The sequence below is a fragment of the Micromys minutus genome, assembly GCF_963924665.1.
Source record: "Micromys minutus genome assembly, chromosome: 10".
Taxonomy (NCBI): Eukaryota; Metazoa; Chordata; class Mammalia; order Rodentia; family Muridae; genus Micromys; species Micromys minutus.
Window position 1 is genome coordinate 30,947,450 of NC_137979.1, and position 566,207 is coordinate 31,513,656.

Sequence of the window (566,207 nt, forward strand, 5' to 3'; positions counted from 1 at the left end):
GGTGACCTGTCCTAAAGATGGGTGGGTGATTATGTATGGGAAGTGCTGGGTTTAATACTTATACTTTTTTCTTAGTCATGTTTTTTGCTTGTTTTGGGGTTTTTGAGACAGGGTCTTACCTATGTGCTTTGACTGGCCTTGAACTCCCTTTGTTGACCAGGGTGGCTTCACGTTTATAGATGTACCTCTGAGTGCTAGGATTAAAGTGTAAGAGGCAGGTGGCACCATGCCTGGCTAATCTTTTTATTTTAAGTATCTTTGGTGGTTCACACAAAGTCAGAGAGGGTAGCGGCTCCATTTGTCCTTGTTGGTGTCTGACCCACATTGTGAAACCCAGATGCCGTCCTGTGTCTGTCGGCTGAGTTGTCCTGACACAGCCTTGCTCACAGTCCCTTTGTGTTACTTTAGGAACTAGTGTGGGAAAGTAAATACAGTAAGAGGCTTCTTCTGGCTTTGACAGTGTGCTCTAAAAACACAAGCTCTAAGAAACTCAGAAAAATGAGGGAGTTAATAACCGAAGGATCAAAAGAAAACCACTCACTGGATACCAATAGCATAGTCTCAAAAATGGACATTTCTGAGGCCATTCGTTACAATGTTCTAATGAATAATAAGGCATTTTTAAAAGAACTGTCACTCTGGAAGATTATTGTCCTGTGTCTTAGTCACAGAAACATCCTCTCCCTTGGTGGCTGGGGCGGGGGGGGGGGGGGGGCTTCATTTGTGCTCTTACATCATCTTACACATTTGACCAGAAGATTTCCCGTGTTGTAGGTGATAGTGAATACCAGAGTCAGAGTAGGCATTTGGGGAACACATAACCATTCTGGAGTGACTACAAGATGAAAGTAGAGAGATTGCAGGCATCGTCTTGTACACGTCACTTGATTTTCCAATCCTAAGTGGTGAGAAAAGTGCCGGTCTGCAATAATGAGCATCCTGGAAGGAACAGGTAAGTGTGTTGTCTCTATGGTAACGCATAAGACTGTTCTAAACATGCCCTTAGAATGCAAGACTCACTTTACTGCCCCACTTTGTCTGAATTGTACAAGTGTAAGTCAATATCAATATCTTTAAAATGTACAGTTGTCTGTGTCTTTAGATAGTCACCTCCAAGACCTTGCATGAATATCAAAGCTGTGTGTGTGTGTGTGTGTGTGTGTGTGTGTGTGTGTGTGTGTGTGTGTGTGTGTGTATGTGTGTGTGTAAGTCAACAGACTCTGCTGGGAGTTGGTTCTCTTTCCATCGTGTGTCCCAGAGTTTGAGTTCAGCCAACAAATGTCTTTAATTGCTGAATTATCTCACTGGCCTTCTCTCATTTTTACTTGGGTTCCAGCCTCAGTTCCCATGATTTGACTAAAATCATCAGGTTTTTGTGACAAGGTTCTTTACCCCACTGAGCCATCTTGCTGGGATTTTCTTGTGTTTTAAACTCTGTTAAAATACTCTCTGATCAAGAACAAGTGTCTGTTAATATAGTTGGCCTTCAGATACCACAGTGGTGATTGAAACAGTCTGAGATTGTTTCAGAAACCAGTGCCTTGCCCCATAACACACTCACACTCCTCAATCTGCTTATCCCCGTTTCCGGGATCATAAAATATAGCCTCCTTACTAGGTTTAGAGATTATGTCACCATTAGGACTATACTGCCTAACTTCACAGGGCAACTCTGGTTCTTAGCCATGCCTTCTAGGAGAGCATTTGCACTGTAGGTTTTTTCTTTTCTCTAGCAAACAACTGTAAATTGTCCAACTCTGAGAGTGTTCCCCCTGGGTTTGAAAGCTGAATGTCATCTGTATATACAAAAGCAGCATTTTTAGAATTATCTTTACATGTCAAAAAATTCATTTCTGCAAGAACATTTTTTCTGAACATTTTCCTATTTATAGTTTGCATTTGTGTTTTATAATCAAATAGCCCAGAGCTTATTATTAGAATGGTATAAATGTGCATGTAGTAGTTTAAAGTCATGGGTTGCAAACTCTTTCTGTAAAAAGCACAAGTATAAACACCAGGCTTGCACTACAGAAAACTATGTAGAATGAAGACCCCTGTAGACACAAGCTAAGCAACTGCGTGTAACTGTGTTTCAGTAAGATGTCGCATACACTGAATTTGGAATTCCACACAACCTTTACATGCCACAGGCTTTCTGAATTTTTCTTTGGTGATCAGTTTTTTGGTTTTCTTTCATGTGTAACCTGTATGCATATAAGTATGTTAGGATGGATGTGTGTGTCAGTGTCTGTGTGCATGTATAAAGAGGTGACATCACATATCTTTTCCTAATTGTTTTCCACTTTATTATTAAAGCAGGGTCTCCATTTTGATCCCAGACTAAGCAAATTTTGCTTATCTAGCTACCCAGCTTTCTTAGGGGACCCCACCTCTACAGTCTGAGAAATATTTTTTGTAATTTTGAATTACAGGCAGGTCTCCGTACCCACCAGAGATTTGGGGATCTGAACCATGGTCCTCAGGATTACGGGGGGGCGGGGGCATTTGAGACATTCAGCCAACTCCCAAGTCCCTTGATTATTTTTTGTTTGCTTAATTTTTTTTTCTTGAGACAATGCCTCACAATGTAACCCTGGCTAGCCTGAAACTTGCTATGTAGATCAGGTTGACCCCAAATTCACGGAGATCTACCTGCATGTGCCTCCCAAGTGCTGGGATTATAGTTAAGAGCTACCACACTTGGCTCCTTGAGTTTACTTGACCATTAAAAATCTAGTTTATTCTTAAATGTACAGAAACTGATTTAATCAAGGAACAGTTGCTAGTTATTAAATCGCCTGATTATCTTGGAATTTGGAAATGCACAGTACTGAGAAGAATGTAAAAGTGTTGTAGTCATGTTTATTAGAAACAAGGACTGGATGTGAAGGAGGTGTCTGTCACATCCACTTCCCTGGCCATATTGTTCACAACTGCGCAGTGCTCTGCTCAGAACCCTGAAGAACAGTTAGCCTCCTGTTCAGGGGCGAGCAGGCTTGGTTCCAGGTGCCCTGCCCTCTGGGCCTTTAGCCATGCTTGGTTTCAGTGGGATTGGCACATGGAGAAGGTCGAAGTATCCTAGGAAAATATTTCATTTGAATTGTAGTTGTGTGGAGAATTTACCCCTCTGGGTACATGACCATCTTACTTAGGTTTGAAAATCAAACACCAAGTACATTGATTCCCACTTCACACTTTCACAGCGTACACTGGACACAAATAGCAGAAGGCTTTCCTCCATAGGAATTAGTCTTGAGCAGCTTTGGGCTTTCTTCCTTGCCTGTAATAAAATTTCAATACGTTCATTCTTTAAAAGGGAAGAATGGAAAGGGGGGAACTTTTAAATATTTCTGCATTTTTATTAGTAAAGAGAATTAAAATTGGCAAGGCAAATTTCCCAAAGCTTTTGTGCTCCTCTAGACCTTTTGCCATCCTTTCTAGAGGTCATCACTAGGTAACTGCTAGTTACACTGTGTGTAGTTCACAGGGCCTAGCACACTTTTGATCTTAAGCAGTCTAGCTCTGACTCCTAAATTGCTGTCACCAGCGCAGCCTTGCTACTGAAGTCCACACTACTATTTCCACCCTCCTGACTGTGTCTTCTGTGGCACTGTAGTCAAGCCCTTTGAAGCCTAGCACGGGGGCCCTTCTCCCAGTCCTCTATTCTGTTGGCTGTATTGATTCAGAGCCATGTTACCTAACCTGGAGAGGCTAGCCTCATAACTGCTGCAGCTGTTTCTCCATTATATTCATTGCCTTCTAACGTGATATAAAAGTAACTTTTATTTGCCAGATGTAATTGTCACCTCCGAGTTTTACTACTTCCATCTGCTAACCTAGGCCCAGTTGTGGAAGCTTCTAGCCTCCATACACTCTTACCTAGGCCTAGAATGTTTTCAGCCTCTGAGACTTACTGCTGAATACGCTCATCCTTTCTAATTCTTTCTGAATTCTTGCTGGCTGATTCAACTCAACTGTTCTGGCTCAAACTCCTCTCTAAGCTGACTGACTCAAACTGGCTTCATTCAGCTTCTTACTGAATTGCTCTGCTTGGCCACATACTAATTTTGGCGATCTGTTCTAATCTTCTGGCTCCTCATTCTCTGGCTTGTTCTATCTTCACCTATGTCTAATTTGTTTTCCCTCTGCAACCTGTCTCTCTATAACTGTGTGGATAAAATTTCCTTCCCCTCTCTTGCACTGCATTGTCCCTTAAGTAGCGTATGCTATTCTGTCAAATCTTTCTCAGACTGACACTCAATTAGACATCACTTTGAAATGTGGCTGCTTCCTTCTACAAACTAACTTTACCTTCATTGTATGGGTTAAAGATGTGTACTAAGGGCATGTCGGTATTCTGTCCAGGGGGATTAAAGGTGTGTGCTAAAGACTGATCCATACCACAGCTAGAAACAGGTTTTTTTCAGTAATTAACATAATCTGATTCACAGTGAATTCAAATATCTTACAACACAGTAGCTCTCAACCTTCCTAGTGCTTTGACCCTTAAATACAGTTTTTCATGTTGTGGTGACCCCAACCATAAAATTATCTTCATTGCTATTTTGTAGCCATAATTTTGCTACTGTTATAAATCATAATGTCTTTGTTTTCTGATCATCTTAGGTGACCCCTGTAGAAAGGTCACAGGCGAGAGCTGCTGTTTACCTGTCTGCCTTACAGCAGCCATGTTGTTACTAGCATGCTTTCATCTTACTTGTCCTACCCGACTTCGTACAGCCTGCTCCAGTGCACTTTGCTCGCTTCTCTGCTCTTACTGTTCCTAGCCCTTGGTATACCTAGTTCAGAGCTGCTCTCTGCTTGCAGTGCTTTTCAAGAAAGCTACATTGTGCATGTCACTCATGTCTTGGTTTCTGTGTGTGGAGGCTTCCCAGGCTGTCTAAAGAAGCCACCTAGAAGTTTATCCATGAGTCTACCTACCAGCTTGCTTTCTCCCTTTAATTATTTTTTTAAGTCAGAGGTGGTAGTACATGCCTTTAATTCCAGCATTCAGGAAGCAGAGGCAGGGGGAATCTCTGAGTTTAAGGCCAGCCTGGTCTATTGAGTGAATTCCAGGACATCCAGGGCTACACAAAGAAAAAAAAAAGTTCTCTTAAGATCCCCTGGAATTGGAGTTACAGAAGGTAATGAACTGTCATGTGGATGTTGAGAATTGAGCCAGGCTCCTCTAGAAGAGCAGTCAATTTCTTAACCACTAAGCCAAGTCTCCAGCCTCCTCCCTTTTATATACACTTCTTCACTTGTTGAAGGTCACCTTCCTGCTTGGGTGTGAGCCTTGTGAGAGTAGAGCTCTGTTTGACTTAACCTCCACTTTGTATTCAGTCACAAAAACAGTAATTGCCATGCAGTACCCACTAAATTATTTTCGACCAGCAAGTGAAGAAATAAAACAACTTCAAGCTGTTTGTCCTAGAAAACTCAGGTGGTCAGTGAAGCTTATTGGACATGGAGGTGGGGGTGACTGAAGGAAAACCAAAATGTCTTCTGCAGAGACAGCACCAGTGACTAAAGTAGGGAGGGAAAAGACTGAAACAAAACCAAAGGCAGCAGGATTGGGGTTCATTTGCATAGGCCTCAGGGGTCCCTAGCATCGATAGCATTCATGTATTTTGAGCCTCATTTAGAGAAGGCCAGCTCCGACATCCACATGGTTAAACTGAGGAGGTCAGCAACTGTGGGTGGGTATCAGTGCTGATAACAACCAACACCACCATCTCTACCCTCTGAGGCAGGCGATTAAAGGGGGAGAGGCCAGTGAGGAAACTGGTGATGATATCCTGAGACTGAAGCCTCCACTGGTGTAGCAGGAGACTGAAGAAAAAAAGACCAGTGCTGGTCAAAACCAGCTTAGGCTGCCACTGATAATAGCCAGTGGAAGCTGTCACTGACTGGTAATGACCACAAATAGAGAAAAGAGAAAAGAAAAAATGCTCATGCACACATACAAGCAAGTTCCAACAAACAAGCTCCAACAATCTCACACACATACACACACACTTTTTTGTAAAAAAAAAAAAAGAATTACTATATTCAAAAGCAGATAAGTGTTACATAAAAGGGAGTGTATTAGGGTTTTACTGCTGTGAACAGATACCATGACCAAGGCAAGGCTTATAAATGACAACATTCAATTGGGGCTGGCTTACAGGTTCAAAGGTTCAGTTCATTATCATCAAGGCAGAAACATGGCAGTATCTGGGCAGGCATGGTGCAAGAGAGGCTGAGAGTTACATCTTCATCTGAAGGAAGCCAGGAACAGACTGGGCATCCTCCAGCAGCTAGGGAGGATCTCCAAGCCCACTCCCAGAGTGACACACTTCTTCTAACAAGGCCACACTTCTAATGGTGTCACTCCCTGGGACGAGCATATTCAAACCATCACAGGGAGTTACAGCAGGATTGTTGATTATGTTCAAAGCAGTAGCTATGTCTCTCTTTTATTCCATAAGTTCAAAACAACAGTTTTTTTATGTTCATGGCATTACTTATCGTGGTGCACACCTGAAGCCTCATCCCTGGACCTGACCTAGAATGAATTCTTTTCCTTAGTCATTAGTTGGTCCCAAGCCTATTTTTGTCTCTAGTGTAATGTCTGTGCCTGTGAGGTATGCAAGCTCACTGTGCTGTTTTTGGTGCACCCATTACTCTTGAACAAGGGAGAAGCACATTCTATTTCTGCCTAGAACTCTGAATCAACTGCCTTAACATTATTTGAATCAAGTCAGTAATTCTATAAAATCATCAATCCATCTAAACATTATTTTATGAAAGTTCATCTTCATGTTGATCTACAGAAAATTTCCCCAGTAGTGTGGGCTAATGCCCAGGAATCACTCATAACAGCATATAGGCAGAAAGGGTCTCTCTTTGCCCAGTCACACCATGTCAGAAAACTGAGGAATACAGCAATGACAAACCCAAGAAGACACATCAGCAGCAAGAAACAGTTCTGGGACAAAGCACCTGGGGCAGTGTCTTTCCAGCGTTCACCCATCATAGCCTTGCAAAATAGTAGGCTGTCTCCAGGAAGCTCACTTACACACTGTAGCTCTTCCTGTATGATGTCTGCTATATTATACAGGTTCTTAGCTTTATGTCGGTGGTAGGGGGTGGCATTGTTAGGGATGGTGATGCCGGGTCTTACACTCCCATGGGGAGAGGCCCTAGTAAGTAAGAATTACAGGTGGAGAAGCTATAAACGCAGTGATGGTTTTGCTCAGTCACCAGAGGTTTTTCTCCTGATGAATTCCCCAAAAGCTCTGCAGAAGGTGCTGTTCAAATTGGGCTCGAGATAGTTCACACAGAGTCATCTGTCTCGAGTTGCAAGGTTCAAGTGCCTATGTGTCTCTTGCTGGGGTTGAAGATCAGTTCCAGTCTCACTGAAAGAACTGCCCGTCCCCAGCATGGGCTTGTAAAAATCGAAAGACATACTTCCATAAATGCTGTCAAAGCTACAGCCAGATTTGGGAGATACACTGTAATGATGTGCTTGGGGCAGGACGGGTGCTCATCTCAAGCATCAGGGAGCAATGCTCAGCTATTAGCTGTAAGTGGTGGCTGGATTACACCAGAGCACAACTGTTACCAGCCAGCTGTAGACAGAACATTATCTTACATTGTCTTCAGGGTTCAACCACATTTACCATTCACAGTTTGGAAGAGGGAGTGACTGTGTCCAGGCTCAGATGAAGAAGCTCTGTTTGGCTAGCAGTCAGTGAGAAAGAATTAAGAGATGGCTGTCACTTACAAGGACAGTCTTAAAGAGCTCGACCCTTGGATGCCCCAGAATCAAGTCCACTGGAGGAAATTGACCCTCAGACCTTCTGGCTGGTTTCTCCAGGTCAATGGAACTACTCATGTTTACAAATGCCACGGTGCATTCCCTCTGCTAAGCTTTCTTCTGTGCTATATGAAACACTCAAACTGATTGTACGGATCCTAGATTTTAGCCCAGGAAGCAAGGGATTGTAAAGGATGTAAGAGACAAAATAGTCGTATTGCTTCATGTGGAGCTTGTTCAGAGAAGGAAGCTTTGGGCTATTCCTCCAGTTTAGTATAGTTTCTGGTTCTTTAAGCTGCCTTCTTAGAAACTGCTTACACACAACTTGAGGATCAGATTCCTCACATCCATGTAAAAGCATGAACGGGCACACCTGTAACAGAACACTCAGGGGTAGAAACAAGCACATACACAGAGCTCTTTAACCAGCCAACTCATCGGTATAAGTAAGCTCCAGGCTCAATGAGAGACCCTTGCTCAACAACAACAAAAAGATGGAGAGCCATTGATGAAGAGATCAGATACAGACCTCTGGCCTCCACATACACATATGCAAACACACAAACTCTGTATGCATGTGCCCATATATACAAAGTGCTGATAGACACCCAAACTCCAAATCTTGACGCACTTATCAATATTAATTCTTAAATTTCTCAGGTAGCAGATTAAATTCCCATTTGTTTTGAAGGCAGGATGGCTCTAAATATTTTCTCCCTACCCAAAAAAAAAAAAAAAAAAATCAACAAATGGGCCTGGGTGTGGTAGTGCACATTTTAATCCCAACAGAGGCATGTGGATCTCTGCGGGCTCCAGGCTAGACAGTCAGAGCTACAAAGACCTTCTTAGAGAGAAAGAGACAGAGACAGAGACACACAGAGAGAGAGAGAGACAGAGACAGAGTCAGAGAAAGAGAGGCATAGGTGACCACTATGAGTTCAAAGTCCACCTAATCTACATATTCCAGACTAAGCAGAGCTACATAATGAGACCCTGTCTCAAGAGAGAGAGAGAGAGAGAGAAACAAAAAAAGGCAACAAGTCCTTCTCAAAGAGGGTATGTGATTATGGCTGACAGGTAAAATGTCAGCTAAAGAAGATCATCACCCTTACAGATAAAGTATTTGAAGTCTTGTATCCTGGAGAAATAGGAGCCGAGCTGACATTGCCCAGGGAGGGCCTGTGCAGTGCTCCAATCCCTGGGCTAAGGGGTCAGCTTCTGGCTAAGTGCCTTTGTTAGAAGGTACAGTGCAGGACGCTCTGAATTTACAGGACAAGAATGTGTGCTAGCATGACCCGGAACAGTCTAAGGTCCTGGGCATGGGGAGACTATAAACTTGGCTCTTGCCCAACAAGATGGGAAAGTATTTAGAAGCATCTGAACTGGCAACCTTCAGTTCCCAAACTCTGCCAAGCATGGAAGGAAACCAAGTCTGCTTCCAGGTCTCCACTCACCTCTCAGGACCCAACAACTACAGCCCTGTGGACAACTTGACCTTAGGGAAAACTGTTGGCCTGTATACACCTCACATCACCTAGAATGCAGCCAGTGCAGTTTTGATTGAACTAAGAAATCCTTTTTTAGGGATTTGTTCTTCCAGCTTTCATTTTCCTTTTCTTGTTCTCCCTATTTCTAGAATTCTGAGAGCTGTACTGTTCATTGTTTCTACCCATCATTAAGAGAAAGGATATGGAAACATTCCCATGGTAACAGCTTCATCTCAAAATATCTGAATGCTCTCAGTTGCTCTCTACTCCAGGGAAAAGATGAGCTGCTCCCCCTCTCCATCCTCTCAGAGAACAGCTGACTGGTCCATCCCATACTGCAGTGAGACTGCAAACCAGGAGCAGAGAGAATCCCAGAGATCTAGTCTAGTTTCTTAGCTAGCTGAGATGCTAAGTCCATTTCAAAAATGTAGTATTACACATCTCTGACACTGAGCCCCAGAACTGCTGGTGGATATGCACAGGGAGACCCATGTACATGATCCAGGCCAGTACAGGTGCAAAAGTTCACAGGGGCCACACTGGTGAATGACAGAAACATGTCTGCAAATTTTCAGATGTGTGTGCTGACCATCATTAGAGGTGACAGGGGAAAAAGATTATGACAGCTTCATGCTTGATGTTCATGGCCAGCTTTATGGCCAGCAGAGTCCTCTGTATAAGACTGGATGATGGGTGAGACATGTCTTTCTTAGACTTGTATCAGTTACTCCATTATATGCATGCTTACCCATCACAAACTGCCCCCCAAACATAGTAGCTTAAAGAATAAACTGTTAAGCCCAACATAGTGGTGAACACTTAATCTCAGCATTCGGGAGGCATAGGTGGGTAGACTTCTGAGTTCAAGGCCAGCCTGGTCTACAGAACAAGTTCCAGAATAGCCAAAGTTCCAACTTGGGATTTTTTTTTTTAAGGATGGTTTCTGGGAGAAGTGCTGGAGATCAAACCAAGGACTTGGTGTTCGCTAAGCAAACCATTTACCATTGGGCTGGAGAGATGGCTCTTTGGCTAAGAGCACTGACTGCTCTTCCAGAGGTCTTGAGTTCAAATCCCACCAACCACATGGTGACTCACAACCATCTGGAATGAGATCTGATGCCCTCTTCTGGTGTGTCTGAAGACAGCTGCAGTGTACTCATATGTAATAAATAAATAAATCTTTGAAAAAAATTTATCAATGAGCAATACTTCTAACCCTGGCAGCAGTTTAGCTGGTGGCTCTCAGGGTCTCTGATTAGCTTGTGAACTGTTTTTCAGGTTGCAGCCATTAAAACCTCACAAAAGATCTTCCATAGTGTTCCTTCACTAGTGTCAAAGGAGCCTGTTCCAAAGAGACTTAGTCACATGGTTATTGGCAGAAGCCCCCAGATAACATGCTTTACAAATACTGTCTCCAAAGTTTTAGTTGGCTTCTCTTTCAGTGTTTTTTTTTTTTCCCCTTTACTTTTAAATTTTCATTTTATGTGTACAGATGTTTTTGCCTGTGTGTGCATTTGTGCTCCATGATGCTCGAAGAGGATGTTTGATTTCCTGGAACAAGTCACAGGTGGTTGTGAGGTCTCTCGAGGGGTGGGAACTCAACAGTAGTCAGGGTCCTCTGGGTATCTTCTTGTGTCATCCTCCTTGCAAACGGGAAGCAGGCCATCCCTTACTTGGGTCAGAAATGGAGTTTTCAGAATGGAGGTTCTTTGGGGGCTGGAGAGATGACCTGAGGTCCTGAGTTCAATTCCCAGCCACCGTGTGGTGGCTCACAACCATCTGTGATGGGATATGAAGCCCTCTTTGGGTGTATCTGAAGACAGCTACAGTGTACTCATATACATAAAATAAATAAATCTTAAAAACAAATAAACAAGGTTTCTTTGTGTAGCTCTGGATGTCCTGCAACTTGCTCTGTAGACCAGGCTGGACTCAAACTCAGGGATCCACCTGCCTCTGTCTCCTGAGTGCTGGGATTTAAGGTGTGTGTGCACCACCTCTCTCTTGCTGGTCTTGGTTTTTGTTTTGTTTTCAGGACAGGGTCTTACTCTATAGCTCTGGCTGTCCTAGAATTTAGACCTGGCTGGTCTTAACCTCACAAAGATCTACCTGCCCCCGCCTCTGGGGTTCCAGGTGGACAGCATTGCACCCAGCTTCTCAGCATCGAGCTCAGGTCATCCATCTTTAGACTGCTGGTACGCACAGTAACAGGATCGACCTACCTCACTGGCCTTCCATTTACAACATTTTTTTTTAATTTATGCTTTATTTATGTATATGAGGGTTTTGCCTCTGTGTATGTGCACCATTTGTGTGAAGTGACTACAGGGGTCAGAAGGGGGCATCAACTCCCCTTGAACTAGAGTTACTGATGGTTGTGAGTCACTGTGTGAGTATTGGGAACTAAACCAAGATCCTCTGGAAGAGTGCTCAGTGCTCTAACTGCTCAGCCATCTCTCCAGCCCCTATAATTTGTCTTTTTAAAAGTATGTGTATGTGTGTGAGTATGCACCAGGCAGAGTCCAGAAGAGGACACTGGATCCCCCGGAGTTGGAGTTACCTATTTTAGTGTCAAGAGCCAAGCTGGGATCATCTGCCAACACAGTAGGCTCTCCTTAACGCTGAGCCATCTCTCCAGCTCCCCTCCCCCAGGTCACTCACAGCCGCTTTATGTCCCCACTGCTCAGTGATACTTCTATTAGCTTTAATTCTTTTCTGGTTTGTTACTGTGTCGGTAAGCTGACTGACTGTGACTCCCCACGGTGCCTTCCTGGATCTTTCCCTTTCAGACCGTGTGTCTTGTTTGTTCAAAGATTCAGTTTGGGTTTTGTTGTTTTAATGTCTCTAAGCCTCATAATAAGGATACTCTGTTTCAAACATGTATCAAAAGAAAGATACAGCATAGGACTGATCTTTCAGTGACTCTTCTCCTTAGATTAAAAGACACTGTTTAATGGCCAATAAAGGCCTCTCAGCACAACCTTCCCTGATCATCCTGTACCTCCACCCCTCCTGCTGCTCCTGCCCTTTTATTCATAAACCATGTGAGATAAGCTTCTACCCCTGTCTTGGTGTAAAATAACAAAACTCTCTCTATAAAAACCAATGCTGTGGGCTGGAGAGATGGCTCAGTGATTAAGAGCACTGACTGCTCTTCCAGAGGTCCTGAGTTCACATCCCAGCAACCACATGGTGGCTCACAACCATCTGTAATGGGATCCCATGCCCTCTCCTGGTGTGTCTGAAGACAGCTGCAGTGTACTCACATTAAATAAATAAATCTTAATTTAAAAAATAGGAAAAAAAGTATCCAGGCATAGTGGTATGCACCCATAGTCCTGCAATCCAAACACTCACAAGCCTGGAGCAGAGAGATCACTTGGCCTACGTAGCATGCTCCAGCCCGTGGTTACTGAAGTAAACTCTGTCTTTAAAAAAGAAATTAGCACATTTTATAAAACGTGATTTCTAAAGTTCTCACATGTCATTTAATTATAGTAACCAAGCATAATGATTAATACTAACCCCGACCCCATTACAAACACGATGTTTCTGAAATGGAAGGAGCTTGATCTCCCTGCTATAGAGCCAGCCTCGCAGCATAAGTGGGTTTAGCTCCTGTCCTGTGTCTACAGATGCCACATTGGTCTTTAGAGACGGCAGAAAAGCTCGTCTAAGAGTTGGCTTCTGCTTGTGAGCCTTTCCCAAGGGAGCAAGCAGAACTTCCCCTAAGGACATGATATGATATAAGCAGTCCCACATTTCTGAGTCACTACCCTGAGAAAATCCCAGCATGGCAGAGCAAGCTCACCACCTGCAAATGCCCAGGAGAGTCCCGGGCTTATTTTTAGCCAGATAGGAAAAGTGCCGAATATCTTCCAGGAGAGCTGGCAGCTGGCAGGCTGCTGATACAGCTGTGCTTATGTAAGCCAGGGGCAGAAGGGAGGCAGAGGTTACAGAGAGGCAGGAGCTCAGTCCACCTCTACTTGCCGAGCCTCTGTCAGCCATCATTCCGTCGGGTCAGAGGTCAGGAGCTGTTGCTGGAGAGGGGGTGATTTGGAGTATGAAGAGAACCTAGGAACAGCTGGCCCCCCAGGTCTGAGGAGATGTCAAAGCTCTGTCTGCCACCGGTGTCTGCTTCTTTCCACCCTATTTTCCAGGGTAAATAAAAGAACAGGAGTGCTTTCAAATGGCACAGTTTCAAAGCAGAGCAGTTCAGCTCACTAGGACTGCACATCTCAGGTGCACTATATGAAAGTGATCTCTAACTCCCTATCCTGAAGCTGCCAAGACAAAGCACCTGCTTGGTCCTGCAGGCAGCAAGCACAGACTTTTGCAGGAGCTATCCACGTGCCTTTGGGTGGAGAGTCAAGGCAGGGTGTCTTTTAGCAGGGATTGATTTGTCTAACTCTAAACAAAGAGTAAACGGTCATTAAGCCTCCTGTGCCCATCAGCAGTCTCCAGCAATCGTCAGCATGACGGCTTAGATTCATCTGTTCTCTCCACACAGAGTTCAAACAGCACATTATTTCACCTGAAAATATTTTGTTGGGCAACCGTGAAATAGGGATTTTTTTTCTTTTTCCCCTGAGTCAGGGTCTTTCTGTGTGGCCCTAGCTGTTCTGGAACTTGCTTTGTAGACCAGATTAACGTTGAACTCAGAGACCCATCTGTCTCTGCCTCCTGAGTGCTGGAATTAAAGGTGTGTCCCACCACAGCCCCCATATCAACTGCTGGTTCTTTTTCCTTTTTAAAAGAATTATTTATCTATTTTATGTACTTGAGTACACTGTAACTGTTTCCAGACACACCAGAAAAGGGCATCGGATTCTATTACAGATGGTTGTGAGCCACCATGTGGTTGCCAGGAATTGAACTCAGGACCTCTGGAAGAGCAGTCAGTGCTCTTAACCACTGAGCCATCTCTCCAGCCCCTGTCAACTGTTTTTTAAGATCAAATATTGGTATTCATATTTTCATATTCTTTCGATTATGTAAGCAAGGTTTCTTTTTTCTTTCTTTCTTTTTTTTTTTTAACCTAGGTCTGTTTAAGCATATTTCTTTTAAAGATTTGTTTGATTTACTGCTGAAGAACCAGGTCATTTGTCCTATAGATGCCATGTTATACCCCTACGATGTCATTTATATATCTCTGTACATTGAAGTTACATATAGTTGTGGGGTATTATGTGGGTGCTGAGAACTGAACCCCGGTCCTCTGCTAGAGTAGCAGGTGCTCTTAACCAAGGAACCATTTTTCTAGCCCCTGTAAATTTAACTATTCTCATTTTAGCTCTTGTGACTTGATCATTCCTCCTGGGTTCAGTGGATTCTGTAGGAAACATTCCATAGGACGTAGGCTTCCATCTAAGGCAACACATGGCTGGTTTCTCTTTGTGCTTCTCCTAAGAGTCTGGAGTCTTCGTCTAGACCCATTATTTGACTCTGCATGACTCGTTTTTGTTTTGGAGATAGGGTTTCTGTGTGTAACCCAGGCTGTCCTGGAACTCACTCTGTAGAGCAGGCTTGGTCTCAAACTCCGAGATCTGACTGTCCCTGCCTCCCAAGTACTAGGACAAAAGGGGTGCACACCACTTCCTGGCAACTCCTAATGAATCTTAAAGAATGAATGTGACTGAAATGTCTGTCTCGGATTAATACACTCAGAGAAGCAATTCTTGGAGAGTTTGTTGATTTTTACTTTCTGAAGCCGGCCCTGGTGCCTGCACTGTGTAGCAGCTTTAAGGAATTGCACCGGCCGTTCCCTGGTAACTTGTTGGTCCTTCGGGATGCTAGGGCTGTTCTTTCCACTAGAGGGCACTGTGGCTCCAGGACTTCGTGTGGCCCCTAGCCAGCTTTGCTTCTCAGGAGGCAGTATTTGGTGCACATTCATTATTAGGCACCAACTGGGTGCTTCCTGTATCAAGGATGGAGATAGAAACATGATGTTCTGTGGCACTACATGGAGAAATGGTTTCTTCGTATTTTCCTTTTAAAACATCAGCTATGTCATCTGGTGGAAACTATTTTAGCCCTCCACAGGGTGCTGCCTCCTGCTATAAACTGCAAATTTGGTTACCTGATTAGATTTTCTAACTGCCATATATGGTCTTTTTGGAATGTGAATGTATCCAAGTAAGATGCCAATGTGCGTTCACATCTGAGAAACTTTTATTTTGACACCATGTGTTGAATGTGCTGGGGAGAAGGAGGAAGGAGTCTGATGCTTACTGAGAGCTACCTGAGCCATACAGCTTTCCCGTTTCTCCTTTTTTTTCCTTTTCGTCTTTTTGTTTTCCCAGGCAGGGTTTTTCTGTGTGTCCCTGGCTGTTCTGGAACTCCCTCTGTAGACCAGGCTGACCTTGAATTCAGAGATCTGTCTGTCTCTGCCTCCCAAGTGCTGGGATTAAAAGTGTGCACCACCACCACCAACAAACAGCTCCCTTTTCTTATTTTATTTTTTAGATTTATCTATCTATCTATCTATCTATCTATCTATTTAATGTATATGAGTACCCTGTCTCTGTCTTCAGACACACCAGAAGAGGGCATCGGATCCCATTACAGATGGTTGTGAGCCACCATGTGGGTGCTGGGATTTGAACTCAGGACCTCAGGAAGAGCAGTCAGTGCTCTTAACCTCTGAGCCATCTCTCCAGCCCTCCTTTTTCTTATTTTTATCTGCATCCCAGCAAGATGGATGATAATAACCCTATTTAAACCCCAAAGAAGAAAGCCAGGTAGTGGTGGTACGCACTTTCCATCCCAGCAGAAGCAGGCAGATCTCTGAGTTCATGGCCAGCCTGGTGTACAGAATGAGTTCCAGGACAGCCAGGGGTACACTGAGAGACCCTGCCCTGAAACAGACGAACAAACGTCCCAAAGAAACATGAGGCTGGGAAGCCGCTCAGTGGCAGAGCACCCACCGGGTCAAATGAAGTCCTGCATTTGGTCTTCAGCACCACAACATAAAACACTAAAAACCAAGAAGAAAGCGGCCTGCCAGGTACATGTGTAATCTCAGTGCTTGGAAGGCAGGGCAGGAAGATCACTGCAAGTTCAGGGCCAGCCTGTTCTAGGTAGTGAGGTGCAGGTCAGCCAGAGCCATACATAGGAAGCACCAAGCAGAATAAAGAAAAGCAAGAGACACTGAGGATAAGCTGAAGGTCACCTTATCCAACACAGGTGAACATGTAGATGACTAATTTTTCCTCACCAATTATTAATTAATTCTGTCCTGCCACACTGACTGCTTCGGTCCTAGGCTGCAGAAAACAATGGAGGTCTTTTGATAGCACTACAACACAGAAGTAAAAATAAACATATATCTGATTATAGGATCCTAAGAAGTGTTCTCATCAGGCTGGAGAGATGGCTCAGTGGTTAAGAGCACTGACTGCTCTTCCAGAGGTCCTGAGTTCAAATCCCAGCAACCACATGGTGGCTCACAACCATCTGTAATGGGATCTGATGCCCTCTTCTGGTGAGTCTGAAGACAGCTACAGTGGACTCACAGTGGACTCGTATACATAAAATAAATCTTTAAAAAAAGGTAAGTGTTCTCATTATGATATATATTGGTCTCCACAAACCCTCCCCATAGCTACAATGATGCTTCAGAGGGAAGCACCATCACTAGATGCATGACATCATCGCTTGGGCTCTGCTCATCGAGATTCCTTTGTGCTGATGGCTACTCACCTCCCCCATCTCCAGTACCTTAGGGGGTATTGACACCATGCCCCCCAATACACCGGAAGCCAAGACCCACCAAGTCTGTATTTAAATCCTGTAGTTTAGTGAGCAAAGATACCTGTGTGACTTGAGGAAAAGTGATGAACTCTTGAATGTGGTGCATTTGTGTGGTGGATACATCTGAATACCTTCCCAGCTACTTATTCTTAAGCCCACTTATGCACTCCCAGCCTCCTCCCTACCTTCTCTTGCCCCAGCATCACAACCAAACCCATCATCAGAGCTCCAGCTGTGCCAGTTCCCCTGAACCTCCTTAGTTACGTTAAGGAGAGAGTGATTCCAGGCAGTAGGGAACATGGGTTTACTGGTTCAAGTCGGGAAAAATGACACAGGTGGCAGGTGTCAAAAGCAGCAGAACCAGGAGGAGTTTGGAGAAGCCCAGTCCCGAAAAACTTCAGCTTTAGGCAGCCACAGCACTGAGGTTTTGGAAAGCAAGGACAAGCGTGGGTGTGTTCCAAGCTACCAACCTCCCGCTAACAACCCTGGGATAATGAATGAGCCTTCAGCAGACGCCTTTGCTCTCTGGTGAAAGGAGTGCCCACTGCAGACCGTCCTTCTGCAAATACCAGTGTGCATCAGGAACCATCTGGCAAACGTGCTTCTTCCTTCATTTCTCCAGTGTTCCCGGTAATTCCCTGACTTATTCCCCACCCCCTTCTTGGATATAAATTGCTGCAGCAAGCCAAGCCAATTGAATGTTTACCGGAGCTTCCCAGGCTTTCCCTAGCCTGGTTAACCCCGTAGCTCACTGCCTCTGGAGCTGCTCACAGCTAATGAGCTCTTGGAAGCAAGCTCTCCCTCCTCTACTGTTCCTGTGTGGTTTTTGGAGTGTGCAGAGCCAGGCAAGGAGATGCAGACCAGAACCACAGCAACCAGATGGAGAAGCTGGGCAAAGCGCATACATTCTCACTGTAGGACGTCCTTCATGGAAAAGGGACAGGTTAACTACAGCTCTGCAGAGGACTTGGACAGCTCCCCGAGGAGGCGCCGCCGGCTGCCACAGCTGTAGGGCTGATCACGTGCTCTATGCTCCTGCTGAACAGGGCGAATGCCTAGGAAACTGAGACTGCCCACTGCAGCCTCCGGGTCCTGTCTTACACAAAACTAGTTTCCTCTCCCGACCTAGCTTGGTGGTTTACAAAGGCTGGAAAGTCGGCGGTCATTTGGGACCATCGGAGCAAGCCTCCAGCTTCCAGCATTGTATTCAGAGGACAGAGGAAAAACTAGATCTTTTCCTTAGTCGTTGGTTGGTGGCGCCTTTCACAGACAGGATGGACACACTGAATTATCAGCCATAGCTCTTCTCATCCACACCCCCTGTGGTCACTAAAGGTGTTGAGAGATAAAATCTAGACTCCCAGAGTGTCACAACCACCCTCAGTGCAGTTGAGCAGTTCTTAGAAAGTTCTGCCTTCTGACCATAGTGCACACAGTCCCTTCTGTCTTGAACCCCTCACATCCCATCCACTTGTAGATCATTTATGATTTAGCTTTAATCACCTTCTTGGACTCCTTTGCATTTGTCTCTACTTGGTACCTTCAGCTTTTGTCAGTGTCTCTCCCACCTGACATTGATCTCACTAAGGCAGAGCCATGCCTCAATAACCTCTATGTCTGAATAGAGCGCCAGGAAAAACGATGTTTGTCAGTAGTGCTTTGGAAGGAAAGCCAGAGATGGGGATGCCTATCTAAAACGCACAAGGCACAGAATTCCAGACCAGGACCACGTAAACCACACGTGTGACTCAAGTTAGCAATCCTAGGAGGGTCAGAAGGTCCAAGGTCATTCTCAACTACATAGTGAGCCTAGAGCTGAGGTGGGGTGGAGAAAAGGCAGACACATGCAGGTAACAGGATTTAGAGATACAGCCCCCAGGAGCTGCAGAGATGTGGTTAAGAGCCGTTGCTGCTTTTTCCAGAGACCTGAAACTGTTTCCTAGTGCTTGTGTTGGACAGCTCCCACCCACCTGTAACAACAGCACCATGCAATTCAGTGCCCTCTTCTGGCTTCTGTGGTACCAACACACATCTGGCATATACTCATACAGGCACATTCACATAAATAAAAATACAAATTTATAAACATTTTAGTACTAGGCAAGGTGATGCATACTTTTAATAGTGGTACCTTGGAAAGCGGAAACAGCCTGTGAGTTCAAGGCCAGCCTGGTCTACAGCTTTAGGCAGTTCCAGGCTGGTCAGACTTACATGGTGAGACCATGTCTCAAAAAATAAAATAAGGGGGCTGGAGCGATGGTTCAGTGGTTAAGAACTTTGACTGTTCTTTCAGAGGTCCTGAGTTTAACTCCCAGCAACCACATGGTGCCTAGCAACCATCTGTGACTCTGGTTCCAGGGGATCCAGTGCCCTCTTTTGATCTCTAAAGCCACTGTATGCATATACAGAGATCCAGGCAAAACACCCCATATGCATGATATAATTAGATTTAAATTACAAATATGTACACAAAGGTCTGGTTCCCAAGTGCTAGGGCTAACATGGATGTGTGTTTGAGCTTGGCTTTATAGGTACGGCCTTTTGCAAACTCTTCCAGGTCTTTTCTCTTGTTCCACAAAAGATGAGCTAAGGAACCTTCCCAGGAGTCTTAGGGCTAAATGACAATGCTTGAACAGGAACCCAGCTCTACTGACCTGCTTTCCTGCCGTCAGACACTAAGGAATTATATGCTTAACTGCAGCTTCTCTGTCTTGTCTCAGAAAGAAGGCTGATGGGTAATGATTAGGCTTCTGGGCCAGCACAAGATAGGGGAGGGTTAGAGAGCCAACAAGAGCTAGGAGGCAAGTCATAGCTCCTCTAGTCCAGTCTCTGCCTTTGCAGATGAGAAAATGGGGGCTGGTGGGAATGAGGAAATCGCCCAAGGTCACATGACAGGCTAAGATGAAAATGCATGCTTCATGGTGCCTGGGGCCCAGCTCTGGCCCAACTGCTATACTCTGGGGCATTAAGAGTTAACAACCCATCCCAGAGAGGTGGGTAACCCAACCACCTGCTCCCCAAGGGGCAGGTCCCTGGAGTCCCCAGCTCTTCTAGGCTTTTACTTTCCCTCTCTTGGTGGCACCAAGTAGGGTGCGTTCTGCATAAATACTAATGAACACTCTCCTTCAGGGAGGACGGCCACGTCCGGACAGGCAATGTGACAGATGGTATTTACAATAGGCACTGAGGAGTTCCCCCAGAGCCTCACTTGGGTTCTGTGCATGAGACACAGAGGAAGCAGAGCTAATGCCCACTGCCTCTGCCTACTCTCAGGCAGCTGCTGCTGCACTGCTGTCTGCAGAACCTCCTGGAGGCTAGCTGGCTCCTATGTGACTGAACATGAAAGTTCAGGGTGTTTTTCCTCAGCTGCCACTGCTGCCTTCTTGTCCTAAAGCCTGCCTTGTGCACCCTGAGACACTCTTCGCAGAAACCTGGACTGGCACTCTCCCTAAAAGGAGGCAGGTGAAGTCCTGTTAGGCCATCCATACTGACTCTGAGAGGCTGTCCTAAGGCCTGATGAAGTGGGAGAAGCTGGTCTTATTCACTGAGCACATACAGTACAGAGGGGTGTGTGTGTGTTGATGTTATTGTTGGCAATTGAACTCAAGACTTTGTGCAAGTACCCTACCACTGAGCTACCTCACTAGCCCAAAATATCACTATAACTTAGACTGCCTTTGAACTCACGCTGTAGCCCTGGCTAACACTGAAGTTGGGAATCATTCTGCCTCCAGACAGTTGGGGTTACAAGTATGGGCCACCACTCCAGCCTTTTTGTGAACTTTCTATGTGCCAGGAACCAATTAAGACACTATAAACAGTTCCACATCCTTGCCCTTAGGAACAATACTTTCTCATGTAAAGATTGCCCACAGACCTTGTAGCGAACTGTCCTTGGCCCTCTAAAGTTTCGTCAGTTCTTTCCCTCTGGACTCCAGAGTCTAGAATCTATTGGGCTCAATCAAGGCAAACCTCCCTGTCATTCAGCACATGGCATCTAAGAGAAACAAACCTGAGGCTAGAAGACCATGAGATCAAGGCTAGCCTAGGGCTACACAAGGAGTTGTTTTAAGAGATGGTGACGAAGTACAATCCAGGCTACAGTGGCATGCACAGATAGCCCCAACCACTAGGGAAGCTGAGGCAGAAGGGTGTGGAGTTTGAGGCCAGTCTGTACCACGTAGTGAGATGCCATAGCCTTTTTTTTTCTTTCTTCCTTTCTCCTCTTTCAAGATGCAGACAAGTAGATTGATGTTTGCTACCCAGACTGAGGCAGCTCCCTGAGTGTCTGACTTCTGTAAGCCTGCACCTGGACTATCCGTTGCTATCTGGTTACTCTGGGCCTCGCTGGGTTGCTCTGGAAGAGCCCTGTAGCTGGTTAAGGCCAAGGGCATTTATACCACCGTGACCGGAGGTTGTGCGCTGTCTGTTTATTGATTAAGTCATTTGCTTATTTTGTTGCAGTGTTCGGGACTGAGCCTCATGTGTGACGTCAGAGCTCTGCCACCGAGCCCCATAAAGCTCTTACAGTGAACAATTTGATGTGCGGAATGGGTATTCAAACCCCCTCCAGGCCCAGGGATCTTAATGTGCCCTTTTGTAAAGTGGAGCCTTTCTGAGGAGGACTTGAGATGACAAATGAGGAAATGCGTTGAAATAAAGGTGCAGGCATGAGAGTTATGCATAATCATCCTTTCTCCATAACATAAAACTTGTCTTTTGCTGAAGGCTGAAAGTAATAACTATGTAATTAGACTTTGTGTCATATCAAGCTAGGCATGCTCTGTTTTTCATTAAACAGACATTTGTTTGGCTTCTACAGTGTGTAGCCTTGTGTATTGTGATGGATGTGAAAATTGAGTAAGCCGTTATTTTCTTCAAAGAATGCACATGCTGATATCATGAAGTTAAAACTTAGATTAACAAAATGCAAGGTCAAAAAAGGAAGAGCTTCAGAGGGGGAAGAAAGGGCCTGCCCTGCCTTGGTGGGACTATTGAGGAACAGGGTTTTTCACCAGAGAGACAGGCAACATGGCAGGACCTTCGTCCAACAGTCAAGACCTAACCACTGTGTAACCAGAAGTCCAAGCCCAGAAATGGAACCCTGGAGACCAGCCAAGTCCCAAGGGGATGGCAGGGAAGGGAGGTGAGGTGAGGCAAATCAGCTGGCAAAGGATCTGAATGCTTCATTAGATTCATCTTGGGACTGGCAGCTTCCTCTGGGCCTTTTTGAGCTCAACCACTGGGTGCCCAAACCTCTCTTTGAAAGGCTTTGGTGTCTGTGAACCTAGACATCTTTCAATAATGATTTAAGTTGCTCAAAAAAGTGAGGGCCCCGGGGTGAAGAGACGAAAGGAAAGGAAAAAAACTCCGCTTGGCTGCCCTGTTCTGCTTGATCTCACAGACAGCGGGCAACGCTAGAGAATGCAGGAGTTGGGGATGGAGGTGGTTGGATTCCAAGTGGCCGCCTCCTCCTGGAGCTAGGTCTGCTGTTTGGACTTGTAGACTTCAAACATGACTTGGGGATTCCTGGAAGACAAAAGAATTCAGGGCCGAGCCTTGGATCTCAGTCAAAAATAACTCATGTTTTCATTTCAGGCAAAGGAGGCAGTCCAGGGCTGCTTTGCTGACTTCTCAGAAGCCTGTAGCTACAGGTGCGCTGAGAGGGTCAGCTTGGGTTTGCTGAGGAAGGGGCTCTGGGTGCAGAAGACGGGAAAACCCACCTGTAAGAGGTTCTGATAAGGAAAAGTTGCCCATTTTCTCCTGCTTCTGGGGACTGCCTGCCATTCGCTTTGAGTGTTAATTATAGCCCTTAATGTTCTTTCCCTGGCTTCTCATTAGCTTTAGGTATCCACAAACAAACAGTTTGCTTCCCTGCCTCTTCCTGCCCCCCCTTCCCTACGGGGAAGGGAGGTCCCTCCTGGCTCCCTCCTTTGGTTTGGGGGTTGGAGACCAGAATCTTATGCATGCTAGGCCTGTACACAGCAGATGAGCCCCCCTCTGAGCCTCTCCTTTTTTTTTTTTTTCTTCAATGTTCTAGTTATGATGCCTTTCATCACATGGAGGGTATGTTTAGGAGACAGCCCACTGACATTGTCCTGGCCATATCATGCCACCGGGCTGTCATTAGAGGCTTATCTAATATTCTTCCAGGAGGCCAGGCTTGGCTCTTTTCTAACAGTTTGTAATCTCAGCACCTTGGCCAGGGTCTGGCAACCAAGGGACTCTCAACAACATGTTAGTTGAAAGGTGCTGTTGAGCAGCTGCCAGCTTAATCCTCCTAAAATGCTGTTCGGGTTAGAAGCTGACTGCGTCTCCATCCATGGCTGGGCAAGGGCCAGCCAGCCTCCTCAGACCTCATTCAAGGACTTTCTCAATGTGGTCCTCACTGCACTGTGACCATCCACTAAACTGTTTCCTGTCAAGGTCTGCCCCTTCCTTCACCACAGCTGTTCCCTCCATGAAGAAACCCTTCTACACTCGATACCAAAGCGACCCTATTCTCAGGTTCATCTCAGCAGTGCTCTCCCCAAGTTCGAGCCCTTCTCCCTGGGTGTGTGATTGGGATAATTAAGTTCCCCAAAGGGCCATGGATTAAAGACTGGTTCCAGTTTGGAGCTCCTGGGAACTTTAGGCAGGTCAGTCTGTCCTTGGGGCTTGGTCTGTGATTGCAGGAGCCCATTCTTCCTTTCTTGTCCTTCCCAGGCATTAGGAATACAGTTTTCTACCACAAACCCTGCAACATAGCCCCAAAGCAACCGGCCCAATCAATCAAGGACCTCCACAAGTGTGAGCCACAGCAAACCTTCTCCCACCTGTCTGGTTTTGGAGACAGAGCCTCACTGTGTCACCATGTCTCAATAAGCCTTGGCTTGCCTGGAATCTATGACATAGACCAGGCTGGCCTTAAACTCACAGAGATCTGCCGGCCTCTGACTCCCACGTACTTGGGATTAGAAGCGCACGCACCAGCACACCAGCTGAACCTTTGTTCTCTTTAAGGTGTTTGTGTCAGATATTTTGTTACACTGGTAGAAAGTGGTTAACATACCCATGACTTTCTCTTGTTCTCTGTTATGTTACTAAGCTGTTGGAATACTTTAAAAGAAGCCATGGAGCTATGGGTACAGGTTAGTCGTTGAGGACTTGCCTAACATACATAAAATCCAGGGTTTGGCCTCAGTAACATACAGATACACACCACACCACACATAAACATACATACACAATTTACATGTACATACCATACATAGACACACACCACACACATACATATATATACATACCACACACATATCTACACATACATATATATACACACATACACATGCACACAGACACACACATATATATACACATACATACACCATACATATGCGCACTCATGCACACACACACACACAAAGATATAAAGGTCAACCAGACTAGGCTCATTCATGGTCTCAAGACTCATGTGCAGTATGCCCCCAGGACCTCTGGCATGAATGAAAGTGGCCATTTTTTTCTCTGTCTTTATCAGAATGTTCCAGTGCTCTGGTTGCCTAATGTTGGAATAGGACTAAAGCTACTAAAGCTACCAAATTGTCAGATCTCTTTTGTTTTGTTTTTGTTTTTGTTTTTTTTTTTTTTTTTTTTTTGAGAGAATTTCTTTGTGTAGCCCTGGCTGACCTAGACCTCACTCTGTAGACCAGGCTGGCCTTGAACTCACAGAGATCTGCCTGCCTCTGTCTCCAGAGGACTGAGATTAAAGGCTTGGGCCCCCACCACCAGGCCAGATCATGATCTGTTGAAGGTTTCTAGAGGCTACAGGTCCCAAGTGCTGGGGGCACATTGTATGTAGCAGCAGATTCCCCGGGGTAAAGAGATGGATCAGGCTGTGTGGTGAGGCTGGGCATTCCTGAGGGTAAGGGACAAGAGGGTAGACTCCAGAATGAGAGACTGGGTGTTACAGATGGTCTTGATGTTCACCAAGTCTAAATGGTCATTTTCCTTCCAGCACAGGACACCTGAAGGGCTGATTCCTAGGGAGAGCTCAGGGTTCTTTCCTAGGAGGTTTGGGGGACACGACAAAGTAGAGCACCTGTTGCTAGGGCAGATGATGGTATTCTGAGGTCCTTCCCCCCTTTGTTCTAACTGCTGATGTTCACACCACCTCTGAACCTCTTAAGGTTTTATGTATTCAGTTGATGTATATGAGTACACTGTAGCTGTCTTCAGACACACCAGAAAAGGGCATCAGATCCCATTACAGATGGTTGTCACCACCATGTGGTTGCTGGGGATTGAACTCAGGACCTCTGGAAGAGCAAGATTTATTTATTTATTATCGTATGTGTGTGGATGTTTTACCCGAATATTTGTCTGTATATCATGTGTGGGCAGAGCCCATGGAGGACAGAAGAGGGTGTGAAATCATCTAAGACTGGAGCTACAGTTTTTGAGCCACTGTGTACGTACTAGGGCTCAAAACTTAGTCATTTGGAAGAGCAGCCAGCGCTGCTGAGCCATCTCTCTCCAGTCCCTTTTTATTTATATATGAATGAGATGAAGTCTTACACCCAGGCTCTGTATGTAAATCTATAATCCAGCTCCTTCAGTGATAGGAAGAGTCACAAGTTCAAGGTCAACTTTAGCCACTTAATGCGACTTAGTCTCAAAATAAAAGTGAAAAGAGAAAGGGAAGAAGGAAGAGAGAAACTATTGGGGTTGTATTGCCCTGGTCTCTAATACACAACATCATAAGGGCACAAATAACCCTGTCTCAGCCTGGAAAGTAGCTAGATCTAAAGGCTCCTGCCACTGCATCAGACTAGGAGGAGTCAAGTGTTAGCCCCATCACTGTTCTTCCATGTCTCCCATGTCCTTAGGATGGAATCCAAACTCCATTCTCCAGAAACTCATTCTCCCCCATCCTGGACTCTACTGATTTCCAACCATGCCAAATGCCTTGCAGTTCCCTTCCATTCTGTATGCTGTCCCCTCTGCCCGGATTGCTGTGTCGCCCCTCCCTTCTTCCTTTCAGCCTGTATGACCCCTGAGCTTCTGCAACCCAAGACTACTTGTTGAATGTGGCAGTATGCCCCACCCCACCCCGCCTGCACATACACACCAAGTTAAACCACTTGTGGAGGACAGGATTTATCTCTTACTCAGAGGTCTCCCCTAGTGCTTAATAAGAGCTCAATACATGTTCAGCAATCCTGCCGAGCCTGCAAAGACACATTCCTTATGAGGGGGTGACTGAGTTGGATCTGTTGCTAAGAGCTGTCCCTGAGCTGGAGATGAGAAAGCATGTGAGGAATAGCTGGGGGTTGGGGGGAAGGGGTCAGCGGGGACATCTCTGCAGAGTGGCCTTCTCTTCCATGCACTTGTCTCTTTCCAGCCCCCTCCCCGCCCCCGCAACCAGGCTTTTGGAGCCACCTCTGCTGCAAGGGTCTGAGTGTAACAGCCAGCACAGCTCATGTTAAGTCAACAGTAGCAAGAGTTGTAGAAGCAGGGACCCTGGCCCTCAGGGCCCCCAGCAGCTGCTTCTCCTTGTAGGCTTCTGTTCAGAAAGAATTCAGCCTCTCTTCTGTCCCCTGAAGGCAGTTTTCAAAAATCACACCCCCATGCAGACAGTTTTATTTACAAGGAAATCTTGGCAGGATCTTGACTTGTTAGTAGAGTAGAGATGGGGGAGGGGTGGCCAGAAACAAAAATAGTTGAAATGATCACACTTTCTGAAACCGAGACGAAAATTGGTGTCTGTTGCAAACTCACCTAATTAGGATGGAACTGATTTCTTTCTGTGTTTAAGGAGAGTAGTCAGTGCTGGGCGAGATGGTCACAGGTCGGATCCTGGGGTTGCAGTTACGTTTGCCTTATGAAAATGAAGGCGTTAATTGCAACTTCTGATAATAAAAAACGGTCCTTCTGACAGGACGTCAAGAGGGGTAACTGTGATGCGAAAAGGCTAAAGAGCTTTGGTTCTGTATGTAGGCTGCGCGCGGGGGGGGGGGGGGGGGGCCTGAACCACGAATGAGCCCCTGAGCCTCCCCTTGGAGAGCATCTACCCCAGCCCCGGCCCTGGCACCAATTAGTTATGTGGCAGGATCGCTTTTCGCACAGGTAAACTGCCCTCCACTTTTCTCCTGTAAAGACCCTTTATTGCTTTGCTAACTTCATTCCTGCTTTTTAGTTTTAGTTTTTTGTTTTTGTCCCCCGCCCCCCGGCCCGCCCCCGCCCCCTGTCTAGCAGGGCACTTTCCTGAACATAATCCAGAAACCTGAGCAGGGCATACAGCTCTAGATAGAGAGGTAGGGCAAAGGTTAGGATTTGGGGTCCCAGACCACCTGACTTTTCTCTCATCTCTAGGCTTTCCCAGACTTCCCAGAATCCAAGACCACAGCGAATAGACATTTAAGGGTGGCTGGTGGAATCCAGTTTTCACATCTCACTCTCAATTCAGTTCTGGTTAACCCTTCATGAGAACCTCGCTTCTGCTTCCGTCACACAATCTGCCGCCTCCAAGTGAGGGTTACCCGGTGCCGAGTTGAGCAAGCTGAGGGCAACGCAGTTCCCATCCCCGGCCGGAGCAGCAGCAGTAGCAGCCTGCCTCGCCGCAGCCAACTCTCCCTCCTTCCCTCCCTCCCTCCCTCCCTTCCTCCCTCCCCGCGGGCGGCTTGGGGGCGGGGCCCCCACGAGCAGCCCCGCCCCCGCCGCGCGCCACCCCGGAGGAGTCCGTGGGAAGGAGGAGGCTCGCGCGCAGAGCGGGGGCTGCGCGGAGAGGGATAGGAGTGCGGGGAGCGGTAGGGCCCGGCTGGCCCAAGGGCGCCCTCGCCTCGGGCCCGCGACAGAGGCCAAGAAGTTTGGCGGCTAGGGGCCCAGCGCCCCGGGGTCGCGGGGGCCGCAGTGAGGGCGGCTGGGAGAGCAGAGCCATGGGGGTGAGCACGGAGGCGACGAGGCGCGCAGCTAGCTCCTGGAGCGGCACGGTCGCGGCGGCGCAAAGTTAGCCGGGCGCCCCGGGACGAGCGCCGTAGCCTGGGCCATGGGCGAGCACCCCAGCCCCGGCCCCGCAGTGGCCGCCTGCGCCGAGGCGGAGCGCATCGAGGAGCTGGAGCCCGAGGCCGAAGAGCGACTGCCCGCTGCGCCAGAAGACGTGAGTGCCCCCTCCTGTGCCCCTCAAACTTTCTGGGGGGCGCCACGCGGGGAGACGCCACAGCCTCAGCTCCCTACCCCGGAGACAACTTGGATGTTTCAAGGTTATGTCACCGGAGCGTCCTGGATGAGTCGGGGCCCCCCCAAGCGTAGGAGAGATGGGTTTCCCCCAAATGCAAGCGCGCGCACCCCACCCCGCTCGGGTTCCCGCGGCTTCACTGCTGGACACAGCCCCCGGCCACTGCGCCGGGGACCTGTCGGCTGCCGAGCCCTCTCCCCGCAGCTGGTGCAGTGCCCGGGACACGGCGTTTTCCTGCAGAGGCGGCCGCGTCACTGTAGTGACTCCCCCTCCCCTCCCCTCAGCGACCTGCGGACTCTGCAAGCCCGGGGAAGGAACCGGCGCCGCAGATCCCGAGTCTCTGAACAGCGCAGACCGCAGACCGGTCTGGAGACCCCTTCTGGGCCGCCAGCTTAGCTCCCGCCCGGCGTCAGCCTTGTCGCGACACTGATTGAAATTCAAACTGATCTCAGACCCTGAACCCAGCCTGAGCTAGAGCTAGCTGGGACGAAATGCTCCCAGCAGGGGGCTCAGGAGTCCCTGACCACGTCGGTGCCAGGAACTGTCCCCCTGGGGCAGGCTAGGGAGGAGCTAACTCCAGAGGGCTTTCCTGACATCTGCCGCTTAGATCTCTTGTCCGCTGTCCTGGGAGGCGAGGTAGGATCTGGGAAGCCCCTGGCCCTTGAGTTAATAAGACTACTCCCTCCCTGCATCCTACCTCGGACCTACCCCTCCTTCAGGGTGAAATTAAGTCAGAAACCCCAACTTACGAAACCATCTCTCGGGTTTGCGTGACTTTCCCCTGGACCTAACTCCTGAGAGAGTCTATGTATTCAGTACTTACACTCAGTCTTGAAAGCATATTGGGGAACACACACACACACACACACACAATCAAGCAGGCAAAATTAGTGCTCAAGCAGAGGTAAATCTGAGTAGAGCCCTCCAGCAGACAGGGTCTGAAGGCACAGCACGTGTACTCCGAGAGAAAATATGGACGTGACCTTTTGGTAGCAGAAGTTATCAGAAACCGGGAGACACGGTTGGTAATCGGCCTTGTTCTCATTCCTGCATCTGACTGTCCCACCCCCCAAAGCACCCCCATTTCCACTCCGTACTGTGCGTTTTCTGCCTTTGTTCACACCGGGAATTTTCAGGTTTCTTCTGATGGACCCCTGAGCCTGGTTCTGACTGTTGAGCAACAGCTGGTAGGTGATGTCAGAAACCTCAGGGGTCTGCAGAAACCTTGGTGCTAAGTGTCTTTCTTTCTCTTCTTCCTCTCCCGCATGGCCTCCCTCTCTACCAGCACTGGAAAGTCCTGTTTGAGAAGGTATGTGAGCAGTTAAATACCTTTCTTCCTCCCAGCCCTGCCTGAAACCGGTCTCAGTCTCCCTGCCTGACTGCGTGGGCTTCCCTAGCTCGGTGCTCCGGAGATGGTGACGCTGTGGAGGCGTGGCTTAATACATCTAGGGCGGAGCCACACTGTGCTCTGGGTAATCGGAGACACCAAGTAGGCTCCCTAGAGGGAAATCTTCCCTCCCTCCAAATTCTCCTTGCACCATGGCTGGCTTACACCACCCAGAGATTGGACAACTTATATTAAAGTTTTCGATATGCAAGCGGATATCAGTAAGAGGCTGGGGAGGTGGGGGAAGGGGAATAAAAGAACCATTCAGCTCATTTTTATAAAAACCGCTGTGCCCCAGTAACATAAAATCTTTGTCATCCTTGGGGAGGAGGATCTACTCACAAAATGGGCTCTTTCGAAGGCTGATCTTGTGTCTCATTCTGCAGTGGGGATGGGCCAGTGCTGGGCAGTAAGGTGTGGTTATGTGCCTGGAGTAAAGGGGTGAGGAGTGAAGTTAGAAATGCTAAGGGTTGGGTTTGAATCTGGAGGTGCGTGTTTGACCTTCAGCAGGGAATAGTTCTTTTCTGCTCGGTCCTTGGGTTCTGTTGGACTTCCTCTCCGTGCCTGTGCATAGTACAGGAGGAGAGATGGGAAGGTATTCCAGTGTTGGTGGGTTCCGAACACTTCAGTCACAAGCAAGAGTAGCTGTGCTCTGACGTTGTGCAACTTTTTTTTAAGACAGGCATGCTGTCACACACCTGTGATGCCTGAATTTTGGGACAGCCAGAGGAGCTCAAGGCCATCCTTGGCTTATCCTAGCCTTTGAGGCTAGCCTGGGATAGTGGCAGGGAGGGTGAAAAGGCATCTTGATCAAGACCTTTGTTTTAGGTGGGAACGTTTTCAAAAGCCTTTACTTGTTTTTTAATGGGTATGGGTCTTTTGATTGTCTGTGCACCATGTTGGTGCAGTGCCTGCAGGGCCAGAAAAAGCATCAGATCCCCTGGTGGAGTTACTGATGGTTGTGAGCTGCCACAGGGATGCTGGATCCTCTAGAAGAGCAGCCTTTTTTTTAATCAGTAAACCATCTCTTCAGCCCCTTCCCATTCTTTAAAGCAAGGACCCAGGTGATGCTTAGCTATCGCAATGGTGGGAGAGGTGATGTGGCATAAAGGGAACAACTCAGGACTTGCTGAGACGAATACAGACAAGCAGCTCCTGTTGTCCAATTGTACACTGTCAGTATATAGAGAGAAGAGATTTATTTTGGCTTGTGGTTTTGGATATTCTTTTGAGGGGTCCTGGAACTTGCTTTATAGACCAGACTGGCCTCAAACTCAGATCCACCTACCTCTGCTTCCTGAATGCTGTGATTCAAGACACTCACCACTGCCCAGATGTTTTTAGATATTCTAACCTATAATAGGTTGTCCCTCCCCTCCAGCAAGGAAGCGAACCAAAGCAGAAGTATGATGTAGCTAGCAGGGTGAAAGCCACTAGCCTCATGACCATGGGGTAAAAAGAGGGAAGAGACTGAAACCCCATGGACCCCTTCCAGACATCTACAGTCACCTAAAGGCTTATTAGACCCCAAACTCACAGTTCTCCCACTTCCCAGCAGCTCCAAGCTAGGGATCAAACCTTTAACACATGTCACTTTGAAGGAGATAATGAGGTTGGAAAGGAGATGTGGTTATAGGAAAATAGAAAGATATTAATAGACCCAAGTTGCTGAGGGGAACCACATCCCCAAATGAGATTCTAAACTTGAGGGGAGAGGAAAAGGTGGAATTGGGGGTTGGCAAAACACACACACACACACACACACACACACACACACACACACAAAACAGCTTTAGTTATACACAAGTTTAATGTGGGAACCCAGCCAAATGCAATTGTCCCATAGGACTAAACATGTGGGCTTATGGGGAAAAGAGCCTGGGTGAAGATCTTAGGGAATGTCATCCTTGAAGCCTGGCTCCCATCCTGAGGGCCACCTACTCTCCCTCTGGTGCCTAGGAATATCCCAGCTGCTGGGCTGACAGCCCGAGGCAGGAGGGACCCATGGTCTGTTACTCCCGGCACCAGGCTTCCAGCCCTTCGCACCTCCTGCCAGATTTAGAAAAAGAACCTAGAACAGTGTGTGCCATGCTTTCCTTCCTCTGTGTCTTTCACATTTGACTAATTTCCTTTGCCAGTTTCTATGTGTGTGATTACATCTTTAAAAACAAACCATTTGGGTGAGTGGAAGAGAACTTCCAGTGGGAAGCACATAGAGCTGGGGAGCAGCTCCAGGCAGAGGGTGCGAGGCACACGGTGTCGCCACCAGCCCGGAAAATCCAACTGGAGGCAAGTCCAGGGCATCCTGTAAAGCGCCCCCTGCTTCTGGAGAGGCCCACACGGAGATCATCCCAGGCTGGGAATGTAGCTCAGTGGGAGAGCGCTTGCCTGGCGTGTGCACAAGGCCCTAGACTAAAATCTCAGCATTGAAGAAATAAAAATAAATAAATAAAAGGGCAGCCCATCAATCATTCTGACAGACAAAATGAGTTCTAGGAAAGCAGCCATTAGGTCTTACTCTGGGCCATTTTTCTCATACAGTAAGCTCAGTCTGATTGGTTTCTTTACTTCTTAAGGTTTATTTTATTTTGTTGTGCCTGCATGTCTGTGCACCACATGTGTGCAGTGTCTGAAGACTCCAGATAAGGGCACTGGATCCCCTGGAACTGGGATTATATACAATTGTGAGTTGCCATGTAGGTGCTGGGAATTGGACCCAGGTCTATAAGAGCAGCCAGTGTGAGCTTGGTGACCATGGCAAAGAAAGACGGCAGATAAGTTTGCCAGGAAGACAGCCCTGTTAGGCTAAACTAGGTCTTGAGTTAGTGAGGCATGACACCTGTCACAGCCCATGTGACCCATGAATTCATCTTCCAGAGGTTGTTGGTGGAAATGCTAGGCTCAGAGCCTGGACAGTGGCAACCCTAACTAGCTAGACTTGATCATCCTCTTTAGGTCAATTAAACAGACACACTAACAATAAAAAAAAGGGCATTTATTCAATGTGGCCACTGTGAGAAGACAATGAGAAGATCTAGTAACCCTCAAGGGTCCATCTTCAGTGCAGACATGACATTTGGGTTTCAGAATTAATAGCAGCAGGAACTACACACAGCTAAGCCATCATGGTTGAGATGTGGCCCACCTTCTGCACCATCTCACCGTAGTCTGGCTGTCCTGTTGCCATGAAGAGACAACAGGGCCACAGCAACTCTTATGAAGGAAAGCACTTGACTGGGGCGGGCTTACAGTTTCAGCGGGTCTGCCCCATGAGTTGTCATGGGCAGTACGCAGGCAGGTATGTAGCTGGGAGTTCTAGGTGCGGACTCACAGGCAGGAGGAAGGGAGACACGTGGCCTGGCTTGAGCATTTGAAACCCCAAAGCCCATCCCCAGTTACACACTTCCTCCAGCAAGGCCACATCTCCCAATAGTGACACTTTCTGGTGACCAAGCATTCAAATCTACGAGCCTATGGGACCATTTTCATTCAAACCATATGTTCCTTATCTCGCTGATAACCAGACTGCAGCCTTTAACTTCTCTCAGTGAGACTCCTGAGGGAAATTCCGACTTATTGGGAACTGACCTAGTTAGAGTTACTACTGCTGAAACACCATGACCCAACATAACTTGGGGAAGAAAGAGTTTATTTGGCTTCTGCTTTCATATCACTGTTTATCATTGTAGGAAGTCATGATATGACTCAAGCAGGGCAGGAACCTGGAGGCAGGAGCTGATGCAGAGGCCATGGAGGGGTACAGGCTTGCTCTCTCTGGCTTACTCAGCCTGCTTTCTTCTAGAACCCAGGACCACATGCCCATAGGTGGCTCCACCCGAAACGGGCTTGGCCCTTCCCCATCAATCATGAATTAAGAAAGTTACCCATATGCTTGCCCACAGCCCAGTCTCATGGTGGCGTTTTCTCAGTTGAGGCTCCCTCCTAGCCAGCACAGGACCATTGTTTCAGTACATATCCAAAGGGGGGGAGGGGTAGAGTTCTTTTTAGAATAACTTCATACCTGCTAGGATAGTTAAGAGGCACTGGAGCCACTGGAGCCACTGTGGCAGGACATGCATTCTTTTCCCTTCCTGGGTTTGGGGGACACCAGTGGTCCTCTGTCTCCAGGGAGTTGCAGGTAGAGTTGGCCCAGTTCTTCGTGCCCTGTGGTTCGTTAATATGTAGGGAAGCCTTGCCCAGGATAAAGCCAACTGGCCTCCAAGGGTGGGAAGTCACCATGTTAACCTTGGTGGTGGTTGGTGGCTACCCTTCAAGTAAATGGCCAAGGTGCCCTCTGGGATTGGTGGTGAGATCAGGTGACCCTGGTCTTTTGGAAGCTTCTCTGTCCCCACTGTTCTGCCTTTGGTGTATTAACAGTGAATCAACAGGACTAGTTTTTCCACTCTTCCCTCACACAGAAATCACCACATGGAGGAAACTGGCAGTTAGCATGTGTTTCACATGTTCCACATGTGTTCCATGTGTCCTGTGTGTTCATTTCCTACTTGGACCTCCCTATTGGGAATTGTCTTTCTATTTTAGGGGCAGATCTTCATGGGTTTTCTAAGTTATTGGGCCAATGAGTTGGCTCAGCCGGCAAAGGCACTTGTGCTCAAGACTAAGATGTAATGTAGTTAGCCTGGACCTAGGGGTATGGCTCAGAGGCCAAGTGGGACATAGTCTGTGTAAAGCCTTGGGGTCAATCCCTACTGTTGCAAACAAACAGTATAGCAGTAATAGTAATAACTATAATAACTAGTTGTTATGATGCAAATTTGTGGCAAAAATCTGGTTTATTGCCAAATCTTTTGATCATTTTCTTCATGACTCCTTCTGTAGTTCTGATGTGAGGCCGTTTCTACCTCTCTCCGGCATCTTAATCCACTCTTCCATTTTCTACTGGAGCTACAGACAGATACTTATAAGACGCCGTGTGGGTGCTGAGATTTGAACTTGGGCCCTCTAGAAGAGAAGGGAGCACTTTCAACTGTTGAGTCATCTCTCCAGCCCCCAAAGTCACCTTATTTTTAAAAGCTGAATTTAAAACTTTGGATTTATATATTTATTTATCTGTGGGTTGGACGCACATACCAAGCTATACTTGTAGAGGTCAGAAGACATCTTGTAGGGATTGCTTTTCAATTCTGTGGGTCCTACAGATTGAACTTGGTTGTCAGGCGTGGCAGCAAGTACCTCTACCAACTGAATGAACTACTTCCTAGGTCCCCCAGAACTACTCTGAGCCCAAAGGAAATTTCTGCTTTCTCCTCTGGGTGTCTTGTGAACCTGTGGGGTCTTCTCTTGCCCTGATACAAACCCTGATCTCTTTGTAGTTCCCCTGCAAGCTGGCTGGCAGTGTGGGGGTGGTCATGGTGTATCATGAAAGGAAGCTCTAAAGAGATGGAACTGCTGAGTGGATTATGGGTGAGCACAGAGAAAAATGACTTCCCGGGAGACAGCCACATTGGCCATGGCCCCGGAACACATGATTAACCAACAGAGCAGGGCTCCCAGAGAACAACAAAGCCATGGTTTAACTGGAGCCCATCCCTGGGCTCTGCGTCTCAGCCTCTTCTCAAGTCTCAGGACCACATGCCTACCCTGCTCCTACTCCAGTGACCTGGTAGATCAGGAGTCTGTTAACTCTTTGATCCCTGGCTGTTCATAAAATGCACTCTGATAGAAGTTGAGCAATCGGACCAAGAGCACATAGCTCATGTGACTGACATTTTAATAGACCCTTAGAAGTTTGAATGAATAACAGCTCATACTAGAGCTCTGGGGGCTAGGAAGATGGCTCAGTTGTTATAAATAGCCCTGTGTGCATTATCAGGGGTTAAGGTATCCCCTGACTGTGGGGCTCCATGACCATGGCCCACTCTCATCCCCACCATTGTGCCCCATCAGTAACCTCCCCAAGCCACAGAGTCTCCATGGAAGCCATAGCTGACCCAGCATAGTTGGGAGGATGGGTGGAGTGTGTGTAGCTCTTGGCATAGATGGTGGGAAGCCCCAGGTAAATACTGTATGTTGTTGGCATGTAAAGAACTGAGTCCTGCTTCCCAGATGAACATATAATGGATCCAGGATTTGAATCCACCTGTCCAAGGTCCTAGTCCAGCGAGGCTACCTTCTTAGGGTGGAAGCTAAAAGCCACACTCCCTGCTGAACTCTCCAGAGAGTCTTTGGACAAGGCCGTCTGGTTCATGCCCAAGCACTATCTGCTTACCTGGCTTGTCTGCGCAGGCTGAAGAATAGACTCAGGACAAGATTCCCAGCCACCAGTGAAGTGAGTCTCTACATGCCTCATCCACAGCCCCTTTGGGGTATCGCCCCTACTAGGTCTCAGACTTAATCCTGCTTCCACCTCCCGACTGCCCAGATGATAGGAATGTGCCGGGCCCCTCTCCATCTCCAGACTTCTCTGAAGCAAGCTTAGGTCTATGTTGGTGAAATTCCTTTGATGGAGCACACACAGTGTCTAGAGTTTGTGTGCCTGTCATTGCTCAGCTCCTCGGCAACTGACAGGGAGACTGTTGGTTTTTTTGTTGGTGGTGGTTTTTGTTTTGTTTTTGTTTTTTTGTTTTTTTTCCCCCAGCTTTTTGGTTTTTGTTTTTGTTTTCTGAGACAAAGTTTCTCTACGTAGCCCTGGCTGTCCTGGACTCACTCTGTAGACCAGGCTGGCCTCAAACTCACAGATCTACCTGCCTCTACCTCCCAAATGCTGGGACTAAAGGTTTGTGTTACCATACCTGGCTCCATGCCTTCTTTATGAGGCGGAAACTAAGAACGGAAGGGTCAGGCTTCCCCAGAGATATGGGACAAATTGGGAGATTTGGAGCAAGTCTGCTTGTCTACAGGGCCCCGGCTGATTTCTGCGGTAGAACACTCCTATAAAGTGACTGTTGAAGACTTCATTCCTTCTGCCTGCTCCTGCCCTGCCTCCCTCCTCTCAGACTGCTCAGCTCTCTCTGTTCTGGGGACTACATGGATTTGGGGGTTTGTAGGGAAGGTAGCAGGGAGCAAAGATTTCAGTTAAAGAGCAGAGACAGGCAGATTCAGACCCATTCCTGAACTCACCTCCTCCCGAACCCTGCCTGCTGCTCCCTGGAGGATTCTGGGTTTGTGGCTATGACTCGGGCTTTGGCTCCTGGGCCGTCCTCATAAGCTGGGCCAGGAGAGTCGGTCCAGGTACTACATCTATTCCTGATTCCCAGGGCATAGTTGCCTTGTGCTCCCTCAGAGCCTGGGATATGGCGAAGCAAGAGGAGGGAGGGCTGTCCATGGGGCTCTCTGGAAGCTGTGGGGTAGTCCTAAAGAAGTGGGGTCTTCTAGGGCAGGCGCTCAAGTGGAGAGGGCCAACGTCTGGTAGAAGGAGACTTGTCACCCATCAGTACTCACTAGGCACAGTTTCCCACATTCTGGGACAGGCTGGTCCTTTCCCTTTTCCAGCTGCTGCTGGCAGAGCAGATGGTTCTCTGGAGATGCGGTTTGTCCAGCCATTCAGCCAGCCTGGATTCGGGCCAGGGGGCCTGTGCTTCCCCGACCAGCTAGCCTTAGCCATTGAGATTTAGCTCTGAGAGCCCATGAAGTGAGAGGAAGAGTGTTCAGGAGCCTGGCATCGGGACTGGTGACTGGTGAGGCCTGAGCTGCCTCCCCCTAGTTACCTGCAGTGGCAACAGAAAGAGGGGAGCACCCTGGGACCCCTCGTGGCTCCAGATGCAGAGGCTGGAGGGCAAGGAGGGGTCAGAACCTGGTCTTAGGACCAGTTCCCTTTCTCTCTGACTGAAGCTTGAGGTCTGGAGAAACCTACTCCTTGCTCACCATAGAGCAGGTCTGAAGATACCTGTACCATGTGGAGAGCCTCGGTCAAGTGGGACATATCTGAGGACTTGCTTCAGTTTCTCTACCTGTTAAATAGGACTGACTAGCCACACTTAATTGTGTTCTGAAAGTTGGTGTAATTGGGGGTAAGGGGTCATGGAAAGGACAGGGGGTGTCCCCCCCTTCTCTGGCTGGATTAGCATCCTCATTTGCAAGGAAAAAGTGGAAAAGAAAGCCCTACTCTCCCATCACAGGCCTCCTGACCTCACCAGCTGCAGCCTGGACTTCTTAATTTATGGGGCTGTAAATACCCATGAATGGGCCAGCGTTCCCTGGTGGGCTGTGGCCTGCTGGGTAGAGGACAGCGAGACTGAGCCAGAAGCTCCCGAACCGTCTCATTAATTTGCTCTGTTTAGAGGCTTGGGAATGAAATAAGGAGCTGACAGATGGGGGATACCCCACCCATAGGAGGGCAGCTGCCGGCACCTTACCCCGTCCCAGCACACATGCCCCATGGTCATTTCCTTTTGGACAGATGGGAGACAAGTGCAGATAAAGATGATAAAGATCCCAGGTCCCCATGTTCTGGGCCTGAAAGGTCTTTATAGGATGGCAGCTAGCGTGTCAGCTCCAGATGCTGCCTTTGGGATCATTTCGTGTACTTGAAGCTTTTGTTCGTGAGCTTCTATAGATGTAAGAGGAAAGGTTTTCCCAGCAGTGAGCATTCCAGGCCTGGGAGCAGAAACTGGACTGGAGGTTGCCTGGAAATGCAGCCCATTCAGGTCACAAATGCATAGTAGATAGAAACTAGATGTGTTCCCACCTTCTCTCATGCTTTGAGACTGCTGAGGACATTCTGAAGCCTGGGGCAGTTTTCCGGCCCACAGGGAGAGCTAGGCTGCTGTCCTGGGTGCTGAGCAGGCAAACCCCTTGCTCTGGTGTGGTTTGTTCCCTGAGAGCTCAGCTCTGTGGCCCCATTAGGCCAATCACTGATTTTCTCAGCCTCTCTTGGGACCTGGCATCCCCGGTCAACCCTCTGGCTGGGACTGGATTCCACAAAATTCTAGTTTTGCTGCTTCTGGTATTAGCTGCTTGTTGGGAGGCAGAGGGCTGGGTGTCCAACCCTGAGATAGGGGCCTGGGTTTCATGAAGGGGCCACAACTGTACTGTGGAGTTGATTGTTCCTAAAGTTCCCACACAGTGTTATGATCATTAAAAAAACGCTATAGTCAAATAAGGCCAAGGTAGGCAAATATGGAGCTGAACCAAATCGGATTTCTCCATTGCCAGGCCGGAAGAGCCCTTTCTGTGGGTATTCACTTAGTGCATTCCATGAAAGCTTGCTAATTAGGTGAAAAAGAGGTTTTTTTTTTTTTTTTTTTTATGCCAGATTTCCACATGCACCTCCATTTACCCCCATGTCCTAGTCAGAATTTCTATTCCTGCACAAACCTCATGACCAAGAAGCAAGTTGGGGAGCAAAGGGTTTATTCAGCTTACACTTCCATATCGCTGTTCATCACCAGAGGAAGTCAGGACTGGAACCCAAGCAGGTCAGGAAGCAGGAGCTGATGCAGAGGCCATGGAGGGATGTCACTTACTGGCTTGCTTCCCAGGCTTGCTCAGCCTGCTTTCTTATAGAACCCAGGTCTACCAGCCCAGGGATGGCACCACCCACAATGGGCTGAGCCTCCCCTCTTGATCACTAGTTGAGAAAATGCCTTACAGCTGGATCTCATGGAGGCCTTTCCTCAACTGAGGCTCATTTCTCTGTGATAACACAAAGCCAGCCAGTACACCTCCGATCATCACCTACAGCCTTTCAGGAAGTCCCACTAATCTCTCATGGACCATCTTAGGTCCAGAGTTTCATGAAACGCACATTGGGAAGATCCAATGTTATAAGTTACATTTCGTACAACCAAAGAAAACAAGAGAAGGCAGGGCTGGGGCCAGCGAGCCCCATGGAGGAACCTCCAATTATTTCTGTCCAGACCATTTGCTCACTCTTTAACTGTGAGATAGTCTCTCTTAGTACTTCTAGTCTCTGCTTGTTTTTCCAAACACATAATGAGGGTGATGCCTCAGGCACAGTAGATCCTTAGCAAGCATGTGAGAAGGATGAACTCTTTAACCACCGTATCCCAGGGATTGGAGGGAGCCCAGGCTCTCTGTTCTGCCTGGGTACAACTATATCTAAACAAATTACCATCTGTTCAAACTCGAGCTCCTGGCGCCCTGGCTTTCCCACCTCACCCCAGCCCTGAGAAAGGGGCTTTTCTAACAGTAAAAGGTTCTTGTGAGGTCTAAACAGAAGCAGGGAGACCATGTAATTTTTCAGCTAAGTGGGGACACTTTAGAGCAAAGGAGGAGGAGTGAGGAATGTCTTGGGGAATAGGCGAGAAGCCATGTGGCTAATTGGGACAGTAACTCGAGGGTTCTGTGAAGTTCGTACCTGGTACATAGCAAAAGCTTCACACACATCAGCCCCATGGACTGTGTTGTTCACCTGAGGAGACAGGAGGTGAGCACATAGGCAGGTTCAGAGTGGAACTTCATGGCCCAAGGAAGGGGCCTCCGGAGTCACAGGCCTCAAAGCCTGAAAGCATTCTGCAGTGCCTTTGCACTTGGCCAGCCACTGAGTGTGTGTGTGTGAGTGTGTGTGTGTGTGTGTTTTGTTTGTTCTGAGTTCCACTACTACAGGCCCTCGCTGGCTCCCCGTCCAGCTATTTGCACCCAGATTTATGTGTTGCTCACCTTCTAACTTGCTAAATGACACCGGTACTATCTCACTTCCCATTTACAAGGTTCAGTGACTCGGATCAGCTGTCCCCAAAGGCTTTCTCTACCCTATTCTTGCAACACACACACACACACACACACACACACACACACACACACACACATACACACACACATATGGCCCCATCTATCCCCACAAAAAAGCCAGAGCTCCTTCTACCAATTCTTTGATGGGGAAACTGAGGCACTGTAGTTCATGAGTTACACCCAGCACAGCAGCTGGGGGTGGACTCCTACCTAAGTACATGGAAGATTTAGCGACTCATTTTCCTAGACCAAGTGTCCCAGGAATCAGCACAGGGTAGGAGATGGTGTGTGTGTGTGGCCACCTAGGGGATTAGCAGCCTGTGAGCAGGTCACTGGTAGGATTACAAATCCCTTTGGAGTCTCTTGAAGCTCTTTTCCAGACTGGGTTGTGGGTGGGCTCTGTGGCTTCCTCTGTGCTCCGTCTCCCATGCTTAGGCTGAATGTGAGTTTCTCCCCCAACAGTGTACCCTTGCCCAGCCCTGCTTCCTCCTGCAGCTCAGGACCCACTTTGGCTCCTGCCCCCACTCACTGATGGAATCACTCCTCCTGCAGTACTGACAGTCCACTCTAGACTAGCCCTGTCAGGCTGCCTCCAACCCATGTCACCCCCAGTTCATCCTGCTGCCCCGGAGTGACTCCAGGGCAGGGACCTTGGAGTGCAGTTTCAGAGGTTCTAGCACGGTTCTTAACAAGGAAGTTGCATTTACAGGATGTGCTCTGCCCCTCTCCTCCTAAGTAGCACCACACTATAGTGTGATCTCACTTCCTATAGGCCTGAGAATGTCTAGCAGGTAGACAGACCAAGGACACAGAGCCCATTTGAATAAAGTGATGTTAATGGCTAGTTGCTGCTCTAGTTTGGCATCAACCCACTCAACAGATGGGCCAGTTGAGGCTGAGCTTTACAAAGACAGGAGTGTGATTTTTACCTTGCTCCCTGCCATCTTGCTTGAGAGACACACTTAGAAGTCCTCAGCTTCCTTCTGACTGAAGGGATCTTCTTCTGATTTCTGAGCATGTTAACTCTTGTTCCCTCCCACCCACCCCCAGCCTCATAACTCCCCTCTCCCCAGCTCCTTTTGTCCCCTCCTGTCTCCTCTAACCAACACTCTACTGGGCACCCCATACCCAGTGCCAGCTCTACCCTTGTCCTCATTGTCTGAGGTATTAGAACCCCAGCAGCCAGCCTGGCCCTGTCTCTCCCCCACCTCCAGTCATTCTCTAGTCCCTGAGGCCTCATTATTAGGGTAGTGGTGACCCCCCCATTGTCTGGCCTGTCTGGTCCTGGCATGAAAGGTAGAGTTTTGGCAGAGAATAGAGACTTGGCCCCGTTCCAGCGAGTTTTCTGCAGTGTAGACAGATCCTGTAATGTGCTTGGGCCAGGGGCCTGGGGGAGCCACAGGGCAACCCTTGTCACTAGGACAGCAGCAGGGAGTCCTGGAGGGGGAGGGGAGAAGGAGAGCAGGTGGCTCTTTGTCTGGTGCCTGGTCCCAGCCCCCTACTTCATCTTCCTCTGCATGCAGCCCTGAGAAGGCCCCTGGGAAGGGACTGTAGGCTGTGCTCCCAGCACATGCCAAACCACTGTGCTTCTTCCTCTAGAGAGGCAGAGGAGGTTCCCTGATGTGAAGGGGACGTTTGACCCCTGCAGGACCCAACAGACATCTTCTCAGGACCTATAACACAGTCCTGAGGTAACATGGGCCAGTCAGTGCTAGGTTACAGGGTCCCCATGGTAGAGTCAGGGTTGCTCCATGTGGCTTAGGATAGAAGTCTCCTGTACCAGAACCCTGCCAGCGGCTGGCATTTTTTAACCATCACCCATCCCTCTATTCCCCTCCCCTACTCCGCCTTCTCTCTGCTTCGTTTCCACATCTGAGCTTCGAGGAGGCCAGACTAGCTTTGTTTGGGCCTCTGTCCTACTGCAGAAATCCTGTTTAGAGGAACAGTGGTTCCTGGAGCCCTACCCCTCCTGAGCCGGGCGCTGGGCGCAGCTCCTGTTTTAATGCTGGGCTGCAGTGTCCAGTGCTGAACGGAGCTGCTTGGCTGTGGACTCTGTCTGCTTAGTCTTTGCTAGTGTTTTCTCACCTCTGTGCCCTTCTGTGCTATGGGGGTCATAACATAGTCTCTTGCATCTATTGTAAGAGGAATCAAATAAATTTTATATAAAAGGGGCTGAAGAGATGGCTCAGTGGTAAAGAGCACGTGTTGCTCTTCCAAGGGACCTGGGTTCAATTCCCAGCACCCGTGCGGCAGTTCACAATCATCTGTAACTCAAGTCTCAGAGGATCCAAGCCCCTCTTCTGGCCTCCCTAGACAGCAGGCACACATGTAGTACACAGATGAACACGCAGGCAGAAACCCATCTATATAGAATAAAAAATAAATCTTTAAAAAAAATTGTCCATCAAGTACACAAAAACAATGTTTGGCTCCATAAAAAAAAAAGGCAAACATTAGGTGCTATTACTCTTTTTTTTTCATAATTACATTTAGAGTGCGAGTCTGATGTCTGTCTGTCTGTCTGTCAGCCTGCCTGCCTGCCTGGGTGTCACAGTCCAGGTGTTGTGAAGGTTGAGGATAACTTGTGGGAGTCAGTCCTTGCCTTCCACTATATTGGTGTTGGGATCGAACTCAGGTTGTCAGGCTTGGCTGCAGGTGGTGCCTCTTTTCTTTTTTAACCTGTTATTAGCCAGGGGTGTCACACTCATTTAATCCCAGTACTAGGAAGGTGGAGACAGATCTCTGTGAGCTTCAAGGCCAACCCGCTCTACACAGTGAGTTCCAGGGCAGCCAGGGCTATAAAGAGCTTGTCTCAAAGACCCAAACAAACGAAAATCTTTTATTGTTGTTGTTGGTAGTGGTGGTGGTGCTGTCAGAGGGTGGCTTTGGGGGTCAGTTCATTCCTTCTTCCCAGGGATGGAACTCCAGTTGTCAGGCTTGCTTAGCAAAGGCCTTTTGTGTACCGAGCCACTTCATCCCCCCTGATACTTGTAGTCTTGAAGATCCTCTTGAGTTTCCTGAAATGGTAATCAGCAAATGTATGCCACGCCTGCTACCTGGTGCTGGGGTGGAGGGTGTGGTCTGAATGTGGTCTCCTTGCGGTTATCTCCTCCAAAAGAGTTCTGTGGACAGCTGAAGGTCCCCTGACCGTGACTTCTGGCTGTCAGGCTTAGACTGTCTAGACACATTGTACACAGAACCCACTTTCCCAAAACAGCCTCTGGTAACCTTAAAAGAGCAGCATGGGTTGACTTCCAGCGTCATCGCCTGCACTATCCAAGGTCCACGGCGACTCAGGGCCTCCCATTCCTGGTGTCAGACCCAGGGATGCTGTGCTAGCAAGCGCTCTCCTGCTGAGCTGCATCCTTGCCTTCCATTGCCTTTAAAACCCCGAGCAACCCACTGCAGCTTTTCCAGGTACACACTGGAGTACCACGTGAGATGGGGTGTCGTTTACTGTTGGGGTATATGGGGCAGGCTCTGTGAACTCTGGGGAAGGAACAAAAAGGGATGAAGTCTTTTTCTAACTGAACCTAAGAGGCTTCTCATGGAAAATTAGTACCTGTCTGTTCACTGAACATCCCATTTGTCCATCAACCAAAACTTGAGGCAGATGCAATGGCAGGAAGCTCTGGCCTTGGAGGAACTGCAGCCCAGTGATGAGGCAGAAGTAGTTATGGGTGGACTGGGAAGCCTGGCCTCTGTCTAGGGTGCAGGGGAGTTCCAGGAAGTTAAAGAAAATGGTGTAAAACACACAAGAGCAGGAGGTGCAGGCGGTGGTGGCGCACATCTTTAATCCCAGCACTAAGGGGACAAAGGCAGGCGGATCTCTGTGAGTTCAAGGTCAGCCTGGTCTATAGAGCAAGTTCCAAGACAGCCAGGGCTACAGAGAGACCCTGTCCCGAAAAACAAAAAGCACATGTGCTCATGGGAATGCAGAGGCATACTCAGCCCCAAAACAGGACAACAGAGAGCTTGTCTTTGGTGAGTCTGCCAGCAGCTGTGTGTGGGTGGGTGAGAAGAACTCTGGGAATGACCACGGGGAAGCTGGTATACCTTCTGCACAGAGGAGGCTCAGTTCCTTTTTTCCCTGTCCAGTCTTTTGTCTCCTCCACTTACTGAACTCCATCCCTGCTTTCCTTCCCATAGTTAGAGTAAGTGGGTGGCTCTGGGGAGAGATGTAGCTAGACAGTAGAGGCTGGTACCATTGAAGAGAAAATCAACCTGGCACTCGGCAGGCAGACAAGCGGGTCTCCATGAGTTCGAGGCCAGCCTGGTCTAAAGAGTGAGCTCCAGGACAACTAGGGCTGCACAAAGAAAGAGAAAGGAAACTAGATGGAAAAGAAAGAAAAGGAAAAGGAAAACCAACTTTTGAGTGAGGGAAGTCTGGGTCCTCCCCAGGAGCACTGGGAGGGGTGGTGCTCCACTGACTCTGCTCTCTGTGCTTCACCCTCAGTTTGACCCTGGGAGCACCGGCTACATCAGCACAGGAAAATTCCGGAGCCTCCTGGAGAGCCACAGCTCTAAGCTGGACCCACACAAAAAGGAGGTGCTCCTGGCTCTTGCAGACAGCCACGCAGATGGGCAGATCTGCTACCAGGACTTTGTCAACCTGGTGAGCATTCCGGAAAGGGGATGGGCTTAGAGACGCAGGAAGTAGTTTTAGGCAAGGGTTGTTTGTTTGTTTGTTTTTTGACTGACTGCGTTTGAACGGCCTCAGCTTCAGCAGGTGAGGGGATAGCACGGTCGCTGAAAGAAACAGCTCCCAACTAAACAGAGTAAGACACGGTTGGCCTGGGAACATATACTAGGTCTTCCCAAGTGTGTTTCAGCAAGGACACAGTTTCACGAAGTTTTTAATAGTAATAGAACAAAGACAGTTATAAATCAAAGAATTTTAGAAACACATCGGTGAAAACATCAGAGAGAAGCGTTTAGCAAGATGGCTGTCTTAGTTAACAAGGGTTTATTGCTGTGAAGGGATACCATGACCAAGGCCACACATAAAGGAAAACATATCACTGGGGCTGGTATATAGGTTCATGGTGGGAAGCATTGTAGAGTCTGGCAGGCACGGTGCTGGAGGAGCTGAGAGTTCTACGTGACCTGAAGGAGACTAAGACACACTGGCCAGACTTGAGCTTCTTAGACCTCAAAACCTACCTCCACAGTGACACACTTCCTCCAGCCAGTCCCACCTACTCCAACCAAGGTACACCTCCTAATAGTGTCATTCCCTACAGCCAAGTCTGTGGAGGCCATTTCCATTCAAACAACCACACAGGGGAGTCTTTTCTCTAGGCTTCAGATACTGACTGACAAACAAGCAAAAAAAAAAAAAAACAACAAACCACTCAGGTGTTGTCTGATGACATTCTTAGCCTTTGGATTGATGGAATCTAGTGGTCTGTTAAGTTAATAGATTCCAAAAGGGTTGGGTGCTGTGGTGCAAGACAGAGATAGGCAGACAGATCTCTGTGAGTTCAAGGCTGGCCCGGCCTGCCTATCGAGTTCCAGGTCAGCTACAGATTCATGGCGAGATCCAGTCTCAAAACAAAAACAGAACCAAACAAAGTAAAATAAAATTCCAGAAAGGTTTTTACTTGTTAGTCATAGGATGTTGGGTCTGGTACAGAGGTGGGCAGGGAGTGGTTATTGAAGAGGCTGAAGACATCCCAGGGTAATTAGGCTCTGGTCCTCCAACACCACTTTCCATATTGCTGCTGTTCAAATGAGTCGGTCTGTCTTTGCAGACACGGCAAAGTTTCCTGGAATTTCCGTTTGTACTACTAAGGTCTCCATTTCCTTTAAATCGCCTGGCAGTTTATCTGAGTCCTTTCCATTGTGATAACAAGGTGGCTGCACTGTACCAGCCCTTTCATCCTTGGATCCCAACATTTTTATACAGAGTCTCTTTTTGTGTCAAGTCCTAGCTAAAGCCTAAGATTTCTTTCTGTGCACTGACTTGGACTGGGTTGGTGGGGTGTGTTAGTGAACTCAATTAGTGCTCTTCCCGGGAGCTGTGAGTGGGGAAGTCCTGGCAGGGGAAAAGGCAGATCAAACCAGACTTCCTAGGAATGTAGCAGAGCTAGAAGCCAGGGCTGAGACCTGCTGGCGACTTCTCCAGAGGAGCCGTGATTCGTAAGTCCTGCCTATTGTCTGTTATCTTTGGTGGAGACATGTTCTTTCAGAGGCTTCTGTAGCAGGGTTCCAAAGGGCTTCAGGTATCTTAGGCCAACGGCATCCCCACCTCTGATGGCTGAGGCAGCTCCATGAACTAGCAAGGTGAATTCAGGGCTGAATTCTTGTTTTCCCACCGATGAAATGGTCCACTCTCTTCATGCTGCTCACAGAGGAGAAAGCTCTGTGAAGTTCCCTGTGTTCCTAGACATCAGAGGCCACGGTCAGGGACGCCTGCTGTCACTGCCCCATCTTAGCTCTCTATGACGTGGCTGCCCAGACAGTGGCAGCTTCAGTGGCCTTTCAGCTGCAGGTTACAACAGTCTGTGGATGTTAGGGTCTGGAGTGAACTGCTGTAGACATTTGGGGGCCAAAGAGAACCCACTATTCTGAGTAGACTCGGCCCAAGCTGAGCTCTGTCAAAGGCTCTCGGACTGGACCACAGGAGTGTCACCAATATCACCAAGAAGCAGACTACAAGCCTGACTGTGTCTGTCAATGTTCTTCTGCCAGGAAACCTCCCTGCATGGTTCCTGTGGCCCTTCGTGCACCGACTCAGGCAAAACAAATCACCCTTATCCAGGGGGTGGGGATGGCTAGAAGGGCTTCACTGAGGGCAGCTGAGGGCAGCTGGCCAGAGGAGGCCGACCGGTGAGAAGCAGTACTCAGGGGTCAAGAGAAGACTCAGCAAGGGAGGTACCTACACATGGCCCCGTCTGAGCCCGGATCCCTTCAGGTGTCCCCCAGAAAGAGCTGTGGGCTCCTGTTCCCTGCTGGTCCCATCCATTTTGCTAGCCTTGCCCTGATTTTACCTTCAGGTCTGGCTGGATTATCTCTTGCTGGGCCCATAGTCCAAAAAGTACATTAGTAACTTTATGCCAGTAGCCATGAAGCAGCTGGGCCTTTGGGCCAGCAGATCTGAGTCCTTTGGGTTTCTCCCCCTGGGAAGAGTTTACAGTATGATCCTAGAGAGAAAGTCGAGGATAGTATAAGTTTCTAGAAGCTGTAAGTTAGGCTAACCGCTGGGTGAAGCAAATGGAGTTCTACGGGGGCCAGGCCAGGGCTGCTGAGGCCAGGACCTGGTCTTGGTGAGGCCGGAGGCTTGTCCTGTGTCCTAGGAGACACTAAGATGTCACGAGATGGCAGAGCACTGAGTTCTGATTCTGGCAGATCCTAATAGCTGGCTGGCCAAGACCTATTTGTACCTTCCCAAGCTGGTATATGTGAGGATGCTTACTCTTCCTCACCCCTGGCCCTCACCTGAGCATCACCTCCTCAGGAAAGCCCTTGCTGACCACCTTGACACACACTGGCCTGGACCCTGTGTATTCTCACAGCGACTGTCACTCTGAACTGTGACTGCTGGCTACTTTGTTTGAGCTCCACCGACTCCTCTGTGACTGGTGATGGCTCTAACACTTAGGATGGGGCGATGAGGGATGAATGGGTGGGAGGAATGTATAATTATGGGCCTGAGTTTGAACCTGTGCCATCTTAGGACCCTCGACCTCAGTTTCTTATTAGACAGAAGGGATATTCGGAGTCCTTATCTAATGGAGATGATCTGCGATCACCAGAGATCAACACTGTGGTACTGGGGATGCTGCTTAGAGCTCAGAGAACAGAAATTTGACTTGCTCTGCAGAATGTGCAGGCTGAGGTGTGGGTGCGGGGGTTTCCCTGAGGCCCTCGGCTCTGACCCTCTACCCACTCCATTTCCTGTGCAGATGAGCAACAAACGTTCCAACAGCTTCCGCCAGGCCATCCTTCAGGGAAACCGCAGGCTGAGCAGCAAGGCTCTGCTGGAGGAGAAGGGGCTGAGCCTCTCACAGAGGCTCATCCGCCACGTGGCCTACGAGACTCTGCCCCGGGAGATTGACCGCAAGTGGTACTATGACAGTTACACCGGCTGCCCCCCACCCTGGTTCATGATTACAGTCACGCTGCTGGAGGCAAGGACCAGGGGGGAAGGCAGGGGCTTTCTAGACCTGGGCTTGTGTGGGAAGAGGAGTTTCTGAGAGGAGGGGAAGGCTGCAGATCTAACAGCACTTGACCTGTTGGAGCATTGCTAGGGAACCCTGGGCTGCAAAGAGAGTCCAAAGTTTTGAGGGGCTGTTTTGCTTTTATTATTATTGTCGTTGTTGTCAGTGTGTCTGTGTGTATACAAATAGATGTAGGAGCGTCTATGGAGGGCAGAAAGAATGTCAGGTTCCCTTGGATGTGTAACTAAAGAGTATTACCCTATATGAATACTAGCAACCCAACTCCTGTTCTCTGGAAGAGCAGCAGCCTTAACCGATGAGCTATCTCCAGCCTCTTCCTTTGCTCTCTTGTTTTTGAGACGTGGTCTCACTATTCCCAAGCTGGCTGGGCCTCACTATGGAACCCAGGCAGGCCTCCAGCTCTTGGTCTCCTAGCCTTGGCCTTCGCTCCCGAGCAGGGCTATGCCCGTGTCTAGGTTAGATGCTCTCACTGAGCATTTCTGGGAAAGGTATTTGAGCCCCCCCCTTTTTTTTTCTGCAGCAAAGTCCCCATATTTCTACACTTTTCTACACAGCAAAACAATGTGACAAACTCACAGATTTGGGGATTTAGCCAGACAAACTCAATAAAGTCAATTTATGTAATTCCTCCCCTGGAGAACCTGAACAGCAACTGTTGGCGCCTTGGGACTCTTCGTTTCCAAACTGTAATGGAGGAGTCAAAAGAGCTTCCCTATGCTGGTTCTGGAAGGACAGATACCTCCATAGCTCGAGTGAATGGACAGGTGCTTCCTGGACACAAAAGGACACACGCTGACCTCTGGGAGGGAGTGCTTGTGAACAAGGAAACGAAGTTTTTTAAGAACATTCTCTCTTTAGAGAACCTGCCATACTTCTCAAAAAACAATCATTTCAACCAAAACCCATTTCTTCTTTTTTTAAAAAAATTATTTATGTGTGTGCATGCATGTGTACATACGCTTTTCAGTGGAGAGAAAGTCTCAGATCTCCAGGAGCTAGGGATTGAACTGGGGTCCTCTGAAAGACCAGCCTCCAAGCCACACTTAACTATCCTGCACAGACAAGGAACTCCCCGGGTACTCTTGTCTGAGACTTGTTCCTGTGTGATGGAACTTAGTCCTCAGTTCAGCTTAGGGACTCCAATAGCCCAGTACACTCTGGCTCCTGCAATGATGCCTGGCTTCCCCCTTTGCCATTTTCACATCTCTGGCTGTTTCTTTTCCAAAGCCATGTACGTAATTGCCACCACCGCGAGAGGTCTCATGGTGCTCCTGCTTCCTCTGTTGGGCTGGTCACTCGGTTTCATGACAACCTTCTGATTTAATCTCACTGGGTTTAGAGACTCATATTTGTAATCCCATGAAGGGTCCCCAGGAGTTCAAGGACAGGTTGGGCTAATGAGATCTGCTCTCAAAAACACAAACCAGGAATGGGCAGGAGAGATGGCTCAGTAGTTAAGAGTATTGGCTGCTTCTTCAGAGACCTGAGTTTTATTTTCAGAAAGCACATCAAAGCTCACAACCATCCATAGCTCCAGTTCCAAGGGATCCAACACCCTCTTCAGGCTTCTAATGGCACCAGGTATGAGTGTGGTGCATTGATATGTATGCAGGCTTAATCAGGGTTTCTATTCCTGCACAAACATCATGACCAAGAAGCAAGTTGGGGAGCAAAGGGTTTATTCAGCTTATACTTCCACATTGCTGTTCATCACCAAAGGAAATCAGGACTGGAACCCAAGCAGGTCAGGAAGCAGGAGCTGATGCAGAGGCCATGGAGGGATGTCACTTACTGGCTTGCTCCCCTGACTTGCTCAGCTTGCTTTCTTATAGAACCCAGGTCTACCAGCCCAGGGATGGCACCACCCACAATGGGCTGGGCCCTCCCACCCTTGATCACTAATTGAGAAAATGCCTTACAGCTGGATCTCATGGAGGCATTTCCTCAACTGAGGCTCCTTTCTCTGTGATAACTCCAGTTTGTGTCAAGTTGACACAAAACCAGCCAGTACACAGACAAAACATCTACAGAAATAAAATAATAAAGAAAAATATTTTGAAGAAACACTAAGGCAAAGGCAGGTGGATCTCTGAGTTTGAGGCCAGCCTGGTCTACAAATGGAGTTCCAGGACAGCTAAGACTGCACACCACACAGAGAAATCCTGGCTTGAAATGAAAAAAAGATCTAAAACAACAAAACCAAACTAACAAACAAGCTCTCCCTCTGTTCTGCAGGAAGGGCTCTTCTATGTTGTTATGGTTTCATCGAAGCAAATGTTGCAGTGGTGTTTTTCTGAGATTTTCTTAGCTGTGTTCTTCCAACGCTTACTGTGTGGGGCTGTTTATTAACTTCTATTTGAGGACCAACAATAAAGAGATACCTTGAAAGCTCTGCTTGTTGCCAGGACACCTGAATGGCATTAGGTGGAAAGAACAGCTCTCTCTCTCTCTCTCTCTCTCTCTCTCTCTCTCTCTCTGTGTGTGTGTGTGTGTGTATACACACATCAGACTTAGGCTTCATACGTTTTAGACAAGCACATTACCACTGGCCTCTATTCCCAGCTCCCTGAGCCACATCTTGGAGAACAGGGCATATAGTCTTCTGTGGTCTAAGCTATGTCCAGGCTTAGTCCAGAAACCCTGGTCTGACCTTAATGATAGCTTCCTTCCTTAAGTGTGTGCTGGGCCTTGAGCTGCCTTTCTGTGTTAAACCTGATGTTTGCTATTGTTATTTTGTCAATTTAAAATTTAAGTGACATTTTTTTATTCATGTACTTGCTTTGTGTGTGGGGAGAGTGTGTGCATGCCCCTCCGCTGTCTAGGTGAGAGGATGACTTGTGGGCATCTGCTCTCTCCTCTCAGATTCCAGTACTGAGCTTAGGTCACCAGGCTCCGTGGCAAGTGCCTTTACCCACTGAAACATCTGGTACCCCCACCCCCATTTTTTTTAAAGTTTTATTTATTTATTTATTTTATGTATGCGAGTACACTGTGGCTGTCTTCAGACACACCAGAAGAGGGCATCAGATCCCATTACAGATGGCTGTAAGCCACCATGTGGTTGCTGGGATTTGAACTCAGGACCTCTGGAAGAGCAGTCGGTGCTCTTAACCGCTGAGCCATCACTCCAGCCCCGCCCACCCCCATTTTTAAAACATCATTTTGAATTGGATCCCCTGGAACTTTAGCTGCTGATAGTTGTGAGCTGCCATATTGGTGTTAGGGACCAAACCCAAGTTCCTTACAAGAACAACAAATGCTCTCAGCTGTTTGCTCGGCTCTCCAGACTCCTGTTTTGCTTAACTTACTTATCTTATTTTTTGTAAATGTGTATGTCTGAGAGTATATATGTGCTTTCATTTGGTTGTACTTTTAAGAAAATGGCTCTTTCTTACAGGGGATAGGAGTACATTTTTAATCCTAGCACTGAGGAGGCAGAGGCAGGGGGCTCTCTGGGAGTTAGAGGCCAGCTTTGTCTACAAAGTGGGTTCTAGGACAGCCAGGGATACATAGAGAAACCCTGTCTTGGGGGAAAAAAAAAAAAAAGAAACCAACCTATAGGAAATGTGAGTGAGGGGCCGGAGAGATGGCTCAATGGTTAAGAGCACTGACAGCTCTTCCAGAGGTCCTGAGTTCAAATCCCAGCAACCACATGGTGGCTTATAGGCATCTGTAATGAGATTCAATGCCCTCTTCTGATGTGTTTGAAGACAGCTACTATGTACTTATATATAATTAGTAAATAAAGAAAATACTTTAAAAAAAAAAGGAAATGTGAGTGAGCTTTTACTAGAGTGAAGATTTAAATCCTCCCACCAAAAATTCATACTCACCAAGGAAGCATAGACAGAGCAACCCAGTTACCCCCTTACACAGTGCAGACAGTGAGAGATGCTCTCTGATGTTCTCTGATGAGTGGGTGCTGGCTGTGGGCTCCTTTCATTCTCGGGGGGTGTGCTAGCCCCCTAATACAACCTCAGTGTGTCTGCCCGAGGGCCGTTTTGGGCAATCGTGTGTCTGACCACTGCCCCCCCACTCTGTGCTTCTCTCAGGTTGCCCTTTTCTTGTACAATGGGGTTCTCCTGGATCAGTTTGTGCTGCAGGTGACACATCCTCGGTACCTGAAGAACTCCCTGGTTTACCACCCGAGGCTCCGTGCGCAGGCTTGGCGCTATGTAACATACATCTTCATGCATGCAGGGTGAGTATCTCTCCGTAGTTCTTGAAGCCCGTGAATGGGGCTGAAATATATCTGAACTATTACATACCTGTTTATATATGAGTGCCTTAAAATTAGTTTTTTTTGCAGTGTTGAGGATTGGAACTTGGGTCTCTGCGGTGCTAGGCAAGTACCCGCTTACTCTGGAATTAGGTTATCAGTTTATTTCAGTGACTTGGATGCAGATCTGGGATAGCTTCTTGAAATGCCTCCATACCAAACGCACCAATCTGTTCAGTGTGTGTGGAAAAGGAGGAGAGGGCAGAATGCTGAAAGCCCGCAGTGGGATCGGCACACATGTGATGATACGGCTCTATGTACTTTGCAGAGATAGGCTGAAATGTTCTATGCCTTCCTAGTGGCCACAGCAAAAAGGGTCATGTGACCAACCACCAGAATTGCTCATCATCTGTGCGTGAGTGCTCCCATGAGTAAAGGAAAGGACTAATGTATTTCAACAACTGATTTCCCATCATAGTCCAAGGGAAGAAAGTCGGGGGCCCCTCTCCCAACCCTGAGAAGTTTGGAGCCGGTGAAGCAGGCCCCTTCTCATGCTAGGAAGGAGAATCTTCCTCTGTCAGACTTTAAGAGAAGATGATGCATTGCTAAGTTCCAAGAGGTCTGTTATGCATCGAGATGTTTTGAAACCATCTTTGTTCACACGCTCAGTAGGGCTAGTAGAGCTAGTAGATGTGGTTTGAGTCTGAGTGAGCCTAGAGCTGGAGAACGGGGCACCAGGCACCTGGGCTGTGACTAAGCCACTCACTGCCTTGGCTTCTTGCAAGTTAGCCCCTGGAGCTCCTAGGTCCTAGACATGGCTAGTCCCTGTTACAGCTGCAGATACAGCTACCTGCCTGTCACCACCAGGTCCTTTGTGTGTATTCTGTCCCAGCAGGAGAGAATTTTGTTACATGACAGTTAAGTCTCCTCCAGAGCCCATGAGCTGGTCAAAGGCAAAGAATGGGACCTCACATCAAACTCCTGGCTCCCAATATCTCTCAGCACACAGCAATTTTCAGGTGAATTAATGACCATGGTCTGTCACAGGGTGGAACAGCTGGGACTCAATGTGGCACTGCAACTGCTGGTTGGGGTACCCCTGGAGATGGTGCATGGAGCCACCCGAATTGGGCTTGTCTACGTGGCTGGTGTTGTGGCAGGTAGGCAGGTGGGCCCTGTCATGGTCAGAGATCCCATGGGGGATATAAACCTAGGCTTCCTGGGCACACAAAGATCCTCATCTCTGGGGTCCCCGGCTCAGAGTTGTTCACTAGGCATATTTCCCACAGCTATCTAGAACATACCCAGGGAGGTATGTTCTGGATAGGGGGCAGAGCATGTGGTTGGAGCAGGCCTATGACAGAGTTCCTGTCACTAAACTACCATGTTCCAGTTGTGTAAGCCTGGGGAAATAAATGCCTTGGTCCCTTTTAGTCCCATCAGGCTTTAGACAGAGCTAATGAGCTGCCTGCTGTTGGTGGGGTAAGAGTACCTTCCACTGTACAATTGAAGAACACCCCGGTCGTTAGGGGCATGGATGAAGCCAGACAGCTTTCTGGCCAAGGCACATCTGAACCCAGAGGAAGCTTTTGCTTCTACCCAGACCAGCCATGGATCCCTCTATTGACCCTCTGAGGATAGGACAGTCTGGCCTAGGAGGGAATGGCTGCCCCTGTCAGAAGAAGTCTGTGTGTCCGACCGAGGGATGGGATGTGAGTGAATTCCAGGGAGCACTTCGGAGCACTGCATCTCCTCTGTGATACCTCCACCTGCAGAGGTAAAGCCTCCTCAGCTCTTCAGCTTGACAGCTGGGCCCAAGGGAGGTAGGTGTGTGTGGAGGGGTATGTGTGTGTGGGGGGGTGTGTGTGGGTGTGTGTTTAAGATCTTAATCCTATTTGAGTGGCATTAATGTTGTCCTCAAGAGAGCTGGGCACAGCCTTGGCCTTGTAAATAAAAAGCAGTCAGTGATGAGAGCAACTTGAGAGCAGGAAGGCTCTCCCACTCCATGTCCAACTCTGTAGACCCTGTGTGAGGCGTGGGCGTGGGGCAGGACAGGACCCAACACCCTCCCAGGACTGTCCCTGGCTTCTGTGCCCAGCTCCTTGCACCTTGGACAGCACCCTCAAAGCCTTTCCCTGAATCCAGCACCTTCTATGTCCTTAACAGAGGTCGAGTGAGCACCTCCAGGTTCCAGACTTCTCTCTCAGCCACCCACACACCTTTCAGTCATGCCACCTGGGGGTTTATGGCTGCTTCATGTTCCCTGCCTAATGTCTCAGAGTCCCAGATGTTAAATGGCAAGGCATGGGGAAGGCACCCGTAACACTTGCAGTTAGAAGTGAGATTCGAAATGACTCAGCCAACACCCAGAACAGATGACACAGTGGGGAGACAGCACAGACATCTCTCCACAGTGACGTCAGTGCAGAGCGGAAAGGTGCAGACAGAAGCAAGACGCGTCACCAAGATATGAGGCCGTGAGGTTACAGCACAGAGCCAGGGGCACAGAGTGCTCTGCCTGAGCCATTGATTCAGGCCAGCGGCCATTCGGTCACTACAAATCATGTTATTGACCCCCCCCATGAGGCTGTGGATTGATCTCCCTACACTGCTCCCCATCTGTACCCCCAGAGGGAATCCCTAAAGAGTTAATTCTTGAATCCTCATTACCACCCCGTGTGGCCACTTCTTTCTACCCGATTTGGGTACAGAGCCACAGAGCCGAAGGCTGAGGTTAGGTGCAGCACCTTCTTGTAATACCAGTGCTTCGGAAGATCAGAAGTTCAAGGCCAGCTTGGGCTACACAGTGGGAGAGAAACAAAAACAAGAGCAAACAGACTCCAGGGTTTAGAGGAACAAGCGACTTGCCCATGAAGACCACAGCTTCTGTGTAAGTGGTAAAGCTGGTCTCCCGCACAGGCCCTGTGACCCCAACGGTTGCTCTGTAGATACAACCTCAGTATGATGAGGCCAGAAGGCAGGCCTTTGCTTTTGTGCAGATAATCAGAAACCAAGGGAGGGCCTTGATCAGTATCTGACCCCTCTCTAATCCCCACCCAGTGAGGCTATTTCAGACCCAAGGCTGTCCTATTTTATCAAGTGGTGGCTGACTCATAGCACATCTCCAGGACTCAGGTTTGTGACACAGGTCTTGTGTGTCATCACCAGTATACGTCACAATGTTGTAAGATTCATACGGTGTATTCAGGTTATTCAGAAAGGTGAGAGAAAGTCTTCTCAGTAATCAAATTAGGGTAGAGCCCTGTGCACGGTATCTTCTCCTGTGAGGACACTAAAGATGAGCATCACTAACAATCTTTTAAAGCAGGGATCTTAGCAGAGCATGCGGGAGCCCTGCTAAGATACACCTTAGCATACACCTGCAATCCCAACACGTGGGAGGTAGAGGTAGGAGGGCCAGGAACTCAAGGTCATCCTTGGCTACATAATGACTTTGAGACCAGCTTGAGGTATGTGAGTTATGGTGTCAAATACAAACAAACAGGGCACCTAAGTGTATCAGCAACATTTTATTGGATAGTTTGTAGAAGCCAATATGCATCCCCAGAGCTCAGCACCTGTTAGGTAATAAATATTTGGAGAGTAGATGAAAGAATACATGAATAAATACAGTAACATTGCTTAGAGGTAAATGTTCTGCCAGTGTTAATTTGAGTTTTTCCTAATGGCCAAGGGAGCTGTCGGAGAACACCTGCCTTCAAACTTTTCAGGGTAAAACCACCGCAGCTGTGCCTTAGTAGCAAGGCCACCACTTCATGGTGGTGTGGACCCGGAATATGTTTTGGAGACCCAGCCCCTTAGTCTGTGCTGTGCAGAGGTGAGGTGTGGCACTCCATCTTGCCATTGTCTCCCTGGCTTCTGACCCTACTACAACCTCCATGGGATTTGTCCTGACCTTAAGGACCTGTTAGCCATGAGTTTCCTAACAAGTTAGGAAGGGGTCCTGCCTGGTCCACGATCTTCCTTAGTATCTTTTACTACTCTGTGCGAGTAGATTCTGTATTGTCTGGTTCTGGCCAGTCTGTCCAGGCTCCAACCTTAGAAAAGTCTCGGAGGGTAATAAAGATTATAAAATCTCTATATTACAGTTGTACATGTTTGTTATCCCAGCACTCAGGAGGCAAAGCAGGAGGGTCTCAGCAAGTTCAAGGCCAGCATGGTCTACATAAAACCTTTAGATATGTCTTTACAAGATACATGTATTTCAGTTCAAAATTAAAGCCCAAAGTCCCTGGATCTTCAGCCAAGTTCAGTGATGTGAGGCCATCAAATTCCTGATCTGGGAAGAACTGTGGAGCACTCTCCCCTTGTGTGGACAGACAGCTTTGCTCCCAAGGCCCAGTCCACGTAGCCAGAGGGCTTTCTGCTCTGCCCAGTGATTTAGGGGGCCCAGGAAAGGTTTGCTTTGAAAGCTAGGTTTCACTGTTCGGAATGTAAATAGCTTTATACCTTCACATTTCATACATGTGAATACTAAAGTCCAAAGAATTTAGAAGCAATGCCTAAGGTCACACAACTGGTCAGTCTCATCCCCATTCCACACCCCTGCCAGGATTCCTAGCTGGCCCCTGGCCCAAGGGTCAAGACTCTAAACACAGGGAGGGTGAGGGAAAGGTCAGTGTTGTGTAGGCTTGACCCTGGTAGGGCCCTTCCGTCCCTGGAGGCTGCCTTGATGCATCTGTGATCCGATGGACTGCTCTGGGCACAGAGGAGATGATTTGCATGGGTCCCTCGAAGGAAAGCTACCAACTGGGTGAAGCCTCGGTGCTTGCTGCAAACAGTAATTAATGCGGAGCAGTGTTGGGCAGCTGGCCCTGTGCTGTCAGCAATGCAGCCCTCACACAGTAGCCAGGAGAGTGTGGGAACCTTTTGTCATGCACATCAGGCTGCCTGTTTGTTTGCTACCCTGGGATTCCCCTACCCAGCGCCCACCCCCACTCCCCCCCCCACCCCCCCCCCACCCCCGCTTTGGGATATTTATGACTGAACCCTGTGGATACGCCTATAAAAGAGAAAAGTTTTCTAACAATAGTTAGATACCAAATTAAAGCCCAAGGAAAGATACGGCAAAAGTAAAGTAAGATATCTAGCTGCCATGGGCGGGGAGAAGGACTTAGCTTGGGGTTTGTCTGTTTAATTTTTCTGGAGAAATGACGTCTTCCTTGATAACAAGAATCGGTCATGTCACAGACTTGGGAAGGGGATGTCAAGAGGCAGGTGGTCAGGGTGCTCCCATGAGGATCTCTCTCCATGTCTCCATCCAGATGGTCTTCGGGCCTGGTTCAGGAACCCCCTCCTAAGGTGTGGGCTCCCACATTTGTGAAACTTGCAGATTTGGGCTCTCAGCCTGTTCCTCCTCTCTGGTGGCTGATTGACTCCTGAGCCTGCAGGCATTTTCCAACCGTGGTTTCTGCTTGCTCACCCAGGCCAGCCACGCTCACCCTCTGTGCCCGGGGCTCTGCCTCCTAGTTATTTTTAGTCTCCTGTGTCCTTCCCTGGAAGCCAAGGCATTGATCACACTTAAATGCGACCAGAACAATAAATTTCCCATCTTCTCTCTGCCCAGCTTCCCTCCAAAGAACAAAGTTTGTCATCCCGCACACCAACAGCCACAGAACTGAGCCTCTCCCCCAGGGTGTGATGTCATCACTTTCCCCAGAGTGTGATGTCACCCTTCTCTGGACTTTCAAGGACATTCTTCCTACAGAGAAGCCCCACTTAGGAGATCCTCCAGTGCTTTAGTTTGGCTGGCAGGAAGTCGGAGGTGGTGCTAAGGAAGTTTCTAGATTCAGCTGAGCAAAGAACCAAGTAGAAGGAGCAGAGGCCACCTCTGAATTAATGTGATGTGGCTACCATTCTGGTCAGTGTGGCTTTCAGGATGGGGAACTGCACAGTGGCTGAGGACTTGCGCAGCCTTTTGTAAGGCCCTAAGTTCAGTTCCTGGTCGTGGGAGGAAGGAGAAGGATTTCTGTGTCAGACAGAACAGGATTCAAATCCTGGTTCCAGCACTTCCTACTAGAAAACTGAGATGAGGCCCTTCTTAGCACCAGCCTCGAAGACCTTCAGGGTGGAAATGAGCCTTGTGGGTAGGAGGGAGATGTAGACGTACCCTGTCTGCCATTGTGGAACACTTTCTGCTCCCTGGGGAAGCTTTGTGTCACCACCAGATGTTGCCTAAGTAGTTGACTTGGTTTGGGATCAGTCCCAGTTGGAAGCCAGTCAGACTTGTCCTTGGAATCTTGGTTTCTCATCCGTAAAATGAGAAAGCTGAGCCACGGGGTTTATCCCACCACACCTGGATCTTCTGAACAGTCCAGAGGCAGCATGACATGGAAAGGGGAGGAGATGGACCCTGTTGCTGCAGAGCTGCTCCGTTCCCCGGGCGGAATGCAAGGGCCAGGGTTGGGCTACACAGTGAGTCCAGCACCCTGATGGTTTTCACTCTCTCTGTGCCAGGCTCCTTGGCGGTGTCTGTGGCCGACATGACTGCACCTGTTGTGGGCTCTTCCGGAGGGGTGTATGCGCTCGTCTCTGCCCACCTAGCCAACATTGTCATGGTGAGCAACCCCTGTTCCCTATGGGTCTTCCTATCTCTCCTCTGCCATTACTGGGCTTGGCCATCCATCCTCTGCAGTTCTCTCAGCGCAGGCCTGCTGAGTGCCAGGCTAGCCGGCTGGTAGCATGGTTCATACCTGCATCTCCCTTTGCACACCCATTTTGCCTGGGTCCTTCCCAGACGAGGTCTTATTTTCTGAGGCCAGGCTTGACCTACAAGTGTGCCTGTCTTTCTATTCCTCCCGTTTCCTCAAAAAAAAAAAAAAAAAAAAAGTTTAAAATCTGGCTACTAGTGTCTTAGTTAGGGTTGCCATTGCTGTGATGAAACCCCACGACCAAAGCAAGTTGGAGAAGAGTTTGTTTGACTTACACTTCCATATCACTGTTCATCGCTGAAGGACATCAGGACAGGAACTCAAACCAGACAGGAGCCTAGAGGCAGGAGCTGATGCACAGGCCATGGAGAGGTGCAGCCTACTGTCTTGCCTACCCTGTTTTCTTAGAACCCAGGACCTCTAGCCCAGGGGTGGCACCATCCACAGAGTGCTGGGCCCTTCTCCCCTGTCAATCACTAATTAAGAAAATGTCCTCACAGGCTTGCCTACCCCTGATCTTCTGGAGGCATTTCTTAATTGAGGTTTCCTCCTCTCAGGTGATGTTAGCTTGTGTGAAGTTGATATAAAACTATTAGCATAATTGGTATGCAGGGCCATACAAAGACTTCTTTCTTTGTCAGAGATTATGCAAAATAGGAGGACTTTGGGGCTGAGGACCTGAACTAGTCCATAAAGTACTTTTCATTCAGGCATGAGGACTTGAGTTTGGATCCCTAACACCCACATAAACAGTGGGGCACAGTGATGTATACCTGTAAACCCAGCTCTGGAGAGACAGAGAGGCAGAGCCATTCTAGCCAAATCAGAATCAGCGAGCAGAAAAACAGACATTGTACGATCAAGTAACCTGCCCAAGGTCACGCCCCTACTCCACACCTCCCGACAGCCATCTGGGTGTTGTTCCCATCTCCTGGCAGACATCTGGGTGCTGTCCCCTGCTCCAGCCCTTCACAGTCAGGGTCCCATTCTCTTTCCCTCCCCTCCATCTTATTTGCTATACAATTATAAAGATATGAACGTGGGCTAAGGAGACAGGCAACCTAGGCTGGAATTTCTGCTGCCCATTCCTAAAAGGTGACCCAGGTCAGGTCACTTACTGTTTTGTACCTTGTGGTCTACACCTCGGAAGTGAGGTGATGTGTAATGATTGAGAAAAAAATCCTAGCATTGTTTGCTGTCAAGGCATTTGTGATTGTTAGATGTCAGGTATTTTTGGAGTCTCTACATTCTCCAATGGTTTCATCTGTTTTTTTTTGGGGGGGGGGCTGGGGCGTGGCTGAGCAAGCCATTGCCATATTGTCTAGGATATCCTGGAACTCATCCTTCCAAGTTCGAAGTCTGACTTCTCTGACTTCTCTTCCTCCCTCCCTCCATCTTTCCTTTCCTTCTCTCTTTCTCTCTTCCTCCTCTTCTTTTCTTTTGGGTGGTGATGGAATATTCCAAGCTGCTGGCCTGGAATTCACTGTGTAGTCCAGGCTGACCTCAAACTTGAGGCAATTCTCCTGCTTCAGCCTCAAGTGCTGGCAGCCCAGCACAGCCTACTGAAACCCCTGCTTTCTAGATCAGGGCTCACCACTGCTGCCTCACTCTGAGCGCGACCATCTCCTCGCCTCTGCCTCCTTTATGAATTGAGCAAGAGAGGGAGAGAGATGCTGAGTGACTGCATTTGCTACAGGGCTAAATTCTGGCAACTTCCAGTTTGTGCTCGTGAAGAGACTGCAGGTGGGTGTGAGACTGTGGGTGAGCATGCCTGAGTGTGAGACTAGGGTGGTTGTAGGTGAGCATGTCTGAGTGTGAGGGTTCGGGTATGGTCCCCTTTACACACACAGCTCAGTCTCCCAGGGGCCCGAGTGCTTGGGGCTGCCTCACATGCCCTTCTAAATGGGTCATCCTCTATCAATTCTTTCCTCAGACACAGCTATTCCTATGAAATCTGCCTCCTCCCTCTCCTCCCCCTCCTCCCCCTGCCCCAATTCCTCTCAGCTGGAGAAGGAAATACTGACCTTCTCCCTCTTCCTGCAAGATAGGGATGGGGACAGGGATGGTGGGGGGATGAGCGGGCACTATAAAAAGAAGAAAAAGGCAGGAGTTAATGACAGTCTGCCACTCCCTGCCTCATGGGAAGCAGCTGTGGTACCCCAGAAGTCCTGGTGACAGTCCACTCAGCACCGAAGGGTAGACCACGGGCATCCAGGGACCTGGGAAACAGCTCTGTTCAGTTTACACTTCTGTCTGGAGAGCAGCCTATGGCCATGGAAACGAGCATTTCCATTGGAGACTTCATGCCTTTCCAGAAGAAAGCATCTCCCCGCTGGCCTCCTGGGAGCTGATGTAATATACTTCCGAATCCCCCAACAAGTAAGGGACTGCTTTTGCCTTTATCGAGATGTTGGGAAATGACACACACCTTTAATCCCGGCATTTGGGAAGCAGAGGCAGAGGCAGTTGGATATCTGTGAGTTCAAGGCCAGACTGCTCTACATATTGAGTTCCAGGACAGCCAGGGCTACATAGAGAGACCCTGTTTTTTTTTAAAGTACCATTCTGGGCTGGAGAGATGGCTCAGCAATTAAGAGCACTGGCTGCTCTTCCAGAGGTCCTGAGTTCAAATCCCAGCAACCACATGGTGGCTCACAACCATCTGTATTGTGATCTGATGCCCTCTTCTGGGGTGTCTGAAGACAGCTACAGTGTACTCATATACATTAAATAAATTAATAATAATAATGTGAACAAACAAACCAGAACATACTTTCCACATGGCAAACACACTACTCCACAGTGAGAACCTGTGTGTACATATGCATGCATATTTGTACATGTAACTTATTATGTTTTCTTTCGTGGGGGGAGACAGAGGGGGGCTTCGTGTGTGCCATGGTGCAAGTATGGGTATCAAAGCACAGCTTTTGAGAGTCAGTTCCTTCTACCTTGTGGTTCCCCAGGATTGAACTCAGGCTTGAAGGCAGATACTACTGAGTCATCCTGCCAGCTTTCTATATGTTTGTTTAATATATGAATTATATCTCATATCTATAGAGAGAAATCAGAAAATGAGAAAGTGTTATTAAAGCTTCTGCTATATCTCAGAAAAATGTGCAGCACTTCTGTTCTTAGGACTAGCTGTTAAATTTGAGATTATGCCCTATATAAAAGTATGTCTCGTGGTTGTGGTAGTACACACCCGTAGTCCCAGCTTTTGGAAGGCTGAGGCAGGATGATCAAGAGTTCAAAGCCAACCTGGGCTACACAGAAAGACCATGTCTCAAAAGCAAAGCAAGGATCTGGGAAGGTGGCTCGGTAGGTTAAGATTTGGCTACAACAGCCTAAGAATCTGAGTCCAGACACTAGAGTCATGTAGGATGGTAGCACGTCTGTGACTCCGTTACTCCTCCAAGAAGATGGGAGATGAGACAAGACAATCCCCAGATGCTCATGGACCAGCTAGTCTGGAAAATGCAGTAGCGATCCATAAAGACACTGCCTAAACAATGTGGGAGGAAGAGGTCGTCCTTGACCTTCACGTCTGTACCGTGGCACACATGTGCCTTCACTCACAGATGCACATATTACATACACACATCATACACATGGACACACACACACACAAATAGTTTGATAAACCCTGAAAACATGCCTATTGTGTGTGTGTGTGTGTGCGCGCGCGCGCATGTGTGTGGTTTCTAAAAAAAACTTCCAGTTTACACCAAAGAACTAAAGTGGCTCACAAAAAGGCTTTCAATCAAGACTCATTTAAACACTGGAAATAGAAAGATCCACCTGATGGAATAATTTATTAATTGCCTGATGCTGGGTCCATAAGCCACAGTTCCATTTCTAAATATGCACACTGTTTACTTACACTCTGCTGTGTGTTCGATGTTTTCCTAAAATATTTGACAAGCAAATCTTTGCAAATTGAATTTCATCGTCAAAGCTCAAGAAAGATAGCTGCTAAAAACAAAGAAAAAAACCTCTGCCGTAAGGTTTATGTAATTAAAGGAATAGCCTCTTGTAGGAGATAAACCACTTCTGATTTATATGCCATGCTTTCATGTTGTGTGCGATGGTGTGTGTGTGTATATGTGTGTGTGATTGTGTGTATGTGTGTGTATGTGTGATTGTGTGTGTATATATGTGTGTATGCTTGTGTGTCTGTGCATGTGTGTGTGTTGTACTAAGCATTGAACCCAGGGCCTCTCACATGCTAGGCAAGTGCTCTTATTGGTTTCGTGAACATGATGTGAAGGAGACTGGTTCCCTACTTGTTCTCAGTGGCTGAGTCACTGTGTTACCCTATGGGCTGTGGGAGAGAATGAAATTAAAGGGACTGCAAAAGGTCTGGTTCCTCAGGGCACACTTAGAGCAGAGGCAGCGCCTGCTGTGTGATACTCTTCTCTCCTGGTGTTCCATGACTCTTATTTCATCGGAGGGAATAATGGGTCTGTAAAAATAAGCCACTGAAGGGCAGGAAAGACTTTGTAATTTAACCCCTTCACTGCTGGGAGATTGGAATTCCCTCAGCTCCCTGAGCAGTTGGCCAGCCTGGGATACCTGGACCCTGTGTCAAAAAGGGGAGGGGTCCATAAACCCAGCCTTAGTAGTGCTAAAATCCCTCTACCCCCCACCCAAAGCCAGCCTTAGTGGTATTATGGTTATTCGGAGTTCAACCTTGCCTAGGGTCATGTGGACTCCTGATGTTTAAAAATACTCTACAGGGTAAACTCATCATGTTTTTCCAGGGTCTGGATTAGACTGAGATTTTATATTATACTAAGTAAGATTAGACTTTGATAGGATGCCCATATCATATAAGTAGTGTTTTATGCTTGTGAATTCGTATCATTCTTTACAATCACCTGATAAAGTTGGTAATTGACAGAGGGACTCTGTGTCAAATGCACTAACAAGGGCACTGGAAAAAAGGTAGTTAAAGCTTCCCTAGTGATGGCTGTGTCAGATCAAGAATAGGCACTATGGTGTGTTCATTTATTTATTCCCCCGCATGGTACCACCTCTGCTCTATATAGTGCCGGGCACCACTAGTTGAGAAAATGCCTTACAGCTGGGGCTCATGGAGGCATTTCCTCAACTGAGGCTCCTTTCTCTTTGATAACTCCAGCTGTGTCAAATTGACACAAAACCAGCCAGTACATATTATTCCACCTCCTTTCCTACCCCACATCCCCATTACACGTGCAGCCCAGGACATCACATGCAGTCACACTCCTGGGCAGCAAACAGCACTACACTATCTACAAAACTTTTTTTTTTTCTTCTGAAACTGAAGCCCGTTGCCTGTGATCCTAGCATTTGAAGCCCACGTGGTCTCCCACCTCCCAGTCGCAGGAGGCATGAGGTTCACTTCGGGGATTGTGGGTCCCTAGCTCCATGAGAAGCACTGAACCCTGCTTGTTCCCTGTCTTGTAGTAAGGTGCCTTGATAGACACTAGCAGTCCCAGTGTGACCTGCCATCTGCTTCTAAAGAGAATCACTAGTGAGCAGATGTTAGACTTTGTAGTTTAAGAGGGCTGTGTGCTGTCCACCTCACTATTGAAGAGGGCTTGTCCTGGACAAGGTCTCAGCATGCTTCTGGTTGCTGGCCTGGGACTTTCAAGCTGATCCTCCTCCTCCTTCTCCACCTACTAGTCTTCTTTAACTCTGAAAGAATTTAAGTTTATTGAATGTAAAACATTTGTTACTTATACAAAGCAAAAATACTTTTTAGATGCTTTCTCTTATTCACTTACGAGTATGGTGCTGGGCAGTATGTGTGCCCGTGCTGCATGTGTAGAAGTTAAAGGACAACTTGCAAGGATCAGGTCTCTTTCCTCTGCAAGTCCTGGGGATCAAGTTTAGCTTATATTTGACAGCAAGCCATCTAGCCAGCCAATGAATGTTTAAAAAACAAAACTATAATTGTGCATTTGATTTTTTGTTTTGTTCTGTTTTTCAAGACAGGACTTCTCTATGTATCCCTGTCCTGTCCTGGAACTCACTCTGTAGACCAGGGTAACCTCGAACTCAGAGATCCATCTGCCTCTGCCTCCTGAGTGCTGAGATTAAAGATGTGCGCCGAAACTGCTGCTTTTCTGTCTTCCTTCCTTCCTTCCTTCCTTCCTTCCTTCCTTCCTTCCTTCCTTCCTTTCCTCCTCCTTTTGGTTAGGAACCCTTTTCTTTATTTTAAGAAAATAAAACTAGAAGTTACAGCTTGTTCACGAAGTTAAGACATTAGAATACTTTAAGCAAGTCCTGATTGAGAAAAATGGAACCAGAGAGATGGCTCAGATTTTAAGAGCACTGACCTCTTTTCCAGAGACATTGAGTTCAATTCCCAGCAATCACTTGGTGAATCCCTTTGGGGGCTGGAGAGGTGGCTCAGTGGTTAAGTGCACTGACTGCTCTTCCAGAGGTCCTGGGTTCAATTCCCAGCACCCACATGGTGGCTCGCAACCATCTGTAATGGGGTCCAATGCCCTCCTCTGGTGCGTCTGAAGAGAGCAACAGTGTACTCACATAAATAAATCTAAAGGGGGGAGTTCTCTGCAGTTTTTTTCCAAGGCTCTGTCCACTGTCCCCCACTATTTGGGGCCCCTGTGAAGTTTACAACCTCAAAGGAACATGAGCCATGCCCTGGAGCAGGGCCTGGGACAGCCAATGATGAGAGGAACCAGAGTCCCTGGCTGTGCCTGGTTTGCTCTTTAGCCAGGCCAGTGTGCTCCAGGACGAGGCCAGGCTCCTCTCTGTGGTGTGCATGCATCTCACAGTTGTGCTTCGAGTGCTCTGCAGAGGAGCCAGGCAAAGGAACCCCACGGAGGAGTCTTTTGTAAAATGAACAAAATCCTTTTGTAAGGCGAACCATTGTGTTCTGTTTATTTGCTCTGGAGGCTTAGAGGTTTTTTTTTTTTTTTTTTTTTTTTTTTGAGATTTTCTGAGGAGAGGGAGAGACTTGTTTGAAGGCCATCTGGCCTACCCTTCTCCTCACGCTCACTCCTCTGGTGCTGAAGCTGCATTTGGTACCTCAGTGACAAAGAGACTCAGGATCCACACAGCAGGCCCTTGGGGTTTGTGCAGATTAGAGATGGACGCTGGTCTGGAACAATTGTGGTGATTGCACGCTGGTGTGGCTCAGCTCGGTACTGGACCACAGTGACCCCTGAGTGGGAGGGTTGAAGGGTCCTGTGGTCCTCATTCATTCTTCACAGGCGTGGCTCCTACCCTGATGGTTCCAGATTGACTCTGCTGTGTGTCCTGTCCCACATTTCTTGTCACGCATGGGCCACAGCGAAGGATCCAGGTCTCAAAGTGCTCACTGTCTGATGTGGATCTACATGTTGTGTTGTGTGTTCGTGGCTCAAGAGCTTTTCTGACAGGAATAAACTTACCATTGTCAAAAATCTTAAAGCCCTGTTGGAATGTTCTATTGCTAAGCCCTAGCCTTCACTCAGCTCTACATGGAACGGCTTCCCCTGAAGGGGGGGTGGAGGGGTCTGATCCCAAACTGACAGAACTCTCTCCCTTTCCTCTAGAACTGGTCCGGCATGAAGTGCCAGTTCAAGCTGCTGCGGATGGCTGTGGCCTTGATTTGTAGTGAGTATGACTGGGCATTCAGGGAGGGGGTGGGGATACTCTGTCCTTACCCTTCAGGAGCTTGTAGGAAAGGGAGGCTTATCAGGAATGTGCCCACGACAGCGACAACGGAGGAAAACTTTCTCTTTATCTCCCATGATCCTTCTTAATCTTTTTTTGTTTTGTTGTTTTGAGACGGGATCTTATGTAGTCTGTGTTGGCCTTGAACGCACTAAAGAGCCAAGGATGGCCTTGAACTTTCGATCTGTCTTTCTTCACTTCTCAAATGCTGGTGTTAAGGCTTTTGTCACCACTGGTTTTTATATGGAGTTGGGCAAACAGTCTACCAACTGAACCGCATCACCCAGACCCTTCCTAAATTTTAAGAAACGGTTTTTATTTCATGTATATGTATGTTTTATCTGTCTATACATCTGTGAATGACATGTAAGTCTCATGCCTAAGGAGGTCAGAAGAGGGTATCAGATCCCCTAGAACTTGAGTAATACAGTTAGGAGCCACCATGTGGGTGCTGGGAATTGAACCTAGGTCCTCTGCAATAACAACAAGAGCTCTAACCACTGTGCCATCTCTCACAGCCTCACTTCTTAAACTTTCTATAGACATAAAGTATGCAAATGGAAAAGTACCCAGTGACCAGTGTGGTCAAGAAAAATAGCTGAATGTCCCTTTGGGGTTATGAATGTGCCTTTTTAAAATATGTGTGTATTGTACATGTACTTCTGTGTGCAAATACATTTAAACTTACTGGTTTTTCAGGCTGTCAACATGGCTCAGAGGTTAAGAGCACTATTGCAGAGTGCCTGGGTTTGGTTCCTAGCATCCACATGACAGTTCACATCTGTCTGTAACTCTAAGTCCGGGAAATCCAAAGCCTTCATTTGGTCCCGGTGGGCATTGCACATGCCGGATACACTTACATGCATGCAAGCAAAATGCTCATACGCATAAAAATAAAGAAATTTCTTTTTAAAAAAACTTGCAGTCTTGCCTGACACTCTGATGCATGTCTGTGATCCCTTTGGGAAGCTGGGGTTGAAATTGTGGAAAAAAAATGTATTTATTCACTTTTATGGGCATGGGCGTTTTGCTTGCCTGTATGTTTGTGTACCGTATGCACACAGTGCCAAGGCAGACCAGAAGGGGCATCAGGTTCCCCTGGAATAAATTCCAGACAGTTGTGAGCCACCACGTGGGTGCTGGGAACCTGAAGGGCAGCCATAGCAGCCCGTGTTGATGGCACACACCTTTAGCCACAGTACTTGGGAGGCAGAGGCAGACAGATCTACAGAGCTAGTTCCAGAACAGCTAGGGCTACAGAGAGAGACCTTATCTCCAAAGCCAAACCAAAGCAAAAACCAAACAGCAGCAGCAGCAACAAAAAGACCAGCGTTACTCTTAACCGCTAAACTATCTCTCCAGTCCCAAGAGGATTGAATTTCGAGGCCAACCTGGACTACATAGTAAAACATCATCTCAGGGTGCTCCCCAGACCCTACCACTTCCACCAAAAACAAAACGAAAGGAAAGCCTTCCTGTTTTAGTAGAGGCACAGACTGTAGTGACTCCTATGTCCAGCTTGTGCTGGAACCTCAGAACACGTCAGTTCTGCTGACTGATGCCTAGACATATAGACAAGCAGTACTCAGCAACTGACCCAATATAAGAGGACATGTCTTGATAGGCGAAGGCAAGTGGAACGCCATGATTACAAGGCCAGCGTGGTCTACACAGCCAATCCCAGGCCAGCCATATATAGTGAGACTCTATAGCAGGTCTTGGCTATTCTGGGTTCTTTTCCCACCCTTTATGCCTCCTCCCCGGTTTCACCCCCTATTGTTGCAGGATATTTCGTTACACTGTGAACCCAGAGATTGTGTCATTTACTGGAAAACTGTTTCTAGTTGTGGTGTGGCTCAGCCTTTAGCACACTCCTTTAATCCCAAACAATGAAGGTAAAGTTAGTTTGTAGAAGGAAGCGGCCATGTTTGAAAGTGATGTCTAACTGAGTGTCAGACAAAAGTGATGAACCAGAGAAAGATTTGACAGAAGAGGATATGTCAATTCTCATGAGATGAGAGGAAAGAGAGGCTACTTAAGGGAGAGCATCACCTTAAGTAGAAAGTGAGAAAAAAGAGAGAGGAGGCAGTTTTACCAGGGACTGTTGTACAGAGACAGGTTGCAGAAAAACAAGCTAGACACAGGTGAAGACAGAAAGAGCCAGAGAATGAGAAGGAGCCAGAAGAGTAGAACAGAAGATTGCCAGAGTTAATTTGAGGCCATGCAGAGGGGAGGGGGGAAGGAGACAGAGAGAGAGGAGAGAGAGAGAGAGAGATGTGCGCGCGTGCGCGCGCGCGCGCACACACACACACACACACACACACACACACAGAGATTGGGGGGGAGATTAATCAGCTTGGAGAGGAGTTTGAGCCAGGACAGCTGAGGTAAACCAGCCAGCTAGAGTTCAGAATGAGGTAGAAAGGGCGAGCGTATTCATCAGCAAGTCTCAGAGGCTGAAACATTCTAGGCCTAAGTTAACAAATGGAGGTAGCCTTGGAGATGACAATCACATCATGTGAATGAAAGACACTTTTGCATCCTATCACTAGATAAGAGAGAAAGATGGATAGAGGGGGGAAGGAAGAGAGAGAGAGAGATCCCTGAATCTAATTTTTTTTTGTTTCTTTGAGCATGACTACAACAAACACAACCAACCCCCTATTGGGACTGTATCAGGAGTATATCATTTATATACTCTCTGAAATGCTCCCAAAATACCAAATGCCATACAACCACAGAAACTATCTGCAGCTGTCAAAACCACATCTCTGCTAGAGCACGAGGCAAATTATGGTCAGCTGCTATGAACAGTCCAGAGCAACCCACACTCTGGCACCTGAGGATAAAGCAGAAACACTTTCTAATAATACGTCTGTGTTTTTGTATATAGTTTATTTTTATTTTAGGTACATTGGTGTTCTGCCTGCATGTATGTCTGTATGAGGTATTAGATCCCTGGAATGAAGGAGCTGAGCTGTCATGTGGGTGCTGGGAATTAAACTCGGTTCCTCTGGAAGAGCCAGCCAGTGCTTTTAACCACTGAGCCATCTCTCGGTAGTTAAAAGTTCTTCTGTGTTTTGTTTTGTGTTAAGAAACCAAAATTTCAGAATTCTTACTACAACTCTGTAAAGGAGGGGGAGGGGACAGTATGCCTGGCGGAGGTACCATAGGAATAGGACTTGGTAGGCAAAAGATCATGGCAGGAAAAACTGGGGCTTGGGACTGTGTGTAGTTGTGACAAGCAATAAAGGCAATGAGATCATAGGAGTTAGAGGATGGTGGCTTCTTCATGCACACACTGGGAGCCACCGAAGGCTTACAGTGAGAGAGAGACTGAAAGATCTGACATACAGAAACGAAGCTGTATTATGATGTCAAAAAATGGACTGAGGGGTTGGAGAGATGGCATGGTACTTAAGAGGACTTGCTTTGAAAGTAGGTGGATCTCAGTTCAACACCTACCACGCCTTTCTCCTCCTCCCCCAAGCATGATACACATGCCTGTAATGCTAGAATGGGGGCTGGATAGGGGAAGATTCTAGGAGCTTGCTGGCCAGCCAGCTTATTCTAAACAGTGAGCTGCGAGATTCAAGTTCAATTAGAGACCCCGTCTTTAAAAACAAAAAATAGGGTAGAGGGGCTAGAGAAATGACTCAAAGGTTAAGAGCACTTGCTAGTCTTACAGAGGCCCTGGGTTCAGTTCCAAGCACCCACACAGCAGCTCAGAACTATCTGTCACTCCATTTCTAGGGATATGACTCTCTTTTCTGGCTTCCACAGGTACCAAGCATACACACTGTCTTAGGGTTTTATTGCTGTGAAGAGGCACCATGACCAGGGCAACTCTTATAAAGAACAACATTTCATTGGGACTGGCTTACAGGTTCAGAGGTTCAGTCCATTATCATTATGGCAGGAGGCACAGCAGCATCCAGGCAGACATGGTGTTTGTTGGAGGAGATGGGAGTTCTACATCTTGATCTTTAGGCAGCCAGAAGGAAGCTATCTTCTTCTTTTAAAAAAGATTTATTTCACATAAGTAAGTAAACTGTCTCTATCTTTTGACACACCAGAAGAGGGCGTCAGATTCCATTTTAGATGGTTGTGAGCCACCATGTGCTTGCTGGGAATCGAACCCAGGACCTCTGGAAGAGCGGTCAGGAAACTATTTTAAGGCAGGCAGAAGGAGAGTCTCTTCTTCATTGGGTGGAGCTTGAGCACTAGGTGCCCTCAAAGCCTACACAGTAACACACTTCCTCCAACAAGGCCACACCTCCTAATAATGCCACTTCCCATGAGCCAATGCGTATTCAAACCACCATATATAGTACATACACACACACACACACACACACACACACAGAGAGAGAGAGAGAGAGAGAGAGAGAGAGAGAGAGAGAGAGAGAGTGAAAGGGGAATGAGCCTAAAGCCTCAGGGTTGGTCCTAAAATGTAAGAGGTGAATTTAAAAGGAAGCGTGGAGTTAGTAATAGAGAGCAGAGACATATTCTTTAGTTTCTAAAACATGTGTATGAGAGCATTTAACTAGGTTTGATTTATAAGTATAAGTGAGATTCAGATAGTTCCAAGATCACTAAGTTCAAAGGCGTCACACCCAGGCTGTTGAGACCTGTCATTGCTCGCTCACCTTGTCACTTTTACTTTAGGCCTTTGGAAAGTCAAGTCTGCCCCTGACCCCACAAGAATCTTCTAGGTCTTTCCCCTTCCTCTTCTCCTCTTCCTTTTTCCTCCTCCTCTCTCTCCCCCTCCTCCTTCTTCCATAAAAACCACTGTAAACATCATAAATCTGGGGGTAGAGAGATATCTCAGTGGTTAAGAGCACTCACTGCTCTTCCAAAATGTCCTGAGTTCAATTCCCAGCACCCACGAGGCAGCCCACACCTGTCTGATGTTGTCCTCTGCTGTGCAGATGTATATATATATATATATATATATATATATATATATATATATATATACTAAGTAAACAAACCTTTTTTAGAAAAAAATCATAAAAGCGCAAACAGTGATGGAGAGGTAGGCTCCATTGTCTTTCACACTCTTAATTGCCTTCAGGAAATAAGCTCAGCAAGGTTGGCCCTGGTGCTCCTTTTCTACCCTCTGCTGGCTGTCTTTGGAATTGCAGCTTTTTCTGAAGACCTCTAAGGGAAGGTTTCTCTGAAAGAGCAGTCAGTGCTCATAATCTCCAGCTCTGGGCCTTGGTTTCCTGGTCTGAAAAATAAGGCAAGGAATACCTTCTCTCTGGGACTGAAATGATGGCTCAGTGGTTAGGAGTGCTGTCTGTTCCCAGAGCAAGCAAGTTCAGGCCTCAGAACTCACATTGGTGAGCTCACAATGACCTGTAACTCCAGCTCTAAATCCAAGAGATCTGATTGATCTTCTGACCTTGGTAACATGCACACATGCATCACACACACACACACACACACACACACACACACACACGATAAAAAATTAAAAGAAAAACCCATGTTCTCTTAGCCAGGCTTCTCTGTGGTGCACATCTTTAATCCCAGCACCCAGGAGATTTTTGTGAGTTCAAGGACAGCCTTGACTACACTGAGTTTTGGGATATCTGGGAGTACATAGTAGAGGGAGGAAGGGAGGGAGGGAGGGGAAGGAAGGAAGGAAGGAAGGACACCTTTTACTATGCATTGAATATGGGGATGTAGATGGCACCATTGCCCAGTCCTTTTCCGTTCAGGAGGCAGCATCCCTATTTGATTGGCTGACTTAGAAAGTTCACAGAGGGAAGGACTGGACCATAGTGAAAATGGACTTTTAGTTCAGTTTTCCTTTAGCTCATCCCCTCTTTATCCCTTTCTCCTGAGCACAAAGGCACTGGCTCTCAGGGTTTTCTAAATAACACGTGGAAACACTCTATGGAATGCAGTTGTTCAGTGCACACAGAAGTTGTTGGCTGTGTGTGATTTGTGCAGCCAGGCACACTGATGCTGAGTCTTTATAGTGGGCAGAGGAAGAAATGCCCCCGCGGTGTATCATAGCCACAGAGATGCCAGGGCCTTTGGACAGAGCTGTGCCTTTCTTAGGGTCTTCTAGCAGGGCCCCTCTGAACATTCAGATGACAGTCCAAACATCTCCTCTTGAGAGGCCCTGTCTGACATTTCCTCAAGAGGCCCTCTTGAGAATGCCCTGCCTTGCACCCAGCTTGGATTTTCTATTGTTTCTTTTTGCCTCATGCCTGAATCTCTTAATGAAATGGCCTTGTGAATGTAATTGATTGATGATCTATCGCCAGGCCCCGTAGACTCTTGGGATAGTTTTGTCTCCTTGACTACAGCATTTGGCCTCATGACAGTGAATGAGTTCATGGATAGTGGGTGGCCGGTGTGCCCGATTCTCTCCCCAGCCCCTGCCTGGGACCATGCTATGATATCTCTCTGTCTCCTCTCTTTGCAGTGAGTATGGAGTTCGGGAGGGCTGTGTGGCTCCGTTTCCACCCGTCAGCGTATCCCCCGTGCCCCCACCCAAGTTTTGTGGCACACTTGGGTGGTGTGGCTGTGGGCATCACCCTAGGAGTGGTGGTTCTCAGAAACTATGAGCAGAGGCTGCAGGACCAGTCGCTGTGGTGGATCTTTGTGACCATGTACACCATCTTCGTGCTCTTTGCAGTCTTCTGGAACATCTTTGCCTACACACTGCTGGACTTGAAGCTGCCACCACCCCCCTAAGGGACCAGAGGACCAAGGCAGGGAGGGGAAGCAGGGGCATCCAGAGGAAGTACCTGCATCTGCCTCTCATCTCCAGTTCCGTGAGAGCAGGGAGAACCGCAGACTCTTGGGGAGTGTGTGTTGATTTGGATGGATGTTGGGCAGATGGAGGCAGCCGCTGTCTTTTTCCTAGGCTGGTCCAATGATGTAGGATCAGAGGTAAGGTCTGAGGCAGGGTGATGGTGGCTGTCCCTGTGGTTCGGGCCTGTTCCATGTGCTCACCTCTCAAGGCCAGAGTGAGCAAATAGCCCTCTTCCCTAGTCTCCACCTGGAGAGAAACTGAGACACAGAGAAGTTTTGAGCGTAGCCACAGACAGGCTTTCCCCAGCCCAGGGGTGACTGTAGACTAGGCCGTGTTCTCTCTGTAGCTCAAGGGCTGGTGCTCTGGCAATGGATATGATGGCTTGGTCTGGGGGAGCCCAGAGCGCCCCAGGCTCGGGTCCTGTCAATGGGTGCTATGGCATTGCCCCTAGGGTAGGCAGGAAGACTCTACAATCTCCAGGTCTTCTTCTTGCCCTAGGGGAGGACCCTGTGCCTGCGGCAATGAACTTCATCCCAGGTTCCCCCATCCCCGAAAGTCCAAGGACCAGTTTTCCTCTTCCTGCCTGTAGTCATGAGTCAGCATCTCACACTGGTACTCTGTATCCATGCCCTATCTGGACTGTGGGGTCTTCTCTTTCCTTTCTACTGCCCTGACCCTACTTTGTGCCTCTCTCTTCGGGTGTGAAGACAAGGTTTTGTGGTGTGTGTGTGTGCGTGTGTGTGTGTGTGTGTGTGTGTGTGTGTGCGTGTGTGTGCAATGTCAGGCAAGTCAGAAGCTGCAGAGGGAGGAAGTGGGAGATCTATAAGGGATTTCTGGGATGGGTAGCAGCAGACTGCTCTCAAGTGCTCACTCAGTGGCCTTGCTTTTAGCATCCTGCACCCCCCTTTCCCATCTGGCCCTCCAAAACCCCTGCTGAGCACCACTGACCAGCGGAAAAATTGTCCGAGCTAGAGGGAAGACCCAAGACCCTACCAGGACCTTTGGGAGGAAACTCTCGGCTGTGTTTTTCTGGTTCCCTTGGGGTAGCTTTCCTGTCTGTACTGCCTCCTGTAGAAGAAAGTCTTTGGGATGAGAGCCCAGGACAATGAAACTGTGGCCATCTGTCCATGTGAGTTGGGAAGACAAGGAAGCTGGAGTATATTTTGGTGACACTTAGCCTCAGAGAAGAGCTGGGGGAGCTTGGCTGAGGGAGAATCCCGAGTGAGAGCAGCTTTAGGCTCAGATGGTTTCATCTAGAGGGGACATGGAAGTCACCGAGGTTTGGGAAGTGACCCTGCGCTGCCTCCATATCCCAGCAGCCTGTGGTGCCAGGTCTGCTGTTTGTCAAGGTACCTGTAGGCCTTGAGCCCAGTGCCTCTGCTCCTAATACTCTTGCTGGCACTAGGACCGTCTGGGAAACCCAAGGTGGAGGCTGTGAGGCAGATGACCTTTATATTGCCCTTGGGACTCTCGGCCCCTGTGAGCCCAGGATGAGAGCCGCAGGTCTGAGGAGCAGAGCACGCAGGAGCAGGGCAGGACTGCTCCTGGTCCTCTCCATCCCAGCAATGCTTCCCAGCTGGTCTCCATTCTCCTGAGCCCCTCAGCCCTTCCTTTCCAATGTGGCCACCGATCAGGTCTGGGATTCACTCTTCATGCTGGTTGGCCTCAAAGACTGGGGAATCCCCCAAACAGCAGCTGTGTACACTAGATTGCTCTTAAAGGGGAGAGGAATCATGGAAACCAGAGAAGGGAAAAACAGGCCTTCAAAAAAAGAGAAATTTCCCTTTAATAACCCCATTCATCACTTGATTTTTTTTTTTTTTTAATTAGGAGATGCTCGCTCCCTAATGGGGCTCCATTTCTATTCGAACCATTCTTGCCTCGAGCATTAGTAGAGGCATCACTCACCGAACCCAGATCTTCCTCTAGTGTCCAATTCAGTTTGCAGATAATGAGGATTACCCAGTGCTGTGTGCTTCCCAGGGCCAGCTGTAGATCGTTGGCTCTCCTCTGCCTTAAAAACTGCCCGTCAGTGAGCTGCCCCTCCCAGGACTGAGTGAAAAACAAAACACTAGCCGCAACGTTGGTTTCTAAATATTTTTGTATTGTGTACATTCTGTATATTTTTGTTGTAACATATTATTTGAGCACAGATTCCATTAAAGATTTTTTTTAAGCTACTGGTTATTCAGGATGTGACCTCAAAGGCTGCCATGCTACCTGCTTTGTCTGTGTCTGGTTCATGGTGGGCGGGGAGGGTGAAAATGGGCTGTGGTGGGTTAATGGGTTTGGGCACTGGTGATTGCACTGTCATCCTTAACCTTCTTGGAGTAGTTGGTGAAAACTGATGGTTCTTCCTATAAAAACACAACCACTGTCCTAGTTAGGGTTTTACTGCTGTGAACAGAAGCCATGACCAAGGCAACTCTTACAAAGGACCACATTTAATCGGGGCTGGCTTACGGGTTCAGAGGTTCTGTTCATTATCATCAAGGCAGAAACATGACAGCGTCCAGACAGGCATGGTACAGGAGGAGCTGAGAGTTCTACATCTTCATCTGAAGGCTGCTAGCAGAAAACTGGCTTCCAGGCAGCTAGGAAGTGGGTCTTAAAGCCCATGCCCAACTTAAAATCACCTTAAAGTTGACACACCTACTCCAACAAGGTCACACCTCCAAATTGTGCTACTCCTGGGCTAAGTGTAAACAAAACACACCCACACAAGGCACTTCCTGGACAGTTTTAAAGGTGGGTGCCAGCAGATAAAGGAACTCTGCCCCTGTCCCCTTAGACCTATTTTCCCTTCCTTTCATGCAGCTCTGAGTACTTTCCTCTGAGCTGTTCTAGGGGTTGACAGTTGGCCAGAGAATGAAGAAATGATAAATACATTGACTCAAGGACAGAAAAGCTGGGGTTGGATGGCTGTGAATGGAGAAGCCACACACACCCTCCTACCCCTGAGCTCATACTGTTGAATATGGAAGTCAGGTTATGCCATCTAGCTGAACAAGGAGGCAAGAGGAGCTAACCTTTGGTAGGCACAGTCTCTGTAAGGACACGGTGTTCATGTGTGGAGGGGGGAAAATTATGGTAGACATTTTCTGCATACACTATCTATAGTCACACACAGACCAGAGGAAACCTTTCCCATCCCCCTGAGTCTCACCCAGGGAAAGTGTTGCACTCCTATGAGGTTGACACATTGGGGTCTTTGTCCTGCCCTTGCCTGTTGCAACAACACATCCATCCAGGACCTTATGTGTGTGTTATATTTAATATATTATACATAATATAATTTATGTTATGTATTATATATATCTTTATACCCGACTAATATATGTATATATACACATATATTAATCATACATAAGTAATTAATATGATCGTTATTATTAGAGAAATCTTTGAGATGCCCTAGGGACCTTTTTCTCTCCCTCAAAAAGCCTGGTGCTTCCAGGTTCCACCAACACCTTAATTTGAACAGTGCTTAGTCACGTTCGCATCCGAAGGGGGAATGAAAGCAGCGCATGCTCAAGGCGCAGACTGGGACTCTGGAAGTTTGGCAGCTGAGTTGGCTTTGCATGGATGAGGCTTAGAGAAGCCAACTGGGTGCCTGCCTTTTCCAGGGCAGCAGCAGCCTATGTAGCTTTCCAGCTAACAACTATTGAATGCTGGGGGATTAAATTGCCCTGTTAAGTGCAGAGTGAGGGTTATTTCCCTTCACATCAATTTCCTGTGTATTATTGGAAAATGTTTCCAAGCACTGCAGGAGGCATCCCGGAACTAAGATCAAGAGTACAGTTGGGCCAGGCAGACTGAACACCCACTTCTACTTGCTGAGTCCTCTGCGGAGGCTTTCCACGTGGTCTCCCAGGCTCCATGCACCTGAGGCATCAAGGCAGCTCCTTGGAGAACCAAAAGCTGCTTCATTACATTTGCCTGTGGCCTCCTCCCATTTTCTTTTACTTTTCTTTCTTCCCTCCTGTTGGACTCTCGTTCATCAAATAACTTGTTAAGATGTTTACCAATGATAATTTAAGAAATGAAAATGAACCTGGTGTGGTAGCACACACCTTCATTCCTAGCATCCCTGAGTCTGAGGACAGCCAGGCTAGTCAGAGAAATCTGGCCTTGAGGGGAAAAAGCGCAATCTACTAAATTTCTACTTAAGCTAGATGTAAATGCTTAGCCCGGAAAGTGGCACTATTAGGAGGTGTGGTCTTGTTGAAATAGGTATGTCACTGTGGTTGTGGGCTCTAAGACACTCATCTAGCTGCCTGGAAGCCAGTCTTCTGTTAGCAGCCTTCAGATAACGAGATGTAGCACTCTCAGTTCTGCCTGCACCATACTTGCCTGGATGCTGCCGTGATCCTACCTTGATGATAACGGACAGAGCCTCTGAACCTGTCAGCCAGCCCCAATTAAATGTTGTCCTTATAAGAGTTGCTTTGGGGCTCAGTGGTTAAGAGCACTGACTGCTCTTCTAAAGGTCCAATTCCCAGCAACCACATGGTGGCTCACAACCATCTGTAATGGAATCCGACGTCCTCTTCTGGTGTGTCTGAAGACAGCATACAGTGTACTCACATAAAACAAATCTTAAAAAAAGCTGCCTTGATCGTGGTGTCTGTTCACAGCAGTAAAATCCTAAGACAATGAGGTTAGGTATTTTTCTAGCTAATGTTTTGTTTTTTGAGATAGGGTCTCACTATGTAACCCTGGCTTGCTTGGCTGATTTCTGACATGCACCTGCCTCTGACTCCTGAGTGTTTGGACTAAAGGAGTATGTCACCACGCTCAGCCATTCTCATATCTGTTTTATGTAAAACGCTTATGAACAATCTCATACTTGTACGACAGAGGGAGACTCAGAGTTTAGTCACATGCTGATGGTAACTAATATGCTGGATCCATACCTAGGCCATCTGGTCCCAGTGTTTATATTCCTGGCCCCTCCCTGCGTATTGGGACTTCAAGGGCATTAAACCATACAATGATAGGGTGTTAGAAGAAACCATTCCCAGCTGGCCGTGGTGGTGCATGATTTTAATCTTAACACTTGGGAAGCAGAGGCAGGCAGATCTCTGAGTTCAAGGCCAGCCTGGCCTACAGATGAAGTTCTGGGGCTTCCAGAGCAACATAATAGAAAGACCCTGTCAACAAAGCCAATTTCTGGTTAGGGAGAGAGCTCAATAAAGTGAGTGTGCAGCCATGGAGCCTTGAGTTAAGTCCCTCATACCCTGGTGTGGTGCACACTTGCCATCTCAGCACAGGAGAGGCAAATCCCTGGGACTCACTGGCTGTCCAGCCTAGTCTACTTGGCAAGCTCAGGGCCACATATACAAGGTCCTCTGGTCTCCACATACATGAAAACACACGCAAACATGCACAATAAAGAGCCTACCTCATTGTATCAGCCCAAGGCCATGCAGGAACAGTTGGTAACTTTGAAATGTTTGCCCAGACTTTTGTCAGCCTGTCGGTCACTACCCCTGTCACCCCAAATTCCAGATCTAGTCCTGTCTCTCACTTTTTTTTAATATTTATTTTTATTTTGTTTACAATGTTCTACTTGCATATATGCCTGCATGCCAGAAGATGGTACCAGATCTCATTACAGATGGTTGTGAGCCACCATGTGGTTGCTGGGAATTGAACGCAGGACCTCTGGAAGAGCAGGCAGTGCTCTTAACCACTGAGCCACCTCTCCAGCCCTTATTTGTTTGAGACAGGGTGTCTCTGTTTAACTCTTGCTGTGCTGGAACTTGCTCTGTAGAACAGGCTGGTCTCTAACTCAGAGATCCTCCTGCCTCCGTTTAAAGGCCTGCACTACCACCTGGTGTCCCATCACTCTGGACACTGAGGGAAAGGACCTGAGCTACTGTATCCTGCAGGTGAAACTGTTTCTAGACAGCAAATGAACCATTGTAAGAAAACTTGTTTACTTCTTCCCTGTGCATTTTAACAGGTAATTTGAGTTTTTTCACACATTTTAGTACAGGGGTGTGTATGTGGTATGTGTAAAGTGTAATTTCCACGTATATAAAGTATAATTACTAGAAATAATTAAAGATAAGAATTAAGGTCAATTAGGCAAAAATATCTGCCTTGACTAGAAGCTTTGTTTTATTATTGTTACAGATAGACATTTTGATACAAGACAAACATATTTGCTGTGTACTGCACACAAGCACAAGTTTATTTCACACACTTTTTAAGTCCTTAATTTTTTAAAATTATTTATTTACATTCCAAACGTTGCCCCTTCCCAGTACCCCCTCCTATAATTCTTCACCCCATCCCCCTTCCTCTTTGCCTCTGAAGTGTTCCCCCACCCCGGCCCTTTAAAATTTATTACACTTATTAAAATTTGAATATGGCATAAGTTTATGGTTGAAAGACCCCCGGAGGGTATCTTCCGTCTGAAGAGACCCCTCCCAAGGAGCAGCGAGACCACTCACTTCGGATGCAAGTAGCAAGAGGTTTATTTACACAGGTACCTGTGGGCACACAGTCTCTCGGAGGACTTGTGCGCCGGACAAAGGGGCAGTCCCCTTTTTATAGGGCTTGGGGGCAGAAGCAAGGTACAGAAGCAGAAGCATAGCAACAGGGTTTTAATTGGTTAGTTTAAATGAAACCAGGGTGAACTGGGGACAAGCCCCAAGTTTTTGGAAAGGGCGGCCTTGGCCCCTCCTCTGGGACAGGGTGTTGTTTTTCGTCCTTGTCTCAGTATGTATGGCAAAATATTGTGTCTTTACCCCAGTCCAGGTGGTCAACTACAGATATCTTGTTTGGCAAGGACTGTGCTATTTCTTGGCTGACTCTCAGTTTAGTATTTTTCTATCTCTGTCTAATTTAAGCCTTGCACAAAATGGCGTTACTGCAGCTAAGGCGGACGAGGGGTCTTTCATGGTTATGAGCTGTTTTCTCATATCAACAAGATAATCAATTCCATGACATCTTTTTTCTTGTCTTTAATAGTGGTACAGAATTTGCCACTTTTAAGCATAAGACGGCTATATACAATTGTGTAATGTAGTGGGCCTACATTACAAAGAAGTACCTACAAATAAGCAAAGAATATAGTTATGTTTTTTTTCTATATCCACAAGTGATTTAATGTATCTCCTTTATTGTTTTTTTGTTTTTGTTTTTTTAAGATTTATTTTATGTTTTGTTTTTTAAGACAGGGTTTCTCTATGTAACCCTTGCTGATCTGTAACTTACTCTGTACCTGTCCACAAACTCAGAGGTCCATCCCTCTGCCTCCTGAGTGTTGGAATTAAAGGTGTGCACCACGACTACCTGGCTGCATTTGCTTTCATTTTTATTATTATTGGTAAAAACAAAACAAGCCCTTTGCTTATTTATTTTTACCATGCACACGAACATTATTATTTGTGTGTAGACATTTGGAGGTCAGAGGTCAATCAGGAGCCATCTACCTTCTGTCTTCCTGTTGGTTAACAGTCAGCTTTGAGAGACACATATACAGAGAGAGAAAAGCGTGCAGGAGTGGGCTCTCCTCCACCTTCACAGGGGCTCTGGAGACAGAACTCAGGCGGCAGACACACGGCCAGGGCCTTCATCAATTGAGCTACCCCTCTGGCCTCTTCTTTTCTTTTTCCCATTTGTTTTCAGGTAAGGTTTCTGGGGCCTGAAACGTACCAAGTCAGCTAGGCTGGGCCGTAAGAACTGCCTTCTTCCCAGTGCTGGAATTACAAACACAAGCTAGCACACCTGACTCTTGTAAGTAGGTTCTGAGAATCCACCTGAGTCCTTTACACTGCGCTCTTCTCTAACCCCTACACCTATTTTTTTGAATTCCATTTGCCACTCTCCTGATTGTGAATTTGGAAATAAAGATTATTTTATGAACTCAAAATCTTAATGTCCTAATGTTGCTCATTTTTAATGATTTCCAAGTGGGCACCAAGTGCATTAGGAAAAGATTCAAGATAAGTACCATGGAGCTGCTGACTATCCAGCCATCGGATAGCTATAAAAATGCTACTTGCATTCTTTTCTATACTGCCTATAATCCAAGTTATTAAACTTTAAAGCCATATGAAAGCATTTATGAAGATCCTGAATTGTATTTCTCATTAAAGAAAAAGAAAGGGCGTAGTGAGTCATGTCCCTAGACTGACTTATGGAGAAGTAAAGGCAGAAAGCCCCCATCAGTCACTTTGAAGGTTAGAACTCAGCTCTTAGCAGGGTTTACAAGCAGTTAAGAGTGCCTCTGCTTACAGTCACGCTCCTCTGAGCATCCCGAAGGCAGTGAGAACATGAGACGTCAGATCTTCTAAACCAAAATCATTATCAAGTGGGTTTATTAAAGCCTATGCAGAACAGTGGTGAGGGGCTGCAGCTGGCACCATGGGAATTAAAGTGACTACTCAAGGGCACTTGCAATTGATCTGAGGCTTGTGACAGACACAATCTAACATCAATGAGCAATTGTGATGGGAAGAATTGGTTTACAATTTTTAAATTGTAAAAAACTGTTTATTTTCTTATTTATTGAGACAGTCTCACTATGTAGCTCTGGCTGGCCTGAAGCTTGCTAATGTAATTCAGTAAATCAGACTGACCCTGAATTCAGAGTTCCAACTGCCTATGTCTTGTGGAAGGTTACATTCAAAGACACGACTCTCCACATTTGACTTCAAGTGTATTCTTATATTTGCTTGTAAAGGATATTTCCTATATTTACTGTTTTTTTTTTTTTCCTTTTTCTTAATACTGTTTAAGAACTCCAGCATTTTCATCTAAAAAAATATGGAAGAAAATAAAGGCAAATAAATACCTGTAAATAATGTGGTCATTTCCACAAGAGCTTTTAAATCAGAGAATGTTTCATTTTGAAGCTAGTATATCCCTTTCTTCTCTTTCTTCCTTTTCTTTTTTTTTTTTTAATATTTATTTATTTATTATATATAAGTACACTGTAGATGTCTTCAGACAAACCAGAAGAGGGCATAGATCTTATTATGATGGTTGTGAACCATCATGTGGTTGCTGGGAATTGAACTCAGAACCTCTGGAAGAGAAAGAAGTCAGTGAGCCATCTCTCCAGTGCCTTTCTTTTCTTTCTTATTGGTAGGTGCCAGCTCCTCTCTAAGAGCAACAATGCTGTAACTGCTGAGCTGCTTCTCCAGCCCACCATTTCCTAACATATTTATTTATTGTGTATGCAGTGTGTATGGGTCACAGGGAATTTGTGGAGTTGGTTCTCTCCTACCATGGGAGTCCTGGGGATTGAACACAGGTTGTCAGATTTGGTGGCAGGTTTCTTTACCTTCTGAGCCATCTTGCCAGTCCATAAGCTTCTATATATAAAGCTCATTTTTAAATTCTTATAAACTCTTATATTTAAATTCTTATAAAATTTATTTGTATATTCGTTAAAAAGGTGGCTTCGTCATCCATGCAACCACTGATATGTATCCGGCACTCAGAACGAACAGGCTGTCTCTGAAGCTATATGGTGGTGCTGTAAGACCAGGGTGACGATGATTACCATGTGGTCCCAGCTGGACATAGACTTACTTTGTAGCTCAGGCTGGCTGGAACCTCAGAACCTCCTGAGTAGCTGGGATTATAGGCATGTATCATCACATCTTGCTAGGATCATGTACTTCAAAAACTTCTACAATGTACTGAGAAAGATTATGTTTCTTTTGGAGAAGCAAATCCTGGTAAACACTACAGGAAATTCCCAAGAAGCCAAAAATCATCTCCAGAGTTTTTTAGGCAACACATGTTTGGTGCTTAGGATTTATGAGACTAATATGGCAGCAAAATTCCACAGTTCTAACACACAGTCTCTACCTAGGACTTGGTGAAGACATTCCTCTGATTGTTGAGTTTAATTAAGTTAAACAAAAAGCACAGAAGGAAGAAGCTGGGGGTGTTTCCAGTCACCTTAGGAGCAGTGCAATCCTATAAACAATAGTAACTACAGCCTCTCACAGGCAGCCTCAACTCACTCCAAGAAACACATCCTCAGCATGGGATGGAACTTCAGACAAGCGCTTCTCTCATGAATTCTTCAAGGACAGCCACAACACTTTTGGCCTCAGGCATTTCTTCATGTTCCACTTTAACAATCTTCAAAAGGATATCTCCACTGCCACAGTTCTTAAGGAACATGTAACATTTAAACAAAGCGTAATGATTCATTTCCGCCTGTCGGATAAATCTCTTCAAATTGTTTGTGTCTTGTATAGCCTAGAAAAAGATTACTCTGTTAAATAGTTCAGTGAGATGATGACCATGCTTGAAAAATACCCCCTCTCTAGCTGAGCACTCATAATGTCCGTTTTTGTTTCTTGACACTGGGCCTCACTAGGTAGCTCTAGCTGGCCTGTGTTCTGAGCTTTGAGGATGCCCCATTTAATGAACATTGTAACTGTAAAAGCCAATCACTGATGCTACCACCTGCAGTAATTAGATACAGAACAAAAACACCATAGCTGACCAATTCATTACCTTTAGTTTAAAGTTTTCCAGGACTTGTCTGAAGAGAAAAGGGTTACCCCCTTCAGCACCATGTAAGAAAGCTTGCATCCAGTCCTCACAAAAACGGTTGCTTCCTAAACAACAGTAAATACACAAAATTAAGTACCACAGAGCACATACATGCATGTCAAGTTTTAAAGATTTTGCTTTTGTTATATTTTCTTACGTTCGTATGTGTGTATGTGTGCATGAGTGCAGGTGCCGAGGGAGAGCAGATGTGTGCTGGATATGTTCGAACACAACTCTGGTTTTCTGAAAGAGCAACACATGCTACGAATCATCTGTCCAGGCCTAGCACATGAATTTCTTTTCTTTTCTTTTCTTTTTTTTTTTTTAAGGCTTGCTACAAGAAAATTTATTTATACTCATACATATTAGGCCATATTTCAAAATGATATATACTGTTTTAGACCATTAAGAAGGCATGGTTTTAATTATTATTTTAAATAGCAATACCAGATATTTATTAGGGACAGGAGTTTAGATACATTAATTATTATTTATTTCTAAAGTTTTATGAAAAAACTGAAGGATTGAACATTTGAGTCAAGTTAGAGATGAGAAAATTGATATTCCTACAGGTAAAATCATGGGCACAGAGAAGGGTTTTAAACCCGTGTCTTCGGTAGTCTATGATAGTGCTATAACCAAATGTAATTTCAAAAGATCTGAGTTAGTGAGGTTCCTGTGGTTCACACTCTGATCTCTAGAAGATCTGAGTCACTATGAGGTCATGCCTACAATTTTTAAAAAGAGATATGTGGACACTTCAAAGTTGTTTGCTTTTTCATCTTTTGATTTTGTTCTAATAAAAGAACCTAAATAACACCCCGCCACATTTAATCTTTCATTAAAAAGGCACTACAGGGGTTAGTAGCAGGGCTCTCTGACTAAAGTGCTTTCCATGCAAGTGAATCTGGGTTTAGATCTCTAGCACTTACTTAGACAAGGAATTTCTTTATAAAAACATTTATAAATAATTATTTAAAACTCCCAGCACTCAGGAGACAGCAGCCAAGTGGATCTTTGTGAGTTCAAGGACAGCCTGGTCTACAAAGCAAGTCCAAAACAGCCAGGACTACACAGAGAAATCCTGTCTGGAGAAATCAACCAACCAACCAATCAACCAACCAACCAAAAACACCAAACCAAACCAAGACCCACTTCTGTTGTGGCGTCAAAATAGTTAAGTTTGCCACATAGCTCAGACAAGCACCATAATCAAATGCCCCTCTGTCCCCATCAGGACTGTCATTTCTATACATATGTCAAGCGTTGGCTAACTTATGTTTCAGAGCCATACTAATATGTATATCTAGTTCAATTTTAGCTGCTCTACATTCCATTGTGTAAATTAGCAGTTTATTATTGATTTCCCATTGGTAAACATTTAGGTTTCTTCCAATATTATACCAAAAAATGCTTTAGAAGCTGGGTATGTTGGTGTATGCCTTTCAATCCAGCACTGGGGAAATAGAGGCAGAGGTAGAGGATCACTGAGTTCCAGAACAGCCAGGATTATGTAAAAAGTACCTTTAGAGCTGTTTGTTTACATCCTCCTGTTCTCCCAAATTTGTGAGGTAGCCTGGTTTACTAGGAAGTTCCAAGTTTTTGAAACATTGTCTCAAAAAAAAAAAAAAAAAAAAAAAAAAGGTTGCCATGTGTGGCTGAACACCTTTAACCCCAGCAGTCAGAGGTAGGCAAGAGTTTGAGGACAGCCTGGGCTACATAGTGAGAACCTGTCCCAAAGAGGTCTTGGGCAGGTGAGAGAGATGACTAGGAAGGAAAAAGCACTTGCCACACAGCATGAGGACATGGACCCTGTAAAGACTGATACACACAGTGCAAGCATCTGTAATCACAGCATTATACAGGATGATGGGAGGAAGGATGGGAGAGACCTCAGAAGCTCATGGGCAAGCCAGACCCAAAAACACTGCAGGAAACAACAAAACGGAGAACCTGCCTCAAACATGGTAGAAGGTGATCCTAATCCTATGCGAACTAAATAATTAAGAAATGTTTAAAACGACTTGAGGATTGGGGAGGCGGCTCACTGTATAAGGCTCTTTGTTATGCAAGCATTAGATCCTGATATCAGACCTCCAGCACCCACATAAAGCCAGATGCAGAAGTGCACATCCTACCCTTCCTATACTTAGATGGAAGGTGTAGACAGTGAAATCCCTAAAACCTTGAGGCCCACCTAGATTGACATATATAGTAGCCAAGGAAAATTTGTCTCAAACAAGGTAGAAATGAGGACTGACACTAATGTTATTTTCTGACCCCCACATGTATGCTAGGATACATATACATGGACCTGCACTCACTCACACAGACACACACTCTCAAAAAATTTTCCTAAAAAATACCTTTATTGCCAGGTGGTGGTTGAAGTATGTATCTTTAATCCCAGCACTCAGGATTCGGAGGCAGGTAAATAACTAAGTTTGAGGTCAGCCTAGCCTACATAATAAGTCCCAGAACAGCCAGAAATACACATAGAGAAATTCTGTCTTGAAATACAATGACAAACAAACCAAACCAAAACAAACCCCAAAAACCAAAAACAAGGAAATGCCTTTAAGCCAGACATGAAGATGGTTGTCTCTATCTCAGCACTTAGAAAGTAGAGGCAATGGGAGGGGGTAAAGGGATGGGATGGGGGAAAGGGGATAACATCTGAAATGTAAATACAGAGAGTATCCAATAAAGAAATAAAAATAATAATTAAAAAAAAAGAAAGTAGAGGCAAGAGAGTTAGAAGTTCAAGGCCAGTATAGCCTATATAAGATGGTTTCTCAAAAGCAATCAACCAACCAACCAATCAAAAATAAGTCTTTACAGAACTTATGAAGCTCAAAGAGAAGAAAAGTCAGAAGGTGGATGCCTCAGTCCTTCTTAGAAGGGAGAGCACTCATGGGAGGAAATAAAGAAACGAATAGAGGAGCAGGGATTGGAGAAAAGATCATCCAGAGACTGCCTCATCTGAGGATCCACCCCACATGCAGCCACTAAACCCAAGCACTATTGCTGATGCCAAGTAGTGCTTACTGGCAGGAATCTGATATGGATGCTTCCTCAGAGGCTCTTCCAGAGCCATACTGATACAGAGGAGGATGTTTGCAGCTAACCATCAAATTGAACACGAGAACCCCAATGAAGAAGCTAGGGAAAGGACTGAAGGAGCTGAAAGGGTCTGCAACCCCATGGGAAGAACAAAATTATCAACTATCCAAACCCACCACAGCTCCCAGAGACTAAAACACCAACCAATGAGCACACATGGAGAGACCCATGGCTCCAGGTGCATATGCAGCAGAGGACAGCATTGTCTGGTATCAATGGGAGGAGAGGCCTTTGGTCCATCGAAGGCTCGTTTTCCCAGTGTAGGGGAAAGCCAAGGCGTTGAGGGGGGAGAAGGTGGTTGGGAGAGTGAGCATCTTCATGGAGGTAATGGTGTGGGGGATGGGATGGGGGAAAGAAGATAACATCTGAAATGAAAATACAGAGAATATCCCAAAAAAAAAAGCTGCTGAAAAAAAAAGTTTTTTATATGATACATACTTGTAATCCTAGGAGGGCTAAGGCAGGGAGATTTTAAGCTCAAAGCCAACCTATTCAGTGAGAACCTGTCTCAAAATATTAAAATTTAAAACTGTCTTTGAGTGATTTTTGTATTTGTTCTTATACATACATGTGAGTTTTCTTATATACCAAGCATGACTTGAACCCGTTTCTAGGATTAAGGTCTTAGCAGACTTAGTACTGTACAATCTCGTGCTTTCAGTGTAAGAAGTCCACAAGCACTGCCTCTTAGTTTCTGACTCACCTGCGTTGTGGAACTGAGGCTGGGGGCCGCTACAGTCGATGATCACAGACTTATGCTGTTCCTCTGTCATGGCCATGCACAAAGAGGTCATGGTGCCTTCATGAATAAGTCCTTGGAGACTGGCCACACTCAGAAACCTGTCACATATACAAGTCCTTTCCACAACCAGCATTGCAGAACAGGAGAAAACAAATGCATTCTGTACTAGGAGGGGAGGTTAAAATGTAGCTGTTGAACTTGCCCAGAGACAGGGGAGGCTTTCTTCAGAAATTATGTTCTTTACCTGTTAATGTCTCTCTTTGTTTTTTCATCTGATTCTTTAAATTCAATAGGAGTGTAACTGAGAGCCTATGAGAGAAAGGGAGAAGAACAGTTTAACACTTGCCTCCTCTGTTCCTCACTGGCCCAGCGCTCCCATCCAAATGCACCGTTCCCCAGGCACTCACTACCCACTGTACCTTCTGCAAGTGCTCTGGGCTAAAGCACTGCTCAGTGACAGTTTTTCATTAATTTATTAAAATATGGTTTATTTTCAGTCTTGCTATGCAGCATAGGCTAGCCTGGAACTTCTGATTCACCAGCCTCAGTTTCCCTAATGCTATGATTATAAGCATGTGTTTTAACATTTTTCAGCATTTCTTTACTTTACTTATTTATTTTAATGGGGGCTGCATGCACTCTTGTGGAGGTCAGGGGTCAACTGGCAGGAACCAATGCTCTACTTACAGCCTGAGGGTTCCAGGGTTTGAACTCAGGTTGTCAAATTTGGCAGCAAGTACACTGGTTCCCAAATCTATCTATTAATTTAGTGGGTGTGTGGACACATGTATATACATGTGTGTATGTGTGTGGAAACATCTCAAAGAGTATGTGGATGGACATCAGGACAATTTTGGGATTTGGTTCTCTCCTGCCACCTTGTGGAATCTGGGGTTTGAACTAAGGTCATCAGGCTTGTGTGGTGTCTAAACATTTCCATATAGTTAAAATTGTTTTTTTTTTTTTTTTTTTTCAAATATTCTGGAAATTGCTCCTGTTTCCCTTTATTTCAGATGGTAATTATTTCAGGCAGATGTGATTGGGCAGTGCTTGGCAATGAAGCAGGTAGGACTGAAAGTTTGGGATCAAGGCCAGGAAAAAGACTCAGTGAGTGCAAAAGTGCTTGTTGTTCAAGCCAGACAGCCTGAGTGGAATTCCCCGGAACCCTTGTAAGAAGTCAGATTTGGGGGCATGCATTGCCCTGGCACTCCTATGGTGACATGGGAAGCAGAGATGACACAATCAACAAAAAGCTCAAGGGCCGGCCAGCCTGCAGTACAACACACAGAACAAGGTGGAAGGTAAGAACTGCCTCAGAAAAGCTGTATACATGCCCGCGCGCACACACACAAATGAGTAATTTAAGCCTTTTCTTTAAAAAGTTAAGCAATCATAGATTACATAATGAGGTCCTTCCCCCCCTTTCACTTGCTTTTTGAGACAGGGTTTCTCTGTGTAGGTGTGGTCTCCTGAACCTCACTCTGTAGAGCAGGCTGCCCTCAAACTCAGAGATCCCCTGCCTCTGCCTCCCAAGTGCTAGATTAAAGGTGTATACCACCAATGCCTGGTGAAAACCTGTCTTTAAAAGTGGCTAAAAAGAAAAGATTATTATTTTTTAATGTGACCCAGCTGACATGTAATGGGACAGGTTCTTACATAAATTAGGCAAGTTGTCAAATACTCTGTGAGCTCAGACTGGCCTTAATTCTGGTCCTGACTCTGCTTCTATCTCTCCAGTGCTTGGGAACGCAGACATGCATGAGCACGTGTGTTAATGGAAAGACCCTGCTGAGATTTACAATTCAACCCTACCTTAGTAATAACACTTTCTAGATGAGAGTCAATAAGATGTGATCTAAACAGCAATCATAGTCTGAAGAAACATACAGGAAGGGAAAAGTAATGTTTAGAGAAAATGAGTATGTTTCTAAATGACTGAGGTCTGTTGAGGAGATTCTAACTGGGAATGTTCTTCATGAGCAATACTTACAGCATGTAGCAGAAAGGTCAGTTTCTCCTGAAAGAGAAGAACCACCCTTTGGATTGGACACACCACATCCTCATACCAGCTATTCAGATAGGACTTTAGATCATTCCCCAGGCTCCTTTCCTACATCAAGAGAGAATATCATTTGTTTTAGTATCATAAAAGCCTTAGACTTTTTCTTTTAGTACTTTTGCTCTGTGTGTATATGTATTCTGTGTGTGTGTGAGCTAATGGTTGACATGAGGTATCTTCCTCAATTGCTTTCTACCTTGTTTTTAAATTACATTTTTGGAGTGGTGATGTCAGGTACCATCTTTCCAACTTTTCAATCTTATTTATTGTCTCACTGAACCTGGAGCTCACTGATTGGGCTCGGCTGGCTGGCCAACAAGGTACTGAGCTCTCCCTGTCTCCACCACTTCAACACTGATATATCGGGTGCTTGTCACCACGTTTATAATGGATAATGAGGGTCCAAACTCACACAGGTCCTCAGGCTTGCACTGTGAGTCCTTTACATACTGAGCCTCCTTCTTAGCACCCTCTTCAAAACAATTTAAAAGTTTTTATTTGTATGTACATAATTGTGTTCCTGTGGATGCCTCCTGGCGTCCAGAAGGGTGTGTTGAATTCTCTGCAACTGGAGTTATTGGTGATTGTGAGCCACCAGATTTGGGTGCTGAGAACTGAACTCTGGCCTTCTGGAAAAGCAGTAAGTATTCTTAACTGATGAGCCATCTCTGCATCCGTTTCAATATACTCCTGATAGTTAGAAAACAAAAACTAGGTCTGGTATCTTTAATGTTTGTTCTTAAGACAAGGTTTAGCCATGTAATATAGACCAGCCTTGATCTTGAAATCCTAAACCTCCCAGATACTGAGATTATAGGTATTGCCAATGTACCTGGCCATACTTCTTTTTCTTTTTCTTTCTTTTTTTTTTTTTTTTTAGAGGGAGGGAGGGGAGCTGGTTTTGTTTTGTCTTTTTAAATACATATTTATGCTCTTTCCGCCACCTTGGCGCCTGTGGAGGCCTGCTGGGAACCGGACTTCCAAAGATCGCAAGTATGTCCGGAAGGCTGTGGTGCAAGGCCACTTTAGCTGGCTACAAGCGAGGTCTCCGGAACCAAAGAGAGCACACGGCTCTTCTTAAAACTGAAGGCGTTTATGCCCGAGATGAAACCGAGTTCTACTTAGGCAAGAGATGTGCTTATGTGTACAAAGCAAAAAACAATACAGTGACTCCTGGAGGCAAACCAAACAAAACCAGAGTGATCTGGGGAAAAGTAACTCAGGCCCATGGAAACAGTGGTATGGTTCGTGCCAAATTCCGAAGCAACCTTTCTGCAAAGGCCATTGGACACAGAATCCGTGTGATGCTGTACCCATCCCGGAATTAAACTAATGGAGAGTAAATAAATAAAAGTAGATTTAAAAAAAATAAATAAATACAAGTACATTGTATCTGTCTTCAGATATACCAGAAAAGGACATCAGATGTCATTACAGATGGTTGTGAGCCACCATGTGGTTGCTGGGATTTGAACTCAGGACCTCTGGAAGAGCAGTCAGTGCTCCTAACCACTGAGCCATCTCTCCAGCCCTAAAAACTTGGTATCTATAGACTATGGCATAGAATACCGCTAATGGACCACTGGTGCTAACCAAAATATGAATCCTATGTGCCTAGAAATCAGATAAAAGGTATCTTCTTCCTCATCAGGTAAGTTATTAACTGCCACTGAATTTTACATAGATTTGTCTTTCTTTTTCATGTGTGTACATGCATGTGCCCTGCATACATGGAGGTCAGAGAACAACCCATGCAAGTCAGTTCTCTGTTTCCACAATGTCAGTCTGGGTAATGAACTCAAGTCAATCAGACTTGCTGGCAGGCACATTTACCTTTGAGCCATCTCACCAACTGTCTTTTTTTTTTTTTTTTTGCCTCTATGTCTTCCTATCACTTACATACCTGGTGCTCAAAGATGTCAGATTCCCTAGAACTGTTGTTATATCAATGGTTGTGAGCTGCCATGTGAGTGCTGGGAATTGAACCGGAGTCCTCTGGAAGAACAACCAGTGCTCTAACCACTGAACCATCTCTCTAGCTTCTTGTTTTGCTTTTGAGATCAGGTCCACTATGTATCTCTGGCAGACTTAGAACTAACTATGTAAATTAGGCTACCCTCAAACTGCCTCCCAAGCACCAGGACGTCAGGTGTGGGTTTCCACAATTGGACCTAGAAAGTTTTCACTGGTGTAACACACCAAAAGTAGAATATGAAACCCTCAGTGCCTATAACACAGCTGTATTCCCTGCCCGTGTCACACAGCACTGATCCACTGCCCAGAAGATGAGGAAATTAGAAGTCAAGTGTCGGTGGCTACCAAGTGACCAGACGAGTAGTCATGCATGTTCACACTCATCGCTCCAGTCTTACATAGCTCAAGTCAGACACCTTACCTCGAGACTCATGTTATTCTTCAGCCCTTGAATATACTTGTCCAACTCAAGCCTGAAAGTATGTTCTTAAGGAAGAGACACAGAATGATCCATCAATATTTTACCTCCCAGCTAGAAATATAGTCTCAGCTGAGTATAGTGGTATGTGCCCTTAATTCCAGCACTGTGTCAGAGGTGGTGGATCACTGTAAGTTCAAGACCAGCCTGGCCTACATAATGAGTTCCATTCCAGGACTACAAAGTAAGACCCTGTCTGCTGTCTGTCTGTCTCTCCCTCTCTACACACACATATATATATACACACACACACAAAGACACACAGCCTAGACAAATGGTCACGAATGACATTCCGACACGCCCTTAAGGGTAAAGGCCACTTACTACTTGCCCTGATGCTCTCCCTCCTGATACCCTTGAACACCAAAGAAAGGATATAGCTCTAGTCCTTTCTCAGAGCCTCCTAAGAAGCAGACCACATATTCAGAAGGGTTATGTTCAGAATCCATTGCTGCTATTTCAAGAAGCAGTTTTTCCTGTTGGAAAAGGCAGTAATAACAACCAACTCGGTAACCGGGAATTCTAGAAAAGAAAGAAAAAAGTAAAGTGGAGTACCTAGGTACTCACGCTCCTCACTTTGTAGATGGCTCTGAACCTAGTCTTGGTCTGGTAACACTTTCAGAGTGCCCCTCATGCAGAGCTCCCCAACCTTCTCATCTTACTCATCTCAGCAGAAGGAACACCACCCAGGTGAGGTTTAATTAAGCAGCCTACAGATCAGACGTGGTGATGGACACCAATCCCAGCCCTACGAGGCAGACATAGGTAGATCTCTATGAGTTCAAGAACAACCTGGTCTACATGGTGAGGTACAGACCACTCAGGGTTACATGATGAAACTTTGCCTCATAAAAACAAACCAACCAGCCTCTAATAAAGGTTCATTTCACTCCACTGTTTTATGTGAAAAATCCAGGGGCTGGGGAGATGGTTTGTCAGTTGTAAAAGAGCGCTGGCTACTCTTCTAAAAGACCCAAGTTTGGGTCCCAGCACATGGGCTCATAACCATCTGTATCTCCAGTTCCTGGGGATCCCGCACCCACTTCTGGACTCTGCAGGCAATAGGCACACATCTTGTGCATAAACATTCATGAAGGCCTAATATCCAAACACATACATAACATATTTTTAACTGTTTAAAGAAAAATCTACACAAATTTTAACTATGTTCACGGAATGTCTATGTTTACATAAAAATAATCATGTTTCCCCTCTTTTAAACTTTCACATGTCATGGATGTTTGATGCTGATGTGCCAGGCTTATCCAGTAACTGTATCCTGGGCTAGAGGATATACTCCTAAGGGAACCTATATTTAAACAAATGCCTTGTCTGAAGGAGTATAATGGCAAGACTGCTGGGATCAGGCTGAGGGGGCTTGTGTGAGCCTGACCTCCCTGTGACCTTCTGTGTTTAATTCTGCACTGGACAGTAAGATAACTGCCCATCTCCCTTTGTAAGAAGAACTACATCAGCATTTGTGAAAGCCCGTTATGAACCGTGGGCATATGATTTCCACTTTGGTAATTAGAAAAGAACCATGGGCTTTGCACACACCAGGAGAGTGCTCTCCATCAAGGTTACCTCTCCAGCTCCAGATCCTTCTGTCTAAGTATAAAGCACACTAAAGTACACTCAGGTGCTAGAATCTCACTCAGTCTAATTTCATAACATTTATATGTGAGATTCAGTGCTCTGGTTGGGAGTGGAAGGCAAGAGGTGCCAGAGAATGGAAAATAAAGATGTTTTCTGCAGGCCTAGATCTCTTCGAGTTTCTCCACACTTCTCATGTTTAGCTTAGAAATAAAAACACAGGAGACAGCATATTTTATACTTACCTCAGCTCTACAGATGCAACATTACCCAGCCCTTCAAAGAATGCTCCCTTGGAAAGGCGCTTAGCAATGAAACTGCGCAGCTCTGGCTCCACTTCAGATGGTAGATTAGTATCCACCAACGAGAGGCTTGACAAATGAAAGAAACATGGTCCTTACCAGTAGTACATTCAAACCCATAAGTCAGATATAATGAACCAAAGCCAGGGCCCCAACATAGCCCAGACTGGTCTTGAACTAGTTACATAGCCTAGGTTAAACTCAAACTTGCCTGAGGCTGTGCACTGCCATACCAATTTCAGGGTCACTCTTAAGAATGCTATCAACTTAAAAAAAGAAAAAAGAAAAGAAAGCTATCAGTTAGTGATGATGCTCCTTTAATCTCACACTTGAGGCATGCTTATCTCTGTGAATTCCAGGCCAGCCTGGTCTACAAAGCAAGTTCTAGAACAGCCAGACTTACACAGGGAAACCCTGGCTCAAAACAAAAACAAAACAAGAAAACAAACAGAAAGAAAGAAAGAAAAAAGAAAAAGAGAACTGTCTACTTGATGCCCCTGTTATTGGGTTGATTATTGTTTAGAGTTGGAATATCTCCATGGTTTGGCTCCCAGACCACTGAGCTATTGGAAGTAATAGAACCTGTAGAAGGTGAATAGAAGCTAAGTCACTGGAAATATGATCCCAATAACATGTCAGAACCTTGACTGGTTGGGCAGCTGGCTGGGAGCTGCCTGCCTCTCTCCTTTGCATCTCTCCCAAGCTGCCATGAAGTGAACAGGCCCTTCTTCAGTTTGTTTCTGCTGTTGCCTCAGGCTCACATGCAACAGGGTTAAGAAACCACATGGACTAAGTCGTCTGAAACTGAGCCAAATTAACCTTTCCTCCTTAAAGATCATTATCTTGCCATGGGTCGTAGCACACACTTTTAGACTCAGCAATTGGGAGGCAGATGCAGGCAGATCCCTGAGTTCAAGACCTGGTCTTCTTAGTGAGTTCCAGGACAGCTAGAGCTATATAGTGAGAAACCTTATCTCAAAAACAGCAACTACAAAAAGATGATTATCTCAGTCAGGTTTAGGTAAAACTTAGTGACCAGGCTTGGCTAGGGTTTATTACTTGGCTAGGGGCATGGCTCTGGGTTCAGTCACAGATGCATTATCAGTATTGGCATCTGCTCTTGCCATGAATAAAAGAGCCAAGGAAGAGGAGATCAGGAGAGGTTCCTAGATGATAGGAGGGGCTGAAGGTCTGATTCAGAGAAGGCAGTGACAAGACACCCCAGGGACATCCATAGATAGACACAGACCAGGAAAGCAGTGATAACAGTTATGCCGGTTTTTACCTGAAATCATCACCAGAGGGAGTTTCTGCATTTGTGCCACATGACCGTCCATCATCATTATCCCCTCGATTCTGTGTCAATCTGCAAGATGAAATATAACAGTGCTATCAGTTAGAAGCTGTCAATCAAGCCTTTGCAAGCTGGGTAAAAGCAAGGACTCAGCTAAAATGCTGCAAGGCCACACTGCATGGTCCTCCATTGCCTAGTCTCATGACAGAAACTCCATGTAAGAGAGCTGACAAAAGTCTCCCTTCTCTTCAGAGCATTTAATAAATAGAGAAAAGACCTAATATCCCAAAAGTTTGAAGAAATTCCTCTTCAAAAATGAGTTAAGGGGGGGGGGGGCTGAAAAGACGGCTCAGTGATTAAGAGCACTGACTGCTCTTCCAGAGGTCCTGAGTTCAAGTCCCAGCAACAACATGGTGGCTCACAACCATCTGTAGATGGAATCCTATGCCCTCTTCTGGTATGTCTTAAGACAAAGACCATGTACTGACATAAAACAAATAAATCTTTTAAAAAATGAATTTAAAAAAATAAGTTAAGGGATGGGAAGATGGCTCAATAGTTAAGAGCATCCCTGCTCTTTCAGAGGACTGGAGTTTAATTCCCAGCACTCACATGACAGCTCACAACTGTATCTTCTGTTCCAGGTTCTCACAGAGACATGCATGCAGGCAAAATACCAATGCAAATATTTTTTATTCAGAAAATATATATTAAGATAAAAAAATAAACAGGACCTGGAGAAATATTTCAGAAGTTAACAGCGCTTACTGTTCTTGCAGAATGATCCTAATTAGTTCCGAGAACCCACTTAGGACACCTTACAACTACCTGTAACTCAAGTTCCAGATATATCTGACACCTCTGGCCTCAGTGGGCATCTGTATGCATGTGCAAATACCCACACACAAACACATAATTAAAATTTAAGAATACATCTTAAAGACTAAATTTCAGGGCCAGAAGGGCTTCTGGAAAGTCAGCCGGGTACGCAGGGGGTTACTGAGAGGAGAGGCTGCAGAAACAGAGCAAACTAGAGGGCGGGGTTAAAATGTGTGATAGAAATGAAGTCAATTGGGGACAGGAGCAGAGAACTGGGGAAAGACTGAAGGAACGCGGCTTTTAAGAAATCCGATGAACAGACGTCAGGGGTTGCAATGACAGGGGCTGAAAGGGGGCAGACGCTTGGGAGTGCCCGGCATAAAAACTCGTAAGAGCCGGGAAGAACCGACTGAGGCCAGGATGGCCCTTCGGGCCAGAGACCTTGGCTGGGAGAGGAGATGGCGAGTGGGGGCCGCGGGGTGCAAGGCCGGGCGGCGGGGCCGCGGGCAGGGCGCGGGCACCTGCTTCCGCGGAAGCTGTACAGGCAGTAGTGGCTGCTGGGCGGCGGCTCGAGTCTCCGCTCCTCCGCGGAGCCACCCTCCTCGCTGCTCTCCAGCTCCTTTTCATCCCCATCCAGTGATTCCTGCAAAGACGGGAGCATCGCGGCAGCCTCCTCACGGCCCTGTGTCCCCGTCAAACCATTCCCCCGCGGCTGGGCGGTCCTTTGTGCGCCGGCTCGACCTCCTACCCGCCCTCGCACATCTGAGTTCCGCAATTTCCTTAGTCCTGGATTTAGAAACTGAGTTGGAGAAATTGGTTCTTCTCAGGGAGACTCTGAGAACCCCTTATTATTTCTTTTTAACTGACTTTTTCTCCAACAGTTGACGTATCAAGGAGGTAGTATGTGCTAAAGATGGTGCGCTCCTGCCTTCTTTCCGTGTGACATGCATGTAACAGTTTGCTCAAAGACACGAATTTAGCCCGCTCTAATGGAGTGCTCCTTTAATCTAGCACTTTGGAGGCAGAGGCTGGAGGATTTCAGTGAACTCCAAATCTCCCTAGTTTACATACCTACAGTGTACTCACATACATAAAATAATGTCTTTAAAAAAAAAAAAAAAAGAAACCATACATAGAAACATTATTTAGCTGATTACATAAAAACTGTGTGGCTTGAAAGAAAAAGAATGGAAATTTTTTATGCTGATACTGTTTAGTTTCAGGCCTTCGACAAGGGACTGAGATGTATATTTTATATATCAAAACAAACATGGTTTCCTGGCTCTTCCAGCATCCCTCAGTCCATACCTGGCATACCCTGTTCCCAACCCCTGCTTGCTTGCTTGCTTTCCTTCTTTCTCTTCCCCCTCTCCTCTCTCTTTCACCACTAATTTCAGGTGTTCCTCTTGAGCTGTACACCTTGTTTTGTTTTTTTTTTAAAGACTTATTTATTTAATGTATATGAATACACTGTAGCTATCTTCAGACACACCAGAAGAGGGCATTGGGTACCATTACAGATGGTTATTAGCCACCATGTACTTGCTGGGAATTGAACTCAGAACCTCTGGAAGAACCAGCCAGTGCTCTTAACTGCTAAGCCATCTCTCTAGCCCCAAAATGTAATTTTTGATTGATATTATTAGACATTAAATTCTAGGTTAGAGAAAGCTCCCCCTAGACTTTGAAGGCTTTTTCTTGGGTAGAATAATCTCTTTTTAAAGCTGTATTTTTGTTTATTTATGCGTATATGTGTATGTTTGCTAATCTTAGTTGTCAGCTCGACTATGTACTCAACTAAAGCCTAAACTGCAGGATACTCCTGGGAGGGTTTTTTTTTTTTCATCAGATTACTTGAAGCAGGAAGAGCCATCCTTAATCTGGGCCAAGTTATCTAGTGGCAGCTCAGATAGAAAGACTTGAGAGACGGAAGCTTTGCTTTTTGCCTGCTTGCCTCATCTTGCTAGCAAGTTTATTGTTACTTCAAACGTTATTAAACCCAGCTTTTTCAGGATTCCAAGATAGACTGACGATAACAACGTTCCCCAGGAATCCTCCAGGACTCTAGACTCAGACTAGGAAGGCTGAGTTCACATTCAGCCTAGTGGACTGAACAACTACTGGGCTCTCATGAGATACCCACTGTTGAACTGCCCAGACCATGACCTGTTAGCCAGCCAACACGTCTCCTTTTAATATAGTCAGAGAGTCCTGACTAATACAGTGTGTGTCTCCGTGTGAGGGCCTTCTTCCCTGAAATGGAGTTCTGGGAGGTTGAGAAGCACCTGATGTAGGTGCTGGAAACTAAATTCTGGAAGAACAAGTACTCTGGTAGAGCAGCTAGTGCTCTTAACCACTGACCATTATCTCTTTTGCCCCCAATTCCAATAATATTATTTTTTTTAAAAAAAGGATAGACATGCTAGTTGGGTGTAGTGGCACTCCTTTGATTCCAGCACTTGGAAGGCAGAAGCAGGCAGATCTCTAAGTCTGTGGCCAGCCTGGTCTACATAGTGAGTTCCAGGACAGTTGGGGCTACGTAGTAAGATCCTGACTCAAAAAACAAACAAATAAAAAATTAATAGACATGCCAACTGTGGGAGGGCATGCCTTTAATAAGCATAAGCATACAGATTACGATAGCCACCCAGGTCTGACATAGTGAGGCCTTTCCATTGTGAGGTGTTCCACACAGTGAGTGATTAGTATTGCAAATCTGTGTGCTCTCTGCTATCTGAACCACAGATATTATTTATTATTTGAAAGAGAAAAATGAATGGCTTTAGCATTCAAGGCAGGACTGCAAAGTGTGACCTCCCTGAGACAGTTCACTAGATGGATTTTAATATAAGTAACTTGTAACAAATCTGTTAGGACTGAAGAAAATCAACAGGAGAGACTAGCAACTTCAGGGAGCTGCTCTTACTGAGTGAGACAGGCATCTGAGTGACAAGAGCCCAGGATCTAGAAGACGCATAAAGAGTCAGAAACACAGTAGATGGTATTCAGTCCAAAGACGTCCATAGTGGAAACAGTCACAGCTCGATACATTTCTGTTTTAGTCTGTTAGGCTTTTTATGAGAAAATACTATAAACTGGGTCATTTATAAAAACAGAAATGGTGGTGCATACCTTTAGTCCTAGCACTCAAAGGCAGATCTGTGAGTCCAAGGCCAACCTGGTACATAAGTGAATTTCAGGCTGGTCAGGGCTACACAAGTGAGCCCTTGTCTCAACAAACAAGCAAATCCAAGAACAAATAAAAATTGAAATGTATTTCTCACAGTCTGAAAGATGAGAAGTTGCAGATGGAGGCCCTGGCAGGTGAGGTGTTAGGACTTTCTCTCTTGTTCTTGGAATGATAACCTCTTGCTCTAGCCTCACAGACTGGGAGGGTTGGCTCATGTTTTTATCACTGAGTTGCTGTTATGTGCATGTTCTAGACCTAAGCCCCTTCTCAGATACATAGTTTACCATATTCCCACCCATCCTGTGGGGATAGTCTTTTGTTCTTCAAAGGATACTTCTAAAAAACTTTTTTTTTGTGAGCTAGACAAGGATGGTGGCCCACACCTTTAATCTCAGAGGCAGAAGGATCTATGAGTTTGAGGCTACCCTGGTCTACAGAGAAAGTTCTAGAACACCCAACTAGGAGTACAAAGAGAAACCCTGTCTCAAAAAACAAATTTCTTTTTTTGAAATTTTAAGGATGGAAGGCTCAGTCATTAGAAGCATGTACTATTCTTGCCAAAGACCTGAGTTTAGTTCCCAAAATCCAGGACATGACATTTACAATTACCTGTTAACTCCACTTTTAGAAAGATCAGATGCTTGTGGCCTACTTGGGCATCTACACTTGTTGTGGGGTATCCACCAGAAAAGACTGCTGGGACATGGGTTTAAGCCAATAGAAAGTCTTTTTTTCACTAGTCAGCAACTACCCTGCATGTTCAGGATCCTAGTGTAGTTCTGAGCCTTTCCCAAGGTGAGCTTTTAAACCCAAAACCCATGTCTTGGGTTGACACACTTTAGTTAGCAAGAACAGTTAACCAGAAACAGAAGTATAGGAGAAAAAAAGCAAGATTAGTACATTTAGAGAATTTCCCACTTCTGTGGGCTTTGATGAATTAGGCCATTTTGGCAGTGCTAAGAGCTGAGTTTTACATCCTAAGTGGTAGCTCCATCATGGAGTCAGTGTGTTAAGGTCTGGGGTCCTGTTATACACACCCAACACACAGATATACACACATACACCTATAACTAATAATAATAAATCTTTAAATTTAACATTATTGTATATGATGTAAGTATGGGATGTACACACTAAATTACACAGAGGTCAGACATCAATTTTGTGGAGTTTACCTTCCTGAGTGCTGGGATTATAGGCATGTGCCTCCATGTAGTGCTTGGGTTTGAACCAAAGTTTTGTGCATGCTGGGCAAGCATTCTGTCTACTAAGCTACAGACCCAGCCCCTTAAGCCTCTCCTATCTGATCTATAGTAACAGGTTAATAATGACCCCCACATCCTGGGTTTGTTGAGATAAAGCCACAATTCACACACACACACACACACACACACACACACACATACACACACACAATGTATATTTAAAGTTTCATGAATATATTCCATGACTTTACGTTTTTTTCCTTTCTTTCTCTTTTTTTATTTGTTTGTTGTTTGCTTGTTTTATAAGACAGGGCTTCTCTGTGTAGCTCTGGGTATCCTGGAACCCTTTGTAAGCCAGGCTGGAGATCTGCCAGTCTCTGCCCCCCAGTGCTGGGATTAAAGGCATGGCTGTGACTTTTTTTTTTTTTTTTTTTTTTTCTTTTTTTGTAGAAGCACAAGCTAGGATATTGAAGAGGCCTAGTGATTCCACTTATGGGGTTCATCTCTTGAAAACATGGTGGTGTCCTAGCAACAGGCTAAACTGAGAAACATCAGATTCTCTTAGACCTGTGGGAATGCAGTATGGGTTGTCCTGAAGACAGAATTCAGACAGAATTGAAAGCCAATCCAAGACTTTGCAGAGCAGCATTAGAAAATGGTTAAAAAAAAGGGGGGGGGAGAAAAAAAGGAATAATTAACCCTGACTGAAGTTTCAAGTGCTTCGTTTTCAAGGCAGAGACAGGCACACACATTTAGACAGATTGCAATTGCCCTCATGGGGGGTGGGAAGTGGGGGTTAGGTGGATGAATGACAAAATCAAGTCTTGTTCTTAAACTGATGATCCAATAAACTGATATACGCCCCCCCCAACCCTCAACAGTACAGGAGTTGGGATAGAACATACAAGTAATCCCACAATGTCTCAAAAGGTGGAGGTAAAAGGATTAGGAATTAAGGTCATCTTCTGCATAATGCACTTGAGGCTAGCCTTGGCCACCTGGGATCTTGTTTCAAAAAACCAAACCAAAACAGGAAACTAATACATATGTCACGATACTAGTAATTAATGTGTGTCAAACTTTTAAGGGCAGTCCGACTACATTTTGTGGTTTGTATAATTATGTAAAATTAGGGAAATGCACTGTTAGTATATAAACACAAAAGCCTGATGGAGTTTTTACTTTCAGTGCTTGGAAGACAGAGGTAGGTGGATCTCTGAGTTCAAGGCTAACCTGATCTAGAGTGAACCTCAGGAAAGCCTGGGCTACACAGTGCAACTCTGTCTTGAAAAGCAAAAGAAAAGATAAAAAAAAAAAAAAAGAGCATAAACAGAAGTGCTGGACTATAATTCACTTTTTTTTTTTTTTTTTTTTTGCTTGTAATAGGATTTTATTATCACATCCATAGCCCAAAGTTGCTTGGAATTTACATTTGAATCTCAGGCCAGTCCAGGGCAACTTTCCAGCCCGGTGAAAACCTTCCAGCCCCTGGTAACATTCCAGCCCCAGGGCAACATTTCCGCCTTAACCTACCAAGTTTTGGGATTACAGGTGTGAGCCACCAAGCCAAATTCAAATCTTTCTTTTTTAAGGAACAATTTCAGGCATCCCAGGCAGGTCTCTCTTCCACTATGTAACTCAGGCTAGACCTTAACTCTTAGCCTGAGCCTCTTGGAATTCCGGGATTGCCAGGACTACACCATCCGAATTTTTTGTTTTAGAACTTTTCTGTGGTTTCAAGAGACTCCAGCATACACAACATTCAATTCTTTTACACTCTTCCTAGCTATCTGCACTGCTCACTTTTGCCTTATTTTCCAGAATTATCTTTTGCCACCAATACTTTTCCATCTTGTTACTTTCAGGTTCAAAGCCTCAAACACTGCATCTTACTAGTAATTAATTAAAACTTCGACACAAGGTTTCTATACATAACCCTGAACGTACTGAAACTAGATCTCTATGTAGACCAAGAACTGGCTATGAACTCAGATCTGCCTTCCTAAGCCTTGTGAGTGCTGGGATTTAAGGCATGTACCATACTTTGGTTTATTGCATTTTTTTTAAGGCAAGGTCAGGCTTTGTTTTCCAGGGTAGCTTCCAAGTCTTGGACTCATAGAATTTTTTGTCTTTGCCTTCTGAGTGCTGGAACAACAGACACAAAGCCCAAAGCCCCTTTAGGATTGCCAAGCACTCCCCATTTCCCTTATCACTATTTCTGAACTGCCCCCTACTGCTTCCTTGACTGTCACTAAAATGACTCTTCCTGAACCATATACGCCCCACTATCGAAAAGCAACTGAAACAAGATATAAAAATTGGCCAGGTTACAATCCGGGAGTGTGCCTTTAATCCCAACACTCGCTGGGGTTTGGGGCCAGCATGGTCTGCAGCAGGGCTAAGTAGAGACCCTATCTCAAAAACAAAAGCAAAACAAACAGCAAGAAAACAAAAAAACAAACAAACCTCAATTTGACCTTGTCCCAGTTACTTTTATTTATTTGCAAGCTATCCTCGTAATCTTTTCCTCCCTTTAATTTGTGTACGAAAGAGCCGACCTATTATCCGACCCAAGCTCTAAAGAATCAGGCTATTCAGCCCGAGAGCTCCACTACCATTTAACCCCATAAGATGGCGGCAGCGCCTGTTCACCCACTCAGGGCTGAAGTCCGCGTCACGTGACGCGCTCTAGCTCTCGCCGCGGTGGCTGATGGGAGGTGGAGATAGAACGAGGGTGTCGGCCATTTTGTGTCTGTTTCCTGCGGGACGCGGTGGTGGCGGTTGGTTCCGAGAACTGTGAGATTCTTTTCTGTTTTTTTTTTTTTTTTTTTTCTCCCCCAGCTTTTTTTCGTCTCCATTCTGCCTGGCCTGTAGGTCGCAGTTATGGGTCGCAAGAAGAAGAAGCAGCTGAAGCCGTGGTGCTGGTATCCTTTGTGGGTTTGACGTGGAGGCCGAGCGTGGGTGTCGCTTCTTGAGAACACTAGTCTGATAGGTTTGGGTTAGGCCTGTTTGCAGAGCACGGCCGGACCCCGCGTGCTGTGGTGGCTGGGTTAGGATTTGGGATGGTAAAATCGGGTTCTTAGTGCGGTAGGGCTCTGGGGTTTGGTGACGCTGGACTCGGTGACTCAGGACCTTGTTTAGTGCAAGCGTTGGGCCTGGAGCCCTCCCCCAAGTGCAGCCGCCCCTAAGCACTCTTGTCTCCGTTGTTTCGCTGAAGATTCCACAAAGGGACTTGAGTTTGGGGTAAATGTCTAATTGACTTCTTGGATAATTGAACTGTAATTATCCCTGTCCCCTCCCCCAAGGAGGAGGATTGGCTTCCGTGTCTCTTTCTGGCGCCTTAATCTTGGGGAAGCGTTTGCTTAACTGGGTGGAGTTACTATTATCTGTTACCCAATTTTGTAGGACGGGATAACTGTTGGGAAGGAAAGCAATTTTCTCGTGTTTTCTTGGATAACGTATTTTATGATAAATTTTGATTTTTATCTTATTACATGAAAACGATTTGTCTCAAAGATTTGTTATTAAAATAGTCAAATAGCTAAAAATCCATTAAGAATTATTTGATTCGCTCATAGAAAAAAAATCTTGTGAGGTCAGAACTAGTATTGTGGATTAAACATGCGAATTTAATTTCCCGAATGTATAGGTTAATATGAAACTGGAAGGAATTTTACGGATTGTTAGTTGAATGTGCCCTTGTCGTGAGTTGGATAATAGACTATGGATTCCCAGTTTCAACTCTATTGTATATTTCATGAATTGTAGTGAAATTGGTTTTTTAAATTTTTTAATCTTTTTATTTGGGGTTGGGGTTCTAGTTGCCTGGAACTCTGTTCACCAGGCTGGCCTCCAACTTAGAGATGGGGATTGAAGGCGTGGGTCATTACAGCCCAATTTGAAGTTGCTTTTTCTTTTGAAAAGAAAAATTTCGAGTTAGTGTCACTGTCTGATCTGGCACTCACAGAATAAATATCTACCTGCTTTTGCATTTAAAATCAAAGACATGGGGTATGCCAGGCTAAAAGATTTTTATTTGAGATTAAGATCTCAGTCTGCATACCAGGTTTGTCTAGTTAAAATATATCCATTCCTGCCACAGATTCCCTGCAGTGTGCCACTGGTCCTGGCTTGTTCAGTTTTGGTTAACCTTTTCTCGGTAACGGACCTCCTTTGTTTTTGTTTTTCAAGACAGTTTTTTTCTTTGTGGTTCAGGCTCTCCTGGAACTTGCTCTGTAGATGCCTGGTCTGAATTTGAGTTCTGCATATATTTGGCCCCCAGATGCTGGGTTTAAAGGCACCACCACCTTCCAGCTAATATTGTACATTTGTAAATGCTGAAAGAATGATTTAAAGGTCATGTGTCTGTTCTTGGTGGCAGGCTTTCATGTTATGCTGGATCACAAAACTTAAACTCTTGGTTTTTCCAAGACAAGATTCATCCATGTAGCCTGGCTACCCTGGAACTTACTCTGTAGATCAAGCTGGCCTCAAATTCATAGAAATCTGCCTGTCTTTGCCTGCTGAGTGCTGGGATTAAAGGCATTAACCACCATAGTACTGAAAAACACTTTGTTTCTCCTGCCTCCAGTTGTGCTGGGGGCTATATAGTTGTGCCCTACAACCAGCATCCAAAGTGCTGGGGCTTGACCAGGCCCCTTGCCTACTAGACAAGTACCTTAATGGAGCTATGTTCTCAGACCTGGAGGTATATGATTTATGTAATTTCCAAACATAAACACTAAACTGAATTATATACAACTTAATATATAAGTTCCCTTGTTTTTTATTAAAATTGTGTGGCGTGTTTTGGCTATACATGTATTTCTGTACACCTAGTGCTTTTGGAGGACAGAAGAACATTAGACTTCCTGGAACTGTCATTCCAGTTGTAAACTGCCTTGTAACTGCTGGGAGTAGAATCTGGGTAGTCTGAAAGAGCAGCAAATGCTCTTAACCTCGAAGTCATTTTAAAGTTGCCCCTGTTCTCCTGTTACATGAAAGGCATTTGTTGTATTTATATTGATGCAGAATCTCACTATGTAGCTCTTCGCTAGTCTGGAGACTCAAAATTGGGGCCCTGGCTGGCCTCAAACTCAGAGGGGTTTGTTTGTCTACCTCTGTCTATTAAGTGGTGATTTTAAAGGCCTTGAGATGGAATATCCTTAGGTTGCTCTACTTTCCTGGGCTCAAGCATCCACTTGCATTAGTTTCTTTCTTATTAGGTAGTATCTGCCCAACTTTTTGTTTGCTTTTGTTGGCAGTGGGGTTATTTATTTTTTTCAGTTTTTTAACCTTAATGTTGATAAGGTATTGTAACAGAGATTTTGATGATGAGAAGATCCTTATACAGCACCAAAAAGCAAAGCATTTTAAATGCCATATATGTCATAAGAAATTGTACACAGGACCTGGCTTAGCTATTCATTGCATGCAGGTAAGAATTTCTCCTCTGTTGTTAACATGTACCATTGTGATTTGTAATCATATGAAGAATATTGAATTTGTCTTTGGAATTTATGTTTGTAATTTATATATTAGGTAAATAGCCAAATCTACTTAAAAACTCAGGTGTTGTGTGTTCTGTCTTTTGGGGGTGGGGTAAGGAGTGGTAGGGATAGAACCCACTTGCTAAGCACAAGCTCTGTCACAGGTGTACCTACCTAGAATCCATGTTTGTTATGTGGCCTGTTAGAAGATAAATGGACTTGACGTAATTTCTTTGATACAGGGTCTTAGTATTTATCCTTAGATGACTGGCCTAGAACTTATGTAGATCTGGCTACCCTCAAATTCACAAAGACACTCTTTCTTCTGCCTCATAAATTTATTCAGTTTTTTGTGTCATGAGTATACTAGAACACACCCTACTTAAGCATTATTCTGTTGTTTGATGTTCAAATTGCTTGTTTTCCCTCCACCCCCCTTTTGTGGATTTGTACACATAGTGTGGGAGAGGCTGGGAAGTGTTCTGTGGAGCTGGATTTTCAGGCAGCTGTGAGCTCTTATTTGGGTGGCAGGAATTGAACTTGAGTCATCTGGAAGATCAGGAGTGCTGCTAATTTCTGAGTTCTCCAGCTTCTCTCAAGTTTTTTATAATAAAATAATGAAAACTTAAGCATTTGTATTTCTGCATCCTGGTGTCATAGTTTACATAAAGGGTGGAGTTACAGTTTAATGGTAGGTCTTTTGCCTGCCATCTTTGAGGCCCTGGATTTGATCTTTATTACTACCCTTTTCTCCTTTGCATTATTGTAGTAACCATTTAGATGCATCATTATATGTTAACTTAATTGTATGGCTGTTATGTGGTCATCAGTACACAGTTGGCCTTAGAGGCCAAAGGGGGTGTCATCCCCTAGACCCCGAGTTACAGATAGTAGTGAGCTATCAGATGTGGGTGCTGCAAGCCAAAGCCCATTCCTCTAAAAGAGCAGTAGTATATGTTCTTAACCTGAACCATCCATCTCCAGACTCATTAATTTATTGTCAATTGTGTGTGCATGTTCACTTGGGGTTTCTGGAAGGACTAGGAGTTTGGATTTTGTCTTTGTTTAACAAAGTGGTCTGTCTTATCATAAGTGATAGAGAAAATGAAAACAAGACAACTTAGTAAGACTAAAGCTGTCAGATGAGATCTGAAAAGTGAACAATTTTCAAGGAATAGCAAAATAAAAGACCTTTGTAGGATTTTCCTATATTGAATTAAAGAAATGGCAGTAATAAGTATGTTATTCTAAATGAAAGGAATTTAAAGGGTAAATATAGTACACTTTGTATGTACCTGTAGCACTCTGCTGACAGTCTGACCCTGGGCCTTCATAATTCTTGGTTTCTTTTCACTTGTTCTGCCACTACTAAGTAACAGCTTTGGCCTAGTTTCCACTCTTTTGAGACAGGATTTCTCTGTAGCCCTCACTATCCTGGAATTTACTCTTCAGACCGGGCTGGCCTCAGACTCAGATTTACCTGCTTCTGCCTCATAAGTAGTCTGCTGAGTAATTTCTAGTTTAAACCCCCCCTTCCCCCCATTTTTTTTTTTAAGGTGCATAAAGAAACCATAGATGCAGTACCAAACGCAATACCTGGGAGAACAGACATAGAGTTGGAAATATATGGCATGGAAGGTATTCCAGAAAAAGACATGGATGAAAGACGGCGACTTCTTGAACAGAAAACACAAGGTAAGAACATGAAAAATACATGTTCACTTTGAGAGTATTGCTATTTTGAGGCTTGAATAAACATGGGTTGCTGGCTTGCACGTTTATACCTGCTGAGTGAGCCAGCCCTCTTATTGGTTTGACTGGATGTGATAAAAGCTGTGTATCACTGCACTCCGCTCCCAATTTTTAATATTTCTAAAGTTTTACTTAATCTTTTTGGGTGCTTTGTCTTGCACCTATGTCTGGGTTTTACAAAGGCCAAAAGATGGTGTCTGATTCCCAGAAACTGGGATTACATCTGGCTGTGAGCTACTTTGTGTGTTCTGGGAATTGAAACTAAATCATCAATCTCTTCAGCCCTGCCAATTCTAATCGCTGAGTTCTGTCTTCCTTCATGTTCAGTGCTTATTAATTAGTGTCATTTGTTTTGGGATATCAAGCTATGTACTGTGCAGATAGCAGAAAGTGTAACCTAATCTCTTGCACATTTTTTAAAGAATTATGTATTTTATGTATGAGTACACTGTAGCTGTCTTCAGACACACCAGAGGAGGGCATCAGACCCCATTACAGATGGTTGCGAGCCACCATGTGGATGCTGAGAATTGAACTCAGGACCTCTGGAAGAGCAGTCAGTGCTTTTAACTACTGAGCCATCTCTCCAGCCCCTCTTACACATTTTTATTTTGACTTTTAAAAGTTACTTTATGTGGGAACCAGTGCCTAAGAGAGTCAGAAGAGGTTGTTGGAGTAATTCACAGAGATCCACCTGCCTCTGTCTCCAGCATGCTGGGATTATAGTCCTAGGCAAAATTACTTAGGTTATTTTCCTCTTTGATGGGTGAAAATGAATTAAAACCTTTTCTTGACAGAGAGTCAAAAAAAGAAACAACAAGATGATTCTGATGAATATGATGACGATGAATCTGCAGCCTCAACTTCCTTTCAGCCACAGCCTGTTCAGCCTCAGCAAGGTTATATCCCACCAATGGCTCAGCCAGGACTGCCTCCAGTTCCAGGGGCACCAGGAATGCCTCCAGGTAGCATGAGATTTGTTAAAAACATATCCCGAGGATTTCATTGATATGATGCAAGTGTTACTTCCTCTTGTTTAATTTCCAGTGCTAACCTTGTTGCTGAAACAATTTGTAGGCATACCTCCATTGATGCCGGGTGTTCCTCCACTGATGCCAGGCATGCCTCCAGTTATGCCAGGAATGCCACCTGGGTAAGCAAACTTTCAGTTGGGTTGTGGGCTTGGGCCTTTTTAACTTGGTTAAAATGATTTAATGATTTAAATACTTAATTTTTTGCTTCTCAAAGATATGGGCTCTATAAATCTTAAACTTTTATTTCTAATAAGGGGTCAGTAAGTATGAGACATTTTCCTTTAAGGAAAATAGATTTTTGGGTAGTAGGATGACTGTAGGAAACCATTTGTTTCAGTTGCATTTGCTGTAATTAAAGTATTGACTATAGATTTGAGTGTCTTAGTTACGGAAAGGAAATTGTAAATGATTTACCAAAGCATCAGAAACTAAAATGAAGTTGAGGTGCGTGTTGCCCATCACTTTTACTTAGTTGGATATGAAAGGTGTACAGTACACTTTCCCGCTGTATTCTGAAAATCACAGTTAGATTTTGATTTTGTCATACATTTTCACAGATTGCATCATCAGAGAAAATACACCCAGTCATTTTGCGGTGAAAACATGTAAGCATCTCATTCATAATGTAATTCAGGAGGTATAATAATAATCATAATGTCATTTGTGTGTGTGTTTAATGATATTTATTCAGTTGACTTTAAAAATTTTCTAATTTTCCCCATGAAAACTTTAGATGTTGTTAGCTCATTGACACATCTTTTTATAAAGTAGAAAATTAAAACAGTTTTGAGCAAATAGACACATTAAAATTATTTTCCTCCCAGGCATGGTAGCCCTGATTTTAATCTCAGAACTTGGGAGGCAGAGGCAGACTAATTTACATACAGTTCTAGGCCAGCCTGGGCTACATATAGTCCATCACAAATGGGAAAATTTTTTTCTAGGTGGGCAAATACTTTCTTGAGCTGTCATTAGGTAGTAAAGCCCAATAATGAGAGGTAACACCTACAATCTATTTTTAATATCTATAGATTAGAAATAAATATCTCTTCTATATAGATTTATAGAATATCTATACTCTGCCATTATGCTTTATTATAGAAGGTAATTTTTTTTATCTAATTAGGATTTATATATAGTAGCTAACTTTTGATAAATATACCTCAGTGGTAGAATGCATGTATAACATGCATCAGGCACTGTTATATTCCCAACACCAAAAAAAAAAAAAACCATCAAAGCACAAATTAAGTTCATATACTTGTAATCTAACGTATTGAAGTAAATTGGACACTGACTGGTCTTTGAAGGTGAGCCTTTTTTTTTTTTTTTTTTTTTTTAAAGGGGAAACTAAATATGGGTTATGTTTTTTAGTCATGGTTTGTTGTTAGGAAATAAAATTGCAATCTGAGCTTATATTTACTAATATTGGTGATGGTTTTTCCTTGTTCCTCCCAGACTGAAATTTTTATTCCACAATGGACAACTCAAATAGAAATGTTTCTAGTTATGTTCGATGTACACATTTTTCAAGTGAAACAAAAACTTTCCAGTTAACACATTAATTAGATGGGGCCTCCTGTGTGTATTTTCAAGAATAGAATACTGTTGGATCTTAGTGATCTTGTTGTGCCACTTGGTTTCCCTCCAGGGTGCATCCCCAACCCCAGTCTCTTTTAATGGTAAACAGAAGTTTGTAGGATGCTTGTTATGGTAGAATTACTACAGTATATGTTACATTCTTGTGGCTTGGTTGATTTGATTTTAGTACTTGAGATATTCAAGTTTTTTATTTAGTGTTTTTGGCAATTTGTAATTGCCAAAAGTATTTTCTTGTGGTTTATACTGCTAGTTAATATATTTTTGTTTTATTTTATTTTTTTCCTTAAAATGCTTTGAATAGAATGATGCCAATGGGTGGAATGATGCCACCTGGACCTGGAATACCACCTCTGATGCCGGGTATGCCACCAGGTATGAAGTGTAAACAGTTGTTTTTGTACTGATAGCATTTTATTCCTAAGTTTCTAATTCTCTTACATTGTGAAAGAAGTTTGGTGAATGGGCTTGGTGTGATGTCATACAGTCTCAATACCTCACTTTAATTTTAGCAGAGATAGGCTGGTATCTAGAGCTGCAGACTAGCCTGTACATAGTTGCTTTAGGCCAGCCAGGGCTATGTGGTGAGATCCTGCCTCAAAATAAAAAGTTAGACAAAACAATGATCACCAGTAAGTTTATAGGTGGCATCTAGTGATACTGGTTTACACCTAAGATTTTAAAATGAAGTGACAGTTTGAACTACTGTGAGGAACAAATGTAATTATACGGAATTATTTTTGTTTGAATTAAATGTTTTTTTAAATTCTTCTGAATCATTTTGCTGCAGGTATGCCCCCACCTGTTCCACGTCCTGGAATTCCTCCAATGACTCAAGCACAGGCTGTTTCAGCACCAGGTATTCTTAATAGACCACCTGCACCAACAGCAGCAGTACCTGCTCCACAGCCTCCAGTTACTAAGCCTCTTTTCCCTAGTGCTGGACAGGTAAGGTGAAATTCTTGAAAAGGAGTGCATTGTATGTTTAAGGTAAAAACTTGTTCACAAATATCTTTGAAATTGTTTCAAATTGGTTTCTTAAATCAAACAACTTAATATGTGATACATTAAAATGTAGCTTATCATTTGTTAGACCTTGATATCCTCTGTTCACAGCAGGTAGAAAAGAATCATTATTTTTCCAAAGATGTGCATTCTTTATTCTTACTGTAGGTAGATGTGAAAGTTGAATTTCTGAGTACATATGTAAATGATGTTTCAAGGTCCTCTGAGTTGTTGAAAGCAGTAGAACTAGGTTGGGGCCAATGAGACCTTAGCAGGCTGGGTGATAGTGACACATGCCTTTGAACACAGCTCTCAAGAGCAGACAGAGTCAGGTGGATCTCTTGAATTAAAGGCCAGTGAGTTCTGGGAAGTCGGGCTATATAGAAACCCTGTAAAAACCAAAGACTACAGCAAGACATTTGAAAGGTGTTTGTTCTCACTTACAATTGCAGTAAATTGCAGTGCAGCACTTGAGTTGGAAGAGCATTAATTAATGACTGTTAATATAACTATTTGCTTCCATCAATTTCTAGTAGATAGGTGGGCTAGATACATGATAGCCAAAATGTTTGCACATTTTTTTTTTTAGTACTAAGTAGATGTATTTAAAAGGATCGAGATTTTTTTTTAAAAAGTGTAACCCTTAGATTTTTCTCTTTCCCACTGTTTCTGGGGGCAAAATTTTAGCTGCCTAAATTTACATTCTGTGGTAATGGAGATTTTATTTATGGATGTGTTAAACTTTTATCAGAATCTGTAGGCTCATGTAGAGCATCTGCATAGAGAACTGTCATTTTCAATCTTATGTTAAGATTTCTGAACTACTGCAATATCAAACATTAAGTTTAGAAAAGAAACTTATGTCTAACTGTATTGGTGTAGAGATACTTTTTTGAGGCATGTACTTTTTTCTGTTTAATGAAAAATGTATTAACTCTGCCTCGTTAAATGACATCTGATTGCATTACGATCTCCATTTATTAAAAAATGCAATCTATACTAAAAAGTGCCACATGGCATGTTTCACCCACTTGTTCGGAGACGGTTCATTGTTTCCTTTCTTTTATGCTACAGATGGGGACACCTGTAACAAGCTCAAGTACAGCTTCATCCAATTCAGAAAGTCTGTCTGCATCTTCTAAAGCTCTGTTTCCTAGCACAGCACAAGTACGCAGGAAGTTGCAGTTTAAAATTGTTAAAATGGCTTTACAACTTAACCCTTTGGACCCCTTATGAAAGCTAAACCTTACCGATATATTTAGTTTTTTTTAGAAGTAAAAGAAATACTAAAACTCAAATGGCATTTGCAAATTTGAATTCATATTAATGACTCCAACAAAGTACTCTATAAATTTCTGTGGCTCTAAAGGGTTAAAGAAAGCATGTGAGCAGTAATGAACTATAATGGCCAATGGTTAGCCTGATGCATGGTTAAGCTACTTTTGATTCGTGCTGTTAATGTGTCACATCTTTATGTGAAAAATTTAGCACTCTGCATTTGTTTCTAAAGTTGATGTAGTTAAGAAACACTTATATTACGAAAGTAATGTGTGTTACTGTTACCTCTATTTAGAGCCTGCATCATTAACCCTCCTGTCTATACTGTGTTCTAGGCATTACTAATCGGAGCGTAGTGTGCTGCTCTCTGTAGAACACCTGCATAGTTGGTGACACTGACAAGTCACTCTTACTGTAGAGTTTCAATGCTTACTAAGGGGTTTATTATGCCAGCCTGTAGTTTCAATTTTTTGAGCTGCTTAAAAGATGAATTACTTGAAAATGAAGAATTTAGGAGAATAAAAGCAGTTGCATTAAATACTATTTCATGATTCTATAGCAAATGAAAAGGGAATACGAAGCATTGTAATTGTTTTTTTGGAGAGTAGGTATAAGCCATCTGAGTATAGTAATTTCAGCACAGTATTTTTTGATATTCTTACGGATTGAATGTAAACCATATATAAATGGTTTTCTGTTATTTTCAACTTTGGGTATTGACTTTATTAATAAAGGCTTGTTACTTTACAGGCTCAGGCAGCTGTCCAAGGACCTGTTGGGACAGATTTTAAACCCTTAAATAGTACTCCTGCAGCAACAACTACAGAACCCCCTAAGCCTACATTCCCTGCTTATACACAGTCTACAGCTTCAACCACTAGTACAACAAACAGTACTGCAGCAAAACCAGCAGCTTCAATAACAAGTAAGCCTGCTACACTTACAACCACCAGTGCAACCAGTAAGTTGATCCATCCAGATGAGGATATATCACTGGTAAGTTGTTGATAGAGTTTTATTAGTATTGATCATTGCTAGAATTATTTGATCAAAAATCATAGCAACCTGCCCATTGGAGAGGTTTTTATTTATAGTTAAATGATCTTCACTGATTTTTAAATCTTCCCAAATGGTTTTCATTCATTTTTTTAAGAAGCCATAAATACTATGCAAAGAAAGGACTATTATTAGTTTGGCCTCATCCCTAACCTATTATTTCAAAAAGAAAAGACAGTAAGTTTGGTTCTTATTCCTTTTATTTATTTTTATTTATTTTAAGATTTATTTATTATGTATAAGTACCCTGTAGCTGTCTTCAGACACACCAGAAGAATGTGAGGATATCAGATCACATTACAGATGGCTATGAGCAACCATGTGGTTGCTGAGATTTGAACTCAGGACCTCTGGAAGAACAGTAATTGCTCTTAACCACTGAGCCATCTCTCCAGCTCAGGTTTTTAGTCATTTAGAAACAATGTGTAGACATAAATTTGCTTGGATTGACAAAACAGTTGAGTGTTAAAGTCTACAAACTCTTTTAAGCCTCTACAGATGAATTTCATTTGGTAGAAAGTTAATACTTAATTTATAAATTTTGTGATTTCAGCTAGCTGTGTTCTAATGTAAAAATAGTTAAGGTCATAAGGCATGAAGATTTTTAAGTAGTGGAATGGGCTTGTGTGAACAAAAGTAATTATTGAGTAATTATGTACTTAAAGTTACTAGGATTGTCAGTATTTGTCTTCCTTCAACCTTGTATTAGACATTGTACATCATTTCTATTCTCAGGAAGAAAGAAGGGCACAGTTACCTAAATATCAGCGAAATCTTCCTCGACCAGGACAAACTCCAATTGGTAACCCACCAGTTGGACCAATTGGGGGTATGATGCCACCACAGCCAGGCATACCACAGCAGCAAGGAATGAGACCTCCAATGCCACCTCATGGTACTTTTGTTTTCCTTCCTTGCTTTTTTTGGTTACGTGAGAGAGAGAGAGAGAGAGAGAGTGTGTGTGTGTGTGTGTGTGTGTGTGTGGTGTTTGAAAACAATACAAAAACTAACTTTATATACATTGTGTGGTGTTTTTTAGGTCAGTATGGTGGTCACCATCAAGGCATGCCTGGTTATCTTCCTGGAGCTATGCCTCCGTATGGACAGGGACCACCAATGGTGCCCCCTTACCAAGGTGGGCCTCCTCGACCTCCAATGGGAATGAGACCTCCTGTAATGTCGCAAGGTGGCCGTTACTGATCTTACTTCGTCAAGTCTAATAGGTTTGGAGATTAAACCTTTTCTCAACTTGTGCTGTTTATATAGACAAGCTTCCGTCTATAAGCCTTCATTGTGACTTTAACAAACATAATCTTCCCACATACCAGGAACTATTGGACATTTATTTGACATGGGAGAAATTATTTGGAATAATAAAACAGGAACTTTTCCTGAAGTTGCAATTTATACTGTATGGCTTCTTTTTCATGTTTCATCTAGGTTTTTAGAAGTGAAGTATAGTAAATTTGGTTCGTTAAATTGTGAAGGCGCTGGAATTACATGAACATACCACCTTAAATAAAGGCAAGTTCTGTAAGATTACATTGCTATTTGTAAAGTTATGCCTTCGCAGCATTTCCAATGCTGTTGGACTTCATGTCCCCAACCTAGCTTGGTGAGGGTTGTAACTGTTTCCAAGTACTTGTACATTGGGAGTTTGAATGTGTAACAATATTTAATGTAATTAGAGAGTTCTCCTGTTGCAGGGTTTAAGAAAACTGGCCCATTATTATGGTCATGTGACTTTTCTGTATTGTTAAACTTCATTGTAATAAAATGAGACAAAAATTTATGCCTTTTTATTCATAACCCAGCTGTGGACCACTGCCTGAAAGGTTTGTACAGATGCATGCCACAGTAGATATCCACATAATAAAACTCAGATACCAATACAGTTTTGATACATGATTGAATTCTTTAAGCTATAGATTTCTTTAGCTGCATGTCTTAATATATATAACTATATATATAAAGTTCCTGTTAATGTGTCTGTTGACAGAAACTCTAATAGACACATGAATCATTACATAAAGGATATGAAGACTTTCCATGTCACTGTTGTACATCTTTCTGTTTTCATGTTACAGAAGTTGACAATGTAAACTTGACATTTTCTTGCTAAGATTGTTTAGACCCTAGTGCCAGACCCCACTCATTTTCTTTTGATTAATTTTAAGACTCCAGGTGCCAGTTGAATAGTTTATGAACCTTGGAAGCTATCCGGGTGCAAGCTTCTAGAAGCTTAGATGCATGTTCTTATGTTAATGGTTTGATATAAGTTAACTTCTTTTATGTTTCTAGTACAGTGTCTGGAGTTTTTATTATACTCCTTGAAGATTATGTTACTTGATACTAGATAGGTAACCTCTGTTGCCTATCTAAAGCCAGATGGTTTGACTGGTAATTATGATCCTTGCAAATTTTGGATGTTGCTGTGTTCCTAAGTAGCTGTCTTCAGACACATTAGAAAAGGGAAAGGGATCCCGTTCATAACAGATGGTTGTGAGCCACCATGTATTTGCTGGGAATTGAACTCAGGACCTCTGGAAGAACAGTCAGTGCTCTTAACCTACTGAGCCATCTCTCCAGCCCTACTGTTGGGGATTTTGTGTTGTGTCTCATAGTAGCTCTTACAGCTATTGTTGACATCTTATTTTTTGGGGATATGGGGCTTGGGTAGGGTTATGATTAGTTACTTTAAGTATCAGGTGATCTGTACAAAGTAATTGCTCTAATATAGGTTGCTTTGATTTAAAAATTCTGAGGAAATGCTAACGGTCTTTAATGATTTCTGTGAAGGTGTGACAACAAAAGTTATTCTAATTTTGTAAGAATTTATATTGAAGATATTTGGCTTGTTACAGAGGAAAGTGAACAAGTAAAATTTATTCTGAGATATGACATTCTAAAGCAGAATGCCATTTTTAGTCTGGTATTTGCTGCACTAATTCTGTGCCTCCTCTTGCGAGGTACAGAAAGTTCCATCCAGTTTGTAATGAAAAACATTCATATATACCAAAAATGAGTTTCTGCTGGCAGCTAAATTACATGTCACTTCTTCACCTGAATACCTGTTGAGTTAACTAAAATTTTTAAAACTTTGTATATTAGATTGGCAGCACCTATTTCATACTGCCAAAGAAAACTCTGTATTGAAAGTAGTAAGGTTTAGTTTGGTGTGTGGTGCATACAGAGGCAAATGCAACTCTTGAGATGTAGGCCATCCATGGCAGTGTTATACAAAGAGATTCTGTCTCAAAAGAAAAAAAAGAAACAAAATACTGTCTTTTTAAAAGGTGGCAAGATTAAGTTTAGAATGGTTTAGAAATGCTTTCTTCTAGAACAAGACAGTTCAGAAATTCATGAATTTGATTATCAGAAAGCTGAAGAATTGGTAGAACTTTAACAATTATACAAAGATTAACATTTGTATTTTCAAAGAACAAGATAGCAGGACTTATTCTCTGAGGTCTACAACTTATAAGTAGAAGAATCCTAATAAGAATTTCAAATTACATCAAATATTATGCATGTAGCTGCATAACTCAGGAGTGGTATCCATTTAGTATGTTAAAAGTATAGTTTTTGCATGCATCAAGAAGTAAGCTTAAAAGGGATTAAGCTCCTAGAAGTACTGCTCACCTAATTGCTTCTGGGGTCCATAGTGTGGTTTACACTTAATTTCAGATGGCCTCACAAAAAGGCTACTTTCAGTTATTTGCTGTGTTCCTGTACAACATTTCATGAAGCTGTAAAATAAAGAAGCCTGTCAGCTTCCATCCACAGTGGGTCAGTTTAAATTTAAAAAAAAAAAAAAAAAAAAAAAGTCTGGCACTAGTTTCTACTCAATTTTGCTCTTGATAGAAAAAACCCTAGCAGATGAGGATCCACTTGAGTGACTTCTGAAGTTAACACTGGATTTGACTCCTTGCTATTATAATAATCTCATGCTACTTGTTAGGGGAGAGCACCTATTTGACTGTTCAGATTACCCATTGAACTTCAGCTGAGTTTAATGAACTTATGGAAATCTCCAAGAAATAAGTTTGGGCTTACAATGCATTATAGACAAAAAGACCTGCTCTTTTTTCTGTTGCTTGCTTGATCATTGGGACTTTTAAAAAAAATGATGCATGTTTTTTTAATTAATTGGGTGATGTTTTTCTAAAATTAAAATTTTCTTCTTCCTATAGCCCTGCCATAGGACAGGCTGAGGCTGAGTCTCAGTGTTGCCCTGTTCAGTCTGAGGCAAGTGGGATTTATTTTATTACTTATAGGGGCTTTCACAGCTTTATGGCTGTTGGATATTTATGTCCCCAAACTTGCAGCAAGTTTGGTGAAGGCCCCTAAATTTAATTAAACTTAGGATTTTTATATTCCTTTGGCAGAGAAGGCTCTATATTAATATTCACGTTTGACTGTGGTGGTAATAAGTATTGTTTTATTACATAATACTTAAAGCTTTATGAACCTTAGTAAGTTCATTTTACATTCTTGATTTGGAGTCCTGATACGTTTCATTCAAATTTTACTTTGACCTCTAGGAAAATCATTGGTTGTTTTTTTTGCTCAAACTTAAATTTAACCTCAAGGATAAGTTTAATTATTTCAATTGCCACAGGATACTGAAGTTTGTTCTAAATCCCAAGCTTATATTGAACATCAAGGTGGTAAGGTCATCTGGAAATGCTTATGTTCTTTAATGTTCTCAAATCTCACCACACTAGAGCAAATGTTAATGTAGAGCCCTGTACTGAGTGGGAAGATGATTTTGTCTGTGCTTGTGTGGTTTGTATGGGTGTAGACTACAGGTGTGGTATTTAAAAAGGGGTTGGGTATTACATGTCTCAGTGAAAAGATAACATAATTTTCAGGTAGCCAAACTGAAATTGGGTCATGTGATAATTATGAAACTAGTTAGAATTTTCAGGTTTTACTGAGCAGTGCTTTATATAATGCACACACCAGTAGTATATCCACATTTGTTTTCAAGTAGAATTTGCATTGATTGTGATGTTTAGGACTACTATGTTGGGAAATGTAGTGGTGGGAGAAAGTAACCTATAACTTGTTTATTCCTTACATCAAACTGGAAACAAATTTTAATCTTTTTTGTTGTTGTTGTTGTTTTGTGGTTATTTTGATTTTAAATTTTTGAGGTGGGTTTTCTCTGTGTAGCCCTGCCTGTTGGTCTGAGAACTCTTGTTTACAAGGCTGGCCTCGAACTCAGGGATCTGCCTGCCTCTCTGCCTCCCCAGTATTGTGATTAAAGAACTACTGTTTCTATAAAAGTTTTCCACTGGATTGTTTATAACTTAGTAAATTATGAATTTTTTTTTAGACTTGTTAAATGGACTTCACTATACTTCAATTTTATAGGGTGCTTATCTAATATGCTATGTACAAGACCTTGGATTTCATTCCTACCACCATTTAACAGCTGTGACTGGAGGTATTTTTTTTGTCTTGTATCCACCATGCTCTAGTTCATTTAAATCCCTTGAAGGTGCCTTATTTTCTTGAATATGGGGGTGGGGAAGCAATTTACTAATGATGATACATTTGCTTAATAATGAATACCAAATCATTCTTTGCACTTGGCTGTATTTCTAAGGATTGGGAATTTGAGGTAGTAGGAAGATTGCTGCAAGCTTGAGGTCAGCCTGGGTGCAGAGTGTAAGACCCTGTCAGGGTGGAGATGGGGTTGTTGATAATACATCCTTTGACCCAGAGAACCAATTGAGAAGTGATTAGTTTTCAGGTCTCTCTGTAAAGTACACTGGTAAAACTTGACAAGTAATGTTGACTTCACTTTGTTGAGATAGTTTGAGTAAGCGAATGCATGTGGGATTTGTATACATTTGTGTTGGTTAGAATTTACTAAGTATGTAACCTAAATTTTTAATAAACCCAATACATATTTTTAAAGGTAATTTTTACCTACATAATAGTAGTGGTGTCTTCTTCAAGAGAAACTAATTTTTTTTGTAGCTTGTGGAAAATTTACTCCAAAAGGATATTCAGTGAAGTGACTGGAAAATGTTCACTGATCTCTCTCCTGGCTTCCTCATGAATGAAACTGAGGCTTTCTCCTTTCTGTCTTTAACCTTTGTCAATTTTTTTTTTTTGTCATTCAGGCAATTTTAATAATGTTTAGTTACCTAACTTTCTTTTTGATAGGTCTTTGTAAAATAAGCATTTTAACAATATAGTATAGAGTCACGTGTAATCTCAATTTTCATAATACTGTATTTTCAAAACCAATACCATAAATGCTTAAACATGCTCAATAGAACAATGTTAAATTATTCAGATAAATTCCTAGCAGTAAGTGAAAGATGGGGTTTAGTTTAAACTGCCAGGATGTGAAGTCGAGCCATTATTCCAAGTGATTTCTTGGCAGTTTATTACAAAAAATAAGGGACTCATTTATTTTAAGGCCAAGTGTGGAGGCATATAGCATGATTCCAGCTCTGGAGGATGAGATGAAACCAGAGGTATTCTGAAAGCTGCAGGCTAACCAGAACTTTTTCCTCTGGCTATGGTTAGTGTTGCACACCTTAATTCTAATATTCAGGGTTGAGGTTGGAGCTCTTTAAGTTTGGTATCAGTTTGGTCTGAATATATGAGTTCACATCATCCAGTTCTATATGAGACTATATACTTAAAAAGTTTTCTTAATTCAATAAAACTTAAATTGTTTTTAATCACTATTTTTACTCCTAAGTGCTGTGCATGCTTTAATATTTTGTTCTTCCAAAGGAGCTATTCACCTCCAACTTTGGATGACAATTTAAAATTCAGTTAGTTTGAAAAGAATTTTTTTTTTTTTTTTGTTGCTTTTTGTTTTTTTTGGGGGGGGTGGATATGGTTTAGTACGAAAAATGTAGGTTCCCGGAGTAATGCTATACAACCTAGAATAGAATGTCCATTAAACCGAATTTCAGTTTTTGTTTAAATAAGTTAAATATATTGAATACTGTGTAACTAAAACTGTAACAGCAAGTGTTACGATGTTTGGATTAGGTTCTTAAGGGTGAATGTGTGTATTATCATTTTTGAGAAAATTACATTGCGGAGGGTATAAATGTGTGTACATTGTTTTAAAGGATTACTTGGACTCCAGCCATTACTTTAAACATTGGTGTGATTACAGGGCAGTTTGAATAACTGAATGTGTGGCATTTCCTAAGCCCTCTGACATTGTTGCAGTATCTGGGAACTTTGTGTGTGTTTCTATTGGGCTTTTATCATGGTTAAAGAATCTGTTTTTACCTTTAAAATTGATTGCCCTACTTGAAATGAAGAATGAAGCTGGCTGGAGTTAGCCCAGTGACACAGTGCATGTTAAGCATGCATCAACCCCCCTGGATTCAATCCCCAGCACCAAAAACAGAAAGGAAAAAGAAGAATGAAGACTTTCATTTCCCCAAATACATTGTACCTTAACTGACACTGGTGAACTGGGAAAGAAGCTATTGTATAGTAGATTTAGAGTTAAGAGCCTTAAATGTTGTGAAAATAAGAATATTTCTTTGAGGCTTTACCCTTTTTAAGGGTGGTTTATTTGCCCAACTTGACCAAGAAAAGAATATTATAGTTTATACAGTTTGAATCAGAAACGGGGCATCTATTTAGAGTTGATTTCCCCTTTAACAGCTAACTGGTTAATATACTTGGAGAAGTGACAATTTAAAGTTAAAATTTGACTATAAGGTTTGTCTAATTGAAGTTAGAAGGTGATTGCATTTCAGTACATATTCTTTTTGCCCTTTTCTGCTACCAACATTTTCAGGACACTTCTACATTGAATACATTATTGATAAAAATTAAAGCATGTCCAAGAGATAATTCAGTGTTGATAGCTCATTTTCAAGATCACTCAATTTCAGTAGCCAATGTAAAGGAATCTTTATTAAGCTTAGGCAACCTTTTAAAATGTACTGCTATCAGGCTCTGAGGAAATTAAATGCACATTGACTTTTTAAAGTATGGGTTGAACTCCTCAGTTTAATACAATTTGTGTTTTTGTTAACTAGCAGCAGAATTTCAGCATTTGCTACTTACTGGTAGAGAAGAAAAACCCCACAGCCCTGCCAGTACAGGTTAGTTTAATCTGTAAGTACCTGATGTTCCTTTTTTTTCCCCCACCCCACAAACATAACATTTAAGGCACATAAGGAAGGAAGCTGCTGTACAGTTACTTAAATGTGAGTATAAATAATAGGTTCATTGGATATTCTCAAACACCCAGTTCTTGGGCCAAATGTAGTTCTAGGTTTGGTGACTTTAGTTGTAATAAAGGTATAATGCTGCTCCTTTATTATTTGGTTGTTCTTGGCCTATGTAGATAACTTATAAAAAGAGAGGGGAGGTAGTTTCATTAGTTCATGGAGGTATTGAAAGGCTTCAGATCCACTGCTTTAATTACTCCATGGTGGCTTTTAGTTACTCTTTACTTTCTACAGTATGAATCAACCTGTAATGCTTTAAATATTGTAGTAATACTTGGAAATAATTTGTATGTCTCTGTAAGCTATAAGTTACAATGGTATGCCACTTCACTGGCATGGAAGCGTACTGCACATTCATAACCAGAACTCTGCAGGCAGAGGTAGAAATAATATAAATTAAAGGCCAGGTTGTGTAATGCTTCCCTGGTTTTTGGTTTTTTTGTTTTTTTAAAGTAATTCTTGGAAAACAAAGTCACTTCTCGATTGAGATTTATTTTAGTCAGTAGAAATAAGTCAGATGGTGATTAGCCTGCCTTCGATTGGATCATTATTAATTTATTTGGGAATCATAAGATTTGTTTAAATTTTTAGTGATCTACGCTTAGCACCCAGTAGTAAAAATGTATTCTGTGAGGTTTACCCCACTTTGGTTTTTTTATTGTAAAATTGCCTGAGGGCTTAAGTTTTATTGCCTTTCACAGTTTATAAGAATGGCGTAGATACAGTGGAAATGGTTTTCTTAAAACCATCTCTTTAAGAGCTGCCTTTCTGGTGAGTACTGCTTTACAATTTTTGTGTTACAGTTTTGGTTTGTTTTTTTTTTTTTTTTTTTTTTTTTTTTTAAGCTAGCTGGACGAGCAGTCAGAATATTCAAAGCTTGAATCAGAAACTTAAGCTGACGGTTACTGCGTGATAGTTCCCTGTGTTCCCTATTTATTCTTTTTTTTTCCTCATTTAAAACATTGGATACAGATTTTTTCCTTTGGTGAGGGAGAATAATTGTTTTCCTTAAAATTAATGCTTAAGAAAATGTAGGGACAAGAGAGATGGCTCAATAGTTAAGATCTTGTCAACCTCCAGGTGTGATGGCACACACGGTCTGGAGGCAGAGGCAAGTGGATCTGAGTTCTAGGACAACCATGGTTGTGTAGAGTAGTCTCTTTGCCTCCTCCCCTCTACCCCCAAGAAAACCGAGAAAGAAATGTGTCATACACATCTGAATTTAGGTTCCCAATATCCATGACATGTGGCTCACAACCACCTAACTCCTTCAGGATCTGACCCCTTGGGCTTTTGTGCTCATATACTTAAAACAGATGTGCATAATTAAGAAATACATACGTTTTTAAAACCTTCTTCCCCCTAGTGCTCATTTCTCAGTGCATAGGGTAACAAAAACAATAGATTAGTATTCTCTTCTTGAATATTTGAGCTGTATGATCATTCCAACCCTGCATGGAAAACTTGCATTACAAATACAGATTTCTAGCATTTGTTTACCTGTTAAAATTAGCTTACAAATATATTATTGTCTTATTTAATGATTAGCCTGTAACAAAGGGATTTTTTTTCCTGTAGTTTTTAGATAGATTTTAAGTAATGCAGATATATTTGTATATACATTGTATTTCTGCTATGACCTTTGTGAATAAATCTACCTTTTCCCACCTTAGTATAGACTGTTTTCTAAAATCTGAAATGTATAATCTGAGTGTTTATGGTAATGTATTCTAGATGAGCTTTCAACAAATTTTGAGTCTAAATTTGTGTCTTTAGATTTAAAGTGAAATAAATTTCTAGGAACTCTGTCCTTTCCTAGCATGGATAAGCAGACAGTGACAGTTGGTAAGTATGTAACCTCAAATGCATGTAGTAGTGGTAAAGGTGAGCTCCCAAACTGTATTCCAAGAACTTTATATGTACATCTAACATTTCCTCCAAGTCTATGTACACAAGTGATTAAACTGAAATGCACCTTACTCGTCCGATTTGGTTTTTGTTGACCATTTTGTTTTTAGGAGATTTTTGTATGGTAGTTTAAATTTAATTTTATATTTAAAACTTTCCTTGGTGTATCAATCAGTGGCTCATCTTCTGACAACCCAATATTGATCCGGAGTTTACTTAACACTTCTGTTTTTCATTTCCATTTATAACTGAGCAAGGGCAGAGAACCACTCTTCATTTCTGTAATAGGAAATCAGTGCATAATTAAGGTTTATTTTTATTTATGTGTCTGGTGCACCCACATGCAGTTTTCTCTTGAGGCCAGAAGAAGATTGGTTCTTAGCTTGGAGTGGAGCTTCAGACACTTGTAATCCATAACTGAGCAGCGTTCATCTCTGAGCCAGTGTGCTGGGCAGTGTTGGAATTTGGTGGTAGGAAGAGGTTTTTGTTTTTTGTTTTTGTTTTTGTTTTTGTTTTTGTTTTAAATGATTGCAGCCCCCCATTCTGAGAATTATCTCAGGGCATATAGGTATATCAGAGGACTGCTTCTTTATAGTTTGTGCTTATATATGGTTTCTAGGGAGCCATCTTAGCCATCCTCTTGGGACAGGTAAAATGAAAAGCATTTCAATTTTATTCCTGAGACAGAAGTCTTTTTTTTTTTTTACAGCATTGTTTTTTGAAAAGTTAAAAGAAGTGGGTATGTATGTCTTTAATTTAGTCTCCAGGTTTACTCCTGACAAATGTCAGTTGGATTTGGAGAAAATGAAGAGCCAAATCATGAGGGGGTATGATTGTATAGAGGATCTAAGCATAGCACCAACAGAAATTTGCTAGCCTATGTGTGTATGACTAAATGGTACATGAGCAGAAATTGACAAATGTCATTTTTTACATAACTAAGTCTGCTAAAGGTAATTTTATGCTAGCCTTTAATTCATTAACGTTGGAACCTTGTGATACATGAATTTGGTCGAGTTTATTTTAAAATAAAAATTTCCTACACAAACAATAGTGTATATGATACTTTGTGTCTCTCCTGGCTCAGGAACAGTAAAGTGTGATCTTTCCCAGCCTAAATACACATATACACAGGCACACACGACTTAGCCTGTGCTGAACAAGATCTTTCTATCCCTGGAATTTGATATGTATCCTGCTGGCCTGGAACTCCCAGAAATCCTGCCTTTGTCTCTGCAGTGGTGGGATTAAAGGTGTGTACCACTAAGCTGAGCATAAATTTGATTCTTTTCATGCTCTCTACTTTCTGCTTTTATATGCCCTTGCTTGCCACTTTTTAGATAACTGGATAGATCCTTAGCAGTAATCTAAGAAATTTAATTGTAGTGTTTACTTGCTGTTTTTTGTTTCTCCATAACCTTCACATGGTGTGCCATCCTGTTTCTATGTCACTGTGCTAGCTAGCACCTCTAGCTCTCTGTACTTCGGTATAGCCTTGACTGTCCTAGAAAGCTCTGTAGAATAGCTTTTCCATGAGCCCTTCTTTTTTTTTTTGCCCCCTGAGTGTGCCACCATGTACACATATAAATTATGTCCACGAAAGTGCAGTTGTCTGCAGAGGCCGAAAGAGGTGGTTGAATCCCCTGGAGCTGGAGTTACAGATGGTTGTCTGCCACCTGATACTGATGCAGGAACCAGAATCAATTTCATTGTAAGAGCATCTAGTTACCTTAACCACACTTGACCATCTTTCCACCTTTTTAAAGAGAGAGAAAGCTTTTGTCCAGAGGTGGTACACATAATCCTAAAATCCTAAGTAAGTGAGTTTAATACTCTTGTATGTGAGTGGGTATTTTGTATGTATGTACTATAGGCATGTTTGGCTTTCACAGAGTTTAAATCATTTTTATTGGATATTTTATGTATTTACATTTCAGATGTTATCCCCCCCATTCCCCCTGCAAGCAGAAAGCAGTATTCTTAACTGTTCCTTTTTTTTTTTTTCTTTTTTTTTTTTTGAAAGGTCAAATTTTTATTGTCTTTATAACAAAATCAGAACTGGGTCACTTGGCCCTTTCTCTTGTTCACCTCCCATTTCAAAATGCTTGCATCTCTTAACAGCTAGCATCCTCTTAGATCTGCAGTTGGGCTCAGTGTACTCCAATTAGCACAATCTTTGTAGTTTTAGCCTTTTTGTGAAAAATTGGCTTAGTCTGCCCACCACAGCCACTCTTGTTTCCTATTACAACTTTCCCTGGGCATACAAAGAATCCTTGTCCTTCTTGTACTGTAGTACCTTGTGGGGTTGGTAGATCCCACATTTCTTGCAGAATGTCCAGTTTTAGGAATGTTCACCATGTTTGCAGGGGTGCTATCAGCTCAGAAAGCTGTACTGTTCCTTTTATATAAATATTTTTTGTGGTGATGGCAATTAAGATGCTTTATTTAAATATGTCACTTTGGAATGTTTTTGGTTTTTGAGTTTCTCTTTGATCCTGGCTGTCTGGAACCTGCCTCTGCTTCCCTGAGTCCTGCTGGGATTAAAGGGCGTACCACCACCTCCTGAGCCACTTTGGAATCTTACTGAGGTTAAAAGAGGAAACATTCCCTGCCCAGCCACAGATCCCCAAGAACAGCTTTCAACTGTTTAGGTTTCTTATACTTATGTAGTGGTACATTATTATAAATATTAACTATTGATCTCTACCTTGGGTAAGGATTCAGCTCACTCCATCTTCACCATACTTTACCACTGATTATAGTATGTTCTTTCATTGTTGCTTTTGTAAATTGTTTAATAAAAGATGTCTCAACTGATGCATTAGGGCTGGAGTGTTCATTGGACAGTAAGTATTCTTACCTTTTACTTCTACGGTATAATATATTTTATGTCAACTTGATTATGTTTATACAGTGAAATTTTTTATTTGGAGTCCAGGCTGGCCTGAAAGTCATTATGTAGCTTACTCTTTGTAGATTGTTCTTTTAAGGGAAAAATGTGTATATGACCCATAAACTAGGTTGGCCTTGAGGTATTTGTCATTCTGCCTCTGCCAACAGCTAGGATTACGGGTTTGTGCCATCTCAACTAATAGGTTCTGTTACTTAGCAATTCATTTTGTTTTCTTTTTAAAAATTATTTTATGTATATAAATACAATGCAGCTGTCCTCAGACATACCAGAAAAGAGCATTAGATCTTATTACAGATGGTTGTGAGCCATCATGTGGTTGCTGGGAATTGAACTTCAGGCCATCTCTCCAGCCCTAATTTTGTTTTCTAAAATATCTCTTAAAGATATGGTCTGTTATACTGGTTCTTGATCTAACCCTCTCTAGTCAAGTGTCATCTGAAACTCTTAAAAATTTTTTGTGTATGAGTGTGTGTTATTTAACTGATGGGTTATAAGAGCTCAGAGAACCAAATCTAAATCCATTGCAAGCGAGCAAGTACTTTAGACCACTGTATGAAGTTCTTTATCCTTGGTGTGTTTACATTCTGGGTACCAGGATTACAGGTGGGTACCTCTATACTTGCTTCATGACTTCATGTAAAAGTTTCTACTCTCTGCCTTAACCATTATGAGCTGAGTTCTATCAACTTCAAATTCTGTCAATTCATGTGCCTATCAAGCCTTGATGCCTAGAGTTTGAGCCTTGTGATTCACGTTGCTCCCATGGTAGAGAAAGACTTTCCCAAACTGTCCCATGACCTTCATACCTGTGCTGTGTCACATGACACACAAACAGATATTAAGACCTTTCAATTTTAAAAGGTAAACTGGGCATTGTGTACATAGAGCTTTTAATCCCATCACTGCAGAGGCAGGCAGAAATCAGAATTAGATTGGCTTACATAGTTACATAGTTGCATAGTTACAAACTAGCCTGAGCTAGATCATGAGATCCTGTGGCATTTGGGGAGAAGTGGAGTGGTGGTGATAACCTTTAATCCTAGCACTACGAAGGTAGAAGGGATCCCTTGAGTTTAAGGCTAGCATGATCTACAGAAGGAGTTCCAGGACAGCCAGGGCTACAACAGAAATGTCTCAAAAAGAACTGGAGAGATTGCTCAGAGGATTGGATTACTTGTTCCTCGAGAGGACAGAAACTTTGTTCTACAACCACTTTAGGCAGCTTACAAATGCCTGTGATTTAAGCTCCAGGTAACTGACATTCATGTGTAGATGTACATGAATAAAGATTTTAGAATGTGAGCAGTGGGAAAAAAGTAGCCTAAATTGATGTCTGCTCTCCATTTGAACACAAAAACAAGTATAGATACAGTCTTTAATGTGATTCAGGATTTTGTGTATCAATGTAGCCCTGGTCATCCTGAAAGGGACTCTGTAAACTGTGCTAAGCTTGAACTCAGAGGTCTGCCTACAGAGTACGGCTGTTAGAGGTACACACCTCCACTGCCTAGCTAAAGTTTTTTTTTTTTTTTTTTTTTTTTTTTAAGATTTATTTATTTGTTTTATGTTTGTGAGCACACTTCTTCAGACACACCAGAAGAAGGCATCAGATCTCATTACAGATGGCTGTGAGCCAACATGTGGTTGCTAGGATTTGAACTCAGGACCTCTGGTAGAGCAGTCAGTGCTCTTAACCCCTGAGCCATCTCTCCAGCCCCCAGCTAAAGTTTTAAGTAGGTATTGCATAGCTAAATATAGACGCAAATGGTAAATGTACAAAGTACAAACTTATTGTTGGGTCAGACATGATAGCATTAAAGACAAAGTGGGAGGATCCACAGTTCAAGGCAAGGCCAGCTTCATGGCAAATACAAGAATAATCTCAGTCCAACACACCCTTTCCTAAGAAAAAGTTATAATGCTGAGAAATATGAAATAATACACGAATATAGATATAGAAAGTAAAGTTTTTTTGTTGAGCTATAAACATGCTGGTGATTGTTGTCTGCCTTTAACCCCAGCACTCAAAGGGCAGAGACAGCATGGTCTACATAGAGGCCAGTCAGGGATATATGATGAGACCTTTTGTCAAATGGCAAATAAGACAAAAAGTCAAGCAATTGGGGAAGACATGTCAATCAACCTTTGGCTTCCAGGGATGTGCAAACAGCCAAGTTTATGTAGGCCCAATGATGGATAAAGGAAGCAAAAATTTAGAAATGGTAAAGTGTCTTGGTAAAATTTAGAATGAAGGTAATTTGCTTACAAGTTAGTGATGTGCTAAAGTAAAATTATAAGGATTCTGGGAACATTTTCCTAAGGATTGTCAGTAACATACAAAGCCCTTAGTTTGTGGTTTGCAATTATAATCTATAAACACACAAGAGGCTGAGCCCTAAGGATTGATATGCGCTTTAGACCAGACAGGAAGAAACTGCCTCAAAACAAAATACAGCGACAACAACAGCAAAGTAGCAAAAGGTTTGTTCTATGGGCCCCTGTACCTACACGTTCTTCAATTTAGCCCTGCCTTTCTTAGGTCTGGAATGTCACTTCAATAAGACATGTGTCTTCCCCTCCTCCCCCAAGACCGGGTCTCTGTATGTAGCTCTGGATTGGTCTGGAACTCAATATGTAGGCCAAGTTGGCCTCCAGTTCACAGAGAACTGCCTGTCTTTACCTCCGGAGTTTTGGGGAAATGGCAGGAGCCCTCACAACCAGCTTTCCCACCTTCCCAATACCCATATCTTGCTTTCCTTCCAAAGTTTTACTGTGTGTGTGTATATTTATGTATGTATATATGTTCATGTGTTTGTGCTTGGTGCCAATGGAGGTCAGAAAGTGATGGTGTTAGATCCCCTGAAAATAGAGTTATGTTTTCAAGCTGTCATGTGGGTGATTAAATCTAGGTCCCTTGGAAGAATATCCAGTGCTCTTACCCATGGAGCAATCTTTCCACCCTACCTCATCACTGGCTAGAATTTAAGTTTCAGGAAGGTGGGAGATTTTATTTTCACAGTCTATGTGGCAGTGCCTAGCACATCCACAAGCACTCAGTCAATACAGAACTTAGTAAATGAATGATTTGCTTCACATTAAAAAAGTACCTCAGCAAGTGTGACTCTTAATCCCAGCATTTTGAGAAACTGCAGGAGGGTCCTGATCTCAGTCCATACCAAATAATGGTGGTAGTGGTGGGGATACCAAGTGCAGGGAAAACATGACAATTTGACTTGCTGGGGCTGCAGACTGGGCTCAACACTTAAGAGCAATGGTTTGATTCCCAGCACCTACATGGCAGCTCACAACTATCTTAACTCCAGTTCCAGAGAATCAAGGTATCTTCTGGCTTTGACAGGCACCAGGCCCACAAGTGGAGCATAGACATACATGTAGGCAAAATGCCAAGCACATAAAAATAAGAACCATTGAAGAACCATATTTGTAGGCCAGTAAGGTAGCCGGTAAAAGCTGTTTCCATCATCCTTGAAAATCTGATTTTGATACCCAGGTTCCCCATGGGGGAAGGAGAAAACCAATTCCTAAATGTTGTCCTATGGCCTCCATGTGCCCCATGGCACATGAAGGCACACATGCAGTAGGTGTGTGTATGTAAAATTGAGGAAATGACTGAGTTGATAGTGGTTAAGAGTATTTGCTGCTCTTGCAGAGGAACTGGGTTCAGTTCCCAGGATCCAAGTGGTGCACACAAACATCTGCAACCCCGTTTTAGGAGATCTGCCTCCATGAACACCAGGCATACACATGGTTTACAGAGGTATGTGAAGGCCAACTCTAAAAGAGTAGCCAGGGCTAGAGAGATGGCTCAGTTGTTAAGAGAACCAACTCCAAAGTTCTGAGTTCAATTCCCAGTAATAACATGGTGGCTCACAACCATCTGTAATGCCCTGTTCTGTTGTGTCTGAAGACAGTGTGTCAGTATTTTTTAAAAAGAACCTCTAGGGGATTGGAGAGATGACTCAGCAGTTAAGAGCACTAACTGTGCTTCCAAGGGTCCTGAGTTCAAATCCCAGCAACCACATAGTGGCTCACAGCCATCTGCAATGGGACCTGATTCCCTGTTCTGGGTGTGTGTGAAGGCAGATGACTCATACATATTAAATATATATTTTTTAAAAGTGAAACCAGGCATGGTGGTTCATGCCTTTAATCCAAGTACTTTTGAGTATTAGGCTAGCTTCATTTACATAGTTTCAGTCCAGCCATGGCTACACAGTAAGAACCTGTCTCAAAAAGGAAAAAAAAAAAGAGAAAAAAATAGTGGAAAACACTCAGTATCAATCTCCAGACTCGATACATAAAATAAACATATACCCATGAATCCTATATTCATCATACATGAATAGTATTTAGCCATATGTTCCATATGTGATGGGTACCTTAATGATACTTCAGTTTGCAGATGCCTATAACAAAGGAGTCAGGAAATAAGGTGCTTTGTTCTGTTCTCATTCTCATAATACATTCTTGTCTGGTATGTTAGGGATCCCAAATAGAATCTGAATCATCTTCAGGTTATGAAAAATGAGGGTTTTTTTTTTTTTTTTTTATGCCTCCTGAGTGCTGGGATCATAGTCATGTGCCAGCCACCACTCGTGCCAGTGAACATTTGCAGCTCAGATTTTGTACTAGGTTTGGGAAACAAAAGGTAAGGAAAGGTTCTTGGCATAGGCAGTGTTGGAATGTGCAGCCAGGAGTGTGAGCATGAAAAGAGTGCTTTCAAGGAAGACACAGGGCTGGGATGTACACTGATGGGTGGTGTTCATCGGTTTCATCCTGAGGAGTGAAGAGCTGTTGGTTGGTTCTTTCCATTTTGGGATTACATTTCACAATTTATGTAGATGTGATATACTTTGAGAATCATGTCACATGTACAGTTAGAACTTCCTGTTACAAGTCTCAGTCATGTATTAACACCTAGCTTCAACCCCTGACACTGTTTTGGGGAGGAATGTTTGCTTTATATGCATGATTTGGATTTGGCCCTTCACATTCAAAATGCCGTTCTTTATTAGAAGTATCTTTTAGTTTGTGTGTGTGTCTGTGTGTCTGTGTGTGTTTGCTTGCTCTATCCATCCATCCAGGGTCTCACTATGTACTCCTAACATTTTTGGAATGCTGTGTATACCAGGCTGGCCTGGAACTCACAGAAATCCACCTGCCTCTGCCTTTTTAGTGCTGGGATTAAAGGCATGCTCCAACATGCTTGGCTGGGTTTGTAGGGCTTTTTGGTTTCTTAGATCTGAAAAGATGAAGAATGTGAAGTGTAGAGGGGGACACTGTTGGAAATATGTGGGGAAAAAAAAAAAAACCTCAAGGAGAAAATAGAAGTCCTTGAAATAAAGGACAGAAAATACACATTTATTGTTCTACTTGGGCATTGGGGCAATTTGGGTATCACTACATGGCTCTGGCGCTCCTAGAACTCACTAGGTAGATCTGGCTGGCCATAACTCAGAAGTCTGCCTATCTCTGTCTCCCAAGAGCTGGGATTTAAGGTGTGCACCATCATGTGCCTCTTAACCTCTGAGCTATCTGTCCGTCTGCTTTATGTGAGAATTCTTAACAAAAAGATATTTTATTGATGGTGAAATAAGCACATCCTAAAGTTTCTCTCCTTTACCCAAGTTCTAGAAATGTCAGGAAAGTTTTTTGTTCAGTGTACTAGGTTTTTTTAAAAAAACAAAACAAGAACATGAAGCAAAACAGAAACAAGTAATCCCTGGAGACCATAATAAAGTCCTGACATAAATATCAGCTGAGTTTAGTTGGTCAGTGGTGGCACACACTTATTTTTTTTTATATGTGAGTACACTGTAGTTGTCTTCAGATACACCAGAAGTGGACATCAGATCCCATTATAGACAGTTGTGAGCCACCATGTGGTTGCTGGGAATTGAACTCAGGACCTCTAGAAGAGCAACCAGTGCTCTTAACCACTGAGCCACCTCTCCAGCCCCAGCACATACCTTTAATCCCAACACTCAGGAGGCAGTTGGATCTCTGTGAGTTTGAAGCCAGCCTGGCCAACAGAGTTGAGTTTCAGGACAGCCAGGGCTACACAGAAAAACACTGTCTTGATAACAGCAACAACATATCAACCCTGATGTTATTGAGAAGGGTAATGGAAGCCTAATGTGCAGGTGGGAATCCAGTGTGTACTCTGCCCCAAGGAGGATGAGCTCTGTTTTTAGATTCCAGGTGGTAGAAGCACAAAGATCTAATGATGGAAGAGATGTAAGTAGAAATCGCCTCCCCATTCGGTTCATGTATTTGCAGGTACTGCCTCTATGAAGGAGAGGTTAGGTGTCGTCTTCTACTGGCTTGCTATTTCAGAGGAAAGAAGGGCACAGAGTCCTGGGACATTTCCCAACATCATTGGCTTAAGGGGAGCATATATGCCAGCTAACTTCCCAAGTCAGGGAACCTTCAATCTAATCGGAATATGGTTATGGATAAGACTCTCAGTTATTTGAGTATCTTCTGAAGGATTAAAAATAATAATAGCTGGTCATTGTACTGCATACTTGTAATCCTTGTATTTGGAAGCTAGAGGCAGCAAGCTCAGGAGTTCAGAGATCAAGGCCAGCCTGGATTGAAAGAACAACAACAGCAAGCCAGATTTGAAGACAGTGAATAGAATCAGGATAATCCTCTAGAATAGCCATAGTTAATATTGTTCAAGTATTGTTCAAAAGACATAGAATGTTGTACACAGGAAGCCAGAAGAGGCACAAAGAGGAACCAAGAGAATGGAAACTTGGGTAGCCACTATAAAAAAAAAAAAAAAACAAAAAACTGGAAGTTTACCCCAAAACAAATGACAAACAAAATAATGAAAGTACTGCATCATATGATCTAGCATATAGCAAAAGGAAATGAAGTTGCATAGAGAAGATGTTGCTGAGGCTGGGATGTGTGGCTCAATTGGTAGAATTCTTAATATTTTGCCTAAGATTTTGGTTTGATCTTCAACAGTGCATAAACCATGCATGGAAGCACATATCTTCAGTCCCAGCACTTGAAATATGGAAACAAGAAAATAAGAATTTCAAGTTCCGGTGTGGGGAGATGGGTCAGTTGGTAAAGCACTTGTTTCACATTCAAGAGAACCTAAGTTTGGGACCCTAGAACCAGCCTAAAAAGCTGGGCATGCTGGCTTTTTTTTTTTTTTTTTTAAATTGTATTTATGTGTATGGGTGTTTTGCCTGAATGTGTATCTGTGGACCATGTATGTACATGTGTCCTCATAAAGTCAGAGAACAGTGTCAGATTCTCAGGAACTGGAGTTACAGATGGTTATGAGTTACCGTATAGGTTCTGGGAATCGAAATTGGGTTCTCTTGAGAAACGGCTAATGCTCATAACCACTCAGCCACTTCTTCACCCCATAGCCTTTTTTTCTAACACCAGCAATATTGTGTAGGTGCCAGAATTAGGCAAAGCCCTGCAAACTAGTTGGCCAGTTCCTGACGAAATTCCAAGTCGATGAGAGACCCTGTCTCAAAAACTGGACAGCAGCAAGACACTTGTGGTTATCTTCTGACCTCCACACACACACATATGCACACTCTCACATATACATGTGCATCCATATGAATGCACACAACCATACATAAAAGCACATACAAACAAAGCTCAACAAGGACATCCTTGGCTATATATGGGATGCAAAGCCAACCTGAGGTACATCACCAGGTGATCCTGTCTTAAAAAAAAAAACAAGCAACAGAACAAAACAACTTGAAAGATGGAGGACTCAGAACTGTTAGGGACTAGGGAAATAGGGTAAAAAGGTGAGAGAACAGAGAAATGTATAGGCATAATCAATGCATGATGTACACATAGAAATATAGCAGTTGATTGTACAACGAATATTTGTTGATATAGTAAAAAGACTTTTATCTTGAAAATATGAAAAATTAAAAAAAATCAACACTATAAGAATTTTAATCCTGCAACATGACTGCTTCGGCCAGGGATCACATCCAAAGAGCTTCTAGGTCTGTGTGATCCAGCTGAAATACAGATACAACCATACAACACACCTTTAATCCCCAACAACGAAGGGAAGCTTTGTAGAAGAAAGTAGCCATGTTTGAAAGTTAATCTAATTGAGTGGCAGACAAAGTGATGAGTCACAGAAAGATCTGACAGAATGAGTCAGATAGAAAGCACCCAACTCTCACAAGAACAGCACAGGAAAGAGTAGCTATTTAAGAGCAGAAGTCAATGTTATATAAGTGCAGTACACTGGAGGTGAGTTCATGATTACATGTAGTTCAGTGTGGGTCACCAGAGGCAGTTGAAGCCAGAGACTAAGAAGGAGCCAAAAGATTAGAGCAAGTTGTCAGCATTAGTTTGAGGCCAAGCAGAGAAATTCAGTGAGAACCTGAGAGAAGTCAGATTGAGTCTTGGAGAGCTTGAGCCAGAACAGCTGAGTTGGACGAGCCAGGCAGTGTTCAGAAAGAACAGAAAAGGGTGAGCCTATTCAACAATAAGCCCCTGAGATGACAATTACATCAGGTGAATAAAAGTGCACAGGCTGAATGTCAGAGTAGATGTACCAAAGAATAAGTTAGTGAGAGAAGTCCCCCAAATCCTTCCAGAATGCACTAAGAAATGAACACTGATGGTAGTACAGGTGAGGATTTGGGCAACATTAAGGTTGAATTCAGAGTGCTAGTATTAGGAGGAAATGGCAAAGCTGATGTGGGAAGGTAACTACAGGTGCTGTTCTCTAGCCCCACCTTCCTGCTGGACCCCCTCTTCACCGAAGAGGCTGGAACTATCCACAGAATGCTTTTCCAGTCAGCCCAACAGCTAGCTCATGAGTGAGTGGCATCCTTATTGGTGACACCTGACATGAGTTCTACTGTGACCAACTACATTGTCCAGTGTTTGAATGGTATGTTGTGACAATAAACTATCCTAACTAATCAACTGAGTTTTCACTCAGTCAAGAGCCATGCTGAAAATGACACATCAGATGGCCCTTCAATCCATCTTTGCATACTTTGGAAGATATTAATTCCCTTGATGTTTAAGACATTGAGAATACCTTTTTAAAAAAATATTTTATGTATATGAATACACTGTTGCTGTCTTCAGACACATCTAAAGAGAGCATCAGATCTCATTACAGATGGTTGTGAGCCACCATGTAGTTGCTGGGATTTGAACTCAAGACCTCTAGAAGAGTAGCCAGTGCTCTCTTATTTCTTTTTAATATTTATTTTATATGAGTACATTGTAGCTGTTTTCAGACCAGAAAAGGGCATCTGATCCCATTACAGATGGTTGTGATCCACCCTGTGGTTGTTGAGAATTGAACTCAGACCTTAGGATGAACAGTCAGTGCTCTTAACCACTTAGCCATCTCTCCAGCCCATTTTTTAAAAAAAGGTTTATTTTATGTATATGAGAACATTGTTGCTGTCTTCAGACCACCAGAAGAGAGCAACGGATCTCATTACAGATGGTTGTGAGCCACCATGTGGTTGCTGGGAATTGAACTCAGGACCTCTGGAAAAGCAGTCCTTGCTCTTAACTGCTGAGCCATCTCTCTCTCTCTCTCTCTCTCTCTCTCTTCCTCCCTCCCTCCCTCCCTCCCTCTCTCTCTCTCTCTCTCTCTCTCCCCCTTCCTTTTTGCTTTCTTTTCTCCTTTTCCTTCTCCTCCTCCTTTATGTTCAAGATTTATTTTATGTACTTTGGTGTTTTGCCTGCATATATGTCTGTGAGTGTGTTGTACCTCCTGGAACTGGAATTATAGATAGTTATGAGCTACATTGTGTTGGGGATTGAACCTAGGTCCTTTGGAAAAGCAGCCAATGCTCTTAACTGCTCATCTATCTCTCCAGCCCCAGAACTTTAGCATGACTTTCAGAGGGATCAGACTACATTTGAACCACAGACAGCTCTTCCTTTGTATCAAGGCATGAATGGGCCCTTCTCAGTGTTATCTGCCTTTATTTCACTAGGCAAGGGCTTCATCATGTAGCACTCCTACTCAGAATATGTTTGCAAGTTTCCTACATTTTTAATATAGTTTAATCATTTTACCTTGTACCTTCTCATCTCTCACTCCCACTGAACCCCCTCTTTTAACTCCCATTCAAGAGCAGATTTAGAGCCCCAAGGCCAAACACTAAGCAGAGCCAAGTGAACCCTGCAGGAGTGGGGCTGGAAGGATTGCAGGAGCTGGAAGGGTAGAGGTTGCAAGGAGAACATGGCCCACAGGGTGACTAAGCAAGGCTCATAGGGGATCACAGAAGTTGTAGCAACAACCATGAGCCCTGTATGGGTCTGACTCAGGTCCACTGCATATACATTATGGCTGTGTAGCTTGTTTTTGTGACACTCTTAAGAGTTGTGGGAGGATCTGACTCTTTTGCCTGTTCTTAGGACCCCTTTCCTCCTACTTGGTTGCCTAGTCTAGTCTTCAGATGAGGGTTAGTGCCTAGTTTCATTGTAACTTGTCATGCCATGTTTGGTTGATATCCTTTTTTTTTTTTTTTTTTAAGGGAATGGGAAGAGGAGGAATGGATCTGTAGGAGAGGAGTGCAGGAGGAAGACTGGGAAGAATGGAGAAGGGGAAACTGGTCAGAATGGAATGGATGGGAAATAAAAGAAATCCTATCCCTGTTTAAAAATTATTTATGTGGCGATGGTGGCACAACACCTTTAATCCCAGCACTTGGGAAGCAAAGGCAGGCAGATGTATGTGAGTTTGAGGCCAGCCTGGCCTACAGAGACAGCCGGAGTTCCAGAGAACCCCGTTTAAAAAAAAAAAAAAAAGAAATTACTGGACTGGAGAGACGGCTCAGTGATTAAGAGCACTGTCTGTTCTTCCAGAGGTCCTAAGTTCAATTCTCAGCAACCACATGGTGGCTCACAACCATCTATAATGAGATCTGGTGCCTCCTTCTGGCTTTCAGGCATACATGCAGACAGAATGCTGTATACATAATAAATCTTATATAAATAAATAAAATGAAAATTACTTATGTTAGGGGAAGGATGAAGAGAGTGGGGGGCATATGGCCCATGGAGGTGCGGCGAGGCCTGGGGGCAAGGGAGATGCCTCTGGGGGGTCCATGTTGGGAATTCCTTCCCCCCTGAGGAACCAGCCACACAACGGTATAGTACAGAATAGTTTATTCAGGTCATGGGAGAGTTAAGAGGGTGGTAGAGGCAGAGAGAGAGAGAGAGAGAGAGAGAGAGAGAGAGAGAGAGAGAGAGAGAGAGAGAGAGAGAGAGAGAGAGGGAAGTAGAGTAGAGGCCGGCCATGAGCACGTGGGAGAGAGGGGGGAAGGGAAGGGGAAGAGGAGGTGTAGGGGTGGGAGAGCAAGGCTGCAAGAGCACAAGAGCAAGAGAGAGAGGAGGGGTCAAGCAGCTCCTTTTATAGTGTCAAGTCAATGGGGCGGAGCATACTTGGCCACTGCTGGGTAATTGAGGGGTGGGGTATACCTGGCTGTTGCTAGGTAATTGAGGGGTGGGGTTTACAGAATCCCAACAACTTATCCATTCATTCGTTTGTTTGTTGGGTATGGGTTCATGTGCCACGGTGTGGATCTGTGGATGTGGAGGCTGGAGGAAGACTTGCAGGTTTCAGGACTTGCTTTTCTCCTTCCACCACTTAGTTCTTGGGCATTGCATTCAGATCGTCAAGCTTGGTGACAAGTGCCTTTCCTACTGAGCCACCTTGCGCCAGCCTAATTTTATGCAGTTCCTTTTGTCACTGTTGTTCTGAGACTGGGTCTCACTCTGAAGCCCCCTAGCTGGCCTGGAAGTCATAGAGATCTGTTTGCCTCTGCCTGAGTGTCCAACTGCAGTTCTTGGAGACACATTTGTGCCAGACCTGGTGGTGTAGGCCTGTAATTCCAACCACTTGGCAGGCTATGACAGGAGGATTAAAAAAGGTTAGTGCCTGCCTGGGCTGAACAGTGAGTTCAAGCCTCGAGAGGGAGACTTAATAAGAGGTGGTAAGCATCTGACTCAGTTTCCAGTGCCATGAGCAAGGCGAGCTCAGAGACAGAGCTGAGTAACCCCCAGGCTCTGCTCGGCTTAGGCTGTACACAGACCTTCTCAAGCAATACACCTAGCAACTTCCAATCCTCACCTGTATCAGGCACTATGCACACACCCCTCTTAGAGCAGTGTTCCCAGCAACCCAGGACATTGAATGCAGTTACACTTACACCCTCCAAACAACGGAGGGCTTGCAACGTGGCCAGTGGGTAAACACACTTGTGGCACAAACCTGATGATGATTGCTCAAATCCACAGTGCAAGGAGAGAACAAATTTCCCAAATTTATTTTTCTGACCAGCAGAGGCTGTGGCACATAGGCTTCTTCACGTGCACACGTGTACAGGCATCCAAACTCACACTATTAACAGTGGAATAAATTTATTCTTCTTCAGCAACCCTCAGTTAACTTTAACCCTTAGCTAAAGTTAAATAACTTTAGTAATTTTTTAAAAGACAGTGTTTCTCTGTTTAGCCCCAGCTATCCTGGTCCTGGAAATTGTTATATTGACCTGGTTGGTCTTGAAATCACAGGGATCTACTTATGTCTGCTGGGATTAAAGGAGTGGCCCCCCCCAGCCCAACCCATTGACTCACCTTTTTGGGTTAGTTTCCACTGAAACATCTAGAATGTATTTGAATGAGGGAGATGGGACCAATACAGCCAGAACTAGTTTTGAATACATACTTGGTTAGCAAACTGTATTCTCAGATTGAACATTTAGGGAAATCCCTTAATTGCCATTTTATTCATATGCATAATTGGGTTTGATTAAAACCAGATGCATCTGGGAAAAGACACGCCAGAGCAAAGGCTTTACATAATCTTAACCTATCAACCTAAATAGAAAACCACTCACTCTATACTCCCTTAGCTACCATTTCCTCTTCCTTCTCCTTGACCTCAGAAAACAAGAACCCAAACAATGAACCACCCCCCTGGGTATTCTGACTCAGTTGGGCACCCATTGGCTTGCAGCTTATCGGATCTGGACTATCACTTGGCTTCTGAATAAAGTTTACTTTCCACTTCTCTGTGTGCAGTTTGTCTTTCCATGGGATGTCAGGAACCTGGAAGCACCATGTCCAGATGGTAGCCCATGGTAAGGAAGCATACATATCTTTTATTCTAAATTCATTTTATTTATATGAGACAACTGTAGTGTAGTTGTCTTCTGACACACCAGAAGATGACATCAGATCCCATTACAGATGGTTGTGAGCCACCATATGGTTGCTGGGATTTGAACTCAGGACCTCTAGAAGAGCAGTCGGTGCTCTTAATCACTGAGCCATCTTTTCAGCCCCTTATGTTTCTATCTTTAAAGACACAATTACCAAGCGCAATGTTTCCAGTGTGCTGAAAGGACAGATTGGTCGTAAGAAGATTCTTTTCTGGCCACACCTCAGGTCAAATTTGAAGACAAAGTATTATTAATAACTAGAGGCAGCCAACAAGTTTTAGAAAATCTGTGATTCACAGACTCATTTTTAACTAGTTTGGTTAGAATATCTGAAGATGGGGGCTGGAGAGATGGCTCAGCAATAAGTAGCACCGACTGCTCTTCCAGAGGTCCTGAGTTCAATTCTCAGCAACCACATGGTGGCTCACAACCATCTGTAATGGGATCTGATGCCCACTTCTTGTGTGTCTGAAGGAAGACAGCTACAGTGTGCTCATATCCATAAAGTGAATCTTTAAAAAAAAGATCTGAGGATGGGCTCAATGGTTAGGCGTACCGGATGTTCCTATAGAGGATTCAGGTAAAATCCCCAGCACCGATATGAAGATTTACAATTGTTATAACTCCAGTCCCAGGGGATTTGTGGCAGCAAGCATATATATGGTGTACATGTATATGCATGCAGGCAAAATACACCAGTGGAATCAATAAATCTTAAAAAATAGTGTAAAGACTGGGGTTGGTTCAGTTTTATCTAGAAATGAAAACTCTTTTTTACCCTATCTTTTTACCCTATTCACAAAAAGATGCACTATTTGTGAATTTGATTTTGCTTTTTAGAAAACAAGCTCTGTAATAAAAAGGACAATTGGAAATCATGAGGCATTAAAAAACAGTAGCTTTGGGTAGTGGAGGTGCATGTCTTTAATCCATGATCTGGAGGCAGAGGCAGATGGATCTTTGAGTTCAAGATCAACCTGTTCTCCAAAGTGAGTTCCAGGACTGCCAAGGACTCACAGAAAAACCCTGTCTTGAAAAACAAAACGAACCAAAAAACCAAGCAACCAACAGAAGCTTAAGAGAGGGTTTCATGCTACGTGGGTTTTATAATGAAATTGGAATTAAAACATGCACACATGACAAAAAAGTCACCATCTTAATTTTTTCAAAGGAGTTTGGAGGAGACATGTTACATGACAGAAACATGCGTGGGATGAGTGTGGGCTTCTCAGACAACACTGACTGCTGGGGCTGTAGGTCTGATAGCAGAACCCTTCGAGCCCTGTGATGGGGGTTTAAGCCAATAGAAAGTTTTTATTAGCCTGCCAGCAACTACACTGGGCATTTGGGATCCCAGTGTAATCCTGATTCTTCTTCAGGATGAGCTTTTAAGGGCACATACACATTGTGTACACACACACACACACACACACACACACACACACACACACACCAAAACCAAAACAACCCCTGCAAAAAATGTCTTAAGTTGACACACTTCAGTTAATAAGAATAGTTAGCCAGAAGCAGAACTACAGATGCCAAAAAAAAAAAAAAAAAAAAAAAAAAAAAAAAAAAAAAACACTCACAAAAAATAGTACATTTATAGATTTCCCTAGAATTATAGACTTTGATGGGTTAGGGCCATTTTTGTAGGTGGTGCTGTTTATGAGCTGAGTTTTACAGTCTGAATGGTACTGCCACCATGGAGTCAGTTTTGTTAAGGTCTCTTATAGTGATAATTAAATGAAGTAGGTTTTGGTTACTGTTGTTTTGCTGTTTTGGGGGTACTAGGTTTGACCCCAGAGCCTTCCAGATGTTAAACATGTTATACTACTGAGGTGTAGCTGCAGTTCTATATTTTTTAAAAGATTTATTTATTTATTATATGTAAGTACACAGTAGATGTTTTTAGACATACCAGAAGAGGGCATCAGATCCCATTACAGATGGTTGTGAGCCACCGTGTGGTTGCTGGAATTTGAACTCAGGACCTCTGGAAGAACAGTCAGTGCTCTTAACCACTGAGCCATTTCACTAGTCCGCAGCTCCATATTTATGAAAACAATTTTACCTTCATTTCATGATTATAGGCAGCTACACTACTGGTTGGTCTCAAAGTGAAACATTGAACTCCATATTTATTTAAGTTTAAATTACATTCCTACTTTTCCTCAGCCAGAAAACCATCTTTTGTGTGATGTGTCTGGACAGGATGCAAAAGACTTGCTTATCTTTTGATAAGAGATATTATTTGGGGATTAAAAAAAGACAAGGGGAGACAGAAGGTTGTTACCATGGTGATGCTGAGGTTGGGGTTTTTCTGAGGCAATCATTTGCTTATTTTATATCATTGTGGTTGTATCTAGTCTATGCACCATGTGCTTTGCTATTCAAGTAAAGTCAGGCTGGTTTGTGATGTAATTTTATACCTTACTATACCTTACATAATACCTTCAATGGAGAACCAGTCACACATAGTACAACCAGCTGTAGGACTGACCCAATAATAAAAAAAAGTATAAGGAATCTAAAACCTGCTTATGTACAGCTGCACCATTTCTTAAAGAAAGATTACAGAGAAGGTTGTGGTGAGGAAGTCGCTGTAGGCAGGATCACACTACAGGGGACCTCTCATGGTTAAGAATGTGAACTGCTTTTTTGGAGGACCTGAATTTGGTTCTAGCTCCCATGTCTGTGGTTCATGACCACCTGTAATCCTACTCCAGAGATCTAAGCTCCTTTTCCTGACCTCTACAAGTACTTGCACTCATGAGCACATCCCATAAAAACACAGGCCACACACACAAACACACACACACACACACACACACACACACAGAGAGAGAGAGAGAGACAGACAGACAGACAGACAGACAGACAGACAGACAGACACACATCTACACAAGACATAAAAACATCTTTTAGAAAAAGGTATTTGGAAGGAAAACATGGTCCAAGCCTGTGGGATGGGTGAGCCACACGTAAGTGAAACTGGGAAGCTATCAGGAGCTAAGGCATCCTCTTTTGGAGGCATTTATTCAGCCTCACGAAGTGTTCTTCCTTCCCGTTGCCAACTGAGGTTTTTATCAGCTTGGCTGTGGCTGCTTCGAGTGCCAGATTTTGATTTCAATTCTTTTGTCCAATTGACTCAGACCCTCAGTCCCAGAACTGGAAAACCTACCTAATCTTTCTGCCTGCCTGTCCTTCTTTGTTTATGTTTGTTTCTTTATTTCTTTTTTCTTCTTTCTTTTTAAGCAGAATCTCACAATGTAGCTCTGGTTGGCCTGAAACACTCTATATAGACAAGGAGGCTGGCCTTAAACTCACAAAGATCTGCCTGTCTCTGCCTCCTGAGTGCTGGGACCAAAGGCATGCAATACCATACACAGCACCCTGCCTAATCTCTTTAAACGTTTGGGTTAGTGTCTATTCTGTCATAGCTCCCATCCTACCCCAATCCACTCAGCAGTGGTTAAGGTAAGCAGACCATTCAGGGCAGCAGAGGCTGTGGTAGAAGAGAGACACTGGCACTAATCTATATTATATATATATATTAGTTATTATTAATTATTATATATATTATATATATAGTAGGAATGCAAACTGTCAGCCAGGAAAGGTGCCTTCAGGGGGAGAAAGTAAGGGGAATGATGGGGTGCTTGCTCAACTGCAGGAATGATTCAGAAAGCATCTCTGTGGGGTGTTCTTGGAGCTGAAACCTAAGGGAAAAGGCGAGAGTGATGGAATGGGAAAAAGGAGAAAAGAAAAGACTAAAAAAAAGAGAGAACTGAGCAGAGGGAGAAGCGGGATGCTCGGAACACAGTAGGATGTGCAGGAACACAGTGTGACATGCCTACGGAGCACACACTCGCGCACTCGGAGATCCGCTCTGAAGACTAGACACACAGAGGGTGCGAAGCGTCTCAAAGTAGAATGAGCCAAGGACAACTGTAAGAAGGTGGGTATGAGCTTTTTTGACATCTTGACAACCCCTGAAAATTACTATTTTTATAGTCTACTTCACATTAGAGATATGGCTCTCAGTGTAGCCAACAAAGGATGACCACCAGCTAGCACTGGGTAATTCTTACGATCTACATTACTCCTTGGTATTATGTAGAAAGAAAACATTAGCCATTGTATCCTAGGTTATCTCATATTCTTACAGCAACCTTGTGAGCTGGGTTTTCTTACCTGTTTTCCAGATAGAAATGCTAAAGAATAAAGTCAGCAAGAACCCACAGAAGTCACCATCTGCTAGTAGCCAACCTAGAGTTTAGAGCAAATAGATAATTTCCAAAGCCTATTGTTCTTAAATTGTATTTTCAGGATGGTGATTCAATTGAATTGGTTAAGAAAGGATACAGAAGCTGGAAGTGGTGGCGCATACCTTTAATTCCAGCACTGTGGACAGGAGACAGGAAGGGACAGCAGATCTTTGATGTCAAGGCCAGCCTGGTCTATACATCTAAGTTTAGGACAGCCGGGGCTGCACAGAGGAACCTTGTCTTGAAAAACCAATTAAAGAATAAAAGATACAGGGTGGCAATATGACTCATCAGGTAACAATGCTTGCTGTTAAACATGAGTATCTGAGTTGCAGCCTTGGGCTGCCCATGACAGAGAGTGCTGCCTTCTGCAAGGGTCCCCTACTCCATGTGCATGACATGTCATGTGACTTCCCACAGAGAGACAGACAGAAATCAAAAGTAATAGCTTAAAAACTGCAACAGCAAATGAATTCAGTATAGTATAATTATCTCCCCATCAGATTGAGAAAGGAGGAATGACTTCTTCGAGGGAAAAAAAAATCACATTATTACACTGACATTCATGGAATTTCAGAGCCGGGAGAATTTAGAAGCCAGTTCACATGACACAACAAAGTCAGGATTCCTATTACCAGCTTGGTGGGATGTTACTCAGATTTCATTAGAAAAAGCAAAGGGTTGGGCATATCTTCCCTGACAGGTCTCAGCTCTGTCAGTCACCATCGGTGCACTGATAAATCATTTTATTCCCTTCAGTCCTTAGCTTTAATAAATATTTTTCACAGACTATTGTTGGACAGATGAAAGGAGACAGGTATATAGAATGATTGATCCAGTCATAGAGGAGTATCATGTTGGTTCTACCTTGTTTCTTTTATAGCACAGCTATTTAGTTTCCGGATTGTCATCACTAGAAGATCTTTCTCTCTCTGTATAGGTTTTAGCAACATCTTTAGATTAGACCTTAGTGCTCAAATGAAATGTGCTTCCCCTCCACCCCCTTTCCTTTGATATCTTCACAGTTATCCGATTACAGTTGAAGGAATTGGAGATACCAGAGGAAATTTTTGCTTTATTGTTGAGCTGGAAAACTGGTATGAATCAACTGTGTGAATCTCAAACACTATTTAGATTGAATGAGCGGGTCAAAGATGACTTTCAATTCATAATGTGAAGCTCTGTTCGGTGACGGAATGGTCATTTGTTTTCTTTCTCACTGGTGATTTCATTTGGGCCGGAAGGGAGTCTGTGCATGTGTCCTTCCCGCAAAACATGTGAATGAATCTGAACCGTGGTATTTCTGCCATACAATAGGCAATTTGGAAGGTCATCTATCGCTATTACTTTTTATAGTAACAGCCAAACAGCTTTCCTTGAGCACTCAAGCTTCTTTTAGGGTGTTGGGGACTAACTTCGGTTTGTCTCTTCAGATGGCCGCCGCGAGATGGCGATGGGGAGCTCGTATGCCGCTTGCAGGACGCTCCTGGTCCTCCCGCTCGGCCGAGAGACTACAACTCCCGGAGTGCTCTAAGAAGGCAGGCGGGGTCTTCGGGTAGGAACGCGAGGGCGGGTCTTCCGGGTGTGTGTTTCCGGCGTCGGCGGCCGCGGCCGGGGACGGTGTGAGAGCGGTAAGATGGCGGCCGCAGCGGTGGTGGAGTTCCAGAGAGCCCAGTCTCTACTGAGCACCGACCGGGAGGCCTCCATCGACATCCTCCACTCCATCGGTAAAGGTCCTGACGCTGTCCCCGCTGCTCCGCCGTCCCGGCGCGGCCGTTGTCGGTCGGAGGCGGCGGAGAGGGGCCGGGCTAGCCGGCTATGGTGCTGCTGACTCACTGTGTGTGAGGGGGGCCGGGCTGGGGGCGCAGGCCGCTCGGGGCCCCCGGGAGCCCTATGGCTTCCAATCGGGCGGGAAGCCCCGAGGCAGCCCGCGCGTCCACCTGCTGGCTGCTGACTCACGGTGGGCGCAGCGCTACGTGGAGAGAGGGCCGGGCCATGTTCGCTACCCCTAAGGGTCCCCGGTTGTGGCCCGCGCGAGCTGGCCCGGGGCTGAGAGTGGCTGCTGGTTACAAACTGGTCGTAGAGTGTGTTCTTGAAAGATCTGGGCGACTGCCGCTCGGGACTGACATTTCCCGCCGTTGTTATCAGCACAGGTTGCTCCGGGTGGGAGCGCGAGCGCTTCTCTTGGAGTTTTCTTCCGGGACGCTGTGAGCTGCTGCTTACTCCCAGCCCTCAGCAGCAGGCTCCAGCAAAACAGGACCACTTTTTGGGTGTGGGAAGTTGAGGGGTGCCAACACACTTCATATTGGTGTTCGGTAGAGGTGGCCGAGACGGTCCTCCGTCCGGTGTAGACTGTGAGGCGAAGTGTCGAGTGGGAACACTGGGACAGAGGAGGTGACTAATTTTTCCCAGTAGGGGTTGAAGTTCTGAGAGTTCTGAGAGTCTGTTGTTTAGGGAACTTTTTGGAACCGGCGGGCCGCACATTGCTGGAGAAAAAGAAAAATTTAACAAAAAGAAAAATTAAAATAGTGTGATTGTCTTAAACCTGAGGGCAACAGGAAAGTTGAAATAGGTTCTCAGCCGGTCGCTTTCTACTGGGATTCGGGTATGGACAGAAATAAATGGATGATGGCAGAGAAGACCTTTTCTGAATAGTCCTTAAGGGTTCAGTTAGGGAATGAGCTTCCTCTTGTGGTAATGTGATCTTTTAAATGTAGCCTGGGAAGATTCGGATTGGATCAACAAGTAGTTCGTGAGTGCAGGTGTATAAGGGACTTCCAGGATGTCGGTGCTTATGTTAACTTACTGAGTATGATGAATTTCAGCTCAAGACTTGTACCAAGAAAGGACAGTATCAACAGTATGATGTCCTTATCTTTAGGGATACTAGAAAGAGAGGAGATGGAGACCAGCGCAGTTTGAAGGAGTTATGTTGATACAGTGTTTTATTTCAAAGTTCTGATCTTGTCAGTTTTAGAACAGAGTACCTGAGTCATCTGGTTGTTTTTACAAACATATTTTCTGTGAACACGCGTTAATATTTAGAGCTAATCTGAGGAGTATGGGGTGTTTTGTGTGTGTGTTTAGTCTAATTCGTTTGCCTTTCAGAAAGTAGAAATTATGATAAAAATTGCCATTAGAGGATTTCACTTTTATAAGACCCATTATGAACTTTAGTCTATTTTCCTAATGAAACTATCAAATAAATAAGGGGAAAAAAACGACGACAACAAAAAACCTTCTAAAGAAAAGTAAAATACAAATACTATAAAAAGAAAAGAAAGTAGTGGTTGCTCACTATTCTAAGAGTCCCCTGCAAGCTTCCCTTGTAGAGTAAGCTTGAGTCACAGCAGTACTTTTTCCAGACTCCATCATGAGGTATCAAAATCTTGGGTTTTGTCAAGTCATGATGCTTTTTTAGAGCATTGGTAACTAGTCATGGTCACCAAAATAAACACAGCAAACTTTGGAGAGGCTATTTGAGGTTCAAGTATTTGAATAATTATTAACAGTTGAAAGTGGGACAGGTAAAAAGTTATTTTAACAGGACCTGAATCCATCATGAGGCAGCAGTCTCTCCTAAGTGTAACTGTTCCGTATCACACTGAAGCTTTGATAGGAGTTTCTCTAGGATGGATTTGTAGAATTGTTTATTCTTTTTTTTAAAAGATTTATTTATTATATATAAGTACACTGTAGCTGTCTTCAGATACTCCAGAAGAGGGCATCAGATGCATTACAGATGGTTGTGAGTCACCGTGTGGTTGCTGGGATTTGAACTCAGGACCTCTGAAAGAGCAGTCAGTGCTCTTAATCGCTGAGCCGTCTCTCCAGCCCAGAATTGTTTATTCTTGATATGTCCTTCAGCTAAAGCATTCTATAGACTTAGTTTGTTGAAAGACTTGCTTTATAGTCATCAGTAACTTTATAATTTGATTTTAGTTTGTAAACGCACAGGCATGTTTAAAAAAGTATGTTAATACAACATGCTAATACAAAAGTGATTAGCATGGGGCTTATTACCATAACTGGGAAATCTTTAATTTTACTCTTAGCAAGCACAGCAGAAATTTCAAGTGTCTGTGGGTTAGGTGAATCTAAGGGATTGATTAAAAAAAGCCTAATTAAAGTGAAGAATTTTTTTTTACTATTAATATGAGGCATAGCCTATTTTACTTTTTTTTTTTTTTTAAAGCCCTTATTTGCTAGTTTCATTTGAAAAATAGGCTAGAGTTCATAATGGTCTTATAAAGTTGAATTTTCCCTTGCTAAGTTTTTTTTTTAATCATAATTTTAAGAGTTCATTTTCTTTTCTTAGTGAAGCGTGACATTCAAGAAAATGATGAGGAGGCAGTCCAGGTTAAAGAGCAGAGTATCCTTGAACTGGGGTCTCTCCTGGCGAAGACTGGACAAGCTGCTGGTAAGTCTTATAGATGGATTGTACCTATAATGCTGTTGTCTGATATGCCAGATGGAGTGTCTGTCTCGGAACATGAGACTATACCTAACACCCAGTTCATTTGTGGTATTCAGTTTTACTTTCCTGACAACTTGTTGATCTTGAATTTTGAAGCAGAAAAGTATAGAATTTTATTCTACAGGTGAAGGAAAGTCCTGTTTTTGTTGGAATATGGTGATCTGTGATTTGTTCCTTGTTTTTGAGTTCTCACTGTATTTCCTTACATGTCGGCAGAAGCAGTCTTCAGCGACTTCATTGAGCTTTGGTGTATTTAAAGAGAGTGACTTTAGGTCTTTCACTTGAAAAGTGGCTGCAGATTTTGTATCCAAGTGACTCACTTTTTCTTATGTAGAATGAGTAAGATATTTAAATAAATAACGGTTTCCTAAAGACAACGTTGGTACCTGGGACTTTGCATATTGCTTGTTGTCCAGTCAGCCAAGGGGTGATTGAGCCATTGGATGGTTGGGTTTAAGACATCAGATGGATGATCACCAATAAACTAATAATATCATAAGTTTGTTTAAACTTAAAATGGGTAGTTTGTGTCCCTTTAAAGTAAACTTAGAGGGGCTGAATAAATAAATGGCTCAAGGGTTATGAGCACTTGCTGCTCTTGTAGAGGATCCAGAATTTGATTCCCAGCACCCATGTGGTGGCTCACAAGTGTCTGTAACTTCCGTCTCGGGATCTGATGCCTTTTTCTGAACTCTAGAGCACCAGGCATGCACATGGCGTGCAGATGGACATTCATGCACATAGCATAAATAAATATTAAAGGAAGTTAAAGTGAAGTTAGAATTTATTTGATTAAAGTGCGTTCTGGTAAGTCACCTCATGAGTCTCTTTTAGTTTATGTAGTAAGGCAAGAGAATGGTGGAGATGCTATTTAAAAAAGTTTCTAATCTTGGCTGGAGAGATGGCTCAGCGGTTAAGAGCACTGACTGCTCTTCCAGAGGTCCTGAGTTCACATCCCAGCAACCACATGGTGGCTCACAACCATCTGTAATGGGATCCGATGCCCTCTTCTGGTGTGTCTGAAGACAGTGCCAGTGTACTCACATACATAAAATAAATCTGTCTTTAAAAAAAGACTTGGACTTGTAAACTAAGATCTTTTGCAACTAATGATTTATCTTTTTAATTGCTGTCTCAATCAGTAGAAAGTTAAGTAAAGATGTGGATGGCACATGCCTGTTATTCAGCACTTGGGAGGCAGGCTGATCTTTGTAAGTTTGAGATCAGACTGGTCTATGTAGTGATTTCTAGGATAGTGGATAGTCAAGGTTATATAGTAAGAATCTGTCTCAAGAAAACAACAAAACAACCTTGTGTCTAATATGTGCAGTGAGCATTTAAGCAATTCTCTAGTGAGGCCCTGAAATCGCATTTTATGCCTTTCTCCTTTATTCTTGCCTCTCTAATATGTGATTAGTTAGGGAGTATACTGCTCTCCTTGGATATTTTTTCCCCTTTCAGATAGTATCTCTGTGTGGCTCTTGATGTCCTGAAACTTACTATGTGGAACAGGCTGGTCTGAAACCCGCAGAGATCCACCTATCTTTGCCTCCTATAAAGGTGTGTGGTACCACACCTGGCCACTTGCTGGAATTTAGTAGGTGAAATATCTAGTGGTTTCCAAAAACTCTTCTAGCCTACTTTTCTAAGACAGTGTGATTCTTACAGGTTGGTATTCACAGAATAGAAATTCTTAGAAGGACATAGAGCCTGTTGTATTTACCTATAATTATTTGATAGATTTGTTGACTTTTAGCATGAAAACATGTCTATTTCCTTTTTTTAAAATAAAAAATTATTTTTTATTAGATATTCTCTGTATTTACATTTGAAATGTTATCCCCTTTTCCCACCCCATGTCTGTTTCCTTAATCTTCAATTTTGTGTTATTGTGCATTTTATAGTTATCTAGCACTGTGCTAAGTACCCTGCCTACAAAGTTTACTATAGGATTCCTGGTGGAAATATTACTTGGAGGTTAATAAGATAAAGTATGGTGTATAGTAATGATTAAAGTAGTTTTGAGCATAGCAAACAAGATGCCTAAGCTCAGGATCTATAGAAATTTTCTCCCAAGACTTAACAAAAGAATCTGCTGAGTTTGTTAGATTCTAAGGTTCTGATCATTAATTGCAGATAATTCCAATGAAATTAGGAATATTATTTTCAGAAATTAAAATAAAAAATACAAATATGGGAAGAAACTGAACACTCAATATTAAGACTAAATAGGGAAGGAGATTTTAAATAAGATCAGATCATTTGTTCCTCTGTTAAAGTGAGAATAATAGTACTTAGAAAATAATACTAGCAGATGCTAGAGACAAAGGCAGACAACTTAGTTCATGTTTCACTTCTGCCTTTTCTAGGAAGGAAAAGGATTTTCAAACAGAAAAGATAGAAATAACATGAGAAAGAGAGTTAAAGACAAGGTAGGTGAGAGAAGAGATAACATAGTTCTTATAAGTTCTCTTGGTTCTGACAGTTTTGTAGGTTGGCATGGAAGGAGTGCTAGCAGACAAGAGTGCAACACCACTCAGTCAGGGAACTCACGGAGGGCAAAGTATGTGAACACTGAGCTAGCAGATGTCACCACCTACGACATCCTCTATAGAGAGTTCCAGTGCAGTCAGGGCTACATAGAGAAACCCTGTCCCCCCAAAACAAAACAAAATAAAAGAAATAAAAATTTACTACAAAGTGAAATCATTAATGACTTGGGATAGGTCATTAATAAGATTTTAATTAAAACTGGGTTATTGTGAACAGAGTATTCCAATTTCACCTTCAAAACTAGTAAATTTGCGGGGGGACATGCCATCTGCCTTTGCAAACAAAGTTTAATTGAACATGGTCAAATCCATTTCTGTGTTAATGACTGTTTTTGTATTGCAGTGGGATCATTTATAAGCTGCTACCATCTAAGACCATATAACCTTTCAAAGCCAAAAATATTTACCATCTGGCTTTTCATAAAGGTTTGCCATCTGTAGAGTAGAAGAATGAGGTAGAATATATATTTGATGTGAGTAGGCTATTTTATCATTTGCTAGAGTATTAAATAATAGGTATAAGTTATAAATTTACAGTAGACTGAATAGTGTGTGTGTGTGTGTATGTATATATATATATATATATATATAAACAATTGTTTTCAAAATTGAGAAATCATATTGATTTACCTTTGATTTTTTTTTTTTTTTTAACTCAATATCTGGTCCCTGTGGTTAAAGTCATAGCAGAAGGCATGTTACTTTTATAGTTGGTTAATCCAGAGTAGATTTTAAGAGTCACAGTTACTGCCAAAGTTAGGAAGATTAGTTCGTTTATGAATACATGTATATGATATGTTTACTGAAAGAGAAAGATGTAGAATTATGTACCTTTATAATATTTTATGCAAAAAATACCTTAATGGACTCAGTCTGAACCAATAATGCCATCTTGCTGCTGGGCTACAGAGATGGACTCTTATAACCCCAGCAGATAAGAGTTGGAGGTAGGAGTTTTTTGAGTTTGATACTGTACTGCACAGTGAGATCTTTTCCGAAGAACGAACGAACAAAGAAACAAAAAACCAAAAGAACACGTCCCCTCACTTTTTAAAAGAACTGTTTTGTAGTAATTGTGTGGTAGCCAACTCTGCCCTACTCTGAGAGCCCTCTTTGAGCATTTTCTTTGGTTCTAGTTGTCACAAGCAAACCAGAAGTTCTTTTACCTACATAACTTACTCTGGAGAACCACTGAGGGAATAAGTCATTGGAGATGGGCAGTGGAGGAACATTTGAAACAGTAAGATCTTTAGCTTTGAGAACAGGAAGGTTGAGGGAATGTGAATGATGGTTACCTTAAAATAGTTAAAGACAGTGGAAGGAGATACAGATGGGCTAAAAAGAGATACAGATTTGCTTCAAAAAATTCTTTGGGCTGGAGAGATGACTCAGTGGTTAAGAGCACTGACTGCTTTTCCAAAGGTCCTGAGTTTAATTCCCAGCAACCACATGGTGACTCACAACCATCTGTAATGGGATCTGATGCCCTCTTCTGGTGTGTCTGAAGACAGCTACAGTGCATTTATAATAAATAAGTAAACAAGTAAATGAATAAATCTTTAAAAAATTTTGATCAAGATTGGAATAGGCTGCTTTTTTGAACATATTAGTCACTAAAATCACAGTTTTTCAAACATAATAGAAAAATATGGAAGAACGATTATTGTGTCAGACTAGTTCTGTAAATATTATGAACTAGTGGTGTATATCTCAGCAGGGGAGTGCATGCCAGCTAGGTTCTCCTCCAGCTTCTACATGCACAATTAATACTTGTATAGAATAATTTAAATTTGTATAAATGTTTTGTGTGTGTGTGTGTGTGTGTGTGTGTGTGTGTGTAGACAGAATCTCACTTTTGTTCTTTTGAGACAGGATCTCTCTATAGTTCAGGCTATGCCAAACTCACTATATAGTTCTTGAACTCACTCATTGTGATCCTACTGCCAGAGCTTCCTGAGAGTGAGAGCTGGGGCACTCTGTATGGGGCTTTTTTTTTTTTTCTTTTTTTTTTTTTTGCTTAGGGCAAGAGGGATTTTTGCCAATTGTTGCAGAGCTTTCACTTCATATAGCAGGGAGAGCACAAGTGGAACAGAACTGTTCAACTCCTGTTAGAAAGGAAGTACAGAGAAGAACATAAGAAGGAATTTGATGAGAGAAAAAATATTCACTGTTGACTGTTGTTTGTATGGAAGACTCAATAGTTAGCTAAGCCTCTAAAGGCTATATAAAATTTATGGAAGTTAGGAAGATACCTCAGGTGGGCTTCTGGCATGAAGGCACCTTGATAGTGACTATATGAGCATAAATGAAAATGCAAAATGGGAAGAAGTCTTAGACATTGGGAATCATGTCAGTCCTGGGGAGTGAATGGATGGAAGTTTCCATTTTGTATAGCCCTCCTTTAGCACCTCACATAGTTTGTGCATCCTCTGACTTCAGCAGATGAGGATTTCAAGGACGCTGCTGAATTTCTGTTTTAGGAGGGCAAAGTTTGCTTGCCCTGAATTAGAGTTCTCAGGAGGATGAGTCTACAATTAGAGAATATTAAAGAGACATTGACTCTAAGATTGCTTCAACCTACATTCCCAAAATACTTCTTGTTTGGTTAAAACATTGTCTAGGGGTTGGAGAGATGGCTCAGTAAAGAACACTTGTTATTGTCTGAGAAGACTCAGGCTTGATTTCTAGTACTCATAATTGTGTTGTTTACAACCACTTGTAACTCTAGCTCTAAGGGAATCTTGAGTTCTTTGATCTTTGACTTATAAGGACATTTGCTCTTATTTGCAGGTGCACACATATAATTAAAAACAATAAAAATAAATTGTAAAAAGATTGTCACTGGATGGTGGTGGCACATGTTTAATCCCAGTATTTGGGAAGCAGGCAGGTGGAGTTTGAAGCCAGCCTGGTCTACAGAGTGAATTCCAGGGCAGCCAGAGCTACATAGTGAAACCCTGTCTCACAAACAAAATAAAACAAAGCGTTGTCTAATTTTTCTTGTTTAACGTGCACCTCTCTGTTGCTACTAAAGTTACTCCCTTAGATTTCCTGAACTGCCCTCTTCTAAAAGGGAGATGAAAGCTTTATGATGGATAACTTTTCTTTCTTTCTTCTTTTCTTTTTTTTCCTTTTTCTTTGTGTGTGTGTTTTTTTTTTTTTGATGGACAGCTTTTTAAGTCATTACTTCAGACTTAGGTTTTGGAAAGTAATGAGGAATTTTTGAAGTGTATAATGAAACACTTATTAAGGACAAGTCGAGCTGGAGAGATGGCTCAGTGGTTAAGAGCACTGACTGATCTTCCAGTGGTCCTGAGTTGAATTCCCAGCAACTACATGTTGCCTCACAACCATCTGTAATGAGATCTGATGACCTGGTGTGTCTGAAGACAAAGACAGTGAACTCATATACATTAAAAAAAAGTAAATTTATAAAATGAAAAGGCTAACTCATCCTGATCTCACTGAGTGAAAGAAGTGTTACTGCTGGGAGGCTGCACAGGGACACTAGAGGCCTGGAGTTGGAAACCTCTGTCTGAGGGAAACTGCTAAGGCATAGAGTTGAAGGGTAATGTGACTTGATATTTGCTGGTTGTGATTTTGTCAGTGGTGGGCAGGTGCACAGCATAGTTCATGTTTGATAAAACTGATCCTGATAGTAGAAGTACTTTGTAGTGTTCCTTTCATTAAAATGGATAAAAAAATGCATAGGTGGGCATTTCCCAGGTTTTCATAGTGATCCAGTTAATAAGCAGGAGTGAAGTATAACCTTGGTAGGTGATAATGTAGTTGGTGTTCTATTACCTGCTGTGAGTTAAAAATAATTAAGACAGTATCTCATACTGTAGACTTAGAACTTACATGGCCAGCCTCAGAATCACAGTAGTTCTTTTGCTTCCTGCTTAAGTGCTAGGATTATAGGTGTGACCTGCCATACTTGGCTTTGCTGGGAATTGTGAAAACTTGTGTTTGTTCCATTAGACTGAAATCAGGTATGATTTTGATTATAGTGGCTAGAGTTTAATGGAATTTTAAAAAACATTTATTAGTGTATTTGGGATATAAATGCATGCCATGTGCTTGTGTGGAGCTTAAAACACAGTTGTCAGGAATTGGGTCCAGGAGTCTAAGGTAGGCCATCAGATTTAGCAGCAAGCACCTTTGCCCCATGATGCTCAGCCTTTTAAATGAAGATTCTGTTTCTAATATTAAATTTTACATTTTATTTTCTGAATTGCCATCCACACAGAGCTTGGAGGACTCCTGAAGTATGTACGACCTTTCTTGAATTCCATCAGTAAAGCTAAAGCAGCTCGTCTGGTCCGGTCTCTTCTTGATCTGTTTCTAGATATGGAAGCAGCTACAGGGCAGGAGGTAAGTTTATTAGTGACAGGAAGCAGATAGTACGGAAAGAAGTGTGTTTCAGTGGAAGATGCCTACTTACTTCACTGTGGTACTGTGTGGAAGGGACAGCTGGGAGGATGCTTAGGACTTATCATGTCAGTTTCTCTTTGTTACAGGGCATTTGATACTTTGAGTCTGTTCCATGCTTTGCTTTGTAAGTGGAGATTGTCAGTGGTCCCTGGAATCCTCATTACATCAGGGTCACAAACTGATTCTTGTCTTTGAGGTATTGTATTGCCACACCTTTGTAATGTTTTCTGTGTCTGTGGTACCTTTCATCTTGTGTCACAGTTTCTTATGAGCACCAGTTAAGCCTTGTGGCATCCTTTCTTGTCATGTTTTGTATGGCTTACATGCCTTTATTAAGGGGTGAGCATCCATCTGTTGTGTTTCATGTGTTGGGAAGTGACTGATATTTTTATGCGTGTAACTTACAAGTTTAAACTAGACTTTGAGCTGTTTGAAAGAGGGCCTCTCTGGAACCAGTATTTACTGAGGGCCTATAGTAGTGCTATAACCAGTAGGGATATAGTAAAAAACCACAGTAACACTCTCATGAGGGTTAAATTTTACCAGGGAAGGCAGATAATATATAAGATGTATGATAATACATAAAGCCAGGGGCTGGGATTGCCAGTTGTTTCTATGTCTGATTATCTTAGGTGAACTTGTAGGTAAAAATAAAATTCTGCAGTAGTATATTGGACTGAGTGAGGGATTTCAGAAATTCAAGAAACATGGATCCTACTTTGGAATTATGTTTTGCTAAGTCTGTTTTCTTGATTTGATGCTTTTTTATTTCTAAGATTTATTAGTATATTGGTGTTTTGCCTGCACTACATATGTGTCTGGTGCCCTTTGAGGCCAGGAATAGGCATTAAATGCCCTGGAACTAGTGTTATTGATGGTAGTAAACCATTTTGTGGGTGCTGGGAACTGAACTCAGGTCCTCTGCAAGAACAGTATGTGGTCATAACTGCCGAGCTGACTCTAGCTCCACTCTGATGATTTTTTGAAGCCAAGCTTTCAGCTTTTTTTGCACTCTTCATTTTCTTCATTTCTGGCTTATGATAGTAGATCAAAAACAGATAATATTTAGATAAATGCTTTTGAATCAAAATATTATAGTTGATGAATTAAAGAAAATATACTTTTTAGAAATGTTGATTTTTATCAAGTCCTAACTGGTTTAATAAATTGCACTTTGTATTCATGGGTTCATCTTTGGTCTGAAGTAGAATTCCTTAAGACAGCCTGACCAATGAATGTTAGTTTCTGAATAATATATGCTACTGTGAACTTTTTAGGTTAAAAGTAATTTTTTGTTCAGGTTTTTTTGTTTGCTTGTTTGTTTTGATTTGTCTTTGTTTTGTCTTTTGAGAAAGTTTCACTATGTTTCCTTGGCTAACCTGGAACTCACTATGCTGACCTCTTGATTGGCCTGGGATTCAGAGAGATCCACCTGCCTCTGATTCTGGAGTGCTAGGATTAAAAGCATAGGCTACCAAGTCCTTAATCCTTGGTCCTTTGTGGAATTATTCTCAGCTCCTAACTTGGTGCTCTTCTTTAATTGATCTGTGGTACTTACTGGCCTTTTCTATATGGTTCCATGTCTGGGCGCTCTCCTGTTTCTGTACATTGCAGTTGTTCATTTTCTCCAATTAACTACCTTCCTTTCTTTTCCTAGAGTAAAAGGAAGTGCTCAGGCATGTTGTAAAAAAAATAAATAGTTAATTTGTCCTTTCTTAGCAATGTCTCACTTCTTAGCGTAGTCTTGACTGGTCTAGAACTTGTTAGGTATACCAGCTTCGCCTCAAACCAATAGAGACCCTCCTGCCTCTGCTTTTAAGTGCTAGGGTTTCAAGCGTACCCATGCTGGACTTATTGTCCTTATGAGTCAGATGCTCAGACTCAGGCCTGTGTGGAACTTGAAATCCTCTTGTATCCTCTAGGTATTGCTATTACGGGCGTGCACTACCATACTTGCTGCATTTTGTCATGTTCATGTGTGTGTCTTCGGTGTTTCCTGTCTATTCAATTGATTGGATTTTTAAAATAGTTTTTGTGGCTACAGGTTATTTGCTACGAAACATATTCCACTTTGTGTGTATACCCATGTTCTGTGATGCATGTGTAGGGATCAGAGGACAGCTTTCTGGATTATAGGCATAAGCTACCACACCTGACTTCTATACTTCCCACTCCCCACCTCTTTCTTTTCTTTTTTTTTTTTTTTCCCCTAGACAGGGTTTCTGTGTGTAGCCCTGGCTGTCCTGGACCTGAGAAGACCTGCCTGCCTCTGCCTTCTGAGTGCTGTGATTAAAGACGTGACCACTACCGCCTGGCTTTATATTAGTTTTCTTTTTAGCAGTTCTGTTTTTTCTCTTTAATTTATTTTGTGTTTTGGATGTTCTTGTTTTCTTTTGAGACCATCTTACTATATAGCCTTGAACTCATAGAGATCTGTGTGCCTTTGCTTCCCAAGTGCTGGGATTAAAGGTTTGCAGCAACACTGCTGGCCGTATTTTCAAAGATGTTTTACTAGATAGCATTCTAAAAATTTCATATTTCTTCTGTTCTTGCTTGAGCCTTCAGTGGTTCTTCACTGTCAGCTGTAGGCAATCCATGGCGTTCTGGAATACAACATACTCCAGCACCTCCATCTCCCTCTTCTCATCTCCCGTTTCATGCTTGGTTTGCTAAGAACCCATCTGCTTCTCGGGTGTGCATTTTTCCTTCTGTAATCCTGTCTCAGGTTTACTTTCTTGGACATTTTTTCTTGCTAATGTAATGTGATCTTAACTTCTTCGGTGACCCACACTGTATTTTATACATGTTATATTTCTGATTTTTTTTTTTTTTACCTTATACTACAATTATGCATTTGCCTTGTCATCTTTAACATAGTTTCACTCGGGAATTACTCTGTACCTTGAGGTAACTCAAGTCTTTCTCATTCCCAGTACACGTCACATTCTCAGGCTATTAAAATTTTTTTTAGATTTATGTGCATAAGTGTTTTGCCAGCATGTATATATGTGTATCATGTGTGTCCAGTACCTGAAGAGGTCAGATGAGAATGTTGGATCCCTAAAACTGGAATTACAGATCATTATGAGCTGCTAAGTGGGTGCTGGGAACCAAACCCAGGTCTCCTGCGAGAGCTGCCAATTATCTTTAACAGCAGAGCTGTCTTTCTGGCCCCTAGAATAGTTTGTCTTAAAGGAATTACGTAATTAGTACTTGAAGGAGAAGGAATATATCAGGCTTTGGGTGTTCAGAAAACATTTTCTTGAATTGAGATCTGGGGCCTTTTTTTTTTTTTAACTTAATGATTTTATACTTATAGTTGTTTCGTGTACATGTGTGTCTGTGCACAGGTAGTGTCCTCAGAGGCCAGAAGAGGTTGTTAAACCTTTGGGGACTGGAGTTAGACAGTTGTGAGCCCCTATGAAGGTGCTGAATATTGAACCCGGGCCCTTTAGATGAGCAGCCAGTGCTCCTAACCGATTACCATCATCTCACCAGTCCTGGATAGGATGGGTTATGAGCAGATCTCACTTTTCCTTGTCTACCTGACTCAAAAGTTTTTGTTGTGGTGAAACTGATACAGTGTTTAATCTTGGTTCTTTAAAATTCTCTTGTAATGTGAAAACAGAGAAAGAAGGCACAGATAGCTCTCTGTTTTAGTACTATTGAGGCCTGAGGAAGTCTGAGAATATTGTTAAGAGAGCTAGACTTATATTAAAGAGCTTTTTATCAATAATATGAGAGGAAGGGGTTGAAGAAATGGCTTGTCTGGTAAAGATGCCTGCTGCCAAATCCATCCTTGGTATCCACATGATGGAAGGAAACACTAAGTTACTCAGACAAAATAACTATGTTGAAAGCTCCATGACCTTTAAATGTTGTCTCTGGGACTGGCACTGGTTTCATAATTATCATCATAGATAAAGCAAACCATATAGTTAGGAACTGAAAATAGATTTCCAATCCATTTGTAAGGCACAGAAACTTTCTTGTTCTAGGAGTGTCTGTAGTGACCTTAACTGAAGTCTTGGTTAAGGCAGAAAGAACTCCGGGGGTAGGGAAAGCTGATGCATGAACTTGTGAAAATTACTTAACATCTGGATTATCAGGGAAATGAAGGTAGGTAAGATGCTAGAGTAGACTCATCTACCTCTTGCTTAGGACTGTTTTGGAGGTTTTTAAAAAATCTTATGTGCATTGATGTTTTGCCTGCATGTATGTTTGTCTGTGTGAGGGTATTAGATCCCCTGGAACTGGAGTCACATGTAGGTCCTGAGAATTGAATTTGGGTCCTCTGAAGAGCATCCAGTGCTCTTAACTGCTGAGCCATTTCTTCAACCCCTTGGAGTATTTATTGAAGTACTACATAGTATAGAGGAATCTACCAATTTCTCAGCATTTTGTTATTTGGGAAAGAAAGTACTCCAGGTAAAACTGATGGACATTTTCTTAGCCTCACAAGTCATATATGACTTAAGACTATTGTATTTTCCTTGCTAAAAGTATTCAAAACAGCCAGGTGGAGGTGGCACACACTTTTAATTCCAGTACTCAGGAACAGAGGCAGGTGGCTTTCTGTGAATTGGAGAACAGCCCAGTCTACAGAGCTAGTGAAAGAACAGTCAAGGCTACACAAAGAAACCCTGTCTGGAAAACACAGAAAAAACAAAATTCAGAATATGTTTAGTTCATTCATATCATGAACATATCTTGAATTTGGCTTTTAATAACATACTGCAAAATTCTTAAGGTTGTGATTGGCTTGCTTTTAGTTTAGTTTTTGTTCTGTGGAGGTCTTTTGTGTTTAGCATTGGAGATTAGTTAGCCACCAGGGGGCTTCAGTGAGGCATTAGTTATAATTCATTAGTGAATTTTCTCAGTGTTGTTTTGTTTTCTTCATGAGCTTGTCAGTCTCAACATTAGATTATTCTCAGTTTTCCTCTCTTACAGCGTCTCAGAAGAACTTTGAATTTACATAAGAACCCATTGCACTAGCAGTTCTCCAGAAAGTTGTCTCTCCTTTCATCGCCTTTCCTTTTAAAGATTTATTTATTTATTATATATAAGTTAAGTACACTGTAGCTGTCTCCAGTCATGCCAGAAGAGGGCATCAGATCTCATTACAGATGTTGTGAGCCACCGTGTAGTTGCTGGGATTTAAACTCAGGACCTCTGGAAGAGAAGCCAGTGAGTGCTCTTAACCACTGAGCCACCTCTCCAGCCCCATTGCCTTATATTCTTATTAGCAACCTTTTAAGAAAAGATTTATTTATTTTATTTATATGAGTACACTGTCACTGTCTTCAGACACATCAGAAGGTGGTATTAGATGGTTGTGGTTGCTGGGAATTGAACTCTGGAAGAGCAGTCAATGCCCTTAACTGCTGAGCCATCTCTCTAGCTCCTATCTTCCCCTTTAACATAAACTAAGTTTACTGTGTTCATTTTTCTGTGTGAATGATAGTGTTTAGGAGAAAGATTGAGCTAGATGTTTTGAACCTTCCAGCTGTTAGGAATGAGGCTTTTTGTGTATGTGGAGTCTCACCTCTTTTTTTACTAGCGTAGTCACAGTGTTTACCATTACTATTTGAACTCTTCAAGGAGAAAGCTGTGCGTTGAAGATATCTACGATGTCCTACAAATAGACATTCCAGTACTATGTGTTGAGAAATTCTGAATATCCAGGCTTTTTCCAAAGAGCACTTTTTTTTCTTTTGAGACAGTGTCTCTATATATCCCTGGTTGTCATGGAACTCACTGTGTAGACCAGGCTCGATGGCTTGGAGCTCATAGGGATTTGCCTGCTACTTTCTTCCAAATGCTGGAACTAAAGGTGTGCATCACCATGCTGAGGCAAAGAATATACTTTTTAAAAGCCAAGTTGCTTCTTGATTACAATGTACGCATTACATGTTGAGATCTTGTGGGCAAGCATCCTGTGGAATGTGTGAACAACATGGGGGCTCTGAAAGAAGGGAGTTTTTCTGCTTCTAATTGTGCTTAGTTGGAAGAAGGTAAGGGCATCGTGTAACATGTATGTCTCTCTTGCAGGTCGAGCTATGTTTAGAGTGCATCGAATGGGCCAAATCAGAGAAAAGAACTTTCTTACGCCAAGCATTGGAGGTGGGTGTCTGCTGTACCATTAGATAAGATGGAGGTGTGAATAGTGCCACAGTCACTGAGGGACACTGACCTATAGGAATGTCACCGTTAGAGGAGCATTTCTTTTTCTTTTTTTTAAAAGCGACAGTGTCTTATTCTACAGCTCAGGATGGCTTCAAACTTCTGGCCAACTTTTTTTTTGTCTCATTCTTCTGGATTCTGAGTTTATAGATGTGAGCTACTGTACTTAGTGTCTTTCTTTTCAATTGTTTTGATTTGTTCTCGAAGTTTTGAGGTACTTTTGCTGTTTTAATACAGAGAATAACAGCAGTTGGTACAGTTAACAGTCCTTTGGCCATAGTAAATAGTACTGGGGCCAAGTTCAGTTGCTGTGTTGAACTTGATGCTATCATCAGATCTTGTATAGAACAGTAAGTGTTTTGTGACTGTCAACCTTTGATTTCTTTCAGTGGCCTTTCCCCTTGTTCCCTGTAATCAATGCCTTTTCTCTTTCCTAGGCAAGGCTGGTGTCTTTGTATTTTGATACCAAGAGGTACCAGGAAGCATTGCATTTGGGTAAGTAAACTGTTAGAAATCAAAATAAGATCTCTAAGCTAGCTAAATGAGTAGATTCCAAACTTGGTTATTCTTACTGATTGTTAATAATCATATTTTACTTGTGTCTAAAAAGTATTTCAGGTAGTTTACAATTTATAAATTAACAAATTTATAAAATGAATCACAGTAAAGTCTTGCTTTAAATTTCTGAAATACTGGGTAGAAGTGCAGCTCTAACTTAATCTAATTTTATAGAGCAGACATCAGTTTTAAGCTTTAAATTTAAAACAGTAAAAGTAATTTCATTGAAAGAGTAGCTGAAGTTTTTTTTAAGTTTTATTTTATACATAATATCTTGATAAATTTTAGATTTAAGTTTTTAAATTATGAATGTTTTATAGGCTACTATAAAGCTACTATATTTTTTTTGTAATTTTAAAATTTTACTTTATGTGCATTTTTGTTTTGACTGCATGTATGTATGTGTGAGAGTGTTGGATCCCCTGGAACATGAGTTATAGACAGTTGTGAGCTGCCATGTGGATGCTGGGATTTGAACCTGGGTCCTCTGGAAGAGCAGCTGGCACTCTTGACTGCTGAGCCATCTCTCCAGCCCCCTGTATTTTATTTTTTTTTAGTATTTATTTTTATGTGTTTATGTCTATGTGAACACTTTCCTATCTGTGTACACCCATGGAAATCAGAAATGTTGTATGCTCTGATGTAGGTACTAGGATCTGGACTCACAGGTCTTCATAATCTCAACTGCTGAGCCAGCTCTTCATTACCTCATTGGCATTGGGTATCTTCCTTGATTGCTTTGCACCTTTTGTTTTTTTAAAAGATTTATTTATATGAGTACACCATTGCTGTCCTCAGACATACCCGGAGAGGACATCAGATCCCATTAGAGATGGTTGTGAGCCACCATGTGGTTGCTGGAAATTGAACTCAGGACCTTTGGAAGAGTCAGTGCTCTTAACTTCTGCCGCCATCTCTCCAGCCTGATTGCTTTGCACCTTATACTTCGAGTTAGGGTTAGGGTCTTTCCCCTGAACTTTTGGATTCAGCTAGTCTAGCTACATAATTTTCTTTGGCAATTTCTGGTTTCTACCTACCAAATCCAGGGATTGATTATAGGTGGAGCTGATGCGCCCGTTAAAGTAAGTTTTGTGACAGCAGATGGCTCAGCAGGTAGATGTGCTTGACCTGAGTTTAATTCCTGGATCCCATGAGGTAACAGGTGAGATTGACTTTCAGGAATTGTCCTCTAAGACCTGTTAGTACATGCCTTTAATCCCAGCACCTAGGAGGCAGAAGGCAGATCTCTCAGGCTAACCTGCTCTATAGAGCTAGTTCAAGGACAGTTAGGGCCACAAAAAAACCCTGTCTCAAAAAATAAACAAAACCCAAAAAAGTTGACTTTTAACTTCTACCTGTTTGCTGAGGCACTACTGGGCTTGACACATTGAATAAAGTACATTTAAATTATAATGACATGGTATTTATTCTTTTTCTTTTCTTTTGTTTATTCTATCAGTATAAAATTAATAGAAAATCTTTAGGTTTTTTTTTTTCTTTTTCTTTTTTTTTTCTTTTGAGACAAGTTTATACTATGTAGCCTTGGATGGCTAGAAACTTAAAGATCAGTCTGTTTCTGCTTTCCAAGTGTTGGGTTTAAAGGTGTACACCACCACACCTGGCTCTTTGTTTTGTTGAGTTTTAAAGAGGTTTTTATAGTTGCTCGTTTTTTCCTCCTTCTATAGCTAGAGGGGCCTCATGCTCATGCTCCTCCAGTTTCAGCCTCCTAAGAGTTACAGTTATAGATGTGCACCGTAGTTTTACCTCTTATATTTAGGCCTTTTATCCATATAAAGTTATTTTTGTACATGGTATAAATAATAGTCTTCTCTGAGTTGGAGAAATAAGGTCTATGTGCAGACTATTGGCGTATCTATAACTCCTTCCTTGCCCGTGAGCCCTTGTATTCCATTTTCTTTGAGTCTGGTTTGTTGAAGCAGTTTCTTACCATGTAGCTCAGTCAACCTACATCATTCTGCTATGCTCTCTAAGAGTAGTAATGGTAATTACAGTCACGCCTTCACTATGTCTGCTTCCAGGGTCTTTTACATACATAGCTCTTTGATTGTTGGATGGGAGAGATTCTCACTGTAAACTTAGGTGTGAGTGCCTAGGACTCTTAGCTCCAGTGTTGTATTTAGAATGAAAGCTTTATAGATACGTAGTTTTCTTTTGAAAGCACATTAGAGGGCAATTTAGCTCTTGCATGGGCTGTAATAGTGACCTGTATGACTTTTAGAAGGCTTCTCCTCATTGCCATGAGTGGAGACTGAGATTTTATGGTATTATAATACTAAAATTAAAGCCAACAAGAAAATGTAGAAAAATTGCCAGCTTCAAGACATGTGGTTACAGGAGAGTCACTGGGGCTTGCTAGCTTCCAGCTTAGGTGAGAAAGCAGGAGCCCTAGTTAGGAAGAGATTGTATCAAAGAAATAGGTAGAAAGTGAAAGGGGAGAGTGCCTGATGTTCTTTTGGTCTCTTGAGCATAAAGGCAATGTACCTGTACATATGTGTGCATATATATCACAAAGTCACGCGGTCACAAAATTAAAACCTTTCTTTTTAAAAATATAATGTGTTTATGAGTGTTTGCATGTATGTATATGTACCACATATATGCCTGGTGCAGAAGAGGGCATTGGATTCCCTGGAACTGGAACTACAGATGGTTGTGAGCCAACATGTGGGTCTTAGGAATTGAACCAGGTGGTCTGCCAGACCTTTGAACTCTCTAGCCCTAATCAGACCTTTCTTTGGAGGTGGGGAGGGGAGGCTGGGTATGGCAGTTCACTTTAGGTCAGCTTGGTCTTTATAGTACATTCCAGGCCATCTAGAGCTACATAGTAAGTTCCTATCTTAAAAAGGGGTTGGGTGGGGTGGGGTAGAGGCTAACAAACACACATATGTGTATTTTTCTTTTCTAGGTTCTCAGCTGCTTCGAGAATTGAAAAAGATGGATGATAAAGCCCTTTTGGTGGAAGTACAGCTTTTAGAAAGCAAGACTTACCATGCTTTGAGCAATCTGCCGAAAGCCCGAGCTGCCTTAACCTCTGCTCGAACCACAGCAAATGCCATCTACTGCCCCCCTAAATTGCAGGCTACCCTGGACATGCAGTCAGGTAACAGGCCCAGCAGTACATAAGATGCACTTTCTTACTGCTCATCTTAAGGGTAAAAGGAATGGGGATTGGGGAGTAGAGGGTGTGGTAAGGTTAGAGCTGAAACTGGAAAACAATTGGCTGATTTGGCTCAGTATTCCTCAAAGATATCAATTACAAATCTGCCTTTCTAATCAGCTTTTTTCCTAATAACTGTCTAAAATAATTAAGAACATAGTTATTAGTACCTGGCTTGAAACCTGACTGTCAGAACTATTACCTTAGGGGTTTCACTTAATTTACCTCTTAGTTACTTACTAAGAATGGTAGTGTTTCTCTTCCAGACTGGTTTAACATGTGTGTGAACCAAATCTATTAGTCTTTTAGAGACTTTTGGAAGCTTGTAGGATTAATTTGAAAGGGCAACATATCAGGGCTATTAGAAGATAGTCTTAATTTCAGATGTTCTGTCTTTTCATAACTGTATACAGATTTCTATATATATTTATTTTTTAAGATTTATTTTTCTTTTATGTATATGAATACACACACCAGAAGACAGTGTTGGATTTTATTACAGATGGTTGTGAGCCACCATGTGGTTGCTGGGAATTGAACTCCTATCCTCTGGAAGAACAGTCAGTGCTCTTAGCCACAGAGCCATCTCTCTAGTCTTCTATATATCTTTCTGGACCCAATTCAGATGCCTCTTCTGCATATGTCCTTGTTCATTCTTTTTTTTAAGATTTATTTTTATTTTATGTGTATGAGTACACGCTTGCTGTCTTCAGACACACAAAAGAGGGCATCAGATCTCATTACAGATGGTGTGGGCCACCATGTGGTTGCTGGGAATTGAACTCAGAAGCTCTGGAAGAACAGTCTGTGTTCTTAACCACTGAGTCATCTCTCCAACCCTCCTTGTTTTGATACATGCTCTCATTTAGCTCTAAACCAGTCTGGCTTCTAACACCCAGATTCAGATTCACCTCTGCTGGCTCTCTAGTTTTGCTTTTGAACTAACTTTGTGTGTGTGTGTGTGTGTGTGTGTGTGTGTGTGTGTTTTATTTATTTTTATGTGAATGGGTGTTTTGCCTACATGTGTGTAAGTGCTACTTATGTGCCTGGTACCCACAGAAGCCAGAAAAAGCATTGATCCCCTGGAACTGGAGTTACATATAGTTGTCAGCCACTATGTGGGTGCTGGAAACTGAACCTAGGCCCTCTGCAAGGACAGGTACTCTCTCAAGTCCCCAAAAATCTATTCTTCTGTATATACTATCATAATAAGCTCCTTAGGCGTTTTCTCTGTATAGTTTCTGCCTGGCATAGGTTGAAGAAATGGCTAAGCAGTTTGGAGTGCATTGGGAATCTTACAGTTTGTCTGTAACTCCAGCTCTAGGGGATTTGATGCCCTCTTCTGGCCTTTCTGGGCATGTATACAAAAATACTCAGATACATGAATAAGTGAAAAAAATCTTTAACAAAAAAGGAAGCAGTCTGTGGAACCCATTCTCTTAGCTGGGCTGCCTTGTCTGACCTAAGTGGGAGAGGATGTCCAGTCCTGCAGAGCCTTGATGTGCCACGGTGTGTGGGGGTGGGGTGGGGGGGGATATCTAGAGGGGCTCTGCCTGCTCAGAGAAGAAGGGGAGGGGAGGTTGGGGAGGGGGCAGCAATCAGGATGTAAAGTGAATAAATAATTAATTAATGGAAAACTACAAAGTAAAGTATTGCAACAGCAATTCAGCTAGTCTTGATAATAGCTTTTTTGCTAATGTTTTCATGAAAACAGCATATTTGTTTTTAAGGCCTATTCCCAACCCCATTTTTGGAGGTGGGCATGGCTTCCAGACAGGGTTTCTCTCTCCTGGACTCGTTTTGTAGATCCGTCTGGTCTTGAACTTGCAGAGATCCACTTGCCTCTGCCTTCCTAGTGCTGGAATTAAAGGTGTGTGCCATCATACACCCCCCACCCAAAAAAAAGAGATAATGTTTTATATAATAATCTGTGCTGGCTTTGGACTTGGATTCTTCTTTCTTGGCTTCCTGAGTGCTGGGCTTATAAACTCCCCCTTTTCCCCCAGACTTATTTCAGTGTTTTATTCTGCCCTATTGATATGCTGGGAGATATGGGAAAATTCTGATATTCACTAAGCTTCACAGCTTTAGAGTTTGTTGTTCCTTTCTTCCTCTTTTAGATTTATTTAGTTCTATTTAATATATGTGTCTGTTTTGCTTGCATGTATACACTATGTACCACTTGTATGTCTGGTGCCCACAGAGGCTAGAAGGTGTTAGATTCTCTGAAACTGGAGTTACAGATGGTTGTTAGCTACCATGTGTTCAGGGAAGAGCAGTCAGTGCTTTTAACCACTAAAATCAGCCCTAGTTTGTTATATCTTGAGGGACTTTTCCTTGGCTATAAAGAAGCACATATTTTCCTATAGGCCTCTTTAGTTAAGAACTATTAATAAAAGGATCTGACTCTTCCCTCAAGGTGGGAGAAATTAGGTTATAGGTAAAGGTGCTAAGCTGGGAGCTTACCACCTCTGCGTTGTGTCCCCATTGCTACAGTGAGTTATGGGCATGCTGCTAAAACGCTGGTTTTTCTGGGATCAATTTTAACAGCTTTATCCTTTTACTTTTATCTGTTAAATATTTTATATAAAGACTGTAGGGAAGCACTCTGGTAAAGAGATGGGTGGGGTTGAGATCTTTAATGTCATAAAGGGACACAGTTATGCTAAAGTATATAGAGGTACTTGTCAGCCTCTTAGCTACAGACTTCCATATCATCTCAGGTGAGAACACACGGTGCATGTAGTCAGTTCAACTAGTTAAGCTCACCTGGAGCAACCAAATTGGGATTATCGAGATAAGCTTTGGAATTAACTTAAAGAAATACTGGCTAGTTGTGTGTAGCTGTTTATGAAATTGAATTATATGAGATTTATTATACACTTGCATATAATCAAAAGCACATCTACAAATAAGGTATATTTGAAATGAAAGAAATAACATGTTGGAGAATGTTACCAATCAAGAAAACTGCTTCAGTGTGGAAATCCTAAATTTAGCCAGTTGTGGTAGCACACAGTTTACTCCCAGCATTTGTAGGCAGAGGTGGATCTCCGAGAGTTGGAGGCCAGCCTGGTTTACATAGTGAGCTCCAGCATGGCTCAAGTTACCTAGTGAGTCCCTGTCTTGAAAAAGTAAACAAAGAGAAAAATAAAAACAAAGCTTAGGAAAAGCTGCATTACTAATTAAAAAAAATTTTTTTTTTCTAAAGATTTATTTATTGTATGTGAGTGCACTGTAGCTGTCTTCAGACACACCAGAAGAGGGCATCAGATCCCATTATAGATGGTTGTGAGCCACCATGTGATTGCTGGGATTTGAACTCTGGACCTCTAGAAGAGCAACCAGTGCTCTTAGCCACTGAGCCATCTCTTCAGTCCTACTAATTTTTTTTAAAGATTTATTTATTTTATGTATACGAGTACACTGTAGATGTCTTCAGACAATCTAGGAGAGGGCATTGAATCCCATTACAAATGGTTGTGAGCCACCATGTTATTGCTAGCAGTCAGCCCTCTTAACTCTTGAGATAGCTCTCCAGCCTACATTACTAATTCTTATTTTTTATTTTAATTTTGTTGTTTTGCTTTTGAGATACAGACTCATGAAACCCAGGATAGCCTTAACATTGATTTGTAGTTGAGAATGAACTTATGCTTGTGATCTTCCTGTTTCTGCCTCCAAGTGCTAGAAGTACAGATGTTTGATACCATGTTTAGTTCATTTGGTTCTGGGTTTAAGTGCAGGACTTGTATGTGTTAGTCGAGCACTTTATCCCAGCCCAGAGCTGAGTTCAGTCATGTGGTCTGGGCGTGTGTGGGTCAGCCCACTGGTCTGTCCAGGTAATGTCCAGGGTGTTAAACATTTGTTCCAGTGGTGGTAGGACTAGGTGGTAAGAAGCAGGGGACCACACTGTACAGGCTTGGGGTTGCTTTTGAATTGGGTCTCTAAGTTCTTTGAGAATTTAAAAAGGTAGGCTGATCAGAGAGGCTAGAGACCTGGGGTTCTAATGTCAGCTCCTAGGAGCTGGCTGTGACTTGTGGCAGTTTCTTTGTTTACACTTGAGCTCATTAGTAACTTGATGCTATTGGGGTCAATTTCTGAGGCTTTTTATAGCTCTCTTATGGTTCTGTTATTTTATATGGTTCTTTGTTGTCTTTTCACTGACCAGGTATTATTCATGCAGCAGAGGAGAAGGACTGGAAAACTGCATACTCATACTTCTATGAGGCATTTGAAGGCTATGACTCCATTGATAGCCCCAAGGCCATCACATCTCTGAAGTACATGTTGCTGTGTAAAATCATGCTCAACACGTAAGTGACCATTAACTGGAGGATGTAAGAACTCTAATACTTTAACCAAGTGTGCACTGTAGCAGAGATGGCTTAGGCAGAGTTTGGTTACTAATAGATGCAACACTAGCTGCAGGCGATGGGCTGGCTGATACAGAGTGGGGTATTCAGAGGCGTTCCGACACTTGTGCTTGCTGCTCTTTTACACTTTGGGAGATGATTTTAGGAATTACATAGAGATTTCTCACTCACCAAATATTCTGTCCTCACAGGTTTTTATTTTATGTATATGAGCACACTGTAGTTATCTTCAGACATACCAGAAGAGGGCATTGGAACCCATTACAGATGATTCTGAGCCACTGTGTAGTTGCTGGGAATTGAACTCAGGACCTCTGGAAGAGGAATCAGTGCTCTTAATGCTGAGCCATCTCTACAGCCAGGGTCATAATTTTTAAATTTTCTAAATTTTTTGATTTTATTTATTATTCCCCCCCCCCCCTTTCTCTCTTTAAAGAGGGATGTGCCAGGGGGACAAAGAATTTCATGTTACCAAAGCTGGACTTAACTTGATTTTTTTCTTGTTTTTGAGATGGTTTCTCTATATAGCCTTGGCTGTCCTGGAACTTACTCCGTAGACCAACTCACAGAGTAGAGTGCCTGCTTTCTGTCTCCCAAGTGCTGGGATTAAAGACATTAGACACCACTGCCCTGCTTGCCTTTTCTTTTTTTTGGAATTTATTTTTATATGTATACGTATGATTCTCCTGAATGTATGTATGCCTGTGCATCACTTGCATGCCTGGTGCCCACAAGGCATCAGACCCCCCTGGAGCTGGAGTTACAGATGTCTGTGAGCATCCATGTGGGTGCTGGGAATTTCTCTTAACCACTGAACCATCTTTCCAGGTCTGGTCTCAACTTTTCACGTAGACAAGGATGATGTTGAAGGCACATTTCTGCTGTCCAAATGTTACGATTACAAACTGGAGTTACTTAGTGATGGGAAACAACCCGAGGACTCCATGTGTGTTAGGCAGATACTCATTTAACGGAGCTACATCCCTATGATTGTGTTTGAACAAGACCTGCTATGCTGACATTTCACTTAAACTTATTTTTTGGGGAGGTGGGGCACATTCAGTTGGGCTTTTTCTTCCTCCCTCCTCCTCCTCCTCCCTTCTGTTTCTTCTCTTTCTCTTTCCTCCTCCTCCTCCTCCTCCTCCTCCTCCTCCTCCTCCTCCTCCTCCTCCTCCTCCTCCTCCTCTCTCTCTCTCTCTCTCTCTCTCTCTCTCTCTCTCTCTCTCTCTCTCCCCTCCCCTCCCCTCTTCCTCTCTCTCCCTGGTGCCCCTTCTCCCTTTCTTTCCCCCTCCCCTTCTCCTCTTACCCCCCATAGAGATAGGATCTTACTATGTAAACCAGGCTGGCCATGAACTCGAAAAGATCCAACTGCCTCTGCCTCCCTAAAGTTATGTACTACCATGCCTAGCTTGCTTTCTTTAATTTTGTGTTGTTTTTACTTTTCACTGCTAGCCTTGACCACGAGTGAAAAAAAACACTAACTTCTGTAGTGTTGGGACATAAGGGTTTGATTGATTTTCCTCTCAGTTGAGCCGTCACAATGGGATTCTGGTTAGTAGTTAACCTAAACCTATGTTTTGGAACAGTTGACCAAGTTATTGTTTTTTTGTTTTTGTTTTTGTAGCCCAGAAGATGTCCAGGCTTTGGTGAGCGGAAAGCTTGCACTTCGGTATGCAGGGAGGCAGGTAGGGAATATTGCCACTGCACTTGTATTCTGAGGCCAGCTTATTGCCAAGTTCATGGTATTTGAATGGGTCAGTGTTTCTTAGGTCTACATTCTTCCTTCCCCACTCCCTTAAATTCTTGGCCTAGAAAGTCAGTGTTGGGCACTGTTTCAGACAGGTAACTTGAGGGAATTACAGAAATGTATTGTAGCATTTGCTGTTAGGTTCCAGTTTTTCTTTGGCCAGATCTTTCTGTTGTGAGCCTGACTTGCAAATAGAACCTATGCAGAATCTGACATCCTGATTCTCTGGGTCAGAAGCCTGCTTAGATCTGGTACAAAATGCTTGTGGGGAGGTCAGATTACTTGGTGTAAGAACTATCTTTTGAGACCTGTTGTAGTGTTTCTCAACTTATCGTCCCGTTCATACTATGAATCTGGGTATACTTTAAAAAGAGGCCTTCGATAGCTGTTCACCCTGTTTGTATTTGGGTAAATGTGGATGACCACACACTTGTAGGGATGACGTCTCAGGTGTGGTCTATCCCTCTTTGCTCTTTGACTGTCATAATGAAATCAAAGCCATCATTTTGAATTTCAAATATGGTTATTTTTAAACAATAAACAGATTAGCTGTCTTGCCAAATCTCTGGAATACTATCAGCAAAAACTAATTTCTCTATAAGTGGTCCTAATTTGTTTGTTCTTCAGTAAAAGTTTCAAGTCAGATTATAGTTCTGGCTTTTACTGTAGAGACTTTGCTCATAATTGAAGTTGAAGTGTTAAGGAGGCAGAGGCAGGCAGATCTCTTGTTAGTTCGAGGACAGCCAGGGCTACATAGTAAGACCTTGTCTCCAAACAAAGTAAAGCAAAACAAAACAAAAAACCCAAAAAACAAACTAGAGTTGAGATGGGATCTGCAGGTGTTCAGGAAGAGGACAGGTAGCTGAGGGTGGTGGACATAGACTTTGAACATTTATGTGCGTGCTCTGTGTTCCAGAGTGTACGTATGACGTTTACTATATGTAGGGCAGATGCTGGAGACAGACTGTGCTCCTGACAGCCTTGTGTCAGTCGGCTACATAGACTTACCTTCCTTATTTGTGAGGCTGGCACTGAGGAGCTAGCTCCCTGTTACTTTGTGCCTCAGTGACATCTTTCAGAAGAAGTCAGGCTGATCTGGAAAGATGGGTGTTGAGTGTAGACTTGATTGTTTGGCAGATACCTTAAGTTTCTTGGGCACTGTATATTCAGTTTTGGCACACTGTAGAATTTTAATATTCAAGTGTAATATTCGAGCTACTGCAAACCTCAGTCAATCAGTGTCAAAGCTAGTAGAGTGAACCTTGATAAAACTCAGGGATTATCAGGTTTGAGGGCAGAAATAATTAGGTGCATGTAGAGATTAAAAAAAAAATATTGGAATAAGGAGAAAGAAACCACAAGTTCTTGTTGTTTTTTCTAGAGAATTTTTATCTGGATCTATCTTTCTGGGAAACTTCCATTTAAGTCACTACACATTTCAAAGGGAAACTGGTTGGCCTACAGTCATATTCAGTATTGCTGGCTTTTCTACCCCGGCCTCTTAAGAAACGTGATGGTGGGACAGGTTGCTGTGTCTAACAGAAGGTGTTTATGAGACCTTGGGTACGTGTGCATATGTAGATCAGATCATGTTCATGACATTTATTTGTTTGTTTGTTTTTAATTCTCAGACAGAAGCTTTAAAATGTGTGGCTCAAGCTAGCAAGAACAGATCACTGGCAGATTTCGAAAAGGTGAGCATGGTGTTGAATTGATGGGGAACGAGTGGAGAAGAGGGCCATTGGAGGACTTTAAAGAACAGTTTCAACAGTGGTGTCATTTCAGCACTTGGGAGGCAAAGACAGGTAGATCCCTGAGTTTTAGGCCAGCATTTAGGTCTACAGAGGATAGCCAGGGATATACAGAGAAAACTCTGTCTCAAAAAACAAAACTATTTCAAAGTTAGAGATATTACATGTTGATCCCATAGGCTCTTCACCCAGAACCCTATCAAGTCCGGGAAGTAGTTCTGTCCAGTGAGTAGAGTGGGAGGGATGCTGAGCTGGATTTAATTTATTTGTGTGTGCTTTTTATGTCAAGTTGTCATTTGGAACTGGAGAAATGGTTCACAGTCTAAGAGAATGAACTGCTCTTCCGGAGGACCTGAGCTCCATTCCCAGCACTCATATCCGGCAGCTCATAGCCCCCTGTCACCCCGGCCCAGGGAGATGCTAACCTCACATGCGCACGCAAGCACACATGTACATATGCACGAGCGATCGTGTTAAACAAAAGTTAGTCATATGTACAATAAAGTTATTTACCTTTACTTTGTGGTAAAGTGATAATTGGGATCGCCAAACCATCCAGCTGTTCTATCTCATGGTTTAACTCGAGGTCTACTTCTTCTATACAGAACAGCTTTAGGTATCCCAGGCTCGATTTACTCTGTGAACAATTCATTTTTTCTTGTTTATGTGCCATCTGTTCATCCATCTATCCACCCATCTAACTTGTTTTTCAAGACAGGGTTTCTCTGTATAGCTCTGGCTATCCTGGAACTCTGTAGACAAAGCTATCCTCAAACTTACAGAGATCCACCCGCTTCTGTCTCCTGAGTGCTGAGACTAAAGGTGTGCTCCACCACTCCCTGGCAGTTTTATTTTTTGAGACGGGGTCTTCCTATGTATGTGACACTGACCTGGAACTCAGAGCAGTTCTGCCTCATTTTCCCAAGTGTTGCAAGGGGTGAGCAACTTTACCTAGCTCTAAGAGAGAAATGTCCTCAGGATTATGCTGTAGGCTAAATTAGAAGAAACACTTCTTTAAGCTTTAGGATGGGATTTTTATATTTTTTTTTTCTGAACTGGTGTTCTCTTTGTCTAAGTTTAGTAATCAACTTAAAAACCAGACAAAGAGTCATAGAAAGCTTCTGTGACACCCGTTCCCCTCCCCCAACAAAATAAAAAACAGCCTAGATAGGAAGCCATCAAAGAGAACTCTTAAAAATTGTGATAAGGATGCTGAAGTGTAGTCTCTACAGTTGATGACTTCTGGTAGGGGTTTGGGTTGGGGAAGACTCAGTTTTCTTTAAGGAGTTGGTCACTGGGAGTTTGGCCATGCTATAGAGGCACCACAAATGGACTTGTGCTTTGGTTTTTATTTGTCTGCTTTCCTTTTTTTTTTTTTTTAAGATTTGTTTATTATATATGAGTACACTTCAGACACACCAGCAGAGAGCATCAGATCTCATTACAGATGATTGTGAGCCACCATGTGGATGCTGGGATTAGATTTGAACTCAGGGCCTCTGGAAGAGCAGTTGGTGCTCCTAACCATCTCTCCAGCCCTGCTTTCCTTTTTTCTTTTTTTTTTTTTTTTTTTTTTTGTAGCTGGCATTTGCTACTTTGTGAGTTCTTTCTTTCACCCCTCCCCCCCCATACCTTTCAACTTCCTAACACTAGATAAGAGAGGGGGGATAAAAGGATAGAAAGGAAAGGGGATGGTGTTATTGTTAACTACTTTCTGATAATTAGGGCTGTAGAGTTCCCTGGGGCAAGTTTGAACTTCACTGTCAGAATATCTATATAATTTTTATGTCTTCTATGCTCACTAATACCCAACTGCAACCAACCAACAACTCACCAATAACCCACCAACAACTCACCCTGCCTCTTGGGGCCCTAGCATTTATAAACCCCCAGAAAAGTCTCGTGAGTTTAATCAGGGTGTATTATGTGAAACTCCCAAATAGTCAATAAAAATATTAATGTTGGGGGGAAAGAAACCCAAAAATCAGACCTAACCAGAGATGGAGGTATACACCTTTAAGCTCAGCAGAGGCAGGCAGATCTCTTGTGTTTGAGGCTTGTCTGGGCCACAGTGATTTTCAGGACATCCAAGGATATGCAGAGAAATTCTGTCTTGAAAAACAAACAAGGGAAAAAAACAGCATTACTTCAAAAAACAAACAACAAAAACTCAAAAACAAACAAAAAAGGCATTTTGCTTTCTTTACCTGCAGAGCCATATTGTACTATCCCCACAAAGCTCTTAGGAACTGCTTGTGTAATTCAGCATTTTTCATTTTTTAATCTCAGAGCTCTTTGAAATATATGCAGAAAACATGTGCAGTTCATTTGGTTTTGTAAGTAGTGTCTCTTGGCTTACAGGATTGAATGTCAGGACAGAAAGGTGCTCCACACTTTTGTTCTTCATACTTTTTGCTCTCTTTCTTTCAGCTTTCCAGACTTCTCATATATATCGATGATATGGTTACCAGGGCCAGCAGAATTCTCAGGAGGCAAGGATTAGAGACTAATTTAAAGTGCTATTCCAGTCTCTGTTACTGTGGTGGTTTAGGGATCATCTCACAAGTCACACAAATACTGATCTCAGTCAGACAGGGATAGTTTATTGAGTATACATCCCAAAATTGATTGATCAGGGTCACAATTCAGACTTGGGAGCTGAACCTTGACATTAAGATTCTACAGGGTTTTTAAGCCTAATCTCTACAAATACCTGTGTCAGATTATTTCACCAAACAGGATTTAGGGGTAGAGGGTTTCCTTAGGAACATGTCCTCGTTGTACATGTTGTATCCAGCTTTCACTGGTTGGAATATTCAACTGTAGCAGGGGATTTGCCTTATCTAATATTCATGCCTTAACTTACCATCCTAGATGTCTGTTACCTGCTCAGGAGGATGTCAGTTCCCAGGTCTTGGGAAATTAAACTTTACTCAACCCTTGCTCAAAATGGAAGTCTTATTCCAAATAATTTTTTATATAGTTGCAGGTGTCTTTCTTATCTTGGGGTCCATTCCCAGGGCAGCTTATACAAGCAAATAAAGTTTATACCCAGGTGTAGGAAGTGCTGCTTAGTGGTTAGTTTGGGTCCAAGCTTATTGTGGGTGTGGCTCTGCATTTCCACCTCACTGCTGGTGCATGAGAACAGCTAATACACCTCTCTTGGAGGCAAAACACAGTCTAAGATATGGGTCCTAGCCCATGTTTTTCAGGTAAGAAACAGAAACTGTGATTCTCAAACTCCTGTGTACCCAGAAAATGAATTTTGGAAGGAGTTGATAGTGGGAGCCCAGGGTTGGGGTAGATCTGGCTTAGCTCTGAGTGAGTGTCAAGAATATGGAGGGCTTTTATAGGAGACTTGGGTGTGGCTCTGTATGACGAAGGAGACATCCTTGCTTGTCCAAACTGCTTTTATTCATGGCCGATGAAGATGCATAGGTCTAACTCAGGGTGAACCAGAGATTTAATACCTTTTTCAAGAAAGGGTACCCCAGGAAGGTAAGCTCATTGGCTAAACACTCGGGGTCTACCTAGACACCGTATTAGCATGGAGAGCTCTGGGCTCTCTGTTACTTGACTGGTTGTTATTGCTCCCTTAGTGGGGTGTTGTGGTCATGTGCTCCAGGACAGGAACCTCGTTGGGAGCTAGTTTGAATTCTTGCCGTTCTCAATTATGAGATTTATCAGGGTTCTGAACTTTCTACTGCCTTACCAGTTCTTCTGTCTGGGGGCGTTGTCCACTGTCCCACATGTGGATAACTATACAAAGCAGTTCTGCTGACTTTATATTGTGATTGGATTGGTTTACAAGGGCACAGAACATAATATGTTATCAACTTAGGCATGAGAGAGTTTTACTAGTAACAGCAGAAACAACATATGAGAAACTTTCTTTATAGTATTAGTAACAACACAAAATGGCAGGCAGATAACAGTTACCTAGGCCTTAATATTTTACCCAGACCTTAACAATTGTGAGGTTTGTTTTGCAGGCCCTGACAGACTACAGGGCAGAGCTCCGGGACGACCCAATCATCAGCACACATTTGGCCAAGTTGTACGATAACTTACTGGAACAGAATCTGATCCGGGTCATTGAGCCTTTTTCCCGAGTACAGGTAAGAACCTTTCTGGGAGCTTTGTCAACAGTTTTGGGCTAGACGTTGTACTATTGTCCAAAATGAGGTAGAAGGCTGTAAGCTGGCCCCTCATTCTGAGTTGTCACTGTACATGTAGTAAATATTTTATGTATTTGGTGCATAAGATGAGAGGATATTCTGTATAGTGAAGGGCAGGGAAGGGGACAGAGCAGGAGAACATTACGAATGGCCACGGAGCATCTGGCCCTCTAGATTGAGCAGGTTTGAAAGTCAGCAGTTCTCTGTCCTTTTTTATTGGCAGTGAATTCAAATGCTCAGTGTTGCTGTCTGCTTTTCCTTTTAGATTGAACACATATCTAGCCTCATCAAACTCTCCAAGGTAAGTTCTCAGGCCTGTTAGGGGTGGGAATAGGGAAAGGTGCAGAGGGGCTGGGCTCTTGTGGGAACAGAACTTGGGCTCATAGCTACAGTTGTGTTGTTGGTATTTTGCTTCAATCCATTTCTTGTAAGAGTCTTAACTTTCATGTCATGCTGATCTCTGACCAATGAATATTGGTGTCTTTAATTATGTACTTTGATTTTAGGCCGACGTGGAAAGAAAATTATCACAGATGATTCTTGACAAGAAATTTCATGGTGAGTAAAAGTCACATAGGCCAGGAGCTGATTAGAATTTGAAGGGTGTGTATCTTTAAAACAGGAGCAGAGTTTCTCTCCTAATGGTTCCTTGTAACCCTCTCCTTGAAGAATGTGTAAGGGGCTGGAGAGATAGCTCAGCAGTTATGACATATAACTGCTCTTACAGAGGACCCAGGTTCAGTTTCCAACATCTATATAGCAACTCACAACTACCTGTAACTCTAGTTTAAGAGGATTTGACACCTCTTCTGGCATCCAGGGTTTCTTGCATACACATGTGCTATGTATCCTCAAACTGTTTCATACATATACATAGAAATTAAAATAATAAAGGACATTTAAAAAAAGGAGAGAGAGTATATAGCAAAGGTGTGCTGTAAAAAGTTGGGAGAGAATGAGACTAGAGAGTGGGGTCCTTATTTTTCATCTAATATCTCCTTTTACCTGGTTTGTTGCTGTGTCTTACAGGGATTTTGGACCAGGGGGAGGGTGTCCTGATCATTTTCGATGAACCCCCAGTAGATAAAACTTACGAAGCTGCTCTGGAAACAATTCAGAACATGAGTAAAGTAGTGGACTCCCTCTACAACAAGGCCAAGAAGCTGACATAGGTGAGTGCTGGCCCGCAACACAGGGCCGGGCAGCGCTGGCTTCTGCCTGTCGACACTGGACATCGTCTGGTCCTCACGGCTTCCCCGATTGAATTGACACTGCTCTGTCTTCTCTTGCAGAGTTGGATCTGTAGCGGTCCTTTGGAGAGTGTGTGTGGCGGGAGAGTGAACCCTTGGGGAAATGCTAGGAGATTCTTTTCTTTCTGTTCTACTTTTCGCTCGGAAAGTTTTTAACCCTCATTGGTGCATCTGTATCCAGCGATAGGCGGCCGGTTCTCATGTAATCAGCACTGGCCAACACGGGAGTGGGGAGTGGGGAAATTGCTTAAAAAAAAAGAAAAAGAAAAAAAAAGATTCTAAATAAAAGGAAAAAGGCTTACACTACCTAAAGCTGTGCTCTCTGCCTCCTGGGAGAGGGCCGCAAAGCCAGGCACCCCGCCAACCACTGGGGATCCTCATCCACCTGCTGGGCGCCACCTCTCCTCCTCTTCAGAATTGGGTGTTTGCTGACCATCAAAAGCAACGACTTTTTATTCTGTTTGTACTGAACCAAAACAAACAACTATGTATAGACTGCTGTTTTCTTTTTCATTTGAAATGAGGCGTTTGGTGTTTTCCCGCCATCTGGCCTGTTCACCCTTCCCTCTCTGACATTGGCTCTAGCAAACTTTGCAGAAGGGCCTGCTATGCTGCTGCCACCGCTGCGGTGCGTGCTCGGCTCTGACCTGTGGAAAAATGGGAAGAAGTCCAGGAGCTAGTGTCCACTACGGCCACACGGGGAGCAGGGGCCTGCTGTGCATGTGGCTTTTTTAACACTGTAACTAGATTAGACGTCAGTGTTTTAAGTATCCCTCTCCGCCCTCTTTGCTTTCCTCTCCTTCCTCTCGGCCATGTCCTTTCCCTCTCCCGCTAGAGGAGTTGGGCTGTCTAACTCCATCTGCTGCTTCCTTCCCACTCTTCCTGTTGTCAGATGGATTGGTTTTTTTTTTTTTTTTTTTTTTTTTTTTTTTTTTTTTTAAATAGTGAACATTGGGAATGAGACTGGGGTGTTTTTTTTTTTTTTTTAATTAAAAAGTATTAATTTTCCTTGTTGCATTTGAAGCACCCTTTTGTCCTCCTCCCAGTGTCTTTCTCTGCCTCTTAAGAGGGTGACAGGACAGGGTGGCGCTGTTTTAGCATGCTGTTTTCGATGCAGTTCCCTGGCAGGCTTTGATGCCTTGTGGGCAGGTAAGCGCCTGCACCTTAGCTGTGCCCACTGTGCTTCCTCCTCCCATCTACTACTGTCTTCTCTCCCTCCTCCCACCTCCTTCCTGCTGGCCTCTTTCTCTTTCTTTAGAACCGTTCTCAGATTATCTACCCTCCCAGGTTTTGGTAATACATTTCTATTTTGTAAAGGGTTTTCTTGTACCAGGTTTTGCATCTTCACTGAATCTGACTGGCTTCTACTTTCCTTTCCAAAATCAGGTTTTTGTTCTCGGCCCTCTCTCTCCCCGTCATGTCCAGTCACTGTTTTGGTTTTGGCACCATCAATATCAAATGTACAAACGGTTCTTGCTGACCAACACCAGGTATATCTGATGTTCAGATGAGTTCCAATAAAATAATTTTTTTTCCAAAAGGTGTCTTTTCTTGAGTGCTGGAGGGTTTCCAAACAAGTTCAGGCGCTCCATAAAGCCTCTTCTGGCTTAGCCACAGCTGTCTTACCTTACTGCTTAATGGGAGTCCTTGTAACCATGCTGGGAGTCCATATTTGAAGGTCTTTGGCAGGAAAGTTGCGCTGTGAGGCGTGGAGTCAGAAACGGAGTTGAGTTGTCTTTTGGGGCAGGAGGGCTGCGAGGAGGACCTGTGGGATGGGCGGCAGTCTGCGGGTTGTGGGGGGGGGGGGTCTGGGGAAGTGTAGGTGCCTGAGTCCTGGTGGCCAGCTGTGCTTTTGCAGTCTTCAGTTGTGGCCATCCCACACTGCCCTCGGACCCCCAGGCCTGGTCTCCTGGGGGTCCTGCCTTTGAGTCTGCCAGATTCTCGTTGGAAAAGGTTTGCTAGTGTTCTGTGTAATTTTACTTACAGAACTTTGTTTCTGTAAGGTACTTGATAAGCTCCATAGTGATGCAGAGCTGGAGCAGAATGGGAAGGGTTCCCCAGACCTAGGGAACCCCAGGAGCCCAGGATAGCAGCCTCTGGTGTGATGACTTCAGACCTGTATTGTCTGGCAGAACTGCTGTGTGTGGCTGTCAGGCCCCTGATGTTGAGGCTAGTTCAGATTTATAACCACAAACTATTAAAGGCTTAGAATGAACAAAGTGTAAAGCATTCCACTAATTTTTATACATGCATTGGGATATTTGGAGCCAATATAAAATTCACTTGTTCTGGGGGCTGGAAAGATGGCTCACTGGTTAAGAGCACTGACTTCTCTTCCAGAGGTTCTGAGTTCAATTCCCAGCAACCACATGGTGGCTCACAACCATCTGTAATGAGATCTGATGCCCTCTTCTGGTGTGTCTGAAGACAGCTACAGTGCACTCATATACATTAAATAAATAAATATTGAAAAAAATTCACTTATTTTTTTACAATGTAATTACTAGAAAGTAGCACATTATTCATGGCTGGTCTGTATGGCTCTCAGCTACCTCTGGACCTAACTGCACTAAACCATCATGGGTTGTGCCAGTTTCCCCTCCAAGTTCTCACACAGCCAGCCTAGCTCTCTCCCCACACCTTACACAACCCCCAAGGTCTGGCTATGGGCTGGCCTAGTTCTGGCTGTCTAGCTGAGAGCCTCTTTTAGGCACTAGCCTTCTAGGTTCTGGGGCTTTCTTGGGTATTAGCAAGACTGGTGTTGGGAACAGCAGTCCAGAGGGCTGCTCTGGTGCCCTGCTGTGTGCTAGTTATGTAATCTGTGTTGCTCAAAAGAGCCACTAGATGCTGCTCTATGCCCTCAAAGGAAGATGTACTTCCTCAAGAAACAGTTCTGTAGCTCTTGGTTGAACCCTTTGTGCATCATGTAGCTGTTCCCTTTGGCCATCTGTCCTTGGGCCAGTGTGGGAAATGATATGTGTGGAGCAGACGTCTACTGGGGTATAGCATGGGCATGCCTCTCTGCAAGGCAGCCAGAGATGGGGCTGTGGGGAAGTAGGCAGGCTGATAGTGAAAACTAGACATCTTCCCGGATCTTTGTAAGTGCTGGGAAGAAAACATTCCTGCAACACTCACTGGCTCTGCCTTCTGGGCTCTTGATTCTGCCATGTTGAACAGATTGTTGCCCTTGCTTCTCAGAACAGTGAGGGGAGCTGGGTGTGGGGAGGCAGAGTTGGGTTTGAGTGGGCAGGGAGCTGTGTGGTGCCTTGTGCGATGGTTATTCTTGGTTGTTGACTACCTCTGGAATTAACTGAAAATCAAAAATGGAGAGCACGCACACCAGGGAGGGATTGTTTTTGTCAGTACATAATCTGAAGTAAGGAGATCCATTTTTAATCCGCGTCTTGAGGTGAAAAGACACACGCCTTTAACTCAGGTCTTGAGGTGTGCCTTTAATCTGTGTTCTTGAGGCAGAAAGGCCTTTAACCCGGGCTGCACCATCTGTTGAAGCCTATATAAGCACATGGAAGAAGATGCTTTTTTGCTCTTTCCTGCTTGCTCTCACCTTGCTAGCAAGTCCTTTTCTTCACTGGCATTAGAGCCTGTTTCTTTGGCATTCCAGTATCTACAGAAGATGGGCTGAGACATCCAGCCACACGGACTGAACAACCTTTAGATTCTTAAGCTTTCTGCCCAATAACTAGCCACTGTTGGGAGTCCTGTTACTTTTGAGAACCTTGACTGATAAGCCGTGAAGCAAGCTTACCAGGAGTGACCCAGGTGAGTGGGGTTCCTGACAATCTCTTCCCTCGGTGTGTAGTATGGTAGTACCATCTTATTTCTTTTCTGCAAACATGACTTTGCCCCTGGCAACATGAGACTGGAATGGTTCATAGAGATTCTTGAAGGTAATGGGATAGGGTTGGCCAGACAGAAGACAAGAGAGAACATGTATGCAGCCATGCTGGAAAAGGCCCATGAACTCTAGGATGCACTGTAAAAGCTGGAATTCAGTTGCAGGCAACAGCAGGCCCAGGTTTTTCTAATGGGTGGATTGCAACCTTCAGAGGTTTGTGTATAATTAGGGAAGTAGAACACATTTAACTTTTGCTTAATCCTAGCATTCAGAGGGGGGACCATAAACACGAAGTTAGCTCAGAGGCTAGTTTTTAGCGGTTGCCTTTCCAGGAAGCATTGGGCCAGCAGGTCTGAAAGCCCCTAGGAAGACGACTTACAGCTTACTGTGATGAGAAGGAAGAGACCCAGGACAGCTGTTTGAAGAGCAGCTAGGGATGTTGAGTCTGACCCATGAGGCTTGGTCTCAATGACAGTGTTAAGGTTTTTCCTTGGAAGCTGGTGTGGGTGGCTCATGCCTGAATCCCAACAGTGAACACTGAGGCAGGAAAATAGCAAGTTGCTGGCGGCCTGTGTCTCAAGGAAAGGTTCTAAGTCACGGACTAATTTCGAGTAGGAAGGGGTTAATGAAGTTCCTGCTAGCATGAGTTGTGTGGCACCTGCCCTCATTCCCCCAAGTAATTACTCTTCCCCTTCCTGGTGAGAGTTGAAGCCCGGATCTCACCTTTTCGTTCTACTACTGGATCTGGACCATACTCCAGAACTGTGAGCTAACACTATATTATTTTATTCATAGATTATCCAGTGTCAGGTGCTATGTTCTAGTAATAGCCACAACCACTGTTCTATGAGAATCATTGTGAGGAAGGGGCTGCAGCAAAGCTAGCCTTCCATGTGCTTGGCGAGGTCCTGGAAAAACTTTGGTGGTTTTTTGTTTTTGTTTTTTGTTTTGGTAGAGCGCTGGGCATTTTCCATTCTGGTCACCCGGTCCCTAAATCTTTCTCCTTGTGTTGGCAGAGGAATCTTTGGATACAAAAAGAACTGGCGCTTTCTAACCTGGAAGTACTTCGCCTTATGACCTCAGTCTCAACAAGATTCTTGTTTTGGGTAGTTGGTTCAACTGTTGCAGGTGTTGTCAGGAATTCTCTTAGGTTCAGAGTTGGGAGTCTGAGTTAAGATGCAGGTTGGCCTGTTTGACAGTTTGGGTCTTCAGAACCAGTTCAAAATGAGTGACTTGTAAATCAGCAGTGGCCTTTGTGAAGGATATGGAGGCTGCTTGTGAACTATGCATCGGTAGTCAGAACCAGATTTTTTTTTCCAATTTTATTGCCATTAAGTTTTAAAATGGGCAAAGTGACGGGCCTGAAGGCACTGCAGCTTCGATTTTGACAGCCTCCGTGATAGGATCTCTAGGCCGTCCTCTCCCTTCTGGTGTTCTAGAGTTTAATGAATGCCGGGCTTTTACGCCGATGCGAGACACGGCTTTCCCTAGCCGGGCGCCCGGGCCAGCGCTCCACAACGTCCGCAGCCTCTGCAGAGGGGGCCGCGGCGGGAACAAAGGCAGCACGTGTCTGGGCGGGGCCCGCCCTCCGCCCCGCCCGCTGGGCGAGCTCCGCTGCGCGGCGCCGGGGCTCAAGAGGCCGGGCTGTGCTGTGCAGCGCGGGCGGCTTCCAGGTGGAGACCCGGCTTCGCGCGTTCCCGCCGCCCGCGCCGCCATCCGTACGGGGCGCGCCCACTAGAGGCGCCGCCGTGCGCCGCTCGCGCTGAGGACGCGACCTGGCGGCGATACCGAGCCGGCGTGTGGGCCGCGCGCGCGATCCCGAGAGGCGGCTTGCGGGGCGCGCGCCGGGGTGGGGCGGGGCCGGCGGGTGCGCGGCGGGGACGCAGGCGGGGGCCGGGCGGGGGCGGGGCCGCGGCGCCTGCAGAACCTTGGACAGAAGCTGCGAGCCGCCGCCGCGCCGAGCCGCGCCGAGCCTCGGGGCCGCGGCGCGCATTGCGGAGGGCCTGGGACGCAGCGGCTGCGCCTGCCGCGGGAGCCTGCTTGCGGGTAAGCCAGCGCGGGCCGGGGCCCTGTGCGCGGCCTGGTTGGACTCCTGCTGCGGGGGCTGCTGCGGCGCTTGGTTGGTGCCGCAGTGGAAGCACAGGCTGGGGTTCGTCGGGGCCGCAGCCCGGGGGTTCGGGCCTCGGAAGTGCGTGAGGAGGGGTGCGGCGCGGAGCCCCGCCCGGGGCTGAGAACCATCTTGTTTTCCACGCAGATCCGCAGGGCTACACGCGTCGTGTCCCGGGAGCGCCTCCTTTCTCTCTGCGGCCGCTACAGGCTCCGTAAGCCTTTTAACCCCTCCGGCCGGCAGGCTGGGCGCGCAGGGGTGCTGGCCCCTGCCGGGCGAGCAGTGGCACCATGGGCACGGTGCTGTCCCTGTCCCCCAGCTATCGGAAGGCCACACTGTTTGAGGATGGCGCGGCCACCGTGGGCCACTACACGGCCGTGCAGAACAGCAAGAACGCCAAGGACAAGAACCTGAAGCGGCACTCCATCATCTCGGTGCTGCCTTGGAAGAGGATCGTGGCGGTGTCAGCGAAGAAGAAGAACTCCAAGAAGGCACAGCCCAACAGCAGCTACCAGAGCAACATCGCGCACCTCAACAATGAGAACCTGAAGAAGTCGCTGTCGTGTGCCAACCTGTCCACATTCGCCCAGCCCCCGCCGGCCCAGCCGCCTGCACCCCCAGCCAGCCAGCTTTCTGGCTCCCAGACTGGGGTCTCCTCTTCTGTCAAAAAGGCCCCGCACCCTGCCATCACCTCTGCAGGGACACCCAAACGGGTCATCGTCCAGGCGTCCACTAGTGAGTTGCTGCGCTGCCTGGGTGAGTTTCTCTGCCGCCGGTGCTACCGCCTGAAGCACTTGTCCCCGACGGACCCCGTGCTCTGGCTGCGCAGCGTGGACCGCTCCCTGCTTCTGCAGGGCTGGCAGGACCAGGGTTTCATCACACCGGCCAATGTGGTCTTCCTCTACATGCTCTGCAGGGATGTCATCTCCTCTGAGGTGGGCTCGGACCACGAGCTCCAGGCTGTCCTGCTGACCTGTCTGTACCTCTCCTATTCCTACATGGGCAATGAAATCTCCTACCCGCTCAAGCCCTTCCTGGTGGAGAGCTGCAAGGAAGCCTTTTGGGACCGTTGCCTCTCAGTCATCAACCTCATGAGCTCCAAGATGCTGCAGATCAATGCAGACCCACACTATTTCACACAAGTGTTCTCTGACTTGAAGAATGAGAGTGGTCAGGAGGACAAAAAGCGTCTCCTCCTGGGGCTCGATCGGTGAGCCCCTGTAGCTGGTATCCTGGCTCAAGGATTCCATTTGTTTTTAAAATTTATTACTAAAAGAATCAAGTTTTGTGTACAGTTATGTGTCTAGCAAAGCCACCAAGGGCCTCTTCCCATGTTCTTTCCTTGGGGTTTTTTTTAGCCCTTTCAAGAACTCTGGGGACTTTCGAACTGATGAACCTTGTGCGAACCCAGAAGATGCATTCAGAGCCACTTCGGCTGCTGACCACCCACCTTCCGGGAATCAAAGGACTGACTTGCCCATGTCACCCGTACCCAGGATGGATCCAGGGTAGATGAGCCATGATTGGAGTGGGGCCCATGGCTGGTGGCCCAGGAAGAATCAGCCCTTCACTGGGTATTGTTTCATTCTCCCAGGCTCCTGGAGCCAGCTGTTCTGACTCAGGATCCAGGAGGTTGTAAGGCAAGATCTCTGCTGCCCTGGGGCATTGTGCAGGAGGCTGGGAGCGGGTCTGGTGCAGAGATTGTTGATGACTGTTGATCATGCAGGGCTTGCCCCGTTTGCTGCTTGCTTTTTAGGGAGAAGGGCTTTCCTTTACTGGCAGGATGGAGTGCCCTCTCCATTCTTTTGTCTATGTTCCCACGTTAGTGTTGGTTAATAAGGTGGTTTGCTCATCAGATTTCTCTCCCATTTTGGGTCCCAGCTAAGGGATGAGGTGAGGCTAGGGGCAGCTCCTTTCCTCAGTGAGCTTTTCATTTGAACAACACACTTCAGCTACCCTGTGTAAAAAGCCAAGACAGCGCCAGGGACTCACTAACAGCACTGCCTTCTGGGCAGGTGGGTGTTTATGCCTGAGATCAAGTTGGTGCCTACTTACATGCTAAGGCCTCTTGCTGGTGCACATGATATTTGTCCTACATTGCTGGGAGAAGGTGAGACCAGTCAGCGGGGGTGATGCGGTGTTGCTGTCTCCCACCCCTGCCCCTTGTTTATTTTTAAGCTGTTTCCAGGTAGTTCAGTTTCTCCTGGAGAGGAGGCTTTGCTCTGAGCAACCTACCAAGACATTTGGAGACAATTACAAGATTTGAGTGTGACTCCTGATCAATTTGGAAGCCCAGTGACTGTCCAGCTGAACACTTCCAGCTGCTGGGTGTGGTACCCACCTATCCCTGTCGGCTACATCACACACTCTGGACTTTAATGGTTTTTTTCTTTCTAATTTTCCCAGACTGGTGGCTTGGGGTTTGGAAGCGGTCCAAGAGAAGGGAGCGAGTCTTCCTGCATGGCCCTCACTCCAGCTTTGGGGAACAAAGAGCAATGTGAAGATACTACCGAGGATCTCCATTTCCTTTCCTGCTCCCCCAGGGGGTGCTGGCACTGGGGGCTACAGTGGGGAAGGCAGAGGTTATCTTGCATAGGATTAGGTTCTAGGTGGCTGCCAACTTCTTACACAAGCACTACTGAAAAATCCTATATAAAGAGAAAGCTGTGAAATTGAGGTCTCAGTGGGGGAGGCCCGGAGCAGAGCCTTTCAGCCGACGACGACGTAGTCGCAGAGGTGGGGAAGAGGACCCGACTGCACTAGAGAGTCTTTCCCCGGTCCGTCATCCGGGTTCCTCGAGAGCAGATCCTGGACCCTCAGATGGTCTGACACGGAGCTGGAAAACCCTTCAGTGGCTTGCTGAGTGCAGGCCTTGCTGCAGCCTCTTTGGGCTGGCTTCATGCAGCCCATCCTCAGATCCTGCTGCCACGGCGACCGTGCCTGGAGCCTCATGGGGCAGTTGGAAGAAGAGCTTCGGTGTCCAGTCCGAGGAGGGGAGGCACACGTCTGTACCTGCCAGCCGCCGAGTGTGGCCTGGAGCTGCTCCACGGAGCCGCAGTAACAGGACTCCAGCTTTGCTGTTTCCTTCTCTTTGTACTTAAATTCTTTTTTAAATTGTTTTTTGAGAAGGTGCATATTCCAGGAGCGGTCGGTGACTGAGGAAGGAGCTCCGTCGTTCCATTGTGAAGCCTGTGTCCTCTCCCTTTGCACTGGTCTCCAGTACTGTGTAAAGGAACTGCTAGATGTAAGTGTTCGAGCAAAGAGCCCGTCTGACATGCTGCTATGAAGACACTTTTAGAACAAACACAAAATAGAAAAGAAAAAAAAAAAGAAAAATGTGAAAAAAAAATCCACAAAAACCCCCTTTTATTCTTGTTGCTTTTACAGTGGTACTGTGCATGCGAACCAGGAGCATTTTGTGTCTTAAGAAAAATAACCTTAGAGCAGACGGCCTGAGTCACACGTGCTGAGAACGAGCCACAGGAGTGTAGTTCTGGACTGGACTTTCCTCTTTTCCTTACAGCCATGGAAGGTGGATACATTCTTTCCATGCGGTTATTAGAATTTAGTTCTGTTCCAGCAGTGTTAAACTCAGAAGAAAATGTGCCATCCCCTGCCCAGAACTATCCATAGCTGTCCACTCAATACTGCTAATTACACACCTGTGATGTTTTTGGTTTTTTTGTTTGTTTGTTTTTTTTTAAAGTGAAATTTCTTTTGTAGCTATTATTTGACCAAACTGTGGATACTGTTAATATTAATTTATATTGGTCTCATTTTGTATGTATGTATGGCGTGTTTGTGAGGATGTATGGTTTATAATCTGACAATAGTCATGAAGCTCAGTTTGGCTGTAATTTAATTCCCCTTCCCTTATTTTTATTTATTTTTGTACTGTGCTGATTCAATAAAACGCACTGACCATCCAGCATGTCCTCTTTGTGGTCCTGCCATTTGGGAACACTGTGGGGGCACCTTTAGTGCATGTTGTATGTGGAGAATGGGGTTGCAGGTAGAAGGGGACAGAGTCAGGGGATGAACGGGAACAGACTTAGGTGATTAAGCATCACAGGGGAAGTCAGCTTTGGCTTAGTGGCTAGGCAGCCTGGTCAGTGTTGGCCACATAAGTCCTTCTTGAGCATTGGGCCTTGAACTCTGTTGTCTTGGCACCATAGCTGCTGTTCCCACTTTCCCGTGCCTGCCTTACTCAGTGTCTGTGGCCCCGAGGCCAGCAGGGATGGACAAGTTTTCTGGTGCTCCAACAGTTTAGCTTTAGAGGAATCTAGCTCCAGGTCTCCTGATTGCATTGCTACCTCAGCTTCTGTGTCTGGTTTGCCTGCCAACCCAGGAGAGGGCAGCGGGTATCTGTTCTCGGCCTGGCTCTGTACCCAGTATGGGGAACCCTGTGATCAGGGCTCCTCACCTTGTCCAGAGTTCCATGGTCTGCCAGTGACGTCAAGACCCTTCAGTGCTGAGCCCCTGGGTGCTAGGGTGCTCCGGCCTCCACCTTATCCTGCTCCTGGAAGAGCTGGCAGACAGCTTCCACGGGATCTGTGCTGTCCTTTGTGTGTTTATTTCTGAAACACGGTCCCTTAGGACTCGAGAATGCGGGCTTGAGAGTAGCAGAGAGTTCCTACACTGAATTCCGAGGCTGCCTCTGGTAGCTTGCTTCTTGCTCCCTAATTTTTCTGCTCAAAAGCTTTGGGCAAATCATTCCCTGTTTTACATAATTTGTGTTTAACTCTCCTCCCTTCTGGGATGGTAGTTGACTAAAATTTCACTTTTTCAATGATAAACAGGACGCCTTTAAGATTTAATGCTTTATTGCTCTTGATGGTAAATCAAAATATGCTTTAGAAATAAAGTTAATTTAATGGAAAATAGGAATATATGCACCAAACCATAAACAGCATTTCATTAACTCAAGAGACCCTACTCCATGCATACAATCACTGTGTCCTCTCCCGTGCTCTGACTGCAATCATTCACACCCTTCATTCTAGGTCCTTCACTGGCCACACTGACTTTTAGGTCATATCAAAGTGCTTGTGGGCAGGGCAGTCCTCAGTGGGAGTTTCTGGCCTGGGCCAGGGGTCCCAGACTACATCAGAGGGAGGGAGGAAAGCCCCGCTCCTTCTGACCTGCAACTCTTTTGGCATGACCTGCTTTGGTGTGCATGGACACACTTGAGCATGTCTAGTATAAGCAACACGCTGGGGCATGGGGAGGGTGTGAATTTCCAGTCACGTGGTTCCGTCAGACCCACCAGCAATCCATCGGCATGACCTGGCCGGCGGTACCTCTGCGCTGCACAGGCGCTGCACCGGCGCTGCACAGGCGCTGCACAGGCGCTGCCCAGGCTTGGGGGATGAGAACGGTTCCTGAGGGCAGAATGTCAATGTTTGTTGCAAACTGCCTGCAGTGTAAACGTCCCTGTCCGCACAGCTCTGCAAAAGGTGTAGGAGACCGGGTGCTGGAACCACCATGGCCAGCCAGGTGACTCCCTCAGGCCCTGGGCAAGGCACAGGAGGTAGTGCACAGGCACTTGGGTTAGGGTGGCAGGGTGAGAACTAGGGAGCAGAGCCTGGCTCTGAAAGTCCTGCAGCTCACCCTTGCCGCTTGCCTTTCACAAGCTTTCCACGCTAGGCTTCCCCACAGCAGCCCGTGCCGCCAACAGGCTTCCCTATCCTCAAGAGCTGAGCTGGGAGCGGGGCTCTCAGAAAGACCGCTGAGGCAGGCATGCTCCCAGCTGAGCAGACACTGGCAAATGGGGTTCAGGGGCCAGGCTCCAGCAGGCACGTACGTGGCGTAGGTGGGGACCCTGGCCTGGCCTGCAGTGCCAGGACTCCACACTCTTTGCTGCAGCTTTGCTCCACCTCCCACTGCTGGGTCCTGTGTGCTTTGGCTCTCTCAGAGTTCCAGGTCTCCAGTGAGGAGGAGGTACAGCTAGAGGGTTAGGGGGAACAGGCATGCCAACCATGGCCTCCTCTTTGTATCTCCTCACTAGGTCCTGACACTGCTTACAGCAGGGGGACATCAGATTAGCAACCTGGCAACCTGCAAGAAAGAAGGTTAAGACCATGGGCATGGGCTGTGGGTTAGGCAAACTGGTCCTTGGAGTAGCAGCAGGTGTCTCTATGAGAGAAATGGTTAGAAAGTCCAGGGCTAGAACATTGGTGGCAACAGATCTCCCAGGGACAGGCTCTGGGAAGGAGGGATATCCTGGCTGAGCATGGCTGGGGGATGGGCTCCACTGATAATGCTCACCTGGTGGATTTGGCTGACTGCTGGGGATAGGGCTTGTGCTGAGGGGCTCTGAGCTAGGTCCCAAGGGTTTCAATCCTGTCGGGGGAAGGAGGCTCGGGTAGGGGTCACAGAGCAGGACTAAGGCCTCTGCCCATGGATGAGCAAACCTCTAGGAGAATGTGGCTTTGGTTCCAGGAACTGTGTCCTGGTCTTCGTGCCTCTTATCCCTTTGCTGGGGTCAGACAGTGGCCACTGGCCTTTTGCCAACTATGGGTACCGTCCAGTTGCTTGTGAGGTGGGAAGTGGTCTAGCTGTCAGCCCAGGAGGCTGAAGAGGGTCTTTGGTTTTCTGAGCAGGGAGTATGGAAAGTTGAAAGGGCAGAGGCAGAAAGCCAGGTAGGACAGCTCATGGGCGGGGCCTCAGAGAAGGCAGAGTAACCCTGCCCAGTGGAGGGAAGCCCTTGTAAGCTGATTTCTAGTGGCATTAGAAAGCAAACAGCGATTAGCCGAGCTCCCGGGATCTGAGCGAGGTGGAACGCCATGTCGGGATGGAGAAGCTGAAGGTCTGGCCTGCCTTGTGCAGCAGTCAGTTCCCGGGCACACTGAGGATGAAGCCCGAGCGGTTCTTGGTGAAGTCAGGCTGCGGCTGGTTAAGCCGGGTCTCCACAGATACGGTGCATTTCTTCCCATGCAGGCTGCACTGCACCGGGTTGGTTACGTTCACTTGAAGGTGGCGCTTCTCACTGCAAGAGAGGGAAAGACAGGCCAGGCAGCCAGTGAGTGGGCAGACACAGTGCTGTGGTTTCCTTGGCAACCCTCAGGGCCCTGCCATTTGCCAGGCTCCTGTAGGACGGCAGTTTCAGGATTCAACCTGCTTTCTTCCCAGGTGAACAGAGGTTGGAGGGGCAGGGTATGTGCTGTGGTCAGCAGGTGCTGTCAAGGCAGAAGGACTGTTCATTCCAGGGAACCCTGTGTGCCCATGGACCAGGGAGGAGAATGTGGTTGAGCCATTTGCTACCAGGGCTGGATGGACTGAGTCATCTGGGCTTTAGATGTTCCAGAAGAAAGAGTGTCAGGGCTCTGAATCATGACCATTATCTCTGATTGCCAACAGGGATACTAGGATTCCCGCAACCCTCAAGGAAATGTCCACCTTGAATCCACCTAGTGATGGAACCTGGCTGTCAAAAGTGGGTCTGAGATGGAAAGTGAATAAATAAATTCATGGAAAAAATGGGTCCGAGGCTGAATCCTGGGGTACAGTAGGCCTGTGATCCCCGTTACTTAGGTAGTTGAGTTAGGAGGATAGTAAGTTCAAGGCTTACTGGGCTACAGAGTGAGTTTCCAGCTAGCCTAAGCTACTTACTGACACCTTGTCTCAAGCTAAGAACTGGAAAAGTACTGGAGATAAGGTAGCTCAGTGGTAGAGCTCTTGCCTTGTGTGTGTGTGTGTGTGTGTGTGTGTGTGTGTGTGTGTGTGTACACACCAGGGTTCAATCTCTAGAGCCACCCAATCAAAGCAGGTCTGAGTTGACCCCTACCCTGTGAAGGCTGTTCTCACAGTGTGCAGATGGCCCCCAATAGGAATAGGCGGGTGAATGGTATCTGACTTTGTACCCACCAGGATAGCCATAGGAATGGGCCCGAGGAAGCCCACTCAGGGATGGTATCTGTGCTCTCCCTGCTGTGGGAATGGGAGTCTTTCCCTCCAGCAACACACACTGTGCTCAATGTACTGGAGCTGCTGCTGATTTAAAAACCGAGAAACCTGTAAGTCGGCCTAGTGAGTGCACACAGCCCCTCGCTTGTGCTGTATCAGTTGGGAGGAGAGAGAAAGGCTTTCTGTTTTAGGAGCTTCCAGTTATGATGGAAGCTGTTGCTGCTAGGGCTTCGTGTCAGGGTCTCAACCCTGCTGATCTCCCAGCTAAGGGAGCTCCCCGCTGGCTGATGGGGAGAGGGCTCTGTAGGAGGCCGGGGTTGAGGCCAGCTCTCACCAAGCCCCGCCCAGCCTAAGCGAGTTCCCTATACTTGCCAGAGCACTGGCTGGCCCAGAAGACCCAGTTGCTGAGGCAAATGATCAGGCTACAGGACATGCTGCTCCCAGGGACCAACGTGCTGGGCACAGGTGCCTCCTGCAGCACCGGCCCCCAGGCACGGTGTCCAGGACACTTGGTAGCTCGGCCCACAGAGAGCCCCAGAGTTGGAGAAGCTGAGATGCTGATTCCTACCTGTCTCAATGGCCATGATCGGAGGCAGCGCTGGAAGAGGAGAGACGTGTGGGCATTACGTACCAAACACCTAACGTCCTGTCACTGCAGCCTGAACCTGGGCTCAGTTATTTTTAACTAGAGTTGGACAAAAATAGCAGGGCCCATCAGAGGCAGTGACTCAGGCTCTTTCCCGTCCTCTCGGGAGTCAAGGGGCTCTGCAGGTTAGATATGTGGCCCTCGGCTTATGTGTGGCTTCACACTGGCCCAAGGTAGGCACAGCGCCAGCTCTAGGGATGCCTCTGAACAAGATGGTTCCCAAGCTTGGTCAGCCTCCCTGCCTCTCCTGTGTCATCACTGGACTTTTATGTTCTGCTCTATCTAAGTCCTTTGAGGGCCTCTTGGTGGGGCAGGATGCACACTGGGTTCTCTCAGACTCTCTGGGAATGGCCCCTAGAGGGGCTCGTTTTAGTGTCATTTGAGAAACTACTGCGCTGCCGTGTCCCATGCTGCCGTGTCCCATGCTGCTGCGGACCCTGCTGAGAGAAGCCTTCCCAGCCAAGTCCTGGCCAGAGTGTCATCAGCCACAGCCTTCCTTTTCTTTCGGGTGTTTGAGGAACTGCTCTAGTTTTGGAGTGGGCCTGAGAGGCAGGAAGAGCATCCCAGGAGCTGTAGGATTTATCTGGAAAGCGGAGCTTTGGTGTCACAGAGTTAAGAGGGCACAGACCTGCTGCTCTCCTTCCTTTTCCCTTTGTTGTCCCAGTCAGTCTAAGCGCAGTGCCGTAGATGTCACCTGACAGGAAGCAGAGAGGAGGGAGGAGGAAGACAGGCCTGCTTCTCAGGAACCTTCCATACCCTGGGAGGCCCACAGTTAGGGCACTGAGGTTGGCCTCCCTCCCGTGCAGAGGAAGCTGCTGCTGGAGAAGTGCCTGTGTTAGGAGGGAGGCAGGGGACCCAGGGGACTGGGTTGCTTTGCACTGTGATGCAGACAGCTCTGGTCCCCCTTTCTCTGGCCTGAGCTGGCTTTTCACCTCCCAAGGAGGAGCTCACTCTCTGACCCAGGAAAGTTCTGGGCCTCTTCTCCCTCTCATGGGCAGGGCTTGGAGTGACTGTCCTGGTCCTCTGGTGACATGGGAGGCAGTCACAGAAAGGCAAAGTGCAAACATAAGGAGATGCTTCTCACTGCCACACCCAGCCATGTTTCTGGAGCTGCCACCCTTACCCACAGCTGCAGACTCTGTGTCAAACACTCAGCTCCCAAGTCCTAGCATTGCTCTTGATGGGGTAAGAAGCAATTAGGACATATCAGGAAAGAAAGGATGCCATGCCTCCACATCCCTCCCTTTTCTTTCTTCTGAGATGAGATCTCAGTATATATATATAAAGTACACGTGAGAATCTACTCTTCACTAACTCTGTGGTGAGGACAGGTGGAGAGTTACTTCACCACTACCACCACCATCACAACCACCACCATCACAACCACCACCACCACCATCACCACCATCACAACCATCACCATCACAATCACCACCATCACAACCACCACCATGACAATCACCACCATCACAACCACCACCATCACAATCACCACTATCACAACCACCACCATCACAATCACCACCATCACAACCACCACCATCTCAATCATCATTATCACAATCACCATCATCACAATCACCACCACCATCACCATCACAATCACCACCATCACAATCACCATCACCATTACCACCACCACAAAATCATCCTGCCATCTGCATCCAGCTTTCACCCTGCATCTACATGGATGCACTGTGCATCAGAAATACAAAAAGTAAGTGGATGGTCGGAGACAGGGTCTTTTCCATTTTCTTGGATCTGCAGTCTGGAGACCAGTACGCAGAGGCTATTTAGGAAGATGTGAGCTGTCTGTGGGAAGTGGACACTCTCCACAGGGTGTCACGTCTTTAATCAAGTGCTAAGACCCTGCACGTGAAGTGGTGCAGGAGAGCCGCTTTACACACACGCCTCGTGCTCTCTGCACAAGCTCACAAGGCCTATAAACCACTGAACAGCTCCTGCTTGACGGTGTGTACCCCAGGCATTCTCAGCTTGTTTCTTATGCCATAGGCATGATATGCTTTCTGTGTTTGGCCTATAGGTTGCTGGAAAATGAGGGGTCTTAGAGGGCCTGAACACTGTGCCTGAACACTGTGCCTGGAGGTCTGGGGGTGGGGCTCCCAGTACAAATGGGCAATTCTAGCCAGGGTCAGCACGCCAGCACCGGCTTCAGTCTCTTACACTTCAGACAGCCCCTGCACTTTATCCGTAGTCACTCATAATGAGGGGGACGCTGTACTCAACTGGATGTGGTCCTCCTAGGCCCGAAACACCCACTCAAGAAACTCATTCTAGAGGCAAAGTAGCCAGATGGCTTGTGGAATGGGAGAGTCCCAGGAGGCAGGCAGCTCCTCAGAAACAAAAGTACTTAGTGTTGTCACTGTGAGAAATGGCATGTCTGTCCCCAGGCTCCTGGTGATTTTTTTCCCTTGGCACAGCCCTGAATGACCCAGTGCCTAGCCATCTTTGGGAGGCCGCTGTAGGATTTAGGAAGAAGCGGGGATTGACAGAGAAGCGGCTGTGGAAGTCACCGCAGCCACACTCTGCACAAAGGGAGAAAGCATGACTCTAGCGTCACAGTTCCTTAGCATACTAAACAATCACGACATGGCTGGCCCAGCAACTCCTTCCCCAGGTGTTGATACAGGACTTGCTTTCACAGCAGAGGTATTTCTCCTTGTCCATCAGTGGTTAAATGGACCAACAAAGTGTGTTGTATCTATTCACTGGGAAATTACTGTCCAGTGGGCTCATTGGTAAAAGCAGTAAAGTATCCATACAGGGTAATAAACTTTGAAAGAAGCCAGCTACAACAGGCCACATACTGTAAGACCCCAACAGCAACAGAGTAGCTATTGCAAGTGGCGTCAGGGAGGGGTGGGGGAGGTGGGGCTGCTCAGGTTTCCGTGTGGAGTGGTGGACGTGTTCTAGAAGCAGAGGCTCTACAACACTGCCCACGGCAGGCGTGGTGTTCAGTGTGGACGTTTTCTACAGTAGGGTGTAGAGGACAAAAAGGAGAAAATAGGCAAGTACTTTATTTTGAGACAGGGTTCCTCTGTATCCCTGGCTGTGTGCTGTCACTCACTGCCCAGCCTTAGGGGACCCAGCTTTAGGGGACACTCTTATTTTAAGCTCAGCCCATATGACTGACATGCAGAAGACTGACCGTGTTGGCTCACAGAGTGAGACTTTGTCCCAAAACAGCCACCAAACCAGCAACAGGCTTTATGGGGCCTGGGACTGGGGCAGTCCTATCAGGCATAGGAGACTGGGTGTCGTGGGACAGAGAGCAGGGACCAGACTATCCTGAGCCCCAGCCCACACTGGGGTCTTTATAGAGTCAGAGTTCTTCCCTCGTTTTAACAGAGAACAGAGATGGAGACAGGGTGTCTCCCTCTGATGGTGTGCCAAGCCAAGTGACAGCTGCTGAGGGAGGCTGGCTGTGGGGGGAGGGCCTTTACTCCCCAGATTCTGTTACGGATTTAGTGGCTCAGCAAATTGTGGTATTTGGGGACTTTCATCTCCTGTCATCTGTTCCCAGCCATCATTGCAGGCAAATGGCTCTTACCCTCCCTTTCTCACTTAGACTCCTCTCTTCTGCTCATTAGAGGCTGCCGTGGTGTGAGATGACATGGTCCCAGTGCTAGCTGGGCACCCACAGGCACTCACTGCACACAAGGGGACAATCACATATGTCCAGGAGCTGAATCAGCCTGAAAGAATGTCCCTCCTTAGTCAGGCCCCTGGTCATCTGGGAAATGCAGTCTCTAGAGTGAGGCCAACCCAAGAAAGTGACCCAGGAGGTTGCAGGCAGCCTGGCCTGGCCAGTGTGGAAGGGAGGTACACTCCTAGGACTTTGGGAGGGACAGAAGTGCCCCTGTGAAGCTAGTAAGGACTGACTCTCTGCTGTCTGGCCACAGGATATGGGCCGGAGAGAGATTCTCACAAAGAGATGGAAGGTATCTCCCATGCTACGCAGCGACCCCAGAGCCACACCCCACTGGATGTCACTCTCTGTAGCTCTCCCTGAGGGCTGCACATCTGTAGCTCTTTCCTGTGTGTGCTCTGTTTCAGGAAGCAGCTTGCCCTGCTGATGCTGGGCCTCAGAGCAGAGCTCTTTCAAAATCCCGCTGGGGAAGCGCTGCTTCTGTTTTGGTCAGGGTTACACCATAGCTGCTTCCAGAGTCAGCAGAGGAGTCTGGCTCCTCTGTAGGTTGGAGACAGAGGTGCTGCACTTCCTGTCTGTGTAGCTGGTAAGGGATGAGGCAAAACCATACACAAGTCATAAAACAGTGGGAACCCCAGGGCCTCGGTCATGGGCTGCTTTGGTGCACAGACCCAGGCAGGGAGGCTTCACTCCACCCTCTCTGTGCCCTTCTTTCTCCTTCAGTGCTTCCAAGTCCCGTCTTTTCCCTGCCGAATTGACTGTCCACACTGACATCCTGCCCAGGGCAGCTGCTCTCAACCTTCCTGATGCTTCCACCCTTTAGCACAGTTCCTCACTCTGGTGACCTCTATCCATAAAATTATTTTCATCGCTACTCCATTAATTGTAATTTTGCTACTGTTATGAGCTGCAGTGTAAATATTTTTGGAGATGAGAGATTTGCCAAGGTGGTCTTGACCTACAGGTTGAGAACCTCTAGAGAGTGTACGCCAGAGAACCAGCCCTTACATCCTATGCTGGGCATGGACCACACAGAAGAGGCCTGGTCATGGTGGCTGAGTCAGTGTCCCCAGGGAGGTGGCATCTGTGCTGAGTCTCAAGGATGAACAGGGCTCTTGCAAGAGCCTTCCTGGCTTAATTTTCTCATTCTTAATTATTGTTACATATTCATTAGATTCTGTATTTACCATAGAGTGGTAATACCCGCACATGTGGTTTTAATGACAGATAATAATGTAATCATTGTCCCCATTCAAGTATGAGGTTCTAGCACATTCTTAGCCACTTCTGAGAAATCCAATACTCCACAGGCAACCCAGTCTTCACATGAGGAATGGGAGCACACACTCTTGGCCTCAACCCTGTCAAACCTGTCAAGAGTCCAGTCTAGACGCTCCTCACACAGGCCCACAGGGGGAGTCAGCTCGGCTCCTCCTCCACTGCCTACGCAGACCACAGCCAGTTCTCCAGACTGCTGTCTCAACCTCTCCTAGTGACCACTGTGGCCCGACTGGTTTCTGTCTTCTCTGCCCCACACCCTGCTTGCTTCACACACATTCCGCACGTGCACATCCTCTGTGCTGTGAGCAGAGTCTGGAACAGGCACCCAGGGGCCTGCCTTTCCCTGATGTCATCCACTCTCCCTTCCCCTCATTCCTCCCAGCTCTTAGGCCAGGTCACAGGCCCTGGGCATCCACCCATCCTGAGTACCTGACAGGCCTAGCAAGCCTGCCTCCTGCATGTGCTCAGAGAGCACGGAGACTTCAGTGGGATGTGGAGGGAACAAAGAGACAGCCTCTGGGCGGCAGGGCTAAGGGAGGGGTCCTCAGCAAGACTGGAAGGCCAGGCTGGGGCCACCAAGTGCAGGCATCTGGGTCTAGAGGGCTGGGGCAGCAGAGCAAGCGAACAGGAAAACTCGGACCGTGCACAGGTATTCTCAGCCACAGTGAACGCACCAACTGGTGGCTCAAGGCAGTGCTGAAAGACTGGGAAGCAGCCCCCATGAGGGTTTGACCTCCAACACTGAAACAAGACAACCAACTCTGAGCTGAACTCCTGGATGCCAACAACATGGAAGGCAGCGAGGTATCCCAGAGAATGTTTGGGAAGATGGGAAGAAGGTAGACTTCTGACCTCTTTTACAGGGGCGCAGGGGAGAAGAAGACTGAAGGAAGCAAGAGGTTATGTTTGAAGGAATGTGGGAGAAGTACATGGACTAAAAGTGCAGGGAGTAAAGGGAAGGAAGAGATGTAGTGATAACCTCAAAATAAAACACACACACACTCACACACACATTCACACATGCACACACACACACATGTACACTCACACACACACACACACACTTACACATGCACACACACACTCACACACGCGAGCACACACACACACACACACACACACACACACATACTCATGCACACATACACACCACTCACATTAGTTTAAACCTGGGCCAATGAAGTGGTTTAGTAGGTAAAGGTACTTGCTGCCAAGCCTGAACAACTTGAGTTCAGTTCTCAGAATACACATGGTGGAAGGAGAGAACTGACTTCTTTAACCTGCACATATGTGTGAAAACATACAAATAAATTCACTTTAAAAAATATGCAACCACATTTGTATATTCATAGGTAATCTTGAATATACAAATTTGATAAACTATACAAATGAATATATTATTCTAGTAGACAAACAGTTTAAAGAGGTCTCTCAGATGGACCTAAAAAATGCAACCAATAACTCCTTAAAGAGACACATAAATCACAATTGTTGGGGTTGGAGGGAAAGCTCAGTAGTTAGAGCCCTGGCTGGTCTTTCTCCAAGAAGACCTACATGGCAGCCCACAACTCTCTGTAGCACCAGCTCCAGAGGATCCAGTGGTTTCTCCTGATCTCTGTAGGCACCAGAAACAAGTGATGCATGTGCATATAATATTGATAAAAAGAAATCTATAATTTGAAAATGTAATCAAATCAAACAATGATGCTAGGGGTTGTGCTAAAATAACATGAAGTCTTGACCCTAAACCCATGTTTAGAGATAAGCACTCTAGCAGTAGGCTGTACCCCAACCCAAAAGTGGCACCTCAGCTAGAGAGACATACAGCTTACTCTCTGTCTCCATCATGTAGGAGATGGTGAGGCCACCCTCACGGTGCCCCAACCGTGCTGACTCTGGGCTGGACATAGTCGTTCCTCACTCAGCCCGTCACACCGAGAGCAGCAGGGCATACTAGAGTAATGTAAGCGTTGGTGCTTGTTAGCCTCATGACAGATGGCATGGTCCACTTCAGAAACAAGGCCTGGAGTCACCTAGTGGCCCAGGCTGGAGTCTTAACCTCTGAACATGAGGTCACTATCATCCGTGCCCCTGAGCAGTGGGCACTGAGTACTGTTCATGCCTTATGAAAAGTGCCCACTACAGTGTCTGATACACAAGTGCCTGTGGAATATATTTTTTAAATGACATGCTTAAGCGAGCAGCTACAGCTGACCGAACTATGGGACAGTAACCAGAAGATGAGGCCAGCACCTATGCAACTTTCAAGTGGGGTTATCGGTCAGGAGGATGGCGGAGGGACAGACATCAGGTCCAGGGGTGGGTATGTGTGCACTTCTGGCACTGTGCTCTGTACAAGGGGGTGTTTATATGTAGTGTGATTAAGAGGCACAAGGAACACTCACTATTCAAGGGGTGCCTTTTGAGCTTTGGAGGGCCTGTCTGTAAAGTATGTCTACTTGGCATTAAACTTTAATGCCAAGAAATGCCTTGTTTAAAGGAGATTCCGGGGGAGATAAAACTCTGGGAGGATGGAGAGCGCATGAGTGGCTGGGTTTCCCCCAGCAGCAGAGGCTGGGCAAGCCCCCACCAATGATCATTTTACACAGCAGGGCTGACAGGGTCTGGAACGTGACATCGGTGTGTCCTTCTTATGTCCTTACTTGATGGAGATGAGTGGTCCCTGGTTCTAATTTCTCAGTGTATGCTACAAAGTGTCTGTCATAAATATTTCCAGTGGTCACTAGGCTTGGCAGCATGTTAGAGGTCTTGGGCCAGGGACTGGAAATCATCCATTTATTAAGGGCTCATCCTGTAGTAGGCACTGCATTAAGCGCTGTACATGCGTCATCTCATTTAATCCCTCCCGAAGCCGTCATGGGGGCCGGCCATCACCTCCCCTGTAGAGGAGGAAGCTGCAGGAGCTCGTGTCAAGTGCGCTCTCAGAGCTGGGAAGTGGGGTGCCTGAGTGCCTGCTCTCCAGAGACACTTCCAGTTACCCTTCAGTTCCTCTGCACTTAAGCACCGTCTTAGCCTTGTACAGAGCATGGCCCAGGCCCTGGTGTGTCACAGGGAAAAGCACTTGTATCTGTGGCTGGGCTGGACACTGACCTGCAGCCATAACCCTGCAGTGGCCTGCTTACCTTCTTCCTTTCTCTGCTGGGTGTTGTTCCTTCCAAACCTCAGCTTCCACCCAGCCAGAAGACAATGCTTCCAGGCTGGTGCCAGGCTGTCAGAGCGGTCCTCTCCTGGTGTGTGGAGAGCTTGTGTGCAGTTTCTGTTTTCCTAAGGTACCTTCCCCCTCTTTCAGTGCTGGGATTAAACCCAGGCTCTGCATGCCAGGCAAGCCCTCTCCACTGGGCTCCACATCCAGCCCCTCGGGTCACATTTGGTCTTCCCAGGTGGAGTGCCTGGGAAGACCACTGCTCCGTAGATATTCTTGGGGGCTCTCTGTCAACTAAAAGGTAAAGGTTCCTGCTCTTTGTGTACCCCAGCAGCCCTGCTTCTCCCCAGCAAGGTGGATGAAGATGTGCGTTAGAGGTTGCATTCACCCTGGGGTGGCAGGTGGGGGGAGTTGCTCTCACTTCTCCCTGTCCCAATCGGACATACAGCTGTGGGATGTCCCATTTTACTTTATAGTATATTACTCTCACAAGGCTCATTGACATCTCTCCCAAAATGGCCAAATTAATGCAGTGTATTAGGGATAATGCAACCTTTCAAAGCCAAACTACCAAGAGGCAACTGCAGCCACAGTTCTCGCTCATATTCAAGTAAGGCCACCATCCAGAAGCAACAAACCAACAAACCAAACCTTTGCTACAAGGAAAAGAAACAACAGCCTAGTGGCCACAGCTCAGCGCACAGGTCTGCGTGGCCTCTCGGCAGCTCATTCTTAAGGAACCTGGTCCACCAGCAGCAGCTTCTCCTTTCTTAACTTTACATCTTTTTATGCTTTTGTTGGAATGTCCTAAGGGATTTATTTTGAATCTGTTTGAGAGATTTTTTTTTTTTATCTTTGCTGTACTGAGGGTTCTTTTTTTTTTTTTTTTTGCCGTTTCCTGCTTACGTTTCTATTTCTCCTTTCCCGACACTTCGGCTCACAGCACCTCCACAGTTAGCACCATCTGTGCACAGTGGTGTCTGTTTTCTGTTCACATCCTTAATGGAGGTGCTAAGTAAGACTGGATGGAACCTGAGCAGCACCCATGATCTCTTCTGGACTGACATCTCAGTGGCCTGTCAAGTGCAAGCTGCTCAAAACCATGCGTTATGTTCTCCACTGGTCAGAGTCTAAGACTTCACAGTCAGCCTGTTGAGTCCCAGTCCCTGCTACCTGAGAACATTTAAAACGGTCCAAATACAAACACACCAGGGACAGAGATACTTAAAAAGATAGGACTTTTATTGGGCCCAGGTTAAAGGGTGGCACTTTTGAACACCGTTGGGAAATAAGAACAAAGTAAGTCTGCTAGGCTCTCGCTTCCTGACAGGCTCCTTTAGTCTCTCCTTTTGAGATAGAGTCTCACTATGCAGCCCAGGCTGACTTCAACCCCGTGTCCCCTGGATTCAGACTCCCAGGCACTATGGTCTTGCCAACCTGCTCTGTAGTGAGCTGAGAGCTTTCTTCTTCGGAAGCTCACAATCTGGGGAGGGAGGCAGATAGGCAACAGATAATTCTCATGGAGTCCCACCACAGCCATGGGAGGTCTAGGAAATGTGCTAAGGACCCTGTGGCTTTATAGGCAGATGCATCTTTCCAGTGACTTAGGCTCTGGTGAGGGGGAGAAATCAGGGCCTGTTCTGTACCAGACTCCCTATGGGCACGGATCAAGATGCAGCTAGGAAGTGGGTGTCACACACACTGAGCCTGATGTGCCAGGGCTGATGGTGACTCACCCACTAGTCACTAATAACATCCCTCAAGTTCCAACTCCCTCTTCTCCCCTGGAGCTTAGCTGGACCTCCCCTGCCCTCAGGACGGGGATGAGGATTTAGATGTGAGTCCAGGCTCATGTCTGTTTGGGAGGTTGTGGTAGAGACGCATCCAGCCAGGTTGGCAGGCAGCCGAGAGGTGAGACCCCAGGCGGAATCTGTGGGCAGTGAGAATCCTCCAGCGAGCGAGGATTTTGAGTAGAGAAGGCAGGGAATGCTTAATCCTTTTGGGTGCTCACCACTGTCTGAGTTGTTGGCTGTCTTATGTCCTTCCCTGGCTCCCATCCCTTTCAAAGAAAGCTCCATGGAAGAAGAGGACCTTGTTCCAAAGGGTGCCTGGCAGACAGTTCTCAACAGAATCACCAATCCAAGGGATTGACAGAGACAAGACAACGTGAAAATAGGTAAATGAGGCACTTGGAGGGAGACAGACAAGTTAGGAAACAAGTTGGGAGAGAGGGTCACTGGAAGGGCAAGACATCAACAGAGAGATGCCCAGAAGGGAGGGTGTGGCAGCTGATGAGTTCTAAAGTTGGTCATGGCTCCAGATCTTCTGTTCAGGTGGTGGTGAGGGAGCTATTGAGAAAGAAGATGGCCTTGGCTGGGAGAATGCTGAGGACAGCTCTGGAAAATCCACAGGGTTTCACTATGCATCATGCAGACCCAGGCACACACAAAACCCACACCTTCCTCCCTCACAGGAAGAGGTGTGACTCACGGAAGGATGCCTCCCCGTGTTTTAAGCAATTCCTTAGAAAGACAGTGTAAGATATCACCGGGACCTGTGCTGCGTAGGAAAGGTAGGGCAGGGCGTGGTGTTGGCACACCTGTAACCCTACCTAGCGCTCAGGATGTGGACACAGGAGGATCAGGACTTTAAAGTCACCCTTAGATACACAGTAAGTTCAAAGCCAGCCAAGGCTACATGAGCCCATGTCTCAAGAAAACAGCCTGGTCTACAGTGTGGGTTCCAGGACAGCCAGGGCTACACAGACACCCTGTCCCCCCCCCCCCAAAAAAAAAAAAAAAAAAAAAAAAAAGTAAGAAAGGAACCTCAGGCAGGACAAAAAAGGAAGAAAGGAACCTCAGGCAGGTCCTGTGCCCCCAGTCAGTCCCCTGCTGATGGTCACTCTTGTCTGTTTTAAACTCTTACAAATTACAAACTTAGTTTTAGATGTATGTGTACACTCTTACATGCACGTATATGCATGTGCACGCACACAAGTGCAGGAGGCTGTGGAGGCCAAAGGCTGGTGTTGTGTTAGCGATTGTTGGGCCCCTGATGAGAGTGCTGGGAATTGAACTCAGGTCCTCGGCAAGGTTATGCTCTTAGTCTCCGAGCTTTTTCTCCAGCCTGTGGTGATTTTCAGTATTTTTCATTTGCAAGTTTTTGTTGTTACTGTTGTTGCTGAGACAGGGTCTCACTGTGTAGCACTGGCTGGAACTTGTTACGTAGGTCAGGCCGTCCTAGGCGCTCAGAGACCCGCCCGCCTTATCTCCTGAGTGCTGGGACTAGGGATGTGTACCACCGCTGTGCACTACACATGTGTCTGAAGTGTCTGGGCTGCTTCTAGAATGGAGAGTAGTTAGGAAGGAGGAGGAACAAGGGAAGGTACTATAATGCCCGCTTTGCAACTTATCCACAACTGTGCTGGATCTGGAAGAATTTGGAGGCTGTCCAGTCACAATCAGCTAGTTAGGACTTATTGATAGATAGTTTGAGTTGCTATTTAAGGGCTACCAGTGTGCCTGTTTACAACCTGGGAAAAGTCTGCATGGTACTTTAGGAGGGATGCAGTCAGGGATAGAGAGGTGGCCAAACATTCCCAGGCTGGAGTGCCTGCTGAGCATGCGCCGTGGTGCGGTCCTACCTCCGGCCTCTTCCTGACCACCTTTGGCCTGAGAAACAGCTGTCATTGTGCTGCTGCTCTGGTAGGAAAGTTTGTGAGCTCCAGAAAGTTTGTGGGTTCCAGAAGATGCTTTTAACTTGTTCTTGGGTATTTGAAATCCCGTATAAGCTGACAAAGAATGGTACTTTCTTTTCAGCATTGGTAATCTGGTACTTTTTATAAACTTTCCACTTCATTGTCACTACACTTTGATGCCTACCTAGGCGAGTGTAACCCGTGGGTAATCTCATTAGAGAGAAAGTGACTGGGGATTTTTGTACTAAGGGGGAGTTCAAGGAGGTTGAAACAGAACAACTCATAAAGCAACCCCAGGGCACCGAGAAGAAAAGGAACAACTGCCCACTCTCTACCACACGCTTGAGAACGGAGGAAGACTTGCACTCAGTCATGGCAGCTAAACGTGTACCTGGCCTTACTGTGGTCAGGGAGCGCTATTCATGGAACATACCCCTCCTCCAACACACACTCTCATGCTGCTCTGAACGGGCTAGGCAGGCCTCCTCTCAGTGTCTGCATGCTGCTTAGCAGCTCGGCCCTTTCTAGTCTGCATTTGCTATTTTAAGCAAGTGCATAATGCATCAATCTTCAGCTTCTGACTTAATGCCTCTGCCATAGAATGAGGACACGGTGATCACGTCAGGCAGAGACGAGCAGTATTCCAGCGGAGGACACATTCCATGCAGCCTCACTTCCTTTTCCCTGGGATGAGGCATCTATTTCTGGCACAGTAATGGGGGGTGGGCAGTGGCTGAGGTCCAGTCCTCCTTACCAGGAATCCCACATCACAGAAGCCACTGGCCACGCTGCTGAGGCTGAGGGTGGACACATCACAGGCCTCCAGGGCTCAAGTCCATCTGACTACTCTCTCTTGTGTGTGGGTGTTTTCTTTTTCTTTTTTTAAGTTCCCAGAAATGGCTGTTTAGATATGGGCTGCAGCTTGCTGGCTGGAATATGGGTTTCCTCAAGCCACATGTGTGCTTTTCCTGTGGGCCAGGAAGAATTCTCATTTTTTCAATGATCACTAACTTGATTTGAGGACCCAAGAGAAGTTTAGCTTTCATTTGCCCTGCCTTCTCCCTCCAAGAGATTTTAATGTGGCGTGTCCTCATGTGGCTGCAGATACACTTCTAGTGGAAGGCCATTGCGGCTACCACCTGGGTGGGCAGTTCCCTGCTGCGTGTGGCTTTAGTCTAAGGCGGGTCTTGTTTACTACCTGCAGGGTCCTTGGAAGAGAGGGCACAACAGTATGCCACTGACTTTGTGACATCTCTTGGCTTGGAAGTGGGTTAGCCACAATTCTCAAAGATGGGCTGTCTAGGCTGGCTGTCATGCGTGGTTGGGGCCATTCTCACTGACGCCCGCATCCCCACTCATTTATCTCATATCTCAACTAAAAATACAACCAATGAGAGTGTGGGCAAGCAGGTGACCAGGTGATTCTCCTGGAAGTGAATAACTTAGCAACGACCCTGCACCAGTGCTTTCCAGAGAGCGAGCGCATAGCCTCAGGTGACTCAGCCATCCTTAAGGGGACTTGGAAATACTGGCCCAACTTCATTAGCATGAAAACAATCAAACCAAAGACACTCTTCCTCTGGGGCTAGATGTTAGACACCCCGAGTAATATTTAGGTCACTGCTGCCCAGGCAAGTCTGGAAAATGGTGCGTGTCCTGATTAAACAGTTCCATGTCTGTGCTAAATGGCTGTCACAGGAGGAGACCAAGAGGCTTTGAAGGGAAAGAGGCTCTGGGAACAGTCCTGGGATGGTATGAAGTGCCCCAGATTATCTTTGCTCACTTTAGTCTCAACTCTACAACTGAAAGCAAGGCTCTGTCTGCTACTGCACTCCCATTTCTGGGAGAGACCGCAGGGCACCCAACCTTAACTACACTTGGCTACACCTTAGATGCTGAAAAGCAGCTGAGAAACAGTGGCCCTGAAAGTGCTTGGGCCCTTCCCCCAAAGTCCGCTGGTGAGTGGAACTGGCAGGGTTCCCCATGTGATCACTACCCTGGGAATGATGGGAGACGAGATAGTCAGGCTTTGCCTCTGATAAATGCCCTAGTTACCACCTGAGCAGCAGCTTAGCAAATGACAAGGCACCTGTGCCCATCTCCTCGTCTCTTGGGGACACAGTCCAAGATGCTCAGAGATTGTCTGAAATCACAGAGAGGCTTTCCTACATATATATACTTATAACCAAATTTGATTTATAAATTTGTCACAGTAAGAGATTAACAGCAAGAGCTGGAGAGATGACTCGGTGGTTTAAGAGCACTGACTGTACTTCTAGAGGTCCCAAGTTCAAATCCCAGCCACCATATAGTAGCTCATAAGCAGGCAAAACACCAAAGCACATTAAATAAAAACAAATCATTAAAAAGAGATTAACAGTACTTACCAACAGAATATCGCAATAATAATTGTTTAGAACTTATAGAAGGGAGGGGGAATGGCTCAGAACATAAGAGTCTTGCTGCACAACATGAGGTCTGAGGTTCAAATCTCCAGATCCCACATAAAAATCTGTGCAGTCATATGTGTCTGTCACCTCAGTGCTGAGGTGGGGGGTAGGATCAATGGATTTGTTGCCAGCGTAGACTAGCTCCAGGTTCAGTAAGAGACTGTATGGAATACGCCAGACGGTGATAGAGCCGACATCCCACGTCCCATACCGTCCTCTGCACCCTCACGTGTATCCATGTACACATGTGTGTACACACACCCTGCCTCCCATACTCACAAAGAAAAAGGAAAGCATTCCTGGAGAACCTTTAAAGGTCAAAAACAAAGGTCTGGGCTGGAAGGATGGCTTAGGGGTGGGATGCTGCTGAGGGGAAGATCTGAGTGTGGTCCTGGGGCACAGGGTGGAAGAAGAACCGACTCTCACAGCTGTCCTTAGTTCCTTATGTGTACGCTGTGGATCATACTCCCCCATCTAACACATGCATACATGTAATTTTAAAAATGTAAAACAACAACGATATACACTGCTTATTTCTGGACCTTTTTATTCAGTTAGAAAATTCTTTTTTGAGGTTGGTCTCATACAGTCTAGGCCTCTGATGTCAACTGTCCCTACTCTGTCTCAAGGGATGTGATGGGAGCTTGGAATGAGGGGCCTAGTCTAGTCTGTACACTCTTCCTTGAAGAAATGATATTAAACATGTTTTAGTGCAGAAGGATCTCTGAGTTCAAGTCCAACACGGTCTACAGAGCAAGTTCCAAGACAGCCAAAGAAACCCTGCCTTTAACAAACAAACAAGCAAACTGAAAAATAACCTCCCCCAAATACCCAAAATCCAAACCAACCAAACAACCAGCCAAACAAAACAACCCCCCCTCATTTTTGAGAAGAAGAAGAAGATATCCCCCTCCCCAGGAACATATTTAGATAGATGAAGGTTAAGGAGATGGGGCTACATGGGAGAGGAAGCCGCCTGGATGTGCACATCCACACAGGATGTCCTGAGTGCTCCTCCCCACACACGCCACAGCCTGCAGAGCTCGTCACATGATCTCAATGAATAGCCTGCTTTGTGCGCTGCTTAAAAATCACGTTTATCTAAATAACGTGGAATATGTGAGTCCTTAGGGGATAATAAATAAAATTATGCTAAAAAACAATGAAGAGGATGAGGAAGAGGATGGGAAGATGATGAGGAAGAGAAAGAGGAGAGGGAAGAGAAAGAGGAGGAGGAAGAGAAAGAGGAGGAGGAAGTAGAGGAGGATGAGGAAAAGGAAGAAGAGGATGAGGAAGAGAAGGAGGAAGAAAAGGAGGAAGAGAAGGAGCAGGAAGCAACTAAGTGTGGTAACACAGCTGTAATCCCAGCATTTGGGAGGCAGGGACAAAAGGATCAGAAGTTCCAGTCTATCATTCTTGCAGAGCTAGTTCTAGGCCAGCCTAGAATGAAGTGGACTCTCACCCCATCCCCCACCCCACAAAAGCAAAACAAAGCAAAAAAAAAAAAAAAAAAAGCAAGAATATTACACATACAAGTACAATGCTCACAAGCACCAGTGTGTGTGTGTGTGTGTGTGTGTGTGTGTGTGTGTGATATGACTGTGAAGCTAGAACCCCCATCTTCAGCCTTTATGTTATTTCTGATGCAGAAATGGTGGAAGGAGATTGTGGGCTGTTACAAAGGATACTAGACATTGGTTCAGGGCCATGGCAGGAACAGCTTAGGGGTTCTGGCTGCTAGTCAGCTTCATCTTGAGCAATCAGGTATAACTTCCCAAGCATGCAAGAGGTCCTTCCAGAATACAGTATTGAAACAAATGTATTGGTCTGGATGTGGTGTCCTGTGCCTTTAATCCCAGCACTGGGAGGCAGAGGTAGGGAGCTCTCTGAGTTTGAGGCTACACCAGTCTATAAGGGTTCCAGGCCAGCCAGGACTATACAGGGAAACCCTGTCTTAAAAAGTCAAAACCAAACCAAACCTAAAAATCACAAAACAAAAACCTAGGGCCAGTGAGGCAGTTCATGTGGCAGAGGTCTTGCCACCACAAAGACTTGAATTCCATCCCTAGACCCCAAATACTGGGAGGACAGAACTGACCCCACAGATAGTCTCTGACTTCTATGCCCACATGTGTAATGTATACATGTACATTCATGACCACACACATAAACAAACACATGTAATAATAAAGAATAACTAGAATAATGTGTAAGGGAAATATCAAAAGCAACATTTCCCAAATGCCTATCTCGGGGAATGTGGGTCAGTTGATAGACAGGTTGCCTACACATAGGAACCCTAGTTCTGATCCCCAGACCTACGTCAACCAGGCCTGGGAGGCACAGCTGTAACCCCAGCATTTAGGAGGTTCAGGCAGGAAGATCAGGAGTTCCAGGTCAGCTTTAGCTTCATAGTGAACTGGAGGCCAGGCTGAGTGAGACTCTATCACAGAACAAAACAATGACCAGACAACAAAACAAATGCCTAGTTGTGTGTTGGATAACTCTAATTAGGTCATGGTGTGTTTGTGGAGATACAAACCCTCTTTTTTTTAAGATGTTGCTGGCCTGGAATTCCCATGCTCAGGAGACTCTCCTGCCTCAGCCTCCTGGGTAGATCAGAATAGTGAATAAAAGTAACATTATTACAACGCAGTGTTGCCCAGGCCAAAGTGAAGAAGAGTTGGAGGCTGCGCCGTTTCTGTGTTCCACCTTCTAAGATGATGGTGAAGTTAGCACACTTTCTTGAAACAATTGCAGAGGCCCTGGGTCTGAGCTGGGTCGCAGTTCCACTTTATAGATTCCTTAGAGACCAGACAAGTGACTCTGCATCTGTAAGCCGGGGTAGGACGGGGTTGCTGCCAGGGTTCCCAGGCTGCAAAAGCCCACCTATCCGCAGACATCACCTCTCTGAGTGACCTCTCGTTAAGTACAAGGGTGATGGAGATCCGAAGGCAATCTCTCTGGATCTTTTATAGGCCGTTGTGACCACTTTTAGCTCCACTTCCCACTGCTTGAGCATTGGAGCAGCCCAGGCAGGGGACAAACAGGCACCTGGTCCATCCCTTCAGGCCAGTGGAGCCATGGCCAATGAACCAGACATAGCCCAGAGATGAATGATTGGTGAGGGGCGAGTATTCCTGCTGAGCTCTAACCCTTACTTCTCTAAAGGCTGGTCTCAAGTGAAACACTCGGTCCTCGAGCCTGGACTGGCAGTGGGCCTTTCGCCCTCCCTTGCTCACAAGCTTTGCGGTTGGCCCCGGTCTGGATGCTGCAGGTGCAGAGCTTAGTAATGTGGAGGCCACAGGGAAGGGGGCAGGGAAAGGATGGCAAAGGGAGCCTGATAGAGACAAAGGGAATCTGCGCCTGCCTCAGAGGAGGGTGGGCTGCAGGGAGGTGCAGGGCTGCTGCTTTTAGCTCTGCCACTCTGTGGTTGCCATGGAAACACAGGCCGGGTGCTTCCATCTGACATTAAAATGCTGCTGTCGGCCAAGAGAGCGGGTGCTGTAGCTGTGGGTGGGAATGTGCTCAAATACACACACACACACACACACACACACACACACACACACACCCCAATGGACAGGGTGGCTTACTTTAGACTCTATGCATCATTTATAGTGTTCTTCCTAGCCTGCCCTCTTTCCCGATGGTTGCTTTGTTTGTCTTTCTTGAGGTGATGATTTGGGGTGTGGATCATCTGCTCGCATACTAATGAGCTCACTGGGTACCCAAAGGGAAGGGGCTTATGGCTCTGGGTAAGATAAGGGCACATGATTAGTGTAAGAGAGAAGCATTAAGCAACAGGAAAATGAGCTTTAGTGTTGGAGACAAAGAAAGAAAGAAACAAACGAGACAACTGTCGGGCAGAAAGAGTTAAAGGGCAAGCAGTTCCTCAGGACAGAGGCCATGAGGAAACCCTGAAGGCTGGAGGCCCTGGGGGACTGTCCCACTGCAGGGACTTCACATGACAGTCTGTTCACATTCCTTCTCCAGAAAAAGAAAATCAATGTGTATCCTTTTTTTGTCTTCCTTCCAGACCTCGTGGTGTTATCTCTCTAACTGTTCCAGCACCAACAGGAAAGGCTTGTCAATCTGTTTCGCCTGCACAGCGGGAGCTTACTCACTTCTGGAACTGCTCAGCCGTGGGACTTGCCTCACACCTATGAGGGTGACCAGTCCTGCAACTCACAGGTAGAGGCCAGAGAAGACTGCGGTTCCCAAGGTTCCCAGTGCAGTGAGACACCCTGGTGGTACAAGTGCCTTGCTAGTAAGTCGAGTGTTAGGGGATATGGCTGCGGAGTGGTTTTGAAACCTCAGCACTGGGGAAACCGGGGAAAGGGGTAACATTTGAAGTGTAAATAAAATATATCCAATAATAATAAAAAAAAGAAACCTCAGCACTGTGGGGCAACGCTTCGACCTTTCCACACAGGCACTCTCCCCTTATGACACACCTCTTTAGGGTCTGCAGCATCATGCTTTGTTGATGACAAAGGTGCTCTGATGAGTAGCAGGTGAGTAAGACATTGCTGTGGGCTGCTGGGAGCTGACTCTTAACTTTCAAGTGCTGTGGGATTCCCAGCAGTCAGAGGGCAGGGTCTGACTGGAGTACTACTTTGCAAACCACACTAGTGATCTAGTTGATCTAGTTAATGACAGAAGCTATGTCCATTTCAACAGCCCTGTGTATTTTATGGCCGCCCAGGGTTGCACATCCCTCTCACCCAAGCCTTCACTCAGCAGTGGAGAACTACAAATGACACGTTAACCTCTGTCTGTCCTGTACTCCACAGCTCAGTCTTCCCATCCTCACAGGAGAGACAGAGCTCCTCTTCCTGACTCTGTCCTGGGGACTGGGGATGTGAGAATGGCTTGGAGTGACAGCAGGCAGAGAGTGAAAGTGATCTGGAAGGACTGACTGACAACTACCACAGCTACTCTCAACCACCACAGCTACTCTCAACCACCACAGCTACTCTCAACCACCACAGCTACTCTCAACCACCACAGCCACTCTCAACCACCACAGCCACTCTCAACCACCACAGCCACTCTCAACCATCACAGCTACTCTCAACCACCACAGCTACTCTCAACCACCACAGCCACTCTCAACCATCACAGCTACTCTCAACCACCACAGCTACTCTCAACCACCACAGCCACTCTCAGTGGGCTTCCTCAGTGACCGAACGTCAGTTTGGAAGCTTAGGATCCTAGAACAGAACCTTGAGTTCAGCTTTGGGCAGGGACACATGCAAAGCATCGTGGCTAGAAGGCTATTTATTTCCTCTAGACACGTCCGTCCCTTGGGGACAGATGGCCTGTGCCTCCCTTGCTGCCTACTGCAATATTCTTGCATCCTGACAGTGAAGAAGGCCTTTGCAAACCATGACAACCAGCCTACTCCTTAGAAACACACCTAAAATAGGGATGAGGCCCAGCAATGACATTGATCCTGTAGCTAAACCGCATGCTGGGAAAGTGGAGTGCTATTCTTTCAGAGGTGACCTGTGTGGGACAAAGGCCCACAAAGCCCCACATGATTGTGGAAAACTGAAGAGAAGAGTGCTTTGAGCCAGGTGTGATAGCACACATCTGTAATTCCACTCGAGGCTGAAAACTTCAAGGCCAGCTTGTGCTACACTGAGAGAGCCTATCTCTAAGAGGATTGCAATTTCTCATACACCCCCCTACCCCTGCCATCATTGGACAAGGAAACAGTTCAATACAAATATCAGGGAAGTTCATAACCTTACCATGGCATGACTTCTGGGTCTATACACTCTTTCCTAGTGAGCTTAGGTTAGATACATCTCAGCTCCTCTCACATGCTTAAAATATCCTGGTATAGTAAAATGAATTCACCTGAGGATCCAAATACTTTTATGTTCTGTGATTAAATAATAGTTCACTAAGAACAATAAAGCTACAAACTGCATGGATTACCACCCCATCCACTGTCCCTATCCCTGTCTTACTGTTCTAATCTTATACTGGCTCCTAATGTTGAGCAGGAACCACCATGCTTGAGTTAGAGATTTTTGACCCAAACAGGGCCTTCTGCAGCGGCTGGAATGAATGAATTTTGCTCTAAATGACTGCAGTGTCTTGAAGGCCTTCTTCTCCACTTCTTCCCAGATAAAACTAAATGAACACAACTTCAACAATGAATCAATATGACATATTGTTTAACAACTACTTATACAACAATTTGATATTGATGACTTTTTGGAAATGAGTAACAAAAAAACCCTCCCTAGTACAGAGATGCAGAGCAATGAATTATTAAGAAAAAGAATCGGTTTGTACCTTTTACTTTATTTTTATTATTTTTTATTTTGTGTGTATGAGTGTTTGTCTGCATGTAGGTATGCATGCCACATCCATACCTGGTACCTTGAGGCCAGAAGAGGGCATCAGATACCTTGGAACTGAAGTTACAGATGCTCATGAGCCACCACGTGGGTTTTGGATGAGCCAGACCTTCTTAAAAGTTGGATGTGGACTTAAATGAGCATTACAGTGCACCTGGTCAACACATTTGCCAGATCAGATCTACTGCCTCCTAAACAGACAGGGATACAGGACAGCGATGGTGGGAGGAGTAGGAGGATGTCAGCATGGCTCAGTGGGAGCGGAGTCTGTGACGTTTGGAAGCAGTGTGAGGACGTAAGGAGGAGAAGGCAGATGAGAACAGGGCTAGGGAGGTGCCAGAGCCAAGATGTATTTCTGGTCTCCTTGTGGGAGAGCCAGATTGCTGTGTGTTCCATGCCCACGTCCCACTGGTTGTTGGTGTCCTTACTGTTCGAGATGTGCCCTCAGCCACTCAGCCGCACTGCTTTGTGTGCCCACTGTACACGGTGAAAGACCAGGAAGCATGGGGGAGGAAGGAACGGGAAAACAGGCACTTAGCACAGGAGGGGCCTTGGTTATAATCCAAAAGCTTTATTTCACAGGTAACTATGTCCTGAGCTGGATGTAGTGGCGCATGCCAGTGGTCCCAGGACTAGGGAAGCTGATGCAGGTAGGATACAGAGTTCAAGGTTAGCCTAGGTAGGTTATAGAGCAAAATCCTGCCAAAATAAACCAGGAGAGGGGGGAAACCCAACCAACCAACCAAGCTGACAAAATGCCCTCAAACCACATAGGTGGTTAGTGGCAGAATAACACCTTGTACCGCACACCCAAGATTCCCACCCACTCACTCACCCCCAATCTCCCACTCACCCAACTCACCTACCCACCCTCACCCACTTACCAACCCACTCAGTTCACTCAGAGGAGAAAGGAAGGAGCACAGACCAGCACCTGTAATGGGAGCACACAGCGAGATCCACAAGAGTCCACAGGAAACCCACAGGGCTGGAAGGAGTCACTCCTGTCACTCTCATGAACAACTACACCTCCAGGGCCATCCTGTCGGAGGGAAATGGCTGGGGGACAGTCTGGACTGGCCCTCGATCAGCAGGGCACATTTCCCAACCTCTGCTTGCCTCAGTGTCCTGGGCCAGGGCAGAGACAGAGCTCAGCACCTGGCTGGAGAGCCACAAGAACCTCACAAAGAACACGCACTGTGATCGCTATGATGGCCACCGAGCTGTGACAAGTGGGGGTCAGCTCATTTTTCTTACAACAAGAAAGCGTCGATGGCTTTACATACTTGGGAAAGCACGCCTGTTCTCTCTGGTGCTAAATGGGCATATTTATCTATGCAGTTTCCCACACTGTAACAACCCCTCTTTTTTGTTTTTGATGGACCGTGTTTCCTTTTGATGTCACCTCAGTTTTTTTTTTTTTTGTTTCGCTGGTGAGAAAGTCCCTGTTTAGTTTTGTTATTAAAAAGAGACACACGTCCAGACCCTCCGCATTTGCTGCTCAGGTTACTGGTTCAGGTTTAGAGTGCAAACAGGAAGCAGGTCCTACTTCCTTTTGTTTCCCCCCAGGCATTAACTCAACTTGGATTACAGCTGAGATTAGAAACTGGAAGAAGTCAGTAGGCAACAGCCTTGGCCCACCAGTTGTGAAATGGCAGCAGGAGGTTTGATCTACCCCGACACATGGGGCACTGAAGGCCTTTGATGCGTTGGTATTCCTCTGACATGCACTCAGAGGCCCCAGACAGCAATCTCCTTCCCCACACTCCTTTCTAAGGCTCGGTAGCTTGCTGAGTGTTAGTTCCTGGTTATTTTTAAACCCACTAACTGCTTAGAGAGGCAGCTGCATGGCGTGCAGCTGTGGGAAGCAGCTGCCGAGGCTTGAGTTCTAGCTGGTATTATCTGACCCTTCTCGACATGTGAGTTCTAAGATCCCCATTTCTTTAGGTGAACTCACAACCTTTGCTCAATGACATCAGATCTGTGCGTCCGATCACCTGTTCTGGTGGGGGACATGTGCGGAATTCCACTGGAAAGGAAGATTCCAAATGTTTCTGACCCATAAACACCAGGTGTGAGGCACAGGCCCTCTCTCTGGTTTCCTAAGATTAGTGAGCGCCACAGAGCTTCTGTCCTGCAAGCTGTGATGCCACAAAGGAAGGCAGAGAGAAAGAGGCAGCTTACTAGCTTGCCTGGAGCCCCCTTCAGCCAGCATCAGATGAGACCAGGCTGAAGTACTCTATCCAGGAGGACTGGGCCAGGTCTTCCCCTCTTCTCTCTTGCATGTCTTTACTTCTTGGCATGCACACACACACCTGCCTTCCTTTCTCAGGAGGATGTTCAGCTACAGCATACAGCTGTTTGCTTTTTGCCTTTAGGCTTCTGCATAGACTCTTTCCAATCTGCTGTATAGAACTTTACTTTTAGGCATCTCTTTTCCTTATAAATCTAAACCCTTTTAGCCTAGCACATAGTAAGGCTCAGCAGATAACTGATTGATGATGTCCTCCCTCCTCCATCTATACAGTTTTTTTTTCTCCTTAAGATATCAAATGTTCCTCACCCCAGTGCTGGGGATGGAAATCACAGCCTTGTGCACACTAGGCTAATGCTCAGCTACTGAGCTACACTTTCAGTCCCCAATTCTCTGTTCTTCAAATTGCCTCTCTAAGCTTCTTTTTCAGTTGATCTCAATATTTATTCAAACCTAGTCCTTTGTCAATTCCCAGTCAGAAAAAGGGGTTTCAAAGAAGAGATGTATGAAAATACAGCACTCCCAGACTCCGTGAGCTAAAGATACACACAGGGCTAAACAGAGAGGAGAGGGGCTGGCTAGCTGGGCCCCTAGAGCTTTCTTTCCTGTGGGTTGAGAAGCCTGAACCCCTGTTCCCAAGGCCTTCTTGACATAGTTTGTCCAACAAGAGCACCTTCCCATTAGCCTTCTGACACTGTTCTCAGCTGCCTATCACAGAACCCCTCTTAGGGCAGTGAGGAAGTTCATACCTTTGTGATTCTCTCCTCCTCTACCCAGCCTCCACCATGGAAACACTGGCCTCACATACAGAGGCCATGCTGAGGTCCTTTTCCAGCCCCCACCATTACTGAAAGTGCAAGTCTCTGCTTTAAGAGTGGGCACGGGAATCCAGTCTCCATCCAAACAAGGGCTGCAGAAGAACCCTCAGGTGCTCGAGACTGTCCACCCTGGGCTCACTGGCTCTTCCCTGTACTTTTCTAGCTTCACTCACTCTCTAAGGGAAGCTGGTCCTCCCCTTCTAGTCCTGGGGAAGCTTCCTATTTTAGGACTATGCTCCTCAGCTTCAAGGAGGACCTGATCTGGCCTGCACTATCACATATATAGGCTTGGTGGAAGGCATTTAGTTCATCTACCCTCGGCCAGAGGCTTTGCTCAGGGTTCATATATTTTGAAGTAGAAAATTCTCCCCTTTGTTTATTTGCTTTTTTTTTGGTCTGTTAATCTGGCTGCAAGTGTGCCTAGGTATTCCTTATGCAAAAGCACAAAATACACAGAGAAGGGAAGTGGAGAAGGAGAGCCAGGCAGGAGGGAGGAGGCAAAGGTCTTGATGGTCCCCAATTCCTGTTTTAGGGCTTCACAGTATACAAGTTGTCAGCTCCTTCCAGGCCATTCCGGTATGAGTTTGTGTGTGTGTGTGTGTGTGTGTGTGTGTGTTTGAGATAGGGTCTCAAGTAGTCCAGGCTGATCTAAAAATTACTATATATCTCACAACAGATGACCTTGTTAGATCCCTAACACTCGTGTCTTCACCTCCAAAGTGCTGGGGTCCCCAGGCTGCACCCCAGCTTCATCTTGAATTTAAGCTGGCCACCTCATCTGAATGATCTGAGTTACACACTGAGCTTGCTCTGCAGCCCCGATACAACTTGATGGAGGGGAAGTAAGAATGTTGTTGAGAAATGATTTTCTAAAAGTGGCTTTGTTTATTTGTTTTTTTAAACATAAATGGCATCAATCCAGCATTTAAAGATGTCACTTCCTTCTCTATCCTGGATCAAGGCCTCCTCAGTCTCATTTGTAAAGTACACAAATCACCATGTGCACATATGCTGATAAGTGTCGAAAAAGCATTTCATGAATGTGGGACACCTGAAGAGCATCAGCAAGGACAAGCAGAGCTCACCAGACAGGGATGCTGACATGGGGAAAGGCACCTGAGATAGATGTGTCTAGAGCATTGTACTGCTTGCCTGCTGAACAGGAACACCTCATGCATCAGTATTCCTACCAGAACCACAGAATCAGTCTTCTGTTATTTATGCACTTATCTTCTTGTGTGTGCATGTGTGCATGGGGGTGAGTTTAAGTGTGTGAGTCAGAGGTCAACCTTGAATGTCATTCCTCCAGAGCCTTCCACTGTGCTTTTTAAAAATGTGGTCTCTTCCTGGCTTGCAGCTTGCAACTGCACCATCTCCCCAGTCACATTTATGTTCATTTTTCATGTCTATGGTATCATCTACTGCAAAGCCCCATTAGTATCCATTGTGCAGACAGAGTAGCGTATTCTCAAGGACAGCCCTGTCCCATTCCTCAAGGTGGGAAGCTTGAGGGTTACATTCCCAATGGGCAGGAAATCCAGAAGCTTGGCTATGAGGAGTGTAATCACCTGTGACAAAGGGTGGACATCAGAAGCAGCTGAGGAGGGTGGGGACAGTTCTGCTCATGCTCTGGACACATGCTGGAGCTAATATTAATGCCTCATTTTGGGAATGGGTTTTCCTTCCTGAATTACTGACCCCCCCACACCCTCCCCACTCCTGCTGAGATGGGCTTCTGCTTTGGTGTCAGCTGGAAAGCCACAAGCAATGGAAAGAGAGAACAAAAAAGGGTTCGCTCTCAAGACCTTACAGCTGCTGTGCTTTAGTCAGTGGGGAGCAACAGGTGTGGCCTCGGCCAGCGCGCCCAAGTACCAGCAGAAGGGGAAGAGAACACACACAAGTTTTGTTCTCTAGAAAAATTAAAATCATTCGGCTAAGTCCGTACAGCTGCACCCGGGTGGCCTTTGCAGAGTAACACAAGACACTTGGCGAGCCCTGAGAAGGTTGTACACAAAGGGAGTTTCTCAGGGAATTAGGCCCTGTGCTATTTCCACCAGAGGCTGTTCTTTCTGGTGTTAATTGCATCAGAGTTTTAAATCCACCTGAATTTCCAAGTGAGTCATGTACTTTGGGAAAACGAGACTCCTTTCTGGTCTATGTAAAAGTGTTGTTAAAGCAGACAGGTGACCGTGCAGTGCCTCTTACTCAGTGAAGCGCGGGCCCTAAGCGTTATGACCTCGTACACAGTACCTGTTGCAAAGCATGCCAACTAACTTTTAAATACACTCTTTGAGGAAATACTCTTTGAAACAAAGACTTCAACCTCACGGACAAGGAAAAGAAACCCAGTTAATTGCATTTGTTTAATATTTATATAAAACTCAATGACATCTGCATAGTATATACTTTAATTATGTGTGTGTATAGGTGCTCTTGGATTCTAGAAGTGGATGCTGGATCCTCTTGAGTTGGAGTCACAGGTAGCTGTGTGTTGTCTATTGGTACTGGGAACCCAAACCCAGGTCTTATACAAGAGCAGCACGCTCTCCTAACCACCGGGCCATTTCTCTAGCCTCTGACATGTAAATAACATTTAAAACTCTCAGCGTTTTCCTTGCAGAAGGACTGTGAAACCTGAGGGACAAGGGCCAGCTTCTTTTTCCCTCTGGACTCTATTCCTGACAGCATAGCTGGGCACTGGGGCTGGTGTGGAAGCTAGAGCTAGGGGTTTCCTTTGCTATAGACTCTGGTCCTCTTATTCTGCAGGTCTGGAAAGAAGGAAACCAATGGGAATTCCAAGTCAAAAAAGGAGACCCTACCAAGTCAGGCTATTTTGTCTTTGTGGTTTTGAGCCTCAGCCTTTAATGGCTGAACAATCTCTCTAACCCTGAGTTGGGCCTTTTAGAATTCCAAACGGATTTTTAAAACTGTGATCAATTAATAAAAACTACTGTTGCTTGTGTTACAGGAATGATGGGTCTCAGGGACTGCTTTTATTTCCCAGACTTCCCAGCAGACAATTGTACGTGGCTAGTTTCTTTCTTTCCTTTTTAATTTATTTTATTTATATGGGTACACTGTAGCTGTCTTCAGACACACCAGAAGAAGGCATCAGATCCCATTACAGATGGTTGTGAGCCACCACGTGGTTTCTGGGATTTGAACTCAGGACCTCTGGAAGAACAGTAAGTGCTCTTAAACGCTGAGCCATCTCTCCAGCCCTGTGGTTAGTTTCTTGAAGTGAGACTGGAGTGGAGGAAATTACTATGAATGCAGAGATGTTATATAGTGTGGATTTCGATTTAGTTTATCTTATCTCTAGGGAATCTGAGTGGGTAGTGAGCTGTACTTTTTGTTTGATGCCCCCGGGCACTGGCTGGGCTCCAGGAATTGTTATTGACTGTCTTTTAAGAGTAGACTGCTAGGATTTCATTCTAATGATTGGGAAAAGGTCCCATGAACTGCGTCCTTTTACAGTCACAGACCAACGGTTCACACTTCTTGTCAGCAGGAAGTAGATTTGGGGTAGAAATTCTATTTTTGGAGTTGAAAGGCCACCTTTGACCCAGAAATGTGTGGCTGGATAAAAGCCATTTCTTCAGCTCTGTCTTACTTGATTTGTTCAAGGAGCAGAGATGTGCGGGGGCACAGCCTTGGCAGGCATGATTCCTCCAAGGCTCCTGGGTGACCCATATTAATAATGTCTTTACATCTTTACATATCCAGCTATTTATTTTGGTCTTGTATGACCCAGGTCACAGTCAGTTAATTAATAATCAATTCAGAATAGCCTTCCTTTTAGAAATTTTACAGTATTCACAGGAATGAATGACATTTATTCTTTGGTTGAGGGGTTGACAATTCTAGTCACAGCAGCCTCCTCTACTTGACTGCCTGCTTTGTAAATAAGACTTGTGGGAACATGGTCACGTCTGGATGTTGACATATTGTCTGTAGCTACTTTTGTGTTACAATGGACAAACTGAATACTATGCCAAAGCGAACATGATTTGAAAAACATAAATCACTCATTACCTGATACTTTACAGGAAAAATTGTTGATCTCAGGTCTAAAAGATAAATTGAGGGATTAAATAAATGGTCTATAAAAACAGGAATATTAATCTGGGCATGGTGACTCAGATGCCTCAGCAGGAGTTTCAGGCCGAGAAGGGCTATAGAAAGATGCAGTCTCAAACACTAACCAAGCAAAGAAACAAACAGAAGGTGCAGCTATGAAATGACTGGTTTGGACTCATGGCTGGGCATATCAAAAATCACCAAGTTCTGAGATACGCTGTTTGTATAACATGGATAAATTTTGAGAGCATTGCACCAAGTGAAAGAAAGAAGCCAACAACAAGGGATAATATATTGTATGGTTCTATTTATATGAATAGGCAAATCTATAGGGAAAGAAAAGAAATGGTTCTTTGAGAACCATAGAGTTTAGAAGGGGTAAGGTTTCATTAGAGGTGATGAAAAAATTCTGAGTTGTTCCTGGTGACACATGTGAAGCTCTTGTTTAGTCCCTGCAGAGTAGACTTGGGACATGCACATATGCACACTCACCAAACAGTGGGGGTATCTCATTCTCCAGGCAGGCTAACTCACTCAGCATTCCTGTGCTTAATGGAATAACCCCACTTGCTAACTCCTTTACTGAAGGCTGTCCTCTCCTAGAAGGTCAGCTCCAGGATCCCACTGTAGCACCTGTCACCTCTGGTGGCGCTGCTCTGTCCTCCTCTGCCTTACTCTTTCATCTGCTCAATGTCTTAGAGAGGGAAAAGAAGAAAGAGGCCTTCAGAGACCCACTGAAGCACCAGCCATATTGGAAAGCCTCTTATAGGGAACAGGAGTCCCATTTCCTCTCACTCCTAGACTAAGGACCTGCCTGCTCTGCTGCTCTGGACAGCTGGGCTGTATCTGGTCTTAGACACACACGTGTGCAGACCTGCCCACTGTCTGCTTCCCACAGTGTGACAGGGAGGTGAGACACACTGCCTGTCTTGTGACACCAGGCAAGCCCTATTTCAGCTGTGGGCTTGTCAGTTATTAACACTCTATTGATGTGCATGTCCAGACCTGTAGACCTAATGGGAAGGCCCATCTAATGAGCAAAAACTGTGATGTTTACAACTTGCCGCTTATGAAAAAATGCCTTTGCAAACTCAGTGGGAGGCAGTGCTCAAAGGAAGCCAGCAACTGGGGACCAAAAGCAGTGACTACTTTATACAGACAGCCTCACATATGCTCCCAGTTTAGTGGTAAATCCAAGGGGGCTTGTGTGAACTGCCTTCTCTTACACCTGGGAGGCAAGGGCAGGACTAGCTGGTGGGCGCAGCAAAGGAAGAAACAGCCTGTGATCTTGAGTTCCGATTTGATCTGGGATGTGTGATTATAAACAGTTTCATTGATCACTTGGTAAGAATTATCTTAAAAAGGGCTGCGAGGCTATTCAAGCCCAGAGCTGGAGAAGAGGCAATGTAGGCGCTGCAGCAGACTGTGTGGGCAGGAGGGCAGCTTGCTGAAGTTTCGGTAGATAATCCATCTGTATTAACACACACAGGGCTCACTTTTTTCACATTTCACGCTGGCATTATCTAATAAAGAACAATGCTGCCATAACTGGACAAAGTGCAGATATGTTTTAAATGACTCTATACATGAGGAAGATAGGGCTGGAATGGTTTCTGAAGTTCTGGCATCAGCACTGGCCGTGTCCTGAGCAAAAGGCTTATAAAACAGCCTTCTCTGCTGCATTTGGTTGGTTAGGGATGGAAAAGTAAGACTAAGCCAGTAACTTCAAGAATTCCAGGAAAATATGTCAGACATTATTTTTGAAGGTCAGTAATTTGCACATAGACCAATGAGACCTAACTCTCTTTTTCTTTGCCAGAGACTTATTGTCCGGTGATCATTCCCCTTTCTACTTATAGATACAGAAGAGGACCAGCCTTACCTAGCGAGTCACATGTTATGCACATATGCACACTTCCAACTTTCTTTGTATGCTGCTTAAGCATGAAAAGCATATGTGTAAGACCACATAAGGCTGCCCACCTTGTTGGTTAATCTGGTATATTTGATGGGAGAGAGAACAGATGTTTTTGGTGCTCTGCAATTCAAATGCTTCTCTGTGCTTTTAACTGAGCACAGACCTGCCTTGTAACTCTGGTCTGCAGTTCTTCCTTGCCCACTGTAGGCAGAAGGAAGGTGGCAAGGGAGAACCCTTCCCAGCTAGAGTGCTGTCCCAAACAGCATGTCTTCTCACTCTCTGCATGCTCACAGCCCACCCCAGGCTGCAGCTGCCTGGAGACTGCATGGATAAAGACACCAACTAAGGAGATGGGGAAGAACATGATAGAAATCTTGATTCTGCTATCTACTACCTCATGACGTCTCTAACCACTGACACTTTCTCCACAGCTGAGTTTTCTATAAAAAGAAAAGAAATAGCCAGATGTAGTGGCTCAGGCCTTTACTTTCAGTACTGTGTGAGACAAAGACAGGTGGATCTCTGTGAGTTCAAGGCCAGCTTGGTCTACATTGTGACTTCAAAGACAACCTGAGTTACATAGTAAGTTTGAGGCCAACCTGATCTACATAGTGAGTTCAAGGACAGCCATCGTGAGACCCTGTCTTGAAAAAAAAAGGGGGGGAGGCAATATTCAAAATAGGGTAATACCAGGTTACATGAGAAAGACACATGTAAAGCCCCTGTCTCTGAGGTAGTCCCAGAAAGGTTGAACTTCTTTAAACTGTTGTAAACAGTTTAAAAAGTTGAAGATCCCACAGAGAAAGGTACACAGAGGCATGGCATGCTGTCCCACCCCTACTAATAGGACTCCTGATTAGGCACTACCACCTTCTGCTTTAATCTAACCCAAGGTAACTGACATTATTATACCAGCCCAACTATCATTACCAAGGATGCTGAAGGACAGACAGTACATCATGCATTCATACCTTTTAGCTCAAACCTGTGTATGTATGCATATATGTAGGACTGTGCAGAAGCCAGATATCAACCCTGGGTGTCATTCCATAACGGTTTTTTGAGATAGGGTCTCTCACTGGGACCTGGGACTCACCACAGGCTGGGCTAAGTGGTTGTCCAGTGCAAGCCTCAAGATCTAGCTATTTCTACCTTCCAGTGCTAGGAACACAACTGTGTGCCACCACACCTGGCTTCTTTTACAAGTTCTGGGGATGGAATTTAGGGCTTCATGTTTGCATAAGAAATATGTTCCTAGTCCCCCAGTTCACATTTTATATGCCATTGGTCACAGATGAGACTTCGGTTCTGGAAGGAATCTCAGTGGATAATTTCTGCTCCATATTAAGCACTTCTCCTGGCACTGTAATGGAATGTGACTAGGTACCCCAATTTTCCCCTTTCCTTTTGCTCACACACTACTAGAATTCTAGAATTTGAGGTCTTTCTCTTATGCCTTTACTAAAGGACCTGTGTTAGAAGCTCTGAACTGAACTCCTGTGACCCATTCCTTTCCTCAGGTTTGAGCCAGGGTGAGCTTTGCATAAAAACTGTAATTCTTTCAACTCAGAGAACAGCAAGGCAGCCCCTCCTAGAACAGCTTCTGTCTAGACTCCCTCTTCTTGGTATACTGCCACAGGGCTCCTAATCCCACACAGAGCACCTGGTCCTTTCCCATGCTGTATTAGATGGAAGGCTCCCCTCCCCCTACACACACACACACACACACACACACACACACACACACACACACACACACACAGGGATGAGCCACTCCAAGGTTTCAACAGTAGCTCATCCACTCTCTGGCTTTCCTTTGGAATTCGGTGATGAACTCATTAAATCACCAACTTGTTGTGACAGGAAGTCATTCAGATGCTGATGCCATTGCCATGGAAACCATCCCTCTGCTCCAAGCTCTGTCTGCCTCTGCCAAGGAGCACTCCAGCTCCATAATTACTGTCACCCCCGAATAGCACAGAGCCATCAAGGAGTGAGCAGGTCCAGAAGCAGGGGCACATGCAGTCTATTCTGCTTTCAGATGAATCCTTGTTGGTTTTAGTATTTTTAGCACATAGTTTTGTTCTGTAGCAGTTGTCTGTTAAATTCTTGCATGCTGGCTCCTTCCCAGAACCTTTCCTAGAGAAAGCAGACAAAGGAGCTTTGGGTGGGGGTGAGGGGGAGGTGCACACAGCTTCCAGGGATAATCGGTTAAAGAGTACCCACTGCTTCCCTAAATCTTTATGCTCCTAAATATGGAAAATGAGTTCACATGCCCATAGGAGAGGCCCCATGAAGGCACTTCAACTCTGCAATACAGACAAGGGTCAAAGGCTCATTTAGACGTGTGACCAGAAAGCTGAGGGCAGCTGGCTATGTGTCTGTGTAGGTTTGCTGGGGGTTTTCTGATCTGCTCCATTGCTGAAGACTGACCACTGTGGAAAAGGAGCATTTGTCTTGCTCCCTTGTGTATTTACAGCACACTCTATACAGTGGAGCATCAAACATATCAGTCACCAAGTACCTGACAGAGATGGCACCAGGCAGTTTGCATTGTTTCCCCATTTAGATTCATCTCTGTGAAAACCCCAGGAGGCGGGCATTTTTATCCCAATTTTCCAGATAAGGAATGTGACATTCAGAGTGATCAGGGGAACAGAATAAACGCCAAGTTCTCCCATCCTGCCTCGCTGTTAACATATCATGTGGGCTGTGTCCTCATGCTTAAAGGTGACTTCTGTGAAGTCAGGAGCCTGTGGGTCTTAGAAACAGAGATAAGCAGATTGGGAAGGTCCTTCGTCATTATCTTGGCCCACCAACTACCACCTTTCACACACCCCAAGAGACTACCAGGTTTACTTTTTACATTTTTTTACATTTACTCTGCAGAGCATTCTGGGTTTGGACAGGCTAGTTTACTACTCTGTGGGTTTCTCCTACTATGGACAGAGTTTCTACAAAGCCCCCAATCTGCCTTTCTGGGCTTTATGGTCCATAAAACTCTATGGCTGTTGAAAGTTTATGCTAAGAAGAAGTGGCCAACCAAGTACATGCCTGCAAACCTGGCACTAGGGAGGTGGAGGATAAGGCGTTCAAAGCTAGCCTGTGCTACATGAGGGCCTGCCTCACACAAAACAAAAGGACAGGATGTGTGTGTGTGTGTGTCTGTGTGCATGGGTGTAGATGTATATAATGCTAATTGCATGACTAAAAATAAACCAATTATACTTAAACTTTAAACTTTAGCCTTTAAAGGGAGGCAGTGATCTTGGAGCCACAATAAGTCAGCTTATCCTTTGTCAGTCAATGACCTGTATGCATGCTACATCTTTAATCCAGGCACCCTTTCCTTTGGGCCACTTTAGCTGACTTCGCATGCTAGCTGCATGCAGGACTGTGGAGAGGGACAAAAACACCACATGAGAGAGAGAGAGTGCCTTGAAAGGAGCTCTACTCTACTCTGGAAATGCGTCCAACTATGGGCTAAGAACTCTTTAGTACAGATGGTGCTACAAAGTATGTTAGGGCCAATCTATTTTATGATGAATATTATCATGAATAAATGATTTTTTAAATCTTAAGCATGATTCTTTTCTTAAGCAATGTGCTATATTAATATTTTAACACTACAGTGTTCTAGTTTTGTTGTTGTATTTACTGACTCAGAAAGATTAAAACAGAATTTCCATAGTGAATCATGAAGGATTAGGAAGGCCTCTAGTAGCCAACACCCAATGTTCATATCCTGTAATTTGTTTTTTAGGTATTAAAATGTTTTTATACCCTTCTTATTTACAAAAGTTTAGGAAATTGCCTGTTATTTGAGGAATAGAGATAAGTGAAGAAATTCAAAAGCAATTTTTTTTTTTTTTTTTTTGAGATAGGGTTTCCCTGTGTAGGGAACTGTCCTGGAACTTGCTCCGTAGACCAGGTTGATCTCAAACTAGGAAATCTGCCTGCCTCTGCCTCCTGAGAACTGGGACCAAAGGCATGTGCCACCACAGCCCGGCTAAAAATAATCTCTTTATTCAATCTGCTGCCATTTTTTAATATTATCCATAGAACGGAATGCCTCTACAATTACAAGCTATCTCTGTTGTCACAGTGAGAACACTCTTTGCCACCATGAAGCATAGAGCTACGGTATAATGATCAGAAGTGAATTAAGTCAACTTTGCAGGTCACACTCAGACACACATTTTATTTCTTTTTGGATGTAAGTCTTATGCAGCGTTTGCTAGGAAAACCAACCCAAAGGGAAGTGAGTCACTTAGGAAGACCAGAGCTGGCTAGACGGAGACTCAGCCTCGCCTTTCTGCCTGTCTCACCTGTGGCAGCTGACAGCAGAGAACTCATCAGCCCACCCCTCTTCGCTCCTGACCACTGTCTACGTCCTTCACATGCAGACAACTCTAGACAGGCTGCTTCATGCCTTGGGAAGAGAGTGACTTTTCTTCAGTCACGTGCAGGCCATACATTGGGCCTGGTCTCACGTAACCATGTTTTGCTCTTTCTGAAATGGCACCAGTTTAGATGACAGCTCAATGCCCAGTCACACTCCATCATTTTCCACTGGAATGGATGCTCCATGGCATGAGCTTAGTCCATCTTGCTCAGCCCACGTGGTACAGTGGTTGATACATTACTGGTACTCAATAAATACTTATTAAGTAATTCAAGAAACATTTGTTAGTTTCTTTCCTGCCTTTTCCTTAGCTTGTAAACATGCTCAAATCTCTTCCATTAAATAAACCAAGCAGTCTGCACATACTCCGGAACTTATACCACCAAATGCCCTCAAACCAAGATACTCATGGCTACTGCCTTGCCTCTCTTGTGCTTTACAATCAACTTCCTTAAGAGCAATTCATGTAAATACCCTGTTCTTCTGTCCTGCCTATTGCTTAGCATTGTAATTGTTCCCTTCCCTCCCATCTCTCCATGCCTCTGTTTGCTTGCCTTTCCTCTTTTTCTTATGTCTGTCTATTCATCCATTCTTCTCCTCCCCCCTCCCTCCTGCATGCCCTCTCTCCCTCCCATCCTCCATCACAAGAACGCCTACTGTGCCCTAGGCAGTATGCTGGAACAAGATGGTTTTAAAGATACAGTCTCTACTATGGAACTGCTCTTTATTTAATGGACGATACATATAGGTAAACTTAAGCTTCCGGGGCTCAAGTTCGATTTGATGCTAAGCAATGCACTAAAGTAAGAAAAGCCATGGAATAAAGAGACTTTTGCTACAGAATCTGCTTTATACCAAAGGATAAATAAAAATCATCTCATAATCAAACATTTGACTTGGAACATTATCATTACACAATGGCAGCACAGGACTTTAAAATGAACCATGCTGGGCTGGAGAGATGGCTCAGCAGTTAAGAGCACTGACTACTCTTCCAGAGGACCCAGGTTTTAGTTCTAGCATCCACACAGAGGCTCATAACCATCTGTAACTCCAGTCCCAGGGGGATCTGACAACCTCTTCTGGCTTCTGTGGGTACCAGGCACACATGAAGTACACAGGCACACATGAAGGAAAAATAACTATATATATAAGTAAACAAATGGTTGGAGGGATGGCTCAGTGGTTATGAGCACTGACTGATCTTCCAGAGGTCCTGAGTTCAATTCCCAGCAACCACATGGTGGCTCACAGCCATCTATAATGGGATCTGATGTCCTATTCTGGTGTGTCTGAAGAGAGCAACAGTGTACTCATATACATAAAATAAAAAAATATTAAAAAGATAAATACCCCTCCCCCAAAACCAAGTATGCTATAGGCTGGTTTTTGGATAAGGCTCCAGGAAATGTTAAGCCATTGTCATTGGGGGAACTTTTCTTAGAGGTCTTAAAAGCATCGGTATCTATATGACTAATCAACACAGGAGATGGCATATTTGAGTGGAGGTAGGAATGTCAGGGGTGCCATCTCTGAGAACCAATTGGCCAATTCTAGGCAGTAATGACAGGAGTGCTTTTTGATAGGGGATACATTTGAGGTAGCTGACAGACAAGTGGCTCATCAGGGTGGAGGGACATTTGGCAAAAGTACAGGAAGTGGAATGTTTAACTAAAGAGCTGAGTGTGGACCTGATATGCAAGAGCAGCCAGTTGTAGCTGAGACAGGAAGATGTGGGTGCTACAATGTTTTAGTGACCAGAGCATGCTGGCCTTGACACTTGTTCCTTTGGGTTCACGGTCATTCTGAGTTCTGACACACTTGATAAGCTTTGCTTGCTTATTGGCCTCTCCGTTTCCAGGTCTCCTCCTTCCTGAGCAGCCTTGTGGCTGTTTAGTTTTCATTTTCATCAGTGTTCTGTATCAGTCACTCTCACTACTTCCAACTCCTTTTCAGTGTTGGCTTCTGCTCTATTACCCTTTCTGTTCCACGTAGTTCCTAAGGTCTGGGATTCCTGCAGCTCATTGCTTAGATTCTCAATGCAAACGGACTTACACCCTTGCTGAATCCTTAGCTTCCATGCTTCTCTCCTGCCCATCTCCTCCATCTCCCCCATCTTTACAGTCTCGGTCATCTGCTCAGGAACTTGAATTTGCTCATCACCGGCAGTCACTCACTCACCAGCCCTAGAGTAAACCTCCCAATTCTGTTATGCTCCTTCCTGAAAGTTCTCCTTGGGGCTCTCAACTAACAGGGAGTTCCTTTCCTTGCCCCTCCCTGGGCTGAGAATCACTGCTACCAGCAGAGGAATTACTCCTGGGTGACCGCTTTATAATAAGCTGTCAGACACCAGAAAGCAGGTCAGGATCACAGGCATGGCTAGGGCCTTCTCGTCCGACTGAATACTCAGTTAACTGGCTTCACGCTTGCCAGTTCCTTCTCCTCAAAGTGTCTTCCACAGTCTATAACTGTCTATTAGGTGGGAAGTCTGACTAAAGTCAACATATCATTAAAACTTACAATAAAAAAGAAGTCAATGTCACTTAGAGGAAGTGTCAGTGACTGCCTAGAATTTGCAAAGCACTGGGTTCAAGTCACCATACAAAAACAGAGACGAAAATGAGATCCATAGAAGTATGAAAGGGAAAGAAGGAGATGTAAGTGGATATTTGTCATATTTGGGTGGGGAAGATATTTCTCTCTCTCTTAGTTTTAAGACAGGAGTTCTCAGTGTAGTCATGGCTGTCGTGGAATTCACGCTGTAGACCAGGCTGGCCTCAAACTCAGAGACCTCCTGCCTCAGCTTTCTAAGTGCTGGGATTTAAGGTGTGCGCCACCATTCCTGGACTTTAAAAAAAAAAAAAAGGTTTCCATGCAAACACTAAAGAAAATGAAAGTTCTGACCATATAAAATACAAAACTGTCACAGAAAAGATAATGCAATTTGAAAAGACAAAGAGAATGTCTCCAACATGCATGACAGCTCCTTGAAGCAGTCTTAAGTTTGTACCAAGGGCTGGAGAGGTGGCTCAGCGGTTAAGAGCAGTGACTGCTCTTCTAGAGGTCCTGGGTTCAATTCCCAGCACCCACATGGGGACTCACAACCATCTGTAACTGTAGTTCCATGAGATCCAATGACCTTCTCTCTGGTGTGCCGATGTACACTCAGAAAACACCCATATACATATAGTACAGAAGTTGTATTTAAAATCCTTGTTTTTAAAAAAGAAAATATATATTTTTACCAACATAAAAAGAAATTAGCATCAAATAATGACATGCTAATAAGAGACAAAGCATATGAATAATTCATAAAACACAAGGAACTATTAGATCCATATGAACGTTGGCTAAACAATGGGGAAAACTGTTTCTTCCCTCTCAGAGTGCTGGGTGGGGCCTGCTCCTAGCTGGTAGAAGCACAGTACATGTAGCTTCATGGGGCAGATCTAGAATGTGGATCAAAAAATGCCTTAAGAAACATATACCTTTAATCTCACACTTCTGTTTCTAGGATTTTTTTTTTAGTAAACAATTACAATAGGAATAAACATATCTGAGACCAACAAGGCACTGCCAGGATGCTGAAACCCGAGAGTATTCTGGATGCTCAAAGACAGAGGCTGGGTAAATAATACATTTTAAACATCTGTAGGAAGAGGCCACTTAATGACACAGGAAAACAAAGGAAGCTGTCTTTGTATTGCTAGGTGAAATAGCCATTACCACGTTCGGGGTCCAGGCATTTGCTATGGTCACCGAGACGATGAAAACCTATCATAGATCATCTTCAGCCAAGTAAGTCTGTCACAGACTATGCAGATACAGGGCAGGTGGCTATGTCACTTTGAAATCAGCTTTGGGGGGGGGGCTGTAGAAATGGCTCAGAGGTTTAGAGTACAGAAGAACATGGGGTGCTCTTCTAAACCATCTGTAACTCCAATTTCAAGGGACCCAATGCTCTTTTCTGGCCTGTGCAGGCAACAGGCACACACATCTGTCATAGAACCCAAGTTCAATTCCCAGCACTCATGTTGGGCAGCTTTCAACTGCCTGCAGTTCCAGAGGATATGACGCCCTCTTCTGGACTCTGGGGGTACCTGCACTCACATGCACATATCTACCATGTCCACACACAGATACACATACATTAAAAAGTGAGTCTTATGTTACGGCTTTATAGGTTCCTTGTGGAGCCGGTGTCTTTTCCAATGTGGCCTGGTGCTCCTAGAGACTTCAAATAGTTTACAGAGAAATGATGCAGGAGGTCAATCCAACTGAGGCCATTAAAGACTTAATTTGTAGGACTGATAAATGACCTACAGAACAGTATGTCAAGCCTGGGGTTTCAGCACTGCAGTTACTGCTTAGTAAAATAAGGTGAGCTTTTCATGCGCCATTCTGGTGAAGGTGGCTTGCCTGCGTATGGCTTGAGAGGCTCTGGTGAGGTCTAGTTCTGGGTTAGTCATTCACCCTAGCTCAGACTCTTGGGCCATATAAAAGGGGGTCCTACTACCTCCCATAACATTTTACCTATGGGCACTGGACTTGAATGCTATGCAATTTTTAGGTATCTAAAACATTATTTTGATATTTTTATCTCAACAAATTAAAAAACTTGTTTTCAATGCTTATTTATTTTAATTTTATGTGCATTGGTGTTTTGCCTGCATATATGTCTGTATAAGAGTGTTGGGTTCCCTGAAGCTGGAGTTGCAGGCAGTTGTGAGCTGCCATGTGGTTGCTGAGAATTGAACCCAGGTCCTTTGGAAGAGCAGCCAATGCTCTTAACTGCTGACCCATCTCTTTGGCTTTTCTCAACACATTTTTTTTTTTAGAATGGAAAACTATCCTCATTGGGAGTTAGAGCCTGCGGCTAAGTGTGACTTAGCACAGCTTATCTGGGTGGGACAGTCTTGGAGGCAAAGCTTTTCCTGACCCCAAGAGAAAATTCCAGCCCCAAGTGCCTCAACCCCTGGAAATGACCAGACTGGAGAGAACTTCAGGCACTGGGTAGTCAGCATCAATGGGAGCAAAGAGGGTCCTTTCAAGAGCTTCTCAGAAGCACATCGGATTAGTGCTTTTTCAAAGAGGATAAAGAAGAGAACAAGGAAGGTGTGGCTGTCACCACAGGGCCATACCCGTGGTTTGAAAACAGCAAACAGACTGCTCTCCACCTGAGGACTCACTCATGCCCCGACTGTCTACAGCAAGGAGTCCAACGCCTCTTCCCTTTACAGAGGAAAAGCTCCAGGACTCGTTCTTGCTTTGCTACAGAGTGATTTCCCAAGGAAACCAAAGGAAACAGGGATTCCAAGCCTGGCACTCCTGCCTTTTGCATTTTCTATTTAAAATGCACTTCTGTTCCACACGTTTTACTCGGCTTTGTGTACCAGTCCATATCCTGGAGACTGTGTGTGCAGTCTTTCATAGAATGCCAGGTTAAGGAGGCTGCGGCCAGACCCACTGAGTTCTGGTCTCTTCTGACTAGCTACGACCTGAACAAGTGACGTCACTTCTCTATACCTCAGTTTCTTCAGCCATGAATGAGGATAAGATTCACCTCCTAGGCCTGTGAAGTTTATATGCACTAATACAGGTACTGTGTGATTAGATCCTGGCAGGGACCTTGTGTGGGTTCATATTCTGTTTGCACCAGTTTGGGCCATGCATGACTGAAGCAAACACAATACTAGCTACTACCAACTATCCATACATGTTCTCCAAGTGCTTCAGAATGTTTCTCTGTGTGACTGAGTGTGCACTTCAATTTGACCTTCAGGCGGGTCAGGTATTCACTTCTTACTGCATTCACACGAATAGACTGTAATTAACAACATCAGCCTTGGAGCTGGAGAGATGGCTCGGTGGTTAAGAGTGTGTATCGATCTAGCAGAAGACCCAAGTTTGATTTCTAGCACCCACACAGGGCAACTGACAACCAACTGTATGAAACTCTAGCTTCAGGGGGTCCGCCAGCTGCTGCCTTCTTCTGGTCTCCACAGGTATGCACTTATACACAGAGGCCATTTGCAAGTCTGGCCCCCACAGAACTTGTACTTACAGACATCTATCCACACACAGATATATATTCTCTACATTTTAATTAAGCATTTGTCTGTATATGGGGCTGTGAACATGAATGCGGCACCTAGGAAGCCAGAAGAGGGCGTGGGATTCCCTGGAACTAGAGTTACAGGCGCTTGTGATATTTGTGCTGGGAACAGAAGTCATGCTGTCTGCATGAGCAATAGATAGATACTCTAGACTGCTGAGTCATCTCTCTCTCCAGCCCCTCAAGCCATCAACTTAAATACCAATTTAACAAAAGTCAAACATTTTAATGTAATAGAATCAAAAGACATATTAATTTGATACTCGCATGCTGATAAATAATGTTAGGAAAATAAAAGTCTCTGTTTTGTAGAAGTAAGCTATTACGTTTTTCTCTCTCTCTTGTTTTATTTTGAGACAGAGTTTCTCTGTGTAGCTCTGGCTGTCCTTCCTGGAACTTACTCTGTAGACCAGGCTGGCCTAGAACTCAGAGATCCACCTGGCTCTGCCTTCCAAGTGCAGGGATTAGAGTTTGTCACCACCACCTGGTTCTACTATGGTTCTTAAATGGCAGAAAATTTGTATATATAGTAGAAACACTGCAATTCATTACATCTAAGCCTTGTGTCTAGGCAGAGTTTCAGACAGCATCCACTGGCACTGTATGCTGTGATAACACATGTTCTGCAGAGTGTTCACATTGTACACAGCACAGGACCTACAGGGAATTGAACCTGGTTCCTCTGCCAGAGCAGCAGGTACTCTTACCCTCAGAACCATTCTCCATCCTCTGCTGCTAAGGTTTCTGACTGAGACCCTACTGTTTAAGAAGCTGGTCAGTCAAGGATGGTGGTACATGTCTACAGAATCAGGGAGTAGAGGCAGGAGGATCACAAGTTAGTTGTCCTTGGCAACATAGAAAGCTCAAGGCCAGCATGGGCTACATGAGCTCCTAGTTTTGTATCCCCACTCAGCATGTGCACCTGATCAGCAGCCAGGACCACTTCAAACTGTCATACTTCATAGATTAAAGGTTTGTTTCCGGCTGGAGAGATGGCTCAGCGGTTAAGAGCACCGACTGCTCTTCCAGGGGTCCTGAGTTCAAATCCTAGTAACCACATGGTGGCTCACAACCATCTGTAATGGGATTCGATGTCTTCTTCTGGTGTGTCTGAAGTCAGCTACCGTGTACTCATATACATAAAATAAACAAATCTTAAAAAAAAAAAAAAAAGGTTTGTTTCCCTCAGGAGGAGCTGCAAGGCATAGAACATTTGGGAGCTCCTTGCCTGTCCCTTCACTGCACATGAGACCTTCAATCACACCTCCAATCACTACCTTTCAGTTTAATGTCAATTTTGTGTGCTTCATTTTTTTAGTTCTCTTCCAGTTAAGTATGTTCAAGTTATCTACAATTCTTGCTGGCTAAAGAATCCATGGGGACATAAAATTAGTGAGGGACCAGGGTACGGCAGCAATTGACTGAACTCTGCTTTAACTGTTCTTTGCAGGTGCACTGCCTCCTACCTGTCCACTGGCCATCTGGAGATGACATGGAGGACTTCCCACGATGAGCACTGCCACCCGCCCTGGGGCTCAGGTGAGGCTGTGAGCCGAGCTGGGTGACACACACTGTGGTTCTTCTCACCTCTCACCTTTTCCCTTTGCTAGTCACTCAAACTAGGTTGAGCAGGGGCTGCCAGCCAGAAGTTTCTTGTTACTCATGGCATTTTGAAGACAGGACTATATCAGCTTCCTGCCCAGTATCACCCTGGGAAATATGAGTCAGAGCCCCGTCTTGTTCTTTCCTCTCTAAGCCGACACCCCTGAACTTGGTCAGGTAAATCCCGAGTCCTTTCAGCTTAGGTGAGAGGCTGCTGCCCTATGCCAGGTTCCATGGATGAGTCAAATGAAAGTGACACACTCCACGTTTTCCATGGACTTGTGGTTCACTTACGGGACAATGACAAGCTAAAGATGACTATAAACCAGAGGAAACCCAACAGTGAGCACAAGCTGTAATGAAGAACTATGGAGACCCGGGGTCTGTGGTGTAGTTCTGTTGTTAGCCCTTACCCCGAGGAAGGAAATGATGGAGGAATAGGGGAGGCTCCACAGACTGAGGAGACCAGGCTGGCGCACACTGGGGAGCTTTTGGAATGACTTCAGATCATACCTTAAGAGTCCCTGAAGCGGGGGGTGGCACATGCACACACAAATAAACAAATAAGAGTAACAAAAACAATTTTTCTTTCAAAAAAGATCCTGACATGGACAAGTGAGCAACTTGCAAATTTAACTGAGTCCAAATTTATTTGGAAAAATACTTTTTAACCCATTTATTTGGAAACAAAATTAAGTTACCTCAAAATAATAACAAAGCAGTAGCTGCAGTTGTTACTTAATGGTGAACAGCATTTCTAATAAATGCACTACTCATTTGGAATCTCAGATATAAATGTCTAAAAAGGAACTTAAAGGCAGTCTGTGGGTCAGGCATGGCGGCACATGCCTATAACCTCAGGATTTGGGAGGTGGAGGCAGGAGAATCACGGGCTAGCCTCAAGAAGAAAAAGAAAAGCAATCTTACTCTTTTGGATTTTTCTCCTTTAAAACCTTTTAGCCAGCACAGATATGTGCTATGACAGGCCCCTAAGACATGTCTGATATTTCCAGAACTCCAGAGCATGTGATTCTGAGTCTGAGGTGCTGAGCATCAGGGCTGTGGATTGGATTCCCAATCCTGTGCTTCGTCCCCTTCCCAGCCTGGGGTAGATGTAAGAGCGGCTCAAGATTGGGCTACTGGCTTCCGGGTGTCTTAGGTACAACTGTAGCTTCTGGCTACAGTTAGGGGTAAGGTAAGGGGCTGCTGGGGAGGGCCACAAGGTGGAGGGAGACAGAAATTAACATGAGAAGAAAATAAGGAAAATGAAGCTGAGTTGGACTCTTATGTTCTGGCACTCTGAGATGTCAATCTTGTTATTCTGTTCGGGACTGTCACCTCAGAGCACAGAGCACTGTTCAGCAAAAGACTCTGCTTAAGAGAACATGCTGAGTGAGTGCAGGCACCTGGACAGGGCATGTTCCGTGTAACCATGACAAAACTTGCCAGCATCCGCCAAACACCTATGGTGTACTACCCTGGTGCATAGCAACTGTTAGCATCAGTTTATTACAAGGAAACAGAACACAAAGGGCTCTTGTCCAGTAAGTACAGGAGCAGACAGATGCAGGCCACCCCAGCCTCTGTCATGTCACACTGCCTTTTGAGCATGACCATGCCACTAGCTTGGCTTCAGCTAGAGCTAGCCCCTTCAAGATGCCTTGGCCATTGTGGGATCTGTTCTCTGTCTTTGCTCTCAGTTATAAAGTACATACAGCCCTGTAAAAAGGCATGTGCACCAGGAGTCGGAGATCACAGGACACCTAGGTGTGTTCTACTGAATGCACCTTGTGTAACGAAGGCCATGGCTGATTCCATTGCTATGCTTGAGGACTTCAGCTCTGGGTTTCAGAGACTACACCCCTATCCAAGTCGTTCATCTCAGAGATGCATTCAGTAGTTTCATAGAGTCCAATGAGAAGTGTGGGTGGCTTGGTAAAACCTGTCTGAAGAGCTAACAAAACAATTCAAAAGGCATGTCCCAGTGATGGGTGTGTCCCAGTGATGGCCAGGAGCAGCTTCCTAGATAATGATCATGCAAATTCCAACCTAAATCTGGGTGATCAGAGATGGTTGGCATTGTTACCCTGTCTCAAGAAAAATTTGAGGTTCCCCTCACCCTTAGTACTTCTTAGAGTTCTTTGTGGTATCAAACAGCTACACAGTCTCTGCCACTCCAAAGTCAGGTTGATAAGCAAGTAGGCAGCCAGTGGTTTTGAAAACTACTCAGAACTTAAAAGGCCTAAGATACAGGCCATGGTTGAGAAGTTGTAGACACTTGTGAACAAGCCTGAATTCAATCCCCAGATCAGACAAGAGGGTAGGAGAGCAGGAGAAAACCAGCTCCTCAGAGTTGTCCTGACTTCCATGGGCTCACTATGTGGGGAATGAGTATACATGTATACACACACACACACACACACACACACACACACACACACACACAGTCAATAAAAGGGGCTAGGTTACATTCAGAAACCTATGCAACTTGATGCAGTTCAAAACACTACTAATTGGAAGCAGACATTCTTCTAACCGACGCTTGGGTAAGTTTGAGCTGAGATACTTAGTTTTTAAAACAAGCAATGTTTAACTCTACACGCTCTGTGGAGAGATCCTGTCTCTAGCTTCATCCCTCTGCAAACTGTCTTCTTCATGGCTGAGAGAGTTCTCTTTCTAGAACACAAATTGGATTAGTCCATTCACCTTACATAACCTACCAGCTCCCTCAGTGTGGTGTGCAAGTCGGTTTGCCGTGGCATTTGTCATGTCTGGGACACTGTCACTAAAGGAGATAGTTCTGTTAATTGTGCTGGGTTGTTCCTGGCAGCCATTTACACAGAAGCTGCCTGATAATTGCACAGAGCTTCCGTGCTTTGATTCTTGCCAACCAGATGAGTGTGGGCCAGGCCTCACCTTTCCCGAGTTCCCTGCCGGAAGTGGATGACTTATACCTGTCTTTCAGGCAGCCTCAAGGCACGGCTGAGGGCCTGGTTCTCTACTCCTGTGTACTAGGTGCTTTTATGCAGGGTGCCCTTTCTACATGTGAGCACTTAAGGTTGGGGCCTTTAAGTCACCCTTGACTTTCCCCTATTTGTAGAAGAGTATTTTCTGTTCTATGTGCTTGGCAAATGTTAGTGGACAATAAACAATTATGGCTAGATGACCTAAAAAAACAAAGCCAGGTCTATGCTGTAAGTAAGCATTTATGACAGAGCCTCTCACAGTCTTGGTATCACAGAAACTTCTATTCATTTCCACACGTGTATGCGCGGAGACACAACATTCTGTGAGCAATCTGTTCTCTCAGGAGTGAAGACATTGGGCAGGCAAGTATAATTCACTTCCATTGTTTACTAGGGGCTGTGTTGCTTTAGGCCAAAACCTGCTAAGCAGTGACTAATCACTGAAGTGTTCTGAACTGTACTGGGCCATAGGCTCCCATATTTAACTCCAATGTGGTGTTCTCAGGCCAGCACTAGTACCAGACACAAAAGACACACATGTGATTTTCCTGGGCAGCCCTTCCCTATCTAACCTATTTCCTAAGGTAGTGACCTCCCCAGGGAGTGAAAGGCCACTCCCAGACTCCTGCCTGAGAATGTCACCTCCCACTGGCAAAGCTGTCTTCCCAGAAGAGAGTTTCCACATTGTGAGCAATGCCCTCTCAGGAATCAGAGCTCCCACAGTGTGAGCAATGTCCAGGAAGCTGAGTTCCCTTTCTCAGTGTTTTCCTTCCCCAGAATTAATTCTGCAGAGATGAATTGAGTCTGGGAAACTCTTCTATCTAGCTAAATCTGCATTTCCAGGTCCTTACAGAGCCAGGAAGGAAGTACAGTTCTGTGGTCACCCTCTCATAGCCTCTCAACTGCTGTGCATCTGTAGTATGCATAATTCAAATCTTGTAGGGAACCAGAAAACAATGTCTGAGAATAAAGGAGAAAATAAAAGTACAGATCAGGTAAGTCACAAGATTGGATAGCTCTCGAGAACCAGAACAAAGCAGAGTAGGGGGATCTGGGTTGAAACGGGACCAAAGTTCCCCAGCTCCCTGGACCACTTGAAGTCCTTAAACGGATCCCTGAGGGACTTTGGACTGTTCCTCTGGAGGTCTTACAGCTGTAATTAAGCAGTCAGAGATGAGTTCACTTACATCTGACCAGTGCTGAACAAGCCAGAATCCCTTACCCCACGATGCTGCAGTTACCAGGGCATAGAACTCGGCAATCTGCCAGGAGTTATCCGTCCTCTTCCTTTAAACCATTTTTCCATTTTTATGGTATTGCTAAGGATGAACAACAGATCTGAAGTCCTCCATCCTTTAATCAGTCCTTGATAGTGTAATCAAATTTCCTTGGTTATAAAATCTGTTTCCAGGGCTAAGCACTAGGCCGACAACCTCTTCCACTACCAGCTTTCCTCAGGTGTCTGTGAGCATTTGTGTATGGTTCAGGCTTCATGGATTTTCCCTGTCTGGTTCAGCATAGCCATCGGTGCTGTCCTTGTGCGACTGAGGTGTAGGTGATCATGTCGGTGAGACTTTATGGTGAGACCTGCCACTGTTAGTACACACCATCTTTCAGTAAACCCATACCATCTTGCATTGGCTTATGCACTTCAAACCCACAAGGTTGCAATTAAGATGAAATTCATCAACAAAATGTTTAATTACATTTTGATTAATATAATGGGAAGTGATTTTGATTTTTAGTGCAAATATAATATGAAAGTTAAAAAAATGAAATAAAATGTGGAGCAAGGTCATTTCCTCCTACTGATTCTGGTAACACCACAAGGTGGTACACCACACATTCTCAGCTCAGGAAATATGAGGAGGGGGACAAGAAAAAGCCTTAGCAATAGAAGAAGCAGAGATCACAGCACAGGCAGGAGGCTGAGAGGGCAGAGGGAAAGGAAAAGTACCCCCTGTTGAGAATGGCTCTTGATGAAGTATGACTTGAAACAGTGCTCAGAAAAGACCTTAGAGGGGTCTGTGAAGGCCTAGACTAGCTCCCCTGCCTCAGTTCCTCAGTGTGGGATCACATGAGTGGCCCACTATGCTTGCAAAGGTACACCAGAGAGTTCAAGGGCTGGTTGGGATGGAGAGCAGGTACAAGAAGGGATGGAGAAGTGTGGAGCCCAGGTGGGATAGGAAACAGCAGTTAAGAAACATCCCAGGGTTCTAGCTAAAATCAGTACCTGAAGTCTGCCCTACAGTCTAGCCCTCAGCTAGGACTCTCATGTCCTGCTGGACTATCCCTGTGCCAAGTATTCCGCCTTCCCCGTGACTCTTGACTCCATTAAGCTGGCTGGAAGACTGTGAACTCTGGGAATCTGGGATGGGTAATTCCCTCTTCTCTACAAGTTGGCAGGAGAAGGAACAGGGTTTGAATTAGAAATACCGGAATGTCTTTAAGTCGAGAAAGGACTGACCTTTTCTTCTGACTCTGGCAGCATAACCGCTAGCCTTCTCAGATGTTTCCAATGAAGTTTCTTTATAACCTTGTGAAGAAGTAAGGCTTTCTTTAAGATTTATTTATTTATGTATGTGAGTGCACTGTCGCTGTCTTCAGACACACCAGAAGAGGGCACTGGATTCCATTACAGATGGTTGTGAGCCACTATGTAGTTGCTGGGAATTGAACTCAGGATCTCTGGAAGAATAGTCAGTTCCCTTAACCGCTGAGCCATTTCTCCAGCCCCACTCCCCATTTTCTCAACTGGGGATTATTTAAAAGCATTCCTACTTTGCCCCCAAACTTTGTTTTTGTCTTTGTGGTAGTGTTGGGAATAGTTCTAGGCAAGTGACCTTATACATGCTATCACTAACCCGTGTCTTCGGCCCACTTCCAGCATTTCCATCCCTGCCCACAATGCTCACCTTCTATCACACGACCTCAGCATGAACCTAAATCTGACGCTCCTTTTGGTCTGGGGCAAATATCCTTCCTTTTGCTCCATTTCCATTACTCTAAATGGACATTGTTCACGTAGCTCAATTTTTTAAAGTTAAAGAATCATGAGGCAGGCATCTAGAGCTGCAAATTGCTACATTTTACTTATCTTACCCTACCATATGTATGTGTATGTAGTACACACATGAGCGCGTGTATGTGTATGGGTGGAGGTAAGTGCCTCAGACTGACACGAGACATGTTCAGATCTGCAGGTGTGGTGGCAAGCACAGCAAGCACCTGCTAAACCATCCGGCTGTCTTCTACCCCTCTGTTTGATACGTACATCCCAGCTGGCCTCAAATTCACTATGTAGCTGAGGTGGACCTTGAATTTCTGATCATCCTGTCCCTATCTCCTGAACTATGGGATCACAGGCATGCTTCACCATACCAGGTTTGTGTAGTACTAGGGGTCAAACCTAGGGCTTTAAGTATGTTAGACTGTCATCCTACTGCCTGAGGTGTATCTCCAGACCTACTTGTACCATTTCACTTTACTGGTGAAAGCTATAAATGAGTCCTATAGAAATTAAGAGTGTTTTGTTGTAAGTACATTCATTTACAGTAGATTGTGTTCAAGTAAGTTAGCCACAAAGTGTATATGTAGAATATCGCATACAAGGAAAGGAATACTCCAGGGACGACCTAGTGAGAACTAGCCTTGCTGTTATAATCAGTGGCTTGGGGAGCCTGTCTGATAATTGAGCTCTCTCTTTCCGCTCTACTGTGTAAATCCCAAGGTCTTTGCCAATCAGTTCTGGTGGGGTCAGCTTCTCCTGATGGTTTTCCTTACGATTCCTGTTTCTTCTTTGGAGTTTGCCTGGATCTTAGCCTTCAGAGAAATGACTGCTAGGTTGAGGGGATTAGGAATAAATTCATCATGCAGTCTCTAGAATTCCCAAGGTCTGTCCATGGTGCCAGCATCCACACAGTAATGGGGAAGAAAACAAGATCCGGCAAGGCTAGTCCCTACTCTGGGTATTGCTAGCAGTACCTTTTTATCTTGGTTTGCAGTGAGTCAGTGCTCCCGTGTGAGAGAATGTGAAGACAGTGAATGTGCAAAGACAGGGTGGTCAGAAACTTAGCCACTGCAGCCTTCACGTGCTGCCTTCTTAGTGCCCACTTTAGAGAGTCCACCAATAGAACCCGAGAGTAAAATGTAATGGGATGAGCTCTTCTTTGGGTAGATTAGGGTGAAGGTGGGAGAAGGAAAGGGAAGCTTGTTAAAGTATCTGTGTAGCAGAACTCTGTAGCACTTGCCAGCAGCAATCCTGGCCTGTTTGCTACCTAGGTACCAAGCAGGTGTTTAAATCAATCACATGGCTACTTGTTGAAGGGCACCTGGGTCTCCTGACTTTGTTCCTCTATGCAGAGGAGGTGCAACAAAAGATGTCACAGTTAAGAACACTGACGACACCTGCCAGGGCTGTCTGAGAACATCTGTGACTTTCTGACTCTATAAGGACAATTCTCTAATACATGTCAAAAACTGCATAGATATGGCGATACTTCCTGGGCTTAAACAGGCTGCTGAGGTCGCCCTGGATTTTCTTCTTTGAGATTTGAGTTTTTTGGCTCAGGCTGGCTTCTAATCTGTGGTCTTTCTGTCATAGCTTCCTGATTACCAGGATTATAGGTATAAGTCACCATGTCCAACACTAGTTACTTAACTTAGTATCAGCTTTGAGTTCCTATTACCTCTCTTTCAGAATGGCTATGTGACTTACAGTGAGACAACAGGTTGTTATTATCTAGTAAGACATCCAGATTTGTCAGAGCCCAGACACTGATGTTCATCCCTTTCCTTTTGCTGAAGTTGTACTTTTGGTTTGGGTCCCCTTTTCTCTCCCTCCCTTCTCCCACCTCTCCCTCTTTTGGTTTTTTTTTGAGATAGGGTTTCTCTGTGTAGCCCTGGCTATCTTGGAACTCACTTTGTAGACCAGGCTGGCCTTGAACTCACAGAGATCTGCCTGCCACTGTCTCCCAAGTAATGGGATTAAAGGTGTGCACCTAGCTGTTCAGAATTTCTCTCTTTAGAATACATGGCTATTGTTTAACAATAATGTATCTACTTATCAAGGACTCCAGTGACAGTCACATACAATGTTGCCTGGAGTTTACCTTCTACTAGTGAGAGTTGTAAAGTATGGTGTAAGAAAGAATCAAATATATGGAACTTCCAAATTTCAGAAACAGGCTTCGAAGAGACCCTAGAGGTAGCCATTAGAGAGCCTGGCCTTATAAAAGACAAGTCACGGTTGGCAGGAACTTGTATACAAGATGAAAGATAGCAGGATATGGCTTTGGAAACTCATAAAGTAAGGTATTTGGTGATTTTCCTTTTTTCTTTTTAAAAATCTGTAAGAGCTCCATTAAGTTGCAACCAAATCAGGGTGACAGAGAAAGCATCTGTCAAGCATCCCCACATGTATAATAAGGTTTGAAAATGGCACTGCCTCCTCTCAGGATTCTCTACCACTCAGCTACAGATGACTGTCTCCAGCTAACATGGCACGGGACCGTTCTTATCTGGGACTTAGCATCAGCTGGCCACATTTAGAACACTTCTCCCACCTCATTTGCAGCTTCTCGCTTAGAGATCTCACACCTAGATTGATTTTCTTGAATTTGCACAATATAAAAATTACACTTGTGAGTGAATTTGCATCACAGAACTCAGAAAGAGGCTGATACTTGTTCTCCCTGCCTTTTCTCCTTCTTCCTTTCTTTTACTATTTAATCATTAAAGTACATTTAATTAATCTAGTAAGTAGCACAGACCACATTTCTGTAGGGTAGCATCTCTCTCTCTCTCTCTTTGTGTGTGTGCTGGATATATATTACTCTTCTTCTGAGATGTTCCTTCCCTTTCTGATCATCTCTAAGTGTTGACCACACTCTATCTTGGTTTCTCCTTTTACCAGGCTGTTTCAGTCAGGGTTTCTATACCTGCACAAACACCTTGACCAAGAAGCAAGTTGAGGAGGAAAGGGTTTATTCAGCTTACACTTCCATATTACCAAAGGAAGTGAGGACTGAAACTCAAGCAGGTCAGGAAGCAGGAGCTGATGCAGAGGCCATGGAGGGATGTCACTTACTGGCTTGCTTCCCTGGCTTGCTCAGCCTGCTTTCTTATAGAACCCAGGTCTACCAGCCCAGGGATGGCACCACCCACAATGGGCTGGGCCCTCACCTCTTGATCACTAGTTGAGAAAATGCCTTAAAGTTGGATCTCATGGAGGCATTTCCTCAAAGGAGGCTCCATTCTGTGATAACTCCAGCTTATGTCAAGTTGACACAAAACAAGCCTATTCTCTCTTTTGTGACTTCCATTCTGGCATGAACTCAAGTTCATAATGTACCTCGAAGCTCCTTGACTGTGTGGTTAAGCCTAGGCATCTCTCTAGTGTTTTTGGCCAAATTCCTTCCTGTAACCTCCAATCTTGTCCCCAAGGATGACTCACTGCTTTCAGAACACAGCCAGACGATTCCCAAATACCCTCTCTGTTTTTGTCATGCCGTTTTCTTTCTTTCTTTTTTTTTTAAGATTTATTTATTTATTATATATAAGTATACTGTAGCTGTCTTCAGACACACCAGAAGAGGGTATCAGATCTCATTACAGATGGTTGTGAGCCACCATGTGGTTGCTGGGATTTGAACTTAGGACCACTGGAAGAGCAGTCAGTGCCCTTAACCACTGAGCCATTTCTCCAGCCCTGTCATGCTGTTTTCTTTTACCACAGTGCACTACCCTGTCTCACCGGGACATTCCTCCCTGCACCTCAGATCCCAGAAGCTTTTATTTATGGCTTTATTGAAGTACTTGTGCCATATAATAAATTCCAAAGCTCTAAACTATACAACTTTATAAGGTTGAGGTGTATAGATACTCTTAAGACTGTCATCTCGAGATACTTTCCTTGCCCAACACGCCCTGTCTCATCACAGAGTGAGGTAGGAATAGGAGGTTTGGATATGCTGTGATACGCTAGGATGGATGCAGACTATGCTAATATACCACACGTTTTAGAGAGGTAGGAATTTGAGTGTTTTAACGGTAAATGATGGATGAATGGACAGATGTATTATACAATATACGTATGTTGGGTTTTTTAGTTGTTTATTTTTGTTTTTAAAGACAGAGTTTCTCTGTGTAGCCCTGGCTGTCCTGGAATTCACTCTGTAGACTAGGCTGGCCTCAAACTCAGAGATCCCCCTGCCTCTGCCTCTCATCTGCTGACAATATGTAGCATTTATTTCAGTTACTGGGATATCAGACATTGGGAGTTTGCTTTCTTTTTTCTTTCTTCCCCCCTCCCTCTTTTTTTTTTTTTTTTTTTGAGACAGAGTTTCTCTGTGTAGTTCTGGATGTCCTTCCTGGAACTTATTCTGTAGACCAGGTTGGCCTGCAACTCACAAAAACCCTCTTGCCTCTGCCTCTTCAATGTTAGGATTAAAGGTCTGCGCCACCACACCCAGTGAGAATTTGCTTTCTGATTCCCCTCTTCAGTCTGATCGCACTGTTCTACTTTTTGCTGTTTTTCTGATTTCTATTTTCTGATTTTTGCTCTGTTTTTTGTTTCTTTTCTTTCACTTTTTTTGGTTTAATTTACTTGGGTTTTTAAATTTTTCAAGGGGAAGTTGAAAACATTGATATATCTTTTTTTTTCTAATCTAGGCATTTAATGATATATATTTCCACCTAAATATTGCTTTAGCAGCATTGTGTGAAACTGAAATGTTTTCACTTTCATTTACTTTAAAATATTAATTTTAATTTCCTCCTTGATCCATGAATTAATTTGGAGTATGTATTAGAAAAGTTCCAGAAGGCCTTAGTTTCTTTCTTTCTTTTCTCTGAGACCTTTTCTCTCTTTCTCCTTTTTAGAGGAGCATCCACCTCATTCTTCTTTTGTTTCTATCTCTAAGCTATTTAAATTGGCTTTACAGAGTCCAAACACTCTGTCACTCTGCCTTTCACCTTTATAAGCCTCATTTCTTTAAAGTTATCAACTTTAATTATTTACATCTGTTAAAGAAATTTATATTCTATTTCTCTCTTTAACATTAAAGCATAACTTTAAACATCTTCAACTGACCCAAACTTCAGTTGTGCTCTGATTTTTTTTTTCTTCTCAATCTGTGTTTGGCTTTTCTTCCTGTTCTGTGACAAGCCCTACCCTTGCCAAGTGTAATTGGGAGCTGTGCCTCCCTAGATCCCGACCCCTCCCTTCTCAGCAGTAGACATCACCTGTGCTTTAGAGAACCTGAGGGAAACTGCTGAGCAGCTCTGAACAGGCCAGTTGCCTTAGCTCAAGGCTAATCTCAAAGTAGTGAGAGGAGAGGGAGAACGAGAAGAAGAGAAGGAAGAGAGAGAGAGAGCAGGTCTCCACTAAATAGAATGGATCAGGAGCTAAATGGAATGAACCAGGAGCACACATGACCCGTGAGGACAGACTGATGAAGCGAGGCAGCCCAGTTGAGACTCAAACAGCAAGTAACTAGGAGAGCACCTGAGAAATAGCCAGTCTAGTGTGGAAAAACACATTAGGGTAATAACTCAGGAATTGTGCTAAAACTGGTTAAATAAACTAATAGGACTCAGTGTTGATTATTGTGGGGTTGGCCAGATCATATTAAGAACAGAGTAATTAATAGCATAATAGATAAATAAATATATCATTTGTTTTTTGTTTAAAAATGTTTTTTAGTCTTTTATGATTTACTTTATTTTTAATTATGTGTCTATATGTGGGTATGTGCACATGTGTGTAGGTGTTTGATCCACTAAAGTTGGGGTTAGAGGCAGTTGTGAACTGTCCAATATGGGTGCTGGGAACTGAGCTCTGGTCTTCTTTAAGAGTGGTAAGTGCTCTTAACCATTTCTCTAGCTCAGCAGTTCTCAACCTGTGCATCTCAACTTCTTTTAGGGTTGCATCGAACAACCTTTTCACAGGGGTTGCCTAAGACCATCAGAAAACACAGATATTCATATTACGATTCACAACAATAGCAAAATTACAGTTATGATGGAACAATAAAAATACCTTTACAGTTGGGGTCACCACAACATGAGGAACTGCATTAAAGGGTTGCGGTGCTGGGAAGGTTGAAGACCACTGCTCTGGCTCCTAATGTTTTTTCTAATGCATGGGAATGATGTGTATTCAGGGTGTGTGTGTGTGTGTGTGTGCATATTCATGTGTATGTTGGTGTAGGCAACCTCAGCACAGGTCCTTTGTCCTCTACTTTTAGACAAAGTCTCTTATTTACTATTGCACACATCAGGTTCACTAGCTTCCAAGTTTTCTCCTGTCTCTGCCTCGCAACTGGCTGTAGGTAAACTGGGACTAGAGATTAGCACTACTGTATCCATCTTAAATTTTTTTTTTGATATTCACATATTTGTGGATAACTTGCAGAAGTCTATTCCATCATGTGGCTTCTAGAGATTGAATGCAGACTTGGTTGGGAATGCCTTTACCAGCTGCATCTTCTGATACTTCTACCTCTTTCACCGAGGGATCTGGGTATTTGAGCTCTGGTCCTCATGGTTGCACAGATTTTTCCATGGAGCCATCTGCAGCTTAACTTCCTTGTTTTTGTTTGTTTTTTATTTTGTTTTTTGAGACAGGGTCTGCCACTGTCTGGGCACTGGCACCTCTCACTTTTTGGACTGTCTTTATAGTTGGGTACTTTTAAGTCCAATTATTCTGTCTTACCATGAATCAAGCTGACTTTTTTTTTTCACACTAAGAAAACTTTGTGAATTTCCTGATTAATTAGTTGCTTCGTTTTTGGAAGAAGTGATTAGATCTAAAATAATCTCATAACATTTGAATAATTTTTCTATGATTACAAAATGCATGACAATTATAGAAAAATTGATATTGCTTTTTTTTTTGGACCTAAGTTTATAAGAAGACTCAAAATAAGGACTATTAAATGTAGGGCTGGAGAGATGGCTTAGTTGTCAGGAGGACTGGCTACTGTTCAAGCTGACCTATGTGTGATTTCCAGCACCCACATGGATGATAACAACTGTCTATAATGCAAATTCCAGGGCATATGATGTTCTTTTCTAACCTCTGAGGGTACCAGGCATATATATGGCACATGGGAATACATGCAAGCAAGCAAGGCACCCATACACATGAAATACATAAATTTAAAATAATCAAATGCAAAAAAAATAATTTTTCTTGTCAATTCTTTTGGTTCAGAACCGTACAAAGGCAGCTTGGAATGATAACTCATCCGAGAGAAACCAAAGCAAAGAACTGTAGTCACCTTTCACAGAAAAGCCTGGGACCTGCAGAGGATGAGGCCAAGAGTACAAGGCACACGGGGACAGCTGAGCCTGTACCACTGTTCTAACTACGTCTGTACCATAATCCTGTGAGAATTCAGCGAGGAAAGTTCATCTCAAGGAACCATCTTATGCTCTTGTATCTAGTGGTTTTCTATCTGTATCCAAAGCCCTGTGTGACTTAGAATCACAGGCATTGGAGTCTTGGGGACACACATGGCCCAGGGGCTCTCCTATTCTACACGTGCACATGACATGTTGTTGTGCCTAAAGGCAGAACTTCACATTTATCTTGCAGTGGGTTTTTTTCCCCCATATGATTCTAGCCTGACAAGATGTTCTGTATCCTGATTCTGTCATCCACAATGGAAGCCATTCTTCTGGGGTTGTGTCCTTGGCAAACTCAGTAAGTAGGACTTTATCCATGTTTCTGAAGACTGACTTTTATAGCTTTTCTCCCTCTATAACTTCTTATGACTATTTTTGAAATCTGTGGAAAATTTATATTAGGTTCAACAATGTAATTTTAAAAGGTGGTACTTGGAGTGGAGACACAGGGCTTTGGCATGCCAGGCAAGTGTTCTGTCACTAACGTGCATGCCCCACTCTCGAGACAGGGTCTTGCTGTATAGTTCATGATGGCCTGGACCTTGTTATGTAATACAGCCTGACTCCCTGTTCATGATCCCCCTGCCTCAGCCTTCTAAGTGTCAGGATCACAAGTACGTGCTACCATATCCAGGTGATCTACTTGCCATTTTTGGATCTTTGTTCATACTAGCAAAACAGGGACATCTTCAGCTGCCATTATCTGGGCCTGTTCCATTCATACTGCTGGTCAGTTTGGAAGGTGGAAGGTCCAGTTGGACATGCCTCCCTGCATTCTGGATGTGAGTCATCTATCTTTGATGTCTGAACTAATAAAGCACCGGCTGCCCTTGTTTTTCCAGGCAGGCTTTACATCCCTCTTAGTGCTTATGTTTGGCTCTGACCATCTTAGAGGGGAAGATGATACTTTATGTGACACCTCTGGTCCTGAGGTGCCGACGTCTTCTTACGCTTGTCCTACAAGCAAGTAACACTGCTTCTTCACTTTCCTTATTATTTTCCCAAGACTCCATTATCTTAGGATTTTCTTGGATCTAGATGACAGAAACCTATTCATAAATAAAAAGAAGTTTGCCAAATGGCAAATTCATCAAAGTTTCAATCTGTTGAATGATGACTTTGCCAAATTTACCAAATTTGCATACTTATCCAAGTGGTTTCTGATGTGTGCACTGTCAGAGCTGTGCTTTGAATGCTGTGCTTTGGGGCCTTCAGAATCTTGTCATTTAACTCTTCCTGCTCTCTTGCTCCTGCTGTCCCTCAGCCCTTAACCCCACCCCCACCCCCTGCCGTGTATTTAGCAGCTAGCATGGGATTCTTCTTTCTCTCCTTGTCTCCTAGTTCTGGCTACTCCCAGCTGGAGCATCATAGCCTGGAACAGGCTGTTTTAAATGATTATTAAGAGAATAAATGAAAATTGGTCACTCAGAACTCTGTAGAATCTTTCAGCTAGCAAGTTCTAAGACATTAAGAAGAAAACCTATCTAGAAAATTAAATAGTTGCAAACCTGTCAAAGAGGTTTTCTTTTCGTAAATCCATACATTTGGTAAGTTAGATGAAGTACTTGCGAGGCAAATTTGATAAATACCAAATATTAAATAAGCAAAGACTAAGAGATCTTAAAATTCAGCTTGACTAAAATTTCCATAGTGAATGTGAAAACCTATGGACTTCCCAGCTGTTTGCTAGTCCCAAATCTTGTTGGGAAAGCATATAAGTGCCAGTCACTAGGCTGGGGATCTGCATGAGCTAGAGTTAGGTCAATGCCATTGGAAACCACACCCTAGTGCTCACCACTGCTCTTTGGTACAGCTATGTGGACTTCTGTGCTTTGAGAGCATGACACCTCTCAAGGTGTTGTCTCACAGAAGGACCCACAGGTCCACCCTCACAGAAGGATGCCTTTCCCTGACACTCTAAATAAACCAGACACAAGTCTGAACATAATATACCTTTCTGCTGTAATTCCTTAGAATAAATTAACTAAAAAGCCTTAGTTTTTTTTCCAACTTGAACATTCCTTAAATGTTAAGGGAAAATATGTATGATTTTAAGCTAAGTCAATTTTCAAGTATAAAGTACATTGTCGACCACAGGCAACACAATTGGTGAACTGAGTTTTGACAACAGCCCCACTTCTGACTGTACAGCTCTTACATCAGCACAGCATCTACTCTGAGACTGCAACGCGGCTTCCTATCCTCCATCCATTCTGCCATGTGTGCTGACCCCGGCTCAGGGACTCAGGTCCTGCTCCACTTCTGGTTTCTGCCTGTGTGGTCTCCTATGCTGGGTGTTGCTGCCTCTCATTGAGAGCAGTTCTGCACCTTTGGAAGTACATTCAGCCATAGCTCTAGTTCTGCCAGTATAGGCACAGGAGCCATAGATTCATGTGATTCAATGCTTGGCCATAGGGAGTGGCACTATTAGGAGGTGTGGCCTTGTTGGAGTAGGTATGGTCTTGCTGGAGGAAGTCTGTTGGCAGGCTTTGAGGTCTCCTATGCTCAAGCTCCACCAGCGTAGAAACAGTCTCCGTCTGGCTGCCTTTGAATCAAGATATAGAACTTTCAGCTACTTCTCCAGCACCAAGTCTGGGTGCATAATGCCATGCTTCCTATCCTGGTGATAATGGATTAAATCTCTGAACCTGTAAGCCAGCCCCAATTAAATGTTATCCTTTATAAGAGCTGCCATGGTCTTGGTGTCTTTTCATGGCATTAAAATCCTAACTAAGACAAGGTAGAAAGGAAAAATTATTTTATCCCACTATTATCACTGTGTGAATTTCTGGTTGTAATACTGAGAGTTCATCTGTTTTGTCTGCATGTGTGCCTGTGCACCACACTGCAGTGACTGCAGAGGCTTGGGAAAGTGTGAACCCCTGAAACTAGAGCTACAGATGGTTGCTAGCCACTTTGTGGGTGCTGTGAGTTAAACCAAGACCTTTGGACAAGCAGCACATGCTCTTAACTGCGGGTTCATCTCTCCAGCCTCCAGTTTTCTGTTGTTATGGATACTGTCTCCGCAGTATCTGTCTGACAAAGTTCAGGATTTCATAGGCTGTGGCTCATTTCTTCCAGTCTTACTTTGACTCCTTGGAATCCCCGGTTCCCAAATGGACATTGTCTTCCATCAAGGGTTTTCATTCTGCTCCACCCTGCAGCTGGCCACTTCCCCTAAGTCTTTTGACTTGAGTAGTCCATCTTCATGGCCCCTCCACACACAGCCCAGTGTCTAGTGTGTGTTGTGTGAATGCCTGCTGAGTGATGGCATGAAACAGAACAGTGTTTGCTGCAGATAAACCACCAGGCTAAGTGTGTTATAGTTATATAAGATCCTGAATCCAACATAGCTCATAATGTGAAATAAACACATTAAGTAAAGCTTTTAAAAATCCTATTAGAGTTATACTGACATTCATGTTAGAAAAAACCCAAACAGCACAAACCAGGGTGTTATCCACTAATTATGAGGTGAATTTGGGAATATCTTAGTAGCTCCATTTCGACCTACATTGAAAAAGTTCAGTGCTATGGCTTTCCAAAAACTAATATGACTATTCTAAATGTACGTTATCTACCTGTGGAGAGGCTGAAAAGATGCATGTTGGGATTTATTCTTTCTACATGAAAGGGAATGATGGACACGTCACAAAGCAAATACATAGCTTTGATCTGCACAAAAGTGCCCTTAGAAAGCTCCATTCTAAAGGTGGGTACAAAGGAGGAAGCCTGTGTCCCCTGCACCCTAGAGGGAGCTCTATTTTCGAAGCGGAGGCTCAGGGTCCACAGGCACAGTGCAGAGAGAAGTCAGTGCAGTGTCCACAGGAGACAGCACTCTCTGCTGTTTGATTTGGGCCCTGGCTTAGTCACACAGAAAACCTTTAAAATTTCTCTCTGTGCTTCTGCTCCCACAGATGGCTCGGAGCATATGTATAAATAGCTTGGGTTTATTATGCGGAAGCCTGCTATTCGTACATGGGGTTTCCTATCTGGGAAGGGGCAGGTGGGGCACCACTGCAAACTTCTCAGAGTAACTAAAAACCATTGCTTATGAGGACTGACACCTCCTTCTGGGGGTGTTAGGCAGCCTTGGGTGGGCCCTGTGGCTTTGTTACAGACAGGGCGAGGCTGGAGTGATTCCCTTGCCTGGTGGCATTTCTAATCCCCATTCTCTCTACCCGCTTCCTTCCAGGCCTCCGCTTATCCTGGCCTTTCTTTAGGGTCGATCAGGGATATTTACTTTGCATTTTACTTGAAAATAACTTTCAAGATCTGAGGATTAAGTAGTTTTATTTTTAAAAATCTATTTGGCTGTGTATGGTGGCACACACCTTTAGCCTCAGCTTTCTGGAGACAGAGGCAGGAAGATCTCTGTGAGTTTGAGGCCAGCCTGGTCTATATACCAAGTTCTAGCATAGCCAGGACTACACAGAAAGATCCTGTCTGAAAATCAGACTAGACCAGACCAGACCAGACCAAACAAAACCAATCCAACCCAACCCAACAAAATAAGACAACAGAAACAGAACCCCAAACAATCACTTGTATTGTCTCAGTGGCTTTAGCAAATAGGCCACATTAAAATCTGATGTGCTCAGCCTGATATCTTCCTATCCACTATAAAGCCAGTACCTCATAAACTCTGTGTGTGTAGAGATTTGGATTCCTGTGCTGTGTTAACAGCCTTGGATGGGCCCTGCACCTTGCCTGTTGAGCAAATACTTTCAACCATGTCAATGCAGAGGACTCTAGGGAGCCCCTGACACAAAGAGGAAGCTCGGCACTGTTTTCTCATAATGGATGCATGCTGTTTAACAGCGCGGAAAGACCATAGTCTACTTAACCATGTAAAAGTCTTTCATACAGCTTTAATGTATTCACAATTAAAAAAAAGGTTTGATTTATTTATTATACAGTATTCTGCCTGCATGTATACCTATAGACAAAAAGAGGGCACCAGATCTCATTATAGATGGTTATAAGCCATCATGTGGTTGCTGGGAATTGAACTTGGGTCCTCTGGAAGAGAAGCCAGTACTCTTAACCTCTGAGCCATCTCTCTAGCCCCATATTCACAATTTTAAAAAGTGCTGTACCATTTTATCTTTCCTGACTAGGATAACTTTTCCTTTGTGTATCTGTGTGGACTATGTGCATGTTTGCGTGTGTGTGTGTGTGTGTGTGTGTGTGTGTGGAGTATGTGCATGTTTGTGTGTGTGTGTGTGGAGTATGTGCATGTTTGTGTGTGTCTGTGTGGAGTATGTGCATGTTTGCGTGTGTCTGTGTGGACTATGTGCATGTTTGCGTGTGTCTGTGTGGAGTATGTGCATGTTTGTGTGTGTCTGTGGAGTATGTGCATGTTTGTGTGTGTCTGTGTGGAGTATGTGCATGTTTGCGTGTGTCTGTGTGGACTATGTGCATGTTTGCGTGTGTCTGTGTGGAGTATGTGCATGTTTGTGTGTGTCTGTGGAGTATGTGCATGTTTGTGTGTGTCTGTGTGGAGTATGTGCATGTTTGCGTGTGTCTGTGTGGAGTATGTGCATGTTTGTGTGTATCTGTGTGGAGTATGTGCATGTTTGCGTGTGTGTCTGTGGAGTATGTGCATGTTTGTGTGTGTGTGTGTGGAGTATGTGCATGTTTGCGTGTGTCTGTGTGGAGTATGTGCATGTTTGCGTGTGTCTGTGTGGAGTATGTGCATGTTTGTGTGTGTCTGTGGAGTATGTGCATGTTTGTGTGTGTCTGTGTGGAGTATGTGCATGTTTGCGTGTGTCTGTGTGGAGTATGTGCATGTTTGTGTGTATCTGTGTGGAGTATGTGCATGTTTGCGTGTGTGTCTGTGGAGTATGTGCATGTTTGTGTGTGTGTGTGTGGAGTATGTGCATGTTTGCGTGTGTCTGTGTGGAGTATGTGCATGTTTGCGTGTGTGTGTGTGTGTGTGTGGAGTATGTGCATGTTTGTGTGTATCTGTGTGGAGTATGTGCATGTTTGCGTGTGTGTCTGTGGAGTATGTGCATGTTTGTGTGTGTGTGTGTGTGGAGTATGTGCATGTTTGCGTGTGTGTGTGTGGAGTATGTGCATGTTTGCGTGTGTCTGTGTGGAGTATGTGCATGTTTGCATGAATGTGTAGGTATGCTTGTCTGCATGTGCACATTTTGGAGGACCATGTGCATATTAGAGGTTGATGTCAGATTTTTCTTCTGCCATCTCTCTCCTACCTCATTTTCTGAGACAGGACCTTTCATCGAATCTGGAGTTTCTACTGGCTAGCAAGACACGGGGAGCTGCCCATCTCTATCCCCAGCACATGCCTCAGGAGCCGGCTCGGAGAGGGATCAGAAGTCAGGTTAAGTTTCATAGCAGACTTTATCTAGTAAGCCACCAGTCCAGTCCACTTCTGTTCTTTATAGAAAGGACCAGCTTCACATACTTCACCTCTGAACACTCCTACCTGGATATACCGCATCCTCTTTCAAAACTGGTCCTCTCTATATGGAAGCCATGACAGTCTAAAAGCCACCCATTTCTCTGGTCAAAGTGACTGCCATTGGATAGCCACACTATGACAACTCATTGCTCTGGCTACTGGGAACTGGGGTTCTTGGATAGCAGACCCTAGATTATGCCTTACTTTCCCTGAGAATTATTTGCAGACATTTCCAGTCATACGGAAGGAGCCACTTGGGGACAGTGAAGATGATAAACAGAAGATGAAAGATGGAGGTTGTGACAGGCGTTGAATTTCTAATCATAGTTGTCCCTCTGTCAACAAATATACACTTCCTGAGGTGTTTGACTACTAAACACAAATGACAGCTTGGTTGGGCATATAAATTTTGAGCTCTAACTTTTCCCTCTCAAGACTGGAGATGTTGCTCCAGGGTATTGAGATATTTACTGCTGTGGGAAAGCAAGCCTAGTTTTTGTCCTTTGTAAGGAAAGCACTCCACATTTCTAGTTGAGTACACAGACACAGACACACACACACACATACACAGACACGGGGCAGGGGGATGTGATCCTTAAATTCAAAACACCAAATGGTAACACACAGCCATTCACTAGCTCTCCACATAAAATACTTGGAGTATAGAACATTTTTCTTTCTTAATGTTTTAAATGAACATGTTTTACAGATTATAAGGTACCTTCCTGTAAGATGCATCTTCTTGCCTGGTATAGCTATGGCAACCTGTCCATTATAAGTTAAATCTACACTTCAGAGATGTTAAAATTAAGCACTTACAGGTAGATCTGTGGGATCCAGTCACTTGCTCCAGAGTCCCTTTCAAGCACAGTGCCATCTGAATGTAAGCTTTTGTTCTCAGCCTTCTGTTGTTTTCAATCATTGCTCTTGGTACTCAAGATGGCTTAGAGGGTAAAAGCACTTGCTACTTTTGTGGGGATTCTAGGTCCTTCCTAACGCTCACGTCAGGTGGTTCAGATCAACTATGACTCCGTCTCCAGCTCCAGGGGCATCTGGCCTCCTCTGGCACTTGCAACACATGAGTAAATGGCCCCTCTCACCCTACATACCACATAATTTTAAAAAGCATAAATCATCGTTCTCCTCTATATACAGCCTTATCATTATTTTTCAAATCTATTTCTGTGACATCAACTGCTGTTTTCACTCTTTACCACTGACTTAACGTCTTTTAAGTCTCTGGCTTGACTTGACGACCTGGACATTTTTAGCTGTTTCTCAGCCGGTGCTTTCATTCATCTCTGTATGTCTTATACTTCTTGAAGCAGATAGTGTCTATAATATGAATTTCCTGTTATAATTCTTTTCAGAATTAGGCTTTTCTTTTAGCTCTTATGTATATCTCTCCTGCTGCTAGTATTTGTCTTTATAGGCTCCAGAGCAAAGACCACGCCTTTCAGCTTTGGGGTCCTCACATGAAAGGGGGCACGTGGAGCCTTCTGGGCTCTTCTTCCAGTCCACCTGTTTGTAGTTAGAATCCTCAGCTCAGCTTTTAAGCTGGGAGCTGGCTCATGTGACAGCCGGCACCGTGGTTTCAAAGTCTTTTACTTATTAAGAAACTGCTGATGTGAGCAGGAATCTCCTACATCTTGCCTCCTCGTCAGCTCACTGACAAGGAGAGGCTGGAATTATGTCTAGTTGTTTAGTTGTTAGAGCAGAGTGAAGGAGAAGCTGCAGTTCTCAGCACATCACATACCCGTGGCTCTTCCAGCACATACACTTTTTAGTTGCTGACTTTATATCTTCAAATGCTTAATCACTTGGTCTCTGAATGCATTGCATTACTTAGAGATATACTACGAACAGTACAGGGAAGGAGGTGCTCACAAAGGGAAGGGCGCTCTAAGGGATTCTTCCTGTCTGTCACAGTATCTGTGAGGAAGGGAGGACCAGCTGGCCCTCATTCATGGCAGTTAACTACTAGACAGCTTTCAGCTAGTATTTACAGAGACCCTTCCATGTGACAGGCTCTGCTTACAACATGAGGACTGCTGTGAAGAGCATAAACAAAGCCCCTGCTCCACAGACTCGTGTGTCAGCCAGAGCACGTATGATGAGCACACGCAGGAAAGGCATGTTGAATCAGGTACAGCTGAAAGTCTGTGTATGAGGGGACTCGAGCAAGACGGGAGTGCAGGGAGGGCTGCTCCCTGTAGGGCAGCCAGGGAAGGCCTACAGGGTGACAGGACCACAAGGGAAGGCCACCTCTGCCACTGGGTGAGTGAGTAGAATTTCAATTTATACGCCGAGGAAAGCGGGCCTCCTTCCCAGTTTCCACATGCATCTCTACTGGCAGCAAAGAGATGGGACCCATGACCACTCACTTTTTAAACCGTCATTACTTCAATAATTATAATTCTAAACAGCCCAAGATGACCATGGTGACATGTTCCTGTCGTCCTGACACGCGAGAGGGTGACACAGAATGAAGACAGTGAATTGGACACCAACTTGGGCAACATGAAAAGACCCTGGGGGTGGGAGAAGGTACTTATATACTTCACTGAGACAGGTCAAAATTAATGACTAAAAAGCTAGGCATAGTGCGCATGCCTTGAATCCCAGCACTTGGGAGGCAGGTGGATCTCTGAGTGTTTGAGGCTAGCCCGGTTTACATAACGAGTTCAGTAACAGAGCTATATCGTGAGATCCAGTCTTGAAAAAAAACAAAGCACAAATCCTCTATGGTGGCAATCTGGTTATTCTTCACTGTGATAATTTTGCTTGTAGATTTTTAGTTGGAATATAAATTACATTGCTGAGTATCCAGGTATTTGGGGGAAGCCGTCTAGAAATGCCTACCAAGGATCATAAAAATGTTTCCCAAGGAGTGGGGAGGTACAGAGGATATTTGGAAGGGGCTGGGCAGAGATGAGGTGGAGGAGAGAGTGAGGGTCAGGAGCTGAGGCCCCTGGGATGTGACATTCTTCTGATTCCTCCAACATGGTCAGAAGGTACTTCTCTCCTGGCCACTCACCTGTCCTACCTGGGAAGTGACAGTCTACTTACAGCTTTGATGGAGAGTTAAAGGACCAGCAGACAGAGGGAGGGGGAGGGAGGGAGAGCGCTCCATCTGACAAGCAGTGTCCCTTTATCATCACTAAGCAGATGTTATAGATGCAGCTTGTGATAAGCCAGGCAGCAGAGGCGCTAACTTCTGCTTCCACCGTGGACACACAACAGGAAGAAGCAAATTTCCATGCCTGAGACTGGGGCTACACTGATGTGTCCAGACAGGCAAATGCCTGGACAGCTGCTTAGGGCAGATGGGTCCTTTGACAGCTTAATATTGCAGTTTTTGGTGACTTCTTCATTAGGAAGGGCCAACACGACACCATCTGTTTACTGACGAGCAGGTAGTCACTGCTGAGTGAAATGCACACTAACAGACAGGTTCACTGCATCTAATGCCTGTGAGCAGACTGTTGTGGCTCACCTTGCCTACACAGCCTCAAAAAGCCAAGCTTCCCTGTGTCTTGGTTACGTGGGAGATTGGGAACAGCAGTAACACCAGGAGGATCAAGATATAGAAATGTCATAAACACACTGTTTGCTTAGAGAGCTTTTTTGTTCTACTTTTCTAATCAGGAAAAGGAACCTATGAAGGAATTAAGAGCCATCTATGAAATACTAAAAACAGGCTGCCACCTATTAACTGAAAAAGCATGATAGCATATTCACTGCCAAAGGGTGGCAGTCACCAAGCAGCCTCAGTGTCATCTTTCTCCCAGGGTCCGGTGGTCCTTCAGGAAGCAGTTGCCTATTTCCTGCATAGCTTTGGGGACAGTTACATGCATATATATCTACCTATACCTGAGGCTGTAGGTGTTGGCTTAGTAGGAAAAAAAGGCAAGGTGCATCAAGATACGTGGAGCCTATCACCCCAGTAAAGATGCTGCCACAAAGGTATCTATACTATAATACATATGCTTAGGAGGAGGGGTGCCCCACATGCTGGGATAACAGACATGAGATGCCATGTCCAGCTTCCAGTGTGGATTATAACAGACCCACGTTTGTCTCTACAAGGAGATATCTGTGTCTACGCACATGGTCTACACCAATGTCTACACCATTCCAACCATGCCTTCCCCTCCTACTTTAGAAATGGCTTTGTGCCAATAGGGTGCTCTTGACCTACTGGTTTTTAATGTGAAAATAAAGGCACTGAGAAGTCCTGCAGGAGACAAACCTGCTGGTTTCACAGACATATCCCCAACACATCTGATTTAGAGATTTCTCATCTGTGGACTCTAGCTGGGACTAGCTGGCATGGTTTTCTGACATGTTTCTGGGTGGCATCTGTTAGGTTTATCCCTGAGCTGTACTGCCTGTCTATTAAATAATCTCCTTTTTGTGCATGTGCTACACTGGGAACTGAGTCTGGGGTCCTGTGCTTGCTGGGCATTTGCCTCACCACTGAGTTCCACCTTTTGGAAACCACTTTATTAAAGACAATCTTCTGGGCAAGGGAAAGCAAGTGCTTAACCCATGTAAGCCCACTGACCGCACAGGTTCACTCACTCACTGCCTTCAGATGCTCGGGGGAGGGAGCAGGAACAACAGATGCAGGGTGAGCGAGTGCTGCAGGAGGTGAAAGTTCATCCCCTGAGCTGTGGTTAGTGTAGGACCCCCATGGAAGGAAGTGCCAGGAACTGCATGGATTAAGCTCCCCCAAGAAAACGATGATGAAGATCAAGTTACTGAACTGATTTGGCCCTTGTTCTTATGCCCTCTGTCTCAAGGTAACTCATAAGTGTCTGAGATAATGGGTTATGTGTTCTGGCCATTTGAGTGCCTGGTAATCTTGGGAATGTCAGTTGTGAATTCTCTCTTACTGGCTGTGAAAAATCTGTGTTCTTATAAATAATAATGAGATCTGTCCCAGGATGTTAGCTTTGAATATTTACTGGACAGTATCTGCTACAGAAGCACTGTTTCTAGGGTCAATTATTACTCCTCTTCCTGAGATAAAATCTCCCCGAGTTCTGACACAAATGCCTGTGACTGTGGGGGTGTCCAGTCTGCCTTGATAGGACCTTGTTTTCCCTGTCACTGTCCTGGGTGCCATTCCCTAGCTGTGAGATTTCCCTCAGCATATACTTATTAGCTCTTTGGGAGTGCTTAAGGCGTCTGATGGGATCTCTGGGGGGTCTCCGTATGCATCTTCTCTTTGGCACTTTCACCTTCAGACTTGCTGGCCTAGTCTCCTCAGGCTACCTAGAGCGTCAGGGAGATCATTGTGTTCTACCTTGGTCCTCTGTGTCACCATGGCCTGCATGGTGGCTCTGCCTACTTATCGCATTTACATTGCCTCATATAAAACATTTTTTCATGTATTGTTCATTTTTGTTGTTGTTTAAGCGAGGGGGTATAGAGGTCTAGTTCATGTCACCCCACCTTGGTGTGTTCTCTGTTTTCTCTCTCTCTCTCTCACCCTCCTTCCCTCCCTCTCTCTTGTTTCTTCCTTTTTTCCCCTCTTGAGACAGGTGTAGCTCTGGCTGGTCAGGAACTCACCATATTCAGTAGGCTGGCCTTGAATCACAGAAGTCTGCCTGCCTCTGCCTCCTGGGTGCTGGGATTAAAGGTGTGACACTACGCCTGCTCTCTCAAATCTGCTGTTGTGAGTACTAAGATGACAGAAATGTGCCACCATGCCCAGCCTTTCCTGCTTCTTATATACATATAAAGCTTATTCCTGTGTTTCCCCTTTCTCTCTCTGCCTTTGCTAATTTTCTCTTGCTGTTTCCTAGCTATTGCCGAAGAGTTGCCCTTAGGGAAAGGGGTTACCCGGCTAAATTGGGGTCAGTATGACTTGTAGGCCACAGGCTTGCTGGGTGGTGGCCCTGTGACCAGTTTTGTCCAGCTCTGACCTTTAGCTATTAATCTGTTCTGTCTCTTCCCCTTTGCCCACTCCCCCGATTACTCATAGCCTCACCGGTCTATGGGCTGGGGTATTGTGCAGTTCTGAACCGTGTTTCTTTCAACTTCTGACTTTAAAGCTTCTCAGAATGTACTTAGGGAAAATCTAAAAAATAAAGAGTTGTAAAGAACCCAATCCCTCTCCTCTCTGGATTCTTTTCTTTTCTTTTTCTTTTCTTCCTTTCTTTCTTCCTTTCTTTCTAGATTTATTTATTTAATGTATGAGTACACTGTTGCTGTCTTCAGACACATCAGAAGAGGGCATCAGATCCTATTATAGATGGTTGTGAGCCACCATGTGGTTGCTGGGAATTGAATTCAGGACCTCTGAAAGTCCAGCCCCCTGGATTTTCATCATTAACTCAGGGATAAATAAGATTACATGCAACATCACTATGCTTGGAAAGCACACTGTGAATTGTGATGATCTCACCAATGATAAGAGACCAGACAATAAAGGACAATGGCCCGAAAAAGAAAATAAAATTAATTTTTCCTTATCAAATAAGTAGCAGGTTGAGGATTGTAAGTCTCAGCTGAAATTTTAAGACCGACTCCCCTGGTTTTAGGAAAGAGAGATTAATACTGTATTACTAATTAGTCCCCAAATTCATATGACAGAGACACAGTGAATAAGCTGAAAAAGAGCTTTATCATCTTGTTAACTTTTCTTACATGTTAAAGTTCTGAAGAAATGACAAATTCTTTCTTACATTGGAAGAAGGAGGGCCATATCTAGGAACAATCTGCACACTACAAGAGAGCCACAGCTGGATTCCAGTTCCATCATGGGGTGAAGTCCTTTGATGCCAGCTGGAAATTACTAAACAAGAACTGGGACAGGAACACATCACCTCCTCAGGCAAGACAGCTGTATTCATTAGCACACGTCTTCAAGTCAGACAACAAGTTCATTCTATTGTCCATACTTTGCCACGGCTAAATATTTACAGGAAGACGTGCTTGCTCATGTGAGTGAGAGACATTTCCTGCAGATGCCTCCTTCACAGCCTTTCATTCTGAGTCCTTTGTATGCTTAGCTTTACAGTTGCTGGGCAGATGCAGGGAATTCAGCTGGGCCCCCAGCCTCCTGGATGGTGCCACCCACAAAAGGGGCCAGGCCTTCCTTCTCAGCTCCTGCCACAGACACACACAGACACACACAGAGACATACAGACACACACACACACACAACTGTCTCTGGGAGCGCTCTCACAGACACACACAGACACACACACACAGATACACACACACACACACACACACACACACAACTGTCTCTGGGAGTGCTCTCACAGACACCCAACAGTGGGCTTTACTGAAGTTTGGGCATCCCGCAGTTCAGTCAAGCAGACAATATGGATGAACCATCCATAAAGCATAATTTATAAGATATATAAATATATAAAGGTCCATTTTGATTTAGAATAGAAAACAAACCAAGACCGTTTACATGGCAATGTATGCATTTACTAGCAAAAATAAAGAAAGACAGTAGAATGTGTGGACACGGGTATAACAGGGAGCTCTGAACATATCTAAGAGCGTGGAAATGTCTTTCAGAAAGCAAAGGAACTGCCACCTGTACCGTTGCCAACACTGACTTTGTACCATGACCTTGTTCATTCTCACATCAAGATGGGGTGGGGAAAAGAAAGCATACCATGACAAGAGGGTGCTGTCCCAATATCCCATGACCACTTATAGCAGAGATAACTTCATCGCCAACATTTCAACAAATAACCTGATAAACTAATTCCCTGTTAAAAAGTATTACTGACTATTTTCTACCATGAGGGGGGAGGAGGTGTCCTGTGGTCCATACATATATATTTTATTTTATTATTTTTATGTGCATGTAATGGGTGTTTTGTCTGTATGTATGTCTATGTACCATATAAGTTTTTAGTACCCACAGAGGCCAGAAGAAGGTGTCGGATCTCCTGGAACTGGAGTTACAAATGGTTGTAAGCCTCTGGGGGCTGAGAATCGAACCTGGGTCCTCTGGAAGAGCATCCAGTGCACTTAACTGAAGAGCCATCTCTCCAGCCTATATCATTGTTCCAACTCCCTGTGTCCCTTTCCCTAGACACCATCCTGCTTTATAATGATTTTCTCAGACTATGCTGTTTTCTGTCATGACTATTTCTATAACAATTTCTTCCTGTCCTGGGAATTTCCTCAACCTTTATGAACCTACAAGCTATCTTAAATCTGCCTTCTAATTTGTTTATAGCCACTGCAGACACACTAATTGATAATGTTTGGGATAAATTTGAAACAGTGGCCATAAGAATATAAAGTAATTTCTTCCATTGTTTGGATTGAATTGCATTACATTTGGATTGGCAGCAATGAAATAACCACAAAGGAATTTGTCATTGTTGACAAAGCTAGATACTGGAAAAGTAGAGGATCATTCCTAGCCTTGAAATAAGTCTGGATGCTAATTTTACCTTCTATAAAAAAGATGCTTTAATTTGTCTTTGTGAAGGAAAACAATGATATAGTCACATCGGCATGAACCAAGTTCAGTGATAGGTATGATTAAACACTTTGTGTATTTAAAACTCATCTTTTAGCTACAAAAATAAAATTTTACCTCTTGAAGTGATTCACCAGGACTCCAACAAGTTCTCCAATACGACTCTCGTGGGTTGGCTGTTTGCTGAAGAGGCAGACAATGAGGTCTTTATTGTCTTTTGTATGGAACACTACAAGCTGGTCCTTCCCATTGGAGACACTCAGACCAGTCAACTGCAAGGAGGGAACACAGAGAGCCGTTAGGATAGCTCCTGGAAGAATACAAAAGAAAACAATATAACTAAGAAATGAATGTGATTGGATATCACCGTAACAGTATAAGATTCCTTCAGAAAATAAGTGAAACTGACAAACTTCTAGCTTAACAGTAAAAAATGGAGATACATTATCACCAGGACTAGGAACGCAAGGGGAGCTATCAGCACAGACCACAATGATGTCAAGTATAAGAAGGAATTATTTGAACAACTCTAGGTACAACAGAGTATTCAACAACTTAAACCAAACAATTCCTTGAAAGCACACACTACTAAGCTCCTCTCTCCTCCAAATAGCCTGACTGATCTGTATCTATTGAAAAAATTAAATCTCCTAAATATTTCAAGAGAAATTCCAGGCCCAGATGATTTCTTTTGTGAATTGTACCACACATCTAAAGAAATACCACCAATTTTCCATATCTCTTCTAGAAAGTAGAAGGGAACACATTAACTCACTTTAAGAATCATCGTTCTGACACCAAAAATAGAAAGCTATATATAATAATAAACTGCTATCTTCTATGAACTTGGATATAAAACCATTAGCAAAACTGAATCCAATAACATATTTGAAAAATACACAATTAAGCAATAATAAAACAAAACAAAACAAAACAAATAAAATACCTGCCCTTACAATGACCTTTTAAAAGCTAAAATATGGGCGGGGCAATGGGATAACATCTCATGTGTAAATACAGAGTGTCTAATAAAAAAAAAGAAAAAAGCTAAACTATTTAGAAATCTAACAAAGTGTGTGTGTAGGACCTATATTATTAAAAACTGTTAAATATCGATAAAGTCAAATTACAGTTCAGATAAAGAAAAAGATCCTACAAAATGAAGAGAAAATACGTTTAGAGACTGGAAAACTCAGTTCTATTTAGATCCCCATTTTCTCTAAACTGATTTACAGACATAATAAATCTTAGACAAAATGTTTGGTTAAATTTTGAAAAGCCGATTCTGCAGTGTGCATGGAAAAGGAAGGGAGCTAGAACAGTCACAGCAGTTTGGAAAAGAAAAGCAAGGTTGCAAGACTTTGCGTTGCTGACGTTAATGACAGCTACAAGGCTGAAGTCACCGTGACAACATAATTTGTGAAGAAACGCAAACTAAGGTCAGAAATACAGCCACACAACTATGACCAGTGCCTTGCCCACAAAGGTGTAAAGGTGACTCAGCAGAGAAGGACAATCTAGACCACCTGGGATATCTGGGCATCTATATTTCAACAGAAACAAGTGTTTATTCAAGTCTCAGCCCTCACAACTCAATTCAAAATGGGCTAGATGTCTAAACATAAAATGTTAATTATAAGATTTCTAGAAGAAAACTGATCAGAAATTACTGCACCAAAGTAAGCATATGAAGTCAAGTAAACAAGAAAAGATATTTAACATTCTTAGCAATTTAGAAGATACAAATAAAAATCATAATGAGGTGTAGACCACAAACCTGCCTGAAAAAAACCCAGAGCACAGACACGAACCCACACCCCCACAAAATAAACCTTTGTTAATACAAAAATTATATACAAAATTTCTTGTAGAAGCCCTATAATGACTCTAAATGAATGTAATCAAATGCCTTCAACAGGTGAATGAATAAACAAAGAAGCATCTTTGAGCAATGCTCAGTAATGAGAAAGAACAGACTGATGGTGTAGATCATTCTATCACAAGCGTCAAAGGCGTTATGTCGCGTGCAAGCAGTTAGTCTCCAATGGTCACACACATGATTTCAACCGTGAGTGTTCTAGTATGATGGAACCACTCTGTGCCCCAGCCACTGCAGTGTTTGCTACAATGTCTTAAGACTCACAGACCTGGATACCAGCGTTACACATGAAAGCCGATTTTATTACACTCAAACCAAAAATTACAGTTCTCTGGCCATTTGGATCCCAAGGCATCCTACTTTGGGCCATAGAGAAGACATTAGCGTGATCTATCATCTTAGGCATCTCCCACTGCAGGCAATACTGATGTGCCACCTCCTCGTTGCCACTGGTGCCATCAGTGAGCAGGTGGCCAGCAGGGACCAGGCAGCTGCAGGACAGTGCATGTGCTGGCACCAGGACTGGCTCTAGCAAAGATGGGAACCTCACTCTCAAGGGGGTCAGTACAGTCAGACTCTGTATCCAAGCACAGGAGAAGACTCCTCAGTTGTAGACCTGGAAGGCTAAGGGAGAGTCCTCCATTTTACAGAGGAGGAAAGCAGGGCTCAAGGAGCTCAGGTGATATGTTGACCCAGAGACCAGAAATCAGGCTATGAACTGACTCACACTTGCAGGTTTTTTCTATCATAACTAGTTTAAATTATCTTTTCTTTTCTTTTCCCCTTCCTTCCTTCCTTCCTTCCTTCCTTCCTTCCTTCCTTCCTTCCTTCCTTCCTTCCTTCCTTCCACCCTCCCTCCCTCCCTTCTTTCCTTCCTTCTTCCAGTGCTGGGGCTCCAACTCAGAGCCTTCAGCATGCTAGCAAGTAAGTACTCTACCATGGAGCTACACCCCCAGCCATATCACAAGAAGCTTTTCCAAATACCGCACATAACTGAATGTAAGATTCACAAAGTGTACTCCTATGAAAATGTCTTCATATGAGGTGAGTTCTCACGTAGATTTTATTTGCTTATTTATTGTGTGTGTGGGCACCCACAGGCCGCACAGTTTATGTGAGGAGCTCAGAAGTCAGTGGGTGGGAGCCGGATCTCTTCTTCCACTGTGTGCATCTCAGGGATAGAGCTCAGGCCGTGGGCGTGGTAAGCAGGGCCTTAACCCACAGAGCCATTCCGCCATGCCCTGGCTGTGGTGCATTTTAACAAATGTCAGGTCAGTGTTTAATGGAGAGCAGGGAAAACAGTTAAGTAATTGGAAATCATTTACTGACTTCTGTACAAATGGCCGAGGCTAGGGGTAAGGCAATTTCTCTGTCACTTAGATGTACTGCATCCAGATGATTTTTGTATGATTAAATTAAAAATATCATTTTCACTTGAAAAATATTTTATGCCTATGATGCCTCACTCTCCTTTGATTACTTTATTTGTGAAATCCAAAATTGAATTTATGCAGCACTTCACAGGGAAGCTTGATTAAAACCTAATAAAATGAGAATGGGAGCAGCAGCAACACCAGCACTTTCCGGGGGGCCTAAGGGGGGAGGCAGCATGCTCACACATGGGACCACTTCCAAGAATGCCCTTCCTTCCTTATCAGAGATCCCCAGCTCCCTCCCGTCTTTCTCTGAGAGGGGGAGCTACACTTGCTGCAAGTGGAATTAGTTCTTTCTGTGTGTATTTAGGTATTACTGTGTGTCAAGTCCTGGTTCTTAAGAGCCAGACAGAGCACTGAGCTTGCTCCACTGCACAAGATGAGGTCCCCCTGTCTGGAGGCAGACAAACAACAGGAGAGCAAGTGTGGAGGAGGCTGCATGGTGAGGAGGTGGGCTGTGGGCTGAGAGGGATCTGTCTGTGAAACCCACTTCAGCCTTGAGACCTCAGATGTCCATTCTGTTTCCTGGGCTCAGCCTCCTCTGCCACCAGCTCTCTGGCCAGTGGCATGGTCGTTTCTTCATTCTTCTGCCTCAGAGCCTTCCAAACGCTGGGATTACAGGTGCTATCAGGATTAGATGAAAATTCTTATATGACTTAGGATGCTCTGTTACACAGAAAAATGTGGAAGCCATCCTGATTACTTCATTTAATTCTGATAGCAAGATTTGATGTTTCATGTTCTCTTTCTCTTATGGTCTTATATGAGTGTCCCCTCCCCGACAATCCAACATGAATATCATGAGAACAATGGAGAGATCCAAAATATTCAACAATTTAAATCCACAAGTGAAAAGACGGCTTGCATTAGGAAGGTATTAGTAAGGCGTAGTTGATTAGGAGGCCACATCTTCCTGCTATCTGCATGATCTACGCTTTTCGAACTAAGGTTCATTCCTTGAGATCTGCCTCGATGGCTTTCAATTCTCTAAGACAAGCATACGATTCTGGATATGCATTCGTTTTATTTTATGACACCACATGTGTACAAATGACACCCCTCTCTACAGCAGGACTCACTTGTGTTTATTACTGAGCTCTCCACTCTTATGGGTACAGCTCTTCCTAACTATTGGTGATCTTTGGTAATGAAGTGCTGTAGACAGAGGAGAAAACACTTTTATTTTCCTTACAACTTTATTTAAAGAAGAGAGAGATACATGTACAGGTTTTAAAAAGCATTTTGGCATAAAACTATATGAACATATTTTTGTCAGTACTTGATTTTTTTTTAAAGGTTTGATAGTGTGCATTGAAATCTTACTAGTTATCATAAGCATAAAGTGCATGCAAAACAAAATGTAACATGGAAATAGTCAAAGTTTTCATGGTGTGTATAGATTAGACATAATGATTTTTAATTCCAAAAATTGCTATCTTCTTAGCTCTTGAGTTATTAATAACTTAAGGTCTAGGTGTACCCCACTCTAAGTGGGTGGAGAAAACACTTTTTTATCCCTTGGCATTAAAGCGTGAAAGGCCTCAGATCTGGCTGACTGTGAAGAACTCTACCTGAATATTTTAATATAACTAAACTAAAAAGATTTTATATGTGTGTGTATGTCTATGGCACATACACATAGGTGCCTTTGGAGGTCAGAAGAGAATCTCTTGGAGCTGGAGTTACAGGTAGGTGTGAAATACATCATGGGGGTGATGAGAACAGAAATTGGGTCCTCTGGAAGAGCAGTATGCATTTAAAAATTATTTATTTATTATACATAAGTACACAGTAGCTGTCTTCAGACACACCAGAAGAGAGCATCAGATCTCATTACTGATGGTTGTGAGCCACCATGTGGTTGCTGGGATTTGAACTCAGGACCTCTGGAAGAGCAGTCAGTGCTCTTACCCACTGAGCCATCTCTCCAGCCCCCAGCAGTATGCATTCTTAATCTTTGAGCCTTCCCTCTAGTCTGCACTATGATTTTTAATAAACATTATAAACATGATTAATAAACATATGCCTCCTACTGTTTTTATAAATAGCAGGTAAAAGAAATGATGAACTGCAAATTAGAAATATAACCTCGTACCTATACAACTTGAATTAGTAGTTCAGCAAGATTTTTAAATTGTGAGGTATAGGGGCTGAAGAGGTGGCTCATCAGGCGAGAGCACTGCCTGCTCTTCTAGAGGACCATGATGGCTCAGACCTCTCTGCAACTCCCATAGGACCCAGTGCTTTCTTCTGGCCTCCGAGGGTACTGCATGCATGTGGTACATAGACTTCCATGCAGGCAAAACACCCATACTCATTAAAATAAGATTAGGCATTTAACTGCTGGTAGGAATACAAATGTATGGCTATTATAGAAATCAGTACAAAGATTCCCCCCCAAAACAAAAGAGAGCTACTAAATAATTCAGCAACGGCACTTCAGGCATATACCTTTAGGAAAGAAACATAACAGATACTGCACACTCACGTCCACAGCAGCCGAGCTCTGGAACCAGCCTAGCTTCCCATCAACAGACATATGGGTTAAAAGGTGGCATATATACTCCATGGAATTTTGCTTAGCAGAAAGAAAAAGGATGTTATGTCTCTTTCAGAGAAGTGATCAGGCATGGAGATGATTATGTTAAGCAAGGCAGACTAAAAAAGGCGAAGGTTGCATGTTTTTTCCTGTATAGGACTGTAGATTTTTCCCATATGTGGAATCTAGATGTGTATGACATGAAAATTGCAGGGGGACGAGTCAGGGAACAAAGGGCAGTAGTGGGAGGGAGGGGGAAGAGGAGATGAGAGAGGTGAGTGAATATCGTCAAAGCATACGACACACACGTATGAAAACGCCAGAATGAAACGTATTTGTACATTTGGTGTATTCTAAAACTGAAGTACGACTTACAGCATAATTTGCATGTTGTATGTAACATTTAGTGGCATGCATAGCTCTTCGAGCACACAGATGGGTGATTCTGACACCAGCTTTAAGATAGGAAATACAGCTGCGCACCAGTGTGCTCTCCTGGCTGTTCTTTTTCATTTTCCAGTCTCAGCTTTGGATCTGCATAAAACTTTATTTTTGGGGATTTGGGGGATTTCAGGATTTTGAAGATGGGTGGGTGGGTGTGAAATAATCTCACTCTGTAGTGTACCAAGCTCAAACCTGCAGCAGCCCCCTCCTCAGTGCACGGAGCAGCAGATTACAGATGTTCTAGCTGCTGTGTCCAGCTCTAAAAACTCATATATATGAACTACAAAGATGATTACTGAGACTGTTAAATTCAGGGGTTCATTGTTCAACTATTGCCCTATCCTTTATTTACATGGGTATGTACTACCTGAGAAATTTAAAAAGTTGTTTATCTTCAGAAGGGCCTGGTAGACCCTGTTTCAAAATAAAACCACACACACACAAACAAACGCAAGCCTGGGAATGTGGTTTGGTGGGTGAATGCTTGCTTAGCATATGTAAGGCCATATGTCCAATCCTCAGTACAGAAAAATAAGCACATACATGGGAAAGCTAATTTAGAATATTTGTATTATTTCTTTGAGAATTTTATAAAACATATTATAACCATCTTTACCCTCACTCCTTCTCTGACCTCTCTACCCTTCTCTGCTTCAGGTTCTCTCTTTTTTATAAAAATCATCCACTGAGTCCAATTTGTTCCAACCATATACTCATAGGTGTAGGGCCATCCACTGGATGGGGTCAACTACCAGACAACACACCCTTAAAAGACTGTCTCTCCTGCCCCTAGAAGCTGTTGGAATCTGTAAATCACTCCAGTTAGAGTGGGGGTTCGCAGTCCTCCTCCCTCTGACTTAGAATGCTGACACAGCTGTATATGTTCACAAGCACAGCTGATCTCTCTGTTTCGCTCTGATCCTCCCTTACCTCTGGTTCTTACAATATTTCTGCTTCCCCTTCTATAGTGGTCTGAGCCTTGGCAGGGAGTGATGTCCCATCTGTGGCTGAGCACTCCACTAATCCACACTCTTTGTATTTTGACTGGTTCTAAGTTTCTTGTTAACTACTGCACAAGGAAACTTACCAGATGAGTTCTGAGAGCTACATTAATCTATGACAAATTCTAATTTCTAGAGGTGATTATGCTGGTGGTCTTAAAGAGGCTATTTAAGTTTTAACAGCAGGGCTGGAGAGATGGCTCAGTGGTTAAGAGCACTAACTGCTCTTCCAAAGGTCCTGAGTTCAATTCCTAGCAACCACATGGTGGCTCACAACCATCTATAATGGGATCAGATGCCGTCTTCTGGTCTGTCTGAGAACAGCTACAGTGTACTCACATAAAAAAATTCTAACAAGAGAATGTAGCTTCCTTTTCCCCACAATTACCTTTGGCCTTAGTGTGCCACGTAGTGAATGGACACTTGCCTTGCACGCTTGAGGCCCTGGGTATTTACTCACAACCACTAGAAGTGCTTGAAAGGTAGTTTGAAATTTAAGCTTGTTAGTTGCTGTAGCAAGTGGGGGTCATAGTCTGCTGAAGGTGACTCTGTCACTTTGTCTGTTTCCTTCACATTCCCCTTTCTTTACACCTCAGCCTGATTGTACCCCTATGCGCATGTCAGACAAAACCGTGGGTCTTAGAAATAGCAGCTGTAAAATGCAGAATTTTAAAAATGAGCTCTAAGAAACGTAATTTCTGAAGTATGTGGCTCACTGGTAAAGGCTCAGGTGCTTTATGACAAAAGACTAAATTTAAACATGGCCGGCTGGGTCACATTAACAAATTCTCTCTTCAGGGACCACGGAGAACTTCCTGGGAGGAGACCGCTGTGTCTTGATTCTCTTTGTGGGGGTTAGAGAAGTGATTGCTCCAGATTTGCTCTGTGGTCTTCTCAGCAGGAGGACATCTTCACTCAGCCGGCTACAGCCCTCTCAGCACACGTCCCAGAGGACCACAGTAACGGGCACTTCTGCCCTCCAGAGAGACGTAGGTGTTGATGAAATTGAAGTGGCCATGGAATTTCTTCAGGTCCTGCTTATATTCTGAAGTATACAGCATCTTGAATTTCCTATTCTTGCCTTCATTTCTTCAGTTTGACTGCAGGGCTATAACAATTATGGTCTTTTGATCTCAGCAAATTGATTTGGCTACTTCTCAACGGAGAACGCTCTGTTCATTCTGTCTTCCCACCCGACACTTGGAAGCCAGTTGGGCTGGCTCTTCACAGGATTCCGTGTAATCTCCCTCTCTCCCTGCTTTTCCTCCTTCTCTCCCCTCTCACTCCTCTTGTTCCTGCCTTCCTGTCCCAGTAAGATTTAAATCCCAAATCTTACTGGCACTGTTTCATCATGAACACATCACACTATTCAGGATAACTGAGAGTTTATCTTCTTATAAACAACTAAATACTTGTGCCCCAAGCCACTATATAAGCTGATTGTCCCCTAGGTTACCATGCTGAGAGGAAGCCCAGTCTTACAGATCACATACGTTCTGGGTCAGACAAACATGAGGGCTTCAGTTTTCACATCCATGTTTCTCTTAATCTCCTTTCTACTGTAATAGCACGGTATCACAGTATCACAGGCAAGGCAAATGATGATGGAACAAGGCTTACTGTGGCACACAACTCTGGTATATTGTTGAAGGGACATATGTAGAAACATCTTCTTGCTAACAGAATCCAAACGTGGGGCAGGTTATCTTGTAGTGTATGTGTGAGTTCTTTGGCCTCTCTCTTTTGCAATATAGCCCCCAGTCTTCAACAAGGGCTCTACTCTGAAAACCTTATCCAATCACAATCATCTCCCAAAGGCTCCTCACCCAGCAACATTCTTTGTGGATAGTCATAACAGGGATCCATTTCCCATGTGGGTCTCACAGGAGGCAAACGGGTCTCAGTGCACAGAAGTTGCTAAGAAGCAGCCTTAGCATTCTCCAGCTGAAGCTCAGGGCACCATGTAGCAGAGGTGAGCTGGCTCCACAGACCCTTCGAAACTCAGCTCACAGAATCTGTGAGCAAGATAAGATGGTGATTTAATAATTTATTTCTCACGGGTCTGGGTTGCTTTGTTACCTAGCAACAGTCACTGGAATAAAAATATGGAAAGAGGAGATGCCGCTGTAACAGCCCTAACACAGTTGGCATAGGCTTTGGGAAGTGAGTAGGAGGTGGAAGAGAAGCCTCCTGGGGGACTCTGATGAGTTTCTAGGTGTGAAAGATGGCTGCAAGAAAGGGAAGGAAAACAAGTCCTCAGACCAGAATAAAAGGCACTGTGGCTACGAAGGGGCAGCAATGTGACAACACTGGTCTCAGTGAGTGCACCTAGCACATGTGATGATCCAGATAAGGAGGGTTTAGACAGAGCAAAGGAATGCTGGCTGCTTCCTGCTATGAAAGAAGGTAAGAGCAAAGAGGAGATCTAGTAAAGAACTGTTCATCTTTCATGTAGTATTTAGAGGAAATATAAAGAAGCCTGCGACTGCTGGGCTTCAAAATACAACTGTTCCTTATTCTCAGCTTCTCCAGATGGCAAATGATTCTTCAATTAAGAAATGGTTTCAGGGCAATGGATCAAATCCAGAGGAGGATTGTAAGATCCATTGTCGCAACCTCAGAAACATCTAAAGCATTGCTTCAAAGAGTCTTCCAGACATGAAAGAGGCCATAAAGATCTTCAGGGCATGTCTTGTGAATTCTCTCTATTGACACCAGGGTTCCAAGAGTCTCAAGGACCTTGCTCACAGCAGCACAAGGAGTTCAAACATGGAGCAGCTAGTTTAGCAGATTCCTGGCTGCGTTCCTTTCCCTCTAACAGAGTAGACCATACACAGCGGCTCCATCATGATTCACGGGAGTGGACTTAGGTTTCAGATGGCACTAAAGGGACAGAAATCACACAACATGCAGACACTTCTGAACTCCTTGTTTCTGTGGGAAGTAGTTACCAACCTTATGTTTTTAAAAAATTGAGTGCTAGGCATTCAACTAGAGAAAGGCATGCTGTTTTTTGAGACAGGGTTTTGCTGTGTAGCCCTGGCTGTACAGGAACTCACTCTGTAGACTAGGCTAGCCTCAAACTCAGAGATCCACCTGCCTCTGCCTCTTGAGTGCTGAGATTAAAGGCATGCACTACCACTGCCTGGCAACATTTTAAACAGAGAAATTTTAGTTTTTTTTTTTTTTTTTTAAAGCAGAGGGTAGCTTCTGGAGGATTTCAAACATGATCCTAAATTCTTTACCACTTTTCCCATTGAATTGCTCTTCCTTTTGTATGAGGGCTATGGTATGAAGTGCCTTTACCTAATAAAATGCATCAACATGAGGCTGAGTGCCTTTTAATAGTTTGTAGACAGTTCCCCGAGTGCCCCATATGAAACACACTGTCAGGAATGGTAGCACCAGTCTGTACTCCAAGAAGTCAGGAGGCTAAGGCAGGAGGATAAGTTAAAAAGAAGAAGGAGAAGAGAAGGAAAAGGAGGAGGAGGGGGAGGAAGAAGAGGAAGAGAAAGAAGAGGAGGAGAAGGAGGAGGAAGAAAAGGAAGAAGAGGAGGAGGAAAAGGAGGAAGAAGAGGAGGAAGAGGAGGAGGAAGAGGAGAAAGAGGAAGAGGAGGGGAAGGAAGAAGGGGAGGAGGAAGAGAAAGAAGAGGAGGAGGAGGAGGAGGAGGAAGAGGAGAAACAACCCTTTGAATCTCCATGCTTAGAGAAGCAAAGTATCTTGAGGCTTTGGAGATGTTCCAGTTGCCATCTTCACACTTCCAACCAGAGCTAACCACTGGAATAAGTGAATGTCCCAGTAACTTGATTCCTAGCCTCTGAGATACGAGGGGCCCTGGACCCTGAGGAACACCATCTGCTTTGCCTGTTAGATTCCTGACTCAAGAAATGAGAACCATAAAATGTCTTCTTGCTTCTACGTTTAAGATAGTTAAAACATTTTAAAAGACTGTTTCATTATGCAGCCTCCGTTGATCTGGAACTCACTATGTAAATCAGGCAGGCCTTAGACTCAAAAGAGATAAAGTTGCCTCTGCCTCCTGAGTGCTGTACTGCATTTCAATTAACCTACTGTGTGTTTGTGTGTTTATGTGGAGGTCAGAGGAAAACTTATGGCCCTGTGGGTTTTAAAGATTGAACTCAGGCTGTCAGTCTTGGCAACTGGGACTTTTACTGCTGAGCCAGCCTGGGATAGTTTATTATTCATCAGTTGTAACCAAAACGTACGTGGTGGTCTGAGTAGAAACGGTCCCCATAGATTGATGTGTTTGAATGCTTGGCCATAGGAAGTGGCACTATTAGAAGGTGTTGGCCTTGTTGGAGGAAGTGTGTTACTGTGAGGGTGGGCTTTGAGGTCTCCTATGCTGAAGCTGAACTGAGTGTGGCACACAATGCCTTTCATTGTCTGTAGGTCAAGATGTGGAACTCTTAGTTCCTTCTCCATGTCTGCCTGGAGGCTACTCTGCTTCCCACCATAATAATGGACTAAACCTCTGAAACTGTAATGTTTTTCTTTATAAGAATTAAATGTTTTTCTTTATTAAGACTTGCCATGATCATAGTGTCTCTTCACAGCAATAAAACCCTAAGACAAATGGACCCTTTTTGAGTAGGGTGTGTATGTTTAGAATTGAACCCAGAATTTTGTCATGTTAAGTACATGTTCTGTCTTTGAGAGCTACACTTCAGCCCCAATAGAGACAATAAATATATTGTGGAAAGAATGTTTAGTTATACTTAAGACTCAATTCCCCAATAAACAAACAAACAAAAAAATCCTCTTGATGAATTGTTTTTTAAATGTGATTGGGGAAAAAAGGCCTCTATTTTGGAAATGTTTTCTACCTAAATAAAATAGACCCAAGTAATTATTTTACTATCTTAGGAATTAAGCATTATAGTGGTGAAAATTAATTACTGTGTTTTAAAACATATGCATCTTCAGGGATGCTGAAGTTTCCAGGACCACACACTCCTGGCTAATGTTCTTCAAATATCATATATATATATATATATATATATATATATATATATATATATATATATATACATACATATATATGAACTACCTGGCATTTTAATGGTGAAACAAAACCTATTATACAAAATATGGGCCTTGGGCAATTAAAATATAGTCTTAAAACCAATATAATTGATTTTATACACAAGTGCTTGCTAAGAATCTAGTAGTTCTGATCAATATTATTCAAGTCAACCAAACTAATTATAATCAGCTGATTAAAGGGTTAAGTTGACATCATTGTCTAACAAGGACTTTCTACCTTTGATTAGTAATACCTTGATGTAAGCCCTCCAAAAAACTGTTCTGTAAGTCTCCAACCCTAATCCATCTCACTACACTGAATAAATAACAACTTTGATTTTTCTAAATATTTCACACATCCTGACAGAGATCAAGAAGAAGGTTTAGAGCCTTTACGTCATTGTTGTTGCAAATGAACTGCATCTTTTAGAAATGAAATATATATTCATCCAGAGACTAGCATAGTGTGTGAGCTGGCCTGCCACTGCCTCTTCTATTAGTCCTTGGGTCCCTTTTCCTCATGTGGGAAGGAACCACACTGGGCTCTTTCCATGTTTGGCATGAATGCAGTTAGAATGTAGTGGCTCTAGTCTTCCAGATCCCATGTTTTCTTCTTGATGAAGTCCTCACACAGGACATTGGAGGTCTCTGCTCTAGAACACCTGGCACTCTGAGGACTGGAGCTATCTCCTCGGAACTTAGCAAAACAGTTCCATGGAAAACTGAAATTCTAATTTCAACAAGGCTGCTCTGGGGAAGTAGCTCTAGAAGCACTTCAATGAGATTTTAAAGCCCAAGCCATCTAGTGGGAGTCGGCTGTATCTCCGGAGTGTCCCTGCACTTTCGGCTTTCATAGCTTGCAGCCATCAACATGCCTGCCTATGGCAGATGGGCTCTCTTTTAATTACTGCCTCAGATTTATTGTTGTGGGTTTGGGAATCATATAATCAAATTCTCCACAAAGGTACATGAAGCAAGACAAATTGCCCAAGAGGGCACTTCTTTGCATGCAAAGCCAAATGCTATTCAAACTTATATTCTGACTGTGGTTCATTTGGGCCAGTGGTTCCCATATGTGGCTGCACATTAGGAGCATTGGGGATAGTATGATTTATTTCATCTGGGAAGCTTCCCAGGTGATTCTAATTGTATAAAACCATTGATTTAGGTGAATCTACTAAATAATTGGGTCTTAGATAGTCAAATTATTATTTTTACAAAGATAATTGTTTTGCTAATTGAATCTAGTTTAAAAAATCTATTTTAAATGTGTTTTTTTCTCTCTTAAAATCTCAACCTAATTAAGTTGCTTTCTATATTGGTCTTTGAATTGAAATTCTTTATCTTACCAATAATGACCTTCCTGATGCAAAAAAAGATTATGCACTCATTATTTTGGGTACACTATTCTTCTACCATTGCCCACAATTGAAACTATGCACATTGGCTTCTATTTCAGGTAAGATGAGTAATTTCAATTATATTCTGATAATTTTGGCCATTGTGCTGTAAGATGGAATTGTACTTGTTCTCCATCAGCCACACATTGGTGGAGATTCTGAAAAGTGTAGGAGAGGAATGGGATCTAATTCAGGACATACAGGAGACTACAAACAACACATGGACACATATACATGCATGCAGGCACGCAATATGAACATGCAACATGCACACATGTGCACATACACACATACATGCACCTGCTAGGAAGCTCCAGCAATGCTCTCTGCCTCGTCACCTGAAAGTGGGGGTTTAATACTGCCTCACAGGAAAGATAACAAAATTATTTAAATGACTACATGAAGAACATTAATTAGTGCACAAAGAAGATGATTTTTAAGGTGATAATTTTAATGAAGAATGGCTCAGGAATTTCTTGTATCTTATTTCTTCTCTCTGCTGTTGGTGTCAGAACATATGAAAAGACATTCTAAGAGTCCCCGAAATGGCTTTCCAGTTCTTCCCATTTCAGTCCAGAACATGCCACTTAAAATCTGTTACTCTTTATCACCCAAAGCAGTAGTTCATGTAACACTTTAGGACAGTGGTTCTCAACTTAGGGATCCTGTGTATCAGATATTTATAACTCATAACAAAGCAAAATTACAATTATGAAGTAGCAACAAAATAACTCTCTGGTTGGGGGTTACAACATGAACGGTATTAAAGGGTCACAGCATTAGGAAGGTTGAGAAGCACTTATTTAAGAACTTGGAAAAGGGTGGGGTGGTGGTGCACACCTTTAATTCCAGCGATCTTTTGAGTTCCAGGCCAGCTACAGAGGGAGTTTCAAGACAGCCAGGATTACAGAGAAAAACTGTCTCAAGAAAAGCAAACAATCAAACTTGGAAAAGAGTGTTGGAGAGGTGGCTAGGCTTCTCTGAGCACTGGTTGCTTTTCCAGGTGACCGACGTTTGATTCCCAGCACCTACATGGTGGCTGGCAACTCTAACTCTAATTCCAGGGTGTTGTTTTCTGGCCTCAATGGTCATGAGGCAAACACATGGTGCAGACACACACACACACACACACATACAGGCAAAACACCCATAAATACAAAGATAAAAGAAATCTTTAAAGAAAAGAATGTGAAAACAGAGCTGTAGATATGACTCAGTGATTAAGAGCACTGGCTGTTCTTCCAGAGGATACAGGCTCAAGTCCCAGCACACACATTGGGGCTCACAACTCTAACTGTAGTTCCAGGGGATCCTATATTCAATTCTGGCCTCCTCATACATCAGACATGCGTGTGGTGTAGAGACATATGTGCAGACATAACATTCATGCACACAGTGAATAAAATATAAAAAGGAGAAAAAATGGAAATAAATCCCTCTTTCCATCACAGGAAACACACACTGCTGGCATATACCTGTGGACCTCTGAAACCTTCCTCACCCCAAAGCCACTTTTATCTCTTCCCTGAGTCCTTGGACAGTCAGTCTCCCTAAGCATCTCAGTTTCAGCATCTAATGTTGTAGTGTAGTGATGGGTCTTCCTAGTCTATAGGGCTGCAAGAAATACCTTCCTGCGGCTTAGCCACTCAGCTGTGTAGTCTTGTTATAGCAACAGAGCTCACTAAGACAGACTCCACCCTGGAAGGCTCTCCAGACAGATGACTGCCTACTGGGCTTCTCATTGCACAATCTCCAGACACCACAAACACAGCCTGCTTAAGATGTATTCTTTCTTGCACCTTTGCTTTTCCCCCACACTTCCCATCTTGGTGAGGAACCAGGACTGCCATCTACCCAGGCATTCCAAAAGAAACTTCTGCCTTGTGACTCTTGTCTCAATGCTCGCTGCCTGTCTTTTCTGCACTTGAGTATCTTTTCTTTTTTAGAAATTTATTTTCCTTCCTCTCCTTCTCCCCCCCCCCCCACCCTCGTATGCCACGAAGGCCAGAAAAGAACATACAATCTCCTGGAGTTGGAGCCACCATATATGTGTGCTGGGAACCAAACTCAGGTTCTCTGGAAGAGTAGCTAGTTCTTTCAAGTACTGAGCCATTTTGATAGCTCCCCAAGCAGCTCTTGAACCCCCACCCATTTCCCTTTCCTGTCCTTGTGTGAGTTCAGGCTCTTGTGATTTCTCAAGGTGTCACAGCTTCTTAACTGCTTTCCAGTCTCCAGTCTTGACCTGTCCAGTTCAACAGCACCCATCTATTGAACACTTACTGTATGGAAGCACAGGTTCCAGGAAGAAAGATTTTAGACAACCATGTAACATGTCTGTCAGGTGGTATGAGGAACACAGCCCTAGGAAAGGCACAGGTGTAGAGCACAGAGGTAAAAGCATCATTTGGAGTATGCATTGAGGGAATCCATGAGGAGCCCACATGGTTGTCTAAGAGGACACTCAGTGAGGACAGACAGGAAGAGCAGAGAGAAGCCAGTGGGGCCCTGAAAGCTGGCTTCCTCCTGTTGCTCTGACTTTCCAGGATTGTCAGTTTATGAGGGCTTGAGAAGTTTATGATTGCTGAGCACTTTAGCCACATGGTGGGAACTACGCTATGGACCTCACAGTGCTATTTCAGATGAATTTACGTGGACCTACTAAGAGTGTTGTTGTTTTTTTAACCACGACCTGCACACTCCCATATACTCGAATAGCTGTGTTCTCAGACCACACTGGATAAGATTTCATTTACCTCATGCACTGAACTGGTCTTCAAATGCAAATAAGGCCTTTTCATAACTCCTTGGGCTTTGTGAAAAGCCAGGATCTGAAATGTCAGGGACACTGGAGAGCAGAGGCAGAAAGGCTGGAGGTGGCTTCTGAAGCAGGGAAATGGCTGCTATCTCCGCCAGAGTCCGATGAGGAAGCTAGCAAAGTGGGGGAAGATACTGAACTGCTCAGCTGTGCTGCCCTGCTGGGCATCCCCTCATCCACGGCACACAGGAAAGATGTCACTGGGGAGGTACAGTTCTAATAAAACCAAATCAAATCCCTTTAATGTCTGTCATTTAGAAAATGATGCTCTTTTTGTAGTGCACTTAAACTTAATTGTAAAAGTTCTGTGCAAACAAAGTTTTTTCTAGATCCAACCAATAACAGGAAAACTCATTTACCAAATGCCTATCTAGGGCCAGCATAGGCAACTCCCCAAGACTAGGGTGGGGTGGCGTGGGAGCCGAGTGTGATGACGTAGGCATTGTTATCGTAAAGGATGGGGCTATTTATTTACTGAGAGGGTGTTTGGACCAGGCTGGTTTTCTTTCTTTTTTCTTTTTTTTCAAAATAATGAATCTTTATTGGCCTCCGCTACTTGAGGGGGATGAATCGGGAGGAGTGGGTGGCACCAATACTGGGCCGGCCGTGCTTCACGGGCTTGTAGGTGATGGAGAACTCGCCCAGGTAGTGACCGATCATCTCTGGTTTGATCTCCACCTGGTTGAAGGTCTTGCCGTTGTACACACCCACCATGCTGCCGACCATCTCAGGCAGAATGATCATGTCCCTCAGGTGGGTCTTCACCACCTCGGGCTTCTCCATGGGTGGCGCCTCCTTCTTGGCCTTTCTCAAGCGCTTGAGCAGTGAGTGCTGTTTCCACCTCAGGCCACGGTTCAGGCGCCGCCTCTGGCGGGCGCTATACAGCTGCATCAGCTGCTCATAGGACATGTCCAGCAGTTGGTCGAGGTCCACGCCACGGTAGGTGAACTTGCGGAAGGTCCGCTTCTTCTTCTGCTCCACTTCAGCCATCTTGGCGGCGGCTCGGAAAAGGCCAGGCTGGTTTTCAATTCTAGATATTCTTGCTGGAGCTTCCAGAGTGCTGGACTTACAGGTGTGTACCGCAATGCCTGACTTATATTACTTTTACTTAAGGAAAATCTTTTCACAAGACTAACCTTGAACTTCAAAGAGATCATATGGTGTTGCATGCCAGTAATCCCAGTACATGGGAAGCTGAGTTAGGGAGGATTCCAAGTTCGAAGGCAGCTTAGGGTACACAGTGATTTCAAGGAGAGACTGATCTAGAAAGCAAATTCCTGTTCCAACCATAACCATGGCCAGCCCTCTTCTTTCTTAATCTGTTTGGGCTGCTATGAAAAAAATTCCCAAATTGGGTATTTTATAAACAAGAGGACGATGAAAAACTATCTCATAGTTCTGGGTGTTAGGCATCCAAGATGAGAGGATAGTGGATGTCCAGACTGAGTCTTTGGGCAGCAGACTGATGACTTCATGGTGTCCTCATGTGGCAGGAAGTGTGAGGGTCATTCTAGCTCTGCTGTAAGGGCATTGGTACTGCAAGGGTAGAGCCCTCAAGGCTCCATCACCTAATTTATCATCTTGGAACTTGGGATGTGAACACAGCAAGTTCAGAGAAACATATTTAGACCACTGTACCCTTCTGTGTCTTTTTACACACACACACACACACACACACACACACACACACACACACACACACACACTCACAATCAGTTTGGAGATAAATCCAAACAAACAAGTGTTTCCTTAAGAACTGTAACAACAAACACCCCTCCCACACACACCAAACTAACACCCCCAAAACAAAAGGGGCACATGTCTTTAATCCTAGCACTCCAAAGTCTGAGAAGCAGATGGACCTCTGAGAGCTTGCAAATAGCCAGGCTACAAAGACACCATCCCAAGAGGCAAAACCAAGACAAATCAACAAAGACTTTTTTCATTAAAAAATGAAAAGAGCTATACAGCAACAGTACAGAACCATGGGGAGTGAACAGGTTGCAGCAGGCCACGGAAGTGCTTTCTCCTTTTGTGTATATGTGGGTGCCCAATGGAAGCCTCCTTGATTACCATGACTGGCACTGGAGATTGGAATGAACATGCAGAGATGAACTTTTTGGAGCAATCTTTACTCTTACTAGCTCCTGACCTCTCCTTTATTTCTTAGTACCATCTCTGTGAGTGGCTAGAAGGTCTTTCTGCCCATCATTCCTTCAGTTTTTTGTTTTTTGTCTAAGAAGCCTAAAAAGCACCATGTTTTGGTCATTTCTTTACTCTTTTAAAATAATTAATTAATTAAATTTATTTTATATATGTGAGTACACTGTCACTGTCTTCAGACACACCAGAAGAGGGCATCAGATCTCATTACAGATAAGGTTGTGAGCCACCATGTGGATGCTGGAAATTGAACTCAGGACCTCTGGAAGAACAGTCAGTGCTCTTAACCACTGATCCATCTCTCCAGCCCCATTTCTTCACTCTTGACTCTTGTGTAGATTCCTAAGTACATGAAAACATAGTAAAATTTATATGCACTTCCCTTGTTAAACAGCATTTGTATTACTTGGGTCCCTATATCCATTCAAAGAGCCCACATATGAACAAAGCAAGGCACAGAGAGTCTCTCTCCCCTATGCCTACTGAAAGATCTGACTTCACCAGCATCCAGTACAGCCTGGGTATCAGAATTTTTAATCCCCCACCCCCATGAGAAGCTTGGGATACAGCCCATGATAGAGATCTCAGCACGCCAGGGGCTCAAGATTCAATCTCCAACAAAAAAACAAAAGTCCCAGCACAAAACCTCCTAACTCCACAGACTATTCTAGTGTATAGTTAAGGTCCTAAGAACCCCAAGTTAGAACTGAAATATCCGAATTAAAATCTCTAAGCAACAGGCTAACTTTGAAAGGGCTATCTTCCTGTGTAGCATCCTTTCTTGCAGAGTTTGTCTGTGGAAAGATAGGTCTGTGAGAACTCAAGAATGATGTGCAGGTCTCTTCAAAGGTGCTGTTATTTTTCCTCTCAATATAAATGGAACAACTGTTTTATAATTCTCATTAATACTAATGGACCATCCTTCCACCCACTCACTGATAGGCAGAACAGGGCTGATGTAAAAGTTAGGTCTTGATGCTCCAGTTTTCAGAGGTCTCATCAGTAACTTGTACTCTACAGGTTAAGATGAAATGTTTTGGAAAGAAACCATTAATAATGTAAGGAAGGTTTATGTAAGTAAACAAAGACAATGCAAGGAGATACACCCCTGCACAGGGTACATCAAGAAGCCTAATTTTGTAGTTAACTTGGGGATTGAGGTCAGAAACACAGTACTGAAACCTCATATCAATGACCACTTCCTTTTTGAACTGGTCTCTTCACTTATGAAAGGTGCTTCCTGTCCAGGCTTTTAAAGCTGGAGATATAGCACAATTATGCCACTAAACACATTATTAGCTTTGTGACAGATACTAGCTGTTTTATTATTGTTATTTATTTGCTTTTGAAAATAAAATATTAGGGCTAAGTCTATAGCTTAGTTATGTGCAATACCCTGGCTCTGATTCCCAGTATCCTTCCAAAGAGATTTTAGTTTTGTGTGTTTTTGTAAATGGGAGGCAGTGGGTAGCAGAGGTTGGGTGCTAGGCTGTGCAGATGTGGGCATGAAGCCCAGTTCCTTTGTTTGGAACTTTGGAGGTCTTGGCAGGGATGCTTCACCTTTATGAATACAACTTTCTTTTTGAGAATAAGACATTACAGTGACTGTACCTAAGGGCCGCTGGGCATATACCCCCAGGCATTGTGCTGAATGCATCTGTTTCTCTCATGGAGCAGGAGCTGTCATAGGCAAACTGTATGGAGTCCTCTTGCACGGTCAGTGTTGTCAAATGCATGCCACAGAGATGCTGCTCAAAAATGCTTAGTGCACATAAGAAATCTGACAGGACAGTTACTTATTTCTTTTTATGGAACTGGAGATGGAACCCAGGGTTCACACAATGCCAGGCAAGTGCTTTACCACAGAGCAACATTCCCAGTGCCTGATAAGACAGCTGTATAAAGGAAGCCTATAATTCCATCGGCATGGTGGAAATGCAGACATCTATTTTGCAAATGCAGAAATTGCTTGTATATACTTCTCTAGGGTTTTGTTTTGAAAGGATCTGGATTCCAGCGATCTGATCTCTGGAAAAGTAAGTGGTAGTATGCTTACTTTCTTATACTTAATAGTTCTTCATCTATCTGTCTGTCTATGTCTGTGTGTCTATTAAGACAGGGTTTCTCTGCGTAGACCTGGCTGTCCTGGAACTCACTTTGTAGACCAGGTTGGCTTCCAACTCAGAGATCTGCCTCCACCTCCCAGGCAATGGGATGAAAGGCATGCACCACCATTCCTGGGGCTACTTTAGCTCTTAAAAGGTGTTGCATTTCTTTAACAAGATGGCTTTTAACGAGATGCCTGGATAATTTCTCCTTTCAGATACTGTGTTGAGACATCTTTGAAATCGACTTTCTGGGTGTAGTATTGATGAAGACGGACTCTCCCTGGTGTCTGAAAGAGACTATTCCTCGATTTGCTTAGTACTGTTTGCATAAGTCAAGGTGTCTGACCAATGTAACAAAGGCACTTACTTCTGCACACATGCCAGGAAAACAGTCAGTAGAAAGCTCTTCATGTGCCCCGCCCCACCGCTCTGATTAATAAAAGTTAGGAGAGTATATGTCTCTGATACCACATTTCGAAGATTTTAATATATCTATGTTCACTGAATTTATCAATAGAATCATGGGGTGCTGAAACATACAATAGGAGAAAGACTGCTTTGCTACTACTGTCACAGTGAGAAAAAAATAACCTTAAAATTCATCTGGAACCTTAGCACTGCGTTTTTCCAAATTTATTTCCAGTATAGATAGAGGTTTCTGAATATCTCATTTTGCTAAGGAGCTTCTTTGTTACAACAGGCAGAAATATAAACATTTGTGCAAGATGTTCAAAATAATAGAGCTCCCAGGACTGCTGAGAATTAATTAGGAAGGTAGATTTATTACCTAAATAAATAAATAAACCAGAGTGCTACTCAGAGTGTGACATTAAGGGATTATAAACTTCCATTAAAGAGGACTAATAAATACAGTGTTTTAAAGGCTTGAGGGAGGCTCAAGAAGGGAGAAGGCTAGCACACACCATTTCAGGCAGTGCCAGACAACAGCTGATTGCCTCTGTTGAGGTTACTATGGAAACGCCTTCCCTTGGGACATTGCCAGGAGGAGAGGGTGCTTTAGAAATGGTGGTTGGGAGAAGAGCAGGCTGCCGGATGGATTTCAACAGGACTCACCCCCTGTATACATTAAAAGGACAATCCATCTTCTAAACAGAATGACATCTCTCTAGCAAGCCACGTCAAACAGAGTAATAAAGCACGGAGCGTGACATAATTACAGGCCATTGAGCTTCACGGAACCTGCACATCAGTTCAGATAATTGTCTCTTTCCTCTTCCCTGTTTGTTTTGTATTTCACAGAACTAAAGGAAGGATGAGAGTAATTAATTGGCTATGTCCTTAGCCCTCAAGCCCATACTGATAAAAGGGTCTATATCAAAACAACATTAATGGGCAGATTCAAGCCATTTTTCCAGACTAATTCATCAGCAAAACTAACACCAACAAAAGGAGGGCAGAAGAATTGCGGTGGTACTCAGGCTAAGCGATTCAGCTTACATGGTCTCCCTCGAAAGCTACAAGCAGATTTAATTCCACCTAATCTAGGCAGCCTCTTTCCTGAGCACTGGGGTCTGGGTGCAAATGCATCTACATGAAACTGAATGCAAACATACATTTATTTAAGCAGCATGCCCCAACCACAGGGAGCCATCTTTTTTATCAACTTAACTGTGTTTTCTCAGGATAATTCAGTCAAAGACATGGTGTTCAAAGCATTAGACCCAGTACTGTTAATTATGCAGGTAACGTAGTATCTTTCCTTTGTTCTCCTATTAAGTCGCTGCAAGCACAGATCTCTCCTATTCATAAAATACTCAAATCCTGACCATACTGTCTCTTGCAAAAATTTGAACCTTTCTTGACAAATGTATTGGAACTAATGCTTTAATTTAAAAGCACAATGTAAAAATTTAGTACAGAAAGTGACTATGAGAGAACACACTGATTTGATAGCAACACAGATTGCAGCTGGCCGAAAGCCTAACCCAACCCTGCAGTGCTTGTGCAGACAGCCACTTACTTAGCTGCTAGAGGGGTTACCTGTAACTTGAATGTTTCTCAGATCATTTTTATTATTATGTGATATGTCTTTTGTGAGGAAAGTATTTGCTGAAAATATTCTCAAGGATCTGCTATGATGTCCCATTTTTATCTTTCCTGAGAAGACTGACTAGAACCACTCTGAAAAGACAAATGATTGTAAAACACTTGCTAGTCATAGGGGAGAAAGGTGCCAATTGTATCTTTAAACAAATTAGCTTAGGTTTATTTTAAAAAATTAGTCTTTATCATCTTAATATAAACTAAGAGAGAATAGGGAAATGGTTTTTATGGTTAAAAATGAAGACTTAGTGGATACTGAGTTACATATTTTAGGGTTTTATAAATATATATGTATATATATATACATATATATATACACACACATATAGCTAGCTATACACATTTTGGAATGGGTGAAATACAAACAATTGGACAATATCAAAGTGAGAATGTGAAGAACTAGGCACCCTAATTCTGCTTAGAATACAAAATGGTACAGCCACATTGGAAGAAAACTGGCAGTTCTTACAGAGCTAAGCTGAGTATAACCTGTATTTATTCAACTGTTCCAAGAATTCGTGTCCATATAAGAAACCTGCACGCAAGTATTTTTAGTAACTTTATTTACTGCTTCAAACTAGAAGCAACCAAAGTGTCCTCCAATAGTGAATGGATAAACACACTGTGGTACCTCCAAATAACAGAATATTATTCACTGATTGAAAAAGAAAATTAAAAGCCCCACCAGGCCATAGAAAGACACAGGTAGCCTTAAATGCTTGTTGCTAGGTGAAAGAAGCCAATCTGAAAAGTCTACATATTATATGATGCTGACATATGACATTCTAGAGAAGGTACAACCAGAGCTCTAGTCAGGAAAATGGCCAGTGGTTCCCAGGGGTTAGGGAAAATGAATAGCTATGTATAAGATTTTGGGTAGGCGTCTACATCTCTCCCGACAGGCTTACCTTTGTCACCATCTGCAACATTCTTGTGGTGTAGTGAATGAGTGTTAGTCTGGAATGGGGCAAATTTCATTTGCTTTGCTTGGTTGTGTTGGGGATCAATCTAGTCTTCTCACACGTAAGTCAAACACGCTACTATTGTGACTCAGCCCCATATAGATGAGATGAATTGAAAAGAAGGGGTCTGGGAAATTACTGTCATGTTCGAATTCATAAAACTGTAGTAGAAATTATAATTGGTACAAGGATAACCAGTAGACTGACAAGACTATGGTATGGAAACAAGAAGAGGACATGTGAGTTCTTAATTTATGGTAAGTGTGGCAGTGATGAGCAATGGGGAAATAAAGTCTCTTTCTATGTGTATGAGCATACACACTCAAGCATCATAATGAAATAACAATATCATTTATGAAATAACATTACTAAACTGCTCTTGGCTTGGGCTGGAGAGACGACTCAGCGGTTAAGAGCACTGACTACTCTTCCAGAGGTCCTGAGTTCAAATCCCAGCAACCACATGGTGGCTCACAACCATCTGTAACAGGATCTGATGCCCTCTTCTGGTGTGTCTGAAGACAGCTACAGTGTACTCATATAAATAAAATATATCCTAAAAAAAAAAAAAAGACCTCACAATAAAAATGAAAACAAGCCCAGTATCACATAAAAAAATAAAATTCAACTCAAACCAGTCTTAAATATAAACATATAAAGTCTCAAATGCATTTAAAATATTTTAAAACTGAAGCAGTTAAAAGCACCCATCTAAGAGAGCTAGAACATGATAACCGAAGAACAGAAAAGTCCAGGCACTGTAAGATTCTCCTGTCATCACAGCACTTGGGGGCTGAGGCAGGAAGACCTCAAGTTGGAGGCCAGGCTGGGTTATGTGGTAAGACCTTCTCTTAACAACTAAGTGAACAAAAAGTGAAAGGGAACTAGAATGAAGAGAGTAGCTACCATTCAATCAGGAACACAGAGCAGGATCCAACTGTAGGTATTGTTAGTTCCGTGTGCAGACCCTTAGATTCTCCTCATCAAAGGCCCACCCTGATGCAGTCAATGGCTGCCTTTCCCCTGAGGAACAGTCAGGCTGTGGAATATTACCGAAGCTTTTCCCACTGTGAAGGACATGGCTTCACACAGCACTCTCTGTGGATGCTGCTCTCTTCCCCAGGCTATTGATCATTTTTCTTCTTTGCTCCTTTCCCCCTCTTTGATGACATCTCTCCTCCCTCTTTATCCGGAGCATCCTTTCTCTCTCTCCCTTTTTATTTCTATGCATGACAAGCATGTAGTAGGGTTTACACATTTCAGATAGGCCCTGATGGATGTCCGCACCTGGGCAGCCACCGCCAAACCAAGACCCTGAACATTTCCTACAGAGGACTCCTTACTCTGCTTGTGTATGCGCGCGCGCACACACACACACACACACACACACACACACACACACACACACACACACACACACGTATATTTGTTTTCCTCCAGTGAGAAGGAATAAAGGCAGAGTCTGTGACTTTGAATTTCTATGACCCCAACACCTATGTGGCATCTACATAATAAACAGTAATTTGAATTGAATAGCTTGTTATTGAGGGTCTAAACTGACAATGGTATTCAGGTGCTAAAATCCTGACAAATTCTCCAGTAGCTGTGTCTTCAAACCCATTCCCTCACTTTACTTGAGGTCCCTTGAACCTGATTATTACACTTCAAGATACAGCAAAAGCAAGGAGCACAGTGGAGCTGTTTAAGACCCCTAGAGGGGCCAGTGGCCACAGGCTGAAGGGACGTGGTTAAAGTGGACATACACACATATAACACACACACTCATACACATTTACACACAGACACAGACACACACACAATTTAAATATCTATTTTGAAGACAAGGTCTCACTATAGTGTTCAGGTTGACTTTAATTTACTACGTAGTTCAGAACGGTTGTGAGCACCTAATTCTCCTGCTTTAGCCTCCTAAGGCAGTTCAGGATTCACAAAAGTGCCCCGCCATGACTGATGTAGAAAGTTTTGCCCTTTAGCTCCTCCCAGTTTCTAGCATCAGCATATGCGTCATTGCCTTTACCTTTGGTTTTACTTTCAAACTGTTTTAATAATAAAATATTTGGGCATAATATTTACTTCAATATTAAAAAACCTCTTCAGAGCTCCCCCTTTGTATCCAGCTTGCCTCCTTGGAGGAGGCAGCCATTCCATTGTTCTGAAGTTAGTTCTTCCCAGAAACAGAGGCAAGGCAAGGGCTGATCAGAGTGCAAGGTTGATCTGGGAGGATAAGGAGAGGGACCTGGGTCAGGAGAAGAAAGGCAGCTACCCCTGTGGGCACTGCAGCTTGCTCTGAGGGGAAGCTCTAAAAACAATTTTGGTGATGAAGAACAGACTTGGGCTATGACAGCCCATGCCCACTGCTCACTGTGCCCCATCTACCTGAGAGGGCAGGAGCTCCGGATGAGGGCAGCTTCTTGACAAAGATGCTGGATGCTGGAAGTGAGGATGGTGTGCACAGAAATGGCATGGGATACAAAGCGACATGGGTGGAACCCTCAGAACATCTACAACAGTGGCGGTCCATCCCTCAGGTGTCCACTTTCCTAGAGCAGTTAAATATCATCGTTCTTTATGATAACTGTCAATGCCACTAGCAATAATTATGGGGAAGTGACTATAAATATAAATGGGTTTTAAAATTTTTACTTACAGTCAGTGCAGAAAGGGAAGATGGGGTGGGAGACAGGGCTCAGTCATTAAGAGCATGTTCCACGCTAGCAGATCTGGGCTCAGTTCTCAGCACCACACTGGGTGGCACACAACAGCTGTTACCCTAGCTTCAGGGATCCAACTTCTCTCTGGACTCTGGGCACCAGGCATGCATATGCACATATTTACACCAAGATACACACATACACATAATCAAACAAACCCCCCCAAAAAAATCTTTCAAAAACTTTAAAAGGAAGATACTCAGTTTAGAGAGTTGTTTAACTATTTGCTGAACTTATATTATCAACTTGATAGGTTCCCCTTAATAAAAATAAAGGCAAAGAAACAAATCACATGCTATAATTATTTCTGCTTGCATTCATACCTCCTTAGACTTTGACAAAATATGATTTTCTCCCTCGTCTACTCTCCTTTCTCTCCTGCTCCAAGACTGCAGGCTGTTAGGCTTAAATTGTGGCTGATAGATTTCAGGTCTTGGCTAAGAAGGTTATATACCATCGGAAGTCTTTTCTTAGCTGCAATTCATTGACCTTTGTGCTGAAATGAGGTGTGTGTGTGTGTGTGTGTGTGTGTGTGTGTGTGTGTGTGTGGTAGGGTGGGGTGAGATGGAGGGGTACCACTGCTATGCACAAGTCACTTAGCAAAGCCAGGAATACTTTTGTTGTTGTCCCCACTGCCAAAGGACCTCAGAAGAAACCAAATGAAGCCACAAAACAATATGCTTCCTATTTCTTTTTGCAGGGACCAAAGGGATTTAAAATAATCTTTAAGTAATACTTTTCACAGACCCCAGCACTGGGTAAACAAACTTCCCTATTTAAGAACCACAGGCAGAAAAGTTGCCCAGCAGATTAAAAGACCCAGTAGTCAGTAGACGCTTCTAAAGGATCCGAACAGTCACTTGTGTAAAACTAACACTGCTGGACGGGAAAACGTGAACCAGCTGTGATGGTGCACACTTGTAGTCTGGCTGCTCTACATCACCTCGGCTTGTGAGTCTGAGACCAGCTAGGCTCTGTCTCAAAAACAACAAAAGTGAAATTTCATACTGAGATTCAGGAAGATAGCCAGCAAATGTCGTGTTTCAGAAGTGATTGTAGAATTTGAAAGCCTAGGTATAATAGTGAACTACAGCATGGATTTAGATCAGAATCATTTAACTAGCAAATGAATGTTGTAAAATGTATTGGTAAAGACCAACTTCTGGGAGCGACATAAACTCACATTTAAAATAGTAGCAGTGGGAGCTAGGGAGCTGGCTCAGTGGTTAAGGTGCTTACTGTGCAAGTGTGTATACTGAAGTTTGAATCCTCATGTGAATGTCCAGGGGCATGGCAGCCCTCCAATAATTTGAGCTTTTGAAGGCAGAGACAGAATTCTCAGAGAAAAATTAGCCATATCAGTGAGCTCTGGATTTGAAGGAGAGACTCTACTTCAAAGAATAAGGTGAAAAAGGCAACTGAGGATGATTCCTAACACCAACCTTAGGCTTCCACATGTGCAAAACACACAAACACATACATAGATACATGCGTACACACACACATATGGAAAAAAGTAAGTGAAAGCAATAATGTTTTTACAAAGTAATTTTCCACTTGGTTCCATTTTCGTAGGAAATTTATAAAAGTAGAGCTGGGAGATAACTCAGTGCTTACCACACAAGCATAAAGACATGAACCCAAGCTTAAGAACACACATGAAGAAGCTGGGCACAGAGCTGTATGCTCAGAACCCCAGCACTGGGCAAGTGAAGGAAGACAGGAGGGTCCCTGGAGCTCATTGGTCACCCAGCCTAGCCTACTTGGTAAGTTCCAGGTGAGTTAGAGCCTGTCTCCAAGACCAAGGATGGCTCCTGTGGAACAGCCCCTGGGTTGTCCTCTGACCTCCACATGCACCTGTGCAGACATGTGTGCCCACATGGACACATGACATTTATAAAAGTATGAAAACATACTATGTACAAGCAGTCTATACTATGTGTAAACATACAACCACTGTTTTAGTTATTCTATAAGAAACTTTGAATCCTCTTTTAGAAAACTGCTTTGGTACAACAGGAAGTTAGTGTAAAATACCAGGAAGACATGGGATCCCCAGAGCCAGAGGCTGCATGTTTATCCATTGGCCTCTGTGCAGGAATTAGGAGTCTTTTATTTGATGCATACTTACATTGTACAGTGGGATAGTCTTCATCACCTTGTACTGCTTAGTGGGGTCCATTTTATACAGGTGACGGTCAGTGACAAAAATCGCTCGGTCTTCTACCTTACTAAATCGATTCACCTGTAAAAAACCAAACCGATGAGCCACAGTATCTCATGAAGAAGGAACCAAATTGTGTTTGGAAGTACCCAGGTTCAGAGGTGCTGACTATGGAGATGAAGTCTTAGTAGATGGAGACCACAGATGGCACATTATGATGTTAAAGAAATGGTGGTTTCTAGATACGTAGAGTTTGCCACTAAAATTTTTTATAGCTTGTCAGGGAATACACAGCAAATGTAGAACTTGGTGACTAGGAATATAAAATCTTGACCCATAGGGGAGTGAATAGAACACCCATAAATAGGGAGCAGAGGTTCTATGACTCACATGTCTGATAGGAACATATATCTAAAATATACTAAGAATTAATTTAACTCAGCAATTGACAGGTAACCCAATTGATAGCATTTATGCCAGAAGCTCCGGGCTATCTTAAGAAGCTGAGATTAGCATTTGGAAATGAGAGCAATAAGCAAGACTGAAATAATATCACAAAAAATATGGAAAAAACAAAAGTGACATTATTTAAAGGTATACAAGTTTCTGTAGAATATATTAGACAGAGGGTCAAATACCCAACGTTACAGGTACTTTTTCCCCTAAGAGATTAAAATTAACCATGGCACATTGTACAAACTATGGCTACTTATTTGTTAGGATATTTCAGGTAATATTTTAATCAGTGTACCTGGATTAACATTTAAAAACATGTTTATTTATTTTTCAGTCATTTCTTTAATGTGTATGTGTGTGCCGTGTGTGTTTATTTATGTGCACCATATGTGTGCAGGTGCCCTCGAAGGCCAGAGTGTGTGGATCCCCTGGAACTGGAGTTACAGGCACTTGTGGGTATTAGGAACTGAACCTGGATCCTCTAAGATCAGCATGTGCTCATAACCTCCAGTCCCAACGTTATTCTCAACTCGAATTGTCAAGCTTCCCATGCACTGAGAAAGGCAAGCAGACAATCAAACACAAGAAGCTCCTCCCCCAACAAAAGGCATCCTGAGATGTGCCATATGTCATACATGTTCTCTCTACATTCTTTACCCCCCCCCCCAATTCTTATTTCCAATATACCAACAAAAAAGTTAGAGGTTAATCTGAACACACTGTGCTTTGGTAGGATGTGCAGATAACTGCTTCCAGTCAGGCAGGGCTACAGACAGAATGTGGTAAACTAAAATTCAAACTTGATACGGAAATTTACCTTCTCTTTTTGCCTTGGTTTTAGCCATCAGTCCATTTCCTAAACATTTATTCTACAATAAAAGCTTATTTTTCAGTCAACATAGGCAAGTGTGCCTATGATTAAAAGAGTGTACATGTTAGAGTTTGTATGCTTGGGGATAACTTTGCATAGCCTCTGTGTTTGCCATAACAGACAACTGGTACTTCCCAGAAGATCTGAGCACGGAGTGTGAAGATCCTCTTGGCTGTTGTGCACAGCTTTCTGCAGAGCTTTGGAAGAAAGAGCCACAGTCTGGATGGATGGATTAACACTGCAAACCACAGCTCTCACTATGATGTCTACAGCCCAGAAAGGTACCAAAGGTCCCAAGAATTCTGCACTGAAGCAGTATGTTTAACCCAGCTTTCCCACAGTACATAATCCTTTTTGAACAAATACCTATTGATATTTAACAAAATGCTGGTGCTGTGAACGTCTTTTTGGAGGACATTCATCATCATCTTCATCAACCTTACACTATGTAGAACAGAGAACATCTAGCAGAGAAACTGAAAAATACGTGGAAATAATTTCCTTCATCTTTTATGGAATCATATGGAGAAAAAAAAACCCAAAAAAACAAATGAGGTGCAAGAGACTATAATTTCAAAATCCTGTTATATAATCTCACAAAATCATTTGAGCTGAGAAAAAAAGAGCACAGGTCCTTTTTATAATATATAATGAGTTAATCTAAAAACAAGGAAAAAAACCTTAAAGCAGACAGAAGCTGTTCAGAAATATTCATACGAACAAATATTTACCTTCTATCTCAGCAACTCAAATCTTAAAACAAGAATCAGGTAAGTGTGAAAATCATCAAGTCTAACAGCATAAAAGCTGTAGATTGCTTAACTTGGCTCTACGACACAGAAATGAAAAATTCAACACACACGGGGGAATCCCTGCTTAACACTGTTATGGGATGGGAAACACTGCTTTTATTTCCTATTTATTTTTGCGAAGTGATAGCAAAGCTGAACCACAGACTCCGATTAGATAAGACTTCGCCTTGTTTCTTGTACTCAAAGTTAAAATCCTCACCCCGGGGTGTGTGTGGAGGGGGTGGTGGTGGGGTTCCTAGCTTCCTGCTTTCTCTAGCCACTTCGAGGCTGCTGTTTGTAGGTTCGGGTATTTACTTCCACAGGGGGTCAGAGAGAAAGCTGCTGCAGAGTCAGAACAGAACAGCATAGTGGTGACAGCAGCTATGTGCAGTGGCCTCTCTCTCACCTTAACGGACACTTTATAACAACCGCTATTTAGGGAAAGCAGCTGCTTCAGAAGAACCAGCGCTCCAGGATACCATATCAAATATGCCTGGTGTACCTTTGAGATTAAAAGGTTCTACAGAGGACATAGTCTAAGCAAGCAGGAAAGGGTGTTTGAACTAGACTTAGAAATACACGGCCATCAGCAAGAATTCTTCAGCCTTTGCTCACCACAACCCAGGATGAAACTGTCAGGCATTAAACTGCCTTCCTTGGAATGAGAGGGATTGCAGCAGGCTTTTCTACAGATGGCCGGATGCTCAGAACCACTGACTCTCTTCGACTGTTCTGATTACCAGATAGCATGATACCAGAAACAAGAGTGGGCATAACCTCCCTCCCTAGGTAGTGGGTACAAGTGCACTCCTGTGTTGTGGTTACAAATAGGACGTATGGCTGAAACTTTTTGTGTGGCTGTGTACATCTGGATAACAAAAGCTTCCTTTTGACTGTGTGATTAACTCTAGGTTTAGTCAATAAAATGGAGTTCCTGGGTTTCAGAGTTCAGACCTCACATCTGGAATGCGGAGACCAGCTGATGATGCAAACTCTCTCCAAAGACATTTGTTTCAGTCTAAGCCGTTGTCCTGTTCATATCACTTGGACTTGAACTCTTCTTTAGAATGTTCAAACTGCATGTGTGAGATCTGAAACACTTCCAATGTCATGCCAGCACTCAAGATGATCAGGTTTCACAACGTTTCAGATTCTGAATGTTCAACCTGTCCTATTGCTCCTGGCTCCCAAAACCCTTGTAAAGGAGTCATGGAGGCTGGTTGCTAAGACCAAGGCATGATTAGAAGGCTGAACTCTCATTCAGGCTCTCCCCAGCAACCACCCTCAGAGGGAGAAGAAAGGCTAAGGCTAGGGGCTAAGCTAATTACCACTCAACAGTGACTTAAACAGTCCTGCCTATGGAATGAAACCTCCAGGAACTCTGGAGGTTTGGAGAGCTTCCCAGATGGTAAAAGCTTCCAGAGCCAGGAGGGCACAACCTTTCCCTTTAATTGGGGTGACTGGACCATTGGCATTTAATATGATGGTCAGTAAGGTTAGGTTTAAATTTATCATCTTTCAATTTACTTTTGTTCTATTTATTCTTTGTTCCACATTTGTCGCACATTTTTGAATTTGTCTTCATTGAGTTTTTTATTTATATCTTTTTCCTTGACAAATTCTGGAGAATAAAATTCAGGTCCTTAACATGTTAGGCAAGTGCTCTTCCTCTTCTCCCTTTCTTTTGATTTCTTTTAAGATTTATTTTATACAGTCTACTTATGCAGATAAGATTTATTTTATGTCAGTTTATTTTTATTCTGCACAAATGTGCCAAAGGTGCACATGTGCCAAAGGTGCACATGTGGAGGTTGGAGGACATCTTTGAGGCCCCATTTGTCTCCTTTTACCTTTACTTGGGTTTGAGGAATGAACCTCACAAAACACCAGAACTGGGCAGCAAACACCTTTCCCATCTGAGCCATTTCAGTCAAATCCACTCGTCTTTCCTCTACAAAGTCTAAGTTACTATTAATCTCATTGACTGCATTTTCTCTCATGTTTTTCATGTTATAAGTTCAACTGTAAGTCAAGTAAGAGTCTTCTATGTATTTATCAAACATGTCCAATCTTTCCTGAAGCTTTTTGAATATATAAAATAGAATGCCAATGATTGCCTCAGTAATCTTGTCTGAGTCTTCTTGGATGCCTGAGTTTTGATTTCTTTATGAATTCAATGTGTTGTTTGTGAGGCTTGTTGACTGGATGGCCTGCATTCTGACTTTTACCTCTGAGTGCTGGATATTCTAGAAACCTTTCTGAGCTTTCTCTTATGTGCTATTAGGCCACTTAGAGGCTTTGGTCCTTTCCAGAAGTGCTTTTAAGGTTTGTTCTGGAGAACAAAAGGGGTTAATTATTTCCTATACTGCTGCAGATCCTTGACAGTGCCCTGCCTCATGCTCCCCAGGTCTCCTAACTGAGCACCAGCATGCGACCCCTCTCCTTTGGGGATGGTGGTCCTCATGCAGTCTAGAGTGGTCTCCTGTACGTGTCTGAGAGTATGTACTGGATGTTTCAACTCCTGACCCTCGGAAGGTCTTAGGGTTCTTTCCACACAGCCTTCTCTCTTCTGCTTGTGTACTTGTCTCTACTTCTCTGGAGGGCTCTCAGCTGAGTTTAAGTGAGAAAATTCACTGGGCCGTGTCACGGCTCCTCTGAGACAATGGCTGTCTAATGGGGCGGTCACCCTCTTTCCTTTCCCCTTCCTTCGGTGCTATGAGGAGGGAATGAAGCCTTGCACACACTGGCTAGTCTTCTGCCATCGCTGCAACTGGCACACTGCACCTTTGCTTGTATTTCAGGGGTTTACTCACTATCATTGATTCTTATCTCTTCCCTTCCCATTTGTATTCTTTCTCTATTCATTAAAAACAGCTAGACTGCAGTCTTAATGCACACATTTACAATTTACTAAACAAACTTTTATTAGGTACCACTACAATCTTACATGTACATCTGCACATGTAAGGAAATCGGAGTTGTAGAGTATTGGGGTAAGTAATATAGATATTTAAAATCTTGGTAAATCTTCCAAATTGCCCACTCAGAACTCTTAAATCCAGGTAGCAGTGTTCCCCTAAATCCTTGGAAACATTCCTTACTATTATTTTAAGAGTCTGCCAGATTTATAGCTGGAGAACCACATTTCATTACTCTGATCTGAATCATATACTGGAATTAAATATTTTTCTTAAGACTGAAACAAAATGCTTTTTCTGAGGTCTTTGCTAACTTTTTGAATTTTCTCTTTTTATGGTGCTATATTGACAATAGTATCTTTTGTTAAGCCAATGCATGGTTTTATTAATATTTGGATTTGTTTTGGGATTACTTTATAAGCTTATTCTTTATAGTTTCTCTTATTTCTTCTGTCTGTATTTTAATATATTTATTTTTAAATTATGCGTATGCATGTGTGTCCGTGAGCACAGTGCCCATGGAACCCAGAGGCATTAAATGCCCGTGGAGCTGGAGTTACAGATGGGGTGCTGCCTGGCACAGGTGCTAAGAGCCAAGCCCAGATTCTCTGGAAGAGCAGCAGGTTCTTCAACAGCTGACCCACCTCTTCAGCTCCTACAAATCTAGTTTTTTAAAGCAGCAATGACACCTGTATAAAGGCAGTAACTAACCACTCAGTAAAGAGCCGACCTATAGTTGCTGTGAAGGACAAACATGTAGTAAAATACAAATCCTTGACCTGAAGGAAGCACCAAAGCTGTTTACAAAAGGAACGCAGATCAAGCTGGGCAAGGTGGCCCACATCTGAGAACAGCTCGGGAGAGGCAGAGGCAGGGAGACTGGGAAGGGGCTCAAGCTCCTTAGCTACACAGTGATTCTGAAGCCAGCCTTGACTTTATAAAACCTGGTCTCAAAAACATAAATGAAAACAACAACAACAACAACAACAACAACAAACAGTTATCCAAGACTACCCACTTCCCTCAGGGAGGCTTTATTATCGTAACTCTAAATTGTCAAGTCAGGCTTCTCAACATGTCTGTAGCACAGATGGGCTGCTCACTGGGCTGCCCCCAGCTGCCTGGCACTGCTTGCTCTCACTGAGGCCCACATGTATATTTCCTCTCAGTCTTCTCCCTCCAGGATGGTCTGGTTCAAGAGCTACTTACCTTTCGGACATGACAGGAGAAGAGAATGTTCATATATTTGTCCTTGCGTTTCAGTTCATTAGCAACTGGGACGAAAGTGCCTGAGGTCTGAGGTGTATCTGGCTTCTGAAGGAACAAGGGAACAGCAAGAGGAGAACTCTTAGACTGTAGGTTCTAAGACAACTGCTCAGTCTACTTCGTTATAACTATACCTATGGTTTCACATGCATTCTTTTATTTTCCCGCCAAGATGTTAGACTAGCAAAGGGTAGTATAAATTATAGGTCCTATAAAAATGTTAAATTAAGCAGCAAGAGAGAAGAGAAAATGGAGCTTTGAGAATAATATACAGTTTATAATTAAAAATGGCTGTTGAAGCTGGGTGTTGTGGTGCACACCTTTGATTTTAGTATTCAGGAGGCAGAGGTAGGTAGAGCTCCATGAGTTCGAGAATAGTTTGGTTTACACAGGGCAGCCAGAGCTATGTAGAGAGGCTGCTGAATAGAGGGTGAAGAGATCAAAGGCCAAGTTACAGAGTATGCTGATGCATGTGCCATAACCCCTTTCAAAGTAGATGATGCATCAAGCAACAGATCTTTTAATTCAGCACCTCAGAGAAATTACCTAGGTTTTCTTTAAGGAATTAATTTTGCTTTACAGTGCTGATGCTGGAACCCAGGCCTTAAAATTCTTAAATTCTTAGGGAAACATTCTTTCTTTGAGGAGATGCATGAATTCAGACTATTCTTCTGGACTTACCGAAGCAAGATAATTGCCTTCCCAGGCCCTCTGGAGCCCAAGGTCTGCCCTTTGACCTTTCAGCATTTCCATGGCTGCAACCTTTGCCCGGACTTGGGGAAGGTCTGATGCAGGAATGGTCTTGATGAGTTGGGATGCTCTCCATCTACACACAAATAAATACAATGTATAGGCTTTAGACATTCATTCACTCCCCCAAAGTGTTTCGAGCTATCATTAAAAAGCATGAAGTAACTGTATATTGTGCCAGAAAGGTGAAAATGATTACAAAACCTATATAGAAGTTGCTAAAATATAGCTTCCTGAATACAAAAATTTTGTGACAACTTCTTTGTGTGCTCTGAACTGACTAGAACTCCATGGCTTTCAGCTTTTACAACACAAAACAACCTGATGTCCTAAGAGCCCTGAAGCCCAAACCCTCCTGAGTACAGCACAACCAGCAAGATCTGTGTAAATATTCCAAGGTCTGAACAGTTTGGTCCCAAGTATCTTCAATCAAACAGGGACACTCAACCTGTGTTTATTGTTACATCACAAAACAAAGATTCATCATTTTTCCAACCATGTCCTAGGCACTGTGGAAGTCCAGGTCCTTTTCTACACAGGGGAAACAGTGCTATAAGCAAAACAGCCCAAGGAATCTTCTTCCAGGTGCATTTAAGAGTAACAGACAAAAGCTCTGCAGGTGTGTGATGGGGATGAATAGCAACTGTGTAAGGAAACAAGGAAGGAGGGCAGAGAGCCTTGGAAGGAAGAGGTAGGCGTGACGGTGCTTACATGGGGGTTAGAGAGGGTCCTCTGGTAAGGTTAAATGAGTAAAGCCATACAGGAGGAAGCCAGGCATATGGACTGCTGAGCAGGAGCATACTCAGAAGGGGCCACAGTAAGGCAAGGGTTCTGAGACAGGGACTGATCAGTGAGTTATGAGGGAAATCTGGGATTCTGAGAAGCTGAAGTAGTATGGGGTAGGGAAAGGAAGAGAAGAGGTCAGAGGGAGAGCTAGGGCTAAATGAATCCACAGAGCCATGAGGGCATTATTGGTTGGGACTCTGGTCTCTACTCTGCATAAGGTGAGACAGCTCTGGAGGGTTCTGCATAGAGACTAGATGACCTAGGACCACTGTCATTGCTGAAGGCTAGGATAAGGAAGGAATGTGAATCAGGCCAGGGAGGGAGTGATGGAAGCAGGGATCAGTGTTAGTCTAGAATCATTCTGGTGAAAGGGCCAATGGTATTTACAGATGGATTTGATGGAAAGAGGAAGTTTAAGGATGACTCCAAGGGTTTTTATTGGTTTTTGGCATTAGCATCTATAAATGCAAAGCAAGAATATTCTTGGTTGAGAAGAACAGAAGGAATTTTATGCTTTTAGCAGCAACTTTGTCTTCCATGGCACTCTGTTCTCTTGTTATGGTAGGTAGTGCCAATCCAAGAGGCTAAGAGCAATGAACTGTTTTCACTGAATGAATGGTCAGGGTCAATAATTCCTAAACTATGTTCCCATGGAACACTAGAGTAAGTTTCACCGAAAATAAAAACTTTCACTGAAATAACCAACTAATCAAAGAATAAGAGAAAACCTAGACACTAGGGGGACAGGAGATGGATGTCAATATATGGCCTGTGAGGACTTTCTGGTAGACATGAGCAGGTGCTAACGAGAGGCAGTTCATTGCGGACCAGTGTGCTCCTTCGAGGAGATGAACTCTTAGGAACAGGTTTTATGGCAAGACCTAGAAGACCTTGAGACCTGAGTGGCAAGGGATGGGACCAAGGGCAGGAGGTGCTAACTGTAATGAGTCATGTCTGGTAAGGTCAGCCAAAGCAGATCATAAAACACTAAAGAAATCAGAAAGGCCCAGCACTACAGTGTGAGCCCCCTCTGATTTTTGATGGCGTATCAGCACTCATATGACACAGACTGCTCTGCAGAATTTTTTAAAGAGGATAGAAGAGCTACAGTGGTCAAAGTTAGGGACAGTGGTGACATCCAAGCTCCACAGCACTAAGTGGCTTGCTCAACAATTGCCCAGTGGGCCCTGGAGCTTCAAATTACACTGCTGGTGGGAGAGATTTTCCTTACTGTGCTCTTTCCTGCTCGTGCACCTGGCCGCCCTGTCTCTGCTTTATTCCCCCGTGGCCCAAGACAAGGTTCACACCTGACTATGCCAGCCCTCAGCACAGAAGCACACTTGGGCTTGAGGCATGTGGCTTGTTCAGCCATGGTGAGAGGGCCACATGACTTCTTATTCTGGACATACAAGCTACAATATGTAAGTTTGGCTAGGCAAAAACAGCTGCAGTCTTAAAGACAAGCTACCTCAATGACAGGAAAGGGACAAAAGTGGGAACAAAAAAGTCACAGCCACAAAATTAGGAAGAGCCGGGCTTGATAACACATGGCCACAGTTCAGCACTTGGGAGGCAGAGGCAGGAGGATCAAGTGATCAGGGTCATTATTGGTTACATAATAGAGTTTGAGTTTAGGTTATGTGAGACCCAGTCTCAAAATAAAGAAACAACAACAAAAAGCAAGCAGAGAAAACAAAATAACACAATCAACACACATGGAGATTACCGAAAGACAAAACCAAGCCCCACAGTAACACTGGAATTCTTGAACACACACCTCACAGAATCCCACAGAGCAGAACATTCAAGACCAGGCGTCCATAAACTACAGCTTGTTTCAAGTCTGGCTCAAGGTCTGTTTTTATACTGCTTGTGAGCTAGGAAGGATCTTTTACATTTTTACATGTTTAACAAAACAAAGAATATGTGAGAGACCATATGTAGCCTGCACAGCCTAAAATACTGTAGGCCCTTTACAGAAAAAGTGCCTTGACTAGATGAATATAAATGGCAAGATTCATTCAGAGAGAGAGAGAGAGTGAGAGAGAGAAAGAGAGAGAGAGAGAGAGAGAGAGAGGGAGGGAGGGAGGGAGAGAGAGAAAACAAACAGTATTTTCATGTATTCATCAACCATGACCCTTGTGAGGTAGACTGTAGTTCCTATTCAGTCCAATCTCCTCTGTATCCCTGGAAGCCTGGCTGTACCCACACAACACCTGGTATTCAGTAAATATTTGTTGGATGAGTAAATTTAATTTTATACAAATTAATCAGTTCTAGACTTAATAGAACTACCACATGCACATGCTGGACACTCCCGGGCATATACCCGAAGGATCCCACTTCTGACTGTGCAGATACTGGCATGTCCAGGTTCAGTGCTGCTCTGAACAGCAGCTAGGAAATGGAATCCATGTAGATGCCCGACAATGCATGGATAATGAAGATGTGTGTCCACACACATATACACACGTAAATTTTACTCAAGTATAAAGAAAAATGAAAATTTGAAATCTGTAGCAAAGTGGATGGAACTGGAAAATATCACATGGAGAGAACCTGGACTCAGAAAGCACTTCAGAGGAAAGAGTAGGAAGAATGTAGGAGCTGAAGATGAAGAGGAGTGTTGTGAGATGCTGTCTTCTGGACATGACAGGGCCACTGCATTCATGAACGCTGATCTGCGCAAGATCAAGCCAGTCAGAATTTCACCGTGGATGAAGAGGGTCTCATGAGGTCCTACTCTAGCTGAGGAGCTTGCTATGGGCTTGCACTATCAGGCCTGCATCTTCTAGTTTTATAAAGCACAAATGAGATACATATTCATGACTCTTCTGTCATGTGATTTGTCTATCTTTCATCCAGTCTATCACCGTAGAGACTAAAGAAGACCAAAGTCCAATTCAGCAACAATTTGAAGTAGTTCTATATTCGGAATGTCAAGTAGTGGTTTTAAAAGAAAGTTACATTAAATGACTACATTAGGGAGCTGCCAGTTTGGTTAATGTCATTAGATGATTGAGCCAAGACAGAACTAGACTTCATCAGCACTTCCTACCTACTGGGTCTGCATCCTTGGGTCCAACTGGCCTCAGATGGCTAGTTTAGTTAGGACAACAATAGCTGTATCTTTGTTGAACACATGATTATTCCCAAGCAATATGGCAATAATAACAACTATATACAAAATATATATGTTGTACTATATATTAGAAATAAACCACAGATGGTTTAGAGGATACAGGTTCTACTAATAAGTACCACAAAATGGCTAGGCATGGTGGAGCATGCCTTTAATCCCAGCACTTGGGAGGCAGAAGCAGGTTGATCTTTATGAATTCAAGGCCAGCCTTGTCTACAGAGAAAGTTCCAAGACAGCCAGAGTTATGTAATAGAAAGATCTTGTCTCAAAACAAAAACAAAACAAATTAAAAAAAAACCCAGAAAGTAAGCAAGCAAACACTCTGTGTCAGGGGCTTGAGAATCTTGGGATTCTAGTGTCTCCTGGGAGTCTGGAGCCAATTCTCTCAAGACATCGCATGACCACTGTCTCTGCCATGGACATGCTATCAACAAATAAGCTAAAAATAAGGAGGAAGGACTTAGGCAAAGACAATCTCAGATTTAGGGCAGGTCATAAAAAAAATCAGTTGGGAAGATCCAAATTTTTCCATGGGTATTTATTAAAAAAAAAAAAAAAATCGCGGCCTAAAATAGTTGTTTTCTCCCTTGGCTATACTTTAAAGCCACCTGGGAACCGTCCAACAGATTCTCTGATGGGACCAGGGCATCAGGATTGCAGGAACTCTTCTGAGTCTCAGGCACAGCTGGTCTGAGAGCTGCTACCCTAACAGGATCAGTGTGACTTGCTAGTCTGAAGCATGTGTGTTGATTTTAGGCAAGTTATTTATGTTTTTTGCTAATGACGGGAAGTGGGGACAGCATGCTGGTAGTTTATCTTAAACGTGGCTTAGACCAGGCATTTGGATGTTGTGGCATGATGCTGTCAAGTGCTACAGGAAAAATACGCTGACAATTCCATTACTCTGAGAGATGAGTAAGCAGATGTCCTTTGGACTGAGGGAGAGGTAGGCGTCCTAACAAAAGAGAGCTGAACCACTACCACGGCCTAGGACTTGGGAGTGTACCACTGGACAGGAAATGTGGCACTTGTCAACATGTTCTTACCTATTAAAAATCGACTGCAGTGCCTCCTCGAAACGCCGCAGGACTTTTGGTGGGGTTGGCCACTTCACATGCTTCCCGTAGTCTCTCATGTTCTTGACCCCGTGGAATCGTCTGGCTACCTCGTAGATGTACGACTTCACTTTATAGCGCCGGTAGTACCTGATGATTGTCAGAGCTGCCTTGGTCCTCTTGTACCGCATGCGGGCCAGGGTGCCACGCCACACCTTCGTGACAGAGAAAAGAAACTGAAAACACTGCTGGCTGAAGAAGTAGCAGGCGATTTCGGCATTACAGATGGTTCTTCTGTTTAACCAGCTCAGCTGGCAACCTGATTGGAGTAAAGATCAAAGACAATGCAGGGACGGGGCGGGGGAGGGGGGGAGTGTGTGGCGTGTGCCAGAGGCAAGTTTATCTCTGAGTTCAAGGCCAGTCTAGTTTAAAAAGTGAGTTCGAGGACAGCCAGAACTACACAGAGAAACCACGTCTCAAACAAACACCAAACCCATCACTGGAAACAAAGCCTGTCCGTTCCATCTGTTGCCAATAGATGGCGCAAGGAATCACGGTAGTCCCTCCCCCTCTAACCCCCAGCCAATCATAATTTTACAGCGAAGTGTGTGTGGTATTTAAAGCAGTTTTGTTTTAACTTTATCATCACAGAATGAAGAAAACCAAATGCAAGTTTCTGTAGATGGATAAATATTTTAGGAAAGCTGAAGTCAAGTAAGATGAGTCAGAGCCAAATGCCATAAGCATCCTCAGAGCTTCAGAAATGTGGGTTCACACAGATAACACACCGGTGCTAAGCGGAATGCCACTTTGGGTTTGCAACCGGATTTACACAAAGCCTATGTTCCGGCTTTTCCTAGGCACAAGATACAGTCCTGAGAATTTAGTATATTCCTGGGGGAAAGGACCAAAGAGATTATCGATATTATATTAACTTTTCCTGAGTATTCAGAAATTGATCAAACAATATATAAACACCACATTTGTCCAAACATCACATCAGAGATCTTTACATTTATTCTCAAGCTCCTGTGTCCTGGTACTCCTATTTTGGACTTTTTTGAGGAAAGCTGAATTTAATGTAATCTTTGACTGATCTAGGGCCCTTCTCTGACCCGTTCTCTCAATCACTGAGTTTGCTTTCTTCCCTACTGTTTCCAGTCAGTGCCCTTTTCTGTTCTTTTCTGCTACAGAGTCTTTGCGACCTCAAATCACTAACCACTCTCTTTGCTGAATGCTACCCCCAGATCCCTCGCTATTCACTGCTGTGCCTTAATTACCCAGTCCTGTCCTTAGGTTGCTTGTATTGTTTTTCTCTGGTTGCAACTGTGAATTCAAAAACCCACAGCACGGGTTCTCCAGCCTCCCTCAGGTTTCCTGTAATTCCTCTTGAATCCCCATCTGTGCTCCCTAAGACATGTCTTGCCTTAAGACATATTTGCACTAGCTCCTCCATTTAGTTGTTTTGAGGCTGTCCTCCTGCAGGCTGAATGCTCACTGTGAGCTGGTAGTGCTCCGCAGCCTGCAGCACCGCACGCTCGCTCGCTCGAGCAAGCGCACAGATTTGTTTGCAGACCACATGGGAGGAGGTTATCAAGAGAGCCGGATGGGTCAAGAAAACCCACGATACGTAAGGGAAACATGGTGTGTGAGCTACGTGTGTGATGGGAATCTAGAGTTTCCGTATCGCCAGTGCTGGAAGACAATGAGGCAATGAAAACCATCTCGAGCTCTCACGTGGCTCTGGAACAGAACCCTTTTTAGTCTCAGCAGCTCCTTCCTGTAGCCGAATGTGCTGTACAGATGGCTGTGCTACGCCCCCACCCGAGTGCTAAAATAAAGGCCCCTTCTTTGGTATCTTGAGAAACCAAAGGGAACACAATTAGAGGGTGGAAGTGTGTGATTCAATTTCTTAGACAAAACACACTTCAAGTTTCCTACTCTTTGTGGCTTTGCTTTTCAGAGGGGAGAAAATTGAGATTTCTCTGCTGTCCACTCTATATATGAAGTCAATCTTTTAATTTCCAAGAAGAAGTATTTTGTAAAGCTTTTTATTAAAACAGTTTTGGTTGGATTCTTTAAAAGCATCCCGGAAGTGCTTTTTAAGGACAGGCTTCATTTGTTCAGTTTGTGTAGTTGGCTTATCTAGGTTTTATGTTGTTGAAAAAATAGGATAAAAAACGCTTAGCCTAAAAGACCCCTTTCCTGGCCCCTGAGCTTACTCCCATCCTGCATGCTCAGTCTTCACAAACTACGTTAGCTGTTTCTTCTACAGCCTGCTGTCATAACTGCAGATAAGATGCACATTTGGTTCTGTTCAAATTGCAAAACCTGGGCATTCACTCACCTGTGTCACCAATGCTCACCTGTGTCACCAATGCTCACCTGTGTCACCATTCACTCACCTGTGTCACCAATGCTCACCTGTGTCACCATTCACTCACCTGTGTCACCAATGCTCACCTGTGTCACCATTCACTCACCTGTGTCACCAATGCTCACCTGTGTCACCATTCACTCACCTGTGTCACCAATGCTCACCTGTGTCACCATTCACTCACCTGTGTCACCAATGCTCACCTGTGTCTCCATTCACTCACCTGTGTCACCATTCACTCACCTGTGTCACCAATGCTCACCTGTGTCACCATTCACTCACCTGTGCCACCAATGCTCACCTGTGTCACCATTCACTCACCTGTGTCACCAACAGTCACACTGCAGTCATTTCAATAGCTTCAGGATATTTTTCAGTGTTCATTGTGTAAACCACATTCTGAACAATCCACACATGTGTTGCATTATATTCTGTATAGCATACGAAATGACTCTGCTGGGGACTAGCCATTTGTCAGGGACTCTGGAATGTAAATATGTCAGAATGCTTTCTCTTTGCTACTAGGTTTCTCGGATCTCTGAGAAAGGGAGAGGTGTGCACGGTGTGTGCCTTACTCTTTAGCATCTGCTCTTTCATGTAACATCCTTGGATTCGGTACTGTGCCTGACCTGCTCTCTGAGTCCCCAAGCCCAGGACTTGACTGAGGGAGTCACCAGCTTCTTGGTGTCTGAAAAGAGCCATGGCCATCCTCTTCTCTTTTTTTTTTTTAAAGTTAATTTATTTAATTTTTAGTTAATTTATATGAGTACACTGTAGCTGTCTTCAGACACACCAGAAGAGGCCATCAGATCCCATTACAGCTGGCTGTAAACCAACATGTGGTTGCTGGGATTTGAACTCAGGACCTCTGGAAGAGCAGTCAGTGCTCTTAACCTCTGAGCCATCTCTGCAGCCCTGTCCTCTCCTCTTTATGCAGCTCTTACTAGTCTTTCCTCAGCTGTCTCGCTTCTCTATGGACAAGGCACCTGGCCCTTTCCATGGCTCTGGGAGATGAACGGGTGGCTTCTGCTGTTTGCAGACACTCGATTTTCTCCACCTGCTTTGGAAAATTACCACTTGTCCCCTTCCAAAGGTCTCCTGTCTGCTGTCATGGGCACTAAGGCTCTTCTTGCCCTAGTGGCTTTGTCTAAGGTTTAGAAATACCTGCTGCTTGGGGACCAGAGGTAGAGAGGGGAGATATAAACACAATCTCTACACTTAAGCAGAGGTTTTCCAGCATCATTTGGATGCTGCATCTTTCCTTTGGTTCATGCTTCCTCCACGGTCAGGTGTTTCAGAATAACATGTAGTGCTTATTACAGGCTAATGGTAAGCCTTTGCTTTAGTATCAGAAGAGGCCAGCTTTCCTTTCTCCATCCCAGATCTCCACGTTTTATTTTTTATTTTTTTATTTTTATTCTGGTGATGGGCACTGGGTTTTTCTGTCTTATGGTTGGTACAAACCACTATCTCATACCTTCCTAGTACTCTCTTAAGTGGGCATTCTCTTCGTTTCTACAAGAATTTTTCAAAATGTAGCTTCCTAGGCCTCTATACTTAGGTTTTTTGTTTGTTTCTGTTTTTCAAGACAGGGCTTCTCTATGTAGCTTTGGCTGTCCTGGAACTCATTCTGCAGACCAGGCTGGCCTTGAACTCAGAGATCCACTTGCCTCTGCCTCCTAAGTTCTGGGGTTAAAGGTGTATATTACCACCGTCTGGCCTAGAGATGGTTTTTAGAGAGTCTTTCTCCATTTCTACATTCTAATAGCCCATCTTAGTTACCTCGACAGGGTCTACCTGTTAAAGAATGGCAGTGGATAAGAGAGAACATTTAAGTACCAAGTGGACTTTGAGCAAACCATAAAACACATAGAATGTGTTTATCACAGATACTCACACACTCAATCCAGTTTAGAATGTAACCATCCAATTGAGAGGCTCCCTTGGTTAGCACACAAGGCAGTTGGTTTCACTGTGGCACTCTCATACCCAGAGAGCAATGCACTTCGTTCCTGCCCATCCTCCACTGTGTTCCCCACCTCCTTCCCCGATTCCTTCTTCCCCCTAAGTAGTCCCTCTTATTTCATGTCACATATGTCCCATTGTTCTCTAGAAGTTATTTTAAAGCAAGGCTCAAAGACAGAAAAATATTCCTCTTCTCCGAAAATATCTGTTTGAGGAACAAAATTAATAAAGGCCTAGTATGCTATTTTAAAACATTTTTATCAGAATGGCAGGTTAATATGTATCAAGAAGGCAAAATCTAATGGATATAATTTATGTTTTTAGTATAATTCCTAAAACACAGCCCCCCAGTACTACATATAAACTAATAATATTTCACAATGACCTATGGGAAATCTAAGACGCAATGAGGTAACTAAATCTTCAGCGGTATTAAAGAAGGAGACTCAGAGAAGTACATGTGAATGGTTATCATCATATGATGAGCCAAACTATTGTCACACAGTGGGGTGGGGGTCTGCCTGGTAGAACTTAATTTAGACATGATCACTGAGGGCTGGAGAGAGGGCTCAGTCGGCAAAGAGCTTGATGTTCAAGCATGAACCAAGTTTGAACCCCACAAACCACATAAAGGCAAATACAGAAGCACAGACATCTGCTACATAGAGCTCCTACAGAGAGATGGAAGGCAGATACAGGAGAATCCTGGGCACTTGCAGGCCAGCGAGCCTGATACACACAGCAGAAAAACAAAACAAAACAAGAGGCCCTGTTTCAAACAAGGTGAAAGGCAAAGATTAACAGTAAAGATCAACACCTGAGGTTATTTCATGATTTCTACACATGTAGTAGGATGTGTGCACCAACACACACACACATACACACACACACACACACACACTCACACACCCATCCTTGAGCTGTGGTAACTGAGTCTGGAGCACTAAGCAGCCAGATGTCTGAGACTTGCATGACTCACATGCAGCCTTGTTCAGACCCTTAGCTGTCACCAGGGTGCAGACCACAGCTGCTCACAGAGACCCCAGTGATGGGATCTGACAATTTCCTTGCAAGTCCAACTTCAGGAAGCAGCCCTCCTTTTGGTCAGTTACTAAAACAGTTAGGGGAACATCTCAACATTAACCCCATCCAAAACCTAAATTACAGTTATTTTTCAGACATAAGAAAACAAAATACTTCACTTTATAGGCCTAGTAATTCTGAGGGATTGATATCAGGACTCCATCTTGTTCAAAAGTAAACACTCTGTGGAGTTGCACTGAAGTGACTGCTTGATTTTGTTTGGCTTTAGTTTTTGAGAGCCAAGTTATAAAATTGATAATTCACCTTTACAATCTTTCAGGTCAAGGCTATCTCTAAACTGCTTTTTGATAGAGAATTATAGCATTTCTGTCAAGCCTTATGAGCTTGAAATGATCCAAAGTGGTGTCTTGGGATGTTTCAACTTTGCCTCCTTAAAGAAAAAAAAGATTACCTACATCTTTGTGTCAGATGCTTGTAAAAGATCTCAGTTTTGAATGGTTCCCTAGATACTCAAAAACTCCTTCCTTCCTTCCTTCCTTCCTTCCTTCCTTCCTTCCTTCCTTCCTTCCTTTCTTCCTTCCTTCCTTCCTCCCTCCCTCCTTCCCTCCCTCCCTCCCTCTCTCTCTCTCTCTCTCTCTCTCTCTCTCCCTCCCTCCCTCCCTCTCTCCCTTCCTTCTTTCCTTTCTTTCAAGATTTATTACATATAAGTACACTGTAGCTGTCTTTAGACACACCAGAAGAGGGCATCAGATCTCATTACAGATGGTTGTGAGCCCCCACGTGGTTGATGGGATTTGAACTCAGGACTCTGGAAGAGCAGTCAGTGCTCTTAATCCCTGAGCCACCTCTCCAGCCCAAGATAAATCTTTCTTTTGCAGACTTCCCATAGTGAATTCTGAAATAGGCTTTTTGCAATGTTCCTTTAAAAAGGGGTTGACTATTCATAAAGCTTGGAAAAGCCATATACTGAAACTCCTGTTTTGGAAATTTATAACTCATATTAGCATATTAGATACCCTGACATTCTGGATATATATGCCGATCATATACATTGTATAATATTTATATTTTAATACATACTTGACAACTGACATTTCTGTATGTAGACACCTCATTTTGAACACAATCAGAATGCACCACTCTAAAACATGGTACTTTGGCACAGGGAAAGAGACTACGAAAAACAAATGTGGGAAGGCTCTCTGCCCTTTGTGGCCAAGCTTACTGTAAGCAAGATATATGGGAGTCTATGGAGATGACCCTATCTGTGAACCCTACCAGTGGGGGATATAGAGAACGAAGTGGCCGCCTCCTATAGCCAGGCAGGACATTTAGAGGAGGAAGGGGGACATCAAGCCACCACAAAACCTTCAACCCAAAATTTGTCTTGCCTACAAGATGTGCAGGGATAAAGATGGAGCTGAGATTGAGGAAACGCCCAGCCAATGACTGCCCCAGTGAGACCCATCCAATGGGAGAGAGACAACCCCCGACAACCACAATAAAGCTCTACTATGCTTGCAGACTGTCTCCTGAGAGGCTTCATCCAGCACTGGATGCAGTCAGATGCAGAGTCCCATAACCAAACATCAGGCAGAGCCTGGAGAGTCTGGTGAAGAGTGGGATAGAAGTGAGCAAAGACACTACGAGCAGATCCAGAGTCAACTAACCTGGGACCATGGGTTTCACAGAGCCTGGGCCACCAACCAGGGAGCATCCCGGAGCTGGACCTAGACCCCTACACATTTGTAGCAAATGTATAGCTTGGACTTCGTGTGGGTCCCCAACCAGTGGCGGGGGGGAGGGGCTGTCTCGGTCTCTGTCCCTGACATTTGACTCTCCTTTCCCCTACCTGGACTACCTGGTTGGGCCTCAGTGGGAGAGGATTTTCCCAGTTTGCTGGAACTAGATGCTCCAGGATGGGGTGGTATCCAAGGGGGGCTCACCTTCTCCTCAGAGAAGAGGAGGGGTAATGGGGGGAAGGGGTTTGTAAGGGTGGAACTGGGAAGAGAGCTGTGATGGGGATATAAAGTGAATAAAAACCAAAACAAACAAAACCCCCCACATTTTCTTCAACTGAGTAAACCCCTTAGAAAACTACAACATTTTCTAATTTCATAGCAGTTTTATACTTATGGCAGAGAATGTTCTCATTTTTAGGAAACATACAATGAAGTACTATGAAAAGATACAGTATCTGATTCCCTTTAAATAGCCAAGTGCATATATACATACAAACAAAAATCTGATACAGCTGTGTCTCTGTGCATGCTTACATAGATATATACCCAAGAACAAACATGACAAAGCAAATATAGGAAAAACATTTAACACTTGGGGCAGCATGGACATTTTTTTAATACTAACCTTATAAGTCTTCAATAAATCTATAATTATCTCAAAATTATACAAAATTATTTTTACATGATAGAAAAGAACAAATTAAAGGATTTATTTATAATAAATTTTCCATAAGTGAAACGATCTTTATGTATGTGTATGTACACACAGGTGCATACAGGTACACACACACATACACACACACACACACACACACACACACACATACACACACACACACAAAGTTGAAGTCAATGAGGCTCAGCAGATAAAAGTGCCTACTGCCAAATTTAATGATTTGATTTTGCTCTCTGGAACACATATAGTGGGAGGAGAAAATAGACTCCCCAGAATTGTTTTGTTTTCCACACATGTACAGTGGCACACATGTATCCAGAGACACAAACACACAAAAAATAGATGCACAAAACAAAGTTGGAATAGTGAGATCTAAGCATCATCGATGCTTTCTGAACACAGGCGTTCAGTTGCTGAACACACAAACTGAAAATGATTTGAGTGTCTGAGAATGTAAATGAGCCCAGGCTCATTCAACAGACTGGAAATTAAGAACGATACGCTAATTCTTATTTACTCTCTTCTGGAGTTACATATAGAGTACTACACAGAGCTAACTTATACTGAGCCACATGAGAATCTGAGAAGGAAGGGGAAAATTAGGAATACAGATCTTGCTTTTATTTAAAATCCCAACCTTTTGTTTATACCCTACCTTTTTTAAGGGCTTTAAACATACTGTGAAGAAAGTAATCTTCCTTGATAAGTTTTGTGAGTGGCAAGGCTTACCCATCTAACCCTGGTCCTTTACATAGGAACTTTCTGGGTTTATCAGCCGGCAGACTGAGGGAAGGAGAGTGCCAGGTACGTGCTGGACTCTATATAAGGTGCTTTACACATGGCATCGAATTCATTCTTTTAGTGATCTACACAGGCAGGCATTTTGTACTCCGCAGCTTACAGTACATAATGAAACTGTATCTGAGGCTGCTCTAACTACAGTGTCTCCTGAACGTACACAGGGCAGTGCCCTTCATTTGATCTTCTTTCTGACAGTCAACAGGAGTGCTGGTTTCAAATACAGCCTAGTTTACATTCTTCATGTGAAGGCAGGCAATTCCCAAATCACCAAGTCTCTCTTTCTACAGCACAAACACAATTTTTTTGTGTTGCTTTAAGGGAAGAGGTTCACAGTGTTATGGTAAGATAGAGGCAGACATGAAGAGGGACTATGCTATGATGACACTTATCAAAAAGGCACTTCATGGTTTGTTGACAAACCATAGACCTTGGCTTAACTTATAAAGGGAAACGTGTTTTGTTTATTTTATTTCTTAGGGCTGTCTTCATTATGTGCCAATGGATTGCTGTAAAGAATTACACACCAGAAGCACAGTTTTCATAAGAGAGTAAAACTTCACTTTGGCAAATAACTTTGATAAATAAAAACATATGACTTAAAATTTGGCAATATAAAAAAGTACACTAAATAATGGTTGAGCAATTTCTACTTAGCATTCTTAAAAACGTTAACTAAGAATGAACTATGAACACCATTTTGGAACAATATGATATTTAAAATTGGTAATTATTTTACTTCTTAGCATACAAGCCCAATGAGATACTATGTATTCACCAACAATAATTTGTTTAATTTAATAGGTAAAAGAACAAGCAACATTTACTATATACCTAAAGGTATCAGAGTTAGACTCTAACAATAATACTAATTATCTTTCTGGCAACTTAAGTTTCCACATCTAAATATCAGTTATATTTCTATTACTCTATTATCTGGAAAATACTTTGTATCTTTACAAAACACTGGAATTTAGATTACTTTCTCTTTCAGTCTTTTCTGACTTATAAAGTGTTCCTAGAAGCTGTGGAGGTTTTATTTCATTTGATAAGCCTGTGATACATGTGGCTTCTGGAGGGAGCCCAAAGCAAAGATGAGACACCTGTGTTACCTTAAGAAGGACACAGTATTCCTGAGGTAACTGGAAACAACTAACTTCTTAAAAAAAACTAACTTCTAAGTTAGCAGGCTACAGTGATGCCTGTTTCTGTTCACTGAGGCATTATCCTCAGTAGTAGAGACACAAAATCAACCTAGTGTTCACGTCTACAGAACATGGTGTAGACACACAATGGAATTTTATCCCATCATGAAGAATGAGATGATCTTATTGGCAGGAAAATGGATGGAACTGGAGATCACACACTAAGTGAAATAAGCCAGAATCACAAAAACAAATAAAACCCCCTAACTCCTCCCAAATCCAATGTGGATACCACATTAAACACACAAACACACACACACACACACACACACACACACACACACACACACACACACACAGACACACACAGACACACACCATGAATGTAGAAAGTACCTATTTGGGATGAGAAGGTAAACTAGTAGGGAGAAGAACAAAAGGGGGAAATAGTGAATGTGGTCAAAATACATGATGTATTTGATTGAAACTGTCATGAAACCCACTTCCTGACTCTAGCTCTTTTCAACATGGAGTCTCACTATGTAGCTTAGACTGCTTTAGAACTTACAGAGATCCACTTGCCTCTGTCTCCTGAGTGTTGGAATTAAGGCCACCATGTCTTTTAGTACTACTGCTTTTTACTAAAAAACAAAAACAAACAAACAAACAAACAAACAAAAAAAACCCTTTAAAAGGCTCTAACTGTATAAAGTGTCCAGTACTGCAGAGCAAGGTTGCCACTAGGAAATCCAGCACTGCCCAGGTGGACAGCTCCCTGACAGACTGCATGGCTACCAAGAGTCCTGCTCTGCAGGGAGAGGCTTCAGGTTCTTCCCTGGTAAGCTGACCACCTTAAACTGATGGTTAACTAAGGAAGCTACCACTGTCCACAACAGCTCCTGATAATGCACATGTGTCATCTCAAAGGTGTCTTTTGCCATGGCCTAAGAGGTGATGGGAAAATCGTGCACTGGTACACATTTTGTGCGAGGCATCTGACATCATTTAAGGACAGGCATTTTAAGAGGACTCGGTCTTGACTTGATTGTAAATGTGCTGTTTTGTTTCTTGTATTAATAAATTATCATAAAAAGTAGGAAATAAACATGGGACAAGTCTAGACATACATGAATACACTTCCATTCTTAAATGTTTGGGTTGGAAAGGCTATTTCAGCCCTATGAGCCTTCTGCAGAGAAGTTCAAACAATATTTAAAGTTCTTGCTATCAGCTTGGCTCTGGAGTAGGCAATGGAGAATTGTGCCAGAAAGGTTTTGTTGAGACACCAGTGTTCTTGAACATAGTTTGGCATCCCAGCATAGTACCACTAACCATTGCAGCATCGAAGATGGAACAATACACTTCTTGAGAGAGGACTTCAGATCCTGAGGAAAGTGAATAATTTGGAAAAGCCTTCTTATTTACTGAAGCTGGATGCTAAAAGGCTTTACCTTTATTACTATCTCTCTTAGATGGTAACTGTGCTCAGGGGGAAAGGCAGGTGAAGGAACTTGTTATGAACAGGGACCTTTGACAGTGCAAGTTCATACAAACGAGTTGAACATGAAAAGGTCAAACAGGAGGACGGGTCCCAGTCACCACTAGGTTATAACAACAACACTATGCTCAGAGATCAAGCTTGCTTGTCTGGGCTTGTGGTTTATCACACAGTGAATGGCATAATCAGTGTGTCAAGTACTTCTTCCTAGACCACTGTGTTGATGCAAAGAAATGCCACCATTTTAAAAAAATATACTTAAAGGGAAATACTGAACTTTCTCAGTGATACTCAAGTTTTATATCTGCACATGGATGTTAACTATGTTTGTTAGTGAAAATCCTGGCAGAAAATCTCAGTTGGCAGAGTGCCCATCTAGCATGTACAAGCCTCCTGGGCTTGATCCTCAGTACTGCATAAACTATGCATGGTGGTGCTCAGAAGTTCATGGTCATCATTTTTACACTGTGAGTTGGAGGCCAGCCAGGGCTATGTTATACTCTGTCTCAAAGCAAACGAACAAACCCACAAAGCAAATCAAACAAAGTAAAGCCAATTATACTAGAAATACAACCTTATAATTGAAATTAAAATACCATTATTTATTTCTTCCTAAAGAAGTGTCTTACAGTGTATTCTTGAAAATTGGGATTTCTTATTTATTTTACCAAGAACATAAAACAATGCTTAATGGGAAAGAGTGACTTTTGAAATAACTTCTGTCATTGCTGCAACACTTTACAAATAAGCTCGTTTTATCAGTTGTTTGGAATCTGAACATTTCTTTTACCTGTTTCTTTAGCTTTCAATTTCCTCTTGACCTATGTGGGGTCTTTACAAGTGAAGACCATCCTGTCATTCGTGGTTTACTTTTCCAGTAAGTATGTTGATCTGTTCTGCTGCCTTACCAAAGTCATTACATTTTTAGGAAATGACATAGAGTGTACTCATTTTTAGGTCTGTATACATTTCCATACAAAAACTGAGGTCATACAATAATCGCCAAATGCTCTGGAATGTTTTTTGCTTTTCCATGTGATGCTGTGGTTCTGGATGGCCCCAGAATACGCAGTCCTATGGAGTACGTAACCAATACTCTGCTGTAGGCTATTACTAGTGTTTTCTTTCTTTGCACAACAGCATTATCATCACATATAAGTTCATGTACACAAATGTTTCATAATAAGGTTTCTATAACTAGAATTGTGTCTTCAGAAATACTTCCAAAATTAAAATGCAGGAAATATATCTGGAGCATATTTAAGTCATACATCAATTTTTTATTCATAAATGCTTCGTTTGAGCAACAGTATTCTATTAATAAACAGTTATAGATAATTAGCTGAGCTGATATCATAATGATTAAACTATTTTACTATAGTGTTACTCAGTTAAAAAGTTCACCATTTGAAAAATATTTTTCTTGTCATTGTTAGATGTGTGTATATGCATGCCTGCATGTGTGAGCACATGTGTGAGCACATGTACACAAGGATGTCCATGTGTGCAGATGCCCAGTTCATGCAGAGAAACATCCTTACTCTTATTTCATTCACTGGAGCAAGGTCCCTCAATCAAACTCAGAGCTTACTGATTTGGCTAGTTTCCCTATTGAGCTTGCTCTGGTGATCTCTTATCTTTGCCTTCAGAAGCTGGAATTACAGGTAGGCTACCACAATGTCCTAGCATTTTACATGGGTCCTAGAGATCCAAACTCAGATCCTCACAAACCACCAAAAAATTTCCCCTGAATCCTCCCACCCAAATGTTTTCAGACAGGGTCTCCCTGTGTCGTCCAGACTGGCTTTAAGCTCAGTATCTTCTTGCCTCTGTTTCTGGAGTGCTGGGATTACAGGCTTGCAGCACCATGCCTGGCTTAAAATTTTTCTTTTGAAAACTATTTCTTTATTCTTTTTTTTAAAAAAGCCATCCTGTACTTAGAATTTTACATAGTAACTGCAAAACTTTTTTGTATATAAAATAAGCTAGCCTTTTATATTTACTAAGACTACACTTTGTCCTTTACTGCAACTTTGATATAGTTATTAGTTCTTCATCATAAAACATGATAAGAATTTTACTCAGTGTTCCAGGGGGAAATCAAGACAAAAACAAAACAAAACACCACTCCTGTGTCTTCTGAAACTGTCCAAGGATTTAGCAGTGCCTCTTCCCTGGAACAGTAAACCAGGTTGCTGAAGTTGCTAGTCACAATCTTGCATCCACAAGAGGGCGCCAGATGGAGCAAGAAGGTAGTATTCTCTATGCCAGTATGAACTGCATTTTCTGTTTCTGTGTGATGATATACTTTGAGAATTAAGAGTAATAAGTGTATGGGCAGGAACAGCTATCAATATCTGCCTTTCTCAATTCTTTTGTAGCTGCTATATTTAGAAATGCCATTTCTGGTCTAAAATCAAGTATATGTCCATAAAATAATTTTCTGGTTTTCTTAAGATGTAAGCTACAAGGGGATGAGCTGTACCACAACTAGAGCTTTTATCTCACACTCATCCAGGAACAGCAGTCAGAAGGGTGCATTCTACAGATCATCTATAATTTAAAAGTGTGGAATGCCCATAAGGAATGCCCTCTCTGGAATGCAAGTTAGTTGTCAGGTAGAGCAGATGGCGATGATAAAAGTGGACACGCTGCTAGGTCAGTGGGCAAGATGCTAATCTGCTTCCTTCTGGTCAGGCACTAAGAAGAGTTAATATCAAATCACCAAGAGAAATCTTTGTGGAAAAGGTGCAAAAAGCCACTGAGGAAAAGGAAGCAAGTCACTGGGTGTAAGATGATGTCTTTATGCAGAAAGGCAGGTTCAAGATAAAACAAGGTCTGTCACTGGACAAGAAGGAAGGGTGGGCTGGAACAAAGTTTTAGAAAGAGAGAAGGAGCCAGAGTGAGGAGAAAGGGCTGGGAACAACATGGCGTCAGATGTAAAGATTCTTCTCAGCGCATAGATACAGGCTGTTATGACTATTTTTAAGGGATGGGTGTGTACAGGATTTTGTCTAGATGGGAAAATTATATCAATTGGATCAGAGGTTATTGTTTGGTGTGTTCTTTCATGTGGTGACTTAACTGAGTTCAAGGGAAGGTGCAGTGGCAGGATGCACTAAGCCCACCACGGAAGTGGCATGAGTGAGCCTGGCATGGTAACAACCTGCCAAGGAAACTGTGAGTGAAAGCAGTGTGGCAGGTGCCACCACCCTGGGGATCAGCGTGGAGCCACTGAGATAAACTAGTACAAGTTCCATATGACATACAGTACCAGAACTAGTGTGGGAGCGACCACCTGGGTCACAGAGAGCCGGGGTCAGCATGGAGTGGTACATGTGGGAACTGATAGCGCCAATTTTTAATATTTACAGCAACAACTGGGAAGTAGGCAGGGAGATGAGCTGATATGAACAGATACACAGATGTGTGTACCCACAGAATACAGTTATTTGACTACAGGAGACTTAAGCTGTAGTCAGAAGTTTCATGCAAAGTCAGGAACACCTACCTCCAATTCAGACAGCCTTTCCAATTAAAAACCAGCACTAAACTGCCTAAAGTCATTTCTGTGGGTGATCCTAAGAAGTACATTAGGATCATCAAAATCTACCTCTCTTTTTGGTTTTTCTCACCCCCTCTTTACTGCTTGTGATGAATATTTCATGGAACTCCCTCATAGCCGCCCTCAGGTGTCCTTACAGAAAATTAAATCCAAACCCAAGCTCCAGCTGACACTTTGTGCAGAGATAAACCCTGCTGCACTAAGCCTTGAAGAAACAGACAGGAGCAAGGTAGTGGATGTGCAGACACAGCCAGTGTGCTGCAAGAAAGGCCTTTAAATGCTCTCTCTCTTTGTAGGCTTTCTGCTTCTCTGTTTCTCTGGTTTAGTCCCCTTTTCTTTTATCTAATCCTAGGGTCTGTTCTCACTATTCTTTAAGCCTCTTTAGAGAGGTCTTTGTACAGCATCCAGGCTCAATGTATCCTGGTCCTGAGGGACCTTACTCCATCCACAGTATTACATAATCAGTATTACATCGTTTCACTCCTTGAGTAGAAGGTATTCTCCACAAAGATAAGATCTATTTCTGCTTCATTCAGGACTGTATTCCCAAAGAGCATCTGATGGTGAATTAATCATTACTAGCCTGAATAAAACAAATGTATTTATTATACATGAGTGTTGCTTGTCTGAGAAAAGGTCATGTGGGAGTCTGACCTGCAGAGGGTTCAGTAATTGTGGGGTTGTCAGAACTTGGAAGGAAGAATTTACGCTGTTACATAGCCATGAGGAGGAGCCAAGCTACTCAGAAACGTTCAGGACAGCAGAGACGTGGCAGCAGTCACGTTCTTCAGTAGTGCAGAACTTCAAGAACAATGCTGATGGCTGTGGTTCTATAGCAGTCTAACAGTATGTTCTAGAGGAGTCTAATGGTATGTTCTAGAGCAGTCTAATGGCATGTTCTAGAGGAGTCTAGCATAGACCAACATCAGCTTGAAAGACAACTGGCCACTCGGATAGCTGACAAATGGAAAAGTCTGAGTTTCATTGAGTATTGCTTTCACAGCAAAAGGATTTTGTTAAAAACACAAAGTCTTCATCTTAAGTTGGTTCTGTATTAGAACACAGATATTCTAAATTAAGTGCCTGCTTACCTGTTCATTTCAGTTTTAGGATTTTAATAAATAATTCTCTTTTGGGGTGGAGGCAAAATTCAATGCCCAAGTGTCATTCATCAAGTGACTAAGGAGAATGCACACTTCTATTCTCTCTTTTGTAGTGAAACGACTGAGTAGAAGACCAGGAACTCTGCTGTGTGACTGTTCCTGCTTTCATGAGGCTCATGAGAAAAACAATTTCTTTTAACACTTGAATGAAGAGGAGAGGAGTGTGGGGACGACTAGAAATTCTATAAGACTAAATAAACAAAAATAATTTACTAGTTCTGTATTGGTTTTGAAATTAACAAAAGCCTATAAACAATAACACCACATCATATACCAAAGTTACTGACTAGACCTAAAGTTTATATGACTCAATGAACTTTTATTTCATAATAAAAACTTTTATTATTTTTAGGATTGTATATTTTTTAAATGTTATGTTTTTTTCATATATAGGATTGTATGATTTTTATTTCCAAGTCTTTAAAAATAGTTTATAAAATTAAAAATATATTAAACTTATTTTAAAAATTTGATTTAAAAAAAGAAGCCATTTTTGGGTTAGACTGGATTAGCTAGCTCTCCAATGCTTTCAGCAGAGGCTACAGGAGAAGACACGGCCACGAACAAAGCCCTGGCTTTATTAGAGCTGCTGTGAGAATTTCCAAGTCATTCCCCTCTGGAGAGGTGACTGACCCAGCAGGTCTCTGTCCTTCTAAAGGAACAGGAAGTCCTTCCTATTTTAGGGACCATGGACTCTTGAGAATCATGGCATTGCATTTGTGTGCTGCTGATTTAGACTTAATTCACTGTTAGCTTCATCCTGTGATGGACTATGCTACATATGGTGCAGCAAGCACTGGCTTCTTCCTTCCTGTCCTCCTTGAATGACTCTGCTGATGTGACCTGCTTTTGGCCAATGGGATGTACAGGGACATCACCCAGAGAGCTTAAAATATGCGTATGTTAGCCTTGTCTGCTCAGGCTTCTCTATGAAAAGAACACGGTCCTAAAATTCACACATGGCGGTGGGAGAACTGAAGATGAAAGAGTAGACAGCACTGTTCCCAGGAGGGCAGACAGCAGTGCTGATGTACCCACAAGGCACACACTGGTGGGAGCTGTCAAAAGCTGGAAGAAGTAGGAAACTGATTTCCTTCACCACCTTTGGAGAGAACACTGTCTTGCTAACAGCATGTTTCTGCTCAATAAACTGAAGTAAAACTTTCCATTAGAACAATGAAAGAATACATTTCTATTGTTTTAAGCCGCCACATTTGTAACGTTAATTCCCAGTCGGCACTGATTCACATGGTTATATTGCATAGCTGTGGCAATAGCTTGTCTCAGATCCAAATCAGCAATATTATTATTAACAACGATAGAAAGTAAATATTTAACTTACCTAATACTTGTAACAATAACCCCCCACACACAGTTTCATTTCCCTTTTACACACGAAGAAACTGAGCCACATGTGATTTAAGCATGTTGTCCTATGGAGCAGACACTGGAACTCAGTGTCTTATGGTAGATTAAAGTGAGAACTCTCTGTCCTAGGATGAACCACAGTGGAGGTTAGAAATCAGCAAGAAGTTTAGAATTCTTCAGCTCAGGAAGAATAAAGACTTTTAAGACATTTTTTTTCTCAGTCAAGAATAATTCTAGCACATACCAATTCCTTCATTTGCTTGGTATTGTTGAATGTACACAAATAGCTCTGGAGAACTCACTAGTATTTGTGCTTTCATATGTAACAAGGCTAGCTAATAACATACATCATAACAGGCACTGTGTCACATAGTAAGAAACACTGTAACAGGCAGTGTCATAGTAAGAAACACTGTAACAGGAACTGTCATAGTAAGAAACATTGTAACAGGCACTGTGTCCTGGCCTCCTGTGGAACTCAATCACACTTGTAGATACCATTCCTCCTGAACCACTGCTAACCTAGTTGAAGATGTATGTAAAAAGGAATAAATAAATGGCTTAAGACTTAAACACTGGGAGAAAAGTTTAGGCATTATAAAGATAGCAAACATTTTATTTTTGAGCAAAATTCTTATAAATCACATAGCTGAGTAAGAGATTTTCTGCCCTGAGTATTCACAGCATACTTTAGGACGTTCATACCTGCAGCACACCCCAGGGGTCATACAATCCCTAAGATACATACTTTTTGCTCATTCAAGAAAGCAAGTATCAGCTTTAAAAAATGACCTTGAATCAGTCTTACTTATAACTCATAATGTAGCAGATCCCCATGTCCTACTCACACCTGACATAGACATTGTTAGAATTATTGTCTAAAATCCACCCCACAGTTATCTGACAACAGCCAGGTATGCTCTGCCCCACAGTTACCTGGCACTGTAAGGGGCTGCTTGCTGTCCTCACACTCTTGCCTCTCTTGTTTCTCTTGCTCTTACTCCTTTGTTCCTCCTTTACCCATTGCCTTCCCCCTCACTCTCCATGTGCTCATGACTGGCCTCTTTTCTTCTCCTCTATTCCTTTTCTCCTCTTTTCTCCCCCCCCGCCTCTACTATCCTCTTAACTCCCCACTCCATGCCCTGAATAAACTCTATTCTATACTATACCATTGGTCCCTCAGGGGGAAGGGATGCCCAACATGGGCCCACCAGAGGCATTCCCTTCACCCAACACCTTTACACACCTCCATAGAACATATCCCTCCCCACTCTCTTTATCTTTTTTATAACATTGGTGCTGAAACCTGGGACATATCTTTCTTTCTTTATAAACACATCAGACATGCTTTATCTAACTTTATAATTTAGAGATAAGATCGAGGATGACATAAAGCCTAAATCTTGTAATCAACATCAGGCTCAAAGGCCTTCCCTCCCACTGAATTCACTATCTTACCCCACAAATGACAGCCAGTGGAGAGAAGTAAAGATGGCTGTTTAGATGGTCTCACTGGGAGACTCTGGTGGAGGGCAGCATCATTTGAAGAACACTGAAAACAAGGTAGCATGTGTAAAAACATCACCATTACAGGTTATGTCTGATATTCGGTAACGTGAAACAGTCAGCCCATGGCACGAGAGCCATGGCATGGTTAAATGAGATGCTGGAAGAGTCTGCTTTTAACTTTTAGAAGATGGAAGGGTTTATCAATAGACGAACATCATCACTGAAACTCAGACTACAATGTTGTACTTGTAAGAGTCAAGGAAGGAAACCTGGAAGGTCACTCAGAGTGGGCTGGGGCATCTTCATGCTGTTGCTGGTTTTTATATGAGAATACCTATGCACAGGGAACAAAACATGGCTGAGTTTTAAAACTGTGCATAAGAGAGAGCTGGACAGTGACTGGGTTGATGTCATCTCTACTTAAATATTTAATGTGTTAATTGTAATAAAATTTAACTAAGAATTTAGGCCAAAATAATAAGATTAGAGCTATATGTTGTTTCTATTTATAATCTATTCATTTAAAGCTCAATAAACTCACAAATTAGTCTGTAAAAGTGAATTTAAATGATAAATACTTGATTATATCTTAGTTTTCTAAGAATATTCCTTATCAACTAATTTTCTATAAATGCTTCATTTCCTAGCCATACAAATACAAAATAAAACCATTTAGGATATATGACTATCCTGAGTTAATATTCTATAACTCTATATTCAATATCCTAATTTAAATGAAATATTCTAATAAACATCCTATTTTACAATTAGATCCTCCTTTTTGAGACAAGGTCTCCAGGAATCCCTGGCTGTCCTGAAATTTACTATGTAGACCAGATTGGCCTGAAACTTACAGAAATCTACCTACTCTGCTTCCTAAGTGCTAGGATTAAAATCACAGGAGAAAAAGTATATCACAATACTTGACATAATTAGATTTAAAAATGTACAGGCCCTCATCGCTCTACTAAATTTGGATAGACTATGATGTTTGGCAACATTAAGACATTCCAATAAAATTATTGATAAATTTTCTTTATGTAAGGTTACAGCCTTGCCCCCAATGAGTTCTCAGTCACTTAACTATGATGAGGATGTAAGCAGATAGATTCAGAATGAACAACACAACCAAGAGGAAATAGCAATACTTAATATCCTGCTATATAGTGGTGATTTTTATCACAAACATTTTGATTTTTTTAAAATTTTTTACATGGCCACTGTTAATAGTTGTACGATTTTTTTGCACACAGATGTATAATAGATACAGCTACTGTCTAGACATTAACATTTTTCCACTGCTTTCTACTTTCATTAGAAATGTTACAAGAAAAATGTTTACAAATAAAATTTACATACACTTTAAAGAATTTCCTTAATACTAATTACTAGAAGTACAGTAGCTAGAACAGAGGCAAAAACATTTTTAGATTTAAAAAAAATATACACTGCTAAATTATTCCTTGGGAAGTTCTCATGACTTGATATGTGTATGACTGCCCAGGTATACATGTCTGCATACTAGCATGTGAATGGGCAAGCATGGGGTGCTCATGCATGTGAAGGCTGTGGTCGAAACAGAGTGTTTACTGCTTTCTGCTGTAGATTTTGAGAGTCTAGATGAACCTGGAGCTCACCAATTCAGCTACACTAGAAATTTCAGACTCACATATAGTATATCACTTTGTAGTAGTTTCATACATTTGCTGAGCAAGAGGATAGAAAGAAAAGTACCTCAACAAGTGGTGCTCATATTTAAACCACACATACCTTACTATACAGTCACCTTGTTGACCAGTTACACTATCTTAGGTTAATAAAATATGAGAAAAATTTAAATATGCTAGGGAGTATTTTTTTTTTAAATCTTGCACTAGGGATAAGATGTTCAATGATAAGACAAGTTTGCCTCCTCGCAAATGTTGAGGCCACAGGTTCCATCCCCAGTAAACCACAAACAGAACCCCTCCCCCCCATTCAAAATAACCAACCAACCATACAAACAAACCCTAAAAAATTTAGAAGTGGCAGTTATTTTTCACTAAGTGATGAACAGGCATCACAATAAAATACTCTTATCTTCATAAAAATCAGAGAAGGCCAGCCAAGCAGTGGGCGAGGTGAAGGCAGGAGAGGAGAGAAGTTAGAAAGCCCAAAATGAAGATGGATTCGGCAGCTGTGTTCCCGGCGACAGCTTCAATAAGGGAGAAACTTAATGAGCTGCAAGGCTTACATGATCTAGTAGGCATATTTAATGAGGCAGATAACTAAAATAAATACTCCTTGCACCCAAATATGCCCTTTGTATCTTTAGAACAATTATTTTTGTTGGAGAAGGAGCAAAATTGAACTGCTCAGTAGCAATTCGATGGCTTTTGTTTCCCGTGTCTGAACACATTTCCAGCTACACTTGCGACTGTATGCTTCTTACTCATGAGCTGGCTCCTCTTGAGTATGGGGTAGCCTGAATATTGTGATTTAGTGTAAACATCTATTCACTAAATCCCTGTCCTTTTACTAATGAATGCTTTACAAAGAGTCAATCTCTCCAGCTTGCAGCAATTAAAAAAGAAAAGAGCAATGAAAATGTAGCATGTTTCCATCCCTTCCCCCTTTTTTCTGATACCACCTATAGGGGCCAGACGAGGTTGCCATGGAGACAACAGCTGTTGGGGTGTGAGTGACAGGTCTCAAGAGAGAAATGTCTGAGGAAGGGAACATTTCAAGTTAAAACAAAAGTGGTGAGGGAAAAACAAAGCAAGCTGTTTCCCTGACACAGGGAGACTCAATTGAAAGGTGTATTCAGCCTGAGAGAAGAAAATAAAGGTTTCCCCTTCTTTCATCTAACACAGGAAATGCTTTCCTTCCAGTAGGGAACAGACTTCTTTTAGGTAAATCTGAAGCATATGTACACATCTTGGCATAATTACATTTTAAAATTGGGATTCATACTGATGCACCAAATTGGTTGCCGTAGTAATGAGCTATCACCCAGGCAACGGGTTTGCTGCTCTTTCTGGAAAGCAAATCATCAGAGTCCAATGTGGGGGAATGGGTTGGGGAAGGGAGGCAGAAGACACTTATGACAGTGGGGGAAGTGGGCTGTGGAAGGGCGACAGATGACACTGGCCATTTCTAGGAGGAGATAAGGATGAGACAAATTGGTTTTGACAAGTCATCATTATTTTCCAAATATGCTTTTTATCATTTTATTCACCCGTTGGGTGGGAGAAGGAGGAGGGTGCTGAGGGTGGGAAGGAAAGAATGCTTTGTGGTTTCAATGATAATTTCTGCTGAAGCCTTTTTATTTTTCTAAAAGGCTGTCATTTGTCAAGGTGCAGACGTGGACGTATATTTAAATGGATCCATTGTTGGCTTATATCATAAATCTCAGAGATTTTCTTCAGGGTTTTAAGATCAATGACTCGTACATAGCAATATTATACTAATAGAACAGTTTAGTAATATATGCAGGATAAGGTTTCAAATTCAGTAGCTGAACTCTCCTAGACGTTTCAGAAGACAAACCTGCCTTGGTTTCTTCTTTAAGAACATACACACTTTTTTCACACTGTTTTTGCTTCCAAGACTTATTAGTAAATGCCCAACATACTGTCTTGCTGGAGGACTCTGTTCCTTGGATTTTGTCCCCTGTACCTTGTGCTTCTCACAGTCTACTTTAACATACTGGTGCCTGTGTATTTGGAAACGGCTGTCTGGGCGGTGGTGGTGTACACCTTCAATCCCAGCACTCGGGGCAGAGGCAGGCAGATCTCTGAAGTTGGAGGCCAGTCTATAGAGTGAGTTCCAGGCCAGGGTAAGAAACTCAACAACAAAAACAACAACAACAACAAAAAAGAAAATTGCTACTTCCTTTCTTCCTTCCTTTCTACCAACTGCTTGCCAGTCATTTCTACTTGGATGTCTCATTCAGACGTGAAAAACATCACGCCTACACTACTAACATCCTGGAAATATATGCCAGTGACTGTTCCTTCTGTCTCAGTCATCTGAGACATTAGCTATCTATGACCTCAACTTGGAAGAACAGGAACCCCTCATTTCTTCCTCCTATCAACTTCCCACCCAAACAACTCTCATGGTCTGATAATTTCCTCTCACCTCAGCTGTGGGACTGAGGCCATCATTAGTTTTCTCCAAAGGACAGCATCAGGTTCTTAATTGGCTACTCTGTTTCCCTTTTGATAAACATTTAAAATTCCAAAACTGGTCACACCCATTTTTCTCTTAGTATTTCTGTGGAATATGGCAAGAAAGTAGCTGATAGCTCTACGGATGTATAAACAAGTGATAGCTACAGCTGAACTTGCAAGGAAGCAAAGGTCAACTCTCCTGAAGATGGGAGGTGAAGACAGAAGCATCCCCAGAGGCTCATGGGACCCTAGCCTGAGTGTGCAGCAGAAAACAACAAACAGACAACAAAGAAAAAAAATTGGTGATCTTAAACATACCTACAAATACTCAAATGCTCGAACCTTACAATCTAGTGTTTCTAGTCTGTGTTTATGCTTTGAAGCTGCAGCCTCCTGTCTCTGCCTCCTGAGTACTTCGAATTAAAGGCCTGCAACCTCAATTCCCAGTTATATGGAAAGTTTTAAATAATAAAATAACATAAAGAAGTACTAAGTTTAAATAAATGATCACTGTACTACTCTAAAGAAAATCTTCAGGCTGGAGAGATGGCTCAGCAGTTAAGAGCACTGACTGCTCTTCCAAGGTCCTGAGTTCAATTCCCAGCAACCACATGGTGGCTCTGTAATGAGGACTGATGCCCTCTTCTGGTGTGTCTGAAGACAGCTACAGTGTACTCATACATTAAATAAATCTTTTTTTTTTTAAAAGAAAATCCTGAGATGATACGTTCAGGCAGCATGGTGACGCAGTGTCTGTAATCCCAGCACTGGGGCAGCTAATGCAGGAGGAGGAGGAGTGCAGGCAGGCCTGGGCTACACAGTACAACTGTCTCAAAAAAAAAAAAAAAACAAAAAAAAAAACAAGAAAAACAGAAACCTATAAAACAAAACACTGCTATGCTGGATGGAAAACAAAAGCTACCAAAACAAACCAAAAGTCAAACAAAACACCAAACACCAAATCAAACTGCTGAAAGCGATGCAGAGGGCAATGTAAGAAACAAATGTTTTAGCCATGGTGGAAACAGAACAAAAACGGATCCCCTCCCCCAGTCCCCAGATGTATAACTACAACAGGAAGCTGCAGCCTAACCAGCAGTTATTGTTGAGCACTCTTGGCTCTTCACGCCCTGTTAGGGAGCACTCGCGTAGGCTGGAGGACTGAGACCTGGGCAGAGTGAACGGTCCTCCTTGCTGCAGTGCTAGTCACCTGTCTGGGAATGTGGATGAGGGGTAAGAGCTCTCTTGCAACACGGGAAGGACAGTTTAGTCATTCCAAGGAATAGTCTGAGTTTGTTATAGGAAAAAAGTTTGAATCTTTTTGTACAAGACTTTGTACTTATATTTATCACAGGTTTATTTTACCCATGAACCTTAGCATCAATTGATTTATTTTAGCATCAGTGATCTAGCTCTATCTAGATCTATCGCCACCTGTATAAACTGTTAGTACACTACTGATTAAGATCTTACTTTACTATTATGTATCTTTTCTTTTTTTTAAAAAAGATTGTTATGTTTTAAAAAGATTCCTGTGGTGATTTGAATGAGCACGGCTTCTATGGGCTCGTATATTTGAATCCTTTGTCCTCAAAGGAACTGTTTGGGAAGAGCTGTGGCCTTGCTGGAGGAAGTGCGTCATGGGGTGGGCTTTACGGTTTCGGTTTCGTAAGCTTACACCAGACTCAGATACTCCCTTCCCCATCTCTGCCTCAAGCCTGTGGCTCAGAATATAAACTCTTAGGCGCTGCTTGAGCGCTATGCCTGCCTGCCTGCTCTGTGTCCCCTGCTCTAGGACTCCTCTGGAGTCACAGGCCCCTAAAGTAAACACTTTCTTTTATAAGTTGCCTTGGTCATGGTGTCTCTTCACAGCAATAGGAAAGTAACTGAGACAGGAGACAAAATAATGGATTTTCTCAGATGTTATAATACAAGCTCGCAACGCCAGCATTGTGGAAATACAGAAGAAAAGATCATTAGTTCAGAATAAACCTAATGAGTTTGACGTCAGTCTTGGCTATACAAGATCCCCGTCTTAAACAAATGAACAATGCCCCCCAAATAAAGAAATGATAGGCTTTATATCACAGCACATACTTTATTCTCATTTGTTCGTATTCACCCCTGCCCACCTCTCCTTTCTGGTTTTCTGAGACAGGGTTTCTCAGTGCAGCCCTGACTGTCCTGGAACACACTGCAGACCAGGCTGGCCACAAACTCAGAGATCCACCTGCCTCTGCCTCCTGAGTGCTGGGAATAAAGTCAGGGGCCACCAACTGCCCAGCTCCCACTGTCCTTTCTTAATCACCCCTGTCCCTCCTTGCTGGTCCCTTCCTCTGCTTTCATGTCACATGCATCCTTTGTCTTCCTTAAGATTCATCTCTCTCTTCCCATATACCTTTTACTACATCAGTAGAAACACATTCTCAAGTAAAAAATAGTTAAGATTTTTGGTAACTTTCCTAACTCTTCCCCATCAAAGCCTTTTTTCCTCAGCTTAGTTTACTACCTGCCCCAGGGCATCATGGTTTTTCTTCACCTTACTGGTCTGAGTGTTAACACTTTGTGTATGTGTGTGTGTGTGTGTGTGTTGAGCCTCATTTTCACACCTCCACTCCCATTGAAAACACTACAAAGATAGTCAGAAGTTACTCTCTGATCAAAGATCACTGTACTTCTTTTTTTTTTTTTTAAGATTTATTTTATCTATATGAATACACTGTAGCTGTCTTCAGACACAACAGAAGAGGGCATCAGATCTCATCACAGATGGTTGTGAGCTAGCATGTAGTTGCTGGGAATTGAACTCAGGACCTCTGGAAGAGCAGCTAGTGCTCTTAACCACTGAGCCATCTCTCCAGCCCCCACTGTACTTCTTTCAACACTCAGGCAAGGCCAAGCAGTGGATTTGTGAGTCTGTACTTTTCCTGTGAACACTGCAGATAGACAGGCAACAGGGCCGCACAGTAATGCACTCCCTGCCTGTTGTTAGGGGACAGTTGCCTGTGACCCTGCTGGCAGGGTCATAACTGAGTTCATGTTCCCAGGTCCTGAAACCAACTCCTACCTCATTGTTCAGGTGTTTCATGTTTGTCTGTTAATCAATAAAGAATGTAAAGAAGTTGCAGATTATCTGAACTAAGGTGCACACATCATAAATGTATTGCCTATCATGACTTAAATTGACTATTTGCAGCCTTGTCCACTCCTCTGTTTCCTCATCGTCCTGAATTTCTGGCCAGAAGTCCAAGAGTGAACTTGGCAAAAGCTGAGCTGAGGGTCCTGAAACCTGGATAAGGCCCGTCTCCAGCATTTACTTTCTTGTTCAACCCCTGCATTAAAATACTGGAAAATGCTACAGCCTGCCCTGCTTTCCCCTGCTTTGGGGTTCCATCCTTTACAAATGTACAATTTCTCCTCAGGGTCATACAGTTCAGCTCCCTAGTTTGCCCTTATTGATCAGTAGTGGCTTCAGTGCAGTAAAATTTTGGCATCTGCTTTAATACTAAGATGAACGTTCAAAGGCACAATAAATTCCAAGTCTGTGCTGTTGGCCCTGACTGACAGCTTTTGCTGCCCAATTCAAATAAAGATCTTGCTTTGCTGGACTCGTGACTGATTGGGTTATTTTAGTTTTTCAGATCCCAGTATTTGGTGCATTGGCCCAGAACTAAACACCTACCCGTTTGAGCCCCAAAGACAAACTGGCAGCAACTGGGTCTGTTTTTCAGTCATCTGGACCTCCAGAGGTAAGCCTGTAGTTTGGTTTCTGGTTGGTGTGCCTATCTGGGGACCCAAGAAAGGAGAAACTGGAGACAGTATTGCTTATAGGGTCAGACATCCCAGCTCTCACTGGTTTCCATTGGGTGAACATCTGGTTCTGGTTCTAAACATGCTGTCTATTCATGCCTGTCAGTTTGTGACTATAGTTTTGTTTAGCTTGATTGCTCTGTGTTTCATATTCGGAAAGTGAGCCAAACAATCTGCTGGCCATTCACTCCTTAATTTAGTCTTAACCCATCACACGGATTTTCAGAAAACAAAACAAAACAAAACAACCCCCACCCCCCCAGCTGAATTAAACAAGAAAATCTGATAAACTGGCGCTGCTCTTAGGGTCCTGTATCAAGCCTGGCAAGTTGGGAGCTGAACACTGCTGGAGAAGTCCTCCTCCTGCCTGGATCAAGTTGACAGAAAGTGGGAGTTGGGAGGGGGGCCTTCCTGATCTGTACAAGTTGTTCTTATTGTAACTGCTTGGGTTGTGATGGTTTCTCATCCTAACACCGTAATTCAGCCCATACTCTGACAGCTGGCATCCACATCCTTTCCTATCTCAACGGTGGCTCACAGGACAGTTTAATGAGCACAGATCTCTTCTCTCAGAGAACACCTCAGAATACAGCACTCACTGACCATGACATATTACTCTTCATGTCAAGAGCTGATTCATGCTCCCAACACCAACTTTTTCCTCCACTTGTATTAGGAACATACCTCAGTACACATGGTTTACAGTGAGTGATTCAGACACTGCTGGATGTCTAAGGTGATTTGACAAAGGAACTGTGCCAACTCCATAGGCCTCCTCCTCCTCACCTTTGTGGCTGGTTTTACAAACTTTCCTTCAAGTGTGTGAGTCACAGCTGATTTTCCTCACAACAGGGCACCCTGAATGATACCACTGTTGAGCAAGTGCATTGTGTGTGTGGGAGGCAGGTTACTGGGTTCAAATTCCAGTGTCAGCATTCATCATCTGTGTGCCCTCCGCCCATGTACTTAACTAGAACTTTAGTTCCCTTAGTTACCAAATGGACTTGTTTACGAAGTCCTTAAGAGATGTAGGCAGCATATAAAGTAACCGGAAGGGCACCTATCAGCCAGATACCATTTTAAGAAGCTTTTTGGTTTGTTTCTTTAAGGGAAAAGTAATTTTTTTTTGAGACATGATTATTTTGCTTTTAGCCTGAGAAATAACAGAGCATGTGGTTCATTTCACACAGAAGGAAGAGGGCTTGGTCTAGAAGTGCCTTAAAGATGGCTTGGCTTCCTACCTCACTTGACAAAGCTTCACAGTAAACAGCTCCTGAGGAGGGGCAAACAGGCTGCAGAAGTACCAGCATCCCGGTTGGAGAATTATGTTCAGTCTGTCTTGTGGTTAGTTTTACTCAGTTCTTTACACAAACCCCAGAGGTCTCTTACAATTAACAGCTGTATTATTCCCAAGTTTCAGGATTCACAGCCTACACTATGAGCTTATTGTTAACGAGCCACCTTTAAATTCTTCACAAGATCATCCTTGTGATGGGGGCTTCATTATAACACCCTCAAACACATGGAAATATGCAAGACACAAAGTTGACACATAAATTCGAGAACATACAGATAAAGTTAAACTGTTAACCAAGACAGACCAGCAAGGGCAGCCCTTGTGATACACCGGCTACCTGGCCACCTTTCAAGTGGTGTTTTAAAAAACAAAAAGCTATTTTATAAAAACACGTATAATTAATACATTATAGTAAGTTTAAAAATGATACCTAAGCAACATTCTAAACTGAGAGAAGAGTTCACGACAGGCCGTAAGGAACCATGGCCAACGGTACGTGGACTGTGCTTTGACGTACAGTACTGTGCTCCCTGCTCAGCAAGCCCAGGCTGCCCCTAATCACCTATAAAGACACGGGCGCCAGTCAGCTGGAGATAGTGAAAGTCCAAGTATCAGAGGATGACGACAATTACTAATTCATAGCATGGGGCTGGAGAGATGGCTTAGCAGTTAAGAGCACTAGCTGCTCTTCCAAAGGACCCAGTTTCAATTCCCAGCACCTACATAGGAGCTCACAACTGCCTGTAACTCCAGTTCCAGGGGAATCTAACACTCTTACACAGATGTACAAATAGCAACACACCACTACACATAAAAGTAAATAAATCTTAACATAAATTTATGGTATAGTAAATGCCACCAGGTCCCTAATGTGAGCTTGAACAATAACATTAGTAAAAAGCGCACAAAACCAGAAAGTGAAATAACATACACATAAAGCATGTATTTATTGCCTGGGAAAGATTTTAACAACAGAAAATGACTACATTTTATTTACTTATTTTGCTGTGTTTGTATGCATATGTGTATAGATGCACATACTGTGGCAGGTGAGTGTAGGTCAGAGGACAACTCATGGGAGTTCTCTTCTTCCATCCCCTGGTTGACTCAGGTGGTCAAACTCATCATCAACCATCTCACTGGCCCCAGTTTTTGTGTGTGTACACTGCAGGTTGAAACTAGGACCTTGTACAGATTAGGTCAGCACTGAGCTACAACCCCAGCTCTTAATTTTTTTGATGAACTGTCTTCCTATATAGCTCATGTTTGCCTGAAACTCATTATGTAGCCCAGGCTTGCCTCAAACTTGTGATCCTCCTGCCTCTGTCTTCCAAGTGCTAAGATTACAGGTATGTGCTTCTATGCTGAAATGATTATCTTAAAAACAAACACACAAAAAACCCCCAAACAAAACAATCAAAACAAAAAACCCCAAAAAAACAAAAAAACAAAACCCAAAAAATTCACTATTAGGAATAAAAGGAATCCAAAACACACACATAGACACACACACACACACACACACACACACACACACACACACACACAAAGCTAGTCTTGTATACAGGAAAAGCAAGTCCCAGAACAACTTCCATCGTTTATCATTAACACATGTGAAAGAAACTGGAGTAAGATACTCTTCTGTTCTCTATGTTAAAAAAGACTTGATAAGATAAAACATACAATTAGTAAACTAAAATTAAGAAAATCAAAGAATAAGATTGGAAACACGGTCCTTGGGGACCAACAATCAAATGTGTCACTAAACCTAACAAGAAATCCAAGTGAGCATGAGAAGGAGTGACTGCAGACAGAGAGCTCAGAGAATCTGAAGAAAAATGGGTTCAAGTCCTCTCAGTTAAATTTAAGAACCTGGATGATTTGCTAGGGGAAAAAAAATCAAAACTGAGTCTACAGCAGATAATATAAAACTTCACAGGTTATCATAGAGAACAAGAGAAAGCTAACTGCCAAGGTGGCACATATCTATAATCCCAATATTCTTCGAAACTGAGTATCAAGTTAGCTTGACCTATGTACTAAACCCCTTTCTCAAGTAAAGGCAAACATAACAACAAACAAAAGGAAACACAAAGCTTCAGCAAAATTGTTGAGTTATGCTCACACAAATGTCCGGTCCAGATGTTTTCCTAAGGAAGTGAACCTGAACAGACTAACTTCAAAAAGACAGCAAATACAGTATCAGATCTAAAAGAAACAACAGAAATCAACAACAAAACCACAACAGACAACTGCGCATGGGTACATACTTTCCCCAGAACTAGGAAGGCTCAAGCAGGATGACCATGATGAATTTAAGCCTGAGCGACATAGCCAGACCCTGCTTCAAAGATGCTAACCAAGAAAACCAGCCAACCAGGCAGTGCACCACCAGCTCTGCAAAGATGAACGAGGAGGATCAAGGGAGAGGACTTGAAGATCTGTGACAGGTGCATGAACATAGGTCAGTGTTTAGAAAATAAAGACCCAAAGTCATAGTCATTCAATAAGAAGGAAAACAGAAGTGGACAAAGGCAATTAGTACAAAGAAACTGTCCAAACAAAATGAATGGAGACCAAGACTGAGAAACACTGTGGAAACATAAGGGAAGGGATAATTTTATGTCTGCATAGCCGGGAAAACAAATATGAATTAAGAATGTTTCATTCTTGATGCAGAAAACCCAACATAAGTCAATATTATTCTCTGCACCAACATTAATATGTAGAAAATATAATAAATTCACTAGCATAAAAATAGTAAAGTATCTATGAATTAATCATGAATCCTAAGTCCTTTTTTGGTCTAAAAGCCAATGAAGATGATTTAATTAATAAACCTATTTTGTACTCATAATAGATCACTTAATACTGCACAACTGTTAATCCTTTTAAGAGATTCTATAAATTCAATGCAATCCTAATAAAAATTACTGTTGTGTTTAATGAACCTATTACACACATTAAAATTTTTATTTCAGGATAAAGGTCTATATGTGGTCTCATCTATCTCAGTAAAGAAAAGCACAGAAGGTGGGTTTATCCTATAGTACATCCACACAGGGTTCCTTCAATGTGAACCCTATTCATCTGAGAAAGTTTTAGGTAACTCATATATATGCATAAGTTAACCAGCTATATGTACATATATATGTACAAAATATATATGCAAATCAAATATTTAATGATAATAAAAGGAAATTTATTTTAAAACAACCCTTAGGAATACACATATTTTATCATTTATTAAAGGTGAAAGAAAATAAGCATACTAATGAAATACACGTAGGGGCCAAAGTTCATTTATCATTTTTTGTTGTTTTTGTTTTCAACACACGGTCTCTGTGCAGCCCTGGCTGTCCTGGAACTCACTCTGTGGACCAGGCTGGTCTCAAACTCAGTGTGGTGCCATCATACCCAGTATTAACAACATTTAAAAAGAAAAAGCAGCCATTCAAACAGCAATTTTCAAGACCAAACATCCTAACAATACAATCTAAGAATACACCAATTTGATACATACTGAAGAGTGACACTGAAAATTTTGTTTTGTTTTCTGTAATTCAACTGTGTTTCTGTAAGAGCAGCAAACTTGTGTGCGCTGTAACCCTGACTACAGTTCATAGCACACGGGGATTTCAAACCTGATCTAAAGTGTTGCAGCAGGTTGGTTGGTACTGTACAGCTTGTACACTGCAAACTGGGCATGTTAGGTGTTCTGAGTCAAAGCTGCAGTAAAGTTCACAATACAACATGGGTGAGCCTTGCCTCAAACACCTCAGATGCATTATGTTCTTGATTCTGAAATAATTTTTGGTTACTGAATGTTCAGAAACCTTTTACTGTTACCAAAGGTTTTGCACTCTCCTCACTCAGTTACTTAGTCACACGTGGGTTATAACTCACAACGTAAGAAGCTTAAACATACTGTGGTAAAAGCTGAGCGGCATTAATATGAATAAAGACAAATAGAAAAACTGGAATAGAACCGAGCGCCAGTATATTCAACACGAATTATAAGTAGCTCCAAAAATCAAAGGAAAAGGAATAGATTATGCAGGAGTTAGTGTGAGAACGTAACAGGTCAAGACCTTAGCATAACAGATGTCAGAGGAGCCATCCTGACCTTGAAACCCATCATGTAGGTCCTAATACCTGCCAAACTAGGATCAGTGACTTAGTCCATCAAAGACCTGGTCCATCGTTCCAAGAAAGACTCTAAATGTATTAGAGTATTAGCCTTGCCTTTTAGCTTCTGTTGTTCTGCTTCTTACTAATGGAAGTATGACAACCAGGACGCTGTCATAGTACACAAAAGACAGAAGGCTGTAAGACTCGGGGTACCATGATTTGGGCAAGTTCTCCATGCAGTTACCACCAGTAATAAAGACTTTCTTTTTAGATTTAAGAGTGTTTGTGTGGTGGTCTCTGATGGGCTTACCTCACAAGAAGAAGACTGGCCAACCATATGAAGGAAAAACAAATCGGATTCCTATGTGAAACCATTTAATAGATGTATTACAAAAGAATCAAAGACCTAAATGTAACAGAAAAATTCATCTAATTCTTGAGAGAAAATATAATATATTTTGTGACCTAGAATCAAGGGAATTCTTAAATAAAATTCAAAAGCCCAAAGTATAAAGCACAATGTATACAGAGTATAAAGAATCTGTGTTCAACAAAGCACATTATAGATACATTTCATTTTAATGTCTATAAAATAAAATAGCAGAATATATTTATAATGTTAAAAGTGGATATAAGGCAATGTTAAGAACTGGATTCAAGAATTTATTATCAAGAAGATACCAGCTTGGAGAAAAATGAACAAAAGACCTAAAACAATAGAAGCTTCATAAAATGTATAATTATACATATATGTAGTTTATTGGAATTACCTCCACAATAGAGAGATTATGCCCCAAATATACACTTTGTGCTAGCAAATAAAAACCTCAGGATCAGGAATAGGTTAACTCTTTTAGAGTTGGTTGTTGGGGGGTCACATAGACTCCAAGCATTAAAAACTATTGCCAGCACTCCTGGCTATCCCCCAGAACTTAACAGTACGACCCTATTGCTGATGACACTGCATTCTTGAGTCATGGAACATGGGAACATCGAGCTGGTACTAACTTGGAAGCTTAATTTCTACAGGCTGGTGTCATGGTGTGGAAAGCGCCATGCATGATGTCAGAGGAGAAGAGCAAGCATTAGTCTCAGCAAGCTGTGAACCCTGTGAGCCTGGCCTGACAAGACAGACCCACTGGTATAATAGTCATGAATGTTAGGAGAGTCATCAACAACTTTCTGATTGGATCAAAGGCCTGCTCTATGAGATGGAACTCATATCTGGCACTACTAAAGGGACCAACCACCTGTGGATAGATAGGTCATAGTCAGTAGGGGAAACCCAATACTATTATTCTGCTAAATAGACCAGTATTAAATTAATTCCTAATGGCTTATTGCTATACTTTTAGAGTATCTCTCAATTCTCACCAGACAAACTCCTGTGATAGATGAAAACTAGTGCCGAGGCCCTAACTGGTTAACATATGAAAATAAAGTTTGAAGAATACTTATCTCTAAGTCAGACATTTCGATCACCTCCCCCCAACTCAGGAATCTTTGTAGAAGAGGTGGCCAAAAGATTGTGAGAACTGGAGGTTGTTGATGATATCAAAGAAACGATGTTTTCCAGATCCAACAGGATATATGTACACATGAACTTAACATATGTGACAGCATGTGGAAGACCTTTGCAGGCTATACATAATCTCAGCACTGAGGAAAGAAGATAGATGTGAAATTCCACCACTGGCTGAGGAGCTATTGGCCTTTGACAGCTACTGAGAGGAGAGTCAGTTTCCTTCAGTGATGTGGCCTGACAGACAGACTGACGACATATCAGTGTAGGTTAAGACACTCAAGGCCACACAAACGGCTTGATAGGTAAGAAAAAGGGGAAAAAAGTAATCTCAAAGTTCAAAGGCAAGCTTGTGGGGGTAGGAAGGGTGGTAAGGAGAGAAGCTGATGATGATGGATAGTGTGTGTACGTCCAAGTGTGTGCATGTGTGCATCAGTGTGTGCATTCAGGTGTGCTGGAAACACAATGTATGAAATTTTCAAAAAATAAAAATATTACAAAAAAGATAAATAGGCAATTTGCAATAATTCCCCTCCCCAAATAATTATTGAAATGCTCAAGTTCAATGGTAATCAGGTAAATAGAACCTAAAACACTCTGAAATATTTATCATTTACTGAGTAGTCTGATAAGGTGTAGGGAGCAATACCATGCTGGTGGGAATATGGGTAACACAGTCACCCTCATTTAGATAACCAGCAGGTTGTGGTTGTACAATTTCTGAATAGGAACCTGGCCATACTTATTTATTTTTGAGACAAGGACATTTTCTGTGGCTCAGGCTAATCATGAAGTCTAGGCTGGTTTCAAACTTGTGATCCTCTTGCCTGGGTTTCCTGAGTGCTAGGATTCCAAGCGTGAGCCACTGTGCCTTGTTCACATATATAACCTTTTTGAATGTGGAAGTTATGATGAAAAGGCATGGGGATAAGACTAACAAACACATGCAATGAGAAGGCCTTGAACAGATCAATGGTGAGAGGTGCAAGTCCACGAGGTGTGGACTCGGTATCCACCTGAGGTAGTGGTGAGGTAAGGGTTACTTATGGGATGGTCACAAACATTCTGGTACAACGTTTGAAATATATAATTATCATGTGCCCTATGCATGAGACAGCTTTGGCCTCTAAGCCAGGCATCATGCTAGGATGAACACAGGGCTGCCATCCGCTCTGCCCTTCAACCACCAACAAGGTGTCTCTTTGTCCACTGCCAGGGGGTGAAATACAAGATTTTTTAAAAGTCCTTTAAGCATTTAAACTGAGGAAAAAATGTTGGGCTGCAAAAGTAGGCCAACAGGATACCTAACTTTAAACATCAGAGGATGAAATATCTTTCAAGTTTTGGAGTGGCACAGCCAAATAAGTTTTGCATGTGTGAAGGTAGAAAAGGTGAAGTGCTCAAAGACCCCCACACAGTACCATCTGCACATAGTTCTTGAATTAAGAAAAAAACATTTAGCAAAGTTTTTTAGTGTACAGAGAGACCTTCTTGCTTATAAAACACGAAGCTACCTTTTGTAGGAAGAGGACAACCCTGACGAGCATCTGGGCGCGGAGCTCTTCCAAGGTGAACAGCGTCCGAGGCGTTCGGATGAAAATTTTGGTCTTCCCATAAGCTACGTCATCCTGAAAGCCACATCGCTCTATGAGTTTCTTGACAGCCTCTTTGTCTGAAGGAAGGTCGTGATTAGGCCAGGTGAACTCAGAGATCATCTTGTACCTGGGTGAAGAAAGAAGATGGCACAAACCAAAGGAAATTGTATCGTCGTTTAAAACCTTAGCCAACTGTTAAGAGATGAGAATTTCATCAGCCTGATGAGATAAAAATCTCTTCACTAAAACACTCCTTCATAATAATTCTTACTAAACAAAGGCTAAAAACGACTTCCATAATCTTTGGAAGGCCACTCACCAAAAATGTAGAGCAAATGCCATCGGTAAGCAGGTGACCTAGGAAGCATTCTCTTTACAGACACAAAGCAAGGATGCTGTCATCATGGCTTCTCAACGCTGCTCTGGGGGTCTAATTAGCGCACTGAGGAAGCCCAGAACTGATAATGCACATGAATAATAGGAATCAAAGGAATCTTTGGATAAACTCTTAAAACTAGGAGAAAATTAAGCCGTGTTAGGTCAGCCCAGGAGAATGAATCGCATTTTTACAGCTAAACAGCACCTTGCCTTTTGAGTCTGTCACAAAGACACTCCTTAAGCCACAGCTTTTTCACAAGTGAAAGACAGAAGTCACACATCACAACCTCCAAGTGACATTCCACCACTTTTATCATAGTCTGCTTTGTTGAAAGCAGTCATGAGCTTCTGCAGACATTTTAGGGAGTCACACACGGCATGAGCACATGGGGGGGGGGAGCATCTCAAAACCCTGCCTGCACTAACGTGTAGCTAAATTAAGTCATTTTATCTGATACTGAATCTGAATTTTACAGAGATTTTCTTCATACTCATTCAGGTCATAGAGTATTTTGCTGATGCTTCCTCCTGGTACTCATATGTTTTCCTTCTTTTAATACAATTTAAAGAGTACATATTAGTTGTACAAAATAATGGGTTTCACTGAGACTCTTTCATTTTGAATACAGTAGACTCTTCAACCCTACTGCCTTCCTAAGCTTTCTCCCTCATCTCCTCTTTCTAGTTTTCTTTCCATCTTCTCTCACTCCAAGATTCTACAGAGGAGAGGAAACAGAAACATTTCTCTTTCTGAGTCTGGGTTACTTCACTCAAAATGCACAATCACATCCAACTTCCTGAAAATGAATTGTATCCACCTTTGGTGGGTTCCTAAGGCTGATTTCATGCTTCCTAGGAATATTTCTAATTCTCAGAGTATACACACAGGGACTATGGAGCTGGACCATGTTCTGTGAGAACACTCCCTGCAGACTCCCCTGATGCTGGTTTCAATTCATACACCCACTACAGTGCGCGCTTTTCCTTCTCCTCCTGCAGCCCCACTATTTGTACCTGGTTTCCTTGAAGAGAGCTATCATGCTGGGGTGGGATTTAAGTGATTTTATTTTGCAATTTTTGATGGCTTTGTTTTAAAATATGTTCTAGATATCAATCTGTCTGATAATAATTAGTAGACATTCTTTCATAAGTTTTTTAATTTGATACCTTACCACTGTCAAGTTTTGCTCTATTTCCTAAGGCTTGTTTAGATTCTGTTTATAAATTCATGGCCTGTGTTTGCCTTTCTGCTATGTGCACATCAATACATATATGTATAGAAACCAGAGCTTGAAGTCAGGGTTCTTCCTCTGTTGCTTTCTCTGATATTATTTTTAAAATCAAGGTCTCTTGAAGACTAGAGAGATGGCTTATTGTTTAAGAGCACTGACTGCTCTTTTACAGGGTCTAGATTCAATTCCCAGTACCCACGTGGTTGCTCACAACTGTTTCTAACTCCAGTTCTAAGGGATCTGATGTCTCTGGCCTTCTTAAGCACTTTCACTTAGGTGCACAGACTCATACGCAGAAACACACACACACACATGCATGCATGCATACATTCGTGCATACAATTAAGAATAATAAACATAAATCAAAATTCCTTTTAAATTATTAAATGAAGTTTGTAAACCTGGAGCTTGCTGTTTTATCCAGAACGGCTCTCCAGCAAACTCCTAGGACCCTTCCTGTCTAATCCACTAACTGGCTACATTGGGATTACAGATGTACACCGCCACACTCAGTTTCGTGTTGGTGCTGGGGATCAAATTCGGTTTTCACTTCGTCAATGAGCCGTCTCCCTAGCCTTAGATCTTGTAGTATTTTGCCTAATTTGAAAGATTTGGCTCTTATATGAAGGCTTTTGATCCACTTTGAATTGACTTGGTACAGGATGGGCGACAGTCTCTTATAAGTGGATATCCATTTTCCCCAGCACAATTTGTTAGAGTCAATGATTGTAGCACCTTTGTCTCCTCATCCACACAGAATGAGGTAAGATACGGTTTCTCATGGTTTCTAGTTTCAGTAACTTAAAACAAATATATAAAATGTTTTAGAAATGTGCCTAGTACACAGAACAGCCATTAAAAAAGCCATTGACTACTGTTATAATTTTCTTGAAACAGTTAAATATACTAAAATCTCTTCAGTAGTTGGGCATTTATTGAGTTTGTTTGAACAGTGCTTCTTCCCTGCTCTGTCTTTACTTCTTGCATCCACTTTAGATGGGCCTTGCGTCCCTCACAGCAGCTGAGGATGTGGCTGCTTGTATTTGCCAATTTCCTAGCCATGTGGCTACACTGGACCCGTTCTTCATCCATTCGTTCATTCTTGTTCCCTCTCCCTAGGCCTTCCCGTGTAGCTCAGGCTTGTCTCTATTCACTACGTAGGCCAGGTCTGAACAATCCTGATGCCTCAGCTTCCCAGTGCTGGGATAACAACTATACATTTCCATGCCTGGCCTGGGATGGCTTTTTAAAGGCAGATCAATCTTTTCTAGATTGTCCTTGCTTATCACTGAGACAACGGGCTGCTTCTGCACCTCCATTTAATACTTAGGAATAAGACACATGTTTAAGGTCCACTGAGAATCCCTCTCTTTGACTCCTCATCTTGGCTGTGCGTTTGCTATTTTAAGATTATCCAGTTTATTTTATTGTTTTCACTGTGATAAACACCACGGACAAAAGCAATTTAGGAAAGAAAAGGGTTTCTGTCAGTTTACACTTCCATATCACACTCCATCACTGAGGGAAGTTAGAGCAAAGACGCAGGGCAGGAACCAGGAACAAGAACCATGAAGGAATAGACACAGCAACAGGCCAATCTGATCTGATAATTCCTCTGCTGAACTTCTTTCTTACCAGCTAACTCTAGATTATATCACATTAACAATAAAAGTCAACCAGCACATACATATATATGTTTTCCACTATTTAAGGATGTTTGGGGTAGAAATGAAGCTTACTGAAAATGTATAGGTTTGTGGGAATGGGACATGGTGTTTGTGCACATGCATGTGTGTGTGTGTGTGTGTGTGTGTGTGTGTGCATGTGCATGTATGTCAAAGATCAACACTAAGTGTCATCCTCTATCCCTCTCTAATTTTTTGAGGCAGGATCTCTCTCTCTGAACCTGAGGCTTGCCATTTTTTATTGAGACTATCTGGACATTGAGGTGTGGGTAATCTTCCTTTCTTTGACCCCTTCTCAGCACTGAGGTGTAAGATGTGTGCACTGTACCCACCTTTACATGTGTGCAAGGGATCTGAACTCAGGGCCTCACATTTGCAAGGCAAATACTTTGCCCCTTGCATGTTCTTTTTAATCTTTCTGTTTTTATATGAGTATTACAAGATGTATTCTAGAGACTACTATTTTTTTCATGCCTCAAATGAACATGCTACCACCTCTGAGTTGAAAGTTACAAGGTCCAAAAGAAAACGAAGAGTAGGTAAAGGTCCGCTTACTCACAGAGTACCTTTTCCTTTCAAGCCATGTTTACTTACTGTTTGTTACCTCAACCACTCTCACAGCTTCCCTTGTATCATAGGACAATACATTCCCAGCCCAACCCCTCTGATGGCTACCATTGTAGGATACTTCCATGATGCTCAGGATTTAACTGACTTTCTGTACATGTCAACACTGTAACTGATAAATTGTTCAAGTTTTCTGTGTAATAAAGATGGACCATGACACTTTCTAATGAAAGATACCAGATACCATTTGAAATTAAGACTCACATGGAACACATCTCCACTCATGAAAACACTCCTTCCATATAGCCTATAGATTGATGTGATCTCAACAAGAACAATAGATCAGGTTTAAGCATAACTTTGATTACTATTAAATTGAACTCCAGCTTTCCAGGCTATTATTCTATAAAGTTTTATTCATTCTAGCCAAGGACATCTCTTTGGTGTGCTCTCCCATGTACACATGTGGCTGAATTCTAAATGCTGTAGAGAAAATTTGTCGAGACTAGGTAGTTTCTCATGTTTCTAACCTCATATCTCCAACAGGACCTCTTTTCTCTCTGACGGGAAGCCTATGGCACAAACCCACTTACTTTCGCTCTCTAGAACAGTAGTTTTCAATCTGTGGGTTGAGACCCCTGGGGATATTGAATGACCCTTTCACAGGGGTCACATATCAGATATCCTGCATACCAGATATTCACATTATCAACTGTGCCAAAATTACAGTTATCAAGTGGTATCAAATATAACAATGGTCGATGGCCACCACAACCTGAGGAATTGTATTACATGGTCGCAGCATTAAGAAGGTTGGGACCCACTGCTCTAAAGAAGTGCTCTTTCTCACTTCCCCTCTGCTTGCCTCCCGATGCTCACCCTTATGCAGGATCCGGTCTCACATGTCACCGAGAAAGCAGAAACAGGCAGAAACAACTGCATCTTACTACCAGTGAAGCTTCAAGACTCCCTGCATCTGACATGCCATATCTTCTGACTGCACCCACTGTCACAGGCAAAATGCCTCTGCTCCCATTCCAGGCTGACATACTCGAGTTTGGGATTCTATCCTGTCTTACCCCCCTCAAGGATGCTTTTACTAGTTTAGACCTCCTCGGATGTGCCATGGGATTTCCCCGGTTCTTAATTATCCCTGTCCTTTTGCAGCTGCTGCTGTGGTCTTTTTTTTTTTTTTTTTTTTTTTTTTTTTTTATGTTCCCAATGTACAGCAAACTCTCCTGAACTGTTACTGTTACAGACTCCACTTTCTATCCTGCTCAAACCAGGCTCTGCCCTCTTCTTCTTTGACTCTTGTGTTGATAAATCTTGTTGCAGAGCTTTGACTTCTGAGTGGTTGTGTAACAACATTTTATATGATGGCACAGGTTTCTGTCTGAAATGCCATCACCTATGGGGTTCTGTGACACATACCCTCTAGTTTTCCTTTTGTCTCAGGAGTTACTCTTTTTCTTCTCTTGTTGGTTCCTTATTGTTAGACCACAAATCTAAATACCACTCCAGATCTCCTCCTCTTCTCTACCCGCTCTTGGGCTCATATCTGTATCCTAAAGACTCTAATCTCTCTTATCTGCAGCCCAGCTACCTCCCAGAACTCCAAGTACCCAAAGTTTCCACTTAGATGTTTAGAAGGCATTTAAAGTAACAGAGCAAGAAAATAATGTGTGTGTTCATGTGTGCAGACACATGTGTATGAAGGTGTGAGTGCACATATGTGTGTAGAAGCCACAGGGTAATCTTGGGTATGATCTCTCTGCAATAGTGTGTACACAGTTTCTTTCTTGTTTGGAACTTGCCACACAGGCTAGGCCGATAGCAGGCCAGTGGGCCCCAGGACTCTTCTTGTCTGTGTCTGTCCAGCACTGGCATTACAGGTGTGCTCTACCACACATGGCTTTTTGAAGTGCTGCTGGAGAACAAACTCAGGCCCTCCTTCCAAACACAACTTTTTGCCCCAGCCCAAGCAAATAATCTTTATTTCTATCATTGTCTTGTTCTGTGCTTTCTTCTTGAAACTTGTTTCCTTGTATTTATGTGGGTGTACATGTTCATATACGTGTGTGTACAGGTGCACATGTATGTGCTGTGGAGGTATGTGTGGGAACTGGGCATTGAGTATCTTCTGCAATCACTCTATTTTTTTTTCCTTTTTGTTTCTTCTTCCCACCTTAGATTTTGGAGAAACAGTCTCTCACTGACTTGGAGAGACTGGCTGGTCAGCAAACCCATTGTGTGTTCCTATTTTCATCCAACACTAGGATTATAGGCATGTGCCTGGCTTTTTATGTGGGTGCTAGGAATCTGCTCTCAGTTCTTCAAGCTTCAGTGGGAAGCACTTCACTAACTGAGCCATCTCTCTGGCCACTTCAAACTTTTATTCAGGATAGTGTTTACCCGGATGCTCAAACCAAAAATCTACTTGTCATTTTTCCATTCTGTTCTATTCCTGACTCATCACAGGCCATTTGTGTACACCAGCCTTGTCACCTAGCTCCAAATGCATCCTGAGTGTGTTCACTACCCATATGTCACAGTAGCACACTGCTGAAGACACTATTTGCAAGCTATCTTTTCTAGATTCCCGCAGTAGCAGAATCTCTAAACATCTCCTTTTCTTTTCTTTCCTGGCATGTGGTCACCATGGTGACTTAAACATATATATAGAATTATTACTCAATGCTTAAAACTCACTAACTTCAACATTTCAATGCTTTAGTCTAATTACAAAGTTCAACACAAGCCAGGCTCTGCCTATTTCTCTGCTACTGCACTTCATGCCAGAAAATTAGCATCTTTAAACTATACCGTTCATGTGACTCTTAAAGCGTTGCACTCTTTCTGCTGGCTGTTCCCTCTGTCTGGCCTTCCCTCTTCTAACTTTTGTATACTTCCGTTCTCTCTGGAAGTGTTATACCTTTAGAGGCTCCTCTGACCTCACACATTAAAATTTTCTTAAGTTTTTAATTTTATTTTTTATTTACGTTTATATGTGCTTGTGTGTGCTTGGCTGCCCAAGGAGGCTGAAAGAGGGTGTTGGATCTGTGGGACTGAAATTACAGAAGGTTGTGTGCTATCCCTTTGCCATACTCAGTGTTCTACTGCTGTGAACAGACACCATGACCACAGCAACTCTTGGGGCTTTTACACAAGCAAACATGGTTCTGGAGAAATAGCTGTGAGTTCTTTATCTGGATCCACAGGAAGCAGGAAGAGAGAAAGACCCTGGACCTGGCATGGGCTTTTGAAACCACAACAACCACTATTATCCCCAGTGACAGACTTCTTCCAACAAGGACACACCTACCCCTATAAGGCTACACCTATCCCAGCAAGGCTACACCTCCTCCTCCTAATTCCTTCAAGGAGTACCACTCCCTAAACATGCAGATATACAAGCCTATGGAGGCTGTTCTTATTCAAACCATCACACCCAGGTACGTGCTAGGAAGAAAACTCAGGCTTTCTAGATCAGCAAGTGCTCTTAAACACTGAGCCACCTTTCCAGCCCCTGATTTAAGTCTTATGTATTTATATACCCACTGTGTGTGTGTGTGTGATCTATAGTCCAGAATGTTGGAAATGGTTACATATTTAAAATGATTCAACTGATGAAAAAGAAAACATTTCCCAAGCTCCCAGTTGCCAAGAGTCACTGTCGTTACCATCCTTAAATCAACAGCAGCACCATTTCCCACTCAGTGACTCCTAGGTAGGTGCTGTTTGTTCTAAGTGCCTTATGTCCTTCATCCCAGTTATCTACCGTCCTTCAAGACAGTTACTACTTCATCCTCATTTCACATACAAGGAAGCTGAGTTATGAAAAAGAGTCACATGACTAGAAAGTGATAAGCCCAAGAGTCAGACCGGTCAGTCTAATAGCAGAACCTCGGTACCTAACTTAGAATCATGAGAGCCCTGTACCAGCAGCGGTAGTAACAGTGAGTATTTACTGTGTGCCAGGGACTCGGACTTTTTCCTAATTCTTTCTATAACCACTCAATGAAATTTTAATATTAATCTTATAGATGCAGAAATAAGGTCTAAGAAGTGAAGCATCTGGCATAGGAACAAATGGGAAGGAAGTATTACAGTAGAGTCCTGGATAAGACTCCAGATCCATGCTCCTCACATTTCCATCAAAATAACTGCACTTTCTTTCATGGTTTATAAGCAACAAACTCGGGGACGATGTGGATTCTGGAGAATAATTTCTCACATGTGCAATCTCCTTGACGTTTCTGCTCACTTGATAGATGCTTGCAGATGGCCTACTGTGGTCTGCTGTGTCATGATAATTCTGAGTGCTGTTGGGTTCTGCTGTGTTCTCTCCCCTTACCTGTGAAGGAACTTCTCATAGGTCTGGCGGAAGGCAAACCCTGCCCGGCGCACTCTCACGTTCTCCAGGAGTCCCAGGTATTCGACCTGATGGCGGCAGCGTTCATCATCAAATATCTGCGGGGACTTCTTGTCATTGGGTTTGATGCAACGTACATAGTATGGCTCCTAAAGAAAGAAAGAAATAAGCTGTGACAGAACTCAGGACCAGACAAGGGAGCCAGCGTGTCATTAGTGTCAGCTGTGTTGAGCGACACTCAGTGCCTCTGACCCCTTGGGCATATTCCTGTAAATTCTTCCTTTCTGCTTCAATTTGAAGCAGCTCTCATGTAACCAGCGGTTTATATTTTACTGCTCAAGACTCATTAGAAACAGAAGAAAGTGGTTAAAGCTAATGAGCAAGGAGTTAGGACGTGTAAACAGTTTTGTATATTTACAAATAACTGAAAGAATAACTTAAAAGACAAGAACCCAGCAGCTGTGTGAAGAACAACTGTGACGGAGATGGCATGCTGGGGGAGGTCAGGTATTGCTAGACCTTTGCAGCAGTTTGTGCTTCTGAAAGGCAGGACACTTATGGGTTCCAGAAACATTATAAAACCATAAAGAGGCATTAGAGATTCTATGAAAAAGCTCCACTAAAAATTCTCCCCTTTATGTCAATTACATTTTGTTCTAGGCATTAGACCTCAACTCCTGTTAAACATAAAGCCATGTTTGGCATAGATCCTGGTGCAATGAGAATAATGAATAAATTATCACTGGATGAATCAAGGAGGTCAAATATATCCTATTTGTAAGAATAGGGACTGTCTTTCTCTTCCCTGAATCCATTATCCATCAGACACACAGATGCACCCCAATCAAGACAGAGTTCTGAGTAGCTATGTTAGGTCATTTTGAGCAGCATGGAGGGCAGAGTAGCAAATGACTTAAGAAGTAGGGGAGTTTTGAAGAATGTCAACTGATTTACACTTGAAAATAAGTTTTCAGTACCTAAAAAGGAAGCTATAATCATAGATTATTATGGTCCTACACCATCAAAATAAAAGTTTTTTTCTTCCTTTTTTTTTTTTTTTTTTTTTTTTTGCAAATCCTGCTATATTAGTTTCCTATTGTTGGCACAGCAGATTATGACAAATTTAGTGGCTTAACATATTATTTTATTATCTCACAGCTGTGGAGGTTAGAAGTCTATGGTGGGTTTTAACAGCTAAAGTCACGGTGGTATAGTTATTACTTTCAGAAGGACCTTGGAGATAGCTTGATTATCTTTTCTGGAGTGATGGTAAATTGTGACTGTTAACTTGACTGGACTGAGCTGCATCTAGGAGATTATTAAGGGCACTTCTTCACTCTCTCTGAGCGTGCTCAGAGCAGATTAACAAAGGGAAATGTGAGGCTTGACTGGCATGAAGGGAAAGGGAGCTACCCGGAGCATGCCACACCCTGGCTGCCACATCAGCTGCTCTGCTCCACTGTGCTCTTCTCGTTATAATGGAGGGACAACAAAGAGTCAAAATACATTTTGCCTCCATTCAAGATGTCATGTCAATCATTCTGCCATGGTGATGAGACACACACAGCACTGGCTGAGTCTTCTCATGTCAGCTCTCTGCCTCCGACTCTTCTGCCTCCCTCCCCTACCAAAGGCCTACGTGATCATCTACCGAACCCACCAGGTGTCCTGGGTAATCATTAACTTTAAGGACTGCTAACTCCACCTTTTCTGTGTAGCATGGTTACATGGGTTCCTAAGTGAGGAATCTATGAAATATCAACATGTAAAGCAAATATGGCATAATAAAAGGCATGGAGAGTAAATTATATGGTTAATGGTTTAATCGGTCATGCCTATACAATAAAACCCTCCTTAACAACTCACAACACTTGGGCTTGGAGGATGTATTGATGTATTGGGTGAATGGTATAGCCTTACTCCTTGGGGACAGATAGCCATTGTACTTGGCCCCTACTTCAGCCTTTGTTAGCCTATTTATCTTTTCACCTGGCTGTCGGTATCCTTCATAATAAAACACTGTTGCTACAGGGATAGAATTTATACAGTTCTGTGAATCAGTCTAACAAATTATTAAATGTAAAGAACCACCAAGAAAACTTCAAAAATTGTATCCAAGTCATACAGAAGTGGGCTCCAGAAACCTCACTTGAAGATGGCATTTAAAATCAACATCAATGTTATTAGCAACTTTGCCCTTTAACTTGATGGACCAGATGACAATTTGGTGAGTTGTGTCAGGGGGAAATGAATTAGAGGACTCGTCTCTAGCATACCTGTCTTTATATTTTGACCTTGTCATCTATGGAAGAGTGACATTACCATGATATTTGTAGCATAAACCATTAAGAGGTAGGAGTCTGGGCTGGTTTTGTGACTTTCGTTACTAATACTAAGGAACATCTGGAGTGGCATCCATGATACTCTGTCTTTATATTGTCTCTCTAGCATGTAAAGAAGCCAAACCCTACATCAATAAGATACCCGATCATGACTAGACAGTCAGGCCATAGTCATTCACTCATTAGACTGCCCATCCCTGACATCCTGCCCTCTGCTTGTTGAGCCAGCAGAATTACCCAGTCAACTCACTGAATCATGAGGAATAATGAGACGTGGGTCTATAAGCACTATGTTTAAGAGTAATTTGTTATGCATCAAGACATATGCATCAAGAGATAACTGATGATAGGCTTTGTGGCCCATGCCTTTCATCCCAGCACTCAGGAAGCAGAGGCTGGTAGATCTTTTTGAGTTTGAAGACAGCTTGGTATATATAATAAGTTCCAGGCCAGCCAAAACTAGATATTAAGTGCCAGTCTCAAAAACAAACAAAGAAACACACTGGTATGCTATCTGGTCCTGAAATATCAATACTTGTATTTAAAATATTTTTGTATACTTAAGCAGAGGATCAATATTACTATAATGTTTATGCAGAATCCTACTTTTAAAAGTTGCTGTAGTTGGTAAAATTTGTAATAGTTTTGACATGGAGTACTGATTAACTTTGAACAGACTTAATGCCATGGGGAAGAAGAAGAGGTCACTATTAAGTGAAGGTCTTTGGTCAGCCTTTTGACATAGAAGATCTCACTGCTTGGGGAATAAACCTAGATAAACAGCACCAAGCACAATAAATATCAAAGTGCTTTAGATCTATCAGCATGTTCTGGTGCTCACGAAACACTACATAGAATCGGCATATCTGCATCCTAGTTATCTCAGTGTAATTGGGGCTGGAGAGATGGCTCAGCGGTTAAGAGCACTGACTGTTCTTCCAGAGGTTCTGAGTTCAACTCCCAGCAACCACATGGTGGCTCACAACCATTTGTAATGGGATCGGTGCTCTCTTCTGGTGTTTTTGAAACAGCTACAGTGTATGTATGAGTATTAGCATCCATCTTCCCTCCATGCCTCTGCTTCTCCATGATGTGAACTTTTCTGTAGCACCAAGCCTTTCCTACTAAGATGGACTAAATCTTCAAAAATAATAAGCCCAAATAAATTTTTATTCATTACAATGCTTCAGATGGGCATTCTGCAAGCATGTGCTACACACACACACACACACACACACACACACGTACAGAGTCAATAAAGAAACATATCTCAAAGAGCTAAAAGAAACTGTACAAACACTAGTCAAAACAGACGTTTGTGTACTTGTAATATTTACACAAAGTAGGCTTAAAGATAAAAGTGAGGAGGAAAGGAAGGGATGTTTCAAACAGAAGAGTGGATCAACCACCAGAGAGATGTGATAGTTCTAACTTGGAGAAATACAACGTATTTAAAGCAAAGACTGACAGTGCACAAGGTAGATGAAGAGAGGCACATAAAGTTAGAGTCCATAACTCAGCTTTCAACCCAAAGAAGAAATTAGTAGGAATACTGTACAGTCTGACAGTCGGAGAGCCAAACTTGACCTACTGGGACTACATAGAATACTGAATAAAAGCTATCTTTAAATACAAGCAAAATATACATGAAGGTGAATTTAATAAATTTCAAGGGATAAGAACCACACTGAGAATATCCTCTGGTAAAATGTTAAAGTCAGACATCAAGAGAAGAGAGATAATTAGGAAACCTTCATGCTTGAGAATTAAGAAATATACTTCTGAATGACTCAGAGGTAAGGATTCTGAGGTGAATTAGAAAATACTTTGAACTGAGTATATATACAGTGACACTGAACACTGAGTATATACATGCAGTGACACTGAACACTGAGAATATACATGCAGTGACACTGAACTGAGTGTACATGCAGTGACACTGAACACTGAGTATATGCATGCAGTGACACTGAACACTGAGTATATACATGCAGTGACACTGAACTAAGAATACATGCAGTGACATTGAACTGAGTGTACACGCAGTGACATGGAGACAGCCGTCAGTACAAGGAATCATCTGAGCCCGTACCCGAGGCTTTATTGAACAGGTAAGTGGAATCACACCAGCACTGAGCAATTGAATACAGGAAGCAGAAATACCACGAGACACTAACAACCAACCAACAAGTGGGGAAGTCCTTTCAGCCTGCAGAGTGATGTAAGTCACTGGATAAAGAACCTAGTGGGAATACTTTCTCTATATTTAATCAGCATTCTGTTTCAGCTTATAAATGCCACCCCCTCTCTCACTTATAAATAACAAGACTGACTCAGCCTAAGCAATCCTAAATTTGACAGTCTCAGTGTTGTAGAAAGGCTAAACTGCTTGAGTTCATAGTGATCTCACTCTCTTAACCTGTATCCCTAGGTTTTATGTGAAAAATATAACTTGTAAAAGTACGTGAAATGGTGCATGCATTCGTTATAAGTTAGTGCATTTAAGTTTACATCTATTTGATCTGTTTGTTTTTTTTTCACACTGTCAAACAGTCAAGGCAAATTCAAATTCATTTAATAACTTACTGATCATCTGCTGGTAGCATTTTACAGAGCCATCAAGATGTATATAAAGTAGGACCTATTCTCTGTATTTAAAAGAACCTGAATTCTAGGTGGAGAAAGATAGTACACTTGAAACACTGTGGAGAAGCGTCCCAAGGAGTTCCACTTCTGGGAAATTGACTAGGCAGTACTCATCAGCTTGCCAATAAAATCCTGAAAGGAAGGGGAGAAAAGATGGGACAGGCCTCTTCCACACAGGACTTACTGTAAGGTAGTAAGGAAAGCTCTGGGCCAGACATGAAGCCAACAAGCCAGAGAGTGCAGCTGCCAGGCTGCTTCTGGATCCTGATGCAAATCTTTACTGCTGTTAGTCAGCTTCTAATGTTGGTAAACACTCAGTTTCTCTTTTCTCAGAGTCTTTCTTCTGTTTTTGTTTGTGGAAAGAGCATTCTCGAGGCATGGAATTCTAGTTAGGTCACTTTCACTCTGCCTGATGATCATTCTTTTGAAGCTAACCTATCTTTTCTCTGGCTGCTTCTAAGAGACTTGTCTCTGAAGCAGGTGTGACAGTGCTCACATGTAATCCCTGCACTTGGGAGCTGGAGACAGGAAGATTAGGAGTTTCTGTTTATTTTCAGCAGCAGAAAGTTCCAGGACAGCCCAAGATGCATAGTGAGAACCTGTTATCCACACAACCAAAGCAAGCCAGATGAGTGTCTTTGAGGCTCTGCACTTCATTAGGCGTCACATCAGATTTCCCTTAACTTTTCCAGCTTGGGGTCTGCCTGGCTTCCTGGCTGGCTCAGAGTTGGCGTCTTATAATATTCTTAGAATTCCCAGTGTTGCTCTGTGTTCCTCCCTTCTGTGCACCTGAGTACGTGCACGCTACATGTGTCCATTATTATTTTATGGCTCTATGTGTAATTCTAGATAATTTTAAACTTTTTAATTTTCATTTTATTTTGTTCAGCTCTATTTCTGTAACTTGTCCAGTTACTTGTTCTTTCTCTTATTTCCAGGCTAATTTGTTGTGTGTGTGGTGGTGTTGGGTGGTGTGCACATGCATATGTGGTATGCATGCATACATGCAAGTAGGCAAAGGGCAGAGGTTGATGTAGGGTGTTATCCCTACATGTCTTCATGTTATTTTGTGAGACAGTCTTTCACAGAACCTGGAATTTCAGTGAGAATGTCTGCCTGCGAGCCCCTAGCACTGGGATTATGAAGATGCACTACCATGCTCAGCTTTGACATTGGTGCTGGGTTCGGAACTAAGATCCTCAGGCTGGAGCCCAGTGAGCCATCTCCCTGGCTGTGGATTCCATTTGTGATTGTTCTAGGAGCAGGAGTTTTCACCCGAACCTGCTGCTTAATCCCACTCTAGCATATGACAACTCCAAGTCACTTAATTTTGTAATTTTTAAGATTTATTTTATGTATTATGTATTTTGTTTGAATGTACAGATGTGCACCACATGTGCACTTGGTACCCACAGGAGCCAGAAGAGAGAATCAGTTTCTGTGGAACTGGAAAATCCCATGGCTGTGAGCCACCAAGTGGGTACTGGGAATTGAACCTGGGTCCTCTGGAAGAGCAACAAATGCTCCAGAGGACACCACCACCACTCTTCCCAGTGTGTCCTGTAGTCTTTAAGGTCTGTTGTGAAGGTGATATCCTCAAGAAAACAATAGTGTTGTCTTCTTTGAGAAGCTTGGGGCAATACAAGACCTGAACTCCCTTAAACTAAACTGCTGGGTTAAAGCCTTTTAAGCCCCCTCAATGTGAATGTGGGCTGCGAATCTCATTATTTAGATTAGGCTTATAATTATATCTTCTCAAGAAAGACTCACTGCCTCCCCAAACCTGACGCCATTTGGCTAAGTGTCAAAGAGACCAAGACAGGCAGTTTCCTCACTGACAATGGAGGATTATTTCTAGTTCATTCTAGGTGCATTCTTTGGGGGATATAAGTTTTGTAGGTGTAGGTATAGGTGTGTAGGGGTGTGTGTGTGTGTGTGTGTGTGTGTGTGTGTGTGTGTGTGTGTAGATTATCTCAGTCTAATATGGATAGCCCCTGGTTTACTATTAAGTTTACTAGTTCCTGGTTACAATCATAAAGTTGATTTTTAAAAAAGAATTTATTTAACACTTGTGTTGTTTCAGGTCTTTAGCAGGCACTGTATTTATTATGCTACCAGAAAAGGTAACGTGCACACATACTTTCAGGATCTTTTGCCTGTGTTCTTACATTCAACCAACCTCTTATTTTCTCATATTAACCTTGTTTTGTTGTAATAAAACTCCCGTAAAATGAGTGGCCTCTCTTCACACCTGCCAGACCATTGTCAGGTGCTGTGCATTTAAGTTTATAAACTGGATCAGTGAAATCATCAGGTCTGATGCTCTTGGTGAAGTTGGAGGGCAGTAGACTTCTGATTAGTGATTCAGAATTCTTAAGGTTACTGTTTTAGTCTGACTTTCTATTTCATCTTGAATCAATTTTAACGTGTTTCTAGCAAACTAAATTTTAAAATGTGTTAGCAGCCAGTTATTAAAATATACTGACCTGTAGTATCAGAGGTTATAAAGGCTACTCAGTCAACCTGGTAGGTTTTTAAAAGTCAGTTTTATTAGAGGTTTTGTCTATTTAGTAGTTTTTTGGTTTCTCCATTGTGGTTAATTTCTGCCATTAAAATTATTTTCTTCTCTTTTGAGTTTCTCTTCTGGGTCTTTGAGTTGAACCTACCTACTTTTAGCCATCTTTGTTGCTTTCTAAAGGTGTGCCACATGTTAACATCTATAAATGTTGTCAATTCTTTGTCGAGCAGTCCCAGATACTTTATAACTTTGTTATGATTATCCTCTTAAATCTGTGATTTACTTAGGAAAGCATTTTAGTTTCAGAGATTTCAAGCACATTTAAGTAACCTGCTTTGAGGATGGAGAATGGAACTGTCTATACAGTCTTTCAAAATGGTTGCGTCATTGTGGCCCAGCATGTGGTTCCATTTATACTTGAAAGGAATACATATTTCCTATTCCCTGGGTACAAGGTTGTTTTGATGTATTAGAAAAGGTTGGAATTAGGTTTTCATAGTTTCCTGTGTTTGAGACAGTCTCCCTATGTAGCTGAGTCTGACCTGGAACTTGCTGTGCAGCCTAAGCAGGCTATACGTGTCAGTCTTCCTGAGATGACAGATATATATTTATCCGTTTTTTGAGAACAGTGGTTCTTTCAGGTTAAACGAGTGAACGTTCCCCCCCCCCCCCCCCCCGGTGCAGTAGAAGGCAGGCTCAGAGATGACACAGAGACATGGAGAAGGCAGGCTCAGGGTGTGGATGGCATTCTGGCCTCTATGTCTTCTGTCCTTCTGGAAACTTAATTATACAAGAGGAGGGACTGAAATTATTTGCTATTGAGGCCAAGGAATGTCGGTAGGAAAGCACAGAAAGCTACTGAATAGATGTGCGCTTTCCGTATCTGCTACTGTAGCCATGGTGAAGCATAGATGCAAATTAATTCTTTTACAAGGAAAATAGATTTAAAAAGATAACAATGAAGAAAAAAAACATACAATAAAATTACCAGAAGAGAAAGCTATAAAGGAGCTAAAAATAACAAGTCCAAGAATACTGCTAATTTATCAAACCTGTCAAGAGCAGCAGTTAGGAACAGAAATCTGTTCTTTAAGGGAGAGGAAAATAAAACCTGTACTTAAAAGTAAAATGAAAAAATAACCAGACTCAACTTATCGGACAACATTACAATCAAAGCAACAGCAAAAATTAGAAATACTTGTCATTAATCATTGGTACAGCTCAACCATTTAAAGCAATGTGAGGATGATACTTGTTTAAGCTCCTCTGGCCACTTGCTGTTCGCACACCACATGGACGGATGGTGCAGGACTACAGCCATATTTAACTGCTTCCACCCCTAGCTGATCCCTCTCTGGCCACGCCCTACTTTCCAGCACAGACTTGGTCATCTTTCCAGGCATGGTATGTCATACATCTAGCTGATACCACAATGACAGTTTCCCCTTGACCTTAATGATAGAATAAAATGTTTGAATTAAAAAAAAATCATCTGGGATACAATTATTTTAGTCAAGTTTTTTTTAAAAGCAGAAATAGAAATTTTATTGTTCACTTTGAATATATACTGTTCAACTTAATTAAGGATAATGACCTAAAAAGTAAACCACACATGTGTTCTCCAATGTATGTTAATATGTGTTAAAGGGAATCTATGGGTTATAAAGGATATTTAGAAAGGAGAACAATTACCTTTGAAGCGAGGTTGTCTACTAATGCAATCATGGAATTCTTAAACAGGGTGGCTGCAGTCAGAGGCCTCTTGGTCACTTCTGTAATGCTCAGTTTGCCTTCGGGCCACATGTTCTTCAGCACAGGATTTGAGCTGAGAAGCAGAGAAAGAATGAGTCAAAGCTGAATTTAAATAAGGGGGATAAAAAGGCAATCTGTGCTGTCAAGTGTGTCCTAGGATCACGGTGCACTGCACATGGGATTCTCAAAGCCCAACTGGGAAAACTGTTGCACTAGAAAACTATGGTTTTATTATGACAAATATTGCACAGCAGACAATTTTCAAACTGTAGCACTTAAAAAAATTCTCTAAACTTCTTTAAAGTGACATCCACTAAATTACTATGTAGATCTCTTGCATAGATAATGTGGCTCTTAGAATATACACATACACATGTATCTTATTGTCTTAGTCAGGGTTTCTATTCCTGCACAAACATCATGACCAAGAAGCAAGTTGGGGAGGAAAGGGTTTACTCAGCTTATACTTCCACATTGCTGTTCATCACCAAAGGAAGTCAGGACTGGAACTCATGCAGGTCAGGAAGCAGGAGCTGATGCAGAGGCCATGGAAGGATGTTACTTACTGGCTTACTCCTCATGGCTTGCTCAGCCTGCTTTCTTATAGAACCCAGGTCTACCAGCCCAGGGATGGCAACACCCACAATGGGCTGAGCCCTCCCTTCTTGATCACTAGTTGAGAAAATGCCTTACAGCTGGATCACATGGAGGCATTTTCTCAAGGGAAGCTCCTTTCCCTGTGATAACTCCAGCTTGTGTCCAAGTTGACACATGAAACCAGCCAATACACTTACACACACATATTTGTGAAATTTTTAAAAAAAAATAATAGCCAAAAAAAAAAAAAAAAAAAAAAAAAAAAAAGGAGACAAGTCTGTAGCAGGAAAACGGTCTTCACAACATGGTAGACAACAGGGAAGGGAAAACATTTTCTACAGGTAATTAATACACAACTAGGGATATGGACATAACTGTTCTGATAGTCTCCTAGCAAAGCCATTCACTAGAGCTGGATTTATTAACACATTCACAAGTACTGCTAGTGGTTCTAGCACAACTTTGATATCATATCAGGGCTACTATGACCCAAATCTAAAAATGCAATCCAAGTCAATTCCAACCAGAAACTTGTTACTTGAGTTTGTGGAGATTTTTTTTCTCATAAAATGTGTGTAGTGCCTCAGCTGTGATTTTCTTCCATCTCCCTTTGGCTGTGACTGGAAATTTTGCTTCACTGGGGGACCTTTTTTCTTGTCAGGTTGTTTTTCTGACAAATTTGGGGTTAGGAAAGACAATAATTAACAGGCATTCACTGCTAATTGTACTTATTCCTCTACCACCGTGTCCATTTTTCTTTCCCTTGTGGAAAACTGAGTCGGTTCTCCAAAGCACGCTGTAAATGTGTTTCACACCCGCCCAAAACGACCACCTAAGATGGAGGAATGGATGATGCTGGAGGGTAGAAGGGGGACGTGAGGTTGGCTGTGTGCCCAGAGAAGGCAGCATTTCTAACTCCATCACTGTGGAGGACCAGCTACCATCAACAGAGCCAGGAAATGGATCAGGATAGTTTGATCACTGTATGGTGCTAGCCTGTCATTTCCAGTCATACCCTTATAAAAATGAACACATAAAAGCATACTGTTTTCCCCTTATTCCCCTCAGCAGAGAAGTCATTCAAATGATGGCCCTTCAGTCATGGTATACAGGCTTCCCACAGTGCCTTTCAAACACTGACCAAACAGGCTTTCCAGATGGTAGAAAACTTCTGTGTGTACTTCAAGAATTCTTACATGTGCCAGTAAAGTATGGAGCACTGTTACGTGGACCTAGGCAGCTTCTAACCTAAATTCTTCCTCTACCTTATTTACTGCTGGCTGTAACTGGAGACTATTACAACTCATATAATGCTATAAGTGGAAGGGGGAATGAAAATATGATTATATATCACACTTGAATTGATATAAAAATTCAAACAGACCTGGTCATTTTAAGAGATTTTTAAGGCCAGAAAGTCATGGATATAATATTATCAAAGTTTAAAAAAAGATTTATTTATTTATATTTTATGTATGTGAGTACACTGTAGCTGTATCAGACACACCAGAAGAGGGCATCGGATCCCATTACGATGGTTGTGAGCTACTATGTGGTTGTTGGGAATTGAACTCAGGAATCCTGGAAGAACAGTCAGTGCTCATAACCTCTAAGCCATCTCTCCAACCCCAAACAATTGTTTTGTTTGTTTGTTTTTTTTTAAAGATATCTTAAATACTTGGATAAATGCTTGTGTGCTAACTCATATTGGGTACTGGGACTGAATTCCAGTCCTCTGGAAGAGCAGCAAGCTTTCCAACACCTAGAAGTTTTTTTCTTTAAAGCCAGAAACCTAGCATGTATAAAAAGTAAGGCAGATGTGAGCAACAAGAGAACAAGTAAAAATTCATGCACTTGGCAGACCATCTTCCTGCCCCATTCTTCTGTTTATAGACACGTGTGTACAAAAGTGAACATACACATCATTCCTGTGTGCATGTGCAATTGTTGGGTTCGAAAGAACCAGAGAGCCAAGGGCCACATTAATATGTACAAAGAATGGATGCACTCAGATTTGGGAGGTTGGTCAGCCACAGAAACATCAAAAAGTGTTTGTGGGTACACATGTCTTATCTAAAGGACACCTCGCTGCGAGGTCTTTCCTTTACATACACATGAAGTAAGCAGCAGTGAGCAGACATTTAATCTGATGAAATGGATTCCTCTGTCCCCGTCTAAGTTCCTTGTTCTAACTCTGTGCTTACCAAGCACACCAGCAGACTAGCTTCTGTGGGTGATATTTTTCATTGTCAATTAGGAAGCAAGTTCCCACTGCGGTGTGGCTTCCCAAGCAGGTTTTTTCAATAGAAAACACCCTGTCAGACCAATATAAGTAGTGCGCCTTGTGTGACTGCTCAATATTTCAGGAAATATATTTGTGTGTTACGTCATTTCTACCCTGGGGCTGTGACCCTGGGCTACATTAGTCTATACTGAGGGGTGCTGCTCTGTCAGCTGATTTTCTAGGCCATGATAAATGTGCAAACACAACAAATACCATTTTGTGTTCCTTTTTGGGCACAAGCTTGACAGCACACTGTGACATTATCACCGGTCAAACGTGGCTATATTTCCAGTTTAACACTTTCTGCATAGAGAAATGCTAGACTCTGCCAGTCGCTCCCCAAGCGTGTGCATACCACCCGCAAACCGGACACTGGCTTTCTTCTCTGAATGCCCAGCTCTTACATGGCCTTGCTTTCCTCTTTCGATGTGCTTGCAACTTTCTACTGCTGACAGCTCTGTCCCCACTCCTCATGGCTTCAGAATCTCTTGAGAGAATTATTTAAACCCCTTGTGCCCATCTTTTCATTTTCTATTATCTCTCAAGTCCATGTCAGTCAAACATTTGTCTTGACTGCTACCCAGAAATCAGTATTTTCAAGAATCCAGTGAGTTATTCCATGAGCAAACACAGTTGGTTAATCCAGGAATCATTTCTGTTTTTTATTTGATATTGTTTATTACTGTTTTCTCCTGTTTTAAAAGATGTATTTATTTCATGTATATGTGTCTGAATGTATGCACATTGAATGTATGTAGTGCTTATGTAAATCCAGAGAGGGTATCAGATCCTTTGGAATTGGAGTTTTTAGGTGGTTGCGAGCTGTCTCACATGGGATCTTCTGACAGAACAGCAAGTGCTCTTAAATACTGAGTGCCACTGTGTTATTTATTTATTTATTTTCTTAAAGCACCCCTGCTGGGCCTCTGTGACACTGGATGCAATTTTTCCTTCTATCTTGTTGAACGCCCTCAGTTTTCTTTGACTAAATGTTGGACCATTAGGGATCAATTATTTTTACCCTATTCTTTCTTTATTGTTATATTTAAATCTATTTGTTCTTTGGGTAAGTCTTCCAGTGTCACAGTCTTAAATATGACCAGTATACCAGTACGGAGAGATGCCTCCAGCCCCAGCTCTCTGGAGATGCAGATGTGATTCTGCAGTCGTCTTCTGCGCATTTTCAGTTAGGTGGAGTATGAACTTCCACATTCAATACGTTGTCTTGCTGCATAGGCTCCGGCATCATTACTGGGTTCTGGCTGCTCATCAGTTCACAGCTCCACTCTCCTTTCTCAATGTCACCTGTCTAACTCTTCCTCACCTTGTTACTGCTGCGCCAGCTTCAGTTGGTCTCACTAGCTGTATTTTCACACACTGGCACCTAGTTCAAATCACAGCAGGCCATGCTTTGCAATGGCTTCTGTTCTCTACCCTTTGTCATTACATTGGCTCACAGGCCAATTCTGGTCCTGTCCGCCTCTTTAAATCCACTCTTACCACTCTGCCCATCTCCCACTGTTTTTAGCACACAGCCTTCTTGCTGTCCTTGCTGTCAAACTCAGTGGATTCCTTCCTTGGGGCCTTGGACCAGCTGTTCTCCCTGTCTAAAATACTCTTCCTCCAGGTAGCGTAGCAGTAGTGTGGTTCCCTCCCTCCCTTCATACTGGTGTCTGCTTGATGCTGCCTCTAGTAAGGGTTTTAATGCCTATTTTTAATGCTTCCTCTGAATTTCTTAATCTTTCACCTACTTTTTCTGAAAGTTATTTACTTATTATTAGAAAAAGAGTGGTTTCTAAACTGTTTCCCCAGCTGTATCTCATAGCCCAGAAAGATGTGTGGCTCATAGGTATATAATATAATTTTGTAATCAACTGAAGAATTACTTAGACTTAAATGAGTGAGCAGAAGTCTCTCTAATCTACAATAACAGTCAAGACGCCTTTTCTGTCTTCCAGAACCTTCTATCCATACTAGGTTTAAAATTCCATCCATTGTCTGTTTTTGTTTGGCATAGCTTTTTGTCTTTAGGTGGTTTGTGAGGAAATTCTCCTGCTCTCTGAGGCCAGGTGGCAGCCTGAGAGCATAGTAGCTCATATCTGGGTGCTGAGATCCTGCAGTGGGAATCTGAGGAATGAACAGTTTCAGGTGAACCTAAGACTTGACACCACTTGACTCTAGTGACCTCTGGGCTGGCTTAGGAACTAGTGAAGACATTGGTATAGGGTGCCAGAAGGCTGGTGGCAATGGACAGAGAAAGGAGAGACAACCTACCAAGGAAAATCAAGGCAAATCTTACTGGTATTAGCAGCCCCTGCTCCAAGTCTACAGATTTTATAATCTTGAGGTCATATACAATTTTCATACATTAAGCATAACAATGCATAAAAGTCTGCTAAAAACTCTTAGAGTTGTCACATAAAGGAATCATGTGCATACACATATACTCTGCAGTATACGTCAAAGAACTTAAAGGAAGGATAACAAACATACCTGTTATACATGAGGCGCTTGAAATCTTGAAATAAAGTATCTTTATTTTTGTCAATAAAGCCGATGGCAGAATAGCTGAGGAGAGAACAGAGCGTGAGCACCATCGCCACGTAAGGGCCACTCCCCGCGTGCACTGGTCTCCTGCTATTCGCCCTGCAATCAGATTGCTGCACAGCCAGTTCACTTAGCTCTGAGGTGAAGGCCAGACCTTCACACTAAATAAAAATGACTCCGCTTCTCTCCTTCAGAAGGAAAGTGACCACCAGTCCCATCGTTCTAAGAATATCATTTTCTACTGGCTAGCTTACCTCAAGAAGATGACTTCAAAATAGAGAGATGTGTTTATCATCCAGCACGCCTAAGATAAAAGCCCAACAGCTGCACACAGGAACTACCTGTCCCATCCGGGGGGGAGGTCAAGTGACCCGCCTAAGTACCACTCAGTGTGCAGGGTATGAGAGAGTCCAAGGAGAACTGCAAAGGATGGGAAGAACTGGGTAAGCAGAGAGAAAGAGGACCGGCAGATAATGAGAGCCAACAGGCAGGGTAAAGGGCTGGAAGCAGGCACATGCAGGAGCATAAGGAGAGACGAGCCCGCTATTCACCGCCAGGAGGAAGGCAAAGAGGAAGATTTTGAAAGTCCAGCTAAGAAGGCAGTTGGTTAGAACAGCCCAGGCAGGGAAACTATACTGCTGCAGTGACCAGAAAGGCCTCTACAGGGAGCCGCTCTGTGCTGGGGTAGAAGAGTAACCAGGGTTCTGGGAGAGTAGGTAGGGCTGGGTGACTGCACACACTAACTCTGACACCACCTTAGTAGTTCTGCTTTCTTGCCTGGGTCCGTGTTTTTACTTGACAATACCAGCAATGCTTCTTAGGCCCCTAACCCTGACCTTTAACCTTACATATTTAATTCTGCAAAACAAACAAAAAATTATCCCAGGTGCGCTATCACAAGGATTTAAGGCCACCACATCCAAAATGATTTTGTTGCCTGTCTAACCTAGATTTTCCTTTCTGTCATTCCTAAACGAACATGTGAACTTCCCTAATCTATTGTTAAACCCAGAACATAGTATAGTGTTCAAGTCTCGCTGTGATTTGATCTTCGACTTTTCTAGTCATTTCCAATCTGTACTATAGCAAGAATGGATACACCCCTGCTACTTCCTGAATATTTTTCACCACCCTTCCCACTTTGTTCTATAAAAATAATTCCTAGCACCCAGAGCCCAGCAGCACCAGCCTCCCCAGGCGTACCACAACGCCTAAAAATATTACAGTGTTTTCTTACTCAGAGTTTGTCACAACACTTGCTATGACTCATATGGAAATTATGATACCCTATCTTTTCTTATGCACTCAGATGTATGTGTACACGTGTGTGTTTTACTTAAATATACATTTCATCACATGCATATGTGTACATCTTATATGAAAAGCAAGTACCTTGTATTCAGATACCATACCCTATAAAGTATTGGGAACTGAGAAGATAATCCATCAAAACCCAGCAGAGGACCGAGAGGCAGTGAATGCCAGTGGAAGTCTGGACCAGGGGCCTGGAAACATAGTGACTGCCTCAGTTCTCCCATGAATGTGGCATGAGACTTTGCCTCAGATGTTGCTTGTTCTGTAGAAGTTGACTTCTCTAGGAAAAGGGAGGACGTGGAGGTGGAGGCCTCTGTCTAGCTGCCCTTACACCACCCTGATCATCAAACAGCAGCCTGGCATGAGGCTTGGGCTTATCCTAGTGGGAGGCGGTGGTGGACCTGGACTTTCCCACTCAGCACTCCAGAACCTGGGCACAGGCTAGGAATGTGGGATGGTGACATCTTGCCATGATGGCTAGTTTGACAGACGGTGGTAATTTAGAGTCATAGTTTTATGATTCTGGAGTTTTAATTGGTCAGAAATAGCTATTAAAATTTCCTCAAATGTCTTTCCAGCATTTATAAAGATAATCATTTGCTTTTGTCTTGATTAATCTCTTCTTGTAATGGGTTACGTGAGAAGCATTCCTAACATAATAAATGAGGAAAGGGTATTGCTTTAAACGACAAGGAACAATGAGGACTAGGTTTTAATGAAGAGTGAACAACAAATATAGACTGAACAATGACCCTGTACCAAGTGACAGCCACACCAAAGTCCCTGGGAAAAGAACTCCCACAGGGAACTTGGGAATGCTGTCTTCTATGGCAAAAAGATGTGATTCTGTTAAGGATCTTGAAAGAAGGAAATAATCCAATAGGCAACTGGGTGCCATAAATACCACCAAATCTTTTTAGCATGGAGGGGAGAGTTAACACTCAGGAGAAAGCAATGGATGAAGGAGGCAGCCATAGGAGGTAAAGCCACAAGCCAAAGAACATCCATAGCATCAAAAGGTGGAAAGAGGGCAGATTCTCCCTGAGAGAAGCTTCAGGAAAGGGGTAGCCTGCTGCCGCCTGAGTTTGGTCTTCTTGCCTGCTGAACTAAGCTCACAAGTGTGTTTCTGTGTTTGTTTTGTGGTGCTAGGAGCCTCACCTATGCCAGGCAAGCATTTCAGCACTAAGTCACATCCCTAGCTTAGGTGGCTGCTGTTTTAAGTATGCTATAGGAGCACCGGGACCCTATCATACTAAGGTAATTTTCACACCATGTGGTATTTGTCAATTGCTATTTTTATTATAAGGCAATAAAAATTAAAAAATTAGAATTCTATTTTCAAACATTACCTGACAATAACAGAGTAAAACTGCCTTTGATTGCACAGCTGCTTGTAGCCCTGCAGACACTGGGTGCTCTGTGGTTCTTTGCCCCTTACTCTCATCTCCAGGCTTTCACCTAACGCTGCTGGACTTGTACACTGCTTCCTCCAGCAAGACGTCTCCAGACTCCTCACTGCTCCCAGAATGCCAAGTGCCAGCTTAGAGCTTTCCTCCCTTCTGGTGACTTGGATGTCTTTACGTGTGCTCAGTAACCTGCTGGCTTCTTAAGGGCAGAACCCATCTTATCCATGTGTCTACCACAGACCCTAACCAATAAACTCCTGTTTCCAAGGTTTATTGACACACTATTTCATTTTTATTGAGTTCCAACCACACCGGAAAGTACACATAGTCACACAGCATATGCTCAAACCAAATGTGTGAGAAGCAAGGAAGAAATGAAGTTATACCACTTTCTTCAAATCAAGAGACTAAAATACGCTGATCTACCAAATGACCCCATACAAACTCATGAAAAGAAATGACTGATAGTTTCCTAGTCTTATTTTCTGAAGAGAGGCTGCATGCAAATCATCATGCTAGGCACCAGAGTAAGATACTCACACCACGTCACCTGCATAATGCCGGATTCGAAAGTCCCGATCAAACTCCAGGGTTTTGTCTGAGGCACAGGTCTAAGAGATAAAAGATGTAAATTTGAAAAAAAGAGATATTTTTAACTTCTAAAAGTACATTCCAAATAAAATCCCATTCTGTGGGATTTGTTTAAGTCCATGGCTAACAAGGTAAAGGCTTTTGGCAGAGAGTCGTGCAGCACACAGCTAGCCTCTATTTGCTGGCTGCTCTAATAATTAAGATGGACAGTGCATATGAACTGTGGCTATTCCATCCAAACCCAGATTTAGTTGGATGTAAAGGATGGTCCCCAGTGGGGGAGTGGGGGGGGGCAGCCAAACAATGGAAGAAGTATGGCTTTCTGAGAAGCAGATATATACTGTGCTATCTTCTGATGCTTGAATCTTTCTCTTCCATGGTCCACCTGAGAAGATCATACTGGAGGCTTACTATCTGTGAGGCACACACAGATCACAGTCCTTAATAATCTACTCTAAGAGTATAACAATGTCTCTCTCACATACATAGGTGAGGCTCAGTAAGGTAGACAGATAATACTATATCAAATTGCTAGCAAGTGGTAACCCTGGAAAGGCTCCAGGAAACAGAAAGGAACATGTCTTCATGCATACTGGGTCTTGGCTCATCAGCCTGGGAGCTGGACTCCAGCTTAGGTGTTCTTTACAAAAAAACCAATGTTGTATTCCTCTTTATTGTTGAAGGAGGTACTTCACGAAACACCAGGCTTTCTATGTCCCGGGATTTGCTCATGACTCTCTCCAACTTTCTTTCCTACAGTAGAGCCCAGACAGGCAGACAAGTAAAAATCTACACAGTCCCTCTTGGTACTGTAATACTAGCACCACTTAGATGACAGTGTCATATAGCATATAATCCTATCCAGGGCGGCAGGCTTTAGATGCTAAAGGAATGGTGTCTAAGTGTGGGGCAGGTGGGTGGTGAAGATACCCTGAAATGTAAAGTGAGATGGTAGGAAGCTTCCTAGTTCCCCCCCAAAAAAACAAAAACAAAACAAAAAAAAAAACAAAACAACAATAAAAAAAAACCCAACAGGCCTCTTCATGCAACCCACACCATAGCCCCCTGTAAAGTGGCATTGGTCACACCCCAAGTCCCTCCTCCAAAGGTAAGACATGATCACAGGTCACATAAGCTCCAGGAAGAAGCAGGATCACTCCCAAATATGTAGACAAGGTCTTTCCAAGTCCTCAAAACAAGCCAATAGTAAGTATCGGTTGTCAGACTCTGAACCATTTCAAAAACTGTATACATATGGGGGGAGTTGCTCAAGAGTAAAGGTGTGCAAGAATCATTCCAACGTCTGAGAGCTTTTAAGAGCTGTTGACACTGCCATTTGAGAAGAGATTTCCTTTCCCAAAGCTTCTTGCACCCTGCATCGGAGCCTCTCGCTGGCTCTGTTCAGCCTGGCCCAGCGGAAATGGGGGGTGGGGTGTGAGTCAAGCCAGACCTAGCAGCAAAGGTGGCAGAAGTCACTCCCATCACTGACCCAGAGATCTGGCCCAAAGTCCCACATCTAAGAGTTTCACAAATGAAGAATTACAGGAAGTCAGAGGTTTGCTCTGTCTCTCTTTCAATAATTACTTATTGAGAAAGTGGAGAGTTAAATAAACAGAGACCAAAGCATCTAGTATAAAGATATCTCCGAAATATATCTCTCAAAGCTCCACTTTTAATTTTTAGTGGTGTGTATGAGGGTTTGTGCATTTTGAGTGTGGGTTCCTTCAGAGGCCAGACGGGGGTTTTGGTGTCCTGGATCTGGAGTTGAGGCAGTTGTGAGCTGCCTGACATGGGTGCTGGGAACTGAGTTCTGGTTCTCTGCAAGGCCAGTATGCACTCTTAACTGTTGAGCACTCTCTCTAGCCTGTCTGCCTCTTCTGACCTCTGTCCTTTTGAAATATCCTTTAATTTGTAAAATTTATGAAGGAACAATATTCAAATTATGAGCCACTCTTATATTTGGATAAAATGCAAAGCACACACATACATAAATCCATTAAGTTTTTTTGTACTGTTATATACTTATTATTTAGCTTTTTATTTTAAAATGTTTTATAGTTGTTTAGATCATGTGACTGCCTCTCCATGGTACCTTTAATGCAAAAATAAGATTTTTTAGCCCCAAATAAAAGCCACCAATCTTTTATGTAATAAGCCAATAAGTCTGTCTGATGAGTTAGCAATAGCAAATGATACCTGGCTTAACATACAAACCAATGGAATTATTCTGACAACTTGGCTATTTCATTTCTATCTTTTATTAGGTAAAATTCCCCAGGAGTTGAGGCTGCGGGATGGCTCGGTTGGTGAAGTGTTTACAGCAGTACATGAGGACTTGATGTGCATGCTGAGCAATGATATAAAAGTTGGGTACAGTGATGTCTGTAATCCGACTGCCAGTAGGGCAGAGACGGGAGGATACCTGAAGCTTGCTGGTCAGTCAAGAGAGCTCAATCAGGGAGATCCAGGCTCAGGGAGAGAACTTGTCTCAAAGAATACACTAGGAGGCCAGTGGGATGGCTCAACGGGCAAAGGTGCTTGTCACCAAGCCTGAGTCACATGTAGAGTACAAACTCCTGCAAGTTATCCTCTGATTTCCACATGTGTGCCAATGCATACATATGCATGAACACACCTGAATACACAAATAAATATAAATTATTTTTAACAAGTTGGACAGATCTAGGACATTGATCTCTGACCTCCATATATGCTTGCACACAGACATACATACACATACCACATAAAAATAAAGTTATAGTCCATCTCAAAAAGAAGAAAATAAGATTATGTTTCAAAACTGCTTAAAGGGCCAGACAGATGGTTCAGTGGTGAAGAGCACTGGCTACCCTTTCAGAGGAACTGGGTTTGAGTCCTACTTCCCACAACTCCAGCCTGAGAGTATCTGATGCTGTCTTCTGGCCATTTAGGACACTGTATGCACATGGTGCACATACATGCAGGCAAAATGCTCATACACATAAAATAAAATGAAATAATGTTTTTTTGCCTAACCAATTTAATTAATTCAGCTATATAAAACGGCCACGGTAAAAGATAGAATAATAATTTGGGATGCCATTTTTGAGACTTATAAAATATCTATTTAAATATAAACAATTTTAAAAAGTTATCTGGTATGATAAACTGATACAGTTTCACTAACACTGACTTTCTAGTATCCAGAGGGTATATTAGTAGATGAATTTCCACAACCTGTGATGACATCTTTAGACTCCCAGTCAGCAATGTGCCTAAAGATGCCCTCTAAATGTCTCACTGTGATTAAGGTTACTTTCCACTTTGTGCAGTTTTGTGCTCAGCACTGGGGACTAGACCTGCTTAAACAAGAGATACTTAATTAAACCTTTGCAGTATAAGTGGGAACTGGCTGAAGGAACCTAGGTTCTTAATGTCAAAGATCAGTCTGCATTAGCTCAAGACCAGCTTGTAGCTACAAATAAGTGCCCTGAGATAAGCATCAGTTAATAACCAATTTACAGATGATTCACACCTTCTCTGTAGTTAATGGTGGAACTTCTCCATTAAGATTACATAATTCTAAAGGGGACAGAGCTAGGAAGCAGATTTATTCATGCAGCAGTGGCAATTTGCTGCAAAGTTCCAGAGAGACAGAACTGCTTCCTGTTTCTTTCTGGATGGGAAGGGACAAGGCGTTTGTATTTGTGGGGAAGCCTGGGGTGATGATGAGGTGTCCCTCCCCAAAACAGACTCCTAACCAAACACTAGTCGTGCAAGAGTCTGAGAACCACACTCCTACCGATTATTATGCAAATGCGGTTTATTTGTGGCATTTTTAGATTGTAAAAAGAAATGGAGACTTGGAAGTTTACTCAATACACTGAAAGAATGCATTTCTCCATAACAACTGCAGCTAAAATTCCTCATTTTTGAGCAGGTCGCAGGGTCTGAAGAATGCAGTCAGAACACACTCCATATTTTGTCAGTGACAATTGTGGTGGAAAGTCAAGGACAAAAGCAATTTCTTATGCAGAGTTATCAGATGCAGGGCATAAAATTCTAGCACATGGATGAGGACTCAGCACCTATTGGCTACAAATGACATCATGCTTTTAAAGAATCCTGTTCATTTTTCCTGCATCTAGCAAATTCCTTAGTCTGTAGCTCCCTCTCCTGGATACTACGATTCTGTCAACCTCATCATTGTATCAGAGAAGCAGGACTCACAGAGATACATCATTTACCAGAGGATCAGGCCTCTCCCCTTTATTTAGCTGTACATTCTTTTAACCTATTATAAAGCAGTGTTGCTGTACCAAACAATAAGCAAAAGTCTTATAGCTCAGGGTAAGAGGAAGGTCTTATTACCTTTCTGCTGGAAAAATGACCATGTTTGCCCAATTTACTGTTAAGGGCCTCAAGGAACATTCCATCAGTGACTTTGCCGACGTTCATACAAGCGTCATCCAGAATTGCAATGATGCCTTTGTGCTGCTGCTCCACAAGGTCCACAATGATCTGGTTGTTGAAGTAGTCAATCTGCAGAACAAACAGGAAAGCAATGCCCAGCAGAACGGAAACCCCAACAGGCAAGACACAGAGATGTCCCCTTTCATTTCATAAGCTTACAAAACACCTCGGGGTCAACTGGACAGGCAGCAGTGAGGTCAAGCACTATAGTGGGCACACATGAACAGGTTTCCAACCTAATGTTTTCATTCTTGTGCCATGGAGGGAACACCAGTGATGACTGGACTAAGGCAAAAGTGGTTAATTCTTGTCTTAGTCTTCCTGCCTCCCATCCTACACCCAATCCCACTCTTTCATGAGTGGGATTCTCGATTGAGATTAATTTTGTCTTGGGGGGCATGTGACATAATGTCAGCAGACAGTTTTGATTATTGTGGTAAGGGGAATGCTATGGGTGCTGAGTAGGTGAAGGTCGGGATTCTGTTAAACTGTCCAATGCACAGGACAGCCCTACTGTAAGGATTCCCATGTTTTCATGTTTATATGTTCATTACTATATTTTCAGCTATGAAGAAAATGTTCTAAAATACAAAAAAAAATGAAGGAAACCCATTACCAGCTAACATTTCAAATATTAGAACTATGAAAGCAAAGTCTTCTGTCCTGGGTATTACCTTAAAATTCCTAGAAGCCACTGATGTCTCCTGAAGATACTAGCAACTCTTGGTTTGAAGTTTAATGGTGCATGCTTTTAAAAATTAGGTTCTTCTGGTGACCTGAATGCCCACCATATGGGAGAAATATGCAGGATGGCTTATCGGAGGTCCTCTGTCATACCCTCCCTCACTCCAAATACAAACACTTTCAGTAGCAACATTCTTTCTATGACTGTGGAATCTGAATAACAAACTTTATAATTAAAATCTAAAATCCAGCTGTGTCTATATAAAACATACCATGTATACAATACACTCTTAGAAGGCTTCAGGCAAACAACTGAAGTGAAAGTTAAAATGTAACTTTATGGGAGTTCACTAGAGTATGAAGTTGAAATGACTTATAGGGGCTCCAGAGATGGATCCCTGCTTAAGAGCACTTACTGCTCTCGAGGAGATACCTGATTCAGTCCTAGCACAGCTCCAGGGTTCCCAATGCCCTCTTCTGGCCTCCATAGAACCTGTAATCATGTGGTGCACATACAGACCAGCATGCATGCACACATAAGTAAAGATAGAAATTTAAAAAACAAAAAACATTTGCTTTTAGAAGCAAATGAATCAGAGGGATAATCCGATTTTTATGAGCTCCAGTTAGGCATTCACACACAGGTCATAAAATATGCTGTGAAGAAAAATTAATCCTGAACCCAGTCAAGACACTAGATCCCATCACTAATACACAGAACACGCAGGTACACAGAAATGTGTTAATGACACTTCAGGAACTGGATTAGAGAAATCTGGGCTGGGAAACCTTACAGAAAAAAATTCTCATTACAGAAAAGGTGCTCACACTTTTCAACAAGGATTACAAAGAAAAAAAGAAAAAGAAAGGGGACATGAAGAGAAGGAGTGAGGGAAGAAGGGAGCACATGAAGTTGACCTATCAGTCAACCAACCAACCAACCAACCAACCAACCAACCATAAAGCAAAGTCCTTATTTGGATCTAATCAAGCAAACTTTCACCATCAACAATCAAACAACTTAAGAAGTAGGAAACAATACTAAAGGAATTGTTATTCACTTTTGGGATGGGACCATAGAGCTGTGGTTACAATTTCTGTAGGATTATTTGTCTCTTAGATGTGGACAGTCACAGATGAAGGAATGTAATGGTGGAGTCATTCTAGGCCATGGACATGTGAGGAAGGCTCTGTGGCATGAGGACAGCAATGGTGCACAGAGCCCACGTTTCCTTCTCACTCTGAGAACTCTTGGAATATTCTACAATGATGAAAGGAAGCACAGTGCTTAGAAGTTTGGGGTTCCAAGGCAAACAGAAGCCATGATGCTGGGGCACAATGACATGCTGTTTCTGCTCCCCTAGTGGTCTGTTCCAGTTATGACTCCCTCATCTTCGGAGTTACTGAGCTTTTCTGTGGTGTCTGCATTAGTCACTCCTGCCCTGCTAAGCCTCCCACTGCGAGCTAAGCCCATGGAACTTGGTATTCTGACTGATGGAGGAGTTCTTGACTATATTTATGAGTACTCTGTCGCCAGAAGAGGGCATCGGATCTCATTACAGATGCTTGTGAGCCACCATGTGGTTGCTGGGATTTGAACTCAGGACCAGGACCTATGGAGGAACAGTCAGTGCTCTTAACTGCTGAGCCATCTCTCCAGACCCAACTTTTTTTTTTTTTTTTTTTTAAAGATAGGGTTTTATTTGTGTTGCCTTGGCTGGCCTCAAACTTGTGATTCTCCTGCCTTAGCCTCTGGAGTGCTGAGATTACATATATATACCCCAACCAGCTTCAAGGGAATATTTTGGATCAGTTACCTCCAAATTACACCTGAATAAAGGGTTTTATGATAAGATTCAATCTTTAAAAAAAGGCCTCAACTCAGCAAGGGCTGGTCTGTACACTGACTTGAGACCATTTTAATAAAAGTGCACATCTTACAAAAAGGAAAGCCTCAACTTCAGTTATATTGTATATTAAACAGAAGATTTATTCTTAGGAAACTTCATATAAACTTAATTGAATTGTGTTTTAAATAGTTATGGGAGGTAACTGCTTAAATCAAACAATAGGTAGCTCTTTTATAATAAAACTGACAACTCTGGTTTATTTTAAATATGTAAGATATATGCTCATATGCTTCAATGACATTTTAAGGCATTCTAATATTTAACACTTGATGGAAGGCAAAGGTGCAATTTTAGGCAGAAGTGCTATTTATTATACCACTCTCTTTTTAAAATAAATAAATAGAATAGAAAACAAGAAGGTATGAATATAAAAATAATTTAAATTGACATTTAATATGACATTTCAAATAGCTTTTCAATTGAAATGTCAATACTGTGTTTGATATAAAAAAAACACTGGTTTGGTTTTTATTGTGTGGTGAGGGTAAAGTTTTATAAACTCAGCAACCAGGCATGGCAGTAAGAGCCTATAATCCCAGCACTTGGAAGGTGGGGGTGGAATGAGGAACGTAGATCATCCTTGGTTTCATAGTAAGATTCAAAGCCAGCCTGGGAAAATGTCAGACCATCTAAGAAACAAAGGAACCCAACAAAATCTCACAAAACAGGAACAAACAAGTGTAAGAAGACACCAGAGAGTTTAAAAGTCTACTGCCAAAACTGTTTTAAAATACAAATGTGTAAGAACAAAGACACACACTCAGGAGCAGGAGGGGACAAGGAAGCCTGGAGAGCCAGCCTCTCAGCTGTGAACCTCTGACCAGGGTCACTTCCTGTCTACATTTCATTGGCAGAGTTTGCCTCTGACAATTGCAAACATTCACAAATGGGAGAGAGGTGGCAGCAAAACAGAGAGTGTGGAACTGGACAGGAATACAGTGTCCCCGTGTTCCAACCACAGGCTTCAGAGAATGGGATAGGCAGTAGCCGAGGGAGGCTCGCTGCCAATTAGATCACAGAGGAGAGAGGATGGAGGAACGGGGACAACCGGGTCTGGAAATAAATCCACCTGACGGAAGTCAAGAGAGTGAGCTTCCAGTGATGCTACACTCTGATAGACAAACAACAACCAGGAATCCACAAAGGCCAGAACTGCTAAGGTGGGCGGCACTCACGTGTTTCCAAGGGATGCCTTCCCGCTGGTACTCCTCTTGCTCCTGCTTCAGCACCAGCTGAATGAAGAGCTGCTGCAGTTTCTCATTGCAGTAGTTAATGCAGAACTGCTCAAAGCTACAGGAGATAGAAAATGTTAGGATGAAATAAAGGAAAGCAAGCAGGATTTTCAGTATCATACCCAGTTTACCTGTTGTTGTCAAAGATTTCAAAGCCGTAGATATCCAAGACACCGATAACTGTGTTTTTCCCATGTATTGTGGTGTCGTAGTTCTTGACCTCGATGATGTCATTGATGCGAGTAACAATCCAACAAAAGAGGCGCTCATATATTGCCTGTGAGAGAAAGAATGTCATAAATCCTTGTCTGTTTGGGAATGAGTCTCTGTGTTTGGGATGTCTTCAATCCCGTCGACCTTCTCCTGACTGCTTAGCACATGTGTTACTGCCTAAGTAGAATGATTAGCATGTACATCACCGATTACCAGACAGCTACATGATGTATGCCAAACTGAAGGAAGCAATCTGGATTATTAAATAGGGTTATTGGCTACTACTGACTATTCTCTAAGCATATGCCCAATGCCTTACTTCATCAGTGACACATCTGTACTTCTCACCTCTGAAACGGTTCCTACTTTAAGCTGTGAGTAAATGGACTTGGAGACTTAGGAAGTTATTCATTCATTCACTAAACATTTGCTGGACACTCAGACATAGAGTTTGCTGGAAATACAGCACTAAGTGCACAGAAACTCATAGACTCCAAGAAGTGTTGGGAATAGGGTGAAGGAACACACACACACACTGTCTGAGGTGACTTTAAAAATTATTATGTGTGCCTGCATGTCGGTGAATATAGGTGCCCTTAGGGGTGTTGGTTTTCCTGGTATTGGAATTATAGGTAGTTGAATCTGCCCAAATGGGTAGTAAGAAATTAACTTTGGTCCTGTGCATGAACAGTAAGCATGTTTAACAGTGAGTGTGAGCCATCTCCCCAGCCCCTCCTGAAGAGACTCTAATTTATGTTGTGTTCAGGCAATGCTGGGAAGGCTTTCCTGAAGCTGAGTCAGCGGCATGACTGAACAGGGCACTATAGGAGAGGAACAACCCAAGCAGAGACATGGCACGCACAGAGAGGTCCTGTGGCTGGAAGCAGACAGGAGAACTTGTGAGGCTACGTTGGAAGATGGCAGAGAACGAGGCAGGGATAGTACTAGTGCCATACTCTGCTGAGGTAGTAGTGTCAACTCCCTTATTTCCACAGTTGGTCTAGTTTGCTTTTCTAGCAGTGATAAACCAGGAGCTTCACTGAGTCAGTGATGGCCAGAAAGTCTCATGGCTTCTAAAAGCTCACTGTCAGGGATGTCTGAAGACATCCTTAGAGAACGTCACTCATGCTGTTACTCACGGTTCAGGGCTAGTCTCACCTTGGCAAAGGCATCTCTGCCGTAGCTTGCCTCCTGCTCCGTGTGCTGTTTGTCAATGATGTCTCGGCCTGTGGCCACCGTCCGGTAAAGCAAGGCCTTCTCCACCATGTCTGCCTTAGTAGAGAGCAGTTCTGCGATGACAGACACAACCTTGCCATTCTCAATAAGCGGCGTGTCACCATCTACTATAAATTTTAAATTTCCCTATATCAAAAATGAAAACAAAAGACAGCACTTCCAATGAGCTTCTGACACATGAGTTCAGGTGAACTCGTCTGCATCTACCTTCCTAAATGCACACATGTGAAAGCCTTGCCTTGCGCTTCCCTCTTCTCTACCCGTCTACCCTTTCGTCTTAGCAGACAGTTCGACAGAGGGTCTATATTGTTCTAGAGTCAAGTCCATGACTATCTGTGCCACCTGGCCTATGGTGCTGGCCTTGGAAGCCGCTAGGAATCATTTGTTTCAAATGCTGCCACTGTGCTGAGTTCAAGGTCTAAGGAAATCACAACACAGTGGTTTGGAAAACCTATCATAATATAGGATAACAAAAATAATCAGAATACCGTTTTTGAAACCACAAGCAAAATTTTCACAAAGCAATTTACTTTCAAGAGGGACGAAATTTGTAAGAGTGCCCTGTGTCTATGGGGAGACCATAGGTGTTGAGAGTCCCGACTCACCAAGTGAAGAATGGCAGCCAGAATCTTATACACTGTTTGAATCTCCTCAGGTTTGAATCCAATTACTTTCATGGCATCAGCTACGACTTTGAACTCTGCAGCATCATTGATGGAAGACTAGACATGAACAGAAAACCGTAAGTCACAAACCTGAGCATTAACTAAAAACTGAAGTGTTTAGCTAGAGGCCTCTGTAGTAAATCATTTTAAGGGAGACAAATATTTTGTGTTGGAAATGTTGTTCAGATATACGAGGGCTATTTGTGTGTGAGATTTGTGTCACTTAGAATAGGCACCAGGCACTTTTCTGAATGCTTCTGTCCTGAGTTGAACCACTGAAGATCACAGCTCCATGCTCCATGGAGGCAATGGCATGGGGATGGGATGTCACACATGAAAGCGTTGAATGTGAGAACTCTGTGGTCCATGACTGGCTACTGCATCGGCAGCCTCTCCCCTAGGTCCTCTGTGCAGTCTGGCAGCAGCTCTCACACTGTATAGCCAGGCTTAGTTCCCAGTGAGGAAAAGTAGCACCCAGAGCAAAGCCACCGGCCACTGTCACTTAGGAAGCTGTTGAATAGTCCAGGACTATATGCCATTATTTCTCTCATGTGATAAGTGAAAAGAAGTCATAGCTTCTAACTGGAGCACAGTAGCTCAGTGATGAATCTACAGCCCTAGGAGACATGGACATTGGGTTGGATGTACCAGTGTGCCATCAGATTTTAGAGTAAAAAATGGCAACTGTTTATACTACAGTTTCCCGGAAGGAGTCTGGACTAAGCCTTTTCTCAACAAGTTGCTCGTTTTGCCTGGATGGGGCCCTGGCCTGATGCTCACTTACTGAGGAAGGATATACAAAACAAACCTCTTCTGCTTGAAGAGCACATGTTCCTCTGTGTTATAGGCACGACCAGGCAAGCTTCTACACCTGTCAATGTTTTCTCACTATGGGATGGATGCCTAACATTATTGAGTCTTAATTTCCTCATGCATTACAGGGAAAGAGTAAAGCATTTCCTACAGGTTGTTGTCTGGTCCTTAGCACACCAAAAAAAAAAAAAAAAAAAAAAAAGCAATCAAACATCAGGTATTACTCTCATAACTACATGTTGAGATTGTAGTTCTGTCCCATACAAGGAAATTTCTGGCCGTTTCCCTAATAGTCATCCGTCTCTTATTTCATTGCTGCTAATAGAATGAGATTTGTTTAGTCCTCTTCAAGCTCATCTCTGGCTTGCTCCTAGTTTCAGGAGGCCTCCTGGTTCTAAAGTGATCATGGTCATTATCCTGACTAGTTAGTAGTATATGGTCAACTTGACAAAGCTAGCGTTAGCTCAGAAAAGGGAACCACAATTGAGAAAATGTTCCAGAACAACAGCCTGCAGGTAAGCTTATGGGGCAAGTTCTCAATCAGTGACTGATTTGTGGAGGTATCATCCTTGTGGGTGGTGCTACCTCTGGACAGGTGACCCTGAGGTGTATAAGAAAGCAGGCTGAGCAAGCCATGGAGAACAAGTCTGCAAGCAGCACCCCTCCTGGGCCGTGTATACTGCCTTGACCTCCTCTGACTCCCCGGATGATGGACTACAAGCTGGAAGATGAAATGAATCACTTCTGTCCTTTAGTTCCTTTTGGTCATGGGGTTCATCACAGCAGCAGCAACCCTAAGACACCCATTTCTTCCCCTTGCCAAGTGAGTGCTCAGCCACAGGCCTGTGATGCCAACGTGATCCAGAAGGCATGAGAAAAAGCGTATGATAGGCAGTGGAAGGCAAGGGTCTCTAGGGAGGCATGTGTGTATAAGGTGGCATTTCCTCTGCCAGTTTACTGAGGGTAGCAGAGCTGTAAGTTACAAAACTGCAAACCCCACCTATGTTGCTGAGGTGCTGGATCTGACCACCCCAATACCTGCTGTCACACAGGGTCAAGTGAATTCATCACTGTTTTGGGAAAGTTTACCTAGATTTTCTCTTACCTGTGACCCAAACTATCTTAATTTCATATGAGTCTTACATCCTAAGATTCACTAAAATCCATGCAATACTCTATGGATATTAAAATCATTTATGTTTGTATGAGAGAAATGATTATATTGTAATATAATACATGTAGTTGTTTAAGCAGGGTCTGTTGTATGATTTTTATGAATGAATGAATATACATACAAATCATTACTAATTATCATCTGCATAACAGGGCGTAAGCATATATCTTAGGCTGTTTCTTCTTTCTTTTTAAAAATTAAGTGTATGGGCATTTTTGCCTGTGTTATATGTTGGTGTACCACACATGTGCCTAATACCCTGGAGACCAGAAGGGAACATCAGATCCTCTGGTGCTGAAGTTAGAGATGGCTGTGGGCCTCCATGTGGGTGCTGGGAACTAAATGAAGGTCCTTGGCAAGAGCAGCCAGTGCTCTTTACTGCCGAGCCATCTCTCCAGCCCTAGCTTAGATGTTAGTTGAGCACATATTCTCTGTTTTTGTCAGAAAGGAAGGGAAAAAATCCAAATATGAAACCAATAAAAAACAGTACAAAAGATGAATTTTACTTATAAAGAAGTTCAAATATTAATTTAATACTTAGTATTAGGCTACATGACCAGGCACAAAGTAATTTTGGTAATAGATGGTCTTATTGCAAAGGAGTAGTCCCGTCACCAGCTCTAAGTGTTGATTTCAGGGTCCTCTATCCATATTTAAGCATTTCTGGCAAGGCAGAGAAAGTTGGACCATTGCCTTCTTCTGCTTAATTTTCAATTCATTTTCAGCCAAACATTTCTGCTCTTAGAAAAGCGTAAAAGGGCGGCAAATCTAGATGCCGAAGAATAGGAAATTAACGGCTTCTATGAACAGCAATGAAAACATTGCTAAGCCAGCAACCCAGGCACAAGTAGCATAAGTGAGACAGTAATTTAAATAAAAACACGCCTCACACCCTTTCCTTGCAGAGAGCTTTTTATTCTTCTCCCAGCTAAAATTGCCAGTGCTTTCTCCTGTTTGAGCCGGTCTGGCTGTGACGTCATTGTTCTGTCATGCCCTCTGCAGTACTGAGGTCACGTGCATGTGCTACCCTGTTGGCAGTGCACTTCTTATAGAAAAGTTAGAAATACGGAAATGCAGGGCCCACATACGCATACTCTTACCCTTCTGGAGGTAACCGTGACCCAAGCCTCCCTTAGCGCTCTCTGTGTTTCCCCTCCAGCGAACCACTCCAACACATTTACTTCTTTACACACTCTCCTCTACCAACACATTGTTAAAACTGACTATGAGACAAACAGAGGAAAACGAATTCAAATAAGGAGCAAACTGGGCCTGCAGATGTGTATGCAAGTGATCGCATGCAAGGGAAGGGAAAACGGGAGTCCTTTTGAAAGGCCGACAAAGAAACAACCTAAGGGCCACAAAACTATTCTAGGATAAAACAATGGTGGCTGGGCAGTGGTAGCACACGCCTTTAATCCCACACTTGGGGAGTCAGAGGCAGGTGGATCTCTGAGTTCAAGGCCAGCCTGGTCTATAGCATGAGCTCTAAGACAGCCAGGGTTACCTGTCTCAAAAGACATTAAAAAAAAAAAAAAAGGAGAAAATCAAAGTGCTTTTAAATTTTATTTTGTCATAACAGCACGTCTTTGGCTAAATCACACGAACTCTTATGAGGAAGGCTTGCTAGTGCTCAGTGATTTTTTTTATGGTTTCAGATAAATGGAGTCAGATCAAATACTGAGAGATGTTAAGAGAAAATCCTGAACACAGAGAGAGGAACTTCTGTTAGATGAGGACAGTGCAGCCATGCGAGGCTGGTCAGCCAGGTTTTCAGTCCAGGGATGGAATCCATTTTGGACTGAGATTTTAAAAGCAGAATGGAGGAAACATTCATCTTCACGAGGGCAGCGGAGGGCCTGGCTGGGCAGCCTGTGCTCCTGCCTCCTCCTGGTTCTCAGAGAAGAAACTCACCTTCAGTTGTGCCCCCACACGGATGTAGTTGTAGGAAGACAGTGATTTCTGCAGGTGTAGAGAGTGCAGCATCTGCTCAGAACCTCCCTGGAGTAGCTGAAAAATATTTAATTTAAATTAAATTACTGTGATGGATAATCTTGGTTGTCAGCTTGACTGCATTTGGAATTGACTAACAGCTGCTGGGTATTCCTGTGAGAGATTCTCTTGGGCAGGCTTTCTGAACTGAGACGACCCTCCCCCAAATTTGGCAGGACCTTAGAGTGGCAGCCTAGATAAAAGGGGGTCTAGGGGAAGCCTTGCTTTTTGTGTTTGTATCTGTCAGTCAGCCCATCTACTCTGTTGCTGCTGGAGCTCCAGCCATGATTACTACATTCTTCTGCTAACAGAAGAACTCCGTTTCTTCAAGGTTCCAAGGAAGATCAGTAGCTCAGGTATATCCATGCCTCCAAGTACCAGACCGGAACCGCTGAGGCCTGCTGCATGGGCTGAGCTGCAGTCCTGAACTGCTGAGGCCTGCTGCATGGGCTGAGCTGCAGACCTGAACTGCTGAGGCCTGCTGCATGGGCTGAGCTGCAGACCTGAAGTCCTGAGGCCTGCTGCATGGACTGAGCTGCAGTCCTGAACTGCTGAGGCCTGCTACATGGACTGAGCTGCAGTCCTGAACTGCTGAGGCCTGCTGCATGGGCTGAGCTGCAGTCCTGAACTGCTGAGGCCTGCTGCATGGGCTGAACTGCAGGCCTGAAGTCCTGAGGCCTGCTGCATGGGCTGAGCAGTTATTGGGTTTTCAGCCTGTTCAGAATGAAGTCAGATAGTAATGGGTAAGTTAATCTAATAAATACTGTTTTAGTAAATATTCACTCATCTGTTTCTGCCCGTCTAGGGTTCTGACTGATTCCCCACATGTCACATGGTCTGATGTAGAAGTGATGTAGTTCTTTACCCATTTTCTAGACTTCACACAGTTAGGTCCTCCTGTTCATGGTTTGAGGAAAGTTTTGGATTTTATTTTGTCTTGTTGTTCTTACTTACAGGGAAATAGTTTCTCTCTAGTAAGACAGGCAGAACGTTATACAGCCGTGAGGAATAGCACTTAAAATTCACATTCACAACCAGATGGGTCTAAAAGGTTCTTGCCGGCAATGTCATCACCTGACAGACTGGCTCCCTGCCCTGAGGTGCTTGCAGCTTAGCAGCGCCACCGCCATCCTGCTGAAAAGTCAGCATTGTGGGGAAGAGGATCAGCTGACAGTCCCATGGAGTCCCATGTGCTCAACAGCTTTTCCTCAACTGTCACAGGCAGAAAGGAGTGTGACTGCCAGCCATGACTCCCAGATTGGAGGTCTGTCTTAGTAACTTTATCCAACTGGGAAAAATACGTGCAGAAAGCTGTCATTTCTTGAAATACACAATTCTTATATTTTATAGATTAATAGTTTATCTAAAATCTGACAAATTGTTAACAGAAACACAAATACAAAGTTGTTCTACCACCCCTTTTTTAAAATAAAGCATGCCTTCAAGAGGCCTGCACTCTTGAAGTAAAGGTTCTGCACTCAACAGTAAGCTCTGGTTTATTTCCAATGTACAGTTAAAGGACCTTAAAATGATTTTTAACCAAACATAGTGGAACTTGAGAGGCATTAACTAAGCAATTACTGAGTCAGACATGTTATATTCAATTGTCCCCTTTACTCACCGTCAAAGACAGTTATGCAGAGATCAATCTTTTCAATTCGAAGTTTTAAATGTGTGTCTGCATGTGTGTTCCTGTGGGTGTGTGCATGAGGCCAGCTGTTGGGTCGTGTCATTCTTGGTTCCAGTCACTTTGTTTGGAGCCAGTGATCCCCGGGACTGTCCCTGACCATCCAGCACTGGGACTGTACATGGACAGCCCAAACCTATGCTGTAATTCCTTAAATCCCCAAGTGTTACTTAATTAGGTCAGCAGCTTTTTAAAGGATTTTGGTTTATATCACTTTGAGATTCGAAAATCATATTAATAGCACACTTGTTCTATGAGAACAGATGTGCCAAAGGAGGGTTATTTAAGAGTTTGTTTCAAACTCTAATAATATTCCCTAAAGACCTATTTATTTTTTTCTGAGTGTTGACAGCATAGAGGATAATTCTTCCTCAGATTTATAAATCCTTGTTTTGTTTTTAAAGTAATCATATTGCTCTACACCTATAGAGAACAATTCGAACCAAATTTACATTTCCATCTCTGGAACTCTCAAGCACAAGAGTAGCAATGCAATTCAAAAGATAATGAAAGCAGCATTTCTAGGTGGTGTCAATAGCTTTCAGTCTTCCACTGTTACCGCCACTCTGAGGGGATGCAGGTGCTGTTTAGCCTTGGGAGCTTTTGTGAGCTGGTCACCTCCCACAGTGCCTACACTCAGTCTCTTAGGTGGGATAGGATGTGACGCCTGTACCTACATGTAACTAGTTCTGGAGACAAGGAAGGATAGATGAAAGGACACTAGAAATATTTCTCTGCATTGACTAGGCAAACGATTCTCTGCCTAAGGAAGTGGTTACTAACCTGATAGAAAGAATGGAAGCTTCGTTCTCCGGGCTGTTGCACAATTACACGAGACTGAGAAAAAAATAGTTTTAAAAAAATGGTTAATCTGGAATTATAGGTATAAATGAAACAGAAGCAACTTTCTTAGAGACTCTTGCATTCACGGTGCATTTAAAAAATTCTGTGGCTAGTGGTTGGGGTTTAGCTCAGTGGTAGAGTCCTTCCCTAGGAAGCACAAGACCCTGGGTTTGGTCCTTATCTCAGGGGTAAGGGCGGGGGTAAAAAAAAGAAACAAAACAACCTGTGGACAAAGCTTATCAGAGATGAGTGTTCTCTGCAGTTTCCCTGGCAATATTTTGACAATTTTTTTATATTGTTTAAAATGGTACCTTAATATTCATGACATTTTGTTGTTGTTGTTGTTGTTTCTCAAACTGCAGTCTAAAGCAGTGTGTGCAAGTGGTAGGGATCTGGGTGGAGAGAATGGGGAGGAATGCTGGGGAGGAACATTCTCAACATTCCCTTGTCTGCTGGCATTTCAAAAAGCAATGCCTCGTATCTGGTAAGAAAATCAGTCAACATGACCGGGCCCTAGGACTCTGCTTAGACATTCCAAAAAGACTACTCAGCATGCATGCTCTTTCAGAGTATTCTTTTTGACTGAATATGTATACACAGTGGAATCATGAAATATTGTGGGAGAGAGATGGGTAATATTTAGTGCTTCCTGCTTCTTTCCAGCTGACTCCAAAAAAGCATTTATTTCCCTGGTAGTCTAGCCTTGATATTAGAGATAAAGATAGAAATGGCCGGGCTGTAAGATGTTATGGGATGGGATCTGAATTGAAGCACAATTCAAGGTAGAGGTGGCTGTACGGTACGGCTTAACTGGACTGGGAGAGAGAGCAAATGTGTGTCCTGCTGCAGACAGTAAGCAAACAGAGACTAGAAGGAAAATTTCAATTCAGTAAAAGTAAACTGGATGGAGGATGACAACATAAAGAGAGCCTGGGTCTGAAAGCTGGGCATCATGGTACCCCTGTAACCTCAGCTCTTAGAAGCTGAGGTAAGAGGATGGTGAGTTAGTTATAGGCCAGCCTTGGCTACACAGGGAGGGAGGGAGAGGAGATTTGACTGATCTTACTCAGAAGTTGTCACACATTCTTCAGTCCCATGCACACCAAGTCTGCCTGACAAAGCCTAAGTGCTCGTGTGAGGACACAGAAGAAGGGCATCTCACCATGGAAGGCAGACTTGAGGACAGGCAATAGCTTAAACAGTACTTGTTCTCACAAGCATCACCCTAGAAATCTAGCACATATACCTTTTCTAGCAAGTAGTTATTAATATGTCCCCCAATGGGGTCTCCCTTGAAGTCAAAGTTGATATCCATGTATTTCCCAAATCTGCTGGAATTGTCATTACGATTTGTTTTGGCATTTCCAAAAGCTTCCAAAACACAGTTTGACTTCAGCAACATATTCTTCACCCTTTAATGAAAATACATCAAAGTTATTATAAAAAAAATCCAGAGATGAAGACACGTAGAAAGCTGGATAATCTTACCATCATTCTAGCCCTTACGTCTTTGTTTCTGTCTTACTGACAAGATTGCTCTCATACAGTCACGCCTGGAGAAACAACCTGGCCTCCAACACAGCCTAACCCTACAGCAGACCCTTCGGACTTCTGCCCGTAAATAACGGTATGCTCTACGAAGGCATTGTGCAGAAACTGCTTGCTTACAAAGGTCCCCGTAAGACCATGGAGCCCAATATGCTGGAGAATGACAGTAAATTTACATAAGCCTTATCCGCTATATAAAAATCAAAGTAATTTAGTTCTCAGCTAGCTACTCTCCTGAGATTCAAAAGAAATTACAACAATTTGATCAAATGTTCAAAAACCAGAAGTGGGAATTCTGTCACTTTTTTTTATTAGGCCTCTTTTGAACTGGGTAATCCAGTTATGATGAAAATGCAAAATCTACACAAGTCTCACCAAATCAATATTCTTTTCCACCCTGGATTCTGCCTGTCGAGCTGCCTGTGACGGGGAGATGAGTCGCGACTCCTCGGTAAATTGATGTCCATCATCCTTCTCCCTCTCAGAAAAGGCTGCACCGCCAGCATCAGTGGGGTACAGTTGTGACACTGATGGGAAGCCATGGGTGCATCTTCCCAGGCCCATTCCTCTCAGAGCATAATTTTTTAAAAACACAGAACAAGAACCCACAGAGACTTGAACAATAAAGCCAAGCTATGCAAATTCCAAGAGCTCTGCTGAGGTTGGAAACTAGCTAGAAGAAGGACACTTTCAACTATTTCATAGTAGTTTCAATTAAAAAAAAAAAACTTGATCAAAGTGGAAACTGATGCAGTAATGGAAGTAAAAGCTGAGATACATTATGCAATATGAGAACCAAAGCAATTTACATATAAAAATGCTTGATGCCGCTCAGTTGAGGCCTGGCTCAGCGTGTATACAAGGTGAGGCCATGCCCAGCCAACCCATGTCCCTGAGGTGTCCTTACCTTTCTATCTCTGCTCTCTGGCTGGGGTTGGTGATGGCGGCGATATACTGCATGATGTACTTGCTGGCCTCTGTTTTACCAGCTCCACTTTCCCCTAGAGGGAAGAATTGGGCAGGGGTGGGCTCATTGTCAACAGAGTAACTTAAACCTTGGTGGTCATGCATTTAAAACTGTTACTTTATCTTCCACCCTCCCCCTTTCTTATAAGTTATTTCGTCCTGAGCTACTTATTTAAAATTTACTTGGAATAAAGCAATTAGTTATAAAAATTAGAGTCAGGTGCTCGCAGGCCCAGCAACTCGGAAAGCTGAGGAAATGAGCATGACCATGAGGAATTCAAAAACCAGTTAGATCCAGCCTCCTAGTCCAAAAAAAAAAAAAAAAAAAGGGAAAAAGAAAGAAAGAAAGAAAAGGAAAGAAAGGAAAAAAAACCCCAAAAAACAAACAAACAAACAAACAAACAAAAAAAAAACAAAAACAAAAACAAAAAAAAACCCAAAAACCAAGAACCTTAAACCAAATTACAGTAATTTTGGTGAGAAAAGAAAGCACAGCCTGAGACACAGGCATCACAGGAAAGTGTAATAGTGGCACTACTGCACCACAATTCAGAAGTTCCATCTATGCGTTTAAACGCCCAAACTTCACACTCGGGCCTTTCTCCCAAGAGAATATTTTTAAAAGTAGTTTAACCAAACAGTATAAATCTCCCAAGGCCTTAAAACTATTTTTAATAAATTATATTATGGCTAAAATTGAGCGAACATAATAAAGAACTAGATAAAAATAATTACACAGCGGATTTGCTAAAGAGAATGTGCTAGTCTATGGAAACCTTAATGAAAAACACATCCACTCTGCATTGCTGAATGGAAAAGCTTTGTAATGGCAGATATATGCTTATAATCATGTATTTCTGTTTATGCATGTGTTACACACAGAGCAAAAATATACAAAAGGGCACACACTAACAATCTGCTACTTCTGGAATGTTGGGAGACATGACCCCCACCCATTTCAGATGGTGCCAGGGATCTTCCCCTATAAAAACCACAGCTCTTGCCATTGCTCATGGTTGGTCACCATGACTTGATACTAAGACTCCGTTACTGAAGACACTATAAACTTTGTACAATAGACCTGGACGCTTTCTGCTTGCTTGCTTTCAGTGTACCCTGAAGGTGCTGTGTAGGCTGCTGATATCTAGTGTTCATCAACAATTTTACTGGGTTATGAACTCTGTGAGCTATAATAATGGCATGAAGGTTAGGGAGGTCACCAGTTACTATCTGATTGCATTCAAGGCCCACTCCATGGGTGGAAACTTATGCCTGGTACTGTAAACTCAATCGAGAATCTGTGGCTGGGAAGGTCATGGTCCTAGGGGAAAATCGACTATTAATACTTTTATAAATGGACTAAATTTCTAAATACTCATCTTTATAACCACAGGCCAATGCATCTCTCAGTTCCCATCAGAGAAGCTTCTTTTTGCAGTGACGGTGACTAATACAGAGACTTACAACTGCTCTAAGTACACAGAATAAGGGTCTGTCCAGGCACACACACACACACACACACACACACACACACACTCGAGGCATCTGTATCACAAAGCTCAAGGGGATTATGGAAGAAGGGGTGGAAAGATTTTAAGAGCCAGAAGTTGCAGAGGACTGCTGTAAAACTGGGTGTTCAAATCGTGGCAGGGCCTTTGCACTCACAGCTCAACACTTGTTGCTATGGTTGCCTCCACAAGAGCCTACATGAGAGTCAGGAGAGTCCACATTATAGCATGGATGGGAAAGAGGCTCACAAGGCCCATCCCTGGCTGAGGAGCTATTGACAGTTGGTGGCTACCTGGGGGAAAGAGCATCAGTTCTTTTCAGGGGTGTGGATCCTGGTAGGTTGACAACTTCCAGTGAATAACCCTACACCCATGAGTATAAAGTCAGCAACGATTAGATCCAGGTGCATTGTAAACAAAAGAGAAAACATGAAGTTGGAATGGCAATGGTAGGAAGAGTTGGTAGGGAGGGAATTGGGGGTGATAAATGATAAAATACATTGATAAATAATGATTAAAAAGTACATCATCTACACAAAATTCTCAAAAACTATATGTAAATAAAGAACTTTTGTTTTTGTCCATAACTTTGTGTAACTGGGAAACTTTTAAAATGTTTTCAGCTGTTCTATTTAAAAAACAAAACAAAATAAACCCCAGTATATTCCTAGGCTATAATTCTCTAATTCCAACACTAAACTATTTAATCTTCTGACCCTTAACATTCTTATCTGTAAAGTAGAAAAATCAGTATGATAATGATACATACCACTTAAAGTTGTTTTGATAACCAAAATAAAACAATGATCACACAAATATTTTGAAAAGCACAAAGCCACTAAAGTAAATGGGAGGTATTATTAGCATCAACAGAGATTCCCACAGTTTGAGAGGCCATTCTGGGCCAGGGAAAAGATATTTTCCTTGTCCTAATTTTTCTAGACCAGATGCTGAAAAGCTAAGCACCCTACGAGGGGCTAGGCTTCCATTCTGTGCATGTGGGCTGCTCATCCTCTCCTCCCTGAGTTTCAGGAAGCCAATTTCCACCGAGTCGGCACCACCAATCTCCAATTCTGTTAACATTTGAACTATTTTTATGTTTTATTTGACACTTTCTTTTTGGTGCTTCAGATAGGAGGAATCATATTCCATGCTGGCCCAGTTCACATATTTGCAAATATGTGAACTCTTGGTTTGATGAGGCCTTATTATGTTGCTTGGGCTGGTCTTGAACTCCTGAGAGCAATCCTCCTGCCTCCGCCTCCAAAATAAAGACCAGAGGATGATTGAACATGGTAGAAATAATTTGGTATTTATATCATTCATTACTTTTCTAGGCCCTATAAAATTTCTTAGGTTTTTAAGTTAAAAAACAAAACAAAACAAGAATCTTATTGATTGTGTGAATTCTTGAGTACAAAAAAATTAAATACTTTTCAACTTTGGAACCAGGTCCCCCCTCCAAATACCTGATATCATAATGCAGGTGTCTTTCGATCGTCTCTTCATAGCCTTGTAAGCAGCATCAGCAATAGCAAAGAGATGAGGAGGTCTCTCATATAGTTCACGACCTTTATACTGCTCGATTGTGTCTCTCCCATAGATGTTCAGCACCTTGTATGGGTTCACAGAAACGACCACTTCTCCAATGAATGTGTAGATGCGTCCTTTCTCAAATCTGCACCGGAGCAAGAACAAAAGGTAGCTATGGTTACACAGATGTGTGGATTCTTTCCTCTAGCTTATTAGCAAATATGCCCAAACGTTCCAGGAACTGCTTCTGAACTGACAATTTACGTTTAAAGACCTTACACATTACAGTGTAGGGTGGTGGCTTGGGTCGATAATCCCATCTCTTAAGAGGCTGAGACGGGAGTACTGCTGTGAGTTCAAAGCCTATGAGTTCCAGGCCAGCTTGAACTAGAGAGACTGTTTTAAACACAAACAGAAACAAAAACACAGACTATGTTTGGATCAGTCATAGTAGGTTACACTTATATCCAGTTCTTGTAAGGCTGAGGCAGAAGGATTACTGTGAGTTGGAGGCCAGCCTGGGGTACACAATGAAGCTCATAAAAAAACAACTAACAGCAGAGACCTTATCTGATGTGGTGCCCTTCAGCTGCCACTAGTGAAAAACATCAGTAAAAAGGGCTTACAAGCCAGGTGAGAAGAAGTTAACACTTTGAAGGCTGTGGGTTTCCCCTTCCCAAATACAGAAGGTCAATCAAGAGAGAAATGCTCACAGCTATAGTAGGAAAAGAAATGGAAGTTAAATCAGGTCTTGAAATTTACTTCGCTGGATTTTCAATTTCAAAAAGGTCTGTTCACATTATTTCTTCTCCCTCTAGAAGCCTCACTAAATTGTCAGTAAGGAAATAAACACTAAACTTCACAACATAAAATGATACAGGAGACACTTCTGATATAAATCACACTGGTTTTTGTAGTGACTGCCCAGAATCCTATGATGTAGGTACAGCATGATTTAGTCAGTGATCTTCCCCCCCCCCCGGGGGGGGGGCGATGAACAACACTGCAGAAAACACCCTGGACACACAGCTTACAAACCAGTGGGAAGGACTCTCAGGAATGGACAACTGACTCAAAGTGTCTATGTTTCTAAGTTATATGACACGATCCTGTTTTCGTGTGGGATCATATTTACATGTGTGTCTATCTCTATATACATTTGACAAATGAGTGTATGCGTGGCAAGGTTTTATAGAAAACATGGCGTATCTATCCTTGTTCAGTGGAGTAGTGTGGATGGGGGGATGAGGAGGCTGGTCAGAAGATGTCATAGGAACAAAGTAAAAACAGCAAAAACCCCAAGACTGAGATGATAAATAGGGATGATAAATCTGTACAAAAATTGAACATAAAAGCAAAAAGAAAAAAAAACCTTATGTAAGATGTCCTAGATTTGTGTGAGCCTTTGTACACACTCTCCATATTTTAAATAATCTGTAGGCTATAACAATTCTCCATGTAATTTATGTGCTATCTAAATAGCTGTTACATTTTTAATCTGCAGTTCTCTGATGTGAAGATACATCTGTGGAAATGGAGGGAAGACTGTATGTATCTCACTTCCAAGGGCTGCATAAGAGCGCTCACACAGGCAAAATGCTGTCCATGGGTGGTTTGTCTATTTATAACCAATGGACAAGGAGAAGCAATTAAGCATTTGGGACTGATAGGCAACATCTTAAACTTCCTGTAAGATGGAAAGCTGTCTGCTATAATTACGACTGGAAACAAATACAAATGTGGTGAACAATAAATTAGAACCAAGATTTTTGTCAAGAAGTTGGCATATAATTTAAATAAGAGTTATCAACCAGTGAAGTTTTCCATCCATGTTTTTATTGTGGTTTTCCCACCGACAGTCAAAACATTAACTTTGGGGTCCTTCTCATCTGGGCCTGAGAGCTCACATTACTACCAGCAGTGAGACCTTGTAAAGGCGATTTAACCCCCTTGTGTTTCAGCCTCTCCAGCTGTACAACAGTAACAGCTACACCCCTCTACCCCTCTATCCCTCTATCCTCCTGGCACCGAAGAAGTACTTTTCTCTTATACATAAAAGCGATAGTTATTTGCTTGTTTTGAGACAGGGTTTCTGGCAGCCCAGGCTGGCCTTGCAGTATGTCGCCAAGGTTGGTCTGCAATCCCTGATATTCCTGCCTCTATCTAAAGAGTGCTGGGACTGCAGGGTGGATGTAGATTCTTTGCCTGATGTTTTTATTCCTGTTAACACTGTCCCTACTCAATAGCTCTGATAGCCACAAGAATGGACTAAATGATCAGTATGTCATTCCTTGTCACAGCTATCAATCAACCACAAGCCACCAACAAGATATCTATCTATACAGCTTACATTTAAGGACCCAGAAATGTGAAGCTCGAGAGATGGATTGTTTGGTTCCCAGCACCCATACCAAGTGACACAACTGACTATAATTCTCAGTCCATGGGCTCCAATACCCTCCCCTTTGGTCCTCCAAAAGCAACTGCGCAAACACTCCCCTCAAGATTATACATATAAAAAATCCACAGAGATAAGAAGATTCACTACTCAAGTCTCTGGATCTGCAAACATGCAGCACAGGCTCAGCAGGCATCAAGAAGGAACAGAGGACAAGTTTTCAAAACACCCCAAAAAGGAAAAAAATAAAAACAAAAAATGAGCAACAGGGTTTTAGGGGGAAAAGTTACCTCATAAGCTCAATATGCATAACGCACTTTCTTGCTGGATAGTTCTTACAGGCACAATGGTTATTAGTTATTCTGGTTATTAGTTCAGGTAAATATTTTGTTTAACTACATCTCTAAGCATCATTTTCCCCCAAAATATTAAAATACATGCACAGTAACAGGGTGAGCAGGGTGTGGTGGCTTATGCCAACAATCTTCGCTCCTGGGAGGCAGAGGCAGGAGATCAAGGGCAGCCTCAACTACATGATGAGACCGTGTTGCAAGACCCTTGTTTACAAATCATGTTATTTATGAATCATAATAGTGGTGCTATCTGTTGACCTGAAGGACATTTCAGAGGCTCAACAAAATATGACATTAAATAAATTCTTTAGCAATTTGCAAAACTGGTACAAAGTTATTTTGAAATTCTAAACTGGTTATCAAGTGACTTTGAATTTGGTTAAGACTCAAAACTACCACTAGACGGTGCCACTATACACTGTAATAGCATGTGAATTTCAGAAGGCTTTGATGCTTGAGGAGGAGGAGAACAGAAAAGTAATACAGTCGATCCTTTCAGGGCTTCCTTTGCAGAGGATCTGCAGTAATTACACTAGCAAGAGACCCCGTTCCAAAGAACCAACGAAAGCATGTCCATGATCTTCGTGTGCAAACCTGTTACGATGAACTGGCTACTTTTAAATTGAGTATAAGACAAAAATGGAGTTATTTTTGACCAGATCCTTTCTAACTCTCTTGCTTCTTTCTTGACTTTTCACAGACTTGCTTTACAGCTCAAGCTAGCCTAGAACTGTAACCCAGGGAGCAATCTCCTGCCATAGTTTCCTGAATGCTGGCTTTACAAAGTGAGCCACCACAACTGGCTTCAGATTGTATTTCACATGTACTCTTGAGGCTTCTAAGTCAGATTCACTCACTAACACGTCCCTGGTGCTCTTGCTTGGCTTCATCAAGTCCGTGAAATCATTTATAATCAGAAGGAAAATTCTCTGTGAGTGTATATTTAATAAAAATCTTTATTCACGGGCAGTGTTAATTTATTTTATGGGGAATATACACTTTCCAAAATAATGGTGCTTAATCATAATTGACTTGGCCTGTCTTCTTCCCTTTCCAGTGCAAATGAAGCCTTCTGTGGCTGTAACACCTTATTTCTCAGGAGACCATGCCATCCATCTATGGTGAGGCATACCTTTTCTGTCTATTCCTCTCCCCCTTACCAGCTCCACTCTGGGTACCACTGCAGTATTTCAGTGCACTGTCCAACTTCCTGCAGTGAACCCATGAACCCTAACACACTGTTAGAGCTCACAGTTTCTCAGCAGCGTCTCACACAGAGTCCTACTGCCTTGACACCATCTTCTCTTGGCTTCTGTGAGCCCACATTTGCTGGATTTTCTTCCTATTTCTCTGTTTTGTTTTGTTTTTTTTTTTTTTTCCAGGTTCCTTTGCTGCCTTTTTTTTTTTTTTTTTTTTTTTTTTCCCTATTTATCTTTAAACATTCAAGTTCTCTGGGATTGAGTTTAGGACCAACCTCAAACACTAACCAAGGAACTCCTATCTGAGGAGGGCAATATAAGACCCTGGCTCTGTGAAATCATCAATAACAAGATAAAATCACAAGAGAAAAATTATCTATTATGAAATAAAGTTACAACTCTGAGCCACTATATAGAAAGGTTGTGGGTGTCGGAAATAGTGACATAGACCTGTGACCCCAGTACTTGGGGAACCAAGGCAGAATGATTGTCCATCTTATCTACATAATGAGTTTCAGACCAGCCAGGGCTAGACAGCGAGACTGTGTTCCCTTCCAAAAAAAAAAAAAGACTAGCTAATAGAGACTGATGCCTTCCTCTGTTGTCTCAGCACCAGAGAACATGCTTCAAAAGTAGGCAAGAGTTCCTAAATAGCTAGACAAAAAATCTCTTGCTAAGAATGGCAGGGTCACAGTATGTAGATGGCTTCAGAACAAAATTAGTCATTAATTACATACTTCTGAGCCACTGAGAGGAGGGAATCAATGAAAATAATAATGATAAATGTTTTTACTTGAATGATATTAAAAAGAAGAATAAAATGGGCAATAATTTTGTGCCGATATTTTTCTATAGAAATAAAATAGATATGTAGCTTTTTTAAAAGACAAAGGGAATGAGAACAGGTAATGAGAGATGAAATGGCTGTATGTGTATAAGTTCATTGGATATATACATATATGAAATTACCAAATCATATATAAAGATTTTATTACCAAATCATATATTTATAAAGAAAAAAATCTTTATAAAAATAAATACAAGGGAGAATGAACACCAGGCTAACAGACAAGGATAGGAGAAAAGGGGTTTTAGGTAAAGTGAGATGGAAAGATGAAACTAAAGTGTGATAAAGAACACAGAGAACTAGGATAATAACCAACGGTCACTTGTTGTGTCCCAGCAGCTTAAGCACCTGGTAACTGTAACATTTGAAAACAGTAAATGTGCAACAGCAAACCAGTAACCGCAGATGCTGGTGTCTAATGCATACAAAGCACATGAAATGATGACCTCTAGCCACAAGGGAGACTTCCCGTGACCACATCTCCCAAGATGCCTCGGGCTGGCTTTGGCTCTGGAGACTGCTGAGTGTCCAGCACCCTGGATGAGCTGGCTAAGCACAACTGAGGTGTGGCTGGTTACCCTCTGTCCATTTCCAGGCTTCTGCTGCAGGTCTGACACCCACTTGCTGTCCTTCCTCCCGTGGATGTGGTGGCTTGCAACCTCTCCCCACTATCCACGAGTGAACCCGCCTCTGGATATTGGTGGCATCACCTAGAGCTGGGCTGTTCAGTTATTAGATTCATTTTTCAGTGAGTTGTCTCCTCCCCTTTCATATGTGAACAATAAACTGTGCATTTGAAAATGAAAAAAAAAAAAAAAAAAAACAATACCTGGTAGAAAAATGGATAGAAGCTTGGGAAAACCAAAAAGCACAAGGCATTAGTGTGGGAAATTAAACTGCATTCCCCGAACAGCGTATTAGGAAGTCCTAGACACCTTGTGATACAACCTTATTTGGAAACAGGGCTTCTGCAGATGTGATCAAAATGAGCTCATTAGGATGCACTCTAACACAAAAGAAGGGGAAATGTCCCATGTGGACACCTACAGACATATGAGGTGCACAGGTCAAGGAAACAAATATTATCTGCCCCCTCCAGAAGCTAGAAGAGCCCACAAGACTGTCAGACAGAGTGTGGTTCTGCTCAAACCTTGATTTTTGGACTTCTTGTCTTGGAACCATGGACAATAAATTCCATAGTAACCCTAGAAATACAGAATAGTTTTTATCAAATTATCAGAATAAGTTCCATGAAAATGTATCTTTAAGCTTTCTTAGAAAAAAAAAATTCAATCAAGTCAGTAAAATATACTTTCTCTCCTATCATCAAGTGACTTGGCAGTGAATGGTGTTACAAGATCTTAAAGTCCTGGGAGTGGCAGATCCCTGACACAGGCACTGTTGTGACTACTCTCACTCCTTCTGATCTCCCCACATTCTAACAAGTGTGTCCTGAAAATATACAGTGACTAGAAACACCTGGTCTTCAATCCTTTCAGTGAGAAGCCACACCCACTGAATGTGACACCCAGAGAGTGGTGGTCCGGGTCACACGAGTATGACCCTGTCACCGTATGGTCTGGTCTGGAACACATATTCTTTGCCATCTCATAGCTCACACCTATTTTTCTCCCACTCACAGTCGTTGTGACAATAATTTTCAGGAGACAGAGATCATATCCATCCTATTTACTATTTTACCTTCAGCACATAAGACAGTCTGTATTAGCAAGGAGAGCTCAGATACTCAACGAATAAAAGCAATGATGAATGGGTGAGTCTCTTTAGCCTATTTCTCTCTCAGAATTTGTTTTGTACCTTGCTTATAGACAAAATTCAGGTTATCAGGTATGATATGAAAAGCCTTACATCATGTAACATTATTTTTTTCCTATTTACATGCAGTTATTCCTAGTTTTTGTTTTGTTTTGTTTTTGTAGCTACTAGCTACTAGCTTATGGCGTTCAAAAGTGATGGGGAAGGATAAGCTTCAACAAAATGCCATCTAATTTTTTAAAAAATGGGCCATAATATCCATGCCCCCACAGAAAATAACCAGTTTCTCTCTATATGTGAACAACTTCATAGGCAGAAAAAATACAAAAGGTACCTACTCCAACTCAAATCTGATACACCAATTTCACTGCGGGAGAACAGGGCTGCAAACACGTGGAGCTGGGCAGCCAATGGGGGGGGGGCACACCCTGATTGAAACTACCTCTCCCTCTCTCAGCTGGTCATTAACTGCCCAGAGCTCTTTGTCAGGGGTAGAATTAGGTAAATCTCCGGGGCCAGCTCCCCCATTAGTCTATTGACACTGTCTTTGTTTAGGTCTTATTCAGGCATACATTTCTAGTCTCACAGCAGACTTCCTGGTTCTCTGGCCCTTAAAATCTTTACACAGATTATGATGCTTGCAGCTAACCATTGGACTGAGCACAAGGACCCCAATGGAGGAGTCAGAGAAAGGACTGAAGGAGATGAAGGGGTTTGCAGCCCATAGGAAGAACAACAATATCAACCAACCAGACCCCCAGAGCTCTCGGGGACTAAACCACCAACCAAAGAGTACACGTTGAGGGTGGGGATGGGGGGGAGAACCCATGGTTCCAGCCACATATGTAGCAGAGGATGGCATTGGCTGGCATCAAAAGGGGGAGAAGCCCTTGGTCCTGTGAAGGCTCGGTTTCCTAGAGTAGGGGATTGCCAGGGTGTTAAGGTGGGAATTGGTGGTTGGGAGGGGGAACATCCTCATAGATGCAGGGGGATGGGGAATGAGATAGTGGGGAACCAGGAAAGGGATAACATTTGGAATTTAAATACATAAACTATCCAATAAAAAAAAATTCCATCCTCTCCTTTGGAATGTTCCATGAGCCTTAGGTGCAGGAGTTGCCATGAAATGATAGACACACAAAAAACAAAAATAGACTCAGCAGATTGTTATCTATGTGTACATCCATCTATTTATCTACTGATCTATCTATCATCTATCCAATCTATCTTTTATTATCTATCTATTACCTAGCTATCTATTACAATAATGAAAAGGGCTATTAATTTAAGAGGGAGATGGAGTAAGGGGGGAACTGCAGGAAGAGACATGGGAGGTGTTTGAGGGAGAAAGGGGATATAATTACATTTTAATAAAAATCTATTAAGAAAGAAAAGCAAAAATAAAATAACACAAATCACAGTTAACATGCCTCTTGGGTGTAAACAGTATAAGGCTGGGGCAGGATTCTCCAGAAGACCATATATGCTTTAAATCGGGGTCCAGGGTTCACAGACTCAAACCACTCACTATCACCCCAGTGACTCATTAGAGATGCTTTTTGCTGTCTGTTTCTGCAACCGTATTTGGTTCTGCAGTCCTAGCAGTCTTGGTTGTAGTGGGAAGAATGCCCCTGTCAGGAGGCACAATAAGCTCGCCACTGAACTGGAAGTCAGGATTTCTCCTGACATCCTGGGCTCCTAATGGCTGAAGTCAACTAAGGAAGGATTACAGTGACAGGTGGAGGTGTGGCTGATGCAGACTAACAAAGAGAAACTGGACCATCTGAAATGCAGATTTTTTAGTACATCGGCAAGTGTTACCGGTACCAGTGACTAAAGTCAGTAAGAAACTATAACCCAATCCATGCAGGGTAATAAAGAACCCAGCCCCTTCAAGAATGAAAGTAAAGGTCACTCCTTTAGATAAAGAATCAAGAACTTTGGCATGCTTGACGAGAGTAGAGGAGACGCAGAATGGACAGCAGAGGAAAGTAGTTATAAATGCCAACTTATGACCATGTGATCAGTAACAGAATATGGGTTATAATAGACATAAACACTTTTGTCCTATTTGTTAACAATATTCTTGTCCACACAGCAAATAGAAATTTATAGCCTTTTTATTTTTCACTGTAAATAGAGAGATCATATTAGAGGTTAAGCATTGGTAAGCCTATATCATTTATATTTAAGCTAAGAGACATTAAAAGATTAAACATACCTAAAAAGACTTTACTGCCAAAGCTCTTAGTCAGAAGAATGCAGTTCAAGCTCTGGCCAATGGAGCTGCAAGACTGGGTGTTATCCCTGCTGGGTTTGATTTTGCTTTGGTGTGACTGCTCATTGCTATGGCCTTGTCTTTTCTCTTTTGGAATAAAAATTTCTACTTGGTACCATAATAGTTGAATAGATATTTATATTAGCTTACTATTAAGAGACTTGTGACTTTTATAGAAACTCCCAGGAATCTATGAGGGTGAGATTAGCTTAGAATGGGGGATAGATTCGAAGCCTAAACTGGTCATCTGCAATCAGGCAAGACTTCCAGTAGAGGGTTTGGGACACCAACCCATCCACAAAACCTTTGATCTACAATTTGTCCTGCCTACAAGACATACTGGGGTAAATAAAGGTAGTAAAGAGATTGTGGGTGTGACTACCAATGACTGGTACATCTTGAGACACGTGCCACTAGAGGGAGCTCACCCCTGACACTTGTCTGGAGGGCCAGAACCCAGAGGCTGGATTCCCAGAGACCTAGGATAAGAAATGATTCCTAATGGTATTCTGATCTACTCAGAGGTTGGTGCCTAGCTCAGTTGTCATCAGAGAGGCTTCACCTAGCAACTGATAGAAACAGATGCAGAAACTCATAGCCAAACATTAAGTGGAGCTCAGGGAATCCTAAAGACGAGGAAGGACTGTAGGAGTCAGAGGGTCAAGGACATCACAAGAAAACCCACAGAATGAACCAACCTGGGCTCACAGGTGCTCACAGAGACTGAACTAACAACCAGAGAGCCTTAATGGGGCTGACCCAGGCCCTCTGCCTATAAGTTACAGTTGTGTAGCTTTGTCTTCTGTGGGACTCCTAACAGTGGGGGTAGGACCTATCTCTGACTGTTTGGCCTGCTTTAGGAACCCTTTCCTCCTACTGGGTTGCCTTGTCCAGCCTCAATATGGTGGGAGGTGTCTAACCTTACTACAACTTGATGTGCCATGGCTGGTTTATTTCCACTGGAGACCTGCCCTTTTCTGAAGAGAAATTGAGGAGTAGATGGGGGTAGGGCATGAGAAGAGAAGGGGGGGGGGGGACTGCAGAAGAAGAAAAAAGAAAAAAAAAAAGAAATAATTGTATTTATATTTTAAAAAGACCTGTAACTTTTAAAGCACTGGGATTTTTAAAGATTTGGGAGATTTTTAAAAGTGAATTATATTTGAATTATGAAATAAACATGAGACACGGAGAAAACCAAGCAGGTTTGAACTGAAATTGGAGGAACCATTCACTATGGAGTAAAGAGAGGAGGGAGAGGAAGAAACGGTATCATGTCCACTTTCTAACTGTCCACTCGGGATAACGAAGGAATAACACCCAGATAGAGGCATGCAAATATTATCCTTACCTCTGAAGATCCAAGGCCCCATGGAAATGAGCTGAAGTCTTCATAGACTAAAAGAAGCACAAGATGAAACCAGAGCATCTAGTAGAGCCAAGGAGAGAAGTGCTCAGAGAATGACAGCTTTACAGACCCTCCCTGGGGCCACCGGAGAACTGCCATTAAAGAAATGATGCCAGGGGCAGAGTTTAACTCACCGGAGCACAGCAAGCACCAGACTGACAACAAATGACAGGAAAAAGACAGGAAGTGCTGCTTTCAGGACAAAGCAAGGAATACACATAGAAGATACAATGTTACATCAGTGTATGCTGAAACCAGCAGTTATAACATGACAAGGGACAGGGTACCTACAGAGCCTCAGAGTACTTGCCCTCAAATCAATTCTTAATTACAAAGGGAAAGATAATAACTTTACAGCAGAGGAAGTTTATGAACATTTAAAACAAGTCATTAAAAATTAGAATCACGGATACTAGAAAACTGGTATGTACTTGTGATGGTTAATTTCATTATCAGCTTGAACTGGGCTACAGGATGCCCAAAGGCTTAACTAAAATGGCATTTTGGGTATGTGTGTATGAGCATTTCCAGATGAAATTAACCTTCTAATAAGTGGTTTGCTTAAAGCATTTTCCATCTCTAGCCTGCTGAAGATCTGAAGAGAATAAGACACTACTCAAAACAATAAAACCATTTATTCCCTCTTGTCCATCTCTGAGCTTGGACACCAGATTTCTGCCTTTGGGTCTAGACAGGACCTGATACCATCAGCTCTATTGGTTCTCTGGCCTTCAGAGTCAGGTTGAAAACTGTGCTTCTGTCTTTCCTAGGTCTCCTGTTGCTCGCTGCAGACCACAGACTTCCCAGCCTCTGTAACCTTGGATATCTCTCTCAATCTCAATTTCTCTCGCATATATTTTCATGTCTGATTGGTTTTCTCTCACCAGAGAACCTAGGCTAATTCATATTTGGGAAACAACAATTCTGGAGGAATTTTTTTTTTTTTAATGTTAGAGTTTTCTGAGCTGCTGGGGTTTCTAGAACAGGTCCTCTGATTTCATTGAAGGCTCTGCTACAGATGGTAAGGATAGAGTTTCTAGATTACAGGGATGAGCAGATTCATAAAGCAAGGCCATTGCATACTCTGTCAGCCATTTATAAGACACAAGCAGTTGGGCGTGTATGTGTATGTGCATAGCATTCTTGAACATTTTTAGAGATCTAGAAAATGTGCCATACGTTGCTGGGGAAGGTGATGAGAGAAAAGTGTGAGCTCGGGAATCCCAGTTGGACTGAAGAGCTGTGCACGTGGCCTAAAGGAGACTGCTGAGCAGCCCCGAGGCTAAGGGAAGAAAGCACAGTAGTGAGTGCAGGAGCCACAGCTCAGAACCTGACAGTAGAAGCTCAGTGGCGGCTGACAGTAGAAGACATCCACTGCAGGGCATTAAGGAGATGTGGTAAGTCAACGCACAGCACACTCCCACACTCCCAGTTTGAATCAGAGTAAGGGGAAAATTGCTTTTACTGGAACGATAAAATATGAACATCAGCTAAGAGTCAGACACTGATTTGTGACAAAATTACATTTCCTGATTTCCATCACTGTACTGTGGTAAAGAGAACATTCTTTTTTTTTTTTTTTTTTTAACTTTTATTGGATATATCTTATTTACATTTCAAATGTTATCCCCTTTCTCGGTTTTCCCTCCATAAATCCCAGTTTCCCCTCCATAAACCCCTTATCCCTTCCCCCTCCATAAACCCCTTATTCTTTCCCCCTCCCCCTTCTTCTATGAGGGTGCCCCCCCATTCTTCCACCCCCTCCTACCTCCCTACCCTGACATTCCCCTACACTGGGGCATCAAGCTTTTTCTCTTCCCATTGATGCCCAACAAGGCCATCCTCTGCTACATAAGCAGCTGGAGCCATGGGTCCGTCCATTTCTACTCTTTGGATAGTGGTTTAATCCCTGGGAACTCTGGGTTGGTTGGTATTGTGTTCTTATGGGGTTGCAAACCCCTTTAGCTCCTTCTATCCTTTAACTCCTCCATTGGGGACCCCATTCAAAGAGAGCATTCTTGTTTTTAGAAAACATGCCTCAAAGTATTCAGTAGATCATGATCTCTCTAATATACTCTTCAATAATAAAAAAATAACTATATGCATACATAAAAATATAAAAAGAGAAGCTTAGAAAGTGAGGGGAAAAACTGGTGAGGGACTTTTTTTTTGTATCTGTTTTTTAAACTATGCTTTCCATAAATCTAAAATTAAAGGATGAAAATTTAAAATCTAAATTCTAAGCCTCTTTATATTGCAGATTGCAATCTCAATGCTGTGACAAGGTTAGGGTTAGGGTTAGCAAAAGGCTGAAGGGCAGGAGAGACAGAGGAAGGGTTTCTCTCACGTCTTCCTACAGCCTCCCTTGTTAGAGGCACTGGTACTGCAATGCTCCTGTGAACTCTGCAGTAGTTTATGCGCACACAGCTTTACATAGGCCTTAAAAGATTATCAGTTAGCGTGGAAATGTATCCTGTGCATGTGGGCGAACGCATGCCACAGCAACACGTCACCAGTTCTTTCCTGCTACGTTTACATAGGTCCTGGGGATTAACCTCAGGTGTCAAGCTCGAACTGCGGGCTCCAAATGCTTTTTCTGTCCAGCTAGATCACCACCCGGTAATGCTTTGTTTGGTCGTTTTGGTTTTTTTTTAAACATAAATACTTTTTTTCTAATTAAAACATTTATCTTGGCAAAAATCTCATATAAGCAGATAGATAAAAGTCTCATTTTTAAAGGACTGACGAGTATTGAGTTCATCTCTTGGACATTCACATTGTTAATCAACACTTGTTATTGTGGACAAAGCAAATATAAACGTGTGGTGTTTATTTTCCTGTGGGCATTTTTGCTTGTGTGCCTATAGGACACACTTCTGTAGTGAAAAGTCTAGTTTAAATACTGCTTGCAGGAGTTGGAAGGATGGCTTGCTGTTCTTGCAAAGGACATGGGTTTAACTCACAGCACCAACATGTGGTTCAAAACTGTTTGTATCTCCAGTTCCAGATGATCTGAAGCCTTCTGACCTCATGGTACATATATATACACACATGCAGGCAAACATTCATTATATATATATATATATATATATATATATATATATATATATATATATATAACAAAATAAATGTGTTTTAAAATTTTTTTAAACTTACAAGCAATTTAAATTTCTAAATTATTGTCAAATTCTTCTCCAGTGAGATAATCTAGTTTTTAATTATATTTATAATGTTTGAGTTTCTGGTTCTGGGTGTTGGCTTTTTAACCATTGACCCTGGACTATTTTGAAAGAAGAGCCTATACTACACAGTTCTGTTTTCAAAGTACCAAAAACTTTGACCCCTTTGCTTGCTTGCTTATGCAGAGTTTATTGTGGTGACTGGCAACTTCAGTGAGGCTCAGTCCACTTTCCCAATCTTGAATGAGTACTTCTCCCAAAGCCAAAAGCATCTTTTTTTCCCCTTCTATTTCCTCTGTTAAAGTCATCCACTTTTTAGGACTATGGGTAAGGACTATGTGCTGGAAAGAGAAGGGTATTCAAGTCACAGCCCTGGAGCCTGGAGCCTGGCCTTGAATCCCAGTCACTGACTGTGCACTCCTATATACCTGCATAGTTGGTGAGTGCTCAGGAGCCTGGCACTCGAGGCAGAGCTTGAGTTCGAAGAAACTAAAACTACACTGTTCCACACTTTATGTAAACCGACAATTCCATATAGTAAGCACAACAGTTGGCTTTAAAACTTAGCTACTTTAGAAACTATTCTTTTGCCACCACTCTCCCTTCCACATGCCTCAATCACATGGTTTTAGATAAAAATAAACCATCCAGGTCAAAGTGATTTCAATTATCTTCTATTGACACAGAAGCCTGCAACTGGCATGCATGAGAACCCTTGCTAGGCGTATCATACCTGTGTAGCACATGAATGACATAGAAAAGCAGCACTGACAAAGTCCCCTCTGCAGTGTGGCTTTGGGTTAGCACTAACTAGCCCAGTGCCAAGGCCCCTCTGCTCCTCGTCAGGTCATGTGAACTACAGGACAACAATCGTGCTGTCGCTACCAGGTCTACAAAGGCTGCAATGCAGTGATGACTCATCAATAAAGGAAAAGGTTGCCTTGGCTTTAAACTTTCAGCCTGTGGCTGGGTTGCCCTTATTGCTCCGGGCCCTTGGTAAGCAGCACAGAAGTGTGACAGTGTGCAGCATAGCAACACCTCTCATTTCAAGGGCCAGGGAGCCAAAGATGGTCAGAATAGACCGGGGGAGGGGGTCCATAATCTCAAGGCCATACCTCAATAACCTAAAGATCACTTGTTACATTCCAGCTCTTAAAGCTTCTACCTCCTTCCAGTAAGGGAGGGACCCTAATTTTACAAGGGTCTTTGGTAGACATTTTACAACTATGTATTGTATGGCATGACCGAATATTACCTGTAATCCCAGCACACGGGAGGCTGAAACAGAAGGATCTAGAGTTTGAGATCAGTCTGGGTTACATATAGCAAGTACAAGTCCTGCTGGCTACAGAGACCCCTGTCTAAAAAAAAAAAAAAGAATCAATAACAAAACACCATCCAAACTATAGCATATAATCACCTCACAAGATCCTTACAATAAGTGAGATGTTCCACATGATATCCTCAGCACACTATTAGTGCAAACTAAGAGCAGAATTATGCTAATTACTGTTTTTACCAGCAGAGTTCCTGTAAGTCTTTGAAATGTTCTTATTGGTGTTTTTGCTTTCGTTTGTACTCATGTTTGCTCATCTAATTACTCTTGGTCAGCACTCATGCTCCAAGCTTTCTGGGCCATGAGTAATAAAGAACTGACCCATTTTTGTCTTACTGCAAGTAAGACGGAGAACAGACACCAAACAGGGCTCCAGAAGAGGCAACTGAATGTGCACTGTCCCCATGGAGGGAGGGGACAAGTTTCTGAGGAATCCAGAGAGGACAGGTGATGAACATGTCCCTGAAGAGAAAATAGGGCAGCATGCTGAGAAAGGAGGGGCTGGGCAGGAAGAGGATGCTGGGAAAGGAGGGACTGACATATATGAGGCCTTACAGTCATCTGAGGGTCCTAGGAATGGGTCTGAGGCTGGAGAGATGGCTCAGTGGTTAAGAACACTGACTGCTCTTCCAGAGGACCTGAGTTCAAATTCCAGCAACTACATGGTGGCTCACAACCATCTGTAATGGGATTTGATGCCATCTGGTGTGTCTGAAGACAGCTACAGTGTACTTACATATAATAAATAAATAAATAAATAAATAAATAAATAAATCTTTAAAAAGAAACACTTACTTAAAAAAAAAAAAAAAAAAAAAGAGGACTGCGTCTGAGGCAGAAGTCTGTGATGGATCGTGTCGGGTTTGGTATAAGGGACTGTCTGCCTGTAATCCCAGAACTTGGGGCAGAGGTTTCACTGGCCAGCTAGCCAGCTTGCCTGGCCAATCAGTGAGAACTGTCTTTAAAACAAACTAAAAAAAAAAAAAAAAACCAAAGTGAAACTGGTTAAAGTTCACAGAACAAGCAACTGTGGAATGCTCCACCTTAAATAGGATATCTACATTACCCACCACCCAAGCTTAGCGAGCACTGCGGAAAAGAGGAAGAATGTGAAGCAGTGTCTCTGGGTACAGTGTCTCTATGACACAGCTGATGCACTCTGCAGCTGCATCATTTACCTCAGAGCTACACTGACGCAGTCCTCAACGGATGGAAGACCTCTAAGGGACTATTGACAGTTAATGGTGGCTGGAGAATGGGTATCACTTTTGTGGTAGGGTCATTGATAAGCTGACCAAGTTCCAGTGAAGAACTCTCGCTCCTGCAGGCAGCCCTAACTAAACTCAGTGGGTCACATGCATAGAAGACACGAAAGTAGGAGGGGCCTTGCTGGGAAGAAAGGCTCCAGCAGGGAGAGTGAGACAGGGTGATGGGTTGAAAGAGACTAAAATTCATCATATGTATGTATGCAAAGATTTAAAAAAACAACAACAATAACAGAGTTCAAGGTCATCCTCAGTGCTGGCTGGCTGTCACTGAGGATATTTTCTTTTGGGCTATAGATGTAGCTTCAGTTGAAGGAGGAAGGTCAGGCTGAAGCACACACACTGTTTCCATGCTGGGCGTGTCCATGGGATACATGGAACCTCACAGTGTTCACTGTATGCCAATGCAATATGCCAAAGGCCTTTGATGCCAGCAGCCCTTGGGAAATCAGAATGTCAGGTTATACCCCCAGGTGAAATATTAATAGCTGTTCCTTGGGGCCTCTGCATAATGGCTGGGCATTTGGGAACAAAGTTTTGTAGGTAAAGAGAAGGGAGCTAAATTTACAGAGGATTAAAGAATATGTAAGATAAAAGACATTACTATCACTACTGTGCAAAGAGTTTCCATCTTCAAATGATATTTGAGATAGATTATACAGCTCTGCTCCTCTGTCAGAACTAAGTTTCCTTAGAGCTGGGGAGAGCCAGATGGGTTGTTGTTCTTACTTTTCCTAGTGCCACTGCACTGGGAGCCAAGGGACCCACAGAGCAGAGACCTAAAGCCATGATTACCTTCTCCACACAGTAAATAGGCCTGAATTCAAACTACTGAAATAAACACAAACATGACTTGCACCATCTAGTCCTCTGCTTTACCAGCTGGCCCATCTCTACTTCTGAAAACAACCAGGAGTTTTCTGTACTCAGGAAGAGCAGACATCAGGAAGCAAACTAAGAGAGTAAGAATGTGGTGGCAAAGAAAAGAGTCAAACTAAAAACAGATCAAATAGACCAGGAGATGGAAAAAACAAATAATTTCTCCCAGTTTTTTTCTTAGCTCTTCTAGAAGAAATCAAATCTTTTTTATTGTTAGATCAAATTGAGAAAGGAATTTCTGTAGGTGGATTAGCTGCCAGCTGAAGACAAATACTATCTAACATTTGCTTTTTGTTGAAGTGCCATTGTACAGGAGCTCTGAGGGTTGAGGGGCAAGCTCAACCTCGCTCATCAAAGCCATGGCCAGTTTCTTTAATGCCTATTAATGTAATATTACACAAAGGAAAAGTCAGGACTACATACAAATAGCATTAGTTTCAAATCTTTAAACAAGTCCTATCAGCCTCTGAATAATAATTAAACTAGACAATGACTGAATGACTAAAAGTTTTAGCATCCTTCCTTTTAAAGCTCAGGAAATAGTCTGTCTTAAATTTTTGCTTATATAATTCCTCTAAGTTTAAAAAGTCAAGGGTTTGGCCAGTGTATCTGGCAGAGCCAGGCTGAGAATTCGGTTGGCTCACTGCATATGTGGTGGGGCCAGAGTAAGGATTCCATCACTGCCCTGGGGTGTCCGGCAGGGCCAGGGTCTAGGCTGTGGTCTGTATGCATGCTGGAGAAATTAGTTACATAAAGGAAGACTGAGTAAAGAATATGTTGAGGATAATGGAAGCCAGGCTTTGTCTCTCCATAATGTACAAGAAAATAACAGATATGGGAGAGTAAAGAATTCATATGATACTGAAATGAAATGTGAGAGGCTAATAGATGTTTAATGTACACAAATATCTCATGGTATTCAGAGGACCCCCGAAGACACTGTGGATATCCAAATCTAAAAATTTATACAAAGTGGTGTATGTAATACATAACCAATGCATATTTTCTATATACCTTAAGTCATCTTTATATTACTTATAATAACTAATATAATGCCAACCTACCACTTCATTTGCATAGGTTCAGTATGATACATCATAAATTCAAGTTTTGTTTTTTGGAGCCTTCTAAACTATCTTATTTTTTCAAATATTTTCCATTTGCAGTTGGCTGAATCTACCACAGACAAAGAGCTGACCATGCATGAATCCACCCTGCCCATTCTCCATCTCTGTTTGCCGAGGAGCCTGAGGGTAATAATATGCCAAGAACAATCACCTACCACTCAGATCCTTATTTCCACTGAGCTACACCCATCCATAGCTCCATTGAATTTTGCTCTTAGTCTTCGGCGTGTGGTTTGTAGTTTTTATCCTGACTAACCTTCAAGGACAGACATAAAATTGATTACAGGAAGACAGACTAAACAGCAGTGAACAGACAACACTTATCATCATATGTGAAGAAACAGCGTATGTCCTGTGGCCAGTCTGGTCGCTTTTTGAAATATCTAGTGTGTGGGTACTTTTGCATAGGTCCCATACAGATTCCACTAAGATCCTTTCTCGGTTGTGTACTTCCAGGGCCTTACTAGAACAGTGTACTAATAACTGGAGGCAGATAAAACTGGTTTCAGTTGTTAGTACAGAGAAAAGATCTTTTTTAATTTTTAAACTGAGCAATGCAAATTTATTCTTAAAGTGCTGGGGGGTCAAAAGTCAAAACCAAGTGTTAGCAGTGCCTGCATTGCTTATCAAGGCTTCAGAAGAACATCCATCCTGCCTTTCCTAAGTCTTAGCGGCTGCCTGCATCGTAGCCTTCTATCCTCTTCTCTGTCCGCTGGTTTTCCTGACTATTCCTAAATTTTATTCTTAGTATATGGTATTGGAAAATATTTTTTCCTGGGGAAGAAAACATGGTAATCAAGTAGTCTGGTATTAAGATTTTCCTTTCCTCAAATTCTGTTTAAAATATAAAAAGATAACTTAGAGAAAAAAATATTTCTCACTGTTGACAATCTGTGTTGGGAGTTAGCTTTGAGTTAAAAAAACATACAACTTGCTCATTAATAAAATCTCAAACTTAAAACTTCTAAGAAAAGCTTTAAAAAATAAACTCCCAAGTATTCTTCACTCAGATGATCCTGCCCGTTGTGTTTTCATAAACACTGTTCTCACATATTTGTGCTCACACCATCTAAGTGTGCATAAGCACATGTAAAATCACTATAATATTTTGCTAAAATAGACCGACTGACTTCAACCACAGTTTACATATCATGCTATTCTTCAAATGATGCACAGTTCTAGTTACAAAAGATAACAGATATTGCAAACCCCAATGTGTTGTTTTTGTTGGTTTTCCATTGTTGGGCGCATCACATTATTATGTGTTTATCTATTTATCAAGCAGAGATAGCAAGAAGAGTCAGAGAGCTGAGGAGGAAACCTGGGAGGCAGACAGGTAAGTGAGAGACAGGAAGTGTGTCATATGGGGAATGGCGGAGACTTGCACCAGCGTGTGCCCTGCACCTGCCTGTGCCCTGCAGGAAGGAAGCAGCAAAGGCTTACTGGCAGATGGCTCTTACTCTAAAAACATCTGAGGTGTGCCAGAACTTCTGATTTTTTAAGAGAAGCTGCAAACATGTTTTTTTTTTTTTTTTCCTAAAAGAGGGATATTATTCTGTCTGAAACTGAAACTAAAGTTTAAACAATATAAAACGGGCTTAAGGGGGGAAAAAGGGTAGCTTGCATATAGCCCACCACACAACCGGCTGTGTGACAAGTGTAATAACAATCCCCATTTAATTTGTGGCTGTGACTCATCGAAGTTCTACACGTAAATAGGTGATGCGGTGTGCGAGACAATGAGAAAATGACCCTGCCCGGGGATCCTGGAGTCAATTCCCCTGCAAAGGAAATGATGCAACAGCAACTACGCTCTGCCGCTGCCGCTGACCCGGTGCACACTGCAAAACAACATCTGCAGAACAGAGCTCTTTAAGGAACCTTCTGGACCGTCCCATTATAAAGAATCTGCTTCAAGACAATCACTAAGAAGTTAGTAATGATTTAAAAGAACAGAGACGTTTGGGTCTGATTTTTTTTTTTTTTTTTTTTTTTTTTTTTTTTTTTTTAAGATAAGAAAACTAATAAGGCACTGAAGACATGGCTCAGCAGTCAAGAGCAGTTTGTGCTTCTGAAGAGGACCTGAGTTCAGTTCCCAGCACTTACGCTGGGTCTCACAACCTCCTAGAGATCCAGTTCCAGGGCATCTGGTACTGTCTTCTGGACTCTGAAAGGAACCTGCACTCTCATGTGCACCCACCCACCCACCCCAACCCAGCATAGACACACAATTAAGATGACAATAAATCTTAAAAATGAAGACAAGGCTTGTCTTCCAAGGCTGACTATAAGATTTATGTAGTAATACCTGCATTTATATACTGCATACTAACTACTATGACTATTGCTTAGCTTATTAAAAAATAGTTACTAATACAATTGATCCAACTTATATTTTAAAACATTTTGTACTGTAACACTTTAAAGTATTTTCCATAAGGGTTTTCTTGGTTCTGCTGGCCTGAAGTCACTTCCCCCCTCCCACTGGCCTTTCAGGACAATTACTACCTCTGACTTATCTGCCAGTTAATTTTTGTCTCTTGGAGTTCTATTGTTTACAGAATGTTCTACATTCATTATTAAGACTGCATTACTTCAGGTGCTTTGTCTGACTCTGTTGCTTGGTCTGGGCTGTGAGAGGAGGACAATGTTTACAGAATTTTACATAATTTAACATTACAATGGTAGCCAAGAGTCAGATTTAGTGGACTTACATTGTTCAACCAAGTATAGATCTGTTTGGATTCTCCCAAACACGTTCTGAGGCTGCATGAGGAGGTGGCGTGGACCTAGTAATTGGCCATATAGAGTAGCACCAGGTTACAAAGAATATTTAAGGGCACTATGGCAACTCTGACTCAGAAACATACATATCAGACAAAACATAAGCATTTTATTAGCAATGTACTGTTTGTCATGTTTACAGTCACTGTTAATCAAGCTGTTCCTGCAGATTAGTGTGTTATTAGCTAAGTTAGATGCCTGTGCTGAATGTATACCCCTGACTTCACACAGGAAAACACAATCTGCAGTGCAAAGACATTTCACCTTGGAAAGTGAGCAGGTGATGATTGCTCGCCCTGGGAATGGGAAAAGAGCCCTGAGCACGTGAGACCCACGTGAGGATACAGCAAGAGCTCAGTTTCTTCGAGGGGCAGGTCTTAAAGAGATACTGAACTTATGAGGTCTTGATCCTAGACTTTCTAACTTCCAGAGTCCAGCAGGGTAAATTTTAGTCGTCAAAGATCCAATTTAGGGCATTATGTTGTAGTGTGTGTGTGCGTGCATGTATGTGCACAGACATGTATGTACCACAGTGTGCATGAGGTGGATATCAGAGGAACTTCCCGAGCTGGATCTTGCCTTCCATGTGGTTGAGATGAGATCTCTCTTGTTCCTGTTTCTATGGTGCATCCTCCCTAGAATTCTGGGCAATTCTCCTGTCTCCATCTTTTACCACCCTGCAGTTGTGCAGGGAGTAGAGGTGCATGCCACTGTGTTCCACTTTGTACGTGGGTTCTGAGAATCCAACCACGTTGTCAGGCTTGCGGAGCTCGTGCCTTTACCCACTAAGCCATTTCCCCAGCTCCCCCACCTTGTTTTTGTGGCTGGTATTCCCTGTTTTAGCTAGCCTGGCTAGCCAGTAAGCTTCTGGGACCTGCTGGTCTCTGTCCACTCCACCAAATGTTATCACACCTAGCTTTTACATAGGTGCTGGGGTCTGAACTCAGGTTCTTATGTTTGTATAGCAAGCATTTTACCTCCTAGCCATTACTCCAGCCCTAAAAGATTAATATATTTTAAAAATATTTTTTTGGTAGGTAAGATTACATCATCTGTTACTTTATGTTCATAGTGCCAAGGGTGTTTGGCTTTCCAAGGCAACACTAGTCAGCTCCTTACCTGAGCACTATGAATGGATTACTTATTTCTTTGCCTGCCCTCTAGTCTCAATGTATTCAGGAAAGGAGTGGTCGAGAGTAAATGGTGACTGCCATTTCCTATTTTGCAAAACTGGCAACCTGCAGGCATTAGATAACATGAGGAGGATACATATATGTGGATTTATAATACTCCCTGCTCTGTATGTTACATGTATACTTATATAGCAAAATTATAGATTAATTTCAATCGAGGACAATTAATAGTCATAAAACTTAAATTTATCAAAGTTTAAGTTTTGATTTTGAATTTCTTTCATAGAAGTTTTTTTTTTTTTTTTTTTTTTTGGTTGTTGTTTTGTTTTTTTTCAAGACAGGATTCTTCTATGTACCTCTGTCCTGGAACTTGCTCTGTAGACCAGGCTGGCCTTGAACTCATGAAGACTCTCCTGCCTCTGCCTCCCAAATGCTGTGATTAAAGGCAAGAGACACTACCACCTGGCTTTCGTGGAAGATTTTAGTCAGTTTACATCAGATGGGAGAAAGCTCCATAAAATTAAATAATTCTACTATTAGAATTAATATTATTCAAAGTGCTTAGTTAAATATTAATAAGAATACTACTATTTAAATTAATTGGTTAACAAAGCCTCATCTATCATTTCAGAAATGTCATATGCCTATACCTTATATAATTAATTTTAAAAGATACATTATATAATACATATCATATAACATGTTTTATTATATAAATAGAAATACAAGATATATATCATATAATTGCATCTCTATGCTGTTCTTTTCAATTACTATCACTTAAACACCATGGCAAAGATGACTGTATTCTTCCTCTTGCAGATAAGTTAGGCAGGGTCATGCATCGTTTCTGGCTAGTAGACCACTGTGGAACACAGAGCCCTGGGCCAAGGCACAGAGAAGCTGGTGTGCACATGCTTCGGTGATTAAGAAGGCTGTGTTTGAGATGCAGAGTCAGCCACAAGACTGAGCTGCAATGTGCATGCTTGGTCACAGCTTGGGAGGCTCCCAGATCCATAGGAGACCACGGGTGAGTGAGAAATTGCCTTTGTTATAAAAAGATCTATACCCTTAGTCGTACATTGCTAGCTACAATAGGGAGCAGGGCAGAAGACTCTCCACATCTTACTCTACAACTTCTAGTATTTACAGTTCCCCAAAACTATAACCACAAAACAATCAAGAATATTAATTTTTATTCAGTTTAAACTTTACATCTAGGAGAAACTGGCTGGTGTATCTTGATGTGAGCCCCCAACATCTACACCCTCCTCAGTCTGACTTCAGGCTCTCTCTTAGAACTGTGCTTGGCCTTCTCTTTCTCCTGCCAACTGCTTCCCACCCTTCCTTCCTCCCTTAATGTTTTGTCTGTCTGGGCACTCTTCTCCATAGCTGCATCCACAACCCATTGTCACAGGGTCCTGGGTTAGGTCACTCCTCACCCTTCCACACTTCTCAGAGCTAAATGCACCTTCCAGCTGTGTGACTCCGCCAGCTGCTTCCTGCCGACGGCTCCTGTGCCCTCCTGAATTTCTAGCTTTGCACTGCTGTTCACTCTCCGGCTCATGGAGCCTATTCCTATACCTTTAGGTAAAGATGGCTATAAGAGAGATCTGTGACATTCAGTATGTTTTTAAAAAATGCGTCTACTTACCACTGTTCCTTGGGCTTTCTGGTGAAACTACTTTGGTTTAGGAGGTGTTTTTATAACTCAGTGATTTATAGGCTTTTTACAACTTAAATCAACTAGTTAACATGTTTTCAATGCTGGCTTTCACCAAAGGGAAGTGCACTCCTTGAGTAGAGAAGGGAGAGACTACAGCAATGAAAAACAGTGAAGAAATAGGAAGGTAACTAGAGAAGCATCAGGAACTGTGTGAAAGGGCAGTGCCTCTAAAATCAGAGAAACAGAATTCTGAAACTGACACTTCCGAGGTGTGTGGAACACTCCCACTAGGACGCCTCGAGACGCCTCACATACCAGGGATTAAACAACTAACTGCAGACTAAAATGACTCATTCACCCAGTGTCCACTCCTCTTCGTGTCTATGACGGTCCACTTGGGCACACAGGAGTAGGAAGCCAAAGGAGGCTCTTCCTTCCTATCTCTGCCGTACCCCCAGATAGCAGCTGGGCCTCTCATTCCTTCCCCTCTGCTCCCACTCACACTCAGTCTGACTTGACTTCTGACAATAGCATTAGCTCCTTGACTCTATTTTACTTCATTCCTAGATCTGTTTTCCTCCAGTTAGGAAAATTTTTGAACAATGCTGTCAACACTATATGCTCTCTACCCACATTCGCATTAACTTCCTCCTTTGCCCAGAACTTTGACTCTGTTCATCTGTCCCACACTGCCCAGCTCTAGAAGACTGTCTTCAACTGTGGAAGCACAGACCTTCTCTGAGGGAGCTACAAGTTGGAATTCCAGTGCTCTTGCTAGTGATTCTATTGAGAAAAGACAAGGGGAATTTCTTTTTCGATGTTCTCAAAGGTACATGTGAACTATTAAAAAGAATTAATATTTATCAAGTACCTACGAAATGTCAAATACCAGGCTGGGTAGATGCTTCCTGTGTATTGTGTTATCAGATCTTCATGGTAAGAAGTCTTAGCCATAATTGCCACATTCTTTCTTCATGAACAGTGTCATTTAGCAAATGGAACAAATGTGAAGTCACTCAAACCCACCATCTATTCCTGCAGCACATCCTTATTAGTTCAACTTTCAAAACACATTCAACAGCTTCTCCTGTACACAGTCATTAGCACTGGGGATTTCCCAATACTTGGAAAGATATTCAGGCACTGGCTCTCCTTCAGTGTATCTTCCAGTATCACCCTGTAGACAAGTCTGCACAGGCCTGGGTTCTCACAGACCCTATTACTCATTTGTGTAATAAATATTTATAGTGTTAGGCCATGTGCCAAATGTTAGATGCAACAGTGATCAATACAATCATGGCTGTCACCATCCAGACAGCTTAGGAGAGGAAATAAACTAGCAAAAGAAAAACAAAGAGGAAGAAGTGTGGTGATAGAGGAAACACAAGTTGATATCAGGCCACAAAGGAATGGTATTGTATCTAGACATCAAGGCTCTGAAAAGGCAATTCCAGAAATAACATCTAAACCGAGAAGAAAGGATGGATGGGAATTAGCAAAGGGGTGGGGTAGGAGTGGTGGGAGGAACACAGCTCAACACAGATTACAGCAGAGCAGAGGCAGGAGGATTTGAGAAGGATGAACAGACAGAAGTCCAGGCTGGACTGGTATGAAGAAAACACAGCGGAGGAAGGGAAGGTAGTGAGAGACAAGGTAGGAAATCCAATGGGTGATGACACCGGTCTTCTGAGTTCCATTTGAAAGCATATGTCTAGAGTTCAGTGGACTGATGTACAAAAAATCCCAGCACTCGTGAGGTAGAGAGAGGAGGATCAGGAGTTCAAGGTCATCCTCAGTTATACAGTAGGTTTGAGTTTAGCTAGTGAGGTGCAGGGTGGGACTTGGGGGTAATCACAGCTTTGGGATGAGCTTAGCTCAAAGGTTGCCTAGCATATGCAAGGCCATGGTATAGTGAGAATCTAAAACTTTGGTTTCTTTAGAAAACAGAAATACTATAAGAAAATGTTTTTGTTTGGGTATGGGGGTGCTTCACAGCAACTGACTATGATTTGTCTCATGCTCAGCAGAGGCACGGTTTTGCCAGCTACAGATAATTATTGCGACTGTGTGACGTTTGGAATTCTGGGAACTTTTCAGAGGGTATATAATGTTAGGGCCCTGAGAAGTGAGGCTGGTGGCTGGCGGTTGATCAGGGTGGTTGGCTGCAGTTTGTTAGTGCTCATATTCAAAGAAGAAAGAAAGAAACGAAGAAGGGAAGAAATTAAATTCAAGGATCTCTATCTCTCTCTTGTCCATCCTAATGTCCCCTATCTAGTGAATAGGGGATGAAACCAGGGGTGGAGGAGGAAGAGTGAAAAAAAGAAGAACCCACAAAGTAGCAAAGACCCAGCTACACCCTAGAATTAATCCCTGCACTGCTAAATAAGTAAGTTTTATTCCAAGAGCAAGGTGCAGACATGGAAGGATTTGGGTTCAGTGCTTGGAAAGCTAATTCTAGCTTCAGCATGAAAGCATTAAGTGTGCAGCCAGTGAGACTTGTTAGAGATGGTTGCCCCCACGGGACTTCACTAAGACTAAAACTGTAGCCCCATGTGATCAGAACTATGTGAGTTTAGGCTGAGATGTGTTCACCTGTGACTGAGTCAAGATGCTGCAGAGAGATACGCAAAGAATGATTGCATTTCTGACATGGATTAGGTATGTTGGTAAATTTCTTGAAACAGCAACACCTTTTAGAAAGTGCTTGTCACAATCCAGGGCAGCTGTATAAACAATACTCTGGGGCTGACATTTTAAATTACTTCTCCTTTATTTCTTCTGCATTTGTAAATAACAGCAAATATTCTCTGGATTTGTAAATACTGAAATATGTCCTTATAAACTAATGTGGGAGGAAGGAGGGTAAACACACGACCCACTTAATCAGAGTAACTATTAGTTGGCTGTTAAAAGAGCCAAGTAATTTGGAATAATGAAAGCAAGACTAAGAATTAACAGGCTAGTTTAAATGAAGCCATTCTTCTTTCAAGTGGGATGCATTACAAATTAAGACATAATGAATCACTCTTAAAAATTAAATACTTTGGGATTGCTGTATTACCTAATAAAAGTTGCCTTGGTGTAACCCTAATTATAATAACAAATAAACCGTAAGCTTTACACTGGCTTAACATAAGAAATTTATTCACAACCCCAAAGTATTCCAGTATAAATGCTTCTGGGATGAAAGACTGGGTCTTTGCGTCACGCAACCAGTTAGTGATCTACCAGACAAAAACTCTGCCACATCCAACACATGCCTTCAGGCTCTTCTAGGGTATCAGTGTCCAGTCAGCAGAAGGGGCTAGGGAATGGGGAAATCAGACATAAACTGTCAGTCTCATGATACATGCAGCTGCAAGGACGTACGTCCAGTAAGGACACAAAACATGCTTCAGTAATCTAGTTAGCAGCCTCTTTGTACAAACAGGTAAAACTCAGGGCAAGATATATCACAGAACAGACTGCTAACAGTTTTAAACACAACCCCTAAACAGTATAGGAAATGTTTAACAAACATAGAAGCAGAGCCCAGAAAGACAAGGTAGAATTAGACAGAGAAGAAGGAAGCTAAGGATGTTCCTGACCAAGGGATGATACAGGCTTCAATGGTAAGAATGAAAACTTCAGTATTAGCAATTATTCTTGCCCTTCAACCTTGAAATCATTTAAGTAATTCTTTTGGCTTCTTCTGATTGCTATAGGGCAATTAAAAGGAAATTTAAACAAACTGCAACAGACTACAATTCTTACTCATTACCTTTGAATACTGTGATAGGTCCGCCCTAAAACCCATGCTGGTATTTAACCTCCATTGTGAGGCACTAAGAGGATAGAAACTTAGTCTGGGTATAGTATTTAAGGCTATTAATTAAGTCATCAAGGTAGATACCTGTGATTGAAGCCTGGTGGTTTTATAGGAGGGACAGGGCCAGTGACTCAGGAAATAAAGTCCTCAATGTGCAAGTATGAAGACCTGATTTTGGGTCCCCAGAACCCACATGTTCTGTAATCCAGACATGTCTGTAATCCCAACACTCCTACAATGAGATGGAGGGTAGAGACAGAAGAATCCTTCAAGCTCACCAGCCAGTTAGCTTGCTGCATACGGAGATGAACAAGAGACCCTGTCTCAGACAAGATGGAAGCTTCAGAAAGACACCTGAGGTTGGCTTCTGACTTCCACTCATGTGCCATGGCATACACATAAACAAGAACACACATGCATACACATGTATTTTTTAATTATTCAAGGGTTCCTGGCATGCTCAAAAAAACCTGGGTTCAATACAGTACTAAAAAAGCAAGCAAACAAGCAAAACACCAGAGGTCAGGGGCCTGTATACAGCACAGCCTCTGAGCCACTTCAGGGCTCTGTCATCAAGAAAGGCATCCTTAACCTTGAACTAAAACTGTGAGCAGAAATAAATCCCTTTTCTTTATAACCCAGCCAAGCTATGGCACTGCATTTTTAAATAGAAAACATTTTTAAAATGCTACTTTGTGTAAAAAATACCAATAAAAATTTTCTTTCAAAATACTAAACTATGCATTTGCAATTAGTGAACAATGAATTACATAGTATTTATATTGAAGCAGTCAGAATCCAGCAATGAATGCTCTCACGGCAGACCTCACAGGTGATTCCTGGATATAATACCAGGAGGTTAAAATTCAAAGTCCTAATTCATTTTCATCACAAAAATACTATTTTTGGGTTTTTTCCCTTCAAGTATAACACAATTCTTTTAAAGATTTTTTTTTCAAATAACTCAGAATTTGTATTTCTAACTAAAGAGAAGGACAACTAAAAAAAGAACAGACATACATATCATAAAGCTTTTTGTTAGGTAAAATTGTGACAATTCATCTGTATACCATAAGCAAGCAACTATGACAGTTTTCTACTTAATGTGGTACTGAGGTATACTCTAGTCAGCAAAACTAGTACTTCATCAGCTAGCTACTTTACAGTAAAAGATTACATTTTTAAAAATCTGTAATTGTTTAATGCTAAAGGATCTGGGGACTAATACTCTGCAGTTCTGCTGGGACACAGGTAAGCAATGGCCACTTCATTTAATGGCTCAACAGAGGGCAATCTAGGGGTCTCTGCACTACCTTCAAAAGATGCACCTCCATTTTATGCATTGAAACTACTATTTTACATTGAGAAAATGACTCAAGTTTAAGAACTGGTTTTGTCAGCTAAACAGAACAGCTCACATTTCCAAGGAAAATAATCTCAGCTACAAGAAGCTGGCAAATCGCAACTTACTTTCAATTTGAAAACTTGTAAAAAAAATTGAACTAAAATGAAGGAATTTTAATGGGGGTGTTGTCACTCCTTGTAGCTTTTCTTCTAAGCTGTGCTCACTATCCTAGCAGCCAGCACTTCTGCAGCATTACCATGTCAGGTAATGCCTCTTTAAGGAAGGAGGGTTGACTATAAAGTAACCACCAGCTACATCAGCTTAGTAGGAAGACATCTCAGTTGAAATTACGTTGCCATGGAGAAGGACAAGCAAAACCTCATCCAGTTCAAAGATCAAAATATAAGATTTGAGTTTCTAACCTTTTTAAAACAGGTGCTAAAAGAAAGATGAAGAAGGTAAAATAGAGTCAGAGTCCAAAGAAGCTTTTTAACCTGGGATAGCTGCTCATGGGTAACACATTAACTGGGAGTGAGGGTAGCCGACACAGAAGCTTCCTGTGATCACTCAGTAAGAGTGGGCAATACCGTCCTGGGGTGCAGCTCCCTATGCTGAAACTAGTGCACTAGAAAAACTTTCCATCTAAAATCTTAGGAGGTTCTGTCTCATTTTCAGATCCAAACCTTTTAAAAGTAACCCAAACAAAATTCTACCAGAGAAGCTGATGTCACCTCTTCCTAGCTTTTTCCTTAAACTGGACTGTTTTGTTTTGTTTTAAAGGACATGCCTGGAGACTAACCGACCTATATAAAAAGAAAGTCAGCAGGAGCTGAACAGGAACAGCAGCTGGTTATTCACTTCATTCTGAAAAGGTTTGCTGCAGGTTGGATGAAAGCGATTTGACGTGACACAGCAAGGATTCCCCACCACGCAGATGTCAGTTCCATCTTCTTTTTTCCAGGCTAGTTTGCACACAGAACAGGAACTTAGACCATTTGCTGGGATGCCAGAGAGAAACTGCCAGCCTTAAAGGTGACAGGTAATGCCATGTTTCTTTCAATTTCTATTTTCTAATTCTTTTAATCCCTTATAAAAAGTTCCTCTGCTTTGATGGCGATTTCTGACGTGCCTTTCTAAACAAAGCACAATCAACCTTGACTGCATATGTATTTGTGTGAACTTCCTGGCTTTTCTGAAGAGAATGGCCATGCTCTCTTTAGATTTGTCAAGAATCCAATGACCCCAAAGGGATTATTGTTATTTATTTTAAATTCATTTATATTGTTATTTATTTATTTGGAATCCTGAAGCATATACTGGATCATATGGCCTAGACATGTAAGCTAAAGAAATTTATGAAGTCAGTATTTTAAATGTTTTATATTACCTCTTAATATTTGAGAAAAAGGGGGAAAAAGAATATTTTCTTAAAAACAGTAACAAAAATCTTTCCCCACAAAACTACCTTTGAACTTTCTCAGAAGCCACTTGCCTGTGTGCTGCCACGTGCAGACTCACTGTTCCAACTTCTGTTAACTCTGACTAGCAATTCTTGCAGTTGTCCAGTTTCTAAGAACAGATTTCTAGCAGAAAAACAATAACGCATTAATGGAGCTTTGGCTATGAGTCAAACACTGTTCTGAGGACTTGATACAGATTAACTGTACTACTTTTATTTTTTTTAAATATTTTATTTACTTATTTTATGTATATAAGTACACCGTAGCTGTCTTCAGACACACCAGAAGAGGGCATCAGATCCCATTACAGGTGGTTGTGAGCCACCATGTGGTTGCTGGGATTTGAACTCAGGACCTTCAGAAGAGAAGTCGGTGCTCTTAACCACTGAGCCATCTCTCCAGCCCCACTACTTTTATTTTTAAAAGAACATTATATAGACTCTAATAATTTACAGAGAAAGAAACTGAGGTACAGTGGCTTCTGAGTAATCTGCTCATAATGAAAAACTAAGTGGCTGAAGCTAGACACACCTTAGTGCTTCAAAGGACCATGCTGAACTTCTGCATCAAACCTGGCAGCTGCTGTGCCCATAGGCTCTATCCCAGAACCATGTCCCCTCCCAGCCAGGGCTAGGGAGGCTGGAAGATCAGGGAAGCAGGTGAATCAAACTGTACCCACTGCTGAGCAGGATAATAAAGTAGTCTGTCTCTCTTTAAACAAAAGTATAGAGAAGAGGGAGCCCTTGCAAATACTGTAAACTGGTATGGTCCTTATGGAAAACAGTCTGGAATTTCCTTAAGATACTAAAAATTGTTCTATTGTATTATCTGGCAGCCCAACTTCTGGGTATATCGCTTAAGGAAATTAAATCACTACTCAGAAGAAAACATCAGCACTCCCACGTTCACTATGTCAATAACCAATGGTGAAAACAATCCAGGTGTCTGTGTGGATGGAAAATGACCCCCCCATCTCTCTCTCTCTCTCTCTCTCTCTCTCTCTCTCTCTCTCTCTCTCTCTCTCTCTCTCTCTCTCTCACACACACACATACACACACACACACACACAGAGAGAGAGAGAGAGAGAGAGAGAGAGAGAGAGAGAGAGAGAGAGAGAGAGAGAGAATACTCTCTGTTACAACCATGTGGTTGAATTTGGAGGACAAATCAAATTCTGGATGTTCTCACAAACTTACAAAGTGGAGTCTTTAAATCACAGACATAGGAGGATGGCGGCCATGAGGGCTCTAGGATGGGGGAAGGAAAGGCTCTGATTAAGGGTACTGACTTTTAGCTCTAGATGAAGTTTTGGAGACCTAATGTATGACATGGTTGTAACGTTTAATAATAATGCATTATATATTTGAAATCTGCTAAGAGTAAATCTTAAGAATTCTCACCATACATGGTGGTTAGTGAATTGATGAATATGCTAATTAGTTTGACAATGGTAGTCACTTCACAAATATGAATATTAAAGCATAACATGTATTTCTATCAATTACATGTCTCATTATAACTGGAAGGAAATGCTATAGCCATTGGGTAAGAACAATCGCAGTCTAGTACAGCCAGAGCTTCCAGTGTGTGGGTTCTAGAGCTATTCTAATAGGAGCAACTTGACTTCATAAATGTACATTCACACATAAAATAAAACTTGTCTTTTAAAAAAATACATAAAAACAGTTTGGAGAATTACAAGAGAAACAGGTGGTAAAGAAACAAGATGGTAGAGAAATGTAGAGAAACATATTTGAAATATATTTTCACAAGGAACCACAAAAGTGCCACTTTCGTCTGAAGAGGAGCAAGTCACTCCCATCCTTCCACATGCATGCACATGCACAGACACATGTGTACAGACTTCTGCCTGGGCGGGCTTCCAGTGGCTCCCAGAAGATTTAGCTTTGACCCAGAACTAAATCATCACAGGCAGATCTAATTGCAAGCACTAGCTGGGGGCCTTGTTTCTCCAATCCAAAACCCACAATATTAGCCCATTAGGAAAATCTCCTTTTTTTTGAGAGAATAGGAATTTTGTTTAAAAATAAAGGAAAGAGGGAAGGGCAAGGAGATAAGGGGAAAACGAGAGGAGAAAGAAAGAGAAAAGAGAAGGGAGGGGAGTTAGTGGGAATAAAGGAAGATGAACACATCAAAAATGCACAGTCCATAGTAAGTAAGGTAGGAGGAAGTCATGCCCTAACCACTAAGGCAAATACTGTCTGTGGCAGTTCTGCTCAGTGATCCACGAATTGGGGTTTCTAAAAAAGTTTGCTTCTCTGATAAAGGTACTTGTTTTCCTTTTCCTCTTTTCCCCTTCCTGTCTAGAACGCAGATGAGCAGTTGGGTATGAGGCAACCACCCCCATGATCATGAGGTAAGTAGGAACACAAAAGTCACAAACCAAGAATAGCTTATGAGAGGGTACCTTAAGACAAGGACACTAATGACACTGTGTCGCTAGAGAACCAGCCCAACTGTTGAGCTCTGTTCTGATCATTTTATGGGAAGAACAAGCCTCCATTTGGTTAAGCCACTGAGGCTATTTCTATTCCACAAATACCTAACACAATATTACTGAAATATATCTAGGAAGACTAGTAATAGTAACCTAGTTACCAAAGCCTGGGTAAGAAAGGAAGAAAAGGGACATAAAGCTCTAACTATAAAGGCAGTTTACTAGAGGGAAGCATTTCAAACTAATTGCACATCTTCAAATGATAAGAAAAGCACAAAACAAAGAACAAATTAAACAAATGTAAAATGACTTCAGAGGCAACAAGGTGAAAAAGTCACATAAACTAAGACAGAACTAAAAGCAAATGTATCTGTCAAGTCAATAAACTATCATATAAAGCTATTAAAAGCACATCCACCTTTTAGCAGAGTAAAAATTATTCACTGGGTATGAGAGATCAATTTAGACAGAGCAAATCTGCAGGTTGACATCAATTTCCTCAAAAGTAGACTTAGAAATTTAAAGCCATTGTACTCAAAATACTAAAAAACTTTCATTTCTGAGCTTTAAAAACAGTTAAAAAAATAAAAAAACAGTTGTGTTTAAAGTTCAATTATTGAAGACAAAAATAGATTTGGGTGGGGACTTTTCTGGAAAGTGTGGCATTGTGGGTCAACACATACAGTTACTTAATGTAATGCCAACAGGTAACTGCAGGTGTTCCCTAGTACTCTGGACATGCACACTGCTCCATTTGATTCTCAGCCCTGAGAAGTAGTGCATCTGCTCCTTCCTACACATGAGAACTGGAACTCAAAACTACATCACTGCCTGAAGCCACACGTCCGGCAAGAGATGGTTCAGGTTGGACCCAGGACCTCTTTTCAGAGCCAGCACCCTGGTCTAACTCAACACACCAATGTGCTTCTTTCCATACAAGACAGAAGCAAATCCAGAGACTCACACGGGAAGCAGGGAATGATGATCACACTTGCAAACAATGCCTAAAGTGTGGCTTGTTTTACTAAAATTAAATATTTATCATCACGGGCTGCACAAAAACAAATCCCAAATGCATTATCAATTTAAACTGACAAACAAGCCTATGGAAATAATAGAAGAAAAATGTTTTAGGGTAAATATTTCATAACCTTGAATATAGAAAGATCCTTTATAATTATGATACCAAACCAAAAACCCATAAAGAGGGAATTGACAGACTTGCCTATTTAAAAACTTTAAATTCATATCTGGCAAAAATCATTGCATATAAAATTGGAAGAGAAAAAATTTTTTAATCCTACTTATACGGTAGGGATTGCTTATTAGGTCACTAGAAATAAAAAAGAGCATAACAAGTCCTCTAATAAAATGGTTAAGAAAAGGAAATTCTGAGACTATAAATAGCTAATGCATGTTGGAAAAGGGGAACAATCCAGGGATGTATAATAAAATAATGATTTTAGATTATGTGCCTACTAGATTATAATAATGCTTACAAATAATGCCTGCTCTAGGCTTGAGAGGAGAAGGGTAAGTGACTGAGGTGGTAAGGCTATGATTCTAAATAGTGATTAAGAGAGACTATCCAGTACAAGCCCCTCAGAGAGCAATTTGGTACTCAGTGTCAAAGACCCATGATATGACAAGAGTCCCCTATCACAGTGCAGGCAGCCAACCTACAGGAGTAATGACCACATACACAAAGGCACACATGAAAGGCCAATGTATCATATGGTAACATATGGTATCACAGACATTAACGATATTAGTGAATAGGAGAACAATTACATACAAACTGAAAAACACAGAGCCACTGGGAAGATGAGGCAGAACTGGGTATGCAGACATGGAAAAACTACACTGTATTAAATGGAAAAAGAAACCACGCTACAGAACATTATTTGGCATGATTGTTCTCTCCTCTACCTTTAGCTCTTACCCTTACACCTTCTTTTCCTTCCTACACATACACGTGAACACTTGGTAGACCATATGGCTGCATGCTCTGGGAAGACAGACACCAAATTTTCAGTGCTTATTCCAGGGGAGGAAAGGGAGGGGACATAGTTCATCTTTTATTTATTTTTATTTGATGTGGGCATGCTTTTCTTTATAATTATAAAAAAAAATAAAGGTAAGAAAGTACATCAAAATTAAAGGTAAAGGAAAACGTTTTATCTAAAGAACAGCAACTGGTGCACACCTTTAAAAGATTTTATATATATATACACACACACACACACATTATCACTGTCTTCAGACACACCAGAAGAGGACATCAGATTCCATTACATATGGTTGTGAGCTACCATGTGGTTGCTGGGAATTGAACTCATGACCTCTGGAAGAGCAGTCAGTGCTCTTAACTGCTGAGCCATCTTTAATCCCACACCTTTAATTCCAGCATTTGGGAGGCAGATATCTAAATTCCAGGCCAGGCCTGGTCTAAAGAGTGAGTTCCAGGACAGCCAGGGCTAAATATGCAAGTTATGGGGCTGAAGAGATAGTTCAGTTCAGAGCTCTTGCTGCTCTCCCAGAGGACCTGATTTTGGTTCCAATCAACCACATCAGGTGACTCACAATCACTTGTAACTCCAGCCCCAAGAAATCTGACTTCCTCTTCTGGCCTCTGTAGGCACCTGTACTCACATACACAAACCACATCCAGTCATTCAGTCTATCTGTCTGTCTGTCTCTCTCTCTCAGAAAGAAAGAAAGAAAGAAAGAAAGAAAGAAAGAAAGAAAGAAAGAAAGAAAGAAAGAAAGAAAGAAAGAAAGAAAGAAAGAAACTGTGGTATTAAAAACAAGTATTGAACTTGTACACTTTTATACAGAAAATTTTCAGACCCAAATTAACTACTGTTCAAGAAAAAAAAAGTCCCCTAATATATTAATTACTCTCAGTATTTCTTTACAGTTTTTAAACCACTGGTGCTTTAATTGCTTAGGCATGATGAAAGGTAATTGCTGCTTCCTTAATACAGCACTCATTCACCAATGAGATGGTGTTCAAGAGCTATGGGTGTGCCTGCCATTATTTTCCTCCTGGAGCTGGTTTCTTAGGGAGAAGTCTGAGGAACTTTAGATCCTTTCTAGTGTTTCTTTCTTCCTTAGATGCACTTTCTTTTCAACAAAGCTGGATAGCTTGCCCCCTCCCATCTACTCCAAGGTCTCTGCCCTTAGCTAACTTATGGGACTTGCCTGTCTCGCTTTCTGCAGTCAACACCCCCATCTCTATCCACACAGAGCCAGGGCAGGAAGCCAACAGACATTGTTGACACAAATGAAAAATGCTTTTAAGACATGGCAAAATGTAGAGAAATACATGACTTATAGCAGCAGCCGGCTTCTACCTTAGGAAGAGCAGGAGCCTGAAGGCTGAGTCTCAATTCAGCATCTCTTAGCTTGGTAAATTCTGTTGTTAAAAATGTGCATCTTCTCAGTAGTTCGTTATTTAGTAAAACTCAACACCAAGTAAATTACCCAGCATATACTAAATTGTCCACATTTTCAAGACAATATAATTACTTTTTCTGGGGGGGGGGGGGGGGGACAGGGTCTCACTGTATAACCTTGGTTGGCCTTGAATTAGTAACTCCCCTGCCTCAGGTGCTGAGGTTACAGAAGACTTCTAGCCTGACAAGTACCAAGCTATCTTGGGACATCGTAGAAAAGCACAGTGTTTCCTTGTGTTTCCTCATGATGCTTCATTTTTCTTTCTGAATTCTGATGTAACCGTATTTGAACAAGTACATATATTTTAACCCTTTCCCCTGCAAATTTCATAGGAACCTTGGGAGTATAAGATAGCATGGCCTGCTGTGGAAGACAGTACTATGGCAGGGCCTAAAAATTATAAATTATAAAATTAGCATGAGCTAACATGAGTAGGTGTGATTGTAGCTACATTCCAAGAATAACTGAAGGGAGGGATGTGGACAGATATCTGCCCATCAATATCCTCAGCAGCATTCAATATCCAAAGATGGGGACAACTCACACAGTCAGTGAGAGATGAGCGGAGAAACTATGATACACACATAAAATGGTATATCATCATGTCACCATCATGAACATAATCCTGAAACAGGCTATACCATGAATGAACGCTGAAAACATTATGCTAAGTGAAACAAGCCAGGCCCAAAAGCACATAAGCCGTATTATCCCATTTATATGAAGTGCCTAGAATGGTCAAATTCATAGGGACAGAAAGAAGGGTTTCGGGGCTGGAGGAAAGCAGGGAGGGCGTGGGGGGTTGCAGACAGCAATGCAATTTGTGCTGATAAGCTTGGGGGATGGATAGTGGTTATATGTCTGCACAAAAGTGGGGAGCACCCTAAGTACTAAGCTGGGCTATACTCACGCCACATTTGTTATGTATAATTTACAACAGCAGAAAAGTTTGTAGGGAGCATTTCGTCTTTTAAAAAGACGCAGCAGGCTGGTATTTATATACATAAATAAGTACATATTTATGTTTTATATAAGTATGTAACAATGACAACTAAAGGAAAGGTGGCCAGGAGTTTGAAAGGGAGCTGGGGGCATGAGAGGAGTTGAAGGGAGTAAAGGGAAATTATGTAATTATATTTTAATTTTTAAAATATTCCCCCAAGAGCCAAAGTTTTTTTTTCTCTTAAAAGGGATTCATTTAATTAAAAAACAAACAAAAAAACAAAAGAACCCAACTATATCTTGACACTTTCAGCATAGGAAAGAAAGGGGAGGGTAGAGATGTGGCTCAGTGTCTGCCTGGTACACATGAAGTCCTGATTCTTAGCACCACATAATCTCAATATGATGATGGTGTGTATGTGTATGTGTGTGTGTGTGTGTGTGTGTGTGTGTGTGTGTAACACTGGCATTCAGGATGTGGAGACAGGAGAATCAGAAATTCAACGTCATTCTTTTGTACATAAATACATTTCAGGCTAGCCTGGGCAACATGAGACCATGCAGGAAGAAAGAGAAACTTACTAAATTTAAAGACAAAGTTGAATTTTCAATTCTTAAGGTAGATCATCTGTGACTTTGTAAAGAAGAAATAATCTTTTATGCCCAATTGATACAGAAAGGGAGCTTAAGAAAACTACTTTTGGGGCTAGAGAGCAGCCCACAACTGTCTGTAACTCCAGTCTAAGGGGATCCAATAGTCTATAGACCTTGTACATACATGGTACACATACATGGTGCACATACATTCAGGGAAGCATTCATACATATAAAATAAAATCTCAAGATAGATATTTAAAAGGAAAAAGAACCCTTTCTTCTAAGACAAATCATTTTGGAAAACTGACTTACACGTAAACTGTCTGTCCTTATATCAACTGTATTTTGACTAGCGGTGAAAGGATAACACTGTGATGCATCCAACTTTCAAACAAGCAGCTCCAGGTCAGACAGTAGAGCCCAGAACCATGCTGCGTGGAGACAGCTGAGTCCAGGGCCCTTGGTTGGCAGCATCAACAGTGACTGGGCCAAGACTGCTTTTCTTCGAGGTTGTGGCCAGTCTGATATCAGGGTGCAGAGATGCTGTGTCTGGTGTCTGTCTGGGTTTTGTTGCTCCCCAGTTCTACCTGCATGGCAGTACTTCCTGTGTTCTCATTTTTCCTTAACAGGGCTGGGCAGTACTAACAGCATTGTGGTCTTTGTCTCTAATTTCTATGTGAAATAAAAATTAACAATAGCTGACCAAAGAAAAGTAAATTTTTACTGAGTTGGAGCCATAGTGTTTGCAAAAGTCACAAAGCACTGACTATGGGGCAAAGAACAAGCCACTGCATTTGGAGTGGCTCTAAGCAAGATGAAAACCACTTGATGTCTGAGTCAGTGTCAGCATGGAATCAGCAAACTACAGTAGGCAACATTTTCCAAACAGCTACTGAGTAAGACGTAGTTGTCTTGAGTATGTTTATTAGCTTCTCCTGTTCCTCTGGCATTACAGGTAGGACATACCAAGCAGTGAATGAGGGGCACTTGGCAGTGCTGAGGCCTGTTTCATCTCTTTAATTGTATATTCACATGAAGGATGGGGAAGATGATTTGTGAGAGAGAAACAGGAACAGCAGTTACAAATCAACTTTACTTACTTGGAGGAGTCCTAAGGAGTGGAAAAGCTAAGCTGCTCTGAGTCTGGCTTTGTGCTGGGAGGCAAGATGACAATGTGCATTTTCCCATTTACTCTGCATTCTAGGTGAGTGAAGAAACGAAGAGGAGGACGTGGCTACTCCTAAAGCATGGAGGTTTTTATTGTGGATAAAAGGGTGAATTAACCCTGCCCGAGAAAGCAGGCTGAGGAAAGAGTCTAGGCTGAACATGGCTGGCAGACTAAACTGACCATGAGAGGAGATGGGGGTTATGGGGAGAGAGCAAGAAAGCAACTGCCAACTAAGACGTGGCCTTGGCCAAGAGGCCAAGAGATCAGCATAGTTGAAATGGCTGAGTTATATAGGGATCAGGCTGGGAAGGGAAGCAGAAGGCGAGCCCCGGGAGGGAGAGGTTTAGGGAAGACGGAGGGTGAGAAGTGTTAGGAGGAGCCACAGGTACTGTGATTCTGGGAGAGCTGGCCTGTGTGAACTGAGATAATATGTTAACAGGCACCTCAGTTAGCCACTGGCCCTGGTCTCTGAGCCCTAATATGTTTGCTGGTTCGGTATTATTGCATTCCTATTTTTGCTGCTATGGAAACTGAGGCACACACAAGTTGGGTAAGTTTTCCTAAAGCCACACCATTAGTAAATGATAGTCTGGAGGCAAAACTTGGGTCTGATTCCAATGCTGAAGACTTAGTCACTGGGCTGCATCACCGCAAAAGCACATGCACAGGAGAAAATAAGTTGGGAACAAAAATGGAAATGACAGAAAGAAAATATGCTATGCAGTGTGCCAAAATAAACTACAAAACATTTACTTTTTTGATGAGATCTTGAAATAGTAGCAAAAAACAGTAGCTAACAGGGAGGGGTGGGCAGGCATGGAACAGGGAACTAGATTGCAAAAGGCCATTATTGTCCAAGTCTGCTGCTTTCATAATTCCTCCCCTCACCCTCTTTTTGATAGATTTAGAACAACAGATACTTCATTGACAAATGGAAGCAAAAAACTGTGGGTTTAACTCAAAAGCCATTTCTTCCACATTGAGCTATGTTCACAGGTTTGAGACTCCTAGACATGGGCGGTCACAAGGCTATGCCTGGGTGCTGCTGCCATCTAGGACAATGGGATCAGAGTCTCCTGCTCTCTCAACACAGAAGTTAACAAATAATCTCAAAAGTGAAAGAAGAAAGTAGGTTCAATGTTTGTTTTAATTAGTATATCACCAAAATAAGTTAGGAAACTTAAAGGTCCAAGGCAGTCTCCCATGAATAAAGAAAACTATTAGTATCTACTTTAGTCTTCCTGAAACAAATTTCACTTTATTTAACACAACTGTGCTCTGAATAATGGAGGTAGTGGAGAGAGTAGTGAAGTTAAACTAAGTTATTCATCATCCAGTGAGAATATGCAGGATGCAGGAACTAACTTTAATCAAACCGTGATTGAGGTACAAGAAAACACTTAAACTGTATGTGCATATGGTGCACCAGCTGCAGACACTGTCTCAGAGACACAGCAGAGCATGATGCTGACAAAAACGATGCTGAGGCACAAGAAAGGTGTTAGAGACACAGTAAGAGTGGGGCCCAGTAGCCCAGCTCTGCAGGCCCAGCTACTGTGGCAACCAAGGCAGGAAGATGAAAAAACTCAGAGCCTCTCTGGCCTCAGAGCAAGTCTGAGGTCAGCTGGGACCCTTACTGAGGCTGTCTTAAAATCAAAAGTAAGAAGGCAAGGGATACAGTGATGATATAGCACTTGCCTAGTATGACATGTGAGGCCTGGGTTCAAATTCCAGCACCACAAAAAGGGAAAATGTATTTTTAAAAAAGACACAGGTGTATCTATTTCAGATGTGAACTATTTTTTAAGCATATGGGAATTTAACCAACCTAAACATTTCTAGATTCCAGGTTTTAAAAAGGTCAGTTGGTCAGTCCTCTTGTCTGTCTGCCCACCTATCTGTCCATCTATCACATCATCTGTTATCACTAAATAGAATACTTTTTCTTTCCTTTCTCCTCCTTTCCTTCCTCTTCCTCCTCCTCCTCTGTTCTTCCTTCTTCCTCTCCCTCTTGGCTCCTCCTCCTTCTTCTCTTCTTCTCTGGATACTAATTTTCTCGTTTTCCCAGCAAGTTTTAAAAGATAGCCATAAGATGTGGGTTGGGGAAAGTAATGGTTGATTTTAACTACTCTTCCTCCTCTACTTTCTCTTTCTCCTCCTCTTTTTTTTTTTTTTTTTTTTTTTTGGTTATTTTTCTAGCAGTCTTGACTGGGATTTAATAGGATGTAGAGTCATGGTGGAGATGATTTCTGGGCTATCTCTGAGGGATTATCTAGGTTAGGTTAACGGAGGTGAGAAGATCCATCCTAAGTACAGCTGTATTTCACAGGGTCTGGGACTGAATGAAAGAAAAAAAGAAGAGCAGAGCCTTTGATTTCTGGCTTTAACATCAGTGTGCATGCATGCACATTTGAACATGCTTTCTCTCTCACACACACACAAATAAAACAGAAATGAAAAATCAAGGAGAGAGGAAACTGAGCACAAGGCATTCATCACTCCTGGCTTTTTAAAAAATGCTTTCATTATTTTATGTGTATTATTTTGCCTGCATGGATGCTTGTGTACCACATGTATACCTGGTGCCTGCAGAAGCCAGAAGAGGTTGTCAGATCTCTAGAGCTGGGGTGACAGTTATGAGCTGCTACATGGGTGCTGGGAGTTGAACATGAGTCTTCTAGAAGAGCAGCCAGTGCTTAAACCCCAGAGTCATCTCTCTAGCCCACAATCTCTGTTTCTTAACTGTAGAAGCAACGTGACCAGCCGCCTCAAGTTCCAGCTCCTGTGGTGCCCATCAGGATGAACTGCATCTTGAACTGAGAGAAGAAATAAACCTTCCCCCTGTGCTGCTTTTGTCGGCTATTCTGTTATGACGACGAGACAACTCACACATTAAGGAAATGGGACGTTTTTTATAAGTAGATCATTAGCTTGTGGTCAGTTAATATATGAAAATGTACCAAAAATTAAAAAGAAAATAGAACTCAGCACATTAGTAAGCAACAATTTGCTGAGCATACTAGTCAGAAAATACTTTTTAAATTCTGCTGAGGAAAAGAATAATATTTTTCTTATTATAATAATAATTATGTTTTCTATAGGCCTCAACCTAATTTACGTGGTTGATTTGTACCTCTGCTTACGTATTAATCTTGACAAATATTTACAGTTCGCCAGTGACCTGCTGTCTTCTCTTCCTGGACTGTGAACCAGGATGCTGCCCTTCCTGCATGTAGGTGCCTTTCACCATGCAGGACAGACGATGTGAGGCGCCGCAGGGGAATTACACAGGCGTGGCCCTCACCTAGCCCAGCCATGACTAGCTCCATTTCCACAATCCTCTCAGTACAGTGTTGTACATGAGGGCGTCTGAGCAGTGAAAAGATTCTTGGAAGGAGCACAGATGGTCATTCAGCTCAGCCTGGCAGAAAGTGTTTCTGCCAATTCAACAAATACCTCAATGGTGCAGCATTGGTCAAATGTACTTCACAATACACACTTAATAAATGGTAATAAAACATGTATGTGAGGCTAAATATTAAAAGAAAGACAAAAGACTTAGTAACTAGTAAACAAATCCTCACTGTTTATCACTATAATGTAGATGGGTGTTTTACTGTACTTTTTAAATTTTTTATTTTTTTTTTTACCAAAATCAATAATATTCAGAGTTGGGTCTGAAGACATGGCTCAGTGGTTAAGAGCACTGATCTCCTAAAGGACCCAGGTTCAATTCCCAGCACACACAAGACAGCTCACAAATGTCTGAAACTCCAGTTCCGGGGGACCTGATACCCTCACACCAATGAACATAAAATAAAATTATTTTAAAGAGTAGCCAAAGAAACTGGGTGATAGGCTGACTGCTGTGAAAGCACAAGATGCTATGTCTTTAAAAAAATACTCCATCTTCAAAAAATGGTCTATTAATCAGAAGAACATCAGAAGCTGTGCTTTGAAGTGTTTAGCAATAGAAAGCAGTCAGATGACTTTTGATTCCCAGTATTCCTATAATTAAGTGGGAACTGCCTGGCTTATTTTGCATTACTTGTTAACTGTATGGTTTGTATTTGTCAAAGCTCAGGTCTGTACTGTTTAATCATGATTGCCACTTTATTGAACTGAGAGGTACTTAAAAGCATAGTCTGGGTGTGTCTCTAAGAGCATTTCTAGAGATGGATAGGCACTGGAACCCAATTTAGTTGAAAAGATCTGGGTTAAGTGTGTCTGGGCTGGAGAGATGGCTCAGTGGTTAAGAGCACTGACTGCTCTTCCAGAGGTCCTGAGTTCAATTCCCAGCAACCACAGGGTGGTGACAACCATCTGTAATGGGATCTGATGCACTCTTCTGGTGAGTCTGAAAACAGGTGAAGTGTACTCACATAAAATAAATAAGTCTTTTTTTTTTTTTTTTTAAGTATGTCTGGCACTATCCAGCATCAGTAGAACAAAGGCAGGAGAACACCCCAGTGCTGTGGACTCCTTACCCCTCCTCTCTTCTTCCTGAACAACTGTCCTCAGCCACAGCCCACAGGCAAGCTCACAGAGCACTGAAACCCCTGAAGCTGCGAACCAAAGGCACCTCTCCCTCTTATAGTATTTGCCATAGTGTCTAAAACCCCAACCTACAGTCTGATTGCACTGTAATGTGAGAGAAAACAAGCCAAGCAAAGAACAAATGGTAAGGTAAGCTACATTAAAAATGAAATTCATCATTCTTACAGAAGTGAGAAAGAAGCATGCTTTCTTCTTAAACTAAAAGTGTAACTCCCATGAAAAGAACTTATGCTGTGCACAATTTAGGAATCCTTTAAAATGCATGTAACTCTTGCTTTCATGTTAGCAGCTTAATTTATATAACCTATAAAGCGTTTCCATGCCTACAAAACACAATCTACAATTTCCCCCATGGGATCGCTACTTGAGTGTAAAGTGGTGTATTTTATGAGAGTCCTCCGAGTCTTGGGTGTCTAAGTCACAAACCATATAAAAATAGTGTGCTCACTCAAAATTAAGTTTGTACTTCCAGCATAGACTTTTATCTTGAACCTCACAGTCATAAATCCAACTACTTCCTTAGTATTCAAACTGAGTTCCCAATCTTGCCCCAAAAGTATTCACTGGGTTTCTCTGTGTAGCTGACTGTCCTGGCACTTGCTCTGTAGACCAGGGTGTAGAGAACTGTGTGCTTCTGCCTCCAGAGCGCTGAGACTGAAGGCCTGTGCCACCACCACTGGCTTAACTATTTCCGACCTCTACTCTCCAGCTCTGATTTTGCCAGGATGACTATCTTCAAAATTTCTCCAGAAGCAGATTTCTCACCACCTCTTCCACCATCACCTCATTTGGATTAAGTACATGTGCACATGTGCAATATGCATGCATGTGGGTACATGTACCTAAGTGTGTAAGTATGTATGGAGGTCAGGTGTTGCTGCTAGGTGTCCTTTCTCAATCATCAATCCACTACATGTTTTAAGACAGTTTCTGACTAACCTGGACTCAGTGACTAACTAGGCTTGACAGCCATTAGCACCAGGATCTTGTGGTCTCTTTCTCCCCAGTGCTAGGATTAGAGGACTAAGCTTTTTCTTACATGGACACTTGGATATGAATCAAACTTTCATGACAAGCACTTTAAAGAGCCGTCTCCCAGTACTTCACTTTGACGATGTTAGCCTCCTACAGTTTCCTCACCCTCCCTTGAGTTTATTGTCAAACAGCAGCCAGAGGGATTCCAGTCACACATAAGCCACATCATGTTACTCCCATGTTCAAAACCCCAGCATGGACATCATTAAACCTTCCTTTCAGCTCCCCTGATGCCACTGTGTCCCTTTCCTCAGTCCCAATACTCCAGCCTGGCACAGGGGTGAAACCTGATAAATGTTTGCTGAATAAACACATGCATGAATTTCTCAAAATGTAACAATATTTGATATTATGCTGATTTTGATCAATAGTAATCACAATTGACAGAAGTCCAAAAATTGCTATCACATTAAGAGGGCACTTGAGGAGAGGTGGCAGACGGTCCAGTCACATATTATTCCTGTCACTAGGAAGATAGTTCTGGGCAGGTAGACGCAGTACCCATCAAGTGAGGTGTCCTACTTCCTGCCCTCATGCCCCACCAAGATCACACGGTGGCCATAGGTTAAGGACAAGATCAGGAGATGCTGTTCTTCAAGGCAGCATCCTGTGAATTATTACCAATTATTTTTCCTCAACCAAGCAATGGATTTGACAGCTTCTTGAGTCCTTAGAAACTTTTACTGGAGTACTATGGTAGATTCATATCTAAGTTTTCTTCATTCAAATTAGTAATCGGTGGTGGTAATAATACTTATTGAATACATATTCCTTTCTGCTTGAGGTCTATGATGCATATTATATCATTTATTCAGCTTTCACAATTACTTTGGGACTACCTTTTTAGTTTCTGAATGCCTATTTTTACATCATCATCTTAATGCTTTTTATATCACCATTGTTGCCTTTACTTTATTTGATGAGTATTTGTTAAGCAGCTGCATCTTGTTGGCTCCGAGAGATAACTGGTAAAGAGGCATTCCTGCTTCTGTTCTTATGGTGATGACAGACTAGTGGTCAAAGTGTGGAGACAAGCAACCAGGTTGAAACACCACAGTATGACAGGCCTGTGGGAGCCGAAGGCAGTGCACCAAGGAACACCCTAATGGACTTGGTGACGAGGGGAAAGTTTTCTAGGGATGGGATGCCTGTCCTACCAGAAGAAATGGCAGGTTGAGAGACATACAACTAATAATGCCGGTTCAACTGGCAGTCAGCATGCAGAAGAATGCAAATCAATCCATTCTCTTCTCATCTCCTTGTACAAAGCTTAAGTCCAAGTGGATCAAAGACCACCACATAAAACCAGGTGCACTGAAACTAACAGAGGAGAAAGTGGGAAAGAGCTTAGAACACATAGGCACAGGGGAAATTTTCCTCAACAGAACACCAATGGCTTATGCTCTAAGATCTAGAATCAACAAATGGTACCTCATGAAATTGCAAAGTTTCTGTAAGGCTAAGGAGGACAAAACAGCAACCAACAGATTTGGAAAAGATCTTTACCAGTCCTACATCTGATAGAGAGCTAATATCCAACATATACAAAGAACTCAAGAAGTTAGACTCCAGAGAATCAAATAATCATAGTAAGAAATGGAGTACAGAGCTAAACAAATAATTCTCAACTGAGGAATATAACAAATGGCTGAGAAACACTTAAAGAAATGGTCAACATCCCTAGTCATCAGGGAAATGCAAATCAATACAACCCTGAGATTCCACCTCATACCAGTCAGAATGGTTAAGATCAAAAACCCAGGTGACAGCAGATGCTGGCGAAGATGTGAAGAAAGAGGAACACTCCTCCACTGTTGGTGAGATTACAAGCTGGTACAACCACTCCGGGAAATCAGTTCCTCAGAAAATTGGACATAGTATTACCTGAGAATCCAACAATACCACTCCTAGGCATATACCCAAAAGACACTCCAACATATAACAAAGACACATATCCTATCATGCTTGTAGCAGCCTTATTTATAATAGCCAGAAGCTGAAAAGAACCCAGATGTCCAAACCCAAGCACTATTGCTGATGACAAGAAATGCTTACTGGCGGGAGTCAGATATGGATGCTTCCTCGGAGGTGTTGCCAGGGTCATACAGATACAGTTGAGGATGCTTGCAGCTAACCATTGGACTGAACACGGGGTCCCCAATAAAGGAGCTAGAGAAAGGACTGAAGGAGCTGAAAGGGTCTACAACCCCATTGGGAGAACAACAATATCAACAAACCAAACCCTCCAGAACTCCCAGGAACTAAAACACCAACCAACGAGTACACATGGAGAGAGAGACCCATGGCTCCAGTTACAGAGGATAGCACTGTCTGGCATCAATGGGAGAAAAGGTCTTTGGTCCAGTGAAGGCACGTTTTCCCAGTGTAGGGGAATGCCAAGGCGCTGAGGTGGAGAGGGTGGTTGGGAGAGGGAGCACCTTCAAGAAAGCAAGTGGAGGGGGAGGGGGCATGGGAATAGGGGGAAAGGGGATAACATTTGAAATGTAAAAACAGAGAATATCCAATAAAAACAAAAAAAGGAAAAAATAAATCTTGTGATGTTGCTGGCTTTGATTCAGAAGAATAAAGATTTAAAAACCTTAGGAAGGAAGGAAGGAAGAAAGAAAGAAAGAAGGGCAAGTGAAAGAGAAAAGGAACCAGGAGAGTCTGAGACCTGGTATCTCGGCTGCAGCAGGAGAAATGTGTGGCAGAGTGTGGCAAGGGCTCTGGCAGGGAAGGGTGGGGCTGGGTAGATTGTGGGGACTTAAAAATGACTCTGTACTTTATCCTGAGGACAGGGCAAGCCAGAACACCCTGTAATCAGAGAGCAGAGTGTTCAGATATGCATTTTAGAAGGACCATAAGATGAAGAATGATTTACTAAAGGAAGTCAAGTATAGCCAAGGAGCCTGTCCAAAGGCATGTGAAGAAGAGTAAGGCCTGATTCTCTTCTGCATTTTCCTAGGAAGTTACTATAGCTATCACCACTTGCTTTTACAAATTAACTCTGGTACTAGACAAGTTCCCTCCTGCATACCTAATTTCACGCCAGTCTAACTTATTTGAATAACATTAAATATTTAACCTATAAACAATGATTTTTGAAGACTTAGCGCTAAGCTATTTCTAAAGAAAGGACACATCTTACATGTATGTTTTTATAAAGATGATATACAGTTACTAGTGGCACAACAACAACAAAACCAGAAGCAGGAGAAGAAGGATAGGGGAATTTTGGTAGCCAGACTAACAATCTAGGAAATGTCAGTAAGTAAGGAAGACAAAAGCAAAAAAGAATAAATATTAGCTAAGAAAGTAGGCTGAGCCCTGCAGAGAGCCACCAGCAACATTCCAAACTAATATTAAAAGGAAGGGCTGGGCATGGCAGAACATGCCTTTAATTCCAGTACTCCAGAGGCAGAGACAGGCAGCTCTCCATGAGTTTGAGCCCAGCCTGGTCTACAGATCAAATTCCAGGACAGCCAGGCACAGAGAACCCTTGTTTCAAAAAACAAAACACACACACACACACACACACACACACACACAAAACCCAAAAACCAAAACTAAAAACAAGCAAACAGACAAACAAACAAAACAGTCTACCTGGGTTCCAACAAAGAAAACCTTACATTATATAAAAAATCTGAGAAATTAATTTAAGAAGCAAAACCAAACCACTTCAAGGAGAATTCCAAAAGGCACCAGTGTTAGATGACAAGTACTTAAGACTGGGCCAGAGGAGTGGGGCAGCTTTGTGGCCTCACTGAGTGATGGCTTAAGCTTCTGTAGCAGGGAGGTTAGGCTCTGCAGCAGGAAAGCTGTAACATAGAGCAGAAGACCTCTAAAAGGAAGGGACTGTTCTACACTGTTAGAACAATACTGATCCTCGGGAATTTTAATGCATTTGTTCCCATAGGAAATTTGCTACTCTGAAAATGAGTTGAGTCTTATCTTCTAACAGGAGTACTGAGCCATTTCCTTCAAGTCTGGAAGGCTTGATGGTCTGACAACATCACGAGGTAGATGATGCCAAAAACACAGTGCTGCACTTTCTTATCCAGGGCTCCTTTTCAAAGCTGTCTTCTTTAGAAAGAACACGCACACAAGATCTTGTTTCATTTACAGTTTTCTTGTTACTCTTTTTATGTGGGCAGAGAGCATAATTCCTCTTTCAGAAGATGTTTATCCCACTGGAGGCACTGGAGCTACAAAGATGAAAAGACAGATGTACTTTCTATCCTCCTGAGGCTCTCGGGAGCACCAGAGTGCACAGGCAGATAATTAGATAATTGCAGGATGGGGGCTGGATATTAGTGGCGCACACAGGAGCAGCAGCTGGGGAGTTCAGGGAAACAGCTGGAGGAATTGACATCTGTAGTGAAGTTATGATGGACATCTCATGGGACCCACGACCAGGTGAAAAACTGCAGCCAGGCATGCATTACAAATGTGTTCTCCCAGAGCACACCTGTGCTCAGGTTACAGGTACATCAGATCATAGCTTCACTCTTTTCCCTCAGGGGAAAAATTTAAACCATGTATGGGTCATGACTTGAAAGAGTGAAATCATTACTTGCCATGAAGTTAAGAAACATTACAGTGACCTTTCAGAATAAGTCATTTCCATTTCTCTCTTTCCCCTCTTTTCTTTCCCTGATTACTTCCCCCCTCTAAATTAATTCTTATATAGAACCTGATTCCCAGCAATTACTAAATATATGTATTCTGAATTTTTTCCAATAAGAAAGATGATTTCACTTAGATATCAAATTCTGATGAAGAACTTTGAGTAGTCTAGCTTGGGTTGCCTACCTCTTGACCAACCAAGGCCAAAAGGTAAGGTTATGTTGCATTTTAAATCGTGTGCCCTGTTATAGAAAGGGGGGAAAAAGAGCTGGTAAAGATATGGTCCAAACAAAACCCAGAGGACAGACCAGACCAGGGAGACCTACAAGGACTACCTGGCAATTTTAGTTCTGACTAAGGTTAGTATTGAGAGTAGAATCATTTACTGGAAGATCAAATACTGGAATCCTGCAGCCTGACAGTCCCGGGGCCGGAAGTTGGCCAGTAAGACAAGCCCCTTTGAAGAACCCTGGGGCAGTTCAGTGTAAGGATGAGAAAGGACACTATGAGAATGGGTGACAGTCAGGTCAGAAGGACAACACTGGAAGCAGTATGGGAACAGGATAGCTGGTGTCTGAAAGGAAATGTGAGGAGTGGGAAGTTCAGGGGAACAGCTGCAAGGTTTGAGATAGCCAATCCCAGCAATGGCCCAATGGGCAAGGGTTCTCTTAGGATATAACTACACACTAGATTAATGGGGTTTCTGCTATTTTTCTTAATGAGAACATTCTGTTACTCTTCACAGTCTTAAAGTGTGTGTGTGTGTGTGTGTGTGTGTGTGTGTGTGTGTGTGTGTACTTTCAGTGGCCTCCCAATCCCCTCCCCTTTCTTCCTCCTTCAGGAACTACCTCCCAGGTGACATAACCCCACCACACAAAGCTGCATGCCATTTCTGAGATATAGCTGACCCCAACTCCCACCCCTAGTGACTTATACCCCTCCTCCCCACGTTTACTTCTAATGATCTTGCCTCTTCTATGTACTCAGACTTCAGAAGCTCAGTTCAAAATTATAGTTAGAATATTGAAATCACCATTTTTAAAAGCTATATAGATGTGCTGATGAGTTTTTATCAACTTGACACAAACCTAGATCTATCTGGGAAAAAGGTAATCTCAACTGAGGAGCTACCTCTACCAGCCTGGCCTGTGGCCAAGTCTTCGAGTCAGTTCCTTAAATGAGAATTGATTTAGGAGAACACAACTATGGGTGGAGTTATCCATAGGCAGGTATGTCTGAGCTGTGTAAGAAAGGTAGCTGAGACAGCCAGAAGAAGCAAGCTAATAGGCATGTTCCTCCATAGCTTCTGGTTCCGTTTCCATCTTGGCTTCCCTCAATGATGTACTGGAACCTTTAAGAGGAAATAAACCATTTCATCTCCAAGTTGGTTCTGGTCAGTGTTTTATTAAAGCAACAAAGATCAAACTTCAACAGTGGGTTTTTAATCCCATGTCACTAAACTGTCAAGGATTTCATTTCTGTTTTCTTTCAAGTTCTGTGGGATGGCTCACACCTACATCCTCAGCACTTGGGTGGCAGAGACATAAAGACTGCTCCAGGTTCTAGGCCAGCTAGGCTCTAAAGCAAGATCCTTAAAAGTAGCTTTTCAGTAAAAGTGTGTGTGTGTGTGTGTGTGTGTGTGTGTGTGTGTGTGTGTGTTAGAAATACTCTTGACAAATAGCCAATCAAAGGGCTAACCATCTTAACACTAAAATTCATAGGGCATACTTCATGTCAACATAGAAGTTAACCCTGTAGCTAATGAGCAAATGGAGAATCTATCTGAACAGAATCAATCTAAAAGCTATAAAGTAACACACGCCATTAGTAACAGAATGCTGAATGCATCAAATTGAATGGTTAAGAACAATGTCTGCTCTTCTAGAGGTCCTACCTTCAATTCCCAGCAACCATATGGTGGCTCACAACCATCTGTAATGGGATCTGATGGCTTCTTCTATCTGATGCTGTCTTCTGTCATGTAGGCATACGTGTACATAGCATGCCTATTTATATAAATAAATCCTCTTAAAAGGAATACTTATTAGTTTATATGTATGGATATGCCTGAATACCACATGTGTGCATGAGCCTGTAGAGGTCAGAAGAGGATATTGGGTTCCCTACTGGAATTATATATGGTTTGTGAGCCACCATGAATAAATGGGAAATGATCTCCAGTATTCTCCAAAACCAGTAAATGTTCCTTTAACCACTGAGATACCTCTTTAGCCCCAACAGTACGCAATCTTGACTGCTGAGTCATTTCTTCAGCCCCTCAAAATAATTCTATTAGTAAGATAACTATAATTAGCTCATTATTCAATTGACTAAATATTCTAGCATAAAGAATATAATAAACAATATGTGAGACAGATGTGTAAGATAAAAACATGTCAAGTGAAAAATGCAAATTTAGAAATAGTATTTACAATGTGATTTAGCTTGAATAAAAATAAGCTTTAAATTACATATATATTATTTTATATTATGTTGTATTGGTGTGCTGGTTAGTTTTATGTCAGCTTGACACAATCAAAAGTCATGTAGGAAGACAAGCTGTGTCCACCAGATGGCCTGTTGGCAGGTCTGGGGTGTATTTTGCCATTAATGACTGAGCTGAGAGGACTTAGCCCTCTGGGGTTATGCCAACCTGTGCAGGTGGTCTTGAGGTGTATATAAAAGCAAACTGGTTGTGCCATAAGAAGCAAGCCAGTCAACACTGTTCCTCCATGGTTTCTGCTTCGGTTCCTGCTTCCAGGTTCCTGCCTTCAGGTCCAACCCTGGCTTCCTTCGATGAGGGACTACAAACTGTCAATGCAATTAAAATTTTAATCATATAAGCAAAAGCTGTGTATTTTTATATGTTATTTGTATGTATGTGAGACTGCTTCAGACAGAAGTCTTGTTACAAACGCAAGCTGGCCTCAGCCTCTCAATCCTCCTTCCTCTGCACTTGGATTACAGGTGGGTGTTACCATACCTGGCCTAAATTTATACACAAACCAAAGTGAAAAACAAAAAACCAAAGCAAAACAAACCCCTGAAAGGCTACACCAAAGCCCTGATGGCAACCACTCTGGGTAGGAAGATTTGGAGTATTCCTTGCCGCTTTCTGCCTTTCTCCATTTTTTAAATGTTTCTTTCTTGGTGGGGTCACTGAGATATGGTGTCATAATATAACTGAAGCTGGCCTCTTGGCTCAGCCACCTTGGTGGTGATATTAACACTTATTCGACCACTCCCATTTTGACAGCATTTCTCCAAACCCACAAAATCCACCTATTATTTCATTAGGTTTTTATTTTAAAACTCCATTTCAACTTCTGTATAGAAACTTTTTACAGAACATTATAGGACTGAACAATATCTCCATAATAATGATCAAGTGTGCTTCCTTTATCTGCTCAAAAGACTCTGGGTTTACATCTGCTTTAAAAAACACTCAGCATTTGAATAAGAAACATACCAGAGCTGACACCATCAGCAAAATGTGTTTCCAGTTTTGTTATGATAAAGCACAAGGGTGTCATAATTTTGATGATGTCATTTTATATTTCAACTTATGGTTTTAAGAAAGATTTTGCATGAACAACCAACTTTGGCTCTGAACCCTATGAAAGTGAGGAGTACATGTGATCCTCACTTTAAAGAGATGTTGTTTGAATTAAAAGAGGGGGAAGGCAGGCCTAGGGTCTCACATTGTGACCCTGCACAGTCCAATGTGGCAGCCACTAGCCACATGGAACTATTCAAATTTAAATTACTAAATTCAGTTGTGCTCTGTAATTGTACCAGTCCCATTTCAAGGGCTCAGTAACCACATGTGGCCACCAGTGAACATGTTGGGTAGTCCAGACAAGGAAAGTTTCCATCATAACAGAAGCAGTGTGATTCCCAGTCCACTAGCATTTTCCGCTCATGTGGTGGCATTCCACATCCTTGCTTCGCCTTCCTCAAAGCAAGGAAAATATTGTATGGTCAATACATTCCACATAACATGACTTCTGAAATACTCCAGGGAAACTCAAGGTGCTAGAGTGGAAAACACTGAGCAATGGGTGAGGGGCACATGAAGATCCTGGAGTAGGGACAGTGTGCTCTGTAGGTGGCCTGCCTAGAATCTGTTTACCCTCTTCTTCCATCTAAACGAACAAGGACTTTTTTTTCCCTCATAGCTCAGAAAGGCCTACTCTGCAGTCTGGGCTTGATAAACAAGATGGAAAGTTAGCTTCTGTATACTCAGTTGTGTGGCTTTGGCCTTGGCCTCTGAAAGGACAGGTTGAAGACAACAGCACCTACATGAGCACCGTCCTGAATGCCAAAAGGTGAGGGCACATCATGAACTCATGAAATCTATCAGCCATATAGAGATGCTTCACCGGCCCAACAGCAGACAGCATCAACAGAGCTCATCGTGATATCTGCAGATAGAGCACCCACACCAGAGCACCCCATGATATCTGCAGATAGAGCACCCACCCCTGAGCACCCCATGATATCTGCAGATAGAGTACCCACACCAGAGCACCCAATGATATCTGCAGATAGAGTATCCACACCAGAGCACCCCATGATATCTGCAGATAGAGTATCCACACCAGAGCACCCCATGATATCTGCAGATAGAGTACCCACACCAGAGCACCCAATGATATCTGCAGATAGAGTATCCACCCCTGAGCACCCCATGATATCTGCAGATAGAGTACCCACCCCTGAGCACCCCATGATATCTGCAGATAGAGTATCCACACCAGAGCACCCCATGATATCTGCAGATAGAGTACCCACACCAGAGCACCCCATGATATCTGCAGATAGAGCACCCACCCCTGAGCACCCCATGATATCTGCAGATAGAGTACCCACACCAGAGCACCCCATGATATCTGCAGATAGAGTATCCACACCAGAGCACCCCATGATATCTGCAGATAGAGTATCCACACCAGAGCACCCCATGATATCTGCAGATAGAGCACCCACCCCTGAGCACCCCATGATATCTGCAGATAGAGCACCCACCCCTGAGCACCCCATGATATCTGCAGATAGAGTAGCCACACCAGAGCACCCAATGATATCTGCAGATAGAGTACCCACCCCTGAGCACCCCATGATATCTGCAGATAGAGTACCCACCCCTGAGCACCCCATGATATCTGCAGATAGAGTACCCACCCCTGAGCACCCCATGATATCTGCAGATAGAGCACCCACCCCTGAGCACCCCATGATATCTGCAGATAGAGTATCCACACCAGAGCACCCCATGATATCTGCAGATAGAGTATCCACACCAGAGCACCCAATGATATCTGCAGATAGAGTATCCACACCAGAGCACCCCATGTCTCCTGGGAGAAAAACAAACTTTGTGCTTTGGGAGTTAAAATTCAACCATGTGAAGCAGAAGATAGTCTTTCAACCATACATAGTATTAGGAAAAAAATATTTTATGTGTTATGTCTGTCACAAACTTTCAAGTAATTAAACAAATATCGAGGAGGCACACTGACAATGTAAATGTTAAGGAGCACCGTAGCTAGTTACACTTTCAATTAAGCGTTCAAGAAAACCATAAATAATTTGGACAGAATAGAGAGAAGGGAGATTAAGGAGAGTATAATTCTCATTTCTGTAGAATCTGTAGTCTTGTGACATTGAACAATATAGCCCCTTAACAACTGTACTGAGTTCAGTTATTTGATGCCACTTAGACCTCAAGCTTTTAGAGTCAAGTCCTTGTTTATTATCTCTGTGTGACTTGGGGATGGTTCAGAAGTGTAATAGCAACTCTGCTAGACTGCTAGAAACATACACCAGTACCAAGGTCTGCTGGTGATTTTTCACCAAAACAAACACAGTGAAAGTTACTAGAGACGCTCTCACAAGTGTTCCTTGCTCTATTGGCATACACCTGGGAGAGCAACTACAGCCAGTAAAAGGAGATTGTCATGCTAACTTTCAGCAGAAAGATGGTGGCCACTTGTTTCTGGTGTTTGTTTTGTTTTTTAGTTAAAGTCATGCTGCAGGACATGTTTTGAAACTTTGGAACTGTTTCATCAAAAACTTAGAAGAACATCCAAATGGAATGAAAATGTAGCTATTATATATCCAAAATCTGGCTTACTACTGTGGTCATCACAAAACAATAAGGCTTAGTAAGAACTAATAGTTGCTTGAACAGAAAGTAATTGATCAGCAACACTGTCCTAACTGATGGGTCAGAGCACAAGCATTTCTTATAAGATACCTCCTACAGAAAAATCTCTGTCCATGATGTTTCAGAGACGATGATACCGTGGCTACATGTGCAATGCAATCATGAACTGTCTGCTCTGAAAACTAGGCCCTCTCCATTCACTTAAGATTTAATGCATTTAAGATTAAAACATAAGAGGTGGCAAATGATGCTTGGAACAGAAAAGTGTACTCTTCAAGCTAACATTATCAGGGGCAGTTGGGGAAACCTTGATAGAAACAGTGATATGATGCTATCACACAGTGCAGTATAGAATGGTCTGCCCTAACCAGCTGAACTGTGGGCACATTCAGATGATGTTTGCTCTCAGGAAACACCCTTTGAAGTATGAGGACTGTGGAGGTATAATGTCTGTGACTTTCCCTTAAAAACTGGGTGGGGATGACAAGGCAAATGTCACACAAAGTGGTGTAGCTGAATGAAAATATAAGGGAATCTTGCAACTTCCATGAGATATTCCCCTACATGAAAACAGTCACTCCAAAAGCTAAGTTCTGTGCTTACCTGAGAATGGTCTAGAGAACACTGTTTGCATGTTACTGAGCAAGCACAGTATTGTCATTAGCTCTCCAGTGCTACCCTAGCTCCAGAGCTGACCCACCCACTCCTCACAGTAGCACACACAAGGGATCAGCTGGTGACTTCAGCTGGAACCACTGACTGTCACCATCTCACCACAGTCTGCTGTGTCGTGTCCTCATTGTCATGACAAGGAGCTGGTTCATTCCACACAGCAGTCCTATGCCTCATATTTGTTATTGAAAGTATATGCTTTATGAGAACAGACCCCACAATAAAGAGGCTCCTGGATGACCATGCCAACCCCCCTTAACAACCTTATATACCAAGTAAAGTCACATAAACATACACTGTAAGAGAACACAAACTGTCAGAAATCAACATGTAATAAGGAATGTAAAACTTGAAACCGAAGTCCCTTAAAAATTAAACACACTCATCTGACAACTGCGAAAACATATCTGAATCCTGGATTGTAGAATTTCATGTGCTCCTTCCATTTAAAACAAAACGCAGAAGGAGACACACTTTGTGTCATGAGTTATCATCCACAAATTATATGTCTAACCCTGGAGCTTATTTTAGAAACACTCCTCACTAATTTGCCTGTGTTTTTGAATAGCAAGTAATATGTTTTCAATCATAAAAGGTTACAAGGAAATTTTTGTGGCTTAAAAACTGGCCCTTCGCTGGCGTAAAAAGCATCAGTCTTTGAGCAGTCCTCTGGGAAATAACTCCTTTTTTTCATCACTGTTAAGAGGACTTCAGATCAACCTTATAGTTACTGTTCTTGGGCATGTTGTTTATGTACACGGGAAAACTGACGTCACTTACAGCCCTGTAAGAAACAAAACGAGAGGAAGCCTGATAAAGTCTGACTTCTTTACAACACAGTAAGAGAACCAAACCATGTGAACTTTTCTCTTAAAAAGAATCCACTGATAAAAGTTACGCCAACTTCCTCCAGCCAACCAAGCCTATATCACTGCAGAGCTTTTCCCAGTTACACATAAAAAACGGGGACATTTTACTTTGATACAAAATTGTATTTTGCAATGCACTGAGGAGACAGAGGCAGGCAGATCTCTGTGAGTTTGAGACTCAAAAAAAAAAAAAGAAAGAAAGAAATTTTTTTCATATAATTTCTCTCAAGTACTGTTTACATAAAACTGAGATGACTTTCTGAGTGTACCATTTGCCACCTCCTCCACAGGTTCTCCACCACTTCCACTGACCAAACATTTATGCTTCTCACAACACATAGTCACTTTATAAAGAAATAACTAGGAAATTGCTAAGGTTTGGTCTTTTGTTATTTATTGTAGTGCTAAATACTGCCCCCCCCCATGTCTGGTTGCTCCCAAGGATAAGAGAATCAGGAATGTAGACCCAGAAATGAGAACCAGCATGTTGACCCAAGTGACCTATATAACCTTGCCCCCCCCAGCCCAAGTTGTCCCTGATTCGTGAAAAAAGATGCCCATAGCTGGGCAAAACTGAGATAGGCAGGGTTTGGGTTCCCAGGCTTAGGGTAGGAGGAGGACCATGAGGAGGGAGAGAGAGGGTAAGTGAATCATGAAAACATGGTCATGATGGCCGGCCAACCGGAGTTAAGAGCGGCCCAGATGGAACACAGAAAGTTATAACTTGGGGTTATTGATGGGGAAGTGGGTTTTAATAGCTTAGAGTGTAGATATCTGCCCAGCTCTGGTGCTAATTATGGATTATTATAATAATAAAAGTGCCTTTTATCTGGGAACTGAATGATCAAAAGTGGGTCAGCAACCTCCAATTGAGATGAAATGTTTTCTACAACAAATATGCTGCTTTTATTCCTCCCTATTCAACATATCCTAGATTGTCTTTGTTAGGTTAAGCTCTGTGTAACAATACATAACTGTTTCTAAAACTTAACTACAGTATAGTGAATTTGAGGGGAGGAGTCCTTGCAAGCCTTGATTAGAGCTTGGTAAGCAGCTTGCCCTGAGTGCTGCTTAAACTGCAGTCAATCTGACTGAATTTGGGATGGCCTAGAAAATGACCTCAGGAGTTTCTAGAGAGGTAAGGCCCATCCTGAATATAGGCAGCAGCCTCCCTGGGCTGGGGTCCCAGACGGAATCAAAAAGGTAATGGGGGAAAGCCGGCTGAGCACTAGCAATCAGCTTGCTTGCTGAGTGTGGACAGTGTGACACTGCCTCTTTCTTCCCTCCGCCCACCATGAACTCTTCCCTCCAACGGAAAGGCAAAAGGCTGCTTTTGTCAGGGATGAGAAAAGCAACTGTATATCATGTGACTCAATCTTCTTGTCGAATTTACTAGACCATCCAATCTCCCTTAACTCACTTTATGGTTGGATAAATCCATGTGTAAAAACAACCAAGCAAACAAGATGCACACTGGTTGGTTACTTTGCTTTTCTCCTGCACTTAGACTGCTAAGTCCTGGGGCGAGGTGTGGGGAGCATGCCCTGGATTAACATGGTGGAAGCTCTACAATCCAGTTTTGGTTTTCAGGAAGGCCTTCGATGAAGCTTGGTGAAGCATGTACTTGAATCTACCCACATCAGAAGATAAACCCATTTGCTCTTACTTCAAAAGTGGATGTTTCTACCCCTCCTCACAGGGAACCTCTTGTCTTTCATCACAGAACAAAATGAGATCTGTTAGAAACACCTCCATCCACATGCACATTAACTGACCTTTGCCCTACCTAGGGGGAAAAAAATAGACTCAGAGCTCCAGGCCCTGCATCTCCTGTCTTGTTCTGCTCTCAACTCATTCTCACAACAGTGCTTAGAATTCACACTAAAACAACCACTGCAATACCTTCCATCAAGTCTGGGGTCTTCCCACCTATCAACTGTTTTCCCCTACACATCTGGAATGAGATAGCCATGTCAAGTCCTCCTCGGCTCCCTGCAATGATAAAGTGAGCTCCTCACCATTGTACTGACACCTCCATCACCAAACCCAATGAGCTCATCCACTTTTTCTTTACCGTGACCTCTCTTCAGCATCTGCTGCTCCACGTGCTTTATTCCGGAAACCCTCACAGACCTGATGCTTTCTTTTTGTATCATTATTTTATGGTTCAACTATTTCTTAGATGGACTTTTCCTTCCAGAAAACCATGGAACATTAGGGCTATCTATCACTGGTGGTCCATACTGATACAAATGATTGGATGTATTTCCCAATGACTCACACCTTTAACCAAATTATGTTACTTTTAGAACATAAGACTGTTGGGGCTGGAGAGATGGCTCAGTGGCAAAGAGCATCAGCTGTTCTTCCAGAGGATCCAGGTTCAATTCCCAGCACCTACGTGGCAGCTCACAACAATCTGTAACTCCAGTTTCGGAAGATCTGACACCCTCACAAAGACATACATGCAGGCAAAACAGCAATGTGCATGAAATGAAAATAAAAATTTTTAAAAATGAGATTGCTGTCCTGTATAGCTTTGTCAACTTGACACACAAGGTACAGTCATCAGAGAAGCCTCAACTGAGAAAATGCCTCCTCAAGCAAGCCCGTGAGGTTTTGTTTTGTTTTGAGACAAGGATTTTCATGTAGCCCTAGCTGTCCTGGAACTCATTCTGTAGACCAAGCCGGCCTCAAATTCAGAGGTCCGCTTGCTTCTGCCTCCTAAGTGCTGGGATTGAAGGTGTGCACCCCCACTGCCGGGCCAGAGTCATTTTCTTAGTTAGTGAGTGATGTGGGTGGGCTCGGGCTCACTACGGGTGGAGCCACCCTTGGGCGGGTAGTCCTGGGGTCTATATGAAGGCAGGCTCAGCGAAGCGTGAGAAGCTTTACGGGTGGGGTCACCGCAGCATGAGGACTGGATCACAGGACTGCAGCATTAGGATGGAGAGAACCGCTGTGCTAATGCTATGCAAGTGCAAGTTTTTACCTTACTTTCCGAAAACAGTCCCACAGCGTTCTGTTCCTTCTTCTAAAGCAAAAGCCTGAAAGCCACCTTTCATAGCTACTGGTCTCAAAAATAGGCAAAAATTAGCTTAGTTCTCTAAAAACAGAAAAATAACAACTATTCTCTTGACTGGCAAGTCCACAACTTCACCATACTGGCATTAGCACAAGGCAAAGAAAAATAAAATCTTTCATCTCAGGTAAAGTTACTTTTAATTTCAAATATGTGCTTTTAAATCCTTATTAATTTATTAATCAAAATCACCAGGGAATTCTAAGTTGCAAGAGGTTTATAAAGAAATAAAATGCATCCTGGCAAAGTAGTGAGGAGTTACAAGTTATAAAACGCTAAAAAACAGCTCTCTTCCTTACTTATGCAGTCAAAATTCCCCACAAGTGAGTCACCTCCAGCCAAGGAAAGCTAAGCCCCACTTGAAATAAATAAACCTGGATCTGAAGTCTGTACATCTATGGAAATCAGCCACAGTATCTGCTGGGTAAAAAGAGGAATCACCAATTAAGCCAGTAGCACATAATCCAAAATGGTTCTTGCTTCACCATGAGGCACACTGTGCATTTTATTCAGGAGGCAGCTGACACCTGAGCTTTCAAACTATCAGTGTCAGACATTCTACTTCCTGTCTTCAGACCAATTGAGTTCAACACAGCCCATGTTGAAAGGTACCCAATTCAAAATGAAACTAGAAAGAAACCCGAGAAGAAATAAAAACAGGCTAAAGCTAAAAAGGTTGTACCTAAGGCAATAGAACACACGTCAGCTGGAGGTTAAAGCTGAGACACTCCCTGGGATGAGTGCACTACCTGAATCCACACTCTAATCCAGAGGTGTTATTCCGGTCAATGCAAATCCACTAAAGCCGTGATGTAACCTCCAACTAACAACAGAGTATAGGCTAATTCTCATTGGCTGGAGGGCAACTTGTATGAGGTGACAGATCTCCTACCCATTTTCAATCACTTCTTGAATTTTATAGTTTCCTCACTATTCCTGGAAGGCTCCTAGTTGTTTTTCCTCTTTTAAAGCATATTTGAATGTATGATGTAACACGCAAGGGCACAGATCCCAAGTGCACGACTTGGTGAGCACACTCCGCCTGCGTGAAGAACAGTGATTTGCAGCACCTGGAAGCCTCCCCTTGGCTTCTGCCATTATTGCTTTCTCTCCCCTCTCAAAAAGAGCTGTAACCATGACTCCAACACTGGAGCAAGTGCTGCTTGTTTCTGAACTTGACAATGCAGGTGCAGAGTAGGTACTGCTTGGTGCTCAGCTTCCTTTGTTCAATGTAATGAATCACTCCTGCTGCTGTGTGTAGCTAAGTCTGTTCACTGTTGCTACTATGTAGCATTATTTATTCATCAACACTAAACTCACATTCCCATCCCACGCTGATGGACACGTGTTCTTCCCAGGTTTTGACTTACTCTCTACCGCACTTTGACACTAGACTTCCATTTCCCCACTACATCACAGTGTTTTGGCACACCTCTAAAGATTTGCCAACTGTACCGATTAAAACAGTTCTTCAAAATCAAGCTTGATGGCAGGAAGAACAGTCACACCAGAGTAAACAGTGCATGTTGCAAAACATCTTCGGCCCTAAAAAGCCTGGCATAGGGTTCTTTATGAACTGGTCTGCTGCACTTTCTTTGGTCTGCAGGGCGAGCTTCTAAGGGCCATCTGTGTTCATCCTCAATCCTTTGTCCCCATCCTTGTACGGGGGACATTTTTCGTGAGATTACACCAGGAAGAGAGTTCCGAACTGAGCAACTTTAAAGAGAATATATAGTAACTGCTACCATTCAGAATACACACAGAGAGACATGCCTTGGCTTTCTAATTTGGGAATGGTCTTGTTGAACACATAGAGCATCTAGACTATGGTCAGTGAGCACCTGGGCTCACACAGAATGCTTTCTGCTGTATGGTGGGAAAAAATGGACAATTTAGGCAGAAAGCACAAGATCCTTCATTTAAACCCATCTTGCACACAACCCTCTTCTCTTTTAATCTCAGTCTCTCAATTTCTCTCTTCCCCCCTCCCTCTTTGTTATACTATTATCTACTCATGCTCAATTCTCCAGGCTTAAAATATAACAAAACCAAAACCAAAGTCCCATCTTCAACCTCTTGTGGCAATGCCCTGCTCTTCCCACACGGGGATCTAGAAGGACTTAACACCAATCAATGTTCAACCACTACAGACTACTTTCTACCTCACCCTCCACTGAAACCAATCACTGGTTTCCAATGCTTTCCTTGTGGCTGTATCTAATGAGTAGTAATTATGTATCTATCCCTAGACATTTCTGGGGTGTCCACCTTTGCCGACCACTGTGTTCTCTTGACTCCTATACCACCACACTTGCTAGCTTTCTTCCAACCTCCCAGGGCACTCCCCTTGGCTCCTAAGGTCATTAGTATTGGACAGCCCTGTATAGGATATTTGTTTCTTGAACCAAGGCACAGAAAAGCACTAGTTGCCCAGGCCTGATGACTTGAGTCCAATCCAAAGTATTAAGGAACTTTAAAGAGAATATATCTTAGCTACCATCATTCAGAATATGCATTTAGACATATGTCTTGGCAGAATCCACACAAGCAAATAAATACATGTTCACCCACTGGCCATTTGCTCACACTTCACTGCTCCTTTCTGATGGTCTTTGTCTCATAGCTGAGTCCCATGATCACCTCCATATCAACTTTAGTACTCAGAAACACTTCTTCAGTACCTTACAGACATTATCAGCCCTCTGCAGCCCTTATATGTTAGGAAGTTGTTAGGTCATGGGCTTTGAACTCAAGCCAGCTTGGTTTCAAATTCCAACTGCCTCTTAATTCACCATGGGTTTCACATCTATATAAAGGCTATTGTGCAGAGCAGAACAGGTTAGTAGAGATAAGGAATGAAAAACCTTTAAATATAGTTCCATATACATAGTAATTGTCCCAATAAATAATTATTCCTACTTTCCCTTTCATAGAAGCCGGTTGTTTCCCTAACCTTCCTCCTTATCTGCTGCTTCCTTTCCTGTAGCTGCAGTTACCAGTGGTCAGTTTATAATCCAAAACTATTAAATGGAAAATTCCAGAAATAAACAATGTATAAATCTTAACTTACACATCATTCTGAGGACACTGAGGAGATGGCTGCTGTCCCCCAGAGTTTGTCTGACAGGAACACTCTTCTCCATACCACATCCTCAGCCAGGGACCCCTTCGGTTCAGCTTGGGTTCCAAACCCTTAGCTAGGCCCCTATGGCTCCCCTACCCCTGACACAGACATTTACCTTGCTTTGCCCTGACCTAATGGCTTAAGGGTGACACTCTTCGAGAAGGGAAGTCCTTTTACTCACTGATACAGATTCTGTCTTCTGGAATCTCCCAAAACAGGACAACCAGTTCCTACTCAAATATTGTAGGTTTGGTTTTTGTGTGTTTTGGTTATGATCTATATCTTATTTTCTCCAGCCACCCTTTTAAGTGATTTAACTTCAAGTAGCTCTTCATAGGAAACATTTTCTTTTTCTGAATGAACTCTATTCTATCCACATAGCTTAAGAAAGTATACCAAGGAGACATTTTTGGTCACCTCCCAACATTCTATTCCAGCCATATGTTTCTTTCCTTTCTAAAAGAACTTGGCTGTTCAGATACACACTCCCGTCTATGTGGCCAGGTGTGGCAGAAGTAAACTTTATTCTCAGTTCCCAGTGATTCTCACCACTGACGGGTTTTATAATGGACATGCAACAAAATACTGACAAGTTACAAAAGAGGGAGCACACAAGACAGCAGGTAGTCCCTCTCCTCCCTTTGTGACTGTGTCCAGGTAGGATGCACAGAATCACTGCAGTGATCTGTACCGGGATGAGAATGGAAGCAGCACAAGAAGGAGAAGCCAAAGGAGTCAGGGGCTGGGCGCTCCAGGCACAGCCAGAGCCCGCCTCCAGACTGCTTGGTTTGGTTATTGTATTTCCTTCTGATTTAGGCTACTGTGGCCAGTGCTTCTTTTCTGAGGCAGCCAACAGCATTAAGACTGACACACAAAAAGAGTGGGAACTACTCATCCCTCCCGGAGAGGTGGGAGGGGATAAAGTGGCACTTACAAGCCATGCGTAAAGCTGGGAATGATGTTACATTGTATAGATTATACATTGTATAGATGATACATTGTATAGATTACGTAGCCCCTGGTCTTGTCAACTCTGCAAGTTACTTTATGTTTTGTTAAGTTATAAGTCACTAAAGAACTAGTGGTTACTTTTCACTCACATTGTTTCCTTTGTACTGTTCCAAGTTCTCAGATCTTTAAAAGGAACATTTCTTTTAAATAGTAATAAAGGAAGTTGAAGAGTTACTACTTAATTACAAACTGAGATAGGAAAAGAAAGCAGAAAAAATGAATACAGAACTGTCACAGTTCTTGTGAGCCATGTCACCTTTGTACAGGAATGGTGAACTGGGGCCAAATTTTGGCTCAGAGTCTTTTCAGAATTCATGGCTCAAAAGTCCTCTTGAATTTTTCTTGAAGAAGAAAAATGTTTCCCAAGTCAGTTTCTATAGCCTACTATGTATTATCAAGATTTACCGGGAGTCAACAAGCAGCTTTGTTGCCCTACAGAGCACACATTAGGCATGCTTTCGTATTTACTATTACACTAAAGGAAACATGGAGAAAGCAACTGCCAACTCTGTGTTCAATTCATGAACTTGACAAAAACCAAACATTTGGAACAACTACCAGGTCTTGGGGGTGAGGGGTCGTCAATAAAGATGCATCTCATTCTGCAATTGCTCCACTGTACTTAAAATCCGAGCCACCATTTCCCAAGGCCTTCACCAAGTGTGCTTTCTGACTCAGTGCACCACTGTCACCTGTCCCCACTTTGCTTGCCTCATTCCACCCAGATTCCAGTTTCACTGGACACGTCAATTTTGAAACATACAGAGTCTACTTGTCTAAAGAGATTTTTTTTTTTTTTTTTTTTGCTATGCACATATGATTAAGTCTGTCTGGCCTGGACCCTTCCCCATCTAGTTCTTTGCCCCCTCCTACCCTACACACACAGACTCTTCAACCCTTTGAGCTCATTTAAAGTCAGCTTCCCCCAAAACTGCCTTTCCTGTGGTACACTCCTATACCTGCATATATGTTACATCTCCCCAATGAGGCAGCCCTGCATTTTCCCTTTGACCCTTCTCACTGTTCACCAATTTATCATGTTCCCCTGATGGTTGATCAGTGTCATAAGAGCAGGTGCCATAGTTGCTCAGGTCACACTTACAAAGAATGAAGAAGATATGGTGGCCATCATTCTTTCAAAGGCCACTTGATGCCACAGAAAAGCATATATGGGATTATGCTGCATAAGAAAGCAGTTTACAAAACTATACATTAAGTAGAAAGAGTCCAAATTTTAAATATTGTTATTAATTCTTTGAGAATTTCATACATATATACAATGTATTTTCATTTTATTCACTCCCTACTTCTTCCCTAAATCCTCCTAGATAAACCCCATCCCTTCCCAGCTATATATCTTCCCTCTTTAAAAAAAACATGCACCCACTAAGTGCAATTTGTACTGCTAATACACTTGTGGGTAGGCCATCCACTAGAGCATGCTTGACCTGCCAGGGGCCATACTCTTACAAAGATTCCAAATTCTGAGGCAAATACACTTACAAATGTATAAAAAAATTACAAAGAAAATGTATCGAAGCATTAACAAGAATGATACATATAGACACACACACACATACACACACATACACACACACACATGTATGTATGTACATACAGCATGTGTGCTCATGCATGTGGAAACCAGATGTCTTCCTTCACAACATTCTATTTAATTTTTTTCGGTAGTCTCAATGAATCCAAGCTCACCCAGTGGACTAGACTACGCTAGCCAGTGAGTTCCAGGGGTCTGTCTGTCTCTGCATTCTTCTTTCCCCCATCCCTCCAGTGTTAGGTTTACAAACACACATCACTGGGGATCCACTCAGCTCTTTCCATTGTGATGCAGGCATTTTACCCTCTTCTGAAATGTGTGTTTGTTTGTGTGTGTGTGTGTGTGTGTGTGTGATGTAATTTTTTAAATAAAAAATCTGGATGTGGATGCAGACTGGGTGTGGTAGTACATGCCCTGAATCCAGCACTCCAAAGGGAGAGATAGGAATCTGAGGCCATCCTGGTCTACACAGTGAGTCCCAGGACAGCCAGGACTAAGAACCTGGACACAGAAAGTAAAATAACATACGGCATGGCAAAAGTGATGGGGCAGGCCTACTCTTAGGATGAAAGAATGGAAAACACAGTGAAAGCTTGAAGAGTAGCACATGATTATTAGACAACTGAAATACAACCAAACAGCAGACACTGATCATTCGGCAGACCAGTGTCTGTTTGTAAGTGTTAATACTTCAGTCACCTCACATTACAGCCATGTCCCATTCTGCTTCGTTAAAGTACAACCCTGGGATTGGAGCACACTTGCTTGGATAGTGGTTACTGACCTGACTGTACACAAGTGTCACCTGGGCATTGTGAGACTTGGAAATCATCTCTAGGAAATGGAGCTCAGAAGTCTCTCTGAAGCTAGGCCCTTGTGATACAATCCAGGCTCTGAGCAGCACCTGTCTAGGACAAACTGAGACAATGTTGAAGAAGTTCCTGTTCATCTAGGATTTCAGATAAAATAGGAGCTGGAGAGGTAGGAGATGCAAAAGGAAGCACGACGGCTGCTTGCCAAAAGTCAGCAAGCAATCAAAATACTCATAGCATGGAAAATTCCACTCATGAGTTTGGTTTGTTCAGCCACACACATAATCCAAATGCCAAGGGCAGTAATAAGTTTCAAGTGGCACCGCACCTACCTAGAACTGAACCAGCATACCTAGGACATAAAAAGGGGCTCTCAGAAAAGACAAGACACAGGCTTCTTAGAACTCATGTCCCACAACTGACACATGAGGTCTATCTCATCAGAACATATTCTTCTTTTTCTACTCCCTTCTAGTGTAACCTGTCTGACTGTCCAGGGGTAGATCAGATTTGTACATTAAGAAGGGAGAGAAGATTCACAGGGGGACAGAATGAAATAAATCATGTAGATCTAAACATATACATCAATAGGGGGAATTACATAAAACAATGGCTTAAAAACAACTGCTCAAAATTATGGCCAGGATGATGGTTTCACTAGGGAAAAAGTAAACGCATATCTTCTTATTGTGTTCAAGGAAGCAAAACTGAGAGAGCACTCACACCTCGACACCTGAAATGTGTCACAAATGAACAATTTAGTTGGGCATGGTGGTGCACACCTTTAATCTCAGCACACAGAAGGCAGAGGCAAGTGGCTCTATCTAGAAGTTTCAGGACATTAGGGCTACATAGAGAGACTCCACATCTCACTTGGAAATAGCCTTGTACTATAAGGATCATTCACAGTTAAAGGCTAGGCCATTCAAACAAGCACTGAGTGGTTCAGCCTTGTTAACCACGGAGCTCTCTTGTCTCCTTGGTTTGCTGTTTTATAAACACTACTGCATCTTTTTTTTTTTTTTTTTTTTTTTTTTTTGAGTATCTCTAATTTCTGGGTACATATATTAATAAGGCTAAAGCTCAAATCTGTTGCAGTAATTTATAAGCTGGTTCATTTGTTTATATGTTTTAAAGGTTCTCTTACTAATCATGAGAATTGATAGAAGGAGAACCAAACTAGCTAACTCAACCTATAATAAACTCAAAATAGCCCAGATGTCTGTGTACATCAGAACTGAAACAAGACCAATGGTACGGTCAATCAAAACAAGTCAAAGTGTTTTTAATGGTGTTTGACCCTTTTTTAAATTGGCTTTGGCATTTCTTTCTGACTTGAAACTGCAGACAAAGCAGGGGTCTGAGATAAGCCAGCAGCCTCAGACAGCTCCAGATGATCCTCTATTGTCTAAGTCCTCAAAGCTAACTTTGTGGTCACAGAAAGAAAAATTGTTTCTCTTGGTGTTTGCTTCATTGTTTTAGGTAAAACCATTTTTTTAACCAATTCAATCGCTTCTGTTGCTTATGTGAACCTTCTATGTAAATGGTAAATTGGTTTTCTTTTTTAACTCAAGTAATATAATCATGGGAGAAATAAAAAAAAAAAAGAAATTAAAAGAAATCTATATTTGTTCCTCCATATGCCTTTACATCCATTCCAGAAGGACATATTATAACATATTATAACTTTGTACCAGCCTGTGGATCCTCTAGGAAAAATTTTGTTCAGCAGTAAGCAGTCTTTTTAGTAAAGCAAAATAACCATGGTAGAGTTAATGTTTGAATCCCAGTAAAGTAAGATTGCTATGTTGTGAGTCAAGTAGACTGCATGGGAGATGAAAGGACTTCTAGTCAGAGTGACAGCATCAGTGAAGCAGCTATGTGGGGACTGTAAGGTGGGTACCTTCACAGGAAGAGCTAGGACATGGAGAAGGGGGTGAAGTCGGGACAAGGAACCAGCTGATGGCCTTGGCATACTATTCCAACTACCCAAGCCCCTTACTGGAGCTCTTTACCTTAACATGCCCTGTTTCATTAGAAAATGTTGGAAGCCATGATCTAACTAACAGGCTGTCTCACAAACATCTCTTGCTCACAGTGTTATGATCACAGTACACAGCTGTCTGGGTGCTGAGTTTCAGAAGTTCAGTAATTGAATATAAGATAAAGGGAGATTTCCTGTTCCCTGTCCTAGACTCAAAGATGAGCAGAAATCCTATTTGTGCAAAGTTTTCCTTGGCCACTCTCCCTTGTCACAAGAGCTTGGCTCCCCAATAAGCTGAACTACAATACCACGCATACTCCTTCACAATGACATTTAGCAATTAATCTCAGATCTGCTTCATCAACGCTACAAAGCAAACTCACTTCCCAGGAACAGAAACTCCAGTCCCTCAGTCCAGTGAGGGCCACGGGGAGGCATGAAATAGAGAGTAACCAGACTAGGCCAATGTACATTAATGTGCCTGGGGTGCCTCAGAAATATGTGATTCCAGAAGACAGGAGGAGGGAGGAGGTCCACAACTACATGGCCCAGAGTTGCATTTAACTCAGGGTCACTGTTCTGCCTCAGGTTCCCAAGGGCTGGGATTGCAAGTGCAAGTTACTGTGCCTGGCAGAATGTGACTTTTAAGAGAATTTTTATCAACCCAGTTTAACCTCTAATTGGAAGAAGCATAAGGAAAGGGTAAAAAGGTATAGACGTTATGAAGGAAAGTACTTTATTTAATGGAAGCTGGCTAGCATCATGGCCAACCTATCCACACTGAGAGTAGGTAGACACAGGGCCTCCCACCTGGGAGGTTCAAGCTAAAGGGCAGCAGGGAAAAACAGTTTTCAAATGTGAGACAGCTTTTTTCCATTGAGGGTCTGCTTAGGTTGTGCCTCATCAGGAGAATATGCCCAAGCCATTTCTAATCTCAATTCTCAATCCTCTCTGACCTGTAATCTATACATACACACAGCTCTTACGTTGTCATCCGTTCTTCTTAAAAATATGGTGTCGAGATCTCTGTCTTGGGAGCACTTAAAATGATAAATTATCTGCATTGTTTACTTGGGCTCCATATTTCATTTCTCATTGATTCATTTATTAATGCATCCTTGACCCAATAGGCTACCTCTCGAAAAGTGACTTCGAAAAGAAAGCCCCAGTAAAATACTCCGAGCAGTGCTCAGCAAGAGTCCAGTCGTTCCCAGTGAAAGCTGGAGTACATGAAAACCGTATAGAATGCACAGATATAGAAACTGGTTTCAGAGTTCTTTTATTTTTAAAGACTCTCAACGATTTATCCCATGGCTATCAGTGCCTAGATTTGAGGGTCAGTGTTACCAATTCGTATGAGAGCAGAGAGCATGGCGCGCAGAATAAAACGCAGCAGAAGTTCCTGCTGTGAAGAGTTTAGTCTGGTTTTCGGGAAGTGGGCAGTAGTACTCCCGTAGAAGCTGTTACGCCTCAGGTAACACGATGAACTGAGCATGGCCAGGAAATGCTCAGTACAAGAGGCGGGACCAGGGGGTTAAGCATTCACCTAAGACCTGCTATATTCTGGCCCCTATTAGGAGGTTTTCAGATGCTATTATTTAATTTCACAATAGCCCATTACTCCCACCATGGAGGTTCAGGGCAGCCAGGTAGAACATGGGAAACACCTTGCTTTCCACAAAGTAACCAGAATTCCTTCCGGGACCTTTTTATCCTTGCCTCCCAGATAAAACCAAAACAAATGACTCCTCTATTTTACTGGGAGAGGAAGAACACCGTTACCCCAGCTCTCACAGGGGCAGGCAGGGCCGGAGGGAAGGCAACATGGAAAGGAGCAGGGAAGAGTCAACAGGAATTAAGTAGGTAAACTGAGCCCTGACCAAACACTGATAATATTATCCCAGGAACCCTAGAAGGTGATCACTGTCCATATACATACACGGAGGCCTAGGGAACCTAAGTCATAATGCTAGGGGGAAGCAAGGGGAAGTTGAGATTGAGAGTTGGATCGGGCAGGCCTCAAAGCCCATGTGTTCTCTCTTTCTCTCCCTGTGGCAAGCACAATTTCCCTTCTCCTCTTTCCACACAAATGCCCCTAAACTAAAGTAAGGAAAACAGGTCTCTTCAAGAGCTTTAACCAATAATTACAGAGCCATTAGATGAAAGAAGCTTGTTTCCCCCAGGAAATAAAACTGTCAAATCAATCAAGGTATTTAAAAGACAATTAGAATGAGGCTTACCCTTTCATCCCAACCTATGACCAGAGTTGACATTTTGAGTGATGTCAGTGGGTTGCATGAATGGGAGAAGCTACTATAGGGGCCGAAGTCACCAAGGACCTCAGGAATTTCTCTCTCAATGAACTCAGCAGCGGCTGGGCAACAACACAATGGCCCAAGCCTGTCTTTAGGGGATTATCAGAAAATGGGGGTTAGTCTTTGAGTAGGGTTCTATTTGCTGGGCTGGCTCAGACATCAGTGAAAACTTCAGTGAACAGCTAGCTCTCCACATAAGGCTAGCTCAGTACAGACATGGACGTAGATCATTAAGTAAATGTGTCCATCTATACCAAATGCATGAGTCCTGTTCAAAGTCAAGCAAACCTAAGAGTCAATCCCTTCAAAAGCCTGTAATGAAAGTAACCAGTAGTGACTTCTGAGTGCTTGATCCCATCCACATCTGGCTCTATTTGGGAGCTAAACTCAGCAGAAGTCTACAGGGTCAAGAAATGACCCTGAATAAAAATAGCCTTGGAAGTCTGTCACAGAGGAGAGGAAACAAGGCGGTGGGGTGATTCACTCCAAATGGCAGCTCCAAAACCCAAAGTCCCATTTTTGTTCCAATCCAAAGCCAATGTGCAAAACAGGCACAGAGCAACTGTCCGTTTCCAAAAGCATTTGCCAAAGAATTTTATATGAAAGCCAAAGGGATTTAGTGTGCCATTCACCTCTCCTCTAAGTCTAAGAAGGAAGGGCTTGAACCGAAGCACTGAACCTTTGGTGGGTTCCCAGCGCTTGAAGACCACCCAGGGTATGGTAAGGAAGGAGAACTGCTGAGTGTGGGTACAGGAGTTCTGTGGGAACGTGCGAGTCCCTGGCTGCTCTGTCTGCCTGTTTGTTCTCTAACTTTTCCCTTCCCCAACACATAATTAAGGATGACACTAAAAAGGGCACATGGCTTTTTAGTTGTTGGGTTTTTTGTTTTGTTTTGCTTTATTTTTTGCAGGTGAGGGTGGTACTAGAAATTGAGTCTGGAGCCTCTGCCTGCTAGGCTTTTGGGGAGTAGAAAGGGAGGGAGGGAGGGAGGGAGGGAGGGAGGGAGGGAGAGAGAGAGAGAGAGAGAGAGAGAGAGAGAGAGAGAGAGAGAGAGAGAGAGAGCCAGTCCCATGCTGGCCAGTATGGCATCAAACTCACTAGCCAACACTGACTCTGAGCTCCTGATCCTCCTGCCTCCACATACCAAATTCTGGGATGACAGGCATATGATACTATACCCAACCACAGCCCCACCCCTTTTCTTTGCAATTGAGACACAGTCTTCATAAATCTCAAGTCTGTCCTTGATCTCACTCTGTAGCTCATGTAGACCCTGTTTACAATCACCCTGCTTCAGTCTCCAAGTAACTGGGATTACAGGCCTGCAACACCAAGCTCTGACACACTGGGAATCAAGAATTCTCCTGGATAAAGACCGATGATTGATGACCTAAACTGTGCTGAGCACACCAAGTCCATGGCATATCAGGAAACAAAAGGCCTGTTTCTCAGTCACTTACACCTTCTCCCCAAAGCCCTCTACCCAATCCTACATCTGTAATTTGTATTCCTTTTCTTACAAATGGCGGTTCTCCAAACAGCACTGGGTTTCAATGTACCAGAGAACCTGGGTTTGCCTTTAGAAATGCTGTCTTTGACTATCTGTGCCACAGGTTTGCAAGGAGAGAGAGACAGAGAAAGAGAGAAAGAGAGAAAGAGAGAGAGAGAGAGAGAGAGAGAGAGAGAGAGAGAGAGAGAGAGAGAGAGAGAACAAACATGGCAAAGGCTTTTAACTGTTATGAATAAGTGTGTCTGTAACCTAGGAGCACAGAGTATAATTAACCCTGTCTTGTAGGACTGGGAAAGACTTCTCAGACTGGTCTCAAGATGAGTAAGAAAGAGTGTGACAAGCAGGGAGGGAATGAGGGCAGCAATGAGGGAGGAACATTCCAGAGAGTGAGAACAGCCTTGGCCAGAGGTTCCCTACTGAAAGCAATTTCACCCAGATAGAATTCTTTTATCTAGTAGGTAGAAGTTGCTAAATAACTGCCACCCACCCCCAACCCCTGGGAATAAAAGAGCCTTCACAACAAAGCCTTATCCACCCAAAATGTCAAGAGTCTCTGAAAAGCTGGCTCTAAGCAGAGGTTAAAGGGAAGAGGAACTGGGGTGTAGCTCAGAGGTAAAGCACTTGCCCGGTATGCATGAAACTGTAGCTTCAATGCCCTGTACTGCAAAACAACTGAAGCTGAGCAGATGCTTTATCCTCAATATAGGAGCAGCAGATGAGGGTGGGAAGCCTAGCACACCACACTGTACTATCAGCTGAGAAACACATCTCAGGGACAGTGTCCTCAGCTCAAGTCCACTCCTGAACAGCACCCTACATCTTGCATTTCAGCAGATGTTATGTGAAAGGTGACAGGAAGAGTGAGGACCAGCTGGGTGTTCCCAGCCAGCTGTTCACCTGCAGGACTCACATTCATAAAGAATTTGAAGCTGGTGAAGATGCTGGAAAGACTCAGGATCAGGAAAAAGTCAGGGTGGAGAAGGAGGAGGAGGAAGAGGAAGCAGCAGCAGCAGCAGCAGCAAGGGCTCCTGGCCCCAAACAAGTGGCTGTAAGAGAAGGAGAATACAGTCTGAGTGCCGGGGTCTGGAGTGGGCACTGAAGATGTAGGAAGGAATTGTGTCTGACCATAGAACAAAGAAGCACTCGAACAGGACTCTCACTCCTGGGCATGGATCATTTAGAAACAGAGTAAGGACTTAGCCATTACCACCTCCACTGAAAAATTAAAGAGAAATAATAGAACAAGCCTCCTCCTCTCACAGGAGACTTCGGGGAGGAAGAGAAGAGAGCCTCAAGACACTGGTAGATTTTGTTACAAGAGCAGGAAATACAAACTGGATCTTCTTGGATATGCTTCCTCACACTAAACTGCACCATCTCTTTAACATTACCTGTCCAGATACGCACACTCACCTACACTCGTTTTCAGAGGTGGGGCTGAAGAGATAACTCAGTCAATAAGTGTTTGCCTTACAGTTATGAAGTTATAAGTTGGACCCTGAACACAAGTAAAAAATCCCAGGTGTGGTGGTGCTTGTAACCCCAGGTCTGAAAAGGCAATCATAGAAGATCCCTGGGGTTCATTAGGTAGCCACCCTAGCCTATTGAGAGAGCTCAGGCCATTGAAAACCCCAGACCTGAAGCTGCCTACTCACAACACACACTCGCACAGGAATGCATACACGCTCGCACGGGAATGCACACACAGAGGAGTTTGAGTAGAGCAAAATTACACTGATTGAAGTAAATGTTCATAATCACGCTCTGGTCCCAACGGGGGAAAAGTAGAAAACCATAATGCAATTCTTCTGTTGTTGTCTTAGATAATGCCTGGGATTAAACCCAGGTCAGGGCTTTTCGCATGCTAGGTGGTACATCCTCTGAATTACACCACAGACCTACAACACTAGCTCTGAAAAGGCAATTCCAAACCTAAAATGATGTAAATTTTTAAGTTATTCATTTATTGAATTGATACCTTATTGTAGTCCAGCCTTACACCCACAATCCTCCTGACGTGGCCTCAGAGGTGCTGGGATTGACAAGTGTGCACCGCCACACCCTATGCCATAAAAGTTTTATTAAAAATCCCTTTCTTCTCTACCTATAATGCAGAAACTGTTGCCACAGTGGACTATATTGTGTGCCCAGCACAGTGGCAGAAATTCTCCACTGTTGAGAAAAATTAGAGCAAGTCTTGATGGCACAGAGCCCTGAGGTAACTGCAGTCGTGGGTTCTTCACTGTTGGTTACAGATCTTAAAGGAAGGAAGTAACCCGTGCAGAAATCAGAAGACCAGACATTCCAGAATAAGGAGTACAAACTGGAGCCAGCATGGGGAGGGGCGGGAATAACAGGAACCCCTTTGGGAGTTTTGTTTTGTATACCTGCTTCCATCCCTCAACCAGACACCTCCTATTCCACATTCAAACTGCCAAAGTATATGCCTGGTGCAGCCCCAGCCACCTGTGTAAAGGTCTCATCTTAGCACACGGTCTGCAACGGTGACTGCAGACCGTGTGCTAAGATGAGACATTGGCTGTAAATAAAGCCAAAGGACACAGCGGCAGGTGTCCAGAAACTCACAGCTAAATATGGTCAGGAACAAGGGGATTGTTGAGGGGACAGGAAGCTTACACTCCCAGAGAGGGCTGTTTTAAATCTGGGTTGAGATTTACAGCTAGAAAGGTGTGGTGCCATGATCCAGGGAATTAACAACCGAGCAACTGATGAGCTGTGTGATGAGTCCACAGCCAACTCTTAGAGTTACACAAATGCTGGCTGTGGTGCCACACACCTGTGATCCCAGCACATGGAAGCAGAGGCAGGAGGATTGTGAGCTTGAACTCAGCCTTGGCTATGTAGTGAGATGACCCTCCCCTCCCCACCAAAAGTGACAACATCAGCAAACACATACAAGTATCGGACAATTCGGGATTCTAACTGGCAGGGAAAACAGGCTGCAAGTCTGAGCATTAGCCAGGAATCCTAAGGAGAGCTCATGACTCCTCCCACAGATCCCCAACAGGAACTCCTCTGCAGACCACACAGCTCACTGACTATCTCCCAAACACAGTCAGCTTTCACGACCTCCTTCCCTACTGGCCACTGTATCTACCTGGAATGTTCCCTACCCACAGGCCCACCTAGACAAGCACTGCCGATCCTCTGGAACTGAGCTCAACTTCTCTTCAGGGTGTTTCTGACTCAATCCGTGGCATTTCCCCTCTCTGTGAACTTCAAGAACAATTACGTTTGTAGATTTACTTGGCAAATGGCCATCTTAGCTCAATAAAGCTTATCTAGTTTTCTATTTTCTAAATGACTGCCACCTTTCTCCCTGTGTTCACAGACATGCCACCTCCCTGAGATAAGGAACAGGGCTTACTCCGGTCCCTTTGCATCCACCCATCTCATCCTGTAGAGTACCTTAAACAAAGTTCAATTACACAGGAGCACACAAGAGCACACAGGAGGGAGGTTCTCCCTAAAGATCTTTCAACCAATGACTATAAAATCCTTTTAAAAAATAATTCTACCTGTTGTCCTTCAATTTACTTAAAAAGAAAAAAGCCACAGGGCAAATTCAGTGGTAGAGCACTTTCCACTGGCTATAACAATGACACTATCAATTTTTAAAAGTCACAACCGTTTAATTCTATTACAGAGGGATGGGGGCAGTGTGGCTCTTTGCTTTACCCTTTCTTTTCTGTTGGGGTTAGGGGTGGGTTTGTAAGGCAGTATCTTACTACGCCAGAATCGAATTTGCAAGCTTCTAGAGTACTGGCATTACAGGAGTAAACTACCATATCTGGCAAAAAGAAAGTTTTAAAAAGTGATTTAACTCTGACTCTAAGCTTTCACAGTGCACTGTTATAATAGTTCTGTTTTATATCAGTCATTCTTCATTTCTTACTGTGTTAAATTTATTGTTTATCACAGGTATGTAGCTATAGGGAAAACATAGCATATACAGTTTATCCACTAGGGGGTTTCTTGGAATCCATGCCCCACATATACAAAGGGGTTATTACTCTGCTATGTCAGTTTATACAACTCAGGAATCCTCTCATTGTAATTTTTTAAAAGAGAGCCTTGAAAAACTGTCCAGACTGGCCTCAAACTCATTTTCTGGTGTCACCCCCTGAAGTAGGTGGCATTATAGGTCAGCATCCTCAGATTCTAGAATCCACAGGGGCTCTTGGAATGGACTTTCTGGGGGGACACTGAAGGACTACGTATTACTCTGCAACACTCTATTCAGGAATGTACTGTGTATCTTTGAGTCTACTACCCCAGGGAACCCAGGGAGTCCTAGACTATGAGCACTGAAAACTCCAGGAAACAGAGGCCCACAGACATGGCCAGTTGATGGCAGGCAGGCCAGTGCTCCTGCTCCACATGCTTGCTCCAGACACAAGGAAGCCTGATGCAGAACAGACAAGGGCTGATGCTGCCGCCCAGTTTGTTAGTTGAGCGTGTGATTGCCTAATGCATCAAGCCCGGGTTTGATGACTAGCACTGAAGAAATCAAGTGTGGCAGTTCGGACCTGTACTCCCAGCATACAGAAAGTAGGGGCAGGAGGATCAAAAGTTCAAGGTCACCCTCACCTCAAGAAACTATTATGGAATTACAGTTGACAATAAAAAGTGAAGTAAGCATCCAAACCTAATTATGACTTTCAGGTTTAAGTTTAAAAAGTGATATTTGGCTATAAAGTTTACAAGTAATAGGGCAAAGCTTCTGGGGAAAGAGAAACAAAGACACACACTTCAAGCTGAAAGTCGGTTTCAGTTTGTTTGTTTGTTTTTAAAGTCAAACTACTTTAATACTCGGATTACATATTACTGTTTGAAAATTAAACAATCACATATAGAAGACTTTCTAAAATAAGTTCTTCTTGGAAGCCCATTTTGGGGCATTGAGTTGTAACTAAATTCTCAAGGATGTCAGTAACACAAGGGCTCCATCCATAACTCCTTGAAAAAAACTGAAACCTTGTCAAATTCAGACAGTTTATCTTGGCACTGGCAAGTACAGCAGTCTCTTCGATGTCTGGAAACGTGTCTAATTACGTCGAATGAGTAACTAAAAAATAGCCCGTGTCCCGGAACAGACAGCTTAGGGTTCACTCCAAAGCATCTTGAATGGTAGGATGGAACCACGCCAGAAAGAAAAAAGAAGAGGAAGAAAAGAAAAAAGAGATTCAAGCGTGAAAGCAGGAGATGCCAGCCTCTTTTAAAACAAACTTCCAGTTTTCCTGGGGCTGCCAGGGCCATCACGCCGCTCCTAAGTTTTTCTTTTCCCTTACTTTTGTTCCATTAAGTCACCCGGTCCCGCCCACATCACTAACCTGGCGCAGGGCGGGCTGGTGAACCCCCAAGCGATCTCAAGTTCAGCAATTCCCTATCGCCCCGAATCCGGACAAGCACACAGGGACGACCCCAGACTCCTAAAAGTGCAGTCCTGGACCTCATCACACCCTGGAGTCCCAAGGCCGCACCGAGGAAGAGTCCTCTCTCTTGGAGGCGTGACCACCCAGTGTCGCAGACCCCCTGTCACCCCGTCACACTCGCAGGAGCTGCTCGCCCCAGTCACCCCGAACCCTCAGCAGCGCCCTCTCTCGGGAAACCCCGGCATGGCTACCGAGGCGCGCTCACCTGAGCCTAAGGTTGGCCATAAACTCGGGCATGGAGACGGTGTCCATCAGCACGAAGTCCGCCTTGCCGAACTCAAGGCTCTCCTGCTCCGCCATGGCGCCGGCTCAGGTGGGCGCTCGGGCTGGGGCAGGGGTGCTCGGCACCTTCGGGCTGGGTTGGGCCGGAGAGAGACGGCCGCCACTCCTCAGAGCTCCGGCCGCGGCGCGGCTCTGGACGGGCGAGGCCGGCGGCTTCCGCTCCTCCCGCGGTGGCTGCGGGGTGTGTGGGGGCCGTGGTGGCGAGACGGAGACGGCGGCGGCTGGTCCCGCCTCTAGCCTGAGTCCCGCCGGGCCCCGCCCCGCCCTGGCCGCTCGGGCTCCGCCCCGCCGAGGAGCCCGCCCAGCCCCGGCCCGGCCGCCTCCTCACCTGGGCGGCGCGCACGCGCGGGGCGGGGGCGCGCGCCGGGCCAGCCGCGGTGGCTGAGCGGCAGCGCCCCCTAGAGACAGGCACGGGCATCTAGCGTGCCGGCGTGCCGTGCGATCCTGACTTTGAGTGGAATAGGCCTTGTTGCCTAGTAGATGCCAACAAACTTACAGACATAACTTGAGCAGCCTTGGCGCGAATTATCCATTATGATTCTGCCACATTCTCCTGTGCTCGTGTGCTACCCGTCCTCGAAGTGGTGGCTGAATAGAGATGGCAATGGTAGCGAACACTCCCAGGTCACCAAAATGTTCAGAGCTGTTCTAAGTGCTTTAGCAAACTTTAGTAACTTGTCACACTGCGAGGAAGTGGAGAACTTGTGACGTCGTGGAGGTCATTTGATTTATGATCCCCGGCATTCAGCCACATGGCTTACTCTACATTTCCAGTGGTCCATTTTTTCCCATTCATGTGACCGTGCCATTAGACATTACCTTGTATTAGCAATTTTTAAATTGAACTTAAAAATCATCTTCCTAGAATGTTTGAAGTCTTCTAGCATAGAGGACCATGTCCTAAACTTTTTCATATCCCCACCCCCCACTCTCCACACATTCTAAGAAGCTATTGTACTGGATTGTATTGCAAATAAGAAATTCTTGAGATTAGTTCTATAGATTGTAATGAGCTGTTATCTCCAACTTAAAGACACACTGGGTGCTCTTAAAATGATTTCTGTTGGGGGAAGGGGTATTGCTGGAGAGATGGAACTGTTCTTACAGAGGAATGGAGTTCAGTTCCCAGCAACCACAATGATAGCTTTGCCTGCAACTCCAATTCAAGGAGATGAGATGCCCTCTTCATACCTCTGAGGGCACCAGGCAGGAACATGATAGTTACAGATAGATAGATGGATAGATAGATAGATAGTGATATCTATATCTATATCTTTATATAATATATGCAAACACACATTCACATAAATAAAGCTGAAAATATTAAAAATAATTTCAAACATAGACTATATTTTCCTGATGAACATGCATTGTAAGGGACACTGTCTAGTACCTGCGCCTCTTCGGTCCTGTGTCTCTGTTAGGACCATCTTTTGTGCAGAATCTATTGAGAAATCTAGAGGCATCCAAGCCCTGGCTGGGCTTCAACTCTGTGGCTGAATTTGAGATGAGTAAACTAGGCTGAAGGACCTTGGCATGTTTCAGCTGCCAACAACCCACACTTGCCAAGAGAGGGGACAGCCGGCGCCTTGGTCGTTTTCATGGAACACCTCTGCCGTCAGAAAGCCACCCTGATCCCTGGCACAATACAGCTAGCTGGGCTGCAGTTTGGCTCCTGTGTGCAGCTTTCTTTCTGTGGAAGATTCTTGGATTTCATTGTGCTTGTTTGTAGAGGAAGGACTGACTCTAGGGTAGATACTTCCAAGGAAAGATGCTTGCATCATTTGTGAGAGCAGACCGGTGGCTAAAAAGACACTTATAGAGAGAGTGATTCTGCATTCCTACACTGTTTAGATTAGTGTAATACAGTGAAGGCACAGCTGAGTTTGTAAAGGAAAAGTAGTAGGTCTCAAAGTCTGTGCCCTAGGAAGCAGACCCCAAGTTCTATCGGTAAGAGGATATGAGGTATGCCCAGTACTTGAGTGTGTGCTTCCTGAATCTCAGGGCTATTGAATATCAGGGCAAAACTCTAGGCACTAAGAAAAGTGACGTGAAAACCTACAGAGCCCGAGAACATCAGGGAATAGGAGGCACAGCAGGGTGATATGTGGTTTCGAAATGGCTAAATTTGGAGAACTTTACTGTAGTCATTGTTGCGTAGAGAAGCCTCAAGTCTAGAATGCATGTACAATCTGTGCAAAGATATCCTGTAAATTCTTGTATATATCCAGGTTGGGATAAAGTCAGGCACTGAGACCAATGAGTTTCTTTTGATGAACTCGGAACTTTCCAGCAAGGTCCACTGTTAATCTAAGTCAGCTGTGAGTTTCTGATGTAATCTTTTGTGTCACTGGCTTGGACAACATAAAGAGAATGCTGGCTCTGGCTCATGTCTTCAGAGAAAATGTGTTACATGTACAGTTTTATATCCAGCCCTGTAGTGCCCAGCCGCAACCTTATTAATCAGGGTTCACCCAAAGCCCAGATATTTGCAGAGACGGCATGGACCAGTAAGTGTTAAGGACTGTCTTCATGCAGGCTAAACTACAAAAGCTTAGCTCTCAGTGAATCTCTTTCATGACAAAATGAGAATAGAAACACATTTGGCTATGCGTGTTTCATCACGGTTTAAGATGTACCAACAAATAAAACAAGAGTTTACATCACCAGCAGTGAGATGTGCTGACATTATGAATTTTCTGATTTGATTGCCTGAAAAAAGACACAATACCGCTTACTTATCTGCTAAGAACTAAGCTGCATGCTTTTGTGAGGAAACACAGAGCAGACCCGGAACAAGGAGTAGCCTGCAAAAGAATTGATCACCCATGAAAAATACCAATGGGATGAAACGAAAAGATGCCAAGACGCTGGTGCCAGATTACAGCTGACCAAAGAGATACACAGCTGAAAGGATGCCATCGGCAAACAGATTCGAAAGACTATATATTACACAGTAGTGTAGAGTGTCAGTGTCACTATTCCTAAATTCAGTCATTGCAGTGAAGCATACATTAAAGTCCTTAGTAACAAAAACATGGTATTTCAAACTGCTTGATAAAAAAAAACAAAACAGTTTGAGGACTTCAGCTCTTGGTCCCTGTAAACACACAGTGTGTAGCAGGCCTGGTCGGACTTTCTGTAATGACTAGCCACAACACAGGGGCTGCTGGGGTTATCAGTGAAAATCAACTCTGGGTGATCTGCTTCGAATGTTTGCTTGCTTTCAGTTCCTCTGGCATGTTTCTAGTTCGTTCCGCCCTCCTTTTATCTCCCTTTACCAGGGGTTTTGCATCCCAGCAAAACTGGTTTTTTCCCCAGCATGAATCTAACAAGACAGAAACAGGAAAGGGGAGGGAAAAAAAGAGAGAGACAGCTGTGAAGGATATTTAAAAGACATTTTATAGTTATTTCATGAGCTTGACTTATTATAGAGCCGAAACAGTAAGGAACAGCAAGGCAAATTTACATTGCAAAGTAATTTCATGATATATTTGTCGACATCCAGAAACCGTTTGGGTTCTGTCACAGAAAGCATTTCAAACTTACTGTCTTCCTTTTAATGGGTAAGCCTCAATTTGAATTAAAATGATTTGTCAAAAGTAGCAAGAGTGCTCTAGGTAGCTATTCTTGGTTTGGTTGGCTTTTTGTTTGTTTGTTTTGAACAGAGTCTCACTGTGTAGCTTAGGCTAACCCTGCATTAAAATCTCGTGGCAATTCTCCCAAGTGCTGGGATTACAGGACTATGCTATTGTACTGATCAGGTTTTTGCCAACATGACACAAAGTAGGGTCATCTGGGTAAAGAAACCTCAGTTGAAAAAAAAAATGCCTCGTCAGACTGGCCTGTGGCAAACCTGTGGGCATTTTCTTGACTAATGATTAATGTGGGTGGTGCCACTCCTGGGCAGGTAGTCCTGGGCTGGATAAGAAAGCAAGCTGAGCAGGTCACTGGGAAAAAGCCATAAATGGCACTCCCCCATGGTTCCTGCTTCCACATTTCTTCCTTGAATTTCTGTCCTGCCTTATCTTTAGGGTGAAATGTAAATTGTAAGGTAAACTAAACCCTTTTCTCCCCAGTTGCTTTATGATCGCGGTATTTTATCAGAGCAATAGAAAGCAAACTAAGACAGCCATCACACCCAACTTTATCTCTGGTTTCTGAAGCCTACATTTTTAAAGGAAAACACACCCTGTACTGGCTAGCTTTAGGTCAACTTGACACAAGCTAGAGTTAACGGAAAGGAGGGAATCTCAACTGAGAAAAAAATGCCTCTATAAAATCTAGCTGTAAGATATTTTCTTAATTAGTGACCAATTGGGGGTAGGGGCAGCCCATTGTGGGTAGTACCATCACCAGGCTGGTGGTTCTGGATTCTATAAAGAAGCAGGCTGAGCAAGCCATGATGAGCAAGTCAGTAAACAGCACCCCTCCATGGCCTCTACACCAGCTCCTGCCTCTAGGTTCCTGCCCTGCTTGAGTTCCTGCCCTCACTACTTTTGATGATGAAATGTTATATGGAACTGTAAGTGAGATAAAGCCTTTCCTCCTAAGTTGCTTTTGATCATGGTGTTTCATTACAGCAATAGTAAGCTTAATTAAGATACACCTTCTCTAATGCCATTGATGACTTTTGTCTACCCCTAGATCCTTTCTCCCCCCTGCAATCCCACATCCTGATTCTCTCTATGGGAGCAAAGAAAAATGAATAGTGTGTATGTGGGGGGGGGGGGAATCACTGCTGTAAGTCCCCTTCTCCCCCTCCCCCCACAAAGAAAAGGACTTTAAAATGCAGCTGAGCATAGTGGTACATACCTGTATGTGTGGTGGTTTGAATGAAAATCGCCTCCATAGGCCCACAGGGAGTGGTACTATTAAGAAATGTGGCCTTTTGGGTAAAAATGTGGCCTTGTTGGAGAAAGTGTGTCCCTAGAGGACTCTGAGGTTTCAGAAGCTCAAGCTCAGTATTGCTCTCTCTTCTGGCTCTCTGCTGATGCTGATGTAGAACTCTTGGCTACCTCTTCAGCACCATGTCTACCTGCTTGCCTCCATGTTTCCCACCATGATGATAATGGAATACAACTCTAAACTGCAATCCAGCCCCAATTAAATGATTTCCTCTATAGGAGTTGCTGTGGTCATGGTGTCTCTTCATGGCAATAGAGACCCTAAGACATCGTACTTTACTAAAAACGTGTGGACTTTTGTCTCCTGAGGTGTATTATTAGACTCATACACAGAGGTTTTTTGCATAGGCTGCCTCCTCTCTTCTGCCTCTAGAGGTGATCTCTTTGTGAACTCTGAATTAGGAAGCCTTGAGCTAAGCAAAAGCTCACTCAACAAGTTTTTATCACTGGAGAAGGAAGACGAATGTATCAAAATTATCTCCAGGATCCTATGAGTCACCAAGTGGGACCGTCCCAACAACTTACCCACAGAAGAACCACAGATATTAGGCCCCAGGCAAGACAGAATCACGTAGAGGATGTAGACATAACCTAGAATCATTTCTGCTTGTGATACTTCTGAAGGCAAACATCCGGATTCCAGAGGAACATATTCTCCTCCACCCTGACCTGTACCCCACCATAGCAGGGTCTCTGGCCTTGCACAAGCTAGGAGAGTACTGTACCACTGAGCCACATTCTCCAGCCCCACCTTTGTTAGCTGCCAAGGCCTTTATCACACTGCATTGGAATAGACTATCTAAGCATGTCCCCTGAGCTCCTTAGGAAGGGGAACATGTTCCTCAAACCTCATCTGGTGCTCAGTAGGTCCATTAATGATCAAGTTAATTAATTGGCAAATAGACTTGTGTGCATGTATTCTGTCATAAAGGCTTTTCTCTAAGCCTCCAGCCAGGCAATCACTAAGCTCTTCTGGCCTTTGGAACTATTCCGAGAACCAGTAAATTTGACAGTATAGGAGGAAAAGGAATTTTACAGTCCATTCAAGAGTTGACAGTGTCTTTCGGTAAGAGGTCTCCGGCTTTAAAGCATGTAAGAGTTATCTTGGGACCTGGCCAAAATGCATACTGTGATTGGGAAATCTTGCACCAATGAATTTCTTTCATATTTTCTTTCTTGGTTTCAATCAGGCGGTCACTTCCTACCCTGGTTGGCTCCCATGGGACACATGGTAATCAGTTTGCCTCCACCTCCTGAGTACTGGAATTCCACGTATGAACTGCACGGGTAGTTTCTTCTACAGACCCAACATAAACATCCCATGAAGAGGTTGTTGTCAATGAGGAGAAAAAGGGGGGGGGGAGAGAGGCAAAGGCCTTCAAGGACAAGCAGCATGTTGGGGCTTCTCTCTGTGACTCCTGTTCCTGCCCCATTCTGAAATCATTGCCTTCTTTTTCTCCCTTTCTCAGAGTGTAGGTTAGAGGGGAGGGGCTTGTTGTTGTTTTGTTTGGTTGGGCTTTGTTTTGTTGTTTGTTTGTTTGTTTGTTTGAAGGAAGAAAACCATTCCAATTCCTTTCCCCCCTTTTGCACCTTTTGACAAAATGGCAAGTGGTTATTATTTGGTCACATGTACATTTTGGGATGTCCATTTCCTGACTCCTAACTCCCTCCTCAAGGTGTAGAAAATAGAATTCTTTTCCTGAGGTGAATCAGAGAACCTCTTATCTTCCACTTGTCTGTGTTGGAGCAAAGAATAGCTTTTATGACTTGCTGATGGTCTACTCTTGGGTATGAACCCCCTTAGAAGGGTGCTACCATGAAGGGTGGTACATGGAAAGGCCAAGAAGAGTGTGGACACTCAGGCCCTGTGGGGCTTCTCTTTCTATCTCTTAGCAATAGGTCATGTCTCTTCTGTCCAGCCATATTTCTCCAAGATTCACCATGCTTCAATCATTTCTGTGCGACTAACTCTCTATGAAAACCCAAGTAGGCTTCAGGGGTCACATGGTAGGTACTAGCGGGTGGTACACAAAGGGCTCTCTGTTCTCTCAGTGTGTGTGTGTGTGTGTGTGTGTGTGTGTGTGTGTGTGTGTGTGTGTGTATGTGTGTGTGTGTGTGTGATTTATATATCTGGCAAATGTGCTTTTATAAGTTCTGTAAGATAATCTAGCAAATTAAACCCAGGAAAGGCATTAAGGTGACCCTGGTTGATAGCATTCATTTGGAAGCACAGTAACAAAGCTTGGGGTTTCTGATTGGCATCTCAGTGGAGGCAATCATGTGGGTAAGTCTATCTTATCTACTGACAAGTAGATAAATGTTAGAATTGGACTAGGGAAATACCCATTGGGTGCCCATTGCTGCAGAGTTGCCCGTGGTGGTCGGGAGGCACCATCTGTCATCAGAAGTAGTCTGTGACGTGAATGTAAAATAAGAGAAACTGAATCTGGATTCTTTTATCATCATCAGAAGAGCTTCAAAACTGACATTTCGGGAAGACTGGGACATCTAGTCTCTCCCAGATTCTGGATGATTTTCATCTAGAATCCCTGTTTGTTTGTTTGTTTGTTTTTTTTTTGTTTTGTTTTGTTTTCAACTAAGGAGCTGAAGTGGTATCTAGAGTTAAGATCATGAAATGAGGCTGGGTAAATGATTAATTTGATAAAGTGCTTGCACTCAAGCAAGAGTTCAGTCCCCTCCATCCATGTAAGAAGTCAGTGGAGTAGTGCATGCCTGCAACCCCTGCTCAGGGGATGTGTAAACAGGAGGATCTCTAGGCTTGTTGGCCATTTTAGCTGAGCCCTGGATTCAGTGAGAGATTCTTGCTCAAAAAAAAAAAAAAAAAAAAAAAAAAAAAAAAAAAACTAGGCAGAGTGATTGAGGAAGATCCCTGACATCAACACCTATCCTTTACACACACATGCACACAGGTGTATGTGCACCTGCACAAACACATACAACTTCATGAATAACAGAGCTTACCAAAGGAGATGAGATCCCATGAAGTGTGGCTCTGGCATTCTCCAGTTCTATTATTCACGCTATCTGGAGGTAGAAACAATACAAACCATAGTTGTAGTCAAATTCTGACAACAAAACCCTCAAGAAACGAGACAAGGGAAAGTTTCAATTATTTAAAAGCTGGATCAGCAAAACCCAGGGAACCTCACGGGTCATGTAACCCAATATCCCCTCCAGGACCTGAATCCCTTATATAATCCACTATTCTGTCTAGACCTACCCGTGTCATTAAGGCTTCTTCTGCACCCAGCGGGTGTCTGCACATGACAATGCTCTATTAGTACCGCTACTCCATATGCTCCTGCCCCCATGCCAACCAGCCCTCAAGTGTCTAATCTTCTGATCCTCTTACTCACTGATCTATGTTTATGAGCTTGGCTTGTTCTTAGGGTCTGATATGTCATCAAGATAGAACCAGGTGGCATTGAGGAATAATCAAGTGGAGGAGTCAAGGTCAGAGCCAGAAGAACCGGCTTCTCTCAAGTAGACATACCTCTTGGCGCTTCTATCCAAAGAACTCTGGTTCCGTCTTCACTGATTTTCCCCTTTTGTCCATTTGTTCTTTGAAATGGGGTCTAAAGTAGCCCAGACTGGCCTCCACCTTGCTCTATGGCTGACTGTGACTGAATTCTTGCTCTTCCTGCGTCCACTTTCCCAGGTCCAGGTTTACAGGTTGTCATCTCTTTCTTTTCCCTAAGCCACGTTTTCAATGTTTCTGTCTGATCTTGCTTGTCTCACTAATGTCACAGACATTGTCTCCCAGTTTCCATCCTTTCTAACCCTTTAAGATTGAGTATTTCTAGTATATCTAGGATTCCTAATGCTCTGTATTGATCAGAATTTGACCCAGGGTAGCACTTTCATCATTCTTATGAAGGTGGTACTCAAGCATTAGGCACCTGTACCAGAGGTTTAGGATGAGACTTAAAGTTTTGAACTTTAATAGCAGCATCCCAGAGATTCCACTGTAAGTGACCAGAGACACACCATAAAGAAACGTTCATTTGGGGCTTCAAGTTCGAGCTTTGCCACCTACTACTTACATGGCCCTGGGCTTATTAGCTCATTTCTATAATCCCTAATGCTTTCATTTTGAATAATCAGATGGTAAAATCTGTATCAGTGTGTGAGAACCACAAAACAAAGTGCCATCTATAAGATGCTTCATATAATTCCAGGGAAGTTGCAAAACCTAGTTAAACACAAATAACGTTGCTATTGGTGTACTTTTCCCTTTCTCTTCAGAACAGGGACATTCTTAGATGACAATAATTTATTGCACGTCCTTTCACACCAAAAAAGAAATCTTTATATATATATATGAGTGTTTTTCTACACGTATGTATGTGTGAGTGCCTGGTGCCTATGGGGGCGGAATAGGACACTGGGGGTTTAGCTAGTGCTCTTAGCTGCTACACCATCTTCTCCGGCCCCTGCATGTCCTTTTGAGCAGACTGAACTCTCTGCTGCCTGGGAGTCTTCTTATCATCCAGCAATTTTTTTCTGGGTGTGACTCTTGATTCCTAGAGGTAGTTAATTATCATTCCCCTGCAAAGCCATGGACTTTGAAATTAGTAGGCAATAAAAAAAAATCTACTAAATATTTTTATGACTTCAGACCATCTGGCTGGGATCTCTATGTCACCCACCTCACATTCCTGAAACACCAAATCTGCCTCTCTTCCTTCCCACATGCTCTTTGGGACCCTCTGACATGGAGTAGTTCTCACTCAGTTCCCTACACACCAACTCTTCCCATTTTCCAGTTTGGTGTGAAGACAGCCATCCCACAGAGTCTTTCAGCCTCAGATTCAGCTCAGCGTGGAACACATGTTTCATGGGCTGGGGAGACAGCCCTTCTGGTAAAGTGGTTATCATTTCCATGCAAACTAAGGCGCTTTGTATACAAGCAGGAGGACCTGAATACGGGGGCCCCAGCGTCCATGTAAAAACCAGCACAATCTGTGGTAACAGAGACTAGCAGATGCTAGAGGCTTGCTGGCCCACCTTCAGCTGAAACTGGGTTTAGTGAGACGCTGTCTTTAAAAACAGGGTGAGAAGCCATAGAGGAAAATGCCTAACATCAACCTTTGGCCTCCACGTACACCTGCATGCAAACACATACTCAGGGCACTCACAAACACATGCTTTATCCTATTTTAAAAGAGCAGATGAGAAATGAGGCTGGTGACACCGAGATGGGGGGAAGGTGGAAGCCATGGCTTTGTCAAGCAGGCAACAGCCATTTGCATAAAAATGCTGAGTTTTTGTTGTTGTTGTTAATGTAGGTGTTCTTCGGATTTTTATTTATTTTAATTCGGGACTCGTCAAAGAATGTCAAAGCAACAATTCAGAAAAACTGAACCTATTCTGTGGACAAGTTACATTTACCACTCATCAGTGAATACTCTCTCTCTCTCTCTCTCTCTCTCTCTGTTTTGTTTTCATGTGTAGCCCCAGCTGCTCTGGAACTCACTCTGTAGATCAAACTGTCCCCGAACTCAAAGATCTGCCTGCCTCTGCATCTGGAGTGCTGGGACTAAAGACTCGCACCATCACTACCCTGCTGTCTCTCTCTTAAGAAAGGACCTCAGGTGTCTCAAGTTGGCCTTGGACTTTCTAGGCAGCTGAGGAACTTTCTGATTATTGAGATTACAGCACTGTGCTGGGAATCTGTATCCTCGAGCTCTGTATATGCTAAGCAAGCTCATAGCAACTGCTATATCCTCAGCCCTACAGCTGTCTCTTGGCATCTGTGTATGGGGGATTTAGTATAGATAATAACTCTACAGACACTTCAATCCCTTGTTAACTTGGTTTTCTGCTTGCATATAATCTAACACATCTTCCTGCCTGCTTTAACATTTTAAAAAAGTTTTTATTTAATTTTAAGTGTATATGTATGGGTTTGAGTATATAAATGTGCATGACATGTATGCAAGAGTCCAAGGAGGTTAAAAAAAAAAGACATTGGATCCTCTGGGATTGGAGTTACGGATACTGTTGAGCCTCTATGTGGATGCTGAGAACTGAACCCAGGTCCTTTGAAAGATTGGTCAGCCCCCAAATGCTGAGCCATCCCTTTAGCTCCTCATTTGTGCTTTAAAATACCTCCAGGTTATTTCTAGTACCTGACACAGTATAAATGGCATAGAAGTAGTTGCTCTACTGTGCTACCTAGGGATGAGTAACAGGAAGCCCGTGCTTTCAGCATGGACACAGTCCTTTCCCAATGTGTGATTAGCTAAACCCACGGAGACTGAGGATTTATTTACCAGGGGTGTGGGCTGTGGCATTCAGAGTTTAAAAGCAGTAGAGCTAGAAGCAGACACTCAAGACCTCTGGGCTGCTGCCTCTGTCACTTATGTGCTCTATGTGACCTTGGGAAAAATCACTTCAGCTGTGCCTCATTTCCTCCTCTGTGAAGAAGAGAATACTGCTGATTCCTCACTTCCAATGGTTGCTATGATAAAGAAACCAGGTAAAGTATATTAAGCACTTGGCACGTAACCTAGGACACGGTTAGGGTTTATAAACCCCAAGCATAGTGCTGTCTGTCCTATAATTATCTGTAAGCCTCCATTGTGGCTTTGACAGGGAGCAGTGGCAGAGAAATGAACATTCTAGTCTTGTTTATCTTTTCTTTTGACACCTCCTCTCTTTAATATTCTCTTACTTTGTTGGTATGTGTTACACCAGTCACTTCCTTGTAGGGGGGTGGGGTGGGGTGGGGTAGGGGGTGTTATACTAATTGCAGGGAATGCCTCTCTATCTACAGTTTCTCAATGTCTCAGTCTTAAAGGCACAGTGACTTCCTGCTTTCCTAGTAGAGCTCTGTCACCTGAGATGCTAATGCTATTGCATAACCAGGCACTCTTGCCGCTCGTGAGATACATTTTTCTCCCAGGCAAATGTGAACACCCAGGATATGTGTGCAGCACCTGGGAATGCCTGCCCTTCCCACACCATCCTTGGATTTATAAAGCTGTTCTAGATAGTTTTCACAGGCGAGTGGATTCCAAATGTGGCTGGTCATTAGATTCACTTTATCGAATTACAGCTTCCAACACTTTTGAATTGAGATCTTGGTGGTTAAGAACCACTAGAATAAAAGCATATGGAGCTAGGGACACGAAAAGAACAACTTTTGGATGAGCTTTGCCTTATGAATTGATGGTCATTGTACTAAGTAGCTTGGTTGGAACAGCAATGTGTGTTAGCATAAAGCCTGGGTTCAGTCCCCAGCACCATAGCTCAGGATATGGCCGTGAACACCAATAATCCCATCACTTGGGAGGTACAGACAGTGGAATCAGAAATTCCAGGTCATTCTTGGCTACACAGTGAGTTTAAGGCCAGCCTGGGATAAAGGAAATGAGAGAGCAGGAGGGAGAGGGGAGGAGGGAGAGAAAGGAGTTTGTATCCCAGTCTGAAGAGTAGGGAGTGAGTGGGCTCCCTCAACCACTGGGAAAAAGAGAAAACAAGAGGAGGAAGAGTGTTCTAGTTAGTTTAAGAATTCCCATAATCTGTGAGCGGACCTCTCTGTGGAAGCTTAGAATGGCCAAGAGAGGTATCATGTGTGAGGCCCTGAAGTGTTGACTTTGACTCACTGTGATATGGGAGTTCTTCTTCACACGTTGTACTCCTCAGAAGTGGTTAGCAGACAGTTGTGAACTGGATCCACTGAGGCTGCTATCTTCCCCCACTTGGCTGGCTTTCTGTTGGCAGCAGCCGCAAACACCTGAGTCCCAAGCATCTCTCTCTTCCATCCACCAATAGGCAACCTGTAAGCTGATTCTTAAATGCCATCTCCTTTTCCTGCAGCCCAGTGTGGACTGAAACTTTGAAGAGACCAGACCTTCATCTAACGATGCTGTCTATTTAGAATGTTCCTTAGTTGAGTAGATGTGTCTATTTCTCCTTCCCTCCCACCCAACCCCACCCCAGGGCATACCCATCCTGAAAAACAAAATAGGGAAGGCCTGGTAACAGTAGTTCACAGCTGGGGGGCAATTTTGTCTTCCAAGAGCTACTTAGCTATGCCTGGGGACACTTTTGGTTGTCATTCTGGGAAGGATGTTACCCAACATCCTATGATGCTCCAAATAATCTTCCACAGCAAAGAGTAACCTTGGCCATTTCTTCCCCTTCAAGCAATGGAGAATTTCCAAAGAAAGGTTCTATGAGTGATGGGACAAAGTTTGATTTTTGAAGTTTACTTCTTCATGGCCAGTAAAGTTGGATATGTACTAGTGTCATTGTATCATGGTCCTGTATTAAAGGGTTAGAAATGTAGCTCAGAAGTATATACAGTACTTGCCTATACTTTCTCAGCACATTCGTACACCACGCACACACACACACACACACACACACACACTCACACCACATACACACATCTAAATATCTTGCCTAACAAACAGTCCAGTAATGTCATTTGAAGTATGTTGCTTGTCCTAGAAAAAAGAGAATAAAATGGAGGTTAGCAGGAGAAAAGTCATATGATGTACAGAGGTAGTACTGTGGACATGTGGGGACAAGGAAGCTTTTTGTTGTGTGGGATGGTTTTGTGCATTGTAGGATATTAGCTGCATCTGTACCCTCTACCCACTAGTTGCCAGAAGTATCTTCTATACCAGAATAACAGCCAAAAGTGTCCCCAGAGATTGGCAACTGTCTCTCAGAGGGCAAAATGCCCCCCCAGCCCAGTGTGAATCACTGCTTGCAGGCTGAAGAGGCTGTTTGGGTGAGGAATCAAATTAAGAGTCTCCTGGGTATTTCTATCACTTTCCCATATGATAAGGAGTCTTGTTCTGGTTGCTGTGAGGGCCTGGCACACCTTGTATCTCTGCAGACTTGGGTCTGAGCCTGGGCTCGTCTCTTGAGGTAGCATGAGGATTAAAAAAAGATAATGTATGGGTCAGTGTGAACTCAGATGCAAACTATATTAGGAGGGCAGATTTTGGTCACAGTTTGAGGGTATAGGCCATCACATCTAGGAAGGGCATAGTGATAATGGGGTGGCTCTAACGCTGGTGGCTGGAGCCTAAGGCAGCTGACCACATTGAGGCCAGAGTCAGAAACTAGTAAAAGATGCTTCTGCCTGGCTCTTCTCCTTTTCATTCAGGGCAGAGCTCATGAAGAGTCAGGGCTGGCCTTCCCTCAGCTAAGTATTTCTAGAAACACCTTTCTAGATCCACTTGGAGGTATGTTTCCATGGTGACTCGAAATGCATTCAGCCAAGTTAAAAATGAAAAACTGGGCTGGTAAAATGGCTCAGTGAGTCAAGGTGCTTCCTGCCAAGACATGACCAGAGTTCAAATCCTAAGACCCATGTGATAGGAGAGAACTGAGAGCTAAAGGCTGTCCTTTGATCCCCTACAAATAAATAAATGGCTGTAATGTTTAAAACGTTTTTAAGGGATCGGAGACATGGCTCAGAGGAGCACTTACAGCTCATGCAGAAGACCTAAGTTCAGGTCCCAACACTTACATGGTGGCTTATTAGCACCTGAAATGACAGTTCTTGGGATCTGATGACCTCTTCTGATCCCTGAATGCACATGATACATATAAAAATCATAAAGGCACACACCACACACACACACACACACACACACACACACACACACGTATACACACATGCATACACACTCCATAAATCTTTGTAAATTTTTTTTTAAATTAAGATTAAAAAATCTGTACAATTAAAAAGATGAAAACAAAAAGCCATGAGGTCTCTTGTATATGGGGCTGGATCTGTTAGTGTGAAGAAAGGTTGAGAAATATTTTAAAATTATTAGTATGAGGTGATACTCTGAATCCTACCTCCAGCTTTTGTTTTTACAGAAAGAAAGAACGGAAGGAAGGAAGGAAGAGAGGGAGGGAGGAAGGAAGAGAAGGGGGGGAGGAAGGAAGGGAGGAAGGAAGGAAGAAAAAAAGGAAGGAAGGGGGGGGAGAGGAAGGAAGAGAGGGAGGGAGGAAGGAAGGGAGGGAGGAAAGGAGGGAGGGAGGAAGGAAGGGAAGGGGGGGAGGAAGGAAGGGAGGAAGGAAGGAAGAAAAAAAGGAAGGAAGAGGGGGAGAGAGGAAGGAAGAGGGGGGGAGGAAGGAAGGGAGGGAGGAAAGGAGGGAGGGAGGAAGGAAGGAAGGATGGAAGGAAAAGGAAAGCCAAGAGTAAGAAACTGTAAGTCATATTTACAATGCAAGTCACACAGGCTCCAGGAACAGAGTGCCGTGGCCCTCAGTGGACGTAGGGACACCGTAAGGCTGAGTGGGACACAAATAATTGAGAGGTGGCACTTGAGGGGAAAGCACTAAAGCACAGGCAGGACTGAAAAGTGGAGTGGGGTTACTGGTGAGGGAGGGAGAGAGGGAAGCGCAGGGACCCACTTGGCTGCAGACCAAGGCTGTGAGACTTACAAGGAAGTATCGGAAGGAAAGTTGGCTGGTAATCGAGAAACGTTAAAGTAGAATATCCACAACGTGAAATATTAAGTGCAAAGTGCTTTCTAAACAAAAATAGTAGTCTCCCTCTCCGGGGGCATCAGGTGCTTAGCTCTGCTTCTCTTTGGAAAAACTCAGGTATGAAAGCTGACAGGACCTGAGTTGTGTCTGTGTCTTCTGAACAAGGGTGGGGTTATCTTTCTCCCCGTGGCACACTCTTTCTCTCCCCACCTCTTCCATTTCCTGGGAGGCTGATAAGGGCAACTGTCTAGTTTCTTTATCATGTCCTTTTGGGTGGTTTGAGTTCTGTGTTTGCTGGAACCCACAGTAGCCGTGAGTGCTGGGTGTTGAGCCACACCCTAAGTTGCTCGGTGTGGAAAAGTCTGTGTCTCATCCCTGTACCATTTCTTTCCCAAAGCCACCCAGCTTCAGTGGGCGCTCCTGGATCTTGGATGTACCGGGCCGCCTGGATGATTGGACCTGAGCTGGAGGAGCCTGAAAGTGTTTAGAGCATCTTTGTACAACTTCAGAAGAGCTGTCATCCACAGAGATGTCCTTGCAGCAACCAGTTGGAGCCTCTCAGCAAAGCTTTTGAGTAAATGGGGTTGCCCTGAAAGGCCCTGTAGTTGAAGTGACCACAGTTGTCAAAAACAAAACAACAACAAAAAACCTTGGCTATGTTAGAGGGCTGGGCTGGAGGATAAGTATCTGAAAAAACACCTGTAGTATTGGGAAATTATATGCTGCTGACTTGTCCTCAGGTGCCTGTGCCCAGCCTTTAACGCCTGTTGTAAAATCATTTAAACACACCCATGCGTAGTGGCTCATCTGTGGCCTTTTAATTTCCTTGTTCCTCCCCTGCTTTGAGGTAGCTTACTCTCTCTTTCTCTCTCTCTCTCTCTCTCTCTCTCTCTCTCTCTCTCTCTCTCTCTCTCTCTCTCCTCTTTTAATTTTGATTTAAATTTTTATTTTTTGAGTTTACAGTTCAGTGGAAAATATGGAGTCCCACTACCTTGCTCTAGACTTGGGCATGGGAACCAATGCCCTGGGCCAGCGGCAATCGCTGCTGGGGTGTGGGGAGAAGAGCTTTACTGGGTTGAATCCAGGGATCAGGATCACTAGACTGGATCTCCCTGGAGCTTGCAGTGTGGAGTAAGGAAGACTGCTGCAGTGGCCTAGTGTCCCAGAGCCCCTCCCCCAATCTGTGTTTTTGGCCATAATCTTCCCTTTTACAACACTTCAGGAGATACACTGCTAGAGCTCTCAGGGCTGTCTAAAGAGACACCATTTAGACTCCAAGGGGAGATGAAGAATGGGTATTTAAGTATCTCTACCATGATATATAAGAATTTAGAAAGGACAGGGTGTTTTGCTCATAGACTCGGGGCCTTGGTTGTCTAGGAGACATATACATATATATATATGTGTGTATTATATATAAAATATATATTATATAAATATACATTATATAAATATATTATATATGAGCAATGTATACAAGAGCTGATCCCATTTGTGGAGAAATCAGAACAATTATAATAGTATGCTAATGTATACACAAAAGATAAATGGGGTCACATGAGATGCTAGGTGAGAGGAAGGAGAAGGTGCTAAGACAGGAAAGGATGAAGGAACCCTCCTGAGCAAAGGCTCCCAGGCAGGGAGGCAGGATGGTTTATGGCCTTTAAGTAACCAAGAAAAGCCAGAGCAGCTGCTCTATGGAGTAAAGAGGAAGTGTGGTGGTAGGCAGGCTGGAGGAAAGGCCAGGGCAGAGCCTCCAGGGTGTGCTTTTTCCTCGAAATACAGAGAGGAGATGCTGAAGAATTTTACCCAGGGAACTGACATCTTTGGCTTTCTGGTTAGGCATTGTATTTTAGTCAAATCACAACCCCGGGTAAAGTGTATAACTGTCTAGCTCTCCTCAGAGTTTTGTGCATGCAAACTCAGTCTAACAGACAGAATGTGCTCACCACAGACTTAGTTTCTCACAGACCCTTGTGGCTGGAGTGTTGAGGCGAAGTGTGCGAGGGAACAGGACGATGAGTTTGAACTGTTTGCCATTTCTTTGGTCCAGCAGTGGTGCTAGCTGGAACCTGTGTGGGATTGCACTGGGGTCAGAGGTCAGGGAGGGAAGGGAAATGGATGCTGGAGATCAAAACAAGTAGACTTGCTCTCAGTGTGCATGGGGGCAGTGAAGGATGAGGTACTGCTTTCTGTGTGGAGTGTGAGCGGTGTGGCTGACCGTGATCCCCTCTAGAGAGATAGAGCAGCCTACATGAAGAATAGGCTTTCCAGGAGAGTGAGGAATGGAACATTCCATTCTGGACATATTAATGTTTAAATACCTGTGAAAGATACAGGTGGAGATGTTGAATAGCTAGGAGTGAGCCAAGGATACACAGCTGAGAAGCAGCTGCTTGAACATTGGGTTCAGTGGTGTGGATGGAGTTGTTCAGGAAAATGGGTTAATGCAGAAATGGAGAAACAAGCCAGGATAGGAACAAAAAGCTACAAAAATTTAGAATCAGAGTGGAGGAGCCAACAAAAGGAATCTTAATATTGTTGTGACCAAAATACCTGTCAGAAATAAAAGAGGAGGGCTGGAGAGATGGCTCTGTGGTTAGGAGCGCTGACTGCTCTTCCAGAGGTCCTGAGTTCAGATCCCAGCAACCACATGGTGGCTCACGACCATCTATAATGAGATCTGATGCCCTCTTCTGGTGTGTCTGAAGACACCTACAGTGTATTAATGTAAATAAAATAAATAAATCTTCCCAAAAAAAAAAAAAAAAAGAAAGAAAGAAAGAAAAGAGGAATGGCTTATTGGGTCACAGTTCATCAGTGGTGGAGTTTGAACCTGTGGGAGGCAGAGAGTAGAAAGCATGCTCTGACCTGGGGACCAGATAGTTCCCGCCCTTATGAATCTATTTCTGCCAGCTGGACTCCAACTTTCTGTAGCTTCTCCAAACACCACGACCAGCTGGAGAACAAACATTTAAACCATGAACCAGTGGGGAACACTTTCAAACATAACCAAGGTAGGGAAAAAAAGAATTCCCGTCTGCTGTGCACCAAGAATAGGAAGGCATAAAAGAAGAACGTGTTCCCGGCCGCTATGTGCAATCAAGGTGTGTGTGTGGAGAAGGTTGAAAGAAGATAGTTGGATCTGTTGCATTCAGTAATGCAAAGGTCACCGTGACTTTAAAAAGTCACCTCAGTGGGGCTGGGTAAGTATGGTTAGTGCCAACCAGATGATCAAGTTAAAGAGAATAGGTGCTGGTTAGCAGAGACATGAGCTTTGACTGTGTTGAGATAAAAGGAGAGGTCAGTGAGATGGCTCAGTGGGTAAAGAAGCCTTCTACCCATCCTGCTGATGTGACCTCTGTCTCTGGAACCCACAGAGTGGAAGGAGAGAACTGAGTCCCCCCAAGGGGTCCTCTTATCCTCACAGATCCTATCTTGTCATACACATGCCACTGGTGTGTGTGTGTGTAATCACGCACAGAGATATACACACTCACACAATAAATAAGTATATGTTAAAAATATTTTAAGGTGAAAGGAAGATAGTCACTCAGTACTAAAAGGGACCAAAGACACAGGCTGGTAACTGGAAAGGCACTTAGCATAAGAAGAAGAAAAAACAAAACAGTAGTTTAAGGGGATTTCAAGTACCCCAGGCTGACCTCAGACTTACTAGGTAGCAAAGGATGACCTTGAATTCCTGGTCTTCCTCCCCTTACCTCCCAAGTACTGGAGTACAGGTGGGTGCTACAAAACACGGCTTGGATTTTTTAAAAGAGGAATATTGGAGTTTGTCTGTGGCTGGTGATTCTCAAGGATGGAAGAGACTCTGAGGTTAGAAGAAAGTCATAGAAGCCTGAAGATCCAGGACTAGCAAAGAAGAGGATGAATCCAGCATGGGAGTGTAGGAGGAAGAAAAGATAGGTAGATAGCTAGACAGACAGACAGGACAAGATAGACAGACAGACATGCTAGTAGGAGAAAGTTTTGTGGTGAAAAGATGAGGAAGCTATACGTAAGATTGTTTTGTTTTGTTTCTGCTTTTGTTTTTAAGACAAGGTCTTATATAACCCAGGCCGGCCTCATACTTACTGTGTATCCCAGATATTCTTTAAACTTTGGATCCTCCAGTCTCTGCCTCCTGAATGCTGGAACAACAGATATCGTTTGGTTTATTCAGTACTGGGTATTAAGCCCAGGGCCCCAAGCATGGATGTTAGGTAAATAGTCTACCAACCGAGCTACATCCTTATCCCACCCGTCCCCTTTTCTCTCCACTGAAACCAGTGAAGCTGGCAAAGCAGCTAAAGATTGGATGTGACATTTGTTTAGAGAAGTTAGAGAGTAAGGGATGGTAAGGCGGCCCACTGGGCAGAAGTCCTTGCCATGAAGACCTGACAGTCTGAGTTCAAGCTCCAGAACCACAAAATGCTGGCCATGTGGCTCTCCTCTACAATCCCAGGTCTCCAATGGTGACTTGGGGGCAGAGATGGGGGATCACCTGGAGGCTTAAGGACATCTAACCTGTAGAACTCAGGAAGCAGAAGATGGAAGAGGAGAACCAGTTCCTTTAAGTTGTCCTTTGACCACCATACACATGCTGAGATACCCCTGTCCATCACTGTTGGTATCACCACCACCACCATCACCACCACCACCATCACCACCACCACCATCACCACCACCACCATCACCACCACTACCACCATCACCACCATCATTCAGTTAAACTGAAATGTTAGACAGTGATACCTGAAAATCCATGGACAGATGGCCAGTCAGTAATGGGTACCTGGCTCATATTTGTGATCATAGATAGACATTGAAGTGCATATTGCGGTGCCAATTGGAAGAGACAGACTTGAGGCTCTGCCAAGTAAGAGCAGAGGAGCAACTCTCTGTTGGACCATCTGACCCAGGCCTTCTAGAAGACCCAGGGTGTGAGGACAGTAGGAATGCCACAGAGCTCATGGGAGGCAGGGGAGCCAACAAGCCTTTCACCTGGGTCTCCATGGAGAACTTGGCAACATGCTTTGGCATTAGCTAACAGCCTAGGCAGAGCACACACCTGAGAAGCAGTGCTGACACCCAGTGACCACTCCTCGAAGTGCACCTTGTTGGATGTGGGCTGGGAATAGATGTCCAGGAGGCCTTTCTCTTAAAGGCCCAGAGCTCTCCCAGGTGTCTCTTACAGGATTCTGTGCCTATGTCCTAGCATTCTCTGGGATGGTGAGGCTGCCGTGTGGTTAGACAGCCTGGAGTGGAGTACAAAGACATTCAAGGTAATTCAGGGCCATTAGCACCAAAGCCCTGACCTTTACTTTTCTGCTGGGTCCCTTCTGGCCTGGGAGAGTCTTGCTTCCTGGATGCTGTGGCATTTGAAAGCCTGGTCCAGGTTCATACAAATGCCAATCAGTGACATAATACACTCTTCTACTTCACAGCAGTGCTGGGGAAACTTCCCTCTTGGCTGGATCTAGAGCTGAGGAAGGAATGTCCCCTTGTCTATTACCTCCTAAGAGTGGTCTCTCCCCTGGGTTGGTTTTGTCTAGAGATTCACAGGTTCCCATACAAGTCTCTTGCCCATCTGTTACCTGTCACAAGCCCTGGGCTGGACTTACAGGCAAAGGAGGTGGATATCCCTTAGTTAGAAGTTATTCTTGAGAAGAAGAAGAAGAAGAAGAAGAAGAAGAAGAAGAAAAAGAAGAAGAAGAAGAAGAAGAAGAAGAAGAAGAAGAAGAAGAAGAAGAAGAAGAAGAAGAAGAAGAAGAAGAAGAAGATGATGATGATGATGAAAGGAAGAAAGGTAGGTAGGTGGATGGATGGATGGATGGATGATGGATGGATGAATGGATGATGGATGGATGGATGGATGGATAGGTGTGTGGATAGATGGATGGATGGATAGATGGATGGTAGATAGATTTAGGAGAGATGGCACAGAAGTTAAAAACACTTGTTGCTCATACAGAGGTTCTAGGTTAAGTTCCCAGCACACACATGATGGCTTACAACTGTCTGTAATGGTTCAGGGGAGAACAGATACACTCTTCTGACCTCTGTGGGCACCAGGCAGGAATGTGGTACACTTATTACATACATGGCAGGCAAAACACATGAAATAAAAAGCAACTTTTAGAAACAATTATTTACTGTTTTTAATTAAGTGTATGTGTGTATTCGTGTGTGCTTGAGCACAAGTGCTTGGCATTGGAACTGGCAGGCAGCTGCCTCATGTGGGCACAGGGAGCTGAACTGTGGGAGCTGAACTGGGTCCTATGCAAGAGCAGGTCAAGCTCTTATTTTATTTTATTCTGCTTAAGTTCATTTATCTTATTTCATGTGCATGAGTATTTTTCTGGCCTATATGTCTATGTATCATGTGCATCGTGAGACTAAAGTTATGGGTGGTTGTGAACTGCTATTTGGGTGCTGGGATTTAAACCCAGGTCTATCTGCAAGAACAAATGCTCTTAGCCACTGAGCTCTCTCTCTGGCCCCTATTTGAACCCCTTCTACCCATGGAAAAAATACAGAGGATCAACATAGGAGAGCGCTGCTCTTTGCGATATCTTTTTGGTGCCACACTTACTGCCGTTCTGACTTAAGGCTTCTTTATCAAGTATTTACACCACACATGAGATGGAAGGAGAAAGAGAAAACTCCATTGCAGTGTGATTATAGAGGTAAGGTGATTGTAGGATCTGGTGTTTTTCTGACACTTTGAGAGCACAGAGAAATGAATGTAGAAACACACACACACACACACACACACACACACACAGCATGCTTGAAGAGGACTGAATTGGCTTTACACCATCCCAGTCCCTCCAGTTACTAGCTGTGGGTCCTCCAGCAAGCCTTTGGCCCCCACAGACACTTAGAGTCTCCAGGGGATTAACCCTTCCCTCCCAGAACTATTTGAGGTTCCATGCAAGAAGCACCTGGAACAGAATAGGCACTCAGTAAATGCTACCCTGAAAGTTCAGATTTGAGTCATGCAAAATGATGCATTAGGGAGATTTCTTAGGGGCCAGGCAGGCACTGTGATAGGGACTTAGTAGAAACTGCATGATCGTTATAATTACCCTTCAGATAGACCATTAGTCTCCCTGGCTTGACGTAGGAAACTAGGACTTGATGAAGATATTTTACAGCTAGTAAATGCTTACCCCAGGATTTGAACTATGACATTATTTAGTGCTTAGCTTGGAATGTATAAATACAGCCCCAGGGCTGGTTCAGTCAGTAGTTTTTCTTCACCTATGTGGAGCCCTGCCTTTGGTCCCCAGCACTGTTTTAAGAGGGTGTGATGACTCCGGCCTGTAATCTCAGTAGCTGGTGGATAGAGATGGAAGGGTCGGAAATTGGAGGTCGTCTTTGGATATATAGGGAGTTTAAGCCCAGGCTAAAGTAGAGACTCCGAACACATACAAAGCTACAAAACACCTAAAAATAAAATAAAACAGCAGCAGTTACTATTAGTGTGCCATAGGTGGTTCAAAAAAAAAAAAAAAAAAAAAAAAAAAAAAAAAAAAAAAAAAAAACCAGAGCTGAAAATGACTTAATTAGAGCATTCGGTTCATCTTTAACCAAACTTCATGTGCATTAAATAAAATATGGGCTGTTATTTCCCTTTATATACATCTAGCTGCCACTCCTTAAATATTTAAAGCAAGAGAAGCTTCCATTGCTCTAGTGGATGTGGCACACAGCTAGGCGGAGAGAGGAAGGCTGGGCAGTCTGCCTGTAAAGCACTGTCTGTAGTCCAACAGTCATTTCAAAAGTTTTAAGAATCTCTGCCCAGAGGTTATCTCCGCACTCTCCCAGTTGTGGCACGAATGACCTAGTGACTCCAGGGAAACCCCCAAAGAGCGTCTCTCTGCCCTTTACTTCAGCTAAGTGAACTGAGAGGAAATGCAAACTTGACCGGTAGCCCAACATGGACCCTGGCTAGCCTGCCCTGCTGGCTCTTAGCCTTCCTACCGACTTTCCCTGTCTCCGCAGCTTCCTGGTCCTGGCTGCTGTGCTCTGGCCAGCTCTGGTAGTTGTTTGCTTCAGAGGTCATGCTTGCTGGCTTTGCTCCTGCAAGGGCTCAGAGAAGACCTGATCTGTGTGTGTGCACAAGCCCCTCCCCGACTGGTGTGGCTCTCCTTGGAGAGCCATTTGCACGTCCATAAAAGGGCCCAGACACTGAAAACACAGACTCAGAGTCCAACCTGGGATTTTAAATTGTGCCCCTTTAATTGTGGCCAGCCTTCCTGCTCTGCCCAGTGCTGGTGCCTCAGTGTGTCCAAGAGTTTTCTGGGTGCTTATCTCTCCTATCCCCTCACCTCCATGGGTGAACTTTTCATCAATTTTTGCACAAGGGCTTATTCTGCACCAAGTGCCAGGCTCTATTGCAGATGCCAGGGGTCAGCAGAGAAGACAGTAAAGTTCCAGCCCTCGCAGACATTACACTCTGAAACTGGGAACCACAGAACCAGTGATACGATGCACTGAAAACACATATTAAGGCCGAGGAAACAGGAGTGATGGGAGGTGCCCCAGGGGGGATTTTTCAGTGGAGGCATGTGCGGGTACCTAAGCCGAGGGAGGGAGGAAGCCACTGGGATAATAGAGTGTTCTAGACAGGGAGTACCAGCACCTGACACGGATAAACAATATGTTTGACCCATTTTTCTGTTCTATCCTCTGATGAGCACTTACTTAATTTTGAAAAAGTGTACAAAAGTTTACCACTTAGACTATTTTAAATATACAGCTCACAGGCCTTAGGGCGCTTGCATTTTGTACAGACACCACCATGACCCATCCCCAACACCCCTACTCCCCCATCTTCTTCAACCAGACATCTGGGCCCATCAACAATAAGGCTTCCTAAGGCAACATAGGAAGACAGGGAAAATGATGAGACATGGCAGGGAAAAGAACCCCTCCAGAGTTTGGCTGAAGCCTCTAGCCAGCTAAAAATAGAGAATTCTAACATAATTAACATTTGCTTAAGACCCCTCCCACTTAGCTGCAAACTAAAAGTTTTCTAGGAAGTTGAGCAGAAAACCCTTTAACAGTAAAAGGACATACCCTAAGCCACCGTGTGACCCCAGTGGCTCCTGGTTTTATCATATCACATTGTGACACCATTCAAGGCCACCCCGGAGTCATCTTGTCATCTCATTTATCAAAGATGATAGAAAAATGTTTCTGGGGTATTGTGATGTCTGAGAGGGCAGGGATGATTGCTACCATTCTTGACGACACATGCATTGCGCCCCAGCACTAACTGAATGTAAAATTAATTTTTTTTCCTTAGCAACCATTTGAAATGTAACTAGAGAGATACTACTGCTGAAACACTAAAGTGTGACTCTGTCTTTGAGAAGCTCATATGCATGCCCTCAGGGTTGCCTTATTCTTTCCTGAACATGCACGTATGTGTGTGTGTGTGTGTGTGTGTAAAGTCTACCTTTATTGCTCTCCACCTTATTTTTTCCTTTTTAAAAATTTTTATGTGTGTGAATGTTTTGCCTACTTGAATCGATGGATGTGCAATGCATGTGTGCCTGATGCCTAAGGAGGCCATGAGAGGGCGCGATATCCCATCTGAGATAGTTGTCAGCCACCATCTGGGAGCTGAGAATTGAACCCTGGTCTTCTGGAAGAACGGTCAGGACTCTTAACTACCAGGCCGTCTCTCTAGCCCCGTCCACCTTATTGAAAAGACAAGGCCTCTCACCGAGCCTGGAGCTCCCCAGTTTGACTAGGCTGGCTGGTCAGTGAGCATCAGTCATCCTTCTGTCTGCATTCCCAGAAATGGGGTTACCACTACCGTGCCTAGCTTTTACGTGGATGTTAGAAATCCAAACTCAGGCCCTCATGCTCTCACAGGAGATACTTACTGAGTGAGCCATCTCCCCAGCTGTTTCTATTTTTAATAAACTCCAACTCTGCTTCATACCTGACTTGTCCAATTTTGTTTCCCTGTATTGAAGTCAAGAATTCTGTTTACCTGAATTGAGGTTCCTAGAAGATGAAGGATACCCCTCAGGCTACTGAGAGCAGTAGTGTGGAGTTGTGACTCTGTCCCTAACACCACTAATACCCTTTCCCTCTCTCTAATCCCTGGCTACCATAATTTTACTTTTTATGTAATAAATCTTGTTTTGCTTTGGATTTTGTCTGAGCGAGGTTTCTCTGGAGGGACAGAACCAATGAGATGAAAATGTATAACAAGAATCAAATCATACTTGAGGAGCTGAGAATCATGCAGTTACCTGGTCCTGGAGGCCAAATGCTTCCACAGTTGGGGTAGCTGACAATGAAAGAGCTACAATAGCTCTTTCATTGGGTTTGATAACTGGTAATCTTTTAGTCCACAAGGTAGGGGACCTTAGCAGTTCCAATAGGGCGTTTGTTCCTAGTCCATGAGGAAAGTTCAGAAACAGTGCTACTATTAATGAAGGAATCATCATCATCATCATCATCATCATCATCAGCAGCAGCAGCAGCAGCAGCAGCAGCAGCAGGACAAATCAAGTCTGAGACAAGAGGGAAGAACAAGAGAGCAAAAGACAAGATGATCTTCCTTCTGACATACTCTCTTTACAAATTAAAAAATTATCTGTTTGTATTCATTTGATTTTATGCAAGTGTTCTTGTTTGACTGTGTAGACATATGTGCACCATATGCACACCTGGTGTCGGAAGGGGTCAGAAGACATCAGATCCCCTGTAAGTAGAGTCATGCGTGACTGTGAGCCACCATGTGGCTGGTGGGAACTGATCCCAAGTCCTCTGGAAGAGCACCAAGTGATTTTGCTTAGATATGCTGAGCACATCTCCAACTCCTGTCTCTTTAAAAAAAATCTGAGGTGCTACCAGAAGGTACCACCCACAGTAGGGGTGGGTCTTCTCATGTCAATCAACCAATCAGGACAGCTCTTCAGTTGAGTCCCTACTTAGGTGATTCTAATTTGTGGCAAGCTGACCTTAGAACCAACTATGATGCTAAAGGTTTGGTCCCCAGTACAGCAGTGTTCAGAGGGGAGGCATTTGGGGGGGGGATGGGATCCTGAGGACTCCGACTTCGTCAGTGGACCAATCCACTCATCGGTAGATTGATAGCTTAATGGTCGACTGGGGGAGAGATGGAAGCATTTGGATATGGAGCCTAGTCAAAGAAGTAGGCTACTGGGACATGTCCCTTGCCTTTTCTGCTTTCTCTGTCTCTTCCTGCCCCTTCCCTTCCTTTTCTGCTTCCTAGTCCTTTTAAAGGGTGAGTGGCTTGGCTTTGATCCCCTACAAGCTCCCTGCTTTTCCATTGTCTCAACACAGGCTCAAGACCCAAAGAATGAAATGACCACATAATAAACCCTTCCTCACCCACCCTCAGTTGACTCTTCAAAGTTTTGGGCACAGCAATGGAGAGCGAACACAAACACCACACGAGTTATCTCATTCCATCTTTCAAACATGGATCAGCTGTGTAATTGTTATCCCATTGCACAGACAAGGAGACTGAGAAGTATCCCAGACTGTACAGCTACTCTATTCACAGGGAAAGAAGGGCTTAGATGGTGCTTTCTTTGGTTTAAGCTTCTGTTCCTACCCAGCTCTCTGGTGGAGATGAAGTATGCTGTTCTGATTAGAGCTTCCTGTGGGTGACAGATGTTGCTGGGAGCATTTGCACAGGGACAGGAAGGGCTTCGCTGAATCTGGTCCTGTGCACAGTCACCGCTTATAAGGAGCAAATAGAACAGCATTAGCTGTTAGGAAGAGTCACCGAGGAGGCACACGTGACCCAGAGGCAGCAATGCAGCTGCTAACAGAAGGGAAAGGCCAATGTGTGTTAGGAAGGAACTAGACAGGAAGTGCCAAGACTGGTGTACACCCAGGACCAGGCTGTAATGTTGATTATGGGGTATATATGAAGTTGACACTTTTTGTTGCAGCTAAGACAAGGACACATGCTGTGTTCCAACACCCAGGTAACAGGAAGAGCTATTAGCTTCCAGGTTAGGTGGTCTGGCTCTGGTGTCAGCAAGTGTTGAGTTCCTCTCCCTGTCTTACTATGTAATGCTGACAGATCAGCAAGTCGCCTTACCCATTTCAAGGATCCTTCCTTTACAAAATGTAATCATATTAAAATTTCAGGGTTGAAGAGAGGATCCAAAGATCTATGTTGTGTCAAGTTCTCGATTTAGGTGCTCAATTAAATGTTCATTTCTTATGTGGGTAGAACATGAACTTGCATCCACTAGGGCTAAGAGCCACGCCTATCTTTTCCTTCCTTACCCTAGTCATCATCTGACTTGCTTCTCTTCTCTGGTTATGGGCCTCGGCTCTAGATTAGGGATGCTTACTAAATGGTTTGCTGTCCATTCTTGGTAAAAAGTGGCCATATTTTGGGGTATTTGAATTTTGGTGAGACCATCAGGATACTGCCTGGCCTCAACTCCCATTATGAAGATGGAATGTTCAGGGCCTACATAGCACTTGAGGTCAGAGAATAGGGTTGGAAGGGATGTCTGAATCCTTCCAGGTCTGTGGTGTGCGGAGAAGCCTATTCACTTCCTAACATGGATCTTTACTCTCCTGATGATTATGTACCTATGATGTCTTCTATAGGTTCCATTTCCATGTGGGGCACTGCCCTGGGTTCTTTTTCCTTGCAAGGGAGAATCCTGAATGCCAGACAGTCTTCTCTGGTGGCTCTAGAGATGCTTCAGTGGGGGTTGAATGGCAGAAGTTCTAGAATAATAGGTGACAGTGGGCTGGGGAAGGTATGCTGCATTAGAACTCCCTTCCCTGCCTAATGGATGGGTAGTGTGTGATTCATTAGGGAGTTAACATCTTCAGCTCTAGGTGGCTGCTTATATGTTTGATTTCTTTTTTTGGAAAATGTTTATTTGTGTAACGTTTCCTGTGTAGTCATAAAATCTCAGAGCTGGCCACGAAGATCATATAGTTTAATTGTCCACCCACCATCCAACCACCAAGACAAACAGAAACAGTTCATCCAGGAGACTATCCAGGAAATGAGGACACTGCCCCTAGTGCCTTCTGATACTTGCTGCTGGGTTGTGACCTTTCCTTCACAGGCACAGTGCTCCAAAGGTCTTCAGGAAAGCACTTCAAAGAGTGATAAAGCCACTCCCCAGCCTTCTCTTCCAGAGAGGACACCAAGAACTGGAAGCAGAGCTCTTGCTCCCCAGCCCTGTAGTGCTGGGAATCAAACATGGCTTGCGCATGTGGGGTTCACTCTAGCAGTAGGCGGTGCGCAGTGCATATGAAGACTGGATGTTGATGTTCAGTGTTTTCTTATACTAGTTGGGTTTCTATTGCTGGGAATACCATGACTAAAAGCAACTTGAGAAACAAAGGGTTTATTTCACCTTACAGGCTGTAGTTGTTCATGAAAGGAAGAGTCAGGGAAGGACTCAGAGCAGGAGTCTGGAGGCAGGAACTGAAGTAGAGACCTCAGAGGGGTACTGCCTACTGGCTTGCTCCTCCTGGGGGTGCTCAGTCTGCTTTCTTATACAACCCAGGACCATTTGCCTGGAGGTTGCATCCCTTGGTGTGGGCAGACCTCTTTTATCACATGGAGGAAGTCCTGCATCCAACCTCTAGCAGGGCAAAATAGGAGCACAAACAAACACACCAAATTAAACAGCAGCCCTGGGGGCTGGTGGATACTGCATCATGTTGATGGAGGAATCATCTGCATCCTTTGGTTCTTGTCATCTTAGGTCCTTGCAGGTGGGGTTGTTTTAGATCTGGACAGTTCACCCATGTTTTACTTAGCCTATTCATGCTCTGCCTTTTCCCCAGGACAGACCAGAGATATGACCATCCAGTGCCTATTCATTTCCCCACTAACATGGTCTTTATAGTCTAGACTTTGGGATCCCACCCAAATAGCCCAAAATCTGCTTCCTACGCCTTTAGGGATCACTGAAATCCTAAACTGCTGTTATCAGCTGGCATCTTTAGGCCTGGAAGCAGCCTACTGGTGACTATGAACAGCCTGGACTGGGTCCTGACCAGTGAGGCATGTTCTCTGCACTAGGATTTCTGGGATCATGGGCACGAATGCCTGCCAGGGTCCTGGCTGGGCAGTGCTCAGCAGGAGTCTTATGTTAGGCTACTGGTTCACTGTTAGCCCTGGACCAGGCTCTTCCCCCAAAACGTATGCTGTGTGTGTCAGTGTCACTGACCCTGACACTAGTTTTCAGGATCATTACAGAGGAGGGCAGCAAGGGACAGAGAAGTGAGGTCAAATCGCTCATAGCTATTGAGTCGCTACAATCATTCTGCGAGACAGCAGCTGGGGCCAGACCCAGCACTGTGCAAACTGTGGGAGCTCCTACCCCCACCCCAGGATGGCCAGCTGGAGGGCAGTGCGTGTGGGCGCACGGCTCTCACACCACCCTCCTGCCCTGGCTTCCGTGGGTGCACGTGGAGGGGTCCTCCGATCGCCAGTGACTGTCTCCCAGCTGCCCTGGCCTCCCGCGACGCCAATCCCCAGGCGGCCAGGGGCCTGGCGGGGACGGCGGCGCCTGGCAGCGGGGGATTTGGGTGCGCTGGCTGGGCCGCCCCGCCGGGGGTGGACCTGGGTCGTCGGCCCGCCCGCCCTCCCGGCATGCCCCGCTGCTGGCCGCTGTGAGCAGCACTCGGACTTGGCCTTGGGGCACCGCGGGGAGCCGGCGCACCCCGGAGCTGCAGTTGAGGTGGGTGAGCACGCGGGGCGGGGGACGGGGGTGGGGGGAAGGACCTCTGTGGGCTTCCGAGACACTGCTTTGTTCTTCCCGGCGGAAACGGAGCAGCGCGCAAGTTGGGGACCAAACTTGAGCGCGCGTGCCAGCCTTCCCTGGGGGGGCGGCAGGAGGGCCAAGGAAGGGAGAGAGGGTTGGATCCTGATGGGTTTAGAATCTAATGGAGGAGGAGAGCAAGAGGGAGACTGAGCGAGAAAGAGAGATGGAGAGAGAAAAAGTCACGGAGATACAGAGAACACACACAAAGAAAAGCTCACAAAGGAACTCCCACACAGAGGGATCGCAGAAGGCGGCTGAGGGAAAGTTCAAGAAAGCTCAGACCTCAGAGAAACACTCAGAAACTACTGGAAAAGAGAGGAGAGAAGGCGGCACTCCCGTGCGGGGTGGTGGTGGTGGTGGTGCTTGGAGAAATAGAAGAGAGGATGTGGGGAGCCTGGAGCAGAGGAATATATTGGAGGAAAATATCTAGAGAGGTAGGCGTGAATCAGGAAAGGAAAGGGTTAACATGGCTAGACAAGGGAAGGACAGCACAGAGTGTGTCTAGAGAAACTGAGGCAAACCGTGTTCCCTCACCTTCTTGCTTTCCCAACAGAGAAATAAGATGCACAAACAATTCTCTTGAGAGATCAGCTTTTGCAGAGAGCTGAGGAGGCTTCCTTGGCAATTTAAGCCAGTAAAGTCCCCACTCTGTTTACCCATCTCTCAGCGTTCAGCTCAGCCATCCCCAGGTTTGCGGAGGCGGCTTTTCCAGAATGTGCCATGCAAATGCAATCTCTTTATTATCCAAGTCTGCACATAGCGCATCAACACAGCTGAATCGTCCTTTCATACCAGGTCATTGGCACTGGAGAGGGAAGGTCTGTGTCTTCTCATCTCTAGTCTTCAGAATTCAGTGTCTGTGGCAATGCAGACGGTCAATATATGCTCCCAGAGTGACCATCAAGAGAGTTTGAACTCCCGGAGATGTGCACATAAAGCTTGCACATCGACTCAGTGCAAATGGAAGTAACGGACTAGCCTGGGGTCATACAGACTGCCGAGGCAGAGTTCTCCTTTTTGTAGGTGAAGAAACTAAACCCAGGGAGGGGAGGAGACTTTTTCAAAGGGATGCTTATGGGAGGCCTGCCCTGAAAGGATGCTGGGAAGACCACTTCTCTGAGATGCTCTGGCCTGAGTTTAACATTCCCTGATAGGCTACGTCACACTGCAGTAAGTAACGGCTCACATTTAGGAGTGGTGGTTCCTTCCATAGGATTGCATCATGTAATGACATCATAGCAAGTCTTAGTTTGTCTAAGTTCAGTCTGGGTATTTGACAATGACCACAGCACCTGGCAATGCATTTCTCAGAACAGAATCATGTTGTTAAAGCCATACCTGTTGTTGGTGTGAAAGAACTTCCCAGATGAAGTTCTAGACAAGGAATACTCTGTAAGTTTCCAACTCTGAAAGTAGTGGTCAGAACCCATCACAGAGGTTTTATTCTTCCTTAGAAAGGAAAAGGAAGGTGACTGTTGATTTCACGTTGGACCAGTGGCTTTCTGCTGGCCATCTATGTAGACCTGGACAAATTCCTTACCCTCCTGGAATCTCAGTTTCTTCACCATAGAGTAGAGATGCCCCCATAGGGTGTTTGCTAGACTCCATCCGGAGTGTCTGACACAGAGGAGCTCCCCGCTGAATGCAACCTTCCATCGTGGCTTTACACCTAACATGCAACGTGAAATCATCATGGCTGGTGCAAATGTGTCCCAGGCTTCAAAAGCTAGCTCATTCTAACTGGAAAATAACCCCTTACTATAAAAGAGAAGGGAACATACTCTAGGATGCCCTTGGGTTTGCAGGCAGCCTGAGGGAGCCTTGCTTCTCCACTTCCAGCAGGTAAGACCCGGCTGCCTCTCCCCACCTTTATCAGGTTTGCTTGACTTCATGTTTTCTCCAGTTTCCACCTGCTCAGAGGATGTGAGTGGACTGCAGCTGGGAGCCCCTGGAAGCATGGAGACTGTGGTGATCGTTGCCATAGGTGTCCTGGCCACCATTTTCCTGGCCTCGTTTGCTGCTTTGGTGGTGGTCTGTCGGCAGCGCTACTGCCGGCCTCGAGACCTACTACAGCGCTATGATTCCAAGTGAGTAGACTGTGATGGTGGGTGGGTGGGTGGGTGAGTGGGTGAGTGGACACTGACAACAGGAAGCCAAAGGGGCAGAAGGAATTTGGAGCTGGCCAGTTTCGTCCAACCTGTTCTCTCTTACATGTTTGCTGACGGCCACACTTCGTACTGTAAAAACTCCAGAGCTTGAGAACATTTCTTAAGCACACCAGCATCCCAAGACACCTCTTTCTCTGTTCATTCAGTCATGGAGAAGACACCGAATATGTTCACCTGACACAAAAGCCTTATCTTTGTGATGCTAGCTAGCTACCTCATTTGGCAGGGGGATGAGTCAAAACCATTCCCAGCCAAAACCCTGGGAACTGACATGTGATGCCCACACTTAAGCCACACACCCAAGCAACAGGTTGTTTCAGGTCATGCAGCCCCATCACAAGGGGCCTGTCTTCATGCAAGCAGATTTCTTCTTCATCATGCATTGTTGTGTGAAGTTGGTTTTGTAAGTAAGGCCAGTTTAGGGATTTTTGAGCAGAGAGAGTCATAAGGGATGTTAACAACCAAACTTAGTTTTCTGGTGTTTACCTTAACTCTGTCAGCGTCTCTTCTTGTGAATGCCCATTTTTATGTTCCTGGAAGGTTCTGCTTTGCAAAGAATGTCCTAACAGTGGCTATCCCTCCCAGGCCCATTGTGGACCTCATTGGTGCTATGGAGACCCAGTCTGAACCTTCCGAGTTAGAGCTGGATGATGTTGTCATCACCAACCCCCACATCGAGGCCATTCTGGAGAATGAAGACTGGATCGAAGACGCCTCGTAAGGCCCCCAGGGAACTTTCACTTTCTAGTCCTTTGGGATGGCAAAGGGACTTGTGGGTTCCTCCACAGAGCACTCCGCTGTGCATCCAGAGCTCTTCCCTGTCCTCATCATGAGGGATGTCAGCATAGGGCATGACAGTGTTTGCTCTTGTCCTGTTCCTCTCACTTTATAGACTTGAAGATCCAGGCAGTAAGATGTGTGACATTATAAAGTCCCCCAGTGTGGTTGGGTCATTCTTGGACTGCCCAGGGATTTTGAGTCAGCTCCAGACAGCCTTTGCTTTCAGTGTCCCAAGAAGGGCTTTCTGTTTAACCGGACAGTTCCTTGAGAAGTGTGGATCACTTCTTTTATCATTTTATCTTGTTGTTTACTGATACATGCGAATGGGCACTATAGACAGGGTGTGGGGCAAGGCCCTGCAGACATCAAAATGACAGGAGAGAGAACTGTACCAAAGGCAGTTTCATAGAAGCTTTAGGGAGTCTCCATGGATGGGGAGTGGTACGGGGAGTTAGCAGGGTTCAGGTCTGCCTAGGGTAAGAAGATCAAGGTAGCTTTAAGGAAACATGTCCCAGAGGGGTGCATTTAAAAAAAATGTTTAAAATTGTGCTTGTAAGGAAAAGATGACGGGGCACCAATGAAAGGAAAAGTCACAGGGCACCAATGTTGTGAAAGGATAACGATCCGAGTCACGGCACCAATGTTAGGGGAAGGATGAAGAGAGTGGGGGGCATATGGCCCATGGAGGTGCGGCGAGGCCTGAGGGCAAGGGAGATGCCTCTGAGGGGTCCATGTTGGGAATCCCTTCCCTGAGGGACCAGCCACACAACAGTATAGTACGGAATAGAGTTTATTCAGGTCATGGGAGAGTTAAGAGGGTGGTAGAGGCAGAGAGAGAGAAGTAGAGGAGTAGAGGCCGGCCATGAGCACGTGGGAGAGAGGGGGGAAGGGAAATGGGAGAGCAAGGCTGCAAGAGCACAAGGGCAGGAGAGGCCAAGAGAGAGAGGAGGGGGTCAAGCAGCTCCTTTTATAGTGTCAGGTCACTGGGGCGGAGCATACCTGGCCACTGCTGGGTAATTGAGGGGTGGGGTATACCTGGCTGTTGCTAGGTTTACAGAATCCCAACAGTGCTTGTGTTTCATGTTGACATTTTCATACATGTATATCATCTATTTTAATCGCACTCCCTCCCAATTACCATCTCCCATCCCCCTCCTACTTCTATGATACCCTTCTCTCCCCAAGTAGTCCTCTCTATATCTCCTTTTTCTTTCATGTTGTGTGTGTGTGTAAGAGAGAGAGAGAGACAGAGACAGACAGACAGAGACAGACAGACAGACAGAGAGACACAGAGAGAACTCCATTCATTTTAACTACGGTTGCTTGCTTATAGGAGCATGGCCATCCCAATAGTGGCCACGAAACTGTCTTAGTCAGGGTTTCTATTCCTGCACATAACATCATGACCAAGAAGCAAGTTGGGGAAGAAAGGGTTTAGTCAGCTGACACTTCCACATTGCTGTTCATCACCAAAGGAAGTCAGGACTGGAACTCAAGCAGGTCAGGAAGCAGGAGCTGATGCAGAAGCCATGGAGGGATGTCACTTACTGGCTTAGTTCCCTGCCTTGCTCAGCTTGTTTTCTTATAGAACCCAGGTCTACCAGCCCAGGGATGGCACCACCCACAATGGGCTGAGCCCTCCCCCCTTGATCACTAGTTGGGAAAATGCCTTACAGCTGGATCTCATGGATTTTTTTTTTCCTCTGTGATAACTCCAGCTTGTGTCAAGTTGACACAAAACCAGCCAGTACAGCAACTAACTAAGAACATCTCTCTCCTTTTTCTCTACTTAACAAACATTAACTGCTTATAAGCCCTTATGGAGGATGGGGCTTCATAAGTCTCTCCCCTGAGTGGGTGCCTTTTGAGTTGGGTTTGTGAAGGGAAACTCACCAGGTTGAGTCTAAGGGAAAGGACATGCTGGGCACGAGGAGATATAAAACACTGAACTTACAGGTGGTGACAGAGCTGGCTGGAGGAGTGGGTCGGACGTGTTTGCTATAGCACTGGGACATTCTGCTTGGAGGTGGTGCCTGCTTTGCTGAAGAATGGAGTGGGGAGCTGGAAGGAGCTGAGCTCTTTAGAGCAGCACTGACACTTCCCTCTTGTCTCCTCAGGGGCCTCATGTCACACTGCATCGCCATCTTGAAGGTAATACTCCGATTTCCCTGTGAGGTCAAGGGCAGTTGCTGGAGCACCACGGGTGTACATGGAGCACCGCAGGTGTACACGGAGTACCGCAGGTGTACAAGGAGTTGACCTTGCAGTGGTCCCTTATTAGCCTCATGCTATATTTTCTTCTGTCTGCTGCCTTCTTTCCCTATGGGGTCTATTTACATTATCATTCTAAATATCCTCTTTAGGCTTTTTTCCCAGTCTGATCCTCTTAACACAGTGACTTCTGGGAAGGACAGCTTGGCGGTCTCCAGTAATAATTTTACCAGCCATGGGGAAGGCTGGGTATCTGAAGTCATGGGGCTGCAGCAGATGCTCCCTGGGACCCTTTATTAATTCTGAGCTCAGTTCAGGGAATGCATCCTGTATTTGGATTTCGGTTACCTGAGGATTTCCTCTGTCTTTCTTGGTGACAATAGTCAGACAATCGGGACAATCAGAGTTACAAAAACCAAAAACCCAAATTACAAGTTCTTCCACTTGGAGGCAGACTTTGGTCTTTGAAGGATGGAACCTTCGGAAGATTACATCCAAGTTACACTGTAGCCATCTGCATGGCTCCAGCATTCATTTCTCAACTCTTGTTGATAGTATCTCTCCTAATAGAATAATAACAACACACAAGTATTTAACAAAATGCAAATATGAGTTTCTGCACATCAGCAACCTTATCTTTTTGTCTACTAATTAATTATTCAGTGTTTCAAAGGGGACAAGGCACTCTTTTCTCTAGGGTCACTCAGTACAGGATATTAAAAAGCCCTTTATTTGCTTCTTCTTTGGCTATTTCTGTAGGAAACTGTTGCCTCAGAGTCAGGAGGCTCCTTGGATGTGTAAATATGGTTGTAAACAAAGGTAGCGAGGTCCGCAGACTGGAGCAATAAATCATGTTACATTTCCATTTGCCCAGACATGATATGTCCTGGGCTTTGTTTTTCTCCTGTCCTTTTCCATCAAAGGGAGAGGACCCTCTTCTTGGATTGGGGAGCTCAGATAAAGAAAAGGGCTTCTGAGCCCTTTTGAGCTCCTCCAGGATGCCGTTGCTCCATCTCTCCTATAGTGGGAGTGTGGAGAGAGTTGGGTCTTCCCCAGTGGCCTCTTGACCACTCTTCTTCCTGCTTCCCAGCCCCAAGTACTTCCCAGCAGGGATAGAGGCATGCTTGATTGTCACATAAGGGAATACAGAAAAGGGCCACAAGCCTTTGGCACTGGCCTATAGTACAGGGAGAAAGAAGAAGCCCATGTATTGTCATTTTGTCTTTGGCCTACTTTGTTCCAGGGCCTTTTTTATCATCACCTGGACAAAGGTACTAATAACCTACAACCCTTAAAAATTGTCAACATAGGTGCCATTATTGAAGAATGTGCCTAAAAAAAAAGTTGCCCTTTGTCCAGCCCCATTCCTGTGAGCACCCCGCTGGAGATATTATCCATTTAGCAGTCTAAGTTGTGAGGTAATAGAAAGTATCTCCCCCAAATCAAGGTGGTAAAATTGGAGCACATGATTTTTCTTAGATGGATTATTCCAGCTTAGTCCCCACTGAGCTGAAGTTCTGCCCTTGATCTGAGCGCCCCTCCCCCACAGCTACCACCCAGGCTATGCCTTTTTCCACCCCATTCCCTCCCATTTCTAGGGTAGGAGCCAGTTTAGGGGCGGTGCCCAGGGTGGGGCTGTGTCTATTTTGTCAGGGTGCCAGAGCCCTTGGTGTGGGGGTGGGGAGCCAGGTCACCCCCATCACCTCTTGTCTCCTTGTTATATTAGATCTGTCACACTCTGACAGAAAAACTTGTTGCCATGACGATGGGTTCTGGGGCCAAGATGAAGACGTCAGCAAGTGTCAGCGACATCATTGTGGTGGCCAAACGGATTAGCCCCAGGTGAGTGGTCAGTGGATGTGAGGTCCCACACTCCTCAGGGGAAGCTGAGGTAGCCAGTAAAGCTAAGCACTGCTTTGAGGTCTGCAGTCTCAGTTATCTGAACCCCCAGTATATGCAGAACTACCTACTGTGGACATTCCTAAGCTGAGGTGGCCACTCATCATTTCCCTTGCCAGCACAGGTCCTTTAACAGCTCAGTGTAACTGGCCTGACAGTCTGTGGCTCAACAGTGACAGCTCCTGTCCTTACCAGTCAGCCTCCCTTCCCTTGCTACGCTGTGGCAGTCAGCAGGCGTATTTCCCACTGGTTCCTATGCTACTATCTCCGGTGACTTTGCAGCCATGCCCTAAGGTCCAACCCGCTAGTTCTACTGGGGGCTGGTTTGGGGGATTCCTTCCCTCCATGATGACTCTACTCTCATTTGCTGCTTGATTCTCAGCCTAGCACTGGGTGGGAAGGGAAGCCGCAGAGCATTCAGACCTCCTGAATTCCTGGCTGTCTGCAAAATCCCCTGTGGGAGGTACCAGGCAGGGCCTCAGTCAACAACTACACCCCCTCAGTTGGACTGGATTTTGCAAAGAAAAATAAGGCTCTTTGAGAGCCAAAGGACGTGCTAAATGTATGCTGCCACCCGGTGGCTGGTATGTGGATTGGCTATCGAATGACGGATTCCAGGAAAGTTGTTCTTATCAGTCACCTGACCCCTCTGCCTTGAAATGGCCTCTGCTGTGCATTCCTGGTGCTGGAGTTAAGTCACAATCAACCAGGCTTTTCTGTCCCAATAGTAATTGAGACGAGGGTGTAAATACCTGGTCAGCATCAGCAGCTACACAAGGCACCCCCACCCTTCTAGATTCCAGCTTGTACCAGACATTGCCGCTGACCTCCCACCATTTTTAGGCTGCAGTGCTCGTGTCTGCGGGGCCCTTCCTTGTGCTTTTTATTACTTCTGAGGCCCGTTCATGGGACTTGGGCAGGCCCTAAGGTGCAGATTGTAAGTAGGGTGTTAGGGTGCTGATTTCTGTGAGGGGACATGGTTACCAGTGTGCTGTGGAGAGAGTTGGGGCATTACCAGGAGGGCAGAGCTCTCTGCAGAGTGCCCTGGACAACCTCCCTCGGGTTTCTTGCCACAATTCTCTTGTTTCCTTCATCTGGGCTCATGAGTTCTCCCTCTGGCTGACATTTGTCCCCATGTCCTTCCTGTTTAATTTTCTCCATCTGTCATGAAGATGATTTATTGTCTCAAAGAGAGCTGTTCCTGCCTTGCTCTCTGCAGAGGGGGAAGGGGCTACTGGGTCACATGCTGAAGATTGTCATGCCTCTGTTCCTGCTCGCCAGCTCCCCAGGCCTGAGAATGGGGCCTGTGTGTTTTTCGTAGTGCTTTTAGAAATCAAATTATACAGTTTTTTCCTTTGTACCAAGTGACCATGGGAACAAAATCTTGCACCCCACAAATCAAAACAGGTATAAACTGCACTTAAAATATTAGCCACAGACTATCCAGGATGGAAAACACACACACACACACACACACACACACACACACACACACACACACACAGTGGGGAAGTTTGAACTCAAATTAAGCAGTGACTATTTTTTTGCTCCGTGTCACTGTAACTGCATCTTTAAGAAAACCACAAAAGTAATAAATGTTTATATAAGCTAAACTACTTCAGGAATAGATTATATAATCCTGGAGGGGAGGTATTCCCTAATTCCACCCCCTCCCAATCTGGGGAGATTAGCCACCATTAAGTGGCCAGCATTCCCTTAGACCTCCCATCTTGATTTTTTTAGCTTTGGTTTATTGTTTATATATGTAAAAGGATACAGCATGCTCAGGCTTAGTAATTACCTTTTCAGTGTAGTAGTGATCTTGAAAATTGCTGCATTTGTTTAACCTCATACATTTTAACCACTGGAACAAAAGCAAAATCCAGAGAGCAGGGAGATTTTCCAAGCGGAAGCTGAAGTTTTTCTGTTAGACTCTGGGTGTGCAGAAGCAGGGAGAGAGAGGACCCCCGAAGGGGGTGGAAAAGGAAGGAGAGAAGAACGGAAACTAGTAAGTAAAATGTTGACAATAGTCCCTGTCGCCTCCCCTTAGAGTGGATGACGTCGTGAAGTCGATGTACCCTCCACTGGACCCCAAGCTCCTGGACGCACGGTGAGAGAGGACAATGTGTGACTCATGTTGTCACACTTCAGGGTCACTGTTACCAAGTCTGTCTGGTTGGCTCCTTGGGTTATTTAGAGAGGATGTTTTTCCAGATTTCCAACTGCCCCTGGATCTGAGTACATCCCCTTCTACGTTAACAGCGCCCAGTAAACTGAGCCTGGCAGGTGACATAGCCCAGTCTCCTTCCTGAATCCCTAAGACGAAGGTGCAACCTTGGCTATGCATGCTTAACTAACTTTGCTGACTGTTCCTCCCTGCCTTCCACTCCCCATTCCTCCCTCTGATCTTTGGACTTACCCAGGTGCCACACCTTGCTGGAAGCACTGCCCAGTGGGGCTGTGCTGAGGTGAGCCTAGCAACAAGACCATGTAACACGTCAGCCACAGTGAAAGTCACTCCCCATCAGGCATCTCAGGAACCCTTCCTCCTCACCCTCATCCACACCCCAGAATGTACTCAGCCCTACCGAATGTAAACCCACAAAATACCTACCTGCTGTCTCCATTTGATTTGTGAGGCTCCCATTGACTGTTGTGTAATGGTTGCCGGGTGGCCAGTAAGTCATGACAGGTCTTGGGTTTCTCTACCCAGTCCTTGAGCTGCTTAGTTTTCTCCATGGGCTAGTAATTGATAATGGAGCTCTCACAACATCTGGCACACTCACCATATAAAAATTATTTCATAGTGAATCAACCAACAAACCAACCAAACAAACAAACAAACAAAAAAAAAACCAAAAAAACCTCAGAGAAACAATAACAACAAAACAAAACCCTCCTCAATTTGATTTTCAATTACATTTTCTTTAGCATTGAATAAGCCATCCCTGGGCTTATTGATTTGTGATCAATAAGGGATGCTCACTGTAGAGGGATATATATAGCCCATCTTTAAGTGGGGAGCAGTTAGAGATCTGCTCATCCAATTGACCACATCCAAACTGTTTCATAAAATACCCTTCTGGGAGCTGTTAATGGGTGTGTTACAGAAAGCCTCTTCCACTGTCTGAAATACGTTTGCCAGCTCTCCCTTTTCCCCATGGAGCTTTGTTAATTTCATCGAAGTCTTTGAGACCTTAAACCAGCCATCCCCTATGAATTTCAATGTGGATCCACTGTGTTAAGTGACCTCTCACCTTCCAGGGAAAGGTCTCCCGTTTGAGGAACACTGACTTAGAGTGTGCACTCATTTGGGCTTCTGGGCAAAGTTCCCCATTTTCTACATGTCTGATCTTTTCTTTCCCCCTCAGGACAACCGCCCTGCTCCTGTCTGTTAGTCACTTGGTGTTAGTGACCAGGAATGCCTGCCACCTAACCGGGGGCCTAGACTGGATTGACCAGTCACTGTCTGCTGCTGAGGAGCACCTGGAAGTCCTCCGAGAGGCAGCTCTGGCTTCTGAGCCAGATAAAAGCCTCCCTAACCCCGATGGGTTCCTGCAGGAACAGTCGGCCATTTAATCATCTTTGAAGCCCTGGTTTCTGCCCCTGGGCGAACCTTCTACTTCCTGTAGATTTAGTTGTTCTCTAGAGCTCTGGCGGCCAGCCCTGGGTGCAGGGTAAAGCCGAGAGCCTCACGTCGGATGCCTCTGCTGCAATGGCAGACCTTGGCTGGAGTGTGGCAGTGTAATACCAGTTAGGGGAGCCACTGTTCCCTCTACAGCAGAGCGCAGAAATCTGCAGGGCTCGCTGCTACGTTTAGTTCATTTCATGTTTCCAGAAAAATCGAGTTGTCCTCTAAGAATCAAGAGGCTTCACAAGACATTAGAATTTCCAGCTTGTGAAAATCAGGGCGTGACAACGTGGACAATCAGAACTAAGTGGCTAGGTTGAGATTTTCTCTCTGGGTGACCCTTGCCACTTCCTTTGCTGTTTTGTTTGTGTTCAGTGCTTGGTCTGAAGCCTCGGAGCTCCCACCCCCTCCCCGCTTCTCTCCAGTACCTTCTTCCCCTTTCCCATTTGTGTTAGAAGCTGAGGAATACAAGGTGATTGTTTTCTTTTTATCTCTGTGCCTGCAATTTCACTTTACAGCCACTAGGTGAATAGTAAACTTGTTCTGTTTTCCACAAGTGTGCAGTTACTGAGTCAAGTGTATTTGTGGGGTATAAGGTGGAATGTGTGAGAATGAGAAGATGGAGAGGTCCCAAGAATCTTGAGGGTGCTCTGTGTGTGTGTGTGTGTGTGTGTGTGTGTGTGTGTGTGTGTGTGTGTGTATGTGTATGTATGTGTATGTATGTATATGTGTGTGTGTGTGTGTGTGTGTGTATCTGTGTGTGTATATGTGTGTGTGTGTGTGTATGCCCTTTATTTCTGGAATCTGTCTTGCAAATACTGAAAAACAAAAGGCACTTTTTTTTCATTGCTTAATTTTTGTTTTTCTTTTTAATTGTAGCCTTGAAATTGAGATCCTCCTGCCTCAGCTTCCACAGTGCTGGGGTCGCTGGCATTGGCTCACTGTTGCCCAGGTCCTATCTCTGTCACTAAGCATGGCTGGAGTTACCCATGACCTCATTTCAGTTTTCTCTGCTGTAACTCAAGTCAGCAAGCACGTGAGCTTGATATCGGGGTATCAGGAACTCAGTCCTTAGTCCAGGATCTTGTTTGTCTCTGATTGGCATATTTCATTCTCTCCTAGCAAGAAGGCAGCTCTGACCAGCACAGTATGCACGGAGGAGGAGCAAGCAGAACTACCCCTTTTAGACTGCAAGGATGATTCCAGGAGACACTTGTTAGGTGTCTCCTTCCATCAGTCCTGAAAGTGTGCTCTGCAGTTAACTCCTTGCTGCTAGAAGCTGTGACTGGGAAATGTCCAAACAAACCAACGAACATCTCCTTTTGCCTTGTTTACTTAAGGCCTCCACAGACAGTTCCCACAGCCCGACTTTTGTCTTCTTTCTTCCCACCTTGAGACCCAGTTGCATCACTGAGATTGCAATGGCTGTCACTGCGGTAAATGTCCTCTGCACTTGAACCCTTGTCCGAGCTCAAGGGAAGCAAGTCCAGATTGCGATCTCGGTTGCCATTTACTCTGGGTGGAGAATTGGGTTGAGGTGTTCTGAATTCTTTAAGGTAATATCTGCCATTGCTTACCTTACCTTTCGTGAGCCTGGGAGGCCTGTCACCCGTCATGGTATATACCCTCTGTCAGAAGGACAAATTACTGGGGTTGGGGAAGAAGAGGAAAGGAGAGAAGTTGTGTGTGTGTGTTTGTTTGTGTGTGCATGTTTGTGATGTGTGCATGCACTCACATGTGTGTGCACACACAGGCATATGTGTTTTTTGCAAAAGCCAGCTTTTCTAGTGCTGTGCAAAGGAAAAGCCTCTGTACACCCTATATAGGACCTGGGTAACAGCATGGTAGTCCCAGCTACACCTTTGGAGTAGGAGGTGACTCCACTCCTCTGACCCTTGGGGATCTTGCCGAAGTCAATGCTCACTTTGGGAGGGATGGATGGCAAGTCCAGATCTCAGGAATGTCTCTGCTGGGTGTGGTTTGCCAGGCAACAGATGCATCTCAAGTCCCCAGCTTAGTGGTATCTGTGGAAATGGTGATAAAGCCATTCTCCCATGGTTTTGTCCTCTCTCATCCCAAGACCATTGGTCTCAAACTCTAATGATGAGGCTCCTGAGGAATAGGAATCCAGCATGAAGTCAGCAAGAGACTTGAAATCAGAATTCAGTTTGAGTTTGTGCCTGGTCCTCTGCTATGGGAGCTGGGACAAGTTCTTAGCCTCTGTGGCCATTAGCTTTCCTCATCTGTAAAGTCAAGGCTATTGCTTCTTACTTTGGTGTGTTGATTAAATAAAATGGGGGGTATGGAAGGTCAAACTATGCCCCTGGTCCTGACTAGCAAGTGTCAACTCTGCTGTCCTGACAAGACTCTATGCTCTGACACAGGTGGCTCCAGAGACATCACTCTAGTTACCATGACTACACTCTAGCATCCACGCCATTTGTGGGTGACACGACTGAGTAGCCAAAAGTCTAAAGCAGGACACTGGGGAGGTGACTGGCTCAGTCTATAAAGCACTTGCCTTACTAGCATGAGAGCGTGAATTCAGGTCTCCATGACCCACATAAAAAGCCGGAGGAGGTGGCACACATCTGAAATGTCAGAGCAGGGGCAGGGCAGAGCTCACTGGCCAGCCAGCCTAGCCAAATTGGGGGTCTCTGAGTTCAGAAATAGACCCTGTCTCAAAAATAAGGTGGAGCGAAATGGAGGTCAATGGACTTTGACCTCTGGGCTCTACAGTTTACATGCACCTTCATGCATTCATGCTTGCATACATGCACCATGCACACACAATCTAAACTCACTATCACAGAGAGTTTAGCCTTATTCCAGCCCACCCTTAGTATGTTGAGGTCACCAAGACCTTCATGTTAATGACGCCACAGTTGTCTCTTAATGTACAAACCTATATTCCTCCCAGAAAACCCCCACTAGCTGTGAAGTCTTGCCCTGCTGCTCTCTAAACCCCTTCATTCTGGGGCTCCCTTATTTCCCGAGACTGTGCCCACTGGGGCCTAGAAAATGGCTCCAAGAAGGCCCCATGTTACCTTCTGACCTTGGACATTTGGGGATTTATCAGATAAAGATATTTCACACAGTGTCTACTTCCCTTTGCCTTTTGTTTTTTAGATTTATTTATTTATTTTATGTATACAAGTACCCTGTTAGTCTCTTCAGACATACCAGAAGAGGACATCAGTTCTCATAACAGATGGTTGTGAGCCTCCATGTGGTTGCTGGGATTTGAACTCAGGACCTCTGGAAGAGCAGTCAGTGCTCTTAACCACTGAGCCATCATCCCTCCAGCCTGCCCCTCCTCATCTTTCTATCGTGCAGCCTCTCGGGGAGGTAATTACTGTGCTAGATGCTGGGGACCTGGGACAAAAAGCAGAAGCTCTGCCCTTGAGGAACAAGAGAAACACAGAAGCAGCTGGCAGAATCAGGGCTGAAGTTGATGCTGTAATGGAAGAGCCCTCTTCAGATAGATCAGAACACTGTACTGGTTGGCTTTTATGTCAACTGACACAGGCTAAAATAAGGTGGGAAGAGAGAACCTCAGCTGAGAAAGTGTCTCCCAGTTGAGTTTTCCTGGTTCTTGATGTGAGAGGGCCCAGCCCATTGTGGGCGGGGCCACTCTCGGGCAGGTGATTCTGCTATAGAAACTCTGGAGTAACCCAGTCAGCAACATTCTTCCTTTGTTCCACGAATTCCTGCCCCGACTTTTCCAAATGATGGACACCCAAGTTCTAAGATGAAATAAACCTTTTCTCCCCATGATACTTTTGGTTAGTGTTTTTGTCTTGTTTTGTTTTTGTTTTTGTTTTTAATCACAGCAACAGACACCATAACTACGGGCAGGGGGACAGAATCCAGGAATTGCCAATGGCTGCTGGAGATCTCAGGGGAACGTAGATGTGTCCTGGACATCCAGGACAGCATAGAAGGGCCAGGGGCCAAGAGAGCGTGCTTGGGAGATACTGGTGCCTGGGAAACCGGGCAGGATGGAAGGACATTGGAACAGACATTTTAGGTGATATTAGGGACCCAGTGCCTCATCTTGAGTATAAGGAACCATAGGAAGATGTGAAGCAGGGGGATGATATAGTCACATTTGCAATTTAGAAAGACAGAAACTATGGCTCTGGGCTCCAGGACTTGGACACTTACCTGATGCCCCTGAATGCTTGTATTCTCACAAGCCTGGACATCTTAGAACTGCATCACAGCTTATAGGTAGCTAGGAAGCTTGTTTAGAACAAAGCAGAAGGGCTAGACAGCTAGACATGCTGTGCTGTCAGCTTCTGGTGCTTGGGGCCTCTGTGCTGAAACGCTATGACCAGTGCTGAGCGTTGAAGCAAAACCAGCTCCTTTTTGCCTCATCCCATTTGGTACAATGGGCTCTGTTCATTTTTATAGCTTGTGGTGCTGGCAATGGTACCAAAGGCTTTACCAGTGCTAGGCAATCATGCTACCATTAAATCATACCCCAGCCCAGCTTATTTGTGTATGTGTAGGTTCAATGTGTGTGTGTGTGTGTTCATGCACATGTGTATGTGCATGTGTACATGCACCGGAAGTTTCAGGAGCTGTTCAGTTTGATTCTTGTTTGGATTTTTTTTTTTTTTTTTTTTTTTTTTTTTTTTTTTTTTTTTTTTTTGGCCTGGGACTTTGGTGATTAGACTAGGCTGGTCAGCCAAGAAGCTCCAAGGACTTCTGCCCTTCTTCATCTTCCCAAGTGTGGGGATTGAGAGTACGTGTCGCTAAAATGTTTTTTTTTTTTTTTTTTAAATTCAGGTGCTAGAGATTGAACTCAGGTCCTCATGCTTGCTTTTGCTGACGTAGCTACCTCCCCAGTAATAATATTCTTATTACTCCCATTTTTCAGGGAACAAGACCAAGGCCGGCCTCAAGAGCTCTATTGCTTTTTGTAGTGAAGAAAAATCAGAGCAGGAGCTTCATCTCCTGGGTTTTTATTTTATTATTACTTATTATTATTATTTATCAATACTGCTCTCCACCTGGGTGCAGCAGGGAGGGAAATGACAATAACAGAATATTAGAAACAGAAGAGGGAGAATGATAGGAGAGTCATTCTATTCTCTTCTGCTTCGAATACTTTTCATTAAAATAATGGCAGCTGTGACCCTGGAATTAATTTCATGGCCAATTGTAGGTTACAACCCATAGGATGATAGAACATGGGCTTGAAATGAGGGCTGGGGAATGAATGGGGGATTTCTTCTCTATCTAAAAGCATTTAATTTTATCCATTTTAAGTAAAACTCACATTTACCAGCATAGTGGCAAAAATTTATGGTGCAAAATGGAATCGCTAATTTATTAGATGATTGATTAGTTCAGAGTCATCTGTTGAGCATCTCTCCTGGATTAGGCTCAGGGATACAGGAAAGAATAAAAATGTAATGCCTCTCACGAGACCCATATAATCTAAGGTGGACAGAAAGCTATAAAGAGTCATTCTCTATATTGCATAGGAAGGAAAAGGGTGTGCGGTAAGAGTGCCAGGCAGGAGTGCCAAGCCCAGCTCAGGAGTTTATTGAAGGTGGTGACTTCTCAAGTCACCTCACCTCCCACCAGGTACTGCAGATCAACCCCAGGACCTTGTACAAATCAAAGAGTGGGTGTCAGCAGAAGATGGGTGCCCAGGAAAGATGCAAAGGAGGAGGCAGAGCATCCAGGAAAGCAATGCAGACAGGCATGGCATTCCATAGGATGAAAAAGGTATTATAATTGTCTCCTTACTGCAAGCATTATGTAGGAGGCGTGGCATGCAGGGAGTAAGCCAAGACATGGAGACACGGACTAGAACCTGAAGAATCTTTTGGAGCCTGTAAATTCTTTGCACTTTCTTCTAGATCAATGGTTCTTAACCTGTGGGTCATGACCCCCTCGGAAAATTGAACGACCCTTTCACAGGGGTTGCCTAAGACCATCAGAAAACACAGATAGTCACATTATTATTTATAACAGTAGCAAGATTACAGTTAAGAAGTAGCAATGGAAATAATTTTATGGTGGGAGGTTACCTCAACAGGAGGAACTGTATGAAAGTGTTGCAGCAGTGGGAAGGCTGAAACCTACCATCTAGAAAATACTGAAAGTTAAAAAGGGACTTCCTTGAAATGTTTGCCTGTAAACCCAGCATTCAGGAGGCTGAGGCTATCTGCTCAGGAATTTGAAGACAGCCTGTGTTACATAATGAAACTTTGTCTCAAAAATCAACCAAAGAAAACAACAAGAAATAATTTCTTATTCTTTCTTGCTGTGGTGGTTTGAATAAGAATGTTCTCTATACTCATATAGTTGAATACTTAGCCACCATTTGGCAGAACTGTCTAAGAAGGATTAGGAGGAGTGGCCTGGCCGGAGGAGGTATGTTACTTTGGGTGGGCTTGGAGATTTCAAAAGTTGACACATTCTTGGTTATCTTGTTCTATTTCTGCCTATTGTTTGTGGATCTGATGTAAGCTTTCAACTACTGTCCCAATGCTGTGCCTGCCATGTCCCTCATCATGGTGGTTACATACTCTGACCCTCTGGAACTGTGAGCCCCAATTTCAATGCTTTTTGTTATAAGTTGCCTTGGCCATGGTATTTTGTCTCAGTAATAAAAAAAAAAAAAAGCAGCTAAATCATTTGGGAAGCAACAAAGGAATGCTGCATTCTTACCCCCACCAGCTGTTGCAGATCAAACCCAGGTCCTTGCGCCAGCGACAAGCATTCAACCACTGAACCAGATCGCTAGGCTTTTGCCTCTAATGCCCTGATTTGGTAGGTGAGTGATGGGAAGGATTGAATTCGCATGTCCCTGAGGACTGCTGCAGTTAAAGATTGTTCCTGTGTTTATTAAGCTATCTCTACACAGTCCTGCCCTTTGCCCATTTTCCCACTGGGATTTTGGTATTATTCTTATCGATTTATATGAGCTCTTTATATTTGAGGGATAACAACTTTTCATCATATTTATTGCACAGACTTTCCCCAGCCTTGCCATTTGCTTTTTCGTTTGGTTTGGAATGGCTTCTGACGCGCAGAAGTTTTTAATTTGGTGTAGTCCAATGCATTGATTTTCTTTCCCTTAGTGATTTCTTCTATTACTTTTATGCTTACAGAATTCTTCCTTATTCAGAGATCAAATAAATATCTCTGAAATGTTTGAAGCAGGAGTGTACCATGGAGGATGATGGATAACAGCGTTCACAGGTTGGATGTAGCGACAAGAAAAACAAAACAATAAACTCAGGTTGGATAGGAGAAACCAAATCGTCTTTTATCCCCACCAAACTTGTCTCAGAGTTATAGGTGGGAACTGTTAGGTGTAAAAGGAAGGTTAAGAGAGCAGAGGGCAAGTAAAACAAAGATGGAGGGGAGAGAAGGTGGGAGCCATACATGGGAGGAACCGTGTGTGTGTGTGTGTGTGTGTGTGTGTGTGTGTGTGTGTGTGTGTATGAGTGTGTATGAGAGAGTGTCTTTGAGAATGTGTGTGTGTGAGTGTGTGTGTGTGTGTGTATGTGTGTGTATGTGCATGTAAGTGTGTGTGGTATGTATGTGTTTTCAAGACAGGGTTTCTCTGTGTAGCCCTGAAACTTGCTCTATAGACCTGGCTGGCCTCCAACTCTATAGGCCTGCCTCTGCCTCCTGAATGATGGGATTAAAGGTGTGCGCCACCACTGCCCTGATGAAGGAACAAGCTTTATCTAAGCTCTGGGTACTTGCTGCCTTGAGTAGAAAAAAAAAAAACCCAACCCGGTCTTATACATTTCCACCCTCTTAGGATTATAGTCTAACCAGGGAAGACAGATATCAAGAAAATGGTTGCTTAAATAAATGTAAAGTAAAAGCTTCTAAAACATTTTAGGGAAGGAGACAGACTCTTATGAAAGGTTAGAAGGGATATGAGCCTATCTAATATCACCATGAGCATCCCTAGATGTCACAAACGAGGTGAGCGCCCATCAGAGCTAGGATTATGGGCATCGCCACACATGACGCCTTCCGTGTTTATGTTGCTCCTGTCTGAATATCGACATTGGCCCCATTCCTATGTTAACCCTAACTCTTAATACACTAGTATTAAGATGTGGGGCCTATGGAAGGTAATTGGCTCACGAGGGCTCCACCTTTCTAAGAGTCTTGAGACACGCCTCCTGGCATTTCTAGAGCAGTTGTTTTTCCATAGAATTTCCATGCTTGCTTGTTCACCGCAGGATTTTGCCACGAGAAGATGCAGCCAGAAGGTGCTAGTGATAAACTTGCATACTTTAGTAGATCTCCTACCTCTCAGAGCTAAGGGAAAGACATTCTTGTTGCTGTCAACTACTCCAAGATACTCTGTAGCAGTAGTTCTAATGGGCACACTAACTGGAAGAGGCCAGGGTAGACAGGAAAGATGACTGCAGAGGCCCCGCAGGAAATGTTGGAAGTGTGATTTAGGGCAGGGACAAGAAAGCAGAGTTCAGGAAGTGGACCCATTTGAGATGTATTTGGAAAGGATGATAAGTAGGACTTGGAATGAATTAGATATAAAATGTTTGGGCAAGATCATAGCATGTCAAGATCCCTAGGCTTTAGGTTTACGTACCATGTAGGATAACAATATAGAGACAGGGAGCCAGAGGCAGAGGAGGTATTAGAGGAGAATCAGGCTCGGGTAAAGGTTCACAGCTTCTGGTTTGGACCTGGAATGTGAGGTGCTTTTGATCTGAGTTAGATGTGATGAGTGAAGCTCTAGGAAAGATCCAGGCTGAAGATTATTTTTTTACCCACAGGTCATTGCTGTTGGATTGACAAGCGTGTGTGTGAGGCCAGGGTAAGAGTATGGAGCCGAGAAGAGGGTTTTGAGGAACTCCAACATTCCATATGACCTGAAATCAGCTTACGGCTCTGTAGAGCTGCTTTGATGGTTAAAGGGAGAAACCATCTTTCTGGTGCCCGGCACCTAGTTAGCACTCGGGGAATGTCAGGTGTGACTTCTTTCTCTCCCCGTTGACTATACTAATCTCTCTCTTTCCTGACACCATGGCTTATAGCTAGACACTCAAATCTATTCCTTCTACTGTATACATCAGGTGTCACCTCTGAGACCCAACCCAGATCAGCCAGCCTGGTCTGAAATCAAACTAAGGAGACTTTGGACCTGCGTTTAGCTGCCTAGGGATCAATGAATGCTGAGTGAGCCAGCGTTCCGAGCACATATTACATCTACCGGAAGATCACACCTAAGGGGAATCCTGCACTGCATTTCTGCTACAACCTCTAATCTTTCTCACAGAACCCACCACCTAACGGTCATCTCGGTTGCTCGTCACAGGGTTTTTCATTATGAGATGCATTTACATATCTTATTTACCTCTGACTCCTTCTCCCTGCTAAAATGATAGCATTCTGAGCAAACATGTGGTATGGATAGCTTACAGATCTGTCCTACGGTTTATTTTAAAATCACGAGTTTTCCGGTTCTGGTCAGTCTTTGCATCATTCTCCACACTCAGGACTCATTCATTCTCTTTCTTTCTGGCACTCCTCCTCTTCCTCATCCTCTCACCAAGACTGAGGGGCCCTGGCCCTGAAAGCCCATTGTTCCAGCCTCTCATTTCCCACTCTTCCTCCTGCCCACCCCTCTCTGCCCAGGCGCTGTTTATTCTGCACCGAAGCCTCCTGTTACTTTTAACTAGAGATTTGTTATGCAAGGCAATCTCACAACCACGCAGCCTTGGCCAGATTCTGCCTCTGCCCCTGGCATCTTAAAGATTTGCTTCTGTGGCTGGGCCTCAAATCATTGCTTTCCTCTTCTGCATACTATATTTCCCCGCCTTTCTCTCTCTCTGTATTTTTAATCCCCATCTTCTGCTATCTGAATTCATCCTCTCATTAAAAATGTGGAAGGTACCTCCTCTGGACCTATCTCTGTCGACTCAGTGTCTCGTGGCCTGCTCTTTGACCTTGGATGTTCATTTTCTGCAGCGTGCCTCCAACCTGGGGGGGTGGGGTGGGGAGGGTACTTTTGAATCATCATCTAAAGAGCTAAAAAGAAAAAAAAATGACTATCAGAGTACCAGAGACTCTGATTAAATGGTTTTAAGTGGGTCCCAGCCATTGTCAATTTTAATAAGATCCGAAAGTGCAGCCAGGATGCAAACCACTCACTGGTCTAATGGATGAGAGGAATGTGGAAACAAAGGCTTTTAATACACCGCAAAGGCAGAAGTAAACAGAGGCAGGAGGAGAACGGTGGAAGAATAGCTCCTCCTGCAGCCTGTGAAGGAAAACACAGTGAAGGCTATCCAGGGCAGAGGACCTCGTGCCTGACTCCTCCCAGAAAACCAGTTCGCGGGGACCCCCGCCTCCTGTCTCCCCTTTGAGTAAGAGACATCAGTCAGACTTTCCAGAGTTACTTCTGTCTAAGTGGAATAGCCATTATGAACACGGCCTTGGGAGACCAAGACTTATTAAAAACAAAACAAAACCCCAGACGTATAACCTTGGGCAGATCACTTAACTACTGTTGAGTCTCAGTAATCATTCCACAGTATGTGAACATGTATGTATTTGCACATGTTCAAGTTGAGGGAGCTAGTGTATTTAACGTATCTTGCCCACTGCTCTTACATAATAAAAAGTACTTAAAATTTTGGGTGCTACAACCATTTTTGAGGTACCACATACACACTGATGATGTTCCAGTAGCTGGTGCTTGGATGACTGTGTTTGCAATCACCCTGCCCCAGGAGAATACTCCACGTGGACCCACCTTCACACAGCAATTAGGCCTGGTCCTCAATCCCGCCATGCTTGTTCCAACCCGGGCCCTTTCTTCTTTCTTCCCTCAGCTATTTGCCCCTTCTTTGCCTTCCAGATCCCACCAGCCACTGATCCCCATCCCATCGCCTGATCCAAAGCTTATCGCTCACTGATCAGAAGGCGGTCCTGCCCAGCTTCCTTTGTCTGAGTCACCACGGTTTCTCAGACGTGGCTGAGGGGTGGGTTGCCACCTTGTGTGCACTCACGGTGGCTGGTGTCAGTGTATGTGACAAGCTGCTAGTGAAGCAGGTGAGTCCTTTCCAAAAGGTGGGCTTTCCAGAAAGCATTGTTTCCTTAGATAACCTTCTCTTTCTCTTAGCAATCTAAGACTTACCGGATCCTAAGACAACTCAGAGAACTTGGTAACCCAGACCCCCAGCGCTGTGGGTGCTTTTAAGGCTTTTTTAGTATGGCAACCTCTAGAATGATATTCTGCTCTAGCTCCACAGCATGGAGTCTGCTTTCTTTGAGCCCTTCCTTGCTCCTGAAGCAGAGATATAAACACTGTTTGGTGTCCCTCTTTTTTCTGATGGGCACCTCTTTGTATTTTTCTTTTCTCTTCTTTATGGTTTGTTTAGACAGGGCTTCTCTGTCCTGGAACTCAGAAATCTACTTGCCTCTGACACCCAAGTGCTGGGATGCACCACCACTGTCAGACTGCCTGTACACACACACACACACACACACACACACACACACTCTCTCTCTCTCTCTCTCTCTCTCTCTCTCTCTGTGTGTGTGTGTGTGTGTGTGTTTAAAATACAACTTTTAGGAGTTATTATTTTTCCTTCCACTGTGTGGGGCTTGGGGACTGAACTCAGGTCATCAGGCTTGGTGGCAGGTGCCTTCGTTGGCTGAACTTTGTTCTTAGACTTACCTTGAAAAAAGTGTTGACAGAGACACCATAAGAGAGGGAGGGTTTAAGTTACAGTTTTAGAAAGATTTCAGTCCATGTTGGCTGGAGCAGCTGCATCCTTGTGGTGGAAAGTGTGGGGCGGCTGTTTGCTCACATGGCGTCAACAGGAGGCAGAGAGCTAGACTGGAACCAGGCTCCAACTGATCTAGGCTCTACTCCTAGTGACTGACATCTGCCACCGTGGCCCCGTGTCGTGAAGATACCACAACCTCCCAACACAGCACCATGAGCCACCGAGCAGGGTTTTAAACAGAGGAGCCTGTGTGTGGACACTTCAGACTCACCCCATAGCAGCCCCTTTGCTCCTCCCAGGGCAGGTTGTGTCCAGCGCGAGTCTCTCCGTGTGCGCTTGTCATTTTCTCTTTTAATGCCTGGGATTCGTTCACACTTGGCTCTTGGACATTTATTTAGTTATTTACTCGTGTTCTTTTTGAGACAGGGTTTCTCTGTGTAACAGCTCCGGCTGTCCTGGAGCTCACTTTGTAGAGTAGACTGGCCTTGAATTTATAGAGATCCACCTGCCTCTGCCTCCCTCGTGTGGGATCAAAGTTGTGCACCACCATGTCTGTCTGGCTCTTGGATTTTAAAATAGTGATTGATGACCGTGACCACTTCTCTCTCCTCACTGTTTACCACTGAAATGGAAATATCTATCTGGAGTTTTAATTTCGGGGTTTTTTGTTTGCCTTTCTAGACAACTAGCTCTATTTATTTAAAATGAACACGATTCTCCTTTTCCCCTTTCTCCCTTCCTTCTTTTTCTTCCTTTTCCCTGACCCCTGCTTTCTACCCCCTCTCCTACCCCGCCTCCCTCTCTCTGTCTATAGCCTAGAATGGTCTCATGCGCTGCCATGCCCCAGTCAAAATTCCCCTTTCGTGGTTGCCGTTGTTGGACTGTTTACTTCCTTCCAATCCGATACCACTTTGTGCACCCCCATGGTTTCACCTTGAGGGTACATATCCCATGCCCATCTTACTGAAGCCCATGGACTCCATAAAACATGCCTGAGAGATTCAGGGGACTGGAAACCACTGTTCTGGTTTTTTTTTTTTTTTTTTTTTTTTGTTTTCTCAATCAGTAACATGAGACTTGGAGGCAGCTGAGGAGGTTGGGGAGACTCACTGTCTGAGCTCATGTCTAGAAAGGGAAGAATCAGGGAAGAGTGTGCCCGGGAGTCACCAGAAGTGACAACTGAACAGCCATCCTATATGGACAGCGAGCTGTGGATTCTGTGTTTAGATAGTTACCAGATTATCTTCCTTGGTGTGAGCCGGTGAGGCTGGACTCCTCATCTGTTTGGTTCATGATCCAGGGCGGCAGGCAAGCTACCATGTTCTATTTATGTTTAGGAGTCACCCTCAGGGACGCTGGAGCAAGATTCAGCAGCGTCTTCCTTTGTAAGCAAGGCATGCGATGTTTTCCTAATGGCTTTCTGACTCTGACATTCTTTTAGTCACACTTCTGTGGGCTCTGAGTGGATGAGAATGTCTAGCTACCAGGCCAAATTTTCCTTCATGCCAATCAGCTTCAACCTGTGCTTCCTGCATAGGTGGGATCAGACTTTCCTTCTCCCTCTCCCTCCCCCTCCCTACACCGTGTGTGTGTGTGTGTGTGTGTGTGTGTGTGTGTGTGTGTGTGTGTGTATGTACACACACACATACACATGCTCAAGGCAGCCTGAGCTAAGACTCTAAGTAGAAGACCACTGTGTTTCGGAAACAGCTAACATCTGCGTATCTTTAGAAATTCCACCTCAGCTCTCCTTTCCAAGTGGTGCTGTGCTAGAGTATACAGGGCGTGTCTCCTCCCCCAACCCCCACCTCATTTCTTGCTGTTGTCTAGGGAGAAATGTGTGGTCAAAGGGTGGGGCTGACATCACCACTGCAGACAGGGTTGCTACAACTCAGAACTAGGAACCAAGGCAGCCATTCCTCTGCTCTCCTGCCTTCATGTGTGTGTGTGTGTGTGTGGGGAAGCTTTTCCTACGATGTCAATATGGAGTATTTTTGGTTCCCTTTTAGAAGGCCTGCATCTCAGCCTCCTGTAGCCTTGTTTTATCTCTGCTGGTGGACAATGGTGTATGTGTGTGTGTGTTTTGTGGGAGTATGTTCTTACATGTGGATCAGAGTAAGAGGAGGGCCTACGTCCAAACCCAGACTGACCCAGATTATTCAACAGAAATGATAGGGGAGATCTGTGTGCCAAGAGCTGAAATGGGCCTGAAGAGATAACCAGACTTTTCCGAGGCTCTGTTTTATGCTGTCTGACCTCCTTGGGGCACAGAAGGAAATAGGAAGCATGGTACTTGAATCCACCAATGTTGTTCATTATGTGTCAAATACACACACAGTGAGAAAAAGTTTAAAGTTAACTTACTGAGTTCATAAATACTGCCCCGAACTGGGCGAAGAAGGCCTAAGGGTTTGAAAGAAAGACACAACTGTGACCAGAAATGTTTTACTCCATCTCCAACTGCAAGTCAGTCACAACTGACTCCAGTCTCCCAGTATATACACTTAGGGGTAGTTACAAAGGAGGTATGCAAGTTCCCTAGCTGCTGGGTGGAGGAGTCACCTCCCAGGGTGAAGTCTGTAAGGTGGGGCAACTGAAAACAGGAAAAAGACCAGGAGGGTGTGTTGTTCTCCCAAAGTCAAGGCATGCAAGCGGCAGTGCGGCTAACCCTAAGCAGATGGGGGTTAGTTATAATTTTTCCAACAAAATACAAACTATGGTTTGGATAGGTTCATGGGGGAGGGAAATCATCATGTCTTAGGGAACTCACAATACTGGGTGCTGTGGAATTGCTAAAGCTAAGAGAAATTTGGAAACCAAGTGCCCTCAACATGGCCTGGGTTCCTGCTTCCTATTGGGGGGGCTGTCTTAGATGCCTGTGGTGTGATTTCATTCCCCCTCATAGGCAGATAAACAGCCTTGAGATTGGAAAGGTTATTTCCCTCCACTCAAAGCTCGGAAGGGTCGAGGCACTTGCCCAATGTCACCGAGTGACGGCAACGTGACAGCTGGACTGAGGTAGGACCTGAGTTCTGAGCTCTGCCTCCCATGCTTGCCATGAGAGCACAGTTTGTTCAGTTTTATTTTTCTATTTTAGCTTCGTGAGCTAGGGGCTCATGTAGCCCAGGCTGGCCTCCACTTGTTAGGATGACTTTGAACTCTTAAATCTTTCTGCTTCTATCTCTAAAGTGCTGGATTTATAGGTGTGTGTCACCCTGCCCAACAGTTTGCTCGGTTTTATGGAGGGCAAACCTGGCTATAGCTTCTGAGGGATTGATCTACCTCTCTTTGGGATGGGCTGACATTAAGAAGGACAGTCCTGTGTCCCTAGGTCCTCTTGCTGGTGGTGTATTCTGGCTGGCTGGACTCCTGGGCATGACCCTGGATAGTTATATTACTACTACTACTACTACTACTACTACTACTACTACTACTACTACTACTACTACTATTGTACATGTAGAAAAGAAGTGTCTTGCTTAGGACAAAGCTCAGGGAAGAGCCTAGCCCAGAAGGCGGAGCTGTGTGCTGCACGGCCAGTCAGCTGCTACTGGGGAAAACTGACAGAACACCTGGAATGTAGCCATGATCAGGGCGAAGCCAGAGCAAACCACACACTGAGTTTTGTGTCCTTTTCTCTGCGTGCCAGGCTGCTCCTCCTTGGTTCTCAGGCTTCTATCGCCTGGAGCTCTTGGTTGGCAGTTCAGAGGTGCTATTGTTCTCATAGCATTAATGGAACTTAGTCAAATCCCAGGCATGTCTAGTAAAGACCCACTTGGTTCTGAGGCCCTGCATAATGAAAGGAGACGGAGAGACACCTCACCTCTTCCTACTTGGCCCAGCCGTCACCTCCTCCCAGGTGTGAATAGTACTAGAATGTCTCATCCCATCTTTTCCTTGGGTCTTTGTCTTAGAGATTTCCTGCTGTGAACAGATACCATGATTAAGACAACTCTTATAAGGATAACATATAATTGGGCTGGCTTACAGGTTTAGAGGTTCAGTCTATTATCATCAAGATGGAAACATGGCAGTGTCCAGGTAGGCATGGTGCAGGAGGAGCTGAAAGTTCTACATCTTCACCTGAAGGACGCTAGGAGAAGTCTGGCTTCCAGACAGCCAGGACAAGGGTCTTAAAGCCCATGCCCACAGTGACACACCCACTCCAACAAGACTACACCCCCTAATAGTGCCATTCTCCAGGCCAAGCATATACAAACCATCACAGTCTTCCTTGATATTTCATGTTGAGTATGGTGGCACAGGCATCTAATCCTTACACAGGAGAACTAGAAGCAAGCTCAGGAGGCTCAAGGCCATCCTTGGTTACACAGTAAGTTCCAAGCTACAGGAGACTTTGTTTCAACACCCAAGCCAGGTGGTGGTGGTGCATGTATTTAATCCCAGCACTTGAGAGGCAGAGGCATGTGGACCTCTGAGTTCAATCTCTGAGGCCAGCCAGAACTACAAAGAAACCATGTATTTAAAAACAAAAAGAAAAACCAACCAAACAAAAGGTACATATTCAATGTTGCCTAACATGACATGGCTAACATGCATAAACATGGAGGGCAACATGTGATTCTGCATTCATCTTAACTTCTTAGCAACCCTACAGCACAGGTATTCGTGTTGTTCCTAACTTGCAGATGAAGTTTAACATGAAGTTTCTAATTCACGATCATGCTGTTAGTAAGCAGAAGACTTGAGATGTACCTAGATCTATTCCCCAACAGGACCATGTTACATATTTTCAGAAATGTATCATTAGGCTGATTTCCTCATTGTGTGAAGTCCCAGGGTATACTTTAACTAAGGCAGCCACAAGGTTTCAGATGTATATGTGGTCTGTCATTGACCAAAACATCTACCTGTGGCACATGTCTATACTGAGACTGGCAGTGATGGTGATGGAGCCTTCATTGGGTTAAAATCCTGGTCCCACCACTTAAAAGCTCAGTGAGCTTGGCAGTGGCTTAGCCATTTTATGCCTCTATTTTCTCATCGCTAACAAAGGACAACACATCCAACAGCACATAACAGTTTATGAGCTATGAGAGCAATAAACAGTAAAAATGTTGATCCTTTATGAATAAAGAATAATAAGAATTTCCTTCTCTTTTCATCTTTCCATTGTGGATCAGCGAACTTAAATTGCCATAAAACTCCAGCATAGATTATGCCATCTGGAATGGACTTTGGAAACGACTGCCAGGGCGCTAACCAGAGAATGGATTTCAGCTGCTAAAACCTGCCAGGTGGTCAGTCAGCCACCGTGATACTGGGTTGCTGTTTCCCCTGTCAGTTCTTCCTACTGCTGTTGCCATAACATGCACAGTTTAGGCAAAGTCTGGTACCTCAGAGTTTTCCTTGGAGCCATGTGTGGCCATCTGATGATGTCTGACCGACCAGTTTCTTTTTTCTGGAAATTTCCTTCACAAAGGAGGAAGCCAGCCCTTCTCCCCTTTCTTCCATCTCACTGCTTAGAAGGCTAATGTAACTGGAGCTCTGGGGGGTCATTGGGAATGTCACACCTGAGGAATGGCAGCAGCATCACACTGCTTGAGTTCTGTACCCCTCAAATGAATGAACCCCAGTCTTGCTCCAACTATTGTTACTTGGGTTCTCTGTTATATGCTATCTGATAGCATTAAGTATGGATCAATGCTAGGGCCAGTGAATGTTTATTAAATTGATGGCTAGCCTCTCAGAGACAACTGGCATGTTTATAAAATGCTCTTCCACCTTTCCTCTTTTTCCCTCCCTCTCTTCCACTACCCCTTTCTCCCTCTTTTTCTCCCTTTCTTTCTTCAAGGTCTCTTATAGTCCAGGTTGGTCTGGAACTTGCTATGTAGCAGAGGAAGACCTTAAGCGTCTAGTTCTCTTTCTTTCCACCTCTCAAGTACTAGGATTATGACATACGCCACCATGCCTGGCTTATTTGGTGCTAGGGGTTGAACCCAAGGCTTCATGTAAACTAGAGAAACACTATACTAAATGAGCTATATCCTGTGTGGTGGTTTGAATAGGAATGTCCCCCACATTCTCATGTGTTAGAATGCTTGGCCATAGGAAGTAGCATTATTAGAGGTATTGGTAGGCGTAGCCTTGTTGGAGGAAGTGTGTCACTGTGGGGGTGGCCTTTGAGGTCTCCATTTTTACTTTCCCCTTTCTTCCTTTCTTTCTTTCTTTCTTTCTTTCTTTCTTTCTTTCTTTCTTTCTTCCTTCCTTCTTTTCTTTCTTTCTTTCTTTTTTTTCATTTTTAAAAAAGATTTATTTATTGATGTGAGTACACTATAGTTGTCTTTAAACACACCAGAAGAGGGCATCAGATCTCATTACAGATGGTTGTGAGCCACCATGTGGTTGCTGGGATTTGAACTCAGGACCTCTGGAAGAGCAATCAGTGCTCTTAACCTTCAAGCCATCTTTCCAGCCCAATAAAAGAGTTTGTAGAAAGAAGCCACCACTCATTACAACCTCAAAGTTTTATTGTCAGCTGTGCACATTCAAGGTCATGTTCCTATGGTGTACAGCTTATAATAAGGGCAATGGGATATGGCAGGGGCTGGTTAAGCCACTTGTTAAGATGGTTTTGCTCAGAACCCACAATCCTGGGCAAGCAGGGTTCTAAGAGATCACAGGGTCCACACTACAGGACTGAGCAAATGCACACAGGGTCCTTGTGCACGCAGAACCACTGAACACACACAAACAACTACAGGATCTCCATTTTCTATAAAAAGTCTGCTTTTGTTACCTGTCTAAGGAAGAGACCCACTGGCCAAACACGTGAGGTGAGAGGCATAACCCTGCTCATCAGTCAAGTGCACATGTGTGTGTACACACAGTGCTGGTGGGGTTGTGAAACAGTGTGTGTGTTCATATATGACACACCTAGGCCCAACTCAGACCTAGTATTTGACTCTGTCGTTCTGCGTTGGTACAAAGAGAAACCCTGAGGTGAGGATGAGGATACAGATCAGAAGGACCTCGTCCTAGGGATGCTGCCTGTGCCCCAGACAAGCAGGGTGGTCATGAAAGGTTCCTGTCCACGCTGGCCCTTGAGGCACAGCATCCTAGAAGCCTGGCAGTGGCTAACTCTGTAGTGTGAACTCATAGGTGTTGGTCTCCCAGCGGGAGGTGGCTTCGTCCAGCATGCTTTGCTCTGTGAAGGTCACACGGCCATCTGCATCCACAAGGATGATGGTGTTGGTTCTGGTGCCATAGATGGCAGAGCGGACACACACAGCCGCATACTTGCTCAGCATTGACTGTATATACGCCTGGCCTTGGTCCTCAATGGCTGGGTCTGGCAGCTGTGCCTCCTCATTGTTGAGGATATCTAGGAGCCGGGTGAAAAGGGCGTCCTTAGGGAGAGCCTCGTTCTGCTCCACTGCTTCCTTGAAGAGTTGTTTGCCAAGGCACAGCTTCTTCCAGGGTGTCTCCAGCAGGGCATTGCTCAGCCCATAGGTTCCTATAGGGAAAAGGTCAGCCTGGTGTCAAGACAATAGGCTCAGGCGCCCCTCGGTTTCCATAGTAGCAAACAACATCTCCTTTTGCTGTGCTGTGAATAGAAGCCAAAAGCCAGCGAGCTCTTTCTTTCTTTCTTTCATTTGGTTCTTTAATTGTATGAGTTGTTCTGTCTGTCTGTATACCTGTATGCCAGAAGAGGGCATCAGGTTCTTTTATATATGGTTGTGAAGCTCCATGTGGCTTCTGGAAATTGAACTCAGGACCTCTGGAAAAGCAGATAGTTCTTTTAACTGTTGAGCCATCTCACCAGCCCAGAGGTCTCCTATGCTTAAACTGTGCCTAGTATGGCACACAGTCCTCTTCTCCTACCTTCGGAGCAAGATGTAGAACTCTCAGCTCTCATGTGTGCCTTAATGCTGTCCTGCTTCCCACTATGATGATAATGGATTGTTACAAAATATTTGATCATGTTGTGAACTAGAAAAACCTGTTTCTTGTTATGGTGTGGCTCAGTTCTAGCATACACCTTTAACCCAAGAGCTTTGTGTAGACAAGAGCTAAATAAAGTCAACTAATTAGAGGACAAGAGACAGAGAAAGCAACCACTTGATAGAAAGCCCCCAGGGAAGAGAGAGGAGGGTCTTTGAGTTGAAGGGTATTTAAGACAGTGTGAAGAAGAGACCTTTTCTTTCTGGGAAGTTGGTGGAGTAGGAAGGTCAGCTGGGTGGTTTCTCTGCCTATTGACCTAGCAGGCTTTTACCATAGCCTCTGGTTCCTGAGTCATTTGGTAAACTAAATGTTTGAGAAACATTTTGTTTAGTTTTGTTTTAGAAAACACTAAACCTCTGAAACTTTAAGACAGCCCCAATTAAATGTTTTCCTTTATAAGAGTTGCCTTGGTCATGGTGTCTCTTTATAGCAATGGAAATCTTAACTAAGACACCCTATCAAACAAAACTTCCTGAGGCCTTAGAATAACTTCTCATGCTTTTGGGGTATGGGTAAACTTCCTTTTAGAAATCTAGAAATCTGGCTCTGGGGGGTGGCACTTAGACAAAGATGGCCTGAGTTCCATCAACTTTGCCCTTCTAGCAATAGAGGGACTGGATTGTTAGGTTTGAAATGTGGCTCTCTGCCTATTATTTGTCTACACTCTAAGCTGGGGGCTGGAGAATCCTGAGAAAGCCAGAAAGTCTCAATGAGGCTGGCTGGTAATTTCTTTCTCTATTCCTGTAGCTCTTAATGGCATGTTTTGAGATTGATAATTTTTCCCCCTTAAGATGTTCTTCCCTTTGCTTTTTAAAAATTAATCTTTTCACCACAAAACCATTTCAAAGATCAGACAAGAATTTCAAAAAGCATAATTTACCCACTATTAAGTTGTATCAGATCTTAACATTGTGTCAAATCTGCATCAGATCTTGTTTAAAGAAATAAAATATTGCTAACATAATTGAATTGTATATCCTACTCCCAACCCTGCCTTCCTCCTTCTTCCTCCAAGGTAACTATCATCATGAATCTGGCGTTTATCACCCTATGCATGTTTAATATTACTACATATTTATGGATCCAATAATACGATATAGCATCATTCAATAGGGTTTTAAATTTCAGGTGTAAACTGGAACTTCTCTTTGAACATTACATTGTATAAATATTCACACTGTGCTCCCCACTTTCCTGTGGATGAATATTTGGCTGTTTCTCTCCCCTTTTTATGATCTGGGTACTGCTGGGAGCAATTCCTGCGGCTACCTTCTGGGGCACTCATGTGTGTCTTTCTTTAGGGCAATTGCCAACCAACTATGACCCCTAGAGAAAAATCTGGTTGCCAATTGTTCTTTTGGAAGGGGCCATGAATTAATGTTTTTATATGTCTTTTCCATTAAAAAGTGTTTTATGTAGTGTGTACATGTGTTTCTGTCATTGCGTTGTACTTGAGCAGGTCAAGACCAGGCGAGTCCACCACCTTCTACTCTGTGGGTCTTGGGAACCCCACTCATGTCTTCAGTCTTGGTCAGGCTTTGTAGCAGATTCTTTACCAGCTGAGTCACCTCACCTGCTCTCCGTGCCTTCTGTTTTTGAATTTGAGCTTTTAAAATTCTAATAAAATAAGTATAATGTATCATTTACTATAGATAAGTACACTCCCATTGCCTTGTCTCAGTTCTTAGCATCCAGCTGCAGAAGCTTTTCTGATTCTATGTGTGTGCGCACACGTGCACATACATGTGTGCAGAAGTTGATGGAGGATGATGTTCTCTGATATTTTGAAAAATCTTTATCACACTCATTTATTTACTTGTGTGTCTAAGTTGGGGGCTAACGCACCTGTGGAGGTCAGAGACAACTTTCAGAAGCAGTTCTCTCCTTCCACCATGAGAGTTCCAGGGATCTAAGCAAAGTGGTCGGTCTCAGCATTAAGTACCTTTATCGATTGAGGTATCTTTCGGAATTTAGCTGTATTTGTGTGTGGGGGCGGGGGGAAGAGAGAACATAGGTGTATGTATGCTTTGTTTATGCAGTAGAGGTCAGAGGTTGGTTTGGGGGAGTGGATTCTCATTGAAACAGTGTCTCTCTGCTTTCCCTCGCTGTACTGTGCACTCCAGGGCAGGGGGGACCTCCAGTTTCTGGGTAATTCTGCCATCTGTGCCTCCCATTTTCAGGAGGGTTGGGATTATAGATGTATGCCACCCCATCTGTCTTTTTAGGTAGATTTGGGGATTAATTTGAATCTTTAGGTTTGCATGACACGTACTTTTACCCACTGAGCCAATCCCCCAGTGTATCCGCATTTGGTTTTTTGAAGCAGGGTCTTTCGCTGAACCTGGAGCTTGCCAATTTGGCTAGATAAGCTCCTAGCAAGCTCTAGGGATCCACCTCTCTCCACCTTCCCAGAGCTAGGAGGAGAGCAGCTGCAGCTGGCTTTTGTATGGGTGTTGGGATTGTACTGAGGTTCTCAGGCTTGTGCTATAAGTACTTTCTCGACTAAAGGCATCTCCCCCAGATCCCCTCAGAGATTTCTTATTATGCTAAGCAGAAACTCTAGCTATTAAACGCCACTTCATAAAACACAATGGGAAGGAATACTTTCTGGGTATGGTCAGCTTTTTTTCCCCTAAAAGGTTTTAGCTGAAAGCACAGGAAAGGATGCTTGACGGAAAGAGGAGAAACAGATTCTGACAGTGCTTTTTAGTCTGGTGAGGCCAACACAGAGAGGAGTGAGACAGACACACAGACACACAAAGACAGACGCTCACACACACACACACACACACACACACACACACACACAGAGAGAGAGAGAGAGAGAGAGAGAGAGACATACCCAGACAGACAGACACAGACACAGACACAGACAGACACAGATGGACACAGAGTCATATACACAGAGAGACAGACAGACACAGATACACACAGACAGACAGACAGAGACAGACATAAGTATACACACTCAGAGGAAGACAGACAGACAGAAACACATAGACACATTTGGAGTCAGACACATGCACACACACACACACACACACACACACACACACAAACAAACAGAGGTGGGGGGGGACTTTGCAGATCTTGGAAAGCTCTCTGCAGTCTTCAAGCAGGGATTTCTCAGCACACACAAATAGGGAAACTACTAGAACTGAGGAAAATCATGTGGAAGGATTTGGTAGAGCTCACATAGTATCAGAACTGGGCCCTCAGCAGCCAGAGAAGACCTCCTGTGGGAAGAGGAGGAAGCCCTGAGTGTGTGTGTGTAATTGACATGAGCTGCCATCTCAAGGACCCAAGCCTCAGACCCATGCATCTAGGCAAAGCTCCCTCCCCCCAGCACTGGGTGAGGTCCAGAGGCCTTTTGCCCACTCACAGATGTTAATAGTGCACGCAGACGCTGTGCATCTTAGCTCACTGCCTCCATATTTCCAGTCTGAAGACTACTCCCCTGCAGAGACGACTCCTTACTGAGATTAGCTAAACCTGTCTTCTTGATTCAGCTGTATCCCATAAACCCTGCCTCCTTTATTCAGTATGCAATAATCCTGCCTCCCTGTTCCACACTATATAACAAACTTGCTGCACTTCTGGGGTGAGGCTGCTTCCCCATTAGAGTTCCAGTCTGCCTGATCCCGTCTTTTCTCTCTCTCTCTCTTTGTGTGTGCGTGTGTGTATACGTGTGTGTATACGTGTGTGTATATGTGTGTGTGTGTGTGTGTGTGTGTGTGTGTGTGTGTGTGTATGCCAATCCCTCACACTCCTACTCAGGGTTCCAGGGCCCAAACTGTGTCAGGAATCTGCAACCTCCCAATTTGTAAGGCACTGATCATAATCTACACGAGTTTTGTCTCGATGGTGGCTAAAGAAGCTCCAGACTAAAGGTTGTTCTGTACTAGCCTAATCACCTTAAAAACACACCTTAGAAACTCAAGCTGTTCTCAGTGACTTAACGAACTTCACTCACAGTTTAAAACTAAAGAAATATGAAAAACTATTTTCTGTCACTGTGACTAAACATTGACCAACAATAACTTGAAGAGGAAAGGATTTATTTTTACTCACAGGTTGAACAGTCCACTGTTGAGGAACTGAAGGCAGGAACCCAGAGGCAGGCACTGAAGCAGAGACCACCATAGAAGAGTGCGGCTCATGGCTTACTTCAGGCTTGTGGTCAGTTTCCCATACATCCCAGGGCCACCTGCCTAGGCATCCCACCAACTCTGGGCCAGACCCTCCGACATCAGTTAATAATCAAGAAAATGTCTCACAGACATGCCCACAGAGCAATCTGATGGAACTGGCTTCCCCAGTGAGGTTCAAGTTCTTCCAGGAGTGCCAAGTTGACAACTGACACTGTGACAGTATTCAAGATGCTAAACTTCAAAAGATTCAGAAAAATTTCCAGGAATGCAAAGAAGTGGAAGCAGTAAGAGCCACAATGAGGAGGAAAAGCAATCAACAGAAACAGATCCAGAAATGTCATAGGTGATAGACTTACCAGATAAGGACATGAAAAAGCCAAGAGAAACTGACATCATGAGCCCGAGGTGAGGTGGAAGGGATGAGTGAGCATGCTCCTGAGAGACCCAGGTAATTTGGAAAAGATCAAATCAAACCTGGAGAGATACAACAGGACCGGAGCCAAGCAGAGAGCACAGCGGATACAAAAACAGACCTGTGAACTTGGAGAGAGAGGAGATAGGGAGCCTTCAAACAAATCAAAACAGAGCTTCGATCAGCTAGACTTAACGTCAACATGAAAAGCACGTGCGTGCGTGCATGTGCGCGCGAGCACACACACACACACACACATACACACACACACACACACACACACACACGTTCCTAAACAAAAGAAGAAATGGTGACAGTGATGGATAGAATGTACTAAGAAAATAGAAACCGAACCATTTTCACACTTGGACAAGGGTCTATAAATCCTCAGACATAAAAATCTCATGGAGGGCCTGGAGAGAGGACTTAATGATTATAAATACATACTCCTTTGCAGAGGACCCATGTTCAGTTCCCAGCACCCACACTAGGCTGCACACAATCACCTATAACTCCAGTTCTAGCAGATCTGATGCCCTCTTCTGGCCTCTGGAGGCACTTGTGCTTACAGAGGTAATACTCACATACAGACAGACACATACAAATATTAAAATAAAAAAACAAACTCAAGGAAACTCAAGCCAATATTGACTCTAACACCTGCTATGCAGCTCTTGGCAAGGTGTTATACCCTTCGGAGAGCATTTTCTCATCAGTCATGATAGTGACTGACAAATATAAAACATTTGTTCTTCTCCAGATACTGATAAGAACTTCACACAAAACCACTATGGTGTTACTGTGTCCATTTTACAGGCAAGGACATTGATGGATCATTGAAAGCTTAGGCGACTTATGCTTTACGGATTAAATACCCAGTACATCCAGGACTGAACTCAGAGCCCAGCACCTACCCTATATTCTCTATGCATCCATGGATGCTACACTGTTAGAAAAATGATAGTAATCATTAACCCGGCTTTTGTCAAAGGTAGAACATGACATTCTAGATGAAAAACACTACAAATTAAAACACCAAAGCCAACTTCACATTCTTTTTCACCTCTGCCCCATTGCCGCTATGGTTTTTTTTTTTCTATTTGACTGTATTAGGGACTTGATGTAGAATCACTCACATTTGCCCTTCTGTGTCCAGCCTATTTCAGGAAGATCAATATCTTCAGGAGTTACCCATGTTTATTCATCAGCAAAGTTTCTTTCTATTTGTTTTAAGATGACGTGTCACCACAAGCACACACACACACACACACACACACACACACACACACACACACACACATGCCTGTTTATCGCTGGATAATATCCACTGGGTGCATATACTATGTTTTACCTTCCATTTCATCCACTATGGCTTTTGCATTTAAGTGTAAACATTTTATACAAATGTTAATGTAGATACTCTTACACACTCTAAGAAGACTATTCTGTGGCATGGGACAGAGGAACAAACTCCCATTTAGGAGGCCATTAAAAACTTCTGTTGGACGGTGGCCACTGGCATCCATTTAAGTGTTGTTTACTGTTGCTTTCTTCTAAACCAGTCGGATTAATTAAGTGGTCACAACAGAGACCACACAGTGCACAACGCTGAAAATATTTACTATTTGGACCTTTACAGGGAAAAAAAAAAAAAGGAGCACCATCTGCTCCCAGTTACATAAATACCTCGAGGTACAAGAGCTAAGCCTTAAGGAGTGTAGTAGTCAGCCTAACTCAGTGCTGTGAATTCACTCTCCAAAGCCCTAGGGGGAAGTAGCTCTTGCAGCTTTGTAAAAATTTCCCAGAGGTTGTGTGTGTGTGTGTGTGTGTGTGTGTGTGTGTGCACTCATGCATGTACACATATGTGTAAGTGAAGACCAGAGCTCAGCCTTGGGTGGTTCACCTTGGTTTTTGGAGAGTGTCTGTGTGCTTTCCTGACTGGAACTGGCCTGCTCCTGCCACAGTGTTGAGGTTACAAGCACATGCCATCAGGCCTGGAATTGTTTCACTTGGGCACTGGGGATCAGACTCAGTTTGTGCTTTTGTTTTTCTTTTCCTTGTAGAGAAAGCCCGGAACTGCTGAGGATAGGCAGGTCCAAGGGCATAATGCTTTTCAGGTCTTTGCTAGTGTTATGTAAAAAGTCTCTCTGGCAAACACACAGGTAAGTCCAAAGCCAGTGGCCCTGGAGATGCCTCTGCCCATCATGGTGAGAGTGGGGTAACTATCATAAGGAGTGAAGATTTGGAAGCAGTCACTTTTCAGATATCAACCTTTACAAGATTTTTTTTTTTACGAGAGAGAGACAGAGAAATAGACAGAGAGAGACAGAGAAATAGACAGACAGACAGACAGACACACACAGACACACACACACAGACACACACACACACACACACATACACACACACACACACACACACACACACGTTTGTGCTAGAAATTGAACTTAGAGCCCCAGGCTCGCTGGGCAGGTTCTCTAACACTGAGCCAGAATTACCATAGGTCCAGACCCTTTCCTTGAAACCACCTTACAAGGGGTTTTTGAATGTAACAGAGCCAAGAGTGGAGCTGCTGTGGAGATGGGACAGGCAGAGTCCTGCCTGCTCAGCTTCCCTCTACATCCCTGAAAGTTTCCCTCTACATCTCTGAAAGCTCTACGATCGTCACCTAGGCTCCATGGTACGTAGTTTGATGCCAACATTGTGTTCTCTTCAGGGAGGGACCAGAATGCTCTAGGATCTAGGAATGGGAACCAGAGGTTCACCAGGAGGAGACCTCTAACCATCTAAACATGTACCCCTCAGAGTGCCTATTACAGGCCAGGCCATGGGTTTCCTGTCAGGGGGAGACATCTTTTCATCACTAATGACTTCGGAAGGTCTCAGCAGTTTGTTTGAGGCAAACATCCTGGTTGTAATTTGTACAACTAAGCCACAGGGGACACTTACCTTATACAGTCCCTCTTCTACCCTGTGTAGATTGTCTGAGATGACCATATACACTTGTGGGAAGCAAAGATACAACTCAGGTCTGAGGTTAGCCCATCTTTATGGGATCACTTATAGATCTCAACCTGCTATGTCTGGCTGGGACCAGGTTTAGCGTATTGCCTCGAGGACAACAGTGGAAACAAGACATGGGAGGTCCCATAGCCAACCCTGCTTGCTCTAGCTGTAGCCAGTTACACCCAGAACTCACTGGCTACTCCGTGTCTATGGTCAGGTTTCTCATCAGATTTCTCTTACAATGTACTTTATTTCTCAGATAAGGTCTCATGTAGCTCAGGCTGGCCTTAAATTCCTGATCCCCTAGTCTTCACCTCATAAATTCTGGGGCATACATCACTATTTTTGGACTTATAAGGTGCCGGGATTCAAACGCAGGGCTTCCTGCACATAGACACATAATCTAATGACTGAGCTATTTCCCCAGCCCTGCCCCCCGCCCCCCCCATTACAACATAGTACTGTCTGAACTTTTGTCCTCAGAGCCTAATTAGATTAGTAATTTAGCAAAAGCTGTGCTGGGAAGTACAGAAAGGCTGAGGCACTCTCTTTCATTTCTGGAGGGCAGGTGATGGACACATGGAAGAGGAGAGACACTTGTTATGCACAAGGGCTTCCTGTTTCTCCATTGTACAGCTTGTTAGGCACCTACTATGGACCCTCATCTATGCTAGACAGTAAGGAGAGTAGCAGGTAAGGAACCAGGACTGGTCACCTGCTTCTTTGTCCACCCTTGGCCACATGGTAGGTTTTTCCAGCACTGGCTTCCCTCCCCCCTCTTGCTGAGCAGTAGCTGCTTAGATATTCTGTGCTGAGCCATTTTGTTGATCTCCTGATTCACCTTTTGAACTAAGCACTTCCAACCTCTGTGGCCGCCTCCCCAGGGGCCCAGCCCTGGAGCTAAACTCCTCTCCCTATTGAACTCTGCCCTGACCTCTGACCCAGCTTGTTCTTGTCTTTGCCTGGAGTCAAAGGAAGCTGGTGCTCTTTATGGCCAAACATGGTATTCAGATGATGTGTTGAGATAGAAGTTGAAACATCCATTGCCTTTGCATAGATCGATTCTACCAATGATAAAAAAAATAATAATAATTGGGTGAGGAATAAGGTTTGCGTTTTTTCTTTTTGGAATGTTTGAAGAATCAGACTTGGGTGGGGGGCTGCTGGCTTCTCTCATGTGGGAGCCTCTGTGTCCTTCTCTTATGTGCCTTCCTGTCTCTTGTCCATTCTTCTAACATCTGGAACTCACAGCTCAGCAACTCTGGGCATGTTTGCAGGATGTTGCTGTAAATGGAGCCAGTTTAGAGTGCAGGCTAACCCTCCATGTGGGAGAGCTTCCGCTGGATCAGATCTACATACTCCTAGTGGAGTGGCTTAGGGTTAGTTTCTCCCCCAGGGTTGTACCTCTTGGCGTTTTGAATGGTGAGCTTTAGACTTCTAACCTTAGGAGTTGGCATTTCATAATGTTGAATCTTTGCATAGCTTAACTTATCTACATTCTCGTTGACCTTTATTCAATAAAAGATGGTCTTGGCTTAACTGTGGAACAGAATCTGTCTTATAAGAATCTTCTCAGGGCTCTAGGGCAGGGAGCTTCTGTTCCCACTTTAAATGGTCAAGAACTATTTCTAAGGTCTCTTGGCAGATGTGTTCTTGTGCCTGTGGTGGAGGGAGGAAGGAGTGGCTGGAAAACATGCTATATCTTGGCTGAATATTCAAGGTTAGCGTTTTATTTTTTGTACATAAAATGGTGTGTGTGTGTGTGTGTGTGTAAGCATAATGGAATTTGACAGTGTTTCTTTCTTTCTTTTTTTTTAAATTAACTTTTATTTGAAATTACTCTTCCCCACATGTATTTCAGGATCCTATACAATAACCCATGTAACCAATGTCCCAATACCAAAATTCTAACAGCAAGTTATTCAATTGTCCTAGGTAATAAATAAAGGTTTTCCTTCAGTGATTAAGGGAATACTTAAGTTTCTGTAAATTTAACATAAAGATCACACTTTAAGTTTATAAGGTTTAACATGTAAATTCAATACAACATGTCTTATAGGAATTACAAGTTTTTAATTTCTAAAAGGTGACTTAATTTTTAGGTTCAACGTTATCTTCAAAAGAAATGTCCCAGATTTTCTTCTAGAGCTTCAAACTTTCTACATTCAACTATTCAACTGTTCCATGGCCGCTCCAGACAAACCTGACCTGACTGACCTAAAGTGTTATTTATCTTCCCCAAAGATTAAAGAGCAGTTTGTCATAACCACAGACTTCTAATGTCTACTACAATATCCGTCAGAAAAAGCTTTCAAAAGATGGTTTCTTTCCTCACAGTAAGAAGTTGGCAAAGAAGCACATAGCATGGCGCTCCTTTTTACTCAAGATGTTTAAGTACTGAAAAGACAATCACACATTTAAGAGTCTAACAAAGGGTGGGAAACAGCAACATGACTGGCCATGAATTAAAATAAACCAGTTTTTTTTTTTTTTTTTTTTTTTTTTTTTTTTTTTTTTTAAAGGACTAGGAAGCAATGGAAGCTTGGAAATCCAAAAATCAAAAAGAGGAAAGAGCAAAGTCCTTGGGCACAATCACTCCAGTATCAATAGCGTCTTAGGCTATAGGAACGGGATCTTGATCATGACCTGTAGCAACTGTAGTAAGGAGAGGGCGACCTTCTTCTGTACCGGTAATCATAATCTTCGTATCTGTCACAGCCTCGATCATATCCTCTACTGGAGTAAGAATCTCGTCGTCTGCCTCCGCCACCACCTCCGCCACCTCTGCCACCACCTCCACCTCCACCACCTCCACCACCTCCACCACCGCCGTGAGTTGGTCTGCCCATGTAAATGCCTGGCGTAGGTGTGTGTGCTCTCTCGGTGATACAATAATCCACGCAAATTCTTCTACCATCCAGCTCCATCCCATTTGCTCTTTCCATAGCCTCCTTAGAGTCGTCTATCCTCTCAAAATACACAAAAGCAAATCCACCTGACCTCCCAGTTCGCTGATCATAAACAACATTCACACCACTCAGAGGTCCATATTCTGAAAACACTTCACGAAGATCTCTCTCTGTTGTATACAAACTGAGGCCAAATACTCCCAGGCAAGTGTTAGGATCTGGGTTTGCGCTGCTGCCAGTGTGCCTTCTGCGGTTAGACACTGGAGAGTGACTCCGGTCCTCCGCCGCCTATACTCTGATGTGCAGGACCTACTTCGAGATCCTCTCCTATGAGAGTGCCACCTGGATCGAGTGTAGCGTCTATGAGAATGCCTCCTTGACCTTGACCTGGATTTTGATCTTGATCGAGAATGGGATTCAGAATGTTTGGAAACCCTTGATAGACTACGAGATCCTGACCTGCTCTCTGATTTTACATAAGCAGGAGTTCCGGTTGGAGATTTTGACTGAGAGCAAGACTCTCTGCCCTCAAAGTTGTTCCCCTCTACATCGCTCATGTTGGCCAAGTGCTCCCGAGAACTAAATAAGGGATGTGTCTCGGCTCGGGGGGCCGACGGCCTAGTAACCGCGCTGTTTGGACTGTGGGGAGGAAGAAGGCGTCGGCTACAACGGCCGGTGCTCTCCACTCCCACTAGCTCGCACATTCAGGCAAAATGCTCCTTTTTTTTTTTTTAATATCTAAATTTTTTTTTATTGCCCTCAAATTGTACTTGTGATCAGGGTCTTGTTTCTGGAGCCAGGAAACTGAGGTCTCACTCATCAGCCTGCTGCACGGTTCCCTTCTCAGACACATAGATGCCATCTGAAAACTTTCTGATATCCTTGTTTTTTAACTGCTGTGGCTGCTGAATCAGAGCCACTGGATTTGAAACAAGTTCAATATCATTTCCTTCAAGGATTAATTCATCCTTCTGGGCTCGAGAGACAGAACAAGCAACACCTGTCCTCATCAGAACCCTGCGGATGTATTTTTCACCCAAGAAATTTCGGATTTCAACCAAAGACCCATTCTCCTGAATAACGACGTTGCTGGGGAAGTGAGCATCCACAGACCTCATCTTATACGGAAGCCCAGAGTAACACCCTTGATCATGTTCTGAACATGACTGCAGATGGTTCTGACAGTGGCCAGCTCCTTTCTGTTACCCCACCGTTTGTCAACACAGAGCCTCTTCTTTTTCTTCCCAAGAAGACTCAGCTCTACATTGATGTGATTAAAGTCCCTCTGCAGAGTTCCCCTGAGGCCCTTCACAATGACTGTGTGCCCCTTCAGAGTGATGTCAACATTTTCTGGAATGTTGACCATCTGATTGCTGAGAATGGTCTAAATGTGAGTGGGCAATATACTGACCAGGACCCTCTTGGACTTTTAGATCCTAACACTTATTAAGCACTTACTGAATGCCTTATCTTGCTTGAAGTCTGCAGGCCTCTATTTGGTCCGCATTTGTGTCATCCATATTGACAACTACTAGAGAATGACAGAGGATGAAGCTGACCTCTAGCCAGACTCTCCCCTCTCCTCTCTCCAAGATCTTGCTACATAACCCTGGCCGATCCTGATCTTGACTTCCTCCTTCCTTAACTTCCTAGGTGCTGGGATTTCAGGCATGAATTACCACGTGAGGCCTTCAAAAAAAGGCGCCTACTATGTGTAAGACAATTTTATAAGTGTTAGTTACCTTTTCCTCTCATACCATAGTAGGAACAATGAAGTAAAAATTTTCAGTCACATTTTATGGTTGAGGCAACGGAGGTGGGAATGCTCATTTTGACTTGGGGGACTGAACACTGCATGTGAAGGCTTTGAGAATGATAGGCCATTTAGATCCAGTCAAACCATCTTATCCTAAAACTCGGGACACGAAATGTGGTCTGGAGTAATGAGGTAACCTATCCAACATCACACAAAAGGTAGAGGCAGAGAGGGATCAAGGCTGAAGCCGTTCTATACTGTGTTTCTGCCTTGAAACTGCTGTATGGAATATTTGCTGTGAGGGCTGACTGGTTCAGTCAGGTGCAGTGTTCTGATTGCTACTTGCCAAGGGCCAATAAGTCCCTTTGCCCCCAAGTTTTGATAATACAGAATGTCATCAGACATTGCCCTTATTCCTGGGGAAGACAAGCCATACCCCTATGGTTCCACCAACCAACATGCACCTAAAGCAAAGATCTTCCTTTGAAATTTGGGAGGAAATCGCTTTGGATGTTAAGTAGATAACATCTCTCCTCCCCACCTTGTTCTGAGCACTGTAGGAGAGCTATGATCTCAGCCCAGGGAGAACAGGTTTCAGAGACATTCAGGGGAGGAGCCAGAGTTCAGGTGGTAGAGAGCCAGACCTCTCAAGGGCACACACCATTAGTTCTCATTTCACAGATGAAGCATAGAAATTCGGAAGGTTGAATCTGCCGTGGATCATGTCTGGCTCTTCTACACACTGGTAGTGACCCCATAGAGGACTCACTCCCACTGTCCTTCAGTTTTCACTCAGGCCTGTGAGGAACAGAGAGTGCTTCTATTAGGTACTCCATTAATTACAAGAGGATTATAAGGACGGCACATTTATGTTCTGGAATGTTCCATCTGGACCCGTGATGACTCTTACTTCTATGGGCCCTAGAGACCTCACTCTTCCCTTAGGGATCTTTACCCTCATATTTAGAAGGTCAACTTTCTATCCTCACTCTTCTCTGAATTCTATCCGTAGAAACAGACTTTTCACTGACCCACCCAGTCTTCCCATACCACGACCTGGAGAAATAAGCAAGGAAAACAAAGGTATTTTCAGGTCACGTTTATTTTCATTTATGTGTGTATCTCTGTGTGTATGCCACATGAGTAGGGAACTGGTGGAGTCCAGAAGAAGCTCTTGGATCCCCTGGAGTTGGATTCACAGGTGGCTGTGAGCTTCCTAATATGGGTTCGGGAAACCAAACGAGTTCTCTCCAAGAACAGTCTTCACTTTCAGTCTCAGCGCCATCTCTCCAGCCCTAGAATGTATTTATTTTAATGTTAAAAAGGACAATCGTGTTACTGTATTCGAATAGCAACATATACATTTTTAAAAATACAGATCAACTTGTTTTCTTGACAGTAGGCATGCAAATAAAAATGACCTTTAACCACTGAGAGACCCAGGCCCTTTTGATGAACACAGGCATGGAATCAGGTTTCAGATCCCTTATCCTAAAGTCTATCATGAACAAAATGAGATGGACCTCAAGTACAGAATCTCTGGGCATGGGTGTGGTCTCAGTACTCTCTTAGGGTCTGATAATGTTTTTCCCTGTGTACTAGGAGAGTGCACCCTTGTGGTACAAACCCCAAGTTCCAGCCTGGGAACTTAGACTTTGTCTCAAGAGATTAAAAAAAAAAAAAAAAAAAAAAAAAAGATGAGGGCTGGGGCTGAAGCTCAGTGGTAGAGTGCTCGCCTACCATGTGTGGGACCCTGGGTTTAAGCCTAGAGCTGGAGCTGGGGATGTGACTTCCATTCTTAGAACTTCTCAAGTAGCTGTGGTGGGACTTTGGGCATTTAGCAGAAAAGGTTGGGTTTTGGAGTTAGGTGTGGCTTGAAGTCATGGCGTTATGTTTCTAGCTTCCTCTAGACTCACCTTCTATGAAATTAACGATACCTTCACTTCAGATTCGCTTCAGCAGAGAAAGGAAATGGGGGCTGGAGGAGTGATCGAGGATCAAAACATGGAGCCTGGCCATGAGATTTCCTGGGCTATGTTTGGGTCTCAATGACCTTTAGAGCAACAAGGTGCCAGTGGAGGCCATTAGACAAAAGTGACGTGAGAGTTTGTCTGTTGGGAAGATAATCATTGTCGGAGGTGGAAGGACTCGAAGCTTTATGGGAATGGAGCTGGAAAAGTCGAGGAAGTTATCTTTGAGGGCAGATCCGCTGGACCGAGAGACACATTGAGAGGGGAAGGAGGTGCAATTGAAAGACAGTGTGCATATAGCTAGCTGCTCAAATGCTGCCCCAACCCCCACTCGGTGATCATCACTGATTTATGAGCTGGATGTCTTCATTATCATCATCTTCTCTGTAGGAAAACTGATGTCCAGAGGGGTTAAGTAAGCCACATTCAGGAGAGTAGGATGCTTTATCTAATTCTGGCCATAGCAATAGGATCAAACTATGTCCCATGATGGAGTGTGTAACGAGTGCCAGAGGGGGAGGCAGTCTAGGTCCAGTGTTAGATGTGTACTGGGCATTAGGTTGTGCAGTCTCCCAGTTGCTAGGAGTCTCTGATAATTAGAGTCTCCAGGTTGCTAGGTAACCTGAGTTGCTAAGAGTTTCAGTTTATTATAGGTCTAGGGCTGTTAGAAGCCTCAGGTTATTCAGATTTTTCAAGCTATGAACAGCTTCATGGTTCTTGAAGGCTCCCAGTTGCTAGTGACATGAACTTTTAGGGACCCGAGGCTCTTCAGGCTCCCAGAAATCTAAAGTTATTGAGTTGGTAGTGAGTCTTCTCGTTGCTAGGAAGCAGAGGGTCTCAGAGGGCGCTGAGTTTGTGGACAGCTTCTAAAGGTGTCAGTTTGCTCAAAGCTTCACCCAACCTGGTCAGGGTTCCTGAGTTACTAAGGGTACACAGACCCACAGGCCCAGAAACCTCTGCTGGGCCAGCCAGGTTTCCACTGTTCAGCCAGCTTCTAGGGCAGCCAGCCAGTAAAAGTGGAGCTACATGCTTCTCTCAAGGTGTTTCCAAAGTATTTATTTTGAGGTAGTTGATCTTGCCTAGCTCCTGTAACAGTATGGACTCTGATTCACACCTCCTAATCTATTCTGCTCCGAGCTCGGTAGAATCACTGAAGTGCTGGTGTATAAAGCCCTTTCGAGCTGGAACTTGATCCTAAAGCAGCCCTATATTCAAACAACATGGCTTCTGCTTCTTCGGCCATTATTTGTCTTCCAGCTGGTCAACTTTTAAAATTATAATATTAGGCTTCGAACAGCTCTGGCATTGACAGATCCTTAAAACAGCTAAATTAGCCCATGTTTTCCCTTTAAACAAAACCTTCTATTTCCCAACAGTTGCTGACACAAGGAGTTGTAAAAATATTGGAGGTGCCACATTCCCTTCACCGTTTCCCTCAATGGGAAAAGCTGCGTGGCTTTACCGGAACAGCGAAATCAAGACACCGACTTTCCTACGGTGCGTTTGCTCGCCAGCTCCATCAAGTTCCAGCTTTACCTCTCACCGCTTTACAGTTACACACCCCTGAGACAGCTTTTAAAATGCCGTCACTTAGCCTCTCTTCAGAGCCACTTGTGTGCTTCACCCATTCATAAGTCAAGGAAATCAACAGAACACCAGCCTTGCTCTTGAACAGCGCACAGCCAGCTAGCCAGCACACCTCAGATAGTTCAAGGTGGTCACTCTTGATCAGGGATGTGCTCAGGTAGAGATACAAGGAACTAAACTTGAGGGGCAGAGCAGTGGGGTTAACCCTCTCTGCAAACTTTGTAACACTAGGCTGACTTTGAGTGAGTGGAAATGGTTTGGTAGCTAGTGAGGAAAGATTACTTTAGGAAGAAGGCAGTAACTTAGATTTCCAGAACTCAAGGGATGAGGTGAGCTTGGGGCTTGTTTAGGAGGAAAGATTAGGTAAGCCCACCTGGGCTGGGTCAGCAGCCCCATGATGAATGATGAGATCTGTCATCGAAAGGCTGGAGGTGGGGGATGGGGCTTAGCATGCTTAATGCCTGTGTTAGATCACCAGCACTATGTAGACTTGGCATGGTGGCTCACGCCTGTAATCCAACTACTTTCAAGGTGGAGGTAGGAAGACCAGAAGTTCAAGATCATTTTGGGTTACTCGGAGAGTTCACAAATTGCTTGGGCCATATCAGATTCTATCTAAACAAAACAAAAACAGGAAAGGAAGTCATGTATTCAGCCTTGTCGTTTAGGAAGCCCCTCTGATGTAGAGACTAATGGTCCAGATATAATGTCATAGCATAACAGAGTGTTGGGAGTAGACACAGTAGAACCATCTTTGATGGTGTGTGTTTGTGGGTGTGTGTAGGTGTGTATGTTTATATGTGTGTGAAAGTGTGTAGGTGTGTGTGTGTGTGTGTGTGTGTGTGTGTGTGTGTTAGTTTTCATCTTCTCAAAGGAAATGATTCCATCAAGAGACACAGGCAGTTAGGACAAAAGTTTATTTAGCAACATGAAGCACATCCTCCAGTGCGAGGCTGGAAGGTTTTGTCCTAGAGGGGAGGAAAGTAGCTGAGTGGGGTTGTATCATGAAACTGTTGTTATGACTGTTCAGGAAGTGAGCACTATATTCCCAAGTCATGGTGGGCCAGATCTCCTTCCATAGGAGGGATGTCAAAACCACAGTGCATTTGACAATGAAGACAGGGTATTAAGTGGATTCAATTTGAGAAAGTGCTGTGGTACCTTAGTTTCTGATATAGTGGGAACCACCTATCTTCAACTTTAAGGGTATTTAACTGTAAAGCCATCTTGACTGTTAGGAGGCACAGCTAGTAACACAAACACACACACACACAAACACACACACAAACACACACACACACACCACACACAAACACACACATACACACACACACACACACACACACACACACACACACACACACAGAGTTTTCTGTTTGTTTTGTTTTTGCTTTTGTTCGCCTCATGCCTAACTCCTTACCCATTCAGCATCTCTTGGGAATTGCTCAGGATGGGAATGAGGAGCCAGATAAGGATAGATGAGCTCTTCTCCATGATGATTGGTTTCCCCTTTCTTCTGTCTCCTGTCTCTATCAGTTTCCTGAAGAGAAAATCCCCACAATGCAAGTCCAAGGTGAGGATGAAGACAGCATTGCCGTTTATCGAGAGATCTTACGCTTTTGCTGCGCCAGTGAAGACCCGCACTGCATTACCTCAGCTGAGGAGAAGCCCTGAATGGCTACAGTGAACTTATGCCATCACTTAGAAAACATGCAGGCCCACCCCAGACTCTGGTATGACAAGCACAGGTCTTCAGAACATGGTTTCTTGGTTTCTTTGCAGCCCCCCTCCCCACCTCTGCACCTAATAACAAACACAAGGAGTTGCTCTTTGATGAGTGTAGTGTCAGGTACTCTGTACATACTGTGTGTGTTGTCTAATGATCTAGCAACCATCTGCCATGGGTGACTGTTTTTTTCTATTTCATAGTGGGGATACTGAGGCTCAGTAAGAATAGCTAATTGCCAAGGCCACAGAGCTGTTTGTGAAATCAGTACTCCAGCCTGGGTCTGACTTCTTTCAGTCTGCTGCCCTTGCTGTGGAAGTCATGAATGACAGGAGAGAGGGAGGAGAGCAACCTGCCCTATCTGTCTGTCTATCTATCTATCTATCTATCTATCTATCTATCTATCTATCATTTGTGTATATAAACAAATATATATCATCTATTTTTATCTATTTTCTATTTGTCTATTACCTAACTTCTAATCTCATCTCTCTCTATCTATCCCTCTATCTATCCATCCATCTATCTATCTATCTATCTATCTATCTATCTTCTATTATCTACTGAGCATCAATTTGTCATATATGTATGTATTATATATGTATCAATCTATCTTTTATCCAAATATTTACTATCTGTGTCTATCTATCTTCTTTAGGTTGTTATCTATTTTTATCTATTATTTATCTATTTTCCATTCTATCTAACCCATCTGTCTATGTATAGAAAAGTAAAGATTAATGTGGCAATTGGAACTGGCTCTTGCACTCACGGAGACAGAAAGTCCTGAAGACAGATCCACTCAGAGCCTTATTTCTTAGCTGATTCCATATCCAACAAATCAGTAAGATTGTCCTCCATAAAGCATGTCTTGTTCAGCAGCAAGTCAGGAGGATTTTTACTCCTCACTATGAGAAAAGGAGCTTTATATGGGAAACAAAGACAACAGTAGGCCAAAGCCAACCGAACTGTATTTAGTCAGTCTCAAAAATTATTACCATATCCAGGGGTTGGAGAGATGACTCTGTTGACAATCATGAGCTCCTGAGTTCAAATCCCCAGCACCCAGGTGAAAGTTAGATGTGCAGCTTTGGTGTCTATTGTCTGTTAAACCGGGGGAAAATATCTGAAGTTCAAGGCTTCAGGTTCTGAATATTTTTGTTCTTGACACATCAGGCATCTGTTGATCTGCAGGGATGACGAAGTAAGGTGGGAAGCAAGGTTCCAATTGTGATAGATGGGGTAGTTACAAGTCAGTAACAGATTCTGTGCAAGAGCCTAGGGACCCCTGTGTGAGCCCAAGCAGTGCAGACAGTCAAGTGCTTTGAGGAGACTAGAAGCAACCTGGGGGACAGACAGACAGGCCTTGACATAAAAATACACTACCATACAAGGCATGCATAAGGTAAGAACTGTAAGAACTGTGGTAGAACAGTGGTTCTCAGCCCAGGGGCCACTTTCAAGTGACTCAGGGACATCAATAACTGGTGACTTGGCTTCCATCCACGGAGACTTGGGTGTCAGTGGCCTGTGGGTGGGGCCCAGGGGTCAGTATCACGTATACACGGAGGATAGGAAGGTCTGAGAAAGGCTTCTGAAGAATGTGGATGTGATCGTGGAGGAAGTTGGTGGGAGTCTCGGCTAGGCTCTGGTCAAGGCTGTAAACTTGCATTGCAGGACCAGGCAAGAAGGGCAACAAGCCGAACGGAGAAATAAAGAGGTACCGAGCCTGCGCTGGGACCATTTGCTCTCATAACTGTATCCTTTGAGCTGTTGTTGCTTCCCGTGCCCATTTAAAAGTGGAAGTCAATAGGGAAATAACAAAACATATCATAAAACAAAATAAGCTGAAAGAATACTCAATAAAAAGAAGCGGTGGAACAGTAAAAGCAGCGGCCGGCCGGCGCAGTAAAACCTGCAGGAAAAAAACCTCGGGCAAACGGGCGGACGGAATCACCTCCAAGGGCCAGCGGATAAAAGGACAAGCACGTGCAGCTCGGTGGGCGTGTCCCTGCTTTGCGCAGCCTCAGCTTCACCCCACCCTGGAGAAAGAATGTATTTAATCCTACAGATTTCCCCTACAAGGGAAAATAAGCTCTGGGGAGATGCGGTATGTGGCTATAGCTGAGAGTGACCAGGACAGGGTGATGTCTCCATTTCCCTGATGAGGAAATGGTGGTTAAGTTGTCAAGACTAACCAGATGCTCAGGACGGGAGCAGGACTTGGGACTCATTTTCCTTTGCTCTGGGTTTTTGAAGTGTTTTTTCAGCTCGCCTGTGTGTGTGTGTGAGTGTGTGTGTGTGTGTGTGTGTGTGTGTGTGTGAGAGAGAGAGAGAGAGAGAGAGAGAGAGAGAGAGAGAGAGAGAGAGAGCTGTGTGTGTGGAGGAGATTGGTGTGTGATGTGTGTGTGTGGCATGTGGCATGTGTGTATATGTGGTATGTGAGGTGTGTGTGTGCGTGTGTGGTGTGTATGGTATGATGTGTGTGTGTAATATGTGGTGTGTATGCTGTGTGTGGTGTGATGTGTATGTGTGTGTGTGTGTGTGTGTGTGTGTGTGTGTGGTGTGTATGATGTGTGTGGTGTGTGTAGAGGTCAGAGGACAACCTCAGGAGTTACTTTGAGACAGGGTCTCTTTGCTGATTCCCACCATATGCAGCAGACAAGATGACCTTCGGGTAGCTGAGAATTCTCTGGTTTTGCTTCCCATAAATCTGTAGGATTACAGGGTTACAGACACCATTGGTAGCGCTGGGGTCATAGATGCCTGTGTCACATGTCCGGCTTTCACTTGCGCTCTGGGTCTTTGAACTCAGAGCCCTATGCTTGTGGATAAGCATGAAACCACGGGAACCACTTCTCTAGCCCTAGGTTCTAGGTTTTGAACTTAAGTTCTGAGCTCTTCCTGCCGAGTAAACAGTCAAGCTTAGGTGCCTAGTAGAATCACCTGGTGAGCGTTTAAAACATACTTGTCCAATGAGACATTTTTATGAACAGCTACCTGAAAAAGAGAAGCTCATTGTCACTGGGAATTATTTTATTAGCAGGGAAGTGCAATATAAAAACCAGTGAGACCTCTTACAGATCAGGTTGTGATTATCAACCACAACAAACATTGATGGTGCAGAAAACTGAGAACTCAGCACCGAGCCAGGAGGATACTATGTTAAGGGAGATAAGCCAGGAGGATACTATGTTAAGGGAGATAAGCCAGGAGGATACTATGTTAAGGGAGATAAGCCAGTCCATGTGCGGCACCTAGAGGAATCAGATTCATAGAGTCCAAGAGTGGGACAGGCCTGAGGCAGGAGCAGATCGGGAGTTACCAGTTAATGGGCATTAAGATTCAGTCAAGCAAGTTCTGATGCTCAACTGTGCGAGTCTGTGCTGAGCAGCGGTGTAACATATTGTGCACTTACCGTTGTAAGGGGACAGATTACCTGCTTTAAGTATTCTCATGGCCTTTAAAAAACTTGACTTGTGGACTAAGCAGGTTGTATTCATATATCTAGGACTATAATATAAACAGTTAGATAAAAAGAGGCCATGAATTTGGGAGAGGGCAAAAGGGGATGCATGGGGGAGGGAGGAAAGGTAAGAGGGAAATGATATAATTAGATTTTACCTTCAAAAATCATTTAAAAACCGAGCTTCAGTTGTCATTGCTACTTAGCTATTGTATTTACTTTGAGATATATCTGTGTATGTATCTATGCATCTATCAGACATTATAATTAAAAAAATAAAAGAAAACAGTGGCAGTGCTGGGGAAATGGCTAAGTGGTGAAATCACTGGCTGCTCTTCCCAGAGGACTAGGTTCCATTCCCAGCACTAACATGGCACCCCCCCCCAATCAGCTAGGACTCCAGTCCCAGGAGATCTAACACCTTCTTCTGGCCTTTGTGGGTACATCACAGACGTGGGGTACAAACAGATGTGTAGGCCAAATACCCACACACATAAATTTAAAAAAAAAGAAAGAAACATGGTGGTGGTGGTGGTGGGGCAAGTTCAGTGCTAACACGGTTCCTCTGGGTTGGGCCAGGAAGATGAGGTAAACTTGCTACAGCTAAATACTTGTAACTTCTCTGTGTTTTCATGGTGACTCAGCTGCCATCCCTGAGTCCTAAGCCCTTTATAAACAGTAAAATTTTGTGTGATACATTCCGTGTAAGGCAGGGATTATCATCTCCACTTGGGAACTGAGGAAAGAGAAGGCTTAGCTCTTTCTCCGGTAGGCACTGTTGCCCACGTGGGAGCTCAGGCCTGCGGCTCCAGGCTATAGAGTAAGGTTAGCTGATCCCCTGCGGGCAGGCACTCCATGGGGCACATGGGTGTCATAGGTGTCATAGCACATGGGATCCTTTCATGTCTCTACTCTCAGGCTTTAGGGGCAAAAATGTAACTTTGGCCCTGGGTCCTTGTACCCTGAGCAGTTGTCATCTAGATAGAGGAGGGAGACGATTTATGGAAGAATTTTTAAAAGAGAGTTCAGTGGGTGAGATGAGCTGCCAGGAGTCAGTGGGTTCATACGGTGGTATCTGGGAAGCTATGTCTGTTGGGAGGGCAGAATCATCCTTTGATGTACTCTCTCTCTCTCTCTCTCTCTGAGACTCTCTGAGACAGGTGTGTGCATGTGTGACAAGTTTGTGTGTGTGAAGGTGTGTGATGTTTGGTGTGGTGTGGTGTGTGTGTGTGTGTGGGGGGGTATACATGGTGTGTGTATAGTGTGCGGTGTCTGTGAGGTAGTATGTATGTGGTGTGTGTGTGTGTGTGTGTGTGTGTGTGGTGTATATCGTGTGTGTATAGTATGTGGTGTCTGTGATGTAATGTGTGTGTGTGTGTGTGTGTGTGTGTGTGTGTGTGTGTGTGTGTGTGTAAGCAGAGGGAACCAGGAAGGGCTGTGATTGGCTACCTCTGACATGGGCTGGGGTGGTATAGCACAGTAGGTACAGTGTTTACCTACCATGCATGAAGTTCTGAGTTTCTTTCCCAAGCATGGCATCAATCTGGCATGGTGGCACTGTCCTGTAATCGATCACTTGGAAGGTAGGGAAGAAGGTCAGAAGTACAAAGTTGTCCTTGGCTAGATAGTGATTTGAGGTCAGATTGAACTACATAAGACTCTGAGAAACAAAATAAAATGGAGAAACAGATCCCTCTAAAATGCTTCTGCACTGAAGGGCACAGATGAGCTCGTCGAAGTTCTGTGAGTGAAAGCAAGTTCTAGAGGATGAGCTCATAGAGCTGGGGAGTTCTAGAAGGGCTTAGGTCAATCTGGAGTCTGATTTCTCCATCCTTCTCTTAATGCTGCATGCTGGGACGCTGACACGGTTGCAAAGGGTGTCCTGAGCTGAATCAGGACTTGGAGCCATAGCTACTGCTGTCATTGTCACCACCATTTCAGCTCTGGTAGGAAGGACTCCTGATCTCCTGGTGGTGTTAGCTAGAGGGGCTAGGGAACAGCAAAGTGGTGATCAGAGATGGGGGAGAGGTAGATCCTGTTCTAGGACAGAGACTGGGGGTTGGGGGGAGAGAGATAGACAGAGAGAGGAAGACAGAGAGAGACAGAGAGAGACACAGAGAGAGAGACAGAGAGAGAGAGAGAAGGGAGGGGGAGAGAGAGAATAAATATGAATAATAGCATTTGCTGGCAGGTCTCTGGTCTCTGAGTTACCACTAGATCCATTTCCTTAAACCTTTGGACCTGCTGTGAACTGCCCCAGATAAAGTTATCTTGAAGTCACTTTACTCTGAGAAATACCATAAAATCACAAACACTCACTGGGTAGCAGTGAACTTGGTTTCCTCATCTATACATTGAGTATATTAATCCCAGGTCTTTGAATGGTTAAGAGGATTAGGCGAGATTAAGTTAGAAAATACTCACAAAGCGCCTAGTCCTACAGCGTTGGAGGACTCAGCAAAGGTAATAATTATCTCCCTCTTTGTACTTGGAGAAGGGCTCACACTCTGTGGCCATGACTTCAGTGTACTTGAGTTTAAGAAGTATCCATTGAACAGCCTCTCTATACCAGCAGCTCAGTTTGTCTTTCAAGATCTGAAGATAAATAGGACCAGGCTATTGTTCTGTGGAAGGTCATCTTGACCAGGGGCAGGGGGCTGAAGTATATTATAATCTAGTATGAAGACAAAGTTACTCTACCTGTCTGGGGAGATGGTCTCTGCAGGGAAGCCTCACTGGGGACTCACCTTGGATGTGATTCATCCTTGAAGTAGCAGCTATCTGTTTATCTCTTTATCAAAGAGACAGCTAAATTGCTCGACAGCAGGCACCCCCAGAAGAGTGACCAATGTAGTATCACAGGAACTGAAGGTGTAAGTGAGGGACAAGCCAGCTTTACCGGTCACAAAGGGGCCTCTGGACCATGGTTGAGAGCAGTGAAGGGGTAGCTGGTGGAAAGTGCTTCATGACTAGGTTTTGTATTTCAGTTTATTCTGATGCACGTGATACATGTAGGAGAGTTTGGAAGAGGTCAAGACTAAACATAAGGAGTCCGTAAGGGAAGGTGGGGGTGGCGGTTTGAACTTAAGGATTGTGCTGGTTGAGGGAAGGATCAACAGGACCATTAATTGGCTCTGGATGGATGAAGGGTTCAGGCTGGAAAAGTAAAAAAAAAAAGCATCTATTTCTCTATTATATTTGAGCAAGCGGATGCTCTGGGATGCTGAGAGAAGCCAGAACAGAGAAGGGCAGAGTTTGGCAGGACCATTATCTCTTGGATGAGTTTCGTTTGAGGTGACTGTAGGTAGGTATTGACAAGAGGTGTCCAGGGTCAACTTTTCAGTTCTTGGAAAAGATGCAGCAGGTGGCCATTACCCTGCAGCTGCTGTTAACAGCAGGGACATCCCAGGCCTTCCTGATTCGGAAGAGGGTTCAAGGTAGAAAAAACAGGAAAACATCTCAACACTTAAGACTGTGTTAGAATTGGGTTATGCAGTGCAGGAAAAATAGTCAGAGAGGGAGGAGGAAGCCTGGATGAAGGGGGTACTGTGGGAACCAGCAAAACCTTCATTTCAACAGGGACATGATTTTCAGGAGAAGTGTCCCTAAGGGCTGTTGTGAGATGCCATCAGCAGAGGTCTCGGGTGGGTAATGGGGAAACCTTATGACTCCAGATTGGCAAACAAGGGAGAGCCAGGTATAGCGCTGCACACCAGTAATCCCAGAAGCTCATTAGTTTAGTCAACTTGGGTCATTGGCAAGATCTTGTCTCAAAATAAAATGGGTATGGGGCCAAGGGACCAGTGGTATAGGACAGTAGTGTTCTTCCTCAGCCTGTGAAAGACCTCGGATTTGATCTCCAATACTAGGAAAGAGAAAAGAAAAGAAAACAGGAAAAGAGGACAAGATAAAGCAACAGGGAGGCAGTGGCGATTTACCTCTCAGAAATTTGGATGTGAAGATCAGAAAAAAGAAATTGGCACAGACAAGGATAAGAAACAAGAGCAGACATTCTAGAAGCAGGGACTCTAAGCCTGAGCATTTTCATGGAGTGAGGAAAAGCAGATAGAGATGAGTGAAGGGAAGAAGAACTGAGCTCGGAGGAAAGAGGAATGAGGTGGATGTGTTACTGAATCCAGGTTGGGAAACCGTCACATGGAAAGACAGTGGCCCAGAGAGGTGGGTGAAGAAAGGCAACCTGGAAGGAGACAGGTCAACATCTCCAGAAACCCTTTCTGAGAATTTAGGAGGTAGGGAGTATTGGTGAGGATTGGAATATGTTCAGAAACAAACATCTCCCCAGGAGTGGGAGCCAGGCAGTCCTATGCTTCAAGCCAGGAATAGAGCATGATGACACCACTAAAGGCTACACGCTGACCTTGTCCTTGCTCCAGAGGGTTGGTGACAGAGTGTGGGAAGCTCCTGATGAGTTTGAAGGTGGGATGCAGCTGAGGCATAAAGAGGAAAAAAGTCTGCTTTTCTTGGTGCAGAAAGGGGTGAGGTCACCTGAGAACTAAGAAATGGGCTACTCATGGGGAGAAATGAGGGTTTTGAAGCCCTTTTGATGGAGCCAGGAGAGAGACGATCAAAGGCAAGCATTAGCATGGGCGTTAGTTCACCAAAGAAATGACAGCAAGTGTGCCTTTAATGCAAAGAGCCAATAGCTTTCCACTCATTTTCTCTCTATTCTTTCAACCGTATTCTGAGGCAAGTACTATCAGTTCCCTGCCATCTTATACATGAACAACAACAACAAAAAAAGTGTGGAGAAGGTCTTATACCTAAGACATAGGAAGGAGCAGAGGTGGATGTCAAACCTATGTGCAAAACTATGCCTTAGTCATCCTCGACATTTAGGGTGGGAAGTTGGAAAACAAAAATACCCATGTTTTCCTTTCTTTCTTTCTTTCTTTCTTTCTTTCTTTCTTTCTTTCTTTCTTTCTTTCTTCATTCTTTCTTTTTTGAACAGAGTGTGAGTGTACAAAGTAGCAAGTTTCTTTATAGCATTTTCTACATGTTCAGTTTGTGTTGATTGTCTCCTGTTTCCCATCTTCCTGTTTCCCCATCCCAGGTTATTATAATACCCTTACACCTCTACTATTCTCTCTCTCTCTCCTCTCCCCCACCCACTCTCTCCCCTTCTTTCTTATTTTTTTTTAAGATATAAACATTTTACATTATGGGTATATATGTATGTCTTAGTGTACATAAGTTCTGGTGCCTGTGGAAGCCTCTGGAGGGTATCAGATACTCTGGTTCTGGAGTTACAGATAGTAGTGAGTTTCTTGATATGGACTGTCTAGGTCAGGGTTTTTATTCCTGCACAAAACATCATGACCAAGAAGCAAGTTAGGGAGGAAAGGGTTTATTCAGCTTACACTTCCACATTGCTGTTCATCACCAAAGAAAGTCAGGACTGGAACTCAAGCAGGACAGGAATCAGGAGCTGATGCAGATGCCATGGAGGGATGTTACTTACTGGCTTGCTTCCCCTGGCTTGCTCAGCTTTCTTATAGAACCCAGGTCTACCAGCCCAGGGATGGCACCACCCACAATGGGCTGTGCCCACCCCCCTTGATCAGTAGTTGAGAAAATGCCTTACAGCTGGATCTCATGGAGGCATTTCCCCAACTGAGGCTCCTTTCTCTGTGATAACTCCAGCTTGTGTCAAGTTGACACAAAACCAGCCAGTACATGGATGTTGAGAACCAAATTTAGGTCCTCTGCTAGAGCACTGAGCGCTCTTAACTGCTGGGCCATCTTTCCAGCCCCCACTCATTCCATTTTAAGATTTCACAAAGGACAGCCATTTTGGAGAGTGTGTGAGTGTTTGGTATTTTGAGCTTGTGATGGGGGAGAGGAGATAGGTGGACAAACTTCATGAAAGTCGGGGTAGATGGGTTTCATGGTATTGGCCCGAGAGAGATTTGAGTGGCAGGCTGCAGAGAAGGGAAGCATGAACTGATGTCAAGATGAGGACAGACCAGGTCAGGAAATGGCAAAAGCAGTGCAGTCGAAGGCCAGCGAGCCTGAGGAGGTGAAGGAACCACGAGGTTAAAGGTAGTCAGTGGCTGATGTCCTCATGTCATGGGGATCTGTTCACAGAGCCAAGTGACAGAGTAGAATGAGCAAGATGGGTGAGTTTTCGGGAGCTTTTGCAAGGCGAGGATAGAGGCAGGGTGGTGAAGATGGAGGCTCCAGCTCTGGATTGGAGTGTGGGAACAGTGGCTTCCACCTGGGAGGGGTCCATGCTAACTGCGTCCCTGATTTAACCAAGGCTGTCAGGTAGAAGCCAGGGGATGAAAGGGAGACCCCATGAGTGGTGCTTTAGAAACCTTGTCCGAGGTCCCAGGACCATAGCTGGTATTCCATCCGGGATAGAACCTTGTCTTTTGTCTACCCTTTCACCCTTTTCCCCAGGGTGCACTCAAACCCTGTCTTTCCTTCCTTCTTCCAAGGGGCAGCTGTCTGGACCCTTGGTCAGGGCTGGTGAACTGTCTGCCATCCCACAGTTCAGCCCTCTACCTGAGCCATCGCATGGAAGCTAGGAGCCGGGCTTCCAGAAGACAGCTGTGCCCGCCTGGGATCACTTGGCTAGCCCTGGCCTATCTGCTCAGCTGCCTGCTTGCCTCAAGCAAGGCCAAGGTTTTCAGTCGTTGCGAACTGGCCAAAGTGCTTTATGACTTCGGTCTGGATGGCTACCGGGGATATAACCTGGCTGACTGTGAGAACCCTTCTCCCCTCTCCCTCCACTCACCCCCTGTCTTTCCTCCAAAAATCCACGGGTCTTGGAGGTGTTTTTGAACTTAATCTTTCCTTGTAAAACCAGAACTCAAATGTCCTGTTATAACCCAAAACCAGCCAGGTGGAGGTGGACAGCACCCAGTCCTGAGTTAACCACATACTAGGCAAGCGACAGGCAGCCAGATTAGAACCATCCCTGCTGGTAGCCAGGAAGACAAAGGAACCTACTGCTTAGTAGGTTATAGCCTATCTTGGCCATGAGAATTAAACATGCCTGCCAAAAGTTAGATGGCAAACTGGAAAAACCACTAACTCCACATGTTACAAATGAGTGGCAGTTTCGGGGGTTTGTAAAGTACAGTCACATCTGGATTCGCTAGTCTCTAGTCCTGGCCTCCTTTGTAGAGCCCACCCGAGTCTTCCTAATCTCACCTCTAAACAATTAGCTTTTGTACATTTGTCCGACAAATGCAGCAAGCCCTTCAAAATGCTGGACAAGGAGAGAGAAGGAAGATGAACAGCTCGAGTCAGGAAGGCTGAGGTGAAGTCCTGACCTTTGCTTCGAGGTAACTGTGACTCCCCTTGGGGAAGTCATTTTGACCTCTGACCCTAGATTGAGCCATCTGCAAAGTAGATTGGAGGACATCTTTTTTTTTCTTTGTGGAACAGAGGAAGCCAGCGTGTAGGAATTGATTGTGAGCACTTTGGTCTGTGGTGGCTCATCTACCTGACCTCAAAGCCTGCGTCTGTTCCTTGTAGGGGTCTGCCTTGCTTACTACGCAAGTGGCTTCAACACAGCTGCCGTGGATCATGAAGCTGATGGGAGTACCAACAATGGCATCTTCCAGATCAGCAGCCGGAAGTGGTGCAAAACGCTCAGCCCGAACAGCCCCAATCTTTGCAGGATATACTGCATGGGTAGGCCAGGGCTGGGTCTACACTAGCCTTCACTTTTTGTCGTTTCATTTTCTTCCCCTGTCCTCGTCCCTGGGTGAAGATCCTTGGGAGATGAATAAAGGGGAAAGCAGGGGAGAGAAGGGCTTCTGTGAATCTGAATTGGGGTTCAGGCTTAGAGTTACAGGAAGGGAGGGAATATTGTGGGGGAGAGAGAGCTGGGTAACATCTGTTTCCCGAGATGAAGTGGTGTGTGTGTGTGTGTGTGTGTGTATGTGTGTGTGTGTGTGTGTGTGTAGAGAGAGAGAGAGAGAGAGACAGAGACACACAGAAAGAGAGACACAGAGAGACAGAGAGAGGCAGAGAGACAGAGAGAAACAGAGAGAGAGACACAGAGAGACAGAGACAGAGAGAGAAAACACCCTGTTTTCTGCTCCCTCATTGTGTTTCTCTCCTCCCACACCAGATTTGTTGAACAATGATCTCAAAGATTCTATCGCCTGTGCCATGAAGGTAGTTCAAGAGCCCCGGGGCCTGGGCTACTGGTGAGTAATTCCCACTGCAATCCCCCACTATGGCCAGATCTGGAGTGTCACATCAGGGAACTGGCCCCCTGTGAGTATCCACTTTATCTTAGTCAACACATCCCATTGCTTTATGAACTAACCCTCACAGTGTTGGGGGATTATGGGAATCCAGAAAATCACAGTTAACACAATCAGAGAGGACAGCACTGGTAATCACATGGCCACACAGCTCAGCCCAAATTTTATATAAAAGCCCAAGGTATATAACAGATGGTAGATGAAGTTCTTTACTTGGACAATGGGTAGGGTTCTGGAACATTGTTCTTTTAGTTTTTTTTTTCTTTCTTACCTACCTCAAGTAATGTATCCTTTGAAGTTTCCTCAGTACCAGGAAGTCTGAGCATTACACTGGGTACTGATATAGATGGCTGGTTCATACAGGCACCCGGGTCAGGTGCTCCACAGTTGCCCTGTCTCTTTTGATGGGGGTTTTCCACTGTGTCTTCAACCTCTTTTCCACTCATGCTTATGAACGAGAAACTAGCAGGGTAGAGACAGAATCAGGGAATACGCCAGGAGTTTGGGGCATGGAGACCGTGGACAGATGTAACAGTGAATAAGGTTGGAAGGAAGATGAGGGACCCATAGCAGATGCAGAGAGATTAGGTATAAGGAGCCACGGAAGGGATTCAGGTGTAGGTGACATATGGTCTAAGAGAAAGGGGGAGGGGTTAGACAGGACACATTCATTGAAATGGACACCACTTCGTTGGTCTGAGAATAGTTGAAGCCCTACGAAGTGAGTTTGGGGTAATGCCAGCTCTAGGACAGAGTGTGTGTATAAAATCAAGAAGAGACAAGATAGGCTCAGGCACTATCTCAAGAGCTTGCATGTAAACTGTGAAGGGCTATACACATGTAAGACATGCAAACTGTGAAGGGCTATATACATGTAAGGTGGTCTCACTGCCCCCAGAAGCACTTGGGTGTAGAAAAAGAGCTTTGTACTTAGACTCTGGATTCCAACTTTTAACCCTTTGACAAGGACTCAAGAGTAAGCCTGTTTGTATCTACCTTGTATGTAGAGCATACTACTTTGTATCTTCAGTGGTAAAATAAGGCGATTAGATACTGGCTTTTTGTTGCTTGCTGGTTAGCTCAGCTTGTTGCTCTCCATCCTCCTGGCGCCATTCTGGCTTCTCTTCAGTTTAGAGCACAGTATCTTTTCTTTGCCCTGAATAGCACCCAGGGCTGAAGCTGAAGTGGACTCGGTTTGTTTGTTTGTTTGCCGAGACAGGGTTTCTCTCCGAAGGCCTGGCTGTTCTGGAACTTGTTCTGTAGGTCAGGCTGGCCTCAAATTCAGAGATCCATCTCCTTCTGCCTCTCGGGTGCTGGGATTAAAGGTTTACACCCCACCACCACCCAGCTGCTAAAGTGGATTCTTTTCCTTCTTATTTTCTATCCTCAGGGAGACCTGGAGACACCACTGCCAGGGCAAGGACCTCAGTGACTGGGTGGATGGCTGTGACTTCTAGGACCCTCCCTGGATGGACCAAGCCACACACAGCTGGCTGGGAAGTGTGGACTTGTTCCCTACCCAGGCTTGGAAAGACAAGTCAAGTAATAAAAGTCTAATTTGACAGAATCATGCTTTTCAGCTTTCTGCCGGTCTACATGTACCCAGCTGAAGCCAAGGTCCTCTCATCTCACTTGCTCCTCTGGGCTTGGCTTCAGTAGACTTCAAGAAGCCTATCATAGAAGGCTTGGGGGGCAGCATCAGGGCCTGCCTTCCCCATACCTGGCAGAGGTTGGGTCTACAGTCGCCGAATTTAAACAAAGGTCAAACCAAAAAAAAAAAACAGGATATTTCTGAATTTCAGATAAACAACAAGTAACTTCAACATACAGATTCAAATCTTGTATGGATCAAACCAATATCAAAGAACTTCTGTATCTGAAATTCAGATTTTAACTGGGAGGTGATGCCGTTTTGCCTGGCGACCCTAGATAACCCCTGGTATAGTTGGAAAGGTCCCAGGGATGCTTGTATTCTGCAGCTCTGGTTGCAGATGGCAGCCACCGTGCCTTAACTCTCAAGCAGGTGTCCCCTTACATCCTGTGGTCATGAGGTGGTACAGAAGACTGCAAGAGAAGGGCCACTGGGTTTTCCCCAGCTTTATCAGACACCCTGCTCTTTACTGTTCTCTAGAGCAGGGGTATTCAAACATCACTGACGTTAATAGTTGGTCACTTCCTGGAAGGGCAAGTTACCACATACTACCTTCCTTTAAGAAGCTAAAAGATGAAATGGATACCAAACATACGGTTCATTTGCACGATAGAATACTATTCAGATACTTAAAAACAAGGTCATCATGAATCTTATTGGCAAATGGATGAACTAGAAAGTATCACCCTGAGGGAACTAACCCAGACCCAAAAGGACATGCATAGGATGTACTCACTTATTAGTGGGTAGTAGCCATAAAGTACAGAACCTACGATACACCCATAGACCCAAGGAAGCTAAACAGGAAGGAAGGCCCATGAGGGTGCTTGAATCTCATTTAGAAGAGGAAATAAAACCATCACAGGAGGCAGGTGGAGGCAGGGTAGGAGAGGGGATGGGGAGGGAAAGTGGGGTTCAGGATCATGTATGGGGAGAGACAGGAAAGAGAGGGCCACAGGGCTGAGAGAGTGAATGGGAATTGTTGGCTGTTGAGGGTGGAGGTGGGGAGTATCTCTAGGACCTGCCAGAGACCTGGGAAGAGGAAGGTTTCTAGGAATCTATTGGGTGACTTTAGCTGAGACTCCTAGCAGGGGGGATATGGAACCGAAAGTGGCTGCAGCTTGTAGCCTAGGTTGGACCCTTCAGTAGATGGATAAAGACACCAACTCACCTACAAAACTTTCGACTTAAAGTTATTTGTCCTATCTACAAGAAATGCAGGGGCAAAGATGGAACATAGACCAGGGTATGACTAACCAATAACTGGCCCAGTTTGAGACCTATCCCATGGGCAAGTGCCAGTCCCTGACACTATGAATGATATTTTGTAAAGCTTTCAGACAGGGGCCTAGCAGAGCTGTCCTCTGAGAGAGGCTCCACCCAGAGCTGACTGAAGTAGATGCAGAGGTCTACACCTAAATATTGGCTGGGGCTCGGGGAGTCTCATGGAAGAGTGGGGAGAAGGATGGAGGGACCCGGAGGGGTTAGGAACTTCACAGGAAGATCAACATAGCTGGCTAAATTGAACCCTCGGGGGCTCTCAGAGACTGAACCACCAACCAAAGAACATACACGGGCTGACCTGGGCTCTGGCACATATGTAGCAGGTGTACAGCTTGGTCTTCATCTAACAATGAGAGTGGGGGCTGTCCCTAAATCTGTTTCCTGCCCGTGGGTCCTGTTCCCCTAACTGGGCTGCTTTGACTGGCCTCGGTGGGAGAGGACTCGCCTGGCCCTGCTAAGACTCGATTTGCCAGAGTAGGTTGGTAAGACAAGGATTTCACCCTCTCAGCGGGGATGGGAATGGGAGATAGGGGATGGAGGTGGGACTGTGTGAGCTGGGGACAGGGAGAAGGGGTATCAATCGGGGTGTAAAGTGAATAAAATAAGTTGTTGGAAAAAATACAACAGAAGAAAAAAACATAAAAAAAAGATGTAAGATGGGATGAGGCTTGTCAGTGGGTTTAAGGTAGAAAAATGCAGTACCTTTTCCAATATGTGGGAGGGTCTGTGGAAGGCAGACACTGCTCACCTGATAGGGAGCTTTGACTCAGTTACCAGCGACTTGTATATTTAAATGAGCAAGGTGGGTAGGGTCTCTTAGTTGCTAGAGTAGCAATTGTCTTCGTTTGGGTTATTACTTCTGTGACAAAACACCATGACCAAAAAAAAAAAAAAAAAAAAAAGTAACTTTGGGGAGGAAACAGTTTATTAGGCTTACACTTCCATATTACTGTTCATCACTGAAGTCGGGACAGGAACTCAGACAAGGTAGGAGCTATGCAAAGGCCATGGAAGAGTGCTACTTACTGGCTTGTTCCCCATGACTTGTTAAGTCTGCTTTCTTCCAGAAGCCAAGACCACCAGCCCAGGGATGATCCCAATCACGATGGGCTGAGCCTTCCCACATCAATCATTAGTTAAGAAAAATCCTCTACAGGCTTGCCTACCATCCAACGTTATGGAGGAATTTTCTCGGTTGGACGCCCTCCTCTCAGATGACTCTAGCCTGTGTCAAGCTGACATAAAATTAGACGGCACAGCAGTAGAAATAATGGGTGATGTGTGAGAAGAATGGATGTTGACTTCAGATTGTGTAGCACCCTCTAGAAGGGCTTTCACCGACGCCTGTGTGTGCTCAACTGTAAGATAAGGTTGGTGGTTCCTAGGGTAATGTCACTTATCGTTCACTTCCCCCAAACTGCCAACAAATACTGGAGGGCTGACAGACCATCTACAACGGAGAAAATGGACTGGTTCCCACCTATGGCTGGATTAGCCAATGAGTGATGAAATGGGAGCTGTTTATCCAAGTGGACAGTGATAAAAACATCTTGCTGAGAGGTGGCATTGTTGACTAATGGATCTATTAAATCACACAAAGCCCATGGGGCTGACCACGTGGCATGCGTTATCTGATTTGTACCCTGGGACAATAATATAACAATAATGTGGGTACCACTATCACCCCATCCTGTAGATAAGGACACAGACTCAGGGAAGGGTGATTTGTACCCTTAGTCAATCGGACTCCCCGAGTGTACAGTTATCGTGCATGGAAAAGGGTCAGAGACCCAGGTCCCATCTATCATGGCTGCTATAACTTCAGATGTCTGTGCCTGCACTGCCTGATTGCCCCAGTGGGCCTCAGTCAGTCGGAGAAAGGAGGCCAGGAATGGGCAGGATGAGGCTCCTGGAACCAAGACGATTGTTCAAAGGATGTGAAGGCTCTGATCTTGGCCTCAGGCCTCTTCAAGGTGAGACTGAGCAGTGTCAGGTCTGGATAAGAGGACCTTGGAGGCTTGGGCTAGGGAGCTGACTGGGGACAGGTAGAAATGGAGAAGGCATGACCAGGAGAGAGTGCTCTGGTCAGAGTTAGGAAGGTCTGGCGTGTGGTGATGCTTGGCAGTGGATAAACTCACCCAGGAAATGTTCATCTGTGTTAGGTACTCAGGGTAAATCTTGGAGTTCCTTCCCCCATTTCCCATCATTCTCCCCTATGGTTCCCTGCTCTCGAACTCTTGCCTACTTGACCTTTGTTTTGTTTGTATGTGTGCCCTTCCCTCTTTATGTGTGCGTGTACAGGGACATGTAGAGGCCAGAAGTTAACCTTGGTGGTGTTCCTCAGTTCACCTTGGTTTTCTGTTTTGTTTTCTTCCGACAGGGTCTCTTACTGGCTTGGAACTCATTGATTAGGCCTGGTGACTGGCTACTGGGCTCCAAAGATCTTTCTGTCTCTGATTCTCCAGCATTAGGATCACAAATATATACCCCCATGGCCCACTTTTAAAAGTGGTAAGGCCTTCTCAGCCTCTGTCCTAACAACTGTGGAAACTGTCCTGCCTTCTACCACACTAGTCCGCATTAAATCAAGCCCTTCTCTCTCTTCCCTGGGATAGTCACAGTGGCTTTCTAAGAGGGTCTGACCCTTCCCTTGTGCCCCTGACACACCTCCTTCAACCTCGCCTTGCATTTCTGACCACAGTGTCTTCTCAGCTTCAGCCTGACACTCAAGTTTGCTCATGATACAGGGAGGTTCAGCTGACTAGAGCTCTCCATCAGCTCTTCTAGTGTTTTACTCTAGCGGCTGTGTCCTGGAAGCTAGCTCGCTGAGATCAGCACCGTTTCCCACCCTTCTCTGTCATGTGTTGACTTCACTAACTCTGTGCTTTGGATGCATCGACACCTTTGTAGCTTCCAGGAAGGTCATTTTGCCAGATTTTTTAGTGACCATTCCTTCCTTCAGTCAGGACTTACCCCAGGTTTACCTCCTCAGAGTGAGTCTCTGACAACCAGAGCTGAAGGAGGCCCTTAGCATTCCTTTTCACTACCTTACCAGGTCCCATCATCAGCCATAATCTCATGCATATCTGAAAACACACACACACACACACACACACACACACACACACACACACCCCATACACACACCATCTCTTCTACTAGACTGGAACCACCAAGAGAGCAGGAACTTTGTGTGTTTGTCTCCAGCATGTAGAACAGCCGAACAGAGTACTCAGTAAATGGACGAACCCGCTGAAGTCCACCTGCTGTGCAAAGGAACGCAGGGTAAGCACTCAGTTTGTTGAGAGGACGACAGATGGCCGTGATACCTTTAATAAAGCCACGATTCAGTCAATAGTATTTGCTAAGAATGACCTATGTGCCAGGCCTCTGATTCCCTCCAAGTGAGTACATTGCTTCTCCTGAGCCCTTTTTTGGGGAGACCCCCTGCCTCTCTGGGAGGTCACCAGGCTGCTCTTTATCTGGGTCAGATGCACTTCCTGCTAAGTGATGTCCGTCAGCTGACAGGATCCAGCATGATCTCAGCAGAGCTGGAGCGATGGGGTTTTCTCTCTAACCCCGGAAATCTGACCTTAGGAAAGTCATGTCAAGGAGTTCAACATTCCTTTTGGGCCAGAAGAGCTATAAAAAGTCACCCTGAATGTCACAGACAGGAAAGGGACAAATCACATCGCTCGGCATAGTGAGGTTCAGGACAAACTCCTAGTGTGCTTTTCTGAGCTCTGGGTATACTGGGAGAACCAGTGAGCTCCCCTAGGTCCCGCCCACCTGAAAAGCTGCCGGAGAGGAGAGGGCACGAAGAGAGGGAGGAGAGCGAGTTTGGTTAAGGTGGCAGAGGTTTCTCTGGAGTGTGGAAGAGTGTCAGGTTTGGTAGGTGTTCCCATTCCGGACTAGAATCGCTCTAGGAGACAGATTTGAAGCAGGCTTTTCGTTGTCATTAGCCAAAGAACAGACCAATGCTCTGGGGACCACTGGCTAGCTATCCTCATTCTATCTGGTGCGCAGGTCAGAAGTCAGCGCCCCCTGGTGGCTCTAATAGGCACTGCCGATGCCCTTTGGCGGAGGTCATGGTGTTTGTTCTGTGTGTAATTTGTGCCCTCTGAACATTCTGGAGGGCCTCTACCCAGACAGAGCTCAGCATTCCTGAGATCCATGAGTGGCATAGGTGTTGCTTCCCTTTGCCTGGTCAGACAGGGAAATCGGAAATCCTCTGCTCATGAGCTAGAATGTGCTCAAAGAATCCTTTTGCCATATCAGTAACCTTCGACCTTGATGGAGTCAGCCTGTGGGAAGGGATGTCTTTTGTCCTTTCTGACTTCAAAAGATCAGGCACCCCAGGAACATTTTCCAGAGTTTGCCTTAGAATCTTCTCAGTCAACAGAGGAGGGCTCATCCTCATTTTCAGAAGAAACGCGACCCATAGAAAAGGTCTAGGGCTTGGCCGCCATAATACAGCTCATGTGATTGAAAATAAGTGAGTCTCCCCCCCACCCCCGCCCCCGTAAGTTCAAACCAGTCAGATCCCAGCCTGGAGAAAGGAAAGTGGATACTAAGTCCACCTCCTAACCAAGTAGCTAGGAAAGCTGCTAGGAAAGGGAACATCCGTTTTTTCCATGGAGTGACACTGGGTATCAGCCGCATCCCAGGGCAGGCCTCATGCTCAGGAGTAGACAATACAAAATAGACTCCATGTTTTTTAATGTGTGTGTATGTTTAAGAGAACAAAAGAACATGAAGTAGTTGGAAAAGGGAAAGAATATAATCAAAATGTATAAAAAGTTTTAAAAAAAGAGTGTTTTCCTACTGTAGCAAACCCTTGGGACTTGGCACAGTACCTGGCTCATAGTGGGCCCACAGAAAATGCCTATAAAATGATAAACTTGGGATAGAGTGGCCAGTTGTCTTCCCACCGTCTTGAGATGAATCGAGCTGGGTATGAGTTGGTGCCCAGCAATGATTGTACATTAGGCTTGTTTTAAGTTGGGCATAATTCCTTTTGAAGAAGAAACCACGAAAATCAGAATTATTTTAAAGACAAATGGCTCACAATAGTGGTAAGTTGGGCAAATGAAAATGGCCCAGAGAAGCTCTTCAAGACGCGTAGATATCTAAGCCCCACCTCCCAACACCATTCCGGGCATTTGTTCTCAGGGTGTGGAATTTTTCTTTGATCAGGCAATCTTTGCATCTGTGCTGGCTGTTTTCTGTGTCAACCTGACATAAGTTAGAGTCATCTGAATAGAAGGAACCACAATTGAGAAAATACATCCATAAAATTGGCCTTTAGGCAAGTCTGTGAGGGTATTGTCTTGATTAATGACTGATGGGCTGATGTGGTAGCCCCAACAGGGGACTGTGACACTCCTGGTCAGGTGGTCCTGGGTTCTATAAGAAAGCAGGCAGAACAAGCCATGGAGGGAAAGCCAGTAAGTAACACTCCCCCATGGCCTCTGCATCAGCTCCTGCTTCCAGGTTCCTGCCCTGACTTCCTCATGAGGGACTGTGATTGAGACATGGAAGGTGAGGTAAACGCTTTCCTCCCCATGCTGCATTGTGTCTTGATGTCTTACCACAGTAATGAAACCCTAGCAAGACAGCATATGTATGTACTAAAAAAAATTGAAGACCTGCAATAGTGTCGTGAATACACACACACACACACACACACACACACACACACACACACACACACACATCAGAACTAGGGAGGCAGAGGTCGGCAGATCTCTGAGTTTGAGGCCAGCCTGGTCTACAGAACAAATTCTAGGGCAGCCAAAGCTACACAAAGAAACTCTTTAAAAAAAAAAAAAATGAAGCAGAAACAGAAACAAAAGCAAAACCGGAAGGCTCAATGGCCACCCAGAACATCATGTACATATATGTCTTCCCTCAGCAACCAGGCCATGAGCATGTCTGCAAAGCAGGTGCTCCGTTGCTATTCAGGTATGCAGGTCTCGCTAGCCCTCAGAATCTCCACAAGCATAAAATAATTTTATGAAATCATGTTTCCGAGATTTCCTGTGTGTATTCATTTTCTGCTCCCTCGTTCCCTCTGCCCTCTGTGAGAACGTGCTTGCTCGCTCACACACCACAGCAGGTGTCAAAGCTTTAAAAAAAAATTAAGGAGGAAAAAAAATTGAAATTGATCAAATCCCATCTTTTTCCCCCCTTCTGCAAATTGAAAAAACGACAGTCATTATGCCATTTAGAGAGAAGAGACATCAATCACTCTTTGTGTGCTGCTGTGGGCTCTTTAGGAGATTAGTTAGCACTTTCTAGGGCATGGCCAACATCAGTGGACCCATGGAGAGTCACTGACGAGCTCTGGGGTTTCAGAATTCTTCTATAATTATATAAAAAACTTTATGCCTATCCGCATGGTCATCATTCTTGGGGCAGGGTGGTGTGGGAGGATTCATAGCTTCACTTTATTCTAAAATGAATCAGTGATCAGAACATGA

The 566,207-nt window shown here is 43.8% G+C and overlaps 10 protein-coding genes and 4 pseudogenes across 21 annotated transcripts; 7 read left to right on the forward strand and 7 right to left on the reverse strand.

Moving 5' to 3' along the window:
• Positions 1–27,831: 27,831 nt before the first annotated feature.
• On the forward strand, positions 27,832–73,753 carry RHBDL3 (rhomboid like 3; the record flags this gene model as incomplete). 4 transcript variants are annotated; one of them, XM_080923862.1, is made up of 9 exons in its annotated part: positions 27,832–28,177; positions 29,541–29,564; positions 44,752–44,928; positions 48,203–48,427; positions 52,531–52,679; positions 53,745–53,857; positions 59,175–59,275; positions 66,919–66,979; positions 73,482–73,753. In XM_080923862.1, exons 1-9 carry the CDS (start codon positions 28,067–28,069, stop codon positions 73,751–73,753), a joined length of 1,233 nt encoding a protein of 410 aa, XP_080779988.1. In that variant the 5' UTR covers positions 27,832–28,066. The 4 variants fall into 4 exon arrangements, with proteins under 4 accessions (XP_080779988.1, XP_080779987.1, XP_080779989.1 ...); XM_080923861.1 differs by having other exon boundaries at positions 44,752–44,910; XM_080923863.1 differs by lacking the exon at positions 29,541–29,564 and having other exon boundaries at positions 44,752–44,910.
• A 6,427-nt stretch (positions 73,754–80,180) lies between these two features.
• LOC308425820 (protein Njmu-R1) lies at positions 80,181–97,406 on the reverse strand. Its single transcript, XM_080923380.1, has 10 exons — positions 97,253–97,406; positions 95,904–95,984; positions 94,562–94,687; positions 93,102–93,245; positions 92,667–92,724; positions 90,203–90,322; positions 88,457–88,521; positions 88,174–88,310; positions 84,309–84,412; positions 80,181–84,047 (listed from the first exon to the last, which is right to left on the reverse strand). The coding sequence occupies exons 1-10, from the start codon at positions 97,390–97,392 to the stop codon at positions 83,841–83,843; spliced, it is 1,182 nt and encodes a 393-aa protein (XP_080779506.1). The 5' UTR covers positions 97,393–97,406; the 3' UTR covers positions 80,181–83,840.
• On the forward strand, positions 91,267–91,599 carry LOC308426243 (large ribosomal subunit protein eL33-like; the record flags this gene model as incomplete). The annotated part of the gene is made up of 1 exon (XM_080924003.1): positions 91,267–91,599. The coding sequence occupies one exon, from the start codon at positions 91,267–91,269 to the stop codon at positions 91,597–91,599; it is 333 nt and encodes a 110-aa protein (XP_080780129.1).
• Positions 97,407–103,893: 6,487 nt separating the features above from the next.
• ZNF207 (zinc finger protein 207) lies at positions 103,894–116,224 on the forward strand. 4 transcript variants are annotated; one of them, XM_080922225.1, is made up of 12 exons: positions 103,894–104,050; positions 106,437–106,563; positions 108,172–108,310; positions 109,165–109,332; positions 109,445–109,520; positions 109,959–110,006; positions 111,305–111,375; positions 111,791–111,948; positions 113,080–113,172; positions 114,034–114,279; positions 115,075–115,234; positions 115,379–116,224. In XM_080922225.1, the coding sequence occupies exons 1-12, from the start codon at positions 104,010–104,012 to the stop codon at positions 115,537–115,539; spliced, it is 1,488 nt and encodes a 495-aa protein (XP_080778351.1). In that variant the 5' UTR covers positions 103,894–104,009; the 3' UTR covers positions 115,540–116,224. The 4 variants fall into 4 exon arrangements, with proteins under 4 accessions (XP_080778351.1, XP_080778353.1, XP_080778352.1 ...); XM_080922227.1 differs by lacking the exon at positions 113,080–113,172; XM_080922226.1 differs by lacking the exon at positions 109,959–110,006.
• A 5,540-nt stretch (positions 116,225–121,764) lies between these two features.
• Positions 121,765–127,292, reverse strand: LOC308426707 (large ribosomal subunit protein eL42-like; annotated as a pseudogene). The gene has a single exon. The product of its transcript is annotated as a large ribosomal subunit protein eL42-like (transcript).
• Positions 127,293–146,522: 19,230 nt separating this feature from the next.
• On the forward strand, positions 146,523–180,520 carry PSMD11 (proteasome 26S subunit, non-ATPase 11). Its single transcript, XM_080923243.1, has 14 exons — positions 146,523–146,628; positions 149,220–149,321; positions 156,180–156,304; positions 162,416–162,487; positions 162,985–163,042; positions 166,032–166,226; positions 170,455–170,599; positions 172,284–172,344; positions 174,038–174,100; positions 178,150–178,275; positions 178,601–178,636; positions 178,842–178,893; positions 179,365–179,507; positions 179,628–180,520. Exons 1-13 carry the CDS (start codon positions 146,538–146,540, stop codon positions 179,505–179,507), a joined length of 1,269 nt encoding a protein of 422 aa, XP_080779369.1. The 5' UTR covers positions 146,523–146,537; the 3' UTR covers positions 179,628–180,520.
• Positions 180,521–185,838: 5,318 nt separating this feature from the next.
• On the forward strand, positions 185,839–186,762 carry CDK5R1 (cyclin dependent kinase 5 regulatory subunit 1; the record flags this gene model as incomplete). The annotated part of the gene is made up of 1 exon (XM_080922836.1): positions 185,839–186,762. One exon carries the CDS (start codon positions 185,839–185,841, stop codon positions 186,760–186,762), a length of 924 nt encoding a protein of 307 aa, XP_080778962.1.
• Positions 186,763–190,390: 3,628 nt separating this feature from the next.
• Positions 190,391–467,117, reverse strand: MYO1D (myosin ID). Of its 2 annotated transcripts, XR_013975215.1 has the most exons (23): positions 466,876–467,117; positions 388,968–389,176; positions 385,932–386,025; positions 384,723–384,888; positions 383,417–383,470; positions 380,869–380,964; positions 376,908–377,024; positions 376,225–376,428; positions 374,985–375,130; positions 374,797–374,911; positions 370,926–371,096; positions 366,525–366,595; positions 363,211–363,285; positions 357,777–357,909; positions 348,561–348,727; positions 340,264–340,471; positions 304,977–305,200; positions 299,934–300,078; positions 299,196–299,300; positions 292,918–293,031; positions 264,320–264,474; positions 191,816–192,536; positions 190,391–191,605 (listed from the first exon to the last, which is right to left on the reverse strand). XR_013975215.1 is itself a non-coding variant. In XM_080924358.1 (22 exons), exons 1-22 carry the CDS (start codon positions 466,968–466,970, stop codon positions 192,380–192,382), a joined length of 3,021 nt encoding a protein of 1,006 aa, XP_080780484.1. In that variant the 5' UTR covers positions 466,971–467,117; the 3' UTR covers positions 190,391–192,379. The 2 variants fall into 2 exon arrangements, 1 of the variants encoding a protein (XP_080780484.1); XM_080924358.1 differs by having other exon boundaries at positions 190,391–192,536.
• LOC308425630 (small ribosomal subunit protein uS19-like) lies at positions 281,310–281,753 on the reverse strand (the record flags this gene model as incomplete). Its single annotated transcript, XM_080923041.1, has 1 exon — positions 281,310–281,753. Exon 1 carries the CDS (start codon positions 281,745–281,747, stop codon positions 281,310–281,312), a length of 438 nt encoding a protein of 145 aa, XP_080779167.1. The 5' UTR covers positions 281,748–281,753.
• A 29,880-nt stretch (positions 467,118–496,997) lies between the features above and the next one.
• TMEM98 (transmembrane protein 98) lies at positions 496,998–508,366 on the forward strand. Its single transcript, XM_080922355.1, has 7 exons — positions 496,998–497,076; positions 499,064–499,247; positions 499,914–500,045; positions 502,226–502,259; positions 504,046–504,161; positions 506,269–506,328; positions 507,590–508,366. Exons 2-7 carry the CDS (start codon positions 499,117–499,119, stop codon positions 507,795–507,797), a joined length of 681 nt encoding a protein of 226 aa, XP_080778481.1. The 5' UTR covers positions 496,998–497,076; positions 499,064–499,116; the 3' UTR covers positions 507,798–508,366.
• Positions 508,367–526,696: 18,330 nt separating this feature from the next.
• LOC308425190 (transport and Golgi organization 2 homolog) lies at positions 526,697–532,847 on the reverse strand (annotated as a pseudogene). The gene is made up of 2 exons: positions 532,819–532,847; positions 526,697–527,166 (listed from the first exon to the last, which is right to left on the reverse strand). The product of its transcript is annotated as a transport and Golgi organization 2 homolog (transcript).
• A 4,889-nt stretch (positions 532,848–537,736) lies between these two features.
• LOC308426083 (transformer-2 protein homolog alpha-like) lies at positions 537,737–538,599 on the reverse strand (annotated as a pseudogene). The gene has a single exon. The product of its transcript is annotated as a transformer-2 protein homolog alpha-like (transcript).
• Positions 538,600–538,854: 255 nt separating this feature from the next.
• On the reverse strand, positions 538,855–539,562 carry LOC308425191 (large ribosomal subunit protein uL6-like; annotated as a pseudogene). The gene is made up of 2 exons: positions 539,518–539,562; positions 538,855–539,426 (listed from the first exon to the last, which is right to left on the reverse strand). The product of its transcript is annotated as a large ribosomal subunit protein uL6-like (transcript).
• Positions 539,563–555,084: 15,522 nt separating this feature from the next.
• SPACA3 (sperm acrosome associated 3) lies at positions 555,085–558,247 on the forward strand (the record flags this gene model as incomplete). The annotated part of the gene is made up of 4 exons (XM_080922935.1): positions 555,085–555,271; positions 556,051–556,209; positions 556,652–556,730; positions 558,181–558,247. The coding sequence occupies 4 exons, from the start codon at positions 555,085–555,087 to the stop codon at positions 558,245–558,247; spliced, it is 492 nt and encodes a 163-aa protein (XP_080779061.1).
• Positions 558,248–566,207: the final 7,960 nt, after the last annotated feature.

What these genes read in the sequence shown, in the direction of transcription:
- LOC308425820 (XM_080923380.1), bottom strand. Translation starts at nt 97,392, where the DNA reads ATGCTCCCGTCTTTGCAGGAATCACTGGATGGGGATGAAAAGGAGCTG. An exon ending in GTTGCATCTGTAGAGCTGAG is followed by an intron (nt 93,246 to 94,561) that starts GTAAGTATAAAA and finishes TTTCTTTTCTAG; the next exon opens with AATTCCCGGTTACCGAGTTG. An exon ending in GCCTCAGTTCCACAACGCAG is followed by an intron (nt 84,413 to 88,173) that starts GTGAGTCAGAAA and finishes ACTGTTGTTTAG; the next exon opens with GAAGCAACCGTTTTTGTGAG.
- ZNF207 (XM_080922225.1), top strand. Translation starts at nt 104,010, where the DNA reads ATGGGTCGCAAGAAGAAGAAGCAGCTGAAGCCGTGGTGCTG. An exon ending in CAGCTGAAGCCGTGGTGCTG is followed by an intron (nt 104,051 to 106,436) that starts GTATCCTTTGTG and finishes AATGTTGATAAG; the next exon opens with GTATTGTAACAGAGATTTTG. An exon ending in TGTTTCCTAGCACAGCACAA is followed by an intron (nt 113,173 to 114,033) that starts GTACGCAGGAAG and finishes GTTACTTTACAG; the next exon opens with GCTCAGGCAGCTGTCCAAGG.
- PSMD11 (XM_080923243.1), top strand. Translation starts at nt 146,538, where the DNA reads ATGGCGGCCGCAGCGGTGGTGGAGTTCCAGAGAGCCCAGTCTCTACTG. An exon ending in AAGCAGCTACAGGGCAGGAG is followed by an intron (nt 156,305 to 162,415) that starts GTAAGTTTATTA and finishes TCTCTCTTGCAG; the next exon opens with GTCGAGCTATGTTTAGAGTG. An exon ending in CCAGGAAGCATTGCATTTGG is followed by an intron (nt 163,043 to 166,031) that starts GTAAGTAAACTG and finishes TTTCTTTTCTAG; the next exon opens with GTTCTCAGCTGCTTCGAGAA.
- MYO1D (XM_080924358.1), bottom strand. Translation starts at nt 466,970, where the DNA reads ATGGCGGAGCAGGAGAGCCTTGAGTTCGGCAAGGCGGACTTCGTGCTG. An exon ending in CATTATGCAGGTGACGTGGT is followed by an intron (nt 363,286 to 366,524) that starts GTGAGTATCTTA and finishes TTCTCTCCTCAG; the next exon opens with CTATTCTGCCATCGGCTTTA. An exon ending in CTGCAGTCGATTTTTAATAG is followed by an intron (nt 300,079 to 304,976) that starts GTAAGAACATGT and finishes ATTTGTGTGTAG; the next exon opens with ATGGAGAGCATCCCAACTCA.
- TMEM98 (XM_080922355.1), top strand. Translation starts at nt 499,117, where the DNA reads ATGGAGACTGTGGTGATCGTTGCCATAGGTGTCCTGGCCACCATTTTC. An exon ending in GACTGGATCGAAGACGCCTC is followed by an intron (nt 500,046 to 502,225) that starts GTAAGGCCCCCA and finishes TTGTCTCCTCAG; the next exon opens with GGGCCTCATGTCACACTGCA. An exon ending in ACTGCATCGCCATCTTGAAG is followed by an intron (nt 502,260 to 504,045) that starts GTAATACTCCGA and finishes TTGTTATATTAG; the next exon opens with ATCTGTCACACTCTGACAGA.